This window comes from Anastrepha obliqua, chromosome 4 (assembly GCF_027943255.1).
Source record: "Anastrepha obliqua isolate idAnaObli1 chromosome 4, idAnaObli1_1.0, whole genome shotgun sequence".
Taxonomy (NCBI): domain Eukaryota; kingdom Metazoa; phylum Arthropoda; class Insecta; order Diptera; family Tephritidae; genus Anastrepha; species Anastrepha obliqua.
In genome coordinates, this window is record NC_072895.1 from 38,957,055 (window position 1) to 39,532,677 (window position 575,623).

Sequence of the window (575,623 nt, forward strand, 5' to 3'; positions counted from 1 at the left end):
GAGATTCTCGGTTGGATTGGTGTTAATATTGGTTCCCAACTAAATGAAGTCTCTTACTACTTCAAAATGATAACTGTCAACAGTGAAGTGGGCGTTAATACGCCAGTGCACCGAATGCTTGTTTGATAGCAGGAAATACCTTGTCGTACCCTTGCTCAACGCAGACCCATTCGCTTCACCCTTTATTCAGCTTGGAACAAAGCGATCTAATGGCGCGGGTGTTAAGGCCGATCATATTGCAGCAGAAATATCCTTTGTTCGTTGGAAGGCGATTGTCATAATAGTTAAAACATGTATGTTAATTATAATTCGGCTTCCGCAACCTTGAAAGGTTCATGCCGAGGTTGTCAACTCGTGGTTCATACATGCGTCCTGATATTACTTACACAAATTGAAGGTCCTAACGTACAGCTTTATATTGCGTGCGAATGGCAGATAATTTTAATCAGAAGCTTCTTCATGGCAGAAATATTCTCGGAGGCCTGCTGTTGTCCATCAAAGCGCTATTAAAAAAAATGTTTGATTATTTTTATTGTTTCGAGAATTTGGAACCGAAACAAGAGCCTTCAAAACCACAAGCATATTTAAGCTATGCCTATGACTATCTCTGGTTAAGCCTTAAATCATGGTTTTATAAACATTAAATGAGCCCTAGACGTCCAATCAAGTCATAAAAACTAACCACGTAAAAATGATCAAATAATAATCAAATCTCTATTTTCAATATTTTATTTTGCATAAATGTAATTTTTATATTATATATATACATATACACCCGCACATACATATACGTATAATTGGCACTTACACCCTTTATTGGGTGTTTGGCTGAGCTCCTCCTCCTATTTGTGGTGTGCATCTTGAAGTTTTTCCACAAATGGAAGGACCCATATTTGTATCCCACTTCTGCATGCAGATGATTTTATGAAGATTTTTTTACAGCAGAAATACGCTCGAAGATTTTCCATTGCTTGCTGAGAAGTGACCGCTATTAGAAAATAACTTTTTCTATCATTTGATATTTCGCGCACCAACCCATTCGGCTACACGGCATCTTCTACATACATTTTTTAAGGCATACTAATAAGTTGGTTCGGGAGGACCCGAAATAACGTAAATTGCATTGCCAGGGTAAAATAGTTGTTATTTTAAAATGTTTTCTTTAAAATTTCCTACAAGTAAAAACATTTGCATATTTAGCAATTGAAGTTATGGCTTTCTTGCAGCAAATAATCGCATAACCGCAGGCAGTGTTTACTTTTATAATGTACGTGAACGTGTTGGAATTTTTATATACACCTTAGCCGCTAAATCCGCGGCAGCCACATCTGACACACATTCATGCGCACAAGTGTGTTAGCAATGGAGGCAATCGATAAAGAGAAATTGACGCAAACAACTTACCATCAAACTGTATTTGAATTATGGAAAGTGGGAGCATGTGCCAAAAAGGAAACATAAGCTTTGTGAAATTTATGACATTACGCGCCAAAGAAACCCACACTTTTCGCCATTTAGCAGAAACCAAAAGTTGATGAAGTGCACATAGACAAGAAAATGGAGAATTCAAACCTTCAGTCTCCGATCTAACCAACAGAACAGGAACATCTTGATTTGCTATAATATATCGCTCCAAGTTTCGCCTCATCAACTAAGGTCGACATCTCACATACTCCTGGCGGGATATTTCTATGAGGGGAGAGGACTTTACTACATAACTTTCTACTCGACTCCAATATTCATATTCACTAGTACCGAACCAGTACGAATCGATTGAATTTAGAACCACGAAAAGTCCAGTTTTTTTCATATAATCTAGGTTAAGCAGAGCAGATTTAGTACGTTTTGCATACCCTTTTCAAGAGTGTTAAATTCGTCAAGCTATATCTGTCGCCATCGAATTAATCGATGCACCATTCAGAAGGTTCTGATTAAATTTTTAGGGTTCTACGATGTACAGAATGCAAAAGTGCCGTTAACGGGTCCACATCAGGAATCAGCTGATTTGTTGACGTCTTCTGAGTTATGACAGCGGTTTGGGTATGTCAAAACTAAAACAGAGAATTCAATATTGCCGTCTGAACAACAACTGATTGTACGCACGTGTGAATACGTGGGAAATGAGCTGACAGAATTCTGTTGCCGAATCCCCGATGAGGTCACAGCCTAATTTGGTAATTTATTATCCTTGTTCGGGTTCATCTTCAAATCAAACCATTTGACTTATTGCAGGGGAAATAGGCTGTGGGAGTTTGACAGTGGAACGGGCCGAGACTGAAAGTAGATGACGCTCCTCGCAACACGCAATTGACAAAATTGCACTAGTTCTGAACCAGGTATTTGTTTTACTAGTCTCTGAATGAATACAAACGCTCCGGTAGCAGCGGAAGAAGAAGCCCTTCTTTGCGTTGGAAAGATCAGGTGGAGGAGGGCTTGGCTTCACTTGGTATGTCCAATTGGCGGCTATTAGTAAGGGGGCGTCCATAAATTACGTGAGATGTTTAAGGGGGGAGGGGGTCGAGTCAAATCTCATCTAATCTTACGTTGGAGAGAGGGGGGCTCTCGGCAAATATCACGCAATTTTTTTTCTGATTGAAACAAACAAAAATTATACTATTTTGGTCCATTATCCAGATTGTACATGCTTAAGATTTAATCTTAAGCGTAATCGTAGTATGATTAAGATCATTCACTAATTCGTTCGAAAGAAAATAATTTCAATCATACTTCGACGTTATACATTACTGGTTTGACCACCATATTTATTTTATACCAAATAGCTCAATTTAATCTGAATTTACGGTACAGTGTAGCCCATGACACTTCCAGCGTTCCAGACCTGCCAACCGAAGAATGGTACACTGAGCACGTTAGAGAGAGCCAATATTTACTCCAGGTACATTGCAGTTGATTCATAATAAATTTTTATGCGTGCCTATTTTATTTTTTGTTTTAGTTTTTAGCGAGCGGGAATGTCAACAAATTTTTATTAAGAGCTACAAAGGGAAATTGTTTTTAATTTTTTTTAGGTTGTGAAATGCGATGACCAGAAGTGCTGCAGCCCACGCCGGAGTGATCTGCTTATGATTCTTCACGACCGTTTTCTGCCACCTCCACACCCTATCACTCAGGTTGATGGACGTTTGATAATTCCGGACTTTAAAGAACATGACGGAAAGTCATTTGCTCCATTTCTAATACGCGTACCGATTCAACCGCTGAATGCCTTCATCAGCACGCCTTATGATCTCTATTGCCCAAGTATACGTGGCGGCTTAGAGTGGCTAGATCAGAACGAAGTTGAAGGAGCAGATGATTTTACTGAAAATCATATGGACATGTTGGTCCCAATAGTCTCACTTGAAACCGCGCATGATTCTCCATGGACTGAATTAAATTTTTATTACGCTTATAACTCTCAGCAATATTGATTACTAGTCTTAACTAGTCGTAAATAAAAGCACGAAGCAAAATTTTTTTTCTTTTTACAATAACAATCCAACGCGTTTACATAAGAAACCCACATTTTGAAAAATCTCACGTGAGATTGGGGGATGGGGGAGGGGGTTGAATAAAATCTCACGACATCTCACCAGGGGGGAGGCGGGTTCATAAAATTAAAAAAAATACCTCACGTAATTTATGGACGCCCCCTAAGAGAAAGAAACGATTGGCGCGCTTTGTTATACTCGGCCAAAATCGCGTAATTGGTTAACGCGCCAATCCAGAAGGAGCATGATCATATTTCAGAGCTATGGTGTTATGAGCGCACATAATTCAGGGGCTGAGTACCGCCCTATCATTTCGTTAAAAAATTTAAGAGCTGAGTTCTTTCGCAAGTACTTTCCATAGTTTGGTATTTGTTAAATATCAAATAAATGGCAGAACTCAAGTTTTATCTTTTAATGTGCTCCCATGTACGGTCTATCAAAATTCAATTGAATAGGCGTCTATAACGTAGCTTGCAAGCAATTTTTCGTTACGTTGCCCAAGCTGTCAGCTGTCAGCGAAAAATTGTCTATGGTCTTGAAAAACATATTGTATACATTCTGATGGTCAATTTGAAAAAATGTGAGCGAAATGAGTTAGAAATTAGAAAACAAATTATTAATCAGCATAAGTAAATATGTACTTAAAAAATAAAAACAAATTATTTGAAAACACATCCGCTTTTGCTTAATTATTTTGGTTCACAGCTTCTTCACCTATATTATTCTGTTTTATTACAATTAATTATTACAACTTGTATATATTGACACTTTCAATATTTTTTCTAACCATTCGTTCATTACTTTTATTGTCTTTACCATTATTTATTAAATATGCAATCTTCTGTACCATCTTTTTTGTGCACCACGGTCCTCAGTGAATTTGACAGAGATTTTTATTTACAAACAACTTTTTTCTATTTTATTTCCTATTAATTATCCTTCTTATTTCCATTAACCTAACCTATTTAAAATATTTGTTTGTGCCATAGCGAAGTAACGCTCTTTCTTTTGATTAAAATAAAAAAATCACTTTTCAATGAATGGAATTCTAAACTACTAAACTCACTTTGCAGGGAATATGTTTGCTTAAAATCATAACTTTTTCCTTGTTATTTAGTTTGATACACCTTTAACCTTGTACTGAATATTTACACGCCTTTTCTCACTCTCACGGGTAAAATAAATTTTGTTACTCATTTATAACACCCGATATTGATTTTGATAATCTAGGATAATGAATTTGACAATTGATTAACATTTTAAAAAGCAAAATAAAAGAAAACGCAATGGCTGAAGCAGCCGAAATACGAAATGCTGCGAATGGAGCCTATTTTGAAGGCGGCAAAATAAATTTTGATGATTAAACAATTATTTTGAGTTTTATTGAACAATTCCCGGTACATTTTTCACATGATGTATATACGTTTTTTTTTTATTTTTTATTTTTATTTTACCGTGCCACTTACATATACAGCGATTCAATTGCTTGATGCCATTTGGAAAATTAAATTCGAAGAAAATGAACGGTACTGTATGAAAATGGAGGTGAATAAAGGGTTTTCCAATAAGAGGTGTTATTTTGATCAAAGATCAATGGTTTCGTTGCTTGTGTGGCACGTAGCCCCGTCTTGTTGAAAATAAACGTTATCTAGATCAATACCATCCAATTCCGGCCATAAAAAATCGTGAATCATCTCTCGATAGCGCAATCCATTCACCGTAACTGTTACTCCAGCTTCATTTTCGAAAAAGTAAGGTCCATTGACTCCGCCCGACCATAAACCGCACCAAACACGTTGAGGACAGAGGAGCTTTTCAACAATAACTCTTGGATTTTCTGAGCCCCAGATCCGACAATTTTACTTGTTGTCGAAGCCAGCGAGGTGGAAATGGGTCTTATCACTCAAGATGATTTTTCGATCAAATTCCGGATAATCTTCATGCATTTCAACGATCCAATCAGCAAAGACACGACGTTGTTGATGATCGACCGGCTTGAGTTCTTATGTTAACTAGACTTTATAAAAGCCTTAAGACCCAAATCTGTATGCAAAATACGGTGTAATGACGTTTGTGGAATGCCTAATTCCAAAGAACGACGAGGAATGGACAAATCTGGGTTTTCTTCAACACTTTCGGCACAACGGCATTATTTTCGGCTGTTCTTGAGTGACGTGCACGGGTTTTATTCTTCACATCACTAAATTTTCCCAACACCCCGACTTTTTCCACCAATTTCTGTATTGCGGTCCAACAAGATGCTTCATGATGACCCAAAAATTGTTCGAGTTTTACGAACCGTCTCTGCCAAATTTTCACCATGTTTATAGTGAATTTAATAATTTCAATGCGTTGTTTAAGAGTGTATCGTTCAATTTTTATTGATGGCGTAGTTTCTACTTGTCAAATATCAAAAAATTACAGCTTCAAAAGCGACATCTACCGAAATAGCGGGCTATTCAAAATAGCACCTGTTATTGGAAAACCCTTTATTATATTTTAAAAATAATCTTTCTTTTTAATTATAATTTTAGTTACTGGTTAACTAGAAAAGGCAGCTGCGAGCACGTGCGCGGAAAATAAGGGCGGATCGTAGGAGGGCTGCCATCTACATAGGAAGGCTTGTGATATGGTTCATTGATTCTTGTCGTTTCTGCACCAGTCCCCCGAAAAACTACAACACACCTTCTTCTCGAATGTAATGGTATAGTGAGAAAAAGAAAGAAATCTCAGCTGAATGCGGCAGGAAAAAGGCACATACGCTAAGACCAAACCAAATCTATAGGGAACTTAGTTTGAATGAGGTACAGTGATGAGTAGAGAGCACAAAAGACCGTGGCGTCGAAGTGCATGGCTCAATTTCATTCACCATTCAATAGACTAAGAGAGGTAAATTTTGATACCAGGTCAAATTTTGCTACCACTCTAAGCCTGTTAGTCTCATAAGTTCATCTCATACCACTTGAATTAAAAAAAGAGGTTGTCTGTAAAGTCGGTTTACTGACGATAGTTTAACGTGATAACGTCATAAGAAAATACTGATTGAATGGTTGCATTTTTCAAAAGAAAATTTTAATTTTATTTGTTTGATAGATATTTTGTATGGATATAGAGAATGAGTTAACATTAACATAACATAATATAACATAACATAACACAACACAACACAACACAACACAACACAACACAACACAACACAACACAACACAACACAACACAACACAACACAACACAACACAACACAACACAACACAACACAACACAACACAACACAACACAACACAACACAACACAACACAACACAACACAACACAACACAACACAACACAACACAACACAACACAACACAACACAACACAACACAACACAACACAACACAACACAACACAACACAACACAACACAACACAACACAACACAACACAACACAACACAACACAACACAACACAACACAACACAACACAACACAACACAACACAACACAACATAACATAACATAACATAACATAACATAACATAACATATCATAAAGCATTCACCAACAGCTTTCATTTGATACCCATATTGTACATACACAACCAAAGGTTACCCGGGTCCACGTTTTGACCTATATCTCGAGACCCCAGTCACGGAGCGGCATAAAAAATACTCTGTACTAAAGCATTCACCAACAGCTTTCATTTGATACCCATATTGTACTTACACGTCCGAAGGTTACCCGGGTCCACGTTTTGACCTATATCTCGAGACCCTATCTACCAATAGGTATTCAAACTATACGGAAATCATCTTCCATACCTACTTAACAATGTGTGTAAGTTTGGTTTAATTCGGTTCAAAGACACGGCGGGTCCACGTTTTGGCATATATTTCGAGACCCTAGTCATCAATAGGTATGAAAATTACCCCGTATTAAAGCACTTATCAACAGCTTCCATTTGATACCCATATTGTACATACACATCCGAAGGTTACCCGGGTCCACGTTTTGACCTATATCTCGAGCCCTATTTCCAAAATAAAATATAATCCATGTTACTCGTGGATGATGTAGCTTTCGAATGGTGAAAGAATTTTTAAAATCGGTCCAGTAGTTTTGAGCCTATTCATTACAAACACACAAAGTTTTCCTCTTTATAATATTAGTATAGACAACATATCTTATAAGGTATATGGTAAATATTAAAATACATTTTTTCCTTCATATATAATAAAAAAATTAATAATACAATAATAACATTAAAACAACAGGTATTATTAACAAACTTGGTTTTATTTTAAATTCTTCAAGTGAATCAAATTAATAATAATCAATAAGAAGGCATATGCAAATACAAATACGTGAATTTATATATGTACATATGCGCATATACATACACATATACGCTCACTTAAGTAGGAGAGAGCAACATGTCGAACGTTGGCGTTCGTTTGCTTTGTTTGCTTTGTCGTTCGTTCCGCGCTTTCGCTTGCAGTTCATTCAAGGTAACGGCAATGAGCAAGGTAACGACATATGAGCAAGGTAACGGCAATGAGCAAGGTAACACTAATGAGCAAGGTAACACTAAAGAGCAAGGTAACACTAAAGAGCAAGGTAACACTAATGAGCAAGGTAACGACACATTTTTTCGTGCGTGCAGCCTGTTAAATCGAATTATAAGACGTTATCACGTCAAAAAATATTGAAATACAAACAAACAAACTTAAAACTTGAATATGTAAAGTATTCAGTGCTAATCCAATATTTTATTAAAATTACCTGGACAATGGCATTGAAAATAAGAGAATGCGTTTTTCGTGAGGAAATCTTTAAGAAGTATTTCATTTTTTAATTTACATATATTGCAGTGTCCACACTTATTCCACGGATATTAGCTGTAATAACCAAAAAGCCTCTGACTAACAGCAGCTCATCTAATGATAAACTTTATCAGAAGTTAATTAACAGAAGTTCGCCAACCAGACATTGAGAAACTAACTTCTTAGCTATCTACCGATTATGTTCTGATTAAGGCATTAAGAAAATAGACCCAAGAGTCGAGATCCATAGTAGTGATGATTACCATTAATTCAATATAATTGGTAAGAAATCGAAATCCCAGAAAAGAATTTCAGCTGGTTCTAAGCCAGTTTTCCCTCAAATGTCTCTTGTACTTATTCTAACTCTTTCAACCAACATATCCCATCAAAATATTGAATAAACCCAAAACTTTTTAAGAATATAAATGAGCTTATTAAGTTATTGTAACAAATCACGAAAGTTCGCGAACAGGCTGGCAACAAGAGCCGAGCGAATGCAGGGCGAATTGAATACTGAAACAAATGAACAAAACAAACAAAACGAAGAGAACCTGCATGTTTGTGAAGATTCAGTGAATGGCTTGATAGTATTGCGATTTGTGACATTCAAACTTAACAAACTAACGAAAACAAAGGGCGCATGTTAAATTGTGAAAGCACAAATGAATAGAAAACCTCCAAATGCAGTTTTTACGCGCGTGTCTGTAGCGCGTTGGTCACTTGTGTTTAGTAGTTTTTATTGCTTTCGCCTAGTCGTCCTCTTCACAATCAAGTAACTCCCATTTCTTTTGTTTGTTTATTCATGGAGCCTGACGACACAGCGAACTCGAAAGGCGCAATCTTGTATTGTATCATTCTTTGAGCGAATTAAATACAAAAACTCTTGTTGCCAGAAGATACAAGTTGCCACATCTATAAATTAAGAAAGTTATTAAGCACATATACGTATAAAAGTAAAGCTGCATGCGCACAAAGTAATCAGGCTTAAGTTAAGCGTGAGAACTTGTACACGTAAAGTGAAGTGATTCAATAAAGCGAGCAGGTCGTATTTCCATTAGTTTGAGGCTTTTATTAAGCAATTCAGTGATCGAATTCAGAGAAATTATAGAGAGACATTTTATTTGAATAAAAACGTAACAATATATAAATATATATTAGCAATTATGTACCTATTAGCTCATTCCCACAGCACTGTTAGCTGCTCTAAAACTTCTCAAGTATAAATTACTTAATATCTACTTTCAGTCTGGTAGCACATTGTAAACATATAGCAGCTGACAAATGCATTCGTTTTTGGAAGCCAAAGTTTGTTTAACGGCCACAGTCGCTCAATTTATAGCTTGATTTATTCATAAAACGTATTGTAATTATAAGCCTGACGATAAAAGGAAAACACCACTGTATTATGGATGCAGACAGTGATCTCTCCGAGGGTGTTGGCTCATTGCGTATGTCACTGCGGGAACGACCACGCAAACAACAGTCTGATCGCCGATTGCGCGAACGATCCGAAGATCTTAAGTTCCTGGAGGATTTCGATCCTGAAAAATCAAACCGCGAAAAGCGTAAGCTAAAACGAAAGCTGACTAATCCTCGTTCCTCAGTTTACGATGAATATGGCCATTTGCGGCATAATGGTATGGATGTATGCGACTGCTTGGCTGAAAACTGCCCCGGTTGCTGGTATGAGTGTAAAAACTGTGGCTCAACACGATGTGGCGTGCAGTGTCGCGTAAATAGGAAACAATTTGTCGACGAAATAACATTTGATGGTAAAGATGTCGTAATTAAGAATAAATTTATAAACTAAAAAAGAAACAGATTTTTTTTATGTAAATCGCGTTTTGCAGTTGTAAAAGACTTTTTTACTATTTTTCAAGTGTTTCAAGACGTAGTTTTAATTGTAATGTAATATGTAATGTTTGAATTAAATGATTACCCAAATGAACTGTATTTTACATTTTACAACAATAAGCGTTTTGTTGCAGAGCAGTTGTAGCACATAACTCACACCTGACTCAATAATAATACAGTATTCTCTCATCCGCGCACCTGACTAATTGTGAGGAGGGTTCAAGTGAGAATCCCTGAAGGTAATATTATATGTTTAGGTTTTTTAAAAATATACAAAACATCGAAAAAATTAAAAGACTTAAAAAAGGTTTTTTGCAGAAACAGGAAGCCGCCTAGAAGTTCCCATTGCATTTAAATTATTAGGTTTCTTCATTTAGATCTAGCTATTTTAAACTTTCTATTGAGCTCTACTAACTTTATCAAATAATAGATAGCTTATAGACTTATTGTGAGCTAATGCGTGGTTTCCTTAATATAATCTATTATTGGTTTTCCAAATACAGTAATGTTCTTTTCATATTTTAAATTGCTTGATAATTCATTAAATGGTTTCAGACCTTTGTATATTAAACAATTTTGCGCCTTATTTTATTTATATAAATTTGCTCTGAAATCGTTTTTAAATAAGTCTACACATCTACATTTACAATTTGGTTCGTTAACATGATTCAAATTTATAATTGAATCATGGTTCGTTAAGTATAATACTTTGACAGTTGAAGGGAACAGATACCTGTAAACGGCCATATTTTCCCTGATTTTCATTAAAATTATTTAAAATGAAGAAGTCAATATTTTTTTTCAAAATTGGCGTACAAATACATTAAAGTAATATAAAATTTGTTTTTTTTTTATTTTAATAATTTAAAATGGCGGATGTACACTCAATTCTTCCAGGAAGGTCGCAGCGGGGCTTCTCAATCGGCGGGCATTGTAGCATCGGCGTCAGTAACCTGAATACAAAAAACCAAAAATTTTTTTGTTTATTAATGTCATAATTTCTATATGAATTAAACAAAAATGGAAAAAAAAAATCGCTAAATAAAATGCTTAAAAAAAATTAATTTTGCGGCGAATTTTCCTACTATTTTTGCTTCGAAAAAATTATTGTTTCGAAAAATTTTCGAAATTGTAAATTCACATAGAAAGTAATATCATAAAAAAGATGTGTGCAAAATTTCAGGGAGATCGGTCAATAACTTTTCGAGTTATTGTGTACGCTAATTCGAAAAATATAGTTTTGAAAAAAACGCGTCTAAAGTTTGAATACATTATAATAATACCTCTCCCAGCACTCTAACGCAAGAAACAGAGTCGGCACGTTTGACGATCTATAATATAAGAAATACTTAAATTTACGTTCTAAAATTTTTTTTTCACATTCTTAAAGGATTATATTAACATTTTATAAAAAAAAAAAAAAATTCGAAATGTTACAGGTATCTAACCCCTTAATGTGAATTAGAATAAAAAAAAATTTCAAAACTGTTCCTTGCTTATCATTCAGCCATTTTAAAATTTCAAGCATATATCAGATTACATAGTAAAATAAAACACAATTCTTTCTTTTCCAATACGAGTATACCTAATCACATAACAAATTGGGGAATTTAATTTTTGTGTAGTTTGTATTTTATGGGAAAATTGACAAATTAACTTGTTTTCATGGAGTTCACAATGCCAAATGACATTCAAAAGTTAGGCCAGATCTATACTTTCTAAAGATTATTCTAAAAAGCTATTATCGCACAGAAATATTAGCTTGAGAACGGGATTTTCCACAATTTGAACAGATCTGTCGCGCCATCACTGTCTTAACATCAGCTGTCATTTCGTTATTTCATTTTATAGCGCCGTTTGCCTTAGTGAATATAGCGATCTGATTTGTATGATGCCATTTTGAAAGTGAAGTATTAAAACAGCAAAGGAAAATAATTTAATAAGTTGGTAGCACTTCGCCTTTCATTTTTCTGGAATCAGCTGACCAGTGGAATGTTTTTTACGTCTCGTTAATGATTGTGTGTTTTTTTGTAGGTCGTTGATTACGGTTTGAGGGTTTTGTTATTTGTTATTAGTTTCGTCCATACAGTATCGATTTTCGTAGGTGTCTCACAAGCGCAGGTATTGTATACATAAAACAGGCACTGGCCCGCGTGAAATAAACAAAACGGAAAATACGCGTGCGTGAGTAAACAACGAAGTAAAATAGCTGGGCATAGTTGAGAAAAAAAATTATTCGCTGCGACAGTAGGATAAATTATAGCAATTAAGTGTTGTTTATAGAATAAATTGTTATCTAAGAAAGATAAGTGCTCAGAGTAGCCCAGATATGGCTTACAATACTGTATTACTGCAATACGCTCCTCTGCAATCTTTTGTTAATCACACATTTTGGCATAAACTGTCTGAAATCAAATTGAATCACGACCGTCTTTCGGATGCGCCTAAGCCAATTTATGGTTACTACACCAATTTCAACGCGAAGGCATGTCTTTTAGAAACAGATTACTCAGCTTTCAATGGGTGAGTTCATAGAGATGTTTAATACATGTGTATGTATATACAAACCAATTTCGATATTCCAGCGATTTCACGGCGCCACGAAACTACCACCCCGCCGTCGGTACCCTCTACAACAAAAATACAGTTGAAGAATTCAAAGCGTGTGATAAAAACGAATTACTACAATCGGAGGGAAAAAAATTAATAGAAGATTTTCGAACAGACCGTGTTCTAGACGATCCGAAATTGTTTGCACGATTCTTTGTTCTTTCATTTGCGGTAATTTCTATTCCTGGGTGTATGACGTTAATTCTATGACGTCAAATGCTTTACCATTCATCCAAGCAATATGCACATATTTTAATATATTGCTTAAAATGGCATTATGACAAAATAGCAAATGACATCCTTACAGTTCACACCTATTTGATTTTTAAATGTTTTTGTTTTTACAGGATCTTGCCAAGTACAATTACTACTATTGGTTTGCGTTTGCTTGCCCTCTAACCCCCACATTAAAGGTTGAAAATGGTTCGGTAGCACAACCATTGGCAGACATTCCAGAATTGCAGCATTTAGAGAGTTTGCTTAAAAGTAAGGTAAACAAACCCAATTTTTTTGTAGTCAAACGCTATGAAAAGGACACCATTTACGAGTTAAAAGATATAGTCGCAAATAACGTGACATTAGCGGAGCAAAATGAAGATATTTACTTCGCCTTTGCCGATCCTAGTGAATACGAATATCCTTCGTGGCTCATGCGTACATTCGCAGCATATATCTTTTACAAATGGTCAGTTTAATGTGAAATTACGTTATGTACATATATATATTCAAATTAGCACATTGTCATTTAATCAGCCCCTCGTTGGTTGGCAAGCCAGTAAAATTTTTGGGCATACGTTTCGATAGCAAATTTGGCTGCGGAAAAAGCCTCGTGTGGACTGTACAACAATCGGATGCAGTAAACTTTAATGAGGATACACAATTCGTTGGCTGGGAGCCGAATCGCAATAATAAAATGGGTCCACGTATTGTTTCGATGCGAGATAGCATGGACCCTACTATGTAAGTATTATTAGTAGTTGCTAGAGCCTGGACTTTGGGCGCATAGTACCCAATTAATTAGTATTAATTAACATAATTAAAAAAATATATGAAACACAAGCTAATGCTTTGTATTTGTATAAATACTTTTGTTCTCAGCTTAGTTGAAAGTGCCATAAACTTGAATTTAAAATTGATGAAATGGCGATTGGTGCCGGATTTGGATTTAGATGTTATTTCAAAGACGAAATGTTTACTTTTCGGTGCTGGTACGCTCGGATGTAATGTTGCGCGCAATTTACTTGCATGGGGCTTTAAGCATATAACATTTCTGGATAATGGTCGCGTCAACTTTTCAAATCCCTTACGGCAAACACTATACACTCATGCAGATGCTATCGCTGGTAATGTAATGAAAGCAGATATTGCTGCCATACGCGTGAAAGAAATCAATCCAACTTCAGTGCGTATGGATATGTAAATATTGTGAACTACATTTTTATATAAACATATTACGCACTTTTTTAGGTTTGCACTGGGCATGTTATGCAAATACCCATGCCTGGCCATACCATAGGCGCATCGATGCAGCAACAAACCGAAGAAGACTTGAACAATATAAAGCGTTTAGTGCAGGAGCATGATGTCATCTTTTTACTCACCGATTCGCGGGAAAGCCGTTGGCTGCCAACACTCCTTGGAACAACTTTTGGAAAGGTACATCGATACTAAGCAGATCTGTTTAAATATCCTTTTAACATTTACATTTATATAGATAGTTATAAATTCTGCATTAGGATTTGATAGCTACTTAGTGATGCGTCATGGGGCAGGTTCGGTATGCAACAAGGCAGCTGGTGATGCCGCGCAAGCTATAGATATTGGCGATCTAAAATGTATTAGCGGAGATAACTTGGGCTGCTACTTTTGTAATGATGTTACGGCACCGGGAAATGTGAGTAAGACTAGTTAGCATTCTTAAATCCCTTAATTTATACACTCGTTAATTAAAAATCCATAACTAAAATAATAGTATAGAATGTATTCTTACTTTCAATGGCTAAGACAAGAACAAACTGTATGAGGCAATTATTATGCTAAGCACATTCGTAATCATGCTTGGAATACTTTTCGAATCCCTTGCAAGAAGGGTCTCCCATTTGCAAATGATCCACGCCGGTCACATGCATATGCAAGCCATTTATGCAGGTCACTTTAAATCCCACCAGATTTGTAAATACATCCGGTGTACGATAGGCATAACTACAGAAGTTGTATCCATCCACAGCGGTAAGAAATTCGAGTTTTGTGAAAGCGATGGCAAGCTTAAATTGCTGATTAAAAACGAACGGAAATCCACCATGACGTTCCTCTTGCCCAAATCTAAAAAAATACGTATGGATATGATTTAAAACTTAATGTTTTCGGGATTCATATGAGCTAAACTTACTCGAATGCCTTATTCATCGAATTACGCACAACTGCTTTCTGATCAAAGCGAACACTGAAATGCAACTCCTCTCTTTTCGTATCACTTTCCAAAAATTTGATTATAAATTGTCCTTTCTTATTGTCAAAACAACGCGCTGTTATTACAATTAGATGTCCCGGACTAAACATTATTGGTGAATCATTGCTAAATGCCTTGCCAAAATCGGATGCCTGTATAGCCGGCCAAGGATATGGAAATACGGCTCGATGATCAATTTGCTTGATCACTTGTATTTGCTCGCATACCTCTATGGTGCGCAATGATTTTACTGGCAAGCGATATCTAAATGTGCAGAATGGGCGATTGTTGATCGATATGTGAAATTTTTCTTCACATGCAAGTATGTAAATGACAAAAAATTCTCCCGACTCGATAGGATTTTGTAGCGAGTGACCTTCAATATCATGTATCTCTTCTTCACCCCACACTCCATTGATTCGAGCATTGCGCACAATTACATCTTTGCGAAAGAAGCAGGAGAAACGTAAACCAATGTCTGCATTTGGATCTATTACTGTTTTGGCAGTAGCCAGGTTGATGTGGAATCTAAGAAAAAACAAATAATAGGAATTTGAATGATACTTGCATTATACTTAAAATTATATTAATTGTAGTAAATAAATTATATTCAGAAACATAATAAGGGTGGTTAACACCACATAGATAGCTCATGTCGACATAATAAAGATCTCAAGCATTGCCGACATAATAAATATCTAAAGCTCCCGCAGACTAAGGCTCAGAAGGTGGCCAACGAAAAACGTACCCACGACAGTTGGTTCTACATAACGGGAACGACCCGTATTAATATCCGGCCAAAGACTGTCACTTCAGTAGCATTCCCCGTATATATATGGGGAATATTTATGCTGCTACGACAACAACAAGCAATAAAAACACATGTTACAGGGACCATGCGGAGAAATGAATCCACAATCCTCTTGCTTGGTGAACAATAAATGCAAAAGTTTTTTCTCATAGCGGTCGATCATCGGCCGATAATGGCAAAGCTCCGAGTGCATTTCAGCCGTAAAAGAGCTCCTCATAAAAGACCATCTGCCGTTTGGAGGCGTAGTTTTGTAGTGTTGATAGATCTGATGCAAATATTGTTCATCTTGAAAACAGAGAGAATATTTCACTGCAGACATTGCAAAAAATGTAGTTATGGCACCAGTATAGTTACAAAATTTTTTCGCTGTCTGTAGAAGATGAATTTACCATGACATTATTGTCCGCAGAAGTTCCAAAGTAGTTAGAGCGACGTAAGCAAGGCATGCATGTTGAAGACTACCGAAGTCCTTTTTATTCGTCCGACTCATTTGGCTGTATTTACTCAGTACATCCAAACAATGCCAATTTGCTGTCGGTTAATATCAAAGGTCCTACTTCATTTGATCACACGTTCGCCAGTCAAATCTGTTTGAAACTTTCAACAAGGATTTGAGCGGCATTGATCGAAATCGCGGACATACGCATACCCATGAACAACAAAGAACTCATTTAACTTGGTCAAAGCGTACTTCATTTGTCATTTATGAACATGATTTGGTACGAGAACAACAGTACAACGATAATAATAGCGACATTTTTTTGCTTCCTGTGTGAATCTCAGAATTGGTTTGTTCCTCCCCGAAGTGCCTAGCGGCAATGGAAAAACATTCCTTACCAATTTGATATTGACCTAGTTACATTTGGAATGTTCACGGCGCCTTCTCTTGAAGTAGGTTTTCAGGGGTTTTTGTTGTAACGCAACTTTCGAGAGTCGTTCATTTCACTATCATTACGAACACGCAAACATGCGTAACAGCCAGAATGAAGTAAAGATATTTAATATAATGATCCGCGACAGTTTTGTGTCTTGTATTACCAACTTTTCCTTTTTCTGGCGTTTTATGGATATAAAATCCCGCAAAACACTTCCTATATTAAAAAAAAAAAAATAATGATCCTAGTCCGTGTCTTACGGTAACCAACGAACGAATAAAAGAATAAACCGCTGTCGCGAGCTTTTTTTTCAACAAAACTCGGATAGGAAATGTCACCGTTCCCACCACAGTCAGTTCTACGTAACCGAAACGACCCGAATTTATTTCCGGCCAAGGACTGTCACTTCAGCAGCACTCCCCGCATATGTATGGAAAATGTTTCTGCTCCTACAACAACAACAGGAAATGTCAACACTCCAAAAATAATTAGATTTAAATTGACTACGATCACAAAATACTTATGCGGTCTTTTATTTAATTTTGAAAACAATTTTAGGTCTGCCAGTATGAAGTTCCTCGTGTTTATCAACATTTTCCTATTTAAGAAACAAACATACCTACAATAAATATGTAGACATGTATGAGTCATGCTCATAAAAACTTTACAACAAAAAGTTTACCATTACCAAATAAAAACATTCACTATCAATAAAAGTCCAAATTATTGGCCATTTATAAAATTAGATTACAATATTTTTCTTTTTTGTTAAGCTTTTCCGAATATTTATGTGTGATACGCCACGCAGTCATTTTCTTTCGATTTAGCTCAGACTGTAAGCAACCCAACACAGCGATATCAATAAAATTAAAACTTTTAATTTGTTTATAAAATTAGTGTGTCTGTGCGTCATCATATTGGTGTACATGTACATATACTCACTTAAGTAGAGCATGTATGCATTATCGCTGCTTACCGTGAAGCGCCGTCTATGGTTTTCGCCACAATTTCCAAGGCATGGCCAAATTCCAGATGGTGTGCCAAGTTGCCGGCGTATTCTGTTAACATTGTTTCGGACAAAAAATAACGCGATTTATACAATTCGTAAATAAAAAGTAGTATTAAATAGTATTGTTATCTTGGTATTTGTGTTCTGTTTTTTATTCAATTATTTACAGTAATACTCCCGCACACGTTTGACAACATTAAAATGTTTCGGCCGCACGTAGCAAATGGCAAAAACCAACTGCAAAAGTTAACAATGAAAACTGTTATCAGCACACAGTTAAATATTTTAAATGTCCATTTTGCGTTAACGATAGTAATGCTTCATGGTATGAGTAGTCTGAGTAGCCACCACTATAGAGGATGTAACTTTTGCTCGCTGTTTTTTTTTTTTTTTGTTGTAGCTATTTTGTGTGCCGTATTTTATCTAATCGTTAAATACACAACTGCTTGTGTTATTATTATTACTAATCGACGATGTTATTTTAAACATATTATTGTTGCTATTATTATTATCATCCTCTCACACAGTTGTTTTTGCGGCTGCTAACGTTATTTCAGCAAGTGTTGTTGGACAACTGTTGATTTAAGTCTCAGCTGTTTCAATTGTTGTATTTACATTGTTTCCTCTTTTTCACATGCAGTACTTTATTACAAAACAGAAGTTTGATCACGAGTGTTTTATGATTTCCCATCCGCTTGCGAAGCTCATTTTCATGTTAGCAAATGTCACAGAGCATTAATAGAAAATGCACCCAACGATACGTGTAGTGCGCAAAACGAAGTGCTCTGAGTGGCTTTGCTGTTCGTATAAACTGGCTGCTACATAAACAAATATGCTTAATGAAATTTTCATATCTCGCCATTCACTGCATTTCACACTCAGAGATTCATATCAAATATAGTATGCCTACTGGGAAAATAGGTATGTGAGGGAATTTCGTGCGCGCCAATAGTTTCATTTTACTATAATTCGTTTTCGTAGATATGTAGTACTTCATGCGTTTGAAACTTGTTTTCCTGCGTCATATTAAACAATTGTCATGTGCTCTTTCACGCCGCTGCTCGGCACTTTGTAAACTTGTAGTTTTCTCACAAATTTAAATGCTAGTTACTGCTCGCCTTCCTCTCTGGGTTTGAAACTCTTACGCATTGTGCACTTGTATTGAAATATATTTGTAAACAAACGTCACTCATACCACCCGTCGATATTGTCAATGTTTCAAACATGTTTACATGCATATGTATATATATTATATACATAAATGTATTTAGCTACCTGTTGACGCTGTCATTATATTTTTTCTACTGCTGCATTACGTTCATGCATGTGAAAGTGAAAAATTGGAAAGCTTTTGAAAGCTTTTTATTATCAATCAAGCAGTAATTAGTTAATACAAAGCTTAAGCAGTTTCGAAACTTTTAATAACTTTACACTCGTAAGATGAGTCGAAGGGGAAAAACTAAAATTAATATTTTTTTTGTTTTGTTCGAAAGTAATCATAACCTCTTTGTCTCAATTTTTTTTTAACTGCTAATACTCCAATCCCACCTACTAAATTCCTACCGCAAATTCCATTAATGTAAAAAAAATTCTTAATTGATCAGCATAATCTAAAGACTTCTTTGGCGCAATAAAAAATAATAATATGATTCAATTAGGCGCTGCCCACACGTCTTTTTACTCTCACCAATTCAATACTATGTAAAACAAACTTATTTTAAGTGGTTGATTTTAAAGAGCGTTTTTAAGAGTTTTTGGTTTGTGAACAGAAATGAGATTATATAATATATTTCTAATCGGTAAATAAACGCATGGCATTAGGGATTCAAAAGGATTTCGAGTATACAGTCATCTCGAAATTTCAAATAATTACGAAAATAATGGTTGATATGAGTAAAATCACAAGCCAATTTGCAGATCTATTTCTGGAGCTAATTTTTACACCGAAAGTTCTCTTGAATAAATTGATGATTCACAGTTATCACAGAAACCATCTGAAATGAAAAATAGTTTGAGCCGTGCTCTAGCCCTTTTGGTAATACAAAATCAATGAATATTTTATTATACCATTTCCAAATGTTGTTTATTCACATATGAATTATGAAACCATCTCCAATAAAAAGGAGGTGAAATTTTGTTTATTGAAAAAATTGCAATATCATGGTAATAACACTTTAATGGTATTTATATTTCAAAATATACTTATGTTTACTTATATGAATTTGCACATTAAAAAATATACGTACTATATACTTATTTTCATTTTCCAGTCCCTGAAGGATCGTACGCTGGATCAGCAATGTACAGTTACACGACCAGGTGTATCCTGTATCGCTGCTAGTTATGCTGTCGAGTTATTAGTGTCTCTGTTGCAGCATCCACTACGGGAACGAGCCCCTGCCTATTATTGTACTACCGGCCAGCCGAATACCAAAGTACCCGAAGGTCTACTAGGTATCATTCCTCACTCGATACGTGGTCAGCTTTGCAATTATGAAAACATTTTGCCGGCGACACAAAAATTTTCACAGTGTATTGCATGTTCGGAGGTGTGTAATGAATATAGACTTACATAAATAATACATTTTCTTATTGCTACTTGCTGTTTTCAGAAAGTGCTTGCGGAGTATCGCACAAATGGTAACGCATTTTTATTTAAAGCGTTTGAAACTGCCAAATATTTGGAAGACTTGACTGGTATATCTGATTTTAAAACACTGGATAGCGCAGTAAGTAATGTTATACTTCACATATATCTACATATAACATGCAAAATAATTTTTATGAGTTTATTTATCTGAGAAATTGCTTGCACTAAGCTTGGTTTATTAGAGTATAAAATTCCCATTGACTCCACTAAATCTAATAAATATTTTGTATATTATGTTATATAAAAATATAACTATTTTTATCGATTCATTTTATAGATTATTGAATTCGATGATTCAGATCTGGAAATGTCCGATTCGGAAGACATGTAATTTTTACCAAAGAATGTGAAGCTGAGTATAAGCTGATATTAGCTTAAGACTATCCTTGTATGCGCCATAAAAGTCAATTGTAAATTCCGGCATAAATTGCATAAATTAGTTTTTCTAATATTTACAATAATTTAAGATAACGATCTTTATATGCAATACATACCTAAATTCATTAACCTAAAAATTATCGTAAACGCAGAAAATATGTATGCCTTTTATTAGCTTATTATAAATGTACGATATGCTTTATATTTAGTTTTATATGCAAAAAATGTATATGTGTTGTGTAAAAGTAAACAAAGTGCAAAATAAATGTTACTATGAAAGAGTTCTTAACTTAGAGATTGGCGCTGGCCGTAACTCCGATTCGAGGCGATTTTAATTGCACACGAGCGATAGCAATCCAGCGAATGAGATACCGCAATATTTCCGGGTCAATGTCACCGGAAAGAGCCGGATTTAAGTATATCTGGCCAAAGAGTGTAGCATCGGCAGCATTCACCAAAAATGTGTGGAGACTGCTTTCAGCTGTCATAATAATAACTTCTGCTCAAATATGAACGAGACGTTATCAATAAAACGGTCCGCGGATGACATATGGCAAAAATAAATTTTTTGTTTTTTGGTAGGACTGTTATAAGCTTACATGGCAAATTTCAGCGTGACTGCAACATTTTTAAGGCGTCTGAAGCCGAAATTTTGTTGGAATAACAAAATTTCAAACAAATTCTTTGTTCAACTTGAATTTCCATCGTTAAATTCGAAGAACACACTCGAGCTTGACTTGTTTAGAGTAGCACAGAAAACAAACTATGTGACATATCACGCTGAAATTTGCCATGTAAACTTATAACAGTCCTACCAAAAAACAAAAAAATTATTTTTGCCATATGTCATCCGCGGACCGTTTTATTGATAACGTCTCGTTCATATTTGAGTAGAAGCTATATACCTACATACACAAACATAATACCTATAGACTTTTCACTTTGTAGAACGGCACCTGTATAGACGATTGTAGTAAAAGGGGGAGTAAAACGTGTATATGAAACTTCTATTTTACAGTTCCATTCATATTATGAATACACCTGACCTTTAATATTATAAGATATGCGTATACCTGCAGTTGAAGGAAATAGGAGAGTGGATTCTGTATTTTAAATAATATTATCGAAAGCCACTTCTATACAAGGTTTTCTCAGGAGATTTATGTTTTACTCGTTTTATTCTATTATTTGTTTATTAAAAGATGAATGGAGGGGATCTTTACAGCATTCATTTTGACTGCTGCGTCGATTTAACACGTGGGAATATTAGCTTTTTTTTTTAAATTACACCAAATTTGTTGAACAATGCAGAATATTAGCTATTACGTGAGAATATTAAGTATTTTTAAAAAATTACACCAAATTTGTTGAATAGTGCAGAGCAATCTACCAGATAGAAATCTTTAATTACTGTTGCTGTAGCAGCTTATCAAACTACGGTCTAGGTCGATTAGCCTATCAGTTGGTATCGTGGGTATGATCTAATGGTAGGTCCAGGAAACGAGCTATTTCGACGAAGTTACATAAAAGGGAAAGGTGTGTTTGATGAAGATGGTTCCCATCATGTAGGGTTCCATGTCGAGGTCGAAGGTAGGAGCTCATCCTGCTCCAGCGTAATTGTGTGGGTATTACACGCATCAGCTGAAGTACCTATCCGTGGGTTTTGGTGTTTGTACGAGCTTATATCAAAGGAACTTTTTAATTTTAAATAACTTTTATTGGGATAATGCTAAAATTCGTCAACTTTGTACGTACACGCGTATGTAACGCTTTATAACACAAAAACTTATATTAAAAAATAATAAAAGTAAAAAAAAAAAATTGGATCTAAAGATGCGCTCTTACATCTCTCCCCGACGGGGAATTGAACCCCGGTCTCCCGCGTGACAGGCGGGGATACTAACCACTATACTATCGAGGAAGTTAATATATTCCTGCCAATGCTCTTACTTATATTACAGCACTGAAACAAAGTACACGTATTGGTAAAACAATGCAAAGCTTTTGTATAAAAGCTCTTTGTTTATCTGCGCAAAAGCAACAAAAAGCTTCATTATTGGTAAAGACAATTCGTTATATTAAATGTAAACGAGGAAATAATGTTGGCCGTATAAAATATTTGAGCAGATATCCTATGTAAGATATCCTATGTTACATTTGCATTAAACTATTTTATGTATTGATGTATCCTTATTTCAATTTTTTTAATTAATAATAATCTAGAAATGAAGTTTTTTTTACAGAAAAACTGATTAAGGCTTGAAAATTATGTTTTATTTTAACAATTGAATTGAAAATAATTTAAACTTATACTTTACTTATTTCGTTTTAATATAGAAAATGTAACATTCTTACAGATTACAAAGAAAGAATATTGGAGAATAGTTAAAAACTAATTAAACAATCCATTTCGTAACATTTTAAAATAGTATTTGTAATCAACAATGTAGATGTACTATATAGCGAAATGCAAATAAATAAATAGTAGAGTCGCTAGAAACTCACTAAAAGAAGCTTGTTGAACTTACAAATCTGATCCAATTGCGAATATTTATGTCGCAAGAAACATAGACGGAAAATAATATTTTATTTAACGAAATCAGCAGTTTCATGTGTTCCAATACATTTTTGAATATAAATATGTATACACCTAGTTCTCTTTTTAAATGATAGATACGTTCCTAAAAATTCGTGTAAAAAGAGAATTAGCCGAAAACAATATTAAAAAATTATTTTTAGAGTTCACTTAAGAATTCAATTCGTGCTTACACATTTTAATTCATTAAATATGTTATAAGAAATAAATTATGCTGTGAAAAACCTCTCACTCTATTTGTTCTATGAGATTCACGAAAAATTCATAAAATATTGTAATAAAATTATAATTTTGCTGAAAAATATTATAATATAATAAATTATAAATAGAAGCTGTATGATGTTTCAAGTTTTATGTTATAAAAAATAAGATAAAATTTATAATAGAAATTTTTCATTATTATTATTTAAAAAATAGAAAAAGCAATTATTCTCAAGCGAATAATAAAATTTACTACTAATTACTAATAAAAAAATAAAAATAATAAATGTCAAAGTTTTGACCTACAAGTATGTTAATTCATCACCAGAGAACGGCTGGTTTAATTGTTTAGGTTGTGTTTTTTGGTATCAGGCCTAGGTTTGTATGAAAAATATGTCATCGCCAGGTTGCGCTGGAGTCGAGTTTTTACTAAAAATTGTATACATCGAGCGATTTGTCTCATACCCAAGGTATATATTGGTACCCTTAATCGAAATATACTCTTATGCAAAAAGTTTACCGGAAGGTGGTGCATATTTGAATTAGGGACAGATAAATTCTTTTGCAAAAAATGTACCCTGTAGGAGACGTTCGAGTTTACACTAAAAGAATTGGACAAAACCGAAGTTCGGCCTATTTAATACATGATCAACCGAAACAGAACCATTTTTAGGATGCAAAAAAGACAACAGTTCTTAAAAAGATCGTCTTTTTATTAAAACTATCACATTAATTTCAGCTCATATTTACCAAAAACCAAGAGATGGTGCAAAATTAATTATCCAATTTTGTTTTCGAAACGCTTTTTTACCAAATAAAAACAAAATGGTTTTGAGTGATGGAAATTTTTATTACTGCAGCTGTCCAGTTCACAGTGTGAAATATGATTGGCGTACGACGTTGTTTGCAAGAATTATAAGTCTTTCGATAGGGTGATTAATTTTGTGCCACCTTGTGCATACACCATGCATCAAAATTTAATCTTTTGGACATCACTGGCAAGTCATTTGGCACGTTTGGTAGCTTGTGAAACGCTGAGTCGGAATTCAACTTCAAACTTTTTCTATCAATTCAAAGCTTTTAAAAGATTTGAATCGAAAGGAACGAAAGTATATCTTTTAAGCCAAATGAAGGATCTATGTATGTGCATTTACACTTTTATGAACATTATTTAAAGTTTGAGCCACTAATACACGTAATTTTGCCGTGATGTTGGTGCTTACTGGTAAATTAAGCATTTAAGCGTATATGAATATGGTGGTGGCCAGCTCTAGATAAATTGTACATTAAAAGAACCATGGCACACGTACAAAGAATGGCCAGTCTCTGCATCTGCGGGGCCCTCAGAACCACACCCACAGATGCACTAAATACTATGCTTAACATTTTACCAATAGAGCAATATGGTAAGCAAACAGCTGCCAAAGCAACTCTCAGACTAAGAGAAATCGGCCTACTCAGAACGAACCAAAGAGGACACTCCTCAATTTTAGAACAATTCCACTGTATTCCCAGCACAACGGATTTCTGTAGGGCCAAGGACATCAATTTTGATAAATCCTTCCAAAAAGGAATGGGATAACGGGCTCATTATTAAGATATATGACTTAAACATCTACGCAGATGGCTCAAAACTGGACAACAAAGTAGATGGAGTGGTCTACTCCGACAAACTCGGAGTATGCCAATCATTTCGCTTACCTGATCATTGCAGTGTATTTCAGGCGGAAGTCACTGCCATAAAAGAGGGACTTAAAGAAATAAAAACGAGAGTATTATCCACAAATGAAGTCTTCATTTACTCGGACAGTCAAGCAGCAATAAAAGCGCTTGAATCAAAAACGCACTCGTCAAAAACAGTTCTGGAATGTTCTAAACTACTAGTTGACGTATCTAAGTGCTACAAGGTTCACCTTATCTGGGTACCAGGCAACAGGAACATTGCAGGAAACTGTAAGGCGGATGAACTTGCAAGAACCGGTACAACGCTCGATCTCGAACCGGATAAGGCGCTGATACCCATGCCCATAGCCACTTGTAAATTACTTATAGACAGGGAAATCATCAAAAAGGTAAATACAAGGTGGCAAAACCTCACAACATGCGAACTAAGCAGACAGACATGGCCGAACTGGAACAGCGGTCGATCGAAGATCTTGCTAAGATTCAACCGAGAATCTATAAGAAAAATTATAGGTGTATTAACTGGTCATTGTTTAATAGGCAGCCACGCTAGAAGGTTAGGACTCCCGTACTTCGATTTCTGTAGAAGCTGTCTTAATACAGAAGAAGAGGAAACAGTCAGACACCTTTTATGTGAGTGTGAAAGCCTAGCTATGAGAAGGCTGCGCACTCTTGATACAGCATTTCTAACCGATGTAGCGGACATAGCCCATCTAAAACTAACGAAGCTCTGCTCGTTTATTAAAGCAACCGGATGGTTTGAAAAGGAACACGTAGAGTAAGGATGAGCTCCAGTGGTATCACAATGGACCTGCGGAAGGTCTAAGTGTGTCTTATGACAACCACCCTACCTACCTACCTACCTACCTGCCTACCTAAGCGTATATGAAATTATAACAACTCCCAATTTTAAGCGACATTTCGTTTATCTACTACCAACTGTAAGAACGATAAATTAATTTTTTTACGAAAATATTCTCTAAATTATAATATGGTATACAGGGTTTGATCGAAAAGTAATGAGCCTTCCCGCGCGGAGCGTCTGCCAAGCGATCAACCGAACCGGCTGGTGGGGGAAAATGATCGTTGGACCTTCCGCTTCCAATAGAAACCGGTCCCAGTTCGCTGGCAACAGCGGTGCAGTCAACATCGCTCCGCGCGTGAAAGCTGTTTTAAAAGTGTGTTAGGATTTTGCAGTGGCGAAAATGCAGCGATCGTTGGAGCAATAATACTCGATCAAATTTTGCGTAAAGCTAAACAAAACGAGTACCGAAACCATTGGGCTACTCAAGGAGGCTTACGGGGACCAATCTCTGTCCAGTGCCCAGGTAAAACGGTGGCACAAGTCGTTCAAGGAAGGCCGGGAGACGCATGTCGAAATCCAAGGTCAAAACCATGGTGATCATCTTTTTCGACTCTCGAGGCATCGTCTACAAGGAGTTTGTACTTCCAGGAAGCACTGTAAGCGCGGCATTTTACAAAGAAGTGCTCCTTCGGCTGAAAAACCGCGTCGCCCGGGTTTGGCCCGACCTCGTCAACAATTGGACCCTTCATCACGACAATGCGCCGGCGCACACCGCCTTCCTCTACACCTCTGCATTGGCCATGATGGGGGCTCCGGTGCTTCCCCCCCCTCCCTACAGCCCAGACGTGTCCCCTCCGGACTTCTTGTTGTTCCCGCGCCTGAAAATAAAGCTGAAGGGGAGGCGTTTCGACTCCACCGAGGCGATCCAAAAAACTGTGACAGCCGAATTGAACGCGATTGCGGCGGATGAGTTTAAAAAATGTTTCCTGCAGTGAAAGGACCGCTAACAGCGGTGTATTGACGCTCAAGGGTCCTATTTTGAAGAATATTAGTTGTATAAGCCAAAAGGTTTAATAAAACTGCTTAAAAAAAATAAGGCTCATTACTTTTCAATCAAACCCTGTATATAAGCGGCTGTCGTAGTCGACTACGATGCGCGACTACCATTCGGGAGTGCGTAATATGTAATCTCCGTGCTTGAAACAGCAAAATGATAAAAAGACTTTTTTCTTATAGCGATCATCTCTCGGCAGGCAATGGCGAGCCTCCGAGTGTATTTCTGTCATGAAAAATCTCATAAAAAACTAAGACGCACACCACAAATAAGAGGAGGCCCTCAGCCAAATCTCCAATAAAGGGCTGATGCTAAAAATTGACCTGTAATATAATCTATTTAGGGGCATTTACGGTAAGTAAACAGCAGCACAGTCTTATCTATTGTTGAACTGATCTACGCCACTTAATAAATGCTCACTAGCCAACCTGATGGCGTAACAGATAGGAGCTTCAATTGAAAGTATTGAATTTGATTTAAACATTCAAAACTGTTAAAAAAAACTAAAAACAGAAAAAACGACAAAAATCAACTTTTATTGGGTTTTTTTTTCTTTTTTTTTTGTGTTAAACAAAACTATTTACTGGATATATTCTCTTTAAAGTCCTTTAAAAAATTAAATTGATAAGAAAATGAAAAACTGGGTATGCAGCATTACTATATTAAATCTATATGTAGTTTCACGTGCATATGAAATTTTGCCTGCACAACTTTTACTGTCACACGTTGTACTTTTGGAACAAAAAAGTAAGAAATGTTCACGACTAAAAGACGTGATAATCATGTTATGCAAACGGAACTAGTCGAGGCTAATGCAATGGGGCGCGGCTCCCTGCTTAAAAGCTAATGATAATCAAAGCTAGTTCAAAGGCGAAGATGAGCAGATTTCAAATATTGAAACTGATCCTAACCGGCTTGTACCCATTTTCCCTTTCACCTGATGAATAAATCGGAAGGCCAATCGTTGCAAGTGTAGAGGGAAACCGCGAATTGCTGTGTTTGAGTTAAAATATTCCCTCAACAGTCGATTCTAATATCCGATTTATATCCGATTAAGTATTGCCACTCCAGCAGCATTTCCCATACGGGAAATGTTTATAGCTACAAAAACAACTACACAACACACTAACAAATAGTTTTCAAAATGAGAAATTACAAATTGTTTTATTTAGATAAATACAACATCGTGTTGAAATTTATTTATTAATTTATATAAATTCTTTTTTTCAATTTGAAAAAATCAGGCTAAGATTCGTTTCGATTAACACAACTCCACGAAGTGGCGACTGGCTGATAGACAACGCACAGAAACCAAACCACTGGATATTTCCTTTAGGGCTGGGCAATGTCAACGGAATGTTGAATAATACAACAGCTTTTTGAACTGCTGCCCGTAGTTGAGTACAGCACAAACAAACATACACTCAACCTCTTTTTACACGACAGATAAGTTCCTTAAAAACGTGCAAAAAAAATTAAAAATTGCGTAAAAAAATACATCCGAAATATGGTAAATTTGGGGATATGTTCCACAACTTTAAAAAATCGTGCAAAATGAAAAGCTCGAAGTATTTTCCCAAAAAACCGTGCAAAATAAGTAAAACTTAAATCCACATTACATAAGTATTTATAAAACGAAGAATTTATTGGTATTACCAAAACAAAATTAAATTAGGCTACAGTGAAAATTCGATCCATAATTACAAAACTCATACAAGAATTCAAATTGGAATTAGAAATTAGAGATTTGCAACTATTCATCGCTACTTGATAACAAGCGTGCACGTTTATTAAGGACTGGGCCAAAAATACTATAATCAGTATACCTGCATACCATAAGTCAGATACTATGTCAGATATGTCCAGCCTATTTTTTATGTTTTATTCAAATTATTAACGGCTTCTGTTGGTTTTTTTTGTTGCAACAAAGTCTGTTATTAGCGACTGCTTTTTATTTTTTCGAGTTTTTTTATACAAGGTGGTGCAAAATTAATCACCCTATCGGAAAATTTATAATTTTTGGAAATAAAGTTTTCTTTCATTTTAAATTATTATTTTTTACTCAGTATAAAGATGAAAGTTAAAGTTTTTTCTAATAGTGGTCGCCCCTCGGTAGGCAGTGGCAAAGCTCGGAGTGTATTTCTGCCATAAAAAAGCTCCTCATAAAAGCCGTTTGCCATTCGGTGTCGGCTTAAAACTGAAGGTCACCCCATTTGTGGAACAACAACAAAAAGCACACCACAAATAGGAGGAGGAGCTTGGCCAAACACCTAACCACCTAACAAAACAAAATTGGGTCAGTAATTTTGTGTCACCTTGTCAAAAAACTTGTTATCCAGTTACACGCGACCTAAATGGTACTCTTATCTCATTGTGTTATGTACATACGTCATTTCAAAATCGTGTAAAAAGAGGGTTGGGTGTATAGGGCAAAAGAATATTCTTTTCAGTTAAGGTAAACCATAATTATCTAAATGTAATCAAAAGTAATTGCATTAATAAAAAAATATTTTATTAAATCAATATTAACAAAAATAATTAAAACAAAATTAACAAATAATCAAAATTATTTTTAATTATTAAACAATAATATATGGCTTTGGTTTTTTCGATAATGGCAAAAAGGTTCATTGCTTCCAATTATAATCGATTACTCATCCCTGGGTGATAACAAAATAATTATTCAGTATGATTAAGGGGTTACATGGGTTTCGTCGGGTAAAAAAAGGCCTATTTTCAATATTTTTTGTTCTATGTAAAAAATTATTTATTTAATTCAAACTTTTTTCTGTCTAAAGGATACATATTTAAAGAATAATTTCTGAAATTTTCAAAAAAAAAAATTAAAACTCCTCCATTTGACGTCAATTCCGGTGACCCCTCGAAAAAAAGGTGCGTCGGCGTTGTCAGCATACCTCCTGACAGGATCATCAAAAATGAAAAAACAAAAATAAGTGTTTTAGTTAAGACCCTAAACTCGTGCTTGAATGAAGGAAAGAAAAAAATGTAAAAACTGGAATTTTGGCAGAAATTTTTCTACAATAAAAAAATTAAAATTTCGGTCAAATTTGCTTGACGTTTTGCTTTTATTTTAAATAGTTCTAATTGAAAAAAAATAAAATCCTTCGTCCAAGCACGAGTAAATTATATCTCGATCACCTGTGTAAAATTTGATCAAGATCGGCTAAGTAGTTTTCGAGAACATTTGACAACCGACTTTGAAAACACGGTTCCGATAAAAACGCGTTTAAAGTTTTGAGTAAAAATAGGCTGTATCTCCGAGACTATTATTCGGATCGACTTGAAAATTTACGATAATATTCTTAAAATGCTGTAGAAATTAATTAGCCAAAAAAAAATCGATTTTTTGAACCCACCAAACCCATGTAACCCCTTAAAGCATCTTAATATAAATTTAACAAATCGGGCATAGGTGTAGAAGTGCAGAAACGACGGATTTTTCAAAAAGAGATTTTAAAGTTTGCAAAAATGTTCGTCCTTTTTGAAGTGAGAGTGAGAATTTTAATGGTATGCAATTTTGTATCAAAGCTTCCTTCTATGGAATCAATGTCAATTGTATCAGCATTTCCGGGAATTCATCGCTACATGCAATATCGAAATTCACCCGTGCAACACCAGACACCGACAAGTAGTGAAGTGTAATAAATATTTACTTTATAAATCGATTCACAAAAATTAAATTCAAATCAGTACAAGCCCGTTTTTACAAAAAAAACTTTAGATTAATAATAATATTATATTTAAATAGATAAAGTGTTATCATTACGCTAAGAAAAGTGTCCATATGCGTACTAAATATGTACTATATGTATGTATGTGTATGTTTATTGTTATTGTTTTTATTTGTGTATTATTATTGTTATTGTTTTTATTTAATCTTTTGATTAATGGCATCTGTACATTTAAGCAACAAATACACAACAAAATATGAGTAAACAAATTGATTAAAAAAACCACTGCGAAATAAATTTTTTCCATGAGCCCTAGAAAATACTAATTTTTTATGGCAGTGGCATCACAACAAATGTTATTTTAATAGTAGTGTACAACAGAATTTACTTAATTTTCGAATTGTGCTTTTTTTTTAAATTATTTTCTTGTAGATAAGAGCAGTCTTTCTTTGCTTTTTTTCTTTTTTTTAATTTAGTGTGATATTTTTGTTAATGACACAAATAAAGGTTAGTTTTTCAAAGGTAGTTTAGCAGCGTTTAAACTTAGTTGAGCGGTAAGGCGGACTTAAGCTTGCACTGTAAAACTGGGGCTTAATTTAGAACGCAGAAAATTTTTAACTTTAATTTATTGCGTTTTTATTGCAGTCTATTCCTAGTAATTTTTATGGTTTATTCAAAATATTATATGTATAAAAATCCCAGATTTTCACGTTTCATCTTATTAGAATCAGTGAAGACCACGTCAGTGCAACTTTAATATTTGTCAACAAAAGCCACGTAATGTCATTGATCTACATTTATCCTATAATTAATTTCTCTCAATTCACTAACACAGCATAGCACCAAACAACGCACAAATCGTCATATTGCTGACGAAATTGTAGAGAATAAACTTATCAGATCAGCGACTACAACCGCGACTTTTTAACTACTAATTGCCAAAGACTCCTCTCCGTCTAAGCCGTGCTAGTAATAAAAAGTCACGTAACTTTTCTCTTCCCTTAATAGTTATTATTGTATTTAGTGAAATATCCACAACAAAACAATAATAAAATTAGTGGAGGTGAAAGATATGTAAGAGAGAAAGAAAGAGCTGTCGCATTGTGGGAACACATCATAGCCACTTAATTATGTATGTTTAAATTAATATTTATATATTTACATATATACATATGTAAGAATCTAAGTAGCCGACTACCTAACGTACCGTTGTTTATGCTAATGACTTGAAAACTGCCTCTGAAGTGCTACTGTTGAATTGCGTGAAGTTAAAATCGAAGACATTCAAAATGCTCACATGTTAACATATGTATGTGTGTACATAAATGAATGTGCCCCAAAAACGCTGTTGGATGCTGACAACAAACCACCTCGGCCAGACTTAAAGAGAAAAAAACCTAAACGATAGAACATACCTCAAGAAACAGAGAATCTTAAGATTGTAATAAAAAACAAGAGAAACAGAAAGAAAGCAAGAATTGAGAACTGGAGTTAGGGCCACTTCGAATTGAGTTAATTGTATTGTAGTCTATAGCCGTTTTGTGGTAATGGCCGAGTTGTAAATAAAAGCCACAAATTTATGCAGCTGCACTACACAAATGTTTCAGCGCTATTCGAAGTTACACCTCACATTGCCGATCAACAAATGCCACTAATTCATTCAAACAATTCATGTGAACAGCATCGCAAGCATTCAGTAATTAGTGAAAATCAAAATGTTACAAGCGCATTAAGAAAACATTACCACCAAGTGAATAATCATGCAACACGCAAGCGCCACTGCAACCACAAATTATTAACACAAATTTTACATATCAACTGAAGATCAATAGTACAAATCGCTATTAAATTATTGTGCAGCAAACTTTCTTCGTAAAAGTTGTTAACAAGTTGAGATAGACATTAAAAGACGCTATAAACAATTGCGTAGCATTTAAAAAGTGTGTGCGGTCAGTACCAGTTTTCACTAATGTGTCGTAGTAATCTAGTACTGAAGTCAACAAATACTGCAGACTCAACAGCGACGAGCAGCGGTGAAGATAGTGATAGTCAAAGGATTGCTGCTACAACTCACGGACGCAATATGGTGAGTGCTTCAACATTAATTTATATGAGAAATATCTGTTTTATGTTGATGACTTTTAAGTTATTGAATTCAATTTTTTTTTTTACAAATCTCATGCACAAGTTAATTCGGCGAAGAAATACATCTCTTTAAGAATTTTTTATGCGAAACAGATAGTGATGGTTTGTTCCATCAATTAAATTAAGTATAAATTTTCATTGCAAAAGTTACACTATTGAAAGTTGCACTAGTGAGAATGAATCTCCGAAGGCCTCACGAAAAAAGTGAAGTATTTTCAATTTTAGCTCTTGGAAGCCAAAAAAATGATTTTCAGTAAAACAGAAAATCAACTAATTTGTTATTGTAAGATTAATAATTATGAAAAAACAAAAACAGAGGAGCTCCCTAGTGAATTACGTGAAAAAGGTCTAGTGGATTTTGAGTTATGGCAAAACTAACATAAGAAAACCCTACATACTTGTATATGTTTCAAAAGCGTTTGACTTCCTTCTTGTGAAATCGTCTGAAATCTGAAATCGATCAAAAATTAGCGAAGTTGTAAAATTTTTAATGTAACAAGTATAGAAAGCACTGGCTTCCAAATAAAGATTTTTGGGATATATGGAAATTTTTAAACACAAATTTATGTTGTACACGATTTGATCTACAATGTCAATGTCATCTTAAAAGTACAAAATGTTATTAGCAGGGTGTAATTATTTAAAAAACATCTCCCAAAATGAATTTCTGAATTATGTAAAAAAGTTCTGTGCTCCAAACGACTTGAAATTTTGACGCAATATTCATCAGGTATAATTCATTCATTTAAAAATTCAAAGAATGAAAGAAGAAGAAGATATTAAATGAATAAAAATAAGAAAAGCAAATAACAGTACAAATGAATTAAGCAGAACGATACGATCACGCAAATTATAGTTGAGAACGTTTAAATACATTAAATAAAAATATATAAATATACATTAAATAAAAGTATGTTTGGATGGCGCTGCCACTAATTTTTTTTTTATTTATGTGCTATTAAGTATGATCATCTACTTTTTTTGAAGTAGCATTAGTCGAAAACCACTATCGATTTTAGAAATTTATTTATAAGTCTTAAATACATTAGGCTTTTCATTTTATAAACTAGAGGAGCCGCGGGTTTAGCTAATAAAATTGTTAACGTATTTCATTCAAAAGAATGACTTCACTTTCAATGTAATTAAAGGAACCATTCATTGATTGTCCAGTGTTATTCGCGCGTATAAGCTGTAATGTTCCGCAGAGGAGCTTTCGCAAGAGGAACACTTTAAGATTATAATTGCAAGTAATGCATCTATTGCTAGTGCACTTCGGAAATTTAACGAGTTATTTCATTAAAAATTCTTAATTTAATTGTTTAAGGTGGTATTTATATTAGGTGTTAACAATTTAACTGCCCAAGGAGGTCTGTTTTTTATATATTTCTATCTAGGCTGTCTGTAAGGCCATTTGTACTGTAGATTAAAATTAAAAAATTAAAAATAAAACACATATTAAAAATTTGCTGGAAGCATTATTACCCTTGATGTTTTTCATAAAAGCGTGGGGCCACAAAAAATATTAAAAAAAAAATGGTAAAATCAGCATTACCTTTCATGTGTCTGTGCGTTATTCCATAAGTGCTAAAGAAAAATGCGTCTGAGCCACATCTACGTGCATGTATTAATACTGCTAGTTGGTATAAATGTACATATGTATGCTGGTGTTGACAGGTTCTTATTATAAATTTTTTAAGTAAATCCAAAGAAAGTTTTCATAAAATTGTAGATAAAAAATTCCAAAAATATTTTTTAAATTCCCTTGATGTTCACCATTTAATGAATACCCATTTGTTCATATTATAAATGCAAACATACTTTTAGCCTCTATAGCTTTTTGAATCCCATCTCCTAAGTGAAACAATCCTGACGTGCTAGTAAAAAAAATCTAAAAATGCGTGATACGTTTGCAACTGACCTCTAGCAGCTCACACATACAGGGTGGGCCATATAGCGTTTGCTTTTTGAACCACCTATTTTTTTGAGAATGGTAACACAAATGACATGTCAAATGTGTTCATAATTTACTTAAAGGTTTGACATTTACGAAATGGGACGCTATACGCTTGAACAAGATTTGAAAATATTGAAAACCTATTTCCAAAGTGGTGAGTCTTCTTCTTCTTTCGCGGTTACAGTAAATGGCGAGCGTTACCGTGACATGCTCAACGAGTTGTTTCCAAAAATTGAAGAGGACGACATGGACGACATTTGGTTTCAACAGGACGGTGCAACTTGTCACACTGCCAAAGTTACACTCGAATTTTTGGCTACCGTTTTTGAAAACCGAATAATCAGCCGAAATTCCGATATCAATTGGCCGCCTCGGAGCTGTGATTTAAGCCCGTTGGACTATTTTTTGTGCGGAGCCGTTAAGGACAAATGCTATGCGAACCATCCAGAGACGATTGATGCTTTAAAACACGAAATCGAAGTTGCCATTCATGAAATTGGAGCCCAAACAATCGAAAATGTGCTTAAAAATTGGGTTGATCGAATGGCCTACTGTAAAGCCAGTCGTGGCAGTCATTTGAACGATATTATTTTTCATTCATAAATGACAATGTTCAATCCTCAAAATAAAAAAAAGGTTTCAAAAAATAATGATTCGTTTTTTTTTATCCGATTTAAAAAGCAAATTTTACATGGCCCACCCTATATCTCATGTATGAGTTCTAGTAAAAGTAGTAGTAATCGCAAAGAAAGCATAAGACCTTACCAGATTTTTCCACCAATTTGTCCATGAAATTGGGGTGTACGATAGCGAGTACATACAATACGTATGTAAGGATATTCCATTAACAACTGTCTCAGCTTTCCCCAAAATTTGATCGGACATGTTTTATGTTACTAAAATAGCAACCAATTTGCTACGAGCGTAATGCATTATATTGAATTGCTGAGTTTTAATGCAAAATTTAAAATTAAATTATTTTATTTAATCAGAGATGTGGGCTTAGATCACATCTGAACAAATGTTGATTTAAAATACAAAAAGGTGCTAAAAGGAGATAAAGATTGGGACTCATTAATTTAAAACCAAAACCTAAAAAGTCAAATAAACAGATACGCATACATGTATGTGTGTATGTAGGTGCATAGTGTATATACATATGTATGTATGTTCATAAAAATAGAACAATCTAATCTGCCTACATACACAACTAAGTAAACAGATGAAAAACCCCATCTCAGAATAATTTACGCTGGTACATCAAATCGTCAATATGTGTATATGTATACGCACATATACATATAGATTATGCACCTAATATAATATATGTATTAAATATGTACATATATAGGTATGTAAAAATCTAAAGGAAGCTATCACGAGCTACAATCTCAGCTCAACGAACGTCGCTTCTCGAATCATTCCTATTTTCTTATTCGGATTGTGCGCGTCGAGATTCAAACACCGGAAAAATTAAAGCAATTAAAAAAAAAAAAGAAAACGAGTTTCTAATTCACACAAATATTTTAACTAGCACGTGTTATTTAAAAAACGGATACCTATAGGGGTCACAATTAAACTAAACGTGAGTTTTGGAACTGGGAAAGGAAGTTATTGAATTATAATTTCGAAAATTTGTCTAGCTCAGCGCTTTTTTTTTTAATTGGAAAATAAACTTCAAAACAATTGCATATTTTTGTAATCACTTAGAAGTAGTTTCCCAGGGATTTTCTTACCTACCTACAAAAGTATGTGTGTTTAATGCCATAATCAACTGATAAAATACTGAACATTGACCTTAACACATCGTTACATCTTACATACATTCAATCACGATGAATATGGCGGAGCATTTAAATTACGTTTTTAAAAAAATATTAATTTAGCATCGAGTTGAGAGTGAGGAGTGTTCGTATGAAAAAATCACTTATAAAATCACATAATATTAAATTGTCAAATTAATTATATACATATATTTAATAATATATGTATGTACACCTTTTAATTTTTGTGAGGAAATGCACTAAGAATTTCACAAAGGATTCACAAGATTAAATGTAATCATCTCTTTCAGAAAGTTCACCAGTCTTTCAATAATTTTCATATGAAAGTGTCGTTAAAAAATGCACAGAATTCGTAAATGAGCATACCTCAGAGCATATTTTACCAGAGGGGGAAATAAAACTCAATAAAACAGAGCTAATGCCAAAATTTATTGAGGAATTTGGTTGTTTATAGGAGGTCCTAAATTCCTTCATAAAAATGATAATAATAACAAGTTGAACTCTTTCCAACATAACGGGTCATAACTAACTGAAGTTGCAATACATATTACATTTATTGCTAACATTTTCTTAAGCATACTTTTTGATTAAATTACATTTATAAAACTGATTTTAAATAAATCATTTTCAAAAATTGCCCTTTGTCAGCATCTCGTCGTAATTTTTTGCTAATTTGGGAACAAGCATGTTGTACGTCATTTATATTAATTTCCTTAAAGCATTTTCGGATATGGCCCTGCCAGCCATTCTTGTAAGCATGACTTTAGAGTTCATCGAAAAATCTTCAATTTGGCGTTCTGGTAAGTTAGTGGGACTGCTATGTTTAGGCTTAAAATAGATGTTTTTGAGGACAAAGGAATTCAAAGTAGTTATTGCGTAATGCGAGGAGTCTTTTTCCAGCCAAGTACATACCTGTATGTTTGTACATAGCAAACAATAAAGGAGAAATTTTGATAGGTAAATTGGCTTAACATAGCATTAGTGCGTAACTGCCATTGAGACTCCGGGCATGAAACCTCAAATGATGGAAAATGCGGTTGCCTCTCGGCAGTCAATGGCAAATCTCCGAGTGTATTTCCATCAAGAAAAAGCCTGTCATAAAGAGCCATCTGTCGTCCGGAGTCGGCTCAAAACTGTAGATCATTCCATTTGTGGAACAACATCAGGACGCACACTACAAATAGGAGGAGAGGCTGGGTCAAACCCCAAGTAAAGAGTGTAAGCGTCAACTTCGATTATTTCTGTAATTTTATCGACATTTTTGACATTTTCTTTGACATCAAAAATCCCTGAACGGAATCGACGAAACCAAAATTTCGCATAATTAGCTGTTACAGTATCAGCACATCAGAGGCAATTCAATTCACAATCCAATTTCAGCGGTCTGACATGCATTTTCGCCTTTTTCAAAGTTTTTCAAAGGAAAACTGTAAAATGTGGCGAATTTTCTCTTTGTTTGCTTCAATTGTTAACATCCTGTAACTCACAACTAAACAAAAAACGATTTTTTAGTGTGAAATATCAACTTGACAACGAGAATAAGGTTTTAGTTGTTTGATAGATACTTTACGAGATATTGATCACTACAGCCGTCTACCCCCCTTAAACTAATATATTGAAATATATAAATTACCTCACCGGTTCCAGCAATGATGAGAGTCTGCGATTAATTGCAATTAAGTGTGAAACTTAAAACACTGTAACATGGCATGAAGTAAAATAAAAGTTGTATCGATTCAATTAGGACAATGCGTTGTGTTATAAACGCAATATTATTATTTGTAATACGTCGTGATCAAGTAATATGACGTCGGCCGTAACTAGAGATTAGAGATTTGCAGTATTTTATTATATTCGCTCTTTCTTTCTCTCTCTCTCTTTCTAATTAAAGTTTGCTCTATTTGCCAGATCACCATTCATTTTCGTACAGGATTTTCACACACATATATATGCGATATTATTTATCAACAACACTGCTAACACTTTTAGCCACTTGCTTTGCTTACCACTGCATATCAAAGTTTTTGTGTAATAACGTCGTTAAGAAAAAGTTTAACTTTCTGTTGAATTTAAGATTAATAATTTTTTAATAGCCCTGGCAGCTAGTGCTCCTTTTTTTTTTTTTTTTTTTTTTTATTGTAAAATAATAATTCATTGTTATTTTCCATTTATTAAATAAATAATTTTTTAATAATCTTGAACCTTCCCTTCCTTATTCATAGGAAAAATAAATGTATACCTGCGTACATATTTCAGCGGCAGTTTGTAGGCGTTAGCAAATCCGATATTGTTACAAAATAGACTCCTTGTCTATATAATAATGTATATGAACACGTGAACATTCCTATATACATATATGTATATGCTTATATATTAGAGCGGTTCAATTTATAATGAACGATTTCTTCGTTCATTGTTCGTGGCATATTTGGATGCTACATAAATTCTAGGAAAAAAATCCATTAGAACAAATTTCGAGTCTCCCAAATTTTAAAAGAAGCTAATGGTAATGCTGGTAATGAAGATAGAGAGCAGTAAAGTAGAAATTAAAGAGAATCTAAAGCCAAAATGAGTGTAAATACGTCGTTAATTGTAAAAATCATCAGTGTTTACAAACAAAAGTTTAAATATAAATTTTAAAATGCTTTTTTTTTTGATAGTTTTAATTTGATATATAAGTACATATAAAAAAATACATATTCACTTTTCCGATCACAATATTAATTAATAATTACATTTAATTTTTTGCAGCGCCCTGTAGCGGTTATTTCAGAGAACAGTTATTTAAGTGAAAAAAAGATATCAGAAATAAATTTTTCCCGCCAAAAAATGTATAAGCCTGTAAGCTTGTTGTATAAGTTTGTATATAAAAATTATAATTCATAATGCTTTAGTAAATATTAATCTTCATATTAACGTTAAATTAATTAAATATAGCTTCAAATTGACTTAAGAGCTAAGCTATAATGGAGTTTTTTCTTAGAATATTAAATAGAATCAAAATATCCTACGAACAAAGTCGATAAAAATTAACCCTCCCTAATATATTATATATGCATGCATACATGTATAATATAATCATATGTATGTGTATACATCCATATCCGTGGTTAAATATCAATATGTTGCCCCTTTGCTCCTTATTGGAGCAATTTCAAACTCTACTCTCATTATCTCGCTTTCTAAGCACAAGCAGATTTATTATAAAGATAAATTGCCCAAATACATGCATAAACTTACTTTTTACAAAAAGTTCAAATGCAATAACAACCAAAAAGCAACAAAAACTCATCGATGAGTTCAATGCCCAGCAGTCCAAATGAGAGATCGAAAACCTATGAATAATGTTTTTCAAGTCGAACTACATACATACACATACATACATATAACTATAATAAATAATAAATAAGTACATACACATTTACTACAATATATGTATGTGCTTAAACATAATGTAAAGTAAGTGGCGTATAGCCTGACATTTCTCACAATTTCGAGTTGGCTTATGTATGTATATTAGATCCTCTTTGACACCTTGGAAGTAATACACGAGTACACAAACATTAGGAGTAATGTCTGAATTTTGAAAATTTGTAAAAAGTTTATATAATACATATATAGCGAAAATACGTTGATAATAAAATACAATTTATTGATCCCAAAGCAAGCAAGTTTATTTTATTTATTTATTTATTTATTAAAAGAGTAACAATTATAAATAACTATTCCACTTAAAGAGCTAAAGCACTGGCTACTATGGCCTTCGGCTATCAAGCATGTTTAATATATATTAAGCAAAATCATGAATTTTGAGAAAAACTTTAGAATAAAATTAAAAAATAATAAACCTCCTTTCGACTTTCTAAAATAATGGCCTTATATATAATACGTTTCCACCAAAGCCAAACGCTGGGTTTGTTAATTCTTGTATTGTGTTATGTATATCCAAATTTTAAACGCTGGCAGCCAATCAAATTGTTGCCATGTTTCGAATAGAATGCAATTACAAATAGGAAAATGGACACTATAGCCATTGTACAAAAATACAAGTAAGAACACTCTTCTTCTATATACATACATATATTTTGGCAAACACCCTTGGTGTGAGTTTAACAGGCAGTCAAGTGTGCGATGGTGTGAGTGTTTGGTCTTTTTGCTTGAGCGTATTGGCGGGGTTGCTATTGCCAAATTCGAACTTTTATGATAACATTAAAAATAATAGAATGTCAACAAAAAATATAGAAAATACTGTCTTTGAATTTACAGTAACAAAATATTTTTAATATATTTCTTAGCTTTAATAATGCTTCTTATTGAGAAATATCTGAATTTTTACGTAATTTTTTAGACTTTTTGATATGATTTTTTATGAGACTTAATCATTTTTTAGGCAAGCATAATACATAAAAGAGTGTTTTGATATTAGCTGATCTCAGCTGCGGGGATTTTTTGACAACCAACTGAGGGCGTGTTCAATTATGAATCTGTGCAATAACTACAGCCACACATTTAATATTAAAATTCATAGAAACCCAACAAAAGCACGCTGTGAAAGATGGGTTTGAAATTAGTTTGAGTTATGATATTTGTATGGGATTTAACAAATGTTCGGCTGGTGTTGGCGCTTAAACATGCTAGCGACAGCAAACCCAAAAGTGAACTGCGATAGAAATATTATATTAGACAAAATATTTTAATTGGAAGAAGTCACAATGAGTCTCTAGACCGCAGCGCTAACTTCAATTTCCTACAATTATCACTTTATTACAGTATTTAAGCGGGGAAACCAGTTTAGACTTATCAAAAAATCGACTTTTTTTATTGCATAAATTGTTAGTATAACTACTCAAGAATATGTGGTAAAAATTTTAAAGCGAAATTCGCATTATTCCCGATTCTATGAGCACCCGTAGCGCGCGTTAGCTAGAACGACGTTTTTCTAGCTCAAAAAGTTATCGACCAATCGTTATAAATTTTTTTCGGAGTATTCTTTATTCAATCCTAATTCATAAAAACCTAATTCTGGGATTATATCATTAAAAATATTTTTTAAGCAAAATAATGAGGTTCATATTCTTAGGAAACATGTTGTTAACGAAAAAACAAATTGTTGTTGAATACGGAGAAAAATTGCAACTTCAGGAATGCCCACCAGCCAGATACTCGGATGGCGATCGTCCATGGATAACACGCTCTAACGCCACTATTTCCGGCGGAAATGGCTTGAAAGAATTTTAAAGTGTACTTAAAAATATGAGTAAAATACCCTCCAAGTTTAAACAATTTCTGATTATTCCTTCCTTATTCAAAAAATTCACAAAGAACACCAAAGTTTCGCCCTTCTAAACCGGTTTCCCCTTAACGTTTCGTAGAATGTTTTTCGTTTTCGATAATAACGAAATGTCCTGATCAAAAAACGCCAATTTAGAATGAAATCAATACTTTAAAAGCAGTAATCATTAAAAAAACTAATAAATGAGGATTAATGCTAATTTCAGATATTAAAATTTTCAAACTAACTTCCATTTTCACAGGTCAATAAAGCTGGTTCCGAAATGGCCCTTTCCAAAGTCAACTCCGATAAAACTGAAATGGACCAGGAGAGTTATTTACGCGATGCTACACATAATTTTCGGGGGATAGAAAAACCTCTCAAATATGGGCCCGCCATTGATACGTTAAAAGATCTGATCGCCGCACTTCATAAGGAATTCGAGACGAACTATGTGAATATTGAGATGGTTAATCACATAATGTTGACATATAAATCGAATGCAAGCGAATGGAAACGTTTCGCCAAGTTCGATCGTTTCAAGTATACACGTAATCTGGTTGACGCCGGTAATGGCAAATTCAATTTGATGATATTATGTTGGGGTGAAGGACAAGGCTCAGCCATTCATGATCATGCTGATTCACATTGTTTCATGAAAATGCTTAAAGGTGATCTACAAGAAACAAGATATGAAATGCCATGCACGAAGATTGTAGAAATGCCAAACGTGGATATTGGTCTAATTGATGATGATGCTGGTCAAGAAATTAATAGCGAAGAACTGAAAGCAGTAGGCTCCTCTACTATAACTGTGAATGATGTAGCCTATATAAATGGTAAGCGTGTAACAAATAGGAGAATCTTCGAAACATAAAACTTTTTATTGAAATTTTTCTTTGATTGTAGATAATATTGGTCTGCATCGTGTGGAAAATCCAAGCCACATCGACACCTCAGTGTCGCTCCACTTATATTGCCCACCCTTCAATGAGTGTACCGTGTTTCATAAGAACTCTGGTAAACGTATAAAATGCCCTGTGACATTTTCGAGTAAATATGGCGTGCGTCAAACCCAGTCCAAAGAATAAAGACTGCTTCGCTTGTGACTACCTTGCACACTGTAACGAAAAAACTTTATTTACCACTTCATAAAAAACTGTGGTTGATTGAAAACTTTGAAGGACTACCTAAGAAATCCTTTAAATCCTTTTTTATTACACATCTTTTTAAAGCTTATGTATGTTTATAGTAGAGTCCGTTGTAAAATTTGTATATAACGAATTTGTTTAAATGCAAAAGAAATGATCCAAACGGACAGCCACTGGTTTTTCTGCTTTTTAAATGTCTAAGGTTACTAAACTGCAAAATGTATAACACATGTATAATTTATTTTTATTGAAGGAATGAGTTTAGAGAAATATATTTTGTTCAATAAATAATTTGACCTATAAGTCTTGTCCTATATTATTGAAATTTTTGTTATTTTCATAAGTTATTTATAAGACTTCAAAAATATATAAATGGAAAAATAGATATAATAAAATATATGTATATATACTGGTGTTCTAAGATTAGTTTTCATTCGTTTCCTCTTCGTTGAAATTATTTATATATAAATAAGCGAAATTATTCGATTACTCTCTGAAATACCAGTTTTCTATAGAAATGGTTACATTTTGATCTAACAACTTGTTAGTAAATAACTCCAACACTATCAAATGACAGCGACTATCAAGCAGAGTTGCCATTTCCAAACGGATTTTTATTTAACATATTCTATTCGGAAATTTGCCGCATATAAATTAACTAGTAAGGAAAATTATTTATAGTGCAAATTTAATCCCATAAAATCAATCGAAAACAGATATATATCAGTAATAAAACCTTTAAACCCTTCCGTAACCGGCATTCCTATTCGATTTGTTGGCTGCGCTGACGTCTTGTTATGTGACGCCTGTCAATTTGACATATTTTTTGCATAGCTTGTTTGTGGTTGTGAGAGTACGCTTTTGTCGCAAATTTGTGTATTTTCAATAGTTCCTAATTTTGATTGTATTTTTGTGGGCATTTTGTACTTTGTGAAGATTTTTAAATAAATGTGCTGCCTATAAGTTTTTGTACTATTAAAAGAACCAGCATTTGTAAATTGTGCAATGGCCTGTTTGTTATGCCTTGAAGATGGCACAATGCCGGCACAGCGTTTCATTGATATTTTCTCTGATGAAGGTTGCAAATTAAATGTCTGCAGCATAATTGCTAAGCATCTCTGGTTAAAAGTAAGTAATATAAAATAATATTTTAGTCAATAACAACAGTGCATATTTAAGCCGGAGAGAGATATATTTTCGGGTCAACGCATGTGTTGGACCTGCTGGGAAGCTTTGCGTGATTTCCATATATTCTATCAACGTGTGGCCGAGGTGCACAATCGTGCAGATTGGAAGACTCCCTTTGGCCATATTGAGCAAGAGCAAGAGAACGATCCATTGCCTCAAGAAATCCAGCTTAAATCGGAAGATGGTACCGTTTCCGAAGAAAAGTTGCAAAATTCTGTTGAAGAGGGAGGAAATTTATTCGACTCAGGTACGTGTAAATAAATTACATCTATATCGAGTATATAATATGTAATTATATTTTTTAGAAGTAAAATTAGAGGTTTATGATTTAGATTTATTACCACAAATCGAAATCATTGAAGAAAACACTACAATAAGTGAAAGAGCTCAACGAGCAAAACGTCGTGGGCGTCCACCCAAAGATACCAGTGCAAAACCATCAACAACTAAACGTATCAAACGAGAATCGTCACCGCTGCCACTTGCCAATGATGATGACTCTGAAACCGAATTGCCTTTATCTGTCTTATTTAATGCAGGTATCAAGACAGATAACAGTGAGGATATCAAACGCACGACTGAAGTTACACCCGAAAAAGAGGAGACAAAAACCGATAAGGAAGTTACATCTACCCCCAACCCTGAAACACAGAAAAGACGACGTGGTAGGCCGAGAAAAGTACGAAGTGAAGAAGAGACACCTTTAAAGATCATGAAGCTCAAGGATAAGGAAAAAATTGACAACAAAGATAACACCCAATCAGAAATAAAAACTGAACAGCCTATATTGAATAGTGACGAAGATGATGACGGCAATGACCATGACTTCAGCGCTGGCGTCGGTGGTTGCTCTGGAACAGAAGACAGCATGGACTCCAGTAGCGAAAATACAGACTCTGGTGAAAGTCTGCCTGACTTCGAACCAAAGCCACAGTATGCGGTTATTCCGAAAAAAAAAGTTGTTAAGCCGAAAAAGTATCGTAAGCGTCCGAAACCGCTTGTGCCCCCTAAACGCATGTCGCGAGAAGAGATTGAAGCTAAGCGAGCACAACAAGATGAGTACGATAGAGTAATTAGGCAATTTTTTGGACGATTTGCTTGCCCGAAGTGCGAGCTGTTGGTACAAAATTTTGCTGAAATACGTGGCCATTTTCGAGCTTCGCATAACGAGGATCCGGGATATATGATGTGTTGTGGACGTAAATTTCCCCAAAGAAAAGCATTAGCCGAGCACATATATTTACATTGGAATCCAGAACATTTCAAATGCACAACATGCGGTAGGCTTTTCACTGACAGTCGTAACCTGGAGCAACATGAAGAGGCGCATGTTAATCCGCCAGAACCAAAAGAGCGGAAAATGTTCCAGTGTGACAAGTGTCCGAAAGTATTTACAACAAAGGCTGCATTTGAGCACCATTCCTTTTCAAAGCATGTCCCCAAGTCCGAGTTTAAATTTTCATGTACGCAATGCAATAAAAAGTAAGTTGAAATAATTTTCCTAAAATTAGATTTGTATTATATTGTACGCCAAATAACTCAAAATTATATTTAAATTAGACTTCCGACACAGCGAAAACTTAAAGACCACATGAAATACAATCATGATCCGGAAAGCACAATCATATGCGACAAATGCGGTAAACAGGTGCGCACTCAGTACTTGAAGAAACACCATCAGCTGGAGCACTCGGAGCAACCACGTCCAGTTCCACAGCCAATGCAGTGTCAAATATGTGGCACTTGGTTGCGACATATGTCTGGCCTTAAACAACATATGAAATCAATTCATGAGGATCCCGGCGGTGAACATCGTTGTCAGATTTGTAATAAAGTTTCGACAACGGCACGCGCGCTCAGGCGTCATGTTTACCTCAACCATGAATGTGAACGAAAGTTCAAATGTACCATGTGTGAAAAGGCCTTCAAACGGCCGCAAGACCTTAGAGTAAGATTATTAGATATGACTCAACTTAGTTCCTTTCTACTTAGGCACGCAATTTATGATTACAGGAACATACCTCGACACATACCGGTGAAGTGTTATACACCTGCCCCAATTGCCCAATGACTTTCTTCTCCAATGCTAATATGTATAAGCATCGACAGAGATTGCATCGTGCTGAATGGGAAGCAGACAGAAAAAAACCTAGACATATAGCAAATATTATGGCTCAGGCTATGGGTGCAACAGCCGCTTTAAAAGCAAAGCAGGCAGTAGGTGCTACATCGGCTTTCTTCGCACAAAAAATTAACACTAGTGGCAGCACGGTTAGCGCAGAAAGAATTATCCCCAATCCGGAACCCATGCAACATAATCTACAAATGACTATACAGTAGGATAAAGCAATGAGATTTAAAAAATGTATTACTATCACCAGAAATATTTAGATCTAGTAAAGTAAATTTAAGTCAATCCCAAGGTTTTGAACTTGGCTAGTTATTAATAAACTGTATGAGTATGTGTACATATAAATAAATACATGCTTCAAAAGAGTATATACATATATTTAATTTGATTGATATTTCCGTTTTTGAAGGAAATAATAAAAAAGATTTTTAGTTTTTAATATCAACAGTTTGTGAAATTTAGGTTTACAAATTTTATTAAGCTTTGTATAATTTATGTACTGTATAAACAAAATTTCGAAAATAAAATAGTGTGTACGCTAGTACATTTATTTTATATCATCTTGTGGTATATTTATTGTCGTTGTCATATAATCCTCCCGATGCAGATCGGCCCATATACGAGCCACTGCAGGATTAAGTGTTTTTCGAAACACCATACAAGTGATATGTGGCAATTTCTCAAAACAAATTCGGTAGAAACCCAAAGTGCCCAATGCATATCGCCAGTTTTTCATTAATTTTGCGTTTTTACCTACATGTTGGGAGTCGGGAGTTATAATTATAAGAATGCCTTCCGATCGCAATAGCTCGTGAGCTTTGCGACAGCAATGTAGACGTTCTTCCGGTGAAGGTATGTACTCTAAAAGAAGACTAAATATGACACAATCGAAATGTTCACAAGGTAAACGTTGTACTGTTCCAAATTCTGTGACAACTTGCTCGCTTTTATCTATGACTATTTGTAAGAAATCACCTTTTAAGACATCGCTTGTGGCTGGGCATAAATCAATTGCTGTAACATTAAAATTTTGCTCTTTGGAGAATGGGTTAAAACAGCTGCCTACATCCAGTACATTTATACAATCTGGAATAGTTAGTTTTGGGTAATTGATGTCTATGGTTTGAATGTCAGTGTAGGACATCGCCAATCGTGTTTCACGGTTGCGTTTCTCGAGAAATGTTTCTTTAGTAAAAAAATATGATTTGCAATAATCAGTTATCCATTTCACTCGACTACGTGCAAATAAGTTCGGATTTGTGGTATTTGATTCCCATATAGATGATAAACGGTGCATAGCTGTCGAGTATTGTTGCAATAGAGTAGTGTTCTGCAAATGTTCATTCCACGCTTCGTTCATCCCCTTCACTTTGGATTGAGATCTCAAATTTTCGTGGCATTCCTTTATTATCGTTGCGAGTCGCATGTGCTCCTTTTTTATATCATCGCCACTATGGTCAACCATCCTTTCAACTTATGCTGTAAATAATTACTTCGCCTAAATCTCACCACTAATATTACAAATTAATTTAATAGAATCAGCTGTTGTCAAGCTAAGTCTTCGTTTAGTGCTCTCAATCGATCAAAAGTATTTTCAAAAGTTTAAGGTGTATTCATTTACATTTCCGGCAATAATTCTCCAATAGTGAAATTCTCTCCAAAGAGAAAAATATTCGAAATAGTAAAAGTATAGGAAACCAGTAAATACTTGAAAGTTTCACGGTAAAACAGTAAATTCTAAAAATCTTGACACCGTGTTTTACACATTCCGTAGAATACACGGTATATATACTTCGTCCATATCTAAATTCTTTATAATAACTTTTTCCATCGCTGTCTAAATTTTCTCATTGCATGAACTGGCCTTGGCATCAACTGTAACCAGCTGTGCTCGATCAGCTTTTTTCCTGCCACTCAACATTTTCCTAGTAAAAACAACCAGATCCCCCTCAAAATGAAATGTTAGTTTGCCCTCTTAATTTCCCCTAATTTCCAAAGTTATAGGCCGTTGCGTCCGTTGCAGCATTGTACTTGACTGACGTGACCTGTAAAAATTACCGTGGTACCACAATGAAAGTATTGCCGCATATAAACAAAAGAATAGATGATCTTCTCATGAAAACAAATCACTTGAGCAGCAGCAGTTCTTAAGCTGTCACTTGAGCAACCCGTCTCCTTTGATATGGTCCCCCTATGTTTATCATCAATCTACTAAGTAGGGATGCTATCTTAGCGGCTTTCTTTGCTGCGTGTTTTACTTGATTCCAGTCTTATGTCTAGGTACTTTAAAACCTTTTTTGTGGTCAACGTATTGGAGCAAGCTTGCATGCTACTTCTAGTAGAATGTGCTTCTTGGTTAGCAGACGCAAAGCCGCATCTCCCGAATTTGGTGGGTGTCCTTACCGGGCATTGTCCGTTACATATCCATGCTTAATCAGGATTACCGGCGCAGCTTATTCTGATTAAAATTGTAGTGTGACAGACAGTTGTTAGGCGGATTACTGAACAACTGATTTGTTTATGGGATGGTTGTGTCATGAAAAGTTGGACTTCAGACAACAAAGACGGGTATTAGCTACTAAGAAATAATTATTGCTATTTCTCAAACTGCTCCGAAATATAAAAACAATTAATGCAGTTTTGAACGTGTTAGTGCAAACTAGTATTGCATCCAATCTTTTTTATTCTTCTCTTTAAATGTTTCGTTATTTTTTGTTCGCATTATATATTAACTGCAATGTTTCCATCGAAAATTCCCCTAAATTATGAGAGTTAAGTCTTGTTGTCAATTCACATAAGTTGCATTTAATTCCTGAGACAATTCAGAATTGATTCCACCGCCTGTCTAAGCTATGATCTACAAATCACTTAAAATATTGGACGAATTAAAAAAGTTTTCGAAGATTACAGATAGAAGATATATTCTTAATGCAAAATTTTTTAGTACTTATTTTCATTTGGGTAGAGAATATTAATGCAAAAAATATTTAGCTTTTAGTTGTATTTAGGAAGAGAATTTTGTATGAATAAATGCTAGTTTAGCGTGCAGCAGTATAACTGATCTCTTAACGAGGACTTAAAAAGCAGAAAGCCACCATTTGGTATTTATAAAGAAACAAAAAACACTATAGCCAATATTCTAGCTGGCAACTTTCTTCATAATATAAACAATGGATTCACCTTGGATTCGGTTGTAAAATAAATAAAGAGTTGCACTTTATTACCTACAATTTGATTATAAATTCGAAAGATGTTTGATAAATTGTCCTGTATATTATGCTTGGAGAAAGGTAGTCCTTTCAGTGGCCAAATAAATATAGATTCTGAAGAGCTGCAGTCTGTGAATGTCCGTGAAATTATCGAAAAGCATTTCAAGGAAGAGGTGAGGCTTCCGGTAGAGATGTGATTTTAATTTAAAGGTAATTCTTCTTTATAGCTGAGCATGTTGGCATACTTTTCAACGAAAGTTGTATGCAATCAATGCTGGGAATTGGTCCAATCTTTTCATGAATTCTATGTGCGTGTGCAGAACGCACACTTGGCAGCAAGTAACACTCTAAAATCATTACAAGAGCTAGAGATAGCCATTACAGAAATAAAAACGGAGACTGGTGCAATAGACCAGCTAGCATCACCTCCAACCCGTAAGCGTGGCCGCCTTCGTCGTCAAAAGACGACTGAGGATTCTTATGATCGTCAACCAATTGCCTTAAAAGAATGCAGTGTCAGAGTTGAACAACTGACATTTCCATATTGCCATAGTAGTAAAGACAGCCAGCAAGACAAAAATATAAAAAATGGATATATTAAGATAGAAACAATCCTAGAGGAGAAGACAGACTTAAATTACCTACACAAATCATCTTATGTCGACAGTGGTTTAAAGAACCCAATACCCCCGCAATATGAAAATGTTTTGGAGCAATCTCTACCGCTAAAAAAGGTGTGTACTAAGAAAAAGGTAAAAAGAAAACTAACCAACCAAAAGATAGAGCCAAAACAAACAAAAAACGCACCGCATAGAACATCTGATGACCAGGATGAATTCATTGCTCAACATTTTAAATTAGTCTGCTTTCTTTGTCAAAAATCTCTAATAGATTTTAGAGAACTAAAAATTCATTATCGCAAGCAACACCAAACCAAAGGGTATGTAAAGTGTTGTGGAAAGAAATTACTCTACCGAGGTGTACTCGTTGATCATATTCATGTTCATAACAACCCAGAGTACTTCAAGTGCGAACATTGTGGCAAACTGATGTCCGACCGTAGAGGTCTCGAAACGCATATTCAATTTTTCCATGGGTCGAGAGAACGTATTTATCATTGTGATATTTGTTCTAAAAGATTTTTTCGTCGTGAAGTTCTTGCTCGACATTATCTTATACATGCTCCTGATGAAGAAAAGATCGTTAAGTGTACGCAATGTGAGAAAACGTAAGTTCAAAATTCATGTTTGTTTTTCTTTTTCTTTTATTATATATTATTAATGTTATTATACTAATTTAAGGTTCTGTAATGAATACAATATGAAACAGCATTTAAAGCTGGTCCATCTACATTCCTATGCAAAAATATGTGACATTTGTGGAAAATCCTTTCATAGTGGTGGAGCATTTCGCCGACACCAAGAAGAACATTCCGGTTTACCAAAGTCACTGATTAAGTGCGAATTGTGTGACTCGGAACTTACGACAAAGTACGTCTTGGCTCGTCATATGAAAGTAATGCACACCGAGAAGTATCACAAACCCCAGGTTTGCCCCATTTGCTCAAAAGTGTCACCAACTCTTCGGTCGCATCAAACACATTTTAAATACATGCACGCCACAGAAAAAAAACATATCTGCAAACTTTGTGACAAAGCCTTCAAAAGGCCCAGCCACTTGCGAGTGAATATTTTTACATCCAAAAGTTTTTATAATATATCATATTTAAAATGTATATTTAAATTTTTAGGAGCACATGACGACACATACTGGTGAAGTTTTGTATACATGTACATTTTGTCCCCAAACGTTTAATTCCAACGCAAATATGTACGCTCATCGTAAGCGGAAACACCCCACGGAATGGGCAGAAAAATGTACAAAAAAAAGAGGTTCTACTGGAACTGGACAACTAATCCAAAAAGATTTGGTATCTGTAATAGAATCGGCAGATGCAGAAGAATCAAAATAAACAGAAGTTAGATAATTCAATATCCACCTTCGTAAATACAGAAAGCTCTTAAATTTATCTCTAACTAAAAAGGGGTCCATATAGTGGTTTCTTCTCGAAAAATTTCGTATTTGTTTATTTAAAACAGCAATCATTCCCATTATTTTTGGAGCACGATTTCATTCATGTAGAGGCCTCGGCTGGCTTCGAAGTAGCGCATTCGCTTTACCCGATTATCCAAAGTCTTGGTGACCGTTTCCGGTTCTATTATTCAGTTTAAGGACCTAAATCACTAATAGATTGTTGGCACAACATTGGTCTTTCCCGGCACCTCATAAAAAAGTCTAACGGCGCTAAATAGCAGCACGACTACCAATGTTGAGATGCATGAACCAAACTTCAAGTCAAAATTTTCAATTTTCGGCCACAAAAAATAGTTTATCAAGCCTCTGCAGCACTTATCTACTGTTGATCGAAATGGAATTTTTTTTTAAGAAAAATGGGCCAATGATGCCACTCGTGCAAAATCCGCATCACAGTTTGACTCTGAGAACGCATTGGTTTCTTGACGATCGCATATGGATTTTCCGATCCCGAGTTGCGGCAGTCTTCTTTGTTAATATAGCCGCCAGATGAAAATGCGCTTCTTTATAAAAGATGATTTTCCGAATAAATCGTTGTGTATTTCGATCTGCTCTAATACCCCAAATGAGAAGCGTTAACACAACGTGCGAATATTAGCGAGAAGTCTTTGTGCAGAATTCGCTTCAGGCTGGTGCTAAAACGTTGAGTTATTGAGATTGATGTTCCTAGACTGCATCACACACTCGGCTACGGCAGCCACACTGTCGTCAGTACGCACCATACAACGGTGAAGACTGTGATTATCCCAGTCTTACGAACTTGCATACAGTCACATGGGTGGGTAATTTCTCATTTCGACCAAAACTTCTTTTTAATAAAAGCACTGTTTGGGCTACACACAACATTGAATATGCATAAGTTTGTATAATTTCCCAACGTTGTTCAAGCATAAAGCCACTCATAAAGGATTGCTCATTTCTGGAGGCCAGTTATCTAAACACTGCTCGGTGTTCACAGCGGAAGCAATGGCCATATACAAAGCAGCAGATTTCGCGCAGAGTAATAAAGGAAAATTCCTCATTTGTACGGATAGCATGTCGTCTATTAAAGCCATACAAAACATTTATAGTAATAGCAAATTGATTGACAAAATAAGAGACCTTTGTATTCGGAACTTAAAAAAGATCAACATTATGTGGGTACCAGGCCATAAAGGCATCCGAGGCAACGAGTGAGCCGACGAAACAGTTCGACTTATGCCAGCAACAAGCTCATTGTTTCCAGTATATTCAAAGAATGATTTACATAGGCATATAAAAAAACATATTGACTCGATTAAGCTGGCAGAATGGTATACGTTTAGGCATCGGTATACTGAATTCAACGACAAGCGCAAACCATCTCTGTACCCAAGCAATACACCTCGATATTTATCAAGCCAGTTCGCCAGACTCAGAATCGGCCATACTAAACTCACACACCAACACCTCCTCACAGGAGGTACCCAACAACAATGTCCATTTTGTGATAATAACGCATCAGCTGACCATCTTTTAAACGGTTGTCGTACCTTAGAAAGTTTCAGGAAAAAACACTTCGGATCTACCAGATCTTCTGCTCTGCTGGCTACGGTTTCTACCACCAATATAACTGCTTTAAATAATTTTTTGAAAGATTGTAACTTAACTACTATGATTTAATATGATTTGGTAATAATAACACAGACTGTTCTATCTATCTATCGAGTTGTAGGCCCTGGCAGCTAGTACTCGTCCTTGTATTAGTTTAGTATTATATATTAATTCTAATAAATAAATAAAATAAAGCCACTCCTTTCAACCAACAATGAAAGCACAAAATTGCTCTTCCCAATTGCGGTGTTAGTATTCAACAGGTGTCAGTACGAACCAAGGTGGATTTATTATAGGTGACAGCATTCACCCAGCTGAATTTTTCGCCTTAGGTATGGCTTACGTCAAAATGATATGCTTTGTTTGTATGTATTGGTATTCGGGGAACACAGCTGAGAGTGTCGTTCGGGAACACACCTATACCTATCCTTTTGGCCACACTGAACTCATTATTCATTTTTATTCATTATTCAATTTAATTTTAACGTCGTTATTCGTTCTAAGAAAGAGATCATTCGAGAAGCGTTCTTGCAAAGTCATCTATGCTTGCAAACGACAAGACATATAAATTTAGAGTTCCTTTATAAGTTATAAGTTTTATTTTAACAGTCTTGAATTAAACATCACAAATAAAGAGTGTTAATATAAAATAAAAAGCATATGTGGGGGTTTTAGTCCCCCACAGTATGTTTACATTCGTATGTTTACATTTGCGATTGTACGTTGACGTGACGCTTGGACCAAACGCAAAAACAAATACATGTAGGGTTTTACTTACATCAAGGCGAATTTATTACCACCTTGACTTATATGTGGTTGCTGTCACCTATAATAAATTCGCCTTGGTACGAACAATAAATAACAGGAAGAAGAGCGAAACAAGGCGAATTGAATAATAGAGGTGGTGACTTGCGAGGACAGTGTGAAATTTAAGCAGAACACCCAAAGAACATAAAGCTTCTATATGCAATTTGCCCTCCGTTTTTATACGGATGACGCGTTTGTGTAATTTCTTGTGATTGGTAGTTTCTATTGGTTTCGCAGACTCTTCCTCTGCATAAACAACTAATTTCTCTCCTTCTGTTAAATTTCACAAATCACAATACTACGAAGCCATTCACTGCAATTTCACACACATGTAATTTTCTTTTTTTTTTTTTGTCTTGTATTGCGAAGGAAACAGATGTCAGACTTGTAAAACTCGCGAAAAATTAAGTACCTGTTTTTTAATGGCACCACCTTATATACTCAATTTGCCTTGGTTGTTCCTGTAAAACTGCATAACAAACAATCTTACTATAAACATATGTAATTTTAGGTAGCTCGATTCCTGCGCTGCCAATATATGTTTATATATACCAACTGCTTCATATATCCGCCAGTTGCTAACTCTTGGAGAAACAAACAGGCCACGGCGAATCTATTCAAGATAGTCGTAATCGAGCAACAACAACATTTTTTAAATAAGAATTGTTACGGCAAAGATACGAGAACAATGGAATGGCTGACAAATAGATAATAATAATAATAAGAGACTTAATACGCTATTATCTCGTTATTCCCTGTGGTTTCACGAACTGTCATGATGTGTTACAATATGCATATATGTTATGTGCAACAACATCAAGTCGCTTACTACAAACAGGAGCCCAAACACGCAAAATGGGTGCAACCGACAATTATATATACACATAAATGTTTAATCTTGCCTTATTTATAATTAAACGCAATTTTTGTAACATCCATAAATAATACTCAGCAGTATTTTATAATTATAATTGGCCACATTTCAGTCAGATTTTTGGCTACGAAGTCAATTTTTTGAGTGGCAGCCCCGATCTAAATTATTCCAGGTGGCAACTTTTTTCATCATATAAACAATGGGATTCATCTTGGATTCAGCTGTAAAATAAATTTATCTGCGTAAAGAATTGCACTTTATTAGCTACAAGTTGGCTACAAATTCGAAAGATGTTTGATAAATTGTCCTGTATACTTTGCTTGGAAAAACGTAGTCCTTTCAGTGGCCAAATAAATATAGATTCTGAAGAGTTGCAATCTGTGAAAGTCCGTGAAATTATCGAAAAGCATTTTAAGGAAGAGGTGAGGCTTCCTTGTAGAGATGTGAATTTAATTTAACGGTACTAATTCTTTATAGCTAAGCATGTTGGCATATTTTTCTACGAAAATTGTATGCAATCCATGTTGGGAATTGGTCCAATCTTTTCATGAATTCTATGTGCGTGTGCAGAACGCACACTTGGCAGCAAGTAACACTCTGAAATCATTACAAGAGCTAGAGATAACCGATACAGAAATAAAAGTAGAGTCTGATGCAATAGACGAGTTAGCATCACCTCCAAAACGTCGTCGTGGCCGTCCTCGTCGACAAACGACGACAGAGGATTCTTTACATACATTCCCATATAACAACAATAGCAAAGATAACCAGCAAGATAAAAATATAGAAAAAATAGATATTAAAAGTGAAATATTGCCAGAGGAAACGGCAGACGGAAATTATTCTTCGAAATTATCTGATGACGGAAATGAATTAATAAGTCCAACACTTCCACGTCCTAAAGACCCTCAAGATGTAGTGCACTCTTTAACACCGAAAAAGAAGGTTCGTACTAAAAAACGGTTAAAAAGAAAACGAAGTGAGCAAAAGCGAGAGCCAAAACAAAAAAACAAACCACGGCATAAAACATCGGACTATGATGAATACATTGCTCAACATTTTAAGTTAGAATGCTTTCTTTGTCAAGAATCTCTAACAGATTTTAGAGAAGTAAAAATTCATTATCGGGAACAGCATCAAACAGATGGATATGTAAAATGTTGTGGAAAGAAGTTTCTTAAACGAGGTCTACTCGTTGACCATATCCACTTTCATAACAACCCCGAATATTTCAAGTGTCAGCATTGCGACAAATTGATGTCCGACTATCGAGGGCTCGAAACGCATATTAAAATTTTCCATAGTTCAAGAGAACATATTTATCATTGTGACATTTGTTCTAAACGATTTTTTCGTCGTGAAGTCCTTGCTCGACATTCTTTAATACATGCTTCAGATGAACAAAAGATTGTTAAATGTACGCAATGTGAGAAAACGTAGGTTCAAAATTCATGTTAGTTTTGCTTCTGTTTTTATTTGTTACAATAATGTAATTATATTAACGATAGATTCCGTAATGAACACAATATGAGACAGCATTTAAAGATGATCCATCTACATTTGGATGTCAAAATATGTGATATTTGTGGAAAATCCTTTCACAGTGGCCAAGCATTTCGCCGACACCAGGAAGAACATTCTGATTTACCGAGGTCGCTGATTAAATGCGAATTATGTGATGCTGAACTTACCACAAAGTATGGTTTGGCCCGTCACATGAAAGTAATGCACACGGAGGAGTATCAAACACCTCAGGTCTGTCCCATTTGCTCAAAAGTGTCACCAACCCTTCCAGCGCATCAAACACATTTTAAATATATGCACGCCACAGAAAAAAAACATGTCTGCAAACTTTGTGACAAAGCCTTTAAAAGATCGAAGGACTTACGAGTGAATATTTTTACATACGAAAGTTTTTATATCCTATTTAAAATGCATATTTAAATTTTTAGGAGCACATGACGACACATACTGGTGAAGTTTTGTATACATGTGCATTTTGTCCACAAACGTTTAACTCTAACGCAAATATGTACGCTCATCGTAAGCGGAAACACCCAACGGAATGGGCAGAAAAATGTGCGAAGAAAAGAAGTTCCACTGGAAATGGACAACTAATCCAAAAAGATTTGGAATCTCTAATAGAATCGGTGGATGCAGAAGAACCAAAATAAATGTAAAATCTTGAATTTTATGATAATTCATTAGGTCTGTTCATGTAAAAATTATCAAGTATGTTGCCAGTAACTTATTTAAAAAAGTATATGAACGCAAAACTAGTTGTTGTTGTTGTACCAGTATCTTCGCCCTGTCAGTGTAGTGTAATTACCGGTCGTCTTCGTTTAGCTCATTTAACGGTAGGCCCAGGAAATTGGCTGTTTCGACGGGTTGGGTTAAGAGGGAGAGGGGTGTTAGATGAGTGGGTTTGATGGGGCATGTGAAAAGGTGGTTAGTGTCGTGCGGAGTGCTTTCACATGCTGGTCATATGTTTAGTATGTCGGGGTCGATTCTGGATAGGTAGGAGTTTAACCTGCTACAGTATCTAGAACGTAATTGTGCCAAAGTTACGCGGGACTCTCGGGGAAGCTGGAGCTCTTCGTCTGCGATAGGTGCTGGTTGGACTCCGATAACGGCATTCGGGGGTCGGGAGCTTAAGAAGGTGGTAAGGGTCTTCCGATGAATGTCGTTTATGGCCTGTCTGTACACTGTCTGATCCTGGAGTGGTCTGTCAGTTCTGTCCTGGATCTCGTCCACGTAGTTGAGGAAGTGTCTCCGGATGTGCCTGGGAGGTAGCTCAGGCTCGAGCAGGTGTCTGCATTGGTGAGGACTACGGTGACACCCTAGCAGAAACTGCTTGCCGAGCATTTTGTTGTGCTCCTTAACAGGGAGCATGTGAGCCTCGTCGTGCAGGTGTTGAATTGGGGACATCAGGAGATATCCTGTCGCGGTCCTAATGGCAGTATTTTGGCAGGTCTGGAGCTTCGTCCACTGCGTATCACTGGTTCCAGGCGACCAGACAGGCGCAGCATAGTTTAGAACCGGTCGGCCTATTGCTTTGAAAGTCGACAGCAACATTTCTTTATCTTTGCCCCAAGTGCTGCCGGCGAGCGACTTGACCTTGTTGCGATTTTGTACTCTCGTTGCAATAGCGGTTGTGTGCGCTGAGAAAGAGAGCAAGCTTTCAAAGGTGACTCCCAAAATTCTGGGGTTATTAACCGTCGGTATTGGGGTATCATCGACGTGCACCTGAAGTTGCAGCTTGACGTCCTTTGTCCAGGTGGTAAAAAGGGTCGCCGTGGATTTAGTGGGAGAAAGCAGTGAAGAAGCGAGAAAGGCGGGCGAGGTAGTCGTTTACTTTAGAGCATAGGCCATCAATGTCATTGCCCGACGCCATTATCGTGCAGTCGTCGGCGTATGAGACCAGTGAGACTCCCTCTGGTGGCTGGGGGAGTTCCGAAATATAGAAATTAAAAAGCAAGGGGGAAAGGACACCACCCTGCGGTACTCCTTGCTTTATTTTTCTCTGTTTTGCCTGGCGGGAGTGTCGACTGTAAAATGTCATCTAGTAACGTGGCGTGGCTGACTGTATCGAAAGCCTTTTGTAGGTCCAACGCTACTAGGACAGTCCTCTCGCAGGGGCGGTTTTGGTTTAGTCCACGGTTTACCTGGGTGTTTATGACGGTGAGTGCCGTGGTGGTGCTGTGCACTCTTCGGAAACCATGCTGGTGTGAGGCTGGAGTCAGGTGTTCTGTGAGGAGTGGGAGTAGAAGGGCTTCCAGCGTCTTCACTACTGGGGAAAGGAGAGTTATCGGACGATAAGACTCCCTTTGGTTGGCGGGTTTCCCAGGCTTCAGTAGTGGGACCACTCTCCCTAATTTCCACTTATCAGGAATGATGAGAGTGGCCATGGACAGGTTGAAGACCTTGGTGAGGAATTCTACTCCCAATGGACATCAGCATGTTTAGTCCGTCGGGGCCAATGGTTTTAGATAGTTTCATATGCTTGATGGCCCCCTGAACCTCGTCGCTGGTGAAAGTAAGCGGTGCACTGTTGTATGGCAGTTTGTGCAACCGTCTGGTGGCACAACGTTTTGATCTGTCGACCGGAGGATGCAGTATAAATTGCCGGCTAAAATAGCTCGCGCATCTCTTCAGATCCGACGAAGTACGACCGTTGAAGGTGATATCCATCTTGTCGTTGTGCTTCGTCGGGTTCGACAGGGACCTTACGGTGGACCAGAGCTTGCTCACACCAGAGGTGAAGTTACAGGACTTCAAATGCTCTATCCATTTGGGGTAACAATTGCAAGTTTTACGAACAGCTGATTCAATTGTTGGGTTGAATTTTTTAAGTTGAGCTACCTCTTATTAAATCAAAAAGAAAAAAATAATGTAAATGAAACAAAATAATTGGTTGGTTGGTTGGTTGGTTGGTTAAAGTGGTGATTCTTCCAGAATCCAACTAGCGCTTCCGCGCCATTTTGTTGCCACATCTTCGTTACCAACTTGTTTAACGGTTATTTACAGCATAACTATATCCAGTCTGTGCGGTTAAGGAACCTTATTAGGTTGTTAACGTCTAAGCCAGATAGTTGTTCGAGATTCTCGAACAGCAGTTGGCCCAGGGTTGACATTCTGTCCTTCCATAGGGCAGGGCATTCACAGAGGAAATGGAAGATTGTCTCCTTTTTCTCCGGTTGCGTTTAGTCATGGCAGATCCCCTTCTTGCCAGTTCATCTGCTCAACCGTTATTGCACATGCTGATCTTTGTATTCTGCCGAGTAGTTTGGTATTGTACTCTCTCCCTAGAGCCTCCCACCAAACTACCGAACCATACGATAGAATAGGTCGTATAACCGTCTTATACAGCCATAATGTATGCTTAGGTTGAAGACCCCATCTTCTTCCAAGCATACGCTTACAGGCATATAAAGCAATTTCTGCCTTCCTTACCCGTTCTTCAACATTTAATTTCCAGCTTAGTTTGGAGTCCAGAATTACCCCTAAGTACTTTGCGCTGGGTGATGGTGAGAGAGTTTGTCCGTTAATATTTGGTAGGGTAAAGGTTGGTACCTTATATCTGGTGGTGAAAAGCATAAGCTCTGTTTTACGTGGGTTTAAACCTAGGCCACAGCCTGTGGCCCAAGAGTTAAGCTCGCCTAATGCCCTTAGGATGATCCCACTGATCGTATTAGGACACAGTCCTGACGCCATTAACACCACATCATCAGCGTACGCCACCGCTTTTACCCCACCTCTATTAAGTTTTGTTAAGACTTTGCTAATAACGCATAACCAGAGAAGTGGAGACAATACTCACCCCTGTGGGGTGCTTCTATGGACCCTCTTGGTTATACTGATATTACCCATATTAGCTTTGATGATCCTGGTTTCTAGCATAGAGATGACCCAATTACTGATGCAATTGTCCACCTCTAAGTCTATCAACGCCCGTTGGATCGCATCTGTACTAACATTGTTAAAGGCGCCTTCTATATCCAAGAATGCCGCCATGGTATAATGTTTGTTCTCTAGAGAGCCCTCTATTGTTTGGATTACCTCGTGAAGCGCTGTCTCCGTAGATTTGCCTTTAAGGTACGCATGTTGTGCGGTAGATATACCAGAGCTCTCCAAAGAGCTTCTAAGATATATATCCAAAAGTCTTTCAAAGGTTTTTAACAGGAAAGACGAAAAACTGATTGGCCTATAGTCCTTCGCTGATTCATGTCCCCTCCTGCCTATTTTTGGAATGAAGACGACCTTGACTAGTTTCCAACTATCTGGAATATGACCTAGGTTTAAACACGCTTTAAAAATTTCCTCTTGCCATGGTAGGATACAGTCCAAGGTTTCCTGTAACATCTTTGGGATGATCCCATCTGGCCCCGGAGATTTAAAAGGTGAAAAAGATTTAATTGCCCATGCAACTTTGTCCTTTGTAATTATTTTTTTTTGCAAGGTGCTGTGGATTATATTGGCTCCGCCTGATACTTCCCCTCCCCCTTTCGTGGACGCTGCACCCCGGGAAATGCGTGTTTAGCAGAAGTTCTAGCGATTCTTCTGTCGTAGCTGTCCAAGTACCATCAGGCCATTGACCCAAGAAGCCATTGAATGATCTTTGGACAGAACACGGCTAAGCCTAGCAGAATCCCTGGTGGATTCGATTGACGAACAAAATTCGCTCCAGCTCTCTTTCTTGGCGGTCCTAATTGCCTTCTTGTACTGTCTCCGACTCTCTTTGTACAATTGCCAATTTCCTGTCGAGTAGCTGAGGTCAAACGTTGATCTAGATTTTTCCCTTAGTTTTGAGAGCTCACTGCTCCACCAAGGGGGATGGGATTTTTTGCTAAACTTTATGGAGCAGGACACAAAATAATAGCATCACATGATTTTATTTTGTCCACAAGAATTATATTGCTGTTATAATCACAGCTTCCTTCATATTTTCCTTGCTTCCGTCTATAAATGTATGTATATATGTATATTGCCAAATTAGTTAATAACCAAGAAGTGCAAGCTTAAAACACAAAAGTACATTCAATGTTTTCAATTTGTATTTTGGAAACTGCAGCAACAGTGAGTGGAGGCAGAAGTACATACCTTTATATCATAGACAGGTTCTTATTAAATATATGACTTCAAACAAACTGTATAAATTTAGTGTTTATTTTTACTTTGCGATCAGCTGCTTTTCTCACTTGCAAATTCTTTCAAGTAAGAACTTGCAACTTCCCCTCAAAGTGAAATGTCATTTTGCTCTCTCACTTTCCACTACTTTGCAAGTTTTTCGGATACATTAACATGTTACAAATTATTTGCTTCATGAACAGACCTAATTCTACATTAGAAAACGCAGAACGCTCTTCAATTTAGTTAAGAACAAACGAGCTATATGTAAGTACCTATATCTCCAATGATATGAGTAAAAAATTAATGAATATCAGTTGCGTCATTTGGCAAAACAAATAAACTATCTCAATACTAACATAAGGGCATTTAAATACACAATGTGGAGTCCCAACTTGTATAATTTGGTACATTAGAAACTATATGCAATCGTTTCTGGAACATGAAGTGAAGCACTCTAAGTAGTGAACAATCGAAAACCTCTAAATAATGAAACGTAACAAAAAAGAAGAAACCCGTAAATAATCAGGTACTCGTTTCTTCGTGTTTTTGAAGTTTCTGAGTGCTAATAAATTGATAGTACCATTATGCCCTAGTAGAAATCCACTTCATTTAAGAAAAAATATGAAGTTATAGAAAAAATAGCAAAAGACATTAGTGTTTAATATTAGCAGAAAATTGGAAACGTATGCGTGAAAATACAAAAAATTTAGAATTTTTACACGACAGTCGATTTCACGTTACCGGGCCGACACTGATTCTGGCCTATGAGCACCACCGCGTTAATATTTACTCATTCAAATCAGGCATTTGAAAATTAACAAAGTTTTGTAGAATTCGCTTTGCAAACTATGACTCATTTAAATACATCGTGAAACAAAGCATGAAATACTTGAATATAATTTATTAAAGTATACGAAAGCGATTCAATGAAGATCGCGGAATACTAACATATGAAATATGTATGAAATATTTTGAATCGAATTTGAAGGTCGGTCCATTTCGATTATTCAAGTGATTTTAGCTACATTTTCTTTAACATGAAAAATGCCTGAACGTAATTAGCCGTTAAAATATCGGCACCATAAACATCATTCACAATTTCCGCGGCCTGACTTTTATTTTCGCCTTTAATAGAGCAAAACTTTTTTTTTTGTTGAATTATTATTTGATTGAATATTCGCAAACTGATATAAGAACGTGTTTTCATCAGCAATTGTGTATAGTTGACTCGAAAATATGTTGAAGAGCAACGGGGTCTGGCACACCCATCGTCTCTTTCCCCTCTCTTCAAGAGGAAATTCCCAATTCACTCCACATAACTGCTATCAATCCTAATTGACGCCAGAGATTTAAGATTTTATTATTGCTATTTTTATAGAAAACGATTTCATGTAGCATTTGCTAAGCAAAAGTGAAAGGCTGCCAGCTCGTCCAACAGCCCAGTAATCTTTTCTTTATCACCAAATTGACTATTTTTAGAAAAACAGTTTTTGAAACTGTAAATGTCTCTAACATTGTTTGACAGATAGGAATCATTCATGGTCGTAAGTAAAACACATCGACATTTATCTGTAAGTAACTTAACCATTTCATACATAGGTGACCGATCTTGTCCTTTTCCTCTTCCCGCCGAGAGCGGCCACCATTTTATCATACGAAAAAGTCAAAGATGGAGACACGGGTTCCGCCCCTCGTTTTGTCAGGTCGATCCCCCATCCCGAACTCGGCCTTTAAGGTGTTTAAGTATCTTAAGTTGTTTCTGTTATTTTATCTGTTCAAACTTTTAAGCTACGTAAACTTTTAACAAATATCCAAGCTTCATTAGTATTGGATTTACGATTCATATAATTTATTTTACATTTTCAATTTCAACTATGATTGGGAGATGATGACTCTTCCCTGAGGAAAAAGGTCGAACCTTCCATGAGCATTTGTTTTCGACACAGGTCAGAGTCAAGAACTGAACCCTCTATGTCCTTCAAATTTTTTTTGAAGGTTAATTCACTATTATTTCGACTCCTAAGTTTGGAATCATGTAGCAACTTGATCATTATTAGAGCCAATGGAGTCCTCCCACAATCCCCAGCAATAAAAACATTATCAAACTTTTCTAAAAGCTCTAGAAAAAGAGGTTTAAAAAAATAAATTAAACCTAATCACATATGTATTATAAACAAGAGTTTTTATGTCTCTTATTCTGAATCTTGTTATCCTACCACATCGGTGGTTCTAGTTTATCCAATCGAAGTGAAATTATTGATCTTGGTGTGGTATTTGACATTAGATTCTCTTATCAAAGACATTTAAGTTACACCATTGCAAAGTCATATTCTGAACCTGCTTTCATTTGATGTTTTAGTTCGGACATTATTGATCCATGCACCCTAAAGAAGTTATATACCTTTCGCATTTGGAATACGTGGTCTATATTTGGATACCATATTATGCTTGTAATATTTGTAGGCTTGAACGTGTCCAGAAATCCTTTGCGCGTTATGCTTTGCATACGAATTGAATTTACCTGATCCAACCTGATCCTATAAAAGTCGGTTCTCATTAATCTAAAAATACTTGATATTAGAAGGCCTATTCTCTCCCTCACTTTTGTTGTCGATTTGATCGATGTGGATCACTTCTCGAGAAATTTAATTTATAGGTATATTTCTCAGCGAAACTTGTGAAATCATGATATTTTCTGGTTAGCGATGGTTAAAACCAATTATGTTTCCAATGATCTCATTTCTAGAACTGTGAAAGAATATAATTCGCTTTCAAATCATATTAGTCTAGATATTTCTTCCATAAAGTACCACTTCAACATGTTAGTATTCTCTAATATTCTTTTTCGGTAAAGCCTAAGAGACGTTACATTTTCGTTCATTCATTAAAATGAAACACGTAAATTATAAGTTTAAGAGTTTTGTGAATAAATTATTTATCATTAATCTGTTTTTATAGAAGGTAAGAAATAGGTACTGCATTTTTAGATTATTAAATGAATAAATAAATATCATGTAATATAATATGATAATAGGTGGCAACTTTCTTCATCATATAAACAATGAGATTCATCTTGGATTCAGTTATAAAATAAATTTATCTACGTAAAGAATTGCACTTTTTCACAAGTTGGCTATAAATTCGGAAGATGTTTGATAAATTGTCCTGTATACTGTGCTTGGAAAAATGTAGTCCTTTCAGTGGCCAAATAAATATAGATTCTGAAGAGCTGCAATCTGTGAAAGTCAGTGAAATTATCGAAAAGCATTTCAAGGAAGAGGTGAGGCTTCCGGTAGAGATGTGATTTTAATTTAAAGGTAATTCTTCTTTATAGCTGAGCATGTTGGCATACTTTTCAACGAAAGTTGTATGCAATCAATGTTGGGAATTGGTCCAATCTTTTCATGAATTCTATGTGCGTGTGCAGAACGCACACTTGGCAGCAAGTAACACTCTGAAATCATTACAAGAGCTAGAGATAACCGATACAGAAATAAAAGTAAAGCCTGATGCAATAGACGAGTTAGCATCACCTCCAAAACGTCGTCGTGGCCGTCCTCGTCGTCAAAAGGTGACTGAGAATTCTTTAGATTTTCTGCCGATTGCCTTAAAAGAATGTAGTGTTAGAATTGAGCAACTGATATTTCCAAATAGCAATAATATTCAAGATAACCAGCAAGATAAAAATATAGAAAAAGTAGATATTAAAAGTGAAATATTGCCAGAGGAAACGGCAGACGGAAATTATTCTTCGAAATTATCTGATGACGGAAATGAATTAGGAAGTCCAATACGTCCAAGTCCTAACGACATCTTCATGGTGCGTTCTTTACAGTTGAAAAAGAAGGTGCGTACTAAAAAAAGGTTAAAAAGAAAGCAAAGTGAACAAAAGCGAGAGCCAAAACAAAAAAACAAACCACGGCATAAAACATCGGACTATGATGACTTCATTGCCCAACATTTTAAATTAGTCTGCTTTCTTTGCCAAAAATCTCTAACAGATTTTAGAGAAGTAAAAATTCATTATCGGGAACAGCATCAAATAGATGGATATGTAAAATGTTGTGGAAAGAAGTTTCTTAAACGAGGTATACTCGTTGACCATATCTACTTTCATAACGACCCCGAATACTTCAAATGTCAGCATTGCGACAAATTATTGGTCGACCGTCGTGGGCTTGAAACGCATATTCAATTTTTTCATGGCTCTAGAGAACGTATTTATCATTGTGATATTTGTTCTAAACGATTCTTTCGTCGTGAAGTTCTTGCTCGACATTCTTTAATACATGCTTCAGATGAACAAAAGATTGTTAAGTGTACGCAATGTGAGAAAACGTAGGTTCAAAATTCATGTTCGTTTTGCTTCTCTTTTTATTCGTTACAATAATGTAACTATACTAATTATAGGTTCTGTAATGAATACAAAATGACACAGCATTTAAAGCTGGTACATCTACATTTATATGCCAAAATATGTGACATCTGTGGAAAATCCTTTCACGGAAGCGAAGCATTTCGCCGACACCAGGAAGAACATTCTGATTTACCGAGATCACTGATTAAATGCGAATGTGACGCTGAACTTACGACAAAGTACGGTTTGGTGGTAAGGGTCTTCCGATGAATGTCGTTTATGGCCTGTCTGTACACTGTCTGATCCTGGAGTGGTCTGTCAGTTCTGTCCTGGATCTCGTCCACGTAGTTGAGGAAGTGTCTCCGGATGTGCCTGGGAGGTAGCTCAGGCTCGAGCAGGTGTCTGCATTGGTGAGGACTACGGTGACACCCTAGCAGAAACTGCTTGCCGAGCATTTTGTTGTGCTCCTTAACAGGGAGCATGTGAGCCTCGTCGTGCAGGTGTTGAATTGGGGACATCAGGAGATATCCTGTCGCGGTCCTAATGGCAGTATTTTGGCAGGTCTGGAGCTTCGTCCACTGCGTATCACTGGTTCCAGGCGACCAGACAGGCGCAGCATAGTTTAGAACCGGTCGGCCTATTGCTTTGAAAGTCGACAGCAAAATTTCTTTATCTTTGCCCCAAGTGCTGCCGGCGAGCGACTTGACCTTGTTGCGATTTTGTACTCTCGTTGCAATAGCGGTTGTGTGCGCTGAGAAGGAGAGCAAGCTTTCAAAGGTGACTCCCAAAATTCTGGGGTTATTAACCGTCGGTATTGGGGTATCATCGACGTGCACCTGAAGTTGCAGCTTGACGTCCTTTGTCCAGGTGGTAAAAAGGGTCGCCGTGGATTTAGTGGGAGAAAGCAGTGAAGAAGCGAGAAAGGCGGGCGAGGTAGTCGTTTACTTTAGAGCATAGGCCATCAATGTCATTGCCCGACGCCATTATCGTGTAGTCGTCGGCGTATGAGACCAGTGAGACTCCCTCTGGTGGCTGGGGGAGTTCCGAAATATAGAAATTAAAAAGCAAGGGGGAAAGGACACCACCCTGCGGTACTCCTTGCTTTATTTTTCTCTGTTTTGCCTGGCGGGAGTGTCGACTGTAAAATGTCATCTAGTAACGTGGCGTGGCTGACTGTATCGAAAGCCTTTTGTAGGTCCAACGCTACTAGGACAGTCCTCTCGCAGGGGCGGTTTTGGTTTAGTCCACGGTTTACCTGGGTGTTTATGACGGTGAGTGCCGTGGTGGTGCTGTGCACTCTTCGGAAACCATGCTGGTGTGAGGCTGGAGTCAGGTGTTCTGTGAGGAGTGGGAGTAGAAGGGCTTCCAGCGTCTTCACTACTGGGGAAAGGAGAGTTATCGGACGATAAGACTCCCTTTGGTTGGCGGGTTTCCCAGGCTTCAGTAGTGGGACCACTCTCCCTAATTTCCACTTATCAGGAATGATGAGAGTGGCCATGGACAGGTTGAAGACCTTGGTGAGGAATTCTACTCCCAATGGACATCAGCATGTTTAGTCCGTCGGGGCCAATGGTTTTAGATAGTTTCATATGCTTGATGGCCCCCTGAACCTCGTCGCTGGTGAAAGTAAGCGGTGCACTGTTGTATGGCAGTTTGTGCAACCGTCTGGTGGCACAACGTTTTGATCTGTCGACCGGAGGATGCAGTATAAATTGCCGGCTAAAATAGCTCGCGCATCTCTTCAGATCCGACGAAGTACGACCGTTGAAGGTGATATCCATCTTGTCGTTGTGCTTCGTCGGGTTCGACAGGGACCTTACGGTGGACCAGAGCTTGCTCACACCAGAGGTGAAGTTACAGGACTTCAAATGCTCTATCCATTTGGGGTAACAATTGCAAGTTTTACGAACAGCTGATTCAATTGTTGGGTTGAATTTTTTAAGTTGAGCTACCTCTTATTAAATCAAAAAGAAAAAAATAATGTAAATGAAACAAAATAATTGGTTGGTTGGTTGGTTGGTTGGTTAAAGTGGTGATTCTTCCAGAATCCAACTAGCGCTTCCGCGCCATTTTGTTGCCACATCTTCGTTACCAACTTGTTTAACGGTTATTTACAGCATAACTATATCCAGTCTGTGCGGTTAAGGAACCTTATTAGGTTGTTAACGTCTAAGCCAGATAGTTGTTCGAGATTCTCGAACAGCAGTTGGCCCAGGGTTGACATTCTGTCCTTCCATAGGGCAGGGCATTCACAGAGGAAATGGAAGATTGTCTCCTTTTTCTCCGGTTGCGTTTAGTCATGGCAGATCCCCTTCTTGCCAGTTCATCTGCTCAACCGTTATTGCACATGCTGATCTTTGTATTCTGCCGAGTAGTTTGGTATTGTACTCTCTCCCTAGAGCCTCCCACCAAACTACCGAACCATACGATAGAATAGGTCGTATAACCGTCTTATACAGCCATAATGTATGCTTAGGTTGAAGACCCCATCTTCTTCCAAGCATACGCTTACAGGCATATAAAGCAATTTCTGCCTTCCTTACCCGTTCTTCAACATTTAATTTCCAGCTTAGTTTGGAGTCCAGAATTACCCCTAAGTACTTTGCGCTGGGTGATGGTGAGAGAGTTTGTCCGTTAATATTTGGTAGGGTAAAGGTTGGTACCTTATATCTGGTGGTGAAAAGCATAAGCTCTGTTTTACGTGGGTTTAAACCTAGGCCACAGCCTGTGGCCCAAGAGTTAAGCTCGCCTAATGCCCTTAGGATGATCCCACTGATCGTATTAGGACACAGTCCTGACGCCATTAACACCACATCATCAGCGTACGCCACCGCTTTTACCCCACCTCTATTAAGTTTTGTTAAGACTTTGCTAATAACGCATAACCAGAGAAGTGGAGACAATACTCACCCCTGTGGGGTGCTTCTATGGACCCTCTTGGTTATACTGATATTACCCATATTAGCTTTGATGATCCTGGTTTCTAGCATAGAGATGACCCAATTACTGATGCAATTGTCCACCTCTAAGTCTATCAACGCCCGTTGGATCGCATCTGTACTAACATTGTTAAAGGCGCCTTCTATATCCAAGAATGCCGCCATGGTATAATGTTTGTTCTCTAGAGAGCCCTCTATTGTTTGGATTACCTCGTGAAGCGCTGTCTCCGTAGATTTGCCTTTAAGGTACGCATGTTGTGCGGTAGATATACCAGAGCTCTCCAAAGAGCTTCTAAGATATATATCCAAAAGTCTTTCAAAGGTTTTTAACAGGAAAGACGAAAAACTGATTGGCCTATAGTCCTTCGCTGATTCATGTCCCCTCCTGCCTATTTTTGGAATGAAGACGACCTTGACTAGTTTCCAACTATCTGGAATATGACCTAGGTTTAAACACGCTTTAAAAATTTCCTCTTGCCATGGTAGGATACAGTCCAAGGTTTCCTGTAACATCTTTGGGATGATCCCATCTGGCCCCGGAGATTTAAAAGGTGAAAAAGATTTAATTGCCCATGCAACTTTGTCCTTTGTAATTATTTTTTTTTGCAAGGTGCTGTGGATTATATTGGCTCCGCCTGATACTTCCCCTCCCCCTTTCGTGGACGCTGCACCCCGGGAAATGCGTGTTTAGCAGAAGTTCTAGCGATTCTTCTGTCGTAACTGTCCAAGTACCATCAGGCCATTGACCCAAGAAGCCATTGAATGATCTTTGGACAGAACACGGCTAAGCCTAGCAGAATCCCTGGTGGATTCGATTGACGAACAAAATTCGCTCCAGCTCTCTTTCTTGGCGGTCCTAATTGCCTTCTTGTACTGTCTCCGACTCTCTTTGTACAATTGCCAATTTCCTGTCGAGTAGCTGAGGTCAAACGTTGATCTAGATTTTTCCCTTAGTTTTGAGAGCTCACTGCTCCACCAAGGGGGATGGGATTTTTTGCTAAACTTTATGGAGCAGGACACAAAATAATAGCATCACATGATTTTATTTTGTCCACAAGAATTATATTGCTGTTATAATCACAGCTTCCTTCATATTTTCCTTGCTTCCGTCTATAAATGTATGTATATATGTATATTGCCAAATTAGTTAATAACCAAGAAGTGCAAGCTTAAAACACAAAAGTACATTCAATGTTTTCAATTTGTATTTTGGAAACTGCAGCAACAGTGAGTGGAGGCAGAAGTACATACCTTTATATCATAGACAGGTTCTTATTAAATATATGACTTCAAACAAACTGTATAAATTTAGTGTTTATTTTTACTTTGCGATCAGCTGCTTTTCTCACTTGCAAATTCTTTCAAGTAAGAACTTGCAACTTCCCCTCAAAGTGAAATGTCATTTTGCTCTCTCACTTTCCACTACTTTGCAAGTTTTTCGGATACATTAACATGTTACAAATTATTTGCTTCATGAACAGACCTAATTCTACATTAGAAAACGCAGAACGCTCTTCAATTTAGTTAAGAACAAACGAGCTATATGTAAGTACCTATATCTCCAATGATATGAGTAAAAAATTAATGAATATCAGTTGCGTCATTTGGCAAAACAAATAAACTATCTCAATACTAACATAAGGGCATTTAAATACACAATGTGGAGTCCCAACTTGTATAATTTGGTACATTAGAAACTATATGCAATCGTTTCTGGAACATGAAGTGAAGCACTCTAAGTAGTGAACAATCGAAAACCTCTAAATAATGAAACGTAACAAAAAAGAAGAAACCCGTAAATAATCAGGTACTCGTTTCTTCGTGTTTTTGAAGTTTCTGAGTGCTAATAAATTGATAGTACCATTATGCCCTAGTAGAAATCCACTTCATTTAAGAAAAAATATGAAGTTATAGAAAAAATAGCAAAAGACATTAGTGTTTAATATTAGCAGAAAATTGGAAACGTATGCGTGAAAATACAAAAAATTTAGAATTTTTACACGACAGTCGATTTCACGTTACCGGGCCGACACTGATTCTGGCCTATGAGCACCACCGCGTTAATATTTACTCATTCAAATCAGGCATTTGAAAATTAACAAAGTTTTGTAGAATTCGCTTTGCAAACTATGACTCATTTAAATACATCGTGAAACAAAGCATGAAATACTTGAATATAATTTATTAAAGTATACGAAAGCGATTCAATGAAGATCGCGGAATACTAACATATGAAATATGTATGAAATATTTTGAATCGAATTTGAAGGTCGGTCCATTTCGATTATTCAAGTGATTTTAGCTACATTTTCTTTAACATGAAAAATGCCTGAACGTAATTAGCCGTTAAAATATCGGCACCATAAACATCATTCACAATTTCCGCGGCCTGACTTTTATTTTCGCCTTTAATAGAGCAAAACTTTTTTTTTTGTTGAATTATTATTTGATTGAATATCCGCAAACTGATATAAGAACGTGTTTTCATCAGCAATTGTGTATAGTTGACTCGAAAATATGTTGAAGAGCAACGGGGTCTGGCACACCCATCGTCTCTTTCCCCTCTCTTCAAGAGGAAATTCCCAATTCACTCCACATAACTGCTATCAATCCTAATTGACGCCAGAGATTTAAGATTTTATTATTGCTATTTTTATAGAAAACGATTTCATGTAGCATTTGCTAAGCAAAAGTGAAAGGCTGCCAGCTCGTCCAACAGCCCAGTAATCTTTTCTTTATCACCAAATTGACTATTTTTAGAAAAACAGTTTTTGAAACTGTAAATGTCTCTAACATTGTTTGACAGATAGGAATCATTCATGGTCGTAAGTAAAACACATCGACATTTATCTGTAAGTAACTTAACCATTTCATACATAGGTGACCGATCTTGTCCTTTTCCTCTTCCCGCCGAGAGCGGCCACCATTTTATCATACGAAAAAGTCAAAGATGGAGACACGGGTTCCGCCCCTCGTTTTGTCAGGTCGATCCCCCATCCCGAACTCGGCCTTTAAGGTGTTTAAGTATCTTAAGTTGTTTCTGTTATTTTATCTGTTCAAACTTTTAAGCTACGTAAACTTTTAACAAATATCCAAGCTTCATTAGTATTGGATTTACGATTCATATAATTTATTTTACATTTTCAATTTCAACTATGATTGGGAGATGATGACTCTTCCCTGAGGAAAAAGGTCGAACCTTCCATGAGCATTTGTTTTCGACACAGGTCAGAGTCAAGAACTGAACCCTCTATGTCCTTCAAATTTTTTTTGAAGGTTAATTCACTATTATTTCGACTCCTAAGTTTGGAATCATGTAGCAACTTGATCATTATTAGAGCCAATGGAGTCCTCCCACAATCCCCAGCAATAAAAACATTATCAAACTTTTCTAAAAGCTCTAGAAAAAGAGGTTTAAAAAAATAAATTAAACCTAATCACATATGTATTATAAACAAGAGTTTTTATGTCTCTTATTCTGAATCTTGTTATCCTACCACATCGGTGGTTCTAGTTTATCCAATCGAAGTGAAATTATTGATCTTGGTGTGGTATTTGACATTAGATTCTCTTATCAAAGACATTTAAGTTACACCATTGCAAAGTCATATTCTGAACCTGCTTTCATTTGATGTTTTAGTTCGGACATTATTGATCCATGCACCCTAAAGAAGTTATATACCTTTCGCATTTGGAATACGTGGTCTATATTTGGATACCATATTATGCTTGTAATATTTGTAGGCTTGAACGTGTCCAGAAATCCTTTGCGCGTTATGCTTTGCATACGAATTGAATTTACCTGATCCAACCTGATCCTATAAAAGTCGGTTCTCATTAATCTAAAAATACTTGATATTAGAAGGCCTATTCTCTCCCTCACTTTTGTTGTCGATTTGATCGATGTGGATCACTTCTCGAGAAATTTAATTTATAGGTATATTTCTCAGCGAAACTTGTGAAATCATGATATTTTCTGGTTAGCGATGGTTAAAACCAATTATGTTTCCAATGATCTCATTTCTAGAACTGTGAAAGAATATAATTCGCTTTCAAATCATATTAGTCTAGATATTTCTTCCATAAAGTACCACTTCAACATGTTAGTATTCTCTAATATTCTTTTTCGGTAAAGCCTAAGAGACGTTACATTTTCGTTCATTCATTAAAATGAAACACGTAAATTATAAGTTTAAGAGTTTTGTGAATAAATTATTTATCATTAATCTGTTTTTATAGAAGGTAAGAAATAGGTACTGCATTTTTAGATTATTAAATGAATAAATAAATATCATGTAATATAATATGATAATAGGTGGCAACTTTCTTCATCATATAAACAATGAGATTCATCTTGGATTCAGTTATAAAATAAATTTATCTACGTAAAGAATTGCACTTTTTCACAAGTTGGCTATAAATTCGGAAGATGTTTGATAAATTGTCCTGTATACTGTGCTTGGAAAAATGTAGTCCTTTCAGTGGCCAAATAAATATAGATTCTGAAGAGCTGCAATCTGTGAAAGTCAGTGAAATTATCGAAAAGCATTTCAAGGAAGAGGTGAGGCTTCCGGTAGAGATGTGATTTTAATTTAAAGGTAATTCTTCTTTATAGCTGAGCATGTTGGCATACTTTTCAACGAAAGTTGTATGCAATCAATGTTGGGAATTGGTCCAATCTTTTCATGAATTCTATGTGCGTGTGCAGAACGCACACTTGGCAGCAAGTAACACTCTGAAATCATTACAAGAGCTAGAGATAACCGATACAGAAATAAAAGTAAAGCCTGATGCAATAGACGAGTTAGCATCACCTCCAAAACGTCGTCGTGGCCGTCCTCGTCGTCAAAAGGTGACTGAGAATTCTTTAGATTTTCTGCCGATTGCCTTAAAAGAATGTAGTGTTAGAATTGAGCAACTGATATTTCCAAATAGCAATAATATTCAAGATAACCAGCAAGATAAAAATATAGAAAAAGTAGATATTAAAAGTGAAATATTGCCAGAGGAAACGGCAGACGGAAATTATTCTTCGAAATTATCTGATGACGGAAATGAATTAGGAAGTCCAATACGTCCAAGTCCTAACGACATCTTCATGGTGCGTTCTTTACAGTTGAAAAAGAAGGTGCGTACTAAAAAAAGGTTAAAAAGAAAGCAAAGTGAACAAAAGCGAGAGCCAAAACAAAAAAACAAACCACGGCATAAAACATCGGACTATGATGACTTCATTGCCCAACATTTTAAATTAGTCTGCTTTCTTTGCCAAAAATCTCTAACAGATTTTAGAGAAGTAAAAATTCATTATCGGGAACAGCATCAAATAGATGGATATGTAAAATGTTGTGGAAAGAAGTTTCTTAAACGAGGTATACTCGTTGACCATATCTACTTTCATAACGACCCCGAATACTTCAAATGTCAGCATTGCGACAAATTATTGGTCGACCGTCGTGGGCTTGAAACGCATATTCAATTTTTTCATGGCTCTAGAGAACGTATTTATCATTGTGATATTTGTTCTAAACGATTCTTTCGTCGTGAAGTTCTTGCTCGACATTCTTTAATACATGCTTCAGATGAACAAAAGATTGTTAAGTGTACGCAATGTGAGAAAACGTAGGTTCAAAATTCATGTTCGTTTTGCTTCTCTTTTTATTCGTTACAATAATGTAACTATACTAATTATAGGTTCTGTAATGAATACAAAATGACACAGCATTTAAAGCTGGTACATCTACATTTATATGCCAAAATATGTGACATCTGTGGAAAATCCTTTCACGGAAGCGAAGCATTTCGCCGACACCAGGAAGAACATTCTGATTTACCGAGATCACTGATTAAATGCGAATTATGTGACGCTGAACTTACGACAAAGTACGGTTTGGCCCGTCACATGAAAGTAATGCACACGGAGGAGTATCAAACACCTCAGGTCTGTCCCATTTGCTCAAAAGTGTCACCAACCCTTCCAGCGCATCAAACACATTTTAAATATATGCACGCCACAGAAAAAAAACATGTCTGCAAACTTTGTGACAAAGCCTTTAAAAGTCCCAAGGACTTACGAGTGAATATTTTTACATACGAAAGTTTGTGTATCGTATTTAATATGTGTATTTAAATTTTTAGGAGCACATGACGACACATACTGGTGAAGTTTTGTATACATGTACATTTTGTCCCCAAACGTTTAACTCTAACGCAAATATGTACGCTCATCGTAAGCGAAAACACCCAAAGGAATGGGCAGAAAAATGTCCGAAGAAAAGAAGTTCAACCGGAATTGCACAACTAATCCAAAAAGATTTGGAATCTATAATAGAATCGGTGGATGCAGAAGAATCAAAATAAATGTAAAATCTTATTTATGTATATCAATTGCAAAAATTGGGAAAACAAATAAATATCTGAATACTAACATATAAGGGCATTTTGAATACACAGAGTGGAGTCCCGAATTGTATAATTTTGATATATTAGAAACTATATGCAAGTTTTTAAAAGCAACAAAAAAAGAAGCCCAGAAATAATCAGAAAGAAAAACATGTACATACTCGATTCTCCACAAATTGTACATTGGTTCTTAATGATTGATTTGATTTTTTTTTTTTTTCCGAGTGCAAACCGTTTGATGAGTGTGCTTTTTATAAATATTTTTAAAGTTTCTGAACGCTAATAAATTAATAGTACCATCATGCCTTAGTAGAAATCTAGGCCATTAAAGAAAAAATGTGAAATTATTGAAAAAATAGGAAAAGGAGTTAATGTCTTATCTTTGGCAAGAATATTGGAGTAGCTAAATCGCCGTAGCCGAATGAGTTGGTGTGTGACTACCATTCGGGAGTATAGGCTTGAATCTCTGTGTATCAAACCTCCTAGTGTATTTCTGTCTTTTTCATGTCAAAAAATTATTTGCCGTTCGGTGTCGACTTAAAACCGTAAGTCAACATCAAGACACACCCCACATATATGAGAAGTTCAGCCAAACACGTAACAAAAGCATACGCGCCAATTATTTATTTGATTTAAATTAATAATTTCGGAAATAAACAATAAGTGGGTATTATTATCTCTCACTAAACAATTTTCTCATCTAAGAAGATTTTTAGAGAAGGTGAATATTTATTCTAATTATCTCTTGCATTTACTACATAATGGGTATTTTTGCCAAATAAACCGAAATGCACAAAAAATGTTAACCTTGACGTAGGGGATAGTGAGCCTGCCTTGCAATAATACTCATTCGCCTTGACCGTAATATATATAAGTCATCTGAATAAAAATATTTTTTGTCTCCTTATCCGGCCTATGTGCGCCACTCCATCAGCATTCTATCTGACCGTCATTTAAACAATCATCTCATCCTCAGTGCTAAAATAAATTTTCGTTAGTACAGGGTGGGCCAAATAAGACCTACTAATGTTAAGCACAAATAACTTTTATTTTTTGACATATTTATTTTTCTCTTTTTGTAGGTTATAATTGAATTGTTGGAAATTTATTATGGAACCTTACAGTACAACACAACGCGTTAAAATTTTCGAGTTTTGCGGATGAAGCGCATTTCCATTTAAATGGTTATGCCAACAAACAAAACTGTAGATTGTGGGGCTCTGAAAATCCAAGGGCAACACACCAACATCAGTTGCACCCATCTAAATGTAATGCTTGGTGCGGTGTTATGGCCACTAGAGTTATCGGTCCATATTTCTTCGAAAATGAGGATTAAACGCCGGAATCGATTTCAGGAGCTTCTTACAGAACATTGAAAACTTTTTGCGGCCAATGGCGGAGCAGTATCCTAATTGGCTAGAATTTAGTATAATGCCGATCGCTTTGGAAAAAACGGTAAAAAGGGGGTGATAGAGGGGTGTATCCCCATCTTAAAACTGAAAACAGAACCTGCGGAGGCTTATAGTTTTTAAGTAATTTAATATTAAAGTTCTATAATTTAGCGAAAAGTTGGTGTTGCCATACACCTGAAATGAAAACGAAGTTCGCACGCAGGGATGTTCAGTGGAAGGTTCATTGTAAAACTGCAGTATTTTTTGCTGTAATTTAAAGTTGAGAAATGAATTTGAAAATAAAAACATACAACTCATTTAAACTTAAAAACAATGATATTAAGCGTATCACAAAAAATAATAAAGTAATTAAAATTAAATTAAATTAATTAACACAGTATTTTTGCGTGGAACTCTTTATCGCGTAGGCGGCCTTCGGCCGCGCTTCATAAAAATAACCCTCATCAGTCCAACTCCGGCTACGCAATCCACAGTATTTTTGCATAGAACTCCTTTTCGCGTGGGCGGCCTTCGGCCGCACTTCAAAAAAATAACCCTCATCAGTCCAACTCCGGCTACGCAATCCACAGTATTTTTGCGTAGAACTCCTTTTCGCGTGGGCGGCCTTCGGCCGCACTTCAAAAAAATAACCCTCATCAGTCCAACTCCGGCTACGCAATCCACAGTATTTTTGCGTAGAACTCCTTTTCGCGTGGGCGGCCTTCGCCCGCGCTTCAAAAAAATAACCCTCATCAGTCCAACTCCGGCTACGCAATCCACAGTATTTTTGCGTAGAACTTCTTTTCGCGTGGGCGGCCTTCGGCCGCGCTTCAAAAAAATAACCCTCATCAGTCCAACTCCGGCTACGCAATCCACAGTATTTTTGCGTAGAACTCCTTTTCGCGTGGGCGGCCTTCGGCCGCACTTCAAAAAAATAACCCTCATCAGTCCAACTCCGGCTACGCAATCCACAGTATTTTTGCGTAAAACTCCTTTCCGTGTTAAAACCATTGAACCCAAAATTAAAACGTCATATGCGTGTATGTAGTAAGCAGGCACAATAACCCCCATTCCCATCATTAACACTAAACTCAAGTACTTAATTTTTGTTTTCATTTGCAGGCATCCGGCAACACCATACTCTTGTAATTCCAATCTTCTTCTTGTTCGCGCTTAAAATTGGAATGTGATTGCATAGGCAAATGAATTTGCATTTAATTTTAATAGATATAATTGGAATATTAGCATAAAAATCGGTACAAACACGCGTGTGAGTGTATATTTGGTGATTTATAGTGAAATGTTAAAAAATATAGAGTGTAATGTGGCAAATTATACTGATGTTCCCAAGGGCATTTTGAATGTAAATAATTAAAAAATTATTATTTCCCGATTAATTTAAAGTTATAAAGAGTGTTCCTTAACACCTCACTAACATCTCCACCAAGTTTCATTAAAAAAAACATTATAGTTTGCCAGAAATTCCAAGATCGGCATTGTTCTAAATTCCAGCCGCATTTTGAATGTAAATAATTAAAAAATTATTATTTCCCGATTAATTTAAAGTTATAAAGAGTGTTCCTTAACACCTCACTAACATCTCCACCAAGTTTCATTAAAAAAAACATTATAGTTTGCCAGAAATTCCAAGATCGGCATTGTTCTAAATTCCAGCCTCCTAATTTGTGATTTCAACAAGATGGAGCAACGCGCTTACTCCTAGGCAGTAGTCTTTAGTCATTAGTAGGTCTTATTTGGCCCACCTTGTATTTACTCTTTCAAATTTGGCATTTGAAAATTAACAAAGTTTTGTAACTAGAATTCACTTTGCAAACTATCACTTATTTAAATATGCAATGACACAAAATCTGACAAACTTTAATATATATCATTAAAGTGTAAGAAAGCGATTCCATGTCAATCGCCGGATACTTAGGGTATTTTCACTATTTTGAATCGAATTACATAAAATAACAACATGTAAGTTTAAACAAATAAAAAATCGATAGCGCCAAATAAATCGATATAATGAAATACTCTTACAACCGATACTGTTAAAAAAGCCATTGATAGTTTGCCGATTTAACTTGTGTATTATTCGTGTCTTGTTGGAAAAATCAAAACAATTTATAAATTGGTTTTTATTCACTGTACGGAATGTTTTACGAGCAATCGTGTTTACTGTGCTTGGAAAAAACCAGCGCAACTGATGGTCGAATAAATATTGATTCTGAAGATCCGCAATCAGTAAAGATTCATGAGGCAATTAAACAACATTTTAGAGAAGAGGTAAAATTTCTTGCAGCAGAAGTTGTACTTTTTCAAAAATATTTTATCTTATAGCTTAGTATGATACCTTTTTTAACAACCAAAGTCGTGTGTAACCAATGCTGGGAATTGGTACAATCTTTTGATGAGTTTTATGTTCGTGTACAGAAGGCGCACTTAGCAGCGAGCGACAAACTTAAATCTTTGCAAGAGTTGGAGATAGAAGTAAAAGAAATTAAAGTGGAAACGAACACGTTAGAGGAGTTTATTTCTCTTCCAAATCGTCGAAGTAAGCACTCACGCGGTCTCGAAACTGTTGAGAAAAATGTGGAGTACAAGTCAATTGCTCCACAAGGAAACGGATATAACACTGAACAGGATCAGGATGTAAATGAAGAAAATCTTGTTATTAAGTGTGAAGCTATACAAGATGATACATTAGATGCAAAAAATTCACCGCAGATTTTAGAAGATGAGAGTGAATCACGGAGCTCAGTATCAGAAGACGTTAAAAAGCATGAAGAAGAGAAGGCATTGCAACGTGCCCCACATAAAATATTGCGGGCTAAAGGAAGGCCAAGAAAAAAACGGACAAAAGAAAAGAGAGAAACGAAGCAACAAAATAAAAAGCGACATAAAACTACGGGCTATGATGAATTTATTGCACAAAATTTTACATTAATCTGCTTTCTTTGTCAAAAGTCTCTAACAGACTTTAAGGAATTAAAAAGTCATTTTCGCAAGCACCACAAAACAATTGGATATGTAATGTGTTGTGGCAAGAAATTACTTAACCGAGGTGTGCTTGTTGATCATATTAATGTTCACAACAACCCAGAATATTTCAAATGTCAACACTGCGCGAAGGTATTATGTGATCGAAATGGTCTCGAAAAGCATTTGCAGTATTTTCATGGTTCCAGAGAACGTACTTATCATTGCACTATTTGTTCCAAAAGCTTTTTCAGCAGTAAAGTTCTAGCTCGACATTGTCTAATACATGCACCAGACGAACAGAAAAATATTAAGTGCACACAATGCGATAAAGCGTAAGTGAAATAATTATAAAAAACCCTACAGTTAACATTGCGTAATTTTACAATTTTACGTATAGATTCAGTAATAAGTACAGCATGAAGCAACACTTAGCGCTTGTTCATCTAAATTTATATGCGAAGATATGTGATATTTGTGGCAAGGCTTTAAACGGAAATGAAGCATTTCGACGGCATCAGGAGGAACATGCTGGTATACCCGCGTCCTCTGTGAAGTGTAATTTATGTAATGCAGAGCTTAAGACAAAATACGGATTGGCGCGGCACATGAAAACTATGCATACCGAGAAGTATCAAACTCCCCAAGTCTGTCCATTTTGCTCTAAATTATCTCCAACTCTAATGGCACATAGAAGCCATATTGAGTATATGCACCTCAATAAAAAAAAGCATGCCTGCAAGCTTTGTGACAAAGCATTCAAATCGCCAAAAAGCCTACAAGTAAATACTGCTGACCCATTTTGTTAATGCATTTAACTTAAGTATGTATTTTAATTCTATAGGAACATATGACAACACATACAGGAGAAGTTTTCTGTACTTGCACATTTTGTCCCCAAACGTTCAATTCTAAATCGAACATGTACACTCATCGTAAACGAAAGCATCCAAAAGAATGGGCAGAAAAATGTGCAAAAAAAAGAATTTCCATTGGAATGGGGCAAAATATTCAAAAAGATGTGGCACCCATGATAGAGCTGTCTGATGCAAGCAAAGCAAATGTTTAATGATATAAATTAGGAAATAGTAATTACTGAAGAAATAGTAATTACTGAAGTTGGCAAAATAAATAAACTATTTGAATCCGTTTCCATACATACAATGTGATCGCGAAATATCTTAAACCATTGGAAATTATAGCACTTTAGAAACTATTCGGTGCACGAAATAGTATAAAGTTTAAAATTTGTAATAGGGTTAAACCATTTAGTAAACCCAAAGACTCAAATTTGGGAATGGAAAGAAGAAAGAAGTGGTATCATCTCAGTAAGTGGTCGAGGTGAGAATGATGTCTTTTTGTGGTCTTTTCTCGAATACACAAAAAGGAAAAGACACGAAGTGCAAGTGCACGGAAACTATGGTACAAATGCCAGGCGAAGTGAATACTGGATAATGATGCTGGAAAAAAAAAATAAGCTTAATGAGATGAAAATTTCTCTTTCGACGTGTTTGATTTATATTTGAAAATTCATGGCAATTCTTTTTTATACCATAATACTATCTTCTTAATTCTCGAGACTATTTGTCTAGCAACAACGATAGGTCTTAGTTTATTATTGAAAGGAAGCCGCAAATGAAAAGCTTCGATACTGAAAGTACTTCATTTCGAGTAAGCAAACCACATTTAACGATCCAGTTCGTGATACTGCTACAACAACAACAACTACATGCACTTCGTGATAGAATTTCAGCCAAGGCGAATCTATTCATGGTGATTGCTAATACCATGGTTTAGTCGTACAAAAACAAAATTTGAAAGTATTTTGTTTTTCTTTTTAACTTACAGATTCTCAAAGCAAGGTGCTTATTTCTAAGGAGGGTAAATTTGACAGAAAACATTTTTTAGCTTCAGAGCTTGGATTAAAAAATAAAAACAAAATCGTGATTAAATTAAATTGCCCTAATACATTATTTTGACGCATTCAAAAATGTAAAAACGCTAGCTGCATGCCCAACTGCAAGGATTGCCACACTCGAGAGGCCCTTACATACATATGTAGATATCCATTTGCTTGAAAATAGATGGAGCGTTCTATTTACTTGCTTAACGTTCCTGCATCATGGCGATACGAAATTGTATAGCACAACACGGTTATTCCAAGGAGATATATCGACTTGAATGGTATCGATTCATCATGCCATGATGTTGTTTGGGAGTAGAATTCCTCACCAAGGTCTTCAACCTGTCCATGGCCACTCTCATCATTCCTGATAAGTGGAAATTAGGGAGAGTGGTCCCACTACTGAAGCCTGGGAAACCCGCCAACCAAGGGGAGTCTTATCGTCCGATAACTCTCCTTTCCCCAGTAGTGAAGACGCTTGAAGCCCTTCTACTCCCACTCCTCACAGAACACCTGACTCCAGCCTCACACCAGAGTGCACAGCACCACCACGGCACTCACCGTCATAAACACCCAGGTAAACCGTGGACTAAACCAAAACCGCCCCTGCGAGAGGACTGTCCTAGTAGCGTTGGACCTACAAAAGGCTTTCGATACAGTCAGCCACGCCACGCTACTAGATGACATTTTACAGTCGACACTCCCGCCAGGGCTGAAGAGGTGGACCGCGAACTACCTGAGTGGTCGTCACTCGTCGGTGTTATTTCGAGACCAAACTTCAAAACAGAGTAAAATAAAGCAAGGACTACCGCAGGGTGGTGTCCTTTCACCCTTGCTTTTTAATTTCTATATTTCGAAACTCCCCCTGCCACCAGAGGGAGTCTCACTGGTTTCATACGCCGACGACTGCACAATAATGGTGTCGGGCAATGACATTGATGGCCTATGCACCAAAGTAAACGTCTACCTCGCCCGCCTTTCTCACTTCTTCACTGCGAGAAACCTAAAACTTTCTCCCACTAAATCTACGCTGACCCTTTTTACCACCTGGACAAAGGAGGTCAAGCTGCAACTTCAGGTGCACGTCGATGATACCCCAATACCGACCGTTAATAACCCAAGAATATTGGGAGTCACCTTTGACAGCTTGCTCTCCTTCTCAGCGCACACAACCGCTATTGCAACGAGAGTACAGAATCGCAACAAGGTCCTCAAGTCGCTTGCCGGCAGCACTTGGGGCAAAGATAAAGAAATGTTGCGGTCGACTTTCAAAGCAATAGGCCGACCGGTTCTAAACTATGCTGCGCCTGTCTGGTCGCCTGGAACCAGTGATACGCATTGGACGAAGCTCCAGACCTGTCAAAATACTGCTATTATGACCGCGACAGGATGTCTCCTGATGTCCCCAATCCAACACCTGCACGACGAGGCTCACATGCTCCCTGTAAAGGAGCACAACAAAATGCTCGGCAAGCAGTTTCTGCTAGGGCGTTACCGTAGGCCTCACCCATGCAGACACCTGCTTGAGCCTGAGCCACATCCCAGGCACATCAGGAGACATCTCCTTAATTACGTGGACGAGATCCAGGAAAAAACTGACAGACCACTCCAGGATCTGACAGTGTACAGACAGGCCATAAACGACATTCATCGGGAGACCCTTACCACCTTCTTAAGCTCCCGACCCCCGAATGCCGTTATCGGAGTTCAACCACCACCTATCGCAGACGAAGAGCTCCAGCTTCCCCGAGAGTCCCGCGTAACTTTGGCACAATTACGTTCTAGATACTGTAGCAGGTTAAAGTCCTACCTATCCAGAATCGACCCCGACATACTAAACATATGTCCGGCATGTGAAGGCACCCCGCACGACACTAACCACCTTTTCACATGCCCTATAAAACCCACTCATCTAACACCTCTCGCCCTCTCGACCCAACCCGTCGAAACAGCTTGTTTCCTGGGCCTACAGTTAGATGAGCTAGACGAAGACGACCGGTAACTAGACTACACTGACAGGGCGAAGATACTGCTACAACAACAACAACTTAAATTACTTATTTGTGAAGAATAAGAGTGGGCGAAAGCAATGGAAACAACCAAACAAACGAGTGGACCTACACTTGTTCGTTTGTTTTGTATTTGTAAGGGACATGGCGTCAGACTTGTCAAATACGCGAAAAATAAAGTAACTGTTTTGGGAAGACGCCACCTACAGTCATCTTGGTTTGTAGCAATACTAAAAAATTTCGCGAGCTGAATGGCAATTGCGTAAATGAAAAGTAAATCAATAAAGTGATTAATTAAAGCAAGCAGGTTGTTCGCGAACACGAACATGTTCGTTGTCTGTAGCCTACTTTAGAGAATCTTACGCATATTTACTGCCAATTTAATAATAACTTTTGTATGCTAAATTGGTTTACAGTAAAGGCTTTAATTGCTGAAATGTTCTTAATTGAATGTTTAATGCCTCTTTGAGTCTACGAGTTCCCCTCGCTATTTTAAAACGGCAATAATTCTATTTGAGTTTCGTCTGAAACAATCCTGTGTTTTCTGTGTAATAGATCATTATTTTTACGCGTGTAAATAAAAACTAAATAAAATGGATGACGGGAAAGAAAACAGGTTTGTAGGCACAATTCTTATAAAATTTTTGTTAGGTATTATTAACTATGCATTCATATAACAGAAACAAAGCGTGTGTCCTCTTATAATCTAATATCGAATTTCGAATGCGTATTACTGCCATAATTTTTTGAAATCTCACTAAACGTTGCTTACAGATTTCCTCCAACTGTTTATTATTAACAGCCAATTGCGCAATTAAATTAGCTATTCCTTCTCATTGTCTTTTCTTCATATCGTTAATAGCAACTAAACAAACCAAAAACACCGAAATATTCCCTCAAAATAATTTCTATGAAGAAAAACCTTTCTCAACAGTATTGACAGCTGATTGTCAAGTTTGCAGGTAATCTGCCATATATGACCGGTACATTGATTTTTTGGATTTATTGGTAATTAATGCATATGTGAACGTACCTTAATCATTAATTTGATAGTACAGCCCCTGTTTTGAAAGTTATTGAACAATCAACTATTCAATAAGGTGGCAGTACTGTGCGTTGTAAACAATTTTGTTGGTGCAGGAATTGCTGTTTTCGTGTATTTGGCATATACTATTTGGAGTAGAGCGAAAATAATAAAATGTTTAATGATACATATTCTTTGTTATGCCTAGAAGGTTCAAAGAAGCTAGTAGACTTAGATCCCAAAGAAGACAAAGGTTTAAATAAGCGAGAAGTCATTGAGCTACATTTCAAGGAAGAGGTGTATATTAAGTACAAAAAGCAGGAATTTATTTAACAACCTTATTAATAATTACTATTTATTGGAGCTATATGTGCTAAAAGTTTTTTTCGTGCTTCTTGCTTGAAACAGCACTATAACACTCATGTTACGGAAGATCAAAAAACGGTACCATGCTTGGAGTGCGACAAAACGTAAATAGTACAACCAAACAATAATTAATGTACACTATTTCTATTAAATTATTCTTATTCAGATTTCCAGATGGCGCTGAATTGAGAAAGCACATGAGACTTACACATTTGAATTCATATGCAAAAATATGTGATATTTGTGGTATATCAATAAAAGGTAGGGACGCTCTTGAAAGGCATCAATCAGAGCATGCAGGTATCCCGCGTAAGCTAATAAAATGTGATTTATGCGATGCTGCACTTACTACAAAATACGGTTTAGCACGTCACATGAAGACCATGCATACAGAAGAGTATCAAACGCCGCAAGTTTGTCCTATTTGTTCCAAAGTCTCACCATCTCTACAGGCTCATCGTAACCACATAAAATATATGCATTCCTTACAAAGGAAACATGTGTGCAAGTTATGCGATAAGGCATTCAAAAGACTTACCGATTTCAAAGTAATATGTTATTTGTATTTGTTTTCTAGAAATTATTATATTTTTGACGTGATAACGTCTTATAATTCGATTTAACAGGCTGCCCGCACGAAAAAATGTGTCGTTACCTTGCTCATTACTGTTCATATGTAGTTACCTTGCTCATATTAGTGTTACCTTGCTCATTGCCGTTACCTTGCTCATTGCCGTTACCTTGCTCATATTAGTGTTACCTTGCTCATTAGTGTTACCTTGCTCATATTAGTGTTACCTTGCTCATTGCCGTTACCTTGCTCATTGCATTGAATGAACCGCAAGCGAAAGGGCGGAACGAACGACAAAGCAAACGAACGGCAACGTTCGATATCTTGCTCTCTCCTACTTAAGTGAGCGTACATATGTATGTATGTATATGCGCAAATGTATATTACATATATAAATTCACGTATTTGTATTTGCATGTGCCTTCTTATTGATTATTATTAATTTGATTCACTTGAAGAATTTAAAATAAAACCAAGTTTGTTAATAATACCTGTTGTTTTAATGTTATAATTATTAATTTTTTTATTATATATGAAGGAAAAAATGTATGGTAATATTTACCATATACCTTATAAGATATGTTGTCTATACTAATATTATAAAGAGGAAAACTTTGTTTGTTTGTAATGAATAGGCTCAAAACTACTGGACCGATTTTAAAAATTCTTTCACCATTCGAAAGCTACATCATCCACGAGTAACATGGATTATATTTTATTTTGGAAATAGGGCTCGAGATATAGGTCAAAACGTGGACCCGGGTAACCTTCGGATGTGTATGTACAATATGGGTATCAAATGGAAGCTGTTAGTGAATGCTTTAGTCCAGAGTATGTTTCATGCTGTTCCGTGACTAGGGTCTCGAGATAGAGACCAAAACGTGGACCCTAGAATGTGTTTGTACAATATGGATATCAAATTGAAGCTGTTGGTGAATGCTTTAGTACAGAGTATTTTTCATGCCGCTCCGTGACTGGGGTCTCGAGATATAGGTCAAAACGTGGACCCGGGTAACCTTTGGTTGTGTATGTACAATATGGGTATCAAATGAAAGCTGTTGATAAGTGCTTTAATACGGGGTAATTTGTTATGTTATGTAATGTAATGTAATGTTATGTTATGTTGTGTTGTGTTATGTTATGTTAAAGTATATTATGTTATGTTAATGTTAACTCATTCTCTATATCCATACAAAATATCTATCAAACAAATAAAATTAAAATTTTCTTTTGAAAATGCAACCATTCAATCAGTATTTTCTTATGACGTTATCACGTTAAGCTATCGTCAGTAAACCGACTTTACAGACAACCTCTTTTTTTTATGCTGTAATTTAATCGTAGGAGCACATGGCGACCCATACCGGAGAAGCACTATATACCTGTAGTTTTTGCCCGCAAACATTTAAATCAAATGCCAATATGTATTCGCACCGAAAGAAGAAACACGTGGAGTGGGCTGAGCAATGCGCGTTGAAAAAAAGTTTAGCAGTACCTTTAAAGCAAGCTACTTCAGTTGATCACTGAAGCCATATTTGACGCACTGCATGAGAGAAATTTTTGAATAAAATAAACCAATAAATCAAACAAAAGATATCATAGACCAGACCTCACACTGCTTTATGACTTAATTCATAGCAATAGATTTGAGCAATTAATTTAATAAATAAAACACAAAGCAAATGTATTTGCAGTCATTTAGCTTTATTACAATATCATATATCAGATATTACATATCTTACCTCACATCTACATTTTCTTTACATTATGTTAAAACAAATTGCCAGGTGAAGCCGCGAATTCCACTAGTAAAACATGCACCTTACCGAATTTCTTGTCATCAGTGCCCAATGATGATAGAATAGTACTCTATTCGCTTTGATCACTTACTTAAAACTAATTTTTCATTTCACAGAGAACGCTGATGTATAGAGAAGTATGGTATCAATCCGAAGACCGCATGGAACGTTGAGCGGTACTCGTTTTAGAGACGAATAGACACATTCTTACCATAAATTAACAGCAGGAGGCTGAATTTCTTCAATTTAGCTATTGTAAGCTGTAAGCTACCTACAGGCGCTTTTTAATACGAGCTTTAATTTGGATTGATGGCTAATTTTGTATTCGAACACAACTTTAAATAGTTTTCTTCCTTTTATTTTCTCAATTGTTCTTTTTACATATTTTAGTTCATATCTTTAAAAATGCGCATGGTCTGTATTCAGCGATTATATCGTGGATTCCAAATCTTTTTGAATATTTTGTACTATTCCAGAGTAGATTCTTTTATTTGCACATTTTTCTGCCCATTCTTTTGGATGCTTTCGTTTACGATGAGCGTACATGTTCGATGCAGAATTGAAGGTTTGGGGGCAAAATGTACAAGTACACAAAACTTCTCCTGTATGTGTTGTCATATGTTCCTAAAAAATTGTTAAATGTTATTTGTTAAATAAGTTAAAATTCATAATAAAAATAAAAATAAAAATGTTAAAGTATTTACTCGAAGGCATTTTGGCAATTTGAATGCTTTGTCACAAAGCTTGCAAACATGTTTTTTTTCTGCGACGTGCAAATATTCCATATGACTTCTATGTGCTCGTAGATTTGGAGATACTTTGAAACAAATTGGGCAGACTTGGGGAGTTTGATACTCCTCGGTGTGCATTGTTTTCATATGTTGCGCCAGTCCGTATTTTGTCTTAAGTTCTGTATTACATAAATTACACTTCACAGAGGACGCGGGTATACCAGCATGTTCCTCCTGGTGCCGTCGAAATGCTTCATTTCCGTTTAAAGCTTTGCCGCAAATATCACATATCTTCGCATATAAATTTAGATGAACTACCGCTAAGTGTTGTTTCATGCTATATTGATTACAGAATCTGCAAGTAAAATTTTATAAAATTTCCCAAAAATTGACAAGAAAAATTTTTTACAATTCTTTCACTTACGCTTTATCACATTGTTCGCACTTAACATTTTTTTGTTCGTCGGGAGTATGGATTAGACAATGTCGAGTGAGAGCTTTTAGGCTGAAAAAGCCTTTAGAACAAATGGTGCAATGATAAGTACGTTCTCTGGAACCATGGAAATACTGCAAATGGGTTTCGAGACCACTTCGATCACATAATACCTTCTCGCAGTGTTGACATTTGAAGTATTCTGGGTTGATGTGAACACGAATATGATCAACGAGCACACCTCGCTTAAGTAATTTCTTGCCACAACATTTTACATATCCGTTGGTTTGGTGGTGTTCCCGAAAATGATTTTTTAGTTCCTTGAAATCTGTTAGAGACTTTTGACAAAGACAGCAGTTTAATTTAAAATTTTGTGCAATAAAATCATCATAGTCTTTGGTTTTACGTCGCTTTTCATTCTGCTGCTTTGCTTCCCTCTTGTGCTGGATTCGCTTTTGTTTTGACCTTCCTTTAGTTCGCAATGCCTTCTCTTCTTCATGCTTTATAACATCTTTTGCTATTGAGCTCCGTGATTCACTATCATCTTCTGATATTTGCGGGGAATAATTTGCATCCAGTGTATCATCTTGTATAGCTTCACTCTTAATAGCAAAACTTTCTACATCTACATTATGCAACTGTTTATTCTTATCTCCGTTTCCTTGTAAGGATGTTGATTCGTTTTCCATATTTTCCTCAACATTTTCGAGACCGCGTGAGTGTTTATTTTTACGTTTTGGAAGAGAAATAAACTCCTCTAATGTGTCCGTCTCTACTTTAATTTCTTTTACATCTATCTCCAACTCTTGCAAAGATTTAAGTTTTTCGCTCGCTGCTATGTGCGCCTTTTGTACACGAACATAAAATTCATCAAATGATTGTACCAATTCCCAACATTGGTTGCACACTATTTTGGTTGTTAAAAAGGGTATCATACTGAGCTATAAGATGAAATATTTTTGAAAGAGTATAACTTCTACTCCAGGAAATTTTACCTCTTCTCTAAAATGTTGTTTAATTGCTTCACGAATCTTTACTGATTGCGGATCTTCAGAATCAATATTTATTCGACCATCGGTTGCGCTGGTTTTTTCCAAGCACAGTAAGCACGATTGCTCATAAAACATACCGTACAGTGAATAAAAACCAAATTATAACTTGTTTAAATTTTTCCAACAAGTAGCGAATAATACACAAGTTAAATCTGCAAAATTATCAATGACGTTTTCAATAGTATCGGGTATGAAAGTATTTCAATCTATCGATTAATTTGCATTATCGATTTTTTATTTGTTTAAACTTACATGTTGTTATTTTATGTACAGTACTATCTCGATAATCCGGACACGCGGTAGTCCGGTCACATCTATAATCCGGACAACTGCTAAATTCGGACAGTTTAACATTTTTTACTCTATAATCCGGACATTTTTCAAATTTGCTTCGCAATATGTACATACATATGTATGTATTTTAATTTTTAGTTTGCTTTGTGAGTTTTTCGTAAAATAGCGGTACTTTAACAACAATATGGTATATGTATACGAAATGCAACAGCATAAATCACGCGTTGTGTTTATTCTTTAGTGACAAACTGAATTGAGTGGACATTATTATTAGGAAAATAATAATATAGAAGAAGCTGATTCTGATTGAACCATAGTTGAAGCGGTAAATACTATAAGTAGCGGTGAAGCAAAAAATATTTTTTCCAAGGCTATACAATGGGCAGAACAAATTGACGCTTCGGCTATGGATATTTTAGTTTTAAGACTGCAGATAAAACTGCAGATAAAATGTTGCTGGCGAACTCGCAGCAGACCAATATTAATAATTTTTTTGAAATAGTACATACTAAATAAAAAAAATGTTTGATTATGTACAGATGTACATATTATTATGTAGGTATGATTGTACTGTTTTTGGTAAAACTATTTATGTACGTACATATATCTGAATTGCGTTATGTTCATTTCAAAAAAACAACGTTTAGTTGCAAAAAAAAAATTTAATTGCGTTATGTTCATTTCAAAAAAACAACGTTTAGTTGAAAAAAAAAATCATCTATAATCCGGGCACCCCCATAATCCGGACGACCCCTACCATTAAGGGTGTCCGGATTATCGAGATAGTACTGTAATTGGATTCAAAATACTTTACCCTCAAATACTAAGTATCGGGCGATTATCATGGAATCACTTTCTTATACTTTAATGGCATATATTAAAGTTTGTCAGTTTTGTTTCAAGGCGTATTTAAATAAGTGATAGTTTGTAAAGGCAAAACCGCAAAACTTTGCACATTATCATATGCTTAATTTAAATGAGTAAATGTTAACGAGGATTTACTTTATCAGGCAATACTGCTGTTTCCGTGGCGCCGCAATTTAATGGCGGATTCTTATAGAACTCGACAAAAGAAAATGAAATGAATAAGAAAAATTTTTTGATATCGCGCTTAGATATTAAGTAATTTAATGATAAAGTTCTCTAATTTAGCGAAAAGTTTGTGTTGCCATACACCTGAAATAAAAACGAAATTCGTATGCAGAGATGTTCAGTAGAAGGTTCATTGTAAAACTGCAGTATTTTTTGCTGTAATTTTAAGTTGAGAAATTTTTGAAAATAAAAACATACAACTTATTCAAACTTAAAAACAAAGATATTAAGCGTATCTCAAAAAATAATTAAGTTATAAAAATTAATTAATTAACACAGTATTTTTGCGTAGAACTCCTTTTCGCGTGGGCGGCCTTTGGCCGCGCTTCAAAAAAATAACCCTCATCAGTCCAGCTCCGGCTACGCAATCTACAGTATTTTTGTGTAGAACTTCTTTCCGTGTTAAAACCATTGAACCCAAAATTGAAACATCATATGCGTGTATGTAGTAAGGAATCACAATAACCCCCAACCCCAACATTAACACTAAACTTAAATACTTAATTTTTGTTCATATTTTTGTTTCATTTGCAGGCATCCGGCAACACCATACTGTTGTCATTACAATCTTCTTCTTATTCGCGTTTAAAATTGGAAAGTGACTGTATGGACAAATGCATTTGCATATTATTTTAATAAAAATAATTCGAATGTAAGGATAAAAATAAGTAAAAACACGCGTGTGAGTGTATATTTCGTGAATTTTAGTGAAGTGTTAAAAAATATATAGTGTAATGTGGCAAATTATAGTGAAATTCCAAAGGGCATTTTGAAGGCCTTTTTTATTCAATATCTCGAAAACTAAGCGAGATATCGAAAAATTTTACTCGTTCATTTCGTTTTCTTTTGTCGAGTTCTATAAGAATCCGCCATAAGATGGCGGCGCCACGGAAAAAGCAGAATCCCCACTTTATCATTAAGTGTTAAAAAAATAAATAAATTCTGTAGAAGATTTATCTCAGCGCCAAGGAAGAGATGATTGTTTAAATGAAGGTAAGCACCTTATATCGTTGCCAAAACGTTGAAAAGTTGCCACAAATTTTTGACGTGATAACGTCAAAAACAAAAACAAATTTTTGAACAAATGGGACAGACCTGCTCCACTTGATATTCCTCCGTGTGTATTACTTTCATGTGACGTCTACTTCTTCGTGATTTCAGAGTCATACTCGTATAATTCGATTTTAATTAGTGACTTCAGTGAATCAGAATGTTCCTTTGGCGTCGCCGAAATGCTTTGCCATAGAATGTCACATATTTTGGCATACAAATGTGCATGGGCAAGCTTTGAATGATGTCTCAAACAGTATTCATTAGAGAACCTATAGTTAGTATAACTAATAGTTTTTAACTTGCTGGTTATCTTGAATATTATTGCTATACGGGAATGTCAGTTACTCAATTCCAACACTGCACTTTTTTAAGGCGATTTTCAGAAACTCTAAAGAAACCTCTGTAATCTTTTGTTGATGAGAACATCCATGACGACGTTTTGGAGTTGATGCTAATAATAATACGTTCACATATAAGTAGATGATCTACTTTTTTCGTGCTTAACTCCCAATCCGTAATTAAAAAGGGAGATTTCCCATACAAAATTTCTCTCCCAAAGGTTTGGTTAGGTATTATTAGTATGCATTCATATAACAGAAAGAAAGCGTGTATCCACAAACGTGTATCCTCTTATTACTTATTATAAAATGTAGTATCGAATTTCGAATGTGTATTGCTGCTATAATTGTTTGAATCCTCAGTTAAACGTCGTTTACGGTTTATCCGCAACTGTTTATTATTAGCAGCCAATTGCGCAATTAAATTAGCTATACCTTTCTTGACTTTTCTTCATGTCGTTAGTAATAATTAAATAAACCAAAACCACCGAAATATTCCCACAAAATAATTTGCATGAAGAAAAATCTTTCTCAAAAGTATTGACAGCTGATTGTCAATTTTGCAGGTAATCTGCCATATGTGAACGGGTAGATTAATTTTGTGCATTTATTGGTTATTAATGCATATTTGAAATCTCAGCAAAACAATGCTATTTGCCTCAACATGCATATGTTTTCCAAAACAAAACACAGTCAAAGACGCAGTCGCTGCGGCCATACTTCTTTTAGTCGCGACGGACTTGATTCGCTTGAGCAAACTAAACCTAAGATTAAAAAAATCACTAACGACTAAATGTGTAATTTTTTTTTGAAAATAGACAATATTGGAATATATGCGTCAAGTACACGCAGAAGCATACAGTAAGATACAGAAAATAGCAACCAGTAACTTAGAACAAAGCTCTGTCCTGTACATTTCGATACCAAAGAAAATTTGGAGACAATTATTTTTGTTCACTGATAGTAGGCAGGTATGTGGCTCTAAAATTGATACAATTTTTTTACGCTTCATAATTCATACTTTTCGGCACAATGCTTTGTCTATGAATGTGCGCTGAATTACTAGAGCATTTTCAGCGATTCATAATAAATTTCTATATCAAGTCCACGCAACCGCATATGTACATAGTACATATATAAGTTCGCATATCTGTATGTACGTATGTATGTCATCTTGGTTATAAGATCGTATGCATTTATAAAGATGCATTTATGCATGCACGTTGGCTTTCTGCGTGCTTATACCTATGAAGCATTCCTCTACGAGGATATTAATTTGATTGAAGGAATTTAATAATATTGTAACGAAAGTCTTAACTAATTCCAGGTGGTATATTTTTCGATGATTTGCTCTTTAAAATAACGATACTAATAGCCAGTACTGAATTTAGAAGACGTGGTTTTCCATGATTCTTTTCAATTTTATTGAATAACTAAGGAAATATGAAATAATTTAAAAATAAATTTATAATGGAATGAAAAATAAATTAGAAAAAACAAAATATATTATTAATGGTCATATTAAAAAAGCACCAATAAAAAGCGAGTTGTTATTGTTTTTTTTTTTTGTAGCAGCAAAAACATTTCCCATACACGTACGGGGAGTGCCGCTGGAATGACAGTCCTTGGCCGCATATATGTATAGTAAATCCGGGTTGTTTCGCTAACGTTGAACCGACTGTCGGAGGAACGAGTTCTACTCAATTGCTGCTAAATTTCAGCATTTCAGTCTCTTGCTATTAAATATTTATTTATTTATTTATTTATTTAACAAACGCCAATCGGCAATATACATACAAATAAAAAGAGGATACAGAAACAGAATTTATAGGGGGCTGGTAAGTAATACAATGATAAAGAAAATGGGCCAGACGGTTCTTGAGAAAAATCTATAGGATGATATTTTTGGCATTTCGCAGTAAAGTATCGTAGGTTCCACCATAGAAGTCGAGAACACCATGAAGTGAGTTGACACTGATGGCTATTCTATTGCACGGGCCGTGATAGACGTAGCTTTTGTAAGTAGCGACTGTTTTCAGTAGACGACTATTCCTAAGAGTGAGACCAGCCGGGGCAAGCTCGAAGGAGCTGCGTACTTCCGGGGCATCAATAATACCATTTACCACTTTATAGAAGAACGCCAGATCAGTTATGCGACGGCGAGCCCGCAGACTGTTGATGTTGTACCGAATGTAGATATCTTCTGTAGCTGAAGCGGTTGATGATGAATGTCGGAAGGCTAAGGTCTTGCAGAGCTTACGCTGCACTCTTTCAAGTCTAGTAATGCCTGCTTCAGTGTATGGAGACCAGATTATGGATCCGTACTCCAGTATTGGAAGAACTTGAGTTTTGAAAAGACAAATCAGGGAGTAGGGATTCTTGAAGTCCTTACTATTCCTAGTTATAAAACCGAGTATCTTAAAAGCTCTCTGAGTTATTCCGTCTATATGCTTGTGGAAAGTTAGTTTTGTGTCAATCGTGACACCGAGGTCTTTGATGTCATCCACCTCCCTTATTTTATCACCATTGAGTGTGTACACTGCAGGTAAGGGAGTGCGGGATCTCGAGAAGCACATCACAGCACACTTTTTAAAGTTGAGATCCAGTTTGTTCCTTGCACACCAGCCAGAGAGATTATCGACGTCCTGTTGTAGTAGATGACTATCCAGCACACTAGTGATTGATCGATAAACTTTAAGATCGTCTGCAAAGAGTAGGTATTCCGAGTTGAAGTCGTTACCAATATCATTCACGAATATGCTGAAAAGAATCGGACCGAGGTGAGAACCTTGCGGAACACCCGAGTTAGCCACATATTCATCGGATAGGTGGCCATCCACTTTGACCTGCAGGTGCCTACCAGGTAGATATGACCTAAGCCAGTCTAACGCTTTGCCGCAGACGCCATATTTCCTGAGCTTGTATAGCAAGATGTCATGGTCAACTCGATCGAACGCTTTTCTGAAGTCAGTATAGATGCTATGAACACAGGTGTTGGTATTCAGTGAGTTCAGTAGATAGTTGGTGTAGGCGAAAAGGTTAGTTGACGTTGAACGGCTACTAATAAAACCATGCTGTCTTGTGGTAATGATTGGATCAAAAGCAGCAGAGAGTTTCGGTAGGATCAGCTTTTCAAAAAGTTTAGCCAAGGCCGACTGAATGCAGATTGGCCGATAATTCGTGACTATATTCTTTGGACCTTCTTTATGAATGGGGCTGATGTACGAGAGTTTCCAGTCTGTAGGAAAAACACCACACTGCAGAGACGATTGGAAAATGTGTGTCAGCGGTTCACAGAGGCCATTGGCGCAGTTCTTAAGAAAGGCATTCGGTAGGCCATCAGGTCCCGCACCTTTACTAGGATCTACGGAGTTCAGTTGCTTGAAGACATTGTCAAAGGTAACCTCAAAGTCATTTAGGTTTACCGATTGCGTGTAAGGGTGTGAGTGTGCTAGGGTTACGCTATCGTCAGACACCGGTGCACATATGCTTTTAAAGAACTGTGCAAATAAGTTACTGATCTCTACACCACTTGATGCTGATTGATTATCCCAGACCATGGATGCTGGAATGCCACTGTTTCCTCGCTTCTTATCCTTGATATAATTCCAGAACGCCTTGGTATCACCTTTCAGTGACCCTTCTACCCTATCAACATACGCATTATAACACTTGGTGTAGAGATTTTTGCACTCTTGCCTCAGGTTACTAAAGAGTGTGTAGTTTCGCCTGGTTTTCTGTTTTTTATACTGTGCGTGCGCTGCTTTTTTCAGGATGTTTAAAATGTGTATTACCCTTCATAATTCCATGCATTTTTCCCATTGAAACTTCTCTATGAACGTCGTCTGCAACGAAGATTATATTGTGGACCTTAATTCACTTTGAATTTTTTGTACTATTCAAGTGAAGGTTCTTTTGTTTGCACAATTTTCTGCCCATTCTTTTGGATGCTGTCGTTTGCGATGAGCGTACATGCTCGATTTAGAATTGAACGTTTGAGGGCAAAATGTACAAGTACACAAAACTTCTCCTGTATGTGTTGCCATATGTTCCTATAGAATTGTTAAATGTTAATTATTAAATACATCAACAAAATATGTTAATATTAATTACTCGTAAGCTTTTTGTCGATTTGAGTGCTTTGTCACAAAGTTTGCAAACATGTTTTTTTTCTGCGACGTGCACATATTCTATGTGACTTCTATGTGCTCGTAGATTTGGAGATACTTTGGAACAAATTGGGCAGACTTGGGGAGTTTGATACTCCTCGGTGTGCATTGTTTTCATATGTCGCGCCAGTCCGTATTTTGTCTTAAGTTCTGTGTTACATAAATTACACTTCACAGAGGTGGCGGGTATACCAGCATGTTCCTCCTGGTGCCGTCGAAATGCTTCTTTTCCGTTTAAAGCTTTGCCGCAAATATCACATATCTTCGCATATAAATTTAGATGAACTAGCGCTAAGTGTTGTTTCATGCTATATTGATTACAGAATCTGCAAGCAAAATTTTATAAAATTTCGCAAAAGTTGACAAGAAAATTTTTTTACAATTTTTTCACTTACGCTTTATCACATTGCTCGCACTTAACATTTTTTTGTTCGTCGGGAGCATGGATTAGACAATGTCGAGTGAGAACTTTTCGGCTGAAAAAGCCTTTAGAACAAATGGTGCAATGATAAGTACGTTCTCTGGAACCATGGAAATACTGCAAATGCATTTCCAGACCACTTCGATCACATAATACCTTCTCGCAGTGTTGACATTTGAAGTATTTTGGGTTGATGTGAACATGAATATGATCAACGAGCACACCTCGGTTAAGTAATTTCTTGCCACAACATTTTACATATCCGTTGGTTTGGTGGTTTTCCCGAAAATGACTTTTTAGTTCCTTGAAATCTGTTAGAGACTTTTGACAAAGAAAACAGTTTAATTTAAAATTTTGTGCAATAAAATCGTCATAGTCTTTGGTTTTATGTCGCCTTTCATTCTGTTGCTTTGCTTCTCCCTTTTGCTGGGTTCGCTTTTGTTTTGACGTTCCTTTAGTTCGCAATATTTTATGCGGTGCACGGTCTAATATCTCTTCCTCTTCCAGCTTCACAACACTTTCTGACACTGAGCTACTTGATTCACTCCCATCTTCTGATATTTGCGGGGAATAATTTGCATCCAGTGTATCATCTTGTATAGCTTCACTCTTAATAGCAAAACTTTCTACATTTACATTATGCAACTGTTTATTCTTATCTCCGTTTCCTTGTAAGGAAATTACTTCCTTCTCCATATTTTCCTCATTTTCGGGACCGCGTGAGTGTTTATTTTTATGTTTTGGAAGAGAAGTTAACTCGTCTAATGTGTCCGTCTCTATTTTAATTTCTTTTACATCTATCTCCAACTCTTGCAAAGATTTAAGTTTGTCGCTCGCTGCTAAGTGTGCCTTCTGTACACGAACATAAAATTCATCAAAAGATTGTACCAATTCCCAACATTGGTTGCACACTATTTTGGTTGTTAAAAAGGGTATCATACTGAGCTATAAGATGAAATATTTTTGAAAAAGTATAACTTCTTCTCCAGGAAATGTTACCTCTTCTCTAAAATGTTGTTTAATTGCTTCACGAATCTTTACTGATTGCGGATCTTCAGAATCAATATTTATTCGACCATCGGTGGCGCTGGTTTTTTCCAAGCACAGTAAGCACGATTGCTCATAAAACATACCGTACAGTGAATAAAAACCAAATTATAACTTCTTAAATTTTTCCAACAAGACGCGAATAATACATAAGTTAAATCTGCAAAATTATCAATGACGTTTTCAATAGTATCGGGTATGAAAGTATTTCAATCTATCGATTAATTTGCATTATCGATTTTTTTATTTGTTTAAACTTACATGTTGTTATTTTATGCAATTGGATTCAAAATACTTTACCCTCAAATACTAGGTATACTAAGTATCCGGCGATTATCGTGGAATCACTTTCTTATACTTTAATGGCATACATATATTAAAGTTTGTCGGCAATACTGCTGTTTCCGTGGCGTCGCAATTTAATGACGGATTCTTATAGAACTCGACAAAAGAAAACGAAATGAATGAGTAAAATTTTTTGATATCTCGCTTAGTTTTCGAGATATTAAATTAAAAAAATATTAATAATAATAATAATAATAATAATAATAATTTTTTCTTCAGTTTCGGTAGAATTCGGCGAGATAAGACAAAATATAGGAGTAACATGTTTCGATATCCCGCGCTTCCAAAAAATAACCCTCATCAGTCCGACTCCGGCTACGCAATCCACCATATTTTTGCGTAGAACTTCTTTCGCGTAGGCGGCCTTCGGTCGCGCTTCAAAAGAATAACCCTCATCAGTCCAACTCCGGCTACGCAATCCACACTATTTTTATTCAATATCTCGAAAACTAAGCGAGATATCGAACAATTTTACTCCTCATTTCGTTTTCTTTTGTCGAGTTCTATAAGAATCCGCCATAAGATTGCGGCGCCACGGAAACAGTAGAATTCCCAGTTTGTCAGTTTTGTTTCAAGGCGTATTTAAATAAGTGATAGTTTGTAAAGGCAAAACTGCAAAACTTTGCACATTATCATATGCTTAATTTAAATGAGTAAATGTTAACGAGGATTTACTTTATCATTAAGCGTTTAAAAAATAAATAAATTCTGTAGAAGATTTATCTCAGCGCCAAGGAAGAGATGATTGTTTAAAAGAAGGTAAGCACCCTGTATGATTGCCAAAACGTTGAAAAGTTGCCACAAATTTTTTAACAGGTTCTTTCCCGTATTGCCCGGAATAAAAATGTATTCCTAAGACAAACGTTTGGCAAAATATAAAAAGCTGATGAAGTGGCGTTTCTAGGTTGGATATAAATTCGAGTCGTTCGGTAACGTAAAATCGACTGTGATGTTAAAATTCTCAATTTTTTGTCTTTTGGTTTTGTCACAAAGTTTGCATGTATGTTTGTTTTCTGTGGTGATGTATTTAAAATGTGTTTAATGCGAATGAAGAAATGGTGATACTTTTGAACAAATGGGACAGACCTGCTCCACTTGATATTCCTCCGTGTGTATTACTTTCATGTGACGTCTACTTCTTCGTGATTTCAGAGTCATACTCGTATAATTCGATTTTAATTAGTGACTTCAGTGAATCAGAATGTTCCTCTGGCGTCGCCGAAATGCTTTGCCATAGAATGTCACATATTTTGGCATACAAATGTGCATGGGCAAGCTTTGAATGATGTCTCAAACAGTATTCATTAGAGAACCTATAGTTAGTATAACTAATAGTTTTTAACTTGCTGGTTATCTTGAATATTATTGCTATATGGGAATGTCAGTTACTCAATTCCAACACTGCACTTTTTTAAGGCGATTTTCAGAAACTCTAAAGAAACCTCTGTAATCTTTTGTTGATGAGAACATCCATGACGACGTTTTGGAGTTGATGCTAATAATAATACGTTCACATATAAGTAGATGATCTACTTTTTTCGTGCTTAACTCCCAATCCGTAATTAAAAAGGGAGATTTCCCATACAAAATTTTTCTCCCAAAGGTTTGGTTAGGTATTATTAGTATGCATTCATATAACAGAAAGAAAGCGTGTATCCACAAACGTGTATCCTCTTATTACTTATTATAAAATGTAGTATCGAATTTCGAATGTGTATTGCTGCTATAATTGTTTGAATCCTCAGTTAAACGTCGTTTACGGTTTATCCCCAACTGTTTATTATTAGCAGCCAATTACGCAATTAAATTAGCTATACCTTTCTTGACTTTTCTTCATGTCGTTAGTAATAACTAAATAAACCAAAACCACCGAAATATTCCACCAAAATAGTTTGGATGAAGAAAAATCCTTCTCAACAGTATTGACAGCTGATTGTCAATTTTGCAGGTAATCTGCCATATATGACCGGTACATTGATTTTGTGCATTTATTGGTAATTAATGAATATGTGAACGTACCTTAATCATGAATTTGATAGTACAGCCCCTGTTTTGAAAGTTATTGAACAATCAACTATTCAATAAGGTGGCAGTACTGTGCGTTGTAAACAATTTTGTTGGTGCAGGAATTGCTGTTTTCGTGTATTTGGCATATACTATTTAGAGTAGAGCGAAAATAATAAAATGTTTAATGATACATATTGTTTGTTATGCCTAGAAGGTTCAAAGAAGCTAGTAGACTTAGATCCCAAAGAAGACAAAGGTTTAAATAAGCGAGAAGTCATTGAGCTACATTTCAAGGAAGAGGTGTATATTAAGTACAAAAAGCAGGAATTTATTTAACAACCTTATTAATAATTACTATTTATTAACGCAGCTGGAGATAATGTCTCAGATTGAGGCGCGAGTGGTTTGTCGCGAATGTTGGGAATTAGTTCAATCATTTCATGAATTTTATGTGCGCGTGCAGCAAGTCTATAGAGAAGCTGCCAACACCTTGAAAAGGATAGTCAATGTGGAGAATGAAGAAATAGAAATAAAAGAAGAGTTTGTGAGTATCGATAAAGAACAATCACCACCTCGGCGTCGAAGGGGTAGACCTCGGAGACAGAAAAAACTCGAAGCCGTCGAAGTTGTCTGTGAACCCACTTTATCCCTTACAGAATATCAAGTTAAAATTGAAGAATTAATACTAACCGCTCCGACTAATTCTAAAAATGCCTGTCCACCAAATGATATTGCTTCAGATTCGCTAGAAATTAAAGACGAGGCTTTATTAGAAGAATTTATGGATAATACTATGTTTGCAGGCGCTTCAGACTCTGATGATATAGAAAGTGAGAATGAAGACCAGCCAGGAAAGCGGAGATCTGAAAAGGTTAACAAACGGAAAGGAGTAAATAAAAAAACGACAGAATCAGATGAATATATTGCGAAGAAAAATTTTAAATTTACCTGTTGTATTTGTAAAATTCTACTTTCAAACTTCAAAGAACTAAAGCGTCATTTCCGCATCGAACATCAAACCAGAGGTTATGTACTTTGTTGTGGAAAAAAATTACCCGAACGGAGTTTATTAATCGATCACATTCATTTTCATGAAGATCCGGATTATTTTAAGTGCAAACACTGCGGAAAAAGAATGTCGGAACGTCGTAGTCTTGATTTGCATCTTCAATATGCACATGGTAATCGGGACCGAGTTCATCGATGTTCAATATGTGCTAAAAGTTTTTTTCGTGCTTCTTGCTTGAAACAGCACTATAACACTCATGTTACGGAAGAACAAAAAACGGTACCATGCTTGGAGTGCGACAAAACGTAAATAGTACAACCAAACAATAATTAATGTACACTATTTTTATTAAATTATTCTTATTCAGATTTCCAGATGGCGCTGAATTGAGAAAGCACATGAGACTTACACATTTGAATTCATATGCAAAAATATGTGATATTTGTGGTATATCAATAAAAGGTAGGGACGCTCTTGAAAGGCATCAATCAGAGCATGCAGGTATCCCGCGTAAGCTAATAAAATGTGATTTATGCGATGCTGCACTTACTACAAAATACGGTTTAGCACGTCACATGAAGACCATGCATACAGAAGAGTATCAAACGCCGCAAGTTTGCCCTATTTGTTCCAAAGTCTCACCATCTCTACAGGCTCATCGTAACCACATAAAATATATGCATTCCTTACAAAGGAAACATGTGTGCAAGTTATGCGATAAGGCATTCAAAAGACTTACCGATTTCAAAGTAATATGTTATTTGTATTTGTTTTCTAGAAATTATTATATTTTTATGCTGTAATTTAATCGTAGGAGCACATGGCGACCCATACCGGAGAAGCACTATATACCTGTAGTTTTTGCCCGCAAACATTTAAATCAAATGCCAATATGTATTCGCACCGAAAGAAGAAACACGTGAAGGAGTGGGCTGAGCAATGCGCGTTGAAAAAAAGTTTAGCAGTACCTTTAAAGCAAGCTACTTCAGTTGATCACTGAAGCCATATTTGACGCACTGCATGAGAGAAATTTTTGAATAAAATAAAACAATGAATCAAACAAAAGATATCATAGATCAGACCTCACACTGCTTTATGACTTAATTCATAGCAATAGATTTGAGCAATTAATTTAATAAATAAAACACAAAGCAAATGTATTTGCAGTCATTTAGCTTTATTACAATATCATATATCAGATATTACATATCTTACCTCACATCTACATTTTCTTTACATTATGTTAAAACAAATTGCCAGGTGAAGCCGCGAATTCCACTAGTAAAACATGCACCTTACCGAATTTCTTGTCATCAGTGCCCAATGATGATAGAATAGTACTCTATTCGCTTTGAACACTTACTGAAAACTCATTTTTCATTTCACAGAGAACGCTGATGTATAGAGAAGTATGGTATCAATCCGAAGACCGCATGGAACGTTGAGCGGTACTCGTTTTAGAGACGAATAGACACATTCTTACCATAAATTAACAACAGGAGGCTGAATTTCTTCAATTTAGCAACTGTAAGCTACCTACAGGCGCTTTTTAATACGAGCTTTAATTTGGATTGATGGCTAATTTTGTATTCGAACACAACTTTAAATAGTTTTCTTCCTTTTATTTTCTCAATTGTTCTTTTTACATATTTTAGTTCATATCTTTAAAAATGCGCGTGGTCTGCATTCAGTGATTATATCGTGGATTCCAAATCTTTTTGAATCTTTTGTACTATTCCAGAGTAGATTCTTTTATTTGCACATTTTTCTGCCCATTCTTTTGGATGCTTTCGTTTACGATGAGTGTACATGTTCGATGCAGAATTGAAGGTTTGGGGGCAAAATGTACAAGTACACAAAACTTCTCCTGTATGTGTTGTCATATGTTCCTAAAAAATTGTTAAATGTTATTTGTTAAATAAGTTAAATTCATAATAAAAATATGTTAAAGTATTTACTCGAAGGCTTTTTGGCAATTTGAATGCTTTGTCACAAAGTTTGCAAACATGTTTTTTTTCTGCGACGTGCAAATATTCCATATGACTTCTATGTGCTCGTAGATTTGGAGATACTTTGAAACAAATTGGGCAGACTTGGGGAGTTTGGTACTCCTCGGTGTGCATTGTTTTCATATGTCGCGCCAATCCGTATTTTGTCTTAAGTTCTGTATTACATAAATTACACTTCACAGAGGTGGCAGGTATACCAGCATGTTCCTCCTGGTGCCGTCGAAATGCTTCATTTCCGTTTAAAGCTTTGCCGCAAATATCACATATCTTCGCATATAAATTTAGATGAACTAGCGCTAAGTGTTGTTTCATGCTATATTGATTACAGAATCTGCAAGTAACATTTTATAAAATTTCGCAAAAGTTGACAAGAAAAATTTTTTACAATTCTTTCACTTACGCTTTATCACATTGTTCGCACTTAACATTTTTTTGTTCGTCGGGAGCATGGATTAGACAATGTCGAGTGAGAACTTTTCGGCTGAAAAAGCCTTTAGAACAAATGGTGCAATGATAAGTACGTTCTCTGGAACCATGGAAATACTGCAAATGCATTTCCAGACCACTTCGATCACATAATACCTTCTCGCAGTGTTGACATTTGAAATATTTTGGGTTGATGTGAACATGAATATGATCAACGAGCACACCTCGGTTAAGTAATTTCTTGCCACAACATTTTACATATCCGTTGGTTTGGTGGTGTTCCCGAAAATGACTTTTTAGTTCCTTGAAATCTGTTAGAGACTTTTGACAGAGAAAACAGTTTAATTTAAAATTTTGTGCAATAAAATCATCATAGTCTTTGGTTTTATGTCGCCTTTCATTCTGCTGCTTTGCTTCTCTCTTTTGCTGGGTTCGCTTTTGTTTTGGCCTTCCTTTAGTTCGCAATATTTTATGTGGTGCACCGTGCAATGCCTTCTCTTCTTCATGCTTTATAACGTCTTCTGCTATTGAGCTCCGTGATTCACTATCATCTTCTGATATTTGCGGGGAATAATTTGCATCCAGTGTATCATCTTGTATAGCTTCACTCTTAATAGCAAAACTTTCTACATCTACATTATGCAACTGTTCATTCTTATCTCCGTTTCCCTGTAAGGATGTTGATTCGTTTTCCATATTTTCCTCAACATTTTCGAGACCGCGTGAGTGTTTATTTTTACGTTTTGGAAGAGAAATAAACTCCTCTAATGTGTTCGTTTCAACTTTAATTTCTTTTACATCTATCTCCAACTCTTGCAAAGATTTAAGTTTTTCGCTCGCTGCTAAGTGTGCCTTTTGTACACGAACATAAAATTCATCAAATGATTGTACCAATTCCCAACATTGGTTGCACACTATTTTGGTTGTTAAAAAGGGTATCATACTGAGCTATAAGATGAAATATTTTTGAAAAAGTATAACTTCTACTCCAGGAAATTTTACCTCTTCTCTAAAATGTTGTTTAATTGCTTCACGAATCTTTACTGATTGCGGATCTTCAGAATCAATATTTATTCGACCATCGGTTGCGCTGGTTTTTTCCAAGCACAGTAAGCACGATTGCTCATAAAACATACCGTACAGTGAATAAAAACCAATTTATAACTTGTTTAAATTTTTCCAACAAGACACGAATAATGCACAAGTTAAATCTGCAAAATTATCTATGACGTTTTCAATAGTATCTGGTATAAAAGTATTTCAATCTATCGATTAATTTGCGTTATCGATTTTTTTAGTTGTTTAAACTTACATGTTGTTATTTTATGTAATTGGATTCAAAATACTTTACCCTCAAATACTAAGTATCCGGCGATTATCATGGAATCACTTTCTTATACTTTAATGGCCAGGCCGATAGTCCTAGCTACTAGTGCCTTTCGTAATGTAATATAGTTATTTATAATTATATTTCTAATAAATAAATAAATAAAATAAAATACTGTAATGGCATATATTAAAGTTTGTCAGTTTTGTTTCAAGGCGTATTTAAATGAGTGATAGTTTGTAAACCAAATTCTTCAAAACTTTGCACATTTTCAAATGCTTAATTTAAATGAGTAAATGTTAACGAGGATTTACTTTATCATTAAGCGTTTAAAAAATAAATAAATTCTGTAGAAGATTTATCTCAGCGCCAACGAAGAGATGATTGTTTAAAAGAAGGTAAGCACCCTGTATGGTTGCCAAAACGTTGAAAAGTTGCCACAAATTTTTTAACAGGTCCTTTCCCGTATTGCCCGGAATAAAAATGTATTCCTAAGACAAACGTTTAGCAAAATATAGAAAGCTGATGAAGTGGCATTTCTAGGTCGGATATAAATTCGAGTCGTTCGGTAACGTAAAATCGACTGTGATGTTAAAATTCTCAATTTTTTGTCTTTTGGTTTTGTCACAAAGTTTGCATGTACGTTTGTTTTCTGTGGTGATGTATTTAAAATGTGTTTAAGGGGTTATGCGCAGTTATGACTTTCAAAAAAATCGATTTTTTTATTGCATTTTTGTAATGTACATATATTCGAAAGTATACTCACGAAATTTGAAGTAGATCTGAGTGCCCATTTACACGAGGAGACAACTGGAAGGGAAACATTTTGTTCGGTTGGTGATGGACGGCGCGGAAGAGAGAAGAGAATTTGTCTCCTGTACTGGCGACACGCTTTGCTCTTCTTATTCGTATTTCCAATCTTAAAGCAATTTTTGACAGTTGCTTCATTTGTTTTCTTCTTTTGTGGGAGAAGGTTCTGAGTTATGTGTTGGTTTTCAAGCAAACGGAAGATAACAAAGATGATAAACATCCAAACTGCTTGGGAAATGCACGATTATTTTTTCTAGTAAAGTAGGTATAATTTAAAATTTATTATGGGGCATGTTTATGTTGAATTCTAATTTTCCCCGCATTTCTAGATAATTCTAAGTTAATTATTTATGTATGAAGTATTTTTAAATTAAGTTTTTTTTTTCAAGTACAACAATTTATAAATATATTTAAATCAAAAAACAACAAATTATTTATTATTTAACCAGTTTGCATTTTTCATTCATATATTTAAGAAATTGTTGACGAACGTTTTCCGCTTTACATGTAAGCGTGTGCTAGAATACATCCGAAACAGACGATACTAAAGCATTAAATGTCAAAATGTTGCCGAAAACAATTTTTCCCGTGTGGCCGCGAATGAGACATGAAAAGAGAATTTCCAGTGTCTCCCTTCCAGATGTCTTCTCGTGTAAATCGGGAATCGCAATACTTTCGGAGTTATACCTAAATATGTAGAAATGCCTCGGAACGTTTTAAGGTAGGTATTGAAACTTTAACGTGTTTTTTTCAAAACGGCATTTTTCAAGTCGGTGTACACGATATCTCGAAAACGGCTTGTTTGATCGGTCAACCGTTTTAACTCAATCTTTAAAGATACATTTTCTAGTAATTAATCGTTCCTTTTGTAAATCTGATACTTATTTTTCATTTTATAATCAATTTACGGCCAAATTTTAACGTAAAAATCGAAATCATTTCTTTTAAAAGCTGCCATTTTGTGAAAATTCACTATTTTGATTAGCTGAACGATTAATTACTAGATAATCTAATATATTAACAAAATTTGTTCGGTTTTTTGATTTCAGATAATCCAATCCTGAGTTACGATGTACACCGTAAATCGTCTTTTTTTAAAGGAGGTTCCAGAAATCGCCTGCAGCGCGCTCTATAATCAACATTTTCATAAATAAAAAAATTTGTTACGTTCTTGAAGGATGCTTTTATAACCGCCAAAAATTTTCAAATTTAAATGTTCTGAAGTTTCTTCAGGATAAATCCTTGACAACCCGTCTTTTATTTGCTTCATAACTGCGTATAACACCTTAATGCGAATGAAGAATTGGTGATACTTTTGAGCAAATGGGACAGACCTGCTGCACTTGATATTCCTCCGTGTGTATTACTTTCATGTGACGTCTACTTCTTCGTGATCTCAGAGTCATACTCGTATAATTCGATTTTAATTAGTGACTTCAGTGAATCAGAATGTTCCTCTGGCGTCGCCGAAATGCTTTGTCATAGAATGTCACATATTTTGGCATACAAATGTGCATGGGCAAGCTTTGAATGATGTCTCAAACAGTATTCATTAGAGAACCTATAGTTAGTATAACTAATAGTTTTTAACTTGCTGGTTATCTTGAATATTATTGCTATATGGAAATGTCAGTTACTCAATTCCAACACTGCACTTTTTAAGGCGATTTTCAGAAACTCTAAAGAAACCTCTGTAATCTTTTGATGATGAGAACATCCATGACGACGTTTTGGAGTTGATGCTAATAATAATACGTTCATATATAAGTAGATGATCTACTTTTTTCGTGCTTAAGTCCCAATCCGTAATTAAAAAGGGAGATTTCTCATACAAAATTTCTCTCCCAAAATCTGCGATTATAAAATAATCTTAGATAATAACCATACTTTTTGACTTACAACTCTGTGTTTTCTGTGTAATAGATCATTATTTTACGAGTGTAAAGAAAAACGTAAGAGTAAAAACTAAATAAAATGGATGAGGGCAAAGAAAACAGGGTTTGGTTAGGTATTATTAGTATGCATTCATATAAAGAAAGAAATCGTGTATCCACAAACGTGTATCCTCTTATTACTTATTATAAAATGTAATATCGAATTTCGAATGCGTATTCCTGCTATAATTGTTTGAATCCTCAGTTAAACGTCGTTTACGGTTTATCCCCAACTGTTTATTATTAGCAGCCAATTGCGAAATTAAATTAGCTATACCTTTCTTGACTTTTCTTCATGTCGTTAGTAATAATTAAATAAACCAAAACCACCGAAATATTCCCACAAAATAATTTGCATGAAGAAAAATCTTTCTCAACAGTATTGACAGCTGATTGTCAATTTTGCAGGTAATCTGCCATATGTGAACGGGTAGATTAATTTTGTGCATTTATTGGTTATTAATGCATATTTGAAATCTCAGCAAAATAATGCTATTTGCCTCAACACGTATATGTTTTCCAAAACAAAACACAGTCAAAGACGCAGTCGCTGCGGCCATACTTCTTTTAGTCGCGACGGACTTGATTCGCTTGAGCAAACTAAACCTAAGATTAAAAAAATCACTAACGACTAATTTTGTAATTTTTTTTTTTTGAAAATAGACAATATTGGAATATATGCGTCGAGTACACGCAGAAGCATACAGTAAGATACAGAAAATAGCAACCAGTAACTTAGAACAAAGCTCTGTCCTGTACATTTCGATACCAAAGAAAATTTGGAGACAATTATTTTTGTTCACTGATAGTAGGCAGGTATGTGGCTCTAAAATTGATACAATTTTTTTACGCTTCATAATTCATACTTTTCGGCACAATGCTTTGTCTATGAATGTGCGCTGAATTACTAGAGCATTTTCAGCGATTCATAATAAATTTCTATATCAAGTCCACGCAACCGCATATGTACATAGTACATATATAAGTTCGCATATCTGTATGTACGTATGTATGTCATCTTGGTTATAAGATCGTATGCATTTATAAAGATGCATTTATGCATGAAGCATTCCTCTACGAGGATATTAATTTGATTGAAGGAGTTTAATAATATTGTAACGAAAGTCTTAACTAATTCCAGGTGGTATATTTTTCGATGATTTGCTCTTTAAAATAACGATACTAATAGCCAGTACTGAATTTAGAAGACGTGGTTTTCCATGATACTTTTCAATTTTATTGAATAAGTAAGGAAATATGAAATAATTTAAAAATAAATTTATAATGGAATGAAAAATAAATTAGAAAAAACAAAATATATTATTAATGGTCATATTAAAAAAGCACCAATAAAAAGCGAGTTGTTATTGTTTTCTTTGTAGCAGCAAAAACATTTCCCATACACGAACGGGGAGTGCCGCTGGAATGACAGTCCTTGGCCGCATATATGTATAGTAAATCCGGGTTGTTTCGCTAACGTTGAACCGACTGTCGGAGGAACGAGTTCTACTCAACTGCTGCTGAATTTCAGCAATTCAGTCTCTTGCTATTAAATATTGTTTAAAATGTGTGTGAGTGCATCAGTGTGCAAAACAGGTACCCCTCATAATTCCATGCATTTTTCCCATTGAAACTTCTCTATGAACGTCGTCTGCAACGAAGATTATATTGTGGACCTTAAATCACTTTGAATTTTTTGTACTATTCCAGGGAACATTCTTTTGTTTGCACAATTTTCTGCCCATTCTTTTGGATGCTGTCGTTTGCGATGAGTGTACATGCTCGATTTAGAATTGAACGTTTGAGGGCAAAATGTACAAGTACACAAAACTTCTCCTGTATGTGTTGCCATATGTTCCTATAGAATTGTTAAATGTTAATTATTAAATACATCAACAAAATATGTTAATATTAATTACTCGTAAGCTTTTTGTCGATTTGAGTGCTTTGCCGCAAATATCACATATCTTCGCATATAAATTTAGATGAACTAGCGCTAAGTGTTGTTTCATGCTATATTGATTACAGAATCTGCAAGTAACATTTTATAAAATTTCGCAAAAGTTGGCAAGAAAAATTTTTTACAATTCTTTCACTTACGCTTTATCACATTGTTCGCACTTAACATTTTTTTGTTCGTCGGGAGCATGGATTAGACAATGTCGAGTGAGAACTTTTCGGCTCAAAAAGCCTTTAGAACAAATAATGCAATGATAAGTACGTTCTCTGGAACCATGGAAATACTGCAAATGCATTTTCAGACCACTTCGATCACATAATACCTTGTCGCAGTGTTGACATTTGAAGTATTCTGGGTTGATGTGAACACGAATATGATCAACGAGCACACCTCGGTCAAATAATTTCTTGCCACAACATTTTACATATCCGTTGGTTTGGTGGTTTTCCCGAAAATGACTTTTTAGTTCCTTGAAATCTGTTAGAGACTTTTGACAAAGAAAACAGTTTAATTTAAAATTTTGTGCAATAAATTCATCATAGTCTTTGGCTTTATGTCGCCTTTCATTCTGTTGCTTTGCTTCTCCCTTTTGCTGGGTTCGCTTTTGTTTTGACCTTCCTTTAGTTCGCAATATTTTATGCGGTGCACGGTCTAATATCTCTTCCTCTTCCAGCTTCACAACACTTTCTGACACTGAGCTACTTGATTCACTCTCATCTTCTGATATTTGCGGGGAATAATTTGCATCCAGTGTATCATCTTGTATAGCTTCACTCTTAATAGCAAAACTTTCTACATTTACATTATGCAACTGTTCATTCTTATCTCCGTTTCCTTGTAAGGAAATTATATTTTCCTCAACATTTTCGAGACCGCGTGAGTGTTTATTTTTATGTTTTGGAGAAGAATTTAACTCGTCTAATGTGTCTGTCTCTACTTTAATTTCTTTTACTTCTATCTCCAACTCTTGCAAAGATTTAAGTTTGTCGCTCGCTGCTAAGTGCGCCTTCTGTACACGAACATAAAACTCATCAAAAGATTGTACCAATTCCCAGCATTGGTTACACACGACTTTGGTTGTTAAAAAGGGTATCATACTGAGCTATAAGATGAAATATTTTTGAAATAGTATAACTTCTACTCTAGGAAATGTTACCTCTTCTCTAAAATGTTGTTTAATTGCCTCACGAATCTTTACTGATTGCGGATCTTTAGAATCAATATTTATTCGACCATCGGTTGCGCTGGTTTTTTCCAAGCACAGTAAGCACGATTGCTCATAAAACATACCGTACAGTAAATAAAAACCAATTTATAACTTGTTTTGATTTTTCCAACAAGGCACGAATAATGCACAAGTTAGTGCTGTAGAACTATCGATCACTTTTCAATAGTATCGGTTGTAAAATAAAATATTTTAATATATCGATTTATTTGTCGTTATCGATGTTTTATTTATTAAAATTCGAACGATAACAAAAATTTTCATCTAAGATAGAAGAAATCTCTGAGGACCATTCGAAAATATGTAGTCATATTGGAATAGTTCTTATAGAAATATATACCAATATTTATTGAAATTTTTGTCACGGTGAGTTCCTACGGCTCCGGGCATATGTATGCATCAGTATATGTATGTATGTATGTAAATACAGCATGTCATTAATGAGTTTTGACATTGAAAATAAATTAAATTTTTCCACCGCAATAGCAAAAAGTATCACTCTTTATTTAACTTTGACTTCTTTTTTGTACGGATTCATATTTATTCACAGCATTTAGGGAATTAATAAAAAACTTCAAATTCTTTGGAAAAACAACAAAAACAAATATCAGATTAATTCGACTCTTATTGGCAGAGTCATAATGAGAATACATAATTTGTTGATTAATTTAATATTTGGTATGATAACCGTTAGCTTCAGTAACATTTCGCAGGCACTTTTTCATATAATGTACCGATTTTTTATGTCGTGTACGTTCGGTATAGTCTGCCATTCCTCCATTATTGCAGTTCTTAATGTTGCTGCATTCTTTGGATCTTTTATGGACTCTTTTCTTCAAAAAGACCGACAAATTTCCAATCATGTTTCTTATGCTTTGGATCGTTATCTTGGTAAAATTTAAAATTTGGTTTATTCTCAGTGATAAACCCAAAGTTTTAAGCACTGCCGGCTTAGTTTTTTTTTCAATATATTTATATGGCGTCCTTTGTGCCGCCAATAAACGCAAGGTCCCTACTCCTTTATTTGAAATGCATGCCCAAACTATAACGGAAACTTTTCCAAAATTAACCGTGTGAGTTTTATTTCGATTTTGTAAAGCTATCAAGGGCTTGCGCTATACTCTTAGTCGGCCCATCGTTGTCATACAGCAGTATCTTTGTCTCGCCGCAAAATATAACGTCGTCCCAATAATCTTCTGCTTCAAAGCAAAAGGCAGCCGTTTTTCTACATTTTATATAGACAGCAATGGTTTCTTGCGTGGCTTGACGAACGGCTTCATGAGAGACAACAATACCTCACTCCTCGTTAAGCTCCTTTGCAAGTTTTCTCAAGAAAATTCTCGGGTTTTGATCCAATTTTCGGATCATCAAGCGTTCTGCCTGCCCAGTAATTTTAGTTTTAGACCCACCTGCACGCCTCTTTTTCCGCCAAATAATACTAAAGGCCTAAAAAGGTATCTAAGAGAATTATCGGAAATTCACGCCTAATGATTCATAATTTTCGGCGCTGGATTACTTGAGTATTTTCAGCGAATCGTAATGTATGTAAGTATAAATTTAAATATTTGCAGGTGCGTATATCATCGTGCTGCGTGCCCGTGCGATAGTTTGTATGCATATATAAATATGTATTTATTAGGCACTGGTTTTTTGCGTGTATGAAGCACTTGTATGATGGAATTCTCTATGAAGGAATTAATTTTTTGCACTTGTATGAAGCAATTCTCTGTGAAGGAATTAATTTTATTTGGTTGAAGGAATTTAATAACATTGGAATGAAAGTCTTAACTAATTACACCGATGGTATATTTTCCGATGATTTGCTCTTTGTAATAGCGATACTAATAGCCACTATTGAATTTAGAAGACGTGGTTTTCAATGATACTTTTCAATTTTATTGAATAAGTAAGGAAATATGAAATAATTCAAAAAGTGATTTATAATGGAATGAAAAATAAATAGGAAAAAAACAAAAAATATTATTATTGGCCATATTAAAAACGAACCTGTAATTAGCTTACAGCGTTAAATTTCGTTGTTCCTACTTAAATACCGAGTTCTACCAAACTGCTGCAATTCAGTTGTTGTTGTTGTATCATCATAAACATTCCCCATATTTACATACCGGGAATGCTGCTGGAGTGACACTCTTTGGCCGGATATAAATCCGGTAACGTAGAACCGACTGTCGTGGAAACGACAACTCAGTCTCTTGCTGTTGTTGTATCAGCATAAACATTCCCCATACATATGTAGTGCATCGGTATGCAAAAAAAGTACCCCTCAAAATTCCATGCATTTTACCCATTGAGACTTCTCTATGAACGTCGTCTGCAACGAAGATTATATTGTGGAGCTCAAATCACTTTGAATCTTTTGTACTATTCCAGTGGAGATTTTTTTCTTTGTACATTTTTCTGCCCATTCTTTTGGATGCTGTCGTTTGCGATGAGTGTACATGTTCGATTTAGAATTGAACGTTTGAGGGCAAAATGTACAAGTACATAAAACTTCTCCTGTATGTGTTGCCACATGTTCCTATAGAATTGTTAAATGTTAATTATTAAATACATCAACCAAATATGTTAATATTAATTACTCGTAAGCTTTTCGTCGATTTAAATGCTTTGTCACAAAGTTTGCAAACATGTTTTTTTTCTGCGACGTGCACATATTCTATGTGCCTTCTATGTGCTCGAAGATTTGGAGATACTTTGGAACAAATTGGACAGACTTGGGGAGTTTGATACTCCTCGGTGTGCATTGTTTTCATATGTCGCGCCAGTCCGTATTTTGTCTTAAGTTCTGTATTACATAAATTACACTTCACAGAGGTGGCGGGTATACCAGCATGTTTCTCCTGGTGCCGTCGAAATGCTTCCTTTCCGTTTAAAGCTTTGCCGCAAATATCACATATCTTCGCATATAAATTTAGATGAACTAGCGCTAAGTGTTGTTTCATGCTATATTGATTACAGAATCTGCAAGTAACATTTTATAAAATTTCGCAAAAGTTGACAGGAAAAATTATTTACAATTCTTTCACTTACGCTTTATCACATTGCTCGCACTTAACATTTTTCTGTTCGTCTGGAGCATGGATTAGACAATGTCGAGTTAGAACTTTGCGGCTGAAAAAGCCTTTGGAACAAATATTGCAATGATAAGTACGTTCTCTGGAACCATGGAAATACTGCAAATGGGTTTCGAGACCACTTCGATCACATAATACCTTGTCGCAGTGTTGACATTTGAAGTATTCTGGGTTGTTGTGGACATGAATATGATCAACGAGCACACCTCGCTTAAGTAATTTCTTGCCACAACATTTTACATATCCGTTGGTTTGGTGGTGTTCGCGAAAATGATTTTTTAGTTCCTTGAAATCTGTTAGAGAGCTTTGACAAAGAAAACAGTTTAATTTAAAATTTTGTGCAATAAAATCGTCATAGTCTTTGGTTTTATGTCGCCTTTCATTCTGTTGCTTTGCTTCTCTCTTTTGCTGGGTTCGCTTTTGTTTTGACCTTCCTTTAGTTCGCAATATTTTATGCGGTGCACGGTCCAATATCTCTTTCTCTTCCAGCTTCACAACACTTTCTGACACTGAGCTACTTGATTCACTCTCATCTTCTGATATTTGCGGGGAATAATTTGCATCCAGTGTATCATCTTGTATAGCTTCACTCTTAATAGCAAAACTTTCTACATTTAGATTATGCAACTGTTCATTCTTATCTCCGTTTCCTTGTAAGGAAATTAGTTCATTCTCCATATTTTCCTCAACATTTTTGAGATCGCGTGAGGGAAGAGAAGTTAACTCGTCTAAATTGTCCGGCTCTACTTTAATTTCTTTTACATCTATCTCCAACTCTTGCAAAGATTTAAGTTTGTCGCTCGCTGCTAAGTGCGCCTTCTGTACACGAGCATAAAATTCATCAAAAGATTGTACCAATTCCCAACATTGGTTGCACACTATTTTGGTTGTTAAAAAGGGTATCATACTGAGCTATAAGATGAAATATTTTTGAAAGAGTATAACTTCTTCTCTAGGAAATGTTACCTCTTCTCTAAAATGTTGTTTAATTGCTTCATGGATCTTTACTGATTGCGGATCCTCATAATCAATATTTATTCGACCATCGGTTGCGCTGGTTTTTTCCAAGCACAGTAAGCACGATTGCTCATAAAACATACCGTACAGTGAATAAAAACCAATTTATAACTTGTTTTGATTTTTCCAACAAGGCACGAATAATGCTCAAGTTAGAGCTGCAAACCAATCGATAACTTTTCAATAGTATCGGTCATAAAAAAGGTATTTCAATATATCGATTTATTTGACGCTATCGATTTTTTTATTTGTTTAAACTCCCATGCTGTATTTTATGTAATTCGATTTAAAATTTTTACCCTCAAGTACTAAGTATCTGGCGACCGACATGTAATCGCTTTCTTATACTTCAATGAATTATATTAAAGTCTGCAATGTTTAGTTTCAAGGTGTATTTAAATGAGTGGGTGCGGCCACTGTAGCCGAATTTTGCGTGACTATCATTTGGACATGCGTTGGTACGAATCTCAGTACATGAAACACCAAATTGATAGAAATTGGTATTAATATCTTTAATTTTCCCTATTAGCGGTCTCCCCTCTGCAGATAATGGTAAACCTCCGAATGTATTTCTTCCATGAAAAAGCCCCCCATAAAAATATCTGCCTTTCGGAGTCGGCGTAAGAGTGGAGGTCTATCCATTTGTGGAACAACGCCAAGACGCACACCACAAATAGGAGGAATTTAGAAAAAGCTCCTCTTTACACAACGTCTACTGAGGTTGCAAAAGTTATGGCTGCAATACGCATGCGAAATTCGATATTATACTTTATAATAAATAATAACAGGCCAATGTGTCCATTCACACACGCATTTTTCTGTTCTATGGATGAATAATACCTAACAACATTTTTATTAGAATTACGTCTACAAACTACTTTTCTTTGACGGCGTGTATTTTATTTAGTTTTTACTTTGGCGTTTCTCTTACATTCGTAAAAATAATTATCGATAACACAGGGTTGTATGTAAAGAAGTATGGCCATAGATGACGCTTATATACATGTGTTTAATAACTAAGTTAATTTCTAGATCTGGAAGCTCGTATTTTCTGGCGAGTTCTGTTGTAGCAGCAGCTTACTTATCTCCGTCTGTGCGATGTAGTCACATGCCGTTTTCGTCTAGACCGTTTTCGGTAGACCCAAAAAACGTATTTTGCCTCGCTATCTGCTGTTGTCATCAAGGCTAATTCATGTTTTTGTTTTGGTATCTCTCAGGAACACTGACTGGGATAAGTTTAGAAATTTGCTAAGTATAAATTTACCAAGCTGAGTAACTGGATAGGTACTACGAACTATATGACGCTAGAAGGAAAGGTAAACAGTCTCAACGACTCAATTACTGCCGCCTTTGAATGTAGATGTCCTGATACCAAATCAAAAGACAAAACCAGCATGTCATGGTGGTCGAAGAAAGTCTCAGCGCTTCGGAAGGCGATGCGAGGGCAATTTAATAAAGCCAAACGCACTGGATACTGGGATGAATACGCTACCATTCGCATATACATAGTAATGAAACTAAAAAACAAAGAGGGGTAGCTTTAAAAAGTTCTGTGAGGAAATCGCCTCAACCACCGTTGCGGCTAGGCTCCACAAGGCTATAGCTAAGAAGAGAGTGGATATTAGGATACTAGGTATCAAAAAGACAGACGGCACATATACAAGCAATGAGGTGGAAAGAGCAAGCTTCTTGCTGACTACACATTATCTGGGACATAATTGGACCCGAAACTGGTTAAACAATCGTTTACCCAGCAATCCATGAGCCGTTAGCTCCTTTACCCAACGCTACTCACTGGCTAAGTCCTTCAGACCAATTAGTCTCACCTCCTTTGTATTGAAAGCAATGGAGTAGATTATTGATAATGAAATCAGATCAAACACTTTGCGTATAACACCTCTCCATCAAAATCAGCATGCCTAAAGGGCAGTAAGGCCTTCGAACACTGCGCTGTATCAGTTATGTACGGAGATCCAGAGTGCGTTTGACTATGAGTGACAGTTCTTTGTGCCTTCCTCGATATCGAGGGAGCTTTCTACAATACCTCTCACTACGGGGTATGCCACGCACTAGAGATCCATCTGCAGATGGATAGAGTGCCTGCTACAGACAAGGATAGCTGAAACCGCATCAGCGGACAGTACTATCTAGCTACAGGGCGGGCCATATAGCGTTTGCTTTTTGAACCACCTTTTTTTTTGAGAATGGTAACACAAATGACATGTCAAATGTGTTCATAATTTACTTAAAGGTTTGACATTTACGAAATGGGACGCTATACGCTTGAACAAAATTGGGAAATATTGAAAGCCTGTTTCCAAAGTGGTTAGTCTTCTTCTTCTTTTCTGATTTTCACATCGGTGGCTACGTCAATAAGCAAAATTGTCGGATTTGGGGCTCAGAAAATCTATACGTTACTGTAGAGATGCAAATGCATCTACAACGAGTCATTGTTTGGTGCGGTTTTTGGTCTGGCGGCATCATCGGGCCATGTTTTTTCGAAAATGAGGGAGGAGCCGCGGTTACAGTAAATGGCGAGCGTTACCATGACATGTTCAACGAGTTGTTTCCAAAAATTGAAGAGGATGACATGGACGACATTTGGTTTCAACAGGACGGTGCAACTTGTCACACTGTCAAAGTTACACTCGAACTTTTGGCTACCGTTTTTGAAAACCGAATAATCAGCCGAAATTCCGATATCAATTGGCCGTCTCGGAGCTGTGATTTAAGCCCGTTGGACTATTTTTTGTGGGGAGCCGTTAAGGACAAATGCTATGCGAACCATCCAGAGACGATTGATGCTTTGAAACACGAAATCGAAGTTGCTTTTCATGAAATTGGAGCCCAAACAATCGAAAATGTGCTTAAAAAGTGGGTTGATCGAATTTCCTACTGTAAAGCCAGTCGTGGCAGTCATTTGAACGATATTATTTTTCATTCATAAATGACAATGTTCAATCTTCAAAATAAAAAAAAAGTTTGAAAAAATATTAATTAGTTTTTTTTTATAGCCGATTCAAAACGCAAATTTTACATGGCCAACCCTATACAAACAAATAAGGCGTGTTCGCAGGAGGGGGTCTTATTACCTCCACTGGGGACCCTAGTAGTTAACGACTTGCTTCACTTGCTGACAAACAACGGAATCCGCTATTAGGGATACGCAGATGACGTTGTAATTATAGCGAGAGGCCAGTTCGAGAACACTCTTTGCGACATACCGCAAAGAGGCTTAAACTTGACTTGTATGCTAGGGTGGGTCTGGATATAAATCCGTCCATAACATGATGGCTGTTCGTTTTCCTTTCCTGTTTTTGTTTCTTTCACCAGTAATGAGAGAGATCAGCATGGACGAGGTTTCTATTTGGTTGGTCAGTGAAGTTAGGTATCTTTGTCTTCTCCTGGATCACAAGCTTAGCTGGAAGTAGCATGCTGACGCAACATTGTCCAAATTAACAAAGACTTTCATGATCTGCAAATGTCTAGCAAGAAAATCCTGGAGATGTAGCCCAAGAAGCCTGAGATGGATGTTCATCATGATAATAAGACTAATGATAACATATGGAGCGGTCGCGTATGCATCACAGGGGCGAAGCGGACGTACCCTACAGCTGCGATGGAGATGATGTTTGAGCTGACAATCCTTCATATACCAGGGAAGGCTTCTGGAGAGAAAAAGTGATGGCATCTAAAAACAAGGAATTGCTGAGGCTGCAGCTTCCTCTTACCCAGCTGCCCAGAGATGATATCACTAGTTCTCAAATTCAAAAAGATCTGCCTTTGAAAACAAGCTTCAGGAAACCAAAGTGTTCTGTGCCGATGGGTAGTTTTCCTATCATCTTCCAAGCAGGAATGTATGCTTATCTATCTATGTGCAAAGATAAACTTAGATAGAATGGGAATGAGTAAATTGCCTCACTTGTCCTTGAGTGTATCGAGAAACTGAATCTACTAGGAACGCACAATCGCATCCGGTTAGTTTGGGTCCCAGGTCAGGGGTATAGAGCTTTAAAATACTCATAACTCTCCTTAAGAATAAACTGAGAATGCTCACGGGCCTGGATATAGTGAACTAATTATTGCAAGGCATGTTCACAGTATCCAGGGTGTCTACTATTTCAAGGTTAACATTTTTTGTTCATTTCGGTTTATTTGCCAAAAATACCCATATATGTAGGTAAATACAAGAGATAATTAGAATAAATATTCACCTTTTCCAAAAGTCTTCCTCTTAGATGATATAATTTTTTACGGAGAGATAATAATATCCACTTTTTGTTTTTTTTCCGAAATTGTTGATTTATATATACATTTACATATTTTTTTTTTGTAAAGGGTGGTTAAATTTCAAGGGCCGATGTTGAATGTGAACCACACCTAAACGTCAACGACACCGTTGGACTTCTTTCTTTGGGGTTATTTGAAAGTAAAGGTGTACGTCGATAAGCCAGCAACAATTCAAGAGCTAAAGGATGAGATAATTCGGCACATTAACGGCATAGAACCTCAATTATGCCTCAGCGTCATCGAAGATTTGGACCATCGGATGGAGGTGTGCCGCCGAGGCGGCGGCGGCCATTTGACCGATATTTTGTTCCATACGTAATTGAGCCATACCAATATTATCATAATAAAGAGAAATGACAAACGAAGTTTCCACGACAGTCGGTTCTACGTTACCGAAACGACCCGGATTTATATCCGGCCAAGGACTGTCACTCCAGCAGCATTCACCGTATGTATGGGGAATGTTTATGCTGCTACAACAACAACAACAATAATTTCCTAAGAAAAAAATTGTATTTTATTCAAATCAACACCGGTCCTTGAAACTTAACCACCCTTTATATTATTGATTGAGCTACTCCATTATTCTTGCCAAAGATGAAACACTAACCCGTTTTTCTATTTTTTCAATAACTTCACATTTTCTCTTTACTGACCTGGATTTCTACTAAGACATGATGGTACTATCAATTTATTAGCATTCAGAAACTTTAAAAATACTCGTAAGACAGTACATTTTCATCAAACGGTTTGGACCAGACAAAAAAAAAATCAAATGCTAACGTAAAATGACAGCAATTTGTTTAGAGGCAAGAAACAAGGTATAATTTAGGGGGAAACGAATACCTTCTTTAGCTTCAGATTATTATTATTATTATTTTTTTTGTTGCTTTTAAAGTTGTGTCCATTATTTCGAGGTTTTCGATGGTTCAACACTTAGAATACTCCCTTTTCAGTGCTCCAGATACGATTACGTATAGCTTCTAAGGTACCAAAATTATGCAACAACTCGGGACTCCACTTTGTGTATACAAAATGCCTTTATATGTTAGTATTCATCATGATATTTCCTCGAGCTCCGTTGCGAATCATAGGGCCAAAGCAAAATTTTTCCACTTCCTTCTGTTCCCTGCTTTTGCTTACTGCTACTTCATGATGTTGTCCACAGCTTTTATTTCACTTTCGTGCCTCCCTTGCGTAGTGCATCGCCGAGCCACCTCCACTTGTGCTGTCCGATTTCTGGCGCGAGTGGTTTTTGTTGGCATCGTCGGTGTAAGTCAGCGTTCGATATCCAATTGTCTGGCAATCACATGAGCAGGATGTACCTCAGATTGCGGTTTACAAACACTTACGGCTTCTAAACGGTTTCTGCTGATGGACACCATGTTTCACAATCATAGAGAAGGACAAACTTAACATTTGAATTAAAGATTCGAAGTTTGGTATGCACGCTGATTTGTTGGACAGCCACACTGGTCAGAGACTAGCAAATACGTTTATTGCTTTCTGCAGCCTTGTGAAAACATCACTTGCCAAGATATTGAGATGGTTTATTTGTTTTGCCAATTTTTCAATTGATATTTCTTAATTTTTTACTCATATCATTAAACATATACTTAAAGATAGCTCGCTTGTTCTTAACTAAATTTAAGAGCTTTCTGCATTTTCTATTGAAGAAGATATTGAATTTTCATAATTTTATTGAATTATCATAAAATTAAAGATTTTCCTACTATTTTGATTCTTCTGCATCCGCCGATTCCATTATAGATACCAAATCTTTTTGGACTAGTTGTCCAATTCCAATGGAAGTTCTCTTCTTCGCACATTTTTCTGCCCATTCCTTTGGGTGTTTTCGCTTACGATGAGCGTACATATTTGCGTTAGAGTTAAACGTTTGGGGACAAAATGTACATGTATACAAAACTTCACCAGTATGTGTCGTCATGTGCTCCTAAAAATTTAAATATACATTTTAAATACGATATACAAACTTTTGTATGCAAAAATATTCACTCGCAAGTCGTTGGGCCTCTTGAAGGCTTTGTCACAAAGTTTGCAGACATGTTTTTTTTCTGTGGCGTGCATGTATTTAAAATGTGTTTGTTGCGACCGAAGACTTGGTGACACTTTTGAGCAAATGGGACAGACCTGGGGCGTTTGATACTCCTCCGTGTGCATTACTTTCATATGACGCGCCAAACCGTACTTCGTCGTAAGTTCAGCGTCACATAATTCGCATTTAATCAGTGACCTTGGTAAATCAGAATGTTCCTCCTGGTGTCGGCGAAATGCTTCGCCACCGTGAAAGGATTTTCCACAAATGTCACATATTTTGTTATACAAATGTAGATGGACCAGCTTCAAATGCTGTCTCATATTGTATTCATTGCAGAACCTATAGTTAGTGTAATTACATTATTGTAACAAATAGAAACAGAAGCAAATCAAAATTTGAGCTTACGTTTTCTCACATTGCGTGCACTTAACAACTTTTTGTTCATCGGGAGCATGTATTACATAATGTCGAGCAAGAACTTCACGACGAAAGAATCTTTTAGAACAAATGTCACAACGATAAATGCGTTCTCTAGAGCCATGGAAAAATTGAGTATGCGTTTCAAGCCCTCGACGGTCGGACATCAATTTGTCACAACGCGGACATTTAAAATATTCGGGATCGTTATGAAAGTTGATATGATCAACGAGTACACCTCGTTTATATAACTTCTTTCCACAACATTTTACATATCCATCTATTTGATGCTGTTCACGACAATGAATTTTAAGTTCTCTAAAATCTGTTAGAGATGTTTGACAAAGAAAGCAGACTAATTTAAAATGTTGGGCAATGAAGTCATCATAGTCCGATGTTTTATGCCGTGTTCTTTTTATTTGTTTTGGCTCTCTTTTTTGTTCACTTTGTTTTCTTTTTAACCTTCTTTTAGTACGAACCTTCTTTTTCGGTGATAAAGAATGCACTACATCTTCATGGTCGTTTGGACTTGAAGGTATTGGACTTCTTAATTCATTTCCGTCATCAGATAATTTCGATGAATAATTTGCGTCTGCCGTTTCCTCTGGCAATATTTCACTTTTAATATCTACTTTTTCTATATTTTTATCTTGCTGGTTATCTTGAATATTATTGTTATTTGGAAATGTCAGTTGCTCAATTCTAACACTGCATTCTTTTAAGGCGATTGGCAGAAACTCTAAAGAATCTTCGGCCATCTTTTGACGACGAGGACGGCCACGACGACGTTTTGGAGGTGATGCTAACTCGTCTATTGCGTCAGGCTCCGTTTTTATTTCTGTAACAGCTATCTCTAGCTCTTGCAATGATTTTAGAGTGTTACTTGCTGCCAAGTGTGCGTTCTGCACACGCACATAGAATTCATGAAAAGATTGGACCAATTCCCAACATTGATTGCATACAACTTTCGTTGAAAAGTATGCCATCATGCTCAGCTATAAAGAAGAATTACATTTAAATTAAAATCACATCTCTACCGGAAGACTCACCTCTTCCTTGAAATGCTTTTCGATAATTTCACGGACTTTCACAGACTCCAGCTCTTCTGAATCTATATTTATTTGTCCACTGAAAGGACTAACTTTTTCCAAGCATAATATACAGGACAATTTATCAAACATCTTTCAAATTTATAGTCTACTAATAGCTAATAAAGTGGAATTATTTATGTAGATAAATTTATTTTACAGCTGAATCCAAGGTGAATTTCATTGTTTATATGAGGAAAAAAGTTGCCACCTCGAATATTTGGATCCAGTGTTGCCGCTCAATAAATTTCCTTCGCCGCTAAAAATACAGCAAAGAGTGTAGGCGATGACATGGTCATAGTGCAACGTATAAAGATCTAACGGTTACGTTGTTTGGGTCGTGTCATTCCAGTTGTAGTTGCATCAGTGGAAGGGGAAGACCTCCTTTACGTTGAAAAGATCAGGAGTAGAAAGGCCTGGCTTCACTTGGTGTTTCCAACTGACGCCGGTTAGCATAAGAAATGATTGGTGCGCTTTGTTAAGCTCGGCCAAAATCGCGCAAGCGGTTATTTCGGCAATCAAGACGAAGAAGAAAAAATTTACGATTTAAGACCGTTAAACCGAGGGTTATCGTGTTTTTATTTACCTCTCAGTATTTCGACAGAAGACAAATACGGAATTTATTGTAACGAATTTTTTTACGTTAAAATTTAAATAAATCTCTTACAATAACTCCTCTGAGTTCGATCACTAGATTATGGAATGAAAGCCACAAATTAATGGCAACACATTTGCCTTACTTTATTTTCAACATTTAACTATACATGTACACGTTCTCCTTAAGACTGAAACACTCTATTACTTTTCGTTTATTTTCTTAAAGTACGTTCACATGTCCAATAAATCCACAAAATTAATCTACCCGTTCACATGTGGTAGATTACCTGCAAAATTGACAATCAGCTGCCAATACTGTTGTGAAAGGTTTAATTTGAAATGAAAATGAATAATGAAATAGTATTGATGGAGTATTTCGGTGTTTTTGGTTTGTTTAATTATTATTAACGATATAAAGAAAATACAAGGAGAAGGAATAGCTAATTTAAGTGCGTAATTGGCTGTTAATAATACACAATTGGAGGAAATCCGTAAACGACGTTTACTGAGGTTTTAAAAAATTATGGCAGCAATACGCATTCGAAATTTGATATTACATTTTATAACAAGTAATAAGAGGACAAAGCGTTTATGGCCACACGCTTTTTTCTGTTATATGAATACATGAATAGTTTATAATACCTAACAAAAATTGTATTGAAATTATGTCTACAAACCTGTTTTCTTTGCCGGCATCCATTTTATTTAGTTTTTACTCTTACGTTTTTCTTTACACTCGTAAAAATAATGATCTATTACACAGAAAACACAGAGTTGTATGTCAAAAAGTGTGGTTATTATCTAGCATTATTTTATAATCTCAGATTTTGGGAGAGAAATTTTGTATGGGAAATCTCGCTTTTTAATTACGGATTTGGAGTTAAGCACGAAAAAGTAGATCATCTACTTATATGTGATCTTACAATATTATTACACGTTTAACTTACTACTGAATACCCTATGCGCACGCACCACTGCTTATATACATATGCTTAATAATTATCATAATTTTTCGATCTGGCAGCTTGTTGTTGCAGTAACTTTGCCTTCTCAGTGTAGTGTAATCACCAGTCGTCTTTGTCTAGATCATCTAATGATAGGCCCAGGAAACTTACTTCATTCCCATGGCAGCCGGTTCTACGTTACCGGAATAGCTCGGGCTGTTACCGACCAAGGGTTGCCGCCTCAGTAAGCTAGCCTTGTCTAGTGTACCGTACCCCTTCCCAATCTATCGCTCTGGCAGCTCGTATCTTCTGGTGAGTTCTGTTGTAGCAGCAGGTTACTAGTCACCTGTTGTCTTCGTCTAATGGGGCTCATGGTGCTCACACACACCAACGTAAACGTACGCCCATATCAGCTGACTCGATGACACTAATGAGAGCCCCATGTAAATGAATTCTCACCACCATTCCGTTCCGTAGTATCGTAGATCGTTGACGTGGGATTTTGGATTGTTTCCGTAGAAACGTGTTAGCTGATTGCTCTCTCACCACACAGTGTTGGCAAACAATACATTTTCAAAATAAACTTAAAAAAATTTGATTTTTATTAAAATACAGTAGGTTCTGTTTTTATGCGGCTTTTTTTTATGCGGTTTTGAAATAGTGCGGTTTTTTTTTAAATTACAAAATGCATGTCGACCTATCGGGAATTGTACATATAAACAAGATTCTAAACCAGCTAAGCAAAAACTCATCACAGATTACATCAGAAATGCTAACCCTAGGACCTGCATAACTATCTAAATTTATTTTTCGATTCTGACGTTTCTTAAATAAAGATATAATTTAAAAAAATACAATATTTTGTTTATGCGATTTTATTTAATTATTTCAGTTTCATGCGGTCTATGGAACGTATCTATAGTTATAATATGGGACTAGTGCCCTTTTTTTATGCGATTTTATTACATTATTTCAAATTTATGCGGTTCTTAGCACTTTTGAAACGTATCTATAGTTTTACTATAGAACTAGTAGCTTTTTTTATGCTGTTTTTTTTTATGCTGTTTCTTGCGGAACGTATCTACCGCATAAAAACAGAATCTACTGTAACTTAAAACGAATGTTGAATAAATGAACTATTTGCACTTGGTGGTTTTTGACTTATTATACAATGAAACATTTTAAATGATAACGCGGGGGTGTGTAAACGTTTGTATGCAAAAATATCAATGGTAACATTGTGTCGATACCACGAAATACAAATACACACAAATCGATGCATTGTGTAAATATGTAGCCAAATGAAATCAGTTGTTTTGTACGGACTAAAGTTTTGCTCAATTTTGTGAATTAAGATAACATCGGTGAGTGCTGGCACCATAACTCATCTAACAGTAGACTCAGAAAGCGTGCACTGTCTCGGTATCTGCTGTAGCCATTAAGACTAATTCTTGTTTTTGTTTTGGCATCTAGTTCACTACTGTCCCTGTCCAGTTTTGCATTGCTGTATACGATACACCACGTCAATCAATCTTTTAATCACCTTGTATGGACCTTTCCATGACGCTTGCATTTTTAGAGAGATCCTTTTTTTCGGACTACCTCCGCTGAATTCTTCGGAGTTCACAGTACGGTCAAATCTGTCCTTAATCTTGTTACTCACTAGCTGGGTACGTGGCCTCACATGATGGTGTAATTTGTCCATGTTATTCTGCAATGTTTCCCAATTTTCGTCCATTACATGAGCGTCACCTCTTCCAAATGTTAAATCACTCGGAAGCCTTAAATTGCATCCAAAGGTGAGTGCTGGCACCATAGCCCAAGTAGGTCAACTCACGTTGTATTGTTGCAATTTTCCACGACTTCTATCCTTTGGACTTCTCGCTGCCATACACCGCGCAATTTCCAACCCATTCTGCAGATGATTTTCTATTATTTACCCAGTAAAACCGCTGCTTAATCTTCTCCAGCGTCTTAGTGATGCCCAGATGTTCCGCACTTGGCCGATTGTAAAATTCCTCTAACACGGATGTAATTCTGGACTTAGAAGTTATAATCAGATTACGAGAATGATTTCCGCCTTTGCTTCACCATACACGGTGCAGAACTCCATCAGTGACTTTAAGACTATTCCATTGTACTGAATATGCTTTAGCCACAGGACTTTCTTTCGCCTTTTTAGTTTTGGATGGTCTCTTTTCAGCGACTTTCGCTTTCATGATCTTTTTCAAGTCAGCATTATTCAATGAATTTTTCCTTGTCGTTTTTCCCAGTCATCATCGGGTTCCAAGTGCATTGATCTGATGTAAACTATCCGCTCCGATCTCTCGACCTCAAGACTTGATATAACCAGGTCGCCGAGGTAGTGAATCAGCCTTACCCTGTGGGTTTTTCCATCTTCGTCTTCGGTTGGTTACGTGATATCCTACAACTGCGTGCAATATGTCCAGCCTTACCGCAGTTGTAACACTTTATTTCCGAGCTTCTGGATTGTGTAAAGTGAGGGAAGTACTCTCTTGTGACACTTCTTATTGCTTCTCCCAGCAAAGTAGGCTCTTCAACAACAGCCCGATGGACTGTGTGCACTGGTTTGCTCAAGATAGCTGCTGTTTCCTGAGTCAATGCAGAAGACAATGTTCAGCAAACGTCTCCTTCGGTGTATGCTGTCCGTTTCGAGTCCGGATATAGTATCTCTTATGAATACCTTAAGCTGCGTTTAATTTTGCTATAAAGTATTGGTATAACCAAGGATGATAGAATACAAGATTGCGCCTTCCGAATTCGCTGTGTCGGCAGGCTCCATGAATAAACAAACAAAAGGAAGGGGAATTACTTATTTGTGAAGAGGAAGAGTGGTGAAAGCAATAGAAACTACCAAGCACACAAAAAAAAAAAACGACAGTCGGTTCTACGTAACCGGAGTGACCCGGATTTATATGCTGCTACAACAACAACAACCAAACACAAAAAATTATATACACGTACATACACTTTCTTACCACTCCTTCTTTCACTTCTAAAGATATAGTAAAGAACGAGAGTTTTTGGAAAACTAAATAGCAGAACCAATAACACCGGACAATGTTGTTCCACACATGCTGCAATCTAAAGAAGTATGGGATTGTATCAAAAAATTGTCAGCGTTCGTACTCAACGATTTGAGACAAATGGAGAGAGGGCGATATGTTTAGTTATACCAGTTGCTTCATCTATTCGCCACATGCTAACGCTTGGCTTGTTGCTTTCACATGAAAATGTTTCGTTAAGTGAGCCGAGCAGAGGAGTGGCGAATAGAAAAGGCCTTATAGTTTTCATCTTTAAAAATTAAGTCGGAAGAGCGCCACACACTGAAAATAATAGCCTACATATAGTATGTTGAGAAATTTCAAAACTTTTGCAGCCAATAAAACAAGGAGATTTTAACCAATTTGTGGAAAAGCTCTTTGAAAAGGCAAATAGCTGACACCCAAGTATACTTGTATCTATTATATATTTAATTAATATGTAAACATTTGTGTTTTAAAGTTAGCTACAATCTGTATGATTTTTAACTTTGTGTGATAAAAAATAAGTGAGCCCAGCAAGAGCACCCGCAAATTAACTGTATTACTTCTTTGGCAGTGGCATTTTTTGTTAAAGTAATAAATTATAATATGTCTAGTAGAAACATCTGTTTGGAAGCCAAACTGCATATGTAACGGTGCAACCAAACCTTTGCCTGCATATGCACATACATACATGCATGCAGTACATAACTTCACAATAGCACACCGTTCAAATACTTCAGGGTTTTCTCCACTCAGAGAAGTGTTTCGTTACTTTCTTTGAAGTGGCGTAATTTGTTATGAGCACATAGAATGTATGTATGATACTTATGTTTACATGCATACATATTTATTGTATCGGACCCACAGCGTTCGTAGTTTTGACACTTTTGCGGTCTCCAAAAATTATAACTCAATTAAAATTGATGCGCGGTTATGATGGTTTGAGTGTTTTTCTAAGAAGGCTTCTTAGCTACTTATGTATGTAGGTATGTATGAGTCGGTCAAATCCTTAGCAGACTTTGTGTCGCCAAAAATGTGGACAATTTACTTCATACTGGTATGCATGCTTACAAGTATGCTACTTATACATAATTATTGCTATATTCTTAAGGGGGGGGTAGGGTCACAAAATCGAAATTTTTTTCTTCACTCATCTTATAGTAAATCATTTCAAGAATGTTGTGTCAAAATTTTAAGTGGATCGGAGCAGAACTCTCAAAGTTATAGCCTTTGTAGGCACTCTACCTCGAATGCGGAGCATCGATAATTTTTCAGAGTCATTTTTTCAAACGCGTTTTTCCCGAAACGACTTCTTAAAAGTCGGTGCCAATCACAACTCCGAAACTATTCAACCGATTCTTTTCAAATTTAGCACACGTTTTCTAAATCAAAAATACCTCCCCCCCCACTGTTTTTTTTTATTTTTTTTTTAAGGTTGTTTTTCACTTACAAATATGGCGAAATTTTTCGCCAAAAATGCTCGTTTTACGTTTTTTTGCCACCAAAACTACAAAAATGAAAAAAAGGGGGGGGGGGGCTCCCCGTCATACGTCATACTTTAACTGAGAAATTCGACTTTTTTAGTTTCAGACGATTCTACGACGAATGCCGATTGGCACCGCAGAGCACCTCTCGAAAAACATATCTCCAAAAAAACTCTGTCATGGGCTTATTGTCAATATTTTATTATTAATATTTTTTAAAAACTTGTTGTAAAGATGTACAATAACATGCAACTGATTTTATTAAAGTATCTTAAGAAATATTTCTGTAAAAAATTAAAAAAAAAAATGTTTTTTTTTTACGCTAAACCCTACCACCCCCTTAAATCTCCGTGCAGAATAGTAAAAAATCAGCTCTATAAATTATTTCTTTAAACCTGAAATGGGCGATTTTTTCTCAAAAACAAAATGTGATCAATTTAGAGGTCTCGAATTTTATATTGAAATGAAACAACGGAAATTCAAATTGGTTTATCAATCCTTACTACTTTTATGTAAAACCATTCATGATATTTATTTTTTAAAGATAATCCCTTTCAAATATTGGCCCTAACTGCGCCGTAATTGGCCATCTGTAAACACCAATTTTGAATGACTCACTGGAGGACTTCGGTCGGTATCTCGTGAATAACTTTATTAACGTTGGCTTCCTATGCTTCAATTGAAGCTGGTTTATCCACAAAGCATTTAGACTTTACATTAAATACAAATAAATGCTAACGAGATCCCACGATCTTGGTGGCCAATCCACTGGTCCGAGACGAGAGATAAATTGCTCATCGAAACGACGACGCAATAAACCCATTGTTTCACGGGCTGCATCAAGTCATAGGCTATCGGGATTTTCACATTTTCTGTGGCATGCGCTATTTAGCAAGTTCGAGAATTGTTCTCTCCAAAATTTAAGTGTGCTCTGGATGTCAGTCACCAGATCGTCGTCTTTGTTTTTACACGGAAACGTCAAGGTCTTGAAACCTTTTGCAAGCCGCCGAACAAAGTTTGCACAAAACAGTAGTGGTTCGTGGATGTGGATTGCGGAGTGTCGTCTTTGAAGGATTTTTCAGCATTTCGAAAAAGGATATTTTCAATTTTTATACGATGTGCGTCCGTGTAATTTTTCAATGCAAAGTATGCAAATTCTACAATTCTACACATCACAGCTGGCAACCAATAACGCTGTACGACAGGCAAAAAAAGTGCCACTTTTAAATTTAAAATAAGTGGCCTGAGCGCTGCTCCGCACTATAGTACCGATCACGGCTTCTTCTCGGTCAGTCTGGTGAAATGTTATCATGTTCACGATTCAGTCTTATAATAGTGTAAAAGCATCAACACTAGGAACCATGATGATCTAAGTTTCATCTAGATCAAATAAAATTTTCTTTGTTACTGATCGTGACTGGAAAGGGATCTGCTCGAACGTTGGCAATCAGGGATAGGATGAATGAATGAGTACATTGTTCCTTCCTTGATTATATTTTACTTGACCAAGAACGTACGAGCAAATCGTAATCGATACTATGGTGAGAATCGGCCGTCGATGGGACGATTATTATATGAAAATTCCTAATATTACTTCTACCATACCTGACAAACTCCGTAAATTAATTTTTAGCCATTTACCTGCAACTATATGACACCCTTATGAATATAGAATAAAATATCTCTGCTTGTTTTTGACAGATGCAAGAATTAGTGAATTAGCAGTTTTCTTAATTCTGGACACAAAATATGCCTTTTGCGTCCCCATACTTCTGGGTATTTTATTGTTTTATAAGAAAAAGTGTTTTGCATACTCACTAAATACAAAACCTGACAAATTATTAAATTAACGACAAAACTATTATCACAATATGATCTGCCTTAACATAGTAGATAATTATGATAAAAAATAAGTAGTATATTATTTACCAATTACTTAAACGATTTTGTCTAATTATAAACACCCAATATTCTCTTGCCTTCGGGATCGAATGGACTTCTTAAATGACAATCGGCCTTATAGCGTTTGCCTAAAATTTCAATGTCATACGTTCCATTCCTTATGTATTCATCATTTATTAATTCGCCATCTGTCCGACTAATATACGCCTGACCAATTGATTTTCCCAACGCATAACCATATTCAGCACGCCGCAGGAAACCAGCCGCCTCACCATTGCGATACACCCCCTCTAGTCCCCAAATGGGCACCTGTTCCTTCAACGTCAAATAGACCAAACGTTTCTTAATACCTTCTTTGCGTTGTCGCTCTATTGCCGATTTTCCTTTGTAGTCGCCTTTTTTGCGACACGTGAACGATAGACCAGCTTCTAAGGGTGTATCATCGGGTCTTAAATCGAAACTCCAAAGATGATACCCTTTTTCACTGCTCAGCGAGTATAATGCACGAAAGCCAGCATTTCGTAAACCATGCTGTTTACCCACTTCTAATAGTGATTGATAGACAGTGGAACAATCTTCCTTGGGTATATGAAGTTCATAACCCAGTTCGCCAACAAAACTGACTCTTAATACGCGCAAACCCACTTGTTTGCCATTAGCTGACAAACATTTAACACTTGCCAACTGCGTGCCGTTAGGAGGAATACTCTCATTCGATAGATCACAGTCAACAATGCGCTGAAGGATGTCTCGACTGTGTGGACCTTGAATGGATAAAACACCCAAATCGGGGGTTATGTCGCGTAAGGATACATTAAAGCCCTTATCTCTTATCTCAGACTGTAGGATGGAATAAGTATAAAAGGCAGAGGCACCACCAGCCACAATGTAATAACCCTGCCCTGTAAATTTCGGGTCGTATACTGCGCCAGTACCAGAATTCAAACGAGATACGGTGACATCGGCTTCCACACCGCCACTTTTGTTGAGAACACAGGTATAAACGGTTCTACAAAAAAAAAAAAAAAAATAGTTGATTAATTTCTGACGTAACGTTTAAGCACCAAACGTCGAACTTCAACTTAGTCTTCCATTGAAACTCACTTGTTAGCGTCGCGATTGGTGCTAGCGCTAAAGATCCAGTCAGCTGCTTTCTGTGCATCTGGACCTTCCATAATTAGTTTACAAAAATAGCTCATGTTAAAGACAACTGCGGCATTTCGACAAGCCAGTGCTTCTTCACCAATCTGAAATATTGGCACGTGTACATACATATGTACTAAAATGCTAAAGGAACAATATTTGTTTTTAAATAATGCGGTTTACCAAATTATGATGTTGCGAAAACTTAGCATACTTCAAGTCGCCCTCGAGCACTTTTTCATAAACGCTATGGGTGTGTCTTGTGTGGCCATAACTGCCATACCAATCGTAAGGTAGTACGTCTACTTTCTGCTTCATAAAAAATCCCGGTCTTTCCCAACCCTGTTTCTCTTCCATAAAAGCATTTTGCTCCAACATATCGCCGTGTAACGGATCCCTCTGGAAATTACGTCCGGCAAGCGGCTGATCGTGCTTAAAAACCATACTGTAATTCTTGGCATAACTCTCATGAGATTTTTCGCGTATCCATTGTGTGTCCCGATTTTGCGCGACCGTGAAACGATGTAAATCGAAGCTAAACATTGCCAAATCGGGTTTTCCATTAATCACCCAAAGTGCAGTTTGTTCACCGCATCCACCACCAAACATCATTCCAGCCGAGTTGAAACCACAATTATGATACAAACCATTTATGTGTGTATCTGGACCCATTAGGGGCTTGTGATCGGGCGTAAAAGATTCAGGACCACATATTGTGCTCTTGACACCATAATTACCATACGAAGGACACAATTTAACCGCACCGTTAAGATGTACTTCAAATACAGACCAATCCAAATCGTATAAGCCAAAATGAAAATCTTTCGGTACAGGTTCCAATATAATGGGATTCGGTTCATAACCACCCATACATATTGCATCACCTTGAATACGAAAGTATGTTGAATAATCGTGATCGCGAATATTTGGTATGCCACGTACACCAGGAATCGATTCGGATACAATGTAGGAATGCTTCATTGGAATAAGTGGCAAATGCGAACCATGCTTTTGTACTAAATCGCGTCCCCATATGCCTGTGGCGTTCACCACCGCTTTTGTTTTTATATTTCCATATGGGGTGGCGACACCGATAAGTTGCTTGCCTCTCGATGTATCCTCGACTAAAAGATCTGTGACACTACAATTTTCAATAACTCTGGCACCATTTTTAACAGCTCCACGTGTTAAAGCTGTGCACAGCATGGCCGGGTCAATTACACCATCACCTGGTGAATAGAGTGCTCCAATAAAAGCTTTCGGATCTAGAAGTGGAAATAATTTCTGTGTCTCTTCGGGCCCAAGTATATAATTTTCAATATCTAAAGAGTTTCCTATAGATGCCAAGCGCTTGTATTCATTCAAACGTTTCTATGAAAAAAAGAGGATAAAATTTGGTTAACCTTAAAAGAAGCTAAATGTGATTTAAATATGTTTTGAAGGTAAGTGTTTGAAAAAATACTTAATTGCTACCTAGCTATTAAGCGTGTTATTGGTGTAAAGTGGCGCAAATCTAAACCACCAATTGTGTTTTTCAATAATTATTTAAAAGAGGCCTTTACGCTTTTCATTGCTTATCTGCTTTTACCTTTATATTGCAGTTGTCTAGTTTACAAGTGTCAAATATTATTGATATACGACGGCATTTGCAAAAATTATATTATATATCTTCCGATAGAGTGATTAATTTTGTGCCACCTTCAACATAAGAGTTTATTCAAAGGAAAGGTGACTTACAATTTCGTGGGCTACGTACAATCGATTTCTGTTGTTATGTTAGGACACATCGCTCATTTACTGCAAGAGTGTTATAATCCACAACACCAAGTTGAGTTATTATTTCTCTGCAAGTAAAAGCAAAGACATACTTTTATCTAATTTAATTTGATCTAATCATTTTTTACGCAGTATAAAAGAAGAGGTTGTGGTCATGTCTTGATACTTATCTAATTTTTTTCTTTCGGATTATAACACTACGCTATGGAAGTAATTGAGCGGCGAACGGCTAGTGTACTATGCACAAATTTGAAAAGGGATATTAATGATTGTTTTGCAAAAATTGTGTTCAACTTCCAAGATAGGTAGTATCCAAGTTGATAATAGAAAATATTAAAATTTTGTACTAATTTTTTTAGTGAATACCATTTTGTAGAATTTGTGCGAATGTTCTAATATCATGGGCATTAAGCTTTGCAGCTTTTACCCTATTTCTTTCTACTGCTTATTGTAAAAGTCTTACGCCAGAACTGCTAATTGCTTGCTGAACAAGGAATATATAAGGATATTTATAAACACGCCTTATACTTTACGTTCACTTTTCCACGGAAGTCTGTACAACCCAACTTTTTTTTAAATTTTAGTTTCCCAGCATTAATTTGTTTATGAATACCTACTAGGAAAACATTTTACAGATGAGTAATCTATATATCTATATATATAAAAATGAAATGATGTTCGTTCGTCCGCATTTTTTTGGGCCGATACGAGGCCAATTTTATTCGTTCTTTTTTCATATTATAGGGATCCACTAGGGGAAGGTTTTTAGCAAAAAAAATTTCTTTTAAATATTTTCTTCATATAAAAAAAAGAAAAAATCAAAATATTGTCCAAAACAAAACTTGCTCGATTGTTAGATTAAAGTAAGTTTCGAATCGACATTCATTTTATGTGTAATTTTATGTGTACACCTTTTTTTGAATTTTTTGTACAATATTTGTATTGTGATACAGAAATGTATTGTATACAGAAATTTCAAATGATTCGAATGAAAATTTTTTTTTTTTTTTTATTTCTTCCATAAAATATTACACCTGTCGTTAGACAATAAGTAATTTGATTTACAAAAAGATGGAATGAGAGTGATATTGAAGGGCCAATGCCCCCAAGCTCATTTAGAAGAAATATATACATATTATTTAAAAACAAGTGGTTAACAAACAATGACATATACGATTAGTTGACAATTGATTACAAGGATTTTGCAAGATCTGTTGGTGTTTGACGGTTAAGCCGACTTTGGGTAGATTTTTCTTTATTTGGTAGTCTTCTCATCATAGGATTTGTATGCGTTAATAGTCTATTTATGTGTCTTCTGCTAGCGCTTTGTATTGTTTCATCAATAGTATCGATGTCAAGGTCGCGATGAATATCTGCGTTGGGTATGTACCAAGGTGCATTAGTTAAGGTCCTAAGTATTTATGAAAATAGTGTTTCAATTCAATTGAGCAATGCTTTCTTTGACCAATTCTATATGGAAATGAATGCGTTTGCAAACGATGTTTTCGGCTATGAACAAATATTGGAATCGAATGAAAAAGGAAAGAAACGCGAAATGATAAAAAAAATTCTTGGAAAATTTAAAATGAATGGTGCTTCATTGGAAAAATTCAAAGGTAACAAGAACATACACAAGATAAAGTTAGAATTCGAATTTTTAGATTTATTTTGTTTATTTCTCATTTTTTCAGAAGTACACCACACAACAACTCATTCCAACTCTGATTTTGAAATCCTGTTGGAATTGGTGATCGATAATTTTGTCACTATAATGGTCAATGAAAATTTGCGTGTATCAGGCCCTGCATATTATTTACCATATCAACTTTTTATGGAACATATGGAAAAAATGAACACAAAAAAATAATTTAGTTTTGTTTTGATTTTTTGCAACATTTTGGTTTTCAGTTAATACAATAAAAACAATACTGTTTTTTCGTGAACACAAAATTCTAAATTTATTACGTTGTTTGTTTAGAATTTTTTTAGAAAAAAAGTATATTAAATTTTTTGGTTTTGAGGAAATTTGTTTATTGTTGCTATTTGTGAAAGCGTAGATATTTGTAAGTATTTGACTATAACCCTAAAAGTTAATGGAATACCACTATGACACATAGAAAACATTTTTTCAAAGGGGTATTTTTCGAAAATTATAAAAAAAATTGTTTTCAAAAATTTTGAAGAAATAAAGTAAAATAAAAAAATTTCGAAAGCATGAAATTTTTTCAAAACCAAATTTTCCTCAAAAAGATAAAAGAAATTTCTTCGTAGAGGTGTTTTTCTAAAATTACAAAAAAAAATTTCAAAAATTTTAAACAAATAAAATAAAATAAAACTTTTTCAAGGGTATGAAATTTTTTCAAAACAAAATTTTCTGAAAACCAAACAAAATTAAAAAAAAAAAAAATGGTGTTTTCAAAGCATTTCATATTCCACTATTAATAGAGAATACATTTTTTCGAGGGGGTGTTTTTCAAAGCGGAAAAAAAATCTTTTTTAACAAATCAATTTAAACTTTTACAAAAGTATGAAATTTTTTCAAGAACAAAATTTTCTCAAAAACGTTAAATTAAAAAAAAATAGTTTTTTCAAAATATTTAATTTTCAGCAATTAACTGAGAAGAAATTTGTTAGAGCGAAGTGTTTTTCAAAATTTCAAAAAACACTTTTTAACCAAAAAAAATAAACCTTTTTTCAAAAACAACAGGAATGATAACATTGCCTAACAATTTCTGCACTTTTGCACAGTCTAAAGAGGCATTGATACAGAGTGTATTTCCAAACATAGTTCAACATTACAAAAGCCATGATTGACTCAGCGAAAGAGCAATTTTAGCTGGGAAAAATAAGGACGTCAATGATATAAATTCAGCTATTTTAGATCAAATACCTGGTGACATAGTTGCGTATAAGTCAATGGACACTATTACTGATCAAGATGAGGTCGTAAATTATCCAACTGAATTCTTAAACTCACTCGATTTGCCAGGCTTACCACCAATTACGATTAAAAATTGGAGCACCGGTTATTATGCTGCGCAATAGTAATGTGCCCCGACTTTGCAACGGTACCAGACTCGCTGTGAAGAAGCTAATGGGTAACGTTATCGAAGCAACAATTTTGAAAGGGAAGTACAAAGGAGAAGACATTTTGATACCCTGAATTCCACTGATTCCGGCGGATTTACCATTCGATTTCAAACGTTTGCAGTTCCCTATTCGCCTTGCCTTCGCTATGAGAATTAATAAGGCGCAAGGACAGTCTCTACAAATGTGCGGTATTAATTTAGAATACCCAATTTTTTCTCATGGATAATTGTATGTAGCTTGCTCACGAGTTGGCAAACCATCGTCATTATTCACGCGAAAGATGAAAAAACCAAAAACGTTGTCTACCAAAAAGTGTTACAATAAAGTTCGAATGAAATTGTATCAAAGAATTTGCTTTGTTTCGTATTATTTTTATTCTCTCTCAGTAAATCATTGAATTTATCGTCTAGCGAAGCGGGCGAGGGTACGCTAGTTTAATATAAAAAAATATTGGACACAAAGTAGATGAACACTTTTTCATCGACAAAATATAAATTATGCAGCTTTCTAGTTAGTAAGCTTTCCACGCATAAATTAAGGAACCCATACATACTGCTTCCAACGGTAGTTGTACTCAGTGGAGATAATGGCTGAGGATTGACCTCTGTTACAAAAACTATTTTTAAAAATAAAAAAACTAATTTTTAAACTACATTTCCGAAGAAGTGAGGACGTAAAAAACTTGGACGACTGGTAAAACTGAACATATGACTTTTTACGAAACCAATCAAAATAGCACTTGATAAAAACTTTTATAAAAATTCCACTTTCGTGGTCTTGTATTGTATAGAAATAGAAATAGAAAATTAACAACCTTGCTTTTTCTAGTGGAGGAATAAATCTGAAGTCTGGGAAGATGATCTTATTTAATCATTATTTTAAAATGAACGAAATATGGTAGAACCACGGATCAAAAATTCTAAAAGAAGTATGGTAAATGTTATTTTTAGCTAACAAATCAATAGTGGATCAATTTTAAATATGAATATGGTAATTCTCCACTTATTTCACGTATAAATTTCGGTTTGGATTAACTTAATTTTAGACAAAAACCATTACACGTTTTCATCAATGTTGTGAGCGACTAATGACTTAAGAAATATAATATTTATATGTACGGAATAAAATTGTGCATAAACAATTGATTGATAAGACTTATCAGGCAATAAGCTGGGCGTGGTATTTTATAACCTTTTTTTAAACAAGTACTATTTTTATAGATAGTCGCAGATTTAAATGCAACCGATGTTGGTGGATTTCAAAGCACCCATTTGTGTGTGCGCGTATGCATGTACATATATACGCTTTGATACATTTGAGTTTGTACTGCACTGCACTTTTAAAATGAACAAATATTATGCTTACTTCCGTGTGAGCTATGAATATACCGCCATTCTGAATCCAGCCCGGATCATATCCAGTATCCTGTTCCAATTGCGTCAACATATTTCGTGAATTGTTCAGCAATTGTATATCTACATCGTTTGGTCGTAAACGCCAAATTAAACCCGCCGTATGCCAGGTGGTACCGGCTGTTAGCTTGGCACGTTCCAATAGCACTGCCTTCACCCCTCGCTTTGCCAAGTGATACAATGTGTGACATCCTGCCGAACCGCCACCGATGATAACCACATCTGCCGTTGAGGGTAATTGTGGCACAGAATCCTCAGCTTTGATGCAATGCAGGCGAATTGGTGTTGTAGAGCTCGACGGAACTTTCGTCTTTCCTTGCAATAATGTTTTTCTGCCAATCTTCCACATTGATGTGTGTACTGTTTACGCTTTAAATCTCAACTGATCTCAATTAAATTACAAAGTGTATACTTAAGCTCGGTTTAAATAATTTATTTATAAAAATATCGGTTTTACTATTTCGAATAATTTAGAATATCAATTGTTATGATGTATGACAACGGTAAAGGTTATCGGAAGCTGATAAAGAAAATTTATAGATAATATTTAATGCACACATCCCAGTGCTAATTATGAGATAATCTCAAATAAGAAGTAGTTCTGTGCTTCAGATTTGGTTGGGTACTTCCTTCTAATGGGTGCAGGATAGCAGAGAGAGATGTTAATTAACATGTGCTATGAGGAGAATGTTATTTATATGAAATGTAAGTTGTTGCGCCGCTTTTATATGTATATGTACACTATGCAGCTATTGAAGGTGGTCAATGGCAGTACTGTACTGTAGAGGTCTAAAGTTTTCTTGAACTATTTAATATCAGTAAAGTATTGTGACATAAGGTTTTTTTAGTTTTTTTCCAATAGCGGTCGCTCCTTGTATTTCTGACCATAAAAAAACTCCTCATAAAAAAAACCATCTGCTCAAAACTCTTAGTCCCTCGATTTGTGGAAAATATCAAGACGCACACAAATAGGAGGAGGAGATCCGCCAAACCACCGAACAAAGGGGGTTAGCGCCAAGTAAGACATCTGTCCAAATTTATACCCAGGTACGTAACTTTATTATTTACTACGTGATATAAGAGTATTATTTAGTTCGATTGCCGCGCAAGTTTGTAGTCTTAACGAAAAGGTAACATGTTTAAACTTTTGCTCATTTTCTTTTACACGCTAATTTGCCCGCCATTCTTCAACAAGGTGGACGTGTTGCTTTAACATTCTTGAAGTTTTTGTAGGGAACTTATCACATCTTATTATGGTAGTAGTCTGGTCAAATACTCATTTTTTATAGATATTGTTTAGGATTTTTTTTTTGACATATTTCTTAAAAAAGATAGGTGGCTTGTCAACAGGATTTTGGCTCTTCAAGTCATCTGAAATGAAGAAGTTAAACTGATTATTATTCTGTAGGCTTGTCATTGCTCTTAGTTGATATGTCTGATGTAGCTAACCAGGCTACCTCGAGCAACTCCAGCCATTACTAGAAACTCTTTAGAAATAAATTCAGATATTTTTATGGTAAATCGTCTTTTAGATATATTTATTTGACTGCAATATTGCATACAATTTTAGAGGCGTTAGTTTTTCTAATGGTATGTGAAAGGCCCACACTTTGCCAAATTCTTGAGCAGCATCAAGATAGATTGCAAAGCAGTACTCCCTTTTCTTTCTTGATTTCATTGAAAAAGAAAAAGTAATATTAGGTGGCTTCCGTTCGCCGCTCTATGCTTTGTTAATGTCGACTTTGCCTCTCACAGTGTAACCGGAAACATGTTGCCTAGTAAGTAAAAGTACGTTTGGATGTCAAAGGGTTAGTAAGGTATTTTGATAAGGTAATTTTTGATAAGCCGTAATTTTTGACGGCCGCCGTAGCCGAATGGTAAGAAAAACATTTTTCTAATAGCGGTCGCCCCTCGGCAGGCAATGGCAAACCTCGGGGTGTATTTCTGCCAGGAAAAAGCTCCTCATAAAAAAAATGTGCCGTTCGGAATCGGCTTGAAACTGTAGGTCCCTCCATTTGTGCAACAACATCAAGACGCACAACACAAATAGGAGGAGGAGCTCGGTCAAACACCCAAAAAGGGTATACGCGCCAATGATATATATATATATATATATAATTTTTGATAAGAGAAATTGCTTCATACAATACTTAGAACAGAACAAGCGGCGTTAAATCGAGAGATAATAGAACACTTTTTTTGATGACATTAAAATATAATTTGTAGTTTCAATTATTGCATTTACTTATTAAACTAAAGTATTCATTGTATAACCAAACTATCTAAGTACAAAAACATTCATAATAGAAAGTATAAAATGAGCTCTTGAAGTGGAAATAATTAATTTGAATAATATTTAAGTTTATACGAACTGGTGCACGCTAGTCCAAGTAATTGCAAAAATATCTTAAAAAAAGTCAAATAAAATGAACACGACTCAATTCCTTTAGTTACACATACTTATACAAACTCGTATATGCATATTGTGGGTTTATTAGAATGAAAAAATATTCCATTATTTATGGAAGACAGGTTCATTCTTACGGGCTCCTTCTGGCTTGCCAGCGCGCATTTTGTCAAACCATTTTTCCAATCCCCGATGCGACTTGAGAATAAAACAACAAGTCGTTTGGCAACACTGAACTTTTATGTTGGGAGTTATAAAGAAATTTTCCTTAAGAAAGTTGCGCAAGAAAAAAATAACAACGCAAAATGTATGCAGAAAATATAAAAAATTGGTTCGTATTTACGTTTTTATTTGCTGTTGTGCGAAATTCGTGTAATATTTCTATATACAGTCACTCACACCTTGTTTGATATAGATACGATTTTTTTTGTAAAGTGTTCTATACTCATTGTCTAACAAAAAACATATAAATCCAAATTACAGGGTGGGCCATATAGCGTTTGCTTTTTGAACCACCTATTTTTATGAGAATGGTAACGCAAATGACGTGTCAAATGTGTTCATAATTTACTTAAAGGTTTGACATTTACGAAATGGGACGCTATACGCTTGAATAAAATTGGGAAACATTGAAAACCTATTTCCAAAGTGGTGAGTCTTCTTCTTCTTTTCTGATGAAGCTCATTTTCACATCGGTGGCTACGTCAATAAGCAAAATTGTCGGATTTAGGGCTCAGAAAATCCACACGTTACTGTAAAGAAGCAAATTCATCCACAACGAGTCACTGTTTGGTGCGGTTTTTGGTCTGGCGGCATTATCGGGTCATTTTTTTTTCGAAAATGAGCGAGGAGCCGTGGTTACAGTAAATGGCGAGCGTTACCGTGACATGCTCAACGAGTTGTTTCCAAAAATTGAAGAGGATGACATTTGGTTTCAACAGGACGGTGCAACTTGTCACACTGCCAAAGTTACACTCGAACTTTTGGCTACCGTTTTTGAAAACCGAATAATCAGCCGAAACTCCGATATCAATTGGCCGTCTCGGAGCTGTGATTTAAGCCCGTTGGACTATTTTTTGTGGGGAGCCGTTAAGGATAAATGCTATGCGAACCATCCAGAGACGATTGATGCTTTAAAACACGAAATCGAAGTTGCTTTTCATGAAATTGGAGCCCAAACAATCGAAAATTAAAAATTGGGTTGATCGAATGGCCTACTGTAAAGCCAGTCGTGGCAGTCATTTGAACGATATTATTTTTCATTCATAAATGACAATGTTCAATCTTCAAAATAAAAAAAAAAGTTTGAAAAAATATTGATTAGTTTTTTTTTATATCCGATTCAAAAAGCAAATTTGACATGGCCCACCCTATACAAATTAAAAAATACCTCAAACTTTAAATCCAAATTAAACGGTTTTTAATTAGAATTTCTAGAAAAATTTTTGGTATGTAGTTTTATAGCTAAGTTCATTTTAGTATAACAGTTGAAACTGCCTAAAAATCCCGTTGATAAGTATAAAAGAAATGCAAAGAAAAATCTCCTCGGTAATGTTTATTAGGGACATGGTAATGGTTGTACGGGTTAGGATAAGGCCTTTCGAACCAGCTCCTTAGAAGGGAGCAATTGTAGGTCTTTCCCCTCTAGTAGGTACGAGCCCAGGATTCTGTGTCTCATGTGGCCTAATGCCTCACAGTTGGTGATTAAGTGTTCCATAGACTCCTCTTCATCACAACAGAACCTGCATGATCTTGTACCAGATAACCCTATTGTGTTAAAGTGTTTATTACAGGCAATTTATTAGGGACATAGCCACTTATCAATTGTCCTACTCGTAACTTTAGACTCAGCAATATATTCCATTTATCTCATCACAACACCGATTTTAGTCGGAATGGACCACTTACATTTTGTATAGGGTGTTTTTTAAGAGCCTGAGAACTTCAAATGATAAAATAAAACAGAAATAATGTTAGAATGAATAGTCTGGGATAATAATTTAATGGAATTTATTTTTGTGAAAAAGAATATCCGACGTATGCCCGCCGCGGCTACGAGTTACATGGTCCATTCGATCAGTTCAATAACTTGATTGTTAACGATGTCTACCTAATTCTGATTATTTTTTGGCAACAAAACCTCAATTAGCATGGACCCCTAGCGCTCGACATTCACCGTAACGGCAGCTCTTTCCTCATTTCGAAAGAAATAAGGGCCGATGATGCCAGCAGCGTGTAAACCGTATGTAAAATGGACGAAGTGTTCTATGAACTTCGCGAACAGATTTGTTTCTTTTTAAACAAATTTCCACAATTTTGAAGCGTTGTTCTGACGTTAAATGATTCATGATGACTTGCCAAAACTTCCTGAGCAAAAATTTCAGCACAGTTTGTCATTCTCAGCTGTCAAATTACAGTTATCAATACTGGTAGAGCTAATGAAGATAAAAAAAAACATAAGGCAGTCTAACCAATTTTGTAAAAATTTAGACACATTTTTAAACTCACGAGAGACTTTTAACTCAAAACTCAATCTGGAGATACACTTTTTGAATTATGGCCAATGTAACTCACCGTGTTGTTTATCATATATTTTATTTAATCCTTAGTATTAGTAATCTATTTGAGTTGTACTTTAATTAATGAATAAATCAATAAATTTTCAACATTCTCTAGTTACACTTCGTCACACTCGTCCAAAAAAATTAAGATATTTATTGCTCTTTAACAGTAGAAAACTCTCTCTTGAAATGTCAAATGTTTATGACGAGTACAATTCTGAAAGATCATTCTGCGTATTCTTCCAAAGAACCAATTTAAAAAGTCTAGTAAATTTTAAAGAGTAGATTTTGACGAGAAGTTGGTAACAGAGGCACAAAAAAAAATATTATTGACATAAAAATTCGTATGAATGGTGGTTCGTAGGTTTCATATAAATTATTATGATCTGAATTATTTTTCCAATAACACTCGTTCTATCCAACAAACATGTGCATGTATTAGTGGAGTGTCTGGAGCGTTAAAAACGTTAAAACCTAGGATGTCTCAGGGACTAGATGAAATTAAATTATCTTTGGGAAAATGTGTTGTGAATAACATAAATAATAATCTCTACCTATTTAAAAGTTGTGCATTTGATTTTTAAATAGCAAAAATTTATGATTGCAATAACTTATGTGCTATAATGCAAATAACGTTGTAGAATTTATTGTTTTTGTAACAGAAGTGGAAGCAAATGAAAAAATAAATATATTATGGATAATTAAATGTTAAAAAAAAATATTATGTAAACTATTCGTTTATTTAATATAAATAATTAGCATACAAAAAAAATAAAAAATAAAAAATTGTTTTCTGTTATTATAGCATAAAAGTAAAATCGAATTAATTATTAAAAACAAAAAAATTATGACTATTTAAAAGAAAAAAATGAATTAACAAAAAAAATTTTCTATCTTCAATTTCACTGATGTTAATCATAAGCGCTACATTTAGTCAGCTGTCGTCGTTGCACTGTAGGCATGCTACACTGCAGTATAATACACTTTTTCGGCATCCGCATGCAGCTCCACATCCTTTTTTGCAATTGCAAAATAACATTTTTAATACATTTTCCGGAGCAGGTAATTGATTCGTAAATATTGGATGATAGGTATTATTGGAATAGTTCCATCCCCAATTTTCGATGATCAAATCATTCCCTAACCACATCTGGATTTGTAGGTAAACCCGTTTTAAGTGTTCAAATGCTGCATCAGATGTGGGAGGTGACGAAGATAAAAGAACACTTGTGTCTTTGCCAGTTGCTTTGATGAAGGAATTGAACCTGAATGTATTCAAATCTGTCATTTTTGCCGAAGCACCATACAGTCCCAAAATACATGTAATATCAGCTTGAAATATATTATTTGCATCTTCATGTACATTTTTAAATACTGCTGTTGAGTCATGTAGATCATTCCGCTTCTCAAAATTTTTGATAAACTTCATTTTTCCTTTGTTGTAAAACGCAGAAGTAGTATCACAGCCCGTGAAAGCATGTAAAAATAGAACATGTTCTTTACATGAAGGTAGAGATTTTTCTAAAATTTTCGATGAAAATATTTGTTGGTTAACTTTGCCTCGGGATGGTTTTAAAAAATATATTTCACGATCAGTAGGCGCCAATGCCGTTAACACAACCAAGACGTCAATGTCTTCAGAAATTACAACAATATTTTGAGATTCCAAACTAATTGCTGTATCAACAATTAATTTATCTGCATCGCTTTCCGCTTGGCATGTAAAAATATTGTTATCAGCTAATTTTATTCTCAATATTTCGATTAGGCGAGATTTATTTTTTTTATTCGTTAGAAATTTATCTTGAGCGATTTTTAACGGCATATTTTCATCAAATTCAATATCTGTACTTATATTTTTTAGTGCGCGACGATTCCTTTCAGCAGATTTAATACCGTCCTTCTTAAATCCATCAAATACCACGTATGCGTTATTATAATTATTCCTCAAATATCTTACGTAATGTTCGCATATCATTTTGAATGTTTCATTTAATTGCCATTTGCAACGATATAACAACATGCCTCCATCAATAACATAATGAACATTTTCTAAGCTTTTCAAATTAATCTGAATTTCTGGGAATAATTTCGCATTTGGCCATCTTCAAACAGAGCAAGTGGATATGGTGGCAGTTCATAATTCATATAAGTTTTTAGTTCATCATCTGTTTTTTTCAACACACAAATACGTTGAAACAGCAACAATGGATCAACGGGAATAACATTGTTATGCTATTGTTATGCAGTAGTCTTTTCCTTTTTATAGGCATCAATATATTTTTGGTGAATATATTTTCCACGACAACCTGAATGAGCGTATACAAATTCAGCTTGTAAGTGAGGTAACAAGCCATCCTGTCGCTTACTTGAAGCAGCTCTCAAAGTTGTTATCCCTCTACTGATTTTCACTATTTCTCCAAGATTTATTACATTTGTACCAAAAGATGGACCCAATTTTTCGCATATTATACAGCTACGTTCATCAGTAAGGCTGCTAGTCGATGGTTGATCCATTATCGGAAAGCTGAAATAGAAAACAATTTAATACTCCGAAATATGCGAGGTTTTCAAGTTGCTCCGATAACTAAACACTTTTGCAAAATTTTGGAAGTTTTAAATAAAATCCCAAAATGTTCACTATTACGTATTCACAACATTCGCTCAACACGTGTCACTTATAACTGATTTCGCCAGAACAAATTCATAGTACGCCGCAGCTGCCGTTCCCCTCTTCAAGTTTGACTACCTGCTCAAGGTCTCTTCGACCCGTCAAATAAAATGGAACGTTGGGAAGATGTTTGTCTTTATCTATTTAAGTAAAATTTAACGTAGAACTAAAAAAAAACTTTTCCAACTCAATATTATGCTCCAATATATTATTTTTTCATATTTTTTTGTTTAAACAATAAAAAAATTAATTGCACAATATAATATTGGTAGAAGTTACAATTTAGAGCATACAAAAGAAAATCCTGTTGGTTACATGTCAATTCAATAAGTCCCTACGAGATCCGAGGTCAAAACCCCTGGGCACTCCACTATATAGTATGTAAGCATTTCGTGCATCTAAACAAATCTTCGACTCAAAACACGGCTGGGCAACATCATTAGCAATTCGTTCAGCTCTTTTCCAAATGGTCGCACTTCGATACGTTTATTTATTTACATATGTTCGTACTTATATACTTACAAACATGTGTCTGTTTTTTCTTCGACGATGGCTGCCTCTTATTTGTCTATTTTTCAGCTAGATCCCTACCAATGAGATCTACGAGGCAAAGAACTGCTACTATTTATGCTCCACCCACAACGCTCTAAAAATAGTCCTTTGGTTGTTTTATTGGCACTGCAGCGCATAGATGAACGTAAATATTAAGATACTCTTAAGATCTTATGCCAGAAACGCATAGTATATGGTTCGTTACGGTCGGTTGCCACATACACGGATTATTTACTTACTTGTTTCTTTTCTTCTTGTGGTTTATAACGGTTGTGATTAGTGAAAAACTGTGATAAAATTGATTTAAAAAACACATATACATATTTATATTATACATTTTGTGCCTGAATAAATTTATTGGATTGTAATTTATTACAAAAAATAATCAAAATATTCATAGTGAAAGGTGTGCATACGTAAACAATTTACAATATTATAATGCCAAGAAGAAAGAGAGCTTCGAGTCCATTTGATCCGTTCGACGATGACTTCGACGAGGATGCCAGCTCCCAAAGTATGATATATGAAATTTACTTCAAGCGTGTAAAATTATGAAAATTAGAGGTGCAAACCACTTCTCAGTGCAAGACTAATTCTTAGTTGTTCAATTATTTAATTATTTTCGTACCACTCGTATGTGAGGCATGTTCCCACTAACACTAAAACAATTCTCCTTTTGATTGTTGTCGGATGCAGAGACCTATACCACATCCGATGTCTTTGAAGATCTTCACTAGGGCCTTAAAATCAATGCCTGTCGCCGGATTTAGAGTATCTGAAAATGATTTTTTACAGTGTATTAGAAGTGCAGAAGATATAAGACATTATTGGGCTTATTCGTAACCGGAGCATTTAAGTTGCCCTTCATGATTGACATTTACATTTTGGCTTCGGTTTCTCGCAACAGCAACAAATCTGCACATTTCTACTACCGTCATAGTACTACTCTACTGCTTGTACTAAAATTCTTTGATTCAAAACGTCAAATGTCATTTTTGCTATCGCCAATCGTGCAGTGCAACTATAATACGGCGTTTACAAACAAACTCATTGTTTCTTTCTCTTCTTAATTTTTACAACGCACATAGCACCGTCAGACGTGCGTGACTAACATTCGGTAGCGCCCAGATCCGAAACCTGCTTTAAGCATTAAACACCAAAATTACATACATGTTTTTTCTAGTAGTGGTCGGTAGTGTAAGGTCTAATTATGTATTTATACATATGTACATACATACTTACAGCACCTTCAAAAGTTGCATCTTACAGCATGCTTTGTTATTAAGCAATGCCTTTTAAGAACTCCGATGGCAATAGCATTTTTTTAGCGATACAGATGGTGTGAGTTCATTCAGTAACTTTCGAAATAATAGTGCAACATTTAGACAATATTCTTCTGAATAATTAGTGAAAAGGTATAACTGGTAAAGTATTGGTCTAGCGAACACTGCCTTGAAAAACAAGAGGTTTAAAAAAAAAACGCTTTAAGTCGAGCAAATATAGAAACCCGGCCTGGAGCAACGGGAGTTAAAATTTTCATAACTTCGTCAATTTTGCTCTTATGGGCTTGAAATTTGTATAAAATATTCTTAAATCATTTAAACAATTAAATAAAATTCAAACAATTATTTAAAGGTTGTACAGTTTGATAAGACGCAATTGTTGCGACCAATATTCGGTTTTAAATCACTTTGTTTTATTTTTTGTAACCTCTATTCAGGGCCGAATTCACTATAAATCAGTGCAGGCACCGAGGGTAAAACAATTTTAAAATGTTTCCTCGATTGAAAAATTAATTTGAAGATTTGTATCCTTCTTTCAATTACAATGCCATATTTCAAATTACTGCAGAATGATATTCAATTTTTTCGCAAGGATTTTAACGCCAACTAATCAGACGGCGGCACCTTAAACAAAAACAACAGTTTTTGTAACGCAAAGTAGTGGTATTAAGTACTAACACATTACCTACTGCTAATGTTTGCATAGAAAAAGTTTCTCTGGTGCCGCTTTTCGTGGGGACGTATACATAGGAAGATAGGGGATGACGGTACGAACAAAAAATCATATGGCACCGTAAGGAAATACTTGGTTTCAAAGGTAGGGGGGCTTTGTAGTTTTAGGTAATTTTTTCCTAACACTCTATATATTTCTTGTTGTAGATTCTACGAAGGTTATATTTATCTCTAATGATAGCTAACAGTCTAGGATTTCCAACAAATGCTTCACCAACTCCCGACTTCCGAAAAACTTAACAAAACTAAATTTATTTATTTATGACGTAATATACTCAAAGCGAAAACAAATATTGAAATATGTGATAACACTCGAGCTATGCCGTAAGAGACTCTAGACAAAGAATGTGTAGACGTGACAAAAGAAGAACTGAAAAATGCAATCCTGTAAAATTTTAGCTGAAACAAAGGAATCTAATTTTATTTGATTCGAAACAGTTATTGGCACTTTAAATGCATGCACGTGAAGTTCAACAAAAATCACAAATTTGAGCACACAGTAGGTAATGTGTTAATATACCTTACGATCACGTCACGTGGCCAGTAAGGTGGCCAGTACTGTCAGTACTGGTTCGCATGACAAAGAGCACAGGGGGAAAACGTTACGTAGCGTAGTTGTATTGTAAACTAGCAAACCCGGCCCCCTTCGCTGGGCACACTAAAATAGAATAGATATGGTTTAGAACAGAAAAGATATGGTTTTCGTATTATTTATTTCTTTATTCAAGCGCTTTGGCATAAACAATATTTTTTGTTTTTCTATTTGTTTTTGAGTAAATATAAAATATAAATTGAAAATCAGGAAAAAAGAAGAATGTTTTTAAATTTCAAATCAACGCATATGAATAACTAAGAAACAATCGTCTTTTTCCTGATCATCCATGAATTTTTCGTTTCAATTTATATGTTTTATTGAGCATTGGAGCACGAACACATAATTTCATTCGGATTTCACATTAAATTCTCAAGTTTCGTAAGAAATTATTCACTGTTCCAAAATCCACTCCAAAAAAATGCACAAACCATTTTTACATGTTGCACTTACGTTTTTTCCTTATGGCATCCAAATCAGAAAGAAATATTGACACATTGTAACTCACACTGTCAATTTAACAGTTCAGTTCCGCCCCAAGCGTTAAAAAAGTAAGCGACATTATGGCTGGTTCAAAAGAACGCTGTACCCGTTGCCAGTGCTCCGAATTACAACCAAACTTTACGAAACCCATTTTCAATACTTACTTAACAATGTGCATAAGTTTGGTTTAATTCGGTGCAAAGACACGGCGGGTCCACGTTTTGGCATATATTTCAAGACCCAGTCATCAAGAGGTATGAAAATTAACCCGTATTAAAGCACTTATCCACAGCTTTCATTTGATACCCATATTGTACATACACAACCAAAGGTTACCCGGGTCCACGTTTTGGCCTATATCTCGAGACCCCAGTCACGGAGAGGCATGAAAAATACTCTGTACTAAAGCATTCACCAACAGCTTCAATTTGATATCCATATTGTACAAACACATTCTAGGCTCCACGTTTTGGTCTCTATCTCGAGACCCTAGTCACGGAGTGGCATGAAAAATACTCTGAACTAAAGCATTCACCAACAGCTTCCATTTGATATCCATATTGTACAAACACATTCTAGGGTCCACGTTTTGGTCTCTATCTCGAGACCCTAGTCACAGAGCGGTATGAAAAATACTCTGAACTAAAGCATTCACCAACAGCTTCCATTTGATACCTATATTGTACATACACATCCGAAGGTTACCCGGGTCCACGTTTTAACCTATATCTCGAGCCCTATACACCAATAGGTATCCAAACTATACGGAAACCATCTTCAATACCTTCTTAACAATGTGTGTAAGTTTGGTTTAATTCGGTGCAAAGACACGGCCGGTTAGCGAACACACACAAAAAGTTGACTTTATTTTATATTACAATATAAGATTTTTTTCAGTTTGTGTCCGAAAAATCCAAATATCTTACGGAACCCTATTTTTTTCCAAAATAAAATATAATCCATGTTACTCGTGGATAATATAGCTTTCGAATGGTGAAAGAATTTTTAAAATCGGTCCAGTAGTTTTTGAGCCTATTCATTCCAAACAAAGTTTTCCTCTTTATAATATTAGTATAGAAGTATAGATAAAAGTTTCGAAATACCCGTTAAAAAAAGCGTACTTATGAATATAATTGCACTGTGGTAGAGAAAATGTATTTTAGCAAGTTAGTAAATGCTCCGAGAACTCCACAGGCATGCCGATACAGTTATTTCTATCCTGCCTCCATTGGAAGGCCTTTAATTATACCGGCACACGCTCTCCTTCTTTTGCATTACATACAAAGTGCCTCCACTTACATGAGGACTTGGTGTATTACTAAATATGAAACAGATGTCCTTTGTCCATACTTTCAAAGCTATTCGAAAAGTTGCTCTTGCAGAAAATAATGCCCTTTATTCAAGATAACAATATTATTCCTCAACACCAATTTGGATTTAGAGCAAAACATAGTACAACTGAGCAAGTTCATCGCATTGTGTCATTTATACGAAAGTCCTTTGAGAAAAAACAGTACTGCACTGCACTGTTCTTAGACGTAGCACAAGCATTCGATAAGGTATGACACCGCGGCCTAATTCACAAAATTACTAGTTTACTGCCTACGAATGTACACCTCTTGCTGCAAAACTATATCACTAATAGAGAATTTGTTGTAAAGCAAAACGATTTTTTCTCTCGGCATTGTAGAATAGACGCTGGAGTTCCACAAGGCAGCGTTCTAGGCCCTATTTTATATGTATTATACACATCTGATATGCCAACGACGAGCCAAACAATGACATCAACATTTGCCGATGATACTGCAATACTTTGCACTCACACAGACCCAAAAGTAGCAACGTCTATATTACAAAGGCATATACTTGAAACAGAAGTATGGCTTAAAAACTGGAGAATAAAGGTTAATGAAACCAAATGCGTGCATATTACTTTTACTCTAAGAAAAGAAACTTGCCCTGCAGTTACAATAAATGGTCAGAATATACCACAGCAAAACGAAATAAAATATCTTGGAATTCACTTAGATAGAAGACTCACATGGCGGAATCATATTGAAAAGAAAGTGTCGAATGTCAAGCTTAAAATGAAAAGCCTATATTGGATGCTTAATTCGAAATCAGCATTACCTCTAGAGTACAAAGTGCTACTATATAAGCCATGCTAAAACCAATATGGACATATGGTATAGAAATGTGGGGAACGGCTACGCCCTCAAATATCGAAAAACTTCAGAGAGTGCAATCTAAAGCCTTGCGGATAATCACAGGAGCTCCATGGTGTATAAAGAACGCTAACATTCACAGAGATATTTGCATACCTCGTGTACCCGATGAAATAGTACGGTTGAGCAAAAAATACCTACAAAAGCTAGAAGACCATCTCCATAAACTAGCGCGAAATCTACTTTTAGATGAAGGTCACACACGATTGAAAAAAAGAGACATCTTCAAGTCTGCATTATCTTAATTATCTCATCTCACATGAGAGTCCGTCCACAACTTCCTCCAACCACATCTATCACATTCGAAAAAAAAAACAAAAAACAACAACATTTTCACATTTTCACAATCGACATAAGGGACAACGGAAGATCTAAGGGAGACTGGAAACTAGGCCTTTCCGGCTCCCAGCTACGAAGAATCGGAGACTGGAAACCCGTCCTTTCCTGCTCCCAACTATGAAGAATTGGAGATTCACAACCGATTTAATCATATATGTAAATATATATTCATTTGAGCAAATAATTCGTTTCTTAGCACTGGCAAGGAAACATATTACTCTAGTATATAAGATTTGTAAACTTATTGTTAGTTTCTTATACAAGAAAGATTCAATAAATAAAGAAAAATGGAAAACAAAAAAAAAAAATGTCCTTTGCCATAACAACTTCATGGACATTTAAAAATTAATAACTCATGTAAATTACTTCTAACTAGTTAGTTCTGATACTCCAGATATTTAATTTACTGATTGATGACAAATCTAGCTTTCGACCTCTGCATAAATGCTAACAACAAATTCAAACGCAATTACATACGAGTTACTATTCCTTGCTTTAAATAAATATTATTTTGAAGGCTTCTTGAGGCAAATATTCGCCTCCAAAATATTATATGAGTATATATATACTTGGCGCGTACAACCTTTTTGGGTGTTGGTATATATATAAAGGGTGATAAATTTAGAGGTATCGGATTTTAAATTGAAATAAAACAACGGAAATTCAAATTGATTGGCCAATCCTTACTATTTTTGTGTAAAACCATTCATGACATTTATTTTTTAAAGGTAATCCTTTTCAAATTTTGGCCCTAACTGCGCCGTAATTTGGCCATCCATAAACACTAATTTTGAATGACTCACTGGAGGAATTCGGTCGGTATCTCGTGGGCTTCCCATGCCTCAATTGAAGCTGGTTTATCCACAAAGCATTTAGACTTTACTTAAATACAAATAAATGCTAACGAGATCCCACGATCTTGGTGGCCAATCCACTGGTACGAGACGAGAGATAAATTGCTCATCGAAACGACGACGCCATAAACCCATTGTTTCACGGGCAGTATGACAAGAAGCGTCATTTTGTTGGAACCAAATGTTGCGGAGGCCACGGGCTCCAATTTCCGGCATCAAAAAGTCGTTTATCATGGAGCGTTAGCGTTAGCCATTCACTGTTACATTGGTGCTAGTTTCGTCGGTCGTTTTCAATGGATGTAATGGCTATTCTTGAATGGCTTCGGGTTGCTTTTCAGCCCAAATATGTCAACTTTACTTATTGACGTAGCCATTATGTTAAAAACGAGTCTCATCGTTGAACACCATAAGTTGGCCTGAGGGAGCGATGAACACTTTTCACAGAGCGTCGATTTTTGTAATACATCTGTACGATTTGTAAATGTTGTTGAAGCGTAAGCCTTTCCATGATGAAATGGCGATGAATACTGAAAAAAATTATGTATTTAGTTTGGGAGTATGTATTTGTCGCGCGTGATCTGTCAAAAATAACCTATTGGAAAAAGTACCTCTAATCTGATCACCCTTTATATGCCACGGACGACTTGAGTGTATTTATTTTATAATAAATGAAATTCATGATGAATTAGTATGCAAAATGTGGTATGCAACAATTAAAATAAAAGAACTCTACCCGGCAATCTGTTCACTCGCTAATAGGTCTACACTCGTTGGCAGGTAATTTATGAGTCACCGAGTCACCTGTACATTAGTGTCCTTCTAAATGCAAGAATTTTGTTTATCTAAAAAGTGGTCCTTGTCACTAAAAAGAAATTAATAATGGAGTTTGTGCACTTTTTGAATATGTGTACACTAACAACACTGATGAATGCTGATCCTAATTTCTAAAGGCTATATGAGCTGGCCAGCAAATTCGGGCACTGCTGTAACATTACCTTCATCTATCCTTCACATATGCAAATAAGCACGTTTAATAGAAAATAACATCATAATAAAATACTCATTTCTAATAATAGGTTCCAAAAACGGAAATCCACCAGTGCAACGAAACGCTGCCAATGCTCGAGAGAGAGCACGAATGCGAGTATTGTCTAGCGCTTTTGGACGACTCAAAACAAAACTACCGAACATTCCACCGGACACAAAACTATCCAAATTGGATACACTACGCCTAGCCACGATGTATATCAAACAGTTAAAGGTGCTAGTTGAGGGTGGCACAACAAGTTCAGATAATATGGAAGCAATGCAAGAGTCATCGGGGATTTTCAATATGCAGGGTGTTCCACAAAGCATGGTAAATATTCATATTTAAAATTAATCAAATACAATTTTCTATTTTCTCTTGTTTTAATACGTCACTCTCCTTAATCGTTGCTAGTATTTGATAAACAGAAATATACTTACACATACATATGTGCATATATACGTCCATATGTATATTAAAAGTTACTTAATATAATTTAATCTCACTTTATATGTGTATGTATTTGTGCTAAAGTGGCTGACACCAGGCTGGTTAATCTTCTCTAAAACAAAAAAATAAAAATAAATCATTTATAAACACAATTAAAACTCAACGCTTCATTCATTCATGGCCAATTTAAAACAGTTGAGTTATCTCTCCTTAATTTGCCACACAATAGCCAGCAGAGACAATATATAATTACACACATCATTTAACATACAAAAAATAAGCGAATGTTATTTTACATACCATATGTGTAAGTACGTATGCATGGATTTAAGTGATGTCAACACCGCTTTAGCTCCAGAAGCATTTTTGGTTCTGCTCCTTATGAAAGCAGGTGCATTTTGTCAATTGATGGCGCGAGCGTTTATGTCAAATTTGGCTGTCACATTAACAGCAGAAGAGGCGTCCTTATTACACATTAAGGCAAATATAATATAAATACATACATACATGCACATTAGGTTGGCTCTCATTTTTTTAGAAATTTAAACCCATCCGTGTTGTCAATCAATAATTCATATTCTTACAAGGTTAAATGCAAAATTTCGCGCACAAGTTATAACTTTTAGAAATTCATTTCGTTGCCCTATTCATTTATTTACATATTTATTTACAAATCCTTAATCGTTGCTAGTATTTGATAAACAGAAATATACTTACACATACATATGTGCATATATACGTCCATATGTATATTAAAAGTTACTTAATATAATTTAATCTCACTTTATATGTGTATGTATTTGTGCTAAAGTGGCTGACACCAGGCTGGTTAATCTTCTCTAAAACAAAAAAATAAAAATAAATCATTTATAAACACAATTAAAACTCAACGCTTCATTCATTCATGGCCAATTTAAAACAGTTGAGTTATCTCTCCTTAATTTGCCACACAATAGCCAGCAGAGACAATATATAATTACACACATCATTTAACATACAAAAAATAAGCGAATGTTATTTTACATACCATATGTGTAAGTACGTATGCATGGATTTAAGTGATGTCAACACCGCTTTAGCTCCAGAAGCATTTTTGGTTCTGCTCCTTATGAAAGCAGGTGCATTTTGTCAATTGATGGCGCGAGCGTTTATGTCAAATTTGGCTGTCACATTAACAGCAGAAGAGGCGTCCTTATTACACATTAAGGCAAATATAATATAAATACATACATACATGCACATTAGGTTGGCTCTCATTTTTTTAGAAATTTAAACCCATCCGTGTTGTCAATCAATAATTCATATTCTTACAAGGTTAAATGCAAAATTTCGCGCACAAGTTATAACTTTTAGAAATTCATTTCGTTGCCCTATTCATTTATTTACATATTTATTTACAAATTAAATATAATTATTGTAATATATATTGCCTGTTTTTTAAGAGGTTGAGAACTTAAAATGATACTCCGAAAGAGAAATACAATATTATTGTAATGTATTTTTTAATTATAAATATTTTATTGGAAATTTTTTTATTATAATCTGGTATATAATTTCATGGCATTTATTTTTGGAATATGATATCCGGTATGGTCCATTTGATAAGTCCAATTTTTGACTACCTCTTCCAGTAAATCTAAATGAGCAAAAATGCGACGCAAATGATGGTTAATTGGCTTCAATTCTTGTATGAGCTGTATTTTATAAGCACGTAGGTCAAGATCCTTACGTAAAGTTCCCCACGTAGTCGAAGAACAAATGCGAACAAGTTGGGAACAACGACGAATCGACATTTCGGCGTCTTCTTCAACACTTCGCTCTATGAACTTTGCGAACAGGTTAATTTTTTTCAAAGTAAATTTCCACAATTTGGATTATTTGTTCTGGCGTTAAATGATTCATGACGATTTGCCAAACCCTACTGAATAAAAATGTCAACACAGTTTGTCATTCTCAGCTGTCAAACCATATTTATCGATATCGATAGTTGCAGCTAAAAAAATACCCAATACAATTATAATATTAATAATTAATTATAATGGGAACTTAGGTCATCGATATTCAAAGCTCTCAATCAGAAGTCGTTTTAATGGAAATACTGAGATTTAGTGTCGAAGATTGGCATGCCTTGCCTGACTTTGATTCTAATAGGTCTATGAATAAGTTCGTGCGGTTTTTTTTCGAAATTTGAATTTCGGATCATTCCCATGGCTTTTAAACGTTTGGAAATGGTTGATTGATCAACTCCCAAAGTTTTTGCAACCTCTTCTTGCGTTTGAGCCGGATCTTGATCGAGCAATTCCTCCAATTCGGTATCCATGAACTTTGGCGGCGCGGCCAAAATCACCACTTTTAAAGCGTGCAAACCACTTCTGGCACGTTCGCTCAGCTAGAGCATGCTCACCATAAACTTCCACCAAGATACGATGACTTTCGGCTGCTTTTTTCTTCATATTAAAGAATTCCCCGCAAAAACACATTATTTGGCACGAAATTCGACATTTTCAAGTGTGGTAAAAATATTGTTGTTTACGCTTCAAATAAAAAACTTATACTGACGTTTGTGCCTTACGACAGTAGCTCTCCAATGAATGTTTGGAAATGTGGATCGATGGAATAATAATCAAGTTACGCCATCTGTTGTAAAACCGCACGAACTTATCCATAGATTAGTATGAATTAAATCATTGGTCCACAAACAGATAATTAAGTGTTTGTTACGAGGTCTTCCAGGTCATCCCGAACTTCAAAAAAAGTGAAAATATCGTGTTTACAATAAAAGGTTATACATGGCACAACTTAGAAGTCAAAATGTAATTTTTTTTGCACCGCTCTGCCTGAAAATAAGGTCGTTTTGATTTTTTGCTCGAACGAAGGATATTCAATTAACAATACAGGAGATTAAAAAACAACCAAAATTTGTTGCTTCCCATGTTGAGTCTACCCTAATAAAACTACAATTGGTCATACGTACAATACACCGCTGTGTTGAGCTAGAAAAGAGTATGTATGTATGTATGTATGTATGTATATATGTGTAGTCTGGCATTACTATTAAAAACTTAATATTAAAATAGTTTGTAATGTATAAAAGAAAATTAGGTATATAGATTAACATAGTAATTTACAATAATTTCCCTATGGAATTTTATGGCACAGTTCTACATTTTTACCAAATTCATATTCAAGTATCAACTGCAGGTAAAATGTATTCATACATATTCATAAAAAAAAACGAACATTAAGAAGATATATTGACTTAAGATGGCAGCTAGGTAGGGAGGAATACCTGCCGCTGGTAACAACGGCACCATGTGAAACCGCTTGTGAAAAAAAGTTGAACTTTCTTCCTATGGAATTAAGTATACGCAATGGGTATAAAAAAAAATGTTATTTGTCCAAGTGAAAATTGAATAACAATTTTTTTAATAGCTGAGTAGACCATTTTTCGTTTGATATCCATATTAATATAATATCATCAGTGATCATAAATATATAAAACCATTTTTGAAAATTTCACGTCCCTTAAAAAATTAAATTGATCAGGAAAAGAAAAACTGTATATACAGCATTACTTTGTAGAATCTATAGTTTCATGTGCATTTGAAATCTATCCTATACAACTTTTACTGTCACACGGCCGGGCCAGTGTATCAGGCAAAATCTTATTGTTGTTCGCCACTAAATACTTAAGATGCCTAATTCACGGTGTGTGACATGACGATGTTGCAATAACATTTTTCATACAGCATCGATATTTTCTGGCATAACAACTGATTCTGAACGACCGCGAACAACGATCACGAGAAAATTCGTTATATCAATTTACATGGTGATAAAAATTCAGAAGTTGTGGCCAATATCAGACCGTTGACCGGTTCTCAGCGAATATCAAGGAATCAGCTGATTGGCTTACGTAACCGGGATCATGGCAGCAATTTGCTTTTGAAAAAAACTGAGATTGTGTTGGTATACGAGTCAACGAGTGTGTGAATACGAGTCAAAGGAGCGGGCAGAATTCTAATTTCGATTTTCATTATAGTTGTAGATCAAACTTGGTAATTTTTCATACTTGGGTTTTTATGGTGCTAAAAAATGGCGCTTGCTTTAATTCATCGACGCATTTTTGTCTCATTAATCCACGTCGACAGTTGTGAAAAATAGTCGCAGGAAAATGTTTATGATTAAATTCCATTATTTTTCTCTGGAGAGTTGTAAATCCACTATAAACAGCATTCATATGGTCACGTATGAAAACGTTCTGAGTGCGTGTATGGTAAATATTCCAAACTTTCCAATGGAAGCGTCAGATGGTGGCTGACGATACTAAAAGTGCCCAAGGCCGGAAATATAAATAGCAACCCTGATATACAGATATACATACTTTGAGTGGCAATTTACCAGCAAGGCTATCCAGGGTTACATTTCAAGAAGAACTGTTTGGCTGTATTTTGCATGCGCTTTTTTTTATGTTCCTATAACCTAAGAGTTATGTGTAACCGTCTTCTGCAGATATCGACGACGGTCCAGCGCATGTCTATTACTAAAGATGAATACATCTCTTCCTAGAGGTTTAATTCCTCTACAGCTTTCGTGATCGTTGTGACCTCAGTATTGAATATGCATCTGGGTATCTTGCAAACAGAAAAAGAGAAAAGGGACTTCGCAACTGTATGGCAGCACTTACTTTGACATCTTTGGACGATTTGCATTGAGCGTTGGAGCGTTGTGATTTTCACTCAATAGTTCTTTTGCTAAATATGCTTTCGGAGAACGATATGAGAATACCACAATCTATGCTGGCGTTCTGATTTAAAATGTGGGTATCTGCTTTCGTAGTCAAGCCGAGAAATGATTGTGTGTATGCGAAATAGTGGATACATTTGACTTTCTCTCGAATGTAAAATTTGCGGGAATAAAAATACGTTTTTCTAAAAAACGATCGCAGACCTCAAATGATCAAGAATACTTTGCCGTATCCGCATACGGCAGTGCACCATATACACATACATATATTATGTACGCGGTTTTTGATCAGTATGCAAGCTGCAAATCCGGATGAAAAGAATTTAGATACTCAATTATATTGCAGATATCCAATTCTTATTAGGAATTATCGAAAATTTCCGCAAATACTGCAACCGGGAATTCGTATTTTCAAGTCGAATTCAAAGTTGTAAAGAATTGAATTTTGAAGATAAAGCCAGATACCCACTTTTCAAATCAGGACGGCAGGGCTTCATATTCCCACTGTTAAGTCTCTCTAGAGTTGTAATCCGTTGTTCTTTAAGGCATGAGAACTAAAATTGTGTTGAAAGCAACAATTGACTCCACTCCGTTTATACAAATCAGATTAAATCCTTGTTTTACTTAATTCAGGCCACAATAAATTTACTGCTTTTTTAATCCCGATTTTATGTCTATTGAGCGCCATAGAACTTTCTCTCAACACTGAACTTCATATTCCTTCCTGAATAAAGCCCAGAAGTTCAGTTTTGTTTTGTACAACGTTTAGTTGTGGTGGAAATAAATATGATCCTAGTTCTCTTAAGGGGTCCCGGTGGTCCAGAGCTTGATAATTTAGGGTATTTTCAGGATTTTTTTTGCAATGAAAAAGTTACAGAGAAAAATGAAAATTTTTTTTAAATTCGACCTGGACGGTGTTGCCCATTTTGGCTCTTCTATTTATCTGAAACACAAAAACCAAAAAAAATTATTAATCAGTATAACTGTCGATATGTCTGTCCCATACTATATATATGTATAAATAAATAATATATATATACTATATATCTATATAATTGGCGCGTAGACCCTCTTTGGGTGTTTGGCCGAGCTCATCCTCCTATTTGTGTTGTGCGTCTTGATGTTGTTGCACAAATGGAGGGACCTACAGTTTCAAGCCGACTCCGAACGGCAGATATTTTTATGAGGAGCTTTTTCATGGCAGAAATACACTCGGAGGTTTGCCATTGCCTGCCGAGGGGCGACCGCCATTAGAAAAAAACTTTTTCTTAATTTTAATATTTCATCAAGATTCGAAACGACGTTCTCTCTCTGAATTCCGAATGGTAGTCACGCACCAACTCATTGGGCCACAGCGGCCGCGGATGTTACCACCATTAAAACTAAGGCTAGGCTTGGTTTCGGTGGTTGCCATTATCCATAAGGGTGGAGAGGAGGCCCACTTATGCCAAGAGGATCATTATGGCACAATTCAAGTTAAAAATATTATTATTACGATAATAATATAATACATATTTTATTTTCTTCAGAATATTTTCAGAATTTTTACTTCTTTAAATATACATATGTATGTACATACATATTGCCTACACATACATAGATAGGTGCGCATACAAAATTAAATTAAATTGTGAATTTTGACGACTTTGGCGACATACATACATATACCTAAGTACATACATACATATGACAAATGCAATATAAAATAAATAAAAAGAAAAACTTTTCTAAGCATTGCAAACAATTTTCAAAATAAGCACGCAGTAGGTACTACTACAATCAAATTTCCTGTAATCTGATATTTTTCACTTTCAACTACATATGAATTTGACAGATATCTAAGATCTGTGTATACGCCTATGCAACTCCTGTGTGAGTGTATATTCAAATTCATATTCCAAAGGAAAAAGTATCTAAGCACTTCGGAAAAGTCGGTGCCGTGATATTTTTAAAGACGTCTCTTCAATATGAGTGACAGATCAGTGCAAACTGTCACCATTTCAAGCACGGGAAATTATGTGACGATATTTATTTACAGTTATGGTAGAAATAAACGCACAAAGGTATTATGAAGTAATGTTCATGAAGTAATGGGAATGAGGAGGACTGGAAAAAAAAGAACTAAACATATTTGTCGGTATTTTTTGTCATTTGAAAAATAATAGAGTGCATTTGAATTACAATTTTCAAGTAATTTTTTTAGATATATTACGTTCAGATTACAGGATATTAAAATGATACAGTGTAGTTGACATTTGTGTAATTTATACAAGTAGTTATGTATTCTTGTAAGTTAAATAAATTAACTTTTGTTTTGTCAGATCAAAGAGAATTCTACCATTTTCCTTTAAGCAAACTCACGTATTTTTATGAAAATTGTAATATTTGCTCCGTGTTTATTTTGTTTAACTTTGACACTTTTCTTGAGCTTCGAGCTTTAATACCTTCTTAAGTGAGTGCATCCATAAGCGTAGAAAGTATACTAGAGCCAGAAGATTGGGCCCGGCGATAACAGAATCCGAAGAATATAAAAAGAGCAGAAAATAATTGAGGAAAGCTATAAACCAAAGCAAAAAAGACAAATGGGAAGAGCTACGAAACGATCTTAACAATAACCCATGGGGGTTGGGCTACAAAGTCGTTATGAAAAAGCTAGGGGCCAAATCCCCTGCTGCTGATATGGAAACCGAAACGGTAAGCAAAATAGTCGACACACTCTTCCCAACACACTGTGCCGAGAGGGAGGAACTCGAGTACGAAACAACGGAACCTGTCCCATTCACAGAAGAAGAACTTATGGATGCTGCAAAAGCAATGAAATGCAATAAAGCGCCAGGACCTGATGGCATAGTTGCAGAAATATTGAAACTATTGGCAATCGAACAACCTTTTTTGCTGCTAAACATGTACAACGCATGCCTAAAAGAAGGAATTTTTCCAGAAATATGGAAAAAACAAAAACTAGTACTAATCAGTAAGGGAAAGGGAGACCCAACATTAGCGTCTGCTTATAGACCGTTATGTATGCTGGATAGCGTAGGAAAACTCTTTGAGAAATTGATAAAGCATAGGCTTAGCGAAGCCGTAGAGAACAGCGGCGGCCTCTCCGACAGGCAGCGTGGTTTCAGAAGTGGCAGATCTACCTTAGGAGCCATCCAAGATGTAATAACTAGCGTAGAACATGCCCAGGCAGGTAATCGATACTCCAAACGTTTAGTATTACTAGCCACACTGGATATCAGAAATGCTTTCAACAGTTTAAGTTGGGACGACGTAATTAAAGCCTTAAAGGTAAAATTCAAGACCCCGAGTAATCTATTGAAGATTATTCGCAGCTATCTAAGCAATCGCGTGCTCTTATACGAAACGCGAGAAGGGTGTAAGACCAAACAAATAACAGCAGGTGCGGCCCAAGGATCAATACTCGGACCTGAACTTTGGAATATAAGCTACGATGAAATCCTTCGAATAGAGATGCCCGAGGATGTGCATTTGGTGGGATACGCAGATGACATTGCGGCTGTATATTAATAATCGCCCGGAACACCGACGAAGCCAAAAGAAAGTTAAATCAGGTGATGATCCGAGTTCAGACATGGCTAGAAGATCATGAATTAAAGCTGGCCACAGAGAAAACAGAGCTAATCCTTCTAACGAACAGACGTATCCCATTAGAAGTAGACATACAGGTACTGGATGCCACTTTATCGACAAAAAGAGTGGTCAAGTACTTAGGAGTGCAATTAGACACAAGGCTAACCTATTGGGCGCATATAAACCATGCTGCCACAAGAGCTGCCAAAGTAAGTGGCATGTTAAGTAAGCTCATGGCAAACCTTGGAGGTCCAACGCAGAACAAGCGAAAACTTTTAATGGACACGACGAACTCGATTCTCTTATACGGATGCGAAATATGGGCAGATTCGCTAAGGGTGCAATGCCGGCGGAAAACTCTGCAATCTGTGCAACGCACCTGCGCTCTCAGAGTGGCTTCGTCATATAGAACAGTATCTGAAGCAGCGGTGTTAGTTATCAGCGGAACCATCCCTATAGATATTCTAGCACAAGAGCGCAAACGGAGATGGGAGGCAAAAAACACAGGAACCCCAGTACTACGCCTCTCCGATATTAGAGTCCAAACACTTACACTTTGGCAAGCAAGATGGAACTCTGAACGGTATGGTAGATGGACAGCGAGACTAATACCCGATCTAAAAAAGTGGGTAGAAAGAAAGCACGGTGAGGTTAACTATTACCTCACACAGTTTTTGTCCGGACATGGGTCCTTTCGCAAGTATTTGTGGCGAATGGGTAAAGTGAGCCAACCAAACTGCATATATGGAGATACTGAGTATGATGATGCGGAGCACACCTTCTTTGAATGCGAGAGGTGGAACGTAGAGAGAACAGGTCTACAACGAGCTATTGGTGTATTTACACCTGAAGAAATTATCGACAAAATGATGATAGACGAAGAAAAATGGAATGCCGTCACAAATTTTGTAGAGGATATTATCCGAAAAAAGAAGCGAGAAATGGAAAGTCATGCTGAAGAGCATTGAGCATAGGTTTCTCAAAACAGGCGACCCTGGACGCAGGGTGAGTAAGTAAGTGTCCTTCTTAGGACGCCGTCTTGGCCCTCTACCTCGAAGCAATGCGGAAGCAGTCCCGGGGTGGAGGGAAAACTCCAAGAGAAGAGGGGGGATATTTTTAGTGGATTCACCACACACGTAGTAGCGACGGTTACTATATGGTGCGAAGGCATTTTTAACCCAACCTAACCGCCAACGAAAAAAAAAAAAAAAAAAAAAAATGGGATTTATTCGAAAAAGGTGAAAAAATCCACATATTTATTCTTTACTTAAAACCAACATAAACTTAACAAAACCTTACTCCACGAATAAAAGATTTACTAAAATCACAGGATTCTTTTTTTTAAGGGACAAAATTATTCACACATTTCAAATTCACAAATAAAATGTAATATTATATAAGGTTTGATCAAATTTTAATATGTAGTAGGCATTCCTTGTTATTTGATGACTTCATAAAGTCTATTTAGCATAAAGCTAACTAATTTTTAATCCAATTTGGATCCAAATTTCGCCATTCTTGTTGGAGTACTTCCTTTAGTTGGTTTTGCCTGTTATTTTAATTTTACCGACACGCCTACCGAGTTTGTTGATGTACTATATGACCAACATGCGCACATCTTGTTGAAAATAAAAGTTATTTTGGTACTGGTTTGCTTTTAAAGAATTAAGGTAAACTGATTTCTCCATAACACCATCAATAAATTCAAGATTACCCAAGCCTGCCCCTCACCATTACACTCCTACCGTCATGTGTCCCTGTCACTGAGAAGATTTCAGTGCTAATGAAAATTTGTTGATTCTTATAGGATTTGATGTTTTGAAAGTGCAAATCTAATTTTGTACTCTTTTTGAGGTTACGCAAAAATATTAGATCTTTTTCTCTCAACTCTTCTTAACATTGAAAACCTTTTCACACATTTTAAAAAGCGTACCTTATCTTGTTACGTAACCTCAAATAAAGCAAAAAACTCGTTATCTTAACAAAAAACTCGTAAATTAAATTATACATAACCATAACACATTTATTTAAAAAAAAAACGCATATTTAAAGACAATTTGTCACGCATACAAAGTTCTTTAAGTAATTCAATAAATATTTGGTATTTTATTTTCTTTAAATGCGCATTTTAGTGCGTTTTTATATCCAAAGCTAGGCAACACTTCAGCTCGCTACTGCTGAAAGGAAAGCTAAATAAAACTGAGTGAATTATTGAACTAATTAAAAAAATGTATATTTTACAAAATTATAAACATTACATTTTAATTAGAACAGGCTAGAAAAATGTCATGAAGAAAGAACTAAAACTCCGAGACTAAATAACAAAAAAATGCTAAATCAAGTTACGAAAATGGTAATCTGACCATACTGGTGCTCATTATTCTTTCCATCATGGGTTTTCTGCAGACTCCATGCGATGGGAGAATATTGAATTTACTGTATTCGATAAAAATAACGTTACTCCACAAATCAAGTGGCTTATTTTTACATTCCTTTGCGACTTCCAGCCTATTTTTTATGGACTGTGCTGATGATTGGTTCCCTTCGCGCTATTCGCGAAGTACCAAGCACATAACAAGGCCCTTCGAATTGTGTACGAATTAACTTCTCTTAAATATATGAGGAAACGTGTGATGTTTGTTAATATTTTATTCATGGAGTAAACTTTTGGTAAGTTATAAATATAATGGATTAGTCCAAAATCCACAAACATATTTGATTTTTCTTAGAATAACATTTTGAATTATTTTACACATATGTATAATACAAAATCGGATGATAAGAGGAATAACAAATCGAATGTCACATAAATTAAATCTGATTTTTTTTCAGCGGACAAAATGTAAAAATATCGAAATCGAAATGTAATCTAGCAGCTTCTTTTGGTAAAAATAAATTGCAGGTTTATATTCCTCGTACCCGAAAACTCCCTTTTGAGGTAAAAATATTTGTCTTTAAATACATTTTAGTTATTTTAATACTCCTTTACGATCAGTAACCTCAAATTGAAAAACAAAAAAAAACAAAACGCTTAAAATCGCCAGCTTGAGAAAACTGAAGATTTATTTTCTATATACAACCCAGACTTCCAGAAAAACTTGATTTTATCAATTTCCAGTCGACTACCATACAATGTAATCAGTTCATTTTACACAACTTCATTTCTAGTGCGATGAAATTATGATTCTTTAAATTGCTGTCCTTTTCCTTTTTCACGTACTATACGTATGTAACTGTATGCCCGTATGTATTTTTGATAATTTCTAAAGTCGTCACTTCCATGCGATTACTTTCGTAGTTTTAACTACAAATACCCTGCCCTATGCAAGCGTGCATTTACATTAGAGCGGGCCAATTTTTTTCTCGATTTTGTTCCTTAAATTCGAAGAACAAAAGTCTACTTGAATATAGCTCGAAAGTCACTCGAGCCACCCAAATTAAAAAAAAAAAAACTATCTTTAACTAAAATTAAGTTTAAAATTGACCAAAGTGTTAATGTTATTTATTTTTTATACAAACTTGTGCTTGGGAATTTTCGACTTTTTTCTACTTTCTATCTCTATTGCCCTAGCTCGGTCGCAATTTGAGTGGCTCGAAATTGATTTTAGAGCTATACTCATGTGGACTATTTTTTATAAAATTCCTTTTACTTATAGTATCGGATCTGGAGTAATATAGAGAAAAATTTGTCTATACAAATTGGCCACCCTAATATACATTCATGTAATCCAGTGCATATTGTGCATACACACATATGTACATACAAATATATTTAGGTGCTAAGCAGTATTCCGCAAATGCAGATGTAGCTATGTACATACATACATACATACATATATGTACACAACATAAGCATGAGAACCATCAAACTCTATTGTTTATATTTGAAAAAATCAACATTCACCGTTTGGTCCGGACGATCATGGCACACACCAAGCAGCCAAATTCCGCGACCTCACTTCGTTTCATTCAAGTTGTTGACTTCGAAAATAGCTCGCAATGATTGGTTGTTAGTAGCTGATTGTTTAGCTTTCTTTTGCCTTTTTCGTTTTAATTTTAATTTAACCATTTGGTTGCACATTTGTATATGTAATAATATATGTATATGTGTATGTATGCATAAGTTCATGTACACCATATAACGTATAGCAACAAGGCGGCTTGTTGTTGTTAATTCAATATGCAATGTAATATGCGCCTTTTTGTGCCCAAGTTTTTGTTTTTATAGGCCTGTTAATTGTGTTATTATTGTTATGTTTAAGTGATTGTTAACGCAATCACATTTGTGTAAATAAACATTACCGAACCATCCCTCGAACAGCTGTTTACGATTCACACATTTAGCATTTTGCGGTGATCCACACTCCCTCATAAATCAGACCAATTCAACATACGCACACATGCACACATTTGTATGTATGTAAATATAATATTTATTTGATGTTTTGTTTCGGGCTTACTTAAGCTCATTTGCTATAATTTAGAAAAAGAGAAGAATTGTATTTGAGAATTTCGGACTATTCGCTGATACTAATCGAAACTTGTCAGAAAATGAATGGAAATGACTATGCGTTCCGTTTACGTTTCTCTGTATGGACTATAGAACAGTTGAAAATTGAGAGCAATTCTGCTTAGAATATGATGTTTTATAATGAGGGTCATTTCAGTTCGGCGATTCCGTTGACCGGCAAATTTGCTCTTTTTTATGATAAGATTGCATAGAGAACTATGCAGCCCTTACAGTTTAGATACATATATGTATGTATGTATGTATGTACAAGCAGCTCTATGTAAAAAACAATGCGTAAAATTTTTGTGGACCATTTTGAGCCTCTAACTACTTAACAAATAAAGGGTTTTTCAATAAGGGCGGGTAGATGTTGAAATGGAATAAAATGGCGTTTGCTGTGTGGCACGTAGCGCCGTCCTGCTGGAACAACATGTCGTCTAGGTCTATATGGTTCAATATGGGTCATAAGAAATTGGAAGGGCCACCACGTCTACCGAAAAATGGGCGCAATGCGCACAACGTTTGTGTTAATGAACACTCATTTTGATTATAAAGTTTTATCATTTGAACGTGCTGTTCAATCGTGTAACTTGCCATGATGATTTGGCATAAACAACTGAATAATAAACAAAAGATTTGACAGATGTCACCAAAACAAAATGGCTGCCACAGGGCGCCAAAATCGACCCGCGTCAATTGAAAAACCCTTTACTTATTTTTTGTCTCTTTTGTGGGGAGGGGCAAAAAATACTCGTAAGCAATAGTTGGCCATGAAATACGACTGTATGTAAGTCTCAAAATTCAACTTGAATGCCAGAAATATGTAAGTAAAAACGGAACATTTTTAATGAAACTTACATACATACATACATACATACTATGTACATACATATATTGAAATTTTACAAATATCAAAGTGTATTAATGAAGTGTGCCACACCTGTAATACACCCTTCTGTGCTTCTGGTAAAAAAGAAAAAAATATAAATTTTGTTTGTTAACATTCTCTGAAAATTTAAACAAAAATTAAAATAAAATAACTAAAAGAAATCAAAATATTTATTCACAAATTTATAGCAAAATATCCATTGGTTATTTCAACACTGAAATGTCTTTTATTTTTTAATATAAAAAACGAAAAAGTTAATTTTGAAGAGAATAATTTTTTTTTCTATTTGTCAAAATAATATTATTTTTTCAATACACACTAACCAAGGCGCATTCATTAAAAGTGATGGCACTAGACCAACAAGAACGTTTTGTACGTTTGATTGTCAAAGCAAAGTATTTTGAAAGTAGAAAACAAAGAACAAATTCGCTTTGTTTCATTCTGGGCTGACAGCCACATGAACACGGCGACAGAAAAAAAAACAAATCAGCTGCTTTACCGATACCAGATAATAGATTCGCCTTGACACTAACGAAATAAAAAATAAAAATAAAAAAAGATTGTGTTGCCGTTACACTTTATATTGTTAGTGTAGCTATTTATCAATGTGAAAAGGGATTTTTTTGTCGCGATTTCTTACGAAGTTAGAAAATTAAAGTTTCAATTTACACTTCCGAGGGCATTTCTGCCATGAGAAAATTTCTCTTAAAAATCGACCTGCTGTTCGGAGACGACATGAAAATATTAGTATGTAATTTTCAGTGAGAAAGGCGAGGCGAGATAAGAATTTAAACAAAATTTGTAATTCTAAAAAAGGTGTAAAAATGTACAAATTGAAGTTCGTATAATTTCGCAAGAATTACCTGTAATACCAGCAATAATTTGGTAAAATTAGAACGCATTCAGTAACTTTAAGTTATGTTATGAATATTTATATTGCTTCGAAATAATTGATTTTGGCAAACTATGCAGATTTTAAAACAATTCTTTCTCTATCCTTCTTACAGACTTGGCCCTTTGGCTTCCATCATATGCAAAGTAACAGTAATAATAGTAGTAGTCGACTACAAACACTGCAATACCCCCCCTCCGAATGGAATCACACGCGTAACACTTATTCCAAATATGGACGTATGAGTAACAGTAATGCCGGCAGCCACAATAGCAATTATCAACAAGATTCAAATATTTTGCATTCGCACCATTGGTATACGACAGAAGAGCCAATGACAGAGGACATCAGCATAAATAACAACAATTGTGCCTTTTTCGAATCACAATCGGAACATCATTTCAAACAAAATCATGATATTCCACAGGCTCATCACCAACTATTTCACACAAATCATTCAAATATGCAAAGTTCGATACGATAAATAAGTACAGTGCCTGCCCTGCATATATAATTATTATACGCATTCAATTTCCTCGTATTTGTAGTAAAACTTATGAGTAGAACTTCATAGATATTTAAGAGTATGATATTGGATAGTCTAAGAAGTTCGGTAACAAATTGGAGTAAAGTTAAAATAATTTTTTTTCTGAGTTCTGATTTTCAGAGCTCGTGACACATAGTCATTTTGAGCTATGATGTTTACCAAGCCAATATTCCATTAGTTTAGGGTTTCTGTATTTTCTGAGTGAAAAATTTATTCAAACCTTTTGAAGGTAGGTACATGCTTTTTGTAGACACGGCATTATTTTCGTAAACATCACAAACGACCAGAATGTTCAACATTTCCAATAATTTTCCTGCATAACATAAGTTTTCCTCCAATAAAATGATTATACGAGTATAACGGGTTACAACTACAAATTTGCATCAATTTAAAATTTCAATACTTATTACATTTATTGTTAGCCATTATTAATTGTATGTATACTTTTTAAATAGTTAGATTACACTTATAAAAATGATTTTAAATCAATGAATTTTAAGCATCCTCTTTTATCAGCATGTCATCGTAGTTGGGTGCGAAGATAGGAGCAAACACGTTGTATACCGTTTGTATCAAATTTTGATTCTACTAGCATTCTGGGAAACAGGTCATTAGAATTCACCAAACAAATCTTAAATTGGTGGGCATTTTGATAAATTAGTGAGGTTTCTGCGTTTAGACACAAAATATATATTTTTGGGTGCAAAGTAATTCAAAGAAGTTTTTGCATAATGCGTGGAGTCTTTGTCCGGCCAAAGTAGGTTGGGATGACGAGCCCTCTCAAAATTTTGTCCAAAAGAATCATTTTGGTAGACGGTCTGAATGATTTATTGTCAGTCCACTCATTAATATTTCTTAATCAAGTAATGCAATATGAAGTCTAACCTTTCGCTCAAACTTTTCCTCGTATGTTAACAAGCCTCCAGAATTTTAGGAACGTGCTCTATTTTCGGATGAAAGCAAATATTGCATATTTGGCATTAAGGGGTAACACCACTGTAGAAATTTCAAAAAATTGATTTTTTTTTTTGTAAGCTTAAAAAATTCCTTGAACCTTTTAAAATACAGAACAAAAAGTTTTATACGTTACCGAAGTCTATTTCATAAATATTTTAAGCTTTTAACCAAGGCGAATTTATTACAGGTGACAGCAAACACATATAAGTAAAACCCTACATGTATTTGTTGTTGCGTTTGGTGCAAGCATCATGTCAAAATCAGCAAGCAAATGTAAACATACGAATGTAAACATACCAATACATACAAACAAAGCATATCATTTTGACGTAAGCCATCCCTACGGCGAAAAATTCAGCTGGGTGAATGCTGTCACCTTATTAAATCCACCTTGCTTTTAACCAAGCGTTAGTGACTGCTACCTAACGACTTCTCCAAATTTCCAAACTTTAAACGCGTTTTTCTCAAAACACGTTTCTGAAATTGGCACGCAGCATAACTCAAACAATTTTAAATATTTTTAATCAGGTTTTTCACTACGTCTGTATAATAACCTTCTTAAGAGAAGAGCGTAGGGGATTTTCGATAGATTAATTTAAACGATTGTTATAATTATTTAAGTGCCGTTTTTTTAGTCCAAAATAGAGTTTTTTCCTTCAAATGCTTGCTAATTCCACAAAAATAAATATTTTTTAAATCCCCTACGTGTTTCTCTAGCTATTCTTATCTAGATTAAGAAAAAAAATGTTTCTTTGTTCCAGATTAAAATTTGCACCCTCTGTGCTGCGTGCCGCGGAGCTCCTTCAAGAGAAACCACATTACAAAAATGTCTCCAATGCCGCCATTTTGTAAAATTTTTCGATCAAACTTTGTAGTTTTGTATTTTAGTATATAAGTAATAACTTCCCAAATCAGAGTGATTGTTTCCCCTTTCCTTCTATACAAAAAAATTCTTTAAAAATCGTGTTTATTTTACGCGTGTACAGTGGTGTTACCCCTTAAAGGAAGAAAACTATTGTGGCGTAAGTGCGGTACTGCACTCGAAAAAGAAAATCTTGTACTAACTGTGAAGCGTGGTGGGAGAGGTGATGGTCTAAGGGTGGTTTCAGCATGATAATGATCCCTAGCATTCGGCATATAATGCTAAGCTCTGGTTGCCAAAGAACACAATTCACCAATTACGCACCCTGCCCCAATCCCGAGGCCTTAATCCAATTGAGCATTTGTGGGATTTACTGGAGCGCAGGATCCGTCAGCACAGCATAACGTCCAAGGAAATGCTTAAAAACGTAATAATTAATGAATGGAGAAAAATTACCAAAGAGGATACCTCTAAATTGGTCAATTCCATGCCACATCGACTTGTAGAAATCCTCAAGTCGAAAAATTACTGACTAAATTACTGTAATTTGTGCATATATACTCACACTGAGATTTAACCGCTCAAATCTGCTTCTCTATGTGTATTGGAGACCGCTGCTTGTGGGTGGTGCCTGTCTTCAAATTTTTCACAAATGGAAAAATGTACAGATGTATGCCGCCTCCGAGCGGCAGATGCTTTTTTTATTATCGTCAATAATAATACGATTGCCCAATATTAAGTTGAGTCTACAAAATGTAATTTTTCGAAAACAAAATAGTGTTACCAGCTGCGCTGTTTATTATAAGTAAAAGAGATATTCGGGTTTGTTACCCACAGTTTTACACTATCCAATATTCATATATGTAGTATATACATATGTATGTATTACCTACATTTGTATACTTAGCAAATAACTTTTATAATTATTACTTAATATGTATGTAAATATATTTAAAGAAATAAGTATTAACACAATTGTGTACGTAAAGCTAACTATACTCATATAAAATAATAAATGTTAATTGTAAATTACAAATTACAAATAACTACATATAATACTTTCGATACTACAAGTGGAATAATGTTTCGATAAACATTCCCAGACATTTTCTGATATCAGACAAGTCGGACAATATTTGATTAATAGTTGCCTAATCAGCAAATTTCTGGCCGATGTGTCTGGGTAATTTTATTTATTATACTATATGTATTTCCTCATCCGACAAGCCAAATCGAATTCTGGCTGTTTTCGGACAGACTTGTCTGATTATGTTATTTTTCTTTTATTCAAGAGACCGATTGGAGAAATGTTTTTGGGCAATTATTTAACTCGAAGTGTAACCAATTAAAAATGCCATAAATTTGGTTTTTTAAAATTACTTTTATTAAATTCAAAGTAAAAAATATGTGAAAATAATACAAAACTAAGAATAAATTTACTTTTGCCTTGGTACGGTTCAGAAACGAATCGCAAGCTGCCCGAATGTGACTTTTTCAGCGTCTCGAGACTAGTGGATCTTTTAGTTCGGCCCTTGCTCTCCAAAATGGCCCAAAGAGAATAATACATCGGATTCGCGTCTGGTGCATTTGAGAGTCATTGTATGGACGTTATGAAGTTCGGAACGTTGTTTTTTAGCCATTTTTGGTTCACTCGAGCTTTGAGAGAGGGTGCCGAGTCCTGTTGAAAGGTCCATGGTCGGCCACCAAAATGTTTGTCTGCCCACCGCTTCAAACCAATCTTCAGAATACTTTCCTGATAATATTTTGCATTTACCTTGACGCTAGGTTAGATGAAAACGATTGGAGGGCGCTCATCTGCGGTTACAGCGGCCCAAACCATTACGTGTGGCGGGTGCTGCCTCCTGGTGGCCAATCGATGACTCAAATTCTCATATAAACAGTCAGTCAAATAAACCCTAACGTTTTGGGTGTTAACAAATTGCTCAATTTGAAACATTTTCTCGTCAGAAAACACAATGTTCGGAAATTGACCGCTTTCGGTCAAGCGAAGCAACTCCTTCGCTCTCTCAAGCCTGGCTTGTTGCTGCTATTTCTATGTCTTAATACGAGTAAAAGTTATAAAAAAGATTGCGTTAAGAGTCAGGGACTTGTTCCCTGCAGCACAACTGATCACTATCTACTCTGACAGTCAAGCTGGTATAAATTCAGTACAATGTAATAATAGGTATTTACTTTTTTCAAAGTAACAATTGCATTTAGAGCTATTCTAAACAAGTTAGCTAAGCGGTGCATCACGAATGTTGTCTGGGTCCCTGGACACAGAGGCGAGGGGAATTGAATCGCGGATGAGCTTGCAAAGAGCGGAACTGATCTTGAATTAGTCAACTCTGTGCATGTATATGAGCATTCCTTTTTCCACGAGCAAGCTCTGGATCAGTTTGGTCTATATCGTGCAAGCCAACAGTAAATAGGTCCATTTGTGAGATAATTAAACAGGTATGGCCTAAATGAAATGAACATAAAAACAGATCTCTTATCAATAGAAGCCGGATTTAGAATACGATCACCGGACGAGCATATGGAAAGCGTAAGGGGCTTACTTCTAATCACTCCTTTCGCAGTTGCGAGAAGTAAGTGGAGAGTGTTGAATACCACATTGGGAATAAGAGGGGGAAGCTTGAGCCGAAATAAGTGGTATCGCAAGGGATTTCTAGGCCTAAGTGGGCTCCTCTACGTGCTCGCAGGGAGTGGCAACCACCAGAACCGTTCCGGCCAAGGACTGTAATATTACGTTTCCACCGCAGCCGCAGTTTGGGTTCTCTGTCGCTATCGTGTTCTTAGCGCAAACACCAAACAAAACACCTGTCAAATCCCATACAAAATTAAAACACAACTCCATACCTAAACCCATTTTTCAAAGCGTGTTTTGTTGGGTTTGCATCTAATTTAATTATTAAGTGGTGGCAATGTTGCTCATTTTCCTCATTTATTATTGCATTCTTATCGAAACATGGCAACAATGATTGCAATTTGTCAATATGACATTTGATTGACGTTTAATATTTTTCTTGTGATAATCGTTAAGTGGTGCGCGCAAAATATAAAATAAGTCAAATAAGCCAAATAAGTCTACAATCTTTCCTCAGGAATACTGAATCAACTCGTTGCGGATAGTATAACAGGTATTTCTTTTATTTATATATGTAATTTTATTTGTATTTACATCTAATTTTATAATGTTAATTTCTATTTATATATGTAGACATGCCTGATTCGGTTGCTTCGCCAGCTCCATCACTTTCGCCAATATCGTCGCCACTTTCAGCTGCTCCGTCTGCTACATTTTCATTTTCGCCACCATCGTCTCCAGCACTGAACGAAGCTGCTGAATTAAACGAAACTATTAAATCTGCTATGACGGAAAACAATAAATTAATTGCTGAGTTAATTGATATCGAGAAAAAAAAGGTTGCTGCTATTGAGTTATTGACAAAAAGTGTGGTTAGTTTCTTGGAGAGAAATTAATTAACTAAAACTTATAATTATAAATCCTTTGAAATATTGTTTGTGAAAGTGCTTAAAAATTAATATGTGAAATGATATTTATGTTTTAATGAATTGTGCCTTTTAAAGTTGCACTATGTGCCTACTACTATATTATCTTTTTTCAAAAATGAATAAAATGTTATTTTATAAAATTATGTATTAGAAATTTTATTGTTCTGGTGAAAAGTTGTTTTTCAAATTCAATCAATTGGACTCTTTGTGGCTTTTGTAGGTCGAAATATTTAAATAAATATTTGGTTTGAAGATAAAATTGTTTAAACCAAATAACCTTTTTAACCAATAAATTATGGTTAATTTAATAAAACATACGGGAGAATCTAGATGAAAAAAGTTATATTACTCACTGAAATATTCCTTTAACGCATTTCTTATCGATTCTCCTTCAGATCGGTCAACTGCATTGGTGCCGTATTGAATATTGCGCCTGGAATCGCGATGCATTTCCACTAGCCAATTTTCCAAAATTAAATCCTTCTCAGCAATCAAAAAATTATGTAAAACACATGCACATGAAATAACTGTGTTTACATTTTTGATGTGGTTATCCACGCCTTTTCCAATTCTCCTAAATCTAAAATAGAACCTGTATTACCAATTTTTAAAAATATTAGAATCTCTAAGTTGTATTTACCGGGCTTTTAAATGGCCAAAAGCATTTTCCACAACACGCCGGCACTTAGACAATCTATAGTTGAATTTTTTTTGTTCGGGTGTATTGGTCACACTATGCGGATATGGCTTCATTAAATGGTGAGAGAGACGAAAAGCAGAGTCCCCTATAATATGGACTGGTATTTTTGTGGATCCATACTGCAAGCTCAATTCATCAAGAAGTGCACAACTTTGCAACTCGCGCTTTAGCGATGATTTTTCAAAAATTGAGGAGTCGTTGCATCTTCCAGGACTGCCGCAATGTATATAAACAAATCTATATTTTGCGTCTACCAAAGCCAATAGTATTACGGAATACCACCCTCTGTAGTTGTAGTAATCAATGGCTTCTTCCTTTCTTGGATGAATTTCAATATGACATCCATCTGTATAATAAAGATGCTTTTGATTAAACGTTATTTTTATCGCATTACTTATAAACCTACCTATTGCTCCAATAGATTGTGGATAGCCCATTGCATTAAAATCTGCGACTCCATTCTCAATTTGCGCCCTTGTCAGTGGAAAATTTTTCAAATATATTGGAGCCAAAGATGTCCCAACTTCATTGCAAAACTCGATGAGTATTTTGCAAACAGTTGCTTTGCCTACTCCAAACAAATGTCCAATTGATCTGTATTCACTAGAAGATCCTAGTGCATACAGAGCAATTGCCACGCGCTTTTTTAGTGAAATCGGGTTTCGATAGTTCGTTTTTCTTTTGGCTATTTTTTCAAGTTTGCTGCACAATTTTTCAAAGCAGGATCTTTCCATTCGGAAATTATCTTTGAAAAACTTGTCCCCATTACTCTGGCAGTCTACTTCCCAAAAGGTACTGGAATGTTCCTAAAATATACATGTACATTATACACAAATAATGTATCATAAATCTGTTTACCATACCAAAGACCATACACTTTGCGAACGCATTAAATTGGCAGCAACGCTTAAAATTATTGTATTTTCCCTTAACCTTTTTTTTAAATAATATGTGACCAACTCACTATCAATTATATAAAATAAATAAAATGATAAAATCAACATAACAAATTGAATTTTATGCACCATTTTATAATTTTATCAATTTTTATAATTTTTATTTCACAATGTCAACAAAAGACAGTTCAAACACAATTTCTCCCAAACTTTCGGTGGAAACAGTTGACAGTTCTCCCAAACACAACTCCTGCAAACACAGTGTTTGCTTTTGGTGGAGACGTAATATAACTTCAACAGCATTCCCAGTATATGTATGGGGATTGTTTTTGCTGCTACAACAACAACAACAACTAGAAACTAATATAATATGCGCCAGAATTCTTAAAGATTTCGAACTTTTTTGCCGATGAGTCTAACGGATATTTCACAGATATCTGCCAATTTTGCTAGCTGGGTTGTAGCTTACATGTGTATGTATGTATATACAGTGGTGGCCAAATCGTATGTAACTATTGCAATGCTATAGAATATATATGTATGTACATGCATACATACTTATATAGTTTGGGGGGGGGGGGGGGGGGGGGGGGAAAGAGATCCATTATTTTTTTCACAAATAGTTTAAAACTGTTTTATGGTCGATGTTTAGCTCCTGGGCTATGCTACGACTACTAACATGCCGGTGGCCTTTAAGAAAATTGTAAAATCTACCGGATTTTCTCTTTTAGATTCCATGGTTAACACCGTGTAATTCATAACTGAATGGTCCAAACAAAAAACAGCAAAGAAATTATTTTAGTGTGAAATGTCACCTTGACAACGAGTATAAACTTTAAATTGTTTGATCGATACTTTACGAGATATCGATCACTACAGCCATCCACCGAGAAAATAATGGATCTCTTTTTCTTCAATTCAATTTTTTATATCAATTGCACAATGCAAGGTTTTCAAAAAAAAAGTATGTTAAACTATTACTCTAGTAAACTAATTGTTTTTTATCACTGCTGCACATCATCTTGGCATTGGGGCAATTAAATTATCCATGATTTTCGTCGGAATTTATTACCAGGCATCTTGAAGAGATAATCGCCATTTCTTGCGCTAATCTTATCTATCCACCTATTAACGCTCCGAAAAGCACTCAACGGGGTTGAGGTCCGAATACTGCTGTGGCCATTCCACTTCATTGACATTTTTGCCGCTAAAGCATGACTTAACAAATTTATTCGTGTGCTTTGGGTTTTTATTCTCCTGGTAGACTCAGTAAAAAGGCATTTCCCACTCCTCATATGGTAACATGACAGTCTCTTAAAAAAGTCTGCACTGCTCTTGGTCCATAATTCCATTCATTTTATGTCATGGCCCAACTCCGCTTCCTGAAAAGCAGTCCCAGGCCACATCTATTACTTCCAACGATTCTTACAGTTTTCTTACAATAACGAGAATCATATCATTTTCCATTTGCTAACTGACTAGTCCAGATGCAATTGATCCTATTTTATACTCTGTAATTTGTTTTTCACAGATATCATAGGTTTTTGTTCTGGATGGTAACCTCATAATGAAGCTTTTAGCACGCGTTTACGGGCAATTCTCGTTGATGTTTGCAAATTTAAATCTTTAATGATTTGGGACGAAGCAATTTTAGAATTTTCTTTTTTCCTGTCTCGCTATCAAAGCGCCAGTCCTTTGAATTCTTTTGCGTGGGGAAAAATTTGAAAATCAGAAATGATATTTTTCTAGAGCCCTACTCAAACATGTCTCTTGCCACTACATATTTAATAAACCGCGGTGTTGTGCTTAAATAAACGCCACAAAAAATTACGATATTGCTACAGTAACGCGGACCTGACTGTCATAACAAAACAAGTTTTAGTGATAACACAATATGATCATACACTTTAAAAAAAAATTAAGCCAAAATGAGCGCAAATTCCTCAAGTACTTATACATATTTATTTGTATAATTTCCTCATAAAAACACTGTAAACATACATATGTATTAGCTTTTTACTTTACAAAATTACATTTAGTAAAATTTATCTATAAGCAAGCAGCAACCATTTTTAACTTTATGCTTTTGTATGCAAAATATTAGACATTTGTTCTGTGCACGTGTAAATGCAGAGATTTCCATTAACTAATTATGGGGAATGGTTTCTTAAATAAACTTTACAACTCAAAACGAACGAAATCGAACGTAAAAAATCTTTCTTTTTACAGTTTACTGCTTAAAGAAGTATCTGTATAAAACTGTAGCCACTAATCCAAGTACCAATGGTAGCAACCATGATCGCATAGACGAATCCTCTGTTTTTTGTTCAGAATTCCATGCAGGTTCGGATTTTTTAGGCACATTCGTACGTTCGGCTTCAACGAGTTCACCAATTTTGTATTTCTTCATCATTTCCCGCGCATCAGAGCTATGACCGACATCTTCGAAATTCTCTGTAGCTTCCTTGCCGCCTTGATCGATTAAAACTTCTTCGCCACCGGGATGCTGAAATTTAAATATAAAAACAATGATATTAGCAAGCGTCCAACTGAGTATGGTGTAGTTTAGATTTTCAAGATTAAACGTGTTTTGCATTCTAAAAAATAATGTTTTATTCAGCAAAACGCACAAATCCCGGAGCGAAAACGCAGGAATATTGTAACGAAGCCTTATGCTGAATATTTTAAATATTTGAATTTTAACAAGCCCATATGTATATTGTATATGTATCCACATATTTTTTATAATGTGTGTATGCGGATTATGGAGCTTAGTAGCGGCGTGAAGTTATGAGCTGGATTTTTGAGATTTGTATGTAATGTGCTATTGTTGCCGATTCTTACTTTTCATCGTTTACTTGAACTTTGTCAAATAATTTACATTGTTACAATACCTAATCACCACTTGTACCATTGAATGCTCTCTATAAATACATAAATATGTGCATATGTATGAACAGAGTGCTTGCGTATTTGCATTTCAAGTGGATGTGCGAAATAAAAAACATGTTTGCTTATACACACATCTATACTAAAATTGTCGTCGATTAAAATCAAATTTGATCATAAAACAATCGGTTTTCTTACTTCGCCCTACAAAGTACTGAGCTCAAAAAAAAAATTTTTTAATATTCTCGTTTGATGAAGAAAATAAATATAATATAATTAATTGATTTGGCGTACTTGGAATACAATTAAGTTAACAATGAAACGTCGTTTCTCTTTAATTGTATAATAACACATAATAACGCTAAAAAATTAAAAAATTGTTATCAATAATCAGACTTCAATGATTTCATTCAAGTAGTATGTTTTTTCTTTAAATATCAATTAATATAAAAACGTAAAAGTTATTTTAAGAGTTGTTGTCCTTCTAAATATTTTATTTTTTTAAGTTTTTTAAGCTAAATGGACCTAATTTCATATTAACATTTCAGCATTTTGTTTACAGTCTATAGAGTAAAAACAATTCTTGATAAAAATCAGCAGCCTTGTTTACTCAACATTATACAACAGGTGATGACACTACGAAAATGTGGCGCAAAGTTTGATAAGCTTTTATTTATATAACTCTTATATTTTGCATTGATATGAACCTTAAGATGAATAGATTGCTTGATATATTTATATACTTAAGTTTATCGAGTTAGTTGTAGTTATTGTGGTAGCGAATTGCTCAGTCGTGCAAAAAGCTTGGCAAAATTATGAAATTGGGAAAAAGAAGAAAGTGGATAGAGACAAAGTATTGCGTTTGACATATTGACCCAGTAAACTACAGTCAGTCAACAATGTTGCACAAAATGTAGTTGTTTCATAAACTAAACGCATATGCATAATTCGAAATGTAAATGTAGATTTGATTAACTTCAACCTATAGGTTTATATTCGAATTTGCAAATCATTGCCTACTGTTCAATACCTACAGCATCTAATAATAAATTAGTAGACTAAAGTTGTATAGAGTGACGTGGAAATTACTTTAATATGAGATAAAAAAAAGTCCAACAAATGGTAAATAATACCGGAACAAATGATTTAATTAGCTGTTTATGCACTGAACGTTAACGTTCTACATCTATATTTATTTAGATGTTTTTCAATATAAAATCATTTATCATTAAAGACCTTGCGCCAGTGAAGGGAGCAAAGTACAACAGTAGTTAATCTAAACCATTTACGCATATTGACAATTCGCCAGGTTGCTTAGGAGTAGGGCAAGCGGTGATAATGATATATTGTATTAACTAGCTAACTTTAGCCCAGTCATGCTTACAATATATATAGATCTTTATCGCGCAGTATGATAACAAACATATAGCAAAGTTATTATTTAAACATATTAAAAATTAAAAACCCTATGTTTAGCAAACAATTTCCAAAGAGGAAATCGACAATTTGGTTTGGCTTTTTTATTGACGCAAATACCTACACAACTTTGTTGAAACTTGTTCACCCGATGACCTAAACTTTTGCCACTTTTTATTTTTTTGTATTCAATTTAATTGTGTGAACCTACCTCATTTAAAAAAGGAGATACATCGTACACGTTATTGTGGATGATTAGCCAGGTGTCTTTGCTAGTGTTGTGTTCTGCGATTTCCTTGCGTGTGTACAACTTAACTTCTCCTTCGGCAGCCATTTTAGTTTGTATATTTAATTATTTAATTTAAGCTTTATAAAATTACACTGGTATGTATGAATTACACTTTCGAACGATTCAACAATTGAAAATGAAATAATAAGAATCACCACACAGCGGTTTGAGGTTGCTTCGAAATCCGAAACTCGAAATGACGTCGCTGAACTTCAATTGTTATCTACGAAATTCGAAGATATATCCGAACACGGTTGCATTCGTCCCACAGGGTGTGCAAATAAATAATTCTTTTAATCAAAGATTTGTGCAATCCCATAAATATGTATAATATGTTTAATAGATGCTGGTATAAGTACGTTCACATATGCAGTAATTAGCAATAAATCCACAATTTTAATCTACCCGTTCACATAAGGCAGATTACCTACAAAATTGGCAATTAGCTGTCATTACTGTTTTGAAACATTTTTCTTCATAGAAATTGATTTGGTGGGATATTTTAAAATGTTTGTTTGAGTTAAGCACGAAAAAGTAGATGATCTACTTATATGTGAACGCATTATTACTAAAGCGGTCACACACGGAAAGTACTCTCTATAAATATGAAAAATTGTCCATTATATTATATTGGCCAAATGGAGAAACCTAAGAGATAACTTCATATACATACGTATGAGCTTTTGTCTCTCTCTATCATATGAGCTTCTAGTATTTATGTATGCTATATCTTAACGTAGGTTCGAATCTCCGTGAAACACCAAAATGAAGAGAAGGTGTTTGCTAATAGCAGTTGCCCCTCGGCAGGCAATGGCAAACCTCTAAGTGTATTTCTGCCATAAAAAATCTTCTCATAAAAAAATATCAGCCGGTCAAAGTCGCCTTGAAACTGTAAATCCCCCAATTTGTGAAACAGCATCAAGACGCACCTCACAAATAGGAGGAGGAACTCGGCCAAACACCCAAAAAGGGGGTGTTCTATCGCAAACACGTTATAGGTAAAGGATAAGCGATTAAATAAAGAATAGTCTAAGGGATGATATAAGCAATTATGTAAGGGATAAATAGTGATTTTTATTTATTTATTATTTATTTTTCACTAAAAACAATACATCAATTTTTTAGATTCATTTTAATTCTAGGCTACTTATAATGAGTAAGTATTTTTCTATGTACAGTGTTGGTCATATGATATTGAACAAAATGTCAATGAAATTTTTGTCCCACTTTCATTTTTACTTATTTCCTGTATTTACTTTTTCACAAAAATATTTCCTTCAGCAACATAAACTATATAAAAGAACGGTTCAAACTTCGTGCAAAATTCTACATTTTTTGTTTTTTTGTGTAACAAGGATTTTTTTAAATTAAGTCTAGGCTACTTATAATATATAAGTATTTTTGCATGCAGAAATTTTATTGTGTTTTAAATGTCAATATCTTAAAACTATTTTTGATATACAGATTTATAATATTTACAATTGAAATTATTTGCATCGTACATTTTTTTTGTTTTAATTTATTTTGGCTGAAACGATTGTGGCAAAGCTGAACACCTTTTCAGCGCCTTTTCAAAATTTAAATTGTGCGACCTTCAGTCGGAAAAGAAAAATACAACAACAATCTTAGCTTTTTCGTAATTCACCTCTAAATTTCACCTTTTGTTATAAATACTATACTTCTGTAATTGGATTTCACTATTATTTCTTTTGCACGGGTGGCTGGGAAAATTTTTAGAGTTTTTGTTTTTGAAATAATTTGTCAGTACTATCTGTCAGCTATACTAGTTTTCTGTTCATATACTTTTGTCCCTACTTCTTTCTCCCACAAAAATTATCCGATTGCCATTATATCGCTGTTGCAAGTTTTTGTTGGGAAATCTAATGAACCTATTGCAAAAATATATAATATATGTATGTATATGCAAAAACTAAAGTAAAAAATCTTTTATTTACTCCACCTCTAAATTTTTATTTAATTATTTGAAATTGATATTTAGATATGAATTATTTTTTATGAAATTTAAATTTAAATGAAGAAAATTAAAACAAAGCGTAATATGTGTATGTATATATCCTTGTATTCAATATCACTTTTCTTGGACTGGCCAGCTAGAGACTGAGAAAAAGTATCTAATAACTTCATATAAACAGTTGATGTACCTAATAGTTTATGGCCTCATGTCCTTTTGTGTTTGTGCATAGCATACAGGCAGTAGGCCTTAGATTCAATCGCCGCTGCGAACATTAAATTAGCCTCTTATTTCGATCAAACAGTTGTATTCCTTAAGCTCTTGAGAAGAAAAGTTTTCTACAAGATTTCGTAGACAATGACAAACGGTCATGGTCAAATAGCGAATAATATGAAAGAATGGAAAAAGCAGGTGACTATAGATCATATTCATATCATATGACCGCCTACATTGTTATATACTTGCATAAACTCTAATTTAGGCACTTGGCGCTTACAAATCCCAGTTAGAGAACAAGAAGAAAATAATCCGTGAAATCCGCAATAAATTGAAATAATGTGAAATCCGCAATAAATTGAAATAAAGTGAACAAAATGGAGATAGAAGGAAGGAAATCCTCATTGAAAGGTACTATTTTGGGCTCTGTGGACAATTGAAAATCAGATCCCTCTCTCGATGAATAAAAAACCTAAAAGCTCTTATTAGACATATTCTTTTATTTATGACAGAAGATTGAATATGCTGAATAAGCATAAAAAGGCATTAAGAACGATCAAAAGAACTTATATAAAACAGATCTATGCCCCTGTCCTTGTGTGTGAGGGGTACTGAAAGGGAGTGAACCAGCGGTTTAATTGCATGGACACTCAAACACGAATAAAAAAAACGACTGCGTTGGTATGCGTATGTCATACATATAGACGACGATGATCTGGTGAAAATATCCTTTGATTCGGCATCTATTCCGCTGGGATGTGAATTTTTATTTTGCAATATATCAGGTCAGTTCATAAGTTCTTGCGTATTTTACCCATAATTTCACTTTTGTACGATGTTTGCATACAAAAAATTATTCGCGGAATATAATAGAACTATTTATTTATATTTTCTTTGATACATTTGTAGTGCATTCAACAAATGATTTTAATCGCGGATAGAAGCACGTATTGTTAAAAAATAAAATGGAATCTTCGAATGTGTATAGGTAAGAGACATATTTTGAATTTTTTTTATAAAAGTGGTAAAACTGAAACAAATTCTGCTGCAGAAATAAACACTGCTCACGATATCCGTAAATGTAAGGACTGCGCAAAAGTGGTTTTCAAAATTCCGAAGTGGTAACTGCGACGTGGAGGATTCCCCACGCGCTGGTCGTCCTGAAGTCTTTAACTCCGACGCCTTGCTCGAAGTCGTGGAAGCTGAGCCAAATTTGACAGTCTATATGATAGCTCTTTTTCGTGGACTTCAATCCCATATGAGTAACAAGAACTACTCCTCAAAAGAAGCTATAGAAAGGGATATCGGAGCGTATTTTGGCTCCAAGGACAAACAATTTTTTGAGCAGGGAATTAAAAACTTGCCTAAAAGTTGGGAAGACATTTTAAATAATGAAGGAAAATATATTATTGATTAATAAATACTTTAAAAATCTTTTTTATTAATTTTAAAAGCACCTTTAAAAAATGCAGGAACTTATGGACTGACCTGATATTTTTGAAAATTAAAATTGTTTGGAAGGTAACATTTTTCTCCTTCGTTTAATTGTAATCACTGTCATTTTAATTGAATAGAATTGCGAACGTTTCAAAATCATTCATACCCTTTTCGGTACTCTCCGTCTCTGTTATTCCATGCAAATGCAATTACTTGCAATTACTTCACTTTAAATCCACTACGAAATTTCCAATTTCAGTAACTGGTTATTTTGAATAAAGTAAAATAGTATAAACTGTGGATTCCAAATGGATTGCATGTGAGAGGATAATGCGCATTAAGCGTATGCGCAATGACCAAAATGAGGGTGGTTGGGTGGTCAGAAGTATTGTAACAATTCACGCGACCAGTAGTCATCGTCCGTAAAGGAGACTTCAATGTCAAATTTTTTGTACGCAATAATAGGAGTTACCGTCAAAAGCCAACATAACAAAAACACAATAATTACTATTGAATTTACTTAAAACAAATTCAACTTGGACTTCCAACCTTTGTAATAAGTAAAATTATTCCTATTAAGCTAAGTGGATGCGAATTATTGTCTAATTATTCGACTTATCAATAAATTACGAATACAGCGAAAATCCAATAGCAGCAGAGGTCGCTAATTGAAGAAAAGAGATAAGAAAAACGGATAGTAACCGTGGTAAGAAGCATTTGGTCCACGAGGAATTGTAAGTGAAAATTTTAACATTACGCAATTTAATTTTTTAGAAACAAAACTGCATATTAGAAAAACTCCTGCAGAGTTACTACTGGATTTATTGAATTTTCACAAACTAAGCGTAAGTAACCAAGAGTAGCGTAGTGTATATGTAAATATTAAGGGCAATAAATTAAAGGATTGGTGAAATTCTTTCAAAATTTATTTTAATATCGGGAAAATAATTTCCTTGGGAATATGCGTATATATATATTTAAAATCAAGTGATTTGAATGAAATATTTGCATTTGAATAATTGATTGCGCACAACACAAAAACGGAATTGGTGCGAGTCATTGCTAACTCCTTTCCCTTAAATTACCCTTTCACAATTAAAGATGTATACTCGGATTTACGCCTAGAAACGAAGCAATTAAATTAAATAATCATTGGTTAAGTAAAATTTTATTTCATTTTATTATTTATATTTATGTTTGTTCCATAATTTATATCGTAATGGAAATTTGTATGTTTTTTTATTAGGGGAACTAATCTTTGCTTGTCTCTTTTAATTTTAATTTTTTTTTATCAACTTATGTGCATAGATATTTTTTCAGCTGAGTGTTTTTTGTGAATTTTTAACTCTGCTAGTGTTCCCAAATTCCTCTTGAAATTATTAGAAAATATAAGGGGTGTCTCAACATTAACACAATTTTAATTCTATTAACAGTGAACCTTATCTTGCCACAGGTCAAATTGATATGCAATTTTCCTCCATATTTAAAAATTTGTCTGTTTATTCGAGACGTCCAATCGAAAGTGGGGCACACCTGAAAAACAGCTTTAAATTATGTCACATATGTGAGATTGTCAGATTGCGATAACTAATCTACCCCTTTACCCAGTCGGAATTATTATTGAATAATTGGCCCTAGTCAATAATATAGGGTGGGCCATGTAAAATGTACTTTTTGAATCGGCTATAGAAAAAAAACTAATCAATATTTTTTCAAACTTTTTTTTTATTTTGAAGATTGAACGTTGTCATTTATGAATGAAGAATAATATCGTTCAAATGACTGCCACGACTGGCTTTACAGTAGGCCATTCGATCAACCCACTATTTAAGCACATTTTCGATTGTTTGGGCTCCAATTTCATGAAAAGCAACTTCGATTTCGTGTTTTAAAGCATCAATCGTCCCTGGATGGTTCGCATAGCATTTGTCCTTAACGGCTCCCTACAAAAAAGAGTCCAACGAGCTTAAATCACAGCGCCGAGGCGGCCAATTGATATTGGAAAGTTCGAGTGTAACTTTGACAGTGTGACAAGTTGCACCGTCCTGTTGAAACCATCCTCTTCAATTTTCGGAAAAAAAATCTCGTTGAGCATGTCACGGTAACGCTCGCAATTTACTGTAACCGCGAAAGAAGAAGAAGACTCACCACTTTGGAAATAGGTTTTCAATATTTCCCAATTTTGTTCAAGCGTATAGCGTCCCATTTCGTAAATGTCAAACCTTTAAGTAAATTATGAACGCATTTTACATGTCATTTGTGTTACTATTATCAAAAAAATAGGTGGTTCAAAAAGCAAACGCTATATGGCCCACCATGTAGTAGCCACTAATCACTAATCTGATTGCCAACTGCTGCTTGAAATTCTTAAAATTATCAATATTTGCACCAAAGAGGGTGCAACAATAAAAAATATTATTCTTTAGTTCAGAGATATATCAGATATACCTATTACCTTTTACATCTTCCATCTGTACCATTTTTTTACTTAACATTTTCTAGCAGTTCTTTTCACAAATATTTCTGTTAAAAAATTATGTACATCGGCTTTCTATAGTGCAATTTCTTTAATTTGGTCTCGAAAAAGATAGAAAAAGATTTAACCTGCAGAATTAAAAAGATCATGAAAAATATTTGTTTCATTAAGTATCGCAACGGTATAGAAAATTTTCGTCGCGAAACAATTGGGTCTGGCGAGGAACAAGGAAGGGAGAAAGTATTATTACTAAATAAATAGTAAACGCACTGGCGTTTTGGTGCATGTGGCTTTGTTGACAGTTACACATTCATGAACTTCTTCTATTTATCTGGAAACCAGCAGGGCTGGCCACCACTAAATTGCACTACCAGTAATTTTTCGGCATTTTAAGTATCCGCTTATTCCACTTATTATTTAGCGCAGTATGCCAAACTCTAGAAACCAGCATTAACTATGTAAAACTCAAAGGTTAATGTAGAGAAAAAATGCATTTTTTTAAGATCTGGCGTCCGTTTTTTCAACCTATTTTCATATAACAATGCAAAATGTTTTCCTAATTTTCCATTACAACGTATTGAAAATTTAGTGATTAACAGAGGAGCCTCGGCAAAAATTGATTTGCAGTGTAAAGCACAGCTCGCGTCAGAATTTCTGAAAAAAAAAATAAAAATGTGTTTAAGGGGATTTTTTTCGATTTTTAAATTTTTCGTAGCACTTGGTACAAACCAAAAAAAAAAATCGGAAAAATAGGCTAATTTGTTAATGCAAGATTAATAACTTAAAAAACTAAAAATCTTCCAGAGATATCTGATGAATTATGTGAAGAAGTACTGTGGAAAGTTTCAATGTTATTGTTCCAGTAGAGTTAATAGTTATGTATGACATGTAATTAGTAGTTATATCGTACACGGGCGCCGTTTTTTTTTTTTTGGTGTCTGAGGCAGGGTTCAAAATGCCTTTGTGCTTACTGCGATTATCGTTGTTGTAGCAGCATAAACATTCCCAATACTTACATACGGGGAATGCTGCTGGAGTGACAGTCCTTGGCCGGATATAAATCCGAGTCGTTTCGGTAACGTAGAACCGACTGTCATGGAAACGACTGCGATTGTCGTCTACTGCGTCGGATGGTTTGGCCACTAAAATTATCCCTCCTCTTCTTCTGGAGAAAAATAACAATTTCAGAAAAACGCTTTAAAGTCGCGCATAGGTATAGAAACCCGGCCTGGTACAACGGACGGTCAAAACTCATTTCAAAAATTTCAATTTTACTCTGATCGACATGATATGAATCAAAATTAAATGCGCGAAACCCAGTCAGTATTGGTGCGAATAATTACTGGCCATCAAAACTCGGACACATACGACAATAGTGTGTGGAAGAAAGGTAACGCTGTGTTTTATGTGGGATTGGAAGAGAATAATAGTAGTGCATTTATTGCGCTGTTATCGTACTAGAACTTTTAACGGTGAATGATATTGAAGCAAGCCATACAATTGAAGCGGTCGGCCATACAAATTGATGGTTTTATTCAATCAGGGCAACACATCAATTACCCGACATGCACCGACATTGCTTGGTTGAAAACTTTGGTTGGTCTATGCAGAACTCTCTTAATGGAGTGATGTGGATTTTCATATTTTCGGCCGAAAAACTCAAAAGTTCCACACACTCTCATTAGGCACATAGCTCAAAATGCAAAAAATTACAAATATTTAATCTTCTAAGAATTCTTTAAACACCTAGTATATTATTCTGCACCATACCTTAATCTCACAAGATGATCACTGATCACATTGAATAGCTTTTCGTTTTGAGTGTAAACGCCATAAATAAAATATGTCCAATTGTACAGATGTATGTACACATGTAAACATTAAATGTACATACATATGTATGTAAAAAACAAAGCCATTTGCAAGAAAGTATGTAAAACACTTATATCTCCTTGTATATGCATATACCTACAAATATACATACATACATACACATATGAACAAATTATATTGGTTGCTCTTTTACTGATCAGCAAGCAACAAAATTCAAATCATACGGTTGCAAATTATTCGCCGCTATAGTCGCTTTTTACCAAACAAATAAGCTGAAAATACAGAACAAATTTGAAACAGCTTTCAGCGCGAAAAACTGCTCGTAATCGTTGTCGTGCCCGTAAGCAATATTTTTGGTTAGGTACATTATTACCTAAAACTGTTTTGACCAGTACACACAAAACTCCAATATGGCTGAAAAAGTGTAAGTGGCATTGAAAAATAATTAAGGAAGTTAAATGTATTAATAATAAAATGGTGATAAAAATAATAATAAGGTGCTAATGGCGGCGCGCAATGGAGTGTAAAAACAATTGGAAAACCAACAAAGGAAACACTTTTGATACAATATTCTTGGTAGAATGATATAGTGAAGTGGTTTGTTGGTTGTTGACTGCAGGTGGTAATACATGTACATAAATCAGATCTTTATCAAAACTTAAAAGTGGCAAAACAAAGTGTACTGATTAAAGGCAACTAATTAAAGCTTGAAGTCAAATGTACTTACCCCTGTACATATTTACATTCATACAGAGTGTTGCAAAAAAATGTATACACACTTTATTTGATGGATTATATTTAGAAGGATTATAGATTAAACAGAAAAATTACCGAATACATCTGTTTTCTTTAGCGTAAATGTGTATGTAAATGTTTAAATTGATGCCCATTTTAATCCAAATATTGCTGATAATGCGAAGCAATCGAATCGCAAGTTGGCGAATTATTTCATTAGAAATTTCGTTGCTTTCTTTATCAATTTTAGCCTATAATTGCTTTATTATTGCCGGTTTTGACAGATAAACCCCATCCTTGATGAGGATTCCCCCACAAATAAAAAAAAAACCAGTACTGTGAAATCTGAAGAGTGCGGTGGTCAGTCGACTAACCGATTTGTTCGACAGATTTTCATTGAGATAAGTTCTCGCATCACTATGATAGCGATTGCTGAAAATGATAGCCCTCTTCATTCTTAATAAACAGGCTGTACCTGAAAAAGGAAAAAATTAATTACAAGCTGACGAAAAATGAATCACCCTATCGGAAGATATATAATTTTTGCAAATGACGTTGTACGTCAATCATATTTGACATTCGTTGTTGTTGTAGCAGCATAAACATTCCCCATACTTACATACGGTGAATGCTGCTGGAGTGACAGTCATTGGCCGGATATAAATCTGGGTCGTTTCGGTAACATAGAACCGACTGTCGTGGAAACGATTTGACATTCGTTTTCTAGACAGCTGCCGTATACACACAGACAAGCAATGGAGCATAAAAGTTAAAATAAAGATTTCTCTCAAAATTTCACTTAAAATAATTTTTTTTTTTGTTTAATAAAAAAGTTATTTATAAACAAAATTGAATGATTGATTTTGCGCCACCTATAAAGCTCAATCTTTGGTAAGATAAACTAGCGCATACTATTGATAGGGTTTCTGACTGTATTTTGAGTTACATTTTGTGGTCGATAGTCTCCAATACGTAAGCAGTAGATTCATTCGCACTACTCGCTTTAGACGACTATTGCAGGAGTGCCATCAATAATCTCTTAAGGCTAAAAGTAAAAATTATTTTGGATTGATTCATATAAGGATATATTTAATTGAAAATATATTCATATTAGTACGTATGAGTTCTTCGCTGCGTTACACAATCTAAGAGAAATGTGCATTTATTACATTAATAAGCATTATTTGATATTTTGCATAGAAGCGTGAAAGGATCGTGCGCTTAACTCAACTGCATACGTCAACAGCTGATGAATGTATTTTTAGAATAAGAAATGTGTATTTGCTATGTAATTCGAAATGCCTTTTAACGAACAATGAAGAATGCAACGAACTCTTCAAGGAAATTTGAACTCAAATAATAAAAACATAAAAACAAAAACCTTCAAAAATTGCGTCGTTGCACTGCTCATGGAAAATAATTCGTCGACTGCAGATGCAATAAATAAAAATAAAAAACAACATATATTTGAAACAAATTTCCCATGCTTTGTCAGAATAAAAAACGAAATTCACAATTGAGCATTTTTAACAGTGCCAATGATGCATGTAACAATTAATAGAATTGTTTGTGGTGTGAAATATTTGGCAATGAACCCAATTAACTTGGCGTGCAACGAAATTCACCTATTGAGAAATTTCCGCTATTAATTTAACTATTTATTCAAGATACATCTTAATATGTACACATATGTATTAACATAAGAACAACTGTCGGTTAGGTTGTACAAGTAAATACATATGCACACATACATACGTACTGGAAAGAAGTATTCCTGTCAAAAACCAAACAAATATTAAACTGAGGATAATTGGTGAACGTAATTGAATATAAATTTGGTCGGTTGTTGAGGGCATTAGAATAAGACATTAGCATCGCATCACCAAACAATGACGAAGCAAGAATAGCATTAAGACGGTTCGAAAAAAAACAACAACGAATACAAATGCAAATATTCGTACAATAGCAAGGAGCGCTTAATAAATGATTAAATGTGTAAAAACAACTCTTTGACGGAATATGTTTAGAACTCCTCTCTCTGCTCTCTTCAAACTGTAAAAAGAACGAGCATGAAAGCTTCGCCAACTAAAGGTGAGTTTATGTTGGAACTGCGATAATAAATATGCGATAATAAAATTGTTAATGAGTAACCCGTTCACCATATGCATATGATTATGCTGGAGCAGAACTGAGAACAAAGACTAGCGATAAGAGCGAAGAAAACTCGTTGTGGTCAACATGAAATTTTATTAAAATCTTTAAACTTTGTGCAGAATTGATTAATTGAAAAAATTTTAATCAGAATTTTCAGGAAATTCTAAGGTATGCTTAGGTACTGCCGTTTCCTAGAAGCGTGACCACCATAGCTTGACCCATTGGATTCTAACAAACTGCATTTTATGTTTTATAATTTATAATACTCAATATATTGCATAAAATAATGATGACACCACCATTAGCTTTAATGCCTGCACATCTTTGAGTCATACATTACCTATGTTAATTTCTGCGACGTTGTGCGCATCCGCATTTGTCTTGATAACTATTTGAGAGTCCATATTTGTTTTTCTTTGAGTTTTGGCTTAATTCTTGCCCGAACATTTTCAAGGCTACATTTTCACATCAGGTGACTCCAGTTTTTGGTCTGCCAGTTCTTTTTTTATCCTCGACACAAGGAGAGTTTTTTGAAAATTTCCCACCAACCTTTGAATTGTCGACGCGTTAGGATGGTTATTTCGACACAAAAAATCAGGAATTTTGCAAAATGTTGTTCTTCTCAAAGATAGGTTATTATCATAATAAGTTTCAATAATTCTAACGCGTTGTTCTATATTGGAAAAATGCGCATCTATCTGTTTGGAATTATTCACTACTGACATCTAGGCGTCACTTTTGAAAGACCCATTCTTATATTAATTATTTCCACAAAAATTACTTACGACTTACCTTTTCGTTATTCGTTTTTTTTTATATGAAATGGATCTACTGTAACAATTGTTCAATCTTTTTAGAAGTTTTTCTACAATTTTTAATAAAGTGTTATCAAACGTGTCGATATTCACTCGCATATACTCTGAAAATTTCACTGAATGCAGTCTTAAAATATCGTAGTTTATGAATCTTACCAAATTTCTGCCTTTCTTAAAATTTAAATAGTACTGAGATCCATGCTCCAATATAAACGACTCCTTAGTTGAGTCTTTGTTGATATTTAAAACGCCTCCTTTTAGAAAGGTCCTACCAATAAGTTGTTATGCTTGAATTCCATCAAAAAAATCAATTCATATTCGACAGATTTAGTGTTTGTAGGTATGTTAATTAGATCGCTTGAAACACTGTAGTGCTCCAGTGCGTCAAATCAGTGATTGGCAATCAATATAAAGTAAAATAAGACTGTTGGTAAAGAAGAACAATATGGAGTATCTCATCTTCCACAAACCATTTTTGCTCATATGCGATTTGTTAGTTTCAAGTTAAAGGCTATAATTTGAAATCAGTTAGACTTCATTTAGTTAGGAACCAACTTAAAAACCAATTCATAGATTGATCTAGGTTATGATCTTCGGGTCTACACCTTCCTTAAACGATACAACTACCAGATTATTGCAGCTTCTTCCAATGTAAACACCAAAAGCGGTGCAAACCTAACATCGGTAAATATGTCACAAATTCCCCACTATCTGAACTGCTCTCCTTTACTTAACATGGGATAAATGTAATTCAAGAGTATCCTAGAGCGTCATCTGTGTCATGGTTCAATATTCTGCAGATCGCATCGTAGCCGTTTGGTGATGCGTTTCTCCCTTCATTGAGGTTTTTAACGAACCAACGATCTGAAGCTTTCATACAATCTCTCGGGAATTCTAGAGCTCAATCCTGCATTTAATCACCCTAACCTGAATACCTCTTGTTCATTTTAGCACTGAATTAGGGTGAAACCTACATATTTAAGCCACCTCCGAAAGTCAAATAAAAGTAATCAAAGCTCCAACAAGCACACGGCACCCGAAATGCATACATATGTTACTATGTACGTATTTATTAGGATCACCCAAAACAAATGTTTTCTACATAAAAATAATTAAATAATTAGCGCGTACACTTCTGCTAGGGGTTTGGCTGAGCTCCTTCTCCTATTTGTGGTGTACGTTTTGATGTTGCTGCACAAACGGAAGGACCTATCGCTTTAACACGTTGACTGCCGCGCCGGCACCCATTGCCCGGCGCATGGCTTTTCAATGGCGCCGCGCCGGGCAATGGGAGCCGGCGCATTGTTTTTGGTGTAATATTGCGTCTATTATATTTTCTGTCGTTTGATTTTAAAATTGAAAACATATAACAGGATATATATACATATATAATGTATGACAATTCAAATATAAATATGATGAAATGATTTCAAGATTTCATATAGTATTAAGAATGAAGTATTTCAATAATATACATCAAATACGTGTATGGTTCTGCGTTGTCCCAGTGGTAATTTTCTGTTGCGTTATCCCAGTAGGGATTTCTGTGTTTCAACAAATATATTATATCAACAGCCCCTACAGTATTGCAACTAAAATGAGAACGTGCGATGTTTCAATTTATACTTGCACGATTATGTGATGCACACTTGCGGCGCTGTGTGATAACCAGCAAATTTCGCTCGGCAGTCAACGTGTTAAACCGTCTCCGAACGGCAAATAATATTTATGAAGAGCTTTTTCTTGGCAGAAATATCTTCGGAGGTTTACCATTGCCTGCCGGGGGCGACTGCTATTAGAAAAAACGTTTTCTATTGCACGGAAATTCGAACCTACCAACCCATTCGGCTACGGTGGCCGACAATTATGTCAGGCCCTAAGTTTTGTTCTAAGCCCATACAAATGAGACCCCACTTTTTTTATTTAATATTTACCCATATCACCAACGCTTTGAAAATTATAATTGATTAACTCAATTTGTCTGTATGTATTTGGCTTTATTAACGCACTTGCAGCTGGCTTGTCTACTGCATACGAAATTAAATAAATTATATCGAGCCTACAGATCGCGAAAAACTTTTGAAGTTACATTTACGGAAATTAAAGTTAATTCATTACTGTTAAATTGTAACATTATGGAATTGATATCCACACAGATTTGCACAATTATCAAGGCCACCTGTAGGATGAACGGTAAAATCTATAAATTTGAGAACGTTACGATGCGTTAATGAAAATTATAGCCGAAATGGAGCTCTTTAGGCAGCTAATCTCTGTTGGGTATATATACTTAAATGCTTATGTATTTCATGTAACCATACATAAATACATAGAAATTTAATTGCATACATATAAACATAACTTTGAATTCAACTTATCATTGAGGTCAAATTTCAAGGTTGTCCCCATGTGCATAACTCTTTATCTGAATGGTTTGCTCACAAAGTTTTTCTACACAATTTTTCTAAATACATACATACTCGTAATTTATCCAATAATAAATGAATTGAGCTTTTGTGAAGCTTTATTATTACATACCGCAGCATATAGTACAATAAGTATTTATCGAAGCAGAAGCAAATATGCATACTCATACATACGTGGATATGTATGTATTGACATGCATATTAGTAAGAAAATATTAAGAAGTGCGTGCAATCAATTATCACTGACACGAAATCAAGCTCTAATAAATTTCAATTGATATCTTTATTAAAAATGCCATATAAATGTACAGCAACTGCAACAGCAATGACCGAGTATCTTCGAAGGGGCATACTGACAAACAAGTCCTGGGTTCAATCCGAATTAAGAATACAGATTTTTTCTAACAATGATTGCCCGTATCAGGCGATGAAAAACTTTCGAAGGTATTTTGGAGATAAAAAGGTCTCTCATATAAAAATATCCACCGGACTCGGCATAAAACTGCAATTGTGAGACAAAATAAAGGCGAACACAACAAATTGGAGGAAACATTTGGCCTAAATATCTCTGAAAAATGAATTTGTAAAAATTATCCAGTAACTTGCCAGTAACTTAATTTCCAAGAATTCTCACTCAAAGAGAAAAATATCAAAAAAAGTACATGAACGCAAAACCAGTAACAATTTGAAAGTTTTACGAACAGCTGCGTAAATTTTTGGCAGTAAAAATCACAAAAATGTAAATTCTATTCACTTGAGCTACCTCGTATTAAATTTAAAAAAATCAAATAAAATGTAAAATAACTATAATTTGTCCCGTTTCATCATCGCTGTCAGATGAAAAACATTCCATTAGCAATTACAATTCCCAAATTGTAATTAGTGTTTATTTTTACTTTGCGACCAACTGTTTTTCGCACTTGCAAATTCTAACGAGTAAAAATTTATCCAGTAAAAACTTGCAACTTCCCCTCAAAATGAAATTGCATTTTGTTCTCTCACTTTCCCCTACTTTGCAAGTTTTTTGGGTAAATTTATCTCATGAGAAGTAAATGATAATTTTGAAAGCGTGGGTGGAACGGGTAAATATTAAATTGAAAAACGAAAATATAGGTGTTCTATGTAAGATAGATTTATGGAGTAGCATCAAGAAAAACAGTTTTTATTTGATCCATCCTAATGTACATACATACATATGTCAATGTACGTGTCAATTCAATTTTGATCGTCATATTCGAAAATATTTTTTTGATTATGTCGTGTGAAGAGATGTACATATATGAAAATTGGACTCTTAATTAAAATCAATTAAGTGGGAAGTAAAGTAAAGTAAAAATTCCAATAATTGAAATAAAACAAAAATTGCTTTAATGCATTGTGCATACATACATATGTATGGACAGTATGGCGCGCATCAAATATATGGGATGAGCAAAATTTTTGATGTGTGAGGATGTGCAAGTATTGTTTTGTTTTTCGATACCTGTTAATTTTCGGAATCAACCAAACTCATAGAGAACGAGAGTTATAGCTGGTACATTAGAGGTATGGATAGAAAATTTATCCAAATATATAAAGGATGAGAGTGATTTTTGTCCGATCTCATAACATTTATGTAAGTCCGAATTTAATATGTTTACCATTTTTAGGTGACTTTTATTAAGTCGTTATCGAGATACGCCTAATCGCCCTAGCTTCGATACAGAGTGATTTGTGTACTAAGTTCCATTGAAATACATAAATTAATTTTTGCTCGAGTTATCGTGTGCACAGGCGGGCAGACGGACGGAGACATGGCTAAATCGCCTCTTCTAAGCATTTTGCGTATTTTGGTATGTACATATACATACATATGTATGTACATATGTACATCCCATTCCTTTGGGCTGTAACATACAATAAAGTGAAAAAATTATAATATTTGTGCAAGTGCGCGGGTATAAAAAGTTAAAAAACATGGCGACAACTTAAATAAAACGTCTCTGTCTATTGATGGTAGTGCTTCAAATTCTAAAATAATTACAATAAGTAATAGTAAATATTTTTAAAAACAATAATTGTTCTGCAATTCATGTTGTTTAATTCTTTTTCACTTGTTAAATATTTTATTGCACACAGTAAACAGGTCTCACCTCACGAAAACTATTATTCACCATATTTCCACCCCTCCAAACCATTTTGTTACCAAATGAATCAAGACGAATAGAAATGCAGGCCTCTTTTAAACGGTCTTGATTACTTTTGAATGCACCTTGCACCGATTAACTGCAGTTTTTGCAATACATACATACATTTCTTAAACTCAAATGCCAAAGTACTTCATTCGGTCATAACTTTTCATATTTATAACAAATTTCCCAAATAATAAAACGTAATACCATTCTGCGACAAAATTGTTGTACTCATTGAATCATAAAGAATTTTTTTACGACCCATAAATAAATTTTTACGTATAGTAAACGAGTATAAAATCTTTGAAGTAAATTAAGGATTTAGCAGATATAAATGATTTTAGTATAATGGGCATCAAGGTAATCAAGACCGAAGTCAAGTATTTTGAGTAAAGAAATATGTATACTCTATATATATGCCATGTATACTCGTACATCGCACATTTACTGAAAGAACGTTATATTTCACACAAAAAACAAAACATTGAAAAAACCGACCTACAAGTTTTTAATACCTAAGTAAAAATAAAGTTACATTTTCTTTTAATGAAATACTGTTAATTGATACCATAGTATGAATTTTTACACATCGTCATGTAGGAGCTGCCGATTGTTTCTGCATACTTATCTTAAAAAAAAATTAGTGTACTCTTCCAGCAGACGAATCGTATGTATGAATGAATGTTTAACTGCCACTTAGCATAACGGCGAATTTCATATAGGAAACGTTGCATTTTTGCAATGACTATTAATTTGTGATAAAACGATCTTCAAAAGCAAGAGAAAATTCGCTTCCATTGCTGCCGAACTGCATAAATACTTATAATTGGAGATATGTTATTGTTTCACTAGGTGATGTTTTTTGTGATGCGATGTGTTGTGTCGTGCAATGTTATCACATAATTTAATGTAACTATAAATATTAAATAAGATTTATATCAATTTTTACCTCTTTAGACATGTTTTCAAGCCGAATTTCTAAATCTTGAAAAATTCCACTTTCTTTATTTTTAATTTCTCAAAGGTTCTTTTGATAACAAATCATATTAAGAAAGCCTTTTGTAAAATCTTTTGGACGAGCCTAACAAAATTTTTCTAGATATATGTACATATGTATGTAAGACTATGTAATAGTGAATAATATTTCCCAAGATTCATGATGAAAACTCGTAAAAATATACCTTTCCATAAGAGTATAAGAAAAGTATTTGCACACTGTTATGCTTGGAGAGATGAGCCTTTGAGAACATTTCGCTGTCGCAAGAGGAGTTGAAAGTCTCCCAGACGGTGAAATGGAATACCTTGCTTTTGGTTAGTTTAAAGTTACTGTTGTTGTAGTAGCAGCATAAACAATCCCCATACATATACGGGGAATGCTGCTGAAGTGATAGTCCTTAGCCGGATATATGGTAAATCCGGGTCGTTCCGGTTACGTAGAACCGACTGTCATGGGAACGAGTTTAAAGTTACTCTTCCTATTTACCTACTTATTAGTGTCTAATAAAATGCATGAAGACCTTCTTGTGTTTAATTTCGTGGTTTTTTTTTATTACGATCTTTACTTTATTATTTAATGTTGACTTCTTATTGAAACCAACTACTGGTAAGTAAGTATATTATCTAGAAAGATATTAACTTTAGGTATTAAAGGCATATACATATATACATACATATATATGGTGAGCACATCCTTTGTTCATTCGGCTTTTCATACTATATCTCGAATGGATAAAGTGTAAAATCATTAACATAATTGAATGTCTGAAAGTAATTTCCTAACGAGAAATCAAATTCACAGAAATATGTTCTAGAATTTTGTCATTAACTTAGCTTAGCTGAAAGATACAGTTTAGTGAGATAGTTTCCATGTGGTACATAGTGAGACTATATTTCTGATATGAAAAAATTCTCATAAAACCATCTTCAGTTCGCAGCGATTGCATGTCAGTGTAAAGCTTCGATGAATATTGAAAAATCAGCTGACTTAAAGAATGGAAAATGTTATGGGATAGTTAACTTAAATTGCAATAACTGTTACAAACTATCGTCGTTTTTTATTCTTATACTCAAACAACCTGCAATGAAGGGGAAGCTGAGAGCAAAGTCAAATTCCATTCTGAGGGGAAGTTGTGAACTCGTCCGAGATAATTTTTAGTTGTGAGAATTTATAGCTATCAAAACACAGTGGATCCATTTAAGAAAAATAAGAAAATTGAATTAAAAAAATTAGTTGCTATAAATTTGTAAGTTAATGATACATGATTCCAGCAAGCATTATTTTTATCAAATTTTTCCAATAAATTGAACTAAGAAAACTCTTAACGGTTAACATTCAACATCAGTAATAAAATAAACTGTTTTTCGTCATTTCATATTGAAAAAAAAAACCAAATCAGCCGCTCTACTGTTATCACCTTGTTTATTTTCGCTTCGATTCAAATGTTTTCTATTCCAAACTATTTAAACAACAAGACAATCAATCAATTTGCAAGTATTTTCGAAATTCTTGCATATTCTTCCTTTATTTGTTTTTTTTTTCTCTTTAAAAACGTTTATTGCTCGATTCTCAAAAATTTCCCTGATGAATAATTGTTGCTGTAAAAGTATAAGCAGGCATTCCATATCGCAACCTACTCCACCCCACTGCACCTTCCATGGGAATGTAAATAAATACAACATATCGGCAATCATATATATACACACATACTTATACAGCACAATTAGAGTCAATAGCATAAAAATTCAAATTTGCAGTTGTAGGCTTCAACCAAAGAAAAATCGCGATTATTTATGTTTGAATACATGTACATACATACATAGACATACTAAAAAAATTAATGAAATAGGAGAATCGCGCAGGCGCAGCTAAGTGGAACCAACAGTCGATGACTGGTTCTCTTACCGTTCATTGGTACAATTGGGTTTACTTTTCGACTGATTAAAGTTGCAGCAAAACAAACCAAATCAAAAATCGAAATACATATTGTAGAAAAATCCAAACACAAAAAAAGGAAATGCAAAAAGCCAAAATGCTGCTGTGGTGATCACGTTGCAATGCGTGACGATCACGCTGCCATCGCCTGACTGAGGCGCAAGCAACTCACACGTTTTTCCCTTTTCTTTTGTTTATATCTGTCTGTGCTTTGTTCCACGTAGCGCACCGTTGTTACTCATCTGCGTCACTCTGCTGTTTACCATTATTGTTCTCTCAACTTCCACACATTTTACAATTTTTTATTTAGTTCCATAGCATATATAAGTAGATATGTATTCATGTGTAAATAAATATATGCACATAAATGCATATTTATATATAATCCATATATATATAGCATATACACATTTGTAATTGCTTATTACGATCGGTTTTTTTTTTATTTTGTTTTTGTATAATTTTCTCGATTTGCCTTTGGGTGCTAAATTCTATTTTGTTTATGTTTTGCCGCCACCGTTGCCATTCCGGCTGCCATTCTAATATTTGTGCTATTGCCGAACAATGTGACTCACTGTACTAATTAGTAAACATGCACCTATACAAAAAGGTACTCTAGATGACAATCACAGTCTGTGTGCTGCTCTTTAACCCTGACGAGTAGCATCACCCACAAGTCGCAACAGAAAAGCTGGCAAATCATTCTTGCAAAAAAGTGCACAGACTTCCAAAAGTCCAAACATTTAGAGAAATTTGTATAGGAGTGTGTATGTACATCCGTATATATGTACATACATACATATGTACTAGGTGCATGCGTACATTGCATGAATATTTTTGTGAGCATGGGCTAGCATGCTCTCACTTGATACTCGTATACGCTGAGTGTGCTAGAATAAAAAATTACTGCTCACGCGATCAACGTCATCGCATACAAAACCATCACCACCACCACTACCATCCCTACAATCAGAATAGAAAACTTTGAACCAAAATTTTTGCAAATGCTCTTGAATTTTCGATGACGCTTCGTGCGTGGTCTGTTTGCCAATAAATTTGCTTTTAGTTTCTATCGATTCGATGGCAATTCTTAAATATACATATGTACGTATATATTTAAAAACAATTAGGTAGGCTTCAAGCAATCTCCTACGCCATTTGACTGGCGTTTTGGTATGGACTACCATCTGCTTGTGAGTAGATGTTAGACTGTTTGTCCAAAGACTGTGAGTGTGAAAAATCGGGAGAAGAAACTCGGTATAAAGGTTGTGTATGCTGCTCTATTACTGCAGAGTGTTTGAGGTGCGTGATATACCAGTATAAGGTTATTGGTTTGATCTCCACAGCTTCCGAATACATTTTCGCATGAAACATCTTCTCATACACATTTATGGCCTTCCATTTATGTGTCAATATAAAAACTTAATTCACAAAATGGGAGAAAAAGCTTGACCTATGGACCTTTCAAGGACAGTTGCACCTGTCTATCATTATTACAAAAATGAATGCTTTAAGAAATAAATACTCGTATGTATGTATGTACATAAATTCCCTAACACAATATCCGCAACAATTTATATCGAATGCTGGTAGTTAAAAATTTATGACAGTATATAATTGATTTTAATGTATGGTTATTCCCGCATTTACACTATATTATGTGCATTTGTACTTTAAAGTGTATAAATTACAATATTTGAGAAACAAAATGACTTTCTAAAATTTAATTGTTCTGTGGTATGTTTTCCTTACTAAATATTACAACACATACTGCATACATACATATGTATGTGTTATAGTATGCACATCCAATTATAAAACTCATCATTTTTTCTTGAGACGAATCCAACCGGTTTTATATTGCAGATATCTTATTTAATAGCTGTTTGTTTTATCGATGCATTATAAATAAATTATTCAACCTTTCACTAAGTGTTACTTTTAGATTAGAAGTCCAGCTGTTAAATGTAATTTCAAATAAATTCAAATGTACACAGTATGTTACATTACAAAGTGGTTAATATTAACAAGAGTGCATTCATCGTTGCATCAATTTTCAGCAATGATCACACATTTAGATGTCGAATGTTAGTTTAGGATATGACTAGGGAACGACCGAACTTCGGCTCTGGATTCTTGGCGACAAAATTTCAGTTCGGTTTCTGTTCGGCTCGGCCAAAACAGAGCCGAACTTTGGCCCTATATATCTTTACATATGTTTCAACTCTTAATTTTTGTAAAATTTGTTAATACTGGTATCCAAGCCCACATTTTGTTTTGAAATGCTTTGAAGTATCTACATATCTGCTTCTCCATTGAGAGTGGCTCTAAAATCCAACAAGTCTGTCATACATATATGATCGACGGACACAATATTTCTGCAAAAGGGCATGTTGGTTTTGGACTTCCGGTGAGAAGATGTTCGTGAGTTATTTGCGTATGCCCGATCCTCAAGCGTGTGAAAATGGTTGCTTGTAGACGAATGATATTGCTGAGATAGAGAAATTTATCGCGAGTCGGGTTAAGGTTGGAGTATCGATGCTGGTAATTTTTCCATTCTGTGGCAGTGTTGTTCTTCAGGTCGTTATAATCGTGTGTCTCATATTGAAAAGTAGGTGCTAATCCAAAATATTTTGCTGCATTATCTGCTTGTTCATTATCAGGAATGCCGACACGGCAATAAAACCAATACAAATTTATTTATCACTAAAAAAGTTCGGTTTAACATGAAGCAACGAAATGGTGAAACTCCGAAAGTGGGATTCGAAACCACTCTTTCAAAACGACATTGTCTTGCCCTTCTAAGATCTAAAACTTACGTCTTTCAGTATGTCCTCGACGAGAAAGGATGTCCTATATGTTCGCGATCGTATTTAAGTGATGCGTTTACTCGACCGAGGAGTTCAGTTAAGCCCGATTGCACTGTACTTGGTTGAGTACGCATGTAGTTGGTTTTGCAATAAATTAAAGAATATGCCCATATCTGTTTATACCCTAAATGTTTTGTTCTTAACAAACATAATTATGTACAGATATTACATATTTTATTTGAATAAATGTTTGAGCAATCTTTGGGCAACATAAATGCAACGGAAAATGTGAAGATATTTTGTAGGAGAAGCAGTTTTACAGTTTCTCGAAGAGCCAACTAAAGATACATACATACATACGTATGCAGGGAAGACCTACAAGCGAAGATGAGTTGGCTCAAGATCATAAACCTCTACTCGTATACATACATACGTACAATTGCAAAGAAAAATAAGTATTTATAAAAGCGTGCATAATATTGTATAAGTTATACATGTGCACATACATATATACGTACTTCTGCAGCACAAATACCTACACATTCGTACGCAATTACACATATAATTAAACTTTTATTTAAGAAAGTACGTCTAAAGTATATAAATACATACTACGTACATGTGTATGTACGTTATATACTCCATGGACAAGTTCATTCATACATACATACTACTACTACTCTTATATACATATGTGTGTAGGTATAAATAAGAACAAAAAAACGCCAATAGATAAATAAATAAACAAGTACAAGTTCTCGTCAAACCAAGGAAAAAATAAAAAAAAGCAAAAAGGCAAACAAATGCGCTGTGGAAGGTATATGTACATACATATGTACAGTATATGCACATATAGCCAGTGTGTGATGGTGTGACCAGCCCGGCAATATTATACTGCCACACTCCACATTTGTGTCTCTCATAAGCGTAAGCAAGTTTCAGTTGAATGGTATTACTACGCCTGAAAACATCAGCCAAAATTGGCTCTCTTACGTTGTTGTTTCAGAAAGAATTATTCTGAGTTGAACCCTTTTTTTGCGTGAAAAGCAATCCTGAAAGGATAATACACAAACATTTACAGTGAAGTGAAAAGCTTATCTAATGAACAGAATTAAAAGCGCACCCAAAGTGTTTATCCGAAAATTAAAAATTCGTTTGTCAATTAAAACAAAAAGACATTGTAACTGTATTAAGTGTTTCTGAAGTGATTGATTTTTTTCTTATTAACACGAAACTCTTTATCTAAAATGCCGGTTGATATATGCAGTTGCCCCCAATTTTCATTGGACCCGTACGTATTATTTACCGTAATTAAATTTTTTTATTATAAATGCACATAATAAAGGATTTTAAAATTATTAGATATTATTATTATTTATTAAACATGTTTTTTCTCAATAGATTTTAAATAATCTTGTAAAAAAACTAAATAACTATAAAAGTTAAGTTAGTTATAAATAAAAATGTTTCGAAAATTTAATGTTATTTGTTTTTGAAAAAGCACGAAAAAGAAGTACAAATACATAAGCCTATTTAAGTCATTAAACTTCTTTTATTGTGCCTCAATAAATATATGACCCTTCTAAATGATATTTTTTTTTCAAATCTATATCTAACGGTACGAGTGGGTTTAAAAGAGTTGCGAAAGCACTTGAACTAAGTTCACAAACTCGAAAAAATTTTCCAGATACATCTCTCAAAACTGAAACCGCAGTAATGTTAGACAGCTGCAGGTTTCTGATAATAAAAGTTTTAAAAATAGTACCAACAACAACTTACAGCTATGAAAGAAAGTTTTTCTAATAGCGGTCACCTCTCGGCAAGCCTCCGAGTATATTTCTGCCATGAAAAAATATCTTACAGCTATAGGTAAAAAATACCTCTTGTGCCTACATCAAGTTTATAAATAAATAAAGTTGAATAGAAGAAAAATCAACTTTTTAAAAAATCGAAATTAATTTAAAAGTAAGCCGTTTTTATTGGTTTTCCGTTTGCTTCCTTTTTCAGATATTTTTGTATGAAGCCGACTATCGTGAGAATGTAGTGATAATAGTCGTTTGCATAGTTAAATAAAAAAAAAAGTCAATTAAATGCGCGGGTGACCTACTCACCTATTGAAAATGCAGTTTCTCTCATGGAACTCTAAACATTGGTTTTCGGTTAAAACTTTTTTAAAATTTTGGCCATGTTTACTTTGTATCGAATACTTCTCATAACTAAAAGGTTACAAAATCAGTTTTCCCTTTCGAATCTTCTATACACTCACACTTTTTCACTAACACACTCTTATTTTGTAACTGGTTTAGACAACGGACTTTCAATATTTCCTTTCAAGTGAATTTCAATTTTGCTTTCAATTTGCTGTTGTGCCGTCCTTAAGAAAGACATTTTGATAATGAAATTGCTTTTCAAACTGAATGCAGCCTACCTAATGGATTACAATTTTGATGCCTTTTGTCAATTATTAGGTGTGAGAAAATTAAAAGGTAAAATTGAGTGCGCGGCATCAGCGTAATGTAATGATAAAAATCGAGTTTCTAATGTGAAAAGCAGTATATTCGATATGCCAAGATATATTAAAAAGTTCATAAAAGGCGTACGGTTTCGAAAATCGAGGCCATCACCCCAGTATACATAAATATGTACATACATACATATATACATGTCAATGCAGAGTTTTTTTATTACCTATGCTATATATACATAAGTACATATAATTACAATTATGCCTGTCACGAGTCAACCTTAATTTATTTAAAATTTAAAATGTTACGACTAACAAATGTAATGAAAAACATTTATGAACAACAAATATGTTTTCTGTGATCAGTGATCACCTTGGACTGGACGAAGACCGCGCTACATACATATACATAAATATACATATATTATATAGATATATATGTATATACAAACTTATAGGATGTGTGCGCATGAGCATACAAGTGTGTACAAACATATATTAGTAAGCAATTACATAAATGTTCTCAAGAAAAATTGAAAAATATAGTGTTTGTGCGAACAGCAAAAATAGAAAATTGCAAATAGGTTATACTAAGCACATATCGTTTGTTTGCTGAAAGAATGTCATAACACAAAAAATTACAAATTCGAGAGAAAAGTTCAATTTCAAAGTTTTAAATTTTACTAAGTAAAACATATTCTCATCTAATAAGTTAATAGATATCGGCATGCATTTTTTGCACAGCATAAAAGAAAAGCTGCGGATTATTTAGGTTTTTTTTTTTATTTTTTAATTATGAAACGGTGTGATATGTCTCTTTTTGTGTATTTTTAAGTAGATCAAAAAACTCATTAAATTTAATAACCCCAAAATAGAACCACACCATACATACATATCTACATGCAGTTTCCTTTCCCATCAAATATGCATACACGCACTCCTACATCTACATAAATACATATGTGTATATGTATCATGTATGCATGCCGATAAAAACCCTATAAGCTTTGGTTAATTGCATTTGCTTAATGCAAGTTTCTATCAATTTTTTATCTAACCAATATGATTAATGTAAATATGCATTGCATCAGTAATGTGGCCAATAAACTTGAGAATGAATAATTTCAATCACCCGTTTAACGAGTGCATGCCTAGTGCACATGTACATATGTATGTATCATTAAAATGTATATATGTATGTATGTATGCACGTATGTGCATATATAAGCCATAGGCTAGACGCGTAAGTATTTACGACCAAAGTGTTATTAGCCACCGATAAAAGACTCGTACTTGTGTCTAAGAATAGTCACTTTCTTTGTTAAGACACATACTTATGGAACTTAATTATGACCACTTAGAACAAAATTCCATTTTACTTCAATATGAAATTGGCAAAAAAATCAAGTGCAGTCTTAATTTATGACAAATTGAATTGTTTTAAAATAAATTAACTTACACAGTTTGAAACATCAATTCAGCTAGCATATGTATTTATAAATTCAATAGATAAAAATATATGTATGTACGTACATATGTATGTGCATACACCAAACAATAAAACTGAATAAACTTTCACTTCACCCAAATTTTTATAAAAGCACATTTTTTACAAATACGAGTAAACTTCTCCGATTACGGTTGAGTGTTTTTGTGATTTTGTCAAATTCCATTCGATTTAAGAAAAAATATCAGAACGTTTTGACAGCTTATTCTCAAAATCTGTTTTTCATTGCATGGTAAAAGTTTTCAAGTATGGCGCTCATGTTTTTAAAATTGTTTTACGACCTACATACATAAGTATATAAAAAACTATTTAAGAAATTTCATGTGATTTTTATTAAAAATTGCAACATCCACAAGCCTTCAGTCCTAGCTACGGTCGTACACACTCTAATTCAAATCAAAGTTTTAATATCTTAACAAAACTTAAAGGAAATGTCTTAAGACTTGCAAATAAATATTCTTTAAGGAAAGAAAAACGAATACTTACAATATTTTAAAACTGCCTCGAATACAGTACATACATACATACATACATACATACATATGTATACATTTGGCCGAGCACCTTTTCCAATTTGTGGTTCAGGTCTTGTTGTTGTTTCATTTTTTTATTTTTATTACAAGCATAGATAGAATATAAAATACATAACAATGTTTGTTGGCACTGCAACTACTTACACATAAACTAACGAGCAATACAATTTTGATAACATAAAGAGAATTTTGGGAGGAGATTTTCATAGTCCCTTCCTTAAGTTAACAGCCATCATGCCAGATCATGTGGTTTGATTCGTTGGAATCGTCGGGTTAGGCCTGAGGCGTTGAAGAGTTTTCTAGCTTACTCATTTACGTGCCTTGAAGCCGAAGGGAGTGGGCTTGAGGTCACGATTAATATCCTTATAGCGAACGAACCAAGGTGAGTTGAGAATATCTCGAAGGATTTTATTCTGGAGTCATTGAGGTATATTTATATTACTTTGACTGGCGATACGCGAATGCTACGCGTTTCTAAAAAATAGAAATTTCGAAAAAAGGAATTATGCATTTGGAAGTCACTGGGTGTATAAAGTTATGTAGGTGCGTAATGCACCTATTTAAATAAATTCTTAATCAATCTACTTAAGATTGAGATACATGTACATATGTATGTACAAAATATATACATACATAATACAAACAAAAGAGATTAAATTACTTATATTTTCATGAAAATTTCATAAGCTCCGCTAATTACTTACATACATACATATGTATGTATAAGTACATATGTATATATTTATACATACATACATATATATTTACATATGCATGCACATACATATGTATGTAAATGAGCAGCGCAGAATGCAAAACAGGCTCATAAAAAGCCAAGTTGGTAGCAAATGGCAATTTTCAGATTTTAAACTTTCTCATATGTAATATATGTACATATGTACATAGATATTATTAATTAATTTACATCTACATATATGTAAAATTATTCTCTAAACGTTTCATTTATTTTTATTTGTAATCTTGTTATTTTGAAGTTGAATTGGATTTTTGTTTACTGCACAAAAAATGGGTAAACAACGTGAGTTGAGCAGCTGCCGGCCACATGAACGAGTACTTGTACAGATATACGCTCTTGGTAATTTTCAAACACTGATGCGTGATATCATAGCACTCAAAAATGCGCCACATCTTACCATAAGTACAAGTATATGCATACAGCCATAAATATCGCACTTGTTACGTTAAAGCGTAACAACTCAAAATCTGAACATTTTCAGTAGAGACGAAAAACTGTTTCCGTAAATATTAAAAATATAGGTATTACAAGGGAAAAAATATGTAATTGCACGAAAATATCATTAAAAACAATATAACGGTTGTTTCATTCTTATTTGTTTAGTAGTTGCGCTAAAATAACAAATTTTTGAGTGGTTACTCTTTTCCTTTTCTTTTTGAGTTGTTACGCTTTAACGTAACAAGTGCGATATGTATGTTTTATAGCCACTCAACACAAGAAATTAACTTGTATATAAATACATATGTATGTTGAAATAATAATTCAAAGGCAAGCATGTGCCACAATTTTATGTTTTGACTACTTTAATATTATTTAATAAATTTTCATTAACTTCAGCCGATAGCCTTTGTAGCTAGCACTGCCTTAGCTTATATAATAATAAATTTTTTTTGTTGACAATGGTATTTATAGTTAACTAATACTAAACTACTTATGTATATCATAGTTAACTAATAGATAAATACAATAGCTTAAAGCTTTGGCTGCACTGGCCTTCAACTAGAATAAAAGCATTGTTGTGTAAGATTTTACATAATAAAATTAAATTTTGTAATACAAATTTTAAATAGGTAAAAAAATTAGCAAGACAAACGTTATTTTGAATTGATATATATTTTTATTTGTCATTGCATTTTCGAAGTCACCACCTAATTTACTACCAACTTGCGTGCCTTAAAAAAACTCCTTATACCGGAAAATGTGCTCTTTCACTGCTATGTTCGTGATCAAAACAAGTCACACCTTTAACAGAACACAACACAAAATAAATCAAATGTACGCTTGTGTAAAAAATCGTATATCCTTATAACTTTAATAAAATTAAAAGATGACTTAAGAAAAAAATTGTAAATGAGATTTATTGCACATTATAATAAAAAGTAAGATATATTAATATCATACAGGGTATTAAAAATAATGTAAAATATTAGCTTGGGAAAAAAGAATGCTGTAGTGATCGGTATCTCGTAAAGTATTGATGAAACAATTTCAATATCACACTTTCTTTTGTTGTTTTTTCTTTGTTCCATTCAGCTGTGAGTTACAGGGTGTTAACAATAGAAGTTAACAAAGAGAAAATGTACCGAATTTTAAAGTTTCTCTTTGATAAAGGCGAACATGCAAGTCAGGCCGCTGAAATTGTGAATGGTGCCGATACTGTAACAGCTAATTACGTGCAAATTTGGTTTCGTCGATTCCGTTCAGGCATTTTTGATGGTAAAGCACAGAAATAATCGATGTTAACCGGCATGTTAGTTGCCGAGCGACCATAAAACAGTTTGAAACCCTTTGTGCAAAAATTGTACGCAAAAATAATGGATTTCTTTTGCATTCTTTTTGTTAACCCCGTTGCACTCAAGATTCGTATGATTATCGGTCCCTTAATTGGAATTATTATTTTCTTTGTGGCATGCCAGAAACGTAAAAGTGGCAGGCAATTGAATAATGCAGTATGATTTTAAAACAATTCGAATGTATATATGTATGAATTGTATGAAATCTGGAGATGCATTGAATTTTCTTACTACCGCTCGCGTAGGAGTAGTTTTGTGGAATTTAGGATATGTATATTTATAAAAGAATTACAAACAATAATTTCATAGAAACTATTTTCTTATTAATTACCATAATATTACAATACCCGGCATACGTTGCTATGCCTCGTTGAATAAAATCAAAACAACCAATCAGAAAAATATCAAGCAAAATTATTTTTATTAATTTTCTATCTCAAACCGTTTTTGAACTTTGCATTTGGGTTATAGTTGAACAGCTTATGCGGATTATGAAGTCTGGAGTGTGCTATAAATAGTGGGAAATAGAAAAAATTAAGATTTTTTAGATTAAATTTAAGCAAATATTCGATTTTTAGTGACGAATGAGAGTGGTGACGCGGCCTAGGGGCTGTGGGAAGGGAGTTCCATCATAAAAACCTGCCTGTAACCTTCATTGGGTGAAAATATGAATATATAAAAATGTTTACGTCATTTGATGTTGTCGTTTCGCAGTGATGCGCGGACGACGTACAGACATTCACCTTTATGGTATATATATAATATATAGGTATATGTATATATATATATAATTGGCGTGTACACCCTTTTGGCCAAGCTCCTCCTCCTATTTGTGGAGTGCGTCTTGATGTTGTTCCACAAATGGTCCTGCAGTTTCAAGCCGACTTCGAACGGCAGATGTCTTTTTATGAGGGATTTGTTCATGGAGGTTTGCCATAGCCTTCCGAGGAGCGACCGCTACTGATGCTTTCCATTTCAATTCAAACGGGCTATTCGGGTCACGTTCTTCGATTTCGATGTAACTGAAATATGTTGCTCTCTGGTCAAAATAATGAGACACGTATTTTTTTGTTCGCGCGAAAAAAATTTTTTTCAAGAGTTATCGGCAAATTTGTTTTTCGGCTCAAATTCGTTTTTTTTTAATTATTTAAGAAACATTTTTTTTTAAATGCCCATAACTTTGTCAAAAATGAACCGATTTTAATAATTCTGGGTTCAAAATGATCGTAATTACTTACACGAGCGACTTCATGTAGAAACAATTGCAAAAAAGTAGTTGAAAATTTTTTATTTAGCAAAAAAGAAAAAAAAATGAAATTTTTTCGAAGTTCAATATTTCAAAAAGTGTATTTTTTTTTTATAACTTTTTCCTAATCAGGAGGGTACCTCAAACTTCAATTAAGTGGAATGGCCAGTAGCTAAAATGAGTTGTTTTTGAGTAATGAATTTTTGAGTAAAAAACCTGTTTCGCACTTTTTGTTTTTTGCAAAATAAAACATTTTCAACTACTGTTTTGCAATTGTTTCTGCATGAAGTCGCTTGTGTAAGTAATTTCAATTATTTTGAACCCAGAATCATTCAAATCGGCTTATTTTTGATTAAGTTATGAGTAATTAAAAAAAATTTTCTTATATAGATTCTTTCCATTTCAATTCAAAAGGACTATTCGGGACATGTTCTTCGATTTCGACGTAACTCAAATATGTTGCTCTCTGGTCAAAATAATGAGACACGTATTTTTTTGTTCGCCCGAAAAAAAATTTTTTCAAGCTTAATCGGCAATTTTGTTTTTCGGCTCAAAATCGATTTTTTTTTAATTATACAAGAAAATTTTTTTTTTAAATGCCCATAACTTAGTTAAAAATGAACCGATTTTAATAAATTTGGGTTCAAAATGATCGTCATTACTTACACGAGCGATTTCATGTAGAAACAGTTGCAAAAAAGTAATTTTTTTATTTTGCAAAAAACAAAAAGTGCGAAACCGGTTTTTTACTCAAAAACAACTCATTTTAGCTACTGGGCATTCAGCTTACTTGAAGTTTGAGGTGTCCTCTTGATTTGGAAACAGTTATAAAAAAAAAATACACTTTTTGAAATATTGAATTTCGAAAAAATTTCAATTTTTTTTCTTTTTTGGTAAATAAAAAATTGTCAACTACTTTTTTGCAATTGTTTCCACATGAAGTCGCTCGTGTAAGTGATTGGGATCATTTTGAGCCCAGAATTATTAAAATCGGTTCATTTTTGACAAAGTTATGGGCATTTAAAAAAAAATGTTTCTTATATAATTAAAAAAAAAACGAATTTGAGCCGAAAAACAAATTTGCCGATAACTCTTGAAAATATTTTTTTTCGGGCGAACAAAAAAATACGTGTCTCATTATTTTGACCAGAGAGCAACATATTTGAGTTACATCGAAATCGAAGAACATGTCCCGAATAGTCCTTTTGAATTGAAATGGAAAGAATCTACTACAAAATACTTAATAAAATATTATAATTAATTTTTCTAATTTATGTGTGTGTGTACAAATGTAGCCTCTATTAATGTAAAAGTATGCAGACTAATTGAACTGTATTAAATAAATAAATAAAAATATAAAAAATAATTTGGTAATATAAATCTGTAAGCAGTAGTTTTTGTATGAATACATAAAGTTAAGAAAAATATTACATTCTCTAAAAAATCTAAAAAAGGCGTTTATTTTAAGTTACTTTATTTTTTGTTTATTAAAAGTGAATAATATATTTTTAACTATTTCTTACACAAATATTTTCGAAATAATTTAGTTTTTACGCATGTGATAAAAATACCTCTGCGATAACATGAAAACCCTAAGAGTTAGAGTATCATTTTCATGAAGTCACCCGCGGTTAATTGATAACTAAGCACTTGAAATTCGCTTAGGCTAATCTTTCTATAATTTCAAATTGAATTAACAGTTTCATTTTTAATTTCTTTCTTTGCAGTGAGTCCAGCTCTGTAGCCGCATCGACCACAGATACCTCGTCACTACCACCCAGAGAGAAACCACACAGCATGAACAAACTCTGTCGTCAAGTGTCAATTGAATCACCCGGTCCAGTGGTGAAGAATTGTGTCTTCAATTTTTTCGTACCTATTGAGGATACACCACCACAAGGTGCCCGCATAAAGATAGTATACGCTGGTGCCTGTTATCGTCGTCGTGATCGTTCAGCCTCAATCACCAGCATATCGTCTGTGTCGTCAGATCTTAGCGACTATTGTCCGAATTTGCCCACTCAGTCGTCACCTGCACATCCAATGCGCGAAAATCCCACGCATCAAGGCATACGTGAGGGTTCCATTTATGCTGGCTACGAAGTGGCCGGTGTTATCGAGTCTCTTGGCTCTGAAATCACAAATAACTATGGCCTACGTATTGGTCAACGTGTAGTGGTCTATCCATTCGATGAGGCACCAGCTGGTTATGCTGAATTAATGGTGGTACCCGATCTCAAGTATGTAGTGCCGATTCCTGATAATTTGCCATTGAGCGTTGCCGCCCTATTGCCAACTGGTGCTTTGCTGGCGATGAATGCCGTTTTCAAGGCTTACGAAGTGGTAACCGAATTGTCAAAGAAGCGCCCGGCTGAAGAGGCGGATAAGAAGTTCAAAGTGCTGATTGTAGGTACCGGCGGGTTGGCGTTGTGGGCTGTGCGTATCGCTACACATCACTTCGAATCGACTGGCGCCAATAACTACGTCGACATTACTGTAGCCAGTCTGCGGGACGAGGGTTTCCGTTTGGCCACCGAAATCGAAAAGTAAGTTAAATCAAAAATCTTCCATTATATATGTATATCAAGCATTAACAAATTATGCTTTCAACGAATTTATAGTGTCAGTGTAGTTCAGTGGAATGAGTGTCTCTATGAACCACAGCTCATCGAGCGTACCAAAGATGTGTGCGGTGGGCCCGTGGATGTCGTTATTGATTTCGGCACAACCTCACGCAGTTTGCATCGCTCTATGCATTGCCTGACTAAGGTAACTAATTAAACTCTATTAGTTTGCATTATGTACGATTTTGCATTATTATGTATTTGCATTTTCTACTTTCTAGGGTGGTGTTGTGCTTATAAGTGAAGATGTTGCTGAGAAATTGTTGCCTAAATTTTCGCGCTTGGCTATGGAATGTCAGCAGGAGATTATACCCATATCAAACGGCACAGTGGAGCAGCTGCACGGGCTTGTGCAATTAGTTGCGAACAAAACGGTATGCACAATTTTTTCTTAGCTTGTTGTTGTTAGGTTAGTTAAGACCAGTTAATTGTAGCCGTCTACCTACTTATACAGCATGGAGGCACAATCGATTCGTAGCAAACGACCTACATAAGTTAATCTCTCTTTTTGTTGAGATGGCATAAAATTACGATTGACTAATTGTGCATTGGGAATATTAACATTGTTTTGTAAATCCCAATCTATTTCAAGTTTAATTTTTTTTTATTTAAAAGAACTTACTATAAGTAATAGAAAAAACTTGGCACATAAAAAATAAAAAAAGACATTAAATCGTTAAATATTACGAATTATCGGGACTCCACTGTACCCCTAGCCTATTTAAGCATTTAACTTGTTTTTAAGTGCGTTGCTTTTAGCCGGAATAAATTATCCTCCTTGCATATTTTTATATTTACTATATTTAGCACTCAATATCTTATATTCTTCTTTCAGATCGAACCGATACCTCATTCAGTGTTCCCCTGCGAACAAGCAGCAGAAGTCGTACAGAAATTATGCAACTCGGAAATACCCGGTCGCGCATTACTAAAGTTTCATGATATCGAATAAATCATCACCAATCATGACGTATCGGCTGTAGCGGTGATAGCATCTTTTCCCATCACTCTGGCTGCAAGGAAAAATGCATAAGCGGAACTCGATGGCGGCAAAGAGAATTTGTTTACCACTAAACCAACATAAATTATTTGTATGTTTATTCCAGCAAGGATGAAATTTTAGATATAAAAAAGGTTTATATCCCATAAAAGTGCAGGAAGCAATTGGTTTGTTCGTCTGCGCAATTGCTAATTTGTAATTTGTGTATTAGGAAGAAAAAAAGCAAATCTTTAAATGTACGAATTTTTTTAGTAGTTTTTGTTAGAACTAAAAATTATTTCATGCATATATTGTATTCAAATATTGAGCTAACGCTTTGGACGACCGTTGCAATATAAAACAGAAACAATTACTTATTCATCAACATCGCATATGCACATGATACATAGAGAATTATATGTATGTATGTACGTATACTCATTATAAGCTAGTTTACATTCATGCCAATAGTGCACAAAATAAACTTCAAACTACTAATTACTGTTCGTTTGAGGATGCGAATAATTAAAAAATGAACCACCCATCATAATACCATTGTAATACGTGCTTGGAAATATGTATGTTTGTAGAAGTCGTAAAAAATATTGATCATAGATAAGTGATAGAGTTGGCAGAACCCGCTCAAGAGCCATTGGCACATATTATGTATGCAAATTATAAGAAGGCAAAATATTTTCAGACGCACTTACACACACACAGTAAGAAATATTGTTTACTTGTTCGTGCGTTTGCAAAATATGTATTTGCATTGAAATTTGTTCAAATTTTTTTTTAGTCTACCAACTTCGACTAGTTCCATTTGCATACACTTTCATCATACATACGTACATAAACGCACAGTGTAAGAGCTTTAAGATTGTAAGTTAGTTGCAATAATTTGCTTTCATTAGTGATGTTTTTGTTATTGCTTTAAGGGCAACAAGAAACTGTAGAGTAGTTTTTTAACCCATCGCTACACAATTGTAATTATACATTTTTTATGATTTTATTATTCATTTTTCCTTTATTTATTACATAAATGTACAATTTTCTTGTAAATTTGTTCGACAAAGTCTCTTCACCGTAATGTATTAGTAAAAATTTGAATTTGGAAATTATTTTTAGTTAGACTTTTAATCTTAATTCATACATACTTTTGTGTAATGATTTTCATAATCATTCTATTTTTGTAAATATCTACATATGTATGCATACATAATTATTTTAACGGATTTATACATACTTTTAGGTTTTAAAATTAAAAATTTTATTCTCAGTGGATCACACACAATGAACAAATATTAAAGTAAATAAAATTTGATTAAGAACAAACCCTTGTAGATGTTCAATATTAATTTATTATTGATTGTTAATTATATTATTGTATGGCAATGTATTCGTACAAAATTACTATTTGTACTATTGCAACCTAAGCATTATTCAAAGTTATCGATTAGCTCGCAAAATTTATTGTCATAAAGGGCGAAAATTTGTGCAGTGTTGTGCAAGAAAGTAAGGTAAATTTATTAAATAAAATACAAACAAAAATATGTTTCTTTGTTTCCGTATTATATGAAATATTTAGGGAAATGCAGCATAAAAAATATCCATATTTTTTTTTAGGAACGCTACTGGAGTAAGTCATTGTCCCGATATAAATCCGTGTGGTTTCGGTAAAGGGAGCGTTTGTTGGTTTAAACTGAGATGAGTTGTAAGAAAATCTCCAAAACCTTAGGTGTCACACAAAGTCCACACTGTTGATGTATTAAAATCTTTGTATTTTTGTCGTAAGAACCTATTTCAAGCTGGTGTCATGATATAAAAGAAGATCGTTCCATTGTCACTTTTCTGGCGCCATATTAACTACCTAACAATTAAACAGATTGTGGCATTTCATGCTACCATACAGAATCCTTAAAAATATTTTTTTATTCGTTATGAGCAGCAAAAAATGTAAATAGGTACATATGCACACATTTCTCCCATGTGCAGGCGAGATAAATTAGAAGTACACATTCTTTGTTTTCTGGCTTACAGAACAGCAAGAAGATGATGCACGGCAATCGGTTCTACGTTGCCGGAACGACATGAATTTATATCCGGCCAAGAACTGTCACTACAGCAGCATTCCCCGTTCATGTATGGGGAAAGTTTATGCTGCTTCAACAACAACAGCATCAATGCATTTTTAAATCAAACTAATTCAATAACAGATAACTCATTTTATGAAATGACGTAGAAGTAAAAATGTGTCAAGTTTATTTAAGGAAATATTAAAAATTCGAAGGCGTTTTTCTTTGGGAGCAACATTTTTTAGAATAAGGTGAAGTACCTACATAAAAATTGAAAAATAAAGGCATCCGAAAATTTAAATGTCGGCATTATTCTTGTATAAAGTTCTAAAAATCTATTTCATAAAAAATCTATCTTCGTGAAAATTCCAATGTGACAAAGATGTGCTTAATGTTTCCATATGATTAATGAAAAGATGAAACTACTTTTTTTTCTGTTTCATGATTGGTGTTGGGTGCTTACTAACATGTGTCGAGCATTCGCTATATCAAGAAAATGCACAAACCGCCAGCAAATTAAATTGTCAACACTCAACGCGATCTCACGCTCTTTCAAACTTGGACTTGCAAACAATAGGATATAAAACTTCATCGCGAAACTTTTATAAAACTTCTAATGAAAAAAATTAAAATGTTAATGTTTTGATCAATTTTTTTTTTCGATGAGTTAAATACGAACTTTTTTATTGGCATGGAGCAGTTATATGTCTTGGGCACACCACAACCAGTGATGATCCATGCCGGTGATTGTTGGTATCGGGCCTGCTATAGACAAGTATATTGGGAGTAGTTAAATAAATAAATAAATAATTGGCGCGTACACTTCTGTTAGGTGTTTGGCCGAGCTCCTCCTCCTATTTGTGGTGTGCGTCTTGATGTTGTTCCACAAATGGAGGGACCTACAGTTTCAAGCCTACTCCGAACGGCAGATATTTTTATGAGGAGCTTTTTCATGGCAGAAATACACTCGGAGGTTTGCCGTTGCCTGCCGAGGGGCGACCGCTATTAGAAAAATGTTTTTATTAATTTTGCTTTCACCGAGATTCGAACCAACGACCTCTCTGTGAATTCCGAATGGTAATCACGCACCAACCCATTCGGCTACGGCGGCGTTGGGAGTAGTTATTTCTTACATTTACATATATATTTTTTATTCTACAATTTTACCTATGTATGTGGAATATACGGCAGCACTTTTTATTACTATAGTGGGTTGAGATATGTTGGCAGGGCAATTAGCCTTTGTAGTTAGTATACGGAAGTTTATATTTATATTTCATTTTTTGCGTTTTTTGTGAAAACACAGAAAACTGATCTTCAATTTTTTTCAAAATATTCTCCTTGGAAGTCAATATACTTCTGCATTCGCTTGAACTAATTTTCAAAGCAGTTTTGCCACTCAGAAGTGGATACCTCCAAAACGAGCTGTTTAAAGGTCTTAACAGCTTCTTTAAGCGTTGAAAAACATAGACTTCGCATTTTATTTTTGATGTTCGGAAACAAAAGAAATCATTAGGTTCCAAATCAGGGCTACAATACGGATGATCTTTTGAGTGCTCAAAAACTCTTGTGAGCTGATACGTGAGAATTCGCATTGTCTTTTTGATAGACTCAGGCTTGACTTTTTTAAGTTTTTTAGTGATACAGGCGCGATATGCGAGATTTTCCGAAGGGAGAAAGGGAAAGAGTTCGTTTTGAAACACCCATACTGTCGATTGCTGTTTTGTTTTCGGCTCATATGCATAGATCCAAGATGCGTCAGCTGTTACGATGTCATGTACGTGCTTTGAGTCCTTTTTTGGGCAATTGTCAACTTATGCGGTATCCAACGAGATCAAAATTTTATATTTGACAGTTTGACTTGTAATATGGTTCGCTCACCGCAACACCCAAACTATTTATACATGCTTTATTATGCTTTACATTTATATACACATTTGAATAAAAGTTACTCCAAAAATATCGAGTGTAAGTAGAATACTTTCATGTAATTCATAGTGCAATGATAGTACAAAGTGTGCCATGCAGCAACGACATTTGTTTTCAGTAAGCAGTTAAAGGTTATTTATTTATCTTTTGTTATCCTTCCTCATTTTCCATAAAATGTTTTCAAAAATTACAATAAATAAACTTCAAATATGCGTAAATCCAGTGTACAACAAAAAAAGTTTCTTCTTCCTATTTTTTACAGGCGGCTTTGGTGTGAGTTTGACAGGCAGTCAAGTGTATAATGGTGTGAGTGCTTGGTCTTTTTGTTTGAGCATATTGGCGGGGTTGCTATACCTAATTAGAATTTTTATGGTAACATTAATAACAATAGAATATCGACCAGAAAAAAATGCGAAATAATATCTTTGACTTGGAAAATGTATGATACAATAACAAATATTTTTAATATATTTCTTAGCTATAATAATGCTTTTGATTGAGAAATATCTTAATTTTTAAGTAATTTTTTACACTTTTTGATACGATTTTCTATGAAATATAATCACTTTTTATACAACCAGGTCAAATATCAGATGAACTCAGCTGCGGGTATTTTTTTCACAACCAGCTGAGAATGTTTTTACTTATGAATCTATACAATGCGTACATCAGACTGCCTGACATCATCATTTTGATGTTTCGCCGAGATTCGAACCTAGGTTCTCTCTGAATTCCGAATGGTAGTAACGCACCAACCCATTCGGCTACAGCGGCCGCAAATTTGCATATTTAAAAATAAATGTTCACTATTTAATAAATTTCCATTACATACTAATCCTTCGTTTTATATTTATAATTGCACGCTTTTCATAACTTTGCCGAGATTTACTGTACAAAAAATACTCCAACATTAGTATTATCGTTTTATACATTCGAGTAGAAGGATGAATTATGCCGAAGTTATTACTAAATACTGTTTGTGTGCCAAACTCATATTTCTAAAATTGGATAGTTAAATCATATTAATTGTGGTATCACGAATAAAAAATCATAGCATTAACTTACAATTCGTTACATCTTCTTCCCCCTCCATAAACATATTTACAGAATTTTCTCGTTGCTTAACTGTTTGATGCTTCCGCTTTTTATGCGCGCATAATCCGGAAAGTCGACGAAAACGTTCACCACAATCTTTACACTCATAACGTTTAACATCTGAATGTAGTTGCTTATGTCGAAAAAGTCCGTGTATATTCGTAAAGCCTTTGCCGCAAATGTTACAAATTTTATCCCGTATATTTAAATGTGCACGCATATGATCGTCTAGTACACGCTTTCGCAAAAAATCCTTAGGGCACATGGTACACTTGAATCGTCGTAAACGCTCATGCATAATCTTCACATGCTCTGTCATTTGGTGTTTGAGTCGGAAACCCTTGCCACAATGTTCGCAAATGTTTTTTCGTTCACCAGTATGTACCATCTGGTGTATTTCCATGTCACGACGATTGGCAAATCCTTTCGCACAAAAGGGACAAAACCACTCGAACTCTTTTGTATGAGCGCGTACTTCGTGCTCTCTTTTTAAATTCCGCTGTGCAAAACGTTGTTCACAATAAGAGCACTTGTGTGGTAGTTCACCAATATTATGCACTTTTAGCAGATGTGTTTTTAAGGTAGAATGGCTACGTAATATTCGGTCGCAAATTTGGCATTTTAAATTGTTATTGGGCGTTGGCAGAAAACTACAACGTTCTAAGAAGTCCTGCTCCTCTTTTTTAAGTGGTTCATTTAAGAAACTCTTGCGTTGCAAATTATAAAAATGATGCTTCAGTCGAGATATGGCATAGTAAAGCTCTTCATTGCTGAATTCAACATTGTATATTTGGCGTAAATTCGTTGCGATTTCTTCATAAGCTTCTCTCCGTGTACTTAACACTGAATAATTGGAATGACTTTTATCCCACAATACAGGATGCATGGCGTAGAAGTCAATGAAGCCAAGTGTAAACTCATCAATTACTGAAAACGATATTTTCTGCAAATCAAGCAAGAAAATTTAAGTTATGAACATCACGCAAATACTTTCTTAGCCTGAATAACTCACCCGATGAGAGTTACTATGTATTGAGTTCATAGTATCTAATTCTGCATTCGCCAAAAATTCGCAAAGTTCATAATAATATTTTCGAGTGGCATTTAAAGTGCGACGCGTATAAAGGCATCTTTTATAAAATATGTATAAACGTTTTATTTCACTGTTAATTTTTCCTTCCGTAAGATATAGATCATAGTTTTCCGAAAAGAATTCCTTTATTTTATTGATTGCTAGAGCACGCTCTTTTACGTCATTATAAGCGGGGTATTGTGGATTCCATAAACAAGGTTGATCTCGAAAGCATTTTATAAAATCACAAGTAACTTTATTTTGCGCCGAAAATTTTAAAAGTGATTGCTATAAAATTCAAATAATATATAAGTACAAATAATAAAACTAGATATTGTAATTCAAAACTTACAAGCGAACCGGTGAAATTATATGTATTACTTACTTTGTGATTCTCTTGCGGCGCATTTGTTTCCCCATCCGATAAGTCAAATCCACTTTGTGAGCTATCGACGTTGAAAATTTCACTTAAAGACTTGGAATTTAAAATTTAATTCAGATGAGTAGATGTGGCTATCGTAAGAACTGTACCTTATCATTTTCACTCTGGTCACTGAAATAATCTTCGTTCTCGGTCTCACGCGTTAGGCAACTTTGTTCAAGTTGAGGTGTATTGCATGGCTTCATAAATGAACATTCTAAAAAATATTTTTCTTCAACATCTGAAATTTCTATCCCTTCTTCTAACCTTCTGTCTATGTCGCAATATTGATGGTGTAGTTGCGATAGTGATTCTTCTAAAGTACGCATACAAATAAGTATATTATGCTCAGCTAACGATCTTAGCATTTCTACTTTTACAGAACATTGCATACTTTTTGCATTAGAAGTAATATGTTGAATGGGCCATAATGATGGGAAGTTTTTGTATATTTTAATAAATTGTAGTGTGACAACGTCTTCAATTTTTAAATCAATATCAAGCTGAAAAATATATAATAAAATAAAGTATTTATTTCATAAACTATTTGAAACAATTTTACCTCAAGTATTTCAGATTCTGGGCATAAATCATATTCATTTTCGTTCCTACTATTTAAATCCTTCAGCGGATAATCTACCACTTCCGGTTCTGCCAGCTTCATGTTAATTATATTCACTAGTTGGGGGGTGTCTGCTTCAATATTATTTTCATTGAACATGTTTTCATTTTGATCTTCCGTTTCATGAACACTCTCATACAATTCACATACATTTGAAGAATCGCAATGAGCGTTGGTTACTGCACCTGCGTTTACACATCTTGTAGTACATTCCTCACTTCCCATCGCGTTATTTTCCATCTCCGATTCCAATACTTCCTCAGTGGATTCAAAAAGCCACTGTGTTTCATCCGCAATTTCCATATGAAGCTCCTTCAAATGTTGTAGAAATGTTGCCCAATATCCATACTTTTTATCACAATAAAGGCATTTTAATGCAAAATATTTGTATTGACTTGTGGCCAAAATATAGCCACATGGTTTAAGCTCAGCCAAGATAGAAGCATTGCTCATTGTTTATGTTGATTCATATAACGTAACTCCACTTTATATACAAAGGGTTGTTTTGTTTTTTCTTATATAAAAGCGATAAATAGTTTACGAAATTTTATCCGGCCTGAGGAAACAACTTTTTGGTGTCTTCTTCTTCTTCTATAGAAATTCTCAATTTTAAGTGTGTTTATATAAAAATTTATTAAATGTATAAAAATGTATTAAATAAATGTAAAGACGAATGTAATGAGGGGTAAAGAATTGTATCACCAACTTAAAAAGGAAAACTGTACCCACCGGAGTCTTATGCATATATGCACACAATTGTAAAAGCACACTTTAATTTAAATTATAACGTTTCAATTGAATTTATTTTAGAAAAAATAATTGTATATGTTTTAAGTGCGACATTTTTCCATTAACGTAAAACCGAACTGTTTTCGTTAGTTATTTTTGGCGCCATATTTCTGGCAGTTCACAATTTCTTTTATCAGCTAATAATTTGAATAACTTTAACCCGTTCCCACGACAGTCGGTTCTACGTTGCCGGAACGACCCGAATTTATATCCGGCCAAGGACTGTCACTTCATAAGCATAAGCATGCTGCTACAATAACAACAAATAATTTTGACCAATTGCAATCTAGATTGTAGATCTTTTTGCTTATTTTTGTATTTTATACTGATTGTGCTTATTTTTATTATACGTGCATACATCTGACATAAACCTACTAGGCAACCACGTACTAAATACTAACTTCAATATGGGTGTGGAAACTAAAAAAATCAACACAATGACACTTAGTTGCCGTTTAAACAACGACTGATTGAAGGAGTGTGTGAATAGTTGTGAAATTATTGCGTTAGTATAATAATATACAAAAAACAAAATAAACATAATCTACACTAATATTGCTTCGTGCTATCTGAACAACGACTGATTGGACGAGTATATGAATAAATGTGAAATGTTTGTCAAAATTCGGCTGGAGAACCCCCCGTGACGTGTCAGCCGAAGTTCTCCTCACAATTCCGTTTTTCACCATAGTTATTTGCCAAACATTGTCAATCTATCATCCTTGATACTCTAGTGTATACATCAAACAGTTTTTAATCTTTTGACTTGACCGTACATTCGAAAATGGGAACCATTGCAACCCTGATAGCATATGTATTGGCGCCAAAAAAAAGAAAACTGCGTAAAGAATTGCATAGAGATTGATGAGCGAGTTGTTCCAATTATTCATTTATTTGCTGAGCTTGCGTTTACCGAAATTTAAATTATGGTACTCAAAGAAAATATACCAAATTTGCCACCTGTTGTGAAGTGGATTGGAAGTACCAAACAGACGGAAGTTTACGTGCCTAGATTGGCTCACAAAGAAGTAAAATTTTATGATAAGTGTATTTATGGAGATTTAACACTTAGTTTGGGTGACTGTATTCTTGTGTCCAATGCTGATGCTGCTGAACCGGATACTGTAGATGGCTGCGATATAGGCAAAATATTGCATCTGTACGAACTACGTGAAGATACCAATCGTGATCCCTACCGGGCCATTGTCCAGTGGTACTCCCGTCCAGAATGCGTGCCTCACAAAGAGTTTGATCGAGACGATATTTGCCTTAATTTCGATACGGAATTGATAGAAGAGCACCGGCCATACGATCCAGATATCTCGCTTGAGACCGTATTTCGAAAATGTGTCGTACTAATTGGCGGAATTGAGGAATCTGCCAGGGCAATTTTACACAAATACAAGGCGAAAAGTAACAACTGTCCAATGTTTGTCTGTCGGTATAAATTTATTAAAGATAAAAAGAGCTACAAAATTGTACCTCTAGAATGGAATACCGATGAATTTGCCGCCAAGGCAGATTCTACAGTAAAAAGTCGTGGTAGAAAAAAAAATTGCTCAGGCGACTCGCCAAGTGATATTGCGAAGGAAAAGAAATTGACACGAGTTGCTAGAAGTGCTTCAGCCCGTAAACAAAAAGTTCATATCGACACAGTGGTAAAAAAACGAAGAGCTTCCGTCGCTGCTGCAACGGCATTGGAGTTCATTGACTGCAATGTTTTCGAAAGTGAAGGAAAAGTATCGCCTATTAAAATAGTAGGTGGAAGAAATGTTGTGCGTTTATCAGCGAAAAAAAAAATTGGGACGCCAAGTGAAACAAATACGTGTTTCACACTCACCTCACCACTCGCCGAAAGGAATAGAAAAGTGACAACGCCAACCACTCGTGTTGCAAACGCACGTCGCAATCTGAATTTAAGTTTGGATAATGGTGCTGATGCCAGTGTAGAATCTGACTGTCTAAATTATTCTATAGTCAGAACACCGACAACATCAGAAGAACCAACCAGCGATATGAAAATAAAACTTAGATTATCTGCAATGTTAGTATTAACAAATTTTATCAATAAAATATAAAGCTTTAGTAATAAAAATTAAATTTTTTAGACAACACACAAGTAAACTTGCAGAAATGGATGAAAAGTTCTCCGATCCCCTCTCTATGAGTCATGCAGCTGAGCGTACAGTCAAACATACGCCAGGGGAGATTTATTCTACACCTACAAAGAAATCGAAGATAACTAACGATGATGCCGAAATAACGCCATCTATTCGACGCAAGAGTATTCTTAAATCTGCCACAAGGCGGCAAGGTATTTGCCTTCAATTATAACGTTATAGTCAATAAATGATTTATTTTCAGTCGATAGCACCCCAAAACGCAGTATTCAACTGTCGGACATTGTTGAAAAGCGAGTTTTCAACGATGAAGATTATATTTCCACACCAAAACGTAAACCGAAAGGAGATGATAATACCATGAAACGATCGGCACTCAAAAATGCTGCAATAATCCGCAGACGTAATTCCACTACAGCTGTAGCAGGAGCGATTACTCCATCGCAGAAACTGAAGATGATGCGTCGTGGTGAGTTATCACCAGCAATGGAAAATAGGCGCCTTACAGTTTTAGCTGAAGCGCAACAAAAATCTGATCTGCAAATAGCACGTGAACGTTTGCATGTTTCGGTGGTTCCAAAGAGTCTTCCATGCAGGGAAAAAGAATTTGACAATGTGTATGCATTTTTAGAAGGAAAAATACAAGATCAATGTGGAGGATGTATGTACGTGTCTGGGGTACCTGGAACTGGCAAAACAGCAACGGTTACCGGAGTCATAAATATGTTACAGCACAAACAACAGGAAGATGAATTACCGAGCTTTGAATATGTCGAAATCAATGGCATGCGTTTAACCGAACCACGTCAGGCATATGTGCAAATCTACAAACAATTAACGGGGAAAACTGTTTCCTGGGAACATGCGCATTCATTACTGGAGAAACGTTTCACGACGCCAGCACCACGCCGTGTTACAACAGTGCTTTTAGTCGACGAGTTAGATATTCTTTGCAACCGGCGACAGGATGTTGTTTACAATATACTCGATTGGCCAACAAAAACTGCTGCTCGGTTGGTGGTGGTGACTATAGCTAATACAATGGATTTGCCTGAGCGGCTACTAATGGGTAAGATGTAATTTTTTGTGTTGAAATTAAATCATTTAATTTATTTATTAACGTGTATTATTATTTTTCTAGGCAAAGTGACTTCTCGTCTTGGTTTAACGCGTCTCACCTTCCAACCCTACACACATAAACAATTGCAGGAAATCGTTACAATGCGTTTGAGCGGTTCAGATACCTTTAAAAGTGATGCTGTACAACTTGTGGCACGGTTAGTGTGCATAATTCGTTCAATATAACAAATTTTTTCATTTATTCATTTCATTACAGCAAAGTAGCCGCAGTTTCAGGTGATGCACGTCGTGCCTTAGACATATGTCGACGAGCTACAGAAATCGCTGAAGCAGCCATTCTTCCTACGGACAGCGACAACATTAGGCCAGTCCAAAAGTATGTTAGCATTGCACATGTACAGCAGGCACTGTCTGAAATGATTGCAAGTGCTAAAGTACAAGCCATAAAGAACTGCTCTCGCATGGGCAAAATTTTTCTACAGGCTGTACTTGCCGAAGCGACTCGTACTGGCGTCGAAGAAACATCCTTCTTGGGTGTTTATTCGCAAGTCGAGAATTTGGCAGCGTTTGAAGGCATTACTGTGCCAACTCCGGGAAATTGTTTGCGTATTTGTTCAAAGTTGTGCGCCGAGCGTTTACTTATCGCCGAAAGTGGACGAAATGATATTTTCCAAAAGATTCTCCTCAACGTAAGCGTCGATGATATTCATTATGCGTTACGTGTAAATGGAATTTAAGCAGTCAAATAATATATAATTCAATTTTCTATTTTAATTTAAAACTAACCAGATATTAATAGTCGTAATATATAAAGCACTTATGTTACAAATTGAATATGTACAAGTTAATTGTTGTCATAAAAACCGTTAGAAAAAGTACGATCACTCTGTAATATTCGTAAAACGCTTTAGGCGCGAATACTGAGTAGATAAAAAGATGATAGCGAAAGAATAACAGTAACCAAAAATAAATTAGCACAGGTAAAAATATACTTAATGTGTAAAAATAAAGAATAAAATTTATATGCTCAGTCGTACACAATTTGTTTGTTTTGATGATATCGTTTTCTTGCAAAATATGTGTAATTAAATACACAATTGCAGTTAGCGGTGCAGAGTACATGTTTAGTGTTACAAGGATTCCCACAATTATTGGATTATATGTGGTTTGACCGATGTAACCAGGATTGAGATCGATTGTAGCAAAACTATTTGAATTACCCTAAAAAAACAAAGTCTTTTAAATTAAGCATGACATGTTCATTCCAAAATATTTACCTGATAAAAGTAAAACATATTTGACACTAGTATAGTGCATAAAACCTTCGATAAGTACTTGTAATTATGAAGTGTCTTCTTTTCTAATTTGCTGCACATATCATAAGACAAGGAGAGAGTGTAGATCAAAGAGGCTACTAGAACAACGTTATGGGGCTTATGCAGCAACATCGAAATTAGAAGTAAAAAAGTTACTACAACTTTGAAACAACCTGCTGGGGAAGTGTGCAATTGGTGGCCATTTAGTCGTTTTGAATTTAATACAACAGATGATAAACTAGTGCAGGTGGCTATACCGACAACAATCCAGAAATAATTCAGAATAAAGTTGTCACTGAAAGAGAAAATAGTTTGATAATGTTAATTTAAACTGTTATATATCACATTGCAGAAAAATGTTGACGAAGAAAGTATTTTATTTAAATATATATTATAATAAGAAGCATTTAATGGGCGAAAAAATACAGTTTATTTGTGGTGCTACTTACCAAGAACTTGTATCGAATATAGAAAAAACAGTTCCCTTAGAAGCACGATAGCAATAGATTAGCATTGCAGCCAAGGAGTAAATGGCAAACTCTTTGTGCGTTTGTACGAATATACGTTGATGTAAACATAATGAAAACAGGACCAGACCTGAGAGGAAAAAATTGTAAATCAATGAAAATAATTATATTTAAAAATACCTTTTGAACATACCAGCTGCTAACACACAACTCAACCATGGCTTTGCTTTTTCGTGATTAATATAAGATCCAACTACGTTCCAACGTGCCAAAATAGCCAAACCGCTACACACCAGCAACGATGAATGTGATTTGAAAATCCTTTTCAAAAAAACGCTATACAATGCTAAACTGTTTTCGCACAATTCTAGTTTACTGGCCCACAGCTCTTTACAGAAGCTTTGAAAGTAGAGCAAAATCAATGCACTTGTACCTAGATAATGCCACATTTTATCTTCGTTTTCGATAAATGATGAAGAAGACAGCGATATGGAATGAAATACTAAGCAACCCAAAAGTACCCAGATTTGGGTAGGAAGTGAGATTTGCAGGTCAGTGCAATCATGAAAACTCCGCGAAATTTGTTTTGTCATATTCAATAGTAAGTGAACATTCGCCATTATTGCCAACAAAAGCGCGAAGGTACTTATGGTTCCGGTGGTAGTGATGTATCGTTGGTAGTGACACAATTTATTTATGCATACTGCAATTACAATTGTGCATAAGAACTCGCCTTTTCCCGTGAGCAAATCGTTCACGTTTCCCTTGTTAAATACCAACAGGGTTTGTGATACTACCTAAAAACGATTGATAAAGTATGTTATTGTTAATTATTTTGTAATTTGATTACCAGTGTCATTAGCGATAATCCAATAGCAATAAGCCCATAATCGAATTGCACCAATGAGTCAGACAGTTGTTCTGAAATGTCACGTGATAATCGTAAATAGTGTACTTTAGCGTCTTCGAAAGTAAAAGCATTCTCAAAATTTTCATTTCGCTTTGTTAAAAGGAATTGTTTGTGCGCTGACTTGGCAGTTGTAAACCATTTGGATGTAGCTAGAATAATTGAAAATCGTGCAACTATGTACAAATATAAAGATAATTGCAGTAACTCACAACTGGAATCGATATATTCCTTTCCGAATTTTATGTTAGCTTTTCGCATTAAATGTAAAGCATTGTAATAATATGCATAAAGTTGATCTTCAAAAGAGAATTCGTGCAATAGCTCGGGAATCAAACACCCAACAGACATTGGTGGTATTTCCATGGACCATAATATCGCCAATGTGGGAGCAATATCTATTTGATTATACTCATTAGATCTGGAACTTTTGTCAAATATATTTCAGGCTGTTTTTAATCGTTGTTTCATATCATAGATAGAAATACCTCTTTGTGTTACAATTTTCCTTGAAAATAAGAAACGGTACATACATTTCACCGTAAGTGCTCCCTCCATGTCCACCGCCGTCCCTCATGCCATGGTCACCAGTCAGCAGAAGTAATTGTTTGTGAAAATGCTTTTTTCATTTGGTAATTAAAATTTATAGGGAAAATATCTCGCTCAAGCATACATACCCTAGATTTGTATACCTTTTCCACAACTTTATCCATTTCAATCAGTTTTAATGGAATTTTTGAACTTTCGCTACCTTCTACGTGACCAATGTGATCTAGTCCTAGATAATGCAGCACCAACAACATCCAGTCGGTTTCCTGTAGTTCTTTAGAAAGAACTTTTGTTACGTTCTTGTCCCCCTATTTACAAGATAATCAGCGTTTTAAACTAGGAATTCACTCTTTAAACTGCTATCCACCTCATAAAAGTCGTTCACAAAAAAGGAATCAGCGTTAGCGGTAAAGCGTTTAAACTGTTTAGGGAAGAGACTTATCCATGTCCGATCACCGGCGAAAACAGCAGTCTCATTACGTTGCTGTAAACGATGTAATAAAGAGTCCGACAGCTGCTCAACGTGACCAATGTTTAAGATAATATCAATAAAATTGGAGACAGTACCAGTCATTAAGCTTTTAAGGCGAGGCATAGTCACTGTGGGTATATTAACTCGTACTTTCAGCCGACTACACGAGTTTTTATATGAAAAGGGCATATCCCTTGATGTGGGAAAATCAGAACGCATTGCATCCACCAGCATAAGTATTGTCTGAGTGTAAAGCTGTGCCGGCGGAGTCAATCTGTGTACGAATTAACATATGTATGTAATTTAATTACTATATAAATTACGTTTTAAAAAAAAGAGGCTTACCTCAACTCGTCCAAATTTTGTGGTCGACCCTCCCTTGTGGCATGTTCTAATGTATAGTTGTTTATTGGAAAGAACCCAAATAAAAAAATTCCAGCACCATAGATAAACGTTATTATCATCCATAACAAAAACAATTTGCTGTATTTTGTTTGCTCCATTTATAATGATATCCCAATGAAATAAATCTTATTTGCCGTAAAATTTCACATCCATGTTATAAATAAATTATATTTGTCAACTTGAAATCTTTACTATACGTAGCACAAACATGGGTCTCAAAATGTAATTTGTTTCCAATATCTATGGCATGAATGAGGCCTTTGCGGCAACCAGTGATGTGCTACTTCTTCGGTACTATATACTTAAAAAAAATTTGGTACTCAATAATTTTCAAGGTATCGAAAGTTTCGGATCCATATCAAATCAGTACCGTATGACGATAAATACTTAAGCGCATCGAGTCAGCACATCTCTACCATCAATGCATTAAACCAGCGATGCCAAAACGAGAAAATTTTTCATTTTGTGGTAATTTCTGATAAGTTAGTTAAATGGAAAAATAATATTTGTACACATATATGATCATTTGTGGAACAACATTAAGATGCAGACCACAAGTAGGAGGAGGAGCTCGGTCAAACACCCAGAAAAGCGTAAACGTCAAATATATATATAATATATATATATTTATATACATATGTACAGTTGAACCTCTATCGGCGGAATGCTGAATGATTTATTTTTTATCTCTATTAACCGTGATTTACCGTTTGTTTATTTTTCAACTATATCGCATACAAAGTCGTTTATTGCAGGAAAAATTAAAATCTAAAGAAAAAAGACTATCCTAAAAGACTTTACGTCATGAAATCAAATAAGTTATGTATAATATTGCAGCTCTCGATTTTATTCGTATATATCCAAACAGCCCAGGCGAATGAGCAACGAGTACTCGCAATTACTCAATTAGAATTATTATTTTGGTAATAATCTTGCTTTTAAATTATCTTTTTCTAATTTTACTTAAATGCAATTATAGTTTTGCTTTTTTTACCTGTAACTAGTCTGTAAGAACTATAACTGTAATTGAAAAAAAAAGTTCTAGGTTATAAATAACTATGAATGTGCATAAATTGAATGTAAATAAATTGTATAGATTTGCTTTGTTTTTGTTTTATGTTGTGTTAAATTGTGGTAAGAAATGAGGGGGTCTCTTCTCTGAAAAATGCTCCCCATTTCACTGTTTCACTGCATTCAACGCAGACGAATTCTTAAAAAGCAAGTTACTACAGCAGCTGATATTTTTCTTGATCTTTTTTAAAATCTAAGTTTGAAGTCACTTTTTTTTCTTTTAAAAGTCAGAGAAAAAGATCAATATGGAGAGCTGCTAAAGTGAATTACGAATGGACCGTTCGCATAGGGTAATTTATGAACTATCAAGCAAATTACGAGGCGTAGGAACATAGCAGATATTTCTGGCTGACTATTTAGTCGGTCTCTCTTGAGTCACATGAATAAACATAAAGGTGCACAGACTACACCAACTTTATTACCGGCGACTAAATAGTTGGATGTGCAGCCCAATTGCGATCAAACATAAAGGTCTGCCGACTGATTGAGAAGCAAGGCACCCGTGAAACGCGTGAAATTTTCCCGCTACCAATCGATTATTGAAGACCGGCTGGCCCAATGATTTTTCCGTTCCTTTTTATTTGTCTTTTTTCTTGGACCTGTAATAAAAACCTTTAGGAAAGAAGACTCGAAAATTTCTTAATTATTGAACCACACCTAGGGATGTAATATATGAATAAAAATATTAATTTATTAATTGACACAATCGCTGTAGTGTGACGTCACACGTGTGCAATTTATTCTTCAATTGTATGTGTGATTTCTTCTTTTTCTTGCATTCTTGTTTCATTTACATTTTCGAATTTCGTTCACACAACTGTACTAGTGTGATTTCATACCTCTCTCTTGAACATAATCTTGTATCATTTATGCAAGCAACCAATTTTTGCCGATCAGCTAAGATTTTGCTTCACATATATGAGGAAATTTAAAATAAATAGAAAAACAGAAATTTTGCATTCATTTTACTGATACTCGTATTGGTACGATGAACATTGCATTCAAATTAAAAATTGGAAAAATCAAACTCCCAAACTGAGTAATATTTATTGCTGTTTTAGTATCAAGTTATAAGTTTTTGCCTGTGAAGATATTGGATAAGAATTCGATAACTAAATTCTGAATGGTTTACCCATCACTAAAATACACATTTGTCGAACTTTTACGATTAATAATAATATTTTCGGGAAATGGATATTTGTGGTAATGTTTTGGTCTCAAAAGATGTCCTTAAATTTGCATTAAAATGTTTATACTGTGAAAAAGATATACAAGAATGGGAAGCCTTTGTTAGTCATATTCAAAGCTTACATTATACAGGCTATGAAGAACCTCTTATTGATCCAATCGCGCAACTAGATTTCAAAGAGAACATCGCTTTCGAATGGGTAAAGGAAGAAGAAGCAAATCCCACTACAAGCGGACAATGGGAAGAAAATGTAAATGGCTTAAAAATGGAAATACCATCCGACGAAGAATGTTTGAAGGAGGAGGTAGATTTTTATTTACAAAAATTCGACTCAAAATATCACGTACTTTTATTTTCTTTCATACAGCCAACAGAAGACCCGGTTTCGGATAATGGCAAAGTATCAGAATACGACGATAAAGAGGACAGCTCCGACTCAAATTCTTCAAATGAACATACTATAAGAAATAAAAAGCCTCCCAAAAAGGTCTGTTTTCGTACATGTACATTTCTTAAAAACTGAACACATTGTCATTGCAGTTTAAGCCATCTTTTTATAGAAGCAACAAGAATACCTCGGTGTTTATTGAAATATTTGAAAAGGCTCCATGTTTATGGGATCCTAATGATGATGACTATAATAATAGCACAGTGCGTTCTAATAGTAAAAATGAAATAATAAAGCAGATGAGAAAAAGATGCCAAGTTACATTAACCAATAAAAAACTGTGGGAAAGCCTTCGTGAATTATATTCTCTTTATAAGACAACGGCGTTAGCTGTAGAGAAAAAGTCAGATTCAAAATCGAAAAAACTTTCCGCAGTAGTTTTGGGTTATTTTGAAAAGTGTTCTTTTCTTTCTGCTGCAAAGGACGACTTCTTGGACATTCTTGAAGATACGCCAAATACAACTACGGTAACTTCATACCTTTTTGTATTTTAAAGTCATTTTACTTGGAACAATACATATATATTTCCAGAATTTAAGTTTTGCATCACTGAATACTACAACGATAGCATTTATCGACACATATGCACGCTTTCCAGGGCTTTATGATACTAAACATGCGGACTTCACGTATGTGGTTTTACGTAAACAAAGGTATAAAGAAATGGCAGACATTCTAAAACTCGAACACAAGGTAGAATTTACCGATGAAGAGATTTACAAGGGTATAGATTACCTGCGCCATTGGTATTTTAAGCTGAAAAGCCGTTTAGCAAAGAATTTGAAGTTGAAAGATTTATCGAGCGCAGCGCAATTTTATGTGGAAAAATGTAGTTTTCTTCCAGATAGATCTCGCAGAGAAAAAATTAGATGTACAGAGTGCGATAAATGCTTCCAAACTAACGCTATGAAACAGGTTCACCTTTTCAAGGAACACAATATTGGTGATTTGCCCTACAAGTGTACGGACTGTAACAAATCATTTAGCTCAAATGCAGCATTAACAGGTCATCAGCGACGTAATCATATGGAGAAAGTGCATAAATGTGAATTCTGTGAAAGGAAATTTGCAGTAATACCAGATTTGAAACATCACATGGAGATACATACTGGCCACAAGCCCTTCGTATGTGAATTATGTGGGAAAGCGTTTCGCACTCGAACAAAGTTGGGCTTCCATTCGAATGCAATACATTTAAAGCTACGAGCATTCAAGTGTTCCATGTGTCCTAAAGATTTCCTGAAAAGTCGCGATCTAAAGGATCACATTAAGTCTCATCTTAATATTCGGGATAAGATATGTGAAACCTGTGGTAAGGGATTTACAAACTCCCACGCACTACTGCGACACAGGCAATTACATGCAGAAGTTAAAAAGTATGCCTGCAAATTTTGTGAAAAAAGATTTTATCAATTTGTAGGTATGAATTCGCATATGAAGCACAGGCACGGTTACTACCCTCAAAAGAAATTTGAAAAGAAAACTGAAAGTACGAAGTTGGCTACAAATATTGAAAAGGACGCGGATTGCACAGAATTATCTAAACCTGTTGAACAGAAAACAGAAAACACGTCGTCTACTTCAAATAATGACTAAGGTTTGCCTGCATATTTATAATTAAAATCCTTATTTAAATCATGAGCCTAGTTATAATTGTTTCAACATAATGAATTTCATATACTACATACCCAGTAATTTGATTCCATTTTAATAAAGAAATATACTTAGCACTACTTGACGTAATTTTGAATCTGATTTATTTAGTATTTTTTTTTTTTAACAATTTACATTGGACACAAATCCATAGAGTTAATGGAGCAGATAAGTCAACTAGGCAACCTTTTTACCGAACTAGATTTAGATAGAAAATGAATGGTTCTATAAAATACATTGTATTAACAAAGTTTGGAAAAGTCTACACTGATTTCAATATTTTTACCTCGTCCTCTAAAGTTTAGTTCATGGATCTACCTAATTACCTAAGCTTCTCATTTTCTTCAGTAGTATTGTATGTAATGCCCTCCTATATCTAATCTTAAATATATAGTTCATATATTTGTTTCTAGAATGACTGTATTAGTTTACTTTCATACAAAAACAATATGCTTTGATTAAAATTTTGTTTACACTCTTCTTCTTTTTAAAAAGCATCTATTCACGTTCGCCTTACTTAGAAGTTATTGTGAATGGTACCCAATAAAGTGAAATAAAATACACAATCGCCGATATTGTCAATTGTTTCCCACTTCAGATTTTTGGAATAAAAATGGACATTTGCGGAAATGTTTTGGTTTCAAAGGATGTGCTTAACTTTGCATTGAAATGTTTATATTGTGAAACGGATATAGAAGAATGGGCAGCATTTGTTAGTCATATACAGAGTATACACAACACCAACTACGAAGAACCTTGCATTGATCCGCTTGTGGAATTAGATTACAAAGAGGATATTGTTGTCGGATTGATAAAAGATGAACCTATGGTACCAATTCCATCAGCAGAGTTAGCTAAAAACGATGATACCATGAAAATGGAAGCAGAATCTGATGGAGAATTGTTTAAAGCTGAGGTAAAATGGAGTGTCATATAAATACATATACGTATGTATACATATATAGTGTGTCCCTTTAATGTTTGCAGCCTGGGGATGATACAGCGTCCGATGTTGACCAAAGTCAGAACAATGACGCAGCTGATTTTAGCTCTGAGGCGGATTCCTCTGATGATGATGAGAATGATAAGAAAGATATGATCCGTAACAAAAAAGTAATACATTTACAAAAAATCCAATTTTTCCATATACACTTCTACTTTGTTTTATTTTCCAGTTTAATCCAACATTTTATAGACGTAACGTCAGTACGTCGGTGTTCATTGAACTTTACAAAAATGCTCAATGCTTATGGGATCCTAATGATGAGCATTATAATAATAGTGCAGCTCGAGAAAATTGTCAAAAAGAAATAATTGAGGAAATGAAAAAACGCTTCCAGATTACGTTAACTAATCAAACATTGCGAAGTTGCTTGCGCAAATTGTACATACAATACCAAGCTACCTTTCATGCGAAACAGAAAAAATCAAAATCAAAGTCGAAAAAATTACCAAGTGTTGTGTTGGATTATTTTGATAAATGTTCATTTTTGTCTGTTGCGAAAGATGACTTTGCTACTATCATAGAAGAGGCGCCCAATACGAACACTGTAAATACAATTTAATAACTTTAATTATTGCACCACAATTAATTAATTTATGTTTTTAGAATCTAAGTTTCGCCAAACTTAATCCAACCACAGAGGCTTTTATTGAAACATATGCTCATTTTCCAGTGCTTTATGATCCCAAACATGAAGATTACAATAACTCTGCGGTCCGTAAGCAAACCTACAAAGAAATGTCAAATATAATCAAATCTAAGCAAAACGTGGAATTTACTGATGATGAAATTTACAAAGGTATATATTACTTACGCCATTGGTATTTCAAACTAAAAAATCGACTTGAAAAAGATTTAGAAGAAAAAGATTTATCAAATGCAGCACAAGTTTATATGAAAAAATGTAGCTTTCTCCCAACTAGACCGCCCAATTTAAAATTAAAATGTTCAGAGTGTGATAAAGTTTTCCAAAATGAGACGACAAGGCAGAGTCACCTCTTCAAGGAGCACAATATCGGCGATTGGCCACATAAATGCACAGAATGTGGACGAACATTTGAGTTCAAAGCTACTCTAATAATGCACGAACAGCGAAGTCATGTAGGAAAAGTACATAAATGCGACTTTTGTGAAAGACGGTTCGCTGTGCAAGTGGATTTGCAGCGACACATCGGTACACACACTGGTCAAAAACCATTTGTATGTGAATTATGTGGTAAGGCTTTTCGCAGTAAAACACAATTGGGTTATCACTCTGATGCAATACATACGAAAACACGCGCTTACAAGTGTACAATGTGTCCAAAGGATTTTTTAAAAGCGCGCGATTTGAAAGATCACATAAAGGCTCACCTTAATATACGAGATAAGATATGTGAAACCTGTGGAAAAGGATTTACAAATTGCCATTCCCTAATACGGCACAGACAAATACATTCCGAAGTTAAAAAATTTGCTTGCAAATTGTGTGAAGCGAAATTTCATCAATTTGTTGGTTTAAACTCACATATGAAGAGAACGCATGGCATAGTTAAAAGCCAACAGAAATCTTAAATTAGAAGTCGCATAATATACGTAGGCCGATCTCTTTTTTTATCATAAAGTGGCTCATAATTCTTTCACATATTATTGTATGGGCCTTCCTCAATTTCCGTGCGTATGTTAATATTCGAACATTTCGCTTTTAACGTAAAGAAGTGCCGATAGTTTTTAATATTACAACCGACGCTTGTTAGTATGTATAACATTTTGTCTGATACTAATGTTTAAAAAACGCCAATTTAAGTTAAATAAATAATAATCGAACTCAATAATTATCTATAGTATATTTTATTATTTGATCACACATATGCAAATGCATGCTTTTAATTAAAATTGTGGATAATTTAAGCATTTACAAAACATTTTATTGTCTACTGATGTATATAATTATATAATAATAAGCTCTTTCCCACTCGTATGAATATTAGAGTTTATATTTATGTGTAGTTGTATAAAAACCAATTAACAAAAAATATATGTAAGTTTTTCATTTAAGTTCTAAATTTTAAATTCGGTTAAGTGTCTTTTTAATAAATAAAATAAAGTATAACTTGAAGCGATTTAAATATCTTATTCTATTTATTTTGAAAAAAAGTTTGGGAGCCACTACAATCAGCTGATTGTGAGCTGCTTCAAATACAGAAAACAGCTGGGCTTATCAAACCAGTCAAGTCTGCATAGTGGAATTCTTCTACTGCTACGGTGGAGCAGTAAATTTTCTACATTGTTATTAAATAATTACCTAAAATATAGCACCAGTGTATTTCTATTTTAAAACAAATGTTTTTTTTGTACCATCTATAGACATATTTAGGATGTTCAAATTATTTTCCAAAATAGTTGGCAGAAGTTTGCAGCGTCAAGATGCCTTTCACAGAGAATGCCAGCAAAATATCCAAACTGTCGTGAGTCTATTTTACACAAAGAAGATATGGTTTAGTGATGGGCCTGTAGCCAAATCTGACGGAGATAATTTTCGCCATTGCAACGTGGGTACGATTGGGCACGTGGACCATGGCAAGACCACATTAACCTCGGCTATAACAAAAATACTCGCTGAGAAGGGCTTGGCACAGTATCAATCATATGACCAGATCGACCGGGCGCCCGAGGAAAAAGCTCGTGGTATAACAATTAATGCTTGTCACATAGGATACGCAACTACAGAACGAACTTATGCACATACCGATTGTCCAGGCCATGCCGATTACATAAAGGTTTAGTAGTTTAACAAGCGTAATATAACCAAGGTACAATTATATATGGATCTTTTGTTTTTCTTAGAATATGATATCTGGCGCGTCACAAATGGACGGCGCAATTTTAGTAGTAGCCGCCACCGATGGCCAAATGCCTCAGACGCGTGAACATCTTCTACTTGCTAAACAGGTTGGCATCGAAAGGATTATTGTATTCATAAACAAAGCTGATTTAGTTGATCAGGAAGTATTAGAACTGGTTGAAATAGAAATGCGTGAAATGCTAACCGATTTTGGATTTGACGGAATTGAAAGTCCGGTAATCTGCGGTTCAGCATTGCTTGCATTAAATGGCGACACATCCCCATTCGGAGTACCGGCTATTGAAAGTTTGCTCCGACATTTGGACGCGTACGTGCCGACGCCAAAGCGTGACTATACATCTCCATTTATATTGCCCATTGACAATGCGTTTACGGTATCGGGTCGTGGTACGGTGGTCGTTGGCACTCTTAAACGTGGAACTATGCTTAAAAACGATTTAGCCGATTTGCTGGGTTTTAATCAGAATATCAGAACTAGTATCGGAGATGTACAAATTTTCAAGCAAAGTGTGTCGAAGGTAAGAATGAGCCATGAAATTATTTATCAATATCAGTAGAATAGCAAACTTTGAGAAAAGACTCTCTATTGAATTGCCACGCACTAATAGGCGACATGCAGAGCCTCAAAATCTAAAGAGATGTCTCTTGTAAACATCCTAATTACGTACATAATTGCAATTTTTCAGACGAAATCGTACACCGTAATGGAAGAAGATGAACAAATTGAAATACTTGTATTTTATTTTTTTAAGCACCTCAATGTATAAATGAGAATTATTATAGGCAGTCTAACAGGGCTTAGCCCACTGAGAAGTCGTCTGCATAAATTCGGAATGTGGCCGAACGAATTACGTTGCTTCTGCAATTCAGTCGCAGAAGCCTCATTGCTGCCTTGGTGCACATATATTCGTTACCACCGAGGCCCTTCAGATCTTCGATCACACGAAGATTGTGAATAGAAGAAGACGCAGTATATCTCGTAAGTTTTTTTATTGTAACAGCAAAAACATTTCCCATAAATGTTTAGGGAACGCAGTGAATGCGCGGTCCTGGACCGTTCCGTTAGCTTAAACTATTCCGTTTATGTAAATACCTAGATCGCAGTATACACCTCAACTCATTTTTATAAACATATATACATGTACCAAAGAACTAGACTTTGGTAAATATTTGCTGCCGATTTTCTGACCTCAATTAGAAGTCATCCTCCGGAGCTCTTGGCTGTGCCTATCTATATATTCTACCAATTTCATTTCTATTCTATTGATAAATATGTATTACATTGTTGTACAACATCCCTAGGCGGTGGCAGGTGAAAATATTGGTGCATTATTGCGTGGTGTTAAAATCTCAAATGTGGAGCGAGGCATGCTATTGTGCGCAGCTGACACCGAGAATATTTCGAATCACTTCGAAGCATCCATCTACCTCTTATCGCGTGCAGAAGGTGGCCGAACTAAACCTATGCTATCTAAATACATACAACAATTATTTAGTGCAACTTGGAATGTGCCGGCTCGGATTGACTTCGGTAAGCATTGTTCAATAACTAAATATTCTATTGCATATTTGGCACTAATTAAGATTTGCATGTGTGTATATGCAGTACCATCCGATGGTATGTTAATGCCGGGCGAGCATGGAAAGGTGCGAATTACGTTGCTGCGTAAAATGGTTCTGATACCAGGTCAAGCTTTTACAATAAGAGAAAATGGCGCGACAGTTGCAACGGGCATGATTACAGAACGAAAGCCTTCGCTAGATATACCTAAGAATAAATTATCAAAAATTGTGGTAACTTGTTGAGTTCATTACAAAAACAGAAAAAATTTAAATAAAGTGCGAGTTATTAAAGTACTTTTTTATATATTTTATTTAATTGGAATAAGTACATAGTTTCATAAGTGCATGATTACAAATGTAACATTGTAAATCGTTGTAGCTGCATGGCAATGCCGGAATGTTTTAACTTAATGTAAATATGTAAGTACTCATGTATTGTATACATATGCATATTTAATTAATTTTTATGCATCTTTCTGCTTTATATAAGTAAATGTTTTTAAGATTTCCCATGAAAGCCTAATTATGTTGGCAAGAGCGGGTTTGTTTTTTGTAAATGGCAAAAAAAATACATCAATAAATTTTAAAATTATTAAATGTTTTTGTTTCATTTGTGTTCAAAAACAAAATATTGTCTATTTTCCAAGCAGGGAATTTAAATACTACGTAAGCAAATTACTTTAGGAAAACCAAAACTTCAGATGAAATAGTTCTTCTCGACTTGCTTTTGGCACGCTCGCGTGCAAGTGTAACCAAATCGGTTTTTTGTCCGAGCATTTTTTTATTTTAATGAAGGTTTAATGTTTACTTTATCAACAAACGATGACTACGAGGAAGAATGGTAAAAGACCATTTGAAATAATTTTAAGAAAACTCAATTAAAAGTTTTACAAATTTCTCCAACATCATCTATATTTTCTATTGAAGGGTAACAATAAAGTGATATTTCCCATAACCTAATCCAAAAAAAACTTTATTCTTCTACCGACTAACGTTAACAGGTTTGTTTCTACCCTCGAAGTCTTCAAATATTTTTACTTGGAAGTGGTTTTATCTTTTTGTCAAATATTTTTATCTGTTGGTTGAAAAAAAAAACTAATGAACAGTTCTAAATTATTTAAAATTAAATCAAAGGTTTAATCAAAACAATAAAAAAAACTTTTTGACTGTGTTACATTATGTATGATTTTGAAGTGCATAATGTCACTTGTTTACTTCAATTGTGTCACAATAAAAAAAAATGTTGAAAAACGGCTTCAAAGTTTTCATAGTAAATGCCTGTCTAAATAAAAGTAAACACATATTTTCTTTCTTCTTCTTCTTCCGTTTCCACGACAGTCGGTTCTACGTTGCCGAAACGACCCGGATTTATATCTGGCCAAGGACTGTCACTCCAGTAGCAATCCCCGTATGTAAATATGGGGAATGTTTATGCTGCTACAACAACAACAACAACAACATAATTTCTTATAATGAGATACTGTTAATAGATAATGACATTATTTTTTTACACAGCATAAAAGGGAGTTTGTGGGAATTTCTGCTTACTTATCTAAACCAATTTTTTGGGTTGTGACACTATTGAAGTAAATGAGCGATATGAATTTATGTATGAAATGAACTAAATAATCATATCATTCTAATTTAATGGAATAATTTTTTTTATTCTACTTATTGGCTAGTGAAAATAGTTTTCCAAATTTTTCTAATGGAAGTGGTTCGAGTTTTAATTTATATTAACAGTAATAACGAAAAAGTCAGTTTCGCTCAAAATATGCTTCCGACGGTCGAGTCTATGCTATTAGAATGATAGCAGATGCAGTGTTTTGTGTTTCTACAATAATAACAACTTTTCTCTCAAAGCAATTAAGTAGCATCCGCAAACTTTGTGGAATATTTGCAATAGTAAAAGGTCGTCTAGGTCGTTCCCACACTTCAACCCACGGAAGTTATGTTAATGCGATAGAGTTTACGAAAGCATTTTTAACGTTTTTCGCTGTGCTGCTTAAAATGTTTTCTTTTCCTTGAACTTCTTTCTGTCTATGTATATTAATTATAAATTACATATTTTCAAGGTGTTCAAATGCCTTTGTTTTGCTTAACATTTCAAGGAATGGTGCACTAACACATATGGAGTATAATACGCAAATGGCTTTCAAGTAAAAACAAAAGGGTGTAAACAAAAAACAATATTTTGCTAAACTTTTTAGTGCGGGCAGTTGAATTTTATATCAGTATATATAATAAATGTATATGTGTATAATAAATATGTCTAAAGATGTAATGTCTTTTTTAAATACACATATGTAAGTATGCATGTATGTATGTGTATAAATAATCCATTCTCTTTTTAGTTATCACATGTACGATTTCTCACTAACACATACTCAGTTATTGCTGTTGCTGCTAACCAACAATAAGGCAACTACGTTGCTGTGGTTTTACCATCATTATCGTTATTAATATATTCAAAACGTTTCCTCCTCATTAACTACAGACCCAAAAAAATTCAAAATATCTTCAATTTCTAAATTAAATTGCATAGTATATAAATTCAAACATAATTCATTCCAATAATACTATCGAGTACCAGGAGGGGTTACCTATAGTACTACACATCTAAATATGCATATATTGCTTCGGCGAAGACTAAATTAACTAATAGGGATAAATACATTTATAAATAGGTTCTACATTCATTGTTGATAACCTCTATCGCTTGGCAATGGAAGTTCATTTTTTCTAATTTTGCATTTTTTCAAGACAAGTCTTCATAAATATACGTATAGTTTTTTTTTTAAATATAATAGATTAATTTATGATAACACAAATAATTTAAATAAATTAAAATGTAAATATTTAGTAATTTAAGAATATGCTATGCATTTTCTTTGTATATATATATATATATTAGCACTACTTTTTAGGTATTTTAAATTTACAATACTCTGTTGTATAAGAGAATATTCATAAGTTCTCATTATCATTACTTGAATATGTGTTTTTCAATGGCAACAAGCTGCGCAAGGTACACTTTTTTCTATAACAACAATAACATTTAAGATTACCATGGTTTTCCTGAAATTCTTATTGATTTTACTAATTCTAGGCGAATTTGTCTGCATAAATGTAGTATTTGTGTATGATTTTGTTGTTTTTCGTTGGAGGGTGGATCAATTAGGCTGTTAATATTCAGTATTACCACACATTTGTGTGGTAGCGCATCCGTTTACGGTTCAATTAGATTTTTGTCAGTAAATCTTCAAGACCTAGATGTTTCGGCAATTCAATATCTTCCAATTTCACATCACTGTACTTGAAAACCACTTTGAAAGGATGTATGAATTTCTGATCCATAGTAAATTCGTCGTTTTTAATCTGCGAACACGAAATCGAAAAATTTCAATTAGCATTCTGATTACGGCAAGAAAAGTAAAGAGGTAAGAACTTACCATTGGACGCTCATTTAGCTTTTTGGTGAGTTTCTCCAAAAATGTGTTCGTTATTTGACTCTCATAATCATCCAATTTGTATGATTTCATCACCTTGAAATAATTAATACAAATATAGTTTTATATACATATTTGGTTCTACATTCTCTTTAAACATAAATATATATAAACTTTAAATACTTCTACGCATTTTGCAATCTGTTTTACCTTCAACACTTGTGCTGTATTCAATGATGTGCATAAATCACAAATACTCTGCACGTCTTGTTCGCTCTTGCGGGATTGCAGCAGTTGTGAGACTTGATTGAGCGGAGCCAATGGTGTCAACACATCAGTCGACTATAATCAAATATTTTTTTTTAAAGAAAAGCAAGTAAAAAATACATATATCACTTTTTTAATCATCATTTCATCAACACAACTACTCTAAGCCACGTACCATTTTTTTGCTTCGCACCCAATCCTCAATGTATCCTAAATTATAACGTATTATCATACCGGTCTCCCACATGCAAATATCACCGCGCAACATCAGACAATTCAGCGCTACAGCGCAAATGAAGAACAGTAATTGATGGAAAATCTGCTCCGAGTAACAGCGATCTAAGCCAAAGTGTTGGAATTGCTTGTAAAATTGTTCCAGGTGATTGATGAGCAGCTTCCAAGCAGCTACTTTGCCATGCTCGGGTGATGACGTCGAATCCATTGAGGCAGTACGGCCACGCACACCTTGCACCTGCCTGCTACGCTGGATTTCGTCATTATCGAGTATGGCAGGTACTATATATTGCTCAAGCAAGGTCTGTATCTGCTTCACCAACACCTGGTATAGGCTGATAATTATGTCTAATATAACGCGGCGATACTCATACAGATTAAAGTTCTTTAGTTGTTGTTGATTTTGTTTTTCTGTATTGAATTTGACATATTCTTCAACATCACCATACTGTTTCAATAAATTTAGCAGCCTATAGATTGAACAAGTTTAAAGACATTAAATTACCCGATATTATTCTGTGGTAATCATATTTATTTTTATAAATTGGTTTCACTTACGTGATGGAATTAACCAACCAGAGCGATCGCATTTCGATGACATTGGGATTACGATGAATTTTTTTGATTTGCATCACAAATTTACTTAGCAGCTCACGTACGTCATCATCAGCATTTATCAGATCGGTATAACTGCCACAAAAATTAAATTATAAATATTATGAAAGGAAAGTAATAATCTTTATTTAAATATTTCGTTCTTACCGAATGCACATAAATATTACGTAAGCGGGAAAGCCTGGCAACAGTCCAATAGCCAGTCGCGGTGTCATACCACCTACCAGACGTTGAAGTATCTTATCCACGTCTTCAATGCGGAACTTCATGACACCTTTAAATATAAATTCACAAAGAATAATGGAGTTGAAATATTCAATTTTTCTTTCTAAAACAAGTACTTATTGTTAATGCCTATGCACTTATAGATATATAGATGTATATACATACTATATATAAATAAGTGTTAGCTGCACTTATGCTTACCTTGATAATTTTGGATCCTCTGTTTACTCACACTCGCCACAGCTTTTTTATCGCTTTCTTTATTATTGCCATCTTGAGAAATTCCATGTTCTTGAAGCTTGAACATTAACTTATCGTTACCCTGCTTCAGCGCATCAAATTTGCGAGTTACAGCATTCATTTCCTCCTAATTAATGAAAATAATTGCATGGTAATTACACCCGTATTAGACTAAAGACATTTATTTGCTCACCTGTAACTGTGAGTATTGGACAAATGAACGCTGCAGTTCATAGCGTAGATAGCGTTCATTCTGGCGCAATAACTCAATGTTACTGTCGTCAACTTCCAGCCCATTGTGCAGTAGTTCCTGTAGTTGTGCCTTTTCGTGGCGCAATTCATCAATTTGCCGTGTTAGATCAGCAAGATGTGCGTTATTCTCTTCGGTTAAGGCACTCAATTCAGATTCCAATTGGCTGTGGCAAAGGTTATATAGTTAAAATATAGTCAAAAAATAAAATAAAAAATACAAACACTCGCTTGTGAAACTAAATTAAAAACAATAGCAATTTTTTTGATTTTGGGATTTGGCGCAAATTGAAAAAATCCTGCAATACTTTCAGCTAGCTCACAGCCGATTTGAAGCTAGAAGCTCTTAGTAATTTAATATTCTACTTGGTATGTTTATTGTTCCTTACCGATTAACCAGCTTTTGTGCTTGGAAAGCCTCGATCAATTCATTGTCATTCAAGTTCTTTAGATCTACACCACGCAGGGAAACGCCAGTGGTGCCCAAGGACTTAAGCGATTGGCTTTGCTGTTGCAATACTGCCTTGAGTTGAATGCACTCATCACGACGGCGCCGTAATTCCTCTTGCAATGCTTGATATTGAGCTATAAAATGGTAATTTGTTAAAGTGGTTTGCCTAAGGTGCTTGTCAATACGTTTTTTGAAAAACATGCCCGTAGGTACTAACATCAGAATTAGATTTCTAACTTACCTTCTAATTCGTGCATCTCGGATCCATGATGGATGCTGCTGCGCAACAGATCATAGTCACTGCGTAATTTTTCATTCTCCACCTCCAGTTCCGAAACCCTGTGCATTAAAAAAATAATAAATATGTATAAAATCCAATTAAATAGTACTCGTATATTATTCTTTTTATACCGAATAGAATCTTCAGTTTGTCTGTTTCGTTTCATTAGGCGTTCCAATTGTTCATTTAACAATTTATTTTTCTTTTTCTCCTCTTCGAGTATGCTGCGTAATTTTAAAATTAAACTTGTCTGACCCGATTTCGGTGTTGATGTAGTTTCTGCAAGTATTTATATGTGTGAAATGTGTCATTTATTTAACTCAACTAATTTACCGATTGTAGTAAATGTTTCTGGTGATATTTGATTTGCGTTCTCTCCACCTTGATTACGTTTCAACTCGAGCGTATTCTTTGCGGAAACATAGCCGACGTCGTCTTCATTTTGGCTCGATGCGTTACTTACGGAACGTGAATGCTGATTATTTTCACGTGTGCCATTGGGTTTCAAATGTCGGCTCAACTCTTCCTTAAGCATATAGTTCTCATTTTCTATGATTTCTTTCTCCTTAATTGCACGCTGATAAGCCTCATTTATTTCGTTGGTTTCAACTTCAGAGAACGATCGTTCGCTGCGCAAATTGACTTTTGTTTCGACATTCTTGGCCATTTCGATCATGTCATCGATCTGTTTACGCAATTCGATATTTTCCATGCGCCAAGCCTGCTTTTGTCGCACCCAATCTTCCTCGGAGTGGTCTTTCTCCTCTAGCAATTGCATTTTTTCATCGCGCTCAAGCTCCAATTGCTTGTTTAGTGCAGTCAAATTCTGATCCTTTTCAGCTACGATTGATTTGAGGTTACGCACCTCGAGCTCTAACGTTTTTTTCACTTCAAGCTTCATTCTGTTAATAAATTGAAATTATTTATTTATTTATGCAAAATGTGGATATCTTAAATACACTTACTTGAGCACAGAAATTTCACTCGACTTTGATTTTAGACTACCGTTTTCGCGATTCAGCTCATCAATTTTCTGTTGCATAGATATGATTTTGTTTTCGAGTCCCTTATACCTTTTTTGAATATGCGAAATAGTTTTCGCTTCAGCCTTTAGACTCCTAAATTGTCGACGCGCCAAAAATCGCCGCACTGCTGATTGGCAGACAATGATAGCATGGCGCCTCTTCAGATAAGCACGTCTCGCCAAATAGCCACGCACGAATCGTTGAATTTGCACAGCGCGATAATGATCCATAGCCTCCTGAAAGCGTCGGCGTGCCAACATGCCACGTGCATACTGTTGTATGCCACAAATAGTATGGCGTAATCGCAAATAGCGCCGACGACACAGCCAACCGCGAGCATACTTCGATATAACGACAGCTGCGTGTTCCTCGCGCATATGTTGCGCTTTCTGGCGCGCCAAGTAACCGCGCGCATAACGTTGTATACCGAGCGCTGTGCGCTGCAATCGCTGAAAGCGACGGCGATGGATGAACCGACGCACCACCGACTGAATAGTCGTTATGTACTTTTTACGCAAGTTCGCGCGCACCTGCTCCAAGAAGGCAACTTGACCAGCACGGAAAAATATTTGAGTATTGCCGAAACGATATTTGTCTGGGTCTATAATCCATTTGGTGATAATGTTGTGGCACGATTGTTTGAACTCATTTTTGTTGACCAAAGAACGGTGGCATAGCAACTGGTAGCGCATATAAAAATCATGGTAGGACCAGCGAGATGGGAAACCAGCAGCAGAGATACGCACTGTTTCAAGTACACCACAAGCACGCAATTGTTGCACAATTTTTGCGGCCTCCCACTTGAAGGCCACTTTGTCTTCGTTGGGCTAGGGGTTGAGAAGAAGGAATAAGAGCGTAAATATTCAACAATAAGATGAAAATTAATCACTTTTACAAAAGCGTTTCCTATATTAAATTTTATCACTGAATTTGGAAATCAGGCTAATAATTATATATTTTTTCTGTATTTTGAGAGCTCAAAATCAGTTCAACAATAAATCAACCAAATTTATTATTGCTCTTATTTACTTGTCTATGGATATTTCGAGCTTAATTAGAAGTCATCTTCAAAGTAATAATAAATTTGCTGTTTTATTGTTAAACCGGCCACAAGCTCACAAAATAAAAATACGTAAACTAAATATTTGGAAGCCATCAAAATAGTTTATTACATTATATATTATCGTTTTTATTTATTAACATTTTTTTGTTCAAATAAGTACATGCAAAAAAAATGTATGTAATTTAATAAATAAATAAAAAATAAATTTATAGAAATTCCAGAATATTTTTTTAAGGAAATTTTTTAATAGCAAAAAAATGAAATTGGTAAAATATATGTAATTTTCAAAGAGTGGCAAGACATTGTGATGAATTAACATATATATTTCTGCCAGTTTTCGTAATACGTAGGTATGTACGCTTCAAGTTAAAAATACATAAAACAGAAAATATCTGAAAACACTCACCTTTATGCAACGCACGTAATGTGGTGTAGTGGCATGCAATGTAGATATTAACGACGACAGGCTTTCTCTAAACTGTGAGCCAACTGAACGACGATGTTGTTTTGACGGAGCGATCTAGAATGTAGCGATAAAACGTGAGTGAAGAAACTTAAATATGCATGTATGTTTGTATATAAAAGCGGAAGCTAGTTAAGATTGACTGAATGTTAAAATCTTGTACGCAACGAGCCCTTTTTTGCTTTAAAGAAATGTGTTAGGATAAAGATACAAATCATGAAAACACACGCATGCGCATACCAATGGATGATTAACCCAATTAGTTATATTAATTTCACCATAGAATACAAATCTATGTTAGTTTTAGAATAAATTAAAATTAGTTTTAAAGTAATATTTTGTTAGAAAACAACATTTAAATGCTATTAAGCGCACTAACTCGTTTGCGGTTGTCGGCGGTTAACTGTATCCACGTAAATTACGACATCATTTTGTCATCGATCAATCAAACCAACCGTTGACGAAAAAGAGGAAAAGAATAATACGAATACATGTATACATATTAAAATGTTTACAAATTAGAGCACCATTTTATTAATAATTAATGTTGAGTACTTGAAGTAAACCTAAAAAAATACTTCATATGCACTTTAGAATATTTCAATCTATATATTTTTCCACAACCAATTAACTGACCTGTTGCCTAGCCGCGCTGATTACCACTCGTCCACCAAGTGTGGTTACCTTCGCTGCATCTGCGCACAGCGTATCGACTTCTTCCATCTCCATCAATTGTTTGCATAAGGACATCTCCGATTGGCGTATAACATTGACAAGTTCTTTCGACACAGTGTCCCGATTCTTTTCAAGAAATCCATATACATCATATTCAACGGTGTCGGAAAAATGTTTGATGTAAAAGCCTGAAAAAACATGTGTACATACAGTTTAGTTGAATATTTTTTATGTGCATGCCAGCATTGTAGTTAATGCGTACTTGTAGTGCCAAAACGTGGCTTTTCAAAGTGTGGATATTTATTGCATTTTTCAATCAGTTTCCCAGCCCAACTTTCGTCACTTCCTTTTGGCATCTGTTAACAGAATAAAAAAATATCGACATACAAATAATACTAATCCACGATTCTTTGTTCTTCAAAATAAACTTACTCGACATTCCTCGTCCAAAAGATCTAAAACTCCCAACTTAGATTCAATTAAGTCTATACATGGCTGATTATCGTAAAAGTCAATCATTGTCCATGTTATGCCTTCTTTCAAATACTCCTCCTGTTCCAATTTGAAAACATGTTGATTGAATTGTTGCTGCAGCTTTTCATTTGCATAATTAATGCAAAACTGTTCAAAGGAATTCACTTCGAAAGTCTCAAACCCGTAAATATCCAACACGCCAATAAAACTGTTTTGCTTTCGACTAGCAGTGTTTAGGCTTTTATTAATTACTAGCACAATGTACTGAAAGAGTTTAGCATATATGTGTTTTGCGAGTGCATCTTTGGCCGCTTGTGCAGTGGCAACACTATTCGGTATAAGTACGTTCTCATTAACTGATTCAATTTGACGTGTCTTCAACCATTTCCGTAAATCATCCGAGTTAATCTTTAACATCTCGCCAGCCACATGGAGGTGCAGATCATTATGCTTATTGAAATAAACAAATTGGTTTTGATACATTTTTTTTAATAATTAACTTTACTACGTACAAAAATTTCACAACCATCAGGATCTATGTCATCGGTCCCTTTTTTGTACTGCGGAATAAATTTTATATTGCCTAGATGCAATATGCCGGCAAGAATATTTAAGATATCTGTTATCTGGAATATAAAAATAAGTGTCGATTTCAAGATTAACAAATATTTGCCTTGCCTGCAAATTGCTGAAACCCAGCACAGTCATAGCTTGGATGGTATCCCTGAATTGTTCTTTGTCTGAAACTCTATCAATATCGGGCGATTGTCCCATTTTTAGGTATTCAAACTTGTCTTGATGATCTAAATTCGAAGTAAATAAGATTAGTTAAGTTGTGATAAAAGTAAAAACAAAATTAAAAATTTAATCTAAATTTAAATTTACCTAGTATTAGCTCAGGATGTATATCTCGCGCATCACAGAGTTGATAGAAAATGTGATAGTTTCGCTCACCAGGTGCTTGAAATACGACACGTGATTTTTCCAGCAAATAAGTGTGCATTGTTGCTCCCGTAAGATTCATTACACTCATATTATTTTTAAAAAGTAGTTTCGTAAATTTACCAAAACGCGAACTGTTATCATTGCGCGTAGTTTTAGCGTTTCCGAAAGCTTCCATTATTGGAGATGAAGCAAGTACTTTGCGCTCAACTTGCGTTTCAGATTCAGACCCTCCAACTGCTGCAAAGTAACGCATCGCATACTTTGCAGATACTGTTTTACCAGCACCCGATTCTCCACTCACAATTATGCTAAGATCGCATTTTTCTCGCTCAAGTTTTGTATATGCTTCCTCAGCTAAGGCAAATATATGTGGCTCTAACTCACCCATCGATCGACCGCGATAAGCACGTATTATACTTGGACCATAAAGTGGAAGTTCGGCATACGGATTTATGGCCACTAGTATGATGCCACAGTATGTGTAAATAATTTGTCGTTCACAGAAACGTACTTTCAAATTGTGTAACACGCCGGGTTCATGAAGATAGGACATAGCCGTCAGATCATTTTGTCCGATTAGTATGGCGGGATTTCTTAATGGTGGCAAATTACTTCCGTCGGGTTTTATGGAGAGTTCGACTGAACTGCCAGAATCTTTGATAATTTGTATAGTAATGTCGCCTTTGTGATAATCCCGTTGAACTGTAGCACTTTCCCATACCTGCTCTGGGTGCGGTACCCAAATTTTGGAACCCTAAAATTACAAAAATTATTTATTTCACTTTATTTATTATTTATAGCATTTTCACAAAAAAAAAAAAACTATCTTCTACATGCGGGAACTTGTGTGTATATATTTGGGGACTTCAACAATATTCGTATTATTTTTATTGCAATTGCTTTATATTTCAAGATACTAGGAGTACTACAATCAAGCGCTAAACGCATAGACTATATATTGTGGTTGTTATTGTTAAAGTTATCAATGAAAATAGACTCTTTGCATTTTTAGCTCACTGATTCATCACCTCGCCTTTATCTAAAGTTGTACTATATAAATTATTTTTACCATTAGCATCATAAGGTGTTTTTATATTTACGTCTGCTATAACTAAACAATTTCAATCCTATTAGAAAATCGTCAAATTGGAATTCTATCTTAGTATGCACTTCACTTAAAGAATCGATTGCAAATAAGAATGCTTCTGGTTAAGCAAGATTTGAAAGGAATAGAGTTTCACCAAGATAATTTAAGTGCACCAATACTTAGTTTACATATGTATATACATGCAACCACTCGCGGCCATCCAACTTGTCAACAAATTGTACTTGCACTTGTAGGGCTGCAGCCGCCAACAAGCTAATCACTCAAGCAGACAGCCGAAAAGTGGCGAATAATAAATACCTTTGCATATAGCATATCTTCGTTCGACATGTTTTTGTAGTAATCTCACTGCAACTTCACTTCAGCCACTCCACGGTTTACGGTTATATGACTCTTGATCCACTTCTAATAGCAAACAGAAGTGTTTACTATGAAGGTAAAAACCGATTATCAATCAAATTATTGGTATCGTTTTCTTTTCCTTTATACCAGTGGCTCAATTCAGTGTTTATTTTGTTAGTTATGACCTTATTTAAAACCTTTACTAATTTTGTTACATGCAATCCCAATTCAGCGTATGCTATTTACTTTTCTCAAATGCATGCTTTTACGTTTTTCTAATTTTTATTATTATTTTTTTAAATTTATTATAGTAATACAGATAATTTTGCTCCCATAAACTAAGAAAATCAAAATTAATTGTAAAACAAACTCGACTTTATCACTTTGACGTCCAGTCAACTCAACGTTGACGTTGACAACGAAAAGCAATGCGAAACACAAACCACACGTACACAAACACCAGCAAACACCTGCCTGGTCCAGTGATGCCAGAAATTATAAAGACGGTAATAATAAAAATAATTTTTGATAGACAAAAAACAATTTTATTTTATTATTATAATGATTTTTGTTTTTTGCTTTGTCTACGTATATACATGTTTGCCTTGTTTGCGAACATTTTCCGAAACTTAAAATACATAAATTCTTTTTTCGTTTTTAAGTGACGCAGTCGAATATTTGGAATAAAAAATCCATTGGATGTTGTACCGCCAGATATCCTAACACAACAGAAAAAAAGGAAAAATTGTGTATTATATGAAAATACCATATATTGTTTTATAAAAATAATAATTTAATAAAGTTGGTTAAATAGAAGGTGATATTCCCATTCAATTTCTGTGTAATAAACGTAAACAAATAATAGTTTTAATTTTTCATCACTATCGTTGGTTTTAAAAACCCGTGGAGCAAAGATTTTAAAGATGAGATTGTTATTCGGTTCTGAACGAAACTGACAGAATCAACTGCCAAGCTGACGTCACTAGGGGCGTGTTTACAAAAAAACAGATTCTGTTGGTGATATACAAAAAAAATGAATGTCACTTCGTTGCCGTCTGAACAACGACCCATGAAAATTGTATACTGAAGATGACGTCTTCCCAAAACAGTTACTTTTTTTCGCGATTGTGACAAGTCTAACGTCGAGTCCCCTGCATATACGAAACAAACAAAAGGACGAGATATTACATCTTTATGAAAATTCAGTAAATGGCTTGTTAACACTGTGATTTGTGAGATTTAAACTAAACAAACTAATGAAAACGATGTGCTGCGAGTTAAATTGCGAAGCACAAATTAATGGAATGCCTTCAAATGCAGTTTTTTTGCGGAAGGCGCCGTGGCCAGAAAGTGTTCTGTTCTATCATCCTTGGTGTCAATAGATGTGAAATGATTGTGCAGAACTCGGCTGTCGAATCCCCAAGTGATGTGGCAGCCAAAGTTCCCCGCACACTTTTCTTTTTTACCATAGTTAAAGATCAAACCTAGAAATCTATCACCTTTTCACCAAGGCGAATTGAGTACAGGTATTCTATAATCCTTGGTTAAAAATCATCATTCGAAGAAGTAGGTTGGAATGATTTTTTTTATGATATTATATAATAGTAGAAATTTTCATGGCATTTATTTTGTGAAACATGTTACCCGAATATGTCCGTCGCTGCTACAAGGCGTTCAATCACTTCAATTTTTGACTGATTTTCCAATAAATCTGATGAACCCACTAAGCAAAAATACGATGCAAACGATGGTTGTTTGGCTTGAAAGGCCAATATATTGAGAATGACAACGAATCGACGTTTCGGCGTCTTCTTCAACACTTTGCTCTATCAACTTAGCGAACCGATTTTTTTTTTGAAAGTTTTACAACTTGGAGCATTGTTCATAATGACTTGCTTAACAGAAATGTGAACACATTTGCCATTTTCAGCTATCGAACCATAGTTATTGATATCGATAGTTCTCTTGCCTGATAGTTGGAATAAAAACCCTATAACAATTACAATGAAAAGTATCGAATGCAGCCCTGCTTTTGGAATATGAAACCGAATTTTGGCGCGATTGTATTTGTCAAATGCGCTTACATTCGCATTTACAGCGTGAGTTTAATAGTGAAGCGCAAATAAAAATTTAATTTTACATTAGTTTCGAATATATAGTACCTTTGGAAGAACAAATCAGATTGAAATGTCAAGTCCAGCTCCAACTACCCCAAGAGGTCAGGGTGACCGAACTCCGACGCGAAGTAAGTTTACATGATATGATGTGGTTCTTATACTAAAAGTTTGTCATACATTTCATAAGACCCGATAGTAGAGCAGGATGCATCAGATACACCAATGCGCATGGGACCTACCACTCAGCGACAAAGTCAGCAGCCATCGGAAATCAGTTTGCCTCCAACATCTCCGGGTGGTTTGAGTTTACCTGCTACTAGTCCTGCACGGGTGCTGGGAATGAGTGAAATAGATCTAAGCTCTCCTTTGAACTATGGGACACCTAGTTCCATTGGTTCAATCCGAACTCCACGATCGGGAATACGTGGAACGCCTTTGCGTGCACGCCCCGATATACGAACCGATAAGCGAATGCGTCAAGTAGCTATTGGAGGCACCAATGTAAATATCTACCGAGTTTAGAAAGTGTAACATAAATGCAAATTTCTTTCAATCTTCTTCATAGCTGGATCCTATAGCTGAAAAGCCATCTGAAGGCACTGACACTGTCTCAGAATCATCTGCAACCCCGCAGATGGTTGTTTGGGGGACCAATGTTGTAGTTCATCAGTGCAAAACAAAGTTTAAGGTTTTTCTCATGCGTTATATTGATCCTGATGTAGAACGTGATGAGATATCCGAGAACATAGATATAAACCAGCCAATATATATGCAAAAGCTAGAAGAGATTCATACTCTAGAAGAACCCTATCTTAATGTAAATTGCTCGCACATAAAAACATTCGACGAAGCATTGTATCGCCAACTAATTTGCTATCCGCAAGAAGTAATACCGGCTTTTGATATGGCTGTGAATGAGATGTTTTTTGAACGTTACCCAGCGGCTGTATTGGAACACCAGATTCAAGTACGTCCTTTTAATGCCGATAAAACTCGCAATATGCGTTCTCTCAATCCAGAAGACATGGACCAATTGTTAAGTATTAGCGGTATGGTAATACGTACATCCGGAGTTATACCAGAAATGCGTGAAGCTTTTTTCAAATGTATAATTTGTGCATTCTGCGCAACGGTCGAAGTTGATAGGGGGCGTATCGCACAGCCAACCCTTTGCACGAATTGTAACACAAATCACTGTTTTCGATTGGTCCACAATAGGTCAGAGTTCACAGATAAGCAGTTAATAAAACTACAAGAATCGCCGGACGATATGGCTGCTGGACAAACGCCGCACAATGTGCTGCTTTATGCTCACAATGATTTGGTCGACAAAGTGCAGCCTGGTGATCGAGTCACTGTGACGGGTATATACCGCGCCGTTCCCATGAAGGACAGAGGTCGTACTATCAAGAGTGTTTATAAAACACACATCGACGTGGTACATTATCGCAAAGCTGATAGCAATCGGTTATATGAAGATGAAGAGGGGTATGCATAATAAATGACTGTTATATATATGTACTATTTAATAATTTCCGAAAATATTTAGAAAAATGCATATATTCACACCTGAGCGCGTAGAATTGCTGCATTTGCTTTCCCAAAAGCCGGATATTTACGACCGTTTGTCAAGAGCAATAGCTCCATCTATTTATGAAAATGATGACATCAAGAAAGGTATTTTATTGCAATTATTTGGTGGCACAAAAAAGAAACATTCAACTTTGGGCAGACAGAACTTCAGGTAAAGTTTTTGTGTCATGTTTTAATTAAATTGATTTAAATTTTACTTAATTTATAGAGCGGAAATTCACTTGCTTTTGTGTGGTGATCCAGGTACATCGAAGTCTCAATTATTACAATATGTTTACAATTTGGTTCCGCGGTCACAGTACACTTCCGGTAGAGGTTCTTCCGCGGTTGGTCTTACCGCTTATATTACAAAAGATCCAGAAACACGACAGCTAGTGCTACAAACGTAAGTATTTTAATGTACTTCAAATATTTCGTGACTAGATTTTGTGCTTCATTTTAGAGGAGCTTTGGTGCTGGCTGATAATGGTGTTTGTTGTATCGATGAGTTTGATAAAATGAACGATTCTACGCGCAGTGTGTTACATGAAGTTATGGAACAGCAAACATTAAGCATTGCAAAAGCTGGTATTATTTGTCAGCTAAATGCGCGTACATCGATTTTGGCAGCTGCCAATCCAGCAGAATCACAGTGGAATAAAAAAAAGAATATAATAGACAATGTCCAGTTGCCACACACGTTGTTATCGAGATTTGATTTGATTTTCCTTGTACTAGACCCACAGGATGAACAGTTTGATCGCCGTTTGGCTAACCATCTTGTATCGCTCTATTATGTAACGCGTCACGAAGAAGAAGATACAATGTTTGTAAGTTATTTATCGTATTTTGTTACAAAAACCATATTAAGAAGCTATTGTACAGGATGTAAGTGTATTACGAGACTATATTGCTTACGCTCGTGAACATTGCTCGCCTACATTATCGGACGAAGCTCAACAACGCCTCATTCAAGCATATGTTGATATGCGCAAAGTTGGTGCACGCCGTGGTCAAATATCGGCGTATCCTAGACAACTGGAAAGTTTAATACGTCTTTCTGAAGCGCATGCCAAAGTGCGTCTAAGTAGTGTTGTAGGCGTGCAAGATGTGGAGGAGGCTTGGAGGTAATTTTTGGTGAAAACTTGTGTTATAAAAGTATATAATTTGATAATATTATATTTATGGCACAGATTGCATCGGGAAGCTTTAAAACAATCTGCAACAGATCCACTTTCGGGCAAGATTGACGTTGGCATTCTGACAACTGGCTTATCCACTGCTGCACGCAAAAAAAGAGCAGATCTTGTCTTGGCAATCAAGGAAAATTTGAAGAAAAAAGGCAAAGTACCAACTGTGCCGTATCAGAAACTTTTCAAAGAAGTGAAAGATGCTTCGCAAATTGTAAGGATCTTTATTTTAAGTTATTTCATACTCTTATTATATCTAACGTTTCTTATTAGCTAATCACTCGCGAGCAATTCGAAGATGCCCTCAAAGAAATACAAGATGAAGGCGCCATTGTCGTGATGGGCAAAAATACTATAAGAATCTGTTAAGTACAAACGCATACACATGGTTTTATAATATTGTTTTTATGTTTTCATTCTATAAAGTTATTTGAAATAAAAGGCGTTAATTTTCGTAATAGTAAGTAGTTTTTTATTGGACGCTGTTTTCTATTAATGCTAACTCATTTAAGGCAGGTGACAAAAAATTTGATTTGTTTTACGGTTCGCCGATCATTAATAAAAGGTTTAAATAACTTAGAAATCTTTCAAAGAACAAAGGAAGAATGCTCTTAAACATCCTCACGGATCACTGCAAACTGTGATTTCAACTGCATAAGTCAAGTATGCATAATCACTCCCAAATGCGTCTATACGGAAAATAAACAAAAATAATTACCGAAGGGGGGTGGAAAACCACTTGCATATATTGGCACAAGGCTTTGCTTACTTTCTGACTGACGTCACTGATTATCAAGTTTACCAATAATAATGTGGGTTTTTTCAGGATACTTTTACCTGTAATTTTGTATTAATTGTACCGTTTTAAAACTATAACATCCCTTTAACTAATTAGTTGCATCTCTGTGCCTCTGAAATTTTTTAACGGCGTGGTTATTTTTGTGCAGCGATAAATTATATTTGACGCCGCTGAATTAAAATGAAATTATACTGAGGATTGGTAAAAGTTAAATGAGCTGTAGATTCTAGTTTTCATATTTTTGTATTAATTGCAAAATTTTTTGCAAAGCGCAATGTCTCCAGAGCCAGATAGTGATCAATTAAGCTGCAATAAATTTGAAGAAGTGAAAGAAGGAATCACAACAACAGCAGTGGATATAGCACGAAATGTAAATTTGTCTTTGGTTGCAGGGGAAACTTATCACCAAACAGACTATTCGGTCCCGCGCAAACAACGCGAACGCCGAAATAAATCGCCCATTGCGATATCAACACTTTTAGAAACCTTTGCAGCTCCACTATCACCAGCTTCGTCTTCATGTACCTCGCAAGGTAACAGCAGTGGTGATGCCACATTTGAACCATCCATTGATATGATGGTGAACGACTTTGACGACGAACAAACTTTGAACGAGGAAGAAGCATTGGCTGCCATGGAGCATCAGGACCCACATGATGAAATTGCTACTTTGAAAGAGGAGAGTGAAATGCCTTTAGAAGAGTTGTTGGCTAAATACCAGGTAGCGCCCCCTGTGTCTGCACACATCGGACCATCGAGAAAGAAGAATAAGAAGAGCTCCGGAGTGGGTAAGCATTTAAAGCACAAAAAGGTTGATAGTGAGTCTACGGCAAACATAAGTTCTACGGAGGGCCTTACAAATGCCACATTGGAAGCAGTTGATGGCACTGAGCCGAATGCTATTGAAAGATCGTCAAATGATGTTATATTGATTGACGAAAGTGGTGACGAAGACCTCACTGACAACAAATTAATGACGAAATCGGGCACTGAAGAATCGTTAGCGGAGCAGGATGCTTGTACGCTTGAACGATTTGTGGAGAACAATGATTTGCCGATTGGGCATGTTGAGAAAATTAAAAGTCGTCGCACACATCTAATGGACCTTTATCCAGAAGAATCCTTTACGGAAGTACTGAATTCAGGAGATGGAACTGGAATAGGTATATATGGTTTATGAATATTTGATGTAATAACTTGCTAATTGTTTGAGCTGAAGTTATCTAAAACAGCTACGGCTAAATTTAGTCTAAGACCATTTTAATTATACATTGAATACACATTAATATATTGATTTTAATTCTTTAGAAGTACCGCTTGACCTTCTTTATAATGAAGATGACGAGGGGGAAGAAGTAAATGAGGCAGAAGAGGAGGAAGAAGAGGAATTTGACATTGACTATGTGAAGAAAACCATAATGGTAGGTCCATCATATCAAGCAAATATACCAGATGGATTATCGCAGTATGGTGATGTGTTACCTTATGAGAATGAAGATAAATTGATTTGGGAACCCAGTCAAGTTAGCGAGCGTCAAGTTGAAGAATACTTGTTGAAAGCACGGGATATTAAGCCAAGTTTACTAGACAACGAGGAAGAAGGCGAAGAATCTAACCAGACTAACATTGCAGCAGACATCGCGATAGATCCTATAATATCAACACCAAATGGCATTGATGCAGAAAATAAAGAATCTTCCACATACCACAAAGCGGACAATGTTCAAAGCACAGTTCAATCGCATAGTGGTGAAAGCAGTGATGTAACTGCTGTAATTAAAGATAACGAGCAGGTGCGTTTGTTTGTTTGTAAAAAATTATAATATCACTAGTACTAATTTCTATTCCATAATGAATTACCTATATGCAGGCTCTTCACTTGCTCGTTCAATGCGGGTATGATTTTAAAGAAGCCTTACGTCGCAAACGCCTAAATGCGCTCCCACTAACTGGTTCGATGAGCCTTTGGTCGGAAGAAGAGTGCCATAAATTCGAGGAGGGTATACAAAAGTTTGGCAAAGATTTTCTTAAAATACGCCAAAATCAGGCAAGTATCAAACCCAAAAAGATTTCTGGATTGGATCATTAATATGCAACTGTTGTGGCTTATTAAAGGTGCGTACACGTACAATGCGAGAGTTGGTGCAGTTTTATTATCTCTGGAAGAAAAGTGATCGACGTGATCATAATTTCGCTAACTCGGACACAGTAGATCACATGGATATTTACCTTAACGAAGGTGGAGATTATAGTCCAACAACTACGATCAATGGCACCGCAGCAACTGGCCACTCAACTAACACAAACGGTGCTCAAACCCTGAGTTCGCGAAAAAACAATGGCTGCGTTCAAAAGAATCCAATATCCATTATGATGACTGGAAATACTAGTACTAATACCAGTTCGACTACATCAGCGGTAACACAATTAAGTGTCAGTAGTAGTAAAGTGGCTAATAATCGAAAACGTAATGTACTAGGTACTCCCAGCAATAACTATGAAAGTGCATTAACTCAAAGTATACCACTATCAGCCGCGCAAACAAAATGATGACGAATTGTTTCGTAATCCAGTAGTCAAAGTTAAGTGTCGTACAAGTGCTGGCGACTTATACGCAATGTTGCACATGCAACTAAAAAGTTAAGGAAATAAATAGTATTAAATAAAAAATTTCAATATTTCTTATATATTCCAATTGAACATTTATACATATATTAAATACGTTAAACAATTGTTTTCATCCTCTATTACAATTAACTAGAAGATTTTTCAACCGCTCGGCGCAAAAAGAAATTCCTTTATATGTTTTTAGTATTTTAAGATACATACATAAGTGTTCAAGGAGTAACATTAAATGAAAGTACATTTAGCTCCTGAATTAACTGTAATTAGTTACTCAATAATGTTATTAATTCAGTACAAGTTTTATACCTTACTCTCATGCATGCAATAAAGCGATTGAGATTTGCTTACATTCAACATGCCTAAAAGCTTTGAAATAAACAAAAATTTACCGTCTATGTAGTTTGAACAAATGAAATTTCTACGAAAGTCGGGTCTACGTTACCGGAATGCCCCGGATTTATTTCAACCAAGGACTGTTACTTCCACCGCAATGTGTTTTTTTTGTAATTCAGGCATCTTAAAATGTTCCTCGTTGACGAAAAATATATTTATTACTTGTTTAGAATGAATGAAAAAATAATATTGCACGGGACATTTTTATATATACTTTTATTTTATTTCAGTAAGGATAATCCCGGCTTAAATATAGCCAAGGCGAATGTAAGCAAATGAATAACATGAATTCGTCTTGAATATAACTGTGTGTTGGTTGAATGCAAGGGTACATTTTATTAATATATATACGTACACGTGCATACATACATTGGTGTTCGGTATCCATGCAAGTTTTTCTATAATATTTATGGATGCAAGATGCAAACGCGAACATATTCCCGAATCGTATGCGATTACACATATTCATTTATTCAACCATCAGGCCAGGATTTTCGACTTACGAACCTAAAGAAAATCTTGTTGTCGCCAAATGAATGATAAGGGTTGGTCCGTTTTCTCTCATTTTACGCATTGCATAAAGGGGAGTTTTTAGTAGTATTCGCCATGTGCACGCATCTAGAAACATATGCATGCACATATCTTTCTTGCGTGGTTTTTTGTAATAAACAATATACGTATGCATCAGTAGCGGATGTGTGAAGGTGATTTCAGGTCTAGACCCCCTTCGTTGTTAGAAAAACAAAAAGTCGGCATTTATTTATATTCAATATTTGATATGCGTACATCATTGGAATTGCACACGCGTATGTATCCAGGCGCAGATGCTTTTCAAGGCGTCTGGCCGAATATTTCCAATTTGAGGTGAATCTGTTTTTGACAGAAATTTATTCAAAATTTATTTATTTCTTGACGAGAGCGACCGCTATTAGAAACCAATCTTTCTGTTATTTGAAGTTTAATGCTCGTAGAAGGTTTCGGACGCATTACTAACCGAAACGTGTTCACTTTTATTGATTAATAATAATAAAAATTGAAAGGTATTGAAATTCTAGCTTCGCATTCGACTGCATTTTAATTTTCGAATAACTCTTGAAGGGTTTCATCTTTAGTCAAATCAATTCGATTATACATAGATATATGTATATTCAAGAAGTGAATATCATCGAAGCATTAAAGTTTCATTATGTTTTCAGATCATTTTGCGTCCTTCAGAAAATTTATATGTATGTACAGGGTTGGCCATATTAAACTGACCCATTGAGTAACCCTATAACTTTTTACTGTAATTTGAAATCTAAGGTTTACGTCAACAAGCCAAAGACACTAGGCGCACTTAAGGCCAATATCCGACGGGAAATAGCCGCCATATCGGCCGAGACGCTGGCCAAAACTATGGAAAACGCCGAAAAACGGGCACATTACGCTATACGAGCTAAGGGCGACCACTTGCGCGATATCATATTCAAAAAGTGATGTAAACGAATCTCCTTGAACTAAATTAAATGTTTTTCACAATGAAACACAAAAAAATGTTTCTTTTTCCATATTTTTTTAATAATCACATGGGTCAGTTTAATATGGCCAACCCTGTATATATTGCGTTACGGCTTTGTAGAACCGGAAATGGTTAATATTTCATTGAATTCAAAAAGAATATTTAAACTTACAAATATTCAGCTCCAACTTCGCACCGATATTTTTGACGGCAACACCCAATTAAAGAAGTGTTCCAGATCAGGTGAAGCTGAAGTTTTTGCATCAGTTTTTCAATTAAATGGATATACTTACTTTAAAGTGAATGTGTCCGTCTTGTGAGATTTCTATAATTTTCAAAGTCATGCCTTAATAGGGCAAATGCAAGGTTAGTGAGTTTGATGATGAAGCTACACAGATATACTGTTTCCATTTTTAATACCAACCTACCCTTAGTCAAAGGGTGTCACATTTCAATTTTCTAGTTGTCGTTTGTTTTTACGACTGAGAAACTCAAAATGTATACGACTTTGGATGGAAAGTCCGCGACAAAAGCAGACAAAACAATTTATCCTTCATTCCCGCAGAGTGTTATATAAGCTCCTAAACCTGGAACTCTCACTGGATACTGTATGGGACATTGTAGTTGTCGTTATCATTTCAGAAAATAGGATGGGTAGAAACAAGCATCTGTTGTTTTTGTGTGTTGGGAAATGAAGTACCAGAGTACATTCTCTGCGAAAGTGCAGCTCTCCAAGAGGTAGACTCACTCTTTGTGATATACAAAGCGCGAGGAAGTACTTAAATTAATCAGAAGAAAAGCTAATTACTAAACTATCTTGTCCTTCAATTCATTAGTCTGGTAAAACAATGACTATTGTTACTTCGTTATATATAAATATGAGTTATGTGAACAAACTCACAAATAGATTTAGAGCTTTGTATCCAACTTATTCAAAGCTTCGATATTATGTACATTTTTCTCATTAAATATATTAGAAATAAATAAATTATTTTCATGGACAGGAAAAAATGATACCATGCACTATTGTACAAATACCAGCTTTTTGGACAGACCCCCTCAAATCTTTGGATCCAGTCCTCATATGTACATATGTATGTATGTATATATTTATGCAGAATGCTTTCGATAAAAAGGAATTATCAAAAGTCCCTAATGCATTAGGAAGCGATAAAATTGTTTTCCAATGTAAATATTATTATGTATATTAGAATTGTATTATATTTTTTATAATTTGAATTGTTTTGGAATACATACATACATACATAAATAGATTTTTGTATTATTGTATTATTTGTATATGCATCTACACATATATTCTCATAAATACAAACAACCGTAAGGCATTCAATTATCACTGTTTATTAGGCTTTGAATTCCTTTTGCTACCACGATCTATTCCACCGTTCCACCACCTTAACGATTGAAACCCCAATACAGTTATTCATAACCGAAAGAACAAACAATGTTGAGCACAAAACTTTTGGGTACTGGATATTGGATGTGCTCATATAAATATATTGTATGCTTTCATTATATACATGCGCATTTACAAATACGAGTATTCACACATACATACATATGTGATATGCCCTTCTGATTGTTGGCTCTCTCTGGGTGACTTGCTGATAGGAAACGGGGCTTCATGACATAAGGGCGCAATTTATGGACGGTGCGTTAGTGTCTTGTCAGAGCTGTTATGTGAAAGGTGTAGTCTTCGTCATTTTGTCCTTAAACCGTGCAACTGAGCGATTCCATTGGATTTGATATCAAAATAGTTAAAGTGTACATACGAGTATATGCTTAGCAAAATTGTACAAAGTTTGTGCAATGGATTTAAAGTTATTATAAGAAATATTTGTCTGTATAATGAGAAAAAACTTTGCAATAATATAAACGAGTATTTTAATTGTGCTTTAAAAGCCGCCCTATACATATATTATATAGTATAAAGGAAGGATATACATACATATGTACAGGAGTTTTGATTTTATACCGTTGCATTTATTATACCTACATAAATTAAAACAAAAAAGAACAAAAGGGAAACGCTTCAAAAGCTGTACATTTTCGAAATATATGCATTAAAAAACAACTTAATTAAAACTGCACAATACGGGGAAAGTGCAACAACAAATAAAAAGGAAAAAACACCAAAGAAATAAAACAACAACAACAATATAAAAACTTTCGGTTTCTGTTACATTTTCACTGCTGTGGTGCACCCAAAATTAAAAAAAGGAATTAAGAACTAGCACCAGGAGCTCGAGAGACGCCGAGGAGAACCAAATATTAAACGGCATTAGATTAAAGCATATCTATGTGCATATAGAGGTGCATACATACAATTATATACAGACATACATGCATATGTACATGTGCATTTATGACTACATAGTAAGATAAAACAAACTTTTTTGGCATCGCAGAGGAGACTTAAAAAATAACGTAAAAGAGAAGAACAAATCGACTGAAATCTTTCAAAGAAATAATAGAATATATTAAAAACTCGTCGAAATTAACAAATAACAGTATCTCACTAGAAAAAGCTATCGAATATTCGTTTTCCTTGCAACCAAACAAAAGACTTATATTGAAAAAATAATAAGTTAAGTATCGTGTTAGTAAAATTTCAATAAAAAAATTCGTAAGCAGTTGCAGGAAAACAAGAGAAAAACATCACCGAGAGAGAGAGAGAGAGAGAGAGTAAAAAAGAGTGCTACAAAAATTCATAAAACTAAACTAAAAGATTGGGGAGCAAAGACAAAATAAAAATCCCAGTTCGTATTTTATACAATTAGAAAGGAGGAAGCTGAAGCTGAAGCAGCGTAATAAAACAAAAGTCAAATTGTTTCAAAAGGGAAACGGAAAATACCCTATACACTCGTCAATCTTTTCTTCATTTACTTAAACAGTAACAGTGACAGCAACAGCAACAGCGACGACGACAACACATAAACTACAAACGTGTACAAATATATACGCAAATTTGTATGCCTGTGCCAAGAAACGTAAGTATAAGTATACTTTTCTTACTAAATGCTTACATATATTGGTACATAACATGGAAAAGAGGATATTCAGGGCTGCATTTCTATAACGCGATTTAAACGCGACAGGAATGAAAGAGCAAAAAAAAAAACCGCTCATGCAAGAGGTAACATCCCTGCAGGAAATAAACTAATGTTTTATTAGTGGGGATTCTGTTGAAAGGGGCAAAAATGGGATTTACTCAAAAATATAAGAATTCGTAAGCAGAAAACAAACAAATTTATATATTTTATGCTACTCCTAACAACGACGTATTAGAGTATTCATACCGAACTACTTGCTTTGTTAGTCTTTTTTTTTGACTTCATAACCATTATGTTTAGATGAAAAATAGGTGGTAGTAAGTTATTGCGTGGCATCATTTGACAGACTAACCAAAAACAAGCAAAAAGGGTGCTCAAAGCTATGGACAACGAGTAAGGAAGAAGGCTAAATTCGGTCTGGACCGAATTTTATACATTGGAAACAAATGGTTTTTAGATGTTTGCCCGAGCTTCTCCTCCAATTTGCGGCGCGCGTCTTAAGGGGGCCCTAAAAATGGAGGAACGACAAGATTTTTTTATTGTGGATTTTTATTTATTTTATTTTATTTTTCTGTGGATTTTTCATATCCGCAGTGGGCTTCGAGTATTAACTAATATGCAAACATATATGTACATATACATATGTATAGACACATATATTTTTATAAGCATTTACAAAAATGTTTTATAGCAGTGATTCAAATGCTATTACTTTATTATAATTATTAATACAACTTCATGTGCAGTGCTTATTAAAGAACGTGTTGTTAACTTAACAACGAAAATTACGAATCAAAAACTAATTTTTCATTTAGGTTAGATCGCGTCGGCGCAAAATTTCTACCCGTTTCGAAATAATGTAGTTGGCAATTTTGTTGTGGACTGTTGATGCATAGAACATGGAGAGAGAGAGTTTGCAGACTCCCGCAGCGAACAAAATTTGTCGGCTCGAACAGTCGTAAAATGTGGTGTTTCCATATACAAAAATGATTAAAGATCGCATCATAAGCCAAAAGGCAGCAAAGTAAACATCCTGATCTAGCGTGTTACCAAACGAAACTAACTAGCGTGTTACCAAACATCCGCTGATTCGGTCAAATTCGCTGAGAGCCAGTTAATGGCCTGATATTGGCCACACCTTCTAATTTTTTTCCACCATGCCGAGGGCCAAGCGTGGTAATATATCGTCCTTGCATATTACTTACATGCGATTTCAGTGTAATAATATCCTGTTCGAGCTGAATTGTAAATGTGCCTTTAGCTCATTTAGTTCTGAATGCAATTCTGAATGTACGTTTATCCATACGAAATTCCCGCCTAACTTAACTAGATGCTACTTAACTAGATGCTACATATAAGGATCATATAACTTTACCATAAGCAATACTCACTATTCTGATTTGAAAATAAAGTCACATATTATAAAGGGGAATTGAGTACCATAAGTGACAATTTCCTAAAAAAAGTTGGTTTACTTTTCGCGATTTTTACAAGTCTGATGTCAGCTCAGTTTGCAATACAAAGCAAACGAACAAAACAAACAAAAGAAGGAGAAATTACATATTTGTGAAAATTCAGTGAATGGCTGAGTAATATTGAGATTTGTCAGATTTAAACTAAATAAACTAATGAAAACGAAGTGCCGCGCGTTAAATCGTGAAAACACAAATTAATATAAAGCCTCCAAATGCAGTTTGTTTGCATTTGAATGGGGAAGACGTCTTGGTAAGAAAGTGTGTGTGTGTGTGCATATAATTTCTTGTGTTTGGCTGTGTTTGGCATTGCTTTCGCATACTCTTCCTCTTTACAAACAAGTAATTCCCCTCCCTTTTGTTTGTTTATATTCACGGGCTTTTACGACGCAGCGAAATCGGAAGGCATAACCATCTTCTTTATCATCCTAGACATCTTATTATATTATACATAAAAGACAAGCGTTCTGCTCCTCACCATATATCGTTCAAAATGTTGTGTGATTCAATTGCATTTCAAAACCTGCCGCCTGAAAGTATGCACTGGAAACGTTCCAAATACCTATTAGTACACCTACAGTGTGTTCCAACAATTGTTTTCATTCGTTAGAAGTTGTTCTTGTGTTGTAGCAGCATAAACATTCTCCATACATATAAGGGAATGCTGATGAAGTGGCAGTCCTTGGCCGGATATAAGTCCGGGGTCGTTCCGGTTACGTAGAACCGACTGTTGTGGAAGCGATTCGTTACTGGTATATTGCACTGCCTTACCCTCTTTGCCCAGAATTGGACAAACACGTTGCATACAATTAGGCGCCAAATTAATAATATCTTTGGTGAAAAGGATGAGCTTCAGTTTAATGTACATAGATTCCGTGCATATATACCGAGTCAATATGCATTAGTATGGGGGATAATTCATGAGTTAATGCGCATTGAGGATATTAATTAGGGGTGGGATTATTTTCGAATAATATTCGAATAAACATTATTCGAATAAAACGAATAATACTATTCGTTTCAAATAATTCGAATAGTTCATTATTCGAATACCTTACTATTCGAATACCTCACTATTCGAATAGTTTACTATTTACTATTACTATAGTTTACTATTCGAATACCTTACTATTCGAATACCTCACTATATATTCATTTACATCAGGGAGAAAATGCTTTTAAAAATATAAAAATTACATTGGCCCTTCTCATGGTGCATGCACTTGTATATACATAAACCGATTAGTAGTCCGCTAATCTAAATAAATATTTACCAAAACTATTCGAATAGTGAAGTATTCGAATAGTGATGTATTCGAATAGTAAGGTATTCGAATAGTAAGGTATTCGAATAGTAAGGTATTCGAATAGTGAGGTATTCGAATAGTGAGGTATTCGAATAGCATTATTCGAATAAACGAATAAAAAATTCGAATAAATATTATTCGAATTACGAATACCTCTCGAATAAAAGATTTTATTATTCGAATAATTTTTATTCGAATAGTCCCACCCCTAATATTAATACAAAATAGCGCTGTATTGCATTACAGTTACAATGCAGATTCTATTTAACTTCTTCACATAAAACAAGAATATGCATTTTTTGGATGTTCGCGTTTACATACTGTATGTTTCTACATATGTAAATATATGTATATGTACATATAGCCCATAAAGTCTGCATTCACCTTGGAAATTATTTTTTGGTTGAATAAAAACGCAATAAATATTTATAGTGGAAAAAATATGTACATACATATGTATGAATGTATTTTATTTTTAATTTTATTTTTATTTATTTCTTCATTATATTTTCAAATTACAAAAAAATAAAGATATTCTTCACCGCATTTTTTACCTAACGAACGGCAAGTACTTGCAGTAGCATGAAAATACAATAACCAAAAAGGCTGCGATTACTCTTTTAACCCTCCTTTGGACACCTTTTTTAAAACTTTCGGTTGGGCACCGGGGTCTTTTTTCGTCCTGTTCAAGGATCCCTTTTAAAAGGTTATATCCATAAATCGATAGAAAATTTAATTTCAGTTCTGGACGTCCAAGAACCAATCAACATGGCAAAATTTAACCCTCGAATTAAATCACCAAAAATTGTTGAAAGCCTAAGCCAAACATTTAAAAAAAGTATTTGTTCGAAAACTGCTAGAAAAGTTTTTGAAGTGAAACTTCTTAGGCGTCGATGGACGAGCGAGATGGAGAGTAAAATTTCAAGGCCATGCTACATTTTGGGCATTTTCGTTCCGCGAGAGAGAAACAAGATATAACGTAGAGGAAAAAGAAAGAGAGAGCTATACCTTATATATATTTTTTTATGAGTTTTTATTGTACAGTATCTACAATAGTTGAAACTGTTCAGCGCCGCGACTATTTCAGACTGTTCAGCACTTTGGCAACTAGTTTGTTTTGTTTTTGTTTTGTTTTGCGCAAATCAGCCACTGCTCTTGGGAAACAAAATCTTGTTGGTATAGCCAAACTTGGCGGTGAGTGGTGGTGGATCAATTGGAATTTTTTGATTCAACAATGGATAAGTGGGGGTATTTGAATATTTTAAAAAGGATTTTGACACAGAGCGTCGAAAATCTTGGCTTATCAAGAACGCTTTGGTTCTAACAAGGTAATCACACAAAACACCCAGCGGAGATCGTAAAGCTTTGGCTCTTGTAAAACGCTCCAAAAGAGCTCCAAAACAGCTCCAAACACCTCATCAGTGGCTCGATCTGAATCCTATCGAGCATCTGGAGGATCTATTAGAAAAAAGAGTTTGACAGCATGTAAGAATAAGTAAGATGGCTTTGCGAAGTTTTATGCGGGTAGAATGGGCGAAGATTACAACTGAGGAAACAGAGAGGTTAGTAACTAACGTCAATGCCAAGTAGACTGAGCGAAGTACTAAAACATCGCGGCATATAAATTCTCGTTTTTGTATGTATATTATTCATAAAAAGCCTTTTCCATATTCTTTAACATTGAACGTACTTATATGTACTTTTTAACACACTTTTATTATCTCGGGTTGTATGTATGTATGTAACGGAATCTTTGAGCTTAATTTTCACTGGCTTCTAAAAATCTGATCGACTTGGAATTTTGCACACCTATCAAGGACCGATGACAATGCAATAATTTGATAAAAGTTTTCCATTATCCTTATTAGGATAGCCAGGATTAATATTTTCTTTTTTTAGATCTTCTGTAGAAGAGTAAGAAAGGCAGAGCTAACGCGCGGCTTGCGCATGCCTGCACTCTCCGAGTTACTCTTACTGATTTCGGGAGTCTACGACTTACTCTTTCGAATTCGAACTTGCTCGGGCACGCGGCACTGCAGTACGAATAGAAGGCTAAAACGTTTTCAGGTAGTTGCATTCTCACTTTGTATAGTCTTTACACATGCGTAGATACTACAAGTCTCATACACGCAAATTTACTCTATTCAATGTTCATATAAGATGAAATAATTTTCATATAAGATGTAATTTTGTTAATTACAATAAAATAATCAAAACATAAATTTTGAAATTATTTTACGGAACAAAATTTTGGCAAATAAAGAAGGAATTTATCATTACCATAATTTCATTTATAAAATTTTATCGATTAAAGTACAATTCACAACAAAAATGAACTAAAAAAAACCAAACTGGAACCTTACATCCCGTTTTGATTGTGTCAATATAATCCACGGTTTCCTTTTTCTGTGCTGAAAGTATCTATTCTGTGTCAAGGCCAATTCTGGCCTTTCTTTGGACATATAGTCGGCAAAGAAGAAATTAAATATAACACAATTAAATCGGACTATAAATCACTGGCTAAAGGAAAACAATAATTTCATTCAGAAAAACAAGGCTCGACCTTCAATCAATGATCTATATGAGAAAAAGTATGTAACATATTGATTATGTCAGTATATTTTGTTGTTACCTCTCCGTTTCAGGAGTGGGGTTGCCGTTTCTCAGGCTCCCTCCACGAAATAAGTTCTTCATCCCGATTACTTCTTTATCACGGCCGATAACTGCATAGCTTTAGACTCACAGTCGATAAGAAAGGAATTAAATATAACACGAATATATCGAATCATTAATTCACTGACTGCAATGATAACAATAATTTTCATCCATAATAAAAAATAGTTAAAAAAAAACCAAAAAACACGCTTTTTGCTAATCGAACTGAAAAGTAGAAAATAAATTTTAATGACAAAGAGACCTATAATGAAGTAATAGCAAATCGAACGATCAGTCATAGTCAACTACCTCACAACAGAATTACAACAAAAATTAAAGTACAAATATATAGAATAATTCAAATTAGAGTTAAAAGCGTGGGATGAATTTTGCTTCACTTTCATAACTTTCTGTACATATGTAGTTGCCAATAGAATGATTGTAATATTTACTATATCAAGCATCCCACGCTTTTAACTCTAATTTGAATTATTCTATATATTTGTACTTTAATTTTTGTTGTAATTCTGTTTTGATTTGCTATTACTTCATTATAGGTCTCTTTGTCATTAAAATTTATTTTCTACTTTTCAGTTCGATTAGGAATAAAAGCGTGTTTTTTAGTTTTTTTAAACTATTTTTTATTGGTTGCTATATTTTCATCTGGCTGCAATTAATTACTATTGATGCTTTCCATTTCAATTCAACCGGGCTATTCGGGTCATGTTCTTCGATTTCGATGTAACTGAAATATGTTGCTCTCTGGTCAAAATAATGAGACACGTATTTTTTTGTTCGCCCGAAAAAATTTTTTTTCAAGAGTTATCGGCAATTTTGTTTTTCGGCTCAAACTCGATTTTTTTTAATTATATAAGAAAAAATTTTTTTTAAATGCCCATAACTTAGTCAAAAATGAACCGATTTTAATAATTCTGGGTTCAAAATGATCGTAATTACTTACACGAGCGACTTCATGTAGAAACAGTTGCAAAAAAGTAGTTGAAAATTTTTTATTTAGCAAAAAAGAAAAAAAATTGAAATTCAATATTTCAAAAAGTGTATTTTTGTGTTTTTTATAACTTTTTCCAAATCAAGAGGACACCTCAAACTTCAATTAAGCTGAATGCCCAGTAGCTAAAATGAGTTGTTTTTGAGTAATGAATTTTTGAGTAAAAAACCTGTTTCGCACTTTTTGTTTTTTGCAAAATAAAAAATTTGCAACTACTTTTTTTCAACTGTTTCTACATGAAATCGCTCGTGTAAGTAATGACGATCATTTTGAACCCAGAATTATTAAAATCGGTTCATTTTTGACTAAGTTATGGGCATTTAAAAACAAAATTTTTTTTATATAATTAAAAAAAATCGAGTTTGAGCCGAAAAACAAAATTGCCGATAAATCTTGAAAAAAATTTTTTTCGGGCGAACAAAAAAATATGTGTCTCATTATTTTGACCAGAGAGCAACATATTTTAGTTACATCGAAATCGAAGAACATGACCCGAATAGCCCGGTTGAATTGAAATGGAAAGCATCTATTGTGAAAAAAATGAAGTGAAGAGCCTCGATATTTTCTTTCGCTTCGTAATGAATAAATAATGAATAAAATATGTTTTGAGCTACATATATGTAAGTGCATGTATGCATATATGTATGTATGGATGTACATACATACGAGTATATAGGTTTTTAATCAACTTAAAAATATTTGCAAGTTGATCGCAGACTTTATGGGCTATGTGTATGTTTGTGCGTACTTCATACTATATAGGTATGTGTGTATGCGCCTACTATATTTGTACATACTTTTACAAGTACGTACAGTGAGTCAAAAAAGTATTGGCACACTCGAAAAATCAAAGTTTTCAGTGCTATAATTTTTCTTCTAATGAAAGTATTTTCTAAATATATTTATTTATTACGTATGTAAACAAAAAACAAATTAATTTCGACTTAGGTTTACTAGCTCAATTTTGAAAGGTAAAATAAGGCACAAACTCACATCAAAAAAGTATTGGCACAGGTAGTGTAATCAGCTTGCTCCATTGCAGCTGTAACGCGCTAATACTTTTATGGGTCGTCCTTTAGACTGAATAACGGCCTGCAAACGTCTCTTCATACTATTTACCAGATTTGAAGTTTCAGAAGGTGTTATTTTACTCCATTCAGCAATTATTGCCTTATTTAGAGAATCCTTTAACGTTATGTGGTGAGATCGTATCTCCCGTTCCAGAATATGCCACACATGCTCAATAGGATTTAAATCCGATGATTGGGGAGGTGTTTTAAGCTGTTTGCAGTGGTATATCAACCACTCCTGCAAAGATAAGACAAATGTTTTGGGTGATTATCTTGTTGAAATTGTCAAGTTGTCCCATTAAAGCCCAGTTTTTCGACATTTGGACTTAAATTTTTTTTAAGAATTGCCTCATCTATGAACACGAGCTTTCCGACACCCGATGCTGCGAAACACCCCCAAACCATCACATTTCCTCCACCGTGTTTAACTGTTTTGACCAGGTTGTTCTCTTGAAGCTCTTTATTTGGCGTTCGCCAAATCTTTTATGCTCCATCTGACTCAAATAAATTGAATTTTGATTCATCACTAAATATGGTGGTGTTCCAAAAAGTTTCGGGCTTATTTAAATGCTGTTAAGCAAACCCTAGCCTCTTTTTCTTATTTATCTTCGAAATGAAGGGTTTGCATCGAGGAACCCTGCCGTGATATCCAACCTTAATAAAATTGATTTCAAATGAATTTTGCAGGGTCTCGCACAATTTGACAGCCGAAGTTTTTTGGATTTTGTGCCACTGTGGACACCACAATTCGCTCCGGTCGTTCGGTTAATTTTTTTGGGCGGCCAGATCTGCTCTCTGGAGCTATTGTGCCAGTATCGCAATAATGCATAACGATGCTTCGAACGCTGGACCATGATTTATCGACAAGTTTGCTAATTTCACGATAGGATCTTTTTTACTAAATACAGTTTTATCATTAATTGACGTAGTTCTCGGGAAATTTCAGCACCACGGCCCATTTTGGTCCATGTCCGTTGAAATTGCGATCAAAAGTGACTGCGACCGTATGTAATTCCTAAAACGTACGAATAAGTAAAAAGCAAGAGTAAAAATAAGGGGAGTTTACCGTTACGACTCCAAAAGCATAAGCTAACTTAAAGAATGTGCCAATAATTTTTTGATGTGAATTTGTGCCTTATTTTACCTTTCAAGGTTGAGCTTGTAAACCTATGTCGATATTAATTTTTTTTTGTTCAGATACGTAATAAATAAATACATGTAGAAAATGCAGTTTTCTATTTTTTTATACTTTCATTAGAAGAAAAGTTGTAGCACTGAGAACTTTGATTTTTCGAGTGTGCCAACACTTTTTTGACTCACTGTATGTGCATTAACGTGATTTTTTAAATTCAAATTTTGTATCACTCTCGTATTCGCCCTTATTTCTCACTTTTTCGATCAATTCTTTTATGGTTTTTAGGCCTATTCATTCTTTTATGTTGTCCAACCATGTATGCAGTTTTTCTTCTTCCTTCATATATGGTCTTATGTATGTGTGTATTTGTCCTCTTATATTATGTTCCAGAGTCAGAGGTCGTCTTTCTGTTGCTGTTGTAGCAGCATAAATATTCCCCATATTTACATACGGGGAATGCTGTTGGAGTGACAGTCCTTGGCCGGATATAAATCCGGGTCGTTTCGGTAACGTAGAACCGATTGTCGTGGAAACGGGGCCGTCTTTCTTTTCTTCATCTCTTTGAGGAGTTATCTCGTGGTCTGCGCTTTCAATTCGATATTTTAATTTTGTAGCACTACATTTCGAAAGCTACCAGCCGATTTGTACTTGCATTTTTTAGAGGCTACGTTTCACATCCATGTAAGAGAGCCGACCAAAATTGCCACGTTCCCACGACAGTCGCTTCTGCGTAACCGGAACGACCCAGATTTATATCTGGCCAAGGACTGTCACTTCAGCAGCATTCGCCGTACATATGTATGTATGTATGCACATATGGGGAATGTTTATGCTGCTACAACAACAACAATAAGGAAAACTGGCAAAATCATGCTAAGGACTTGGAATACCAAAACTGCAAACTTTATTTTATCACTGTCTAGGGAAGACTGCAAAATATTTGTTGGAGTACTGACGGGATACTGTCTCACCCCACATCACGCGGCCAAAATAGAATTAGTCCAGAGCGAAGGGTGTACCACAGCAACGAAACGAATTATAGGGGTGCTTTGGAACACCTATTTTGCCACTGCTCTGCTCTTTGTAGAACTCGACAAATGTGCCTAGGATCGATATATTTGTCATCCTTGAAAAAGTATACAGATACATAGCATTGTCAACACAATGTTCCCTAGGGGTCTAAGTGAGATCTCTTTACAGATCAGCCAGCGCTACCTAACCTAACCAAAGAGAGTCGGCTACACATAACATTTCTTCATCAGTGTATGAAAAATCGTACATTTTCAAAGTAACAAGGCTTAGCCAACCGAAAATTGTAAAGCGGACCAATGTCCAAGGAGCTCTCATGCATTTTTTTAGCGTTTATTGGATAGCGTTATAGATAACTTATGAAAAACTTTTTTTTTAGAATTGTTAAAACGGTAGGATTTATTCAAGTTTAAACCCATATATAGGGGTATTTGTACTAAACTTTTTAGTCCACCCAAACAAATGTTTGTTTTTCATAAAACCTCACTTCTAAATACTTCACACAGTTTGCGTATACGTACATACTTACATACATACGCATGTATGCATGCATAATACTTACTTTTGCATCCTATGTGCCTACGTGCATTTACGCATACACACATACATATGTATGTACATACAATTTCATAAGCCGAATACGCACTTTTGTTTGCAGATATACATATGTACACTTGCATACACATATCCGCGCATACTCAAAAAACACATACATACATATGTATGTAGATATGCAATGCCAAGCCAAAAACCACTCTTAATACTTCGCATTTTCCTTTACATAGTCCTTAAACCATTATTATTGTATGTGGTGTATTGTGCCCTTCTGAACTTATCTTCATTCACATACATATGCATGTACATGTGTTTGGATGTATTGATATGTATGTATTATATGTATATACCTTTAAGAAGGACACACAAATCGCAATAGTATTATTTTTCGGAGGGTGAGTTTTCTGAGTTAAAATTTCTGGTTATAACAACAAGGGTTGTTTTCGCTTCCTTTACGGCCAGTAGTGTCTTTATCCTTTTTGTTTTTGTTGATTTACTGTCTGCGGCACTTCTCTCAAGAAGAAAGATTTCAGGCAGCCAAATACAAGCATACATACATATGATTTTTACGCATTCAAAGCATTGATTGAAGAAACTAAAAGACATAAAGACGAAAAACTCGGGGAGGAATTCTATTATAATAATATGCGTACATGTGTATTTAGGTATCTACATGTGTATGCATACTACAATATTTAAGAAGATGCGTGCGTAAAGCGGGCCACACATACATTTAAAATCATAACAATCGGTTGAAATTCGTTTCGCAACCGACTTCACATGAAACGCGCCAACAGACACAGGCAACCAATTGCAAGGAAAACTAGAAGTTTTGTCTACTTTTAATCCATTACAAACCCACATACACGTAGAACTATTGAAGTTTCAGCCGATTCTTTGATTTGTTGCGTGTTTGTGGGCCGCTTAAGGAACTTACACTTATAGAATATGCAAGAAATTTCGTACATCTGCAATCGTTTTAAAATCGCAATATTTACGTGTGCATTGGACTCGTACCCTAACGGAGATACATAAATACTATATACATATGTACATAGTACATATACATCAGTCCGTAAAAGTTAAAGTAACCCGCATTTCTTTTTGGAGAAATGAAAACAATGTACATATATAAACTTAATATAATGTATATAAAATTAAAAAATATATATATGCCCACTAGGGCGGGTCGATTTAAAAATCGCTCATTGCTCTGTGAAAATCGTATTCTAGGGATTAAAATAAGAAACTTTTCCGAAGGAACCATACCTCTAAAACGAATTCTGATGTCCCCCAATTTAAAAATATCACCATTTTTGGGCTTTACATGAAAAAATCAGCTAAATGGCTATGTTTTTTCTTTATTTTTATTTATTTATAATAATATTTATTATTTATTTATAATAATATCTATTTTTTCTCTTAAGAAATTTATTTGGTCAGAACATATGTAAATGAAAAAATTAATTTAAGTGAGTTATAGAAAAGAAACTAAAAAGTTCGACCCAAATTGGGGGACATCAGAATTCGTTTTAGAGGTATGGTTTCTTCGACAAAGTTTCTTATTTTGATCCCTAGAATATGATTTTCACAGAGCAATGGGCAATTTTGTTGCCTCCCCACAAATCGACCCGGCCTAATGTACACTTGACTATATATATATGTACATACATACACTTGCGGGTAAGATATGTGTAATTCAGTGCAAAAAGATTTAAAAACTATAAACCTAAAATCAATGATACAACAATAATGAAAATCAAATACTTATAAAAAATAATTCAGAAAAAGTTAATGCACACTCTATATGAAAATTCACGCAACGGGAATTCCTTGATAATAAATCTTATTTAATAGCTTAAAGGGTATTCCTCAGGATTGGTAACTTCTACTAGACACTTTGACAATGATTTTAATAGCAAGAGGTTGTTGTTGTCGTTGTAGCAATTCATTGAGCCCTGCCAGTGCGGTGTAGTCATCGTCTAGCTCATCTAATTTAGTTGCGCAAGTGGCTGCTAGTAATAAACTGTAGGAGGAAATCCGTAAACGACGTTAACTGTGGTTTCAAAAAATTATAGCGGAAATACGCATGCGAAATTCGATATTACATTTTATAATAAGTAATAAGAGGACAAAATGTTTATGAACACACGTTTTTTCTGTAATATGAATGCATAATTAATAATATTTTACAAAATTTCTATTAGAATTATGTTTACAAACCAGTTTCCTTTGCCGGCGTCTATTTTATTTAGTTTAAACTTTAAAGTTTCTCTTTACATTCTTAAAAATAATAATCGATTGTATTTAAAAAAGTATGGTAATAATCTAGGATTATTTTATAATCTCAGATTTTGGGAGAGAAATTTTGTATGGGTTATTTCGCTTTTTAATTACGGATTGGAAGTTAAGCACGAAAAAGTAGATATCTACTTATATGTGAACGCGTATTATAAGAGACTCCCGATTAATGTCTGTCTCTGTACACTGTCCGATCCAGTAGTTGCAGTCGTGTTTGGTCCTGGATCTCGTCCATGTATTCGAAGAGGTGGCTCCTGACTCGCCTGATGAGAGGTGGCTTAGGGTCTAGCAAGTACCTACAGGGGTGATTCCTACGATAATACATCAGCAGGAATTACTTGCTGAGTATCTTACTGCGCTCTTTAACCCGGAGCTTGAAAGCCCTCCTTATTAAGGTGTTAGAGGGGAGACATCAGCAGGCATCCCGTGGCTGCCTTGATGGCAACATTCTAATAGGTCTGTAGCTTTGTCCACTGCTAATCACTATTGACAGGCCACCAGACGGGCGCAAAGTATTTTAGAACCGTCGCTAGCAACTTTTCTTTGCCTTTGCCCCAAGTGCACCGAAGAATTCTTCAGTGAAAAAGTCACGTTTACGAAACTGCTAATCCCAAAAATGTTAAACAACTGCCGAAAATGCCTTAAAGAAATTGGTACAAGTGGCATACCATGTGTTTGCTCCCATCTCCGATTTTCGATTAGATTTTGACAAAGGATAATTTTTTAAAATCATTGATGTGAAAATATTGCTATACAAGTAATTTAACTAAAAATATACATATAAAAAATCTTAACAATAATTGTAATAAGTATTGGAGTTTTTGACTGAATTACTGACACATGAAGCAATGCGGTCTCAAAAAACTCTTGTACGACAAAAAACGTAATTCGAAGGGTAATTGGGAAGTAAACTACAGATTCAAGAGCGTAACTTCGGCTGTCACGTCACCGGGTACTCAGGAACAGCTCATTTCACTCGTATTCACGCACTCGACCAATCAGCAATAATAATGGAAGTATATGAGCAAAATCTGTGCTGAGTATTTTCGTATAACAGTGTTTTCATAAACAAGCCCCTGTCATGGCTCGGGTTACGCCAGCTAATCAATTGTTTTTTTCAAATTCGCTGAGAGCCGGTTATCGGTCTAATGCCATACTTCTGCATTCTGAACAATTCATTCATTAAGAGATATTAAAAAGCCGCGACTAGCCCTGTACGTGAACTTTTTATGATTAGTGTACATGTGCGGAAATGCCTACACCACTTCGCAGCTATAAAATACCCGAAACTTAGTTACACATACTATACATCCATATGTAAATAATAAGTAGGTATGCAGATGGTTAAGAACTGCTACAATTATAGGGTTTTTCAATTGGCGCGGGTCGATTTTGGCGCCCCGTGGCAGCCATTTTGTTTTGGTGACATCTGTCAAATCTTTTGTTTATTATTCAGTTGTTTATGCCAAATCATCATGGCAAGTTACACGATTGAACAGCACGTTCAAATGATAAAACTTTATTATCAAAATGAGTGTTCATTAACGCAAACGTTGCGCGCATTGCGCCCATTTTTCGGTAGACGTGGTGGCCTTCCAATTTCTTATGGCCAATATTGAACCATATGGACCTAGACGACATGTGGTTCCAGCAGGACGGCGCTACGTGCCACACAGCAAACGCCGTTTTATTCCATTTCAGCATCTACCCGCCCTTATTGAAAAACCCTTTACAAAAAAAAACTACAACAAACGTTAAGACAAGGATTAGAACCCTGCCGCGAAATCGATTGGCTCCAACTAATGCATTTTCTTGAATTTGGAAGCATCTCCTGTTCAAGGCGGACACAAGCTTCTTATAGATTATATTCGGGGGTTTGCCATTTCGTGACTTCTTTTCAGTTCAAGATTTTACATTCTCGAAGTGATTTACCATAGTTTTGAAAATATGTTGAGAACAGTATGCATTACATGGATTGGTATTAGTAAGTCTATTTAACTAACTGCTAACTACATACATACTTATTGTATATATGTGAGAAATTTAAGTAATTGCTGATACGTTTCTCACGAAACTCACTTTTATTGCCTTTGTTCCCGATTATTTTACGCACATTTTTCAACCCAATGGCATTTTTTTTACAACAGTTGTTGTTGTTTTAACAGTAATAGAAGCTCCGTTAGTGTAGCGGTGTATTACCGGTCGTCTTCGTCTGGCTCATCTAAAGGTAGGCCCAGGAAACATGCTGTTTCGACAGGTTGGGTCCAGAGGGAGCGGGGTGTTAGATGATTAGGTTTTAAAGGGCATGTGAAAAGAGGGTTAGTGTCGTGCGGGGTGCCTTCACATGCCGCACATATGTTTGGTATGTCGGGGTGAAACCTGCGGTAACACCCTAACAGGAACTGCTTGCAGAGCAGTTTGGTGTGCTCCATTACAGGGAGCATCTGTGCCTCATTGTGGAGGTGTTGAATGGGGGACAACAGGAGGCAACCGGTCGCTGTCCGAATGGCAGTATTTTGTCATGTCTGTAGCTTTATCCACTGCGTGTCACTGGTTGCAGGCGACCAGACAGGCGCAGCATAGTTTAGAACCGGCCGGCCTATTGCCTTAAATGTCGATAGCAACAATTCTTTGTCTTTGCCCCAAGTGCTGCCGGCAAGCGATTTGAGGTTGTTGCGATTTTGGACTTTAGTGGCAATAACGGTAGTGTGCGCAGAGAAGGAGAATAAACTGTCAAAGGTCACACCCAAAATTTTGGGATTGTTTATTGTCGGGATTGGTGTGTCATCGACTTTTACCTTGAGAGGCAGTTTGACCTCCTTTGTCCTGGTGGTAAAGAGGGTCGCCGTGGACTTGTGGGGGAAAGTTCTAGATTCCTCGCAGAGAAAAAGCGAGATAGTTGTTCACTTTGGAGCACAGGCCATCGATGTCAACCGTCGTGTGTACGAGTGATTCTTCTACTTGAATGGAATTTTTTGATTTTAAAAATGAGAAATTGATGCGGTGTAAAATTGTAGCAAAGAATAAAAGTTGGGTAACACTCAGTTGTTGTTGGTGTAAAAGCATACACATTTTTGGCCCTAATTCGATCATACGAGCTGAGCTTGTTCGAATGGCTTCTCAGTCCGTAGTGGGCCTTGTGAGTATGCCCATGAACTTTATATAACTGTTTGAATCTTCTCAGAAAATACAAGTAACCTCCTAACAACAGCTTTTCCTTTATTTTCTAATATTCTTCTTTGATGGGGTATGGACTAGATTGGAGACCTGGAACTTGGGGGAAGCCGAAACGACTAACAGTGGTCAGGCCGGGTGAAGTTCAATAAATTTTGGCCAATCATAGAACGACTTTGTATTTTATTAAACTTTTATTTATTTAAATTGCAATAGGAGCATTGCAGGCATAATTTGTTCCGCACCTTTTCAAATCGAACGGATATTTAATTTGTAACGACCGAGTAGGGATCAAAATGTTAACAATTTCTAGAATAGAGGAATATCCAATCTCCCCCTGATAATATTAAACAGAAAAGACAGCGGCAAAATCGATCTTCTACTTTCTAGCTGTTTGAGATTAATTAGAAGTAGGCAAGATTTATACGACGGGACAGGATCAGAGAAATTTAGAGAAGAAAGAGCCTGCTTAAGAAAAACTTTTTGAACTCGTCCAATTCCGTCGATAGAGAATTGGTGGTAAGACCTCCAAATGAACACGGCATATTCTTTTTGTTGTTGTTGTAGCAGCATAAACATTCCCCGTACTTACATACGGGGAATGCTGCTGGAGTGACAGTCCTTGGCCGTATATAAATCCGGGTCGTTTCGGTAACGTAGAACCGACTGTCGTGGAAACGAACACGGCATATTCTAATGTAGGACGATCAAATGCTGTAAATATGATAGTAACTTAAGAGTATAAGGGTATGCAAAGATGGTTATTCAAACAAGGGTGTGACAAAAGCATAAAATTTAGTGCAGTCGTGTTTTATCATAAATGCACAGATATATACTAACCGAGCCAAATCAAATATTAACTCCCATCGTCCAGAAATACCTCATCTGCCAAGATACTGCATCATATGTATGCACATATCAGGCCCGTGCGCACGGGGGGTTTGCAGGGTTCACCTTATCACCAATCAATGATTCATCATATCCAAAACTGTGACTCAAGCGTGTACTGTGTCATAAATTTATAAATACAAGCAAAGTTATATCAGACTGCAACAAAAGTTGGAACCCCCCTTAAGTCTGAGGGTCTGCGCACGGACCTGGCACATATGTATAAGTATATACATATATCGAGCTCGTCGACCGTCATGAACTAACAAGCAGACTTTCAATGGCTGTTTTTCAATGTATTTAGATATGTAAGGAGCGGAACCAATCTGTGTGCAAATCAAAAATCACATCTAGGTTTTTTTGCACCTCTATGCTACCGTTTTTCTATCAATACGTACACATGTACATATACAAATGCTATAACAGAAAGACTGTGTGACTTGCTTCTTTATTCCCTTACCTGGATATGAAACAATAAAGCCTTCCTAACGCATCGTAGCCATTACAGTATAGAATAATTTCATTTGAGCAAGTCTGAATCGCATCCAACTTTTATTATACTCGTACAAATACTTCTGGTTAACTACAGAATTAAAACAAATTTATTGTTTATTTAAATATAAAACTTAAAAAAATTAAAAAGAAAATGCATATTGACAAAATCATTTATTTACTTATTCAGTGCACGAAGATAATTTTTGGAGTGGCGAACTTGTATTTAATTGCACGAAAAAGATAATGGCATCTACTAATAGTGGCCCAAAAGCAAACAACAACGGCGTTGAAGAGGCCTCCAATCATTTGCTAGCTGGAATTTTGGGTTCGCTTCCGTCGTGGGATATGAGTGGCGCACAAGGTGGCAATCCCTCATGGGAATCGATTAATAAGTAAGTATATACTTAGGCACACATATGTACTTAGTATAAGATAATGAACCAATCCATATCAATAGCTTCCTAAATAACATATTGAGCAATTAATTAGGCAACAGAAGGATTTTTCGACTATTGTCCAAAAATTAATAATAAAAAATTGGATCAAAAATACCAAATTATCGAAAAGTCAGGCTCTATAGTCCTCATTTTACTATTTATACCTAATTAGTTAGTACTTACTGCTAATAGATAACAGTACGAAATTTTTATACGACATAAAATAGTTAATTTTGGCACAATTATCCCAACAAAAGAAAAGAAAAAGAGAGCTGAACGCATATTCTCTCCCAAAGAGAAAAAAGCAAACACCGGCAGAAGAGAGGAATACATATCAGTTGTGTTGGCTTACAAATTTTTCTGTTGTACAAAAAATTTAAAAACGCAAAAAAAGACTGCAATCCTACCATTGGACATTGTACCTAAAATATTCACCTGAAACCTTGCACTGAATTACGATATGTATGCTTTATACACTTACGTTGTTTTGTTAAATTTTCAATTTTACCGTTTTTAACTGTAAGCTGCAAACTACCATCCGGCGCAAGTCAGACAGTAGACAAAAGCGCAAAAAAGACCAGATTCTACATAAAATTAATTTGTTTGTTCAATCACGTCTCTAGATGCGTTTGCCAAGCTGATAATTTTCGATATGAAATTATCAAAAAACAACGCGAATTTTTACTTAACATAATATTATATCAAAAGTGAATGGACCATAAAACTGCATACCCAGAATTTTTCTAAGAACTCTGACTAAAAACTTTGAAATTTTGAGGAAAATTTGTTGGAATTTTTTAATTTTGCCGCTATAATTGTGGATAATGGTGGAATTATCAGGAGAACTAAACCGACGGACATTATTCACCATAGGTACCTTTTTCACCATCAATTAACAGCAGCACACTCAGCCACTCAAAGCTGAACTGCTAGCAGTTGAGTATTATGAGGCTTTACACGTTCTTTGCTAGACAATGTTTACGTTGTAGGTGCTTTCTTAATATGCCCTATGTTCATTAATATTATAATATATTTAATATAATATTATTCTTTTTTTTCATTTTATTTCACTTCTTTCATAAATCATTCTTCTTGAACTATTTATATTGCGTTACTTTTAAATTAAATTAAATAGTGGCCATTAGCATGAATTTTGAAAGAGCAACTACTGCCAAAATATGCCAACTCTTATACCAATTAGTTAAGACTTTAGTTGCAATATTGATAATTCCATCAGTCAAACATTAGGAAGAGTAGGCAACGTTTTATGCCAAGACATGCGTAGAATCCCAAACCTTTATGAAAATATAAACGATGGTACTTGAATATGTATACTTAAATTAATAAATCTTTCTCTCTATTGTAGTTCACCACCTTGCAACGATTTCTACAATAACTTTTTCAGTACTTTGGATGGCACAGCAAGTGATTTAGGTGGTATTGTAATGGCTAGAGCGCAATTAAATCATGGTACTACAACGCCAACGTCCAGCAACTCGAGCATCAGCTGCAGTATGTGTGAAGTAAATGCGACCAATCGTTGTATTCAGTGTAATGAGTTCATGTGCAATGACTGCTCGCGTGACCATCACAATAGTCTCCAATTCGCAAATCACTCGATTTTTCTTTTGCCCTCACCAATTGGTACATCACCTACCGGTGGCTTCTCTGCTGGTACAATGAGCAATCCAAAACCTAATCAATTTTGCGATTTACATAATGAAATATTGCAATATGTTTGCCAACCTTGCAAGATGTTAGTATGCCAATGTTGCACCCTTTATGAGCACAAAGGACATAAGTACTCTTCGGTACAAAATTTCTACGACGAATCGAACGATATAATTAATCATGCTCTTGAGAGTAGTAATACAGGCAAAACATGTATTAAAGGTAGCATTGACAGATCATTGGCATTTATACGACTCGTTGAGCGCAATTGTGCTGAACTGAGCGAAAATATACGTAAAGTCTCCAGACAATTTATAATGGCTATAGAGGATGTCGAACGTTATTTATTGGAATCCGTTGAGAAATTGCGCCAACGCCGTTTGGCTATCTTAAATGATCAAATGGCCGGATTGAAATCCGCTCTCGCTGGACTCTCTGAAACCATGGACATGTTGCAAAAGATATCAGAGAATTGGTCAGGTATGGATAACATTGATATAGCAAAGAAGATTTTGAATGGACAACGTCAACTTGAGCAATTTGCTGCCATATACAAAGATTTACATCCAAAATATGAGGAATTCGTATTCGTTCCTCCAGACGATAAAATGTTGCAGGATATACTCAAGAAAGGCGTAATTGTACGTGTGAATGATAATAAGTCGAATGTGGTAAACGGTACTGCTGGTATCGGTGGACCAGTCAGCGAGCCCGGGGCAGTTGGTCCCACGCCTAGCGCTAGTGTGCCAGTTGCCGGTTTATCAATACCAATTAACACAAACGGTCCATTCAATTGTGAGAATAGTTTCAACAACATTCCTTCATCAATGTTGCCGTTACGTAGTTGTAACGCTAGTGCCATTGAAAGGGAGCTGGGCGTATTGTGCAAATCATCAAATTTACGTTTTAGTGCACCGCGTAGCACACCGGCTATAGGAAGTTTTACTGGACCTGTGAAGGCCCGCATTTCTAATACACTTTCGCTATCATTTGCTACAGAGGGTCACGATGATGGGCAAGTTAGCCGTCCATGGGGCTTATGCGTTGATAAGCTGGGTCACATATTGATCTCCGACAGACGTAATAATCGTGTGCAAGTTTTTAATCCGGATGGTACACTGAAGTTTAAATTCGGCCGTAAAGGTTCTGGAAATGGAGAGTTTGATTTACCAGCAGGCATTTGTGTCGACATAGATAATCGCATAATTGTTGTTGATAAGGATAATCATCGCGTACAAATTTTCACTTCCACTGGTATATATTTATCGAAGTTCGGTAGCTTTGGCAAAGAGTATGGACAGTTCCAATATCCATGGGATGTGGCTGTAAATTCGCGACGTCAAATTGTTGTAACCGATTCACGTAATCATCGCATACAGCAGTTCGATTCTGAGGGTCGTTTCATACGTCAAATCGTCTTCGACAGTAATTATCAAACGAAGGGTCCTGCTTCACCGCGCGGAGTTTGTTATACACCAACTGGTAACATTATAGTATCGGATTTCGATAATCATTGTCTCTATCTAATAAATCCAGATACCCATGAGGTATGTTTAATATCTCGTATATTTGTGTATTCAATTCGCCTTGTATGTGTGAATATGTATTTGTAATTTTAGAACAAACTAATTTAGAAAAGTTAGAATTTAAGACTTAACTACTTTATGCAAATGGAATTACAGATCTTGTCGTCTAAAGGACATGAAGGTGATGGAATCCAAGAATTTAATCGTCCTTCCGGAATTTGCTGCGACGACGATGGACGCATTATTATTGCAGATTCTAAAAATCAACGTATCGTTGTTTACAATTCCAGCTTAAAATATCTATGGAACGTAAGTAGAAGAGATCAATTTTACAAATTTTATTAGAAAATAAGAACTTTGTGTATTACTTGTTACACTTCCGTCTTCTTGCAAACAAGAAATATTGGTATTGTGAATGAAAGCAGTCCAGAAATACACTCAGTTTCAATATAACCAAACCTTTAAAGGTCCAAACACAACACAAAAATTGAACATAAACAAAAAAATATGAATAGTTGTACCGCAATCTGTGTATTAGATACTGAGTGGAACTGTTTACGCCCAAACGCCCGAAAACACCCGCCCGAATCCACACGCCCGAATGTATATTTCCCCGAATTGACAGTTTCCCGAATTTTTTTGCCCGAACGTCTTCGCCCGAACCCATTTGCCCGAATCCTTTTACCCGAAAAGAAAAAAAAATTTAAAATAATTAAGAATTAGTATACACTTGAAGTACATGCAAGAAAAGAACAAAAGAGTGCTATTCCTTTATTTATTCATAACAAATGTTGTCAAAATTCTTGTGTCAAATTCATCAGTCAGTCATTCGTTCTTAATTATTCATAAAAATGGAAGAAATTGAGGAAGTGGGACAACTTGTCGGAAAAAAATTAATAATCGGAGGATACATTTATGTCAGATCCAAACCGTCGAAAAATAATCAATTCTATTGGGACTGTCAATTGGTTCGAAGAAAAGAATGCAAAGCGCGGGCAATTACATTGCAGACAGTTTCTGAGTTAATAGTTTTAAAAGGCCCTAAAAATCTCCTCATGAACATCCGCCCAAGTTAGAGCGACACCACGTCAAACCTGGATATCACTCCAAAAACGATTACGCACAATAACGGAAGAATACCAAAGATATAAAGAAGAAAACAAAATTTTGGAATACTTAACTAATTTAGCATACAACATTCAAATATCCTAAATTCACACAATTCAATTTCTTTCACACCATGCCATATAATTAAAACTTGTTTACAAAATTTTGAATTTTAATTATTTATTAACATTTTTATATAAAATTTATTTTTATTTTTTCGGGCATTTTTCGGGAAAATTAATAAGATTCGGGTATTCGTATTCGGGCAAATTTATTCGGGTAAATTATTTTCGGGTGATTGGGTTTCGGGTGAATGTCCATTCGGGCATGTGTTTTCGGGATTTTGACCTGGAATCAGTGGAACAGCCTTTAAATGACATTATATTATTTTTCACATTTATCCTGTTCGCTATGCTTTAAGATGAACCATATTTTCTCTTTCAGATTGAAATACGTCCGTCGAGAAATCCCTCGATGCCGCATAATCTCGACGAAAAAGATCGAACTTGCGACGTTTCTCTTATGCCTGATGGTCGAATTGTTTTCCTAATCGAATTATCACCTGATACGAAAGAAGGCTCCAATCCTTATAAAAGATTTGTGCACGTTTTTTAATTATAGTTAATAATATCGCGTACCACATCAAACGGAATCATTGAGTAACAAGCCAAAACATATTGTTCCTCTATCAATTTAAAAACTTTATTAAAAAAATTTGATGTGAAGAAATTAACAACTACTTCTATAGTATTAAAAGTGTAGGCTATAATCATTATAATGGCATGCATACATACATACATGCAAATAATATAGCTTAAGTTAGTGGAATTCATTTATTAAATTAAAGGGTATTTCTGCAATGAAAAAGCTCTCATAAACACCATTGTTGTTCGGGCAGCACAAAACTGTATTGTCCTCCATTTGTGGGACAACACCAAACCGCACCCCACAAATTTGAGGAGCTCGCCCAAACACCCAAAAAAGGGTGTAAGTCCCAATTATATATATATATACATATATATATATCGCTCATTTCCTTTAATAAGGTCATAATAAAAATATTTTTTTGATAAGTATGCAGAACTTGTGGTCATTTATGTCTTGAGTATTTCTTAGGGAGACATAGTAAATTGAAAATTTTGAAGACATTTTTCAGAACATTGCGCTATCGAAGTAAATGAGCGATATATAATTAAAGATAAATAGTAATTCAATAGTAAACCATTATATTAAGCAAAAAACAAAGAAAAATGTATTCGACGCAGGAGTCACACCACTAAATGTCCTTCCAAGAAAGAAGTAAGCTGTAAAAGAGGGCATTAAATGCAATAGTAACTCCATTTACTCTTCGAGTACGAATTATTTTGTAAAGAGAGTTCCGTTTAAGAATTGTTTTACAATTACATTAACACTCTAAAAAATTATTTTATATGTTTACTAATATATGTACCTAAATGGAAATTTTATTATTTATTGTTCAAAAGTTTTCTCGTCATTTGTGAAACAGTTTCATATACATATACACTTTTGCTGCAAACAAAATATACTGATAATTTGAAAAAAGTTAAAAAATTGTGGCATACACTTATAACGTTACCAAAAGGTCGTGCTCCTAAAAAGACTTTAAATAATAATGTAAATAAACAATAAGAAAGTTATGTGGCAAAAGATTATTTTTTTGTTTGTGATTTTTGGTAATATACCAGATAGATAGCCACATTTTGTAAAACACAAATGAAAAATACCAATATATTACATAAATTACAATAAAAGTATATAATATATATACTAAAAAAATATATCTACACTTAAAAAGAAGAGTTGCATACAAAATACTTGAGACAGCAAGAGTACACAGTACACATTTTGAATGAAATATGATTAAATTATTTTCGAAACAACAATTCAAACGAAAATATTAGGACTTTAGAGTCAACTGAAATTTGAAGCCGTTAATTTTGTAATTTTGATTAAAAGAATGAAATAAGAAACTTCCTTTTTTATTTGAATGAGTTTTGTTGAGCTCAAGAAAACGCAAACTCGCTAGAACTTTCCACTGAAGTACATAGTTCTTCAATTTTATACTCTCATGTGTTCAACGTAAGAAAATACATAAAGAAATTAAAATAAGTGATCTCAAATTTTAAATTTATACTAAATCAAAAGGGCCAAATTTGGCACTATTGTTTATTTACTAATTTTTTGTTGCAACTGTATTGAGCTTAGCTGCGTACGCATACACACACCTTGTAAGTACAAATCACAAGAGTATGTGTATACATAAGTACACATTTTTTTGTTATTTACATACATACACATATACGTAATTGAATACTTGTATGTGCATGTTGCCATATTTGAAACGGAATTAAATATATTTGAATATACAAGCGACTTTCCGTACTATGTTTGTATGTGTGCACTAAATGCATGCTTTGTGTTTAAAAATAAATTTTTACTTTTAGTTATATGTAATACACAAATTTTTAGCCAAATTCTTCTAAACAAATTTTTAAAAGAATGACAGGAGAAAAAATTAACCAATTGCAGTTTTTTATTCTCTTTTATTTAGTATGTAATTGTGTATGTTTTTTTATACTAATTATTAAATACATTTAATTTAAAGGCATACATACTGCTTGCATACTTACTCAAATATACAACTAATGCAATTATACATACATATATATAAAACTTGTAGTATTCGACTGTACTTTTTATTATTAAAAATGTATGTAAATGCCGTTTACAAACGAACTAGATTAAAACATCTAGTTAAGCATTTCATTAGGTACATGCATATATACATATGTATATGCATATATTATTTTGACTATTGTCATATTATGCAAACTCGAATCGATTGTTTTAATACAAATAGCAATTTTCAATAATAAATTTCGTTATAGTGAATTTTACTTTGTCGATTATCCATTGCGAAAAAATCAACGCGAACTTGCCATGTACTCGTAAACATTTTGAATGGCCCTCCACGCACTTATTTTAGCAAATGGGCCGACATGCCACTTTTCAAATGCTCTGCAATATGTTGGAATACGACTGAGAAAATACGGAAGGTTTTGCTTATCGTGGTACCGCTTCTCAATTCATAGTGAATTTGATAGAATCAGTTCTTCAGCTGACTTCGTTTATTTGTTAACATTTTTTGTTCACAAACAGCATTTTTAACTATTTTTAATTATCTTCGATGTTAGCATTAATCTAACCTACAACTTGACAATTCATCCACTTCCATCCCACACCCTGTCTAAAATTGAGCCAAGGCAAAATTCTTCTGAATCTATTAAATTTGTATTCAATTCTTCTAAAAACGAAGTAAACTCGAAATCTCTTCCTGCATCCTCTCAAAAAGAACCTGATTCAGACTGTTTGAGAAAATTAAAAAAATATAATTACATATGTAATACTAAATCAAAATCAGTTGCTCTAAAAAATTGATGAGACTTGGTTATTTAATCAGCAAGAATGTCAAATTGACTCTTTTTCGCCCGAACTGTTTCACATTTAATTTCGCGACAGAATTTTTCTACATACCTACACATACTATTTGTATTCTTTTGACAAATAACTTATTTAACTTAAGAAGGTTTTGCTTTTAAATACTTTAAATAGTATGAAAATTCTAATATTCCACATCAAATTCAAAATCAACTACCAAATATTTCTAATTTTGATATTTTATCAATTCACAACATTTTAATGCTTTATAGGTAATTTATTTGATGAAAGTTTGCTTATACATCCATATATTTTATCTCATTTAAAGGAAAAATAAATCTGTGCATACTTTTCTGGGCGAAATTAAGAACAGTGTTAAAAATAGAAAGTTTTACCAACTAAGTCACATATTTTATAAAATATTTTAGCTTTTCGTATGCATTTAAATTTAGAAAAGTAAATATTTCGGTCCTATTTTGCTAACTGAAGGCTAAAATATCTACTGCTGTTTTGTATTAAAAACTAAAAACAACGTATAACTCAATTTATACCTACCTACATAAGACTGAATATGTATATTAACGAATACATACATACGACATACTTAAATACGAGCAAAACATTAAAAACCAAAAAAAAGTTCAAAAACTATTAAGTAAGTTTTGAATATTTTATTTGAAAGCTCATTGCCATTATAAGCTAATTGAGAGTCCAAATAAGAATTCGAAAACTTAAGATGCCGATGATCATGATGTTGATGATGACGACGATGATAATGACGATGATGAACAAGAGAAAAGATGAGATAAGTATGCGTAAATATTTATTGAAAAGCAATTTGAGTACAAATTTGAAGTACAAATTAGCACTAAATGTATGAAAAGGTGGCATTTGTGCATTTACTTAGAAAATAAAAATAAAAATTTATACACAAAAGCAACTTAATAAGTAAAACTTAGCCTAATAAAGTTATTTACTTAAAAACGTATATACTGCAATTTAAAAATAATAAAAAAACATTATTAAAATAAAATTCACATAGCTAAGAAAATACAACAAAATATAAAAATTCACAACATGTGGTTAACATACAATTTAATTCAAAACTGACACTGAAAACGTGAAAAATCAGTTCACATTTATGAAATAATTTCGTATGCATTCATATATATACATACATACATACATTGATATAAAATAATCAGAGAAATGCAAAATATTGCAAAAGTAATACTAAAGTAAGGATTTGAAAAACTCCAATAAAAGTATTATATGCTGATATCATAAATAAAAAGCAGATACATACATACCTACATATACTTAATTAATGCCATTATTTGCTTTCATGCGTATGTGTATGTAAAAAAGGAACATAAAAATAAAGATTGTCTGGCAACATTAATAATTCCGGGCTCTATGTAACATCTTTCTATATACGAAAAATATTAAAAACGATATTTGTAGTTCTATGTACTCGAATCGAAACCCGAAAACTTAACATCTACATATACATACACATAATAACCGTCAAGCAGATAATAAAATATTTTATTGTACGTAACAAAATCATACATACATATATTTTGTACGAGAAAATAATTTTACGAACAATTTTACAAAATCAATAAAAATTTGCTATCGTCGCACAAAAAAAACCGCTGTTTCAATTAATACGGTTTTCTCTTACGAAACTATCTGGTGTTGGGATAAAATCTATCCCACGCTTCGTAAGAGAGTCTAAATGGTTCCATGTTAAATAAACAGTAAGGTTCCCGTGGGACACAGTGGTACCACAACGGACCTAGATGGTCTAAGGGAGTAGGCTACTCTAAACTGACTGCCGTAAAAACCTAACCCAACCCAACCTTAAGTGTTTGGTGTTATATCTAACAGAAAAATTCTGCTTCGGCCGTATTTTCAGCGCGAGATTGCGGCAAGGTTAAAATAACTAATTATTAATTAATATTACCATTAGTTGTTATTACTATTGTTGGAAGAGCTCGGGCAAAAACTCAAAAAGGATGTAAGAGCAACGAGTGAAAATGAGTGAAACAAGAACAACATATTGCAAACTTCGTGATTTTTTTTAATGGAACTAATTATACGAATTTTGCTGAACATCCTTGAACATCGATATCTCGACGTTCTCAACAATTAGGCATACATTAATTGACTGTTTGGCAGATTTTACATGTAGACGTGCTCATGGTGGATATTAGAGTGATGCCATTTTTCGCACATAATGTTTAAAACAACATCTAGGCGCGTCTTTGAAAGACCCTTTATATAAGGGTTACATATTAGGTCTAGATTAATGCCCAAATAAATGACTAGGATATACTTTTAAATACAAATTCGTATTGCAGCAAAGTTGGGTAATGCTCACTTCTTGTTGTCGTAACAGCATAAATATTTCCTATAAATGTTTCGAAAATGCTGCTGGAGAAAAATTGTCGTAACATTTTTCGGCCTAACTCGACCATACGTGCTGAGCTTGAGCAAATACCTTCTCAAGCTGTAGTGGGTCTGTGAGTACGCTTCAATTAACTGTTTAAATCTATCAGGTTATAAGAGCAATCTCCTAACAACAGATTTTCCTTTGTTTTTTAATATTCTTCTTTGATGAGGTGTGGACTCAATATAAAGAAGAGTTCCTCTCTCAGTGCTTTTTTTGTTGGTGTGTCCTCTTTGGCTATCCTATTCGCTTTTTAATTTTCCATTAAAAATTTGCAGACCTGGAAGTTGGGGGAAGCTGGATAGAGCAAATCTTTCCACGTATTGTAGGACAAAATGAAAGTGGCAGTCCTTTAGAAACAACTTTGCTATACAAAGGATTTTTCAAAGCCATATTCAAATTAGTGCGTTGTCTTTTCAAAACTGATATTGTCTGACGAATTTAATAGGAATTATAGACAATATAGTTTAATATACACATTTTAATTTAATATTGAATATTTCGGGTCTTTTAAATTCAAAAATAAATAAAGATAAGAATAATTTTTTTGAAATATATTAAGAATGATTTGGTCAGCCTTTTAATTTTTCTATATATGAACATATAAAAAATTTTACACTTTTGTGTGAAATATTTTTTGAGATATGGCTATTTTAGTGGTGGCGCGCACAATCACTGATTTTAATAAAATCTTCAATGAGATTAATAAAATAAATATAATTACCAAAAACCCTTTGCGGATTTAGTGCATCCGAGTATATACTATATTACATATCGCACATACGAGTATCTGTGGACTTTTAGCAAAACAACTTTTGTGATCCTAAGAGGTTCTGTTGTAACCCAATGATATTTTTATGTATTCGTTGTACTCAATGGTAGTCGAAACGACTAATAGTGGTCAGGCAGGGCCAAGGTCAATAAAATATAATCAATCAAAGAAGAATTTTGTATTTATTCAACTTTTATTATCAAGCAAGTCTGTGATTAAAATACTTCGAGCAAACAAGTTAGTGCCTTACAGAAAGAAGTTCGTCCAGAAAGACCTCATCTGCCAAGATAATGCATATGTATTAGTAAAATATACAAGTAAATGACGGCGAGCTCGACGAGGGCTAAACAGCTGATTTTCGATGGTTGTTTTTCAATGTATTTACATACGTATGTAAAGAGCGGAACTAATCTGTTTGCATTTAATGGCATCGCAAAATGGTCAAAACAAAAACAACAAACACATGTTGTAGGTCTTGTTGCACCTTTATGCAACCTATGTTCTATGCATACATAGGCAAATGCTAGAACAGAAAGTCTTTGTGCCCCGCTTCTTCATTTCCTTACCTGGATATGAAATGAAAAAGTCGTTCTAACGCATCCGTAGCGATTGCAGGATAGAATAGTTTCACTCGAGCGAGCGTCTGCATCGCATCTAATTTGTATTATAAAAATATTTCTGCCAACTCAAGCAAATTTAAGGTTTATATTAAATGTAAGACTTGAAAAGAATATGTGTAATATCGTGTTAGTGTAAAAAAAAAACATTTATTTACTTTTTCAGTGTACGAATATAATTTTTGGAGTGGCGAACTTGTATTCAATTGTATGAAAAAGATAATGGCATCTACTAATAATGTACGAAAAGCGAACGGCAATGGCGTTGAAGAGGCCGCCAGCTTTCTAGTTGCTGGCATTTTAGGTTCGCTTCCCGCGGCGGATATTACGTGAGTATATACATACATACAGATGTACTTAGTATAAGATATCAATAGTTTCCTAAATAACATATTGAGCAAATAATTAGGAGACCGAAATTCTTCTCCTTCTTCGACTATTGACCAAAAACTAATAATAACAAATTTGATAAAAAAAGCCCTATGTACATATTTAGGTATAGAAAACGCTCACAAACCAAGAAAAATGGCCGAATAAACATTTTCAGCACTAAACATTTTCTGAAAGTTTGAAAATAACGCCATATTCAAAAATACCAAATTATCGGGAGGTCAGGTTTCAAGGTCCTCATTTTACTATTTATACCTAATTAGTTAGTAGTTACTGTAATTTTGGCACAATTATCTCAATAAAAGAAAAGAAAAAGAGTGCTAAACGCAAATCTCTCCAGAAGAGAAAAAAGCAAACAAGTTAAGGAACGGAAAACCTACCATCATTTGCAAAAACTGGTAGAAGAGAAGAAAGCATATCAGCTGGGTTGGTTTACAAATTTTTGTGTTGTATAAAAATTTTAAAATGCGAAAAAAGACTGCAAAGGAAGGATAAAGGAAACTGGACCTAAAATATTCACCTGAAACCTTGTACAGAATTACGATATGTATGCTTTATACACTTACGTTGTTTTGTTAAATTTTCAATTTTACCGTCTCTAACAGTAAACTGCAAACTACAAACCGGCGCAAGTCAGGCAGTAGACAAAAGCGCAAAAAAGACCAGATTCTACAAAAAATTAATTTGGTTGTTCAATCAATTGTTTGCCAAGTTGATAATTTTCGACATGAAATTATCAAAAATCAACGCGAATTTTGACTTAACATACTTGAAACTCGTACAATATTATACCAAAAGTGAATGGACCAAAAAACTGCATAACCAGAATTTTTCTAAGAACTCTTACTAAAATTGATATATGAAATTTTGATAAAAATTTTTTGAATTTTTCCTTAAATTTTAAGGAAGGTTGAAACTTTGAGTTAAGTGGGTTTGTTTTGTAGTAAAAACTATATTTTTGAAAAAAAAAAAGATAAATAAATGGCCCAAACAGCTATTGCATAATTGTGAATAATGGTGGAATTTTAAGAAGAATTGAAACACGTCGGATTTTAAGGAGAACTAAACCGGCAGACGTTACTCACCAAAGCCATCTTTTTCACCATCAATTAACAGCAGCTCACTCAGCCACTCAAAGTTGAGCCGCTAGCAGTTGGGCATTATGAGTATGGAATTAGAAGCAAAGAGCATACATATTTGTACTATATAACGATTTTATTATATACATTATTTGCTACAAAATGATTACGTTGCAGGTGCTATTTTAACATGCCCTGTGCTCATTAATAATATATTTAATATATTATTTTTCTGTTTTTTCCATTTCATTTCACTTACAAATCATTCTTTTTGAACTAAAGTATTTCATATTTTGTTACTTTTAAATTCGCTCTATTACAGTTCATCACTTAGCAGCGATTTCAGCTGTCATACTTTGAATGGCATTGTAAGTGATTTAGGGGGTACATCGTCCACGGATAGCTTCTCTGCTGGTGCAATGAACAATTCAAAACCCCATCACTTTTGCGATTTACACAATGAGATATTGCAGTATGTTTGCCAAACTTGCAAGATTCTGGTATGCCAAAGTTGCACTCTTTATGAGCACAAGGAGCATAATTACTATTCCGTACAAAGTTTCTGCGACGAATTGAAGGATGTAATTAAGAATGATCTTGAAAGTAGTAACACGGACAAGACATCTATTACGAGTAGTATTGACAGTACATTGAAATATCAACGGCTCGCCGAGCGTAACTGTGCTGAGCTGAGCGAAAATATACGCAAAGTCTCCAGACAATTTATAAGGGCTATAGAGGATGTCGAATTTACTTTATTGGAATTCGTTGAGAAATTGCGCCAACGCCGTTTGGCTATCTTAAATGATCAAATGGCCGGCTTAAAATCGGCTCTCGCTGGACTCTCTGAAACCATTGAAATGTTGCAAAAGATATCAGAGAATTGGTCTGGTATGGATCACATTGATATTTCGAAGAAGGTTTTGAATGCACAACGTCAACTTGAACAATTTTCTGCTATATCCAAAGATTTACATCCAAAATATGAGGAATTCGTATTCATTCCACCAGACCGTAAACTTTTGCAAGATATCCTCAAGAAAGGCGTAATTGTACGAGTAAATGATAATAATACGAATCCGGTAAATGGTGCTGATGTTATCGGTGGACCAGTCAGCGATTCCGGGGCAGTTGGTCCTCTGCCTAACGCTAATGTGCCAGTTGCCGGTGTATCAATACCAATTAACACAAACCGTCGTTTCAGTTGTGAGAATAGTTTCAACAGCATTCCTTCACCAATGTTGCCATTGCGTAGTTGTACCGCTGGTGCCGTTGAAAGGGAGCTGGGCGTATTGTGTAAAAATTTACGTTTAAGTGCACCGCGCCACGCACCGGCTATAGCAACATTCACTGGACCTTTAAGATCTCGCTTTTCCAATACACCCTCACTATCATTTGCCACAGAGGGTCACGGTGATGGGCAAGTTAGCCGCCCTTGGGGCTTGTGTGTTGATAAGCTGGGTCACATATTGATCTCCGACAGACGTAATAATCGTGTGCAAGTTTTTAATCCGGATGGTACACTGAAGTTTAAATTCGGCCGTAAAGGTTCTGGAAATGGAGAGTTTGATTTACCAGCAGGCATTTGTGTCGACATAGATAATCGCATAATTGTTGTTGATAAGGATAATCATCGCGTACAAATTTTCACTTCCACTGGTATCTATATATCGAAGTTCGGTAGCTTTGGCAAAGAGTGTGGACAGTTCCAATATCCATGGGATGTGGCTGTAAATTCGCGACGTCAAATTGTTGTAACCGATTCACGTAATCATCGCATACAACAGTTCAATTCTGAGGGTCGTTTTATACGTCAAGTCGTTTTCGAAATTAATTTTCAAACAAAGGATCCTGCTTCACCGCGCGGAGTTTGTTATACACCAACTGGTAACATTATAGTATCGGACTTCGATAATCATTGTCTATATCTAATAAATCCAGAAAGCAGTACGGTGAGTAGTATATCTCGTATATTTATGTATGTGTGGATATGTATTTATAGTTATTTACTATTGTTTTTATGTACATACATTTTTTAGCAAAAACAAATTTAGAAAAGTTAGAATTTAAGACTTAACTACTTTATGCAAATGGATTTTCAGATTTTGTCATCTAAAGGACAAGAAGGTGATGGAGTCCAAGAGTTTAATCGTCCTTCTGGAATTTGCTGCGACGACGATGGACGCATTATTATTGCAGATTCTAAAAATCAACGTATCGTTGTTTACAATTCAATCTTAGAACATCTATGGAACGTAAGTAGAAGAGATCAATTTTACAAATTTTATTAGAAAATAAGAACGTTGTGTATTACTTGTTAGACAAGAAATACTGGTATTGTGAATGAAACCAGTCAAGAAATACACTCAGTTTCAATATAACCACGTACTTTTAATTATTCAAACAGAACACAAAAGTTACCGATAAATAGACTCACATAATTTTATAAAAAAATGCACAGAAATACGAAAACCGTTGGAGAAAGTATGTCAGTGATGTGCTACATAAGTATAGCAACAGCTAAATATAACCAAAGCAATGACATTTATTTCGAAATTCAAAGTAAATATCGCTCAAGACCACCACTTCAGTCCTTTTAATGACAACTGAAAAGCATTTTCCGAAAGAGACACAGGAATGCTACAAAGTCGTCTACTATTTCAGAAAGCAAAGAGAAATCCGCACAACAGCGTTCTCAAGTTATGGGAACCACCCGGATATATATCCGGCCAAGGACTGTCACCCGGCGGCCGCCGTAGCCGAATGGATTGGTGCTTGACTATCATTCGGAATTCAGAGAGAACGTAGGTTCGCATCTCGGTGAAAGATCAAAATGATGAAAACGTTTTTTTCTAATAGCGGTCGCCCCTCGGCAGGCAATAGCAAACCTCCGACTGTATTTCTGCCATGAAAAAGCTCCTCATAAAAATATCTGCCGTTCGGAGTCGGCTTGAAATAGTAGGTCCCTCCATTTGTGGAACAAATCAAGATGCACACCACAAACAGGAGGAGGAGCTCTGTCAAATACCCAAAAAAAGGGTGTACGCGCCAATTATATATATGTATATATATATATGTATTATATATAAGGACTGTCACTCCTCCAGCGTTTCCAATACAGCTACGGTGAATATTTATGCTGAACCAACAGAATAGATCCTACATACAAATCTACTTATATTCTGCATGTGAAGAAGCCCTGCACGACTTTTCATACCGTTTCGCATGATCTCTCATGTTATACATACGTCGTTTGCAGTATCTCTCCTCGGCCATCACTTAACTGTACATATCGATAATGCACTTCACCGTCTCACACCGCAAGTACATACCCTTTGATCAGAAAGTACCGGGAATGTTTAATTTAAACGAACCGCGCACGTGGGAACCGGTCCATATTTTTTTCTTATGCTCGTAGGACTGTTACATTACACATTTGTGAGTTTTTAGCGCCTTCAGATCATTAGTGTCTGCCTGGCCGGCCGGTAATATGGGCAACAATTCTTGGATATTGCATTATGAAAACGCGCCATCGCACCGAGCCCAAATTGTGCTGGATTATTTGACCAAACACCAAGCAAATACCATTGCGCAAGCACCGTATTCACCTGGTATGATCCCGTGCGAAGTTAGAGAGACTTCAGTGGAAGGAGATTTCAGTCGATAGAGGAAATCAAACAGAATGCGACGAAGAAGCTGAAGGCCATCCCTTCGGCGGCCTACCAGGGGTGCATGGAGGACTGGGTTAAACGTTGGCACATGTGTGTTACTTCAGACGGGTCATATTTTGAAGGAAATAAAATAAATTTGCCTGAAATTTAACTCTGTTTTGTTTTATTTAAACATTCTCGGTACTTTCAGAATATAGGATAGGTCATACCCATTACAATTGAAGTCATGTACACCATAACCATTACAAATAAGTATTTTCAATAAAGGTTTTACTTATAGTACATGCTTACATGGGTGCGTTATAAGTGAAAATACAGAAATTTAAAGATACTTCTGATACAATCTAGGGGAGATGTTCTCACTATATTTTTGTGTTTGTTTGGAAAGATGTTTATTCTGTTCGCTATGCTTTAAGATTAACAATATTTTCTCTTTCAGATTGAAATACGTCCATCGAGAAATCCTTCAATGCCACGTAATCTCGACGAAAAAGATCGAGCTTGCGACGTTTCTCTTATGCCTGATGGTCGAATTGTTTTCCTGATCGAATTGTCACCTGATACCAAAGAAGGCTCCAATCCTTCTAAAAGATTTGTATACGTGTTTTAATTATAGTTTCTAATATCACATACCGCATTAAACAAAACCATTGAGTAACAAGCCAAAACATATTGTTCCTCTATTAATTAAAAAGCTTTATTAAAAAAATTTGATGTGAAAAAATTAACAACTACCACTGGAGGAGTTCGCCCAGGAAAGGGTGTACGTCCCAATTTTATATATATATATCGTTCATTTCCTTAAATAGGGTCACAATAAAAAAACAACGGGAGTCAACACTGGAATCTCGCTATTAAATGCCCTAGCATGAAAGAAGAAAGGTATAAAAGAGGGCATTAAATGCAATAGTGACTTCGAGTACGAACTCTTTTGCAAGTAGAGTTCCAATTACATTAACACTCTAAAAAAACAATATTTTATATGTTCTCTATTATATAGTATGTACCTAGATGCAAATTTTTTTATATGTTATTCAAAATTTTTCGTCATTTGTCAAACAATTTCATATACATACACACTTTTGCCGCAAACAAAATGTTAAGATAATTTCAAAGAAAGTTAAAAAATTGTGGTATACTTTTGTAATGTTCCTATAACGGTTGTGCTCTTCAAAAGACTTTAAATGATAAATAAGAAAGTTATGTGGCAAAAGATTATTTTTTTTTTTTGTAAAACACAATTGAAACAAAATAGTAATATATTACATAAATTACAATAAAAGTCTATAAGAAACATACTACAAAATGTACCTAAACTTAAAAAGAAGAGTTGCATACAAAATACTTGAAAAAGCAAGATTAAAACCTGAGTACACAGTTTGCATGAAATATGATTAAAGTACTTTCAAAACAACAATTCAAACGAAAATACTATGACTTTATGTCAACTGAAACTTGAGACCGCCGATTTTGATTAAAAGAATGATTAATAAATAAATGAGTTTTGTTCAGCTCAAGAAAATGCACACTCGGTAGAACTATTCAAGAGAACTTCAATTTTATAGTCGATGTGTTCAACATAAGAAAATACTTAAAGAAATAAAAAGAAGTGATCTCAAACTTTCATATTTAAAATTTATAATAATAGTTATACTCTAATTTACTAACTTAGCTGCTTAGCTTAATTTCGATTTATCGTGCTTTGTTTGTATGTGTGTACTAATTACTCAATTTATACCTACCTACAAAAGACTGAATATAAATTAACGAATGCATACATACATACCTACATATATTTGTACTAGAAAATAGTTTTTACTAACAATTTTATAAAATCAATAAAAATGCTATCGTCACACAAAAAAAGCGTTGTTTCAATGAATATTGTTTTCTTAAAGTATTTGGTATAAACATTCACTAAAAAATGAGCGATGGAAATAATGAGAGAACGAGCCACGCCAGATTTCGTCGAGAAAAGATTTGGAGATGATGAGGTGTAAGCGCCAATTATAAAGGCTATTTTAAAAGTGATGCCTAAAAATCAGTAGAAAATAAATGAGGTACGGTACCTTTTTATGTAATCTTTTACAGTGGTCAACGCGTTATTATAAAAATGGTCTACATATTGCAAACTTCGTAATTTTTTTTTATGGAAATAATGGCTTCAGCGGTGAATATATGTAGATGCGGGATAGTGTACTCCACTTTTGAGGAGTCTGTGTAGAGTATTTCGTAATTTTGTGTTCGAGATTAGGGGAGTTGTTGAGCTTTGATGTCGTGACTTTGGGTCAAAAAGAGTGACGTTAATGTGACTTTTGCGAATATAGTGTGTTTCACTGTGGGTTTCGTTAAGAATGTTTCGTTGATGAATGAATATTTAACAGAGGACACTTTTGCCATATTTCTACAGAGGGAAGCTCTTTCTGAGGTCGTTGTGGGCTATCGAGTTTCCGTGGAACAGAATTTTAGTGGTTAGTAGCAGTCTATTTTCGTCGACACTGCTTTCCAGTTCTGGAAGGCCTGATTAAGACAAAATGTTGTTTATCCGATTGGTGATGAACGCATACTCCGTGTAATGCACTTTACGGTTCGGTGGTAGGAAGGCTTGATGATGTTTAAAGCAGTCTTTGGACTATTTCCGTTAGACCATAGTGATAAGATAAGATCGGATTAAGTTGATTCTATTGTAGGTATAAGGTATTTTTTAGATGTAGTTGGTTGGTTGGTTGATTAGAGTGGTGATTCATCCAGAATCCAACTAGCGCTTCCGCACCATTTTGCTGACACATGCTGGCTACCAAATTGTTTAACAGTTATTTACACCAGGACTATATCCAGTCTGTGCGGTTTAGGAACTTTATTAGGTTGTTGACTTCTAAGCCAGACAGTTGCTCGAGACTCTCGAACAGCGGTTTGCCCAGGGTTAACATTCTGTCCTTCCATAGGGCAGGGCATTCACAGAGGAAATGGAAGATTGTTTCTTTTTTCTCCGGTTGTTTACAACTATGACAGTATGTGCTATGAGGGATACCCATTTTGGCGGCTTGTTCTCCGATAGACCAAAAGCCAGTTATGACTGCCGTGAGTTTACAGGTGTCCCGTCGTTTCATGTTTATCAATGTCGACGATTGCTTAAGGTTGTAGGTGGGCCATAACGTTCTGCTGATTTTGCATTTCGTCTGGTCTCTCCATCTACAATCTGCAATTCGAAGGTATTTTATGGAAATTGCATTCTTGACCGCACCTAATGGAGTGAATACTGGTACTGCAAGAACGGTATTCATGGCAGATCCCCCTCTTGCCAGTTCATCTGCTTTTTCGTTACCTTCTATGTTCCGGTGCCCCGGGACTTAAATTAAGGTTGTTAATGGTTAATGGTTGTAAAGGGTTAAGGTATGGCCCTTTAGCACTGCGACCATATTGATCTATTGTGCACCCTATGCTGTCTATTGACTGTTAAGTATGCTTATGAATTGTACCAGCTCCTTCTGAGGGAGTGATTGAAGGTCTTCATCTGTAAGCATGAACTTGTTTAAAAACCTTTTCCTTCTATGCGTCAACCCCGGACATTCGATAATGAGATGTTCTATAGACTCCTCATCTTCGCAGCAAAATCTGCAGGTACTGGTGTTAGTTATGCCTAATTTATGTAAGTGTTTGTTGCAGGTGAAGTGACCCGTGAGGGCGCTTGTGAGAGTGCGAATGCTCTTTTTGTTTAAAGTGAGGGCCATGTTAGCTCTTTTAGCGTTGAAACTTAGGAACTTTTTGGAGTGTCTAAGACCCTCTACGTTGTTCCAATGCTGATTTAATAGAGGTTTGGCCCAGTATTTTACTTTTTGTTTCAGGCTATTTTGTTGAATCCGATCATGGGACTAGGTCCGATGAAGTATTCATCTGCCCCTTTTTTGGCTTGAAAGTCTGCCTTTTCGTTGCCGGTATATCCCTCATGTCCCGGGACCACCCAAATTAATGAAACATTGTTTTTTTTATTTATTTATTTTTGTTTTTTTTTGTTTTTAAGGTTACTTTATAGTTTTCACTCAAGTTGGTGAGGCTATTCCTACTTTGCTCCACCACTTTAGAGGTTGTTATAGTCGCGCACAGCGCCTGGATTGCAGCTTGGCTATCCGAAAGAATAGCGATATTGCCCTTAAAAGAGAAATCTGCGATTAGTAACCTACAGGCTTCCCCAATTGCTAGTACTTCCGCTTGGAAGACGCTGCTGGTATTAGGGAGACGCATAGATTTTTCAATTCCAAGTCTTTGAGAATATATACCAGTTCCAACACCACAATCCATTTTACTGACATCTGTATAGACTGTGGTATCGAAGTTGTTTAGAGAGAATCCCTTATTCCATTCTTTCTTAGATGGAAAGAGTGTGGCAAAATTCCTATTGAACGTTACCATCGGGACGATGTAGTCAGTCCTCACCGAGGTTAACTGAGTTTGTCGCAATAATAGACTAGCGTGACCATACGTTTTTTCTTTCCAGCGACCCGCTTCATTTAACCTAAATGCACTCATGGTTGCCGTTTTCTTTATATGTAGGTCTATTGGAATAACGTGTGTCAGGGCATTCGACCGTTATTGCACAGGCTGATCTTTGTATTGTGCCGAGTAATTTGGTATTGTACTCACTCCCTAGAGCTGTCCACCAAACTACCGAACCATACGATAAAATAGGTCGTATAACCGCCTTATACAGCCATAATGTATGCTTAGGTTGAAGACCCCATCTTCTTCCAAGCATACGTTTGCAGGCATATAAAGCAATTTCTGCTTTCCTTACCCGTTCTTCGACGTTTAGGTGTAAGACTTGGTTGTTCCATTTGAAACTTTTACTGAAAACTATGCCGAGGATTTTTATTTTGCCTACGTGTGTGATTCGACTGGAGTTTATTGCAAGATAAAATGGAATGAAGTTGTGTTTCCGGCAGATATACAGAATCGGTGATTAAGGTTATTAATATTTTCTACTGAAAAGTTGTTAATATTAATTGAGATGGCGTCACAAAGATATTTCCGACACACGTGTAGATGCTTGTATAAATGTATCTTTTGAGTTCCTGCCGTTGCATGTAAAGCATAGAAGAAGTGGCTGATATCCTTTTGAGTGCGGAGTATTCTGGTCTGAGGTCGTCTAATGTGATCAAGAAAAATGTCGTTGAGGAGAAATTGAAATGTTTTGAAATTAAATGATCAATGTAATATTGTGGTCCCATGCTGCTTGACCCTGGGCGGAAGCCGAATTGATTAGGTGAAAGTGACTTTGTAGAAGTTAAAAACCACATGAGCCTTTTGGAAACCAGATTGGATTTGTGATTAGAAATAAAATTTGGAGACTAACTAAAGTTGCGTTCTAAGCTGAAGGGAAAGCTGAAGAAAAATTTAAATCTTTAGATAGAAGACCAGTGCTTAGTAAAGGTTTCTGACATGTCTTTTGAGTCAGTGACTATAGGGAAGGGAACAAATTGAGCCCAGCTACTACCGAAATCTAATTGAAAGTATGCGACGGCGCTTACTGGACGTAATAAAATACGAAAGGAAATCGACAAAATATTAATGTTTACGCATTTTTTAGTTTTGCGAGTTATTAGCGGGGTGCCCGAGTTTGAGTATGAGCAGCATATACCTACATTATGTCAAAGAAGTACCGGGAATTGTTCAATAAACCCCAAAATAACTGTTTAATCATCAAAATTTAATTAAAATTTAATACCAACATTCCAGCAAACAAAAATTTAGACATATGTATGTGTAACGTGCGCTTTTTAAATAAACAATTCCCGATATTATTTTGACAATGTATGACAATAATTTCATACAAAATTCAATTCTTCTCCCTGCTTTTGTTTTAAGTGCAGTTAATTCTTATAATTGTACTTCCTACTTGCGAGTATACATAAATAAATAAAAACAAATTAAAATCAAAAAATATTTATATTCTTATTTAAGTTAAAAGATCTTATATAAGAAGTGTCCCATTTTGAATGTGGCTCACTGTATGTACGTATATATGAAAAGAGCGGAACTAATCTGTTTGCATTTAATGCCTTCTCAGAATGGTCAAGACAAAAATAAAAAAACACATGTTGCACCTCTATGCTACCCATTTTCTATGCATACATACATATACAACAACTTTGTGACCTGCTTCTTCTTTCCTTACCTGGATGTAAAACGAAAAAAGATTCCTAGAACAGTTTTACTCAAGCGAGTCTCAGCATCGCATCTAATTTTATTATAAAAATATTTCCATCAACTCAAAGCACATTTAAGGTTTACATTAAATATAAGACTTGAAAAGGATATATATTATCATGTTAGTGAAAAAACAAAATCAGTTATTTACTTATTCAGTGTACGAATATAATTTTCGGAGTGTTGAACGTGTATTCGAATGTACGAAGAATTTTACTAGCGCCTTTAAGTGCGAGTTTATGATTAATTTAATTAGCAAATAACACCGAGATCCTTAAAGAAGATATGGCATCTGGTAATCAAGTACCAAAAACGAACACCAACGGCGTTGATGAGGCCGCAAACTTTTTAGTAGCTGCCATTTTGCGTTCGCTTTCTTCGGGGGATGTGAGAGGCACTGAAGGCGGCAATCCGCCATTGGAAACGACTAATAAGTGCCACTGGAATCGTCTAATCCATATCAATAGTTTCCTTAATTTGGAGACAAAAGGCTGTTTAGGCTATTAACAAAAAATAATAATGAAAAGTTTGATAAAATACATATTTAGGTGTAGAAAATGCTCTCAAACTACTTACTTGTGCAGGTAAGAAAAATGGCCGAATAAACATTTTCAGTACTAATCATATTCTTGGAAATTACCGAATTATCGAGAAGTCAGGCTCTAAAGTCCTCATTTTACTATTTATACCTAATTAGTTAGCAGTTACTTTTAATAGTTAACGGTATGAAGTTTTTATACGGTATAAAAGAGATAAGCACAATTTTGACACAATTATCTCAACAAAAGATAAGAAAAAGAGAGCTAAACGCAATTTCCCAAAGAGAAGAAAGGAAACGTTAACGAACGGGAATTCTACCATCACTTGCAATAACCGATAGAAGAGAGGAGAGCATATCAGCTGAGTTGGTTTACAAATTTTTCTGTTGCAGAAAAATTTAAAGTCGCAAAACAAAAGACTGAAAAGAAAGGATAAAGGAAGTTTGACCTAAAATGTAAGGAGAACTAAACCGACAGACGTTACTCATCATAGCTATCTTTTCCACCATCAAGTAACAGCAAAACACTCAGCCGCTAACAGTTGCGTATTATGAGTATGTAAATAGAAGCAAAGAGAATTAAAGGCGTTACACGTTATTTGCTACAAAATGACGCTGTAGGCAAGCTGCAGGTGCTATTTTAATATGCCCTGTGCTCATTAATAATATAATTAATATTTCTCTGTTTTTTTTCACTTTATTTCACTTACGAATCATTCTTTTTGAAGTACAGCATTCATTTTTCGTTACTTTTTAATTCAATAGTGGATATTGGTATCATATGAAGAAGAGTAACTCATCAAAAATATGCCATTTGTGTAATTAGTTAAGACTTTAGTTGTAACGTTAAAATATTGTTAAATTTCATCAGTCAACATTAGGAAGAAGTAGGTAACGTTTTAAGACAAAACATGTAATCCTAAAACTTTATAAAAATATAAACGATGGTACTTGAATATCTATATTTAAATTAATAAACCTTTCTCTCTATTGTAGTTCACCAGCTCGCAACGATTTCTACAATAACTTCTTCAGTATTTAAGTCATGGTACTACAGCGCCAATGAGTAGCAACTGGAGTCGTTGTGTTCAGTGTAATAAATTCATGTGCACTGATTGCCCGCGTAGCTTTCTTAATAGTACCCTATTTTCAACAGGTTTCACTAGACGTGCAAGGACTCGCACTTCCGATACACCCTCACTATCATTTGCCATAGAGGGTCACGCTAATGGGCAAGTTAGCCGTCCTTGGGGCTTATGCGTTAATAAAATGGGTCCCATATTCACCTCCGATAGACGTAACAATCGTGTGCAAGTTTTTAATTCGGATGGTACCCTGAAGTTTAAATTCGGCCGTAAAGGCTCTGGACGCATTATTATTACAGATTCTAAAAACCAACGAGTGGCTATCTACAATTCCAACTTTAAATAGATTTGGAAAGTAAGTAGAAGAGATAAACGTTATAACCTTCTTGCAAACAAAAAACACTGCAATGGAGCTTTGCATTTTCTATTAAATGCAATTTTTATTTTCAAACAAAATTTTAGTGTGAAGGGTTCTATACTGCAGCCTTGAAAGTACAGTGTGTGCTTATTTTGTTTAACTATAAGGGCCATGAATTTTTTGTAACAGATATTTCTATTTACATATTAAGTTAAAAACTTTATAAAAAATTATGAAAGTTTAAATTTATTTCTGATTTTATGCTTTTATTTATAACTTTTACAGCTATTTTGGTAAAAGTTGTAGATCAAATAATTAACTAAAGATATATATTTGCAAAGTTTTTGTAGCTGTTACAGTTCCTGTTACACGCTCAAGTAAAGGTGGGTTTACTTAAAAGAAAGCACTTATGACCCAAACTCATTATAACTATCTCATACTAAACAGAACAAATAGTGATCGTATTCGTCAAACAATGTTAAATAGCATAACTTCGGCTATAGCTCTTGTATTAACTCACTTTTCTACATTGCGGATATATTATATAAATACGTAATAAGCGCTACGGGAATCAACTGGGCTTGGCAAATATATGCGGCACAAGCGCTTAAGAGGTTAAGCACACGCACTTACTTGCAATAATAATAATGGAGAATACTAACTATACGGAGGCGATAAATAAAGTTGTGCAAGCACTGACATTTTAAGTCAATGCATTGTCGCACTCAAACACACTTAAATATAGAAATAGCAGTAGTTGCACACCAGTCTGTGTATTAGGAACTGAGTGGAACAGCCTTTAAATGACATATTATTATTTTTTCATAATTATCCTGTTCGCTATGCTTTAATATTAACCATACCTATTTTCTTTTTCAGATTGAAATGCGTTCATCGAGAAATCCCTCTCGACGAAAAAGATCGAACTTGTGACGTTTCTCTTATGCCTGATGGTCGAATTGTTTTCCTACTCGAATTATCACCTGATACGAAAGAGGGCTCCAATGCTTAAAAAGGATTTGTGCACGTTTTTTAATTTTTTTAATTATAGTTAATAAAATCGCGTACCACATCAAACGAAATCATTGAGTAACAAGCCAAAACATATTGTTCCTCTATCAATTTAAAAACTTTATTAAAAAAATTTGATGTGAAGAAATTAACAACTACTTCTATAGTATTAAAAGTGTAGGCTATAATCATTATAATGGCATGCATACATACATATATGCAAATAATATAGCTTAAGTTAGTGAAATTCATTTATTTATTTAAAGGCGGCTGCATTTATGGCAAACCTCCGAGGGTATTTCTGCAATGAAAAAGCTCTCATAAACACCATTGTTGTTTGGGGCAGCACGAAACTGTAGGAGAAGCTCGCCCAAACACCCGAAAAAGGGTGTAAGTCCCAATATACATATGTACATATATATATATATATATATATATATAAGGTCATAATAAAAAAAATATTTTTTAGATAAATATGCAGAACTTGTGATCATTTATGTCTTGAGTATTCCTTAGGGAGATATACCTAGTATCGAAGTAAATGAGCGATATGTAATTAAAGATAAATATATTAGTAATTCAATAGTAAACCATTATATTAAGCGAAAAACAAAGAAAAATGTATTCGACACAGGAATCACACCAAGAAAGAAGTAAGCTGTAAAAGAGGGCATTAAATGCAATAGTAACTCCATTTACTCTTCGAGTACGAATTATTATGTAAAGAGAGTTCCGTGCAAATAACTTCTCAGGCTGTAGTGGATCTGTGGGTAAGCCCATGAACTTTAATTAAGTGTTTAAATCTATCAGGTTATACGAGTAACCTCCTAACAACAGCTTTTCCTTTGTTTTTTAATATTCTTCTTTGATGAGGTGTGGACTCCATATAAAGAAGAGTTCCTCTCTCAGTGCTTTTTTTGTTGGTGTGTCCTCTTTGGCTATCCTATTCTCTTCTTCATTTTACATAACAAATTGGAGACCTGGAACTTGGGGGAAGCTGGATAGAGCAAATCTTTCGACGTATTCTAGGACAAAATGCAAGTGGCAGTTCTTTAGAAACAAGTTTGCTATACAAAGGATTTTTCAAAGCCATATTCAAAATCAGTGCGTTCTTTTTTCAATACATATGTATATTGTCTGACGGATTTAATAGGAATTATAGACAATATAGTTTAATATACACATTTTAATTTAATATTGAATATTACGAGTTTTTTAAATTTTGTCTGGATAAACATAAGCATTTTTTTTGAAATATATTAAGAATGATTTGGTCAGCCTTTTAATTTTTCAATATATAAACATATCAAAAATTTCACACTATTTTAGTGGTGGCGCGCACAGTCACTGATTTTAATAAAATCTTCAATGAGATTAATAAAATAAATATAATTACCAAAAACCCTTTGCGGATTTAGTGCATCCGAGTATATACTACATAAGAGGTTCTGTTGTAACCCAACGATATTTTTATGTATTCGTTGTACTCAATGGTAGTCGAAACGACTAATAGTGGTCAGGCAGGGCCAAGGTCAATAAATTCTAATCAATCAAAGAAGAATTTTGTATTTATTCAACGTTTATTATCAAGCAAGTCTGTGATTAAAATACTTCGAGAAAAGCAAAGAAGTTAGTGCCTTACAGAAAGAAGTTCGTCCAGAAATACCTCATCTGCCAAGATAATGCATATGTATTAGTAAAATATACAAGTAAATGATGGTTGACGTGCTCGACGAGGGCCAAACAGCTGATTTTCGATGGTTATTTTTCGAAGTATGTGCATATGCGAAAAGCGGAACTAATCTGTTTCCATTTAATGGCATCGCAAAATGGTCAAAACAAAAACAAAAAACACATGTTGTAGGTCCTGTTGCATCTCTATGCAACCTATGTTCTATGCATACATAGGCAAATGCTAGAACAGAAAGTCTTTGTGACCTGCTTCTTCATTTCCTTACCTGGATATGAAACGAAAAAGCCTTCCTAACACATCGTAGCGATTGCAGGATCGAACAGTTTCATTCGAGCGAGCGTCTGCATCGCATCAAATGTCATTCCGTCAACTGAAGAATTAAAACAAATCTAAGGACTATATTAAATATTAAACTTTGAAAAGTGAAAAAGAAAATGTGTATTAACGTGTTTGTGTAAAACCGAAATCATTTATTTACTCGATTCAAGGAGTAATTTTACTTGCACCTTTAAGTGCCAGTTTATCAGTTTATGATTAATTTAGCAATAACTCGGTGATCCTTTAAGAAGCTATGTCATATTTTATTAATATACCGAAAACAAACACCAACGGTGTAGATGAGGTCCCAAACCTTCTAGTATCCGGCATTTTGGGTTCCCTTCCTCTGTGTCAGTCATTGGAAACAACTAATACGTGAGTATATACATATAATACATACATATGTAGTTAGTATAAGATAATGAACCAATTCATATCAATAGTTTCCTTAGGCTGTTTAGGCTATTGAACAAAAGAAAAAATAATAATAAATTGGATAAAAATCGCATGTACATATAAACATATTTAGGTATAGAAAACGCTTACAAACCAAGAAAAATGGTCGAATAAACATTTTCAGCACTAAACATTTTCTGAAAGTTTGAAAATAACGCCATATTCAAAAATACCAAATTATCGGGAGGTCAGGTTTCAAGGTCCTCATATTACTATTTATACGTAATTAGTTAGTAGTTACTGTTGGTGGTAATTTTGGCACAATTATCTCAATAAAAGAAAAGATAAAGAGAGCTAAACACAAATTCTCTCCCAAAGAGAAAAAAGCAAACAAGTTAAGGAACGGAAAACCTAGCATAACTTGCAAAAACTGGTAGAAGAGAGGAAAGCATATCAGCTGAGTCGGTTTACAAATTTTTGTGAACTTTTGAATTTTAAAAACTCGAACAATATTAGACCAAAAGTGAATGGACCAAAAAACTGCATAACCAGAATTTTTCTAAGAACTCTTATTAAAATAGAAATATGAAATTTTGATAAAAATTTGTTGATTTTTCTTAAATTTTGTAGAAAGGTTGATACTTTGAGTTAAATGGTTTTTTTTTGGAGTAAGAACTATATATTTGAAAAAAAAGATAAATAAGTGGCCCAAACAGCTATTGGATAATTGTGAATAATGGTGGAATTTTAAGAAGAATTGAAACACGTGCGATTTTAAGGAGAACTAAACCGACAGACGTTACTCACCATAGCCATCTTTTTCACTATCAATTAACAGCTGAGTGTGTTAGCCACTCAAAGTTGGGCCGCTAACAGTTGAGTATTATGAGTATGCAATCAGAAGCAAAGAGCATACATATTTACTTGTACTATATAACGATTTTATTATATACAATATTTGCTACAAAATGATTACGTTGCAGGTGCTATTTTAATATGTCCTGTGCTCATTAATAATATATTTAATATTTTTCTGTTTTTTTCCATTTCATTTCACATCTTTCACAAATCATTCATTTTTGAACTATTTCATATTCCGTTAATTTTAAATTAAATAGTGGCTATTAGTATCGCTTGAAGAAGAGCAACTCATGCAAAAATATGCCAACTGTGTAATTAGTTGAGACTTTCGTTGCAATATTGTTAATATCTTCAGCCAAATAAAAATAAAAATTTGCATGAAAAATCATTCATACAAGCGCGCAAAGCTTTCTCTTTATAAGGTCTTAATTATTGAAAAGCTTAGGGCAATTTGAGGTTTCGAATGCGGAGGATATGGACAGGGCCTGAGGATTTGAAAGGTGAAAATAATTTATTTGCATATGCAACCTTCTCTTTTGTGACTATTACATCAGCTAGATGCTGTGGTTCATAGCGGCTCCGCCGAATTCTCGCAACATCGCTATCGTGAGCGATGCTCAATGTTTTCTGTGAGAAATCAGCCTCAAAATTGGAGTCCTTCCTATCCGTTTGCATACTACATTTTTAACAACAACGGTTGGAGCGTGTATACTTTGCACTGGAATTAGGGTGGTAATTTTCCTGTAGATAATTTTTCAGAAAACGAGTTGAGCGAGATATGATACTTGCTAAAATATTTATAAACTGAATTTATTTCACCATGTAAAGACGCATGACTCCAATTGTAGCATTAAGGGAAGTAGGCAACTGTTTTCAGACAAGAAAATGTATGTACATATAATACAAAACGCTTTTGGAAATATAAACGATGGTACTTAAATATCTAGATTTAATTTAATAAACTTTCCTCTCTATTGCAGTTCATCACTTTGCACCGATTTCTCCAATAACTTCTGGCATCCTTTGAATGGCAGTTCAAATGACTTAGGTGGTGATGGTATTGGAATGGCCAGACGGAATTTTATGCCTGGTACTGCAACATCATCGTCTAGCAGCTCGAGCATCAGTTGCAGTATATGTGAAGTAAATGCGACCAATCGTTGTATTGAGTGTAATGAGTTCATGTGCAGTAATTGCTGGCGTAACCATCTCAATGATCCCCAATTCGCAAATCACTCGACTTTTCATTTGCCCTCACCAATTGGTACAATGCCCACCGGTGGTTTTTCTGCTGGTGCAATGAACAATTCAAAACCCCATCACTTTTGCGATATACACAATGAGATATTGCAGTACGTTTGCCAACCTTGCAAGGTGTTGGTATGCCAATGTTGCACTCTTTATGAGCACAACGGACATACGTACTCTTCGGTACAAAGTTTCTACGACGAATTGAAGGATGTAATTAAGAATGATCTTGAAAGTAGTAATACGGGCAAGATATCTATTAAGAGTAGTATTGACAGATCATTGACATTTATACGGCTCGTCGAGCGTAATTGTGCTGAACTGAGCGAAGATATACGCAAAACCTGCAGACAATTTATAAGGGCTATAGAGGATATCGAACGTTATTTATTGGAATCCGTTGAGCAATTGCGACAACGACGTTTGGCTAACTTAAATGATCAAATGGCCGGATTGAAATCGGCTCTCGCTGGACTCTCTGAAACCATGGAAATGTTGAAAAAGACATTAGTGAATATGTCATGTATGAATAACTTTGATATAGCAAAGAAGATTTTGAATGCACAACGACAACTTCAGCAATTCGCTGCCATATACAAAGATTTATATCCAAAATATGAGGAATTCGTATTCGTTCCACCAAACGATAAAATATTGCAGGATGTACTCAAACAAGGCGCAATTGTAGGAGTAAATGATAATGATACGAATGTGGTAAATGATGCAGCGGTTAACGGTGGATCAGTCAGCGATTGTGGTGGATCAGTCTGCGATTGCGGTGCATCAATCAGTGATTGCGGTGGATCAGTCAGCGAATGCGGTGTCCCAGTTGCCGGTGTATTTGGTCGATTCAATTATGAGAATAGTTTCCACGGTATCCCTTCTCTAATGTTACCGTTACATGGTTACAGCGCTAGTGCCATTGAGAGGGAGTTTGGCGTATTGTGTAACTGTGCATCGGGCAGCACACATTCTATGACAAATTTCAGTGGACCTGTAAGGGCTCTCTGTTCCAATACACTCTCACTATCTTTTGCCACAGAGGGTCACGGTGATGGGCAAGTTAGCCGCCCTTGGGGGTTGTGTGTTGATAAGCTGGGTCACATATTGATCTCCGACAGACGTAATAATCGTGTGCAAGTTTTTAATCCGGATGGTACACTGAAGTTTAAATTCGGCCGTAAAGGTTCTGGAAATGGAGAGTTTGATTTACCAGCAGGCATTTGTGTCGACATAGATAATCGCATAATTGTTGTTGATAAGGATAATCATCGCGTACAAATTTTCACTTCCACTGGTATATATTTATCGAAGTTCGGTAGCTTTGGCAAAGAGTGTGGACAGTTCCAATATCCATGGGATGTGGCTGTAAATTCGCGACGTCAAATTGTTGTAACCGATTCACGCAATCATCGCATACAACAGTTCGATTCTGAGGGTCGTTTCATACGTCAAGTCGTCTTCGAAAGTAATTTTCAAACTAAGAATCCTGCTTCACCACGCGGAGTTTGTTACACACCAACTGGTAACATTATAGTATCAGACTTCGATAATCATTGTCTATATCTAATAAATCCAGAAAGCAGTACGGTGAGTAGTATATCTCGTATATTTATGTATGTGTGGATATGTATTTATTGTTATTTACTATTGTTTTTATGTACATACATACATTTTTTAGAATAAACAAATTTAGAAAAGTTAGAATTTAAGACTTATTTTATGCATATGGATTTTCAGATCGTATCATCTGAAGGACAAGAAAGTGATGGAGTCCAAGAATTGAACGGTCCTTCCGGAATTTGTTGCGACGCCGATGGACGCATTATTATTGCAGATTCTAAACATCAACGTATCGTTGTTTACAATTCCATCTTAGAACATCTATGGAACGTAAGTAGAAGAGATCAATTTTACAAATTTTATTAGAAAATAAGAACGTTGTGTATTACCTGTTAGACTCCCGTCTTCTTACAAACAAAAAAATACTGATATTGTGAATGAAACCAATCACTCAGTTTCAATATAACCACGAACTTTTAATTATTCAAACACAACACAAAACTTATACATAAACAAAAAAATATGAATAGTTGTACACCAGTCTAGGTATTAGGAGTGGGCGGAACAGCTTTTAAATGACATATTATTATTTTTTTTTCACATTTATCCTGTTCGCTATGCTTTAAGATTAACCATATTTGCTCTTTCAGATTGAAATACGTCCATCGAGAAATCCCTCAATGCCGCATAATCTCGACGAAAAAGATCGAACTTGTGACGTTTCTCTTATGCCTGATGGTCGAATTGTTTTCCTGATCGAATTATCACCTGATACCAAAGAGGGATCCAATCCTTCTAAAAGATTTGTACACGTTTTTTAATTATAGTTAATAATATCGAGTACCACATCAAACGAAACACTGAGGAACAAGCCAAAACATAGAGGAACAATAAACTATTTAAAAAAATTGATATGAAAAAATTCACACAATCCCAGTAGTGATAACATCACCCGCTCCCCAGAAATTTGAGGAGGATATATAGATATATATGTATATCGCTCATTTCCTTTAATAGGGTCATAATAAAAAAGAAACTTCAGATAAGTATGCAGAACCTGTAGTCATTCATGGGTTCATTATATGAAAATATGTCTTGAATACTTCTTAGAAAGACATAGTAAATCGAAAATTTTTAAATTAAGCGATATATAATTATAGATAAATAGTAATTGAATAATACGAAAGTAGTAGAACAAAGAAAAATGTATTTGACACAGGAGTCACACCACTAAATGTCCTTGCAATGTTAAATGCAACAGTGGCTTAATTTTCGAGTATAATTTTTTTTTGTTTGAGAGAGGACCGTGTAAGAATTGTGTTACAATTAACTTTACACTCTATTTATTTCATTTACACCCCATTTTTTTATTGCTAATATATAAACACATGTACCTCAATTCAAATTTTGTTATTTGTTATTCAAAATTGTTCTTATCATTTTCCAATGTCATAATGTTAATAATCAAATAATCAATAAGAAAGTTATGTGGCAAAAGATTTTTGTTTTGTGATTCTTGGTAATATACCAGATAGCCACATTTTGTGAAACACAATTGAAATAAAATAGTAATATATTACATAAATTACAATAAAATCTATAAGAAACATACTACAAAATGTACCTAAACTTAAAAAGAAGAGTTGCATACAAAATACTTGAAAAAGCAAGATTCAAACCTGAGTACACAGTTTGCATGAAATATGATTAAAGTACTTTCAAAACAACAATTCAAACGAAAATACTATGACTTTATGTCAACTGAAACTTGAGACCGCCGATTTTGATTAAAAGAATGATTAATAAATAAATGGGTTTGTTCAGCTCAAGAAAATGCAGACTCGCTAGAACTATTCAAGAGAACTTCAATTTTATAGTCGATGTGTTCAACATAAGAAAATACTTAAAGAAATAAAAAGAAGTGATCTCAAACTTTCATATTTAAAATTTATAATAATATTTATCCTCTAATTTACTAACTTAGCTGCTAAGTTTAATTTCGATTTCTCGTGCTCTGTTTGTATGTGTGCTATATATGTACGATTTCTGTTTTAAAAAAATTTAATTTTTCATTTTATGTCAAATTATTTACTTAAAATTGAAAGTTGAGAACGTAGAGTATGTGCGAGAACTATGAGGACTATTTTTCGCATTTATTTTCGCTTAATATTTTACTACATACCAACACAAACTATTTGTATTGTTTTGACAAATAGTTTATTTAACTTTAGAAGTTTTTCTTTTAAATAATTTAAATAGTATGAAAATTCTAATACTCCACATCAAATTCTGAAAGTTCTAAAAATTCTAATACTTTAATTCAACTTCGAAAAATTTATAATTTTAATATTTTATCGAGCCCCAACATTTTAATGCTTGATAGATAGATTAAGTTGAATTAAACCTTTATGTCAAAAGTTTACCTACTTACATATATATTATATGTGTATATATTATTTCATTTGAGGAAAAAATAAATCTGTACGCACTTTAAATACTCAAAGTTTTATAAAGAATTTTAGCTTTAGTATTCATTTAAATTAAGAAAAGTTAATATAATATTTCGGTCCTATTTTGCTAACTATTTTTACTATTTTGTATTAAAAACTAAATACAACGTATAACTCGATTTATACCTACCTACGTCAGACTGAATAGAAATTAACGAATACGGAGATACGACATACTTAAATACGAGCAAGACATTAAAAACCAAAAAAAAAGTTCAAAAACTATCAACTAAGCTTTGAATATTTTATTTGAAAGCTCATTGCCATTATAAGCTAATTGTGAGTCCAAATAATAATTCGAAAACTTAAGATGCCGATGATCATGATGATGATGATAATGACGATGATGAACAAGAGAAAAGATGAGATAAGTATGCGTAAATATTTATTGAAAAGCAATCTGAGTACAAATTTGAAGTACAAATTAGCACTAAATGTATGAAAAGGTGGCATTTGTGCATTTACTTAGAAAATAAAAATAAAAATTTATAGACAAAAGCAACTTAATAAGTAAAACTTAGCCTAATAAAGATTTTTACTTAAAAACGTATATACTGCAATTTATATATAATAAAAAACATTATAAAAATAAAACGCATGTAGCTAAGAATATATAACAAAATATCATATAAAAATACATCATATGTGGTTAACAGATACATATACATACTTAATTAATGCATGTATAAAAGGAACATAAAAATAAAAGTTGTCTGGCAACATCAAAAATTCCGGGCACTATGTAACATCTTTCTATCTACGAAAAATTTATTAAAAACGATATTTGTTGTTCTATGTACGCCTATCGAAAACCGAAAACTTAACATCTACATACACATAAAATATTTTATTGTACGTAACAAAATCATACATACATGCATATACCTATTAAGTACGAGAAAATAATTTTACCAACAATTTTACAAAATCAATAAAAGTGCTCTCAACGCACAAAAAAAAATCCGTTGTTTCAATTAATACTGTTTTCTTATAGTATTTGGTATCCGCTAAAAAATGAGCGTTGGGAAATAATGAGAGCACTGAAGCATCAGCCGTGCAAACACCTGGGTAAACATACATATACATATATGGATATTTTGCCAGTCGAGGAAATAAATCTCAGTGAAATAGTGCAAATACTAGGATTTATTGAGCGAACACGGGACCACAAAAAATACAGTGCTGAAGTTATTTGGTATTGTTTAGTATTGACACACTATTCCAATCGGTCCACTCGACCAATCAGTCGTTGTTCAGACGGCAACAAAGTAACATGAGTGAAGGTTATTTTTTTCATATACCACCAACACAATCTCAGTTCTTTCGTAACCAATCCGCTGTAGAGGCCCCGGATACGTCAGCGAATCGACTGATTTCTTCAAAATCGCTGAGAGCCGGTTAACGGTCTGATGAGAATCGACAATATAAACACAAATTGGACGGTTTCGGCCACCACTGATAGCATCGGGCGAGCAAAAACAGAAACAGATTAACAACCCGTCTATGCAACCAACAGCTGCGAATATTCTTAAGTTTTCAAGAGATACTGTTTGGATTTCGTTATCTTGTACTCTATGTTTAGCTTGAGCCATCGTTAGCAAATATATTTTTCTGAAATAACTAGCATGCTTATAATAAATAAACTTTTCAACCGTACTACGACTCATTGCCATATAGTCTTTTCCCAGAGCTTTTTGTGTGGCCCCCAATGACTTTTAATTATTCGGTAGTTTGATACGATCCTGTGGGTATGGGTCTGTGGGTATGCCCATGAGATTCAATTAACTGTTTAAATCTATCGCGTATAACCTGGAGTAACCTTCTAACAACAGCTTTTCCTTTGTTTTCTAATATTCTTCTTTTATGAGGCGTGGACTCAATATAAAGAAGAGTTCCTCTCTCAGGTAATTAGCCTGCCGCTACCAGTCAGTCTTAAGTAGTGGGAATGCCCACTTGTCGTTGCTTAGGAACAACGCCTTACTGCTTGGAGCGTCATCTGTGTTTCAAATTTTTCTGGCAGAAGGATCGCACAGATGGTTGAGGACTTCGCTAAATTTCATGTGTCTGTGCTATTACCGCGGCCGCCCGTTTCCTCTTGCTGGCGCCACTGATGCAATGTGTAACTGTGTGTTTTTCTTCGTTTTTTGTTTGGTTTAGCAGCCACAATGCAAATAATGCACATACTTATCGTGCTAGAGAAATAATACGTTCACATACAAGTAGATGATCTACTTTTTCGTGCTTAGCTCCCAATCCGTAATTAAAAAGCGAGATATCCCTTACAAAATTTCTCTCCCAAAATCTGAGATTATAAAATAATCCTACGCGCCAATTATATACATATATATATGTAATAACCATACTTTCTGACATACAACCCCGTGTTTTCTGTGTAATAGGTAGATCATTACTTTTACGCGTTTAAAGAAAATGGATGCCGGCAAAGAAAACAGGTTTGTAGACATAATTATAATAAAATGTTTGTCAGGTCTTATTAACTATGTATTCATATAACAGAAAAAAAGCGTGTGTCCTCTTATTACTTATTATAATATGTAATATCGAATTTCGAATGCGTATGCTACCATAATTTTTGAAACCTCAGTGAACGTCCTCCAACTGTTTATTATTAGCAGCCATAATTAGATATCCTTCTCCTTGTCTTTTCTTCATACCGTTAATAATAATTAAATAAACCAAAAACACCGAAATATTCCACCAAAATAATTTTTATGAAGAAAAACTTTCACAACAGTATTGACAGCTGATTGTCAATTTTGCAGTTAATCTGCCATATGTGAACGGGTAGATTCATTTTGTACTTTTATTGGTAATTAATGCATATGTGAACATACTTTAAGGATGGAAACGATAAATTTTTGGGGTTAAGAAATGATATAGGAGAAATGTTTTTTTTTGCTTTTAGAAACAGGAAAGTAGGTAATTTTGGAAAAGAGCGAGGCTTTACGTGCTTTACGTGGGATTCGAACCCACAACCTCTGGGAAGGCTGGGATGGCAGGCTAGTGCACTTACGCTAGACTACCGAGGCCTAAATGCTTTGCTTTAACCCAGTGAAATGTTTATGTATACGTTATAGTCAATGGTAATGAAACGTCTAATAGTGGTCAGGCAGAGCCAAGGTCAATAAGTTCTAATCAATCATAGAAGAATTTTGTATTTATTCAACTTTTATTATCAAGCAAGTCTGTGATTAAAATACTTCGAGAAAAGCAAACAAGTTAGTGCCTTACAGAATGAAAGCTCGTCCAGAAATACCTCATCTGCCAAGATAATGCATATGTATTAGTAAAACATACAAGTAAATGATGGTTGACGAGCTCAACGAGGGCCAAACAGCTGATTTTCGATGGTTGTTTTTCGAAGTATGTGCATATGCAAGGAGCGGAACTAATCTGTTTGCATTTAATGGCATCGCAAAATGGTCAAAACAAAAACAACAAACACATGTTGTAGGTCTTGTTGCACCTTTATCCAACCTATGTTCTATGCATACATAGGCAAATGCTAGAACAGAAAGTCTTTGTGCCCCGCTTCTTCATTTCCTTACCTGGATATGAAATGAAAAAGTCGTTCTAACGCATCCGTAGCGATTGCAGGATAGAACAGTTTCACTCGAGCGAGCGTCTGCATCGCATCTAATTTGTATTATAAAAATATTTCCGCCAACTCAAAGCAAATTTAAGGTTTATATTAAATGTAAGACTTGAAAAGAATATGTGTAATATCGTGTTAGTGTAAAAAAAAAACATTTATTTACTTTTTCAGTGTACGAATATAATTTTTGGAGTGGCGAACTTGTATTCAATTGTATGAAAAAGATAATGGCATCTACTAATAATGTACGAAAAGCGAACGGCAATGGCGTTGATGAGGCCTCCAAACATTTTCTAACTGGTATTTTGGGTTCCCTTCCTTCGTGGGAAATAAGTGGCGCGCAAGATGGCAAACCCTCATGGGAATCGACTAATACGTGAGTATATACATATAATACATACATATGTACATATGTACATACTTAGCATAAGATAATGAACCAATCCATATCAATAGTACCCTTAATCTGTTTAGGCTATTGAACAAAAATAATAATAAAAAATTGAATAAAAATAGTATGTACATATAAACATATGTACTTAGGTATAGAAAATGCTCACAAATAAACATTTTCAGTACCAAACAATTTCTGAAAATTTGAAAATAATGCCATATTCAAAAGTACCAAATCGTCTTTTGACGAACAAAACTAACACTCTACAAGGCTACCATATGGCGCAAAAGCTTGGACGATGACAACATCCGATGAAGCGACGCTTGGAGTGTTTTTTGCACGTTGGCAACGGCGAAAATCGCAGGCGATGGAACGATGAGCTGTATGAGCTTTACGACGACATAGACATAGCCCATCGAATAAAGATCCAGCGACTACGTTGGCTGGGTCATGTCGTCCGAATGGATACAAACGCTCCGGTTTTAAAAGTATTCGATGCGGTACCAGCTAGTGGTAGCAGAGGAAGAGGAAGGCCTCCTCTGCTCTGGAAAGATCAGGAGGAGAAGGACTTGGCTTCACTTGGTGCGTCCAAGTGGCGTCGGTTAGCACGAGAAAGAAACGATTGTCGCGTTTTGTTAAAGTCGGCCAAAATCGCGTAAGCGGTTTCGCGCCAATTAAGTAGAAGAAGAAAGTTGTGTTTGCCAAGTTGATAATTTTCGACATGAAATTATCAAAAATCAACGCGAATTTTTACTTAACATACTTGAAACTCGAAAAATATTATACCAAAAATGAATGGACGGCAAAATTGCATAACCAGAATTTTTCTAAGAATTCTGACTAAAAACTATAAAATTTTGATGAAAATTTGTTGAACTTTTCAAATTTTGTACCGCTATTATTGTGGGTAATGGTGGAATTTTAAAGAGAACTAAACCGACAAACATTACTCACCACAGCCATCTTTTTTACCATCAATTAACAGCAGCTCACTCAGCCACTCAAAGTTGAGCCGCTAGCAGTTGGGCATTATAAGTATGCAATTAGAAGCAAAGAGCATACATATTTATTTGTACTATATAACGATTTTATACATTACTAGCAAACCCGGCCACACTAAAATAGAATAGATATGGCTTAGAACAGAAAATATATGGTTTTCATATTATTTATTTCTTTATTCTTTATTCAAGCGCTTTGGCATAAACAATATTTTTTGTTTTTCTATTTGTTTTTGAGTAAATATAATATATAAATTGATAATCAGGAAAAAAGAAGATTGTTTTTAAATTTCAAATCAACGCATATGAATAAACAATCGTCTTTTTTCCTGATCATCCATGAATTTTTCGTTTCAATTTATATGTTTTATTAAGCATTGGAGCTTTTTTAACCATTATCCATTTATATTTTTCAAAAACAAAAAAAAAACGAAAAAAATTGTTTTTTCCACGAACACATAATTTCATTCGGATTTCACATTAAATTCTCAAAATTTCGTAAGAAATTATTCACTGTTCCAAAATCCACTCCAAAAAAATTCACAAACAATTTTTACATGTTGCACTTACGTTTTTTCCTTATGGCATCCAAATCAGAAAGAAATATTGACACATTGCAACTCACATTGACAGTTCAGTTCCGCCCCAAGCGTTAAAAAAGTAAGCGACATTATGGCTGGTTCAAAAGAACGCTGTACCCGTTGCCAGTGCTCCGAATTGCAACCAAACTTTACGAAACCCATTTTCAATACTTACTTAACAATGTGCGTAAGTTTGGTTTAATTCGGTGCAAAGACACGGCGGGGCCACGTTTTGGCATATATTTCGAGACCCTAGTCATCAATAGGTATGAAAATTACCACGTATTAAAGCACTTATCAACAGCTTTCATTTGATACCCATATTGTACATACACAACCAAAGGTTACCCGGGTCCACGTTTTGACCTATATCTCGAGACCCCAGTCATGGAGCGGCATGAAATACTCTGGACTAAAGCATTCACCAACAGCTTCCATTTGATACCCATATTGTACATACACATCCGAAGGTTACCCGGGTCCACGTTTTGACCTATATCTCGAGCCCTATTTCCAAAATAAAATATAATCCATGTTACTCGTGGATGATGTAGCTTTCGAATGGTGAAAGAATTTTTAAAATCGGTCCAGTAGTTTTTGAGCCTATTCATTACAAACAAACAAAGTTTTCCTCTTTATAATATTAGTATAGATTTGCTACAAAATGTTTACGTTGCAGGTGCTATTTTAACATGTCCTGTGCTCATTAATAATGTATTTAATATTTTTCTGTTTTTTCCATTTCATTTCACTTACAAATCATTCTATTATTATTTCATATTTCGTTACTTTTAATTTCGCTCTATTACAGTTCATCACTCAGCAGCGATTTCTCCTGTCATACTTCGAATGGCATTGTAAGTGATTTAGGTGGTACATCGTCCACGGATAGCTTCTCTGCTGGTGCAATGAACAATTCAAAACCCCATCACTTTTGCGATTTACACAATGAGATATTGCAGTATGTTTGCCAAACTTGCAAGATTCTGGTATGCCAAAGTTGCACTCTTTATGAGCACAAGGAGCATAATTACTATTCCGTACAAAGTTTCTGCGACGAATTGAAGGATGTAATTAAGAATGATCTTGAAAGTAGTAACACGGACAAGACATCTATTACGAGTAGTATTGACAGTACATCGAAATATCAACGGCTCGTCGAGCGTAACTGTGCTGAGCTGAGCGAAAATATACGCAAAGTCTCCAGACAATTTATAAAGACTATAGAGGATGTCGAAAGTTACTTATTGGAATCCGTTGAGAAATTGCGCCAACGCCGTTTGGCTATCTTAAATGATCAAATGGCCGGCTTAAAATCGGCTCCCGCTGGACTCTCTGAAACCATTGAAATGTTGCTAAAGATACCAGAGAATCGGTTAGGTATGGATCACATTGATATTTCGAAGAAGGTTTTGAATGCACAACGTCAACTTGAACAATTTTCTGCTATATCCAAAGATTTACATCCAAAATATGAGGAATATGTATTCATTCCACCAGACCGTAAACTTTTGCAAGATATCCTCAAGAAAGGCGTAATTGTACGAGTAAATGATAATAATACGAATGCGGTAAATGGTGCTGCTGTTATCGGTGGATCAGTCAGCGATTCCGGGGCAGTTGGTCCTCTGCCTAGCGCTAATGTGCCAGTTGCCGGTGTATCAATACCAATTAACACAAACCGTCGTTTCAATTGTGAGAATAGTTTCAACAGCATTCCTTCACCAATGTTGCCATTACGTAGTTGTAACGCTGGTGCCGTTGAAAGGGAGCTGGGCGTATTGTGTAAAAATTTACGTTTAAGTGCACCGCGCCACGCACCGGCTATAGCAACATTCACTGGACCTTTAAGATCTCGCTTTTCCAATACACCATCGCTATCATTTGCCACAGAGGGTCACGCTAATGGGCAAATTAGCCGCCCTTGGGGCTTGTGTGTTGATAAGCTGGGTCACATATTGATCTCCGACAGACGTAATAATCGTGTGCAAGTTTTTAATCCGGACGGTACACTGAAGTTTAAATTCGGCCGTAAAGGTTCTGGAAATGGAGAGTTTGATTTACCAGCAGGCATTTGTGTCGACATAGATAATCGCATAATTGTTGTTGATAAGGATAATCATCGCGTACAAATTTTCACTTCCACTGGTATCTATATATCGAAGTTCGGTAGCTTTGGCAAAGAGCGTGGGCAGTTCCAATATCCATGGGATGTGGCTGTAAATTCGCGACGTCAAATTGTTGTAACCGATTCACGTAATCATCGCATACAGCAGTTCAATTCTGAGGGTCGTTTCATACGTCAAGTCGTTTTCGAAATTAATTTTCAAACAAAGGATCCTGCTTCACCGCGCGGAGTTTGTTATACACCAACTGGTAACATTATAGTATCGGACTTCGATAATCATTGTCTATTTCTAATAAATCCAGAAAGCAGTACGGTGAGTAGTATATTTTGTATATTTATGTATGTGTGGATATGTATTTGTAGTTATTTACTATTGTTTTTATGTACATACATTTTTTAGCAAAAACAAATTTAGAAAAGTTAGAATTTAAGACTTAACTACTTTATGCAAATGGATTTTCAGATTTTGTCATCTAAAGGACAAGAAGGTGATGGAGTCCAAGAGTTTAATGGTCCTTCCGGAATTTGCTGCGACGACGATGGACGCATTATTATTGCAGATTCTAAAAATCAACGTATCGTTGTTTACAATTCAATCTTAGAACATCTATGGAACGTAAGTAGAAGAGATCAATTTTACAAATTTTATTAGAAAATAAGAACGTTGTGTATTACTTGTTAGACAAGAAATACTGGTATTGTGAATGAAACCAGTCAAGAAATACACTCAGTTTCACGAACTTTGAATTATTCATTCAATTAACACAGCACAAAAATTACCGATGAATATGCTGAAATTTTATAAAAAAATGCACAGAAATACAAAGACTGTTAGTGAAAGTATGTCAGTGATGTACTACATAAGTATAGCAACAGCTAAATATAACCAAAGCAATGACATTTATTTCGAAATTCAAAACCAAATACCGCTTAAGACCATCGCTCGAGACCTTCTAATGACATCTGAAAAGCATTTTGCGAGTTAGGCACAGGAAGTCGTCTACTAGACATGTTGGATGATATATATTTCAGAAAACAAAGAGAAATCCGCACAGCAGCCATTTGAACAAACAGGCATTAACCACCAGAGTCCGAGCGTTCCCACACGGATTTATATCCGGCCAAGGACTCTCACTCCAGCAGCGTTCTCAATACAAGTACGGGGAATGTTTATGCTGCTCCAACAACAACAACCAGATTCGGAGAAGCCCCTCACATAAGAACCTCGTTATGCTAGTTACTCTATTATCCAGAATAGATCCCTATATACAAATCTACTTATATTCTGTATGTGAAGAAGGCCCTCACGACTTTTAATACCGTTTCATATGATCTCTCATGCCCTCTTATACGTCGTTTGCAGTATCTCTCCTCGCCTATCATCTAACTGTAGAATCCCTTGCTTTATTTTCAATAAAGTTTTTAAAGGGTGTTTTTTTTAGAGGTTAGGTTTTCAAGTTGGCACTACTTTTTTCGTAGATGGTCTTTTTGACAGCTGTCACTTGATTTATGCTCAGTTTGGTTTTCCATTTCATAATGAATAGACTTACACCTGAACAACGTTTGCAAATCGTGCAAATTTATTACGAAAATAATGGTTCGGTTCGCGCGACGCATCACAAGAAAATTTTGTTCAGCGATGAAGCTCACTTTTGGTTGAATGGGTATGTCAATAAGCAAAACTGTCGCATTTGGAGTGAATATAATCCACAAGCCATTGCTGAGACGCCGTTACATCCTCAAAAAGTCACTGTTTGGTGTGCTCTATGGGCAGAAGGAATCATTGGTCCATATTTCTTTAAAAATGAAGCCGGCCATAATGTTACAGTCAATGGAGAGCGCTATAGAGCCATGATTAATGACTTTTTCGTGCCTGAATTGGACGATGTTGATGTGGACGACCTTTGGTTCCAACAAGACGGCGCTACATGCCATACAGCCAACGCAACGAATGATTTATTGAAGGAAACTTTTGGTGAGCGCATTATCTCGCGCCGTGGGCCTGGGGCGTGGCCTCCAAAATCGTGCGATATAACACCGCTGGACTATTTCTTGTGGGGCTATGTGAAGTCGCTTGTCTACGCAGATAAGCCCGAGACGATTGACGTCTTGGAAGAGAATATTCGGCGCGTTATTGCTGACATACGGCCTCAATTGCTGCAAAAAGTGGTCGAAAATTGGGCCTCTCGGCTGGAATTTATTCGAGCCAGCCGCGGCGGCCACTTGCCCGAAATCATTTTTAAAACATAATGGCAAACCCTTATCTTTATAATAAAGCTAAATTCTTGGCCAAAACATTAAATTATATACGTTTTATTTCATCTTGAAAACCTAACCTCTAAAAAAAACACCCTTTACTATAAATTCTTACATAGGTATATTATAACTGAAAACACAGATATGTAATGATACTTCTGATACAATCTAGTGGTCATATTCTCCCTATATGTTTTTTCTGTTCGCTATGCTTTACGATTAACAATATTTTCTCTTTCAGATTGAAATACGTCCATCGAGAAATCCTTCGATGCCGCGAAATATCGGCGAAAAAGATCGAGCTTGCGACGTTTCTCTTATGCCTGATGGTCGAATTGTTTTTCTGATCGAGTTGTCACCTGATACCAAAGAGGACTCCAATCCTTCTAAAAGATTTGTATACGTTTTTTAATTATAGTTTCTAATATCACATACCGCATCAAACGACACCATTGAGTAACAAGCCAAAACATATTGTTCTTCTACTAATTAAAAAAAACTTAATTAAAAAAAATTGATGTGAAAAATTAACAACTACTATTGGGACAACATCGAACCGCACCCCATAAATTCCAAGAGGAGTTCGGCCAGGAAAGGGTGTAGGTCCCAATTAGGGTCATAATAAAAAAAAAACAGGAGTCAACACTGGAGTTGCGCCATTAAATGTCCTTCCAGGGAAGAAGTAAGCTATAAAAGATAGTGACCTCGAGTACGAACTGTTTTGCAAGTAGAGTTCCAATTACATTAACACTCTAAAAAAACAATATTTTATATGTTCTCTATTATATGGTATGTCCCTAGATGCAAATTTTGTGATTTGGTATTCAAAATTTGTCTTATCATTTTCCAATGTCATAATGTTAATAATCAATAAGAAAGTTATGTGGCAAAAGATTTTTGTTTTGTGATTCTTGGTAATATACCAGATAGCCACATTTTGTGAAACACAATTGAAATAAAATAGTAATATATTACATAAATTACAGTAAAAGTCTATAAGAAACATACTACAAAATGTACCTAAACTTAAAAAGAAGAGTTGCATACAAAATACTTGAAAAAGCAAGATTAAAACCTGAGTACACAGTTTGCATGAAATATGATTAAAGTACTTTCAAAACAACAATTCAAACGAAAATACTATGACTTTATGTCAACTGAAACTTGAGACCGCCGATTTTGATTAAAAGAATGATTAATAAATAAATGGGTTTGTTCAGCTCAAGAAAATGCAGACTCGCTAGAACTATTCAAGAGAACTTCAATTTTATAGTCAATGTGTTAAACATAAGAAAATACATAAAGAAATAGAAAGAAGTGGTCTCAAATTTTCATATTTAAAATTTACAATAATAGTTATCCTCTAATTTATTATACTAACTTAGCTGCTTAGCTTAATTTCGATTTATCGTGCTATGTTTGTATGTGTGCACTTATTACTCAATTTATACCTACCTACAAAAGACTGAATATAAATTAACGAATATATACATACAATTTTACAAAATCAATAAAAATGTTATCGTCACACAAAAAAAGCGTTGTTTCAATGAATATTGTTTTCTTAAAGTATTTGGTATAAAGACATTCACTAAAAAATGAGCGATGGAAATAATGAAAGAACGAGCCACGCCAGATTTCGTCGTGAAAAGATTTGAAGATGATGAGGTGTAAGCGCCAATTATAAAGGGTCTTTTAAAAGTGATGCCTAAAAATCAGTAGTAAATAAATAAGATACGGTACCTTTTTATGTAACTTTTACAGTTGTCAACGCGTTATTATAAAAATGGTCTGCATATTGCAAACTTCGTAATTTTTTTTTATGGTGTAATGTAGTTTGATATCGTCTGACCTTTTGAGTCTACTATTGCGTATGCGGTGTCGTATTCCACTTTTGAGGAATCTGTGTAGAGTATTTCGTAATTTTGTGTTCGAGATTAGGGGAGTTGTTGAGCTTTGATGTCATGACTTTGGGTCAAAAAGAGTGACGTTAATGTGACTTTTGCGAATATAGCGTGTTTCACTGTGGGTTTCGTTAAGAATGTTTCGTTGATGAATGAATATTTAACAGAGGACACTTTTGCCATATTTCTACAGAGGGAAGCTTTTTCTGAGGTCGTTGTCGGCTATCGAGTTTCCGTGGAACAGAATTTTAGTGGTTAGTAGCAGTCTATTTTCGTCGACACTGCTTTCCAGTTCTGGAAGGCCTGATTCAGACAAAATGTTGTTTATCGGATTGGTGATGAACGCATACTCCGTGTAATGCACTTTACGGTTCGGTGGTAGGAAGGCTTGATGATGTTTAAAGCAGTCTTTGGACTATTTCCGTTTAGAAATAGACCATAAGATCGGATTAAGTTGATTCTAGGTATAAGGTATATTATTTTTTAGGTATAAGACTTGGTTGTTCCATTTGAAACTTTTACTGAAAACTATGCCGAGGATTTTTATTTTGTTTATTTTGTTTATTGTAAGATGAAATGGAATGAAGTTGTGTTTCCGGCAGATTTACAGAATCGGTGATTAAGGTTATTAATATTTTCTACTGAAAATTTGTTAATATGTGACAGTTTTGCGTCAGAGTGATCCGACTAATTGTATAAATGTATCTTTTGAGTTCCTGCTGTTGCATGTAAGGCTGAGGTCTGAGGTCGTCGAATGTGATCAAGAAAAATGTCATTGGGGAGAAATTAAAATGTTTTGAAATTAAATGATCAGTGTAATATTGTGGTCCCATGCTGCTTTACCCTGTGAAAGTGACTTTGTAGAAGTTAAAAACCACATGAGCCTTTTGGAAACCATTTTTTCTTGTAATTTGCTTATGCAAGCGAGCTGAGATATGAGGCGATAGGAATATAAACATCTTTATTTGAATTTTTCACTGGTAGCGGCTTTAAAGAAGTGTGGAATTACACCTTATCAAAAAAAAATATTTTTGTAAAGTTTAAGAAAACTTTTTAAGGACAGTTGGCATGTTAACTAATATTGGATTAGATATTTTATCGAAGCCTGGGGTAGTTCAGTAAATAACTTTAGGCAGGTAATTCCGTAAATAGGAAAGGAGAGTCGATCACATTGGATTTGTGATTAGAAATAAAATTTGGAGACCGACTGGAGTTAAGCTGAAGGGAAAGCTGAAGAAAAATTTAAATCTTTAGATAGAAGACCAGTGCTTAGTAAAGATTTCTGACATGTCTTTTGAGTCAGTGACTATAGTAGGATCCACTAAATGGATACTATTTGGGTCTATCTGCGATAGTGGAAGGTCTGTACGTACCAACTAATTTACGAATGCTTTGCCAAATCATATGGAAGTATTAAGCTTTAGTTTTTCGGGGAAATCTGTAAAACTCTGTAGTGAAGCAGCCCTCATGGCTTTAGTTAATAAGGGCCTTGCTTTTTTTATATGCTATTAAATCATCATAAGAGAAGGATTTTTTGTAAGGCCCCAAGCACTTTGTTCAGCGGTTCTTAAATATTTGAACTCTGGTGTCCACCATGGAACACTTCTGTTAAGGTTTTTGCGAGTGGGTCGCGGAATTGATTCGTTGGCTGCTGTGCTTATTATCTTTTCAATGAAAGCAGCTTTGCAGTTAATATTAAATTAAGGGCCGAATAAAATTGATAACTCGAGAATTTTATTCTGAAATAGTGGCCAGTCAGACTGTTTGAGTTGTATAGTGGAATAGAACGATCTACTGGACAGAAGTGATGGCAGGGAAGTCGTCTATGTTGCATACGTCGTTAATGGTGTACCAATTGCACATTGGAACAATTTGGGAAGAACTTAGCGATATATCAATGGCCACAACCTATTTTGTTCTCAGTCAAATTCGTTGCCGCAACGGACACATTGTCTGACGTACGTTCAAAATCAGTAGTTGGAATATGATTAAGGGATAATAAGGGATAGGGATAATAATAATAATTAGTTGCTATAGCGCCGCCTGGTGGGCGCATTTTGCCTTCACAAAAGTTTTAAAATCGCCTCGGCTTTCAGCCTTAGCCTTGACTTGGGGCCATGTCGCATTAAGTCCGGTGGGGCTGATTTCGTCATTAAGACTGCGTCTCCATGTGTCAACTTCTGCGCGATCCGCATGGATTCCAATCGAACGCCATTATACTGCGTCTGTTTGGCACTCAAGTATCTGACCACCCCATACGAAGAATGAATCTAAGACATCGATTGATGAATGTTTGAAATTTTTGGAGCTCTCCTAGCTTTGCTCACATAAAGCAAAAGCGAACGAAAAAATTTAGAAGTTTGTGCGGGAACGATTCGACGACTACTTAAAAAACAAATTTTATGCTAGGTTGGAATTTGCGAAGAAATTCCGATATGAGAAAGCGAACTTTTGGTCTCAGATATTCATTGAAAAATAATAATACGGCATTCACCACCAGAATTTGTCTGCATTTGCGGATGAAACCAAAATGAATATTTTTGGATCAGACGGTAAGCGTTTTGTGTGGCAATGCCTGGAAAAGAATTAGAGGACAAAAATATTAAAAAGACGGTGAAGTATGGTGGCAGCTCAATAATGATATGACGTAACATATAAGGGGCTGGCGTCGGAAACATATACGTTATTGATGGTGGAACTTTGGGAGGCAAAGGGTACAATTGACATTTTAAACAAAACAAAATGTTCTCAGCCGTGCAGAAAAACTTGGTATTCGTGAAAACTTTGTATTTTATCAAAATAACGATCTAAGGCACACGTCGTGGAATGCTCGGAATTGGTACTGTACAACCGTTTAAAGGTTCTGGATAAGCCTGCTCAATCTCGCGACATGAACTCCATTGAACATTTGTGGGGAGCAGTAGGTCAGATTTAAAACAAGCAGTATTCGAGGAAAGGGAATAAATTGAGCCCAGCGACTACCGAAATCTAATTGAAAGTATGCGACGGCGCTTACTGGAGGTAATAAAATACAAAAGGAAATCGACAAAATATTAATGTTTAGGCATTTGTTAGTTTTGCGAGTTATAAGCGGGGTGCCCGAGTTTGAGTGTGAGCAGCATATACATTATGTCAAAGAAGTACCGGGAGTTGTTCAATAACCCCCAAAATAACTGTTTAATCATCAAAATTTAATTAATATTAAATACCAACATTCCAGCAAACAAAAATTTAGACATATGTATGTGTAACGTGCGCTTTTTAAATAAACAATACCCGATATTATTTTGACAGAATGTATGACAATAATTTCATACAAAATTCAATTCTTCTCCCTGCTTTTGTTTTAAGTGCAGTTAATTCTTATAATTGTACTTCCTACATGCGAGTATACATAAATAAATAAAAACAAATTAAAATCAAAAAATATTTATATTCTTATTTAAGTTAAAAGATCTTATATAAGAAGTGTCCCATTTAAATGTGGCTCACTGTATGTACGTATATATGAAAGGAGCGGAACTAATCTGTTTGCATTTAATGCCTTCTCAGAATGGTCAAGACAAAAATAAAAAAAACACATGTTGCACCTCTATGCTACCCATTTTCTATGCATACATACATATACAACAACTTTGTGACCTGCTTCTTCTTTCCTTACCTGGATGTAAAACGAAAAAAGATTCCTAGAACAGTTTTACTCAAGCGAGTCTCAGCATCGCATCTAATTTTATTATAAAAATATTTCCATCAACTCAAAGCACATTTAAAGTTTACATTAAATACAAGACTTGAAAAGGATATATATTATCATGTTAGTGAAAAAACAAAATCATTTATTTACTTATTCAGTGTACGAATATAATTTTCGGAGTGTTGAACGTGTATTCGAATGTACGAAGAATTTTACTAGCGCCTGTAAGTGCGAGTTTATGATTAATTTAATTAGCAAATAACACCGAGATCCTTAAAGAAGATATGGCATCTGGTAATCAAGTACCAAAAACGAACACCAACGGCGTTGATGAGGCCGCAAACTTTTTAGTAGCTGGTATTTTGCGTTCGCTTTCTTCGGGGGATGTGAGAGGCGCTGAAGGCGGCAATCCGCCATTGGAAACGACTAATAAGTGCCACTGGAATCGTCTAATCCATATCAATAGTTTCCTTAATTTGGAGACAAAAGGCTGTTTAGGCTATTAACAAAAAATAATAATGAAAAGTTTGATAAAATACATATTTAGGTGTAGAAAATGCTCTCAAACTACTTACTTGTGCAGGTAAGAAAAATGGCCGAATAAACATTTTCAGTACTAATCATATTCTTGGAAATTACCGAATTATCGAGAAGTCAGGCTCTAAAGTCCTCATTTTACTATTTATACCTAATTAGTTAGCAGTTACTTTTAATAGTTAACGGTATGAAGTTTTTATACGGTATAAAAGAGATAAGCACAATTTTGACACAATTATCTCAACAAAAGATAAGAAAAAGAGAGCTAAACGCAATTTCCCAAAGAGAAGAAAGGAAACGTTAACGAACGGGAATTCTACCATCACTTGCAATAACCGATAGAAGAGAGGAGAGCATATCAGCTGAGTTGGTTTACAAATTTTTCTGTTGCAGAAAAATTTAAAGTCGCAAAACAAAAGACTGAAAAGAAAGGATAAAGGAAGTTTGACCTAAAATGTAAGGAGAACTAAACCGACAGACGTTACTCATCATAGCTATCTTTTCCACCATCAAGTAACAGCAAAACACTCAGCCGCTAACAGTTGCGTATTATGAGTATGTAAATAGAAGCAAAGAGAATTAAAGGCGTTACACGTTATTTGCTACAAAATGACGCTGTAGGCAAGCTGCAGGTGCTATTTTAATATGCCCTGTGCTCATTAATAATATAATTAATATTTCTCTGTTTTTTTTCACTTTATTTCACTTACGAATCATTCTTTTTGAAGTACAGCATTCATTTTTCGTTACTTTTTAATTCAATAGTGGATATTGGTATCATATGAAGAAGAGTAACTCATCAAAAATATGCCATTTGTGTAATTAGTTAAGACTTTAGTTGTAACGTTAAAATATTGTTAAATTTCATCAGTCAACATTAGGAAGAAGTAGGTAACGTTTTAAGACAAAACATGTAATCCTAAAACTTTATAAAAATATAAACGATGGTACTTGAATATCTATATTTAAATTAATAAACCTTTCTCTCTATTGTAGTTCACCAGCTCGCAACGATTTCTACAATAACTTCTTCAGTATTTAAGTCATGGTACTACAGCGCCAATGAGTAGCAACTGGAGTCGTTGTGTTCAGTGTAATAAATTCATGTGCACTGATTGCCCGCGTAGCTTTCTTAATAGTACCCTATTTTCAACAGGTTTCACTAGACGTGTAAGGACTCGCACTTCCGATACACCCTCACTATCATTTGCCATAGAGGGTCACGCTAATGGGCAAGTTAACCGTCCTTGGGGCTTATGCGTTAATAAAATGGGTCCCATATTCACCTCCGATAGACGTAACAATCGTGTGCAAGTTTTTAATTCGGATGGTACCCTGAAGTTTAAATTCGGCCGTAAAGGCTCTGGACGCATTATTATTACAGATTCTAAAAACCAACGAGTGGCTATCTACAATTCCAACTTTAAATAGATTTGGAAAGTAAGTAGAAGAGATAAACGTTATAACCTTCTTGCAAACAAAAAACACTGCAATGGAGCTTTGCATTTTCTATTAAATGCAATTTTTATTTTCAAACAAAATTTTAGTGTGAAGGGTTCTATACTGCAGCCTTGAAAGTACAGTGTGTGCTTATTTTGTTTAACTATAAGGGCCATGAATTTTTTGTAACAGATATTTCTATTTACATATTAAGTTAAAAACTTTATAAAAAATTATGAAAGTTTAAATTTATTTCTGATTTTATGCTTTTATTTATAACTTTTACAGCTATTTTGGTAAAAGTTGTAGATCAAATAATTAACTAAAGATATATATTTGCAAAGTTTTTGTAGCTGTTACAGTTCCTGTTACACGCTCAAGTAAAGGTGGGTTTACTTAAAAGAAAGCACTTATGACCCAAACTCATTATAACTATCTCATACTAAACAGAACAAATAGTGATCGTATTCGTCAAACAATGTTAAATAGCATAACTTCGGCTATAGCTCTTGTATTAACTCACTTTTCTACATTGCGGATATATTATATAAATACGTAATAAGCGCTACGGGAATCAACTGGGCTTGGCAAATATATGCGGCACAAGCGCTTAAGAGGTTAAGCACACGCACTTACTTGCAATAATAATAATGGAGAATACTAACTATACGGAGGCGATAAATAAAGTTGTGCAAGCACTGACATTTTAAGTCAATGCATTGTCGCACTCAAACACACTTAAACATAGAAATAGCAGTAGTTGCACACCAGTCTGTGTATTAGGCACTGAGTGGAACAGCCTTTAAATGACATATTATTATTTTTTCATAATTATCCTGTTCGCTATGCTTTAATATTAACCATACCTATTTTCTTTTTCAGATTGAAATGCGTTCATCGAGAAATCCCTCTCGACGAAAAAGATCGAACTTGTGACGTTTCTCTTATGCCCGATGGTCGAATTGTTTTCCTACTCGAATTATCACCTGATACGAAAGAGGGCTCCAATGCTTAAAAAGGATTTGTGCACGTTTTTTAATTTTTTTATTTATAGTTAATAAAATCGCGTACCACATCAAACGAAATCATTGAGTAACAAGCCAAAACATATTGTTCCTCTATCAATTTAAAAACTTTATTAAAAAAATTTGATGTGAAGAAATTAACAACTACTTCTATAGTATTAAAAGTGTAGGCTATAATCATTATAATGGCATGCATACATACATATATGCAAATAATATAGCTTAAGTTAGTGAAATTCATTTATTTATTTAAAGGCGGCTGCATTTATGGCAACCTCCGAGGGTATTTATGCAATGAAAAAGCTCTCATAAACACCATTGTTATTTGGGGCAGCACGAAACTGTAGGAGAAGCTCGCCCAAACACCCGAAAAAGGGTGTAAGTCCCAATATACATATGTACATATATATATATATATATATATAAGGTCATAATAAAAAAAATATTTTTTAGATAAATATGCAGAACTTGTGATCATTTATGTCTTGAGTATTCATTAGGGAGATATACCTAGTATCAAAGTAAATGAGCGATATATAATTAAAGATAAATAGTAATTCAATAGTAAACCATTATATTAAGGGCCAAAAGGGCACTATTGTTTATTTACTAATTTTTTGTTGCAACTGTATTGAGCTTAGCTGCGTACGCATACACACACCTTGTAAGTACAAATCACAAGAGTATGTGTATACATATGTAAGTACACATTTTTTTGTTATTTACATACATACACATATACGTAATTGCATACTTGTGTGTGCATGCTGCCATATTTGAAACGGAATTAAATATATTTGAATATACAAGCGACTTTCCGTACTATGTTTGCATGTGTGCACTATATGCATGCTTTGTGTTTAAAAATAATTTTTTACTTTTAGTTATAATACACAAATTTTTAGCCAAATTCTTCTGAACAAATTTTTAAAAGAATGACAGGAGAAAAAATTAACCAATTGCAGTTTTTTATTCTCTTTTATTTAGTATGTAATTGTGTATGTTTTTTTATACTAATTATTAAATACATTTAATTTAAAGGCATACATACTGCTTGCATACTTACTCAAATATACAACTAATGCAATTATACATACATATATATAAAACTTGTAGTATTCGACTGTACTTTTTATTATTAAAAATGTATGTAAATGCCGTTTACAAACGAACTAGATTAAAACATCTAGTTAAGCATTTCATTAGGTACATGCATATATACATATGTATATGCATATATTATTTTGACTATTGTCATATTATGCAAACTCGAATCGATTGTTTTAATACAAATAGCAATTTTCAATAATAAATTTCGTTATAGTGAATTTTACTTTGTCGATTATCCATTGCGAAAAAATCAACGCGAACTTGCCATGTACTCGTAAACATTTTGAATGGCCCTCCACGCACTTATTTTAGCAAATGGGCCGAAAAGGTTTAACACATGAAATTACATGACACTCTTCAAATGCTCTGCAATATGTTGGAATACGACTGAGAAAATACGGAAGGTTTTGCTTATCGTGGTACCGCTTCTCAATTCATAGTGAATTTGATAGAATCAGTTCTTCAGCTGACTTCGTTTATTTGTTAACATTTTTTGTTCACAAACAACATTTTTAACTATTTTTAATTATCTTCGATGTTAGCATTAATCTAACCTACAACTTGACAATTCATCCACTTCCATCCCACACCCTGTCTAAAATTGAGCCAAGGCAAAATTCTTCTGAATCTATTAAATTTGTATTCAATTCTTCTAAAAACGAAGTAAACTCGAAATCTCTTCCTGCATCCTCTCAAAAACAACCTGATTCAGACTGTTTGAGAAAATTAAAAAAATATAATTACATATGTAATACTAAATCAAAATCAGTTGCTCTAAAAAAGAGGTTGTCTGTAAAGTCGGTTTACTGACGATAGTTTAACGTGATAACGTCGTAAGAAAATACTGATTGAATGGTTGCATTTTTCAAAAGAAAATTTTAATTTTATTTGTTTGATAGATATTTTGTATGGATATAGAGAATGAGTTAACATTAACATAACATAATATACTTTAACATAACATAATATACTTTAACATAACATAACATAACATAACATAACACAACATAACATAACATAACATAACATAACATAACATAACATAACATAACATAACATAACATAACATAACATAACATAACATAACATAACATAACATAACATAACATAACATAACATAACATAACATAACATAACATAACATAACATAACATAACATAACATAACATAACATAACATAACATAACATAACATAACATAACATAACATAACATAACATAACATAACATAACATAACATAACATAACATAACATAACATAACATAACATAACATAACATAACATAACATAACATAACATAACATAACATAACATAACATAACATAACAAATTACCCCGTATTAAAGCACTTATCAATAGCTTTCATTTGATACCCATATTGTACATACACAACCAAAGGTTACCCGGGTCCACGTTTTGACCTATATCTCGAGACCCCAGTCACGGAGCGGCATGAAAAATACTCTGTACTAAAGCATTCACCAACAGCTTCCATTTGATACCCATATTGTACATACACATCCGAAGGTTACCCGGGTCAACGTTTTGACCTATATCTCGAGACCCTATCTACCAATAGGTATTCAAACTATACGGAAATCATCTTCAATACCTACTTAACAATGTGCGTAAGTTTGGTTTAATTCGGTTCAAAGACACGGCGAGTCCACGTTTTGGCATATATTTCGAGACCCTAGTCATCAATAGGTATGAAAATTACCCCGTATTAAAGCACTTATCAACAGCTTTCATTTGATATCCATATTGTATAAACACATTCTAGGGTCCACGTTTTGGTCTCTATTTCGAGACCCTAGTCACGGAACGGATGGAAATACTCTGAACTAAAGCATTCACCAACAGCTTCCATTTGATACCTATATTGTACATACACATCCGAAGGTTACCCGGGTCCACGTTTTGACCTATATCTCGAGACCATATCTACCAATATGTACCCAAACAATACGGAAACCATCTTCAATACCTCCTTAACAATGTGTGTAAGTTTGGTTTAATTCGGTGCAAAGACACGGCGGGTCCACGTTTTGGCATATATTTCCAGACCCTAGTCATCAATAGGTATGAAAATTACCCCCTATTAAAGCACTTATCAACAGCTTTCATTTGATATCCATATTGTACAAACACATTCTAGGGTCCACGTTTTGGTCTCTATCTCGAGACCCTAGTCACGGAACGGATGGAAATACTCTGAACTAAAGCATTCACCAACAGCTTCCATTTGATACCCATATCGTACATACACATCCGAAGGTTACCCGGGTCCACGTTTTCACCTATATCTCGAGACCCTATCTACCAATAGGTATTCAAACTATACGGAAATCATCTTCAATACCTACTTAACAATGTGTGTAAGTTTGGTTTAATTCGGTGCAAAGACACGGCGGGTCCACGTTTTGGCATATATTTCCAGACCCTAGTCATCAATAGGTATGAAAATTACCCCCTATTAAAGCACTTATCAACAGCTTTCATTTGATATCCATATTGTACAAACACATTCTAGGGTCCACGTTTTGGTCTCTATCTCGAGACCCTAGTCACGGAGCGGATGGAAATACTCTGAACTAAAGCATTCACCAACAGCTTCCATTTGATACCCATATTGTACATACACATCCGAAGGTTACCCGGGTCCACGTTTTGACCTATATCTCGAGCCCTATTTCCAAAATAAAATATAATCCTTGTTACTCGTGATGTAGCTTTCGAATGGTGAAAGAATTTTTAAAATCGGTCCAGTAGTTTTTGAGCCTATTCATTACAACCAAACAAACAAAGTTTTCCTCTTTATACATAATATTAGTATAGATATGGTAAATATTACCATACATTTTTTCCTTCAGATATAATAAAAAAATAATAATAATAACATTAAAACAACAGGTATTATTAACAAACTTGGTTTTATTTGAAATTCTTCAAGTAAATCAAAATAATAATAATCAATAAGAAGGCATATGCCAATACAAATACGTGAATTTATATATGTACATATGCGCATATACATACATACATATATACGCTCACTTAAGTAGGGGAGAGCAAGATGTCGAACGTTGCCGTTCGTTTGCTTTGTTTGCTTTGTCGTTCCTTCCGCTCTTTCGCTTGCAGTTCATTCAATGCAATGAGCAAGGTAACTACATATGAGCAAGGTAACACTAATATGAGCAAGGTAACACTAATATGAGCAAGGTAACTACATATGAACAGTAATGAGCAAGGTAACTACATATGAACAGTAATGAGCAAGGTAACGACACATTTTTTCGTGCGTGCAGCCTGTTAAATCGAATTATAAGACGTTATCACGTCAAAATTGATGAGACTTGGTTATTTAATAAGCAAGAATGTCAAATTGACTCTTTTTTGCCCGAACTGTTTCACATTTAATTTCGCGACAGTATTTTTCTACATACCTACACATACTATTTGTATTCTTTTGACAAATAACTTATTTAACTTAAGAAGGTTTTGCTTTTAAATACTTTAAATAGTATGAAAATTCTAATATTCCACATCAAATTCAAAATCATCTTCCAAATATTTATAATTTTGATACTCTATCAATTCCCAACATTTTAATGCTTTATAGATAATTTATTTGATGAAAGTTTGCTTATACATCCATATACATATTTTATCTCATGTAAAGGAAAAATAAATCTGTCCACACTTTTCTGGGCGAAATTAAGAACAGTGTTAAAAATAGAAAGTTTTACCAACTAAGTCACATATTTTATAAAATATTTTAGCTTTTCGTATGCATTTAAACTTAGAAAAGTAAATATATTGGTGCTATTTTCCTAACTAAGAGCTAAAATATCTGCTGCTGTTTTGTATTAAAACCTAAAAACGTTTCTAAACCATTTTATTATTCAACTTGTACCTACCTAAAAAAGACTGAATATAAATTAATGAAGACACACATACCTACATATATTTGTACGAGAATGTAGTTTTTACTAACAATTTCACAAAATCAATAAAAATGCTATCGTCGCACATAAAAAACCTTGTTTCAATTAATATTTGCTATAAAGACATCCACTAAAAAGTGAGCGATGGAAATAATGAGAGAACGTGCCACGACAGATTTTGTCAGGAAAAGATTTGAAGAAGACCTGGTGCTAGCTCTAATAGAAATATTCTGCTTCGGCCGTATTTTCAGCGCAAGATTGTGGCAAGGTTAAAATAATTAATTATTGGTTATTGTTGCCATTAGTTGTTATTACTACTTGTGGAACAATATTAATATGCACATCATAGATAGCAGCAAGAGCTCGGGCAAACACTCAAAGAAGGTGTAAGCGCCAATTTTAAAGGTCCTTTCAAAAATGATGCCTAGATGTCAGTAACGAATAATTCCTAGACGGTACCTTTTTATGTAATCTTTGACATTTGTCAATGCGTTAAAATTATTGCCACTTAGAGATGTTTGTGAAATAATGGTGAATAAATTTCACGAAACTGGCTTTGTAGAGGATAGAGAAATGACTGGCAGATCAAAAACTGGAGGTTCTGTTGAGAATATTGCTGCTGTTATGCAAAGTGTTGCTGAACATCCTTCAGCAAGGATATCTCGACGTTCTCAACAATTAGGCATTCATTAATTGACTGTTTGGCGGACTTTTCTTGTAGTCGTGCTCACGGTGGCCATTTAAATTATGTAATTTTTTACATATAATTGTTAAGAGACATATTTTGAATATGTGTGAACTAGTGAAACCTGAAAGAATCTAAATTTTCACATGTTTTCTAGGCGCGTCGTTTGGAAGAGCCTTTATATAAGTAATATGTAGGTCTAGATTAAGGCCAAAACAAATGAATAGGATATACTTTTAAGTACATATTACAAATTGCAGCAAAGTTGGGTAACGCTCACTTGTTGTTGTAACAGCATAAATATTTCCTATAATTGTTTCGAAAATACTGCTGGAGAAAAATTCTCGTAATACTTTTCGACATTATTCGATCATACGTGCTGAGCAAATACCTTCTCAAGCTGTAGTGGGTCTGTGAGTACGCTTCAATTAACTGTTTAAATCTATCAGGTTATACTAGTAACCTTCTAACAACAGCTTTTCCTTTGTTTTCCAATATTCTTCTTTGATGAGGTGTGGACTCAATATAAAGAAGAGTTCCTCTCTCAGTGCTGTTTTTGTTGGTGTGTCCTCTTTGGCTATCCTATTCGCTTCTTCATTTTACGTAACAAATTGGAGACCTGAAACTTGGGGGAAGCTGGATAGAGCAAATCTTTCCACGTATTGTAGGACAAAATGAAAGTGGCAGTTTTTTAGAAACAAATTTGCTATACAAAGGATTTTTCAAAGCCATATTCAAATTAGTGCGTTGTTTTTTTTTAATTTATATTGTCTGACGAATTTAATAGGAATTATAGACAATATACCTATGTAGTTTAATGTATACATTTTAATTTAATATTGAATATTTCGAGTTTTTTAAATTCAAAAATAAATAAAGATAAGAATAATTTTTTTGAAATATACAATATTAAAATGATTTGGTCAGCCTTTTAATTTTTCTATATATGAATATATCAAAAATTTCACACTTTTGTGTGAAATATTTTTTGAGATATGGCTATTTTAGTGGTGGCGCGCACAATCACTGATTTTAATAAAATCTTCAATGAGATTAATAAAATAAATATAATTACCAAAAACCCTTTGTGGATTTAGTGCATCCGAGTATATACTACATATCGCACATATCTGTGGAGTTTTAGCAAAACAACTTTGGTGATCCTAAGAGGTTCTGTTGTAACCCAATGATATTTTTATGTATTCGTTGTACTCAATGGTAGTCGAAACGACTAATAGTGGTCAGGCAGGGCCAAGGTCAATAAATTCTAATCAATCAAAGAAGGATTTTGTATTTATTCAACTTTTATTAAAATGGTTATTCAAGCAAGTCTGTTATTAAAATACTTCGAGAAAAGCAAACAAGTTAGTGTCTTACAGAAAAAAGTTCGTCCAGAAAGACCTCATCTGCCAAGATAATGCATATGTATTAGTAAAATATACAAGTAAATGATGGTTGACGTGCTCGACGAGGGCCAAACAGCTGATTTTCAATGCTTGTTTTTCAAAGTATGTGTATATGCAAGGAGCGGAACTAATCTGTTTGCATTTAATGGCATCGCAAAATGGTCAAAACAAAAACAAAAAACACATGTTGTAGGTCTTGTTGCATCTCTATGCAACCTATGTTCTATGCATACATAGGCAAATGCTAGAACAGAAAGTCTTTGTGACCTGCTTCTTCATTTCCTTACCTGGATATGAATCGAAAAAGCCTTCCTAACGCATCGTAGCGATTGCAGGATAGAACAGTTTCATTCGAGCGAGCGTCTGCATCGCATCAAATGTCATTCCGTCAACTGAAGAATTAAAACAAATCTAAGGACTATATTAAATATTAAACTTTGAAAAGTGAAAAAGAAAATGTGTATTAACGTGTTTGTGTAAAACCGAAATCATTTATTTACTCGATTCAAGGAATAATTTTACTTGCACCTTTAAGTGCCAGTTTATCAGTTTATGATTAATTTCATTAGCAATAACTCGGTGATCCTCTAAGAAGCTATGTCATATTTTAATAATATACCGAAAACAAACACCAACGGTGTAGATGAGGTCCCAAACCTTCTAGTATCCGGCATTTTGGGTTCCCTTCCTCTGTGTCAGTCATTGGAAACAACTAATACGTAAGTATATACATATAATACATACATATGTAGTTAGTATAAGATAATGAACCAATTCATATCAATAGTTTACTTAGGCTGTTTAGGCTATTGAACGAAAGAAAAAATAATAAAAAATTGGATAAAAATCGCATGTACATATAAACATATTTAGGTACAACGCTTACAAACCAACTACTTGTGTTGGTAAAATAAATTGCCGAATAAACATTTTCAGCACTAAACATTTTCTGAAAGTTTGAAAATAACGCCATATTCAAAAATACCAAATTATCGAGAAGTCAGGCTCTAAAGTGCTCATTTTACTATTTATACCTAATTAGTTAGTAGTTACTGTTGGTGGTAATTTTGGCACAATTATCTCAATAAAAGAAAGGAAAAAGAGAGCTAAATTCTCTCCCAAAGAGAAAAACGCAAACAGTTAACGAACGGAAAACCTATCATAACTTGCAAAAACCGGTAGAAGAGAGTAAAGCATATCAGCTGATATGGCTTAGAAATTTTTCTGTTGTACAAAAAATTTAAAATCGCAAAAAAAGACTGCAAAGGAAGGATAAAGGAAGCTGGACCTAAAATATTCACCTGAAACTTTGCACTGAATTACGATATGTATGCTTTATATGTACACTCAGGTTATTTTGTTAAATTTTCAATTTTACCGTTTCTAACTGTAAACCGGCGCAAGTCAGACAGTACACAAAAGCGCAAAAAAGACTAAGCTACAAAAAGCTGCAAAAAATTAATTTGTTTGTTCAATCACGTCTCTAGTTGTGTTTGCCAAGTTGACACTTTTCGATATGAAATGAGCAAAAATCAACGCGAATTTTTACTTAACATACTTCAAACTCGAGCAATATTAGACCAAAAGTGAATGGATTACGAAACTGCAAAATCAGAATTTTTCTAAGAACTCTTACTAAAATGGATATATGAAATTTTGATAAAAATTTGTTGAATTTTCTTAAATTTTGTAGAATGGTTGAAACTTTGAGTTAAATGGGTTTTTTTGAAGTAAGAACTATATTTAAAATAAAAATAAATAAATAAATGGCCCAAACAGCTATTGGATAATTGTGAATAATGGTGGAATTTTAAGAAGAATTGAAACACGTGCGATTTTAAGGAGAACTAAACCGACAGACGTTACTCACCATAGCCATCTTTTTCACTATCAATTAACAGCAGCTCACTCAGCCACTCAAAGTTGAGCCGCCAGCAGTTGAGCATTATGAGTATGCAATTAGAAGCAAAGAGCATACATACTTGTATATAGAGATTTTTTACATTATTTGCTACAAAATGTTTACGTTGCAGGTGCTATTTTAATATGTCCTGTGTCCATTAATAATATATTTAATATTTTCGTGTTTTTTTTTTATTTCATTTCACATCTTTCACAAATCATTCATTTTTGAACTATTTCATATTCCGTTAATTTTAAATTAAATAGTGGCTATTAGTATCGCTTGAAGAAGAGCAACTCATGCAAAAATATGCCAACTGTGTAATTATTTGAGACTTTCGTTGCAATATTGTTAAGATCTTCAGCCAAATAAAAATAAAAATTTGCATGAAAAATCATTCATACAAGCGCGCAAAACTTTCTCTTTATAAGGTCTTAATTATTGAAAAGCTTAGGGCAATTTGAGGTTTCGATAGCGGAGGATATGGACAGGGCCTGAGGATTTGAAAGGTGAAAATAATTTATTTGCATATGCAACCTTCTCTTTTGTGACTATTACATCAGCTAGATGCTGTGGTTCATAGCGGCTCCGCCGAATTCTCCCAACATCGCTATCGTGAGCGATGCTCAATGTTTTCTGTGAGAAATCACTCTCAGGATTGGAGTCCTTCCTATCCGTTTGCATACTACATTTTTTAACAACAACGGTTGGAGCGTGTATGCTTTGCACTGGAATTAGGGAGGTAATTTTCCTGTAGATAATTTTTCAGAAAACGAGTTGAGCGAGATATGATACTTGTTAAAATATTTATAAACTGAATTTATTTCACCATGTAAAGACGCATGACTCCAATTGTAGCATTAAGGGAAGTAGGCAACTGTTTTCAGACAAGAAAATGTATGTACATATAATACAAAACGCTTTTGGAAATATAAACGATGGTACTTAAATATCTAGATTTAATTTAATAAACTTTCCTCTCTATTGCAGTTCATCACTTTGCACCGATTTCTCCAATAACTTCTGGCATCCTTTGAATGGCAGTTCAAATGACTTAGGTGGTGATGGTATTGGAATGGCCAGACGGAATTTTATGCCTGGTACTGCAACATCATCGTCTAGCAGCTCGAGCATCAGTTGCAGTATATGTGAAGTAAATGCGACCAATCGTTGTATTGAGTGTAATGAGTTCATGTGCAGTAATTGCTGGCGTAACCATCTCAATGATCCCCAATTCGCAAATCACTCGACTTTTCATTTGCCCTCACCAATTGGTACAATGCCCACCGGTGGTTTTTCTGCTGGTGCAATGAACAATTCAAAACCCCATCACTTTTGCGATATACACAATGAGATATTGCAGTACGTTTGCCAACCTTGCAAGGTGTTGGTATGCCAATGTTGCACTCTTTATGAGCACAACGGACATACGTACTCTTCGGTACAAAGTTTCTACGACGAATTGAAGGATGTAATTAAGAATGATCTTGAAAGTAGTAATACGGGCAAGATATCTATTAAGAGTAGTATTGACAGATCATTGACATTTATACGGCTCGTTGAGCGTAATTGTGCTGAACTGAGCGAAGATATACGCAAAACCTGCAGACAATTTATAAGGGCTATAGAGGATATTGAACGTTATTTATTGGAATCCGTTGAGCAACTGCGCCAACGCCGTTTGGCTATCTTAAATGATCAAATGGCCGGATTGAAATCGGCTCTCGCTGGACTCTCTGAAACCATGGAAATGTTGAGAAAGACCTCAGTGAATATGTCATGTATGAATAACTTTGATATAGCAAAGAAGGTTTTGAATGCACAACGACAACTTCAGCAATTCGCTGCCATATACAAAGATTTATATCCAAAATATGAGGAATTCGTATTCGTTCCACCAAACGATAAAATATTGCAGGATGTACTCAAACAAGGTGTAATTGTACGAGCAAATGATAATAACACGAATGTGGTAAATGGTGCTGCGGTTAACCGTGGATCAGTCAGCGATTGTGGTGGATCAGTCAGCGATTGCTGTGTCCCAGTTAGCGGTGGAATTTGTCGATTCAATTATGAGAATAGTTTCCGCGGTATCCCTTCTCTAATGTTGCCGTTACATGGTTACAGCGCTAGTGCCAATGAAAGGGATTTTGGCGTGTTGTGTAAACCGTCAAATTTACGTTTAAGTGCACCACGTAGCACACATTCTATAACAAATTTCATTGGTCCTGTAAGGGCTCTCTGTTCCAATACACCCTCACTATCATTTGCCACAGAGGGTCACGCTAATGGGCAAGTTAGCCGTCCTTGGGGCTTGTGTGTTGATAAGCTGGGTCACATATTGATCTCCGACAGACGTAATAATCGTGTGCAAGTTTTTAATCCGGATGGTACACTGAAATTTATATTCGGCTCCAAAGGTTCTGGAAATGGAGAGTTTGATTTACCAGCCGGCATTTGTGTCGACATAGATAATCGCATAATTGTTGTTGATAAGGATAATCATCGCGTACAAATTTTCACTTGCACTGGTATATATTTATCGAAGTTCGGTAGCTTTGGCAAAGAGCGTGGACAGTTCCAATATCCATGGGATGTGGCTGTAAATTCGCGACGCCAAATTGTTGTAACCGATTCACGTAATCATCGCATACAGCAGTTCGATTCTGAAGGTCGTTTTATACGTCAAATCGTCTTCGAAAGTAATGCTAAAACTAAGAATCCAGCTTCACCGCGCGGAGTTTGTTATACACCAACTGGTAAAATAATAGTATCGGACTTCGATAATCATTGTCTATATCTAATTAATCCAGATTTGACTGAGGTATGTACTCTCGCATAGTTTTGAATGTGTGTACATATGTATATGTATTTACTATTTCATTAAAAGCAAATTAAAAAAAAAAAAAATAGAATTTAAGACTTACTTTACGCAAATGGATTTTCAGATCGTGTCAATTAAAGGAGAAGAAGGTAATGGAATCCAAGAATTTAATCGTCCTTCCGGAATTTGCTGCGACGACGATGGACGCATTATTATTGCAGATTCTAAAAATCAACGCGTCATTGTTTACAATCCCAGTTTAAAATTTCTTTGGAACGTAAGTAGAAGAGATCAATTTTACAAATTGTATTAGAAAATAAGAACGTTGTGTATTACCTGTTAGACTCCCGTCTTCTTACAAACAAGAAATATTGGTACTGTGAATGAAACCAATTACTCAGTGTCAATATAACCACGAACTTTTAATTATTCAAACACAACACAAAAATTATGCATTGACAAAAAACTAGGAATAGTTGTACACCAGTCTGGGTATTAGGAGTGGGCGGAACAGCTTTTAAATGATATTATTATTATTTTTTCATATTTATCCTATTCGCTATGCTTTAAGATTAACCATATTTTCTCTTTCAGATTGAAATACGTCCATCGAGAAATCCCTCAATGCCGCATAATCTCGACGAAAAAGATCGAGCTTGCGACGTTTCTCTTATGCCCGATGGTCGAATTGTTTTCCTACTCGAATTATCACCTGACACGAAAGAAGGATCCAATCCTTATAAAAGATTTGTACACGTTTTTTAATAGTTATTAATATCGCGTACCACATCAAACGAAACATTGAGGAACAATAAACTTTTTAAAAAAATTGATATGAAAAAATTCACACAATCCCAGTAGTGATAATATCACCCGCTCCCCACAAATTTGAGGAGGATATATAGATATACATATATATCGTTCATTTCCTTTAATAGGGTCATAATAAAAAAGAAATTTCAGATAAGTATGCAGAGCCTGTGGTCATTCATGGGTTTATTAGTTGAAAATATGTCTTAAGTACTTCTTAGAAAGACATAGTAAATTGAAAATTTTTAAATTAAGCGATATATAATTACAGATAAATAGTAATTGAATAGTACGAAAGTAGTAGAACAAAGAAAAATGTGTTCGACACAGGAGTCACACCACTAATGTCCTTGCAATGTTAAATGCAGTATGCGAGTATGATTTTTTTTTTTTAGAGAGGACCGTGTAAGAATTGTTTTACAATTAACTTTACACTCCATTTACTCCATTTATACTCCATTTGTTTTGTTTGTTTGCTAATATACAACCACATGTACCTCAATTAAAATTTTTTTATTTGTTATTCAAAATTTTTCTTATCATTTGTCAAACAGTTTCATATACATACATTCACACTTCTGCTGCAAACAAAATCTAAATATAATTTCAAAGAAAGCTAAAAAATTGTGGCATACTTGTGTAATGTTATCGGCTCTTAGAAAGACTTTAAATGATAATGTTAATAAGCAATAAGAAAGTTATGTGGCAAAAGATTCTTTTCTTTTTTTTGTGATTCTTGGTAATATACCAGATAGCCACATTTTGTAAAACACAATTGAAACAAAATAGTAATATATTACATAAATTACAATAAAATCTATAAGAAACATACTACAAAATGTACCTAAACTTAAAAAGAAGAGTTGCATACAAAATACTTGAAAAAGCAAGATTAAAACCTGAGTACACAGTTTGCATGAAATATGATTAAAGTACTTTCAAAACCACAATTCAAACGAAAATACTATGACTTTATGTCAACTGAACCTTGAGACCGCCGATTTTGATTAAAAGAATGATTAATAAATAAATGAGTTTTGTTCAGCTCAAGAAAATGCAGACTCAGTAGAACTATTCAAGAGAACTTCAATTTTATAGTCGATGTGTTCAACATAAGAAAATACTTAAAGAAATAAAAAGAAGTGATCTCAAACTTTCATATTTAAAATTTATAATAATATTTATCCTCTAATTTACTAACTTAACTGCTAAGTTTAATTTCGATTTCTCGTGCTATGTTTGTATGTGTGCACTATATGTATGCTTTATGTTTTAAAAAAATTTAATTTTTCATTTTATGTCAAAATGTTTACTTAAAATTGAAAGTTGAGAACATAGAGTGTGTGCGAGAACTATGAGGACTCTTTTTCGCCCGAACTTTTACGCATTTATTTTCGCTTAATATTTTTCTACATACCAACACAAATTATTTGTATTCTTTTGACAAATAGTTTATTTAACTTTAGAAGTTTTTCTTTTAAATACTTTAAATAGTATGAAAATTCTAATATTCCACATCAAATTCTGAAAGTTCTAAAAATTCTAATACTTTAATTCAACTTCGAAAAATTTATAATTTTAATATTTTATCGAGCCCCAACATTTTAATGCTTAATAGATAGATTAAGTTGAATTAAACTTTTATGACAAAAGTTTACCTACTTGACGGAAAAATTAATCTGTACGCACTTTAAATACTCAAAGTTTTACCAACTGAGCCACATATTTTATAAAGAATTTTAGCTTTAGTATTCATTTAAATTAAGAAAAGTTACAATAATATAATATTTCGGTCCTATTTTGCTAACTATTTTTACTATTTTGTATTAAAAACTAAATACAACGTATAACTCGATTTATACCTACCTACGTCAGACTGAATAGAAATTAACGAATACGGAGATACGACATACTTAAATACGAGCAAGACATTAAAAACCAAAAAAAAGTTCAAAAACTATCAACTAAGCTTTGAATATTTTATTTGAAAGCTCATTGCCATTATAAGCCAAATAAGAATTCGAAAACTTAAGATGCCGATGATCATGATGATGATGATGATGACGATGATGAACAAGAGAAAAGATGATTTGAAGTACAAATTAGCACTAAATGTATGTAAAGGTGGCATTTGTGCATTTACTTAGAAAATAAAAATAAAAATTTATACACAAAAGCAACTTAATAAGTGAAACTTAGCCTAATAAAGATTTTTACTTAAAAACGTATATACTGCAATTTATATATTATATAATGTAATAAAAAACATTATTAAAATAAAACGCATGTAGCTAAGAATATATAACAAAATATCATATAAAAATACACCATATGTGGTTAACAGATACATACATACCTACATATACTTAATTAGTGCCATTATTTGCTTTCATGCGTATGTGTATGTAAAAAGGAACATAAAAATAAAAATTGTCTGGCAACATCAAAAATTCCGGGCTCTATGTAACATCTTTCTATATACGAAAAATATTAAAAACGATATTTATTGTTCTATGTACGCTTATCGAAAACCGAAAACTTAACATCTACATACACATAAAATATTTTATTGTACGTAACAAAATCATACATACATGCATATACCTATTAAGTACGAGAAAATAATTTTACCAACAATTTTACAAAATCAATAAAAGTGCTCTCAACGCACAAAAAAAAAATCCGTTGTTTCAATTAATACTGTTTTCTTATAGTATTTGGTATCCGCTAAAAAATGAGCGTTGGGAAATAATGAGAGCACTGAAGCATCAGCCGTGCAAACACCTGGGTAAACATATATGGATATTTTGCCAGTCGAGGAAATAAATCTCAGTGAAATAGGGCAAATACTAGGATTTATTGAGCGAACACGGGACCACAAAAAATACAGTGCTGAAGTTATTTGGTATTGTTTAGTATTGACACACTATTCCAATCGGTCCACTCGACCAATCAGTCGTTGTTCAGACGGCAACAAAGTAACATGAGTGAAGGTTATGTTGATTTTTTTCATATATCACCAACACAATCTCAGTTCTTTCGTAACCAATCCGCTGTAGAGGCCCCGGATACGTCAGCGAATCGACTGATTTCTTCAAAATCGCTGAGAGCCGGTTAACGGTCCGATGAGAATCGACAATATAAACACAAATTGGACGGTTTCGGCCACCACTGATAGCATCGGGCGAGCAAAAACAGAAACAGATTAACAACCCGTCTATGCAACCAACAGCTGCGAATATTCTTAAGTTTTCAAGAGATACTGTTTGGATTTCGTTATCTCGTACTCTATGTTTAGCTTGAGCCATCGTTAGCAAATATATTTTTCTGAAATAACTAGCATGCTTATAATAAATAAACTTTTCAACCGTACTACGACTCATTGCCATATAGTCTTTTCCCAGAGCTTTTTGTGTGGCCCCCAGTAGTAGTACGAGCCTATTCAATTGTTTTTTTAAAATAATGACTCTAATTGCGAACACCAACATCATCACTTACACCTTTTGTTTTCTTCTTCATGTCTCAAATTTTCTATGAAAACAACCGCAAATGTAGGTAAGGCACTCATATTTTCTTATTAACTAAAATATGCATTTTATGCAATTTAATAAAACAAATTAACAGCAGCTGCCTGCCGCAATGTGCCCTGTTAGGGTGAATAAAAAACAAGTTTAAAATATGAAAAAATAATTCGATTTTTTTTTTAATTTTTGAACATTCATTTTAATTTCACTCGTATTTAGGATAATTATCATATTTGCGTTCATTCGGATTCCAGAATCGACCTGAATAAGTACGTACTGTATGTATGCATGCATGAACTTTATTGACCAGATCTGGATACATTTCACACAGAGTGTACATACATATGCATTGTACACATAAACATACACCAGCAAATTCAAAATTCTTCTTTAAAAGTTTAGTTTTAGGCTAAATGAATGAAAAAACATTTGCTAAATTAAACGGGAAGTGATTAACCCTTTAACTGTTTATGTCGAGTATACTCGTCAGAGCGAAACGAAAATTTCTCGTATAATGTCGAGTATACTCGTCGTGAAGATAAAAAATAGCATTCCTATTATTATTAAACCAATCAACTGTAATTTTTTCCCCCCTGAAAAAGAGCAAATAAAGATATTTTAAAAAATTAACATTTTAGAATATTCATTAGTCTGGCAACCTTATATATTTTAACAGCGTGTATTAAGCTGAAATAACAAATTATGGTGAAGTACCGTTAAAACATGATTTTTTTCAAATAAAAAACATTTCGTATGTATTTCTCAGTAAATTATGCGATGAATAAAAATATATATTTTCCAAAAAATCAACAAACAACGTTTGATTTTCAACATTTATAATTGCCTACTTCTACAGGCAGAAACATTTCACTCTGTTTATGTCGGAAAAAGGTTTTCGAATATTTCATAATATTGTTTGTATTTTTTTAAACATAAACATGTGAATGTATGTAATCCTTAAGGGGGGGGTAGGGTCACAAAATCGAAATTTTTTTTCTTCACTCATCTTATAGTAAATCATTTCAAGAATGTTGTGTCAAAATTTTAAGTGGATCGGAGCAGAACTCTCAAAGTTATAGCCTTTGTAGGCACTCTACCTCGAATGCGGAGCATCGATAATTTCTCAGAGTCATTTTTTCAAACGCGTTTTTCCCGAAACGACTTCTTAAAAGTCGGTGCCAATCACAACTCCGAAACTATTCAACCGATTCTTTTCAAATTTGGTACACGTTTTCTAAATCAAAAATACCTCCCCCCTACACTGTTTTTTTTTTATTTTTTGTTTTTTAAGGTTGTTTTTCACTTACAAATATGGCGAAATTTTTCGCCAAAAATGCTCGTTTTACGTTTTTTTGCCACCAAAACTACAAAAATGAAAAAAAAAAAATTTTATTAATGTAGGGGGGAGCATTACGTCATACTTTAACTGAAGAATTCGACTTTTTTAGTTTCAGATGATTCTACGACGAATGCCGATTGGCACCGCAGAGCACCTCTCGAAAAACATATCTCCAAAAAAACTCTGTCATGGGCTTATTTGTCAATATTTTATTATTAATATTTTTTAAAAGCTTATTGAAAAGATGTACAATAACATGTAACTGATTTTATTAAAGTATCTTAAGCCACATTTCTGTAAAAAATTCACAAAAAAAGTGTTTTTTTTTTAGCGCTAAACCCTACCTCCCCCTTAAAAAAATGCGCGAAAAAATGTTTGCCTTCATAAATTTTTTGGAAAAAAATAGAAGGACTGGTCTTAGGTTAATGACATTTTGTATACAGTTCAGTTGTAACATAGTTGAGGAAATTTCTAACAACTGTTTGAAATCGGTCACGCCCTAGGGCGGTCATCTCCTTTAGACCTATAGCAAAAATTTGTAAATAAAAAAGAAGATATTTTAACGAAATTCGGTACAGAGTAGCTCTTATGAAGGTATTGACGTAGTCAAAAATGGGCGAAATCAGACGACAGCCACGACAACTTCTCATATACCCCTTTTTCTGTGATTGCTTTTTTGTTATCAAAGCAGCTAACACAGAGACGTTTTGACGTTGCATTTTGGACAAATTCTTTTTGTAGCATTACATGTCAAACTATCAACCCATGTCATGTTGGCTGAAAAGACAATGCGTGGTAACGGGTTCTAATACCAATGCAGTTTTACAGGATTGACGCCTTATTATTCTCTATGAATCGGAGCAGCGCTTTGAAAATGATCTAAAAATCGTTGCGAAATATTTTGTTTCACTACAGTTATATCTTCGTCTGTTAGTGCAATGATTTTCTGATAAGAAAATGAAGATTCACTAATTTTGAACACCTTCATATTTTATTATATACTAGCAAACCCGGCCCCCTTCGCTGGGCACACTAAAAAAGAATAGATATGGTTTAGAACAGAAAATATATGGTTTTCATATTATTTATTTCTTTATTCTTTATTCAAGCGCTTTGGTATAAACAATATTTTTTGTTTTTCTATTTGTTTTTGAGTAAATATAAAATATAAATTGAAAATCAGGAAAAAAGAAGATTGTTTTTAAATTTCAAATCAACGCATATGAATAAACAATCGTCTTTTTTCCTGATCATCCATGAATTTTTCGTTTCAATTTATATGTTTTATTAAGCATTGGAGCTTTTTTAACCATTATCCATTTATATTTTTCAAAAAAAAAAAACGAAAAAAATTGTTTTTTCCACGAACACATAATTTTATTCGGATTTCACATTAAATTCTCAAATTTCGTAAGAAATTATTCACTGTTCCAAAATCCACTCCAAAAAAATTCACAAACAATTTTTACATGTTGCACTTACGTTTTTTCCTTATGGCATCCAAATCAGAAAGAAATATTGACACATTGTAACTCACACTGTCAATTTGACAGTTCAGTTCCGCCCCAAGCGTTAAAAAAGTAAGCGACATTATGGCTGGCTCAAAAGAACGCTGTACCCGTTGCCACTGCTCCGAATTACAACCAAACTTTACGAAACCCATTTTCAATACTTACTTAACAATGTGCATAAGTTTGGTTTAATTCGGTGCAAAGACACGGCGGCTCCACGTTTTGGCATATATTTCGAGACCCTAGTCATCAATAGGTATGAAAATTACTCCGTATTAAAGCACTTATCAACAGCTTTCATTTGATATCCATATTGTACAAACACATTCTAGGGTCCACGTTTTGGTCTCTATCTCAAGACCCTAGTCACGGAGCGGATGGAAATACTCTGAACTAAAGCATTCACCACCAGCTTCCATTTAATACCCATATTGTACATACACATCCGAAGGTTACCCGAGTCCACGTTTCGGCCTATATCTCGAGACCATATCTACCAATAGGTATCCAAACTATACGGAAACCATCTTCAATACCTCCTTAACAATGTATGTAAGTTTGGTTTAATTCGGTGCAAAGACACGGCGGGTCCACGTTTTGGCATATATTTCCAGACCCTAGTTATCAATAGGTATGAAAATTACCCCGTATTAAAGCACTTTCATTTGATACCCATATTGTACATACACAACCAAAGGTTACCCGGGTCCACGTTTTGACCTATATCTCGAGACCCCAGTCATGGAGCGGCATGAAAAATACTCTGTAATAAAGCATTCACCAACGGCTTCAATTTGATATCCATATTGTACAAACACATTCTAGGGTCCACGTTTTGGTCTCTATCTCGAGACCCTAGTCACGGAGCGGCATGAAAAATACTCTGAACTAAAGCATTCACCAACAGCTTCCATTTGATACCCATATTGTACATACACATCCGAAGGTTACCCGGGTCCACGTTTTGACCTATATCTCGAGCCCTATCCACCAATAGGTATCCAAACTATACGGAAACCATCTTCAATACCTTCTTAACAATGTGTGTAAGTTTGGTTTAATTCGGTGCAGACACGGCCGGTTAGCGAACACACACAAAAAGTGGACTTTATTTTATAAGGTTTTTTTCAGTTTGTGTCCGAAAAATCCAAATATCTTACGGAACCCTATTTTTTTCCAAAATAAAATGTAATCCATGTTACTCTTGGATAATGTAGTTTTCGAATGGTGAATTTGGAGAATTTTTAAAATCGGTCCAGTAGTTTTTGAGCCTATTCGTTACAAACAAACAAACAAACAAAGTTTTCCTCTTTATAATATTAGTATAGATAAACATATTATATTATATATATATTTATAGATATATGTTTTATACAATACATAAACATATATACATATAATAAATTAAGACTTGGATATAAACGTCAATGCATTTGCACAACCTTGAAAGTGTACAATTTTTTTGTATCTTCAACAAACTTTCAAGCGACTTTTCCTCATTTCAATCAAGCTGAGGTTAGGTTACGTTATGGCGGTAGCCGGTCTGTATGACCTTTGAGTTACCACTGTGAGACACGGGAACTTCATGTAATTTTCGCCGTGGAACCATTTTGTGGCTCTTATGAAGTGCAGGATTGGTCCCATCCCAACGCGAGACAGTTCTGACCTAGACAATCTGCTCTGATTTGAGTTAAAGTTGGACAATTACAAAGGAAGTGCAAATGTTTTTTCCTCTTCCTCATCTCTACAACTCCTACAATATTCATAGAAGAAAACTCCTAGTCTCAAGGAATGCTTGCCAAATAGCTAATGGCCTTTTATACAAGCCACGACCTTCGCGATATCTTCTTTGAAAGGCTAGCAGTTCCTTTGTTTTTTTTTTTCTTATTTATTTGCGGCCATAGTAGTCTAGCTGTTACGTATGTGTCTTCATCTCTCCACGTCCTATTGGCCTCTTGGATAGTGTTATTCTTAATTATTAATTTGCACGAGGCTATAGGTATCCCAATGGTACTTCTATCAGTAATCAGTTGAAGAGTACCTTTCCTGGCTAGCTCAAGGGCTTTACAATTTCCCTGAATATCTCTGTGCCCTGGAACACAAGTAAGGCTGACCTTGAATACGGCACTAATATCATTTAGCGCTTCCCGCTATTTCTGTGCAACCTTTGATCTAAGTATAACCCCATTCATTGATTTATTGGCCGGTTGGCTGTCCGAAAATATATTTATTCTAGTTTATGTTACGACGTATTTAAACATAGGGTTATTTTTTAAGAGGTGTAATTTTGATATTCAAAGAAAAATGCTATTTTTGAATATAAATGATCGGATGTTTATTTCATAATAAAAAGGGCATACCTTCCTTAATAGTGGAAAATAACATCAGGCAAATGACCACCACGACCACGCTTACAGGACAATATCCTTTTCGTATTCCATAGCCGAATTGCAAAGTGGCTGCCCTATGTCCTCGATAGCCTCACGAATTCAATCTTTGAGGTCTTGAATCGACCCTGGGATGTTGGCGTAGACCTTCCCAAAGAAAAAAGTCACAAGGTGTTAAATCACAAGATCTCGCTGGCCAACTGTGATCACCTCTTCGAGAGGTAATACTGTCCGGAAAGTTTTCTCGTAAAAGATCAATGGTTTCGTTGCCTGTGTGGCACGTTGTGCCGTCTTGTTGAAAATAAACGTTGTCCAGATTAATACCATCCAATTCCGGACATAAAAATCGTTAATCATCTCTCTATAGCTCAAACCATTCACCTGTAACACCTGTTATTGGAAAACCCTATACCTAATCACTTCTTATATAACTAGAGATTCTGACTGATAGACCCCGGAGTAGTCTGGTAGTCGAACGGATAGTTAAAGTCTTAAGTCCTTCAAAAATGCTCCATAGCCAACCTTACCGTCTATCGTCCACCATCTGTATAGAATTTTAATTCCGCCTTCTCCATGGCCTTGGTGTCTGAAACGCTCTTCTTGACGGTAGGCATGTCTTGAAGAGTCTATTGAATAGTTTATTTCTTGTTTGTGACTATTCAAAGTGTGCATAATATATGCGTAGCCAATCCACCAGTCTTTCCATAGCGCCATACTTTTAAGTCTGGGCGCCGATGTGGCGCCCACGAGTTTCCATACAAGGTTTAGTGCAGTATATCAAATTTATTGCTTATATTATTTTTATTAATATAATTATTAGGTTGATTGTACTGATTTTTACTCTACTTTGTTTAGTAAGTGCTATATTTTTATATCAACTTACAACAAAAAAAGAATAAACACATAAGGTATAAAGAAGCACATTGCGCAGAACGACAAAAATCTCAATCAGTTTTGGTTGAGTAAAATTCTTCAGACCTCTGTTGCTTTTATTTTGAAGTTGTCAAATAAAAAAAAAGTCCCACTGTGCGCCACTGAACTTAGAAGATGCAATATGTACTGCAATATACGAGTATACTATGCGTATATATGTACATATTACATACATATACATATTTGTACATGCATATATGCACACATGTACAGTTCGGAGATTTAACTAAGGCAACAGAATAGCTGCTATGGTTGTTAGAAACATTGACGTCTTTAGATCATTGTCATGGTTCTGATAGAGAGCTGCCAGCCGGTTAATCGGCCAACCAGTTCACATTGAGGCGATTCCAAAGCCGAAGCCGATTTTAGAACCAGTTTTACATTGAACATCTACGCATATTTTTCGTTGTTACACATGTAAGTACAGAAAAGTTTGCCGATATATAGAAATACGTATTTAGCTATATAGGGTTTCGCATTAAGAGCGATCGCGCTTTTACATCCAGTAAAATCAATAGATGGGTGGCCGTATAACGATAGATGTAAAGCTGCAATCAAGAGGATTCTAGGAAGATAGTCTTCCAATATCTGTGTGAGTGCCCAAGTCTGGGTGTTCTACGACATATGTAGATTGCTGGGGAAATTCTCAATGAACAACTTGGTAGAAATTACAGGAAAGCAAATAGGTGACATAGGCAGATTTATAGTCAAATCACGATGGTTGGACTAAATAACGACAGTGGTTCTGCTAGTGATGTACCAAAATGGCACCGTTTGTGCTAATTAAGTCTGGGGCATGTCACCCAGACAGCACCTCATTCATAATATAAGCGAGGATTGTCTTTTACTTTTTACCCCCAATACTGAAAACAAAGTAAAATAATAATGCAAATGGCTTTATTGGTTTTCAACATAATCTTCTTGAACCAATTTTCAAAACATTTTGCCACTCAGGGGTAGATACCTGCAACACGAGCTATTTAAAAACTACAACTGGTTCTTCAGGTGTTGAAAATCGTTGGCTCCGCATTTTTTTTGTTCAGGAAGGCATGTGACATATGTAACTATATTTCCGAATTTGCTGTGAGGGGCTTCTTCTGCGTACAACAGTTGCTGGATTAAGCTCATCTTGAAACACACGTACTGTTGATTGCTGTTTTATTTCCGGCTCATATGTATAGATCCAAGATTGGTTATCTGTTGCTATCACAGACATATACATAAGTTAACAGCCAAATCATCGAACGTCCCTCGCAATAAATTCACCGAGCAACCCGCGCGCAAACAATGTCGCTGAACCCGACCACATATGCAACATAAACAAAATAATGTGAGTCGGAGCAACGGCCAGCCGTTTCTGTTGTGTCGCAAGCGTTGGAATTCTGATCGGAAATATGCTGAGTCGGTTTTACAGACCACAAACCTATGGCATGATCTTTATGTACTTATTATGTATTTAGGTTTAGATTCATATTTCCATTTATATACTTAGCTTTAGTCTTTTATTCATTCCATTCTTATAATCAGTTTTGTCCAGACAATTGTTTAATAAAGAACGATTGACTTTACTCCGGCACGCCACCGTTAATATTTGATGTATTGATTTACACTGTTGAGCCACAAGGCCAATAGTCCAACAAAGGGGACGAAGTCAAGTCTCCCAACCTAAACATCCTAAAGCTATTTAGAATCAAGAAGTAGCTGAGACGTGTCAGCAACACCCGCCGCTGGACCAAGGCATCATCACTGCTCCAGAGGGAAAGTGTACCACATATAATTTATACATATATATTTTTGTATAAAATTAGTTTTAATTAAAAAATAAATATATAAATGGTCAAAACTTACCAATATGTGATGTACACTTTCCTTTGACGCTGACGTTTTTATATTTAGTTTGACGTATTTATATTTAGCTTAAGTTTGTGAAAGGTGAATTTTTCTTTTTTTAATTCCATTTCTAATAGGACTATGAATAAGTTCCTTGCGGTTTTACAACAGATGGCGTAACTTGATTATTATTCCATCGATCCACATTTCCAAACATTCATTGGAGAGCTACTGTCGTAAGGCACAAACGTCAGTATAAGTTTTTTATTTGAAGCGTAAACAACAATATTTTTACCACACTTGAAAATGTCGAATTTCGTGCCAAATAATGTGTTTTTGCGGGGAATTCTTTAATATGAAGAAAAAAGCAGCCGAAAGTCATCGTATCTTGGTGGAAGTTTATGGTGAGCATGCTCTAGCTGAGCGAACGTGCCAGAAGTGGTTTGCACGCTTTAAAAGTGGTGATTTTGGCTTGGAAGACGAAGAACGCGAGGGTGCGCCGCCAAAGTTCATGGATACCGAATTGGAGGAATTGCTCGATCAAGATCCGGCTCAAACGCAAGAAGAGGTTGCAAAAACTTTGGGAGTTGATCAATCAACCATTTCCAAACGTTTAAAAGCCATGGGAATGATCCGAAAGGTAGGCCATTGGGTGCCGTATGAATTGAAGCCAAGAGACGTTGAACGCCGTTTTATGGCATGCGAACAACTGCTTCAACGGCACAAAAGAAAGGGTTTTTTGCATCGAATTGTGACTGGCGATGAAAAGTGGGTCCATTACGACAATCCAAAACGTCGGGCAACGTATGGATACCCTGGCCATGCTTCAACATCGACGTCGGCGCAGAATATTCATGGCCTGAAGGTTATGCTGTGTATCTGGTGGGACCAGCTGGGTGTTGTGTATTATGAGCTACTGAAACCGAATGAAACGATTACGGGGGATGTCTACCGACGACAATTGATGCGTTTGAGCCGAGCACAGCGAGAAAAACGGCCGCAATACGCCGATAGACACGACAAAGTTATTTTGCAACATGACAATGCTCGGCCACATGTTGCACAAGTGGTCAAAACATACTTAGAAACGCTCAAATGGGATGTCCTACCCCACCCGCCGTATAGTCCAGACCTTGCGCCATCCGATTACTATCTCTTCCGATCGATGCAACATGGCCTGGCTGACCAGCACTTCCGTAATTACGATGAAGTCAAAAAATGGATCGATTCGTGGATTGCGGCAAAACCGACCGAATTTTTCACAAAGGGAATCCGTGAATTGCCAGAAAGATGGGAAAAAGTAGTAGTAAGCGATGGACAATACTTTGAATATTAAATTTGTAACCATTTTACGTCAATAAAGTTTCAAATTTCGAAAAAAAACCGCACGAACTTATTCATAGTCCAGGAGCAATTTTCTTTTAGAACAATATGAAAGTGAGTTGGACATTTTTTTATCTGATTTGGATGTTGAAATAATTGATTTTGATGACGATGATAGTGTCCTAGACTTGTCAATATGTATGTATATGGTGTACACTTTATTTTCACGTTGACTGTATATGCGAAAGAGTACGCGAACTACACACTGCGGCAAATTTCACCCAATCACTTTTTTAGATCTGCATACATAAATTCGGTGCGCACCAACTACTGTGTACTTACTGCATGAATTTGAAGAGTAAAATTGGCGTTGCTGAAATACAGCTAACCGAATATTTCCAGATGTTAGAAATAAATAAAAAAAAACACTACAACTTATCAAATATTTTGTGGGGTAACTCACACCCCAGTATGTCTTCGGAAGGTTACCGTCGTGTTTGATAAAAAATGTTTGTGACGAACATGTTGAAATATGTTTCTCCACAATTCCGTCCTCTTGCGACAAAAGTTCTAACACGTTGGCGTAATACTTCTTATTTTACCTTTAGTCCGGCAGAAGAAATTCGGAGTGAGCCACACTATTCGAGACTTTAAAGCGCATCAAATGCGTGAAGCAGAGCTCCTATTTGAAGAATATCCCTGCAATTCTATTCGTTTTTTACATTTTTCTAATATCGGTCGACCCTTCGTAGCCAATAGCAACCCTACAATACATTAAAAAGCTTCTCATAAAAACTCCGCCAAACGCTTAACGAGGGGCATATACTCTTATAATGTGTACTTACATAATAATTAAGTCGCAATCAGTCCTAAGACTCGGTCATGTGAGGGTCAAACTTAGTTGGCAAATACCTGACATCATTTTTGTCTACTTCTCAATACTTCGTAATCAAACTATACCAGGGCATAGCTATACTTCAGATATATAATTTCAGTACCCATGAATTTGCAAGCCTAAACAGCCTCTAAACATGTGTTTTGAGATTGTTTCTGTAATCACATGCCTCTGCTGTTAACATATGGGCTTTATGTTAATTCTAAAAAAGTAGGTCCTTCTGGAGAAGAGTTTAACGGAGATGACCAGGAAGCCTACAAAACTATCAAGCAACTCTTAAAAATGGTAGGTGGATGACGAAACTTGCGAAGCTTTTTCGGTAGCTAAAATTAGATATCCACCCGGGTAAACATCTTGCTATTTTGGTATAATAATCATTAAATTACGCGTTTCTAAATTTTTCTCAACAAATATATGTACATTCATATCTGTGGCAATTAAATAAAAAATTCGATATCTTTGAATATATTCAGAACGCTATCACCTAAGCGATAACGACCGAGTTCAAGAGCGCAAGTCAGCCGGTTTTATTTAAAAAAAAAAAAAAGTTTAAAGCAAAATTACAGTTTTAATAAAATCTAAACTCGATTTTAAAAAATCGTCTTTCTAAATAGAAGATCGGTTAGTTTTTTTTTTTGTTTCAAACCAGTTGAATGCTAATTACTTTCTTCACCAAAAGTATACACGTATAAACTTAAAAAAAAAAAACAAATGCAAACAATAGTGGGTTAATATAATAAGTGCGATGAACCATGGATAAACAGCAGATTGAAATCGAATGGATTCGACGAAAGACCTTGCAGAATACAAAGTAATAAATGAAGTGGTAAATATGTACATCAGCTTGTGTAAATATATATGTATGTTGTATTTAATTTTGCTTTACAAACATACTCGTAAACGGGCAAGAAATATTCAAAATACATACATACATATATACATATACATATACATACATAGTATAAGGAGAGGCTTTCGATCGTATCTATTTATTCCGTCAACCATTTAGAGCCAGTTTTGTCATGCGAGTTGAACTCAGTTGGTTTTGTAAACTAAATTTTAGAATGAATTATTAGATATTTAAGCATAGTTTAATTGATTTATCGATTCTCAGCATTAATTATTTTTTGTACTCTGAACACACCAGTTTTTATGCTTTAGAGCATTAAAATATTATATGAAGAAACTGTTAATCGATGACAACACCTATGTACATATACAGGCCCCTGTATAGGAAAGTAGCAAAAGAAGTCTGCACGAGACGGCAAAAGAAAGTTCATGGAAAACTTTGTCAGCGATGCCGAAGCAGAAGCTGGAACAAATAACTTGCGAATACTACACCAAATTGTTGGTCAGTTGACGAACCAAGAAAGTTGTAGAAGGAGCAAACGAGTCAAAGACAAGCGGGCAATTTACTAGCCAGCACTGCTGAAGAAATCCATCGATGGAAGGAACATTTGGAAGAAACTAGTAACGTCACCAACGTCGATGAACTGGTCGCAGCTGAAGCTTGTAACGCTAAGCCCGAATAGATTCCAATAAACTTTCCCAGTGTGAAGGAAAATTAAGATGCAATATTAAAAATGAAGCGAAATAAGACAACAGGTGCAGCTGTATTCAAGCCGAATCAATAATGACTTATCCGCTAGCTGCGAGGACAAAACGAAGTGTGCTATCATCAAACAAACAGTCAGCACACTCGCGTATCAGCACCCACGTCACTGTTAACATCACCAACATTAACACCGCTAACAATAAAAATCAGCCTTAAAATCCAACGGAGAATGATTCCTGCCAACAAGTGCTACTTTGGACTAAGTAGGCAATTGAGTAATAATAGGCGAGTCCTTTCTCGACGAACAAAACTAACAACCTATAAAGCTCTCCTCATGCCCGTCCTTACGTATGGCGCAGAAGCTTAGACGATGACAATATGCGATGAGGCGTCATTTGGAGTGTTTGAGAGAGAGTTTCTGCACAAAGTTTTTGGACCTTTGCACGTTGGAGACGGCGAGTATCGTAGGCGATGGAACGATGAGTTGTTGAGTTGAGCTTTACGACGGCATAGAGATAGTGCAGCGAATAAAGAACTAGGCTTCGTTGGCTGGGTCATCCGAATGGATACAAACGCTCCGGCTCTGAAAGTATTCGATGCGGTACCAGCTGGAGGTAGCAGAGAAAGAGGATGGACTCCTCTGCGTTGGGAAGATCAGGTGGAGAAGCACTTTGATTCACTTGGTGTGTCCAAATGGCGCCGGTTAGCACGAGAAAGAAATGACTCGCGCGCTTTGTTAAAATGGGCCAAAATCGCGTAAGCGGTTATCGCGCCAATCAAGAAGAAGAAGAAGACAGGTTCTCGAAAACCTGGTGCCCAGAAAGTGGTTCCTCTGTTGGGGTATTGTTGTACTATCCCCTGAGAACAACCGTTCACTTGGTACTGAGGTTGCTAGAATAGGCACGGATAAATATTTCAATGGGATCTCCTTTGAAAGATGAAACCGGTGACTACAAAAATATATGCAATTATGAGTCTATTTTGATTTTATCATTTTTGCTTGTCCTAATTTTTAAATTTGTATGTGTTAATTGTTATGATAACTCCATATGTCATGTTCCAAGCTATCGGCTTTCTCAGATTCCTGCACGCTCATCACGTAATTGCTTATATGTATAAATGAATACTTCGGCTTGAGCAGTCGGATCTCTCCAATAAATCACTTTAAGGGGATCCGGTGGTTCAGAAATTTCAAAAAATCGATTTTTTTTGTTTTTTCGATATCGAAAGTGTAGTATCTTAAGAATATACTGTCAAATTTTCATGCGGAAATTCCCAATATTATAGCTTCTACAGGCCGTTAACTACGTAGAGAGTGGTTCGTACGCTTTTTTACTTCAAACAGTTTAAAGTTTTTATCTCGAAACGACTTTTTTCTGCCTGGTGTTGTCAGAAAAAAAACTATTCAACCAAATCGTCTGAAATTTTAAATGTTGCTCAAAACATCAATGGCTATCGCCAATACTAGAATCATATTACTATTTCAATTATTTAGTTTTTTTTATTAAAATACCTGAAAAAATCGATTTTTAGAGTGTCAAATTCAAAACCGCGCCAACTTTTAAAATTATTAAAATAAAAAAAAATTTGATTTTTTATGTAAAATAAGTTAAATAAAAAGAGGTCGTCTGTAAAGTCTGTTTACTGACGATAGTTTAACGTGATAACGTCATAAGAAAATACTGATTGAATGGTTGCATTTTTCAAAAGAAAATTTTAATTTTATTTGTTTGATAGATATTTTTTATGGATATAGAGAATGAGTTAACATTAACATAACATAATATACTTTAACATAACATAACATAACATAACATAACATAACATAACATAACATATCATAACATAACATTATATATCATAACATAACATAACATGCTGTTCAAGCAAGGTAACACTAATGAGCAAGGTAACGACACATTTTTTCGTGCGTGCAGCCTGTTAAATCGAATTATAAGACGTTATCACGTCAAAAACCTAAAAAAATTAAATATCGGTTTTCATTTTTTTTATTGTAAGAAAAATCCTGAAAATACCCTAAATTTTCGAACTCTCGACCACCGGAACCCTTTAATTCGCCAAGGACGAGTATTACTTAAGTTTACTCGTAAAAAACATTGTAAGTTGCAACTTTAAATCGATAGATTCTCGTATTCTGGTGGCTGTTTGGTGCTACCATAGACCTAAGGCATTCGTATTTTTTGTATTGAAGACGCAAATGGCATGCAGGTGGCGCTATCATAATCGGACTACGGCCACCAATCTCCCAATTGGTGAAATGTAAGGCTGATGCAACTCTCCAAGCTAGATTGATAAATTTTTCATTTTAATAAAAGCATCGTTCATTATTCTGCGGATTTCATCATCGATACCATACCACCAATGTTTATGAACGATACATCGATGTTTAAAAAAATACCCAGTCACTTATCTTGAATTTGTATCCCAAGCCACGTTACATCAGAGTCTCATTGTAGAGATAAGTTTTAGTGATCTAAAAACCAAATGCGGAAACTTTTTCTAATTTGGAGGTCATAGAGAACGATATTAAATTGTGGTACAAAGGTTGTCAAAAACAAGGAAATATAATATAATAATTTATATAATAAATAATAAATTAATTAAAAAGAGGTTTGTTGACATAATTCCAATAAAATGTTTGCTAGATATTATTAATTACGCAGTCATATTACAGAAAAAAGCCTGTTTCCATAGACGCTTTGACCTGTTATTGCTTATTATAAAATGTAGTATCGAATTTCGCATGAGTTTGCTTCTATTTGCCTTTTATTTATCGTTATTATTCGTTATTTATAATTAATCAAACCAAAAACAATAAAATATTCCAGCTAACCAATTTCTATTAAGAAAAGCCTTTCGAAACAGTATTGACAGTGGATTGTCAATCTTGCAGCTAATCTGACATATTGGAACGGGTAGATTAATTTTTCTGGATTTATTTTGCTAATCACTGCATATGTGAACATACTTTGACAGCCATTTTGCATTACATATTTTAGTGGCATCACTAAAACTGCCCGTGCAAGTTAGAATTAAATTTAATCCCTGCAGTCGAAATGTCGTGCTGTCGTCTAAATAACTAAGTTCTTAAGAACGCATGTATTTATCTTAATATTTGACAAATGTTACCTGCCATCTGCCTTTGTCAATAATGTTTGTACTATCCTAGTATACTCCTAGTGTTCTTTTACAAGCCGGATTTTAAAAGGATATGCGCTTTCAAGTCAAACCGGTTAGTCACTCAAGGAGGGTGTTTTTTGCTGTTGCTTTCCACGTACATATTTCGCTAAACTTCCTAGTGCAAAAGAAAATACATATGTACATATTAGCTACACTTAATATTTTTCCGGCGAAATAAAACAAATGCGAACAAAGGTTATAGCAATTCTGATCTGTTTGCAAAAACAGAGTTTACAAAGGTACTGCATTGGAAAAAGGAGAATTCATGCTACACAGCGGGAGATCTGGCTGAATCCATCTTCATTGAGGTGTGTTGAATGGCTTACCCCAAGAAGACTCACTTTAATTTCTTTCCCATTTTACATACTTGCAACTGATTTGGCGGTCGTATGTATTTAGGAGCCACTGGTGCAGATGAAGGTAAACATTTGCATAGAATTCTTGTTTTGTTTAATGATAATATGTTTAGTACAGGCACCTAGTATACCTATGTGTGTATTGTTATTGTTGTGTACGTGCTTGCAAAGATTCCAAATTTTTTTTTTTAATACTTACATACACATATTCATTTTGAATTTTAATGCCTTAGCTTATAATAATAACCAATTGCGAATTTCTTAGTAAATACGTACGTTTGTATGTATGTATGTATGTAGTTATATCAGATTACCTTTTTATTTTTGTTTAATTTATATTTCTAGAGAGATTATCTAAATCACTGGTTAGTCCAATATTTTAAAACAAGCTAAACTCGTTTATTTACAAGATCAATTTATATACACTTATGTATGTGCATACGTACACTATGCATATATCATTTTTATACATACAAGTACAGTCACTCACAGCTTATTTAATACAGATAAGAGTTTTTTGTAAAGTGTTCTTTATTTCATAACATTTTGCGAAAATGGAAAAATCAGAGTATGCAGATATCTTATTTATTTTGTTTTATTTTATTTTTCAATATATGTAAAATACAAACACGTGGCCACTAATGGAGTCAAAAAAAAAAAATAAATAAATAATTGGCGCGTACACTTCTGTTAGGTGTTTGGCCGAGCTCCTCCTCCTATTTGTGGTGTGCGTCTTGATGTTGTTCCACAAATGGAGGGACCTACAGTTTCAAGCCGACTCCGAACGGCAGATATTTTTATGAGGAGCTTTTTCATGGCAGAAATACACTCGGAGGTTTGCCATTGCCTGCCGAGGGGCGACCGCTATTAGAAAAATGTTTTTTATTAATTTTGCCTTCACCGAGATTCGAACCAACGATCTCTCTGTGAATTCCGAATGGTAATCACGCACCAAACCATTCGACTACGGCGGCCGCGGCATGGAGTCAACTAACCAATTTTTTGTTTATTCTGGACCTATTTTATGTCACTCTTCAAGCATCGCCCTTTTAAGATCAGATTTGTTATGGATGTCATATTTTCTTACATTTGTCTCCAAAACCGACCACAACAATGTGGTGACATTTAAATATTATATTAACCATATTTGTATTATTTGCGACTTATGATTAGGTCATTAGCGAGAGTCATCTTCAATTTTTATTTTTCTATCGCTTTGAACCAAATTGTCTTGCAGATATTTTACATAAACCTATTTGTTCATTGTTTCTTCGATAAAGATCAAACTTCCAATTCCATTTGTGCCATGCATGCCCAAACCATAACGTTGTCACCGCCGAGTTTTTAGTAGATCACAAATTTTGGAGCTTGAGCTTCGTATTGGCCCCGCGCCATATAAAAGGTATGCCATGATCCCAATAAGTTTATTTTTACCTCGTCTGCAGAAAGTATGGTCCTTCAAAAATCTGGGTTTTATTTAGATGGTCACGCGCAAACTGCAATCTCTTACTTCTATTCTTTGCACTTACGAAAGGTTTATTATGGGCTATTCTGACATTCAAATTTGCTTCGCTCAGTATTTTTCAAACAGTTTCTGAATAGCTAATCTTACCTAAATCCTTTTTAGTCCTTTCAGTGAACTTTGTTCCTTGGCGCACAAACCACTGACACTCTTTCTTTGTGAAAGTTTTATTTGGAGGTCGTCGTCCCTCATTTACCACACGATTTTCATGCATAAAACGTTCAGTAATCTGGTGAGCTTTTGACGAACTTACAATTCGAGCTATTTTTCGATGCAACATTCCTTTTATGAAATGCTCCAAAACTTACACACACTTTTTGATCGAAGTACGCAGTAGCATGGTGAAAAAAACAAGTGTGCATAAAATTTAATATTCCTTTATGGGGTTATATACAAAGAATTTTATAGAATTTTCAAAAAATCGATTAATGTACACATATTTAAGAATACACACAACAAATTTAATATCGTTCCGGTGAATATTTTCGAAGTTACACGCAAACGGCTAAACCGATTAGTCTCAAATTTTAACACGAGCTTCTTAAATATATTTTTTATAAATAATTTAAGGCTGACATTTTGATCCAAAATCGCCATTTTGTCAAACAAATTCACTTTGCATATTTCTTTCTATTAATTATGATACTAGATTTAACATTACTTTAACGAAATCTGTTTGGCTTTTTAATTTCAGAGGATCGAGTTCAGAGATATAGTGGTCACGGCAAAATGTCTTTTTTGAGAGGAGCTCCCGAGGTTCAGCTGTAGCTCCTTTCCAAACAAATATTTTTACTAATACTAAGTCTCAAATAAAATACAGTTAAAAGATAACATAATATGTGTACAAATTTCTCGATCAATAAATTTAAAAGTTTTCTCTTACTAATACTAAGTCTTAAATAAAATACAGTTAAAAGATAACATAATATGTGTACAAATTTCTCGATCAATAAATTTAAAAGTTTTCTCAGAAAAAATTCTGGAAAATTCGCTTTTTTCGGCCTTCTAACTGTATATAACCCCTTATGTCAAATTCACTCTATAAACTCTCGTATACTTAAAATACAATTTCGCTTGCTGAAACTTGCGTATCTGTATCAAATAAGGTGTGAGTGCCTGTGTGTATGTACATACATATTTAATATTTATTAGGTTGAAAGTCTAACATATAATTATCCATAAATGCGGTTCATTTGATAGACCTCTAGTGCTTACTATACAAGTATGTGTTTATGTAAGTATTCAGGCATACATATAGATATTACATACGCAACCATATGTACATAAAAACGATTGCAAAAAAATTTACTGGTGGAAACATACATACATAGATATGAACATACTCTGTATGCCAGCACCAAGTTAATAGCGCCTAATTCAAACTGTCATGTCATGTAACATTTCTGCATCACTTAAATGTAAATAACCAGTCAATTAAATTAAAACAACTAACAAGTTATGGCTACTTTTTTACACACGCACTCATACTTATGCAATTATTATGATAAACACTTGCAGTGAACGTGAAAGAGCGGTTTGCTAAAAATATTTATATACCACCTTGAGCAACTGAATAAATCTAAAGAAGTTTAAGCGGTAATATACGTACTTATACACGTACATACATACATACATACATTCATATGTATTTAATGATATTGTTGGGAAATAATATGAATATCACTAAAATTTAAGCTTAAAAAGTGATATGAACTCCTTTGCCTACTGTGGGCGTGAGTAAATTTGTTATGGCTTTACAGTAAAGTTCCTGCACCTCACTATACAGAACTCCACAGTGTGATTACACAAAATACTATTCTAATAGTCACTTCTATGAAATATCCAAAGTTCACACAATAGATAATACATGAACTGTATTCGAAATACATATAAAAAAAAAAAAATAAAATGTTTGTTCATAAGAATGTGAACAAACATACAAACATAAGTATTTTTCACACTTCCTTTATTTAAACTATACTGCTTTATGATTTCTAAGAATTTCGAACCAAAAGTAGTCATTAATAAAAAGACCAACGAACTATTTTTACTTTCAAAGAAGTAAGTTATTGCAATTAAATTATTAAAAAGGCCAATGAACCATTTTTCCAAAGAATGGGTAACTAAATTTCCAAAGAACCAATATATTGTAAAGTAATCAAATATTTATTGTAAACAAAATAAATTAAGTACAAATAAGAAAGTTTAAAGAAATAAAGTTTAGTTATCAGTTATGAACTTAACCAAATAAAAACCCAAGTGTTTTTTTACAAACAATCAGGTAAAAACCTGTTTTTATTAATCTCATAAGGAAGCGCATACAAAGATGTCTGAACTACAATATGAACAATCTTATAAATGGGCCATTCTACACTAACGATGACTACATAAAAAACTCTCTGGAACTAGGATTTATCCCCCTGAGGCCTTTATCTATCTTTACAAAAACAAATTTGTGCAAAATGATTAGGCTCTATCGATATTATACCACAGACCCCGCAGAGCTACAGATAAATCTATAAAATCCTCTAAACCTGACAGAAATGAACTTAGATTCAATATGAGTATCCCTTTCAAAGAACGTAAAGCTTTAGAAGGCATTAAATGCCAAAAATGTTGGTGGCAAATGGAATAATATATGTATTAATATTAGGTTTTTTTAATTTGTATCGTGGGTTTTTATCTTATACCCCATAAATTTGTTATTTGTACAATGGTGTTTTCAATTTTTTCATTATACTCCTAAAATAATCTACGTTCGTGTTTATTAATGATTAATGTGCAAACCTTTTTAGTACATGCTTTCCATTTCAATTCAACCGGACTATTCGGGTCATGTTCCTCGATTTCGATGTAACTGAAAAATGTTGCTCTCTGGTCAAAATAATGAGACACGTATTTTTTTATTTGCCCGAAAACAATTTTTTTTCAAGAGTTATCGGCAATTTTGTTTTTCGGCTCAAACTCGATTTTTTTTAATTATATAAGAAAAATTTTTTTTTAAATGCCCATAACTTAGTCAAATATGAACCGATTTTAATAATTCTGGGTTCAAAATGATCGTAATTACTTACACGAGCGACTTCATGTAGAAACAATTGCAAAAAAGTAGTTGAAAATTTTTTATTTAGCAAAAAAGAAAAAAAATTGAAATTTTTTCGAAATTCAATATTTCAAAAAGTGTATTTTTGTTTTTTTTATAACTTTTTCCAAATCAAGAGGACACCTCAAACTTTAATTAAGCTGAATGCCCAGTAGCTAAAATGAGTTGTTATTGAGTAATGAATTTTTGAGTAAAAAACCTGTTTCGCACTTTTTGTTTTTTGCAAAATAAAAAATTTTCAACTACTTTTTTACAACTTTTTCTACATGAAATCGCTTGTGTAAGTAATGACGATCATTTTGAACCCAAAATTATTAAAATCGGTTCATTTTTGACTAAGTTATGAGCATTTAAAAAAAATTTTTTCTTACATTATTAAAAAAAAAATCGATTTTTAGCCGAAAAACAAAATTGCCGATAAAGCTTGAAAAAAAATTTTTTCGGGCGAACAAAAAAATACGTGTCTCATTATTTTAACCAGAGAGCAACATATTTGAGTTACATTGAAATCGAAGAACATGTCCCGAATAGCCCTTTTGAATTGAAATGGAAAGAATCTATATAAGAAAATTTTTTTTAATTACTCATAACTTAGTCAAAAATAAGCCGATTTGAATGATTCTGGGTTCAAAATAATCGTAATTACTTACACGAGCGACTTCATGCAGAAACAATTGCAAAAAAGAAGTTGAAAATGTTTTATTTTGCAAGAAACAAAAAGTGCGAAACAGGTTTTTTACTCAAAAATTCATTACTCAATAACAACTCATTTTAGCTACTGGGCATTCAGCTTAATTGAGGTTTGAGGTGTCCTCTTGATTTGGAAAAAGTTATAAAAAAAAAATACACTTTTTGAAATATTGAATTTCGAAAAAGTTTCAATTTTTTTTCTTGTTTGCTAAATAAAAAATTTTCAGCTACTTTTTGCAATTATTTCTGCATGAAGTCGCTCGTGTAAGTAATTACGATCATTTTGAACCCAGAATTATTAAAATCGGTTCATATTTGATTAAGTTATGGGCATTTAAAAAAAAAATCGAGTTTGAGCCTAAAAACAAAATTGCCGATAACTCTTGAAAAAAAATTTTTTCGGGCAAATAAAAAAATACGTGTCTCATTATTTTGACCAGAGAGCAACATATTTCAGTTACATCGAAATCGAGGAACATGACCCGAATAGCCCGGTTGAATTGAAATGGAAAGCATCAGTAATAATTATTATCACAAAAATGTATATTATAACACACATTAGATACAGATGCTGAGAGTTCAACTTGGGACAATGTATCTCATATTTTTGTTTAAATTTATTAATCTTGTTTATTTATGTACGAAATCTTTACAAATAAACATAATTAAAAAATAAATAAATAAATAAAAAACAAACGGAATTGACCGACTTCGCTCTTTTCAAATGAGTACTATAATTCGTTATAGAGCCAGGTGGACTTCAATTAATATTTTAATTGTACGGCAGGTATTCATGGGTTTTATCAGATTTCAATAATTTTCAAAATGAGGTCAAATGTGACGTGTACCATGTATACATACACACTATATATACTTATAATTGGCGCGTACATTCTTTGCTGGTGTTTGGACGCCTCAGCAATTAGAGGTGTGCGTTTTGTTGTTGTTCCACAAATTGACACTTCCGAATGCCAGATGTGTTTTTTTTTATTGTATGAGAAGTTTTTCAAGGTCAAAATGCACTCAGAGGTTACCATTACCTCTGCCGAGAATGCAGCCACTGTACATTTTATGTTAATATATTATAAAAACAGTATATACATACATACATACATATACATGTACAGTCTGCCTACTCCAAGCGTGACCGCCAGAACTTAGAATTTATTTAACCAATTCGAGGCGAACCAATCGCATTATATGGGCTTAAAATATTTACCATATGCAATATATTCAATAAAATGTACAGTCACCACCATTAGCTATATTTCCTTCACGTGCTTGCCATATTTTGGAGGTAACTTTGACCGTCCATATTTGCTTTCCTTCAAGTTTCTGCTTAACTACCTAACATTTTCAAGGGCATGTTTTCACATCAGTTGACTGTCAAGGTAAATCCAACATTTTAATCCCATTTTGCTGTTTCCACGATCGGCTTCCATGCTAGCCATGCTAAAAATACAAACAATGTGATGTGGGGCCTATATTTGAGGTTATATTGCTTTGCTATTTCTTTTACTTTTTTCAAAAAACGGCAAAACAACATGCAGCATCGTAAATTTAAAGTCTTCTGCATGAATTTTAAAAATCTTTCTTCTTTACTTCGCGACCATACAATTTAAAACAACATATTTTAGAAACTGTTCAAGTTCAGAGGCATTTGACAGAATCAGCTCATGGCTGACGAAACAGGGGATGTGTTTACAAAAAAACTGTAACTATATCGTATAACTGTGTTGGTCATATACGAGTAAAATCAACACATCTATCTCTCAAATTGCTTCGTTGCCGTCTGAACAACAACTGGATCGGCTGCCGAGGGCTAGTTAATGACCAAACCTAGTAAATCTATCATCCTTGTCTAAATCCTTATTACCACTCTCAACCGTATCCCGAATCACAAAACAAAATGTTTAAATGCGCTAAGTTAAAATATCCCGAAAACCTGAGCCATCAGAGCAAATGTGATCCCGGATTTCAATTCAGCTCATCGACAATTTTTTGCAGAGTATACTTTAGTTTCTAGTAAAATATTTTCGTCTCGTTTAACCCTTTCGGTACGGAAAGCCGCTAACGGAAATACAAATTATTTTATATGTTTAATAGTTGCAATGGGTGAAATAAAAGTCTTTTGTCCCATCAAAATTGTAGGTATCTTCAAACATTGCCGGGACATATAAGTCCCGTTCGGACCGAAAGGGTTAATACAGTAAATTGTAGTGTCTGAACCGCGACTCTAATCGGATGGGTTTACAGTTTCATTCTGTGCTCAAATAATTGTAGTGTAATTGTTATTGTTATTGTTATTGTTATTGTTATTGTAATGTGTTGTTCAATGCCAGTATTGAGGATCGAAGCGACGACTCTGCGATTATCAGCCAATGTACCATTTACAAACATTCTGGTATACAAATAGCTCCCATAGGTATCGACAATTAAGTTGCTCGCTCTCTCTCAAACACTACTGCAACACAATTTTTTGCAACACAGATAATAATTAGTACAATTTATAAAATGTTTTAGTCTCATCCGCAAATAACTTTCTGATAAGTATTCAACAGCCTGCTTAGAATTTGCTCCTAGTATAATTGGGTCCGAACCTAAAAAATAGAAAATGTCGCTTAGAAAATATCTACGAGTAAATGTAATTTTCGAGAATTGTTTCCAACTCTATCTTCCCGCAGTTAGTGTTACTTACACTCTGTATTGTATTGTTGCTTCGAGAGCTACAATTGCTTCTTCTGCAAGCAACAGTTTCTCTGAATACATTTTGGGCTCTTACAACACTTTTGAAGTGCTCTTTGCAATCAGATTTGTTCGTAGTTTATTCCTTTTTTTTTTGGTTTGAAGGCCCATAACGAGCACTCTAATGAGCACCGAATTTTTCCGGGTGCAGAAGGGACCCTAGTACAAACCCTTTTAGCATGAGGAATGGAGTATTTAGGAATGAGTAATTAGGTATTTCCAGCCGTCTTAATCTCTAGGACCAGATGCCATCCTTCATGCTGAACTACAAAGTGAAGCGAAATTAACCATCCCATTTTATTTGTGAATAACTTTTTTGCTAAATAAAAAAATGATTTTGAGTGATGGAAATCTTTATTTTGATCTTTCTTGCTTGTATGTTTGTATACTGCAGCTCTCTAGTCCACAAGTGTATAATCGTTCCCACGACGGTTGGTTCTACGTTACCAGAACGACCCGAATCTATATCCGGTCAAGAACTGCTACAACAATAAGAACAACGTGCGACGACAATTATTAATCTTCTGATAGGGTAATTAATTTTGCGCCACCTCCTACAACCGACCTGCGGCTTTCTAAGTCCTCTTCTCAAAAATATTTATAAAGATTCCCACAAGCTTTGCTACTTGCCGAGAGGGTAGAAATGGCAAGAATGGTCATGTGAAACCAATGGAATTTAGACCTGTATGACTCACCTTCCTTCATCTAAAAACTTTGGACAGATTGCTAGATGCCCACAAAAAATCCACCAGAATATGTCAGAATGTATATTCTAATGGTAAGTTCAAGGACACAGCTCCACAGGAAATTGTAAACAAAATAGAAAGCGGTTCACCTTCAAAAAATTTACACAAAGTATATTTCTCGATATAGAAGCAACTTTCACCAACCTCTACCCAGATGCCGTTATCAAAAGAGCGCTGCGCTCTACGCCAACCAAGGCTCTTCAGACTCTTTTGTACCTTTTACGCATTGATATGTCTGGCAAATCCTGTGCTAATTGCAATGCAATCCGATGAAATGCATGTTAACTATGGCGAGATTTCCGATTTGGGCATTCAAAAACCGTTTTTTTTTTGTCGGGACAACTAGCAAGTGGAGCTCTCAGACATTAATTAAGTTCATTGTACTACACTTGGATGCCTTTTTAATTTTCTTGAAGATCTCCCGATCTCCGAAGAAATCTGAGTAGATCTTGTGGTACCAAGGAGCCAAGGTGGTCGCTTCTTAACACTTCAGTGCTTGCAGACGAAATCATTATTTGATCAATCTTCCTCTCAGCAAGAAAGTTGCTCATGTCTTTAGAGCGGTGAGTACTGGCCGAACTAGTAAATCTCTATTCTGACCCCTGACTTTCTTATAACTGCTTGGGTGCACCAGGCTTTTTCACTTTCAATGACATAAATTCTGAAACACATTGAATCTGGTCTTTTTTACCTTTAGTGATTAAAAATGGCGATACTTCCTTGCCATCTAGACGAATCGCCAAAATACAGGTAACACGTGTATTATCGTAACCGGTAGAAGGAACGTAAATTGACGAAGAAGCCTTGTGAACTGTCGTTTGAGCTCCTTGGCCTAGGAATACCGCGGTCTCATCCATAGCAATCATGTTGGAGGGCTGGTATTTCGAAAGATCGATGTCATCAACAAAAAGCTTAAACGCAAGTGCACGCTTAACAACTTCATTGTCTTCCGGCTTAAACAATGTTGTTGATCTCCTTAGGGACAGTTCATATCGATTAAGGAAGTTGTCCAACCAGTTCAAAAGCTGTTTCAAGAGCAAATTTTTGAATATGAGCCCTGCGCACAACCAAAGCCATTGCTCTCCTGCCTGCAATTCAACCCCAGATGCAATCTTTCAACTCAGAAAATAATGGTTGCCGACCTGATCCAACGCTGCGTTTTTTCTCGTTTCCTTGGTCCACCAGTTGGCACAGGTAATCGTAGTCTGCACGCCATTTACGAACCATATGGAGATCCAGCATCTTCTCTTTAGAGAATGCTACAAGATTTCCAGGATTCCCTTTTTGTACTCGACGGAATAACTCTTTCGTGTTGTACTAATTTTAACTGGGGTTAAAAATTATTAACTTTTTTTAATAAAATTACGTATAAGGAAATATTCAGACTTACAAGACTGAAATGAAGGAACGTTGTATACCTGCACTGTCGTTCAATGTAGACTGCTGTCTTATGTTGTTTTTTTAATATAAATTCCAAGCATTCATTTGAAACAAACTGTAGAGGTAAATAATTAATTTATCGGAAATTTTTTTTTTCAAACATTTCTCTGACACATATTATTACCCATACATCCACAGCATTTTTTAACGAATTCTTTTTGTCTCATTATTTTAACTAGGTATTATTTTCGGGGAACGTCTTATTTTACAAAAAGTTCCGAAAATAACGATAGGGCTTATTTTCAGGGGATGCCTTATTTTCGGAAAAATACGGTACATCTCAATTAGAAATAAAAATACTTTCTTACCAAATTTGGGTGCTAGTTGCCCATGTTTGCGTTTGTAATGTGAATTGTATGTAAATTGTTAAAGTTTTATGTATTTTTTTCGATCAAATAAATGTTTAATTTGTCAGTGCTTCCAAACAACTCATTAAGTGCACTACCAATTTATGTTTATTTATACCAGTTGCTTCATCTATTCGCCACTTGCTAACGCTTGGTGAAAAGAAGAGGCCTAAAATAAAACTGCATGAAAACCCAATAAAAAAACCCCTGTGAAGGATGGGTTTGGGTTATGATATCTATATGGCATTTGGCAAATGTTTTGGTTGGCCTTTACAATTAAATACACTAACAAGAAGGGTTTACCGAGTTACACAATAACGAATTCAGTATGAAGCGATAAAAAAATTAAGGAAATTTTAAAAAGTGAGGCTCGCTGTACTATACTCGTACACCTTTTATACGATTAATTTTAATTCATAGGTACAGTTCTTATGCACACAAGCTATTTATGTAAGTATATAAGTTCGCCTTCGCCGCACCAATCGCAAATAACGTAGAGAAGGTGTGTGTGCAAGGGTTTGAGTACGTTAACGCTGGTAAACAAATTGGCGCTGCACACAAGTACAATGCATAAACATACATTAATTATAAAAAAACAATCAATACAGAAACAACCAATACAAAGTATTAATACAAATCAACATTGGAGTGGAGGTCAGCAACTGCGACAACAAAACTCATCGACGCTTTTGCAGTTCAATACAATAGACAGCGCATTTTAGATTGAAGAATAAAAGGATAAATGGATGGATTGATGTATTGATGTACTGATTGAAGTCTGGATGACTTATGGTAATTAATTGAATTGCTTGTTTATGCACGCACCTGCCGAAGCGTCGAACGTGTTGCTGCAGTTTTCGAAATGTATGTACACAAACATGTCCCTACTAATCAAGAGGGCCACGAAGTAGTGGAAGCGGTCAGCGACGGCGTCGATGTCGTCGTTCCACAATGAGCATTTTCTCATACATATGTACATACATATTTATATCGCAAGTAATGCGGTAATACAGTACAAGCAAAAACGGTGGACGAGAAGGTGTAATTTGCCCAATGCCGCACGCATTCTGCATCTGATATTAGCGCTTTGCTACTGCTAATACGAGCAATCGCGACGACGCCAATAAAGCCTAGCTTCATATACATACGTATGTAAATACATAAGTAATACTTGAATTTCATTGTGCGCACATGCATATGTACATATGTATTAACATATGCCAATTTGTTTATATTTTTTTCTGTAACCATTGGTGGAGTCAACGGTGTCGTCGTCGTTGCGGTCGCCGGCGTTTGAGCTTTAGCTGTTTTGTTTTTGGATCGACTAAAGTGGCGCTGCTGCCCGCTGTGGCGCTTTAATGCTCGTTACTCACCATACATTCAATCTAGCCATTTAGCTACTCTACCCTATCACCTGGTCATGAAACAATAAGCTGTCAGTTAGGTTTTGATTTCAGATATCGGTGCACATGAGCTGTTTGCTTATTACCGCAGACTCGAAGCAAAGCTCGTCTCCCCAGTATTTGGCAATTCGCTATCACTTGTTTACGCTTATGGCGCTACTGAATTAATAAAGTTGTAATAATGTTTAGTTATAAAAGAGTTGCAAATGAATTGATTATAGGCCTATGTAATAAAAAAATATAAAAACAAAAACAAAAAGCAAAAACTAGAGCAGCCGGTCAACTGCAAAACGTGCGTGTTAATTCAAAATAAAATCTTTACAAAATAGATTGCACTATTAAAACGACGGTAGTGAGAAATACAATACGTTATAAAAAGCTAATACGTATGTATGTGTGTGTATGTATGTATGACGTATGTGCATAGAAAAATATGTGTAATAAAAATAATAATGGCTAATATGAATACATATTATATTTATATATTTCCATAAAATATTATTATATATTATTGAAAAACAAAAATTTAAATATTTTAATAACGATTAAATCAAACCAGAATTAAATTTGAACTATCTGTGTGCAATTTAATTAACAAATCACAAAGTTTAAATGAGTATGTGCCCTTTATATTAGTTTGGGGAAAAAGAAATCCACTATTTCTGTGTGTAGAATTTTCGCGCAAATGGTTTAAAACTGTTTTGTGGCCGATCTTTAGCTACTAGGCGATGCTATGACTACTAACATACCGGTCAACTTCGATTATTTCTGCGGTTTTATTGACATTATCGGAGTTTCCTTTAACATCAAAAATGCAGAATAGAATGGACGAAACCAAAAATTGCACTTAATTAGCTGTTACAGTATCGACACCGTAAACACCATTCACAATTTCAGCAGCCGGGCTTGCATTTTCGCCTTCATCAAAGAAAAACTATAAACTGTTAACACCCTGTAACTCATAACTGAATAAAACAAACAAAAAAGAGGACGAACATAAACTTGACAACGAACATAAACTTTAAATTGTTTGTATCGATAGCTATAGCCATCTACCGAAAAAATAATGATTTTCTTTTCCCCCGAACTAATATGTGGGCATAGGCACACACAAAATAAAACAGCGGTAGAACGATATATACTGTAATCAGTTCAGGACTTAGGCTACCTAGGGCCCCGACTTCGGCGAAAAAAGTCACTTGTCAGTCAAAGGAGTCCTTCTGTAAATTTCATTATTGCTTTTATAGCAATATTTAACACATTGAGGCCGCAAAATTTCAAATTTTAGAAAAGCGTATTGCTTATTTGGTGTTTTTCGTCTATTGTTTATATTATAAAAGGTCGCTCAAAATTAGTCACCCTATTGGAAAATTTCCAATTTTTGCATATGTGATACAAAATGATCACAAATTTGATATGTGATTATTCAGTAAAAAAGTTGCTCAAATATAAAATTGGATGAATAATTTTATGTAGTAAAAACCCTTGATGGCGGCCGCCATAGTCGAATGGGTGGAATTCGGAGAGAACGTTGGTTCAAATCTATGTGAAACACCAAAACAAGAAAAAGTTTTTTCTAATAGCGGTCGCCTCTCCAGCCATGAAAAAGGTCCTAAAAAAATATCTGCCATTCGGAGCCGGCTTGAAACTGTAGGTCCCTCCATTTGTGGAACAACATCAAAACGCACACCACAAATAGGAGGAAGAGCTTGGACAAATACCCAAAAAGGGTAAACACGCCAATTATATAGGGTTATTCAATAGGTGCGCTTCACCCTTTTTCCGATAGGGAGGGCGAACGACGTAATATTTTTTATTTTTCGCTTGTCATTTGTAAACTTCATTAGTATACATTTCATCATGGAACGCTACACACTTGAGCAACGATTGCAAATCGTGCAAATTTTTTATGAAAATAATCGTTCTGTTGCTGCTACTTTAAGAGCATTACGGCCATTTTACGGTCCATTTAACAAGCCGTCCCGTTTTGGGGTTATGTGAAGTCATTGGTCTACAGTAACAAGCCGGCGACGATTTGTGAGCTCAGAGCCAATATTGAACGCGAAATTGCTGGAATTTCGGCCGATTTATGCAAAAGAGTGGTCGAAAATTGGGTTCAACGATTGGACTTCGTAAAACGTGCACGCGGCGGTCATGCAAAAGAAATCGAATTTCATACTTAAATGTATATGTTCAAACTCGATAATAAAAAAAAAATTAGTTAAAAAAGTCAAACCGTTTGTGTTTTATTCAAAAAAGTTCAAAAGTTGAAGCGCTCTTACTGAAAAACCCTATATATAAAGACTCTTGACATGGGACTACGCATAGAACACAATATCAAATAATTGAGCGCCTCGTGACGTTGGTCCTTTCGGCGGAATTTTCAATGACATTTTACAATGTTAAGGCAAGAAATGCAACGGCGCAAAATAGCATTATGAATCGAAAGTGCAGAGCAATTTTTGAATGATGTATATATTTTTACGTAATATACAACAATAAAAAACATAAAAAATATTTCTTTTTAATTATATTATCATATGATAATTACTTAAATATAAAGTATAAGTCACATTTTCTTCGTTGGTGCTAATCTTTGTTTTAGTTTTTGTATCTGTAGTGTGCCGAATGCCGACACTTCGACCTAAAAAAGTTTAAAGGGATATACATATGTATGTATAATATGAAATAAAGTACTTGTCAAACTAAGAGCACTTCAATATTTTGAGCAGTTTTGACTATCTTTCTTTTGCTTGTTTAATACCCATTAGTTGTTTTTATAAAAATATATTTCGTTATAAAACAGAAACCATATAAATCCAAATTTAAAACTTTGTAGAAAAACTAAATTTCAACTAATTCACCAATTTACTTTATACAAACATTTTTTCGATATATTATTTAAGGAATAAGATGAAAGTTCCTTGCGGTGGTCAAATTAATTAATTAATTAATTTTCTTTTTTTGGTTACTTTTAGAGAGGCATTTTTAGAGTTATTTTCCCTAATTCAACATACATATAAAACTGAGCAGTAACTTAAAAAGTTATGTCTTTGAGTATCAGTAGCGCTCCTCTCTTTACAATCATATTTGAAAAGATATTTGTCATCACGAGGTCTTAGTAAAAATAATAATAATTTGAAAGCGAAATTATAAGCAAAATTAGAAGCTCAACTCGTATCTAATTTTAGCCTCCACTACAAGTTTTTCACATCAGAAACATCTTCACTTCAGAAACAATTTTGCCCTTTATATATATTTTTTTATTTATTTTTTGCTTTATGGCATCCACAAACTAATACTTTTTGGAAGTTTACTTTTACGTATTTAAAATTAATCAACAAACAACACTTCGTCCGCAATTTGAATATCTATTTAGAATCATCACAGGAATTCTAACAGGCTATTGTAGATTGAATCATCTTACTAACCTGGGAATATATTCTCCAGCTTTGCAGGTTCTGTAGTGAGGAACATGAAACCGTCAAATATGTGCTGGCATCGTGTCCAGCACTGAAGCATAAGTGGGACAAATACCTGGGAAAACGAATGTAGGAGCAAATTAAATTTAAAAAAAATAGGACAAATACTAGAGTTTATTGAGGAAGTTGTGCTCAGAGAAATACTTTGAATCCATGAAGGGGGCACAATAGAGCTTTCAGGTCGCAGAGGTAAATGCCCTCATAATAATAACAATAAAAATGTATTTTACATAATATTAGTTTGGGGAAAGAGAAATCTATTATTTTCTCGGTAGATGGCTGTCGTGATCGCTGTTTATCTCGCTGTCAAGGTGAAATTTCACAGTAAAAATTATTTTCCTGTTTTTTGTATGTTCCATTCAGTTCTTAACAATTGAAATCAACAAAGAGAAAATTCGGTGCATTTTACAGTTTTTCTTTGATAAAGGCGAAAACGCAAGCCGCAAAACGTTGAAATTGTAAATGGTGTTTATGGTGCCGATCCTATTTCAGTTAAACTAATGTGCAATTTTGGTTTCGTCTATTCCGTTCGAGCATTTTTGATGTTAAAGAAAATTTTGATATCGTCGTAAATGTCGATAAAATCACAGAAATAATCGAAGTTAATCGATATGTTAGTAATCACACTGTAGCTAAAGAACGACCACAAAACACTTTAACACCATTTGAGCAAAACTTTCATGCAAAAATAATGGATTTCTTTTTCGCAATCTAATTTCGCTATCGCCCTTTATTGTGGTGTGCGCCTTGATGTTGTTCCACAAATGAGGAGTCTACAGTTTAACGCCGACTCCGAACGGCAAATAGTTTTTTATGAGAAGCTTTTTCATGCAGAAATACACTCGGAGGTTTCCCATTGCCAGCCGAGGGGCGACCGCTATTATCAGAAACAACTTTTTTCTATAATTTGTTTCCTGATCGGAGATTCGAACCTGGACATCTACGAATGGTAGTTAGCAGCGGCAGCTACATATCTGCCGGAAAACTTCGCCAAGTATGTCATTTCGGCATCCAAAGCGAACAACAAGTATCTAAGGAAGAGTTAAAAGGTCATCCTTAGCAAAAAAAATGGTCACAAAACGTGATTTGGCTTCGGCAGAAAACTATATATGCCTGATATGTAGATGTTTAGGCCAAGCATTATGGTGGTGCCCGTCTTGGTATGGTAGGCGTAGGCCTACAAAAAATGTAAATGTAAATGATGTAAATTATACTCATGTAACGCCCCCGTACGTCAGATGCTTTATTTTGGAGAAATTTTTTGTGAATACACGCGGATGTTTGCTGTTATGGACCAAGAAGTGGCGGCCGGCACGGAAAAAAATGATATTTCTACCAGTGCGCTAGGACCTTCTGAGTGACTGGAAGAAACCATGTATTTCTAGATTTACTAAATGAATAAAGATTAATATGAATATACGAGCATAGTAGTTAGGCTTGAGTTTACATAACGAAGATCAGTCGATGTTTATAAAAAACAAAAACGAAAAAAAAATATTTCGAACAAATTTGTGGTATAGGGAATAATGAAAATCAAATGCACTTTGACGTGCATAAATAGTGAAGTAATAAATTAAATTTTCGTTATGTACCAAAGTTTAGTATAGATGAACCATGCAATAGTCAAGAAAAAGTGCATATACATGTGGTATACATATGTATGTATGTATGCACCTGTATGTATGTATGCATATGTATGTATGTATACACATGTATGCTTGTATACATATGTATGTATGTATGTATGAGCTTGCACATGCGAGCAAAACAACAAACATTTGAACAATGTGCATATAGGGGCGGAGGAGGGCGGGAGGTGAAGGGCCCACAATATTAATATGAATACACCGACCACCGTTGGCTGCTTACCGGCCCTTAATTCATATGTACATATTTGCATACATTAGCTGTTAGCAAGTATTTTAGTAGTTTTTTAGCGCACTTAAAATTCCTAATATGAAAACTTATACGGAATAGCGGGTGACCTTTGTGCACGTGTATTTACCGTTTCTAAATTATTAATAGACATTGAATGCCCGACAAGTGTACTCGTATAATGAAACGACCCGCAATGAAACGTATTTGCTTGGGCTTTTCTGCATTGGATAATTGATCCTTTATTATTGTGCTAATTGTGGGACTTTCGGAGTGTTTTTCAATGCTTTTATTTCGAGGTGTTCTACCTTGTTAGTGGTTATATTTAAAAATATAGAAAATATTCATGTCAATTTAGTTGTAATTTTGACTTTGTCATAGCTGGTGTCGTAAATTCATAAGTAGATCGCAAAAGGAAAATATATTTTCTTTTATATGCAAATACAATATACTCATATGCATATTGTATGAGCGTATCTGTAAGTGTTGTACTAATTTTAAAAACATATATGTATACGTACAAACATACATATATATCCTTATGTTTACTCTGACACCATCAAGGCCGAAAAAATCCTGATAATAATTTACTAGTGTAAAATTTGAAAATAATATTTTGGTAGTAAACTGCGTGTAAGGAGATACAAAAAATATTTTGAAACTATTTAAAATTAAATTCAAAATTTAAAATTTTACTCCTGTTGAATAACAATATGTATGTGTAAATCTAGGCAGGCTAATCACCGACCCTGTCAGAAATGCTTCCGAGAGGAGTGAACAAGAAAAAAATAAAAAAAAAATAAATAAAAAAAAAATAAATCTAGCTATAAATTAGCACATTTTTTCATATATTTTATATTGTTGGGGAAAATCCATTATTTTTGCGTAAAATGTTTGCGCTGTTTTGTGGTCGATTTTTAGATACTGAGCAATACTACGATTACTAACATGTCGGTAAACTTCGATTATTTCTGTGTTTTTATCGACGTTATTGGAGTTTTCTTTAACATCAAAAATACCGGAATGGAATGGAATTGCGCGTAATCAGCTGTTACAGTATCGGCGCCATAAACACCATTCAAAATTTCAGCAGCCGGGCTTGCATTTTCGTCTTTATCATAGAAAAACTGTAAAATGTACCGAATTTTCTCTTTGCTGATTTCTATTGTTAACACCCTGTAACTGCATAGAATAAACCAAAGTCAGCAAACGAATTTTTTTAGTGTGAAATGCACTTTGATCACGAGCATACATATTTTACGAGATATCGATCACTACACCCATCAATCGAGAAAATAATGGATTTCTTTTCCCAAAACTATTGTGTTACATGTATTTTTTCGTACATTTGGTAGTTTACATACATATTAATATTTGTAAATAAATTTATGTGGATATAGACATGCGTTTGTGTTGAAACTAAACACTTAGCGATATCGGCAAAATCTCGAGAGCTATATGCGTGTATGCATGCACATGTACTTCCATGTGCATAAGCATCACACTGAGATTTACGATTTATTGCATACTTATAGGCGCTTGCTAAAAAGCATTTATTAATTCTATGATCGTTATTTCGGATGAAGGCGCTAATTTTTAGCAGGTGATTTTATGAAGTTAATACATATATATATATATGACTGGCGCTTACACCCGTTTTTGGTGTTTGGACGAGCTCCTTCTGCTATTTGTGGTGTGCGTTTTGTTGATGTCGATGTTGGTCCACAAATGGATTTTTTTAATAGAACTTTTTTTTAATGCGCATCGTCGAAATTAGCGCTTTCATTCGCATGCCTAAGTATTTTGCTCCAAAAAGTTGTTGCCTCTAATTCTGAACACTGTTATTCTTTTTTGTAAGCTATCCTTCCCGAAAAATAATTTGAATTTTTCTGAAGGATTGAAATTTTCTACAATTTTTTTCGTATTGAAATTGCTAATTTACAAAAAAGCGTTTTAAAGAAATTTGTAACATTTATATTTATTTAAATTTATTTATTTGTTATTTTTTTCTCTCAAATTTAAAACAATACATCTACATACATATATACATAGTATTGTTATTAATATTTTTTCTAGAGTCCAAAGTTTATCTCTCTCTCTACTGCAAACGAAAGTTGGCCGCGTTTCAAATCATTTGTTAGTATTGCTTCTGAAAAACAGCAGATTTCGAAAAACTGCCAGTATCACTGTGTTGTTGTGTTTTGAACTTTATGTCCAGACATTACTTACCAACTACCGATACACACCGAAAAATGCACTGTTTGGTGAGATTTGCTTGCGAAGACATCATTTGCCCTCACTTTTCCAAAAGCTGAATGCAACTTATTACTTTTGGTTTTTTCGTCACTAAATAGTCCCAGCAAAATGCTTTTCACTGGGAGAAAAATTTTCATAAAATTTTGAAGAAATGTGATTGACTTTTTTGGAATATTTTTTATATTTTTTGTTTTTTTTTTTTAAATTTATTACATAATTTTTATAATAATTATGAAAATATAAGCGTAACATTAAATCATTATTTAAAGTACACTTCTTTTTACTGCATATGAGGGATAATGCATATAAGAATTATATGATATAAAACAGAGAATAGGTTCACATAAGTTCACATAAGCTGATATCTATTTTAATGATGTAGTATCTGCTAGGGCTGCCGGAGTTATTCGTTTTAGTCTTCATTTTTTCAGTTCTGAATGTGGAATTTTCAGCATTTCTTCGTTTGTGTCTGTTAGTCCTCTATGAATATGACTTGTGCTGCAATCTCGAATAACGTCTTCAATAAATTTAATTTTAAGGTCCCTGTGTCTATCGTCATTGGTTATGTATCAGCCTGCGTTTGTGATAGTTCTAAAGATTTTTTATTGTAGTCGTTGCATTATTTTAAGGTTTGAGTTGTTTGCTGTTCCCCATAGTTCGAGGCCATATTTCCAGATTGAGAACTTGAAAGCGTGATAGGCTGATTATTATTTATAAACAGCAAATACCATAAAATTGCAAAGCAGCTTGTTGTTGTAATTAACCTAATCACTTTCTTTATCAAACATAAGCATATAAGTGCACATACTCAAACATACATATTTCATTGAATATTATTACATTTCATTATGTTAAATACTTTTTTACAGCATGATAAACTTTAATATATTTTTTTTCAGAATCCACTAACGCAGCTGTTTATTTTGCAATAATTAAAAATGAGCACTATCGTAAATTTAGACAACGCCAAGTTGTTTGTGTCGTCCACCACCATTGCGATACCCAATAGCAATAATAACGGTAAGTTCTGTAAGGATGTAATTTATTCTTTCTTATTAAATTAAAAAAAAAACAAAAACAAATTAAACTATTTTATAGATTCCAAGGATGATCGCTTTAATGTCAACAGCGAAAGCACCGCAATTATCGAAATTGGTGAGTTTTACAAATATTTAGAAACAAGTTTTGCTTTTAAAAGTAGTTCATCTATACCACCAACCGACTAATGCCGCATTCGAATAACTCGATTAATCGATTCACCAAATATTACGAGCCCTGCGACGAGTACCCGAAATAAAACGAAAATCATAAAATTTAAACGCCTCGTATAATAGGCGTGGCAATTATGTTCCAGAAATTTAGTTATAACTCAAGAAGTGGAAAAATACGTTAAAGAAGGCGAATTCAAGTAAGATACCGATATCGCCACTGCAACATTTTTTATAAATATAGGAGTATATCGATTTTTCCATTCCGGTTTCACATTAATAGGCCATTTAAACATTTGAATTAAACGTTTAAACATTAATTAAATCTTATTCACTTCTAGCCTTTATTAAAAGTAATAGCAAGGAATTTACTGACCCTATACTCGGAAACTTCTTTTATTACGTTAGTTGGCTCAAAACTTAAATGCGCTACTTTGATTTGGAGTCCTTTTTGTACTTCTCACGTTGCGCGTCTAGAAAAGGAAATTTGTACACTTCGGTTTACATCATTTACACTTTGCTCTCCCCATATGCCTTTTTACTATATAGTGCCATATAGTTCGTTAAGTGACTTGCATTACCTTAAATGTAGACGAATGGGGAATTCTTTAATTTTTATCGCGGATATTATTAGGGGCAGAAATGATTACTCTCGGTTAATAGAGCATAAGAAATCTATTATTTTCACGGTAGATGGCTGTAGTGATCGATATCTCATAAATTTTCGATCAAACAATTTAAAGTTTATGTTCGTTTTGAAAGTGACATTCCAAACTAAAAAAAATCGTTTGCTGCTTTTTGTTTGTTCCATTCATTTGAGAGTTACTGGGTGTTAACAATGTAAGTCGACAAAGAGAAAATTCCGTACATTTTAAAGTTTTTCAATGATAAAGACGAAGATGCAAGTCAGGCTGCTGAAATTGTGAATAAGTGCAATTTTGGTTTCGTCAATTCCGTTAGGCACCTTGATGCTAAAGAAAATGTCGATAAAATCACAGAAATAATGGAAGTTGATCGGTATGTTTTTTTTTTTGTCGGGACAATTAAGCCCATTGTACTGCACTCGGATTCCCTTTTAATTTTCTTTAAATCTAGCCGACCTCCGAAGAAATCTGAGTAGATCTTGTGGTGCCAAGGAGTCACGGAGGTCGCTTCTTAACACATCAGTGCCAAAGACCTCAAGCCTGATTCGAGCGATGGCGGGACAGACGCACAGGAAGTGGTCCGCCGTCTCATCCGCCTCTTCACAAGCTGGGCAGAGTACACTGCCTTTTCCATGTGCTTCACCCACAGAAAGTAACCCGTCATCAGTCCAACCAGCTGTTTGCAGTCCCTTCTGCTTAATATCAGAAGGATTTGTGACAGTCGGTCGGGCATGACTGGTAACATCAGTTTAGTCCGTCTGCAGCCTCTCTTAGCCTGCCAAGCTCACTAGTAGTAACCCAGTGAGCAGTGTGAATTGAAATAACGGGAGTTTTGTTTGCTGCAATTCATCAGGAATGTAACATTCTTACATTTACCCCAAAAAAAATATATTGTCACAGCAAATATTTTGCGCAAAGCTAAAGTTTTTTACGCACCACGCAGGATGTACGAATAAATTGTGTGACCACTGTATATTATTGTATATGTATATGCAAAAACCCGCTAAAAAAGTTCTTCTTCTTCATTGATGCAGTAACCGCTTAAGCGATTATGACCGAGTTCAACAAAACACTCGTTTCTTTCACGTGCTAACCGACGCCGATTGATGCCAAGTCCTTCTCCACTTGAGCTGTAATAGGTCATTCCCTTCATCTGCTACCACCCTCGGGCATCGTATCGAATACTTTCAAAGCCGGAGGGTTTTGTCCATTCGTACGACGAAGCCGCTGAATTTTAATGCGTTGAATTAAGTCCGTGTCTGCGTATAACTCATACAGCTCATCGTTCTCTCGCCTTCCATATGCGTTCGGCGAGGGAGGACTTCACTACTCAGTTGCCAACTTCGTCCAAGAGATAATTCTCCGTTGGTGTCCAGGCCTGACGCTGTTATCATTGTTGATGCTGCCTCCCAAGTAGTTGAGACCCTTTACAATTCAAAATTTTTAACTGCCAACAGTGACAGGGTTGCTTAGGAGCGATGGGTTGCTTGTATGTTGAATGGAAATACTTCGTTTTGCCATCGTTCACCAAATTTCAATCAGGTTAATTATCAGTTGTATGATTTATGACTTAGCACCTTGGTAGATATTCTGAATAACCTTAGAATAGGTTCGAGTCTTATCAAAAACTCTTACGCTATACATATACAGAAATTTAATCAACATTTTTCGGATGTAATAAAGTACAAATGTTAAAAGCATTATTTCAAACTCAATAAAAACTCTCGTATACAAATGCACATTTCGATTAGACTCTATTTTAATGCATATTTTTTTAATTTGCGAAAACAAAATACATTTTTATGTATGTACACATATTCGCAAAAAAAGTCTCACTTCTTTGCACTAACGAAGAAGCAGGGCGCATTTTTTGTCGAGTAATTGAAATATATGTATGTATGTAGCCCATACATATCGCTCATTTGCTGCAAGAGTGTCATAGTCCAGAAACAATTTTTGTAGATGACTATACAGAAATTACCACAAACTGTTCTTTTATGATGTATAAAATTGCGATTGTGCTATCAATTTACAATATCTGACTAGTCGAAAATATAAAATTGCAAAATTTTGATATTTCTGTATTTTATAGATTTTTTGAATTATATCGGTCCTGCAAGGAATGAGCGCCTCAAAAGTTATCCTGCAATGTGAGCTGAGGTTAATATAAACTGGCCTACAGGTCTCCGTGGTGTTACTTCATTCATTCATGTCCACTCCAACCGCTCTTCTTTTTTCTTTCCGACCCAAAAGTGGAATTCGATCCACAGAGGGCACTATGGATAGGCGCGGAATATATATATATATATTTTTTTTTTTGTGGAATATTTATTTTATTGTATGCAGCTTAATAGGTTGTTCAATAAGTTTTGCGGTTCGTTAAGAAAAACACAAATTTATGGTTCAAAATACCATACACTTTATTATTCAGTATAGTCTCCCTGAACATAAATACACTTACTTGTTCCAACGAGATTCCAATATAAGAATTCCGTCCCTGAAATGAGCGTCTAGAAGGGCTGTAAATTATCCTTCCACAGCTGTTATCACCTCATCATTTGATGGAAAACGCTTTCCATGCATGAATTTTTTCAGGTCTGAAAACAGATGGAAGTCGCTAGGGGCCAAATCTGGTAAATACTCCAACAATTTGAACTTTAATTCAAGAACTTTAGCCATTGTCAAAATGCTCTGTGTGTCAATGCACCGTGCGCTGATCAAAAATATTTTTTTTTCTTTTGCAAACTGGGTATTTTTTCACGATTTTTTTCTTTCAATTGGTCTAAAAGTTTACAATAATATTCAAAATGTATTGTTTTACCATTTTTTTGTTTACCAAAAACAAAATTTCTTGCGCACCCAAAAAACCTGATGCTAACACTTTCTTGGCCGGTTTACTTGTTTAACCTGATCTTATATTTTTAATATTTCTTATATCAAAGACGTTGCGGTAAAATATCCGGAAAGAAAAATAAGTAATTTTTTTGTGCTTAATTTTACAAATTAAAAAAAAAAAGATAAAATTTAATAAAATCGTCATAAAATTTGCCAACTTTTTCTTGACTTTTTAAATAAATAAAATAAAAATATCAAAAACTTCTGAGTACATAGTCATAGTCCATTCAATTTTAGTATAAAAAAGTACATATAAGTTTAAAGTCGCTAAAAAATCGCGTTGGTTTTTGACCATTTTATTTTTGCATACGCTGTTGAGAATTTTCATCCATATGAAGCACATATTGGAAGTCTTTTATTCAATTTGCTCTATAACAAAGTTCCATCTATCGATTTTTCTCTTCGTGAATAAATATATACAAATGCACTTATACCCCATTTACACACGGAGACATCTGGAAGGGAGACACTGGAAATTCTCTTTTCATGTCTCATTCGCGGCCACACGGGCAAAAATGTTTCCGCGACATTTTGACATTTAATACTTTAACATCGTCTGGTGCGGATGTATTCTAGCATGCGCTTACATGTGAAGCAGAGACCGTTCGACAACAGTTTCTTAAATATATGAATGAAAAATGCAAACTGGTTAAATAATAAATAATTTGTTTTTCTTTTATTTAAATATATTTATAAATTATTGTACTTGAATAAAAAAAATTAAATTAAAAATACTTCATACATAAATAATTAACTTAAAATTAACTTGAGTATCTAGAAATGCGGGGAAAATTAGAATTCAACATAAACATGCCTCATAATATATTTTAAATTATACCTATCTTTACTAGCAAAAATAATCGTGCATTTCCCAAGCAGTGTTCGGATGTTTGTCATCTTTGTTATCTTCCGTTTGCTTGATAACCAACACATAACTCAGAACCTTCTCCCACAAAAGAAGAAAACAAATGAAGCAACTGTCAAAAATTGCTTTAAGATTGGAAATACGAATAAGAAGAGCAAAGCGTGTCGCCAGTACAGGAGACAAATTCCCTTCTCTCTTCCGCGGCCGTCCTTCACCCCCGAACAAAATGTTTCCCTTCCAGTTGTCTCCTCGTGTGGATTGTGGAAATTTACTTTGAAATAAATTAATCTGTTCGTGAAGTTCTTAGAACACCATCGGCCCTTATTTCTTTTCTTTGAGGAAGGAGCTGCCGTTACGGTGATTGACGAACACTATCGGGCCATGCTGACTGAATTTTTGCATACATTATTGCAATTGATTTTAAAGAGATATCGTGTCAGTAACGGTGAAATTTTTAATGGTTTTTTAGTTTTTATTATTATTATTTTTTTAATAATTAAAATTATTAAACATATAGATAAACATAAATAGTTTTAACCGAACACCTTTAAAATTACTTGGATTTCATTTTCATACACCTTTCGATTTTACGAAGCAGACCGTTAGCCTAAATATCTCCTTTTTAGCATTTTGCCTGCTATAGTGTTAAATCACTTACCATTCTCTTTGAATCTGAATATTCTCATATTAACCTTCACTGTGTTCTGGCCAGAAAAGTTGTTCGGAAAGGTTCAAACCCCAAGATGCGGAAGCTTTGCAACAACATGAGTATAAATAATTGTATATTTCAGCTTTCTTTTTATATTCTTTGGTTGTTACTCTATTTCATACTGATTTGTCGTTTATATCCGACAAAAATATTTGCCGCTTTCGATTCACCACTTCTCTGCTCACCAGAGAATTCAGCTGCTCACCAAGCCAGAAATTTGTGTGGGAAAAATGATCAAGCGAATTTGTTTATAGCCACTAACCTCACAAACGATATATTTATAGCGATTTATTATATTTTTCAAACATTGTGGGATGATTTGAAAAGCAATGGAATTACATATGAGTTTTAGTGGCATGTGATGAGGATCACAACACTTGTATCTTGCATACTTTCAAGCGCAACGCTTTGGAAAACAATACTGCACCTCTTCTTTTCGCCAAGACTTAGCAAGTGGCGAATAGATGAAGCAACTGCTACAAATGAACATACATATGTCGGCAATGCGGGAAGAGAGCTGCCTTAAATTACATGAGTTGGTAAAGCAGTGCATTTAATGAGCTATAGCTCGCCAGCGGTGAATCTTACTCGATAACTTTGGTGTTGCTTTCGCATGCAAATTTTTCGTCAAGTTAATCGTGCACAGTGATAGCGAGCGGGGAAATGGCTATAGCTATAACATAGCAGCTTGTCAAACCCAAAGTAATGCAGTGCTGCCAAATCGTATTCAACGTTAGAATTTGGAAGGGGAATTTTTTGTTTTATTCACTACTGGCTAGGCAGTTAGTGAATCGAAAGTGGCTGTTATTGAAATTGAACAAAAATTACGTCATACATATGTATACAGAAACTAAATTTCCGCGCGCCTGTTGGTATCATTAGCTATACCTTCCAATAGGTATGAGTTTGACTAAAGTCAGCCCAAATTAAATTTTACTAAACTGTGCATGAGTATATAAACTCCGATCCCGCTGAATTCAGTCCTTCTTTACTTATATTTAATTATCATGATATTAAATAAATGAATATTGCGTTCTAATAGTAAAAAGGTGATATCTGAATATTTTCCAAATAGTGGCCCAAGTCACTACGTGCAACTACAAGTTATAAAACTACGTGAGACGCTTAGGATTAATATCGTTTGGGCGGTTAAAGAACCAAATGAGCATTTAAGCAAGTATAAGCTATTGGCTTTGAATTATAAATATTAAAAAATTAAAGTATTTTGAGAATTTGGAAATATCCAAACGGAAATCAGATAACATTTTTGTTTATAATGCAGGACTAGCAATGATAAGAGAAATATTGTATAAGTATAATCTATAAACCAACGGTACGTCAACTAAAAACTCTCCAAATTGAAATATGTTATACGCATTGCTTGTGCACTGCAAGCGACACCTGGCGACACTGCAGTATTTCAAATGTTAATTCATACAGACTTTAGTTGGCAGCACCATAAGAGCTCAGCTGTTTAGCTATAGCAGTGTCAGAGCTGTATTTCCAATTGGACCAGTTAGCATTTGTTTTTTTCTACTTCTCGTGTGCGGTGGTAGAATTCGTGCGGATGATAATTTGCTCCTATAAAAACATTCCAACATCGTGTTTGTATATACATTGTTAGTGTTCCGTCGGTTCCTTTCAATTTTGTTATTTGAGTAGTAATTTTGTTTAATAGAGAGCAACTGAGGTTTCTTATAACTAAACAAAGGTGGATTTTTTTGTGTTCAGAATATCAAATTTATAGTGGAAACACCTGCATTGTATGAAAATATATACATATATAAGCATACATGCATATATATGCAATGAAATAGTAATTTGTGGTCTTAAAAGATGTAGTGTTGATAAATGTCAAAGAAAGTTTCTTTGTTCCTGCAGAAGATTAAACCAAAACTGCAAATTTGTTTTTATTTTTCCAGATAACGCAATCAGTACCGATAACGAGCGGCTCAACAAAATGGCAAATTTCGAAGATGTGAGTGTTTTATTAAATTTCTATATTCTTTTGTGGTTTTATATGTATACGTACATACAAGTATATGCATTTACGACTTTGTATTTCATTTACATCTTTTTATGAAAATGAAAAAATTCACACATTGGGTGAACAAAAACCAAAAACGGGAAATAAATGTATACAACACAGATTGTACAGAGATGCCGCACCGCATTCGCCAGTGGAAAAACAAAAGACGTTAATTTCAGGTGAGCTCCACATAATATGTATATTCACATTGTATGAAACTCTGCCTTCATTGTATTCGGCATAGTGGTGTGCCCGGTGACTGTGGCGGATGCAAAGCTAAAGTGCACACAGCTTCACAAAAGTCAAATAGATTAGTTACAAATTTTACTTATATTTTCTGGTGCAGTATCGGATCGGATGTAACGTATAATATGTTATAAATCAATATTAGAATTGATACGACAAAACAACGTGAACTTTGAACTCCGATAATGCTCTTAGCCAAGAACAGTCGAGATTTTCTTATCAATGCGCTTATATTGTAAAGTGATATACTATTCAGTTGAAAAATTAGCTTATACATATGTATACAAATATATTTACAAATTCCATAAAAACACTCTATAATTAAAATAAGTACTTCTTTATTAAAAAAATATCCTGAGGTTAGTTTAGTTTCATTTTACTATTCCATGTCATGTTTTTTACTACTATACTTATCAAGTGGGACTAGTATAACTGGTATCTACTGGTTTAATTACATATAAATACATACATGATATGTATGTATGTAATATGTACTATCTGCCTTCATTGCAAAATTACTTGGTCTACACGCAATTATTCCGTTTATTTTATATAAAGACTTGTATCACAAAGTATACGGCTACACAAAGTATACAGGCTAACAATTGTACATACATATATTAGACATATATGTACATATGTACATACATGCATCCATATGATGTGCATAATGCATGAACATCTTGGACTCTTGCGTGATATGAAGTTTTGTTTTTGTTATCATTTTCTTTACAGCTGATGCATAGCTACTACATATACACAGACATATCGATTTCGTAATCTGCTGTTGCAGACTTTCTTACTACTCCTCGGTCTTCACAACAGGGCATAGTTAGTTATTTTTCCTATTTAAAGATTTGGTTTTCAGGTTATTTGGTTGTTCATTTTTAGTACGATTAAAGTATTTTTAAATTATTTTTCAAACTATGATTTAAAGTATTAGGTATAGGGTCTTTGGTCTTGTATTCTAGGGTATTCACTGAAAGAAGGCACTATTTTATGTGCGGGTCAAAGTACTAGTAGCACATTAAAAAAAAATTGATTATTGACATTGGAATTAAAAACAGTTTTAGTAGCAGTTTCAAACAAATTGTCAGCGCGTATATATGATAAAATTGTTAATCTAATTTTTAGTTAAATAACATCTGAATATGCAAATAGATAGGGTACACTAGACAGGGCTAGTATACTGGGGCGGCAGCCCTTGGTCGGGAAAGAAAACCCGAGTCATTCCGGTAACGTAGAACCGGCTGCCATGGGAATGTATGCAAATAGATAATCTGTGATTGTGTCGCACTCGTTGGAGGAAGTCCATCTAAGTGTTTTGAATCTACACTAGTCCGGAAAGTGAAATTATTTTTATTTAAAATTTATTAAAATTTAAAATTTATTTGAAATTATTTTTAATTTAGTACAATTTTTTGTGTCGCTCTTACACAATAAGTACTGTATGTCTACTTGTAACGAAAATTTATTTATTTAGTCGTTGTAAAAGTGTATGCATTATAAAGAAAGTTAATTGTTAAAGTTAATAAATTGACACAGAATTGATGGACTTAATGGAAAATTATTCGTATTATATGACATATTGCATACACCTACTTCAATAACAGTTGTTTATGATTATGCCACGATTAGTCGACATCAGTTTTAAAGTTAGATGTTTAAGGAGGTCCTGGGGCTGGCCAACCATTTGCGCGAAACCAATCCTTGACCTTCCGACTCCTATGTTTAGGATCATTATCCTGCTGGTACACCCATTTCATTGACATTTCCTCTCTGCAATACGGGAACATAACGTTCTGCATTATTTCCACGTGATTCATGGTGCCCATTATGCCATCAATTTTGTGTATGGCGCCTGTGCCATAATATGACAAGCATCTCCATACCATTACTTGTAAACCCCTTAGTTTTTATAGTGCATTGTGGCTGATTTTTGGTGCCAGGTAAACGTGTAACATATTGTTGTAAACTCGTGCCGCCACACAAAATTGTTTTAGACTTGTCAGTCCATAAAATAGATCTGGTCATGTAAAAATTATCCAGTAACTTAACTTCCGAGAATTCGCTCTCAAAGAGAAAAATCTCAAAAAAAGTACATGAACGCAAAACCAGTAACAATTTGCAAGTTTTACGAACAGCTGATTAAATTGTTGGCAAGGAAAAATCACAAAAGTTAAAATGTTTTCACTTGAGCTACTTCGTATTAAATAAAAAAAAAAATGCAAAATAACGACCTTAACATGACATGTTTTATTTCATCCATAATAATTTGTTCCATCCCAGCATTGCTGTCAACTGAAGAACATTCCTTCAGCAATTGTACTGTTGAGGCAATCACAGTTTTCTTCATATTTTCCTTGCTTCCGTCTATGCGTGTATGTATGTATTATATACTTATATCGCTTCGCCAAATTTAGTTAGAAGCACAAGCATAAAACACAAAAGATACCTTCGATACTTTCGATTTGTGTTTTGGAAACTGCCGCAATGGTGACTGGAGACAGGTTCAGAAGTACAGATGTAGTTCTATGTATATCACTGGCCGATTCCTATTTAATATAAGACTTCAAATAAACTTTATAAATTGTATCTAAAATATATTTACTTATATTTTCCATTTTAATCACCATTTTTATTTAAATTTAGAATTTTGACTCAATTCGCAAATTTTAATTCTTGTTTATTTTTACTTTGCGATCAGCTGTTTTTTCACTTGCAAATTCTTACAAATAAAAATGTATCCAGTAGAAACTTGCAGCTTCCCCTCAAAATGAAATGTCATTTTGTTTTCTGACTTTCCCCATACTTTGCAAGTTTTTTGAATACATGAACACCAAAACGTGATAATTTGCAACAATTGGTACAATCTATTTGCTATTTGCTTCATGAACAGACCTAATATCACGCCACATGTCAGCTGTCCAGCTAGCATATTTTCTCACAATTTCAAACGTTTTGCCTTATGTTTTGGTGTCAGGAGTGGCTTTTTTCGTGGGTTACGAGCTGATAATCCAGCTCCCTGTAGTCTTCTACGCACAGTCATGTCGGAAACATTTAAGTCCATCTTTCTTTGAATTTATGTGGCTTACACTTGTGATTCTCTTTGTAGTAATTTGGATAATTCCGCGATTGTTTTGCAGGGAAGTTTTTCGTTTTCCTCCTCTTCTACGGCTTTTCCGCAAATTTGATTCCATCTGCTCTCAATTTCGGAATCTAATTTTTGTGGTGCAGCGTTTCGCTCAACCCACTATAATCAAAACATAAGAAATGTATGCATTACACTCGCCAAAACTTAAAATTTATATATAAAATTTATATTAATTAATATTCCTTGTGTAAACTATTTCAATATTGTATTGAAAAGCATAACGACGCCAATAAAAAATCGTTATTTACGTAGTTGCGAGATTTATTCAGAACTCTACACATCTGAAATCTCTTTACCCTTCGTAGATATTTGATATTCAAATTTTCTTTTGTATGATTTAAAAAATGTTTGGAAAAAATTGCCTTAAAATATTTTTTAAGGGTACTGCTATTTTCATGTTCTCAGCTGTACATATCTCGTCGTTGTGACAGCAAATAATAAAATAAGGAGACACAAATTTGCATACAGACAAAAAGCTTTTGCGTACTACATTTAGTACGTATGAAAATTATCTCTGTAAAAGTCAAGGCTAAAGTTGAAATGTCATTACCAACATTCATTTCTCACCTTTATTATTATCTATGTATGTATGTATCCGAATGTTTCATTGTACCAGAACCAGTATATAATATAATTTTTATACACATATGTATGTATGTTAAGACTGTGTTTATTAACTGTCATATTACAGTTTTAATTGACATGATATGTATGCTTGTATGATTTTTTTAATTACAAACTTATGAATGGATTTCATCATATAGGTTTTTAGTCTACTAAAAGTATTTTAAATAAAAACACTGCAATTATTAGCTAAACGCGGTTAAAGTCTGGTTTCATGAATATGAGTTACAGAATTTGCTATAATATGTATGTACGCAAGTATTTAATTGCTGTCAAGTCATTGCAAAACTGGTATTGCAATATTTTTAATTGTCTCAATATGCTTTATAATAATGCTAATTTATATGCAAGTTGTGCATAGAGTATTTATTTACATGGACATTAACTATCATTTTTTACGTTGCAATCATAGATACGTTCATATATGCATACATACATATGTACATATAATCGAAACCTTCCGCAATACCCCGGCCCACCCGCTTTCAAAATGCTAGTCAGCAAAGCACTGATGATCTTTATCGATAACCCATTGCTAATAATGTTATGCGCATAGATTTAAAAGCCGTGAAGTTTATAGTATTTATCATTATTAGAGTTTAAGCCATATTTATTCTCTATATTTAGCTCTAAATGTTGCTTATTTATATATTTAATCTTATTCTAAAATAACAATTAATGAATTTGTTTCTAAAATATTTCTAAATACATATAAAGTTTTTATAACGCCGTTAATTACCTTCCATTAAATATAGCTTTATGTTTCTCATTGGCCTGTTGAAAGGTTTTTACTTTTTTCACGCTACACACACATACAATGTTTCTGAATAGAATATCCGATATAACCGAACGAACTCAGCATGATTTTTGACTTCGGCGCTTACTTAGACTTAGATTAGATTAACGACAATATATGTATAATATATATGCTATATAGAGATAATTGGGCGTACATCCTTTATTGGGTGTTTGCCCGAGCACCACTTCCAATTTGTTTTGTGTGTCTTCATGTTTTCCCTCAAATGGAGAAACCTACAGTTTAATTCCCCCTCCGGATGGCAATGATTTTTATGAGGAGCGTTTTCATAAAAAAATACACTCGGAGACTGGCCATTAGAAACACCTTTTCTCCTGTTTAATTTTCATGCCCACTGTAGGTTTCGACCCCACGACGAATAGTAGTCATACTCAAACAATTCGGCGGCTACAGAGGCACCAAAGACAATCATAAGTACAAAATTAAATAACTTTGTTTTTGTCTATGCAGCAGCAGGCAAAGCCGTTGTCTACGTCGTATAACAGTACTGCCTCGATCTGTTCTGTACAAAAAGGATATACATACATACTTGTACATACATATATGTGGGCTTTTGGGGATATACCTATTTAGCTTTATCAGTTTTTGCTTTAGACCAATTATTTCCGATCGTTCATTGAACAACTTTATATCAAATTTTAATTAGATAACTTGTATTATTTATGGAAAAAGAAATCCATTATTTTCTCGATAGATGGCTGTGGTGATCAATATCTCGTAAAGAATCGTTCAAAGAATTTAAAGTTTATGCTTGTCGTCAAGTGACATTTCACACTAAAAAAATAATTTTGCTTGTGTTTTTTTGTGTGCTTCATTCAGTTGTGTACATTTTACAGTTTTTCTTTGATAAAGGCGAAAATGCAAGTCAGGTCGCTGAAATTATGATACGGCTTTTTTGATGTTAATCAAAATGTCGAAAATGTCAACAATCGAAGTTGACCGACATTTTAATAGTCATAGCATCGCCCAGAAGCTAAAGATCCACCATAAAACAGTTTTAAACCATTCACATTTTACATAAAAATATGGGCTATCCCACTTGGCAACAGAGGAGGAAATATACTCTTCGTTGGAGAATGATATGGCCTCTCGCATTTTTTTAATTCACAAAACTCAGTAAAGCGGCTTTGGCACTATTTAAGAAAAATAAGTATTTTAAACAGCTAGTGAGGATGTCTCATTTATAACTTCTTGAATTGCTAAATGTACTTCCATTTTATTGGGTAAAAATTGTCTCAGCTTCATGTTCATTGCTTTAACATTCTTCCACTTAAACTTTGCACAAGACTGCAACACCTCGTGTAAGCTTAAGGGGGGGTAGGGTCACAAAATCGAAATTTTTTTTCTTCACTCATCTTATAGTAAATCATTTCAAGAATGTTGTGTCAAAATTTTAAGTGGATCGGAGCAGAACTCTCAAAGTTATAGCCTTTGTAGGCACTCTACCTCGAATGCGGAGCATAGATAATTTTTCAGAGTCATTTTTTCAAACGCGTTTTTCCCGAAACGACTTCTTAAAAGTCGGTGCCAATCACAACTCCGAAACTATTCAACCGATTCTTTTCAAATTTGGCACACGTTTTCTAAATCAAAAATACCTCCCCCCACACTGTTTTTTTTTATTTATTTTTTTTTAAGGTTGTTTTTCACTTACAAATATGGCGAAATTTTTCGCCAAAAATGCTCGTTTTACGTTTTTTGCCACCAAAACTACAAAAATGAAAAAAAAAATTTTATTCATGTGGGGGGGAGCATTACATCATGCTTTAACTGAAAAATTCGACTTTTTTGGTTTCAGATGATTCTACGACGAATGCCGATTGGCACCGCAGAGCACCTCTCGAAAAACATATCTCCAAAAAAACTCTGTCATGGGCTTATTTGTCAATATTTTATTATTAATATTTTTTAAAAACTTATTGAAAAGATGTACAATAACATGCAACTGATTTTATTAAAGTATCTTAAGCCATATTTCTGTAAAAAATTCAAAAAAAAAGCGCTAAACCCTACCACCCCCTTAAACGGCATTTGTTTCAGCACCTGTTTATGTATTTAAATGAATAAAGTGTCCTGTGCTCTATCCAGACTAGTATATTTTTTGGTATATCAGTTTTGAAGCTTACTTTCATTTACATATACATTCATAATTGCTTACGTACACATGTGTGTGGATAGTAGCTATTTATTATTTATATTATACTTTAGTACTCGTATGGAAATCATCAAATTTTTGGCCAAAATTAATTTTAAGATTTCCAATTATTAAGTCAGCCAACGATAAGCCGTACAGAATTCGAATTTCAAATCTAACTAACGGAAGTATTATAAACTACGGAATGCTGCTTTTTGTTCTTGTTGTCGTTGTTATTCTCTACTGTCGCTTCGTGATTCTCAAGGTTTGCAATTAAAGTTTTCGATTGATGCAAGAACATACATACAAACATATGCACACGTCTATAATTGTATGTATGTATCTCTGTATGTTTTGCATATATGTATCTGTGTGCTTATGAACATACCATTCAAATGTTAGCACAAGAGTTTATATCAAACAAGCACCTCTGCGCTGGCGTTTGTATTGATGTTTTTATTGTGCTATTTTATAAACATTATAACGATGGCATTGTTTATGGTAATAATTATTTTAATTAAAAACAAAAAGCCTTATGTATATGCATATGTACGTACGCAAATATAACTCCATATCTGATATATAACCATGAACTAATCAATAGGACGATAAGTTCGAACTTTCTTTATACATATATCATACTAGTATTACCCAGTGGGCTTCGCACCACCATACATAAATGTTGTTTTTATATCGCAAGAAATTTTTCATATTAAGTTTTCTTTATAGAACTCGTAAAATGTTTAAACAGTTTAATTAGTTGATTTTTTTCATTCAACATACTTTATAAAGATGTCACAATAGCCTTTTCTGTACTTTTTAAAATTTGATTGTGGTGGTCACCTATATACAGGTGGTCACCGATAAAAACTTGTAATGAACCTTTGATTCTTTAATTTCCATTTCAATTTTTTACGCTAAATAAATTATGCTAAAATAAATAAAGTTAAAAATGTTTTTCCAGGTGCTCCTGGAGCATTCAATTTTTTATTATATTTTCGTCTAAAATGACTTGCAATTCGATAAATGCATCATTGATTATTGCGTCACGCAAATGTATGTATTCCTCTGATCTCAATCGGGCTTGACTGTGACGGATGAAATTGAATCGCTCACTTTCAATTTTGGCGTACATATCGACGATATATTGATGCGAAAGTGGATTGCATCGCAAAATAAAATTGTTTTCTTGAGGGCGAATCATCAATCGATACGAATAAAAATTCATCGCGTTGATTTTTGACCTGCAATGCAAAAATTAAATAGCGTATGAAAATTATTTAAAAATCATATTTAAACAAAAATAAAATGTATATGTACCAGTTGTTGGATTTATCATTGGTATGTTGATATGATAGCCATCGTCCCCTCTCCAAAACAAAATGGGGTATTGCAATGCATCATAACAGCGATGGAGTTCTGAAATACGTTGTAATTGCTCATTTCTACGATACAAAACAATATCTCGTGGCCGAAACTGTTCACCAACCACAACAATGGCTACTTCATCAATCGTTGGTACATTGAATCGTTGGTGTTTTATCGGCTTTTATTATGATATTGTGGCCATCGGTGGGCATCGGTGGGCATCAGATCGAGTGCCACTTTGAACAATTTCACCAATTCATTGTGTTGATGGAACATTGTTTGCAATTCATTCACGATTGATCTTCTCGTATTCGTCGAAATTGCACAGCGCTGATCTAATTCACGATTCTCATCACCAATAAAACATATTTGCAAAAACTGAATTCCAACGACAGCAAATTAATATTAACATTATACACTTACAACCACAACAGTATAACAAAAACGCTCATAAGCATAAAATGTCATAACTCAGGAACGGCTGCACCGATTTCAATCAAACTTCACACAAACCACCTCCTCAAAGATAAGAACTCTAAAATTTTGGTGTCAATCGGTTCAGCGGCTCTTGAGTTATAAGATTACCAAGGAAATGTAACTTCTTTTTATATATATAGATATCACAGACCAACCGCAGATCGAAAGATTACTGCGATTAACCCTATTTGTGAAGCTTGCATTGCACGAAAAACAAAATGTCGAGCTCAGACTTCAGACACTGATACACACTGATAAGAATGTAATTCGTTAACAAGAACGTATTAGGCGTTGCTGTTGTAGCAGAGGTATTCAGATTTAGCTCGGTAAAGAAATACATATATATATTTTTTTAATAGTTCGATTATTCTTGATTGTATAAATCATATATAAGTATGTTAGTATTTCGCTCAGTATTGACCGTGAAGAAATTGATGAAATAAGCTCAATACGATCGTTAAGTTCGTAGAAAGTCTAGCTAGGTATCTTTTATGCCTGAACTTTTCTCTTTCTCTCGGAAATACGGACAATTCGTGGGCATGTTAGTTAACCATTTTTTATAGTTCGTATGTTAGCTAGTTGCGAACAAAATAATTTAATTAACACAATGCCATTGCAGTTTTCAGTACTTCGATTTTAGAAGTTAAACATTTACTGTACAAAATCAAAATTGTCATTATGTATCTTAATATTACTTTTACTATTTTTATTCGTCATCAGCAGGCATCCTGCTTCAATTACTAAAGGTTTGCTCACTTGTGGCATTAGAATTTTAGAATTTTGACACTCCATCATAGCCTAAACAGGCAGCTTGATTCCGAGTTAATTCGGATTAACTAATAGACTGAATTCTCATAATTTAAGCGGATTAGGGAATTTTCAATGACAAAATTGCCGAAAAACTATACTTAATATCTATTGTGAATGAAAAAGTATCAAAATTTCAAAGAGACGAGAACAAGAAAGTCTGAATTCAGTGCTAGTTTGCACTAACAGGTTCGAAATTACATTAATTTTGTTGATATTCCGGAGCATTTTGAGAAATTGCAACTTAAGTTGTTTTTTTTAATAAATAATTATTTTTTAGTATTTGTTGCCTGCGATCAATCTGTTGGTGACAAAACTATCCAATAAACGAATCAGCTCTTCACTAATCCGCATAACAACCGTCTGTCACACTAGGCTATTACAAAATATTGCATTTAAAAACGGAATAAAATTAAATCCCTTTTGGTGATAATAGTACGAAAAAAGTACCTTTTTACCTTAATGCAAAGAAACTGCACACGGTTTAAAACATAATTTGAAATTAAGATTTACATGTAAATAAATTATTAGGCATCTTTCTGGTCTAGAAAGACGTGAAAATTGAAATCGGTATCAATTGAAAATCGTTTTTATTCATTAGATCAATTATTTATTTACAAAAACAATAATAAAAAAATTGCTTCCACAGACGTAACACATGCCACTGGCGTAACTAATTGGGCTGCTCAGGTACGTCTGAAAAAAAAAGTTCGGTCGATTATTCATCAGGAGATATGTCGCTACGTTGGGTAGCAGATTTACAAACAAAAAGAATTCTAGATATTTTATCTGTTTACTAGCTTTAACCCGCGGCCCCGCTCGCGTAGGAGTAGGTTTGAGGGATTTAGGATATGCATATAAAAGAATTACAAACAATAATTTCATAGAAAATATTTTTTTATTAACAACCATAATATTAAAATCCCTGGCATCCGTTGCTATGCCTCGTTGAATAAAATCAAAACAACCAATCAGAAAAATATCAAGCAAAATTATTTTTATTAATCTTCTATCTCAAACCGTTTTTGAACTTTGCATTTGGGTTATAGTTGAACAGCTTATGCGGATTATGAAGTCTAGAGTGTGCTATAAATAGTGGGAAATAGGAAAAACTAAGATTTTTTAGATTAAATTTTAGCAAATATTCGATTATTAGTGACGAATGAGAGTGGTGGCGCGGCCTGGGGGCTGTGGGAAGGGAGTTCCATCATAAAAACATGCCTGTTGTCGTTTCGTAGTGATGCGCGGACAACGTACAAACATTCGCCTTTATAGTATAGATTGGAAAAACAAAACAAAAAGATTTTTTTTCACGTTCTCGCTCTTAAAAAAAATAGAAAAATGTATTATAAAATTATAATTCTGCTACCCGCGAACTAGAAATTGCTCAACCAAATCCAATAAGTATATTTTGTGAAGTAATTTTTCCATTGAAAACGGATTCGTAATTATTTGTATTAACTTATTTACTAAAGCTAATTTGTCATTATATAAAGAAAAGAAACATCATACTATAATATATCCCCAACAAAAACAAATAACGCAGAATTTACGAGTATATATATACATACCAATTAGGATATGGGCTATAAAACACGAGTGTCGCTGTTGCGCGGTTAAAAACCTGTAAGCAAAAAGTTTCCCTTTTTAAATAGTAATAGAGTCTATTGGCCACTGGTTTGAACTTATGTCTATATGACGTACTTGAGAAAGAAGTGTCGCTGCACTGGACAGCAAAAGGCTCAAATCAGCACTCAAATAGCCTAATCAATATAAATTTATAATTTATTTAAGTAATAATTCGAATTTTCTAAAATACTTACTCAAATTCACGCAGTCAGAAAATGGAATGTTAGCGAATATGTAAAAATCAGATAGCAATGATGCAAATGGATATGTTTGTTCCACAAATCTTACTTTTCTTCCACTTTTACTCAAAATTTCTAGAGTTAGCAATACAGTTTCTTGCTATCTCTTAGCCGATTTGTCAAGAGGGAACAAGAAAGCTGCTTTCTGAGCAAACCTTTTATTATTGAATCATGGGTACGCATACTCGTATTAGCTGCCATGTAAACCCAAATATAATATTTGAATACTTATAAATAAATACTTTAAATAGATATGTATGTAAACTTCCTGTCAGTTGTTGTAATGCATATTTTTAAGTGCGATTGCTCCCAAAGTACATTCACAAAGGTTGAGTGCAAAGTAGCCCCAACTTCTGAATAAAATAAATTTAATAAGTTTCCTGCCAAGCTTATACACATTCGTCACATTAAGAAACTCTTGCATATGTTAATTGATTTTGCTTTTATTTGTCTATTATTATAAACATAACATTGACCTTGCCTTTTGCTGCTTAACATTGCTGTTTCTGCTGCTGTCAGATACCGTTTCTCAACAAAGTAAATTTTTTTTTTGTTTTTTGGTTTAATATGTATTTAGTGTATCTACATATGTGTGTATGTATTTTTCTCCGCAAATTTAAATTTTAAGTAGCGTCATTCAAAGCCGTTGCCCTTGCCTCATGCGTTTCACAGTCATCGCTGTGTTAGCCATATGCGCGCTGAGAGTTGTATTGTTTAATTGTAATAAATTTGTTCGTTTGGCATTTCGGGAGTACATAAATGGGTATTTTCAACTTTTTCTGAAGTGAAAAACGCATTAAGAACAAACTTGTTTGCGTAGAACAAAATATATTTAAATTAAACAGCTCCCAGATTGCTTGATTTCAAATTTAATATAGGAAATTATCCTTAATTTCTTTGCTGCAATATGTAACAGCATAAAACATTCCCGATAATTTTGGCAGGTATCTACTGCGGAAGCGACAGTCCACGGCTGGATTTAAGTTCTGGTCTTTCCGGTAACGCAGAACTCCGATCCGATTAATTCTATTAAAAAAAAATTGTGTTTGTTTTTAATGTTATTCCATATACATACTTACATACATAAACATCGGTACCTTAATATAGAAAAACCCCTCCTCATCGAGTTTTTAACGATTTTGATATATAACCTCTAAATGCACCTTCTTTAAAAAAAGGAAGGAAAATAACAGTAATAAAAGCATGAAAAAAGCCTTAATTAAATAAACCCCCGTTCTATGTAAATATGCCTTCAGTTTTTTTTTTTTTTTTTTTTTTTTTTTTTTTTTTTTTTTTTTTTTTTTTTAAATAACAAAAATATGAGGTACAGGGCTCGGCACTCGAAGTGTAACCAATTAAAAAGGCCATACATTTAGTTTGGAAAATTACTTTTATTCTATTCAAAGTAAAAAGTGTGTGAAAATAATACAAAATTCAGATTCAATTTATTTTTGCTCGATATGGCCTTGAGACAGTCCAGAAACGAATCGTAAGCTGCTCGAGACTGCGCAGTGCCTCGATACTGGTGAATCTTTTAGTTCGGACCTTGCTCTCCAAAATGGCCCAAAAGGAATAATCCATCGGATTCGCGTGTGGTGAATTTGAAAGCAATTGTGTGGGTGTTATAAGGTTCGGAACGTTGTTTGTTAGCCATTCTTGGTTCACTTGAGCTTTGTGAGACGGTGCCGAGTCCTGTTGAAACGTCCATGGTCTGCCACCGAAATGTTTGTCTGCTTATGGCTTCAAAGCAACCGACTTTCCCAATAATATTTCGCATTTACCTTGACTCCAGGCTCGATGAAAACGATTGAAGTTTACGAATTGCTGAATTTGAAAGATTGTCTCATCAGAAAACACAATGTTCACCGCTTTCGGCCAAGCGAAGCAACTCTTTCGCTCTCTCAAGTCTGACTTTTTGCTGCTTTGGTGTGAGATCATGCACCTTTTGGATCTTGTAAGGCTGACTTTGAGATCATTTTTCAGTATGTGGCGGATGCTACGCTCAAATATTTTCAGTTCTTTCGCCATTTGATTGGCACTTCGTCGAGAATTTCGCTCAAGTCGCTTCTTCACTTTTTGAACCATTTTACGTGACGTTGCAATCTTTTGATGACCACCTCCATAACGTTTCGCGGTACTACCAGTATCATTGTAACTATCGGCAAAATGCTTGCGCGAGCTTGTAAACAATACTCTGGACTGTCATTTAACCAACTAAAAGAAAGCTGATGCCCGTACATCGCTGCGCGAGCGGTTTGAAGTTGGTTACACTTCGAGTGCCGGACCCTGTAGAGCCTTTCTATTTTATATGGTATAGCTTGTGATTTGCAAAAACACAATAAAAACAATTCAGTTAACTTTTTGCCGGAAAAATCTAAGGTGGTATTCAGCCTTGAGTACATATGTATGTATGTACACATATAAATGCACCTTTCATTTTAATATTTTCAACGGTAAATTAGCCTCTATAAATTCTAAGTTTAATCGCTTATTTTATTTAAGCTCATTTTGTACTATTTTATTTTATTTGTAGACGAAAACAATTGGAGAATCTTTTAAAAATGTATGAGAATCATGAAAATGAAATGATCAACGCGCTCGATGCGGATTTGCGTCGCCCCAAGCAAGAAAGTTTAATTGTTGAAACAGAATTTCTCAAGAACGATATCAAACACATTCTATATAATTTAAATGATTGGGTAAAACCCGAAACGGTGAGTACACGAAGAAACACGACGTTTTTTTGTTTTTGCTTTATTTTTAAACTGAGTAGTATTTTTTAAAGTGATAAACAAAATTATGAATATATTTATGGAAAAATAATATTTGTATTTTCTTCATTTCTATGCTAGCCTGAAAGGTCGCTGGTGAATTTAATGGACGATGTACAAATCTTTAATGATCCCTACGGCGTGGTTTTGGTGATAGGGGCATGGAATTATCCCTTACAATTGCTGCTTGTGCCTGTTGCAGCTGCTATAGCCGCGGGCAACTGTGTCGTAATTAAGCCTAGTGAAATTGCAACCAACTGTGCTAAATTTGTAACAGATATGATACCTAAATATTTGGATAATGTATGTCAATTGTAGAATAATTTCAATCAGCAAAATAATATTTTAAACTTTATTGTCCTAAACTAAATAGGATTGCTATCCAGTCATTTGTGGTGGGCCTACCGAAACTGCCGAATTGCTCAAACAACGTTTCGACTACATTTTCTACACTGGCTCCACAAGAGTAGGTAAAATCATACACGCTGCTGCCAACAAGTATTTAACGCCAGTGACTTTAGAATTGGGTGGTAAAAGGTGTTTTATTCACACGTTTCGCACTTATTGCCTTGCCTAACAGACATTCAATTCTAGCCCCTGTTATATTGACAAATCTGTTGAATTGCGCACAGCTGTAAAACGCATCCTATGGGGCAAACTGATCAATTGCGGCCAAACGTGTATAGCGCCCGATTATGTGTTGTGCTCAAAAGAAATACAAGACAAGTTCATTGTCGAAGCCAAAGAAGTCCTCAAAGAGTGGTATGGCGAAGACATTAAAAGCAGTCCAGATCTCAGTCGTATTATCAATCATAATAATTTCCAGTAAATACTATATTAATAATCAGATTTAGCATATAAGTAGGATGCTACTACAGTGCTTTATTTTTAACTTTTTAGACGCCTACTTGGACTGATGAAGAGTGGCAAAGTTGCTGTCGGCGGGAATTATGATGCTTCTGAACGATTCATTGAGCCAACAATTCTAATTGATGTCAAGGCTGAAGATCCTATTATGCAAGAGGAAATCTTCGGACCAATTTTGCCAATTTTCTCAGTGGAAAATGCCTTCGATGCAATCAAATTCATAAACTCCAGGTAAAGTAATCTTGAAAGATAGAAACAAGATTTAGAAAATGTGAAGTGTTGTGTATGGAATTGTATTTACCTAAACTTTGACTTCTCTTGGTTATCGTACACCCAACAGAGCGTAAACAAGATAAATTAATTGTCTTGATTTTTAAAATAGACTGTGACTTCATTCTTATAGATTATTCAACATCATAAAAAACTTGCTTCGCCTAACACAAATCCGTCAAATAATTTTTTTGAAGCATTTTGAGCCATCATATATAGTATGACCCGGTCGGCGACCGCCGTACCCAAATGGATTGGTGCGTAATTACCATTCGGAAGCGCGGAATTTCGAAACCCCGGGCACGAAACACCAAATGATAGAAACAGTTTTTACTAACAGCGGTCGCTCCTCGGGAGAAATGGCAAACCTACGCGTGCATTTCTGCCATGAAAACGCTCCTCATAAAAATATCTGCCTTTCGGAGTCGGCTTGAAACTGTAGGTCCCTCCATTTGTGAAACTACATCAACACGCACGCCACAAATAGGAGGAGGGCTCGCACGAATTCCTAGTATATAGTATGACCCGATGCTATGTATATAAATATCATGAGATATGGCTCAGTAAAGACATCTAGGAAAAAATAAAGAATTTTTTACTTCAACTATTACACTAAACAGCATTGTCCATTTGCAAGTCCGATAACCTATTAGCATCTTGATGAAATCTTCATCGATCGTAGTTGTTGTTGCTATTTTTGCATATATTTTTACGTATGTACATATGCGGGGAATGCTGCTGAAGTGACAGTCCTTGGCCAGATATAACCCGGGTCATTCCGGTTACGTAGAACCGACTGTCACGGGAACAATCCATCGAAGAATTTTATCTTAGGTGAAAATAATGTTCAATTCCTCATGCTATGTCACTATTAGTGACTGTTAGTGTTCTGCCAACACTACTAATATATGCTGCATATTTATAATATAAACTTGAGGCAGCCAAAAAATTGGATAACCGACAGTGAGCCAACTATTGAGAACGTGCTTATTTGACAATTTGTGTCTGAAGTGATTTATATGTATGTGTTAGTAGTTTGCTTCTATTAACCCATAGGAAGCAAATGAGGTAAAAGTACCAAAGAATTTCATATGATATTTCAAACAAAATTTTCGAAAATAAGATAAAAAAATATGTTTGAAATAAAACTCAATAGTTCTATAAAGTTTTTTTATTTATAGCAACCTTGTTTTTGTATTGCTTTAAAACTTTGCTTTTGCTTTTGAAAAACAACCTGTTGACATAGTTGTAGCCAATTGTGACATTGCGGCACATAAATATTTAAATATTTTTTTACTGCTAATAGTTTTTCCGTTCATTTCTAAAAATATATTTTCCAAAAGTATTAGATCACTCAAAAATTGTGCTTTTGCTTTGATCAAATTTCCCCCTTTTTGTTCACTCCATGACCATCCAATCTCGTCCGAAAATTGAGATTGACCAATACTAAGGTTTCAACACTAAGCATAAAAACTCTAAAAAAATATCGAGTCGCTTACTTAATGTTTTTGCACGAATTTCGCAATATTGGTTTTTTAATTTCATTGTTTTATATTGCACAAAATATTTATTATCCAATTTTATAAGGTAATTTCATTCGGGTTAAAACTAATAACACCTAATGGAAATTTTCAACCATTCAAACGAATAGTCAAATAAGCATAATAATGACTTGACTACTTGGTAAAACAAAAAACAAATAAGGGAGTAGAAATAGTTTAATTAACCCGGCGTTCGAAGCTACTGGGTAAAAAATACCCAAAAAACAAATAAGGGAGTACAAATAGTTTAATTAACCCGGCGTTCGAAGCTACAGGGTAAAAAATACCACAGAGGTAATAAAACCACTTCTAACTTTTTTTCTACAAAATATCGTGACCAGCCGCTTCAAGTACCTTTCTGCATAGAAACAAAGACGCGCTCCCTAAGTAAATTTAATATTTAATTAATTATACAGCTATATATTATGTGATAATTTTTACCCGGTTGCGACCGTTTGTGCTTGTAATTGCCTAGCGACAAACCCCGGGTTAAATAAACTGCGACTTCATCCTGCATAGATTTTTATAGTTTTGCAAATATTTTTCAATACGATCTTCTCTCACTACGTGTACGATAACCAAAGCACTTGGTTAATACCAAGGTTTTTCTTAATTCTTGCCTATGACGTATGTATTTCATTTTTTCTCATTTATTAATTTTATTTATTGTATACATGTCTCCACATTTGTGTGCGTCCAAAAAACAAAAAATCATTGCATTACAAACAAAATTATAACACCAAAAATTATACACCATTCAACACACAAATAAACATGCAAACGTACACAGAGAAGCACCACTTTGCGCGTATATATTCACAGCGGACGCTGCGGTACAAAATTTATTTACACGTGACATCCAATCGGGCGGAATGTGTTTGAACGATACTATAATGCATTATGCCGGTAAGCGAAGACTGTATTGAAGCAAGCAAAAATACAAAAGCAAAGATACACCGATTCCTTTAATTGTGTCTACTTGCACAGGTGCAATGGCTCCTGTTTAATTGCCCGTTTATGCTCCTCTATTAATTTGTACAGCTATAAAATTCCCAAAAACAAAGTGGTGTTGGCGCGTAAAACTCCCATCTGCTAAGGCCTAGAATATGCAAATATTTTGTAAATATATTTTATTTGTTTTCTTTTTAGAGACGATTTAAATCCTGTATATATGTATTTGGTTATGGGTTAGTTAATGAGTGAATGCCGGTATTTATGTGAAAAAATTGAAATTGAAAAATAACACAAAATCGGAGTTGGTGCTACTAAATTAGTGTGAACTTTGAATCTGACGATAAGTAATGGTTGCGTATACTTAAATTCATATCAATATTTGAAAGAGCTAAATTCAAATGTAGTTCATTTGCAAGCCCCACGAATTTAAAAAACAAATGGACACAAATCTAGTTGTTGACGTTAGAAAATTCTTCAATTTGAAAAAAAAGGAAATATATAAAGCAATGGAGAGCCACCTCTCGCGTTCATATCAACATAAACAAACTGTTGATTCAATAACTCTTAGGTTATAATTTTGTTTAGCTAAGTTTTATGATTTGTTAACTATAACAAAAAAGTTATGCTCGTAAATCGTATACAAATTGTTTACTCATATGGTTAAATACATGTGTATGTATGTGTCGTATTCACAGCTTTTGGTCGAAATCTTGAAATTTTTCATCAATATCATCACCTACATGCATATAAATATATGTACATACATACATATAACATACATTGCTGTATGTACCCGTGTATGTGGTCATTCACTTTTATATATTTGATGTTGATGTAATATTGAACAGTAAAATATGAATCTTTGTAAATTAGGGAGAAGCCTTTAGTGGTCTACGTTTTCTCCAAAAATTCAAAAGTAGTTAAAGAATTAAGACAAAACACTACCAGCGGCGGATTTTCCAGCAATGAGACATTAATGCATTGTGGAGGTATTTAAGCATACAATTTTACATTTTTTTTATTATTCACATAAAATAATAAATATGCACTTTGTCACCATGAGAATTTGTCATGAAAATTCAAAATTGATGCACTAGTAGTTTTTTTATTTACTTATTATTATTATCATCCTTTTTTTATTTTGCACACAACTTTCAAGATTAGCAATATTTGGCATATCTGAAATAATATTTTTTATAGCACATTTGTTTTATTTTTTGGGCTTTTTGTTGTGAACGAGTGATTTTGTTTCAAAATTAGCCAAAGCTCTACTCAAATCATCGGTAAATCTAAATTTTGCATTGCAAAATAAAACATATTTAATAAAGATTTAATTATTTCTAAATTAACTAATATTTATACTTATTGCAATTATTTTTGAAAAATCATATAATATATGTATATAAACATATAAATATGGCTGGAAAAATGTCTGTGCTTGAATATATCGTGCCTAAATATATCGCTTAATACATAAATAATTATAACATATAACTAGAAAATACTAAAAAGTAAATAAGTTCGTGCACTATTTTCTCTTAATTAGTTAACTCAACTCAACTTTTATATGTGCTTATTAACATTTTGCTGTTGCGCTACTTGTTGGCTAATTTTTTTCGGTCCATTATAAACAAAAGCTTCAGTTTCTGCTTCTAACTTTTAAAAAGTGTAATCGCATGATAAATATTAACATTATTTATTTATTAATTGAACTCTTCCTTTTACTGCTAACCATATTAAATAAAACTTTTGTGAAACCGATACGAGCGTTGCAAAATTCAATGGGGAGGTCTGAATTATCAAATACACAGAGAAAAATGTGCCACCAAATGATAATTTTTAATGAAATATCGGTTTACTTTGAACTTTTTTGCTAATAAATTATGTTCTTAAAAAATTCTTACTTCGTCATGAAACAAATTGGGGGAAATTCTATAAAATAACAGATTTTGTAAATAAACGATAAACGAATCGAGAGACGGTAGGTATGTAAACACCCAATAATAGTATTTAGCTAAAGGCAAATCTATTCAAGGTGGTAGCATTCGAGCAACAACAACATTTTTTTAATTCGAACTGTGAAGAAAAAGAGAATAGCAGAATGGAATGAATGACAAGTAGATAAAATTTGTTTGTCGCGCATTCACAACCATTGCATAGAAAAACAAATGAAAACACACTTCTTCTTCCTACCTAAAGCTACGGCGACACGCTCATGCATTTGCTGTCCAGCAGCTTATATGTGTGCGTGTCGGGTGACACACGTACTTGTTTCGTGTCACACATACTTGTTGTCGGCTTTTGCATGATGAAAATCAAAAATTTTAGATTTTTTCGCAGGCAAGCGTCATGCACACATAAGCTGCTGTACAGTAAATGCAAGAGCGTGTCGCCGTAGCTTAAGTGTGTAATAATAAAGGGGTTTTCAATTGGCGCGGGTCGATTTTGGCGCCCTGTGTCAGCCATTTTATTTTGTTGACATCTGTCAAATCTTTTGTTTGTTATTCAGTTGATTATGCCAAATCATCATGGTAAGTTACATGATTGAACAGCACGTTCAAATGATAAAACTTTATTATCAAAATGAGTGCTCATTAACGCAAACGTTGCGCGCATTGCGCCCAATTTTCGGTAGACGTGGTGGCCATTGCAATTTCTTATTGAACCATATGGACCTAGACGACATGTGGTTCCAGCAGGACGACGCTACGTGCCATACAGCAAACGCCATTTTATTCCATTTCAACATCTACCCGCCCTTATTGAAAACCCCTTTATGAGTGCTTGAGCATTTTAGCGGGGTTGCTATACGAAAATATAATTTTTACGGTAACATTAGAAACAATAGAATATCAACATAAAAAATACAAAATAAAATATTTGACTTGGAAAAGTTACAATAAAAAATATTTTTAATATAATTCTTAATTACAATAAAGCTTTTTTATTGAGAAATATCTAAATCTTCACGACAATTTTTAGTCTTTTTGAAACGATTTTCTATGAAATTTAATAATTTTTTATGCAACCATGTTACATAAAAGCGTTTTGAAATCAGTTGATCTCAGCATTTTTTACAACCAGCTAAGAATGTTTTTACTTATAGAGCTGTACAATGTTCACAACACAACAACAATTTTCCGTCATTCAATGCAAACAATCAACTACTCTAATCACACCACCTTTTATAGCTTGTATTTAGCTGAATGAGTTTATAAGTTTAAGCGTTGATTTTGTCGCAAAGAAAATGTTCCCTAATTTCCCCGTGCCATTTTCTCTTCTTTCCATCCATTCGTTTTTTCAACATGAGGCAATTCAAACACTTTGCTTAGATACTAATTTTTCGCTTCAATTACTAGACTCGGCGACAATGCCAACTGATCCCAATACACTTTAGCTCCCTCATGTCCCTGCTTTAATTGTAATTTTTTCTTAATGCCATTGCCGATTGTAATTTTTTCTTAATGCCATAGATTTTTTTTTTTGCTCAAATACATGCGGAACATTTTTTTTTCTACTTGGCACAAACGTTTTACTACCTCGGCTGTGTGCTTAGACCAGGAGTACTAAAGTACTCCCCAAAACCCTGTTATTTTTAACAGAGACTGGCTAACTGAGTACTGAAACATACCAGATTCTACTCAAAATTTCAGCACAGTCAATAGCACCTGTTAAGTATTCACAAAAAACAAAAGTGACAAAGATTTCTTTCTTCTATGGCGTAAATCTAACACCTAATAAAGGATATTTACAGCCCCTTAAGTGTATGGGGATGAGAGAGTAGGTACTATTGCGCCGTATGAAAGCAAACATAGCGTACCTGTTAGCATTTACATAATTTATAATATTATATGTCATCTACAAATATGAACTTATTACAACAAAAAAACTCCTAGATCCTTAACTTGAAAACATCGATCTTTACTTTAAAACCAGAACTGTAATAGGATGAATTTATAATGTTTCTCCTTTTTTAAAAAAAAAGAACTATTTGGTAAAATTTTTCAACTTTCAAATATAGCTGGTTGTTCAAACACTAAGAGAGCACCCCAATCAACAGCAGATTTTAGTAAAACTGAGTCCTCAACTTTAGAAATAGTAGGGCAGATTTCGAGATCATCTGCATCGAGCAGAATTTAAAGTGTCATTAATAAAGATAGTGAACAGAAGCTGTCCTAAAACACTCCTGATGGCTGGGATGTAATGTTATTAAGAACAACTGTACAAATCCAACCAGATAGATGCAATTCAATTTATTTCAAGCTCCGTATTTGTTAAATAAATTTTAATGATAAATCTTGTCGAATCTGTATTAGTAGTATCCAGTTGGAATCTGGCCTCAAAATTTGCAAGGTAATCCTCAGTAAAGATGGTTCGAAAGGGTACATCTTTCTTTCACAAAACTTAACTTAGTAACTTAATTTTAACAACATACTCAAATTACTTAGCAATAGGTGTCAGCTTCGTTATTGGTCTATAATTTGAAACGTTGTTCTTATTTCCCCCTTTGAGGATTAGTGCAATATGTGTATTTTTCCCATTTTGAAGAAATACCCCGGTTGAAAATGATTATTCTCAATAGTAGTTGGTTCTTATTGACGCGTCTGTATAACTTGCTTTTACGTTTTCGATCTAGCAGCAGTCTAAGTAAACGAAATAGTTAAGAACAATATCCCAATTAGGTTTAAAAAAGTCATAAAAATTTTTAATTCCTTAACGGCACATTACTCGGCCAATACCTGTAGAGCAGTAAAAGGAACTTATCCTTAACACTTTGATTTCTTTCATTAAAGGGACAGATACCTGTAAACGGTCATATTTTCCCTGATTTTCATTAAAATTATTTAAAATGAAGAAGTCAATATATTTTTTTCAAAATTGGCATACAGTTTATTTATACATTAAAAAAATATAATTTTTTTTATTTTAATCATTTAAAATGGCGGATGTACACTAAATTCTTCCAGGAAGGTCACGGCGGGGCTTATCAATCGGCGAGCATTGTAGCATCGGCGTCAGTGACCTGAATACAAAAACAAACCAAAAATTTTTTTGTTCATTAATGTCATAATTTCTATATGAATTAAAAAAAAATGGAAAAAAAAATTCGAGGAATAAAATTCTTAAAAAACATGAATTTTGGGGCGAATTTTCCTACTATTTTTGCTTCGAAAACTTATATTCGCATAGAAAGTAATATCATAAAAAAGATGTATGCAAAATTTCATAGAGATCGGTCTATAACTTTTCGAGTTATCGTGTACGCCATTTCTAAAAATATATAGTTTAAAAAAAACGCGTCTAAAGTTTGAATAGAAGCGCTCGAACGCAAATATAGACGTCACGGTTGACGATCTATAACATAAGAAATACTTAAATTTACGTTCTAAAATTTTTTTGACATATTCTTAAAGGATTGCATTAACATTTCATGAAAAATTTTTTTTTTTTTTCGATATTTTACAGGTATCTGTCCCCTTAATCAATAGATCTGTATTGAATATATGCTTTTTAACAAAATATTTCTCTAAAATTGTTACGCAATCCGATTTTAAAACTATGCATGCAATTTTTTACTTTCAATTTACAACCAATTCAATCCATTATATTTTCCAATACTCAATAACTGCTTAGTAGCTTTATTAGTTTTATTATACAATAATTTCTATATCAATAAAAGCCTAATACAAAATTTATTAAACACTAATTGTAAGACACTTTTTGAAAACCATCCTTAATAAAATAAATCATATTATTCACGTTTATATATTTTTACTGTTACAAAATCTAATATACATTTTCTACTATATAAGTGGACACTTTGCCTTTTGGTGGCGTTGGCTCCAGCGGCATGGGGCGCTATCATGGCAGATATGGATTTGAAACATTCACTCACAAGAAATCTTGCCTTGGAAAGGATTTGAATCCCCTGGGTGAAATGTTGGCGTCGTAAGTAATGTTACATAGCAAGGAATGATATTGTTTTTGACGTAAAATGTTTTGTTTATTTTTCAATTTTAGTGGTCGTTATCCACCTTATTCAGATCGTAAATCATCGTTACTGGGATTTCTGTTGCGCAAACGTCGGCCCTTCCCCAAACTATATCTGTCACATTTATTGGCTGTTGGTCTGGGCGTTGGCCTCACAATACTCTTTACTCACTATATGCAGGTAATTATTGATTAATAACCTATTAACTTAGTTTATTAAGTTTTTCGTAAAACTAAAATACAACGCACATAAAAATGCTTATTTGAATAAAATTATTGGTTAACATATTATTTCACATACGCAACGCACACCCTCATATATGATATATAAATTTTGAAAATATCGACACATTAAAGGGCAAATTGTTTTCACGCTAAAATCGCTCGTTCGGCGTTCGTTCGATGTGCATCAAAGTGATCACCATTTCCATCATGCAAGCGTTAACGGATTACTTATATACATAGATACGAGTATGGATATGTGTTTTAGCAGCCCGCATCGCTTAGTGGTAGTATCCAAATTGTATTTGTAATATACATCTGTGCTTTTGTATATCTTTGGGAAGGCAACTCAGCGCAATAATCGATATTTGGACCATTTAATTTGTTGTATACTTTGTTAAATGAAAAATTATTTTATTATACATCTTACACATTTACATACCATGTACACCCTGTTATAAAAATCAGTCCAAATTAATAACGATTCAATCATAAAAACTAACCCCACTCGCACATAAGGCATTCGCATATATAAAATTTAGAAATAAAGGTATAACTAATTATAGATTGAAATTAAATTTACTTTCATTCTTATCACTTATCCTTTGCAGAGTGGTTACGATAAGAAATGATTGTTCACTAAGAAAACAAAAACACAAAATTAGTTATACTGTCTATTGCTGAATATGAAATACAGGCCGATGACTTTAAATCCATGTATTTCTAAAAAATGTTATTTAATATGTATTGTAAAGTTATTTTATATATAATAAAAAGGAATATAATTTGAACACACATTGTATACTTTTATTTGCAACATAAGGAACAGTTGTTTACCTCGTTACGAATAAGTTATGTCGAGGTCTGGTATTGTATAATACATTTATTTATTTTTAAATGTATGTGCTAATGGACCCGCCGATGTTTTAGACTTCTTATGCAACCTTACAGTAATTTAAAAAATTTCGTTCACTTTTTTAGTAATTTTTTCTTCGCTACAGTCATGTTAGTACAACAATCTAGTCTTCCGGAGTCATGCATTATCAATATATTTATATGTGACAAATATCTACGGGAATGGTTGAATTAAAAATAAAAATAATTAACTCGTGGGAGGAGAAACTACCGTAACTTCGAAATGCAAACAAAACTAATTTGATGGCTGATTAATAGGTTTCGCGTTGGCTTGAATATGTAAACGGTAAAACGATCTTCAAAAGTGAGGGTGATCCCGCTTCAGCTGATTTTAGTATGTTTGCGTAAAAAAAGTGCATGTAGCGTAATAACATAACAGAAGTGAAACTTTCAAGGCAGACAAAGAAAGAGTGAGAGACCCGAGAGAGATTGAGAGAGAGAGAGAAAGAATATATATCTAAATAAATTCACAATATTTGCGGAGAATACAAATAGACAAAATTTACAAAAAAAAGGAGAAGATTCGGCCGGTGTAGGTAAACGCCGGACACAACCGTGGCAACTACGCGCACTACTCCGAGCGTTTATCACCCGCACAAACGTAGGAATTCCAGGACCGCAGCAACGGCACAAATTACCGGAAAGCAATATCAATAAATCCGACGCACAAGCACTAGCCAGGAAACGGAAATATGTGCCAAAAAGTAGGCACCAAAAAACGCCAAATAAATGGGACCAAAAAACGCCCCAAACAGTAGGCACCAAGGAAATATAACGCCAAAAAGTAGGCACCAAAAATATATTTCCTACAAGTTTGCACCAACAAACAAGCGCCAAAAAGTAGGCAGTGTTATTTCGCACTATAAATTAGCAACCACAAGGAAACACTCAGGAAAAATAGCCTAAAGTGTATCTAAGATATATATAAGGTATAGCTCCCTCTCCTCTTCCTCTACGTCAAATCTTTTTTTCTCTCTCGCGGAACGAAAATGCGAAAAACGTTGCATGGTCTTGAAATTTTACGCTCCATTCTCGCTCGTCCATCGAAGCCTAAGAAGTTTTACTTCAAAAATGTTTAAAATGACCGTTTGACAACTTTACAACAACTTGGTACATAAAAATTGAAGTAAATCGTTTTATTTTATTATATTCAGTACATACATATATATTTTATTATATTAAATATATAATTTTATTTTATTTTCTTAAGGGACCCCTTAAGGTCTAGAATTTTCACAAAATCGATTTTTTTTATATTTCGAACGTATAGACTTTTAAGAATACAAGTATACTGTCAAATTTTTGGAAGGATATTCCCAGTATTTTCGATTCTACAGCCGTTTTAGCATCTAGAATCAGATTCGTCACGCGGCCACTCGCAAAACTTTAAATTCAATTATCTCAAAACTACTTTTTTCGGCCTGGTGTTATCAAAAAAAAACACTATTCAACCGAATCGTCTGAAATTTTAATATGTTGTTCACAACATCAATGGCTATCGCCCGTACTAGAATCATTATTATTATTTCAATTATTTCGTACTTTTTTATTAAAAACTGAAAAAACCCCAATTTTAGTGTCAAATTCAAACCGCAAAATTTGGTCAATTTTTTTTATTTTTATTCTAGTACGGGACACATCCTGATTAATAATTTTTTTCGATTTTTGTGTTTCCCCAATTTTTCAGGAGGGTCAACTTCAGCGTCATTTTTAAAGTTATTAAAATTAAAAAAAAATTGTTTTTCATTTTTGTATGTAAAAGAAGTTAAATAAAAAACCCAAAAAAATGTATATATCATTTTCATTTTTTTTATTGTAAAATAAAATCCTGAAAATACCCTACCACCGGAGCCCCATAACTACTATAACAATAACTGGGAGCAATTTGCCTTGAAAATTAAGAACGGCAAGGTGCACAAGCTTTTTGGCTGTGCAAGGGTGTCTTTGGAAAACATGGGGTCTTTCTCCTAGCAAGGTCCTATGGATCTACACCGCTATGATAAGACCTATTATCACCTATGCATCAGTGGTCTGGATGAGTAAACTCTCTCTCGTGGGAGTCAGGAGGACCTTATCGAAACTACAACGCACTGCGGCCATCTTTTGCACCGGAGCTTTTCCGACTCCGACTACTTCAGGCCGGCATTAAATGCTCTGATTGGTCTACCACAACTTGATGCTTTCATCCAAAGAGAGGCATTGAAGGCCATCTGCAGGCTTAAACACAATGGGAACTGATACGGCCCCTGTCCGGCATTGGAAAACAGAGAAGGCATGGACTTCGATCCAACGATTCTCTCAATGCCCCTTGACTCCATGCCATCAAGAGTCGTACTTGAAAAGAGATACAGTGTAGTGCTGCCAGAGGCTCAGTTGTGGTCAAACTCCGACAAACACTGTTTTCGCATTTTCACCCTCCTGTCATTAAGCAGAAGAGAGTGCAGACAGATACACACCCGTGTTTACAGTAATTGCAGCGCAAGGTATTTATTTAATTTTTTTTATAAAAATATAGTTCATATCACAGCAAAAATCGTATAACTTAAAGTTTCCCTTTTCTGTATAAAATTTTACGAAATTAAAAACAAAATCATAAAAAGGAGCTTTCAGCAAAATATCAAGTACACAGTTATAGCGTTAACGTTAGAATACAACTACTTTAGTAGTAATAGTAGTAATACATACATATATATTTATTTTTCAGAAATTCAAAAATAAAAAATGTTTACAATTCATTTTGCTTATAATATAAATATATATATATATACATATGTTCATAAGACATGACAATTTGAAGTCAGCCGTTTTCCTTATATTATATATTGTAAATATAAATAAAATAACCAATTAGTTAAACTCCGCTATCAAATAATTTCTATATTGTAAAGCTGAATACAAAAAACTAAAATTGTTCTGAAATTTTCATCGATAGCCTACTGGATTTTGATGTATGTATGTAATAAAACCAGTTTAATATGGCTCGAAATTCGCGTTGATTTTTGATAATTTTTTGTTTATAATAGAATGCCTTTTCATATAACTCAAAGGAATTGTCATAAGAATCTTTTATAGTTTATTATATCAAAATCTCTTTCAATATCTTGAAAATGAGACATTTATTAAGTGCACAAAACCAACTTTAGTATCAGCTTGTGGTGGGTTCAAATTTAAATCCGGTTCTAGGCTAAAAACCAGATACTAATCCGACAAAGATTATAGAATAATCTCTGATTATAAATATACTTTTTGCTGTACAACCCTGTGTTTTCTGTGTTATCGATAATTTTACTACAAATGTGAAGAAGAAACGTAGTAAAAACGAAATCAAATGGACGCCGGCAAAGAAAAGACGTTTGTAGACATAATTCTAATAAAATTGTTGTGAGATATTATTATTTATGGATTCATATTATAGAAAAAGCGTGGGTCCATAGACCCTTTAGCATGGCTCTATTACTAGCAGCAAATTGTGCAATTTGATTAACTACCACTTCTCTTTGCGGTTTCTTCACATCGTTGATAATAATTAAACAAACCAAAAACAATAAAATATTCCACCACACCAATTTTTTTTATTTTTTAATTTTTTATTATTGAAATAAAAGCTTTTCAAATTGTGTGTACCGATTGCAAAAGGATGTGCTATCAAACTAATGACGAACGGAATGGATCATAAATCTCTATCAGGATCACATCGTTGCTATTTTAATTGCGTTCAAAATTTGTATTCGAATCCCCATCATTGACCACTGGAACGCAACTAATATCTAACCAAAAAGACTCAATCCTCAAAATATCCATACCCGGTTATGAATCATAGTATACCACATCAATCGTTCGTTTTTCCCCTCGTTGACTCGTTGAGCAAGGTTTGTTTTCCTTCTTTTTTTTTTTTTTGAGTGAAAGTTAAGAAAAAATAAGTTTTAAATATTACGAAAATAAATACAATGTACAGATTGACGTAACCCCGACTACGTTAGCTGATGCCTTCAAAATCGCTGAGACCCGTTTACCGGTGTGATGTTGGTCACACTCTGCACTCTGTATATCGTGAACGCCGACAACGTTGCATTTCGTCGCAAAGTATGCCTGAAGGAAGACAATTCGAGCAAAACTATTAAACTTGATCGATAATAGTTGTGATGGATAAAAAAATGAATGTTCAATGCAAATCAAGAAGGTAAGCGAAAATTGTCCCTCACAAACGCAAAATATACCATCACTTCCAAAAAGCGCGTTTTCATTGTTAAATTTATTGTATTTAACTATAAACTTCCAATTTCAAACCAGTGGAAAAGGCAGAAGTGCACAAAAGACCAGATTCACAAAAAATGTATTTGCTTGTTTACGAAAAATTCTGTCTACATATGATTTTCGTGATAGATCATTTTGGCCGCCGCCTAAAACTTCTCTAAAAAAAAAATTTACGTCTTTGGCACCGAACTGTCACTTTGCTCACTCAATTTTTTAGTGATGAATAATTTTTTGGTGCAACGAACCCCCACTTATAAAAATTAGAAAGAACTATTTCAAACTTTTGTGTTATCGAACACGACTAATATGTGCCGCTCAATAGTTTCGGCTTAAAATGTGGACTATTGCGAAATTCAGGGTTGAATTCAGAGATTTCTCTTTAAACTCTCTTCGTATCCAAATAATATTGAGGATTTTCGAAAGTAAATGTGAACCCATCAAATTTAATTTGCAAGACATTTCTTTATAAAAAACTGTCGATCTCTTTCATATAAAAAAAGTGGCAGCCTGTTGGCTTGTCATTCAACAAAAAGTCTGGCAACTTTCAATTGATTTTGAGTTAATTTGTGAAATCATTGCTTTAATTTTTATAATCTGCACTTCGGAATATAAAGTCTTGTATGCTGAAAATATGTCGAATAACGACGAACTTATTGCACAATTTATTGAGATAAGCGGTGGAGATGAAAACGTCGCCAGATTTTATTTAGCAAGTTCCAATTGGTCGTTAGAGGTACCCAAAAATCACAGATATTAACCCCTTCCGATCGGTCTTAAATGATTGTTTTTAATTAATCATAGGATGCGCTTTCCCATTTCCTTGGCAATCAAGTTGAAGGAGAAGGAGGAAGTGGAAGTGTGGACCAACCCATAGATAGAAATTCAGGCGGTGCAACAGTTGACCCGCCTCCGACCAATTCGACTAATCGGAACCGATCGGAAACTGGCGGTGAAGGTTTCCTCAAAAAAAGCTCGGACAGACCAAAGTAAGTCCTTTTTCGTACCGGTATTCAAATATAAATAATATATATATAATTTCGATCAGAGTTGCAACACTGAATGATATGACCAAACGCTCGTCGAACGAGGAAGAGGGTCAAGCCTTTTATGCTGGCGGCTCTGAACGTTCAGGACAGCAAGTTTTAGGGCCCCCAAAACGGAAAAATTTCCGTGAACAGTTAACAGATATGTTTCGCATGGCACAAGAGCACAGTACTGGGGATGCAGCGGGACCGTCGACATCCGGTGCTGTGCATTGGGGTCAGGGCGTGCGATTGGGAATGACAGACACGGATCATTCTGTCGTAGCGTCGCAGCAGGGTGAAGGCACCGCAGTAGAGGAGAAGAGGCCTATTGTAGTGCTAAAATTGTGGAGTCAAGGTTTTTCTATCGACGATGGAGAACTGCGGCTATATGATGATCCCGAAAACAAAGAATTTTTAGAGACTGTAATGCGCGGGTAATAATCTATTTTGAATTCGAAATTTATTTATATGTTATGCTACAATATTATGCAGCGAAATACCACATGAGTTATTGGAAATGGGGTGGTTGGTTAACGTAGATGTGGAAGACCATCGTCACGAGGAATATAAGAGAAAAGCGGTGCCGCCTAAATTCAAAGGCTCTGGCCACACATTGGGAAGGTAATACATTTGTTTAAATTTCTGTTCGGGGTTTTAACTGGTCCGTTGTTAGTCCTACACCTAATGTGGAAGGAGCACCAGCTCCAAGTACAGTCAATAAAACGCCAGTTGTTCAGGGCAAAGAGGACGATAACTCTGCTAAGGAAAAACTTAAAGTTGATGCTTCACAACCAACAACAACGTTGCAAATACGGTTAGCTGATGGTTCTCGTTTAATGGCTCAGTTCAATCTGAATCATACTGTTGGTGATATACATCGCTACATAATGAAGTAACCAAATACTATTTAAAAATATATATGAATTAACAGTATTAATCATTTTTGTTTTTTAGTGCAAGGCCACAATATATGAACGGAAATTTTCGATTGGTCTCGTCCTTTCCAACCCGCGAACTGACAGATGAAACTGCAACTATTGAGCTAGCTGGGCTAAAAAATGCATCTATATTGCAACGAATGACCTAAAATTGTATAAACTTTTTTTTTGGTACATAAAATCTGCAGATATATTCATAAAATAATTTAAAATACCATTTTGCAGCTTGTTTAATAAAAAGATAAATAAAGCAAGATGCAAGTATTGCTTTTAAAAACCATCGTCACGAGTCTATATAAAAAACTTGGTCTTGGCTTATTTGAGTATTTATTTCATTCTTAAATAATAAACAAAATTATTGCATACATTTGCTTTAAAATAAGGTATATAGTAACATTGCTCTAATATATGACCTGACGTCCTACAATTCCAAAAGTCCAGTACTGTTTGCGTTCACACACTTACTGAAGTCGCAACTTTATAAAAAAAACTACATTTATGAATTTCTAGTGTTATCTTATTTATGCATTAATTCTTTTACTTCTAACCTATTACTAATTATGGTGTTCATGAAATTCTGACGCAAAGTGTTATGCCATGTGTGTAAACCATCCTTTCCGACATGGGTGCAATCAATGTACCTATGAGCAAAAGCTAAGGATTGTGCAATGGCAGTACTACTTGTAGATCCTGCCGGCGAATTTGTGGCTGACGTAGGCACCAGAGGTCTATAAATATAAATTTGGTGTGGTTTCACTACTTCTGGGTCGTAAAAGCTATTATTTGTTAATAATTTATTTTTTTTGTCAATGCAAACCGAATAAGTCTGTAATTCAAATGCGGTATTGTCGGTGCTATGTGAATGTAATGAATACATCACAGAATGATAATCACTCAATTTAGCATTAGGGAAGAAAAATTCGTTCGGTTGTAGCAATATAGAGAATTTCGCCTTGTGCATACAACGCAGTAGGCAATCTGTTCTAATCATATCTCGCAAATTGGATGTATGATTTTTGTCCGTAAAAGGGAAATTAAAAGGTAGCGAATGTATTTGTAATTTCTTATGTTTCCTTAGTTGTTGCAGGAGCATTTCTGAGAGTTCATCGCCGTTGTAAACTATGAACTGGTTGATGCCTAGAACATAATGATGCAAAAAGAACTCCAACCAATTCGCATCATTTCTACCAAAGCTGTTGCTAATATTAAGTGTGACTAAATCTAGACAAATAGCTAATTGGGTTTGTGGCACGTTGCTCCGATTTTCATTTTTAATAGCACGTAAACGTAATTTGTGATCCGCATTACTACCGCCACCTACGTCGGTATAGACAATGCTTGTAGGCTCACCTAAATCACTTTTAAGGCGACAATAAAATATATAATTTGAAAATATAGTATCATTATTATTTGTGCCTTGGTTGATGTGTTGAAAACGGAATCTGCCTTGCACAATCCGTTCGTTGTCGTAATATGCACTACAACGAAAGTTTACTACAGCTCCAATCTTTCCGGTTACAAGTGTCAAAACTTCCCCTCCCGAAGAAACCAGCTCGTTGCGATACCAGTACGAAGCGTAGGCATGAAACGAACTTCCAATCAGCTGCCAAACTGGCATCGGGCGATTAAAGTCAATGATGTCTTCATCCGTTGCGGTAAAGTTATTTACCAACCGCAATTCTTCGGCATCCTTTCGGCCAAAGAAATTTACTGCACTTAGAACATCTTTCAAGCGTGTGTTTTCGCTTTTGTAAGTAAGCAAGACAATTATACTAATACAAGATATTACGACCAATAATAACTGATGATATTTACGCATTGTTGTTTTGCAAAATAATCATTCTTTAAAGATATCAAGGTAAGCAAATAAACTATATTTAAAGTATACACAGTTAAAAAAATAGAAATGTCAAAAATATAGGCAATTGACCGATGGAAAAGAGTTGCCGTAGCTATGGAGGAAAATCACATCTAGTGGCAAGGTTATTCCACACAAGGTGACTTCACTAAAACTTAAGTAACATCAGATGAACGCAACTTAACAGTATGTTTTATTTTCAAGAATCTTTCATAACATAGAAATTTTTTATTATACCCGCATACAGGTGCGTATTGTATGCAATAGCAGAAATGAGCCGAGATATATAAATATATAACAAATATGCGACATCCTCGCCATTCCCAGTCACTCAAGCATCAAAAAAATAAGTAAATTCATTAAAACTATCGAAATGACTATATAACAAATAATCCAGACAGCCTCAGACGACACAGAGCTGATGGCCTCTGCAGCCAATGCTCAAACATAATTTTAGTACTGGTATTCATACCAGTCACTAAATAATAATAATAATAATAAAATAAATATATATACATGGGCATATACATACCAGTACTCAAATCGATGAGAGGAGCCAATTTAGTTATGCTTGTCTGTCAGTGTGCACGATAACTCGAGCAAAAGTTAAGATATTTCAATGGTACTTGGAATTCATAATAGTACCTTTGTTCAAAGTATTTTGGTATTGAAAATATGTAAAATTAGGAAATCATCACATGCACCTGCTATACAACGATAATTTTCAAAAAAAAAAAAAAAAAACTTGGTATGTTTATTATAAGCTAAGCAAAATTACTCCAATTTGATTCAAATGATGAACACAAGAAAAGAAATATAACGCAAAAAAATTAAATGAAAAATGCCACGCCCACTTCTAAATGAATGCGTTTCTTCAATTAAAGCTTGATAAAACTCGTCTAAACTTTTTACATGTATTGCTCGCCACTAGAAATCGGATAAATCAATGTTCACTTCTTAAATGTTAATACTACATCCGTCAGACGTCACAAATTATATATATATATAATTGCCGCGTCCACCCTTTCTGGGTGTTTGGTCGAGCTGTGTGTGTGCTGGCGTTGTCTTGATATTGTCCCACAAATGGAGGGACCTTCAGTTTCAAGCCGACTCCGAATGGCAGATATTTTTTATGAGGAGCTTTTTCATGGCAGAAATACACTCGGAGGCTTGCCATTGCCTGCCGACGTCGCAAATTACAACTTACATTAATATTGCTATGTATTTCCCCAAATAAAACGTCTCTTTATAATTCCTCTGAGTTCGATCACTGGATTGCTCAATATAACTCTAAACTAATGGTAACACGACTTGGTTGCTTTACTCGTATTTAATTTCAATGTTTAATTACTTTGTACGTTTACACGTTCAACTTAATTACCAAGCGCGCATGCACCTCTGCTTTTATATACATACCTGCAATTTCTAAATGTGGCAACTTGTATTTTCAGGCAACATCTTTCTTGTCGTCTGACATTCGTTTTTTTTTAGTTCCTCATTCGTTCGGAATTGTTGCCAGAGGCTTTGCAAATATTTTTGTTTCGTCACATACAATGCCATGTTCCCACGGCACATAATTTACTCTCCCATTCGTAATTCACTTCGCAATTACCCTTCGAGTTACGTAATTCGCCATAAAAAATTTTTAAAATGAACTACCCCATTAGTTCGCAATTCAGTCACAATTGCCTACGAATTATGTACAAATCGTAGTCTTCCCTTGATTTGCGTTATAGTTAAATGATGGTAGAAATAGAAATTGTGCTGTCAAACTGCGAAATGTCAGCTGGTATAAGCACACATGTTCTAACAGTGAAACTCGCGATCTTCACCAGGCATCTCTGTGTTAACAAATCCTTTTTTCATAATCAATAAGGTATTTCACAATTTAACACGTAACACTTAAGTTTTATTGGTTCGTTTTATTTATAATCTTCAAATCTTAAAATCACACAATTACCATGGTATTCATTAAAAATATACATTACCACTATTCAGTACCAAGCTGTACAAACAAGTAATTTCTCTCATTTATTTGCTTATCTGCAGAGATGATGTCATCGTTTGTCAACATCGCGAGAAATGAAGTAGCGGTTTTCAGAAGGCATCACCCTATATATTCGAAAAACGTTTGGGGAAAACTTTGCGAAAGGTTGGTAACACTACATTATAATGCACTGAATCAAATGTGACAGCTCTGTAGGTGCGTACAGTCGTTGAACAATTTGCTGCGTGATTTCTTTGTAAAATAATTGTATTATCTTATTAAATTTGGTTAATAAAATATATAAGTGTGAGTTTTTTCAAAGGTGAGTGGCTATTGCGTAGTTTTATAAAGATAAATTTGAATATAAACTAAAAATTTGATGGAATAAAATTCGGAGCTCCGTTCGCAGCCGACGCCATTTTGGGAAAAAAATTTCTCCACAAACGCGTATACAGAAAATTTTCCCACAAGTTTTTTTTTCATATATATATAAGTGAATCGGGATAGTTTTAAACCAAATAAAGAAATTTTGTAGCATTTTTATACTCGCGTCCCATTGTGAAAATATCCAGCAATTCGGTTAATAGTTCAGGATTTCACGGTAGACCAAAATAGGTGAAGTATGGGGCCGAATTATTGCCAACGGCCAATTTGCCGTACCATATTATATATAAAAAATGTGTTGCAGGACTTATGTGATAGAGTAGTATTAAGTAAATTACTATTCTTCTCAACTTCCATGAAGCAGTTTAACAATTTAAGTATGAGGGCTTGATCGTAAACGCAGTATTAGAATTTTAATGCATGATTTATTCTTAGATTTTGGCATTGGCTTCATACAATAGTAACAATTTCTGCACAGGCTGCAGAAAGTATGGCTACCGGTTTACTTTACTTTTACCATATTAAAAGGATTTTGATTTATACACAGAAATACTTCCGCACAATTTTTTTGTTATCGTCATTCGTGCAGTGCTTTTACGAACAAACCCTATATGTGTACACGTGTATGTGTGATTGAATAGGTACATATTTTTTGGTTATCTTTGCATATTCTTTTAACCCTTAACGACAATTCATGTTAAAAAAGATATGTTATGTAAAATTGTCCGCTCAAGAAGGTTTCCTTTTTGAATTAAAAAATAATATATTAATAATTTTGATGGCAAGCGTTTTGAAAAAAAAAAAAGATATAAGTGGGGGGTCGATACTAAAAGTGCAAATCTCGCCCTGAGAAAAGTTGTAGTTTTAAAGTTGGGATCCCTACAAAATATCAAAATTTTTTTCTTACGAAATACTGTAAATTAACTAACAAAATTCTGCAGTGACAAAATTCTGTAAAAACAAAATTCTGTACTGTCTTAAAAAAATTCGGTATTGACAAAAGTCAACGAAAAAAGGAGTTCTACGCAAAAATACGGTGGATTGCTTAGCCGGAGTTGGACGCCCTTTTCGCGTGGGCGGCCTTCGGCCGCGCTTCAAAAAAATAACCCTCATCAGTCCAACTCCGGCTACGCAATCCACAGTATTTTTGCGTAGAACTCCTTTCCGTGTTAAAACCATTGAGGCCTTCCAGCCTTTTTTTTATTCAATATCTCGAAAACTAAGCGAGATATCAAAAAATTTTACTCCTTCATTTCGTTTTCTTTTGTCGAGTTCTATAAGAATCCGCCATAAGATTGCGGCGCCACGGAAACAGCAGAATCCCCTCGTACATATGTACATACCTACATTCATTTTAATTATAGTTGATAACAGTTATACATTGGTAAGTACATATGTTTGCAATCAAATATTACCTGGAGATGAGAACTTTGACTCTCTTCTTGTATGACGAAAATCACAAAACTTGAATAAAGCAGAATTTTTCGCATTAAACATGCAGAATTTTGAAAAAGCAGAATTTTAAAAAACAGAATTTTAAAAAAGCAGAATTTTAAAAAGCAGAATTTTTTTTGCAATTTACAGAATTTTGTAATACAGAATAATGACACGCTCCCCAAAATTTGCAATATATGTACATGTGTACCTACATCAATACCTTACTTCGCGTCGTGGTTACGTCACAAAAAAAAAAAAAACACGACGCAAATTGAAACGACGAAAAGTGAATTAAGATTTTCTATAGCAAATTAATTAATTTATGAAAAATAAAATTAAAATTAATCACTGTCTGATGAGTCCATAGTGGCTGTTGTCGTAAGTCGACCTTCTCTCACAAAAAATTGGTCCAATGTTTATTGAACAGCTTTTTTTTCTCGACGTAAAATAAATTTCCTTGTCACTGTCATCTTCTTCATTAGCAAATTGCAATTCCAGTTCTTGCAATAGTTCTTCATTAGAGATTTCTTGGTTGTGCGAGGTTAGCAATTCATTTATGTCAGTCTCCTTCATGCCTTCAAAATTAGACTCTAGCTAAATTAGAAATTTCATGACGAACAGCTGGTATACCATAAACTTCTGCAGCGCGTATTCGGTGAACACATTCAGGCCATATTTTTCGCCAAACACCATTAATGCAAGATGGTTTAATCCCCTCCCACGAATCGGAAATATTTATGGCTTTCATAATGTTGAACTACTTCTGAAACAAAAAGTGTAAATGTTCGTCGAAGGTAATAACTTTTAGTATAGACTTACTCCTGCCTGTACATTTATTTTGCGCTGTATTACAAACGTTTAGAAGAACAATTTGTAATAATAGAATTTTAATAAATTTCGAAGTATTATTTAGTAAAACTAGCCTTAAATCAAATCTTCAATTAATAAAGAATGTTTATAAGTGAATATTGTTACTTTTCGGCGTTTGTGTTTATGTAAAATAAGCGTCTGTAATAGGTAATTTTTCAAGCTTATGCAAAAAAGAAGCATTTTTAACGTTAAATATTGCGATTAATTTTTAATGTAATTTATAAAAAGTACTATAAGTCAAAAGGTTGGTGAAGTGACTACATTTGTGTGTTTAATTTGGTTCACGCATTCAGACATTTTAAGCAAACTTTTCGTGGTAGTAATGCAAACCCGCGTAAAGTCTTAAAGGTTGCATTTTTGAAAGTATTCTTAAAAGATTTTGTCATTCTAAAACATGGTAGTCAAAGTGTGAATAATCTTCACTGCAAAACTACCAAAGGGATATAAATAATTTATTTTGATGGAAATGTCTAAAAAAAAGTGAACTTGGTTACGACAAAAGAGTGGGAATCCGAGATTTAAGTGAGAAATTGAAGTCTCAGGTTAAGAAAACCAATTTGGTGGCATGTTTGCAGTGCGCAGTCGAATATGCTATTAAGTGATTTGAGGAGTTAAAACCGCATCATAATGAACCAACAAGATCAAGACGCACGCCACAAATAGGAGGAGGAACTTGGGCAACACACAAAAGCTAAGCTCCAATTATATATTACATCAACAAATAAAACGAGTTAGAAATCATAGATGAAACTCATTTGAGACATTTGTTCTTGGGTAGAAATTTCGATTATATGCCAATGCTATTATTTCGAATATTGTTGTATATGTATGTAAGTGTACATTTGTAAACAACTGCATGAATGAAATCACAAATAATATCATGATAATAAAAAATTAAATTATTGTATCATAAATCATTTTTATCACTTTTATTACGTTTGGTAAAATAAAGCTTTGATAAGAAGCAATGACCTGAAAATGGTGTCTAATAAATACATTTCGTTGACAGTTTTCGAATGGGAAAGCTTGTTATACGTATATATATATATATAATTTGTGCGTACACCCTTTTTGGGTGTTTGGCCGAGCTCCTCCTCCTATTTGTGGTGTGCGTCTTGATGTTGTTCCTCAGTTTCAAGCCGACTCCGACCGGCAGACATTTTTATGGGGAGCTTTTTCATGGCAGAAATACACTCGGAGGTTTGCCATTGCCTGCCGAGGTGCGACCGCTATTAGAAAAATGTTTTTCTTAATTTTGGTGTTTCACCGAGATTCGAGCCAACGTTCTCTCTGTGAATTCTGAATGGTAATGACGCACCAACCCATTCGGCTACGGCGGTCGCTTGTTATACGTAGAGTATTCTAAAATTAACGCTTTTTTGCTTTAACTTATTTTATGTGTTTATGTATGCATATCTAATATATATTTTTTATTTCTTGCAGACTAGAAGCATAAAGACTTTGTGAGGGTGGTGAAAGATTTTCAACAGTAGTGTAAGCCAGCCGCTCATTCCAGACGCAGCTGGAAATATAATTTTTAGAGTTGAAATTCATAATATGAAGCGTAGTGCTTCAGGAGACTCCCCAACCAGAGGAAATCATTTAGGAATATCTTCACACAGTAGAACAATTATGGGTCGTGGTTATGACAATGGTAGTGGAGTGCCGGGAGATTCGCCTGAGCGCATGTCTCCCGATCGTTTGCGACGTCGTATAGGTAGGTCACCAAGTCCACGCGCACGTTATGGTGTTTCTCCCCATCGGGAGGAGTATTTACGGGGACCTCCTCCAGTTGCGGATAGGCCAACGTACAAAGTGCTATGCGTTAGCGCTTTGCATCCCAAAGCTTCTGACGATTTCATTAAGGAGACTTTGTATCGTGAATATAAGAAATTTGGTGATTTCAGCATCCGTATATCGCACGATTTGGACGAACGTGTTGCCTACGTTTGTTTTCGAACTTCGGAAGATGCTCGTGAAGCAAAACATCATAAGCCGCGTATTGTATTATACGATAAAATGGCCCTAGTCGAGCCAGTTTACGAGTCATCATCACATAATGAATATAGGTTTGTTTTAAATTTGAAAACAGTATTTTTTAAATACTTCCTAATATAACCTTTTTTCATGTATTTTATTTGCTTCTTTGTTTTTTTTTTTTGTAATATTAGACCTCGGGGTCGTTCGATTACTCCGCCAGAGTATGATCGCTATCATTATCCACGTTCTCCGATGGGTCCAGCAGGTCCAATAGAACATCGTCGGCCTCCAATCGACCCGTATGATCGTTATGGACCGCCTATGCATCCGCACGGGCGATCGCGTGAATATCGTGGTCCAATACATCATGATTATCCACTTCCTCCACGTGGACCGCCGATGCATCGGGTGCCGCCTCATATGCATGGCCCACCGCCGCCGCATCAATATGCACCCATGCGCCACATGGGACCGCGGCCCCATGTTCCATATGAGAAACCAGAAAGTAAGAAGGATAAATTCCCGAACTATTTGCACCATGTTCAACCAGAGGACGACCCACTTGCGACTCGTACTTTATTTGCCGGTAACTTAGAAGTGAACATTTCGGACGAAGAATTGCGACGCATTTTCGGCAAATATGGAATTGTGGATGATATTGATATAAAACGGCCGCCTCCAGGAACTGGCAATGCATTTGCTTTCGTGCGCTATCAGAATTTAGACATGGCCCATCGTGCAAAAATAGAGCTGTCCGGTCAATACATTGGAAAGTTTCAGTGTAAAATTGGTTACGGTAAAGTGACGCCTGCTACGCGTATATGGATAGGCGGTCTAGGAGCTTGGACCTCTGTTACACAATTGGAACGGGAATTCGACCGTTTCGGTGCCATAAAGAAAATAGAATATCAAAAAGGAGATACATGCGCATATATTCAATATGAGACTATTGAAGCAGCCTCTGCTGCAGTGAAGGAAATGCGTGGCTTTCCTTTGGGTGGCCCGGAACGTCGCTTGCGTACAGATTTTGCTGAGTTGCCGGGAACTACCCCAGCTGCACCTTTTAAGTCAAAATCGGGCTATGATGAGGCACCTGAATATAGACGTCCAGAGTATGATTATCACTATGAAGAAACCCCCCATTATGCACCACGCGGTGGTTACGCACCTTATCCGCCACGAGGTGGTTACAGAGGTCGAGGCGGATATCGTGGGCGAGGACGCGGTTCTTACCATGTCTATCACAATGACGTACATCGTCCATCTCATGGCAGTTCAACATCATCTATGCCACCACCTGCTGGAGCCGAAGACGAATGGCGTCGTCCACCAGGCGATTCGTATGAGAGAGCACGTTCTGGTTCCCGTGAGCCAGGTGCAGATCGTTCCCGTTCTCGATCACCGCATAAACGAGCACATTCACCTGAGTCGGACTCAGATTCTTCTTCGCGACGGAACGGTGCACTTAGTACCGCGCGTACTCTACCAGACATTGCTCGTAAATGCACTGTTATTTGGCAAGGTGCACTCATATTGAAAAGTTCGCTCTTTCCGGCTAAGTTCCATTTGACCGACGGTGATGCGGATATTGTCGATTCGCTGATGCGCGACGAAGAAGGAAAACATAATTTACGTATTACACAGCGTTTGCGCCTCGATCCGCCAAAATTGGAAGATGTGCAAAAACGCATTAGCTCTTCATCCTCTCATGCAATCTTTTTAGGATTGGCCTCATCTGCTGCAACCACTTTGGAGGATAGCAGCGTGCAAACGCGTCCTTTGCGAAATTTAGTTTCGTATTTGAAGCAAAAGGAGGCCGCTGGTGTTATTTCGCTTTTGAATAAAGATACTGAAGCCACTGGCGTGTTATATGCTTTTCCACCTTGCGATTTCTCCACGGAGCTACTAAAGCGTACATGCCAAAGTGTAACCGAAGAGGGTCTAAAGGAGGATCATCTTGTGGTAGTGGTTGTTAGGGGTGGAACCGCTTAAATATTAGTAACGGAAAAGCAATTTTTGTTTATTATAAACGGCTTTTAGTGCGCTAAAATAGCAAAACTGATAATCTTTCCGTAGCTTCGGTAGTGAATTTTTTTAATTATACCGATATGCCAGAGTTTATAAATCAATATTACATATTCGTACACCACATGTTTGGATAAACTTAAGTAGATCTAGCGTATATACATCTATAATATAGAAAACGAGTAAAAATTTAAGACATTTATAACTTGACAGTCAGAAACGCTTGAATACAAATCATTTTAAATTTTATTAGAAGGGGAAACTTCTGAGGTTAAAATTACAAAATAATGCATACAGAAACACTACATTTCTGGCTGAAGTAGTTACTTTGTGTCTTAATATTTTACTCGCTAAAATTAGTAAGTAGTTTTTTGACATATTTTGCTGCTCATTATGCTTTCGCTTACAAATTGTTACTGATATTTTGGAAAGCCCTAAATAACTTACTTTTTCGAAACCTTTTTGTAAGTGTTTATTTGCAGAACTTTGTAATTCTGAGAATCATTTGAAACTTCAAAAGGAAGACAAAGTATAAAAAATGGTTAGGAGCACTCTACATTTCAGTATCCACATGTTAAGCAATACTATTCAACTCTGCTGTATTGTAAAGTTCAATAATACATATGCAGACATTCTGCAAATCGTACGATTTGAAATCAGTGCAATTTACAAGACCTATTCCGGAGATTTTCAACAAATGTTTTACTTTCATTACAAGTTTTAAAAAATGTTTTGCAAATCATACGACTTACAGAACATGTCTGATAATTTTGTCACACATTATTTTTCATTAGTCTTTAAATCAATCAACTACATATTTAGTCAAAATCAATTAACATTAGTGTACGCACTTAAACTGAAGTTTTTATATAATATTTAATGTTTATGTTTTCAGTTAAAAAAAGTGAATAAGTTGCTGTGCCAATTTTGTGAAGTTTAATTTAATCGATCCTCTAAATACTTATGTAAATGCAGCATAATGAGAATTAAAATCATAATTTTCTGAGCTCATTTCAAGCTCACTTTGGTGTATATGTACAAAATCCGACCAAAAACAAAATTTTAATATAAAAAAATTACGAAGTTGTAAAAGGAGTTTTGTCCAATTTTGTACGCGTGGTGAACACATTGAGAGCTTGGTTTAACAGTTTGAAGTTGGTGTACAGTGTAGCGTTGTGGCTATTTTCCGGTGGTAAACCTTTATACTTCAAGAAGTGTGCTTTAGCAAAATTGGTGACTGAGCAAATTGTTTGTGTTGAGTTTTTTTTTAAGTTGAGTTTGTGTTTTTACATTTTGAATGTAACAAAAATACCTACAAGATATGGTTAATTGTATAATTTTATTAGAAACTATTATTATTTAATAAGCTCAAAGAAAATAGTTGGAACAAAGTGAAGTTCAATATCATTCTATCTTAAAGAAAATTTCAATTTATCTTGAAACTTGTGCAGTTCGCCTCTTATATTCCCAGTGCCGTTACGATGCAGTTCAAAGGTGGTTAAAAGTGAAGTATTGGATTGAATTGTTAGTGTGGTGTGGTGTGCAGTGGGTGTTTTTGTTTGTGGTAAATTTTCCGATACTACAATTGGTTACTACATATACCAAATAAAGTAGAATTGCCTGAACCTCATAATCCCTGAACATAGCAAACTGTGTCTAGTTACAAATTGACCGTGAATTCTCCTCAAACTTGTGTGGCATAAATTCTATATGTGGCAATTTCAGTTCGATATTAAATTTAATATTGATGAGGGTGCTGTTTAGTGGTACGATCAAAAGTAGATAAAAATAATTCTCTACTCGTTTTGAATCTATTTTATCAGTGATTTTTGATGGCACAATCGATTCCGTACTTCAATGCCTTAAAAAGCTCAATTCATTATGCATTCGTGTAAACATGTTTGCTGCCTACATAACGACGCGAGTGCCAAAGAAATGAAAGTGCGTCTGACTGATCCCTTGATCAGTCAATATCCTCCAAGATCTGTGGGTGTTTATGTTTTTGAAGCCATGCTAAGAGAACCACGTGTAGCATTTGTTTAAAATATATTGCTGCATATAAAGGGTTTTACGAATGCTACATTGTTTTCTTAAATTTGCACACCGACGTCAAATGCTGTCTTGTTTCTAGTGAATTTGCTATCACTGCACACTAATTTTTGAGAAGCCACGTTTACAAGTTAAATTTGACAAAAAAAAATATAACTATTAATTTCTTTTTAATATTAAATTATTGAATTTTATATTCTGTGCTAAATAATTGGTTTTGAAGTTCTGTATCTACATATGCAATTTGATTTAATAGTTTTAAAGGCATGCTTGTAACGTATACCTACACCATCCGTTTATAATTTAAAAAGCAGTTGAAAAGTGTGTTTATTGTAATAATCATCAATGGATTACGTAAATCTTAATAAATAAATGAATAGTTGCTATCAAATATGTGTTATTACTGTGATAGTGTTGTGGAGTGATGTGTCGGCCATTAAAAAAGAAAGCAGATGTTTTATTACCATAAGTCATAATCGAATTTTCTTTAGATGTGCTTACAAAAGCAAACGATGGTAAGTCATGTGTTTAACCCTAACGGATTGATAATAAGTTACATTCAATGAAGTTATTAAATTGGCGCAAAAGTGGTATTTCTATATGCCGGTCATAACCAATGAAGATACCTTAATATAAAAGATTTTCATATCCGCACTATAATTTCTTTAAAAGCAGGTTAGGTTACTGCATTAAGTATAAGCCAATCTTAAAAAAAAATTTTAATTTAGAATTTATTAAAAAACTAACAAAATTTAGAAAAATTTTGCGTACACCTTACAAATATTTTTAAATTGATTATCGGTCCGAGAAGAGCGCAGCATAATCAATATGGCAAAGATTAACCCCCCAATTAAATCACCAAAAATTGTTGAAAGCCTAAACCAAACATCTAAAAAATGAATTTGTGCGAAAACTGCTAGAAAAGTTTTACGGAAAACTGGATATCATGGTAGAATCACTCGAAGAAAGCCATTTATTTCACTTGTGAATAGAAGAAAATCTATAGAGTGTTGGAAACAAGTAAGTTTTGTATTTTTGGGATAAGAGGTCAACAAATTGTTTGGCGCAAATCAGAATTCACTGGACCGGTAATTCATAATTGGGAGTATTTGAACAATTTAAAAAGGAATTTGAACTGAGAGTGTCGAAAATCTTGGCTTGCCAAGAACGTTTTGGTTCCAACGAGAATATCACACAAAACTCCCAGCGGAGAACGTTATGCCTTGGCTGTTAGGAAACAGAAAGGTTAGTAACCTCAATGCCAAATAGACTTAGTAATGTCCTAAAACATCGTGGCTATCCAACAAAGTATTATTTATAAAGTTTTTTTCATATGCTTTAAAACTACGCAAACTTTTGGTTTGCCATATTTATATGTTGCAATTACTTGCCGCCATGTAAACAATGAAGTGAGGAACCTTGTTATTTTCTTTTTGTAACTTAAGAATATAATGAAAGAAAAAATTAATATAATAAAATATTTTTCAAATCTAAATTTATACAATGTTTTTAAGTTTTTGAATATATTGTATACAATATACGTTTTTAATCAATTTGATAATATTAGTAAGGTTTATGTCCTTATGACATTGGTCGTTTGCTGAAAGAACGTCATAACTAGAAAACAGCTGCACATAGATTTTTATGCCGAACCGAATATTTCAAAAGGTCCAAGCAATTAACAAGCAGTGGTTTTTTAAAAATCCAGTATGGAAGGCTGGTCATACCCTGAAATTCTTCAATGTTGTGTAAAAAATTCATAGTGATATCTAATAAGAGAATGTATAGGGAGGTATAGTAAACTGAAATCTCTGAAGCTGTTTTCATTGAACTCTTATATTTATTGGTTTACGACGTTTCTCCAGGAAATGAGCAATATGCTGTAAATCTACACTTATCTCTATGAAATATCAATAAAAAAGAAGACATTTGTTTTATTTTATTGAAAGGATTCATTTAAAAGCCAATTATAATAATTATTTCGTATTTACATATAACTAAATAGCTATTCTGTTACTTTCAGAATGTTTAATGCAAACTGGTTTCTGACAGTTTCAGCAGAAAGTGAGCGAGATGGTAATCGAGGTGCCAGGCTGTTATGGCAACTACTCCAAAATTGTGCATAGTATTCCGAATGTGAGGAAAAGGTACTATGCAAGGGTTTCCGCTTGCTTTATTCCCATGACAGCCTGTTCTACGTACCGGAATTACTCGGATTTTTCCCGACCAAGTGATGCCGCCTCAGTAAACTAACCCTGTGTAGTACCCCGAAGCTCTCACCTTGTCTATCATCACTGGATCAGTTCCGTGCAGCAAGGTTGCTCCCAATATTTCTTAGGACTGGCTGGTGCCGTCTTCGGATATGTACTGGCCTGCAGTCTGCTAGAGATTGGACAAGTGACTACGTTGCCCCTATTGTAAAGCTCTGTCCCCGCAACCATCTCGTTTGGCGCGGCCGCCTTCCACCATCAGTTCACAACAAAAAAGCTGTAGGTACAGCAGGACCGACGCAGACAACCTTGCGTGACCCTCATTCCGAGAAACTGTAAGCCTCTACCATATAATTGCAACGAACTCCCGAGCAAGAACCGGCATGAAATTTTTATAGCTGCGGTCCAAAAGATAAAAGTGCACGGTAATTCTTCTCTGAACGCCAGTGAAAGCTGCAATGTCCACCGGAAGCTTCGCGAGCGAGACAGTGGTGATAGCCTAGCGATTATAGTCCACCTACTGTGCAATATCCTCTTATCGATGTAGACATCGACCGCAGGGAAAGTGCCTTAGAATACAAAGGAATAGATGCCGAAGCTTCAGATTTTATTTGCGCGAACTACCGCTCCCATATTAGCTGATTGGGTTGGCTTCGCGCTGAGTACACCTTCGTTGCTCTTCTCATCTGCACTAATGTGCGCGTAGGCGAACGCGCATTCCACCAGGCGATTGCGGCACTTGCGAAAGTACACACTGATTTCCCAGCGAAAGCAGACGTTCCCGGGGATCCTTGGATAAAGGATCTCAATTTGAAAGTCCGGCAACTGACAATTCCATATAAGCAGACTAAATGGGTAGAGTATCTGAATTCTCTATTTATCTAGTTCACCGTAAGGTTTTTTTCGAACCCGACGAAGCACAATGACAGAATGGCAATCATTTTTGGTGGTTGTGTTTCGTCGAACCCGAACATACTCAACATATCGCACTTGTTACGTTAAAGCGTAACAACTCAAAATCTGAATATTTTCAGTAGAGACGAAAAACTGTTTCCGTAAATATTAATAATATAGGTATTACAAGGGAAAAAATATGTAATTGCACGAAAATATCATTAAAAACAATATAACGGTTGTTTCATTCTTATTTGTTTAGTAGTTGCGCTAAAATAACAAATTTTTGAGTGGTTACTCTTTTCCTTTTCTTTTTGAGTTGTTACGCTTTAACGTAACAAGTGCGATATGTCCGGCATATGAAGATACCCTGCACGATACTAGCCACCCATTCACAAGACTTCTTAAACTCATTCACCTAACGCTCTCCTTTTGAACCCAAACCTCGAAACAGAACGTTTTCTGGGTCTAGCGTCATATGAGATAGACGACGACTGATCGGTGACTACATCGTTCTGGCAGGGCTATGTGATGAACTGCTACAACAACAATGTATCCGCTTGCACACTTTGTTATACGTAAGTAGATGATAGCTGTAGGATAAACCATGTTAACGAACATTACAAGTGGCCAGAGGTTTCATAGCCTTAGATCATGTCGGTTCTGCTGTGATGAAGAGGAGTCTATGGAACACTTAATCACCAACTGTGAGGCATTAGGCCACAGGAGACACAGTATCTTGGACTCGTACCTTCTGGAGGAGGGAGATCTATAATTACTCCCTCTTAAGGAGCTGGTTCGATTCCTTGGGATACTAAATAATTACAATTAAATGACTAGGGGCGTACAATAAATCAAACTGGTCGCAGTGCATAAAGACCTTACCCTAACCCGTACAACCATTACCATTCTTAGCCTTTAGCACGCATATATTCTAATAATCTGGTCCATTATATTTCTCCTGATTTATTGCTGTTGTACTCCCGAATCATTTGTGATTTCAATTTGGACAAGCAACATATGGGGTAAGTGCAATGCATTGCGGACATCAAGATATACTTTTTTTTAAAGAGCACAATGCTACATCGCATTAGTAGAATCTAAAACCAGCGAAGTAAAAACCTTGTCTGCATAAATTGTTCGGTTGTATACAAGTTCTCCGCTAGCTCTTTCATAATTGTTAGAAAAATCATCAAAATAATAATTATTTGATAAATAAATTAACATACACATCACCAAAAATCAGTTCAATTATAGAATGTAAGCGAAAATTTTCTCGCAAAGAGAAGAAAAAGCCAAAAAGTTAACAGCCCGAAATTTATGCATCACTTACAAAAACTTACAAATTTCTTCCACACAGGATGAGCGTCTCTCATGCAAATAATTGTCAATTGAGTTCTCACTCTTTGAGTGGATAATTTTATGGTGTCATCTAACGCCTACTTGAAATAGTTAGGAATAGCTATTACCAATTTTTGTTTTATCGAAACCCGACTGTTGTCTTCATAAAAAAAAAAAACAAAAATTAGAAAGCTCATCAACGGCACCGTTTCCTTCTAGTCATTTCTTGCTAACGAGCTCTTTTATTCAACACCAGATTTGCAACTTCACAATTTTCGCGTTCCATTATATGATGCTCCACAACCAATAAAACAGTAAAAATTCCACCAGAGACGTCCACTAAACATGCAACTCTTGTTTTGTACATCTGCACATTTTTAAATCGAAATCCGTTTATTTTTGTAATTAAATTATAAAATATATTACAAGCATCAATCACCAATATTGGTTAGTTTTCTAAAATAACTGCGTTCAATCATAATACAGATAATAAAGTGTAGCGATACCCCAAAATTTTGGTGTATCATATACGTAAGAAATGTAACCGTCTTTTTCTGCGTCCCAAAGGAAGTTGACCAATGAACAGTAGCCCTGCATTATTTTCTCTCCAATGCTTACAATGCAAACATAACGATATCTGAAATATTAAATGCAAAACTTTAAATAGTTAAATTGTGTATTCGAAAAGAAATAAATCACTTTCACCAAAGTTCTATGTTTTTATAAACTAAATAAAACTTGTTCAAATTCGCCAATTTATCTAGGATAAATCCGGTCAAAATAAACGTGCGATCAATATGTGAAGCGCCTCTACGTACTAACCACTATTCACATGACTTGGTGGACTACATTTTATTCATAAATATGCTATAGTTAAATATAAATTCTAAGTTTGTTGGATTGTTTTTTTCTTCACTTTACTTAACTGCAGCTATTTATAGGCCTTCACTTCTACAGTATTTTTTTTCTGTTCACTATTTTGTGGTTGGTTTTTGTTCTTGTTTTTTCTTTTGAACTGCTCCCACATTTCAAAAAATTAAAATAAAATTTTTACAAAGTGTGCAGAAATTACAATATCTTTAACAGTAGAGAAAAAGTGGTTTACTTTTACTTACAGAGGTATAGTCAATTTAAAATTTTGAATCTGTTTTATTCGAGTTTTGGCGTTTTTTCAGCAAATGTGCGTTATGCACATAATACTCACCGATCATAGTGTTGCGATTTAACACGATTCTTGATCTCTTCGCTAATTTGTGCGCATAGTGTCAGCGATTGTTTTGGCGAATATATAAAGTTTTCAAATGCATCGTCCATCACCGTTTGAATGATTTTCTCGCATACCTCCTTATTTAGCGGGAGTTTCGGATCTAGACGATATGTGGGTAAGTATTTTAAAACTGGCTGCAAACATACAGATATTGGGGAACTTATACTGCTGTTGTGTCGTGAAAAAGGCATCTTACCCGCGCTTGGGGAACTGTGAATGCACCACTTGTTCTACGTCCGGATGATAATTTGAGTGAACCACGTTTCTGCAAATTAAACACACAATGTACAATAAAATCAATTGCATTCGTACCTGCAAGTGAATTTGCAAAAGGTTGTCTATCGCTGCTTAGTTATGGATTTCTATATACACATACATGTGTACTGTACGATAATATGCATGTATTTATATACCTATATGTACATACAAACGTAAATGGAAGAGTGGCGTTGAAGGGCTGCGTGTTTGGTGAGCATTGCTCTTCAGTTACGTATGTGTTGATTATTTGATTAATGATAATTACATTTAATGTCATCGATTACGCCCGCTATAAATCAGAATGCCGTCCGTCCGCAAATGCATTGCAAATGTGCAAAATACAAATTCAACTACATACGTATTTTATTGATACTAACTGGTTTATTAATCCAAATATAAGTTGACAAATATATTGAGTAATTTATTACCTCCTCCTGTGCCTGACTTAGACACAAGTCAACGAGGTTAGACCAATTATCTGCCATTGAGAACTAATCGACAGCAAACATATTTGGCCTCGTTAGCGAAATCGGCTAAATGTTAAATCGATATGACGTAAATAAAAAGTGTATATTATACCTATGCATGTGTGTTTGTATGGATATAATAATCTTCATATCTTAGTACAAATCGCTTTCTTTCCATAATTAACTAATTTGAATTTCAAAATAAACATGCATGTACATATGTATGCACGTACATAAGCATGTAAGTTTGCAGCGAATAAACGATGTCACGCATCCCTTTTACAAAACTTATACCGTTACTAGTTGCGATGTGCGCACGTACTTCGGATGTTGTTTCCATGATGTTTTTAAATGGTAGAGTTAGTTGAAATACTTCAAAATAAGCCCAGAAAATATAAAAATGAAGCTTGTTCAAAACGAGTCACAGTAAATATTTTTTTGCTTCGTAATCAAAAATATTATAAGATTGCGTGGGATGTCATAAATCGAAAAGAAATATTTGTGAGTGTTGGAAAATGCATACTATACATACAATATAAAGATTGGGGTATCAGCTAAAATCTACAATCAGCTAGAATCTACAAATTTTGAATTCAATTTCAAAATCTCAAACTTCTTAAACTGAATTTTCAAACAAAATTTAGGTAAGCAGTTTTGTAGCCCATTCAATTTTATTTTATCATAATAAAATGAAATTTTGAAGTAGCTCAAAACTGTCGTCGTTTTTTTTTTGATAAGTTTTTCCTCTGAAGGTGTTGGTCATTTTCTCCATGTAACATTTTTTTCTTCAGAAAAAAATTTCAGTATCGTATGCAAAAAAAAAATCTAAAAAATGAATGCCATTTACGCGTTCTTCATTATACGAAAAATTAAATAGACTAAAAAACAGCATAGCCAGAAGTTTTGTAATTCTTCATATTAAAATATTGAAAGTTTTGATCACAATTTTTGAAATTTGTTGAATTTTTATGAAACTCGTACAAAGATTCATAAGTTTTTATACAAATATTACGAAAAAATTTTGTTTGAAAAATATTATGAATGTTGTAAAAAGATAAAGTGACTCAATTATGTGGGCCCAAGTGTTTTTCAATTTTATAAAAAAACTTTTCGTTCAATCGAACCGAATACATATCGCTGTTTTTGTTTTTAAGCAACTTAATATTTCGATAGTCTTTGTCTGCTTTGTAGTCATAGAGAGAGAGAAATGAATTAATCTAATCCTAAAAGAAAGGCGTCTTCTTGAAAATGTGTACTTAGCTCATGTGCGTGATTAATGTAGTTGCATACATGAACAAAAGCCAAAAGAGGGTTAACGTAAAGAAATACATTACAGTTTACGTGTTAATTGTCAAATAAACTTAAGTCACTTTGTTGAATACACTTTGGCAATAGTTGTATTTTTATGCGCGCATGTGTCCGAGCATAAAAATTGTACGAAGCAATAAGCGCATATTATGTGCAGATTGCGGATAAAGCCAACTTTTTCATCGGTTAACGGCAATCGCTAATGAGCATTTTTTTTCTTTTTTTTCAATAAAATAACAAATTAGCAGATATTAAAAAAAAGGACTGTCGCGCTAGCAGCAATATCCCAAACATTTATGGGGAATGTTTTTGTTGTTACAACAACATCATGCAGTGACACTTGCTCAATTTTCAAATTTTGCAATTAAAATTTAGGAAAACATTGTTCAAAAGTTGCATTATTATATGTAAATTGACTTAATAAAGTAAGGCTATATCTATATAAAACGTCCATTTTTTCAGCGTTGTGGAATGTAACTGTGAAAAGTCAATGACTAATGGAGATTTAATTCAGTAAAAAATGTGAATATAATAACATCATTCCCAATCATACATATGTGCAATTGTATTAATTCAAATAGTAACGGAATGGTTTATGCACTTGCAACAACACAATGCCAACGCTTCAGCCATGATTGGAATATTCTACAGATGATGCAGAGGCATTTGTTGACGAAAGTTAATAATAGCCTCTGTGTGATGGTGTTGGAGACGAGCCATGTTTCACTTCCGTAGAACAATACAGACTTTACGTATGAGCTGAATATTCGCAGTTTAGTGCGCCTGGAGATTTGCAAACTCGCTCATATTGTATGTATTCGCCCGAACACCGCTCTTGGCTTGTTTAGCCTGCAATTGACATCTTCATCTGCTCCGCCGTCTAAAGCAGAAGCTTTCGACAAATTCCAACGTACACCCGTCAACTATTATAGGCCTTGATACATAGATTCACTCTAATATTAAATATCTATGATTGTTTTAATATTAATTGTTGGTGTTGCCTTTTTGTAAACAAAGTCCATAATCTTTGGGTTGATGTGACTTAATTAGATATTTAAATCTGTCTGCAGTCTATAGGTTTCTCCATGTAAAATTTATCCAGCAACTTAATTTCCGAGAATTCGTTCTCAAAGAGAAAAATATCAAAAAAAAAGTACATGAACGCAAAACCAGTAACAGTTTGAAAGTTTTATGGACAGCTCATTAAATTGTTGGCGGGAAAAATTACAAAAATTAAAAATGTTTTCGTTGAGCTACCTCGTATTAAAAAAAAAAAAAAATAAACCAAATAAAATGCAAAATAACGAGCTTAACATCACATGTTTTATTTCGTCCATAATAATTTGATCCATCCCATCATTGCTGTAATGAAGAACATTCCTTCAGCAATTGTATTGTTGAGACAATCACAATTTTTTTCATATTTTCCTTGCCTCCGTGTATACATGCACATATGTATTATTATATACTTATATCGCCAAATTAGTTAAGGGGTTGGGGGTAGTCAGAGGCCCGAAAATATGATTATTTTCAATATTTCTTTTTTGCTGATCAATTGCTTTATTTTACAAAATTAAAAACAAAGCATGTTTCGACTTGATTTTAGCCAAATTAAAAAAAAATAATAACTGTAAATGTTATCGCTGTTTGTGTAGAGCCCGTTTCTCCAGAAGTCCATTGCGGTCACAAGTCCCAAGTCCTTGGAGATTCATCTAAAATTAATCGGACAAGAGAAATTAGTTTTATTAATAGATAATCTTGTGCCTGATTCAAGATTTTATTTTTTTGTTTTCAAAATAAACAATATGGCGGCTTCAGGAAATATTTTTCAGATTTTCGAGAAAGAACCGACAATTGTTAAAAAAAAATCGAAATTTTTCAATCAGGCAGGAGTTTTTTATGATTTTCAAAAGCAGTTAAATCTTATTGAAATCTACCAAGCGGTTTTTAAGTTACAGTGATCACGAGTTCAAAAAACATAGTTTTGAGAAAAACGCATTTAAAGTTTTGCTGCTGCTAGCTACTTACTCTCGAACGCTCCGGAGCGCTCGAGCGCCCTTTGTTAATTGTTGAATAAATCGAAAAGTATTTGTCGGATTCACTTCAAATTTTCTCACAATATTTTTATGATAATATACTTTAAGAACATCCAATTTTTTGAAAATTCTGACTACCCCTAACCCCTTAATAACCAAGAAGACCAAGCATGAAACACGAAAGATACCTTCAATACTTTTGATTTGTGCTTCGGAAACTGCCGCAACGGTGACTGGAGACTGGTCCAAAAGTACAGATGTCGCTCTATATCATTGGCCGAATCCTATTTAATACATACATATATGACTTCAAATGAACTTTATAAATCTTATTTTTTAAATGTTCCATTTTTATTTAAATTTAGAATTTTGACTCAATTCGCAAATTTTAATTCTTGTTTATTTTTACTTTGCGATCAGCTGTTTTTCTCACTTGTAAATTCTTACAAGTAAAAATTTATCGAGTCAATATTTGCAACTTTCCCTTAAAACGATTGTGCTCTCTCACTTTCCCGTACTTTGCAAGTTTTTTGGATAACAGGGTTGGGCATTTTGCCCAATCACTAATTTTTTAATGGTAATTAAAATAAGGGTTTCATTATCACTAAGTCTTCAGTTTTTCAGTGTTTTAACTATCCGCTTATTACCTTAATTATTTAGGGAACTATGGCCAACCCTCCTTGATAATTTGTAACAATTGTTACAAATCATTTGCTTCATGAGCAGACCTTATTTGTGCTTATTTTTTAGGTTCACAAATATGGAAAAGCCCATTTCAACGCCAATTACCATCTTGTTTTTTAATTTAGCCAACATTTTGTTAAAGCAAATTCTTTGAATGAGTTGACTTTTTCAGGCAGATGTCAGGCCTATGATGTTTATATGAAATAAGTACATATTCGAATGAAAAAGAGTGTTGGGTTACTAGTATTTTAGAATTTTATTTTATTTTTGCCTGCGGACTCCAGGCTTGGGCTGTTAAAATGCCTTCGAAATTGGAAAATAACATACTCCATCACATCACATGTGCGTGTTGCAATATTTTTTATTTCTATTTGGTTTTCATAGATATATTTAGTATACATATATGTTACACAGTCAAAAATCCATTTACGATACTTTTGTATAGAAATATTATATATGTAGGTATATGTTAAATATACAACATTTTATATATGTATTTATGCATGTATATACATATATTTATGTACGTTTGCATAGATATATGTATGTACAGTTAATTATAAATATAAGTAGACATAAGACTACGCAAATTTACGTGTTCATGTGTAAATTCCATATAAACATAGAGGTGGTGTACACAGTTACATACATTATTCATATTTCATTAGAACATCCAAAGTAACAACATTACGCTAATACAACAATACAACAATTATGAAAATATGTGCATTAAGTAAAAAATAAGAATAACCATTTCTTTTTGAATTAAATCACTCTTGGCATCACTATCTCAATTTGTACATACACACATATAAGTACATAAAATTCGTTTTGGTCAATGCAAACGTAGTACATAGTTATAACTTTTTGTGTAAGTATGAAAAATAAATACTATTGCTACGTACATACATTGATTGAGATTTACTTAATTTTGGCATACATATGTACGTCTATGCATTATGCATGCTAATATCTATATTTGTATTTAATGCATTAGTTTTTTAATACTAGTTAATTTGTGTATAAGATCTATATTTAAGGACAAATTCGCTAGTAACCACATACATACATATTATTGAATAAATTCATAAGTGCATACCGAATTGTAGAGAAAGTGGCTTGATTGTGGACGACATTCGAAAAATACATATACATGTATATATATTTTCGCAGTGTTGGCACATTGGTGAACTAAAATGAGTTGATTGAACGACTGCAATCGTGATTTCATTTTCTTAAACTAGAAACTTGTCAAGCTTAAACAGTTTTAATTTTTTTTTTTTTTTTTGTTTGAGTTAAGTAGGGAATTTTTATTTCTGCACAAAACATTAGAACTTGTTAGTTAAAATATAAAATATATGGGTACTCAAGTTCATCGATTCGACCACTCAGTAAATTTTCTCTTTGCTGCATGGTTTGATCGCGGTCAAATTTAATGTACGGTGTGTCCTGTGTGTGTGATCCTCGATGTCGAATAAAAGGACATTAGTTGAATTTTCCATTTGTAAAAACACATAATTTTGAGAACACTTTATCGAATCGACGGTCATTAGGAATAACGTACGTAAAATATGGTTAGTATCATAGAGTTAAAAAATGTTAATTGTTAACGAGCCAAATTCAGAGTATTTAAAGTAATATATATATATCCAAAAATAAAAGGATGCAAGACTAAGTCTAAGTAGATAGAAATGAAATAAAAAAAAAAAATATCACCAAATTTCTACGCCCTTAGCGAATTCACTCTCTGTCTGCAGTGGCGGGCTATTTGGCTTATGCCACCCGATAGTAAAGCAAAGTGAAAAAAAGTTTATGTGCGCCGAGAAATTATTTTAATCCTCATATCTTTAATTTTGCAGGTACTATTTTAATTGCAGTCAATTTGAGAGTTTACAAATAATTACTACTTGGGGAATGCAAATTTCATGCCGGCACTCAACGTGTTAAATGTTTGTTAATTATACTAAGGAATTATGACGTCTTCATGCACGAAACTAGAATTCTGATAAAAATATTTATAATCGACTTTCCAAAACGCCTGTTTATGGTTTGCGAATTCTGTTGAAATAAGTAAAGAGTTTTTATTTCCAAGGTATATGAGATGATGGTGATGCCTCCGAGAAACGTTTACCTGACCCTAACTCGAGTTTTTAAAGCTGTAATAGGGATTGTTCGACTTTTAGCTCTATGAGTTTTTTAAGTATTGAACATAATCGTGATCTTTAAAATAAAATAAAAATGAAAAACGAAAAAAATTACACATAAAAAACTTAAAAATATTTTGGAGAATACTAATTATCCAGAGGACTTTGCCCAGTTTTATCTTCGGCGGCTCTGGTAGTGGCACGCAGGCAGGATTTTTTCGGTGAGAGGTTTTATTCTCACAATGTTCTAAAAAAGCATTTAATAGTAAGAAAATAAAACAAAATTTTTTAATGAAAACAAATTAAATCCAAATCACAATGTAGCAGCAAATGTTAATGTTTTCCGAAAATTTCATTAGAAAATTTTCAGCTGTTAGAAATTAGATTTTTTCCAAAAAACTTTAATCTATAATATATGTGTATATGAAGATGTGCTGCTCCACTCAACCGCTCTTGCAACATCGTACTTCTTAAATACGTACGTCACTTGATTAAATTTATTTTCAGAGTCGTCAAAAAAGGTTTTTGCCAATAAATTAATCATGTTGTCAGAGAAATTGTCACTAAAAATTTTTTTTTGGCATTAGTAGTTGTTAAGACAAAAGACGTTATTTAATCGTCTTCCGCTTAAATTCATTTCCGCTTGTAAGTATGCAGCAAGTTGCGTTTATTATCGTCAAGGCTCGAGGTATTATCGGAGGAAAATGTGTTAGAAAGCCAAGGCGACTAAAAGAGTCTAAAGATGGTGTATGCAGTGATATACGATAACAAGCTTCAGCGCTTAGGTTACAGAAATCGTAACTTTTAAATCAACTAAATATTTGCCCTTCTCTTTCGTCAGTTTATGTTAGTTTCCAAATGGTCGTGGATGAATTCTGATTATTTATTTAATAATGAAAAGAAGTTTTTATGTTTTGCATTTGGAATTAGCAATAGTTGTAGTAAGCATTCAAGAATAAAAGTGACAAAAGTATATAATATAGGCGCAATCACGAATCAAAATCTATAAGTACGTATGTACATACACTTGCGAACACGAAAATAGTAGTACCAAAAAACTATCAGATTTTTTCCAAAAAAACAAAACTTTTTATAACAAAAGATAGAAATTAAGGGTTAACATTACAATAGTAGTTGCCATATAAGTAACGCATTCTGACCAAGTTTATAAAAGAAATTAAAGAAAAACTACATTGACAAAGTTTGCAGATACATAGTTGTAATTAATATTCAGTTGAATTTGCCAAATTTTATATTACGGGAACACAACGACGGGGTATTGAGTATACCAATTACTCACATCGCTGCTTCGGAATCTTCAGCCACGCATCTTTATGAATTTTCGAAAGTTGTTGAGTGTTACTCGGTTTGCATTGTGTGCAGCTCTTAAGTTCCGTCCAAAGATTTTTCTAGGATAGAGGTTGGGGCACTGAGGTGGCCATTCCATCACCTCAATTTTATTTACACGAAACCATTCCTTGGCCTTCCGGCCAAGGCATTTCTATCTTGGCATTTTCTATCTAGAATACGACAACATAACATTCTACATTATTTCCACATCAATACTGGTGTCCGTTATGCCATCAATTTTGTGACTGGGGTCTGCGATATAATATGAAAAACATACGCAAACCATTATCTTTGAGCGTCCATGTTTAATGATTTTTAGGGGGTATTGTGGTTGATTTTCGGTGCCAGGTGGACGTCTAATATACTGTCGTTAATCCGCCCCACCATGCTCTACTATTTTAGATTCATCAGTCCATAAAATATTACACCACATGTCAGCTGTCCAGCTAGCATGTTTTCTTGCAAATTCCAAGCGTTTTGCCTTAAGTCTTGGTGTCAGTATTAACTTTTTCCGTAGACTGCTAATCCAGCTTCCAGTAGTCTTCTACTTGCAGTAATGTCAGAAACATTTAAGTTCACCTCTCTTTCAAGTCTTTAATTTGTAAATGATTAGTGACAGAGTAACACTGATTTAAGTAACAGAGTAACATTTAAGTTAACCTCTCTTTCAACTTGCGTGGCTGATTTCTTGTGATTTTCTTTGGAGCAAGTTAGACAATTCTACGGTCGTCTTGCAGAGAAGTTTTTCGCTTTTCGACAGATTTGATTGCATTTGAAATCATTTTTCGTTGTTCTGTGATGCAGTGTTTCGCTTGACCTACTAGTCAAAACATAAGTCATATATGGAATACAACTCACCAAAATTAAAAAAAAAAAACGTATATATCAATAACTAATAAAAAACGCACTTTCATCTAAATCTGATTATTAATACTCCTTGCATAACCTTAACAACGGTTGTTGTTGTAGTCACTGCTAGTTTGATGTTGCCCTTAAAAGTGTAATGACACCAATACAGAACCGTTATTTACGCAGTTGCCAAATTTATTCAGATAAACTAAACATCTTAAATCTCTTAACCCTTCATAGATAATTGATATTGAAATTTTCTATTATATGATTTATAAGAAAAAAATAAATGGCTTAAAAAATGGCTTTGTTAAGGGTACTGCTATTTTCATGTTCACAGCTGTATCATTAATGCACAATCTGCGCCAACACTGAATTGGACGTTTGGTTTCTAATAAATTAATTCTATAGTAATATTTAAAATTATTTTAGAAATTTATGAAAGCATTTGTTACATTTAAATATATTATATTATATACATATGATAAAAAATCAGTTCTGTTGATAAGTAATTCGAATTGAACATGACAGCCTTAACTCCAAGGTATTTGTATTTCCACTTTCCATAAAAATATTATTCAATTAATAATCCTGAGTAAAATCATTGAAAATAAGTTAGTTTTTTCATATATAATAAACTGAGTAAGAATTTTATTAGTACACATACATACTTATTTCATATCACGATGGTAGTTTTTGTAAGATATTGACACAATATTTTGTATAGTTATTTTATAACTTTTGACTTTGAAAAACAATTCCAAACCGTTGCATAGATAAAAGATCTCTTTTGAAATATATATGTGCATATGTATGTAGATATATATACTGTATATATATGTATATGTATACTTACATTGTTGCTTTTTGAGTGCTTTTCTCTCAGAGTTTTTATGATTAGAGATATTGAAAGTGTATATATAATATAATATACAGTTATGGACATAGAAATACGGATACGCAATAAGCTTGAATTACAGTAGACTACTGGGATACAGTAGACTACTTTTCAGTTACAATATTCGCAATAAATTGATTGTACTTTGTGAGAGCCGACTTGAGGGAAAAGGGGCACAATCTGCAATGAACAATTTGGTAAAGTAGATTCAAAACTGTAGTATTAGAAGTAGGTTAATAGAAGACGGTGGCAAAGAAGCTGGTTTAACACAAATGTAACTTTTTTTAGTTCCGACGTTATGCCACACGTAAAAAGAGCCGATGAACATTATAGAGACGAGTGTATACGGCGTACCGTTAGACAAAGTGGTAACTCACAGACAAATGATATGACGACTGTCGGTTCAACGATACCGAAACGATCCGGATTCATAACCGGTTAAGGAATGCCACTCCAGCTGCATTGGTCGACCATAAATTGAGAATATTTATGCTGCAACAACAATTGATATTACCTTCAAATACAATTCTAACAAAATATTTATCTTCGTGTATATAACATACGTTTTGAACTCAAGCCAATTCAGACCATAAATATGATTTTTTAAGCAGTCTAAAACAAAGCGCAAACCTATTGGAAAATCCTTCGGGTCTCTTGTATTTGGCTTGAAGACAAAATTATCCTAAGAGTTTGAACTCAGACTCACAAAAATAGTTGGAAAAAATGGCAACATTTTTTTTATATAAGACTAGAAAAAGTAAATTTATGTACATAACTGTGCAATCCAAAAATTGGCAATATTTTTGGTGGCCGGATTTATATGTTCGCAACTGTATACATGTATGCTTATGTACCTTACGAATAGGTGTTCTGGTGAGTTGTAAAATATTTTTCTTATTAAGCGACAATCATGATTTATATCAGGTAGAGTCATATTTGATCTTCAAAAGATGTGCTATTCTAATATTTTACTATATTTTTAAATATTTAGTGTGATGGATTATTTAATATATATATTGTGAGTAAAAATTCGTATGAAAAATTAAAGCCATAGGATCCATAACATTTACATAAATATTTTTTAATGTAGAAGTTCATTTTTGTGAATCTATTCTTAAAATATGGAAGCGTGTAAAACTAATATTGATTTTCACTTATTTTTTTGTAATACTGGAAAAAGAAACCAATGCCTGACAAAATTGAAATTTGAAACAAAATTTGTTTTATGGTTTCCATCCGAAAAGTAAGGGTGTGAGCACAGTTATCTAAAAACAAAAAAAAAAGAATAGGTCTAAAATCAAAAAAAAATTGTCTTCAAAAATTGTTCGCTTTTATGAAAACTGTTTTTTATTCAATTAGGAAATAAACGTGAAATTAACAAAAACATCGTAAAATAAAATTGTAGCAAATTGCTGGGTTGGTCCTAGTTCGAGTTTATTTAGAAAAATAACTTGCATTATCGAATTTGAAGATTTTCAAAATTCACATTGAACAAAAATAAACTAAACAAATTATAACTAGTAAAGCTCCATTCCTTTCATATTAGTTAGCAAGGTAACATTTTTCTATATTAAACATTTTTATATATACAGCATGAGATGGAATATCTGACTTTTAAGCTTGATTCTATATACATACATAGATATTATGCAATTCCATAAATTAAAATACCATTTCGAGGAACATACACGTATGTACTGGAAAAAAGTATGATATTATAATTTTACTTGAAGACGTAGCTTTCGGCTGTTTTAGAATTCTATTAACCCTGGGTCACTAAACATTCGTCTAATAGACTACGCACGCCTGCGGGTTGCCAATTTGACATATTCCCGTCGCACCACCTCACTAACAGAACTTTCATAAATTGTTAAATAGAAATAAAATTTTACTCCTTTTAATTTACACTCATTTGTTTGAAATATAAAAATATACTTGTTTTTAATTTGTGAATGATTAGAGACAGAGTAACGCTGATTTAAGTTTAGTGATCTAGGGTTGAAAAAATACATTATGTATTTTCGAGATTCAACACGTCAACTTTGTGCAAAGCTATACAATGGTAAAAGATTCCTTTTATATCACGATAATTAAAAAAATATATATTAAAAAAAAAAAACTGTGTTTTCATTTACTTTACGCTGTGTGTGACAGTATAAAATATGTATATGGGCATGTTTATTCCATTAAAAGAAATCACTAGACATGTTTTTATGGCTCTTCCTTATTTGAGACAAATATGTATGTAGTCAGGGTAGACAGGTGCTTTACGACACAACACATTTGTGCTTTTTCTCTATTACATATTAAATGAACAGTTATGAAATTACGCACGTGATTAACGTTAAATATCATTTCTCTTATTTAGTGTATGTACGTTGATATCAATACTTGCAAGTGTAAAATTTATATTATCAGATTATCTTTTTTAATTTTCATAATTATTTTTTAAAATTTAGATGCTGCATTTTAGAAAGTATGTTTTTTTATTATAAAAGCTTTTTCTGGAGGTGGTGATTAAACTTGGCTGGATGTATTGTGCATTAAATAATATAAAAAGGATCAGTGCACTCCCTTTCAGCACTCTTACGAATGGTTTTAGTTTTTAGTTTGTAGTTATATTAGCTAGTTATTATTTACTAATCATTAGAGCGCACTTTACGTAATGAGCCGCGGTTAAATTTACATATCGACTCTAAGAGCGCCGAGCGGGTGGGCTCACCGCCTTGTTCGGTGTCTGTTGAAATATTTGGTGATGATGCCTGCCGTTCTACATTCGCCAAAGATATTATTTGCTTTGACGCAGAATGTTTTTGTAGTTCCTGTGCATGTTGTCGCTCAAAGGGTGTAGGTGGTGGCGCTAAAGTAAACATGAAGAGTTCGTATTTTAGTAAAAGTAATTGTGAGTTAAAGCTCTAGTCGACATACATTTTACATCAGTACTCGGCAAGGAAGGTGCTGTACTTAAATCTCTTGGAATATGCATACTTAACACGCTATCAGTACGCTCGAAGGGTGCGGTGTCGCCGCCTGTGCTACTAGACGGGGCGAGCGCAACAGAACCGCTGGCCGCAGAAAGGGATAGTCGTCCATTTCCCGCTTGCAGTGACCCCTGTTGCTTCAGTTTTGACTGCTTATGCTCGAGTTTCTATGAAAAATTTGAAAAAATTACACTTTGCTTTCTTTATTTTGTTATTTTTTTTTTTAACATACCGCTTTTTGTTTTGATTTTCGTTTCTCTTCCTCTGAACTCATCATTTCTTGAACTCGTACAATACGCTTTTGATTTTTAACAGATTTTTGTTCGTCCCGTAACCTTAACTCGGTTTTTTGTGCAGCTTGTTTTAAAAACTCCTTGGCATTTAGTGACAATTTAAAATGTGTTCTTCTTGAATCTTCATTACAACAGCTAAATCCACCAGCAGCACTACTGGCATGCTGTGCAAAGAACAGATGGCTGATGAGTGCCTGGAGCGTGGGTAAACCAGCCCTAACCGCCTCTTTTGATAAAATGCTCTCCAATAAGTTCTCTGCATATGTTAAAAGCGAATAATTGCCTCAATAAATACAAAGTATAGTTATTCATTACTCACTTAACGTTTCAGGACATTCAGTAATCTGGCGTGCTACAGATTCTTGCAATGGATAGCCCATCGCCATTTCGAAAAGAACATGACCAAAACTGTACACATCTATGGCTTCCACTGAATGAATTTTACTATGCTGCACAAAAAATGGGCGATAAAAAGCGGGTACACCTAAAATGTTGTTCTCGATATCCAATAATTTAACACAATCATCAACAATCACAATGTTGCCAGCGTGTAAGTGACCTATGAAAAAAAGAAACAACAAAACATATGTAAATAGTCCTTATAAGCATTTACAGAGGTCTTAAATTGCATACCGTATGAATATCCTTTAGAATGAATAAATATTAAAGCCTCCAGTATTTGACGCCCATAGATCGCAACTTGCCTCATTGTGAGAGCTGTTCTGCCCTTTGGATTGCCGTATTTGCTAAGAAATGGATTTTTTGGTGTGGCCATACAAAGTTTGTCCTTCAAAGTGCCTTGCTTGTAAAATCTTTTAGAATTCAATTCAAAAGCAAAATGATTCATATGCGTATTGTATTCATACATTGGAATTTATTTGTATTTTTACCTCCGCACAACTATGCAGCCGTTCTCATTGTGTGCCGCATACACAACAGTCTCGATATGTGGATGCTGTAAGCCCATTAGGCTCTTTAAAATTCCACCCATTTCCTTATCGTCTATATATTTATCCGGCCCATATTCGATCCATTCCAAAACTAGCTCAGATGGATCCAAACAGCCTCCATCTATAGAGCCGCTACTACTACCACCACCACCATTACTGCTCGACGACGCAAAGTGTTTACCTTGATGTGATTGGGAGCCACTTTTCACAAGTAATTTATTTCCAGTCTTTTCTGGTGGTTTCGGTGATACTTTGAAGTAGTGTTTCCGTAAGCGCCAACCTATTGGACCAAGTGTGCTACCCAATGTCCAAATTCCTTCGCTACGTAAGCACAGCATAGCATTTTGAACAGCTTGGTCTAAATAAGAATTGGTAAAAAAGATTTGAATGTGTTAAATTAAAATTCTCTCTAATAAAGCAGATGGGAAATATAATTTTTTTGCCATATTGGAGTTTTTGTTCTCAGAAGATTTCTATACGTAAATCTCAATTTCTGTTATTATAAAACAAAATCTGTAGGGAAAAGAAAACCTAACTAACTCACGCAGATCAGATCCTGAACACATGTGTATGTTGTACATTACAAACACATCTTCGTGTTGTCATTAAAACCCCAAAAAAAAAAGAATATACCCGAACTTCATAGGACATACATATCTACATATGCGTCATAAGAGCATCCCAATTGAACTCGAAACGATGAATAACAGAGTACTCCTTTTGAAATTATTTTTGAGCAATGGAAGAGATTTCTCTGTTATTTTTTCGTTTTAATTCAACAATGCAAAAAAAATTTCGTACATTATAAAAAAGATTATCAAATTGTGTCTGAATTAAATTAATGTATGATAGTAAGCCGAAAGTGTTCTAGTTTTATCTTTTTCAAATTTTCTAATCTTATCTCATACTGCCATCCCTTAAAAAGTGGCATTTTTGGTCGCAAACGATTTATTCACTTAGTTGAATTGGTCTTGAAAATACGAATTTATTCATGCAAAAAGAGTTTTTAAATTATGAATAAAAATAAAGTTTTAAATTTTAGCAGATGAACTATCTATCTACAGAAATTTTTGAGAAATCCTTATGAAAAAATGGGTTCTGCAGAAATATTGCAGGACCTAATTTTTTTTAGTAACTCAGCCAAATACAGATATATTGTTTTTAAAAACTATTCTTGATCGTCCGACAATTGTCAGGATTGGAGTAAATTTTGATATTAATAACTGAGCGAACGTGATAACACTCTAGTTCCCTGCATTTATTACACACACATAGGGTATATTGACAAGCTTTACACGACATTCATCAAGATACCAATACAACGTTCACTATCTCTCTAACACCTACCAGCTGCATCGTGCTACGCTGACACAATCACGTTTGGATATTGGAGTAACTTTATTGTATCTATCCAGATTCGATCCCGACATACGCAACATATGCATGTATGTCCCCACCATCACTTCACTTGCCTCTTAAACTAAATGATGTAAGCACATCTTCCGTTTGGCACGACCGCATAGAAACAGCTGGGCCTAGATGATACCGATTTCGACATTACATGGGCTAACCGAACTACCCCGGTTAGTTATGATAAGCTAATATATATACATATATTTTTGTAATATAATATAAACTTTGAGAACATCATGCATTAAAAACGTACCGTGAAAGGATTGCGAGTAACTGTCCGGATCGACGAATCGTTTGGCCGGCAATGACGATGCCAAAATGGGATTCATTAGGACTGCGTTTATATAAACCTGTAGTGCTTGTCGTCTTTCAGCTATGAAGCCTGGTCGCATATTACCGAAAAGCCTTTTGCCTGGCATGGGCAGATCAATACCTGAAATGCAGAGGCATTTGTGCAACTCAGCGAAGTCATTGTAGCGACGCAAAATTTTCCAACAATTTTCTTTACTAGCGCCACGTTGTAACCGTAGTAAATACTCCTAAAATGTAAAAACAATTTTTATAAGTACTTTACTCAAGTTTTTTATATCTATAAACCGAAAATTTCGTTTTATCAATCACGTATTTTCAAGTGCTGACTACAACCCCCACCCACCTCTCGTCGTACGGCGTCATATATTATTGATTTTTCTATAGCCTGTGCACTTGTATATTTGTACAAGAATATACAAATTTAATGCTTATGCTACTGTAATGTGATATTCCTAATTACCGTGTGTCCGTTTATTTCCTGCGCTGTTTCAATTACGCAAATTATCGTCTGTGTGTCATCAAGTTTGTGTCTATAACCGAAAGGTCTCTCAAATATTGCCATTGGTCATCCAAATAATGTACTTCGAATGTGGACCCATTTTCAATGCAAACCACCCATTCCAGATGCAGACCAGCAACCAAATCTCCCTAAACTTTATTTTCACAGTATCTTTTTTCAGGTTTGTACAGACACTTTTAAGAAAAACTAATCAACTTGGTATGGGAAATCTCACTGAAACACCTGCTAACTAAAATCTATAATAACTTTTGCGAGCAATTGCTAATAAACGTTGTGAACGGTTTTAGGTTTTGTGAAAAAACAACAAGAAGTTTTACATGATTTCTCCTTTTTAATTCACAATAACTCTCTTCTAACAAGTGCTCTCATTGGGAACAGTTTTTATTCATACAGGAAGCATGATAGCCATTGTTATTTATGAGGACTGAAATTAATTAAGGTACCCGAAGTTTCCTTCTAGATATGTAACGTTGAAATTCTTTTAAATACCAAAATCAATCTTTAGGTAAATCATGCCAATGTGAAAGTCTGCCCCTTTTCGCCTTTTTAATATTTTTCTGTATTGGTTTTATATAGATTTAGGTTACAAATTTTCATTTGCTTATGACTAGATTAGATATGCCGATGGGCATACAAATAAAAGATTAGTTGAAGTATGTCAATTTAGGGATCCTGTGCTAATTTACAAATTATGAGAATTACACGTCTGACGTCAGCTCCCTTCGCAATATAAAACAAATGATTGTTGGAAAAATTGCATGTTTGTGAAAATTCAGTGAATGGCTTTGTACTACTGTGATTTGAGAAATTTAAAATAAACAAACTAATGAAAACAAAGTGCCGTATATTAAATTGTGAAAGCACAAATTAATATAAAGCCTCCAAATGCAGTTTGTTTGCGTTTTTATGCGAAAGACACCGTGGCAATGGAGTAAGTGTGTGTGCGTATAATTTCTTGTGCTTGGTAGTTTCCATTGCTTTCGGGTACTCTTCTTCACAAACAAGTAATTCCCCTTTCTTTAGCTTGTATTTTATTTTGCAATTATTATTGTATTGTTTGTTTGTTTACATTCTCATAGAAATTTCTACACTGAAACAAACAATTTGCAAACACGAAGTAGACGTAAATGGCGTTGTTGCTCTACCGAAGTCACCTTCTATGAATTCGCCATGCGCTGAGTTTTTAGTACTTTTTCCATGGGTAACTTTTTTCTTAAGTGGCAATATTGTTATTTCTCGATCAGGAAAGAATTCGCTTAATAACACAAGATTGCAGAAAGAGTATAACTGGAGTCAAGTACACATTTTGTTTGGAAATTTTTATCTGAGCGCTATTTATACAAGTAATAAGAACTCCACTGCATGAAAATGACTATCGGAACAAGTGCTTTGCGTACGCAGCTAATGGCGCTTGCAAACTTCTCTGGGACGCACAAAGAGCAGGCAGACAAATACCGGCAATTGTTAGTGATGGTGCTCAATAACATCGGTAGTGAGCTGGTGGACACTCTAAAGCTCTTCGTGGAAGCTATAGTCAACGAGCATGTCAGCTTGGTAATTTCGAGACAAATTCTAAATGACGTTAGCAACTCTTTGTGTAAATTGTCCGATGATATTTCGCGACAAGTTTCTCACTTTACGTTGGAGAAAGTGCAACCGCGTGTGATATCCTTTGAAGAGCAAGTGGCCGGTATACGGCAGCATTTAGCTGATATATATGAGCGTAATCAGCAATGGCGTGATGCAGCGAATGTACTAGTCGGCATACCACTGGAGACGGGCCAAAAGCAATACCCGGTGGGTTACAAGCTCAAGACATACTTAAAAATAGCCAGCCTGTTTTTGAAGGATGATGATTCTGCGCAAGCTGAGTTTTACATAAATCGCGCCTCCTTGTTACAAACAGAGACGACTGATGAAGAGTTGCAGGTAAAAAATTGTTTAAGTTTTGTCCAGAATTTTGATAATGCATTTAAATATACTTCTCTGTAGGTGCTTTATAAAAAGTGCTACGCCCATGTGCTCGATTATCGTCGTAAATTTATTGAGGCAGCACAACGTTATAATGAATTATCCTATCGCAAGACCATGAGTGAGAGCGATCGCATGGACGCGTTAAGGAGTGCTCTTATCTGCACTGTACTAGCCTCCGCTGGTCAACAACGTTCTCGGATGCTGGCAACACTTTTCAAAGACGAACGTTGCCAACAATTGCCAGCGTATGCTATACTTGAAAAAATGTATTTAGATCGAATTATAAGACGCTCGGAGCTTAAGGAATTTGAAGCGCTTCTGCAACCGCATCAAAAAGCAATTACAGTTGATGGGTCATCCATACTAGATCGCGCTGTATTTGAACATAACTTGCTTTCCGCTAGTAAATTATATAATAATATAACATTCGAGGAATTGGGCGCATTACTTGATATACCGGCTGCGAAAGCTGAAAATATTGCCTCCCAAATGATTACCGAGGAGCGAATGAATGGACACATAGATCAAATTTCGGGGCTTGTACATTTTGAAAGCCGAGAGGTGCTACCACAATGGGATCGTCAAATACAATCATTGTGCTATCAAGTAAATTCTATTATTGAGAAGATCGCAGCGGCCGAGCCGAACTGGATGACCAATACATTGGATACCTTGAACTGATTCGATTAGCTTGCTAAAATTTGTTGGTTTTTGAATTTAAACAGCTTACATAAGCTTGCAGCGTTTGTGACATTAAATTTAATAAACATTACAAACCTTTTCTAAAAATCACAAGTTTGTTTACATTTTTCCACAGGATTTAAGTATGTATATTGATAATTATAGTACGTGAGATGTAACTAATTGACTTGTACTTACATTCCACACCCGGTTATGCAGTTGTCAGTTGTAAGAACTCTCTACACCTTTTAAACCGTTAGCACAGTTTCCTCTTATTTTGGTTTGAAGCCTTCAAAATTTCACTTATAAGTTAATTTTTGTGCATAACTCACTAGTTGAATTATCTACTCCTGCTATTTGCGCCCTATTAACATTCTAACTTCTCTTGATTTTTTTAATGGTATCCATCTACAGTTTATATATACTAAGGTTGTAAAAATGTAACAAATTATAAAATATGTACGATAATTTTAATTCCCTGAATGTATTATAGGTCTGGTAAGACTGTGAATAAATAAATAAAAAATAGCTTAAAATATTCCCCATAATTGTTTGGGGCATGCTGCTGAAGTGATAGCCCTTGATCGAATATAAATGCGGGTTGTTCGAGAACTGACTGTGGTGGAAACCTTGAGAATTTGTGCCGCAAAGAAATTACGAAAACACATTTTAATAGAGAGAATGTTTGTGTTACGAAGTCCTTTTTATAACGAATATTTTTTTCAATCTGTGTGAGGGGGATATTGAAATCTTTTCCGATAGTCAAGCCGCAAACTAGTCAATTCCTGTAAGGAGGAGATGAAATCTCTTGGGTGTGCAAGTAACATTTCTCTGATTTGGGTTCCAGGACATAAAGGAAAATGAAATTGGTGATGAGCTTGCCAGGAAGGGGACTGAATTGGTGTCAGAGACCTTCTACCTGTTCATCGGCATCCCCCTGACAGTTGTTAAAGGGGAATCGCACAACTTATTTCTCAGAAAAGCGTAGAAAAGCTGGAGCTTCATTTCTTTAAGTGTTATTTCGCAGACCCTGTGGCCCCAGTTCAATAGACGGAGAACTCACAAAGTCCTAGCGACTCCACGCGACTCAATTTCCAAACTCATAGCTGTGTTTACTGGTCATAGGAGATCGGCACACACGCGGAAAAACTAGGTTTATCATTTAGCACCCATTGCAGAAGCTGTAGGGCCTTTCAAAGAAGGAGACTTTCTATGCAAATATCCGGGCTTGGCACCAATCTTCTCGTTCACACGATTGTCGGTTATACGTAACCGGAACGACCCGGATTTATATCCGGCCAAGGACTGTCATTTCAGCATCATTCTTCGTGTATGGGGAATGTTTATGCTGCTACAGCAACAACAACACTAATCTGCTTCCTTACATCAACAGCTCCGGGTGGCTGTAGATATCTACCTGTTGGAGGTCTCATACTGGTTTCAAAACGGCGCTTTAGTGCTCCTTGGGGCGTGCCAGAATGGTATTTCAACCATTTCACCAACCTACCTACCTACCTTTCATTATAAAAAGGAGCGCCATCTGATATCACGAATTTACAAATAAATTTTGCAGCTGCCTTTACTCTATTTCACTTGGCTTTCTTGCTTGGTGTGTGGCGTGTGTTTTTTTGTATATACGTGCACTGATTTATTCAGAACAAACAACAAAAAATTCTTTTAATATTTTATATTTTCATTTATTTAATATTGACCAGCCGGTGGCTGGATATATTTTTGATGTTCTTGTGGATACTTAAAAGGTTTCCAATTTGCAATATGTACATCCACTTTTTGTTCGATAATTCACACTTATTACACGGCTAAATATTGTGTTTGGATACATTTCAAAATTTCTATTACTAAGAGTTTTAATAATTTTTATAAATTTCTGTACATTTTAACAATTCAAAAATATGCTATTAAATTAAATATACAAAACATAGTTTGAAAACCGACGTGCTGTTTTATATTATTAAAAAAAAAAGCCTAAAGAAAGTATATATTGTGCTGCCGCTTTCTTTTTTTCTTATATTTATGAATTGTGAACGGACACACAAACAATCCCTCGAAATATAAATTTAGCTTCTCATTAAATATTTCATCTTTAATAAAGCAAATGTACATAATATACTAAATTAAAACAACTTGCGTAAATATATGAAGTATTGATGACAAAGCAATAAAGAAGAAGTATCCGCTCATTCTGTGTTTGCTTAAATATTTACAGTTTTACTAAGGGCTTAAGCTTCGTTGCGTATTGTAGATGGGGATGTATGATAATTTATCATATATGTACATGAGCTGCAAGAAAACTCTTGAACAGTTTCTTTTGTGGCTTAAGAAGTGCGGTATCATCCCTGCGTATTCGATGCTGTCGTCTCCTCATTCAGTTCTAATTGTGCCAAAGTACGTACCACAGTACCGCGATTCATTGGTGTCAGACCTTGGCATATGCTCACCACAGCATCTAAAGCAACATGCGGGCAATCCTGTAATAATCAGAAAATTAAATTGAATAAAACTACAGAATGGCGGAAATATGAATTAATACATACCTCCAGCATTTCTGTAATTCTCGAGATAATCGCATCTTGCTTTACGGCGTTTATGTTCTTTGTAACAACGGAGTCAGGTCCTTTCTGCTCTTCATACCAATGCACCATATCTTCGTTTTTATCCCAGATATACGACTATAAAATAAAAAGCAAATTAATGCAAAAGTCAGGTTGTTTCAATAAATACACTTACATCTGTGGCACCTCGATCTTCTACCAACCAGCGACGCAACATTTGTTTGGCTTGCCCCACCGAAAGACTTTCTTGTGCCTTTATCAATTTTTTAATAAGAGCATCTTCCAGAAGCAGACGACGCAGACGCCAGTAGAGTAAGCGTCGAGAATCTCGCCATGGTATAATCTCGCTAATACATTCCTTCTCCAACATACGCTCTGGCGTGTCGTGAAGATCTGCAAAGTGTACTGCTACCGTATGGTACACGTGCATCAGTTGAGAGATGCGTGTCTTCAACTTTTCCTCAACCAGTGCGGCATTGATCTTATCCCCAGCAGCGTTCAGTTGTTCCAACTCTTGTTTGAGCTACAAATTATTCAAATGAATGCGTTAGTACACACATACATACATAACTGCAGATTTAAACTTACCGCTATAGTCGTCGTATCCAGACGATGTATTGTCTTCAACAGATCCTTCTCTTTGTACTTGATTTCAACAATACCCTCTGGCTCCAATACGCCACCGCGTGCCTCTGGGTCTGCATACGTTTCCATATAGCGTGGATTAATTAGCGAATCCAAGACGGCCCAAGCGCCTCCACGCAGTTCAGCATTTGGCGGCAGGTAGATAATTATTGGCTTTTTGTATTCGCGCAAGCCGTCCACAATATAAGCGCCAAATTTAATTATCTGTTCGTACATGTCCTTCATGCCGCCAGAGAACCCACGCCAATTCGCAAATATTATCAGCGGTAACTCCTCACGTCCAAAATCTTTGATGGCTTGAGCTGTTTTATAAGAAGAATCTGGATACCAGACCTGCCCAGCTTGTTGAAGTGTCTAAAATAAACGAGTTCTATAACGTATTGAATTGATTTAAAGGTCTTAAAACCTACTTTGGCTTCAGAGTCTAAATTAGCAGGATCAGCGGGTAATTCGACTTCAACAGTGCGAGTTTCAACAGCAATAACACCTACTGGTACGCCACCTAGGCGAGCACGTCCTGTCACAACGGTTTTCGCCCAAGAATTCATGATTTCTGCCCAGCTATCACGATCGAAGAAACCATTTTCCCATTCATTTGAATTGGCTGTGAATATGAGAAGAGAATTATTAGGTTCGAGGTGATAAAAAAAAGCTTAAAAATATTCTTTCATAAAATTTCAAGCACTCAATTTATTTAAATATTCATAAAATATAGAAAAATATGACATCTAATTACCAGGATTTACTCGCCCAGCTAGCATCCATCTAGGATCATATGGGGATTTCGTTGGCATAAAATCTACTGAGCGATCGATGCGATCATTCGGCAGCACAATCGGTACATCACAACCGATGTACGCTGGAATGTATGAAAGCCATTGAAGAAGAGTATACACACCGTCGAGATCCAAAGCTGTTGGGTTAAAGAAAAAGAATTGTACAATTGTTATTCACATGCATAACTAAGTATTAACAAACCTTCAGTCTTATGTGTGACACCATTGTTGTACATAATTTGTACACCACCCAATTGGTTATTAGAGGCATAAACCTTGCGTCCAAGTAGCTGTAGTGCAACAAATGGCGTTGATTAGCACTTTTTTGCCAACACAAATGAATCAATTTTCTGCTCACCTTGTTCAGTGCTGCGTAACCCGTTAGAATGATGTGCGAATTGTCGATCTGTATGACACGTTGGCCCAGACGCACCACATACGAACCTATACCAATGGTACGGCAAGTTACCATAGACATGGTGACAATTTCGTTATACGCCTGCGACGTTTCACCGGCAATTAAACCGGCATAGCGCAAGTTCTCCACACCCAAACCATCTTCCTTGCCAATGATGTCGGTAATCTTATAGCGTGGCTCACCCTCATCTTCGATAAGTATAGCACGCACTGAATTCAAACTTGCCACTTTGCTGTAGTCTTCCGTGGTCAAATAGAGATATTTGAAACCCTTGTCTGGCTCTTCAGGATCTTCCCATGCTACCTTAAACATTGATTTCACCTCTTCGGCAAGACCGATACGCGCTCCACTATTCACCGAAATATATATCTTTATTTTAAGGAAAATATAAGAAGTGATTAAAATATTTTCATAAATAAATCAATATATTTGAAATACTACTAACCCTAGGCACTTTTCTGCTGCGTGCCAACTGCGAGGCTTTATTGAAGAGAACGTCTTCTTTGATGCCGAAAGAGCCAATCAAAAATGTCAGGTCATTGGCAATTACAATCATTTCGCGCCCTTCGGGGTACTCTGGAGTGGCTAGCACAATGCGCCATGCAACCATACCACACTGTGTTTAGAAATAAAGCAGTATGGAAAAATATTATATAAGAAAAAATCTAGAGATAAGCAATGCCTACATTATTCTCGCCAGGCAAGCGCTGCATCTCAATGAGATTATCATCATCTAATACCAGTTCTACACATTCGATCAAAATTTTTTCGGGTATTCTTATGTCTACGGTGGGACGTGCTTTCGAGAACTCCTTCCAGTGGCGCTCTGTCATTTGACGGAACATATCCGGTATGTCGTAGACATAAGTTGTGCCATTTTGTTGGGCCTGGAACCGTTTCTGTTGCAGAAAATCTTTTGTCATGTAAGGCGTTGATATTGGATGGCCATGCAGTGAGCCTAGTTTCTCTCCATATGCCTTGAATTTGATCTAAAAAAACATATTACGTTTATTGAGGGTTTCAGCAATACGCGTTTGTGTTTGTTACTTACGATTCCCGTCTCTGGGTCTGTGACTTCCGTGTACATAGCTATATCTAAGAAGTAACCCGAATCATTGGCAATACACAACCGTATGGCTTGCGTCGGCGCTTGCGGGGATTGACGAATGAGCATTTTCAGCTCCGCTTGTAGCACGCGCAACTTCCATAGGCGCGGGCCGTAGCGCATTATCATTTTCGTAACGGATTCTTCAATCTTCGCTGGATCCATTATTACTGTTGGCACGAAGTTTAGGAAAATATGATTACAATCAGTGCGCTTGGCATGCGGATGTGAGAAGGCCACTTCCAATTCGTCCATTGACTCTAGCAATACCCGCTCGCCTTCGTTTTGTAAATATTCGAAAGAAGCTTCCTTAGTGATAAGATCCGAATGCCGGATAATGGACCGTATGAAGAAACGATAGTCGGTGACCTCCGGACTCTTCGAACCCTTAGCCTTACCCAGATAGAGATGCATTTTTTGATTTGCTGTTGGTAAGGCCTCCAATTCATATGATTTCATACGATTCAATTCGAGTTGGAAAGCACAAGCTGGCTCCAGGTGTCGGTATATTCTATCCTCTTCGAAGTTATCGCGCGCACGGTATGTGAAGAATTTCGGGAATTGGCGTCTAGAATAATTATGGATTGGTCAGTCAATTTGTGAAATATTTAGATTATCTAATGAAAATATTTGGCTTACTTTTTCAGCGCTGCAAAGGTAATGCGGCGTATGCGGCGTTGAAACAGTTCATCGCGATGCAGTTTACAGAAATTGCCAAAAATGTGCGCCATTTGTATATCATCCATATCACCGTTGTCGCGTACTGCAACGCTCACTATGTGAATGGGTTCGGTAGATTTGGCCTCTTCCACAGCGTTTGCGCGGGTAATGGGATCGGAGAGTGAGACATTGATTGAGGTGCTAAGGCGTCCATCGGAAATGGAATCGACGGCCTCGACGGCTTCTAAGATCTAGACAGAGTAAATATGTTCAGAATAGTTCATAAATTTCATAGTAAAGTACTATTATTTAGTTACCTTCGCGCTTACAAAGGCGGGCGATGCGTAGTCCTCCAATAAATCCAAGATTTCATCCGAATACATCTCGAAATGTTCGAATGAGTCGAACGCAGACATGCAGCCGGTACGCATGAAGGACGAACCGAGCACTTTCGTAGCAGGCTCACCGCCGTCTTGCACCATGCGTGGGAATAGTCTGTATGAGAAATATAAAAATATTACAATTTCGAAGACAGAACTTTGGAATTTTATGAATGTAACCAAGTGCGATTTTAATTACCTGTTGGGGTGAGCGGTGGGAAGTAAAAATTGGAAGTGCACAATTGGCAGGCCACCAGACAATTCCAAATGCTGCAAGCAAGTAAGCTCGTAGGATGTATAGGCGCGTCTTACGTAAACTTCCAGCGCAGCATTGCAAACTTGACGATTTGTGTGATAGAAGAAATCGTGTAAAATATCAAATATCGACGTCTCAGACAATATGAGACGTTGCAGGTTCTCCGGATGGAAGTCATGGCCATACATATCAACCGCAGATAAAAAGATGGATTCCATTTGGTTGTGACGCAGTTCATATGCTGGTTGATGGGCGGCAATCAGCACTTGGCGACAACGCAATGCGACGCGTGAATGTTCAGCACGATTTAGCGATGTTAGTTCGCTCAGGGTATTTGCGAGCTCATCAGTGAGACCGGGCTCAAACGACCACAAATGATCAATAAGCAATGTCACCAGTAAATTCTTCTTCGAAACTTGGGCATGGGAAAAGATGGTATTGACTACCTTTTGCATATCGTCCTTGCTGTTTTCGCGCACCAAAGCCACGCACTTGTCATAGCTGCCATGTTGGAACTGAGACTCGACTTCATAATATTGGCGCAATAGCTCGTGCACGACGGCCTTCATGCGTCCCCGAATGCCATTGCGATAGCGTTGCACCAGCTGTACAATACTCTGCGTGGTTAGGAAGAACACGTCACGGTCGGTGCGTTTCTGTAGCGTAGCAGCATGGCTGTCTATGACCGCGGCTATTTGTTGCGATGGGAATTGTGCTAAAACACTTGTTATGTTGCGCTCATACAACGTCATCAATTTGCGTATCTTTTTCTCTACAGACACGGGTATACGACCTGATATAGAGGCGATCACCTCTTGTAATTCGAGCAGCGGTAATGAAGCATCGCGCAAGCTTGTCATGAATTTTTCGATGACGTCGCGTAAACGTTGTGCGTTATACGGCTCGGGTAGGCAGTAACCGGCCAATGTATTCTCCAAAATTGCTTTGAACATATTGTGCGTACGATTGAGTTTCTCAGGCACTTGTAGATTGTCGGATTGCGGGAAGGGGTTTTTATAAGGCTGTGCTTTTGTTACCAATGATGGGTCATCTAATTCCAAGTGCCCCAGAAGTGAACCAGCTTCCAGTACTGCACCAGGACGACGTAAGAATGACACAGTGCCTGCTTCTTGAGAAGTGAGTGTCATTACCATTTTCATTACCTCTATCTCAGCATAGGCTTGTCCCTTGGAAACATGCGCCCCATCTTCTATCAATAAATTAATTAATTTACCGGTGGATGGACTGCGCAAAAGAGAGGGATCGTTTTCCTTTTCGAAGACACATGTTTGATTACCAATTATTAGACGATATCGATCTACTTCTTCTTTCATGTAAGTCGTATACGAGGCGCCTTCGAGTGAAATCAAGAGACCACCGTCAGACAGACGATGGATATCAACTTCTTTGTACGAATTATTCATGAGTAGGAAGTAAGAGTTTGAGCCGCTTTTTGCGGTCTGCACCTTGTAACGCAGCCCGCCGTTGATTAGCTCTACGTCGACTACATTTGTTAGCGTGTTGGCTGCTTGAATCTGGCCTTTTTCAAGTGAAGTTTGGAAGCTTGAGAAGGCCTCATTGATTTGGCGATCAGCGATGTGCAAAGCACCACAAACAACACCCAAAAGTATATCGGGTTTATCAGATTGTACACGTTCTGCAATCAATGCATCCAACCAAGCAGTATCAATGCTGTTGTCTAGAAAACTGTTGGTTTCCAGCAGTGTTATTAGATATTCAACGGTGGTGCGGAAATCACCACGAATGGAAAGCTCCTTCAGGGCAATAACAAGATTTTCTCTAGCCTGTGTTCGGTTTTCTCCCCAAGAGAAACAGTGACCAAACTGTGAATCGGCATATTCGTGCAAACCACCCGAGGCGGCGACACTAAAGTAGCCCCACACATTCTTACTGGAACGGAAATTCAACTCCTGCACCGTACCTGAACTCGGCTTAAAACCTTCATCTGGATTTTCCGATGTAATACGTGCAGCAATTACATGTCCTGATGGTTGTGGCTTATTCACAGGCGTTTCAAAATCTATCACCGACGAGCCCCATGGTGACTCACCATATAAAAGACGAATATCTTTCAAACGATAAAGGGGTACACCCATACCGATTTGCAATTGCGCAGCAGGCAAATTTACATCTGATACCATTTCTGTACAAGGATGCTCCACTTGCAAACGCGGATTCAATTCTAGGAAATAGTATTGCCCGTCTGGTTCGTATAAATATTCCACAGTACCAGCACTTACGTAGCCCACCATTTTCGCTAGACGAACAGCGGATTTCTCCATATCCTCAAATACTTCGGGCTGTGCAATAATCGCTGGTGCCTCCTCGATAATCTTTTGATGGCGACGTTGTATGGAGCAATCACGTCCAAACAAACTTATCGCATTGCCATACTGATCGGCAAGCAATTGCACCTCAAGATGGCGGGCGCCGCGCGCAAGTTTCATCACAAATATGGGTGAGCCGGGTACCTCAGATTGCACTTGACGGAAAAGGGCGGGGAATTCCTCGGCAATATCTACACGACGTATACCTTTACCACCACCACCTTCGGAGGCTTTAATCATGACTGGGAAGCCTGAGAGGGTAAAATTAGAAAAATAAAATTAGTTTATAGTAAAGAAAAATATAAAGACATACATATACATACATACATACTTATATAATATCATAGACTGAATAAATTGAATATATGTATATATGTAAATAAATATATGAACTCGGACGGATTCTATAATTTACTTTTGAGTGAATATCAATGCAATCGCTAGAAAATTTCAATGAAATTCACTCGGACGTGAATTAAACTGCCCGAATAATCAGGTCTGTTCTGCATTTTGATTGTAAAAAACAGTTGTTCTTCCGATTTCGATAAATTATTTTCGTCCCTAAAGTGCTGCCCCCGCATCGTCGATCTCACTCGAAATTGAAAAACCTTTCATAAAGGAAGGGCAACTGCTTTGCTTTTCACACTGAATCACAATGCATAACAACTCGGTGATGATAGTAACAATAAGTGGTTCCATTAGTTTAATTCTTACATAAAAATTCAACTTACCAATTTTCTTGGCTGCTGCCAGGCCCTCCTCGGCGTTACTAACGCAACCGCGTTGAAACAATTCACTCGAAATCTTAATTTTCTTGCCAGTGTACTGGGCCTTCAGCTCGGAGCCAGACCAGGGCAGAGTTGGTATTTCGGCGGTCTGGGCAACAATTGATGAAGCAACTTTATCACCAAGCGCCCACATAGCACGATCGGGTGGGCCCAGAAAGACAAGACCCTCCTTATTTAACAATTCCGGCAATTTCGGATTCTCGGAAGCATGTCCCCAACCAGCCCAGACAGCCTGAAAAAGTTGCGGAAAAAGTGGTAAATTATTATTAAATTAAATACTTGCAATTACATTAATGGCGCAGTTGATTGATAAATTTACTCTGCTGGCGTTGACCGTGAAGGTCTTATATCATAGTAAGAAAGGCGTGTCAAATAAAGCAAACAAAGCCCCGCTTGGATTACAACAGTGAAATCCGGTTAATTATGTATACTTATATATGTGCGAGTATATTAATTAGCAGCTAACTCACAGACTAAGTATTCTCAGCTTTTAGTATCATATCTTGTTTTTGTTATTTGTGTTTATTTCATTGCTTATAACCGTGAAATGTCCGACGTGCTTTCGTATGACTTAAACAAATGTAATAAATGATCATTTTTAAGTGCATTCACTCACCTGAACCTGAGTCCGTAGTGCAATGTCCACGATCAACTCAACGTTGGCGTAGTTATTGTTATTTGCACCACCAGGCACTGGGACATAGTGATCTGCCATCTTGATGTATTCCGCATTGGCTTTCAGATCCTCAGGTGTGACCATCACAACGAAGCGAACAGCACGTTCATTCTTGAACATCTCATAGGACCAACGACGAATCGAGCGCATACATTTTACGGCGGCAATACCGTTATTGGCAATCAGTACACGATTAATGACGCGCGTACCACCAAACTTTTTGACAAACTCTTCCGGTGTGGCAATATGAAAATCTCGGTCCTGATATCGATCCTGGCCAAGACCAGTGCCACGCGACATGCTGGGCCTAAAACCGAAAGACAGACGATTACGCATTATTGACCGAATGTGTCTAGTCTAAATCAGCTATGTAACTAAATGGCTGACAGTCAAAAGGAAACTGAAAATGCAAGTGTAAACAACGAAATGTCTCGCCCAGCAAGGTATACTTAAAATTTTGGATGCGTTCACATACATACGCATGTGTGTAGCCGAAGAAGAGTGTAAATGGGTTATTACCGAATTGCTAAACATCATCTGTGGCCAGATGGTCTCATCGCTCGCTAAGACGCGACAGTGAGGATCGTAAACAAACGGAATACAATAAGAGCAAATAAAATAAAAAATATAGTATAATACATATTTTTGTTGGTACGTGTATACCTAACCAGTTTGTTCATACCTTTTTTGTTAAAAAAGAGAGAGAAAATAGCAACACACTCATAAATTCGGCAACTCTGTTATTATAAATTTTGTTGACTTTGGCCTACTACTTATACTAAAACAAATAAGGCATTGTGGTTGCGTCGCAATCAGTTGACCATCAATGGCTTGCTATGTATATGGAAAGCGCCGGAGGCAGTCTGAGGATGGTAACCAAAAAATGATGGGAATTAAAAATAAAAATACATAGCTGCATTTACATGGTAGGCATTATTAATTGTTGAAACACTAAAATAAAATAAAATAGTAGGGAGACAGCTGATGAACGCTTCTGACCAATCTGGGCAATGGATCAAGTACAGCCGGTCTGACTCCACCATTTCTAGAATTTTATCGACATTTTCGAGGATGGGCCTACCGGAGCGTACATCATCTTTGGCACCCATTTTATCAAAACAAAATAAGAATCTTTGGAAACACTGCTTTGCTGATGTATTCAATGAATTATTGAGCTCATGAAAAGCACCCTTTTTTTGCTTTGGTCGTAGTAGTACGGAATGTATCGGATGAATATATAATATTAATAAAAATCTACAAATTTTAGTTAGAAACAACTTTTATTGTCTACTGGTGCCAAAGTGAGCTTTCGTCGTTCTAGGAAGGTACTGAGACGCATGTATTTGCATCTCTTTCGCGCAAGCGCTGCAAGAGTTCTTTTAGTTGAGGATGTATGAGAGTCGTGTGCTTATGAATCTAGAGTTAAAACGGAATTTCGAAACTGTAAATTAGTTCATATTCAAAAAAAGCACATTTGTCATTTATTTAGAGCCTACTCCATTTAGTCACACAAATAAATTATATTTAACATTTATATACAAGGAATTAAAAATAAAGAAAACCATAGAATTCATGTCCAAACAAATAATCGTACAAAATTATACGTCCTTGAAATATTATAAAAAACCATGATTCAATGATAAAAGGTTTGCTCAGTAAGCAGCTTTCTCTTTCTCTCTTAACAAATCGGCTCCCTTAGCAAGACACTGGGTTGCTAGCTCTAGAAATTTTTAGTAAAAGCGAAGGAAAAGTAAAATTTGTAGAAAAAATATTTAATTTTCAAAATGGTCTGCTTACGAGCAACAACTCGCTCGAGAGTATTCATCGGTATGTTCAGGACTATGGTAGTATGACATGGAATACATACCGCTTAAGTCAGGACATGATTTAGTATTTGACGTAATCGATGAGTGGAGAATTTACAAAGCTTTATTTCTTGAGATGCGTTGATTTAGAAGTAATTCATGTTTTGCAAAGAGCTAGCATTTCCCCAAGAGTTACGACAGGGAGAATAATTGGTTAGTCCCGACGCGACCGATAACATTGCATACCTCATTATAAAAAAGTTGGGATTGACGGAACTTGTTCCCAATGAGTCCACCTTACCATGGATGGATGAAGTGTCCAGAGGAGGCTTGGCCAAGTACAGTACCAGCATGAAAAAGCTCCTCATAAAAAACCATCTGCCAGAATCGGCTTAAAACTGCAGGTCCTTCCATTTGTGGAACAATATCAAGACACGCGCTACAAATAGGAGGAGGATCTCGGCCAAACAACTAACAGAATTGTACGTGCCAATTATTTATTTATTTTTAACAAAATAGTTTCATATTGGCGAAGCTTCGCAACTTCGCGATCGGTTTTAAATTTAATAATTAATTCACAAAATAAAATCTTGGGTTAGGTGAAATAATTTCTTGTTTTAATATTAGACTTGGCAATTTCCGCTAATAACTTCTATTTGTACCATTATTTACATTCAAATATTAATTAAAATTAATTTTTTAAATCGTTCGCAATTTGTTTCCATTTACTAAGTAAGAAAATACTTTTATGTTACCATTTTTACCAAGAGGGATTAATTTGTTCCACTTTATTCACCTTCTTAAATACAACCTTTTGTAAAAGAGTGTCAAAAATCGAATGTCGCTAGTGAGCAAACCTTTAATAATTGAATCATGATAAAAAACTATCTGATCAGTATTTATTGGCATTTAGTACTGCATTTAAATGTATTGACGTAGATTCTATTCAGTTTTTTACAAATGTCTGGTGAAATTTCTACCATTCGGTTTTCAGAGATTCCCTTACGTTCGTTTGTGTGCCGAAAAATTATTATTTTTATTTTTTTTTATATTTCTGGGCAATTGTTTCCAAATATTCTCGATTATATTGATATTAGGCAATTGAGTGGGTGTTTAGAGTAGTTCAAAGTATTTGTAGATGCCAAATCTTGGCAACCATGGAGGTGTGCTTCGGGTTGTTGTTCTGTTAGAATGCAAAATTGTGCAATATAACTAACCGTTCGCCACCTTATGTAAAATGGACTAAAAAGTTTAAATTCCTTTCTACAAATCGTATATTTCCGACCCGTGCGCTTGAAACACAGCCCCACACCATCACAGAACCACCTCCATTTTTCTCAAACGAATGAGTCCACTGCATTAAATTGCCGATTACTCCCCGTTTTTTTGTCTGCTCCTGACGGAGTCATTGTGCGAGAACTATGTGATAAGCATAATTTTCAAAATTTTTTTTATGAAATCTAATTCGTATACTCGTATTGACCGCGCGTTTGAAAAATAACGGGATTCCGTTGCATCCTTTTTATGTACCAACTTATGACCGATTGTTCGTTTTAACATGGATTCTCCGAATTTGCTTATTTTTATTTCTCTGTATACAAATGTTGAATGTAAACATAATTTTTTAAATTTGAATTTGAGTACACTAAAAATGAATTACAAATATGTTTCTTTCCAAAATAAAATTAATTTTTCGTTATAGAAAATCTCTTTTAAAGTTGAACGCCAAGCTACTTTCTATACCAAAATGCACAGAATGATGAGAAGAGTATATGTAAGTAACCACGTCTGTCCGTCAGTCCGTGCGCACGATAGCTCGAACAAAAATTAGTATATGTCAATAAAACCGGGGCATTTTTACTCTTTCTCCTAGGTAGGTTGGTATTGAGTGAAAATCGATCAATAATCCTGCCCGCCTTCCAAATAACGGTAAGTTTCAAAACAATATAAACAAAAGAAAAAAAAAAAAAAACGTTATAGCTCTGTTATAAATTATTCCATTTATTTTTTATGACTATTTGGCAAAAGTGATAAATCCAAAAAAAGAAATACAATGAAAGAAAGATTTTGGGAAATAGGTGGTTTTATATTCATTTATAAGTAAATGCGTTTAGGTTTTTTGTCTGATACAAGACACTCGAAAGCCCTAACCCCATTGTGATACCTGTAATCGATTCCCATCCCATAACTAAGTTGCTTAAACCACTTGGATCTTTGTAAGAAGGTAACTAGTCCCTCTAGTGAGACATTTTGCAAATTTCCCCATGTTTTCAAAGAGAAATTGCCAAAAATGCGTGTATCTCGATAACGATTTTTTACATTTTGCTAAAATGTGCGCTTGTATATGAAGTTCGGTCCGAACCGAATTTAACACTTCCCTACATGTGTAATACAAATGTAATACTTATATACTAAAGCACTTTTTCTGAAGAAAATGTCACATTTAAACCTTTGAATTGGAAATACCCAAAGTGAATTAAACAAAATGAAATCAATATTTGGTTTACGCCTATTCGACAAATAAAACGTAAATAATTCATATATTTGTTTATATTAACCCTCTTTTGGTTTTTGCGCCTGTGTGGTACAATGAACCACAGTGGAGAAAATACAGAAGGTGTTACAATCTTGTTCACTAAGAACTTCTGCCTGTAAACGCTAGCGTCCACAATGCGGAATTAGCAGCAGTGAAGTTGCAGTGTCCCACACACGCCAGTCACATGACTGTGGTAGATTTTCCTGCATGAGGGTAGGAGGAACAAAATTTTCTTCTAATTATGCCCCACGACGCTTTGAATTGAATATATAAAATTTTCAGGAACTGTACAGAACAGGAACTGGAAGAAATCCTCGATGGCAGCACAGAAAATTATATCAAAATATTATCGGATGCGTTAAAGAAACATCAATTTATTCATGAAGTATACATTTTTCGATCCCCTTTGGGGCTATATGGCCTATTGCTCAGCCAAAAGTATATTTTATAAAGATTTAGTAAGTTAATAAAAATTTTATGTTACACTTTTAGTTTTATAGCATTGCCGAACCGAAATCCACACAGTCCCTTCACAGTGTAGGACCTTCGGAAGCAACAATCACAGGATTAGTTGACATCGGAACACTTACGCGTAATTCAGGTGTCATTTCCACAGAATTTTCGCCAATAACAATATTTTCACTGCTTAACGGTTTAAATGCTCAATTATAATTAATTTTTCGTGCAAACTTGTTTCGTTTTCAATCTTTTGCAATTGTGAATTCTTACGTATTATAAAATTCAAACCAAAATTTGGTCGTCACTCGCGCCAAACCAAAAATTCTATATTATTTACATATATTCTTCGTTCCCAAGAAAATGTAAATAAAAAATGCGGCACGACGATTAGCGGCTAACAATGTTGTACTTTAACGTTTGTGAATATTCTATGAATAGCCGATAACGAACCCACAACGCATAGTGGGCAGACGTCAATTGAAATACCGTTAAATGTATTATATATGTGTTCATGAGTGTATTCGTGTGTAATAAATTGTATCTTCATATGTGTGTACGAGTATATGTATGTGTGTATGCATCAATGTAGCTCATAAAATCACCACGCAAGCAATTGATGAGTAACTAATTTTATGTGTTGATTACTTTAAAGTCCTCTGTGTTTGTGACGGTGATAGCAATGCCAGCTCTGGCCTGTCCGCCAAGGATAAATTCGTCTGAGCTAATTTGCAGCACAGCTTAATATCATTATTATTATTGTTGACGACGTCATTGGCCGAATCGCATCCAATTTCGGTGTCAGGAAGTTTTTGCTCCACTTCATTGTGTTCATCATTTACAATTACAACGGGAACTAGCTCAGATATCTCTGAGTTGGTCTCCTCCTCGGCGGGCTCGCCGATGGTAAATCGTCGTGTTGGTTTAAGCATTTCGAATAGCCACTTTAAGAATGCATATAACATTCAAGTTAAAAGTAAGATCATACGAACTTATTCAATACACCGCAACAATTACAATTCACACAGAAAAAAATTATTTATTATAATTTTCACTTTGAAACTTTTTCCAGTTATGTCGCAATATATGTATGTATGTATACGCGTATATACATATGCACATATGCTTGTAGTATGTACACCTAACGTCCTGTTTTGTCAATGAACAACACACACTATACACAATTATACTGTTCCGGTATTCTATAGGAGGAGAAGACTTGGAAATAAAACACCAAACTACACTTCACGAAGTGCCAAGAGTAACTGCCATCATCTACGACGTTGTTACTGGTGTATAATTTCGTTAAATCCACGATTGTATGCACATACATATATATATACACCATTAAAGCACGTTTCAGCAAAAATTCTCATTGTAAATATTTGAGTTTTACACAGTGCTTTTGCTGCGCAAGGTGACAATTATTATTGTGAGCCTCAATCAGCTGTAGTATTCACACTAATTTCATATGTATATGCATATATGTACGTACATACATGAACACATACATATGTACGTAATGCTCAAATACAAGTTTAAAGAATTTGTCGCAGTCACCTGTGGCGATACGTCAGCATTGGAATTGACCGAGTGAAACCGTTTGTTAAGCGTATCCATCGCATGTTTACGTTTCGACCGTTCGTTCATTTACATTATCAGTACTAAGATTTTGCGATTTTATGAGCGGCAGTAAACTCGTAATACAACAAATAAAATCACTGAAAAAATTTATTGACAGCAGAAACAGGTGACAGCAGGCAGGGGGACACAGCGTACATACGTAAAATGTGTACACATTTTATTCATTTTTGTTAGCTAACAATTCTTGCACATATTTCCTCTATACCCCACTGCTTGTGCCCACATTAGGTGTCTGTTGCTCTGCTGTTAGCCTCTTACTGATTGCTGTTTTGCCGGCTCAATTTTATGTTTTTATTGAATTCTCTTTCTTTCTGAATGTTCTTTCATATTTTTCTATGTGCTCTCACGGAGATTCGTCAGTGCTCTCTTGACAGAATTAAAATGTGTTTATTTTTCACATGTGTATGTGCTTTTATCAATTTTCAACAATGAGATATGTAGGTACATATGTTACGTGTGCCTCAGTCGCACGCCAAATTGATTTAATACTTGCGGTCAAAAAGGGCAGAAAGCGTGGAAGTACAAGAGGAAGTCTTGGAATGTTTAATTAAAAATAGAAACAGCGTCGTAAAAAAATCTGTGCTTTGCATTAAACACTAATTTATGAGGAAATTTGGGATTAGTAGGGGTAAGTGTTGTGGAACAAAACAAGATTAGATTTCCAGTTTGGCTAAAAAACAAAATTTTTTTTAAATATCATATCTCAATTGTTAGAAGGTCTTAAGAAACAAGCATTTGCTTCGAATTTTCAAATTGATTAAAATCTCGTAAGCGACAGAACGGCTACAGCCCGTTGCATATCTATAATGGCACAAAATTTTACTTGCATTTTTAATTATGTTTTAGAGAAAATATTTTTACATGCATTGTTTGGACAAGTGTGTTAAGAGAAATAAGTTCACTTAACAATTAACACAAACACCATCATTTGTATTAGGCAAGAAGAGAGGAGATAATAAGATAAATTCATTTCATCCCTTGCAGACCCTCCAATTCGACATCCGCCATTTGATTTAGGCCGATCAGAAAAAAGGAACATTTTACACGGCGCAGGAAAATTGCATAATGGTGTTGAATAACCGTTTCTTCCTTTTTGTAATTCGTACAACTCCTCCATGTCTTCCTATTGGGCAATAAGCTCACTTCTCAGAGAGTATAAGTCCATACGTGATCGTTTTCGATCTTTTTTCGGAAATCCTGCAAATCACGCAGGTCGTGCTTTGATTACATCTTTAATACATCAGTTACAGTTTTATGTAAGTACTCAATGGCAGAACCCATTTTTATCCCATATACATATGTATTCATGACTCAGAATTTTACGAAAGTTTGTCATTCAAACAGAAATAAAAATTGCGGAATCCTCCGTAAATCGTACCACCCGTTCCTCATTACTATTTCAATTGCTTTAACTTGTACTAAAAAAAATTGTACATACCTCAAACGTTTACGACGTTCCATTAAGTCGATCTGTGGGCGATTTTCATGTTGCATCTTCTGTGGGAATTCATCGCCAGCTTCACTGACCTCATCCTGTCCATTGGCATCGATTTCATCTCCAACCTAGAATGAATTATAAAAGTTAATGAAATTGTAATAAACAACTTATATTAAATGTATATAAGACGTGCGTGAATAAGTACACAAACATATTCGTCGGCCGATCTAGCCGAATGGGTTTAGGCGTAACTTGCATTCGGTGGCACCCAGGTTCGAAACCCATAGTGGGCGTGAAATATCATATGAGAGAAAAGGTTAATTCTAATAGCAGTCAACCCTCGAAAGGCCACCACAAACCTCCGAATGTACTTCTGTCGTGAAGAAGCATCTCATTTGCTTTCAGAGGCGGCGTAAAACTGTGGAACAGCAAGAATATATCGTCTCCTTAGTATTAAAATAGCCTATACATTTTTTGATGTTTTGAGAAAATAAATTTCAAACTTTTTGTCGAAAGTAGCTCTCACTGAAATCTCGTTATGTCTGTAAATATTTATTATTTTTTGACTGACGTTTTGACCCACTTTGTGGAACTAGAATTTGACAAAATTTTGACCACATATAAAATCGACGATGTAGAATCCAAAAATTCAATAAAAAAATAATAGCCTATGAGCACATAGGCTATTGTTATACTAAGGGGACGATATATTGTACCAATTTAAAATCGCCCAAAATTCACGCTGAATTATAAAAACTTTTTATTGACAGTATTGTGCATTTTCTTAGATAAGAAAAAAATGTCGTACTTTGAAATAATACCTTATTTATTGGGTAAACAAGTAAACACAAAATATATTTATTAGAGAAATCTATATACATACACATATATATATAATATATAAATTAATTGCTGTTTTTTGTGTAAATGTATCACCCACGAACGGCTCAATAGATTTGCTTAATTCTTTTTTAGTTTGCTTCTTTCTGGCTGTGGACGGTTTGTAAGGAAACAACTTGGGAACATGGTGTTGCCAGATTAAGTTAAAAAAAAAAAAAAATTAGTTAAACGAGCTGTATTAACGGTAATGTATTAAAATATTCAATGTAGAAGATTAAAAAAATTGGTTAGGTTGCCATATAGAGACAAAAAATTGCAAAAAGGGTATTTAAATATATTAACGCATATATCTCTGTCATCAAACGGAACGTGTTTGAGAAAAGTCTATAACACATGGGGTGAAAATTCTCGGGCCTAACACATAGATGACACTAGTTCTATTGCATTCACATCTTTTTTAGTTAGTACTAACCTTAAAAAGACAGCTGTTAAAATTTCATGATATTCTATTCATTAAGCGTGATACACCGACGATGCCCAACAAAGTGGACGTCCAAATGAGGCGATAACACCAGAAATCATCAAAAAAATCCACAAAATCGTTTGGAATGAATGAAAACTGAAGTTGCGTGAGTTAGCTGATATCGTAAAGATATCAAAAGAACGGCTTTATATTGCATGAGCATTTGACCATGAGAAAGCTCTGTTCAAAGTGGGTGCCGCATTTGCTCACAATGGGTACAATACGACTTGCTTATATACCAGTTAAGTATTTAAGCAAAATTATGATCTTATGATAATTATCTTTTTTTAAAGCAATCTTGTATTTAGTTTGTTTTTATTCACAATCTCCTTAACTTTTCAAGTCGAGGCAACAGCGCTGTGAAATAACAAAAACGCCCCTTGATTAAGGGGCAATACTTTTTGTTACTCATACGCCATGCTTCTTCGCCCAAACAACATGGCATAACCAATTTTAATGAAATACATTACTAGGTAAGAATATATATGGAATGATTTACACGGCCTGTTTTGCATACCAATTCAGGTTGAAAAGCAGAGCGATACAGTTCGTCCGTGTTTTTTTTTGATTTTTCCATTTTCAATTAAAATTTAATGAATTCCTTTTATGCGAACAACTTAGGCGCAACACTTTGGAACAAAGTAAAGATATGAATATTCAACTGAATAATCAACATACATACATATGTAAACAGCATATAGAAATTTAGTTAGATTATTTTACAAGCAATATTTATTTTGAAAGCAATGCCGTCTCCATGTCGAGGCTCTGTTAAACAAGAATTTTCCTTTTACTTTTATAGTCTACTTGGGTGAGCAAAAAGTTCTGAATCGGGAAAATGAAACTGGGTTCGTGAAGTAGTTTTGAGTGTAAAATTGAGCACAGTATATCGCGACGTATGATATGGTCTATTGTGATTTAAATACTATTTCCAAATAAAAATCGGTTGATGGCGAAGGAACACCGAATAAGTAAATGGTATTGAATATATGGCTTACTGTGTTGGGAGACAAACTGTTTCAGCTTTATATTGCTAAGGACATTGTTAAAAGCATTAAAAAATATAGAAATTTTCAATACGGATAGAGCATAACTTTTGTAGAGCTCAATCGGGGAAGTCTAAGCAGTTCAAATGATAAATAACCATTACCACAACAGTCGGTTCTACGTTCCTGGAACGATCCCAATTAATATTCGGCCAATTACTGCCACTTCAGCAGCATTCACCAAACAAATATGGGGCACGTTTTCCATGTTAGAAAAGAATAAAATAATTGAAGGTTTGCAGGTCTTTCCTGCTCACAAAACATCATTCAAAACCAGTTCAATAAATAAACATAAAATGGAGCTGGGTTGGATTTAGTGTCTGTGCCTTTGCATAAATATCTTTTAATTGTACTCTTACAATAAGGACTTAGCCTGGCGTAGCCCCATAGTTTGGTGTAGGTTTGTATCTCTTAGCCTTAGTTCTTCGCTTTTAAGCTCTTCATTGATGGTATATTTATTGTCTCTCTAGCAAATTTCTGATGTTACAACAACCACCACAAAGAAAAAAACTTTATTTCTTGTATTAGTTTTATTTTTTAAGGCTGCAAGCCTCTTTACACAAAATTTGTTAAAAGTGAACTAAGACTGATTTGGTTTATTTTGAACTGAAGCTGTGGTATTTATATATTTCGATTAGTGCGTTGGCTCACTGTAACAGAAATATTCCATATACTTACTATATATATGACTCGATTTCATACACTATCTATAGGGCGTATAGCCCAGCTGGTGAGGACATCATAATGACCGACTTAAACGACAAGTTGTGTCCACAGATACAGAATTTTGGTAGAATTTTTTAATAATAGCAAAAATTTGCTCGTTTGTGGAATTTCCCATGATATAAATGTAAACCTTTGCGTTTAGGTATTGTCTATTTGAAAAGTTTACCACTTCATAGTTGTATATTGATTACATGGTCACAAAATCACTATACTCTACTCATAACTGCTACACAAAATTATTACATATATACTTCTTTAGTACTTAGTATATATGGATATATGCAATATAATTGACCCCTACAGCTTTTTTGGGCCGAATTCATCTTCTAATTTGTGGTGTGTGTCTTGATGTTTTCCACAAATGGAGGGACCTACAGTTTTACGCTGCAATCAAACGGCAGATCGTTCCACTTCGAGTTGTGCCATTGTCTATCAAGGAGTGAACGATATTAAAAAAAAACTTTTTCTTTATTTGTTGTTTTGTTCCGGGGTTTCGAACTTGTCACACACCAGTCCACACACGCGTAATTCACCACTTACCAGGAAGCTGGGACGTTCAGCAGAAGTATCGTTACTCATGCTGATTTCGTTTTTGCTGATGCTGATGTCACTATGATTACTCTTATTACAATGCGTATTGTGTAGCTGACCACTGCCGTCAACGTTATTGTGATGATTCTCTATTGTGATATTCTCATTCGAAAATTGTACTTTTTTAATACGGCTCCCACAATCCCCACTATTGTTGCTGGCGATCTGTGACGGTTCCTTTAGCGGCTCACCCGATGTTTTGTTATCTGCAAAGCAAGACAAAATATATTCAAATTAAATCAATTGCACTTTCCAGACAAATATGTTATGAAATATAGGTACTTTGTACGTTATGCTGCTCGCAGTCTGTGTTGTGTTCATTCGAACGATTACGATTACCGCTGTCCAAGCGGCCAACCACCGACAAAACGATTATGGTGGCAATAGACAATGTTGCCAGTAATACGATGATGAAGATGAACATCGGTTAAGGTGAATTGTGTTTGTGCGTTTTAATAATTTTGCGTTTTCGTCGATTTACGTTCATACATACATACATACATATGTTTGTATATTGTACTGTACTTGATATAGTTCGTAGATGTTGCTTATTGTTATTATTATTTTACGTCTTAATGAAGTTAGTGATGTGAACGAAGCTGAAGCTGACATTAAGATGCGTGACCGTTTCACACCACATGAAAGTAGTTGCTGACGATGACGGCGACGAGTGCGAGTTAAAATTGAAAATTGTTAGCAGCGTTTGGAGCTTCAAGTGTTTACTACCATAAGGACGTATGAGTGCTTATGCATATTGCATATGTAGATATTTATGCATGTGCATACGTTAGGTGTTTACGCATTTATTCTCTATACGGCTGTTTAATGTGTGCTTATTGAATTACTCAACGCTTGCAGCTAGAATCGAAGGAGTATTGCTGTAGTATCAGCCAATGCGTTTCAGTGAGTGACATTTGTTTGTGTTGCGCTTTTATTTTGTTGTTTGATTTTTGTGTACGTATGAAATGCGTCTTAATGGGTAAATACTAGTAATATGAATGCTACGACGAACAAGTCAAATTACAAAGGCACAAAGAAAAATGCGAACGCTTATAAACATGCAATGCTCGTTTGCGCTAAAAGACGAGCAATTTAAATAATATTTGTAAATGGCAAGACTAACAATTTTAACATTTAATTACTTCTCGTTTTCAGAGGAAGTCATTGAAAGTATCTCGCAAAAAAGCAAAGGTACATATACAGCCATGAACAGATAAATAGCACAAATGTAAACCTTACCAAATATGTTAAGTTAAGTTTTTAGTACGAACTCTGCTTTGATCAAAAAAATTTGTTTGTATACATTTATTACCGTTATTACATTCTCGGTCGCCCCTCGGCAGGCAATGGCAAATCTCCGAGTGCATTTCTGCCATGATAAAGCTCATAAAAATATCTGCCGTTCGGAGTCGGCTTAAAGCTGTAGGTCCCTCCATTTGTGGAACAACATCAAGACGCACACCACAAATAGGAGGAGGAGCTCGGCCAAACACCCAAAAAGGGTGTACGCGCCAATTATATATATATATAAGCTTACATTTATGCGAGGAATTTACCGTTTTTTTTATGGAATTTTTTGCATTCTATTTTATTTACGCTTATTGCTGTTTTGAAGTGGACATAAAAATAGCACATTTTAACTTGTGAAGCGGAAAGTAAAATTTCAATATTGTTTCAGCGATTTTTAGTATAATTTTTTGTTTCTTAAATAAAATTTTAAAATAATTAATAAAAATGGGACGTGGAAAACATTGCACGCGGGGAAAAGAGCTCTTATGTATATACCGTATGAGTCAACACGGAAATAGCTATGCAGAAATAGCTGAAATAATGATGTGCTCTCGGAAAATGGTTTATAATGCTCTAAATTTAGTTAAGAAAGATTCATCCTATATAAGCAAAAAATCGGTAAGAAAACCAAAGCCACGAAAAACTGATGTTAATGTGGATGGAGCTATAATACGTAAGAGCAAAGCAGATCCTTTTAAGTCGGCACGGCAAATAATGCTTGAAATAAACCAAGAATCTGATCTACAGGTGTCCAGAAAGCTTGTAGGAAGGCGACTTAACGAAGCCCAGCTATTTGGCCGTATAAGCAGAAAAAACCCACTCCTCTCAAAAAGACATATCAAACACCGACTTACCTTTGCAAAAGCCCTCAAAGACAAATCTATTCAGTTCTGGAAAAACGTACTTTGGATCGACGAAACAAAAATAAATAGGATGAGACCAGATGGGAAAACTATTGTACGGCGTCCTAAACACCAAGCGCTAAATCCTAGGTTCAGAAAAAAGACGATTAAACACGGCGGTGGAAGGATCATGGTCTTGCTAGCTTTTTCCTGGCATGGTGTTGGTCCGATTGTTCGCGTGGTTGGTAAAATGAATAAATTTCAGTATCTGGATATACTCCAGAATAAAATGGAGCCATTTGTGTTTAATACACTTAAACCACTTATACCACTAAATTGGACATTTATGCAGGACAATGATCCAAAGCTTACTGCAAAGACAGTGAAGCAATGTCTCAGAGGAGAAACAATTAATGTTCTGATTGGACGGGGCAGAGCCCTGATGTCAATCCAGTAGAAAATTTGTAGAATGACGTTAAGGTCAAATTCAGTAACAAAAATTTTAAAAATGTTGATGATTTGTGGGCCGCAGTTGAGGAGGCTTGGTACTCGATTCCAAAGGAAAGATGCCACAAACGGTGGATATAGTACAAAATACTAATCTGGCAAAACAATATTATTACTTAACTATCTGATTTGTTTGCTTTTAATTGGAATTTTTTAGGATGTGCTATTTATGTGTCCGGAAGGTTTCATGAGTTACCAACGTTCTCGTAAATTAAATCAGAACTGAAATTCTTTTTGACCATTTTTTTGTTTTAAAGTGGAATTAAATAAGTTTTTTATTTTTATGTTGCTTTTTTTCCCCTAATAAAAAATAATTATTTAAAAACATATTCAACTCTTTGCTTTCAAAGTCTAAATGTGCTATTTATATGACCATGGCTGTATAATGGGTGAGTAAATGTGCAAGTAAAGTGTCGAATGCAAAAAAAACATACATTTATATGTGCATTTGTATATATGCCTAAATACAGTGTAATCGCGATAAATCGCCAGCTCGATGAGTGGAAAATCGCTATAGTTGGTAGCAAAGTTCGGTCCCTTGGTTAACTCGCACAAACTTTATGTAATTTGGTTAATATTTTTCGTTAATATTTTTCTAGTTGTTCGTGTCTAACAAAAATGCTCTATAACTTCTATTATTTATTCATATTGGTCTATAACACGTAATTGACGAAATAGTAAAAAATTAAAAATCCATTTTACCCGTTACTTTTGCCTTTGGTGGTTTTGTATAAATGCTTCATAATCCGTTATTTCGCTTGCTCGTAAATCGCGATATATTTATATATATGTACATCTATGTACATATATACACATGCATATAATTGGCGCTCTTTTTGGGTGTTTCGCCGAGCTCCTCCTCCTATTTGTGGCGTGCGTCTCGATTCTGTTCCACAAATGAAGGGGCCTACAGTTTCAAGCCGACTCCGAACGACAGATATTTTTTATTAGGAACTTTTTCATGGCAGAAATACACTCGAAGATATGCCATTGCCTGTCGAGGGGCGACCGCTATTAGAAAAAAAACTTTTTCTTCATTTTGGTGTTTCACGGTAATTTGAGCTCCGTTTTCTGAATGGTAGTCGCGCGCCAACCAATTCGGCTACGGCGGCCGCCGTAAATCGCGATAACCCGTAATATTTTTGACATCCCTTGGATTACGAATTAGCGCGATTCCACTTTATGCACGACTGGAATGTAGACATGTAAAAGATATTGATAGCTTTAAAAGGCAAAATGTTAAACACATGTTAATGCATTCAAGCGAATAAGCCGACAAACGGACAGACGAGCAGCAAAAACAAAAAAACCACACACACAAAGTATAGGCTAAGCGATCAACGGTCAAACTGACCGCAAGCTTCCAAGCATACAAAAGTATGTACGAATCTCCATAGGTGTAGTTGTTTTGTATATACAAAAGTTTTTGCCAGCCAGGTCAATGTCTACATCATTAGTATGCATTTTTTCAAATCATTAAAAACACAATGGTGCAGCTGATTTCAGTTAAGTAGTAAATACTTAAAATTAAATGAAAGTAAACTTTGCGCCAATTATTATAAAGACAAAAAATAAGAGAAATAAAAAAAAAACTTGATAAAATGAAATACAAGAAAGAAAACAATTTATATAAGAACTAAAATGCAATAAAAAATTAAATTTACACGTACACAGTACGACCACTATTACATAACATAAATCATCAAGATGCTTCACAAACTAGACAAAAATTACAGCTATGTAGCTGATAAGGAACACAAAAATAAGGAAAACAAAAGTCATGCATCTGGGTCTACATTGTGTTTTTATGTTGTCTCATATCAAGTCGTATGTATGTATGTATAAGTACATACAAATGCATATGTGATCACAAGCAATAAGCGTCTAAATCAATTTAAGAAAGTTTCGTCAAAATAAGAAAGTTTCTACGACGGTCGGTTCTACGTTAAGAGAACGAAGCAGATTTATATCCGAGGACTGTCACTCCAATAGCATTTCCCCATAACTATAATAGGGAATGTTTTGTACTGTTACAACAACAACAAAAGCTTAAGAAAGAATTGGGTTTATTTATCCTACGCTATTTTACTAACAAAACAGCTGGCGTATGTATTTACGAAAATCCCCACCTCCTTGCAAATACCTTTCGTGTAGTGAATAAACATGTATGTATGTAAAGTAAATTTCCTCGAAAAACTATTTTTCGACTTAGGCTTTTATGTTATTATTATTGCTTTTGACTCATGATATTAATCTACAAGCACACAAATCTGACAAACCAACTCACTTTTCTTTAGTGGTTTTTTGGATCAATAAATAATTCCTGATCTTTCATGGAAAACATTTTATTTAATATTTTATTTCAAATTTTATTTAAATGCTTGGAGCATACCATAAATCGCTCAATGCTTTTTTTTTTAAGATCACACTTTAATCATAACTAAAAACAAAGAGTTATTCAATTTCACAAAGTAATTCGCTCATATATTATTAAGAATATATTAATATTTTGAATGCATAAGTCTCTACTTCGTTTAGTCTCGGAACAATATCGGGAACCCGGGAAATCAAAATTAGATTCCTAATATCCCAGGACCAGTGAAATCCCGAAAATTCACATCCTTAGTGCTTATACATCGAAAGTGCATAAGTATGTATATATGTACATACGTACACATTTCTCTCACACTTGCTTGGAAATTTTCATTTGGTTATCGCAAAACATTTTTTTTCTTCAATTTAATCTAACATTGGTATACCCTTCAAAATGTTATTGATAATGAATTGGCGTTCGCGTTAAGTTCATTACATGCTTGGCTTAGCAAAATAATTAATCTCGAAAACACGGTTCACCTTTAATGGGTTTATAAGCGTTACGTTTATAAATCAGCAAATATTTTTTAAGAGTTTTATTTTAATAATTTATGAGTTTTACTAATAAGTTGCGTTTTGAGATTAAATACGTGTGTATGGATGAATGTATATGTATTTGAAGTGACTTTGCTGAGTCCTATTTTTCTGAAGTCAATGTGGGTTCAAGCTTACAAATGTTTTAAAATAAATAATTTTAGAATACAATGCTCAAATTCACTTTATTTTGTAGAAAATATGCCCGGCAAAAAATTTTTTTGGAATGAATTGTAAGCCAATGGTTCAATATTTTTGGTTCATTAAATTTATTATTTATTTATAACACTCAATTTTTTATTATATTGTTTTCTTTATGAAGAAATAAATAAAGGTGATCAATTAAAATTCTTTTGAATTGGCGAAATAAAGGTAACGGCAGCTGATCACAATTAAAGTCTGACCGGTCGTATGAGTAATTTTTGGAAATCTGTCGACCTACATAATACATGAATGTGTATGCATGAATTGATTTGCAAAAAAACGTGCATGTTAAAGTTTTGTATTGGTTTTACTATTCTTAATCGTTTCTTCTGCGATAACACACATACATATGTATGATTTTTGCTATTTGAATCGAATATAACTAAAATTTAAGGTATGGACATGTCAAGAAATATTGTTATACACATACATATTTACATAGGCATGAAACTATGTAGTAAAGCATATACACATATGTGTTCATAAAAGTTGCAGTGTAAATAGAAAGGATTAATAAAAGTAAAAGCAATAACAATAATAATAGCAATAATAATAAACATCTAACGTTCACCTAGCACACATCCTTCATTAGGTGTTTGGCCGAGTTTCTCCTACTATACCCTATCCTATATCCTATTTTATAGGCAGCAAATAGCAAATCTCCGAGTGTATTTCTGCCAAGAAAAAGCACCTCATAAAAACCATTTGCCATTCGGAGTCGGCTTAAAACTGTAGACACCTAACAGAAATGTACGCCCCAATTATTTATTTTATTTTTTAATCTCCAAACTTGTATATGGGATTACTTTTATTACGTTTAAAGCAAAACCAAAAATTAATTGATTGCGCAATTCACAAGGTGTTGTGAAGTTATAATTTTTTAACAATGAAAAAATCAGGCATGTTGAAGAATTGTATCGGTATGTTTGATTTTTCTTTATCTTTATACGAATTGCCATTTTTGAAGTACTATTATTAATAGTTTTCAGATCACTTTCCAGGCATTCAAACATTCTTGTTTTATATGAAAACTGACCCATAGTTTAAGTTTTCCAGAAGGCCAATATACGTAACTATGCATGCACATATGTCCATACACACACACACATACCTATGTATACAACAAATAACAGTTTTGTACGTCAATAGTTGTGGAGATACCATTTTTTAACCGTTATCAATTTTAGAATAAGCGAAAAAAAATGTTTTTGTTTTATTATTACGTTCTCATTTAAATATTAATAAGAATTTACGAACTCATGGCCAAAGGTATAGCAGTCATAGCTGCTATTTCGGGGATCACGACATTTGCTCGTCTGACTTCTTTCTTAGACTTTATTTGTCGAAATAAATAAGTATATCGAATTAAAATAAAAAATTAGAACATACGTCGGACCTGGGTCTGCCTTGGAACCTCGATACAAACCAGCTGCCAGGTTTGTTTGCGCAACTATATTATGATTTGAACGTTAAACATTTTCCTTGTAGAATACTTGCTAGTCCTTTGCAACTTTAAGAAGATAATACCGTTACCACAATCAAATCATTTGCATTTAATTTTTAGGCGACGATGCACTTTAGTGAATACACAACTGTATATTTACTACAGTCTTTACAACCTATTTTGCCACTGGCCTCGTCGCAAATATTTCACAAAATAATTCAATAAATTATATTTATATATGAATTTCATGTATTTTGCTTTCCAAATATCACTTAAACTCAATTTTAATACGCACATTTCCAATTAAGCAAAACTCGCAGCGTTTTTAGAAGCCGACTATTCCTGAGTGAAAGCACATTTCCCATACACGATCGCTTGTATGAATAGCTGTGTGCGTGCGAGTGTGTGTGGTTAACGAAATTTTTGTGAACTTCTTGAGTGGTTGGCGGTCGAGCGGTGACTGAAACTTGAAATTCGCCATTCAACAACGTTATCACATATGCTTGACCTACTGCTTGGAAATGGAAATTGATTGGATTTGATTGCCGTGAGGTGCTTAGCTACGCGGCGCTGTGCCAAACGCTCGACTAAGCCACCGTTTCGTTACCGTTCATATACAAACCGACGCACTTATGTACTTATGTATTTATATAAATATGTATACATACATAAATATGTATATTTTTGCATAAACGCTAAGATTATATTTTTATAAAATTATATTGTATATGTAGGTACTTACATACATGCACAAATGTATGTGCATAAATATGTAAACATACGATTGCATCCGCTTATTCATGGGGAGACAGACGAAAAGCGTGCGAAATGTTGCTTATCGTGTGGAAATTTAGGAATCTTTGACATTTGTTCAAATACCTAAATGTTCTCTTCTTTCATATTCTAAGATTATGTATTATGCATACATACATATGTATGTACGCCTGCTTTACATTACACAAATCAAAATTAAAAAATACATACAAACTTCTATGTACATACATACCTACATTAGACCGTATTTTTGAAAGACAATTTTCACGACAATGTCGACAATTTGTGTTTTTTGCCGAACGTTGCCGAGTTGCCTTTTTACATTTTTCATTACATCTTCATCATTTTTTCGTTGCAAAGGTCAGTAGACTCAAGTACCCCGTTTTGGCGCCTACCCGTACAACCACCCAAATGCCAGTAAATTAAAGCTCGCCAAAAATCATTAAACTTTTCCTGTGGAAGCATTTCGAATACAGGGATCGGCTTTTTACATTTTTCGCCATATCTTCGGTTCTTGATGTAATAGCATAAACATTCCTCATACATGGTCGAGCAATACTGCTGGAGTGACAGTCCTTTTTATTCTTCTTGATTGGCGCGATAACCACTTACGCGATTTTGGTCGAGTTTGACAAAGCACGCCAGTCATTTCTTTCTTGCTTTAACTGGCGCCAGTTGGGCACACCAAGTGAAGCAAAGTCCTTCACCGCGTGATCTTTCCAACGCAGAGGAGATCTTCCTCTTCCTCTGCTACCCCCAGCTGGTACAGCATCGAATACTTTCATTCAAACGACATGACCCAGCCAACGGAGCCGCTAGATCTTTATTCGCTGCGCCATGTCCATTTCATCGTAAAGGTCTTTCTTTCAAACACTCCAAGGAGCGCCTCATCGGATATTGTCATCGTCCAAGCTTCTGTGCCATACGTTAGGACGGACATGATGAGAGCCTTCTAGAGTGTTACTTTCTAGAGTGCCTATTGTCCGACTATAAATCCAGGTCGTTCTGGTTACGTAAAACCGACTGTCGTGAGAACGCTATATCTACGCTATTTACAGTCGTACCATAAAGTGAGATATATCGATGTTTTTGTCTTAAGGAAACAATATGTTTTGTTTCAAAGTTCATTGAACTCAAGCACCCCGTTCTAACTCATATTAGAGTTCTTATCATCCTAATTTCGGTAGGTTTTAGATTTCATCACGTCAAACTAAATTTCAAACGCATTCCAGTGGTAGACATAGAAGTCTGGAATATTCGACTAGTTATTTAATTGTATAACAGTGCCGAACTGTTCATTCAGGAGAATGCTATGCGAGAATCCTCCGCTATTATGTAACGTGGGCGCAATCCTTGATGACATTGAAGAAACTTTCTCACTTTGTTGTAAAACTTTATGCGCCAATCTGGTTTCTTGTGAAAATCCAACCACTAGCAATTCACGGAAGTCGGGACATCTTCAAAAATTTATCATAGATTCTTCAGTTGGCGGAAGACGTCCAACACACCGTCCGTTACCGATTACAACGGCCCCAGATTCCATAGTACGGTCAAATGGGTTTACGAAGATCGCAACATCTCGCAGAAAAACAACGGGAAATATTCTTCACATGTTAGGTCTACAAGTAAATTATTTCATAAACTCCGAGTCTGATTCATACTTCAATATGATTGATTGGACCAAATTTAAATTGATTGAGTCGCCATGTTTACAGTTCTTCACGCAAGACCAGCTGGAAGCCTTACAATATTCAAAACAAATAATCGCATCACCAGGCTAGAATAGGGGAGAAACCTTGCTAAAGCTTGCACTTTGCTAAATTTAATTATTTTCACAGCTCCTTTATGCCATTGTCAAAACACCGACCGTTCTGTTTATGTAATTCACATTGTCTGTGATATCATTGATTGTCCAGATCTACTTGAATATATAATTTCAATATTAACTAAAGGGCTTTGCGTTTTGAGTTACATTTGCATGTTAAAGTTTTTAAATCAAATTATTTAAATTATGCAGTTATTACTAGGGCTCTTAAGGGGTAACACCACTGTACACGCGTAAAATAAACACGATTTTTAAAGAATTTTTTTGTATAGAAGGAAAGGGGAAACAATCACTCTGATTTGGGAAGTTATTACTTATATACTAAAATACAAAACTACAAAGTTTGATCGAAAAATTTTACAAAATGGCGGCATTGGAGACATTTTTGTAATGTGGTTTCTCTTGAAGGAGCTCCGCGGCACGCAGCACAGAGGGTGCAAATTTTAATTTGGAAGAAAGAAACATTTTTTTTCTTAATCTAGATAAGAATAGCTAGAGAAACACGTAGGGGATTTAAAAAATATTTATTTTTGTGGAATTAGCAAACATTTGAAGGAAAAAACTCTATTTTGGACTAAAAAAACGGCACTTAAATAATTATAACAATCGTTTAAATTAATCTATCGAAAATCCCCTACGCTCTTCTCTTAAGAAGGTTATTTTACAGACGTAGTGAAAAACCTGATTAAAAATATTTAAAATTGTTTGAGTTATGCTGCATGCCAATTTCAGAAAACGTGTTTTGAGAAAAACGCGTTTAAAGTTTGGAAATTTGGAGAAGTCGTTAGGTAGCAGTCACTAGCGCTTGGTTAAAAGCTTAAAATATTTATGAAATAGACTTCGGTAACGTATAAAACTTTTTGTTCTGTATTTTAAAAGGTTCAAAGAATTTTTTAAGCTTATAAAAAAAAATCAATTTTTTGAAATTTCTACAGTGGTGTTAACCCTTAATGAAATTAAGAGATTTTTTAATAGTCGCAATCTTGATTTCGCCCTCACTAGATCTCTATCTTTATCTAGCAGGAATCAAATTACTTTTATTACTTTGAAATCATTTTGTACCTCTAGTCTGTAAGTTTTGTAATCATAGACGTAATAAATGAAACTAATATGTCATGGCGGTCACTGATAAACTACGCATAGACCAAATTTTATTTCAACGTGGCATCCACCAGATATAAAGCCAACTCAAATCGAACTGAAATTTAATCACTTAATATTTCTATTAAAAAGTAATCTTTATTTGATTTTACTTTTACTTTTTATTTCATATAGTCAAGAACGAGCTACGTGAGGTCACCTTGTACCTTGAAAAAATAGTCTCTCCGAGAAAAGATCTGACTGAAAATGCCTAAGACATGACGAAAAATGTAAACATGCAACCGCTTGTTCATTCCAAAGAACATAAAAAAAAACAATTTTCGAATTGCCTTGCACAAATACTGTAGACTCGGAGGTCTATGGCGAAATTTTTTTCTTGAAATGTAAGACGGTCTAATGTACATACATATGTACATGTGAAAAGCATAACGAAGTTTTCACATACATATACAAAATATTATGGATTAGGTACGGTAGAATATTCTGTTTTAAAAATCCAGGCTGTTAAAATTCTGTATTGTAAAATTCTACTTGATAAAATTCTTTAGCGCGAAATGATGCATTTGAAAATATTGTACTGTAAAAATCTGTAAAATCGCTCAAAATTTAATTGTATATTATTTTCCTTCATATCTTACATCATATTTCTTTATTGTAAGAGATATGTACACACATATCGATATTCAAATATTAACACCTCATATCAACCTCGATTGTCGTACGTTAGCACCGCGTAATTGCAACGTAAAAAAAGTGTGACAATGTTTTGACTTATATCAATGAAGGTTACAGGAGTATATATTAATGTGTTTTAACATCGTTGAATTGCCAATTGTTTTCACTTCCATTTGAGTTTTATATAAAACTTTCATCTTTTTTCATTCTCAACGCAAAATTGCCTAAAGAACAAAACGGATTGAGATCTAGTCGACTTTGCATAGATTAGATGAATACCTTACGCATAATAATAGAACCATCAAATGAATGGAGATCGGCAAGTGCCTTAGTTGACTTCGAGCTTACAAGTGCTAAGAAAAACTGAAAAATGGAAAAAAATTCATCCAGGGATAACTCGAGGAATATCTCCTTTTAACAAATGCATTTAGATTTTTGTTTCAGATTACAATGCCAACAAGCTATGAAGTACGAGCGTTGCCATTTTTATTTCTAGCCTAACAATGGAAAAACAACATTGGTGGTAGAAAACGATTTAAGTGTTTTTCAAAGTATTCTCTACAATGATTAATACTTTTTTGCATTTGTTTGAACCAATTTTCGAAGTCACGTTGGCAGAACGTTTTTTGAATTGTGTGGAATCCAACGCGAACACACCTTTTTACCACAAAGTGGTCTTGCAAAATCTTATTGATGATCCTCCTCCTAATGCCTAACGATGCCTCAATCTTACGGCATGCGACAGGACCATCTTGCTCAACCATCTCACGCACAACATTGATATTTCCTTGCGCAACAACTGATTTTGGAATTCACCGGGTTTCGTGCAAGCAGCAACTACGAAAAAATTTATCCTACCAATTTTTTACGCTACAGGGTTGAGCTTGCTCAGTCCATCGATGTAATCCTGTTTTGTTATCTACGTGGAAAATTGTGAAAAATAATCGCACGAAAATATTCAAGGTTTCATTCCATTTTTTTGCCGAAATGAATTTATAAAGCTACTGTAAACAATTCCAAAAAGGTCCACACATCAAAACGTGCAGAGAAATGTACGTCAGATGGCTCCTGATAACAGTAGTAGTGACCAAGGTGAGAAATAAAAAAGGCAACCCTAGTACATACGCCGCAAAACAGCTTTTTTTTTAGAAGCCTCCGGAGATTCACTGTCACTTGTTAATTTTTCTATATTTTCCAATGAAAATTTAAGAAAGTAATATAATATATTATCCAAACATTGCATTAGTATACTGAACAAACTAGTCCCATCTGTAACGCCAAAAAAAATTCTTAAGGGGGTCTTCTGGTCTGCAGCGAAAAAAAAATCGATATTTTTGTTTTTTGCATAATTTTGTTGTATGTGTATGCGAGAATACGCCACAGAAAGGATTTTTTGAAAATCGCATTTTTTCACATTTTTCTGGGCACCGAAGTGTACCCTCCTCCGGCCGTTTTATCATAAACTTTATCTTTAAACGCGTTTCCCCGAAAATCGTGTTTTTTAAGCATTTTGGTCACACTTTTCATAGTAGTTATACTCCGATTTCAATGGTTTTGGTCTTAAAAGGTTCGGAAAACTTACCGCTAAGTTTCCCCGTGTACGATTTTTGAAATTTTTTTTCATTCCATTTTTATAACCTTTTAAAGTTCAAAAAATGAGCAAAAAAAAATTTTTTTTGCAAATTGTTGCATAACTTTTGAAAAAAATTTAAAAAAAAAAATCTGTCACGGGAAAACTTAACCAGGGCAACTCTGAAGACAACGCATATCTAATTTTTGCTTTCTGATTACCCAGGTGGAAAAACCGTGACCAAAATGGAGACCTGTTTCGTTTGGAGGTGGACGTCTTCAGCGCCATTTCAAGGTCGCGGGTGTTAATTTTTTTCAAAGTCAAAACCATTTTTTAAAAGTCAAGACATGTACCTTTAAAATAAAAAAAAAAAATTTTTTTAAATATTCACAGGATTTGTCACAATCAATCCCCAAAAAAACCCTTCATTTCAGGGCCTCGAGACCAGAAGACCCCCTTAAAAACATGCCCTTTTTTCACCGAATTAATATATAAAAATATGTACATATATCGATCACCAAATGGGCGATTGCGTTTTATTTTTACGTAACATTACGCTTTAAATCCCACTTTACGTCACCATTACATTAAAAATTAAAAAATATGTACATTATTTCAAATTTAAAGAAATACACAACACAAATAATAAGTCTCCCATTCCAGCAGCATTCTCCAAACATTCATATACGGTATTTTAAACTAATCCACTAAGCTAAATTACATGTATGTACATATGTATGTATAAGTTTAATTGAAAGTAAATAATTACTTAAGAAAAAACGCAGCACTGGCAAATTATAAATCATATGCACATGCATTTTAAGAATTATAAATCATATACACACGACTAAATTTTAATTTCCAGCCACCTTCAAAGAATATCAAAGCAAACAAATAAGCGTGGCAGGTTCAAGTGGCAATATAAGAATTATCTCTTACGAAGTGTACATACACATACACACATTATATAATATTTTGCCGGTAGCAACAAATAATACATTAACACAGACTTAGAAACGCTTGGTCGTATTTACATATGTGCATGTGTATGTCCATTCATTGGTGCACGTCTTTGAAGAAACCGTAAAATATTGATATTGTTATGTACTCAAGTACTCGTATTAAACACAAGCTTGTGAAAGATGCAAAAATAAGAGAATTACAAAGGCATAAAACATTAACAATGCCTTATCGGACGCTGAAGAGGGTCCAAGCAGTCGTAGACAAAAAAATGATGAGGCCATTCTTATTAAAATTTTTGATCACTACTCTCAGGCATGAGCTTATTTACTGATTACATTCATCTATGTATATAAACTAAAACATGAACATAAACAGCTTTCAATCATGCGATCAATAGGAATATGGGAATGTCCTACAAATGTACAAATTTCAGCTGTGTTTTTATAATTTTGAAAAAGCAAACAAAATTCTGAATTCAAGACGACATATAGTATGTATATATACATACATATACTACATATAATATATAATAAGATTAAAAAAGGTCACAAAAGCTTTAAGCAAGTATAAAAAGTGGCAATTTCTGTAAAGGTTTACGAATTCCTTTAGAGCCATTGAATTTTGCTGGTCTAGAGATTCTTATAGAAATCGTAGATATTCACAGTTCGATTAAGTTCATACTCAGAACATATGTACAAAAAGGAATTTTTTAATAAAAATATTTCAGACCCACTAAATGGCGCTGTGGTCGATATATTCCGAAAAATCGTATTTATAGTTCAATTCGGTTCATACTGGAAATATATATTTAATGTCTAATGTCTAATATATTTAATGTCTATTTATAGTTCAATTCGGTTCATACTGGAAATATATATTTAATGTCTAAAAATAAATGTTTTAGGGAAAAATAGGAATAGAAGTTGGGGTTTATAGTAAGATTTATTTCAAACATGCAGTATGTCGCATTTACCTAATAGGAAATGTTTTGGGGAAAAATATACAATTCAATTGTTGCATATCGCTCGGTTGCTGCAAGAGTGTCAACATTATAAAAACCAAAATAACGAGAAAAACGACCTCAAAGTTTACAATCCACAATGCCAAGCAAAGACATATTTTTATATAATGAAGAAATTGATACCGTCTTAAATTTTTTTATATAGCACAAAGGAGCTGTGTAAGTATGAAAACGTAAAATTATAAAACGTCTAAATTGATTTTCAAAATTTAAAATTCAGTAACTAATTGGCCAGGCAGGAATCTATTTGAATCTAATTGGGTTTTAGGATGGTTTCGCATCTTATAGACTACAAGATGTTGTTTTTCATGCGATTTGGTGGTTTGGATGTCAAAATGATGTTTTTTGTTTTTGCTGCTACAGTCTGACTGGAATTGAAAAATACACGTAAATTTTGTTGTTGCCTAGAGACTCCATCGTGGTATTAAAGGGTGGCGCAAAATTAATCGGGTGGCGCAAAATTAACCATTCAACTTTTTACTAAAAAAAAAAATTATTTTGAATGACGGAAATCTTTATTTTGCAGCTGTCTAGCTCACAAGTGTCAAATATGATTACCGTAAGACGATATTTGCAAATATTATAAATCTTTCCATAATTGATTAATTTTGCGGCACCTGTTAAAATTCGTTACTGCCGTATTTCTCTAAGCTCTTGGCCAAAATTGGGCAAACATGTTGCATACAATAAGGCGAAACATAAAAAATTCTTCAGGTATCGAATCATTACCAACGTAAAGAGGCAACAAAAATATTGTAGACAGATGTAAATTATGGACGGTATTGCCAAAATGGAATTGGTACATTCAGTTTAAATGCAATAAAATTTCGTCCATTTACATTAGTTCTAATGCTGAATAATTGCTACTGCTCTAATGCTAATTAACAATTTGGGCTTAATGCCCAATGCGTTAAGGCCATTAATGCGAATTGATACTGCCTTCTATCTAACTTAGTGGTAAATATGTTGCACTTTCAAAGTTAATAATCGTTAAATTCTTATTCCGCCAATAAGAAATTAAAAACAAACATATTATACAATAACTTTTTTATAAAATTTGGTTTCTCCCATTACAATTCACTTTTTGATCGCAAATATTCTTTTAACATGAAATTAAGACATTTCTAGGACAATATATAGACAATAGATCTGGCAGCACTAACTATCTTACGTAGAAATGGCGCGAGTCTCAACATCCAATAAGAATCCAAGGTCAATAAGAGCTCCCGGCGTAGATGGTGGCGCGACTTTTGAGAGCGAATGAGCAGCGAGCGCGTTTTTATGGATATAGCCGGCGAGTACTGACAATACGAACAATACTAACAGAAGAAATACACACACGTTGTAAACATTGGGAAAGCGCAATACACAATTAGATATTTAGGCGCAGGGGTGTTGCGGCGGGGCGGTGGTCACGGTTGGCACATTATTGCAATTAGGAAACATATTGTTTTTCGGTTGCTTTAAATGGAATTTCCAGCGAAGCGCGATGCAAATAAATGTCAGCTCTCCTATGCAGTGCCGGTTAAAAGTTAAGAAAGTATGAGAAAGAAATTAAACGAATCTCTAATCAAGAAGTACGATGTTGTTTGTCTCTGGTGTTGAACTCGGAAGGAAGGCGGATGCACCGTAATTGTTTATCGATTATATGATGAATTGGTGAAGAATGCGTTTCTACTCACCGATTTCCATTTCGCCTTTGTCTACGTCACCGTTATGTCAAGCTTTGCTGTTCACGTTCCCCAAGTTATTGAATATATATGTAGGTAGATAATTAACTGTTATCCAGTGCACCAGGCCCACTTATTAAGAGTTCAGGTGTACTGAAATTACTGCTGACTACAAAGGGGGTCAGGGCAGATGTCGTTGCCGAGAAAGTTTGTTGTAGCTTTAAACACCTGTGTTCGATTTTGCTAGCACTGTTTTAATGTTATTATTATTGATTAAAATTAAAACTGCTGCGTTGTTTGCTTTCTTTGCACTCAATCTGTCAATATCACCGAATGAACCACTTCAACAACTTTCTTACTGCCAAACTTTGTTGCGAGATTGCCGGTGATGCCACTGTACAAAATGTCGCGATTGGTAAGCATTTGTAAATGTATCATACCACGCAATTACAAACTCAACAGGCCAGTTTACTTTGTAAATAATTGCTTTTAAATAAATATGTATGGAGGTATGGTCGTTTCGCATACTTTTGATCAGATTCTTATAGAAAATTAAATAATAAGAAATTAGGCAGTTTTGTAAAGGCAGGTGGCAGTATTTGAACCTTCTACTTCTTCTTTTCCTCATCGGCTGATTTTTGACTTGTTTGTTTTGTTTGATCGCAATTGCCAGTGTTATTAATGCCCTTGATGATGTAAGTTTTAAAAGAGATGATTGCGATATTAATTTAAAAAAATTGAAAAAGATATGAAAACGGAAAATTGTAATAAAACCCATTATGTACGTCTTTTAATTACAACTAGTACTTATAAGTAAATAATTTATTTTTTTTCAAGAAGAAATAGTAATAACAAATACTCTTGCAATCTAAAGAAAGCAATTGCTGTGTGTCGACATCCCTACAGATGGGACAAAAGTTCGTAATTTCAATAAACTAATATAACCAGGGCGGCCGCCGTAGCGGAATGGTTGGTGCGTGACTACATTCGGAATTCACAGTGAGAACGTATGTAGGTTCGAATCTCGGCGAAACACCAAAACTAAGAAAAACATTTTTGTAATAGTGGTCGCCCCTCGGTAGGCAATGGCAAAACCTTCGAGTGTATTTCTGCCATGAAAAAGCTCCTCATAAAAATATCTGCCGTTCGGAGTCGGCTTGAAACTGTAGGTCCCTCCATTTGTGGAACAACATCAAAATGCACGCCACAAATAGGACGAGGAGCTCGGTCAAATACCCAAAATGGTATGCGCGCCAATTATATATATATAATATAACCAGTATCTAACAGCTATTCGGAGAGTAAGTAATGAAATGTTTATATAGATGTAAATTGATTTTTGTATTTTATAAGCGCCCCCTATCGGTATTTTTTTATTGGGTATTATAGTTTTTGTTTCTTTTACAACTGACTGCTAACAAGTGATCAGCTGTTTCCTTTGTTTAGAAAGTGAGACGAAGAAGAAAAATCACGTGTATATATTGTATTTTGCTCGCGAATGAATATTACTTTATTTTTGCAAAGCCGTATTTATTTATCATGACGGAGTATATTTGCCGACCAACGAAACGTATCAAGCTAAATGAAAGCCCCAAGTGGTATGCTTACGCTATACTGACCGATGAATATGCAAAAGAGCCTCCCCTTGTGAAGGTTTATTTAAGTAAATTGGAAAATAAGCGCCAGATATCGAGAGTAATGCAAGAGCTAAGCAAACTTCTACCCGTGGAACAAATGAAACTCCAACATTTGAAACGTGTACGCCAACAGGATATTCTCTTGTTTAAAATGAATGATTTAAACGGTCAAACCGTCGCTGAATATTTAGTATCTGTAGGATTAAGTGCCGAAATTGTTGAACTTTTGTGCAAAAATATACACGAAACTGATGTTTTTGCTTCCGCGCCTATGTTACGTTGGCAATATGAGTTGGCACAACTGCGTTGGCCGTGTAAATTTCATCCAGACAAGTATATGGAGTCATTGAACGAGGGGAGTATATTTAGTGAAAAACAGCGAAATTTTCACACGAAAATACTGTATTTATTAAATGAGATTTCAAGTGAGTTGGAGAACAACAAACCCTGTGGCATTTGCATAGATCCACGCTCGAATGCAGTTGTTGCTTTGGCAACCAGCAGAACCAATATCAGTCCGTTAATGCATTGTCCAACGGTTTTGATAGACTTCGTAGCACGGTCGCAAGGCGGCGGCGCCTGGCAAAAGGAATTTTTACACGAGTTTCAAAATGATGATGAAAATTTATTTAACAGAAACAAAATAAATCCCATTATCAGTGGAATTCCTAGCCATTATTTACATTTTATAAGGGCAGATAAACGATTCGAAGACATAAAAATTGGTGCAGAACCACCTAGATCAAAAACAATGATTGAATCGGCAGATCAAACTGCACTAAGTAATGTAGGTAACTTGGAAAAATATGGTCCATATTTATGCACTGGGTATGAGATGTTTTTAAGTCAGGAGCCATGCCTGATGTGTGCAATGGCGCTCGTACACAGTCGAGTCCGAAGGGTGTACTTCCAAAAACGTTCTACAAATGGTGCACTGGTAAGTCGACTGAAGTTGCACTCCGTCAAGGAATTAAATCATCACTACGAAGTATTTGAATGTAAAGAAATATGTAGTTGATAGTTTATAGCATATTTAGGTATATTAACGTGCTGTTTTAATGTTTTTGTATTTTAGCTGAAAAACTATGTAAGAATAACGTAAGGTCTATGTAAATAAATGCTACTTAATTTGTATTCAATATTTTTGTACTCTGTCTGGCAGGCGATGATATCAAACCAAGTAAGTGACAATCAGCTTCTAAAATAGTCAAATCCTTTTCCGAACCCAAAAATTTCGTTGACAACTCTAAATCTTTGATGCGTAGTCTTACACGCGCACCACGTACGTAGTCTCTGTAATAACCAAGAGTTAGAAGTTCCTAGACCAATTAGTATATTCCTATACTTACTCTCCACCGCGCACTGGTCTCGTGCATACACAATGAAATTTCCAACCAAAATCAATATATAAATCATCACCAACTACGTGAAAAATTTTGCCACTCACAACCTTGCCTTCAGGATCGCCTAGCTATAATATATAGAAAAATTCAAGCTTGAGAAGAGAGACTACGGTTGTGTAGTTATTGCTCACATCAATGAATTTTGATTTTCGCAGCAATGACGCGAATGTTTCTGTATCAGGAACTTCTTCTGGCTTATTGGTAGTCGCTTCTGTGTGTTTGTCAAACGCCAGGGCGAAGCCACTTTTAACAATTGTATTGGTTGCAGCTGCTTCTGCATTTGCACTTGGTTCGTCGCTCGACGTCTTATTTGTACATAACTCGCGCACTGCATGTGTTTTGTGTATGCTGCTTGTTAACCGGGCCAAAAAATGTGGCTTTGGCGAGCATGTAAGCGTCACTGAACTTATTTTATACAAGAGCGACATTAAGGAAAATTATAAGATTAAAAACTTGATCAGAATGTATTTTAGGTTATAGGATGTTATGTCAAACGACAATATTCAATATTTGTATATCAGCTGTTTGGGTTGCAAAAGAGTGAACTGTGTTTAGTACCTTTTCGACAACAAAAAATTATTAAAAGTATTTAATTCACATTCGAGCAGAAATATCGATATCGATGACTGTGGTGTGACTGCTGATAATGGCAAACTGTGTTGATATTTCTGTCCAGTAAAGTTCCAGTCCAAATTGTTGGAATTTACTTTGAAAAAAAAAAAAAAAAAATTCGCGAAGTTCATAGAGCACTGATGGCATCATCGGCCCTAATTTCTTTTTAAACGAGGAAGGAGCTGCCCTCACGATGAATGGCTAGCGCTATCCAGCTATACTTTTGTTTCCAATAATTTATCGGCTTAACATCGACGGAATTTGGTTCCAAAAAGATGGCGCAACTTGCCATACGCGCGCTGAACGCTTGATTTGTTCCAATATTCAAGCCACCATTGATGCCATACGGCTAAAGTTGTTGGAAAAGGTCGTCGAAAATTGGACTGGTCGAATGGACTCGTAGTCCCAAAGGGCATATGTCGGATAACATAATCAAAAAATAAATACCATGAAATTATCTACCAGATTATAATAAACAAAATTAATTCCAACAATATTTCTGTTTTGTATTATCATTTTAAGTTCTCGACCTCTTGAAAGACGCCCGATATTTGTGAGACTCCGTTTCGTAAACCGTGTTTTTTGTTTAACATCCACTCTGATGTTTCACTACACTGGTTGCTTCCCATCAGCTGACTATCTATGGTTTGTCATTTATTTAGTTTCTCTTCCTTATCAAGCATTGCAATCGGTGCACGTTTTCTTGCTGGTATCCTTTGAACCACTTTGAACTATAGTTTTTCGCGGCCATTGTGTAATTTTTTTACGTTCTCATTAATTAAGTTCAAATATGATCGAACAACAGAGACAGCGCATTGAACGTGCGGTTACAGAGATGGTGGATGATATGGATAAAACTCATTTACGTAAAATGCAGGTAAGCGGCAGAATTAACGTTTGGGGGCACAAATAATGTTTGTTATTTTTATACCCGTAACATTTGTAGACAGACATGCATTTATGTGCTGCTAAATGCTGCCAGGATATGAATGCTAGCATTGACAGTGTTCAGAGATGTGTGGACAGATGCTCGGCACCGCTGACACGGGCACAAAATTATGTTCAGCATGAGTTGGGTGAATTTCAGGGGCGCCTCCAACGCTGTGTTATGGTGAGGAAATCACTTCGATGCTTTTTTAAATGTTATTTCGTTTTTAAACGTTTCTTTTTTTTCTAAGCAATGTAATGATGATGTCAAGGTAAAAATGCCGGCTAATCCCTCGGAAGCGGAAATTGCCAAATATACTGACCAATTTGAACGATGCGCTATTCAGTGTGTGGACAAGCATGTTGGTCTTATTCCTACCATGATGAAAACAATAAAATCCGTTTTGGCGAAAGGTCCAGAAACCATTCCTCAAGTTTAAAAGCCAACAAATATAAGCACATCTCTTAGTGGAAAGATAGATTCATCATACAGATAAATGCTCTAGCCAGAAAAAAAAGAGTATGAGCACTCATTTTGTATCTAAGTTATTTAAAACTTTTAAACGTTTTTGCATAAATCAGATCGCACATCAGCAACAACTGTTTTGTTTGTTAGAAAGAATTGGGAGGAGTAATAAAAAAAGCATTTAAAATTTTATATAGATTTATATTTTGGGGAAATTTTTTTGGGAAGCTAAACTTTACAATTTAAATGTAGCTTTTCGTCTGCCAATGTCAGACAAAGAAGTGTTTAGGAATTCCAATCAACCTGAAGTCCAGCACTTACTCGTAAATGATAGAGCAACAACGTCAACGCGTAGAACGCGCTATTTCCAACATGATAAATGAAATGTATTCAAGTCATTTACGTAAAATGCAGGTTAGTAGCCAAGCACAGCTTTTCGTAATTTTTATTCATCAAGTAAATTGATTATCCTAGTCCGAAATGCATATGTGTGCATCTAAATGTTGTGATGATCAACGTGGTACTTTGGACTCCGTGCAGTCTTGCATTGAGGGGTGTGCAGTTCCGCTTACTAAAGCCCAAGATTACTTGCAGCATGAGTTGGGCCAATTTCAAGGGCGCTTGCAGAATTGTGTGATGGTATGCCTTAAATTATATAATTTTTATTTTTCAAACGGTAAATTTTCATACTTAGAAATGCAGCGAAGATGCTCGACAGAGGATGTCACCGAGTCCCGGGACTGTAGAGCTATCAAAATATCAGTATCAGTTTGAAAATTGCACTGTGTCCTGCGTTGACAGACACATTGGACTCATACCAACTATGATGAAGACCATTAAGGCTGTATTGGAGAAAGGTCCTACCGCTATACCTCAGGTGTAGAATATCGCAATACTTTGGAGTGATGTGTTTAAATTGCGCGAAGAATAAAAATATAAATATTTCGCAACCGTTTTTGTTTAAACTATTAAATGAGAATTGGGAAAGATGGAAATTATAACTGCACGTGTTGTTGTATTAAATGGGCATTGACTCAAGCACTGTTGTTGTTGTTGTTGTAGCAGCATAAACATTCCCCATATTTATACATACGGGGAATGCTGCTGGAGTGACAGTCCTTGGCCGGATATAAATCCGGGTCGTTTCGGTAACGTAGAACCGACTGTCGTAGAAACGACTCAAGTACTGTTTACAATGTCGCTTTGGAGTCTAAACACGATTCTACAAACTTTGTTGTTAAGGAAGGATTCGCCGAGCCACCGCGGAAAGATTATACTGGTATATTGACTGGTTTCTTTTACATTCATCTATGCTATTAATCCGTAATATATTAAACTCGTAATCGTTACAACCATTGCACTGAAATATTATAAAATTAAGAAATGGTTTATTTTTAAAAAAGCAATAAGGAAATTATACGAGAATGATATTAGCGACAATGAAAAATGTATTAAATTTTAACTAAGACAAAAGCCGAAAAAACGTTAACATACATTCATAAAGAGCTAATATTATTCCAAAGTACGACGTTTCTTTTCCGTTTCCTCTTCTTCATATTGTTCACGCAGGTCTTCAAGTTGATTTTCATATTGCCGTTTCAGCGAAGCAATCTGAAAAGATAATGAAATATTTTTAAAATATTTATTTCGTATTGGCTATTTTGTATACCTTTAGGTCGTGCAAACGCTGCTGCAATTCCCGCTCTTGCTTCAAGCTTTGTTCATGGTCTCTTTCTTTCTCAGCCAGTTTCTTTTGAAATGATTCAACCAATTCTTTGCGTAAATTTCTTTCTTGTTCGATTAACCGATAATGGAGTTCTGAATTTAAACGCTCCACTTCGCTGCGTAGACTGAAAACAAGTGCCTTAGTTAAGTAAAGTTAAAATTAAGTGAGCTTGAATCACTTACAATATCACTTCTTCTGCATAAGACTTAGCTTTTTCAACCACAAACGAGTAGCGTGATTTGTTCACAGCTTTCGCAGGCTGTTTGAAAGTAATGTTCTTGGCTATTGCGGAAAAGCGGAGTACATTCATGTTTTCCTCATAAAAGGTATCAGTTGGCGTAACATTTACGATCATTGTGAGCTTTTCTTTGCCTAGTAAGGCCGCTTGCAATAACATTGTCAGCTTGGATTCACGTACCGGGATTACTTGACCTTTCGTCTTCAGCTTTTTATTATTATTCGCTGCATCCAGGCACCGACCAAGTGTCATAAGTGAAGTATTGATACCTTTGGCCTCTGTAAGGCGGGATCCAATGTTCCGCGTTTTATTCAAACGTTCAGAGCCCGCTAGGTCGCAGAATTTACAAGAGGTCTGTAAATGGAAAATTTTTATAAAGCGTAATTTGAGACGGGCCTACATCTTTTACGTAAATTACTTACATCAACGACTACGCCAGAGCTGTAGTATTTAATTACGTCTATAAAAAATATACAATGCGAACGACTAGAGTTGGCGTTAATACTAGTAGATGCGTATGAAACGCGTTGTAAACCCCATTGAAGTAATTTCAAGGTTTCTGCTGATGACTTTACATAGACTGTGGTCAGACCTGGTATGAAAACCTTGCCGTCATTTATAACAATTTTAAGGCCTTTGCGTTGCTGTGCCGTCATTTGCTGACTTGTTTTTGTCTGTGTTGGCGGTGGTGCCAGCAGATCAAACACCAATTCGTTGTATATCTCCACGAATGATATCCAAATAAATACAGACACTTCTTCTTGCACCATAGTTTTAAAATCATGTTCTGTTTCTATGGTTTTTTCGAGCAGTTCGTAGTCTGCATTCAGTCCTGCACAACAATCCAGCAATGTCTGCCGTATGCTTTCTTCGCGAGCTAGAGCGTCATCGGCTAATATGCAGGGATTTGCTTTTTCTAACTTCATTGCAGGTTGCGGATATATATTGGATGCGTTCATTCGAAACACATTTTCTACTGCACGCGGTACTATTCCTGGATTACTTGGAGTACCTATTCAAAATAAGTCTTCAAAAGTTTTTTTGTAAAATATAACAAATCCTTACTTACCTAACAATGTAAACGTTTTACCCGATCCTGACGTGCCATATGTAAGCACTGTAAAGTTATCTGTGCTTTCAATGCGAGGAGCAATACATATCCTATATATTTCATCTTGTTTCACGGTGCTGTCAAATACCGATGAAAAGCTGTAATGCTGTTCCATTTTATTCTTATTGTTGCTTGTAGATGTAGTATCATTAGAAGGCCCGGCAATAAGAACATTACCCGCTTCAGAAATTGTATATGATGAAGAAATATGTGGTACGGGTCTTAAACGTAAATAAACTAACGCGGCATTCGAATCTGTGCAAAGTTCACTGCTCGCCTCACATAGCGGTGTGGATAGGTCTTCGTAAGATGATGAAATGTCGGCGTCGCTATTCAATTCTGCCTGACCTTCCTCCGTTATTTCATGAAAGAGTCGCACTTGCCGTTCGGGTCGTGGTCGAGAACATCGATCAACAGACGGGTCGCGTGCTCGCAAAAACGATGGACGTACCTCTTCAACAAGCGTGCTATAATCCGATGATGAGCTGGACATTATATTTGCTAAGTATACAAATCACCTCCAGTAGATCGCGCATATAACTGTATTCCAAAGGAAAATTGTAAAAATATTTCCAACTCAATTTGGCGCGGATTGAAAATACAAAATTAATATCAGGCAGCTAGTAAAATTCAAAATTGAAGGATTCAACAGAGTGACCCATATTCAGAATAAAAATATAAAACAACCAAAAACGTCTTACTCTTCTTTGATAGCTATTCACAATAGCGGAATGAATCGAGTGAAATTTTAGAAAAATAGGTCTTGATGGTTTGGTTTGTAATTGTTCAAATATATACAATATAATACTTCTAAAATATATAAAAAAATTCATGGATTGTAGTACGGAAAGAATTGAAGTCAGTAACAGCAAATATTTTCTCCATAATTGATGAATTTTTTAATTGCTCTTATTATGCATCGAAGCAACCGTTTCGCAACATTTCCAGCACTAAAAAATAATAAATTGGTATTGTAGATGTGTAAAATTTTCTTATCATAGTAAACAAGTTTTACAACATACAACTTTTCTAGTTATTGGCACAGGCACCTTAAAAGCTGTCTACATGGGGCGGCTTTTCATTAAATTTATGTATGTATAGATGGTAACGCAAAATTAATCACGGAAGATATTATATGTTTTGCAAATGGCTTTGTACATGTTCCCGTACAAAATGTAAACAGTGCATCAGTTTATGTTGATCTTCAGTCGCGTGTGAATTACTATCAAGCTTTCCTCAACCCCCCAACAATGAAGTTGATGATTTGTGTCGAAAAAAAACTTTGAGCTATTCAAAATTTTTATTACAAACGTCGCTTTGTTTACATTCTGGACTATTGTTGAAAGTGAAATCGTAGTAAGTGGCTTTGTTTACGATTTCATTAATATAATGATACGTCTTTCTCAAATAAAACGTCTCTCTATAATTCCTCTGAGTTCGATCACTTTGCCGACTTTTATTGAACTGTACTGTGTTAAGTAATTTTCAACAAAAAATAAAATTCAGTAACATTTTTGCAAATTCCAATTTTTTTTTATATTCTGCACAATTCTTAAAACGTAATTTAAATCAGCAACTATTTTACCGCGAAGATCAAAGAGTACAATTGACGGCTATTGAATTTCGATTGCGATTATTGGCAAGAATGATCTCTTCTTCTTTGTTGGTGCAATAAATGTCTGAGCTATTTTTGCCGAGCTCCTTTCTTTCATGTGCTAAGCGACACTAATTAGAAATCTCAAGTCCTTTTCCATTTGGTCCATCCAAAACCCTTTCAGACCCGGTGCGGTTGTGGCCATTCATACGATATGACCCAGTCAGCGGAACCACTGAATCTTAATTCGCTCGATTAAGTCTATGCTTGCGTACCGCTCATCGCCTTGGATAGACTTATAAAGTGCGATTTTCGTTCGGCTGGTTTTCAAGGCGAACCCATCTTGGTAAAGCGCAAATTAGCTGTATTTTTGTGTGATGACATTGAATATCTTGTTTTGACCTAGTCCACCTCCAGACCCACTCGCCTCGCTTCTCCATCCATATAGGAAAAAGTAGAACTAATAACGTCGTTGTTAAGGTGGATGATGTCGATAACATCGCCTGTAATTGCACGCACTTGTAGAATATTTTTCCAGTTTGATTAAGTTATGCAGCTCTTGCTATCTTCTTCAGCATAGGGTTAAAGTCGCCTTTGGTATCAAACGGATCGGAGAAGTGCATCTCAATTCTAATGGAGGTGGTAATACTGCACAGCACAATTTTGGAGAGGTTTTGATATCGACAAAGATGTGGTGCGTGTCAAGTCTCTTCTCGACTGATTATCTTCCTTTTTTATATAGAGAAGAACCTCGAGCTATCGCTATCGTAGCTCAAGGGATCAATAACATATGGTACTACGTAAAAAATAGAAATTTTCATTACCTTTAATTTGATTTGATTAACGGATTCCCAGATTTTAGAAATTTTTATGATCTACCCTGTTTTCTTTAATCCAAAACAGTTATTTGGCTATATCTCGTGAACTACACCACAGAAAAAATATTATGTGGGTTTTCAGACCGATTTTGTACATACCTTTTTGCGGTTTTTTATACTTTATACTACGTTTTGTAAAAGTTAGTTTTAGTACGGCGGCCGCCGTAGCCAAATGGATTGGTGCGTGACTACCATTCGGAATTCACAGAGAGAACGTAGGTTCGAATCTCGGTGAAACACAAAATTAAGAAAAAAAAACAATTTTCTAAAAGCGGTCGCTCCTCGGCAGGCAATGGCAAACCTCCGAGTGTATTTCTGCCATGCAAAAGCTTCTCATAAAAATATCTGCCGTTCGGAGTTGGCTTGAAACTGTAGGTCCCTCCAGTTGTGGAACAACGTCAAGACGCACACCACAAATAGGAGGAGGAGCTCCGCCAAACACCCAAAAAGGGTGTACGCGCCAATTATATATATGTATATATAGTTGTTGAGTTAATTCCTTTTAATTTTTTTACAATCGGTCTTGTTCAATATCTTACACAAGAAGTTAATTTTTATGTAGAATAAAGTGTAAAAAGCCGCTAGCAAAATAAAGAAAAAATTGTTTTTAAATCAATTCGATTTTTAAGTCGCTTAAAACCTACACTTGTTTTTCTAATACATCCAAATATCTTCTAAAAATTCAGGTTAAAAATAAATAAATAATTGGCGTGTACACTTTTGTTAGCTGTTTGGCCGATCTCCTCATATTTGTGGAGTGTGTCTTGATGTTGTCCCACAAAAATTCAAATTAAACAGTTCAAAATTTAGATGCACAGTTTTTTGCAAAGTTCGAAAGTCTCATTTATATGGTTTTCGTTACAGAATGAACAATGTTAACAAAAAAAAAAAAAAAACAATTCTCATCAGAAAAATAATTAGCTTATCATGCACTCAATTATGATCGCCACTGTATGTAATTGACGCTTATACCTTTCAAGATCCTCCTCCAATTCGTTGTCTTGCCAGATTTTTCATGTTAGAAATACACTCGGAGGTTTGCCATTGCCTACCGAGGTGCGGTCGCTATTAGAAAATATTTTTTCTATCATTTTGGTGTTTCATGCTCACAGCGAGATTCGAGCCTGGACATTGCCGAACGATAGTCATACACAAATCCATTCGGTTTCGGGGGCCACAGATGTTACCTGTTTCCAAGTAAATGATTTATTTGTAATTGTGATTTATTCATAAAAACCGACACCGAGTTATGTCAGCGAGAGCAATTAAGCTAAATTTTAATTGTGCCAAAGATTAAAAATATATCTAATATTTTATTTCAATTACTTACGAGTAATTACTCGCTGAAAAGTTCAGTTTTTATCCATTATTATTATTGCTTTTACTTGCATTGAGGTAGGAATGTGTGCGAATTAAAAAGCGACACTATTATTTCGGTCGTAAGAGAAGATTGTGCGTTTTGCGGATCAGGCAACAGTAAAATTGTTCAAACTACTTGCTTCTTTTATTAAAGAATTTACAAAGATTGCAGAATATTAAAAAATTAAAAATAAAAATGAAACAAGCGTACAGTGTTCCACAATTTATAGGGGATCTTGCAGCCATGGTGTATTTCTCGATAATCACAGTAGTATACATGATCTGTTGGATCGTAACTATTTCTGTGATCGTAAGTTTATTAGGCTAAATAGAAAGTAACAATACTTCTGTTTGTTTGTTCAAACACTTATTTTCAGTTTTACGGCAGCTTCTTTTGGAAGTCATTGATCATATTTTACATTTTGTATATTTATATATCAAGTTCCAAATTCTTTTTTACCATTCAAGGAAATGGGTAAGTGAGAATAAGAATTAGTTGTTTACTTTTTTGTAAATACTAAGTCAATATTATATTATGTGTACCTATGTGTATATATTCAACTAAACGCTTGCCACACAGCCTTAGATTTGCGCGCAGCAATTGGTTTTGGAAACATCTTCGCCACTACTTTCCTGTTGAGTTGGTGAAAACAACAAATCTACCTTCAAATAAACACTATATATTCGCAAACTTTCCACATGGAGTTCTCACGTTAGTATCAGCGCACAGGGTTATACAGGATCCCGCACTCGAAGTGTAACCAATAAAAAGGCCACAAATTTTGTTTGGAAAATTTCTTTTGTTAAAAATGTGTAAAAATAATACAAAATTAAGAATCAATTTACTTTTGATCGATATGACCACCTTTTGCCTTGACTATGGCCTTCAGACCGTCCAGAAACGAATCGCCAGCTGCCCGAATGTGACTTGCAGGCATTTTGGCCCACTAGCTTTTTTCAGCGTCTCGCGATTGGTGAATCTTTTAGTTTGGACCTTTGTCCACGAGCTTTGTGAGACGGTGCCGAGTCCTGTTGAAATGTCCATGGTCTGCCACAGAAATATATGTGTGCCTACGGCTTCAAAGCAACCTCCAGAATACTTTCCCGATAATATTTCGCATTAACCTTTACGCCAGGCTCGATGAAAACGATTGGAGAGTGCCCATCTGCGGTTACAGCGGCCCAAACCATTACATGTGGCCTGTGCTGCCTCCCGGTGGCCAATCGATGACTCAAATTCTCGTATGAACGGTCGGTCTAATAAACCCTATCGTTTTGGGAGTTTACGAATTGCTTAATTCGAAAAATTTTCTCGTCAGAAAACACAATGTTCGGAAATTGACCGCCTTCGGCCAAGCGAAGCAACTCCTTCGCTCTCTCAAGTCTGACTTGTTGCTGCTTTGGTGTGAGATCATACGCCTTTTGAATCTTGTAAGGCTTGACTTTGAGATAATTTTTCATTTTTTGATTGGCACTTCGTCGGGGACTTCGCTCAAGTCACTTCTTCACTTTTCGAACCATTTCACGCTGCGTTGCAGTCTTTTGATGACCACCTCCATGACGTTTCGCGATGCTACCAGTATCATTGTAACGAGCCAGATATAATTCAATCTCACTATTACGCTTGAAATCCATTACTGATTTTGTCTTTTCGCGTTTACTCTCGGCAAAATGCTTCCGCGTGCTTGTAAACAGTACTCTGGACTGTCATTTAGCCAATTAATAGACAGCTGATGGCCGTCCATCAGCTGCGCGAGCGGTGTAAAGTTGGTTACACTTCGAGTGCCGGACCCTGTAGTATTGCTTTTACAACAATTTTTGTATATTCTACATGCCCACATACGTATGTATGTATATATACGTATTTTAATTTTATAGCTATGGCTGCTCTGTTAACGTAACATTTGATATTGATAATTGGCTCACGCTTTTCCCCGGTATTCGACCCAAACAAACTATTTTGAATTCGACATATGTAACACCATTCCTTCACGAGTATTTGCGGCTTTGCGGTTTCGTTTCCGTGTCTGAAAAATCATTAATGTATCATTTAACCAGCCGCTGGCAGGGCGATGGTTTCATGTCCAATGGTATTTTCATTACGGTTGGAGGTGCACAAGAGGCTTTGGATTCGCGTCCAGGCAAATATAAACTGACATTTTTGAAACGTAAAGGATTTGTTCGTGTGGCGATTAAAAGTGGGTACGTAAATAATAATTGCAAGCAAATCTATCTATTTTTTTTACAAATAGATTATTTTTCAAATTCTACAAAAGGGTGATAGTGCATTAGGTAGCATCAATTGCTTCTCTCGGTTTCCTCTATTTGAAAGTACGAAACTTACATGAAATAAGCACGATGAGTTTTAGTACTCTTCACTTCTCGATTTCTAGAGTTCTGAACTGCCGTTACGTAGGATAGGTGTGGTTATAGTGCCAGCCGCCGAAAGGACTGATGTACTCAGGCCAAGAGTAGAGGCCTATTATAGTGAAATAGGGTTGAGTTGGAAAGATGTTGTATGACAGATCCATCTAAAGATAAATTTCTTACTTAGTCAAAACTGTGGCATCGTATATATAGGTATATATATATTTATAACTGGCGCGTACACCCTTTCTGAGTGTTTGACCGAGCTCCTCCTCCCATTTGTGGTGTGCGTCTTGATGTTGGAGGGACCTACAGTTTCAAGTCGAATCCGAACGCCATTTATATACTCATAGATATTATATAAGGCCGCCGTAGCCGAATGGGTTGGTGCGCGTCTACCATTCGGAATTCACAGAGAGAACGTAGGATCGAATTTCGGTGAAACACCAAAATTAAGAAAAACATTTTTCTAATAGCGGCCCCCGGGAGGCAATGGCAAACCTCCGAGTGTATTTCTGCCATGAAAAAGCTCCTCATAAAAATATCTGCCGTTCGGAGTCGACTTAAAACTGTAGGTCCCTCCATTTGTGGAACAACATCAAGACGCACACCCCAAATAGGAGGAGGAGCTCGGCCAAACACCCAAAAGGGTGTACGCGCCAATTATACATACATATACATGTACTTGTTTTCCATGTACAATTTAATAACAATTTTATGCATTTCTAATGGTAAATCCGCACTTCGTCCCATTTGGCCACTTCCAATCGAGATATTACGCGCAACTGAAATTGAATCAGCGAGAAAAACTAAAAAAAACTTATATTATTTCGTTTTCAGCAATATTAGTAAAAACGCAAACGAACGTGAGGTTTGTTTGCGGCAATTCATCGGGAATGTAACATTCTTACACTGACCCAAAAAAATATATTCTCACAGCAAATATTTTGCGCAAAGCTAAAGTTCTTGACGTACTACGCAGGGTGTACGAATAAATTGTGTGACCACTGTATATATTTTTATTTACATATTTCTTACACATAATTATTAAGAGTCTCCAAATATCTTCAGCGCTTCCATCGTTCCGTGCTTCACTTTTGGTGAGGTGGACAGTTTTGATCGGTGGGATGGTCAATGGGCTTTGCGTTGGCAGTTGCTGGTTAAACGTTTGTCTGGTATATCGATAACGTTAATCAAAGGACGTGGTGGCTTTCCAATACCTTTTAAGCGGCGAATTGTTCAAGTGGGTAAGTATGAAAATTGTTCTGCAACACTTCTAAATGAGTATAGGTAGGCAGAGAATTAAATTCTGCTCAAAAGTTATAAGATAATTTAAACAAACCGAGATATTCAGGCCTCTGATTAATTCGGTCGGAGATTTGCTATTATCAATTCCGAATTGACCACGAAATTCCATTCCAATTTCGAAATTCGTGAAATCGGTGTTAATAATTTCGAATGAAATACAGCTTTGTCAGTTTTTCTTGACAAATTTGTACGAATGATTTACTCTGTCGGGTAAAATAAATAAAAATAATTAAGAAGTGTTATTAAGTTGTGTAAAAAGGAACAAATTTTAGGAAAATGATTTATTGCAGAATAGTGCATAATCAAGATATTTTTGACGTGATAACGTCTTATAATTCGATTTAACAGGCTGCACGCACGAAAAAATGTGTCGTTACCTTGCTCATTAGTGTTACCTTGCTCATTGCCGTTACCTTGAATGAACTGCAAGCGAAAGCGCGGAACGAACGACAAAGCAAATAAAGCAAACGAACGGCAACGTTCGACATCTTGCTCTCTCCTACTTAAGTGAGCGTATATGTGTATGTATATGCGCATATGTACATATATAAATTCACGTATTTGTATTTGCATATGCCTTCTTATTGATTTTTATGAATTTGATTTACTTGAAGAATTTAAAATAAAACCAAGTTTGTTAATAATACCTGTTGTTTTAATGTTATTGTTATTTTTTGACGTGATAACGTCTTATAATTCTATGTAGCCAGCTGCACGCACCAAAAAATGCGTCGTTATCTTGCTCATGCGTCGTTACCTTGCTTGAACAGCATGTTATGTTATGTTATGTTATGTTATGTTATGATATGTTATGTTATGTTATGTTATGTTATGTTATGTTATGTTATGTTATGTTATGTTATGTTATGTTATGTTATGTTATGTTATGTTATGTTATGTTATGTTATGTTATGTTATGTTATGTTGTGCTATGTTATGTTATGTTATGTTATGTTATGTTATGTGATGTTATGTTATGTTATGTTATGTTATGTTATGTTATGTGATGTTATGTTATGTTATGTTATGTTATGTTATGTTATGTTATGTTATGTTATGTTATGTTATGTTATGTTATGTTATGTTATATTATGTTATGTTATGTTATGTTATGTTATGTTATGTTATGTTATGTTATGTTATGTTATGTTATGTTATGTTATGTTATGTTATGTTATGTTATGTTAGGTTATGTTATGTTATGTTATGTTATGTTATGTTATGTTATGTTCTGTTATGTTATGTTATGTTATGTTATGTTATGTTATGTTATGTTATGTTATGTTATGTTATGTTATGTTATGTTATGTTATGTTATGTTATGTTATGTTATGTTATGTTATGTTATGTTATGTTATGTTATGTTATGTTATGTTATGTTATGTTATGTTATGTTATGTTATGTTATGTTATGTTATGTTATGTTATGTTATGTTACGTTATGTTATGTTAAAGTATATTATGTTATGTTAATGTTAACTCATTCTCTATATCCATACAAAATATCTATCAAACAAATAAAATTAAAATTTTCTTTTGAAAAATGCAACCATTCAATTAGTATTTTCTTATGACGTTATCACGTTAAACTATCGTCAGTAAACCGAATTTACAGACAACCTCTTTTTAAATACGTCTCGACCATCCACACTCCCGCGGTCAATACGAGAAGTTGAGTAATTTGCTGGCAGAAGTGCCAGAATGAGTTAAAAGAAATTTATAAATTACAATGAAGTATAATAAAATTGTGATATGCATTTATTAAAATTAAATGTGAGTACTAACTACAAGGTCTAAAAAAAAATAATTAACATCTTTTTAAAATGCTATAAAATATGTCAACAATTATCAACGATGTGAACAAAAATCATCTGAATTTCATTGAAAAAGTCGGTAGACTAATCAGAACTTAGTTTAGGTGGTTGGCAACACTAACTTCGATAAAGTTGGAATTACTAATGGCATTTTTCCCGAATTCGTGACGAGAGTTCCACTCACGGCGGAGGTTCGTTCGAAATACATGGAAGGGCTTTATCAAAGTAATTTTTTCTGGTTTCGTGTATCTGTTAGTTGTTAGTTATACTTAATATAACGCCTGATCTAAAGAAAGTTGACTTTTTGAACGCCATATTAACTACTTGAAATCTAGGCAGATTATGATGTTCTGTACAACACGTTCTTTATGATATTCTGTACTTAACCCTTTCAGATCCATGGTTAAAGCAGTTGAAACAATTTTAAAATTTTCGGTGCATTACTTTTTTTATAGGCCTAAAATATAATTATACTCTAAATTTGGTCTTTCATAATTTTCGGGTAAAAAGTAATTTTAAATCTAATGTTTTTTTTCAATTCCATAATAAGCAATTTTTTTTGAATTCTTCAAAGAAATTGTAAATTTAATTGCAAGGCTGGAAGTCCATTCACGAATATGAAATGTGGAATTTTCGGCGTTCTCAAAGATTAATATCGAAACCTCAAATTTGACCTGATTTCCTAGCAAAGTAAATTAAAGACAAATAGTTGGGAGGAATCAGCTGATCAGACCTTGAGGAAAACAAAATTGTCATCTAAATCTATCAGACGGTTAACCAACCTCCTCTAAATTCAAGAATTGACCAAACATTGAGATTTTGATTTGATCGTTAACTGCATGAATTAATACAGCGTTGAAAAAAAATTGTTTAACGGTGGAAATAGTTATTTAATTATAATTATCAATAAGACATGTTAGATGAAAAATATTGAAACAGTTTTCCATTTAGGTTTTCTTTACCGAATCATTTATAAAAACTAAGTGTAAAGTATAGAAAAGCGTTGAAAAGTGAAAAAATTATTTTCCGCCGAGAAAGATAGTATGTCGACTCCATGCAAATATCTGTTTTTTGTCAAAAAGTATTTACGTTTTACTCTGCTTTTTCACAAACTTGCACAAAAGCAAGCTTATTTCGAAATGTCATAAAATCATAGGCAATTTTTTTTGCGTTTAATTTTTGTTAAATATATATTTAATGGATTAATACAGTTTAAATTATTTTTTAATATTTAAAAATAAAATTAAATAAAGGGTTAGGACACTTCTTTACTTCTTTACCAGTTTTTTTATTCTCATTTTTAAACATATTTTTGCAGTTGGCGCACCGATCGAAGTGCAGCAAGATGACAGCCCACGACCCGAATATGTGGACGAAATCCATCAAAAAGTCGTTGAAGGTGTGAGGAATTTATTTGAATCTCACAAAATGCGGTACATAGATGATTATGAAAATACAAAACTTATAATTAAATAAACGAATACTACTAATAATGAAGTGATAATTTACTAAACGATGAGCTTCTTTACTGAATTGTAATATTTAATTGATTAATATTTAATTAACATACATAGATATATTGTATAATATGTATGTATGTATATATATATACATATGTAAATGATTTAATGATATTTATCCTTCAAGACCCTGTCTTGCAATAACTTCGGTTTTTATGTGCATTTCATCACGCATACGAGTAAAATCGCAATGTAGAAAAGCTTCTAGCCTCAAATGAATGCCAGCTGTTCAACGCAGTTCGTCCTTTTATTTGTCTTTTCTATTTTCTTTAACCTCAAAGCAGAGGTGTCAGAACCATAACGCCATAAATTTGCTGATCGAACCAACAAATGGGCTACGCTGTAATCGATTAGAGGTAACATGCCATAATTCAGTAGTCATAACCATAACCGCAGAGACTAATTGAATTTTGGTTTTTGGCCGTAACCATAACCAGTTGCATTTTAGATAATTCGCTGCATTCTACACTTCGAAATGCACAAACATGTGATAGCTGTGATGTGATACCAGCTACTTATGGCTATGATACCAATAATTAGCTACCAGCTGCTTATGGCACGAATCTATAGTATTTAGAGCGAGGTGGTTATAATGAGTTTGAATCAGTGTTGCATTTTTTGGAAGTAAAGAAGGGTTTAAGGCCTCATCTCTTTGATCTGGTGATCGTGATTACTCGTGTTTGCTGACGATATAGCTCTTCTCGCACGCGGCAAAGTCATCCTCCAAGAAAATCTGAACCGGTGGGCTACCGTTCTTGAATCGAATGGGCTGCGAGTAAGCCACACAAAGGCCGAAGCAATCAAGTTTCATTTTGTCAAAGGAGTCCACCTCATACTCTACCATAAATAACGCCCGCTCAGCTTTAAATATTTGGGCTCGCATGTTAGCGAAGATGGCACCTTCGAACGAGAAATTGCTCACCGAATTCAATGTGGATGGCAAAGCTGTAGAGCAGTGTCCGGTGTCATGTGCGACAAGAAAATGCCATATAAATTAGAAGGTAAAATCTATCATGATCAGGCCGGTAATGACATATGGTTTTTTAAATTTTTTTAATTTCTGTGCGAAAAAAAACAAGAACATTACTCACAAATTGTATTAAAAGTATACAATTTTTGTATTTTAATCTAATGATTATGACCTACAGGGTTGCCAATATTCGACGGACCCATCGGGCAACCCTGTATCTTTTGACAGAGACGTCAGATCGCTTAATAACATACCGCGTTGGAAGCCTCAGTCCAAGCAGATTTTTACCATGGAACAGTACACGCCACGCGAGCGCTCCCAAATTGTTGAAATTTGCATTCAACAAAAGAAGTCAATTGTGAAAACTCAACGTGCGTATAAAAATTTAAATAATGTGAAAAATGCGCCTTCTAAGAACACCATTAAACGTTTGTACGAAAGGTTTTCGACTGGTGATGCTCTCTCTAATCCAAAGAGGCCAAATCAAAACCGTTCTCAGCGGTTGGGCATTGCTCGGACCACTTTACAACGAATTATCCGCATTGATTTGCATTTATTCCCGTATAAGATTCAATTGACGCAAAGATTGTTGCCTGCGGACAAGCCTCGTCGATTGGAATGGGCCCAAAGAGTCATTGAAATCCGTCGGGTCCGTCGAATATGGGCAACCTTGTACATTGGTTTTAGCGCAACAGCTATGACTTAGAAGTTTTCAATTACATTGGGCATACCCTCGCATGCTGTTGCAACCTTTCGCCACTAGGGAGTGTACTTTGTTTTGAAGCACGCCCACTTAAGAGGTTTAACAGCGAAGCCGTATCACTTCTAAACATGCAAACTAAAACTGATTTTCAGAAAATGACATGATCCGGAAATCAGAACACGGGTCCGTAATGTACGGCAAAAGATTTATTGTACATATTTCGGCGTTTTCTTTTTTATATTATTTCAGAACCTTATATTTTACGTACAGTGTAATAAATTTCCGTATTTAGTCGACGGAATGTGAAATCGAAGCCTTATCTATGGGCATTAGTAGCAGAAAGAATTGCCGGAAATGATAGCTAATCATTGCGACGCATGCATTTTCCATGAATGCATTAGGTCGCATGTACAAAGTCTATCCATGCAATGACGATTGGATTGTTGACTTGAACATTGATCTTACAGTGTAAATAAATCATTTAGTTAATATGAAATTCTGATATACCTATGCATTTAAATAGTGACTTAAATATAATATTCACTCCAGACTTATCACTAGACATCGGATTCTTATGCAAGTGCATATTTTTGTTTAACATCTCATGAAGTTCGCACCTAGGTAGAAACCCATCATAATAAAATATTCAATTTGCATAAAAATCCGATCTCTACTTATCACACATTTGCAGCATTTTAGCAGTGTATTGTCGATGGATTTTATTTGCCAAGCAAAATGTTTCATACTTCTGAGTGTAATTGAATATTCTTAGCTGCATCGTTACTAGATAAATATTGCACATTTTATTCTAATTTTTACTTTGTTGCCACATTTCTAATAGCTTTGCACAAAACGAAAACAAAAAAACTCGTTGAAATTAGTGTAGGCTAATTTAATAATAGTAATAAAGGGTGAACAATTTAGAGGTATCGGATTTTAAATTGAAATAAAACAAGGAAAATTCAAATTGATTGGTCAACATTTTTTTTATTTTTGTATAGAACCATTCATAACATTTATTAAATACAGTAGGTTCTGTTTTTATGCGGTTTTGAAATAGTGCGGTTTTTTTTTAATTACAAAATGCATGTCGACCTATCGGGAATTGTACATATAAACAAGATTCTAAGCCAGCTAAGCAAAAACTCATCACAGATTACATCAGAAATGCTAACCCTACAAGTATGGAACCGCCTGCATCACCATCCAGATCAGACGTGTACATTTCCTCAAGTGACGAAAGTGATTTTACGCCAAATCCTAAACGAACGCGCAACATGTGGGTATTGTCTGATTTTATTTCTGACTTAAATTTATTTTTCGATTCTGACGTTTCTTAAATAAAGATATAATTTTCAAAAATACAATATTTTGTTTATGCGATTTTATTTAATTATTTCAGATTCATGCGGTCTATGGAACGTATCTATAGTTATAATATGGGACTAGTGCCCTTTTTTATGCGATTTTATTAGATTATTTCAGATTTATGCGGTTTTAGCACTTTTGAAACGTATCTATAGTTTTACTATAGAACTAGTAGCTTTTTTTATGCTGTTTCTTGCGGAACGTATCTACCGCATAAAAACAGAACCTACTGTAATACTTTTCAAATGCTGGTCGCAACTGTGCCGTAACTCTGTCATCCGTAAACACCGATTTCGAATGACTCGCTGGAGGACTTCGATCGGTATCTCGTGAATAAATTCAGTAATGTTGGCTTTCAATGCCTCAATCGAAGCTGGCTTATCTACAAAGCATTTAGACTTTACATACCCCCACAAACAAAAGTCCAAAGGTGTGATATCAAACGATCTTGGTGGCCAATCCACTGGTCCTGGCAAGTAGCACCGTCTTTATGGAACCAATTTCCGGCATCCGGGGTCAAAAAGGCGTTTATCATGGCGCGATAGCGTTCGCCATTCACTGTTACATTGCGCCAGCCTCGTCTTTGAAGAAATATATGCCGATGACTTCTCCAGCCCATAGGCCGCACCAAACGGTTGTTTTCAATGGATGTATTGGCTGTTCTTGGCTTCGGGTTGTTCTTCAGCCCAAATACGGCAATATTGCTTATTGACGTAGCCATTACGGGGACCAGGTCTTAGAAAGTTCAAAAAATAAAGTATCTTAAAAATATACCGTGAAATTTCCATGCGGAAATTCCCAATATTATAGCTTCTACAGCCCATTAACTAGGTAGAGAATGGTCCGCGCGCTACTGTACCTCAAGCTTTAAACTCATTTATCTCGAAACGACTTTTCTCGGCCTGGTGTTGTGAAAAAAAAACTATTCAACCGAATCGTCTGAAATTTTAATATGTTGTTCACATCAATGGCTATCGCCCGTACTAGAATCATATTATTATTTCAACTTCAGCGCCATTTTTAAAATTATAAAAATTAAGAAACAATTTTTTCTTCATTTTTGTATGCAAAAGAAGTTAAATAAAAAGCCTAAAAAATTTAAATATCGTTTTTCATTTTTTTATTGTAAAAAAAAATCCAGAAAATACCCTAAATTTTCCTGCTCTAGACCACCTTAAGACAAAAATGAACCTTTTCGCTGTACACCATAAGTTGGCCTGAGCACGCGATGAACACTTTTCACAGAGCGTCAATTTTCGTAATATAATTTTAGGACGTTTACGTTGTTGGCGTAAGTCTTTCCATGATCAAATGTTAACGAATACTGAAAAAAATTATGTATTTAGTTTGCCAGCAGTTACGCGTGATCTGTAAAAAAAAACCTATTCGAGAAAGTACCTCCTATCTGATCACCCTTTACAAACCTAGAGTCAATAGCGAATATTACCTTGCATAATTTTTAAAACTTTAAGCTTCTAGTTTTCAGTTTTTTAAACTTCTCTTTCAATTTGCGGTGTACGTCTGGACCTAAATGGGGCCTAATTATATGCTGTCTTCGAACCCCAAACGCTTTTTTATAAGAAGGCTTTTCATGGCAGAAATGCCCTCGGTTGTTCGCCATTGCCTGCCCAGGCAAAGCGATATCTGTTAGAAAAAAACATTTAATGCCCGCATTACGGAGTTGCTGCCAGTATGCAATATGCTCAATCGATTGCTGATTGACAACAAAAAGAACATAAAATCCTAAGAGGAATTGTTTTAAATGAAAACTACTTGTTTTCGTATGTTTGCAAGTAATTAAAATAAAATGCTCTTAAATCTTGTTAATGTTGAAGTCAACGAACTAGCTTTAGATTTTAAATTGTTAAGGTATGTCTCAAGGCTTTTTTATATATGTACATATAATATTTTTTAACGCCATTTAGTTATTAAATTTAAATCTACATATATCCAGCATGCACGTCAGTTACTCGCATTTTGCTCAGCGACAGTAAAAATGATCCCATAAATACGAGCATAGTCGTACATATATTTAAGTTTATATATCATGATGCAATATTCTTAGTGAAAACTTGAAAAACGCGTTTCAAAAACGCAATGCAGTTGCTAATTTTGATGTAGAACGCATGTTATTAATATCGTTTGAACTGAGTAATGAAAAGGTCATTACAAAATTGCTAGCCAGAAAAGTGTTCGCTTGTACGGCGCTTCAAAATGCATAGCAGAGCTCTTGCTTGCATTATACCTACATACTCGAATGTACATATGTATGTATGTATATGTGATGCTCTGGCTATATATGTACGATATTGTTGAAATTTAAAAATTAATAGACATATATTATTAAAATATTTATTTTAATACGTAAACAGTCAAATAAATTTACAGCGAAAAAATTTGAAAATATATTCTCTGAAAAGCGTGGATAGAAACACCTTCTTATGTTAGTTTGGGGGGAAAATAAATTTATTATTTTCTCGGTAGATGGCGGTAGGTTAGGTTAGGTTAAATGGCTGCCCTAGCTAAAGGGCTCACTTGGACAAATGTTAAGAAATTCGTCCGTTGTGGGGCCATACATGGGAGAGGAGAGAGGAGATGGGAAGGAAGAAGGAGCCTTGGGATTAGATACGATGATGACCATACATTTTACGACGGCGCCGACGGGGGCTGATTTACGTTCGTAGTTAGCCGTATCAAGCTACTAATGAACTTCACCAAATTTATGATACTTACGCCGGCTATATCCGCAGGCGTAGCGAAAAAGTGGGAGCCCAGATTTCTAAGTCTTTGCCAGACGAGAGCAGGGCAGCTGAGAAGAAGGTGCTGAGATGATTCCACCTCGTCCTCCAGACAGTTTCTGCAGAACGGACTTGAGGTAATCCCAAGTCTTACAGCGTGAACACCTAACGGACAATGTCCGGTAAGGATGCCCACCAAATTTGAGAGCTGGGGCTTTGTTAGCCTTAGGAGTTCCCTTGAGCGTCCCCGATCTACCCGTGGCCAGAAGGATCTCGCGACCTTGCACGTTTGCGCACTAGCCCAGCGCTCGCTGAGTTGTCTCGAGGCCCATCTTTCCAGGAGCAGACCACAGGTTCTCAGGGGAACCCCAATTCTCTCATTACGCGACGAAACCGTCTCCAAAGTTCCCTGTCTAGCCAGCTCATCAGCCCAGCAGTAGATGGCGGTAAGGTATCGATCAAATAATTTAAAGTTTATGCTCGTTGTCAAGGTGATATTTCACACTAAAAAATTCTAATGCTGGCTTTTGTTTTTTCCATTCAGTTGTGAGTTACAGGGTGTTAACAATGGAAGTCAAGAAATATAAAATTCGATACATCTTACCGTTTTTCTTTAGTAAAGGCGAAAAAGCAAGCCAGGCCGCTAAAATTGTGAATGGTGTTTATGGTGCCGATACTGTAACAGCTAATTATGTGCAATTTTGGTTTCGTAGATTCTGTTTAGGCATTTTTGGTGTTGAAAGTGCATCTCGCATAGGCAGTCCTGTTGTCGAAAAAGTCGATAAAATCACAGAAATAAATCACGATCGTAGTGAAAGCGTGATGAAGCAGCTCAAACGGTGATTAAACCAGCACTAATGACCAGAAAGGTTCTACTTTGTATTTGGTGAGATTTGATATGAATAATTTATTATGAGTAGCTTCCGTATCTCTACTGTCGACAACGATCAGAATTGGCCAAGAGAAGAGGTTTTGTGTTCCATCAGGACAACGTTCGGCCACACACGTCTGTAGTGACTCGCCAAAAACTCCGGGTGCTTGTTTGGGAAGTTTTAATGCATTCATTGCATTCATTACATAGTACGACCCTGGCACCAAGCGATTCCCACCTTTTTCTTCCATTGCAAAACTTCCTGAGTGATAAGATTTTGGTATCAAGAAAAAGATTGTGAAAATCGGTTACAAGAGTTTTCACCAATACGGACCAAGATTTCTGTGAGAGAGATATTATGAAGTTACCTTTAAAATGGTAACAAATTTTATAATAAAGCGGTGCATAATTTACCCAAATCGGACAATCCAAAACATCTTAAATAATCGATTTCTTTTTCCCCCAAACTAGTACCTATATTATGAGTAAAAATTACCGGGCGTTCGGAAGCGCCTTTACTTTGATAGTTGCATAGAATAGGTCCCTCTCTTATTGTGATAACATACTCGTATATTGACGACACAGTTGGGAGAAGAATTTCGACCAACACCGAATTAGCGAAGGACATGTGCACTAAATACGGGTATATGCACGCATAAAAGTTTTAAGTTTAACAGTCCTATTGTTAATTCCGCCGGAAAATTACTATTATCAAGTCCGACTTGGTAACGAAATTCTCCCATAATTTCGAAATTTGTGAAATTGGTATTATTAATTCCGAATGAAACACAGCTTTGACAGTTTTCTCGTAACAAATTTATACGAATGCTTTACTTTGTCGGGTGAAAACATAAACTATATACATAAAAATAATTTAAAAGTGTTATTAAATTGTTTAAAAAGAACAAAAATGTTTATTTGAAAATAATGCACAATTTTGAAGCTATGGTTTTTAGTAAGTCTCTACCATCCACACACCGCATCAATACAAAAGGCTGATTAATATTCTGACGAAAGGGCTAGAATGCATTAAAATTAATTTATTAACATAAACTTATAAACTTGAAATGAATTAAATTAGATTGTGTATACGTATGTATTTACGGCTTGGACCACGTGCATACCCCTCCACATAAAGTATGTGGTTCAACGCTCATTTGTTGAATCGTAAGTTATTAATGACATTTAAAAACAGATTTGAATTCCATATTGTTATTTTTTTCTAACGACTTACCCTTGATCGCCCAAATTAAAGAGATTACAAGCACCACTTATCATTTTACGCTTTACTCGTAAACATCTGTTTTGTCTAGCTTCCTCTTCTACAATAAAACTGCTGTATCATGAAATCCATAAATATCCTTGCTTTCCTTAAATATTTTTTATTACTTAGCTCAAGTGGTTGTCAACACTAACTACAAAAATATTGGAATTATTAATCCTGAAGTCGCGACGGAAGTTCCTTCATAATATAGGGGTTTCCAATAACAGGTGTTATGAATGAATGGATTGCGCTATCGAGAGATGATTAACAATTTTTTATGGCCGGAATTGGATGGTATTGATCTGGACAACGTTTCTATTCAACAAGACGACGCTACGTGCCACACAAGCAACGAAACCATTGATCGTTTACGGGAAAAGTTTTCGGACCGTGTTATCTCTCGAAGAGGTGATCACAATTGGTCACCGAGATCTTGTGATTGAACACCTTGTGACTTTTTTCTTTTGGGCCACGTGAAGGAGAAGGTCTACGCCAACAGACAACAGCCCAGGGTAGATTCAAGACCTCAAAGATGGAATTCGTGAGGCTATCGAGGACATAGGGCAGCCATTTTGCAATTCGGTTGTGGAAAATTTTATAGAAAAGATATTGTAAAGCGTGGTCGTGGTGGTCATTTGCCTGATGTTATTTTCCACTATTAATGGCATACCATCCTCTTTATAATGAAATAAACATACGATCATTTATATTAAAAAATACCATTTTTCTTTGAATATCAAAATGAACACCTCTTATTCGAAAACCCTTACCTAATAGAGCTGTAAGTATTTCGCAATAGCTTGAGTTAAAAAGTAGATTCAATGACGTTCCAAATGCTCAAGCAATGACTACTAGCATATGATTCATTAATTTAAACGAAGGAAGATAAGAAATTTCAAAGTCCATGTAGTGTACTTAAATACGTACATGCATTCATATGTTATACAATTCATATGTAATACAGTAAGAAACATGTCAACACATATCTATCGATTGAAGTGGCAACGCTTGATAAAGAGAGCAAAAGTAGAAATCGCTCATTTACTTCAGTGGTGTCATAAGCCAAAAAAAACAAAAAAAAAAATGTTTAGAAAAGTATGCAGAAATTATTACCTGTGTAAAAAATTCATGGCGATATCTATTAGCAGTACCTCATTATATGAAAATAAGTATAGACTTTTACACAGAGTCATAATAACTTAAAAACTTTGCAGGCCTTTTTCTCGACATTTTGTTTTTTTGAGTTATGCCACTATTGAAGTAAATGAGCGACTTGCATATACCTATAGTATGTTGCTTCGAAAAGTATTAAGCTATGGTACACAATTCGTCACATCAACTAAATATGGACCTTGGCTCCTTGAAAAGCGTCATATCTGATAGCAGAGTGATCGTGTTCTTCTGTTCCATAGTGATTTGTTTTGTTTTAGTAGTAGATATTTAAAACAAATGAACATAGTAAAAAAATTGCAATTTCTTTTACGCTGCTTATTGAAAAACTAAAGTATTAGGCTAGAATTATTTTGACATTTAATTATTACAGTTATATTATATAATCTAAAGAAGAACTTTAAATTTGAAACTTCATATTTACTTTTTTAGCAGTTATTGTTGTTTGACCTGACCACAGAATATGTAAAAATTATTTTATGGACAGATATACAGCTCGCGATAAAAATATAGCACCTCAACATTTTGACAAGTTCTGACTATTTATTTATTATTTATTTTTGAATTGAAATAATTTTGTTTATTCTATAGTTCATTCTAAAAAATGACTGTAGTACCGTGATTAAAAAGTTCCTGGAATATATACATATATTCAGAAAATTCAAAATACGAATTTATTTTTCAAAAATGATATTATCGCATTCAAAGTACTCGCCATCAACTGCATTGCACTTATGCTAGCCCTTGATCCATTTCTGGAGCTCTATTTTCGGTATAGCCATCAGAGCCGTATTCGATTTTTCTATAACTTTTTTTCGGTTGATAAAACGTGTTCTCCGTAGTGGTGTTCTGACTCGATCAAACAGAAAAAAATCACAGAGAGCTATATCAGGTAATTTCGATGGCTGTTGGATGGTATTCGTTTCGTTCTTGCTGAAAAATTTACGGATAAAGATGACACTGTGTGACGATGCGTTATCATGGTTCAAAATCCACAAATCCTTTCTTTTTTGGCGAATTGCTTCATGGAAACGTAGTAATCCATAAAAACCATGAGCAATGTTTTCTTTTTTGACTGAAGGCGACGTGTTTTTTTTTGGGCTTACTTCATTCGGAGATCTCCACTCACTTGGCTGATGTTTGGATTCTCTGTCGTACTCATAAGCCCTCGTCTCGTCTACAGTCCACTTTGGATGAAATTCATGTCCTTTGAGACAAACTTTGAATCAACAATCCACAAAACCAAATCATTAACTACAATGTCCTGAACGGATCCATCAGCAATGTTCAAGTCCTCTGCCAGCTCCCTAATGGTTAATTTGCGGTTATCGTTCAATATTTCTTTCACTTTATTGATACCAGTTTTCGATGTCAATGGCCTTTATTTTCCTCGATGGATTCACGATGTCTACTGAAGTGTTCATGGCACTTTTAAATGGCTGTTTTCTTTAGAGTATTTTTACCGAAACAGTTTTCCAGAATTTCTTAGGTTTTTGCTCCATTGAAGCCATTTTTAACGCGAAATGTTAGACAACCTCGTTGTTGCAAATTCAAACCCATTTTTGAAACTGTAAAAAATGGAAAACACGTGCAGCTGTAGATTTATTCAAGATGGCGTAATTTTTACAAATGTTTAGCAATGGCGATAAAATGTTGGTGGCAGGTTGCCACAGAACTCAAATTAATTGACATAGAGCGTCGCCTGATGGTCGTTCCGGGAACTTTTTGATCAAGGTGGCATTAATCAAAGTTTAAAACTTTGTACAATATTTATAAAAATTCGATAAATTTTCATCACAATTTTCAATTAATGTTTACAAAAAAATTTTGGTACGCAGTTTTAGAGCCCATTGAATTTTAGTTTAATAAAAAGCAAGTTTGAGGTGGTTTAAAATTATCTTTAATGAACTTTGCAATGCAAGTTCAAATTCAAACAACAGTGACTCCTAAAATAGTAAACATAAACTTTAAAATTTGAAGTTGTTCTTTAGATTAGCTAATCTACTTTTAATAAATGTCAAAAAATTTGCAGATACAGACTTTTGTTTTTCCAAAAAATAGCGTAATAGAAAAATAAGTTTTTTGCAATTTTTTGTACTTTTCTCTCTCTTTTTAAGGGTCTGATATAAACACAAACATAATTTGGAACTTTGTCTACTATATAATTTTATTGGCTCTCGAAGAATCTATTTTTCAAAACAAAAAACTTCTACATAAAAAAATATAATCTTTTTAAGACATATCTTCGTAGTGAGGCAAGATAACAAAAAAAAAAAGAAAAAAATGATGAAGAATGTAACTTTAAAATCTTTGCAGACGGTAAATAAACAGCCTGTATTATTATTATACTATTTGTAGGAGATATATACTATATAACCCTAATTGAGTTTATTTAACACCATACCATATATATATATATATATATATATATATATATATATGTAAGTACTCGTATATGTAAGTGCAATACTGTGAATGCCCAATGTAGTGAGCTACTTGGTAAGTGGCAGTGAGCAAGTTGTCAAACGGTGACGCGATATATGTACAAACACGTCACTCTCGGTCAAGAACGATCAGTTATCGCATGTGCTCACATATTCACATACACGTACGAGCACCGGGTAATCCAAAAACTTAGTAAAATACAATAAAAATAAGTAAATCACAACGGCGCGACATTAATATTTTATCTAAGCCATCTGTTGTTGTGTTGAGGGATACTTGATTTTTTTTTCGAGCCTGACAGCGGCATCAACTGTTATTTGGTATTTGTATTTAAAAAAAATTAATAGACATTAGTTAGCGGTAAAAAAAAATCAAGGCATCATCGGAAGTATTCCCTTATGATTTTTATATCAAACGAAGCTGTTATTTATACGGGAGTTTATTTTAGAAATAGTTTTATAGTTACTAATAAAGATAAGTAAGTGTATCATATATTAAGACGATACTTTGCTTTACCTAGATTGCTTTAATATAAGTACATCACAATCCAGAATCATTGATTGGTCACCGATCTCGACAATGAAATATTTTACGCACCAACAGATACGATTTTGTACAAGCATCTAGGATTATTCGCTCTTACGATCCAATTGATTCACCTATACAGGAAATGACTACCCATTTTCTTATTGCTTCTCAGTTTGAGCCTTACAACAGCTCCTATTGGACATTCAATTTACCCGAAAAATAATGTTTTCTGACTCTAGCTTTCATCTTGGCTGCTATATTAAAAATAAAAAATTTGGTTTTGGGAACCGGTTAGGGATATTATCGAATGCTCCGTGAAACGCTATTTCTGAATTTCGAATTGTACTCCGTTACATAAATCATCAAATAATTTATCCTTCGCACACCAACTGCGTTAATAGTGTGATGGATGCTAATGGCTTCCACGGAGCTGGGATCTGATTGCGTTAGATTTGTTTGTGGATTGCTGTAAATGATCGTTATTACGGGGATAATCGGTGAATGACCCAGACTCTTAAGTTGAATACTGGAAAATTAATAATGGTATGGAGCTACAAACTATCAATAAAGACCTGGAATATTGGGTTGACACGATGCTCTACTAAGCAGTCGTTCGAGATAGGCAAATAAAATGTAATATTTTTCCATAAATAATGGACATTTTTAGTCTTTCTAATAGTAAATTATAATATTTTAACAATCATTGAATTTTGGTTCATTTCATTTAATTTGTAATAATATACTCGTATATGGACCACCCGGTATATTTGTATGAGAATGTATTTTCGTAAAATAAGTTTGATAAAGTAAAACAAATTGGAATTGTGTAAAATAAAACAAAGTCAACAAAAGCGACAGAGTGTATTAAAATCAGAAAAACAAAAATAAATAAAAAAATTTCAGTGTGTATGTGAATATGTATGCAGGTTCATGCACCGATATACTCGTGTGTTATGTGAGTTTACATAGAATTAATATGCATTTTAAATGCATTCGTATCCGTGGGTTGTGTATATCGAAGTAAAGACGGTATTACTTTTTATGGATCAGAGAAGAGCACTGGGCTTCGGGATCTGATAGATCGGTGGAGGTATGAAGATTAAAAAAATCATAAAAAAAGTTAAAAATGTTTGAATTTTAGAGGTCTTATCTGAAATCGGGGTAGTTGCCTCCATTTAAAGATCCCAAAAAATCCTAATGGCCACTGTTTCTTAGATATTGTGGCATTGTGATGCCCTTTGTTATGGCCTTTCGTTGCCTGCTCCATAAGCATACGTGTACAAGTTGCGAAATCTTACCCTGTCCACGAATTTGAGACATAACATACATACATATATCTGGCTCAGAAAGGAACATTTTTCCGCTAGATCTTCCGAAAGTGAAGATAAAGTGCCATATCTAAATGCTGCCCTAATTAAAAACGTTGCTTTAACTTTCCTTTCCAAAAATTGTATCTCGGCAAGTAATTTTTCTTTCGACATTCAATACCCTTCAACAGTAACTTCAGCAACTCGAAAAGCAGAAGGTTTTTTTAAATGGAAAGGACTTGAAAAATTATATCTCAAAAATTTTGTTCGACTAAATTGCCAAGTACTCGATTTTTAAATCGCATAAAAACGGCTTCAAAAATGGTTCAACACCTTAAGGATTTGTTGGGTGAATAAAATGTACATTTAGCACAAATTTCTATTAGCAGAAATTGTTATGTAATTTCTTATATTCAGCAGAGCAATAGAGTGTGAAATCCTTCTCGAATTCGGGAATGCGGCTAATAATTATTATAATTATTTTACCAAACACCAAGTAAATACCATTGCGCAAGACCGTATGCACCTGATATGGCCCCGTACGACTTCTTTTTGTTTCCCAAGTTGAAGTTTCCACTTCGAGGAGATCAAAGAGAATGCGACGAAGGAGTTGAAGGCCATCTCTTCGTCGGCCTACCAGGGGTGCATGGAGGACTGGGTTAAACGTTGGCACATGTATGTTGCTTCATATTCATATTTTGAAGGAGATAAAATAAATTTCCTGAAATTTAACTCTGTTTTGTTTTATTTAAACATTCCTGGTACTTTCTGATCATAGGGTACACCACACGAAAAAATTATAAGACCAACTAAATTTCTTATATTTTTTATTATCAATTCAGGCCTAACAATTTATGTGTAGAATCCTCCTTTGTTTATAACTTTTTGAAGTCGTCGAGGCATCCATTTGATTCACTTTTTTTAAATATTTCCATCAATTTTAGACCATTCAAAATTAATGGCACTTCAAAGCCTTTTAGCGCTATCAAACTGTGTGCCATTTTTGAAAACGAATTGAAAAATAATTGCCCATACATTTTCGATTGGGTTAAGGTAAATTCTAAAATTAATTAGTATTTTTTTTTCAGTACCTAAAACACTTTTGTTGCTTTGGAAGCATGAACAGCTGCGTTCTCATGCTGGAAAATCCACTCCTCATCGAAATAATCACCGAAAAACGTAATAAGTGCTTCGTCTAGGAGTTCTATAGACTTGACACTATTCATTTTTGTGGATGGCTGTCCAAACCATGACAGAAACCTTTCCGAAATTACGAGCCATTCTCTGCTCCCTCTTCTTCCGTTTATCATGCCAATATATATATTTAGGAATAATGTGAACCATCCAGATTAAATTTTTTTCATCGGGAAAAATTACTCTTTTACACTAATCTTCCCAAAATTGGGCATTTTCTGCAAATTTCAATCTGGTCTGTTTATGTTGTGTTATTAACTTAAGTTTAGGTACTCGTTTTACATATTTTAGACTAGAATCCGCTTGCAAAATTTGTTGCACACGCGGAAGGGACTTTCAAATTAAAAGCGTGTTTAATTTCAGCAGGGCTATTTGATTTATTTATAGCTATACGTTTGAATCCCGAACATCTCTATTGTTAAGTTTTGGTTTTCTGTCACTTCTCTTGGTACATCCGTACTTTTCTTTCACATGGAAGTAATGTAAAAAACCCCAATTGTGCTTCTTTTTTATTTCGCAATGTAAGTCCTCTCTTCATGGTAAAATTAGTCCCTGCTCAAATTCAAACAAAGCTTTTCCAAATCTCGTGCCCTGTCGCGATGTCACAGACATGCTTTGAACCATCGTGACTGAATTTCTTCAAAATTTTTTTACACCAATCGACACGAGTTCTTTTTTGAGCAATTGTTAAATTATGCGGTATCCTACGAGAACAAATCTTCCTGACGACCAAATAATCGAATGCCAAAGGATGCCTCTATCTCGCGACATGTCTCATGAGGATCGTGCGTTATCAATTCATCCTGCAAGAATCAACAGCCCCATTGGTACTCGTTGTACCAGTGTTTCACAGTGGCTAAGTGTGGTACTTCAAAGCCAAATGTCGAAGTAAGTTTATCAATGCACTCCTGTCTCTAAAATCCACGTTGAAAATCGTAATAAACCATGGGACGAATACTTTCACGGGTTATTCCCATCTTTTTAAATTTCAAAAAATAACAAATAAATCTCGTAAGTGAAATCGTTATATTTAAGCTTATGCTAAAAAATACCAAACTTTTCGACAAAGATATCGAATTACAGCTCATTACAAGAAGTGTTGTAAAGGCGCAAAATATAAAAGGCAACCCTCGTATTACATTTTCTATGAAACGTTATAATTTATTGAACTATTTTGACAAAAGTCTACAAATATATATTTACATATGTACACACGTATATACTATTCAAAAAGCATGTCTTACGATGGGATGAAACATTTTTGAGTAAAACAATTTACCAAAAATTGTTGTTATTAAAATTCCATATGAAACTCCTAATTAGAAGTATCGGATTTCAAGTTGAAATAAAACAACGAAAATTCAAATTGAATAGGCAATCTTTATTATTTTTTGTAGAACCATTCATGACATTTATTTTTTAACCCTCCGATGTTCATATGGGTTTGGCCAGACCCATTCGATCTTTAAATGTATGTAGATCTTTTATTTTTAATATCTGAGGCTTCTTAGTCCATGACTTCCTAAATTGTAGTGTGCTAAACACAATGAAGTAGCAAAATTAAGATTTTTGCTATATTTGCTGTAAAAATAATAATTTTAAACTAATTTCGTTAATTAAGCTCACATGGGTCTGTGCAGACCCATATAAGCTTCTCATGTAAATTGGTTAACCGTTAGGTGTAAACAACTAAACTGTTAGCGGAGGCAGCGGCAGAGATACTTTTTTAGTTGACATTTGAAAATTAAAGTGAACATGTGTTTTTTAATTAGTGGGAAGTGTTTTTTTAAATAAAATGGAACAAGTAAATATGGATGAAATTGATGTGATGACGCGTTTGCTTCGTAAGCTAAGTGCAGCAAATGTGAGTCCGGAAGAACGTCAGCGACTTGAGGCACAAATTGAAGAAATTATGGGACAGGAGTCCGATCCATTTGAAACAAGTGGCGACGTAGAAGATGATGAATATTTTCCAGATAAAGATGACTTCGGTGAAGTATCAGATATAGAATAGGAAATCGAGTTAGAGGCTGTTCTGGATGAAAACCATGATGATACCGAGGATTAGTATAGAGAAGCTATCGGCCTTCAGGCTTCAACCTCAATGGAATCATGCAGCACATCTATTACCCAGGGGCTTATATATAGGTCGAAAGATGGTAAGATGTGGAATTCAAATCCTCCACCACCTGGAAGGCCTCGTTGTCACAATGTTACAACTTTTACTTGTAAAGGGCCACTACGAGGAGCGTCACTGAGTCATAAAGCTCTTTTCAAGCTATTGCTGTCTCCTGAAATCGTAAGTCTCATTGTGTGGGAAACCAACAGAAAAGCCGTTGAAGAGTTTCGTCTATGGAATGAAAAGCATCCCAGTAATAAACAGCGTTCTTGGGTAATGACTAACGAAGACGAAATGTATGCTTTTTTTGGGATGCTACTTGTTGCTGGTGTATTTCATTCGAATTCTCAGCCAGCGAAAGAATTGTGGGCCAGTTACAATATGCCAATTTATAAGGCCACTATGTCATTGAATCGGTTCAAGAGCTTAACTACTTTCATCCGTTTCGATAACAGTGGTACTCGTGCTGAGAGGTTAAAGCAAAGCAAATCTGCTGCCCTGGACGATGTATGGCTCATGCTGATGGCCAATTTAGAGAAAGCATACACCCCCGATTGTCATGTAACCGTCGATGAACAGTTATTTCCATATCGTGGGCGCACTCGATTCACCCAATATATTCCGAGTAAGCCGGCAAAATGTGGCAAGAAAGTGTGGTGGATTTGTGTCTTTGTTTCAAACTATCCTTTGAAAGGTATAATTTATACCGGAAAACCACCAGGTGGCCAGCGAGAAACGAATCAAGGTGAACGGGTCGTCATGAAATTGATGGAAAATTATATGGAAAGCGGTAGGACTGTTTATGCTGACAATTTTTTTTTCAACATACAACTTGGCAGAAATGTTGATGGATCGTAGAGTGGCTTTCGTCGGTACCGTAAGAAAAAATAAGACCTTCATTCCGCATGAATTGCTTAACCCGAAGCGCGATGTTAAAAGCACTTAATTTTGTTATCACAATAATAATATCGCTCTGTGCTCGTATATGGCAAAACCGAAAAAGCCAGTAATTATGTTATCCACTGCCCATTACAGTCAAAGCACCGATCCATTGAAAGGATTCAAGCCAGATCAAATTTTGGACTACAATAAATTTAAAGCGGGGGTAGATACAATGGATCAAATGTTGACTGGCTATTCGGGCAAACGCTCGACAAACCGTTGGCCACTGGCAATGTTTTATAATATGCTTGATATTGCCGGTTTGGCCTCATTCATCATCTATGACGAGCTGAATCCGGCAAAGCAGAGTGATAAGAGGCGCTCATTTATCATTGAATTGGCACGGCAGCTAGTTATCCCACATATGACGAAACGGGCGACTAACCCATTAGTATGGAGGTTTGCTCATATAAGGCAAGCAATGAATCTTGTCAATATCAAGGTGAGTATGAATTATATACACACCTACATATATCTCCGCGTATAAAGATATGTGTATGCATGTATTCATATTTACTAATTTAAAATAAATTATTTCGCTACTTTTAGGTACCGGAATCTTGTCCATCGGCATCAGATGCAGCACAGCAACAATCATATGCTCAAGTTGCTTCAACACGGTCATCGTGCTACCATTGTGCTGCTTCTTCTTCGAAAAAGCGACGTAAAACTCGTTATAACTGCAGCAAATGTAATCGTCCCATATGTCTTAATGAACATTCCATGCAACTATATAGTTGTAAACCCAATTGCTCTTCGTAATTAATACTAATCCGTTCAAATAAATAAATAAAATCATTTTTAAAACCGTATTTCTTACAATATTTGTATGGGTCTGGGCAGACCCTTATGATGCACTTACCGCATCATAAGGCACCGAACATCGGAGGGTTAAAGATAGTCCTTTTCAAATGTTGGCCGCACCTGCGCCGTAATTCGCCCATCCGTAAACAACAATTTGGAATGACTCGCTGGAGGACTTCGGTCAGTATCTCGTGATTAAATTCAGTAATGTTGGCTTCCAATGCCTCAATCGAAGCGGGCTTATCAACAAAGCATTAGATTCCTTCAAACACACCAAACGGTTGTTTTCAACGGATGTAATGGTTGTTCTTGAATGGCTTCGGGTTACTCTTCAGTCCAAATACGGCAATTTTGCTTATTGACGTAGCCATTAAGCCAAAAGTGGGTCTCATCGCTGAACACCATAAATTGGGCTGAGCACACGATGAACTCTTTTGTAAACGTTGTTGATTCGTAAGTCTTTCTATTATGAAATTTTAATGAATACTGAAAAAAATTATGCATTTAATTTGACAGTCATCACGCGTGATCTGCCAAAAAACTCCTATTGGAAAAAGTACCTCCAATCTGATCACCCTTTATTATATATATAATTTTATTAAATAGATCAATAAAATATAATTTTTGTGTTGTATATATCTTTTGATACACCATGAACCCAATATTCACCTTTGCCTATCACTCTACAATTCTAGAGTGGTTTTTAAATTTTTTGTATTTATATGTTTGAATGATTGGGACTGAATAAATAAATGCCTATACAGCAAAAATCGCGCTCATCTAAATGCTAATTCAGTGTTTAAAAATTTTATTTCAGCATTCCGATTTTCATTCATTGAATACGTTTATGTGTGGATTCGTATTTTCTTTGAGTGCAGAATTTATAAATTACACAGTCCTGCGAGGGTGAGTTTCTAGAATGGCTGTACTTGTTTCTTGTAGTTTTTTATGCGCTGAAAACGAATCTGATCTTCAAAATGCTCCATCACGTCAGGATTTTTGGTAAATGAAGCCTAAAAGGTAAAAAAATGGCCATTTTAGCCATTTTTGATCATTTTTTGGGATAGAAAATTTTTTTTTTCAATTTTCGACGAAAAGGTTGTTTACCTTGGGTATAACGTCTATTGGCGTAACTGAAACTGTTAATTTCAAAATGTCATAACTTTTTTTTAAAAAATCATACAATAATTTAAAAAAATGGGTTTTAAAGCTAAAGAGTTGTACTCATGGTGCACTACGCCGTGGCAATCGAAGAAAATAGTCAACATCACCTTCCGGGTACTTTTTGATCATAGGGTATATACATATATAAATGTATATATAAAATAAAGTACTATATGCAGTATATGTATACATATATCGTATCGTTGATCCCGCGAACACCATAGTGCTACATAAAATACTTTATCAACTGCTAATACGACTATTCGGCACATCTCTAACAGCGACTCGTTATTTGCAGCTTTGAATCAAGCATTTATTCGAAAGCATTACAAGTTGTTAGTCGTTGCAAATCGCCAGTGCCAACGAGTGTTGGTGGAGAACGCCAAGTATATTTAAAATATATTCTTAGTAATTTATTTAAATGGAATACAAAACATACTTGCAAATTGTATGAAACAGTGATACTTACAATATAAACAAATCGGTGACATAATATGAATCGAAGTAAAATGTAAAAAGTGAAAAGATATTAAATAAAAAATATTTTACAGAATATTTACTTAATTTTACATTTGCATGTTAAAACTATTTAGAATTTCGCTAAATGCGAAACATAAACAAATTTAAGTTTCAATACAAAATATGGCAAGAGTAAATGAAAATAAAAGTCAACTAAATTTAAATGTACGCATTAAAACTAATTTCTAAAAGTGTTCGTGCAATATAGTGTGAAAAAAGTATACAGCTCAGAATATTTAAGTGACAAAAAAGTCAAATAATAATGCATGTCTTTTAATTGAAAATAAAGCAATAACAATTGGCTGAGTATACAAAGTGTAAACAAGTAACGCCGAATATACATACATATGTATGTATGCATTCCATGAATTTAGAGAGCGCTAGTCCAAGTCCTTAATTAACATGTACATATTTATTTGAAAATGCCAACCTTCACATTTGCTGCCCAAAATCGCTTTTAATATTCTACGTTTTTAAAATAAGCGCAAAACAGCCACAAACAATTCTTAATGCAAACGGTTTCATAAAATCACTTTAGACAATCGAAATATGTGCGAGTTAAACTGTCTCAGTGCGGCTTTCAATTAAAAAGTAAATCTCAAGGTGCGTCGATGTGTCATGACAGACGAGAAAAGTTACATACAGAAAGAAAACAAATTTAAAAAGACGAATACTTATATGTAGTTATTAATAAGTTGATAAACGTAGAAACAGTTACAAACAAATGACTTCATAAGGTTTCAAAAGTATTCAAGTTAAGTGAATTCACACGGCTGACTGCGCAAGTGAACGATATTTAATTGCATTGCTTTGCAATATTTACAAAATACTTTCAATCTTTAAAAATGTGGTATTAATTAATATCACGCCAACTATCTGTTACTATAACTCATTAAATTGTAAATATTTAATAATGCTTGCATGTGACAATTGGTGAATAATAACTATGCAAAATTCTTAATCAGCTGCTCTTCGTTTTGCGTTTACATGCACGCATTTGCGATTTTTGGTTTTCTCTAATGAATAGCTGCACTAAGTTTTTTATTTATGGCTTTTTGACTATGAGTTGATGTATGATTGCGCTATCGCTGAAAATATTTTTAGTGTAATTATATAGTTTGCTAGATAGGAAATCAAGCGACTGCGTTTGATAAAGCTTTTGTTCATAGGGCATGTACGGGTCAAAGTTCAAAATATGTATTCCAATTATAGGAACTTAGGTGTAGTAAATACTGCTGTGGTCAAGAAGGAAGCGTTGTTAGTTGGTAGTTAGGTGAAATGGTTGAAGTGCCAGTCTGGCACTCCTCAAGTAGCAGTAAAGCGCCGTTTTGATACCATTATGAGACCTTCAACAGGCAGATATCTACAGTCAGCCAGATCTGTTGATATAATAGAGAATATTGCTGGGATTTAGGTTGGTGCACTGCCCAAGGCTATCGAAGAAAGGAGCACCCAGTGATCTTAATCGTCTAGCTGTCAAAACCGGACATTTACATAGGAAGTGCTCCTTCCCTGAAAGGTCCCCACAGCTTCTGCAATGGGGGTTAAGTGGTAAAAAGGGCTTTCGAAATAGCACATGAAGAAATGGAGCTCCATCTTTTCTGCGCTTTCCTGAGAAATAATTTGTGCAGTTCCCCTTTAACAACTTTCAGGGGGATGCCGATGCCCGGGTAGGAGGTCTCTGAGGCCAATTCAGTCCCCTCCCTGGCAAGTTCATCATCAATTTCCGATTCTATCTTGGAACCGTCAGTGAAGATAGAGGTACAAGCCTCGGTGCTTCTGCTCGATCCAATCCTGCCTATTTGGAAAGATTGCCCTATGTTGTTAGTACAGTGGCTCGAATTGCACGGCGCAACGGACAAACCGGATTGTAGTTAATTATCGATAGTTTAAGAAAAAAATTGACAAACGAAAAAGGATTATAATATTATATATGGGTGATTTCTATAGAAAAATTTAATTTTGAAACGCGCTCAGAAATCTTGAGAGTTGGAGAATCTTAATGAGCTCTACAACAAACTAAATCTGATTAAATCTGAGCATCCACTGCATGGTCATTAAAGTTGTATTACATTTTATTTAGTGAGTGAAATTTTTACAGTAGATACATACAGTGAACCAAAAAGAAACCGGCTAATATTCAAAAAATTCAAATTAATATTAATAAAGAAATTGTTCACAGATATTTAAAAAATCAAAAAAAAAAAAAAAAACTCAAAGGCAAACATTAATTGAAAAAATCAAAGCGATGCTAACAGTTTTCTCCGATTATGATGAGGTGGTGCACTATAAATTCTTTCCACCCTGCCAAACGTTGTTGTTTGTGTGAAACTATTCACAAAAAAATACCAATTTGTAGCGACACAAGCTTTGAATTTGCATTCAGTGCACATTACATTCATTGCTCATGATTATTTGGCCAAAAGTTTTATTCATATAGTTCCGCGACCGCCTGATTTCAAAGCCTGGGTCTGCTGGCATTGTTTCGGCGACAATGCTTCAAGTCCGTAGGAAATATACAAAATGAATTAAAACTATTTAAGAAATTAAGTTTAACAATCACTTTATTGAAATCATTTTATCGCAAATATACTTGCTATATAAATTGCTTGACTTTAATTGAAGAAAGAGCGGCCACCTTTGGCCTTTGGCAAGCCGCTGTGTGTATTAAGTGCATGGAAAATCATATAATCAAAAGCAAAGGGCATAAAAATGGATGATGTTTCATTTGTACTAAAAGATTATGGTAGAGTAAAGCAGGACCTATTGACGAAAATTCCTATGAAGAACACAAAGCAACGGAAGTTTGCTTTGAAAGTAGCTCTAAGGCGCAAAAGCAATTGGAGATCTAAATCAAATGAGTATTATTAAAAAAAATTTGTCATTCAAAATATTTCACTGATTTATTATCCGAAATGAAAGAGTTTTTGATTAAATATTAGTTTTGATAAAAAGAAATACATTATTTTTGCCTAAAATTTTTGCGCAATTGGCTTAAAACTGTTTTATGGTCGATTTTTAGCTCAATGTTGATGCTACGACTACTAATATTCCGGTCAACTTTGATTATTTATGTGATTTTATCGACATTTTCGACGACGGGCCTGCCTGTGAAAGGTGCATCTTTAACCCAAAAAATGTCTGAACGGTATGAAAGAAACCAAAATTTCGCGTAATTTGCTGTTACAGTAACGGCACCATAAACACCATTCACAATTTCAGCGGCCTGACCTGGCTTGCATTTTCGCCTTTATCAAAGAAAACTAGAAAAATGTACCGAATTTTCTCTTTCTTGACTTCCATTGTTAAAACACTGTAACTCACTACTGAATGGAACAAACAAAAGACGGCGATCGAATTTTTTTAGTGTGAAATGTCACCTTGACAACGAGCATAAACTTTGAATTGTTTGATCGATACTTTACGAGATATCGATCACTACAGCCATCTACCGAGAAAATAATGGATTTCTTTTTCCCCAAACTAATATACAATTTGACATATACAGATCAGCTTTAAATGTATATTCCATCAGCACATGAACATTGAAAGCACTCCCTAAACTGCTGCTTGCCATAACTATTATTTTTGGGCATGGCAGCAAGCATTTATAATAAATATAATATTTGTGCTTGTAAGACTATGTTCTTGTTTCATATATTGGCCCGAGCCAAGTATGTATGTATAGGTATGTGCGTGCGCCTAAGCAGTGTCATGAAATCAAATATTTGATAAGTTTTGTTCTACACCGCTTATCAGTACCGCTTCAATATCGAACAAAATGTATGTATGTGAGTGCGTACGTACAATTAACTATAAACGACGCGCCGTTTTATTATTTTGATAATTGTATTAACCGAAAAAATGTTTGATAAGGTTCTTTTATTTCTAATCATTTCTCTCTCTGCGTTATAGAAGTAAGCAGTGCTAAGAAAGTGGAGATTTAAATTATTCATTTCAGTAGCGAGTGAATCGTTTGGGGAGTGTGATCGATTGTATAGTGATATTCCGAAATAAGTTGAGGAAGCCCGGGAAATTTATTAATACGCCAATATATTTCAAAAACACCGATGAAGATTGAGTGGGCACCGGTGCATGTGCCGCCAAGGCGTCGGCTACAAACCCTTGCTGCTGGTCTATATGTCGTAATATTTATGGCCTTACCATTTTTATCACTTACGATTACTTCGTTATTGCTGGTGAGTTCTGATAGAAGAATACAAGTGTTTATAGTTAATTATATATTAATGTGATTTGTTGAAAGGTTAGAGAAATACGAGCATCGAGCATATGATATCATTTGTTTATTGCTTAATATTTTATTATTGTTATATTAGTTTTTTTCTCTTTTTTCTTTTTTCTTATTTTAGTTTTAATTTTAATTTTAAATGACTTATTAACTCCTAGTATCGCCCGGTGATCGAGATTGGCGAAATAATCAAAATGATACATATTATAAAATGCTCTCGTTGAACTCGGCCAAAATCGCTTGGGCGGTTAAGGTGCCAATAATGTAGAAGAAGAACTTGTAAATTACCATGAATTACTAAATATTAGTTTGGAAAAAAATAAATCCATTATTTTTATTTTTTATTTCGCGCAAATGTTTTAAAACTGTTGGAAAGATGGACCATAACTTAGGGCCTGGGCGATGCTACGACTACTAACATGTCGGTCAACTTCGATTATTTCTGTGATTTTATCGACATTATCGACTTGCATTTTCGACTTTATCAAAGAAAAAATTTCTCTTTGCTGACTTCCATGGTTAACACACTGGAACTCGCAACTCAATGGAACAAACAGAACGCAGCAAACTCATTTTTTTAGTGTGAAATATACCCTTGACAACGAGCATAAACTTTAAATTGTTTGATCGATTCTTTGTGAGATATCGATCACTACAGTCATCTACCGAAAGAATGAAAGCTGTAGGAGCTTTCAATAGCGATATAACATAACATTTGCGGAGTTGAAAAAATACCCGACTTCCATTGGAGTTAATTTGATCTTCTAGGCAAAGATATTTATATCGGGTGTTTTTTTTTGGCTGCACGAGAACTGCCAATATCGATGACTATGGTTTAACACCTGAATATGCCTCACTGTGTTGACTTTTCTGTTCTCTAAGGTTTTATGCTAAGAAAAAGCTCCTCATAAAAAGCCATTTGGAGCGGACCTCGGTCAAACACCTAACAGAAGTGTACGCGCCAATTATTTATGTATTTATTTTAAGGTTTTGGCCAGCCATCATAATCGTTTAACGCCAGAACAACGTTTCCAAATTGTAGAAATTTACTTTGAAAAAAATAAAATTTTTTCGTGAAGTTCATAGAGCACTCGCGGCATCATTGGCACTTATACTACATCTTTCGAAATGAGGAGGAGCTGCCGTTACGGTGAATGGCTAGTTGAATGAATTTTTGTTTCCAAAACTTAATCAGCTAAACGTTTGGTTCCTTCAAGATGGCGCAACTTGTCATACAGCGCGCTTAAAAATCGATTCATTGCAATATTCAAGCCACCATTAACGCCAAACGGCCAGTTTTATTGAAAAACACTAGTGAAAAATTGGATTGATCGAATGGACTAAGTAACTCGTAGTCGCGGTGGACATATGTCGGATAAAATAATCAAAAAATAAAAGCCATGAAATTATCTACTACATTATAGTAAAAAAAATTCATTCCAACAATATTTCGGTTTTGGATTTTCGTTTTAAGTTGCCAAGCTCTTAAAAACCACCAAATGCAGAGAAGAATTCGATGAAAACAAAACTTCTTATTTCAAACAATTTTAATTTATTTATTAAGTTGTAGACCTTCTTCAAGTTCATATTAGCTTAATAATAAATGTTTCGATTCATTTGATTTTGATTTTGCAAAACTTTGTATAAAATGTAGGAAGAGCAATTGACTACGTCGTTGCGATATTCATTCGCACCAAAAATAATGTTCGAAACAGTTTTTTGTTGCCAACGCCTGAAACATAGTTAAAAAGTGAAATATTCTACTTTCACTTTGCTTTCATATAAAGGGTTTTTCAATCAGAGTTGTTATTTTAATATTCAAAGGAAAATGCTATTTTTTAATATAAATGATGGGATGTTTATTTCATTATAATAGTGGAAAATAACATCAGGCATATGACCACCACGACCACGCTTACAGGACAATGTCGTTTTCATGAAATTTCCATAACCGAATTGCAAAGTGGCTGCCCTATGTCCTCGATAGCCTCACGAATTCCATCTTTGAGGTCTTGAATCGACCCTGGGCTGTTGGCGTAGACCTTCTCTTTCAAGTGGCCACAAAGAAAAAAGTCGCAAGGTGTTAAATCGCAAGATTTCGGTGGCCAATTGTGATCACCTCTTCGAGAGATAACACGGTCCGGAAACTTTTCCGTAAAAGATTAATGGTTTCGTTGCTTGTGTGGCACGTAGCACCGTCTTGTTGAAAATAAACGTTGTCCAGATCAATACCATCCAATTCCGGCCATAAAAAATCGTTAATCATCTCTCGATAGCTATAGATAACACCTGTTATTGGAAAACATATTACATAATTACACTGACTTATCGTTTGAGGCATAAGCGGCGTATGCGGCAACGCCTGAAAGGACTGGTATGGAGTTCAAAATCTAACAAAGAAAAATTCATTTATTGGGAAGTATGCCAACATATAAGTATGATACATAAAAAAGTACATAAGAAATATATTGTAGCTAACGGGTTTTATGTTGTCAGCTTAAAATTGGATGAAGAAATATATATATATATTTATTTTACATAAATAAATGTATATTACGATGGTTGGCCCTATAATTTTGGCGGACAATAATGGAAACACAGTAAAATAATTAAGAAAATGGTTTTATTGTTTTAAAAAATATTCTCCTTGGAAGTCAATATACTTCTGCATTCGCTTGGATCAATTTCCAAGGGACTTTTGCCACTCAGAAGTGGATACCTCCAAAATGAGCAGCTCAACAGCTTCTGAAGGCATTGAAAAATGTTCACCTCGTATTTTGTTTTTGATGTCTGGGAACAAAATAAAATCATTATGAGGGCTGTAAGGCGGATTAACCATTGATTCGATATTTTGAGTGCTCAAAAACACTCTTGGGTGACTCGATATGAGACAGCTTTAATTTCATTAAAAGCGTGGTAGAACTGTTAATAAAAAGGGGCTTACCACCAATACTATTTTTTAATTGCTCCTCTCTGGTAAGCAATTGGATTGCTCTTGCTTTAGAAAACCTTATTTTTGTCACACTCACGTAAAAAATGTTCCTTTTATTATAAAACACCCTTTTTTTGCTACCACCTCGTAAATCAGTTACACTTTTTCTTGAGTTCAACTGGACCCTTTCATTAAGATCATCGCGAGCGCTACTAAAAGTATGAAATAGTCGGCATTCCCCCTTGTATTAACCAAATAATACCAGATGCCAGGGCCCTGTATTACTAACCTTATTTGCTAAGCAACGAAAATCACGTTCATATTTGATTCATTTTTAGTAAAGTTCACTTAAAATATATCTATACTTGCTGTTACTGCATTTCTATTTTAAGATTTAGCCAATTTTATTTTTTCATTATATAAATTTTCTTTTTCATTTTTCTTTGTATTTGTATCCCATCCAGTATTATGGTAATATTCTCTGGAGGCTTTTGATTCTTGCATATCTGACTTTCATTTATTTTGATCACACGAGAAATTTCAGCGACATTCATGGCAATGGGTAGGTTGTTATTATTTTATATAAATTCATGAACACTTTTATTATAATATTACAAGTATCTATTAATTTTTGTGAATATATTCCTCTTACAGCTTTAAAATTTTCCGGAATAATTGCATATGGCGCCACTTTCGAGATTACTTTCCCATTGAGCTGATAAAAACCGTTGATTTGAGTCCCGACCGTAATTACATTTTGGCTAGTTTTCCACACGGAATTATCGGGTGAGTAGGCAAATATTTAAATTTAAATATAAGTATAAAAATAATATATTATTTTATTTCTCTTCTTTTCACAATTTCGGCAGTACGGGCATTTCATGCAATATGAGCAGTGATATTCGAAAATGGCTAGAGCTGTTTCCTGGTATACGGCCCAAGATTGGCACTCTGGATATGCATTTCTATACGCCCATTTTGCGTGAATTGCTTCGTTATTGGGGTCTGGTATCAGTGTCCAAGGATTCTTTAATGTATTATCTAACAAAATCAAATCATCCGAAACATGTTGATAATCTTGATGGTTTCACGTCGAATGCTGTAGCCATTTTGATTGGTGGTGCTCAAGAGGCGTTGGATTCGCATCCGGGCCGTTATATCATTACATTGAAAAGGCGCAAAGGTTTCGTTAAATTGGCTATACGCACTGGGTAAGTTAGAGTGGTTTTGAGTTAAAAATTTAATGATTGATTGATTGTGAAAAACATGAAAAACCTAAGGCATCTGTCGATAATCTGAAAAAGACCAAGAAATATTCCCCTTGAATCACGAGTGCTAATTTTGTTCGAAGGTTTGAATATATATCGTAAGTTCGACATTCTTATGTTAGAATAGGGTATGTGGGCTTCTTTTAAAAAAGAAATAGTTCACTTGACTTCCACCGACCCCCACTGTTCTTAAAGCATCCCGAACTTTAGGCGAATTCAGATAATCCTTCCGCTGTAGCAGAAGGGGTTTGTGTGTCACTACTATTCGGTAGAGCCCAAGTCCGAAACCCACTGGGGTATGAAACACTAAATGATAAAATGTTTTTTCTAATAGCGGTCGCCCCTTGAAAGGCAATGGCAAATATTTGAATTTATTCTCTCTAACATCAAGACGCACGACACAAATTGAAGGTGGTCCCTCCAGTGAAATTTTCTCTAAATAGTTCCGATTTTCTCCAGAAATTCGAAGCACTTTCTTCACAGTTTGGTCCATTTGTTCAAGTACTCTACTTCTTCCTTATCTCTAAATCTGTTATAGAAATCGGGCTTCGGACCACTACGATTATTAATTTTGAGACCCTTGTAACTTCCCTGTTCCACGTTTATCCAGTGTCACTCAATGAGAAAGCAGTTCTATGTAGTTGTCCTCAATTTGTGAAAATAGGATATTCAGTGGCTGATATGCTTGGACTCGGTTCCTCCAGCTTCGCCTCACACATTTTCTTTACGCACTCACCTACTTTTCCATTTTACGAAATACCACTACGCCCTGAGATTCAGTACAGATAGTCGAAGAGATTGTAGAGATGTTCGAAAATATTTTCAGTTGGCCGGTGCCGATCCAAGCGACATGATTGCAGTTTGACTTTCAGCAAAGAAGACAAGTATTGAAGTAGCGAGATTTATCATACTTCGATATTTAATTCTTGGAACCAATTGCTCAGTAGATTTATTCCTAGGATTTCTTCTTCTGCCAATACGCTATTCCACATTTGTTGAATGTGAAAAAAATGAAAGACTCTTACACATAGCAAGTTGTTTTTGCTCCAAGTTGGATTCCCATTTGCAGCCGAAGAGACGCCGTATACTCAATTGCGCTTTTCAGCTGGAACTCTATTTCCTCGGGTTCGTCTTCTCACTTCAGCTGTGTGGTTGCAACCCAGGGAATACGTGACCGAAGTATCATAGACAGTTTTAAGCTACTCGAATCGCATACGAAAGAACTGATTATGTAAAAACAGTCACTTATGTACATGGAGTTTTGCAAACGGCTCCTTTCTCCGAGAGGTGCTTCAACCGCAAGCAAAATAATCATATTTTCAAAGCGCGCTAATGACTAATATATATTTACTTGTACAAACGCCCCAACTTTGAAATGTCAATGTTTTACGTGCTGGTGGTGTCAGAGAAAGAGGAGAGGGGGTGCCCCTGTGTTGGAATGGCCAAATGGGGAAGAACGGGACCAAGCGTAGCGGTCCTTTGTTGAGCTCAAAATAATTTAGGTGGTTACAATTAAAAAGAAGTGGAAATTGTTAAGATTTCGATGGGATTGATATAAATTATGTGTATGCACAAGGTGGGGCAAAATTAATCATCCAATTTTGTTTTCGAATAACTTTTTGCTAAATAGAAGAAATAATTTGAGTGGTGGAAATCTTTATTTTGACTTTTACGTGCTGCATTGCTAGTCTGTTTGAATACTGCAGCTGTGTATTTCAGAAGTGTCAAATATGATTGCCATACGACGAAAAACTATAAATCTTCCAATAGAGTAATTAATTTTGCGCCACCTTGTATGTATGCACAACAGAATACAATATTCTTATTCTTCCTCCATATCATTAAGTGTTTTTTTTTCATGGTATATTTAGTCTGATGTTATATAGTAATAGCCCAGACAAGTCGGTGGCTTTAATCGGGATTAACAACTTAATTCGGAATTATCTCAGGAATTAAATGCAACTATGCGGATCGCCAACTAGACTTAATTGTCATAAATTGAGCGGATTAGGGGAATTTTCGATGGCAACATTGCCGAAAAATGACAGTTCATATGCATTGTGAATGAAAAATAATGAAACCTTTAAAGAGAAGAGTAGAAAGACTTTCGGAGCAGTTTAAGAAATTGCAATTAAAGTTTTTTTAATAAATAATTATTTCTTAGTATCAGGGCGGCTAATACCCGTATTTGTTGCCTGCGGTCCACCTTGTACTGACAAAACTATTTAATAAGCAAATCAGCTGTTCAGTAACCCGCGTAGCAACCGTCCGTCACACTAAAATTTTAATCTGAGTTAACTGCGCTGGTAATTCCGATTAACGCCGCCGTCTAGGCTATAGGAATCTTATTAGCTATATATGTATATATATACAGGGTGATCGATATGAAGTGTTACCTATTTATAACAGCATAACTTTTTTGTGTGGAATTAGTTTTTAATTGATTTCAAAGACAAAATTGTTCAAAAATGATTACAATTTTAACATATATTCACGTTAGCTCGATATGACCACCTTTTGCCTTGACTATAGCCTTCAAACGGTCAAAAAACCGAATGTGATCTTGAGGTTTTTTGGCCCATTGTCGTATAATCGCATTTTTCAGCGCATCCATACTGGCATATTTTTTAATCCTCACCTTGCTCCCCAAAATGGACCAGATGGAATAGTCCATCAGACTTGCGTCTGGCGAATTCGAAAGCCATTGTGTGGACGAAATAAAGTGTGGAACATTATTTTTTAACCATTCTTGGTTCACACGAGCTTTATGAGACGGTGCCGAGTCCTGTTGGAACGTCCATGGTCAACGACCGAAATGTTTGCGTGTCCACGGCTCTAAAGCAGCTTCTAAAACATTTTCCCGATAATAAGTCACATTCACTTTGACACCAGGCTCGATAAAAACGATTGGAGAGCGTCCATCAGCGGTCACTGCGGCACAAACCATTACTTGCGATGGGAAATTGCTTCGAGTGGCCATACGCAGCCTCAAATTCTCGTATGAGCGTTCGGTCAAGTAAACACGATCGTTTTGAATGTTTATGAACTGCCCAATTGGGAAATTTTTTTTATCAGAAAACACAATGTTAGGAAATTCGCCACGCTCGTGCAAGCGCAACAACTCCTTTGCTCTTTCGCACCGAACTTTTTTTGCTGAAGTGAAAGATCGTGTGCTTTTTGGAACTTGTAAGCCTTGACCTTGAGCTCATTTTTCAATATGCCTCGAATGCTGTCTTGCGATATTTTCAGTTCTTTAGCCATTTTTCTTCCACTTCGACGTGGATTTCATTCAAGTCGAGCCTTCACTTTCCGAACCATTTCTGGCGTTGTTGCGGTTTTTTTTGGTCCACCTCTATAGCGTTTTGCAATGCTACCAGTATCATTGCAACGTTTTATAGTGCGATACACAAACATTTTATTCACTTTGAGGTGACTGAGCTCACAAACAATGGCTGGTTGTAATTTTCTAGCCAAATATTATATAACGAAATCACATTATTACGTTTGAATTCCATCACAGAAAAAAAAAATCAACAAAACTGAGTCGCAAATGCTTTTGATGGCTTATAAACAATATATTAAACTGTGATTAGAACAATTTTGACGTTGATGTCATGAGCTGTTTTACAGAAGCACTTCATATCGTTTACGTTCATATACGGGATATATAATTGGCGCGTACAACCTTTTTGGGTGTTTGGCCGAGCTCCTCCTCCTATTTGTGGTGTGCGTCTTGACGTTGTTCCACAAATGGAGGGACTTACAGTCTGAAGCCGACTCCGAAAGGCAGATATTTTTTATGAGGAACTTTTTCATGACAGAAATACACTCAGAGGTTTGCCATTCCCTGCCAAGGGGCGACCGGTATTAGAAAAAACTTTTTCTTCATTTTGGTGTTTCACCAAGATTCGAACCTTATTAGCTAGCCACGGTTTATTTTAAGCAACTTACGCTTTGTATGCACTTATATATTATATAAATTGTCAGCTACTCCGCATAAGAACGGATCTTATCATACCAAATATTCCGTATCTTCGAACCCTATATGATTTTTTTGTTTTGAACACAGAAAATTATTAAGGATTCAAAAATTGAAAATTCGTAGGTCAGACAGGTAAAGAAATGAAAGGAAAATTAATTTAAATATTTTTTTTGTTTTTTTTTTTGGGTAAAATTAAAAAAAAAATTAAATATTTTTTTATTCCTCCGAAATTCTCTGGCATTCTGAAGTGAATCCATTCAAATGTCACAGAAATATTGTATTTAAAAAAATTCCATACCTAAAATTTAAAGATCTGTATTTTGAAAATTTGGGAAAACCTTCCGGCCCACAATAACATTTGTAAAACCAATTACATTAGCTAATTCTCAAAACATTGGAATACCTCACACCAACTTTGATATTTCCGAGCCCTAATCTTAGCCCTTTAATCAGTTGAAATAGAAATTTTTGTGGGCGGGTGCGGTGTTTTCGGGGTAAGCCCCTGGTATTTAAAAGCAATTAATTCCTTAATTCACATAGAATCGCTTAGTAAATTTCCATTTTTCCCTTTCACAGTTCTCCCATTGTACCGACATTTTCGTTTGGCGAAGTGGAAATTTTCGATCAAGTCAATAATCCGCCCAATTCATGGCTGCGACGCTTCCAAACATTAACAAAAAGATTAACAGGCATATCGCCTTTGATTGTATTGGGACGTGGCTTCTTTCAATATACATTTGGATTTCTGCCCCGACGCAAGCATATCGTGCAAGTTGGTGAGTGAAATCGAAAAAAAGAGAAATTATGATTACGTGTGTTTTATTTAAATCTAAATTTTCAAACATTTTTAGTTGGCACACCAATTGAGGTGGAGAAGAACGATTTGCCTGATCCTGAATATGTAGATAAAATTCACCAGCAAGTTATTGAGCAGCTGACAGAAATGTTTGATAAATACAAGGTGAAATATATAGAAAATGGCAAGAAAGTTAATTTAGTTATAACTTAAGTGAATAGTTCATATTTGTTACTTAGATTTTTAATTAAGTATGCTATCTATTTATGTATTGTGTTGTATGTGGAAAAAGTTATTGTGAATATAAAAGTATGAGTATGTATATAAATACTATGTATATATGTACATAGGTTAACCATTTTTACATCAAATCAGTTATTTATTTTTGATATTGGTCAAGTGGTGAGTTTATTTGCTGGTGAAACTATATTACTGGGTGATACTATATTACTTTTACTCCGTGTTGGTTAAGGGGTTATTTTTTTTTTTGTTAGTCAATTGCTTTATTTTACAAAAATTAAAACATATAATTAATACATCAAGTCGAAAATTTGACTTTAGGACAACAAAAAAAAAAAAAAAAAATTAATAATTGCAAAAGTTATCAAGCTTGTGTGGGGCCCGTTTCTCCAGAAGTCTCTTGCGGTAATCATCACATGTCCTTGGAGATTCATCTAAAATCAATCGGACAAGAGAAAATAGTTTTACCAATAGAAAATCGAAGCTTTTTTTTCAAAATTAACAATATGGCGGCCTCAGGAAATATTTTTCAGATTTTCGAGAAAAAAACCGACAATTAATTGTTTAAAAAAATCGAAATTAAAAAAAAAAATCCTTCGATCAGGCTCGAGTTTTTTATGTTTTTCAAAGAATTTAATTGAAATCTACCAAACGGTTTTTATGTTACAGTGATCACCATTTCAAAAAACATAGTTTTGAGAAAAACGCATTTAAAGTTTTGCTATTGATTTATGTTGAGTTATACGAATTATTTAATTACTTACACTGTGTTATCTATTCCTGGGCCATATAATAGTTCTTCAGCCGTCATAGCAACTTCCAAAATATCGATTTGCTATATGTATATACATCAAAATTGACATTCATAACAACAAAACACCCGAGAAGTCGGTTGCTTGCAGCTGCTGCTAGCTACTTGCTCTCGAACGCTCCGGAGTGCCCGAGCGCCCTTTGTTAATTGTTAAATAACTCGAAAACTATTTGTCGGATTCACTTCCAATTTTCACACAATATTTTTAAGATATTATACTTTAAGAAAATGCAACAAGAATCAAGTTGTTTGAAAATTCTGACTACCCCTAACCCCTTAAAGAGTAATGACAAACTTACTAATTCTTGAGTTGCTTTAGTTACAAATTGCCAAGCGAATTTGTATTGCCACCTACATTTTCTGTTCGGCAATCTATTACCGCCGTAGCCGAATGGAATCGTGAGTGATTACAATTAGGTCGAATCTGTGTGCATGAATCATCAAATGATAGAACAAGTTTTTTCTAATATCGGTCGCCCGACAAGCACCATCAAAAGAAATACAGTCTGTCTCAGAAGAAAATAACTGGTTTTTTCTTGTAACTTCAAGATATATTTCGTTCTGCTTTTTGCTGCATAATAGTCCCACTCCAGGGCTACGACGCTAGTGCTAACTCAGGTTAGTATCGTTCGAAACTTTCCCGTAAACGCAACCAAACAAAAATGAGTGAGAAGTACGCGAAGCGTTTTGCGGCGGTATTTTTATGCACGCATTCGAAAGAGCCGAAATTATCTTACGCCGTGGCTGCAAAAGTGATTAAAAAATAAAAAAAGTTTGTTGTGATGTGGAATCAGCGGTGTAAGGTGTACAAAAATGTTGATGACTTTTCCGAGCACGGCTTGAAGCGAGTGACGACAAAACAGCAGGATAAAGTGATCGTCCAACTTTTTAAGCGGGGCCCTTCTTTGTGACTAGGCCAAACACACACAATTCTTGCTAAAAAGGGAATGGATGTGAGTAGCAACACCATCGAACGTCGACTGAAGGAGGCGAACATATCCTACTGTCCCACATCATTAAAACCACTGCTCTCAGAAAAAAACATTGAGAGACCACAAAACAAGAAAATGGCGCCACAGTATTGGACTGGTCTTTCCAGTCCCCAGACGCCAACCCCATTGAAAATGCGTAGGGAGCTATGAAAACGCATCTTGCCGGAAGGCCAGTCCACGATTTAAAGCAACTCGTGCGTGAAGTTCGCAAAATCTAGTCCTGTTTGTCGACGAGCTACGCAGAAAAGCTGGTTCAAAGCATGAAAAAGATGCCAGGCTATACTCGAAAACGATGAAGTCTACACGGTTTATTGAGTAATTGCGACTCGTAGTTTTGTACATAGTTACTTTCGTGTAAAAAATTTAAATATATATCTTTTATACTTCATGAATAATCGCTTTTCCCTTTTTCTGCAACAGACTGTTCATATTGACCATAACGGTATTAATTGTAGCCTTCCGAGATAAAATGGTGTTATGAAAATGCTTATTGGTTTCACGCTCAACTGCGCCCCATACGTAGTTATCTAGTAGATTAAGGGCGTTGAGCGGCCATAAGTTCACTGATATGTGGTAATGGAAATTTTCAGCCATCTAATCTTTTGCCGCCATCGCTCTGTGTGAAGGAGCAAAGTCTTGCTAAAAGATCTATGGGCTGTCACAGTGTACACTATCAATCCTGGGTTTCACTTCTGTCTTTTGAACCTCGATATATACAGCAGAATTCATTCGAAATCCTTGAATAAGTAATTGTGGTGGCATTACATATTTTTTGTTGCTCACCAAATCTAAACCCATAACAGAGGCTGGAAATGTCGAACAGGAACCTCCACGTAAACAAGACCCTTTTTAGGATTGGAACAGAGCCATATGTCATTTCTTCGTGGTTTTTTGGACCTCAATGATCGCTTTCATTTGTTGAATGAATTCTGCAGATCGGACAATGTCAGAACGCTCCTCGTGTTTTTTGAGTTTTGCAGTTCCAGTTCATGGCGAACCTTATGAACGAATGAACGGACACACTTATGATAATTAGAGATTTTGCCATCGGTGTGATTTGCACATAAAACGACGATAACTGTATGTCTCTTCATTTCTTGAGTTATGTTGTAGTCCTTCATGTCTTATCAGAAAAAGAGCAAAAAGTTTCCAAAAATAAATAAAATTTTTCTGAAACTTATTGTTATTATGCGAAAACAAAAGATTGAATACCTCTGTTGATGAAAAAGAGCACAGAAACAATAAAAAATCATGTTGGAAAAAGTGTCCCGTGCGAGAGTGATCAAAATTTTATTTAAAAAAATAGTACAAATACATATATTAAAAATAAAAGCAAGCCATTTATAAGATACGTCGATGCTCAACATTTTCCAAATAAGTCGCATTTAATTATTGCCTCAGGTTCGCTGATATCGGCGTTTGAATTGTTGGCCGCGAGAACCACTTCTGTTTTGTCTCGTGCGAATGAGTTGGTTTGAAGTTATCTGGAAGACTAAAAATTATCACCAATTACAAATAAAAATAAATTAATAATAAATTAATAAAAATAAAAAAATTTCAGAATACAGTTTTTTTCAGTTTGGAAGTGTGCGTAGGTCTCGTTCGACGTGATGGAGATGCCCATGTACTTGCGCATTATTTTAAAGAAACATAATAAATCTGATTTGTTTTTACCATTTTTAATTTTATTTTATTTTTTTGATTTTATTTTTTATTTATTTTTCAACATTTTCGGTTCTTAGAATTAATTCATATTTATAATTTTAAACATCTACATTTCTTTAACTAAATTTTTGTTTTGTAAGGTATAAAAGGAACAATGACATTTCTTTTATTGAATGTACGCTAATAAATATTTAGGTTGGACACATAAATTAATGCGTGATTGAAAAAAATATTTTTAAATAGTAGTACATTTTTTAATTATGCCTTTAATTGGTATTTTCGAGTTGTCAAAATTTTATAGCAGTAGATTTTATTTACTGAAATGCATTCTGTGCAGTTGAAGGTTTCCTTTGTATAGATACATATGTATATATGTATTGTGATAAGTATTTCATAATCGTATGCATAATATTCGAAATACATTTCCATATCCTTTTTTATATATATGTACGTATATATGCTCATAAGGGTATAGTTTTAGAGTCTTTAAAAAACCAGTTGCGAAACTATGAAAAAGAAATGAAAATTATATTGGACGCAGGCCTACTTTAAATTTCAAAAATGCATTATGTTAATCCTTCAAGGCCTAATCATGTTTTTTCAGAATCAGTCGCAGGGTATGGGTGCTGAGATTACTTAAGCTTTTATCTACCGTGAGTCAAACTTGGTAATAAATAGAAAATAATCGTATAAAAAAATCATTGACTTCTTTTCGCCTAAGAAAAAAATCAAAAGAACTTAGGAAGAGTTCAATTGTGGACTTCTTGAATAAAAAACAACGTATTCCGGTAATGAGTGGACTGATGATATTAAAGTGGCATATCTTAGAACGCTTAGATCATTGATTGGCAAGATGCAAGGCAATCAAATTAGTTGTTTTTGCTATTAGGTGACTTTAGAAAAGTCATTGGAACCGTAATTTCTACTACAGCTTTTCTTTGAACAAGTCACATTACACCAACAATCACGAACGTAATAACTCGAACGTTAACACCAAAGCTGTATTACTTTTGATTTAAATAATGCCCTTGATGGAATTGAAATTTACCTTCTCTGATTCTGGTTGAATGCTTTAAAAAAGGAATATTTCATTAGCGATGAGTGTAGCGTGACCTTGGCACACACATGAAGGAAAACACTCAAATCGATTTCAGAGACATCTTAAATGACACCCAGAGCACGAGTTGGCCGAAAGCTACTTATCCGAAATCAAAAATTCAGCCAGTGTTTTAAACTATTGACTTGAGCTAAATCTGGATTACTACGTACTACCATTCGGAAGTGCACAGGTCCAAAGCCCCGGGCACGAAACACCAATTGATAGAAAAAGATTTTTCAAACAGCAGTCGCTGCTCAGCAAACAATGGCAAACCGGCCAATTGTATTTCCGTCATGAAAAAAACTCCTCATAAAAAACCAACCACCATTTGGGACGGCGTAAAACCGCAGGTCCCTCCGTGTAGAAATACTTCAAGATGCACATCGGAAATAGGAGGAGGAGTTCGGATCACCACAAAAAGGGTGGAAGAGACAATTACATATATATAGGCACTCAGCCTTGAAATCCAACAAAGAATCTCTCTTGCCAACAAGTGCTACTTTGGACTAAGTAGGGAATTGAGTAGTAATGGGCAAGACTGCGGAAGATTTCTGGACCTTTGCACGTTGGCGATGGAACGATGAGCTGTATGAGCTCTACGACGACATAGACATAGCGCAGCGAATAAAGATCCAGCGGCTACGTTGGCTGGGTCATGTCGTCCGAATGGATACAAGCGCTCCGGCTCTGAAAGTATGCGGTACCAGCTGGTGGTAGCAGAGGAAGAGGAAGGCCTCATTTGCATTGGAAAGATCAGGTGGAGAAGGACTTGGATTCATATGGTGTATCCAAATGGCGCCGGTTAGCTGGCGCGCTTTGTTAAACTCGGCCAAAATCGCGTAAACGGTTATCGCGCCAATCAAGAAGAAGAAGAAAAGACACACTTTTCAATTTCATCTTCAATGGTCTTAGTCATCAGTCTTGTGTCTTCAGTCATCTTTACCTGTTATTTACTTCTGTAAAGTGTGAGTTCATCAGAGTTCGTGACCTTAGCGTAGACTTACATTAAATTTATATTTTTCCACAAAACCTTGGAGATAACGATAAAATGAAATTTAATTTCAAGAAATGCCCTTTTTTGTCTGACGTGGGCTTGTTGTTATTTCATTTCTGTTTTTTTATTTATGTTTTATTTTTATTATTTTTTTTATTTGATTATTATTTTTTAATTATTAAACAAATTTTTATATTAATTTCAACGATCATCAATGCGATTTCTGATATTGATAAATATTTTTCAAGAAAAGTCCGTTTACTTTATGAACACACCTCGTAAATGCTTGTGTGTTATAGATGAACAGTTCACAAAAAAAACCAGTTAAGCAAAAAACAATGGCAGCGTCATAATGTGGGGATTTGATATGAAGTAGGACCTATTAATCTCATGATCAATGAAATGGACAAATTATTTACAAGGATTTGCTTCATGAAGGGATGCTACCATTTGCTGAGGATAATATGCCACTTCAATAAAACAACATTTTTACAAAATAAATACTGTTATGTTTAATGTTATGGGTTGGCCAGGTCACCCAACCATACCCCACTGAAAACCTTTGGGGAAGTTTAAGGAAGCGAATCGGGTAGGAAATATTCAAAAATAAGAACGATTTATGGGGAAAAACCAAAGAATTCCAGGAATCTGCTGCACTATTATTAATTCTATGCCAAAACGAAAAGCCGATAATTTAAATTTAATTTAATTTTAATTTTTAATAAAATCACTAAGTTTCGATCGTTAACTATTAAAGGGATATTATTATTAAAATAAATCGTAAAAAATATTATTAAAATAAAAAAAACTATTAGACAAAAAAAAAAAAAATAAAATAAACAATAGATTTGACTTGTTAAGTTTGAAATTCCTGCATTTTAATGTAATATTTGAAGTGATACTCACTCATATTTGTAGCTTCTTAATGCTCGCTAGTAGAAGTGTAGTAAAAGACTGAATTTTTCAACGAAAGATCAGCACTTTTTGATCTAAACTTAAAGCTTACTAAGGTCGTAGTAGTTTTCTCAAAAGTCCGCAAATATGTATGTAATTATGTATGTAAATATATGTGTGTGTATGCATGTATGGAAATACCAAACAACTGCGTGATTAAGGGGTATAAAATTTCATAATATTAAGCGTACCTAAGGGCGATATTCTTCAATATTTATAGATATTTGTATTTAGTCGAGAACAAGAATTTAGAAAAATGCGTTGTCTATTATCTAAATCGGATTTTTTTACTGTTTTACGTTTACATTCAAAAATTTAGTAGGCTTGCAGGTAACCAGATTGAGGCTTAAAAGCACTTTATTGCACTAATGCAAAGTTCATATACTCTAAAATTACATTTCTTTTTGTTCATCTTCTCTTTCATACTATTTTTTTGTATTTTTATTTTTTGCATTTTGCATTTTGTGTTTTTGCTTTTTTAATTTCAATTGTTATTACTTTCAGTAATTGTGGCCTTGGATTTTTATTTAAATTACTTGTGGTACAATTATCTAAATTAATACTTCAAATTTCAACAAATTCGTTATTACTTAGTATGCGCATATCCACTCTATCAAATTTACATAATATTTTTTTATTATTTGTTTATTTTTTCTTACTTAATTAGTTTTTTTTGTATCTTGGACTATCATAAACGCTTGCATTCATTAATTAACTTCTCTAAGCTCAATTTACCGTTAACTTACATATTCGAAAACTAAACTTCAACAATTCTTATTTATGTATATCTATTCCAGATTAAATAAATATTAAATACCAATAAAATAATAAATATATAAAGAAATGCGGCGATCTTCTCTACAGTTAATCTGAATATTTGCTATGTCTTTGAAAATGGTAAGGTTTTTTGTTTTTAACAATTACTAGCATAGACAGAGTAAATTTCATATACTTATGCTATCATTATAAAGGGTTTTCCAATCACAGGTGTTATTTAAATATATAAAAGTCTATCGAGAGATGATTAACGATTTTTTATGGGCGGAATTGGATGGTATTGATCTGGACAACGTTTATTTTCAACAAGACGACGCGACATGCCACACAAACAACGAAACCATTGATATTTTACGGGGAAAGTTTCCGGACCGTGTTATCTCTCGAAGAGGTGATCACAATTGGTAACCGAGATCTTGTGATTAAACAACATGTGACTTTTTTCTTTGGGGCCACATGGCGTAGACCCAAGAGCCAACAGCCCAGGGTCGATTCAAGACCTCAAAGATGAAATTCGTGAGGCTATCGAGGACATAGGGCAGCCATTTTACAATTCGGTTATGGAAATTTCATGAAAACGACATTGTCCTGTAAGCGTGGTCGTGGTGGTCATTTGCCTGATGTTATTTTCCACTATTAACGGCATACCTTCCTCTTTATAATGAAATAAAGATCCGATCATTTATATAAAAAATAGCATTTTTCTTTGAATATCAAAATAACACCTCTTATTGGAAAACCCTTTACTATATGCATAAAGGCCCAGAGCTAATGCGTGCTCTTTTAATTTAACGCTCGCTAAGCGAATCGTACGCGTGGCAATAGAGTAAATGCGAGTCATTACGTGAGATGAACGCGTATGAAATCAACGCTGATGTCAATCACGAATAAAATTTTATATACAATATTAGTCATAAAAACAATTTTTTGTTTGCTATTTAGAAGTGTTTGTCGCAGCTTGAAGTATCATTCAGTATAAAATTTTAAACGATTTTGCTTGATAAATAAGTTTCTTGATTCATGCGCTTTGAGCGCTGCTGTTTGCTGCATTTGCGCTTCGTCGTATAATTCATAGTTTTTGACCACAACAAAACCATGACATTACTGCCAGAAAATACCAATTTTCATTATTTCCGCTCTGCGTGACCTTGCGTTGTTGATTCATGGATATATAGTTAGCTATATCCATCTACCTGTAGTCCGGAAGTAATAATTTAGGGTTGATAGAAAGTTCACGAGAGAATAAAGCTCTCCCAAGCCTTCCACCTAAATTGGATCTATCTGCGAACGAATTCACGGTAATCGGTACTCAATTTTACAACTTGTTTGAAGGAAGGAGGATGATGGAATACGGAGGATCCCAAAGGATCTTTGAATACGTCACAGCTGACACATTGGGTGCATAGAGTTGCCATGACAGCCATTATCAAAGGGCCCTCACACGACAAATAGGTATGCATTTTTACCCACTGTATACAGGTAGGTAGGTAGGTGCAATAGTTAAAGTACCAGTCTGGCACTCCTCAAGTAGCACTAAAATTCTATAGCAAGCTAGAGCTTTGGATGTAATGGAGCATATTGATGGGATGTAGGTTGACGCACTGCCCAAGGCTGTCGAAGTGGGAAGCAACCACTAACCTTAGTCGTCTAGCTGTCAAACAGAGAAAATGCTCAACAGTCTCCTTCTCTGAAAGGTCCCCACCGCTTCTGCAATGAGGGTTAAATGGTAAAACTGGTTTTACCGCGTGTGTGCCGATCGTCCAATGACCGGTAAACACAGCTACTAGTTTGGAAATTGAATGGCGTGGAGTCCGCAGGACTTTCAGAGTCCTCCGTCTTTGAACTGGGGCCACAGGGTCTGCGAAATAACAAATGAAGAAATGGAGCTCCACCTTTTCTACGCTTTCCTGAGAAATAAGTTGTGCAATTCCCCTTTAACAACAGTCAGGGGGATGCCGATGACCGGGTAGGAGGTCTCTGACACCAACTCAGTACGCTTCCTGGCAAGCTCATCATCAATTTCATTTCACTCTATGTTCCTATATCCTGGAACCCAGATCAGAGAAATGTTACCTCCACACCCACCTGGATCTGCACCATTCTTAAAAATATGCTTTTTTTATGAATTCCCATTCATAAAATGTGTTTAATTTAAAAATTAAGCCGAACTTGAAGCACCCTGCACTCTCCACGTCCAACGCAGAACGCTATAGCATTGGTCATATGGCCGCCAAATGGAGAGCTTCCTCAAATAATAGTTTTTGCGAATGCTCCAGAGTTGAAGATAGACAAATTCTATAAACATTTTTTGGAATGAGGCCAACACTGGTACACATATCGGATATAAAGTAACCTTAGGGAGCGCCGTGGTTAGATAGCTGTTAGTTTCTTGCCATTTGCATTCAAGGCTACATTTCATTGTTAAATATTTTAGTTATATATGCGTGTACATATGTATGTATGTATGTAGGTAGGTATGGTACATATATTTACGACTAGTAAGGAACAAGAGTTTTTTTGCCTCATAAGTACACTCTATGATGCTTAGTTTTTGTTTTTGTAGTAGAAAGTTGAAAAGTTTACAAGTAAAATGGAAAATTTTTATTTGATGTACGAGTATTTATTAAAATTCTTTTTTAATGTAATACATTTTTTTGCTACAATGCATTGGTGTTTGCAGGTACTTTCGGAGATTTGTAATTCGATATAATAATTTTTTCTTTTCAATTTTTCGGTTTGATTTCTACAAATGTGCATATTTTTTAGCAAAGTGGCAAAAACATACTTACTTTTTAATGGCAAAGAAGTACAAGTATACGAATGTAGATGCACAAAAGTATCTGATTTCTTACAATACGCTTGAATTTTTTGTTTTTAATTGCTTTTTTTGGTTTTGTTTTTCGCATAATTGAAATTTTCAGCAGCATATATTGATGTAGTACACATCTAAGGGTATATATGTATGTATGTGTGTATTCATTTCAGGGATGATTGTGTGTATGTATTACATTACTGATATATCGCTTAAATATTAGGAAAAGTTAATGCTTAAGGAATTGGGGAAAAGTGAAAAATCGCATGCAATGAACATAAAGTTTTCGTCAGCGTTCAATTTGATTATGTTTTTAGAAGGTCTGCATTAACAAGAATGTGTGGTTTCAAAAACTCTATTGTTCAACTTTTTACTTCGCTAAATCCTATTTCGTCAATGCTTAAAATTTCCCAAAACAAAAAGAAAAGAAAGAACTTCGCAACCGCTTTTGTGCGATATTAATTTTCAGCTCGAGCTTGGTTAGGCTTCCTTTACCGGTTGGCACTGACGAATAAATCTGGTGGTTTTATTGCATCTCACAAAAGTTGTAGATCTATATACAGTCACTCACACCTTATTTGATACAGATACGGTTTTTTGGTAAAGTGTTCTATATTTCACAATATTTTGCGAACATGGAAAAACTGAGTATTGCATTTCTCAGCATAAAATACAAAACAAGTTACAGTGTAAAGTACCGTTATTACCGGCGCAAGTTTCAAAAAACAAAATTGTATTTGTAGTAAGCGTGAGTTTGTAGAGGAGCTTGACATAAGGTCTCGTCAAATACTCATTTTTATAGATATTTTTTAGAAATTTTCTTTTTAAGAAAATACGAGTAATATGCAATCGTTTTGATTTTATCGTATGTTTTTTATAGATATTTTTAGTAATTTTTTTTTTAAGAAAATAATATGTGATCGTTTTGATTTTATAGTACGTGAGCGTCAATACATCGCTGGTAGCGGTCCTTCCACTGCAGGAAACATTTTTTAAACTCATGCGCCGGAATCGCGTTCAATTCGGCTGTCACAGTCGAAACGCCTCCCTTTCAGCTTTCACGACTCCCGCACATTGTAATACGTTAAATTTAACTCTTCACTGATCTCACGTAGACTAGCACGACGGTCAATGTTCAAAAATTTACGAACCCGGTACACATCTTCGTCTGTTTGCGTCGTCGAAGGCCTTCCTGATCGCTGTTCGTCTTCGACGTCCGCCAGGCCTTCTTTGAACGGCTTGTGCCACCGTTTTACCTGGGCACTGGACAGAGATTGGTCTCCGTAAGCCTCCTTGAGTAGCCCAATGGTTTCGGTACTCGTTTTGTTTAGCTTTACGCAAAATTTGATCGAGTAACGTTGCTCAAACGATCGCTGCATTTTCGCCACTGCAAAATCCTAACACACTTTTAAAACAGCTTTCACGCGCGGAGCAATGTTGACTGCACCGCTGTTGCCAGTGAACTGGGACCGGTTTCTAGTGGAAGGGGAAGGTCCAACGATCATTTTCTTCCACCAGCCGATTCGGTTGATCGCTTGACAGTCGCTCCGCGCGGGAAGGCTCATTACTTTTCAATCAAACCCTGTATAACAGTCCCCACATTGTTGAAACTCGTGCACAATCACCGGATTTGAACATCATCGAAAATTTATGGTCGGTTTTGAAGACAAATACAAGAAAATATGACATCCACAACAGATCTGATCTTAAAAAGGCGGTACTTGAAGAGTGGAACCAAATTAGTCCAGAATACACAAACAAAAACAAAAAAAAAAATGGTTGACTCCATGCCACGTAGACTTCAAGCTGTAATTAATAATAAAGGATACCAAACAATTACCTTACAAAAGTGCCTTAAAATTTAAAAAAATACATAGAAATATTGGATTGGAGAATAAGTCCATAGCGTTTTTATTTTTTCTTTTATTTTGCAACGATTTGTTTGCTGTTTGGCAAAGGCTAAGTATTCATTCGATAGAACTCCTTCTGCTCTACAAACCTATGTATGTTAATTGTATTTTTGAGCTACTTAATTTTTTTTTAGTTTTGAGGCTTAATGGTGGAATACCCAGGAGGCAAAAATCAACATTTTCTATACCTACTCTTCATGGCTTTTCATCGAGGTTAAAAAGTTGCCCATGCAGCACGGCACATTTGCAACGTGTATGGAGAAGGCGTCATAGGCGAGTCTACAGCACGGAAATGGTTTGCAAAGTTCAAAAAAGGCGATTTTGACGTCGATGACACGTCCCGCAGCGGAACGCCTTATGGATTTGATGAAGAACGTATCAAATCACTTTTGAAGGAAAATGGGTGCCAAGCCAGTGCCAATTGTTGGAAAAAATGAACTGCGATCACAAAACAATTCTCAATCACCTTCATTCAATGGGAGTTACCGAAAAATTGGGAGCCTGGGTGCCTCACGAGGTCAACGAAAAAAACAAAGAAAGTTGCCTTCAAATTGCTTCTCAGCATCTCGCGTCATTAACAGCGATTTTTGAACCTAATCGTCACGGGAGATGAGAAATGGTGCCTATATTCGTACATCAATATGAAGCAAAGAAAGGAGTGGGTGGCTCTAGGAGATACACTAAAGCCGAGAGTCAAGTGTTGTGTTTGGTGGTACTGGGAGGGCATGGTGCACTGGGAAATGCTCAAAAAAATGTCACGCTCAACCAAGAGCTCTACATTGCCCAGATACACCACGCGAATGAGGATATTTGACTAAAAAGACCTGATCGACACGGTCGAACCCTACTCCTTCACGACAACACCAGGCCCCATGTTGCAAAAGTTGTCGAAGCCGCACTCCAAAAGCTCGAATGGGAGGTTCTTCAGCATCCGCCGTATTCTCCGGACCTTTTACCGACCGATTACCATCTTTTACGCTCCCTGTCAAACCATATGAAGGGCGTTACCTTCGATAACAAAGAAGTCCTTGAAAACTGGTTCAACAACTTCTTTGACACCAGACCAGGTGATTTTTGATGGAACTGCATCAACAAATTGGTCGAGAGGTGGGAAGAGGTTGTAAACAGCAACGGTGAATTATAATTATTGTTTTTTGTAAATGCGCTACGAACTCATTCCCCAACCTAATAATTTCAAGACCCACTCGATATACAATACAGTTTTATGCGATGTAGAGATTCCAATATTTACGAATTCTTTGAAATAAAGGGATGCCTGCTTCCAGCTGAGTATTTGTTTGAAGTTTATACTGAAAGTTCGGCGACTATTTGCTAACCTGCCCATGTGATTATGAAGAATTCGTCTTGAACTTGACAAAAAATGTTTAGGTCGATTTAGAGTAAATTACGAAGTTCTCTACTAGATAGTTCATATAAACCCAGATTTATTAGATATTTTTTCTATGCCCAAGAGAGAGTAAAATATCTTGGCGATAAAAAAATATGTCTTTTCTCACCACGCTATAAAAATTTAGAGTATTTTTACCGATTTCTACAAGGCGTATAATACTTGTTAGAGGGTTGGAGTATTTTGAAACGTATTTCAACGCTAAGTTATATAAAGTTTTATTAACAATATTTTTGTTTCACGATTTATTTGACGAGTAGGTAAATGCATTTGAGAATTGCGCTTGGGTAGAATGCACATTAGGGTGGTAATTATCTCGGGACATCGTAAAGCTATCAAAAAAACAAAAAAAAATACTAATGTAGGAGTTCTGACTAGAGCCTCAAGTTTCAAAACTAAATTTTGGGGAAATTTTTTTTGTAATTTTTTAATCGTATTAAACATTTTTTTGTCTAGTTATATCTTGATTTGTAAGTTTGGAATTTCCATAACTTTTGGTAGATGGCTGTATTGCTTGATATCTCCTTAAGTTTCGATCAAACCATTTAAAGTTTATACTCGTTGACGTTGTGACGCTTCACACTAAAAAAAATTCGGTTGCTGTTCGTTCTTGGTTCCATTCAATTGTGAGTTACAGGGTGTTAACAAAGGAAGTCAACAAAGAGAAAATTCGGTACATTTTTCAGGTTTTCTTTGATAAAGGCGAAAGTTCAAGCCAGACCGCTGAGATTGTGAATGGTATTTATGGTGCCGATACTGAAAGAACTAATTACGTGCAATTTTGGTTTCGTCGATTCCGTTCAGGTACTTCTGATGGTAAAGAAAATGTCGACAATGTCGATAAATTGACAGAAATAATCGAAGTTGATCGGAATGTTAGTAATCGTAGCATCGGCCAGAAGCTAAAGTTTTAAACTGTGTTCCCAAAAATTTAAATTTTTAAATAATGGATTTATTTTTCCCCAACCTAATATTTAAATACTCACGATGTACAGAATGCTGAGATGTGGCCAAAATCAGACCCTTAACAGACCTCCGACCTCCGTGTCTTTGAAAGAATCAGCTGATTGCTGATGTAAGCGGGGTTATGAAGGATTGATATAATTACAAAAAAAAAAATCAACACAGCCATTGCTCGTGCTATTCGTTACGATGAAACGAGTGTGTGAATATGTGTGAAATGAGCGGACAGAATTATGTTGCCGAGTCGCCGGTGATGTGACAGCCGAAGCTATTTTTATAATTTTGCTTCGGATAATCAAATCTGGGAATCTAGCTTTCTTGCAAATACTTACAGTGAATTAGTGAAAAATACCGCTTTGTGTACTCGTGTACAACTTGTACTTTTTGTACTTGTTGGAATGCAAGAGTAGTCCATATGACTAATTCCCTGATTCGCTTTCACTTTTAAATGCCTTAAATCGCTATTCTCTTAATTCTGACCATCAAAATAGTTTTGAAAACGTAAATGCCTAAGGCATTGATTGCAATGTCGTTTTGAAAAAAACAATTGCTTAATTGATAATTTGTTTAACTTGTGCAAAATTTAAAGTTTTCAAACTTTAGACTCAAGTCAGTACCTCCAAATCTCATCCGATTGGCTTGATATTTCTACTTAGTAGTTTCTTGGGTAAACTTACATTTCTAGGGAGTACCCCGAACAATATCAACAATTTCAAAAATGGCGATCACCCTAATGTGCATACATGGTTATTGGTATTTATTTATAAGTATGTACAGGGTTGGCCATATTAAACTGACCCATGTGATTATTAAAAAAATATGGAAAAAGAAACATTTTTTTGTGTTTCATTGTGAAAAACATTTAATTTAGTTCAAGGAGATTCGTTTACATCACTTTTTGAAAATGATATCGCGCAAGTGGTCGCCCTTAGCTCGTATAGCGTTATGTGCCCGTTTTTCGGCGTTTTCCATAGTTTTGGCCAGCGTCTCGGCCGATATGGTGGCTATTTCCCGTCGGATATTGGCCTTAAGTGCGCCTAGTGTCTTTGGCTTGTTGACGTAAACCTTAGATTTCAAATTACAGTAAAAAGTTATAGGGTTACTTAATGGGTCAGTTTAATATGGCCAACCCTGTATATGTATGAGTAAATATCTTTGGAACTAAGCAAACGGGTATTTTTTATTATACTTCTTTATATGAAAAGTCATGAAAAGTTTATTGATTGTAAAGAAACGTTTCTCGCAAATAAAAAGTAACTCTGAGACATAACCTCAAATAAAATTATGTCTTTTCTGGTACTATTTAAAAAAAAAGAAAAATATGTACATATGTATATGTATTTATTGCTTTAAATTAACTTGTTGTTGTAATGGGTGTACCTTATTTTTACTGCTTGTACTCGCGGCTTAAAAAAAGTAATGAATTCATATATGTATGCATATGTGTGCTGATAAATACTTGTATGTATGTATATGTACATATGTATACGTGATGTTTTACAAGCCTTTAAATCAATCCCTGAGCATATTTTGGCAAATTGATTTTTTTTATTATTTTTTTATGCAAATTATATAGGTATGTACAATATTGAATGAGCTGTGGGTAGGTTGATGTAGTGCTATACTTTTTTTCATTGAATTTTTAATAATTATTTAATTAAAAAGTGTGTATGTACCCGCGCGGTCTCGTAAATTTTTGCTTAAATGTGAAATTCAAAATTTTGTAATGTCTTCTTATTTCATGTTTTTTTATAATTTATTTATTTAGTTATTTTTAAATTTTATAGCTGTAATTTTAGAAATGTGATGTGGTTGAAAGCTGTTTGGAAGATAAAAAATGTGCTCATAATACTTAAAATAAATTTTGGGGAAATAAGTAACCATTAACTCAATGCGAAGTTCAAAGTTTTATTTTCATGCTGCCAATTGCCCATTTAAAATATTTGTAAATAAATATTTAAATTTTTTATAAGTAAATTTCACGAAATTCAACTGAACTTAAATCCATAAAATACGACAAATGCCAACTAGGCTTCGAATAACTGTTCATATGGACGCCAGATATGATGGTCTGCACAACGATGTTTCCATAAGTGCTGAGGCAGGAGGTAAAGAAAAGGTTACGACTATTTACAACTTTTGGTGCAAATATTAAGCACTAAGAAAATGAGGTAGATATATCTCTAAAAAATCAATTAAGAAGGCCATTGGAGGGATTAGGTAAGGAGTTTTAGAACAAAATAACTGCATCGATAAAAGATGACCGGGATACCTTTGATGAAATTTTTATTCTTGCATCCAATTATTTCTTTATGCGCCGAATAACATCTTCAAGAGCTATCCGCCAAACTGAACATACTCACAAAATGCTAATCGTCCCTAAGTCTCAATCTCGTTTGCTATCAAATTATAAATACTTAAAACAGAATCAAGGTTTCAGCAAAAGACTAGTTTTAGCAATAACAGAGAAATACTTCAAATGGGGAAAAGCTAGATACTGCAAACAAATCATCAGAAAGCATGAAAAAATTGTGTTTACGCCATTCCACAAGTTGTGTTTGAAGCTTTTCGCTTTCAGTCTTCTCTGAGCAGTGTATACAATGAATGCGAATGCAATGAAAGTCCAATTAAAATATCAGAAATGGCATTGAAACAATACATCTTTAATGACTGCAAACTGCTTTTTAGTGATGCTGCCTTGTAAGCCAATGAAACTCCAACTCTCTCTCTTTCCCTACGTGATTACAGTATGAGTATCATCTTGCAGGGTTCGAGAAACTAAAAATTAAAATACTCTCGGACAGCCAGTCGGTTCTAAAAGCCTTGAATAGCTTCACATTCAAGTCAAAAGTCCTAATAGAGTGTAACAGTGCACTCAACAAACTGGCCACTCATATTCAGGTCTCACTGATTTGGGCACCAGGACATGAGGGACACAAAGGAAACGAGAAGGCAGACTTTTATGCCAAAAAAGGGGCAGAAGGGCTATTTATTAGACCAACCCCATTTTTCGGCTTTAACAAAAATAATATAAAACCGGAAACCAAAAAATGGATTCAAACTGAAATCAGGAACACTGGAACGGCCTTAATCACTCCAAAAAGTTTTTCAACTTCAATGCCAATAGAGCAAAATCTGCTCTAACCCTAGATAAAAAGGGCCTCAGATTACTCTGTGGAGCACTTACAGGTCACTTTGCCTGCAATAAACCCTTAAGCACACTATCTAGTACAAGATCATGCAGGTTCTGCTGTGATGAAGAGGAGTCTATGGAACACTTAATCACCAACTGTGAACCATTAGGCCACAGGGACACAGAATCCAGGGCTGGTACCTACTAGAGGAGGAAGACCTACCTCGGTATACTAAATAGTTATAATTAAGTAATTAGGGGTGCACAAGATATTAATCTCGTCGCAGTGCATAAAGGCCTTAGCCTAACCCGTACAACCATTACTATTACCCTCACCTTGCAGTAGTTTCTAACGGAGGTTTAGTTGCGCGAGAGGGGAAGTGCCATAACTGCTTATGAAAATTTGCATATTTTCCATATTCCGGTTAATTGATAAGGCTCTCTTAAGGTGCTGGCTCAATCCAGACTGGCTTTGTTTGCTGTACGTGTTTTGCTTGACTTTGATAACTTCTTTGGCCCAATGGGCGCTTTACACGCTGTCATAATAATCAGATGATTCTTAATGGAAAAAGGAAACAGAGATGTTAACCATATTTAACAACATATTTTTGAATCATGAGGTTCACTAGAAGCTGAGAAAAATATTGCGAATTTTTCTTTTAATAGCCAAAATGTACAAGATACGAGGGGTGCCTTTTATATTTCGGGACTTGGCAACCCTGGTGTTGCAATCTGGCAACTGACAGCTGTATCGCAAAGTTTGACATTTTTTGGCCTTTACGTACTCAAAACGTTTTGAAATACCAGCGCTATTTGTGTTGTTTACAGTTTACAGTAACTTAAAAGATTCATCTCGGTCCAAAAATGGAATTAAATCGTGAACATTTTCGTGCGATTATTTTTTACAACTTTCGACGTGGATTAACTCAGCAACATGGCATGGATGAACTTAATTCATTTTTTGGCGATGAAGCTCCATCAAGGACCAGTGTTTATCGATGGTATGGTGAATTCAATCGTGGTCGTAGTTCACTCCAAGACGAATTTCGTGAAGGTCGTCCAAAATCAGTTGTTGTTCCGGAAACAATTGATGCTGTGCGCGAACTGATATTGCAAGATCGTCATGTGACCTATCGTGAGATTGAGACAATCTTAGGCATTAGTGGGCCCAGCATACATTCAATATTGCATAAACATTTGACTGTCAAAAAAATTTGTTCGCCTTGGATCCCACACAATTTGTCAATCACTCAAAAAAAGGCTCGTGTCGATTGGTCGAAGGAAATGCTCAAAAAATACGATCGTGGGGCTTCGAAACACGTCTATGACATCGTGACAGGTGATGAATCATGGATTTATGCAGCAGTCGACTGTATGGATGTTTCAAGATGAGCCAAATCAAACAAAAGTTGTTCGCGCACGAAGCACTTCCAAGCAAATGTTTTTTCGGAAAAACTGGACATGTCGCAACCGTACCACTAGAACAACGCAGAACAGTAAATTGGAGTGGTACACAACCATTTATTTGCTAGTTGCCTTCCAAGAAATTAGGAAAACCAATCGCCAAAGACGGATCACTCTTCACCAGGACAATGCGAGCTCTCACACATCGGCTCAAACAACTGCATTTTTGAGCACCCAAAACATCGAATTAATGGGTCATCCGCCGTATAGTCCTGACTTGGCACCGAATGACTTCTTTTTATTCCCGTACGTAAAAAACAAACTGAGAGGTCAACGTTTTTCGACACCTGAAGAAGCGGTTGCGGCATTCAGAATGCATGTTTTGGAGGTACCTCATTCAGAGTGGCAAAAGTGCTTCGACAATTGGTTCAAACGCATGCAAAAGTGTATAGATCTTCATGGAGAATATTTTGGAAAACAATAAAGTGATTTTCGATGATTAAAATTTGTTTTTGTTCTCTAATCCCGACATATAAAAGGCACCCCTCGTAAAACAAAAGGGCACAGACAGACAGCA

General features: G+C 34.9%; 49 protein-coding genes, 3 long non-coding RNA genes, 1 other non-coding gene and 1 pseudogene across 92 annotated transcripts; 33 read left to right on the forward strand and 21 right to left on the reverse strand.

Moving 5' to 3' along the window:
- The first annotated feature begins 9,563 nt into the window (after positions 1-9,563).
- Positions 9,564-10,111, forward strand: LOC129244996 (ARL14 effector protein). Its single transcript, XM_054882936.1, has one exon. It carries the CDS (start codon positions 9,697-9,699, stop codon positions 10,099-10,101), a length of 405 nt encoding a protein of 134 aa, XP_054738911.1. The 5' UTR covers positions 9,564-9,696; the 3' UTR covers positions 10,102-10,111.
- A 1,956-nt stretch (positions 10,112-12,067) lies between these two features.
- On the forward strand, positions 12,068-21,208 carry LOC129244619 (ubiquitin-like modifier-activating enzyme ATG7). Its single transcript, XM_054882344.1, has 10 exons — positions 12,068-12,668; positions 12,731-12,926; positions 13,103-13,440; positions 13,509-13,715; positions 13,854-14,157; positions 14,223-14,411; positions 14,470-14,649; positions 20,170-20,448; positions 20,512-20,628; positions 20,827-21,208. Exons 1-10 carry the CDS (start codon positions 12,475-12,477, stop codon positions 20,878-20,880), a joined length of 2,058 nt encoding a protein of 685 aa, XP_054738319.1. The 5' UTR covers positions 12,068-12,474; the 3' UTR covers positions 20,881-21,208.
- On the reverse strand, positions 14,749-18,271 carry LOC129244620 (32 kDa beta-galactoside-binding lectin). Of its 2 annotated transcripts, none has more exons than XM_054882346.1 (3): positions 17,510-17,562; positions 15,145-15,732; positions 14,749-15,077 (listed from the first exon to the last, which is right to left on the reverse strand). In XM_054882346.1, the coding sequence occupies exons 1-3, from the start codon at positions 17,545-17,547 to the stop codon at positions 14,792-14,794; spliced, it is 912 nt and encodes a 303-aa protein (XP_054738321.1). In that variant the 5' UTR covers positions 17,548-17,562; the 3' UTR covers positions 14,749-14,791. The 2 variants fall into 2 exon arrangements, with proteins under 2 accessions (XP_054738321.1, XP_054738320.1); XM_054882345.1 differs by lacking the exon at positions 17,510-17,562 and adding an exon at positions 17,867-18,271 and having other exon boundaries at positions 14,753-15,077.
- A 1,568-nt stretch (positions 21,209-22,776) lies between the features above and the next one.
- Trnad-guc (transfer RNA aspartic acid (anticodon GUC)) lies at positions 22,777-22,848 on the reverse strand. The gene has a single exon. It is a non-coding gene; the product is annotated as a tRNA-Asp (tRNA).
- A 9,384-nt stretch (positions 22,849-32,232) lies between these two features.
- Positions 32,233-43,433, forward strand: LOC129245056 (cysteine dioxygenase type 1). Of its 3 annotated transcripts, XM_054883021.1 has the most exons (4): positions 36,469-36,642; positions 39,593-39,682; positions 42,376-42,952; positions 43,023-43,433. In XM_054883021.1, exons 2-4 carry the CDS (start codon positions 39,671-39,673, stop codon positions 43,202-43,204), a joined length of 771 nt encoding a protein of 256 aa, XP_054738996.1. In that variant the 5' UTR covers positions 36,469-36,642; positions 39,593-39,670; the 3' UTR covers positions 43,205-43,433. The 3 variants fall into 3 exon arrangements, with proteins under 3 accessions (XP_054738995.1, XP_054738996.1, XP_054738997.1); XM_054883020.1 differs by lacking the exons at positions 36,469-36,642; positions 39,593-39,682 and adding an exon at positions 32,233-33,044; XM_054883022.1 differs by lacking the exon at positions 39,593-39,682 and having other exon boundaries at positions 36,470-36,642.
- Positions 43,434-43,838: 405 nt separating this feature from the next.
- LOC129246177 (zinc finger protein 892) lies at positions 43,839-47,145 on the forward strand. Its single transcript, XM_054884759.1, has 5 exons — positions 43,839-44,392; positions 44,444-44,699; positions 44,758-45,934; positions 46,013-46,400; positions 46,466-47,145. Exons 1-5 carry the CDS (start codon positions 44,270-44,272, stop codon positions 46,790-46,792), a joined length of 2,271 nt encoding a protein of 756 aa, XP_054740734.1. The 5' UTR covers positions 43,839-44,269; the 3' UTR covers positions 46,793-47,145.
- LOC129246178 (S-adenosylmethionine sensor upstream of mTORC1) lies at positions 47,041-48,151 on the reverse strand. Its single transcript, XM_054884760.1, has one exon. The coding sequence runs from the start codon at positions 48,046-48,048 to the stop codon at positions 47,131-47,133; it is 918 nt and encodes a 305-aa protein (XP_054740735.1). The 5' UTR covers positions 48,049-48,151; the 3' UTR covers positions 47,041-47,130.
- Positions 48,152-49,752: 1,601 nt separating this feature from the next.
- On the forward strand, positions 49,753-57,418 carry LOC129244089 (zinc finger protein Xfin-like). Its single transcript, XM_054881706.1, has 8 exons — positions 49,753-49,965; positions 50,020-51,020; positions 51,094-51,475; positions 51,543-51,761; positions 55,370-55,561; positions 55,617-56,575; positions 56,648-57,029; positions 57,092-57,418. The coding sequence occupies exons 1-8, from the start codon at positions 49,834-49,836 to the stop codon at positions 57,311-57,313; spliced, it is 3,489 nt and encodes a 1,162-aa protein (XP_054737681.1). The 5' UTR covers positions 49,753-49,833; the 3' UTR covers positions 57,314-57,418.
- Positions 57,419-64,822: 7,404 nt separating this feature from the next.
- On the forward strand, positions 64,823-66,396 carry LOC129244090 (transcription factor grauzone-like). The gene is made up of 3 exons (XM_054881707.1): positions 64,823-65,049; positions 65,104-66,107; positions 66,180-66,396. The coding sequence occupies exons 1-3, from the start codon at positions 64,918-64,920 to the stop codon at positions 66,394-66,396; spliced, it is 1,353 nt and encodes a 450-aa protein (XP_054737682.1). The 5' UTR covers positions 64,823-64,917.
- Positions 66,397-73,411: 7,015 nt separating this feature from the next.
- On the forward strand, positions 73,412-75,469 carry LOC129246179 (transcription factor grauzone-like). 2 transcript variants are annotated; one of them, XM_054884762.1, is made up of 4 exons: positions 73,412-73,626; positions 73,681-74,684; positions 74,757-75,138; positions 75,201-75,469. In XM_054884762.1, the coding sequence occupies exons 1-4, from the start codon at positions 73,495-73,497 to the stop codon at positions 75,420-75,422; spliced, it is 1,740 nt and encodes a 579-aa protein (XP_054740737.1). In that variant the 5' UTR covers positions 73,412-73,494; the 3' UTR covers positions 75,423-75,469. The 2 variants fall into 2 exon arrangements, with proteins under 2 accessions (XP_054740737.1, XP_054740738.1); XM_054884763.1 differs by having other exon boundaries at positions 74,757-75,003.
- A 3,257-nt stretch (positions 75,470-78,726) lies between these two features.
- On the forward strand, positions 78,727-87,395 carry LOC129244091 (transcription factor grauzone-like). Its single transcript, XM_054881708.1, has 8 exons — positions 78,727-79,144; positions 79,199-80,172; positions 80,238-80,619; positions 80,682-80,900; positions 84,933-85,081; positions 85,182-85,243; positions 85,314-85,687; positions 87,055-87,395. The coding sequence occupies exons 1-8, from the start codon at positions 79,013-79,015 to the stop codon at positions 87,235-87,237; spliced, it is 2,475 nt and encodes an 824-aa protein (XP_054737683.1). The 5' UTR covers positions 78,727-79,012; the 3' UTR covers positions 87,238-87,395.
- A 456-nt stretch (positions 87,396-87,851) lies between these two features.
- LOC129244429 (transcription factor grauzone-like) lies at positions 87,852-89,899 on the reverse strand. The gene is made up of 4 exons (XM_054882051.1): positions 89,669-89,899; positions 88,665-89,614; positions 88,214-88,595; positions 87,852-88,133 (listed from the first exon to the last, which is right to left on the reverse strand). Exons 1-4 carry the CDS (start codon positions 89,798-89,800, stop codon positions 87,939-87,941), a joined length of 1,659 nt encoding a protein of 552 aa, XP_054738026.1. The 5' UTR covers positions 89,801-89,899; the 3' UTR covers positions 87,852-87,938.
- A 5,820-nt stretch (positions 89,900-95,719) lies between these two features.
- LOC129244092 (zinc finger protein 91-like) lies at positions 95,720-115,456 on the reverse strand. The gene is made up of 11 exons (XM_054881710.1): positions 115,253-115,456; positions 114,243-115,198; positions 113,792-114,173; positions 113,539-113,730; positions 110,289-111,068; positions 103,910-104,883; positions 103,683-103,840; positions 98,092-98,237; positions 97,067-98,037; positions 96,616-96,997; positions 95,720-96,554 (listed from the first exon to the last, which is right to left on the reverse strand). Exons 1-11 carry the CDS (start codon positions 115,382-115,384, stop codon positions 96,402-96,404), a joined length of 5,226 nt encoding a protein of 1,741 aa, XP_054737685.1. The 5' UTR covers positions 115,385-115,456; the 3' UTR covers positions 95,720-96,401.
- Positions 100,618-102,660, forward strand: LOC129246281 (transcription factor grauzone-like). Its single transcript, XM_054884977.1, has 4 exons — positions 100,618-100,791; positions 100,862-101,805; positions 101,868-102,249; positions 102,315-102,660. The coding sequence occupies exons 1-4, from the start codon at positions 100,669-100,671 to the stop codon at positions 102,498-102,500; spliced, it is 1,635 nt and encodes a 544-aa protein (XP_054740952.1). The 5' UTR covers positions 100,618-100,668; the 3' UTR covers positions 102,501-102,660.
- LOC129246280 (transcription factor grauzone-like) lies at positions 103,108-105,146 on the reverse strand. The gene is made up of 4 exons (XM_054884976.1): positions 104,938-105,146; positions 103,910-104,883; positions 103,459-103,840; positions 103,108-103,389 (listed from the first exon to the last, which is right to left on the reverse strand). Exons 1-4 carry the CDS (start codon positions 105,067-105,069, stop codon positions 103,195-103,197), a joined length of 1,683 nt encoding a protein of 560 aa, XP_054740951.1. The 5' UTR covers positions 105,070-105,146; the 3' UTR covers positions 103,108-103,194.
- On the reverse strand, positions 109,276-111,344 carry LOC129246283 (transcription factor grauzone-like). The gene is made up of 4 exons (XM_054884978.1): positions 111,123-111,344; positions 110,107-111,068; positions 109,926-110,037; positions 109,276-109,864 (listed from the first exon to the last, which is right to left on the reverse strand). Exons 1-4 carry the CDS (start codon positions 111,252-111,254, stop codon positions 109,670-109,672), a joined length of 1,401 nt encoding a protein of 466 aa, XP_054740953.1. The 5' UTR covers positions 111,255-111,344; the 3' UTR covers positions 109,276-109,669.
- A 5,670-nt stretch (positions 115,457-121,126) lies between the features above and the next one.
- Positions 121,127-123,341, reverse strand: LOC129245848 (transcription factor grauzone-like). 2 transcript variants are annotated; one of them, XM_054884271.1, is made up of 5 exons: positions 123,119-123,341; positions 122,058-123,064; positions 121,610-121,991; positions 121,327-121,547; positions 121,127-121,260 (listed from the first exon to the last, which is right to left on the reverse strand). In XM_054884271.1, coding segments are annotated over exons 1-5 (1,743 nt in total). In that variant the 5' UTR covers positions 123,251-123,341; the 3' UTR covers positions 121,127-121,259. The 2 variants fall into 2 exon arrangements, with proteins under 2 accessions (XP_054740246.1, XP_054740245.1); XM_054884270.1 differs by having other exon boundaries at positions 121,127-121,547.
- A 7,622-nt stretch (positions 123,342-130,963) lies between these two features.
- LOC129245314 (sarcosine dehydrogenase, mitochondrial) lies at positions 130,964-138,919 on the reverse strand. The gene is made up of 4 exons (XM_054883397.1): positions 138,506-138,919; positions 132,458-133,645; positions 132,236-132,378; positions 130,964-132,140 (listed from the first exon to the last, which is right to left on the reverse strand). The coding sequence occupies exons 1-4, from the start codon at positions 138,899-138,901 to the stop codon at positions 131,180-131,182; spliced, it is 2,688 nt and encodes an 895-aa protein (XP_054739372.1). The 5' UTR covers positions 138,902-138,919; the 3' UTR covers positions 130,964-131,179.
- Positions 138,920-147,181: 8,262 nt separating this feature from the next.
- Positions 147,182-170,014, forward strand: LOC129245046 (neurogenic differentiation factor 1). Its single transcript, XM_054883008.1, has 3 exons — positions 147,182-147,257; positions 154,328-154,608; positions 169,475-170,014. The coding sequence occupies exons 1-3, from the start codon at positions 147,182-147,184 to the stop codon at positions 169,841-169,843; spliced, it is 726 nt and encodes a 241-aa protein (XP_054738983.1). The 3' UTR covers positions 169,844-170,014.
- An 8,765-nt stretch (positions 170,015-178,779) lies between these two features.
- Positions 178,780-181,598, reverse strand: LOC129246015 (cytochrome b5). The gene is made up of 2 exons (XM_054884508.1): positions 181,357-181,598; positions 178,780-179,346 (listed from the first exon to the last, which is right to left on the reverse strand). The coding sequence occupies exons 1-2, from the start codon at positions 181,477-181,479 to the stop codon at positions 179,071-179,073; spliced, it is 399 nt and encodes a 132-aa protein (XP_054740483.1). The 5' UTR covers positions 181,480-181,598; the 3' UTR covers positions 178,780-179,070.
- A 3,867-nt stretch (positions 181,599-185,465) lies between these two features.
- Positions 185,466-216,864, forward strand: LOC129243494 (uncharacterized). Of its 4 annotated transcripts, XM_054880548.1 has the most exons (6): positions 185,466-185,765; positions 185,834-185,904; positions 213,439-214,257; positions 214,333-214,480; positions 214,557-214,709; positions 215,171-216,864. In XM_054880548.1, exons 3-6 carry the CDS (start codon positions 213,509-213,511, stop codon positions 215,285-215,287), a joined length of 1,167 nt encoding a protein of 388 aa, XP_054736523.1. In that variant the 5' UTR covers positions 185,466-185,765; positions 185,834-185,904; positions 213,439-213,508; the 3' UTR covers positions 215,288-216,864. The 4 variants fall into 4 exon arrangements, with proteins under 4 accessions (XP_054736523.1, XP_054736522.1, XP_054736525.1 ...); XM_054880547.1 differs by lacking the exons at positions 185,466-185,765; positions 185,834-185,904 and adding an exon at positions 189,637-189,792; XM_054880550.1 differs by lacking the exons at positions 185,466-185,765; positions 185,834-185,904 and adding an exon at positions 196,871-197,043.
- LOC129243492 (uncharacterized) lies at positions 208,195-223,100 on the reverse strand. 3 transcript variants are annotated; one of them, XM_054880545.1, is made up of 7 exons: positions 222,466-223,100; positions 222,298-222,406; positions 222,014-222,219; positions 221,868-221,957; positions 221,423-221,770; positions 220,381-221,353; positions 220,134-220,313 (listed from the first exon to the last, which is right to left on the reverse strand). In XM_054880545.1, coding segments are annotated over exons 1-7 (2,241 nt in total). In that variant the 5' UTR covers positions 222,979-223,100; the 3' UTR covers positions 220,134-220,311. The 3 variants fall into 3 exon arrangements, with proteins under 3 accessions (XP_054736519.1, XP_054736520.1, XP_054736518.1); XM_054880544.1 differs by lacking the exon at positions 220,134-220,313 and adding an exon at positions 208,195-208,389 and having other exon boundaries at positions 222,014-222,406; XM_054880543.1 differs by having other exon boundaries at positions 222,014-222,406.
- LOC129243495 (uncharacterized) lies at positions 217,707-219,282 on the reverse strand. The gene is made up of 3 exons (XR_008582322.1): positions 218,554-219,282; positions 218,066-218,151; positions 217,707-217,999 (listed from the first exon to the last, which is right to left on the reverse strand). It is a non-coding gene; the product is annotated as an uncharacterized LOC129243495 (long non-coding RNA).
- A 1,013-nt stretch (positions 223,101-224,113) lies between the features above and the next one.
- On the forward strand, positions 224,114-227,555 carry LOC129243786 (origin recognition complex subunit 1). The gene is made up of 5 exons (XM_054881088.1): positions 224,114-225,358; positions 225,423-225,628; positions 225,679-226,503; positions 226,576-226,711; positions 226,771-227,555. The coding sequence occupies exons 1-5, from the start codon at positions 224,241-224,243 to the stop codon at positions 227,249-227,251; spliced, it is 2,766 nt and encodes a 921-aa protein (XP_054737063.1). The 5' UTR covers positions 224,114-224,240; the 3' UTR covers positions 227,252-227,555.
- On the reverse strand, positions 227,261-230,924 carry LOC129243787 (GPI ethanolamine phosphate transferase 2). Of its 2 annotated transcripts, none has more exons than XM_054881090.1 (10): positions 230,571-230,924; positions 230,121-230,499; positions 229,882-230,061; positions 229,693-229,823; positions 229,417-229,625; positions 229,148-229,356; positions 228,491-229,094; positions 228,280-228,427; positions 227,792-228,125; positions 227,261-227,735 (listed from the first exon to the last, which is right to left on the reverse strand). In XM_054881090.1, exons 1-10 carry the CDS (start codon positions 230,726-230,728, stop codon positions 227,337-227,339), a joined length of 2,751 nt encoding a protein of 916 aa, XP_054737065.1. In that variant the 5' UTR covers positions 230,729-230,924; the 3' UTR covers positions 227,261-227,336. The 2 variants fall into 2 exon arrangements, with proteins under 2 accessions (XP_054737065.1, XP_054737064.1); XM_054881089.1 differs by having other exon boundaries at positions 229,417-229,631.
- A 1,903-nt stretch (positions 230,925-232,827) lies between these two features.
- Positions 232,828-235,081, forward strand: LOC129244926 (zinc finger protein 560-like). The gene is made up of 4 exons (XM_054882834.1): positions 232,828-233,194; positions 233,258-233,377; positions 233,431-233,805; positions 233,870-235,081. The coding sequence occupies exons 1-4, from the start codon at positions 232,892-232,894 to the stop codon at positions 234,932-234,934; spliced, it is 1,863 nt and encodes a 620-aa protein (XP_054738809.1). The 5' UTR covers positions 232,828-232,891; the 3' UTR covers positions 234,935-235,081.
- A 416-nt stretch (positions 235,082-235,497) lies between these two features.
- Positions 235,498-237,941, forward strand: LOC129244927 (zinc finger protein 195-like). Of its 2 annotated transcripts, XM_054882836.1 has the most exons (5): positions 235,498-235,907; positions 235,979-236,104; positions 236,167-236,541; positions 236,601-236,793; positions 236,918-237,041. In XM_054882836.1, exons 1-5 carry the CDS (start codon positions 235,605-235,607, stop codon positions 236,929-236,931), a joined length of 1,011 nt encoding a protein of 336 aa, XP_054738811.1. In that variant the 5' UTR covers positions 235,498-235,604; the 3' UTR covers positions 236,932-237,041. The 2 variants fall into 2 exon arrangements, with proteins under 2 accessions (XP_054738811.1, XP_054738810.1); XM_054882835.1 differs by having other exon boundaries at positions 235,499-235,907; positions 236,601-237,941.
- Positions 237,942-238,195: 254 nt separating this feature from the next.
- LOC129246237 (elongation factor Tu) lies at positions 238,196-240,696 on the forward strand. The gene is made up of 4 exons (XM_054884886.1): positions 238,196-238,753; positions 238,821-239,357; positions 240,142-240,370; positions 240,446-240,696. The coding sequence occupies exons 1-4, from the start codon at positions 238,352-238,354 to the stop codon at positions 240,643-240,645; spliced, it is 1,368 nt and encodes a 455-aa protein (XP_054740861.1). The 5' UTR covers positions 238,196-238,351; the 3' UTR covers positions 240,646-240,696.
- A 1,749-nt stretch (positions 240,697-242,445) lies between these two features.
- Positions 242,446-252,908, reverse strand: LOC129246236 (unconventional myosin-Va). Of its 2 annotated transcripts, XM_054884884.1 has the most exons (23): positions 252,652-252,908; positions 252,463-252,590; positions 250,998-251,811; positions 250,791-250,915; positions 250,625-250,738; positions 250,071-250,562; positions 249,901-249,994; positions 249,600-249,826; positions 249,343-249,366; positions 248,907-249,020; positions 247,378-248,264; positions 246,746-247,314; positions 246,544-246,691; positions 246,374-246,471; positions 246,071-246,266; positions 245,626-245,848; positions 245,394-245,559; positions 245,115-245,241; positions 244,911-245,042; positions 244,294-244,822; positions 244,062-244,193; positions 243,855-243,947; positions 242,446-243,780 (listed from the first exon to the last, which is right to left on the reverse strand). In XM_054884884.1, exons 2-23 carry the CDS (start codon positions 252,490-252,492, stop codon positions 243,643-243,645), a joined length of 5,472 nt encoding a protein of 1,823 aa, XP_054740859.1. In that variant the 5' UTR covers positions 252,493-252,590; positions 252,652-252,908; the 3' UTR covers positions 242,446-243,642. The 2 variants fall into 2 exon arrangements, with proteins under 2 accessions (XP_054740859.1, XP_054740860.1); XM_054884885.1 differs by lacking the exon at positions 249,343-249,366 and having other exon boundaries at positions 252,463-252,907.
- A 1,655-nt stretch (positions 252,909-254,563) lies between these two features.
- LOC129245526 (DNA replication licensing factor MCM4) lies at positions 254,564-257,843 on the forward strand. Its single transcript, XM_054883730.1, has 9 exons — positions 254,564-254,749; positions 254,809-255,122; positions 255,187-256,109; positions 256,171-256,365; positions 256,423-256,599; positions 256,657-257,023; positions 257,079-257,320; positions 257,387-257,597; positions 257,657-257,843. The coding sequence occupies exons 1-9, from the start codon at positions 254,692-254,694 to the stop codon at positions 257,750-257,752; spliced, it is 2,583 nt and encodes an 860-aa protein (XP_054739705.1). The 5' UTR covers positions 254,564-254,691; the 3' UTR covers positions 257,753-257,843.
- A 527-nt stretch (positions 257,844-258,370) lies between these two features.
- Positions 258,371-261,161, forward strand: LOC129245348 (mesoderm induction early response protein 1). Its single transcript, XM_054883451.1, has 4 exons — positions 258,371-259,345; positions 259,491-259,975; positions 260,053-260,229; positions 260,298-261,161. Exons 1-4 carry the CDS (start codon positions 258,457-258,459, stop codon positions 260,730-260,732), a joined length of 1,986 nt encoding a protein of 661 aa, XP_054739426.1. The 5' UTR covers positions 258,371-258,456; the 3' UTR covers positions 260,733-261,161.
- Positions 261,162-264,386: 3,225 nt separating this feature from the next.
- On the forward strand, positions 264,387-289,276 carry LOC129243580 (protein wech-like). The gene is made up of 6 exons (XM_054880700.1): positions 264,387-264,483; positions 265,354-265,709; positions 283,050-283,254; positions 284,666-286,517; positions 286,653-286,805; positions 288,048-289,276. Exons 3-6 carry the CDS (start codon positions 283,106-283,108, stop codon positions 288,216-288,218), a joined length of 2,325 nt encoding a protein of 774 aa, XP_054736675.1. The 5' UTR covers positions 264,387-264,483; positions 265,354-265,709; positions 283,050-283,105; the 3' UTR covers positions 288,219-289,276.
- Positions 289,277-295,078: 5,802 nt separating this feature from the next.
- Positions 295,079-301,637, forward strand: LOC129243581 (protein wech-like). The gene is made up of 4 exons (XM_054880701.1): positions 295,079-295,235; positions 296,698-298,327; positions 298,478-298,630; positions 300,486-301,637. Exons 1-4 carry the CDS (start codon positions 295,117-295,119, stop codon positions 300,654-300,656), a joined length of 2,073 nt encoding a protein of 690 aa, XP_054736676.1. The 5' UTR covers positions 295,079-295,116; the 3' UTR covers positions 300,657-301,637.
- An 11,431-nt stretch (positions 301,638-313,068) lies between these two features.
- LOC129244093 (protein wech-like) lies at positions 313,069-316,142 on the forward strand. The gene is made up of 4 exons (XM_054881711.1): positions 313,069-313,139; positions 313,491-315,348; positions 315,499-315,651; positions 315,972-316,142. Exons 1-4 carry the CDS (start codon positions 313,069-313,071, stop codon positions 316,140-316,142), a joined length of 2,253 nt encoding a protein of 750 aa, XP_054737686.1.
- Positions 316,143-324,308: 8,166 nt separating this feature from the next.
- Positions 324,309-328,219, forward strand: LOC129245331 (protein wech-like). The gene is made up of 3 exons (XM_054883417.1): positions 324,309-325,864; positions 326,015-326,167; positions 328,049-328,219. Exons 1-3 carry the CDS (start codon positions 324,332-324,334, stop codon positions 328,217-328,219), a joined length of 1,857 nt encoding a protein of 618 aa, XP_054739392.1. The 5' UTR covers positions 324,309-324,331.
- A 5,652-nt stretch (positions 328,220-333,871) lies between these two features.
- LOC129245496 (uncharacterized) lies at positions 333,872-336,788 on the forward strand. Its single transcript, XR_008582411.1, has 4 exons — positions 333,872-333,988; positions 334,939-335,035; positions 335,099-335,382; positions 336,265-336,788. It is a non-coding gene; the product is annotated as an uncharacterized LOC129245496 (long non-coding RNA).
- Positions 336,789-344,152: 7,364 nt separating this feature from the next.
- On the forward strand, positions 344,153-349,047 carry LOC129244094 (protein wech-like). Its single transcript, XM_054881712.1, has 4 exons — positions 344,153-344,274; positions 346,449-348,282; positions 348,407-348,559; positions 348,877-349,047. Exons 1-4 carry the CDS (start codon positions 344,153-344,155, stop codon positions 349,045-349,047), a joined length of 2,280 nt encoding a protein of 759 aa, XP_054737687.1.
- Positions 349,048-379,991: 30,944 nt separating this feature from the next.
- On the forward strand, positions 379,992-420,811 carry LOC129246246 (aldehyde dehydrogenase, dimeric NADP-preferring). 7 transcript variants are annotated; one of them, XR_008582450.1, is made up of 15 exons: positions 379,993-380,328; positions 388,455-388,575; positions 388,654-388,710; positions 395,799-395,854; positions 396,026-396,084; positions 409,934-410,114; positions 410,253-410,474; positions 410,545-410,708; positions 410,766-410,996; positions 411,072-411,269; positions 414,677-414,792; positions 419,617-419,752; positions 419,825-419,975; positions 420,152-420,566; positions 420,628-420,811. XR_008582450.1 is itself a non-coding variant. In XM_054884903.1 (14 exons), the coding sequence occupies exons 2-14, from the start codon at positions 388,494-388,496 to the stop codon at positions 420,170-420,172; spliced, it is 1,674 nt and encodes a 557-aa protein (XP_054740878.1). In that variant the 5' UTR covers positions 379,992-380,328; positions 388,455-388,493; the 3' UTR covers positions 420,173-420,811. The 7 variants fall into 7 exon arrangements, 6 of the variants coding, with proteins under 6 accessions (XP_054740878.1, XP_054740880.1, XP_054740877.1 ...); XM_054884903.1 differs by lacking the exon at positions 414,677-414,792 and adding an exon at positions 413,640-413,755 and having other exon boundaries at positions 379,992-380,328; positions 420,152-420,811; XM_054884905.1 differs by having other exon boundaries at positions 379,993-380,332; positions 420,152-420,811.
- Positions 420,812-425,722: 4,911 nt separating this feature from the next.
- Positions 425,723-427,397, forward strand: LOC129244524 (NSFL1 cofactor p47). The gene is made up of 6 exons (XM_054882197.1): positions 425,723-425,918; positions 425,987-426,171; positions 426,231-426,644; positions 426,703-426,831; positions 426,884-427,102; positions 427,165-427,397. Exons 1-6 carry the CDS (start codon positions 425,817-425,819, stop codon positions 427,295-427,297), a joined length of 1,182 nt encoding a protein of 393 aa, XP_054738172.1. The 5' UTR covers positions 425,723-425,816; the 3' UTR covers positions 427,298-427,397.
- Positions 427,398-427,458: 61 nt separating this feature from the next.
- Positions 427,459-429,049, reverse strand: LOC129244523 (uncharacterized). Its single transcript, XM_054882196.1, has one exon. The coding sequence runs from the start codon at positions 428,965-428,967 to the stop codon at positions 427,666-427,668; it is 1,302 nt and encodes a 433-aa protein (XP_054738171.1). The 5' UTR covers positions 428,968-429,049; the 3' UTR covers positions 427,459-427,665.
- A 2,149-nt stretch (positions 429,050-431,198) lies between these two features.
- Positions 431,199-440,129, forward strand: LOC129244525 (RNA-binding protein spenito). The gene is made up of 3 exons (XM_054882199.1): positions 431,199-431,315; positions 435,128-435,753; positions 435,856-440,129. The coding sequence occupies exons 2-3, from the start codon at positions 435,242-435,244 to the stop codon at positions 437,654-437,656; spliced, it is 2,313 nt and encodes a 770-aa protein (XP_054738174.1). The 5' UTR covers positions 431,199-431,315; positions 435,128-435,241; the 3' UTR covers positions 437,657-440,129.
- Positions 440,130-444,555: 4,426 nt separating this feature from the next.
- On the reverse strand, positions 444,556-446,634 carry LOC129244526 (dynein light chain Tctex-type protein 2B). 3 transcript variants are annotated; one of them, XM_054882201.1, is made up of 4 exons: positions 446,498-446,634; positions 445,647-445,715; positions 445,388-445,584; positions 444,556-444,820 (listed from the first exon to the last, which is right to left on the reverse strand). In XM_054882201.1, exons 1-4 carry the CDS (start codon positions 446,513-446,515, stop codon positions 444,655-444,657), a joined length of 450 nt encoding a protein of 149 aa, XP_054738176.1. In that variant the 5' UTR covers positions 446,516-446,634; the 3' UTR covers positions 444,556-444,654. The 3 variants fall into 3 exon arrangements, with proteins under 3 accessions (XP_054738176.1, XP_054738175.1, XP_054738177.1); XM_054882200.1 differs by lacking the exon at positions 446,498-446,634 and adding an exon at positions 446,137-446,386; XM_054882202.1 differs by lacking the exon at positions 446,498-446,634 and adding an exon at positions 445,974-446,018.
- A 10,219-nt stretch (positions 446,635-456,853) lies between these two features.
- LOC129244527 (PX domain-containing protein kinase-like protein) lies at positions 456,854-462,207 on the reverse strand. 2 transcript variants are annotated; one of them, XM_054882203.1, is made up of 9 exons: positions 461,854-462,207; positions 461,737-461,778; positions 461,335-461,620; positions 459,609-460,026; positions 459,352-459,530; positions 459,038-459,277; positions 458,658-458,974; positions 458,373-458,592; positions 456,854-458,304 (listed from the first exon to the last, which is right to left on the reverse strand). In XM_054882203.1, the coding sequence occupies exons 1-9, from the start codon at positions 461,953-461,955 to the stop codon at positions 458,084-458,086; spliced, it is 2,025 nt and encodes a 674-aa protein (XP_054738178.1). In that variant the 5' UTR covers positions 461,956-462,207; the 3' UTR covers positions 456,854-458,083. The 2 variants fall into 2 exon arrangements, with proteins under 2 accessions (XP_054738178.1, XP_054738179.1); XM_054882204.1 differs by lacking the exon at positions 461,737-461,778 and having other exon boundaries at positions 461,854-462,206.
- A 919-nt stretch (positions 462,208-463,126) lies between these two features.
- On the forward strand, positions 463,127-464,682 carry LOC129245957 (COP9 signalosome complex subunit 4). The gene is made up of 2 exons (XM_054884415.1): positions 463,127-463,842; positions 463,906-464,682. The coding sequence occupies exons 1-2, from the start codon at positions 463,276-463,278 to the stop codon at positions 464,566-464,568; spliced, it is 1,230 nt and encodes a 409-aa protein (XP_054740390.1). The 5' UTR covers positions 463,127-463,275; the 3' UTR covers positions 464,569-464,682.
- Positions 464,683-466,240: 1,558 nt separating this feature from the next.
- LOC129243827 (acetyl-CoA carboxylase) lies at positions 466,241-503,940 on the reverse strand. Of its 5 annotated transcripts, XM_054881159.1 has the most exons (20): positions 503,604-503,940; positions 487,081-487,656; positions 486,748-487,004; positions 483,073-483,197; positions 475,134-475,500; positions 474,461-474,749; positions 471,325-473,980; positions 471,063-471,240; positions 470,725-470,996; positions 470,032-470,653; positions 469,667-469,969; positions 469,426-469,596; positions 468,921-469,349; positions 468,765-468,852; positions 468,523-468,699; positions 468,197-468,390; positions 467,730-468,140; positions 467,317-467,664; positions 467,124-467,258; positions 466,241-467,057 (listed from the first exon to the last, which is right to left on the reverse strand). In XM_054881159.1, the coding sequence occupies exons 2-20, from the start codon at positions 487,220-487,222 to the stop codon at positions 466,920-466,922; spliced, it is 7,302 nt and encodes a 2,433-aa protein (XP_054737134.1). In that variant the 5' UTR covers positions 487,223-487,656; positions 503,604-503,940; the 3' UTR covers positions 466,241-466,919. The 5 variants fall into 5 exon arrangements, with proteins under 5 accessions (XP_054737134.1, XP_054737136.1, XP_054737135.1 ...); XM_054881161.1 differs by lacking the exon at positions 487,081-487,656; XM_054881160.1 differs by lacking the exons at positions 487,081-487,656; positions 503,604-503,940 and adding an exon at positions 494,288-494,463.
- A 932-nt stretch (positions 503,941-504,872) lies between these two features.
- LOC129245931 (probable inactive tRNA-specific adenosine deaminase-like protein 3) lies at positions 504,873-506,362 on the forward strand. The gene is made up of 2 exons (XM_054884378.1): positions 504,873-504,892; positions 505,014-506,362. The coding sequence occupies exon 2, from the start codon at positions 505,131-505,133 to the stop codon at positions 506,244-506,246; it is 1,116 nt and encodes a 371-aa protein (XP_054740353.1). The 5' UTR covers positions 504,873-504,892; positions 505,014-505,130; the 3' UTR covers positions 506,247-506,362.
- Positions 506,240-507,136, reverse strand: LOC129245932 (28S ribosomal protein S28, mitochondrial). Its single transcript, XM_054884379.1, has 3 exons — positions 506,763-507,136; positions 506,578-506,699; positions 506,240-506,521 (listed from the first exon to the last, which is right to left on the reverse strand). The coding sequence occupies exons 1-3, from the start codon at positions 507,057-507,059 to the stop codon at positions 506,353-506,355; spliced, it is 588 nt and encodes a 195-aa protein (XP_054740354.1). The 5' UTR covers positions 507,060-507,136; the 3' UTR covers positions 506,240-506,352.
- A 778-nt stretch (positions 507,137-507,914) lies between these two features.
- LOC129245279 (protein FAM136A-like) lies at positions 507,915-508,828 on the forward strand. Its single transcript, XM_054883358.1, has 3 exons — positions 507,915-508,120; positions 508,190-508,354; positions 508,422-508,828. The coding sequence occupies exons 1-3, from the start codon at positions 508,034-508,036 to the stop codon at positions 508,608-508,610; spliced, it is 441 nt and encodes a 146-aa protein (XP_054739333.1). The 5' UTR covers positions 507,915-508,033; the 3' UTR covers positions 508,611-508,828.
- A 105-nt stretch (positions 508,829-508,933) lies between these two features.
- Positions 508,934-509,586, forward strand: LOC129245280 (protein FAM136A-like). Its single transcript, XM_054883359.1, has 3 exons — positions 508,934-509,050; positions 509,111-509,275; positions 509,331-509,586. Exons 1-3 carry the CDS (start codon positions 508,964-508,966, stop codon positions 509,517-509,519), a joined length of 441 nt encoding a protein of 146 aa, XP_054739334.1. The 5' UTR covers positions 508,934-508,963; the 3' UTR covers positions 509,520-509,586.
- A 15-nt stretch (positions 509,587-509,601) lies between these two features.
- LOC129245278 (kinesin-like protein subito) lies at positions 509,602-512,368 on the reverse strand. Of its 2 annotated transcripts, XM_054883357.1 has the most exons (6): positions 511,670-512,368; positions 511,023-511,612; positions 510,545-510,954; positions 510,306-510,486; positions 510,131-510,247; positions 509,602-509,996 (listed from the first exon to the last, which is right to left on the reverse strand). In XM_054883357.1, the coding sequence occupies exons 1-5, from the start codon at positions 512,202-512,204 to the stop codon at positions 510,149-510,151; spliced, it is 1,815 nt and encodes a 604-aa protein (XP_054739332.1). In that variant the 5' UTR covers positions 512,205-512,368; the 3' UTR covers positions 509,602-509,996; positions 510,131-510,148. The 2 variants fall into 2 exon arrangements, with proteins under 2 accessions (XP_054739332.1, XP_054739331.1); XM_054883356.1 differs by lacking the exon at positions 509,602-509,996 and having other exon boundaries at positions 510,003-510,247.
- Positions 512,369-515,634: 3,266 nt separating this feature from the next.
- On the forward strand, positions 515,635-522,523 carry LOC129245549 (2-acylglycerol O-acyltransferase 2-like). The gene is made up of 6 exons (XM_054883761.1): positions 515,635-515,852; positions 515,920-516,017; positions 516,123-516,254; positions 517,421-517,744; positions 518,981-519,156; positions 522,350-522,523. The coding sequence occupies exons 1-6, from the start codon at positions 515,739-515,741 to the stop codon at positions 522,505-522,507; spliced, it is 1,002 nt and encodes a 333-aa protein (XP_054739736.1). The 5' UTR covers positions 515,635-515,738; the 3' UTR covers positions 522,508-522,523.
- Positions 522,524-535,547: 13,024 nt separating this feature from the next.
- On the forward strand, positions 535,548-556,197 carry LOC129245620 (2-acylglycerol O-acyltransferase 2-A-like). Of its 13 annotated transcripts, none has more exons than XM_054883906.1 (7): positions 535,548-535,563; positions 546,573-546,856; positions 550,303-550,400; positions 550,493-550,624; positions 550,708-551,049; positions 555,665-555,864; positions 555,940-556,197. In XM_054883906.1, the coding sequence occupies exons 2-7, from the start codon at positions 546,728-546,730 to the stop codon at positions 556,095-556,097; spliced, it is 1,059 nt and encodes a 352-aa protein (XP_054739881.1). In that variant the 5' UTR covers positions 535,548-535,563; positions 546,573-546,727; the 3' UTR covers positions 556,098-556,197. The 13 variants fall into 13 exon arrangements, with proteins under 13 accessions (XP_054739881.1, XP_054739869.1, XP_054739870.1 ...); XM_054883894.1 differs by lacking the exon at positions 535,548-535,563 and adding an exon at positions 542,487-542,649; XM_054883895.1 differs by lacking the exon at positions 535,548-535,563 and adding an exon at positions 542,487-542,649 and having other exon boundaries at positions 546,576-546,856.
- LOC129245621 (uncharacterized) lies at positions 539,022-540,944 on the forward strand (annotated as a pseudogene).
- A 2,979-nt stretch (positions 556,198-559,176) lies between the features above and the next one.
- Positions 559,177-559,531, reverse strand: LOC129244919 (uncharacterized). Its single transcript, XR_008582391.1, has 2 exons — positions 559,494-559,531; positions 559,177-559,419 (listed from the first exon to the last, which is right to left on the reverse strand). It is a non-coding gene; the product is annotated as an uncharacterized LOC129244919 (long non-coding RNA).
- Positions 559,532-575,623: the final 16,092 nt, after the last annotated feature.

Coding starts and splice junctions, on each gene's coding strand:
- LOC129244524 (XM_054882197.1), top strand. CDS start 425,817: ATGTCGAATAACGACGAACTTATTGCACAATTTATTGAGATAAGCGGT. Junction 425,919..425,986: donor GTTCCAATTGGTCGTTAGAG/GTACCCAAAAAT, acceptor AATTAATCATAG/GATGCGCTTTCCCATTTCCT. Junction 426,832..426,883: donor TCTGGCCACACATTGGGAAG/GTAATACATTTG, acceptor GTCCGTTGTTAG/TCCTACACCTAATGTGGAAG.
- LOC129245957 (XM_054884415.1), top strand. CDS start 463,276: ATGAAAATGACTATCGGAACAAGTGCTTTGCGTACGCAGCTAATGGCG. Junction 463,843..463,905: donor CGACTGATGAAGAGTTGCAG/GTAAAAAATTGT, acceptor ACTTCTCTGTAG/GTGCTTTATAAAAAGTGCTA.
- LOC129243492 (XM_054880544.1), bottom strand. CDS start 222,978: ATGAGCAATGCTTCTATCTTGGCTGAGCTTAAACCATGTGGCTATATT. Junction 222,407..222,465: donor CAGAATCTGAAATACTTGAG/GTAAAATTGTTT, acceptor TATATTTTTCAG/CTTGATATTGATTTAAAAAT. Junction 221,958..222,013: donor ACCAGAGTGAAAATGATAAG/GTACAGTTCTTA, acceptor TTAAATTCCAAG/TCTTTAAGTGAAATTTTCAA.
- LOC129245620 (XM_054883906.1), top strand. CDS start 546,728: ATGAAGATTGAGTGGGCACCGGTGCATGTGCCGCCAAGGCGTCGGCTA. Junction 546,857..550,302: donor CGATTACTTCGTTATTGCTG/GTGAGTTCTGAT, acceptor TATCCCATCCAG/TATTATGGTAATATTCTCTG. Junction 550,625..550,707: donor TTTCCACACGGAATTATCGG/GTGAGTAGGCAA, acceptor CAATTTCGGCAG/TACGGGCATTTCATGCAATA.
- LOC129245314 (XM_054883397.1), bottom strand. CDS start 138,901: ATGTGGAAGATTGGCAGAAAAACATTATTGCAAGGAAAGACGAAAGTT. Junction 133,646..138,505: donor TATTCATAGCTCACACGGAA/GTAAGCATAATA, acceptor TTTTTTTCATAG/AAACGTTTGAATGAATACAA. Junction 132,379..132,457: donor TTTCGCAACATCATAATTTG/GTAAACCGCATT, acceptor CCAATATTTCAG/ATTGGTGAAGAAGCACTGGC.
- LOC129243580 (XM_054880700.1), top strand. CDS start 283,106: ATGGCATCTACTAATAGTGGCCCAAAAGCAAACAACAACGGCGTTGAA. Junction 283,255..284,665: donor TCATGGGAATCGATTAATAA/GTAAGTATATAC, acceptor TCTCTATTGTAG/TTCACCACCTTGCAACGATT. Junction 286,518..286,652: donor TAAATCCAGATACCCATGAG/GTATGTTTAATA, acceptor ATGGAATTACAG/ATCTTGTCGTCTAAAGGACA.
- LOC129244619 (XM_054882344.1), top strand. CDS start 12,475: ATGGCTTACAATACTGTATTACTGCAATACGCTCCTCTGCAATCTTTT. Junction 14,412..14,469: donor TTGGAACAACTTTTGGAAAG/GTACATCGATAC, acceptor ACATTTATATAG/ATAGTTATAAATTCTGCATT. Junction 14,650..20,169: donor ATGTTACGGCACCGGGAAAT/GTGAGTAAGACT, acceptor TTCATTTTCCAG/TCCCTGAAGGATCGTACGCT.
- LOC129244091 (XM_054881708.1), top strand. CDS start 79,013: ATGTTTTACGAGCAATCGTGTTTACTGTGCTTGGAAAAAACCAGCGCA. Junction 80,620..80,681: donor AATCGCCAAAAAGCCTACAA/GTAAATACTGCT, acceptor TTAATTCTATAG/GAACATATGACAACACATAC. Junction 85,082..85,181: donor AAGGAAGAGGTGTATATTAA/GTACAAAAAGCA, acceptor TGCTTGAAACAG/CACTATAACACTCATGTTAC.
- LOC129244089 (XM_054881706.1), top strand. CDS start 49,834: ATGTTTGATAAATTGTCCTGTATATTATGCTTGGAGAAAGGTAGTCCT. Junction 49,966..50,019: donor AAAAGCATTTCAAGGAAGAG/GTGAGGCTTCCG, acceptor TCTTCTTTATAG/CTGAGCATGTTGGCATACTT. Junction 57,030..57,091: donor AAAGATCGAAGGACTTACGA/GTGAATATTTTT, acceptor TTAAATTTTTAG/GAGCACATGACGACACATAC.
- LOC129246281 (XM_054884977.1), top strand. CDS start 100,669: ATGTTTAATGATACATATTGTTTGTTATGCCTAGAAGGTTCAAAGAAG. Junction 100,792..100,861: donor AGCTACATTTCAAGGAAGAG/GTGTATATTAAG, acceptor TTATTAACGCAG/CTGGAGATAATGTCTCAGAT. Junction 102,250..102,314: donor AAAGACTTACCGATTTCAAA/GTAATATGTTAT, acceptor ATTTAATCGTAG/GAGCACATGGCGACCCATAC.
- LOC129244526 (XM_054882200.1), bottom strand. CDS start 446,193: ATGGCAGATAATTGGTCTAACCTCGTTGACTTGTGTCTAAGTCAGGCA. Junction 445,585..445,646: donor TCACAGTTCCCCAAGCGCGG/GTAAGATGCCTT, acceptor GTATGTTTGCAG/CCAGTTTTAAAATACTTACC. Junction 444,821..445,387: donor AAATCGCAACACTATGATCG/GTGAGTATTATG, acceptor TTAATATTTCAG/ATATCGTTATGTTTGCATTG.
- LOC129246177 (XM_054884759.1), top strand. CDS start 44,270: ATGGCCTGTTTGTTATGCCTTGAAGATGGCACAATGCCGGCACAGCGT. Junction 44,700..44,757: donor AGGAAATTTATTCGACTCAG/GTACGTGTAAAT, acceptor TATATTTTTTAG/AAGTAAAATTAGAGGTTTAT. Junction 45,935..46,012: donor TGTACGCAATGCAATAAAAA/GTAAGTTGAAAT, acceptor TATTTAAATTAG/ACTTCCGACACAGCGAAAAC.
- LOC129245526 (XM_054883730.1), top strand. CDS start 254,692: ATGTCAAGTCCAGCTCCAACTACCCCAAGAGGTCAGGGTGACCGAACT. Junction 254,750..254,808: donor TGACCGAACTCCGACGCGAA/GTAAGTTTACAT, acceptor ACATTTCATAAG/ACCCGATAGTAGAGCAGGAT. Junction 256,600..256,656: donor CGACAGCTAGTGCTACAAAC/GTAAGTATTTTA, acceptor GCTTCATTTTAG/AGGAGCTTTGGTGCTGGCTG.
- LOC129244927 (XM_054882835.1), top strand. CDS start 235,605: ATGGACATTTGCGGAAATGTTTTGGTTTCAAAGGATGTGCTTAACTTT. Junction 235,908..235,978: donor GAGAATTGTTTAAAGCTGAG/GTAAAATGGAGT, acceptor TAATGTTTGCAG/CCTGGGGATGATACAGCGTC. Junction 236,105..236,166: donor ATATGATCCGTAACAAAAAA/GTAATACATTTA, acceptor TTTATTTTCCAG/TTTAATCCAACATTTTATAG.
- LOC129245278 (XM_054883357.1), bottom strand. CDS start 512,204: ATGTCCAGCTCATCATCGGATTATAGCACGCTTGTTGAAGAGGTACGT. Junction 510,955..511,022: donor GCTCTGGCGTAGTCGTTGAT/GTAAGTAATTTA, acceptor TTCCATTTACAG/ACCTCTTGTAAATTCTGCGA. Junction 510,248..510,305: donor AGCGTTTGCACGACCTAAAG/GTATACAAAATA, acceptor TTATCTTTTCAG/ATTGCTTCGCTGAAACGGCA.
- LOC129244094 (XM_054881712.1), top strand. CDS start 344,153: ATGTCATATTTTAATAATATACCGAAAACAAACACCAACGGTGTAGAT. Junction 344,275..346,448: donor TCATTGGAAACAACTAATAC/GTAAGTATATAC, acceptor TCTCTATTGCAG/TTCATCACTTTGCACCGATT. Junction 348,560..348,876: donor GTTTAAAATTTCTTTGGAAC/GTAAGTAGAAGA, acceptor TTTCTCTTTCAG/ATTGAAATACGTCCATCGAG.
- LOC129245348 (XM_054883451.1), top strand. CDS start 258,457: ATGTCTCCAGAGCCAGATAGTGATCAATTAAGCTGCAATAAATTTGAA. Junction 259,976..260,052: donor TAATTAAAGATAACGAGCAG/GTGCGTTTGTTT, acceptor ACCTATATGCAG/GCTCTTCACTTGCTCGTTCA. Junction 260,230..260,297: donor TTAAAATACGCCAAAATCAG/GCAAGTATCAAA, acceptor GGCTTATTAAAG/GTGCGTACACGTACAATGCG.
- LOC129246246 (XM_054884903.1), top strand. CDS start 388,494: ATGAGCACTATCGTAAATTTAGACAACGCCAAGTTGTTTGTGTCGTCC. Junction 395,855..396,025: donor AAATGGCAAATTTCGAAGAT/GTGAGTGTTTTA, acceptor TATACAACACAG/ATTGTACAGAGATGCCGCAC. Junction 410,709..410,765: donor TTAGAATTGGGTGGTAAAAG/GTGTTTTATTCA, acceptor ATTCAATTCTAG/CCCCTGTTATATTGACAAAT.
- LOC129244093 (XM_054881711.1), top strand. CDS start 313,069: ATGCTGTGGTTCATAGCGGCTCCGCCGAATTCTCGCAACATCGCTATC. Junction 313,140..313,490: donor AGCGATGCTCAATGTTTTCT/GTGAGAAATCAG, acceptor TCTCTATTGCAG/TTCATCACTTTGCACCGATT. Junction 315,652..315,971: donor TCTTAGAACATCTATGGAAC/GTAAGTAGAAGA, acceptor TTGCTCTTTCAG/ATTGAAATACGTCCATCGAG.
- LOC129243786 (XM_054881088.1), top strand. CDS start 224,241: ATGGTACTCAAAGAAAATATACCAAATTTGCCACCTGTTGTGAAGTGG. Junction 225,359..225,422: donor AAACTTAGATTATCTGCAAT/GTTAGTATTAAC, acceptor TAAATTTTTTAG/ACAACACACAAGTAAACTTG. Junction 226,712..226,770: donor GCTGTACAACTTGTGGCACG/GTTAGTGTGCAT, acceptor ATTTCATTACAG/CAAAGTAGCCGCAGTTTCAG.
- LOC129246237 (XM_054884886.1), top strand. CDS start 238,352: ATGTTCAAATTATTTTCCAAAATAGTTGGCAGAAGTTTGCAGCGTCAA. Junction 238,754..238,820: donor GCCATGCCGATTACATAAAG/GTTTAGTAGTTT, acceptor TGTTTTTCTTAG/AATATGATATCTGGCGCGTC. Junction 239,358..240,141: donor TCAAGCAAAGTGTGTCGAAG/GTAAGAATGAGC, acceptor CAACATCCCTAG/GCGGTGGCAGGTGAAAATAT.
- LOC129244996 (XM_054882936.1), top strand. CDS start 9,697: ATGGATGCAGACAGTGATCTCTCCGAGGGTGTTGGCTCATTGCGTATG.
- LOC129244527 (XM_054882203.1), bottom strand. CDS start 461,955: ATGGCAATATTTGAGAGACCTTTCGGTTATAGACACAAACTTGATGAC. Junction 461,779..461,853: donor AGGAAATAAACGGACACACG/GTAATTAGGAAT, acceptor ACAAGTGCACAG/GCTATAGAAAAATCAATAAT. Junction 458,975..459,037: donor TGAATGTCCTGAAACGTTAA/GTGAGTAATGAA, acceptor TAACATATGCAG/AGAACTTATTGGAGAGCATT.
- LOC129245280 (XM_054883359.1), top strand. CDS start 508,964: ATGATAGAGCAACAACGTCAACGCGTAGAACGCGCTATTTCCAACATG. Junction 509,051..509,110: donor GTCATTTACGTAAAATGCAG/GTTAGTAGCCAA, acceptor TGATTATCCTAG/TCCGAAATGCATATGTGTGC. Junction 509,276..509,330: donor GCTTGCAGAATTGTGTGATG/GTATGCCTTAAA, acceptor TTTCATACTTAG/AAATGCAGCGAAGATGCTCG.
- LOC129245279 (XM_054883358.1), top strand. CDS start 508,034: ATGATCGAACAACAGAGACAGCGCATTGAACGTGCGGTTACAGAGATG. Junction 508,121..508,189: donor CTCATTTACGTAAAATGCAG/GTAAGCGGCAGA, acceptor TAACATTTGTAG/ACAGACATGCATTTATGTGC. Junction 508,355..508,421: donor GCCTCCAACGCTGTGTTATG/GTGAGGAAATCA, acceptor TTTTTTTCTAAG/CAATGTAATGATGATGTCAA.
- LOC129246178 (XM_054884760.1), bottom strand. CDS start 48,048: ATGGTTGACCATAGTGGCGATGATATAAAAAAGGAGCACATGCGACTC.
- LOC129246283 (XM_054884978.1), bottom strand. CDS start 111,254: ATGTTTTATGAGCAATCGTGCTTACTGTGCTTGGAAAAAACCAGCGCA. Junction 111,069..111,122: donor AACAACATTTTAGAGAAGAG/GTAACATTTCCT, acceptor TTCATCTTATAG/CTCAGTATGATACCCTTTTT. Junction 110,038..110,106: donor TGCGAACAATGTGATAAAGC/GTAAGTGAAAGA, acceptor TGTTACTTGCAG/ATTCTGTAATCAATATAGCA.
- LOC129244090 (XM_054881707.1), top strand. CDS start 64,918: ATGTTTGATAAATTGTCCTGTATACTGTGCTTGGAAAAATGTAGTCCT. Junction 65,050..65,103: donor AAAAGCATTTCAAGGAAGAG/GTGAGGCTTCCG, acceptor TCTTCTTTATAG/CTGAGCATGTTGGCATACTT. Junction 66,108..66,179: donor TGTACGCAATGTGAGAAAAC/GTAGGTTCAAAA, acceptor TACTAATTATAG/GTTCTGTAATGAATACAAAA.
- LOC129244525 (XM_054882199.1), top strand. CDS start 435,242: ATGAAGCGTAGTGCTTCAGGAGACTCCCCAACCAGAGGAAATCATTTA. Junction 435,754..435,855: donor TCATCACATAATGAATATAG/GTTTGTTTTAAA, acceptor TTGTAATATTAG/ACCTCGGGGTCGTTCGATTA.
- LOC129243494 (XM_054880546.1), top strand. CDS start 204,659: ATGCCGGTTGATATATGCAGTTGCCCCCAATTTTCATTGGACCC. Junction 214,481..214,556: donor CTATGCATTGCCTGACTAAG/GTAACTAATTAA, acceptor TCTACTTTCTAG/GGTGGTGTTGTGCTTATAAG. Junction 214,710..215,170: donor AATTAGTTGCGAACAAAACG/GTATGCACAATT, acceptor TTCTTCTTTCAG/ATCGAACCGATACCTCATTC.
- LOC129245848 (XM_054884271.1), bottom strand. CDS start 123,250: ATGTTTGATAAATTGTCCTGTATATTATGCTTGGAAAAAGTTAGTCCT. Junction 121,992..122,057: donor TGCACGCAATGTGAGAAAAC/GTAAGCTCAAAT, acceptor CACTAACTATAG/GTTCTGCAATGAATACAATA. Junction 121,548..121,609: donor AGAGGCCCAACGACTTGCGA/GTGAATATTTTT, acceptor TTAAATTTTTAG/GAGCACATGACGACACATAC.
- LOC129244926 (XM_054882834.1), top strand. CDS start 232,892: ATGGATATTTGTGGTAATGTTTTGGTCTCAAAAGATGTCCTTAAATTT. Junction 233,378..233,430: donor ATAAAAAGCCTCCCAAAAAG/GTCTGTTTTCGT, acceptor TTGTCATTGCAG/TTTAAGCCATCTTTTTATAG. Junction 233,806..233,869: donor ATACGCCAAATACAACTACG/GTAACTTCATAC, acceptor ATATATTTCCAG/AATTTAAGTTTTGCATCACT.
- LOC129244429 (XM_054882051.1), bottom strand. CDS start 89,800: ATGTTTTATGAGCAATCGTGCTTACTGTGCTTGGAAAAAACCAGCGCA. Junction 89,615..89,668: donor AACAACATTTTAGAGAAGAG/GTAAAATTTCCT, acceptor TTCATCTTATAG/CTCAGTATGATACCCTTTTT. Junction 88,596..88,664: donor TGCGAACAATGTGATAAAGC/GTAAGTGAAAGA, acceptor TTTTACTTGCAG/ATTCTGTAATCAATATAGCA.
- LOC129246179 (XM_054884762.1), top strand. CDS start 73,495: ATGTTTGATAAATTGTCCTGTATACTGTGCTTGGAAAAATGTAGTCCT. Junction 73,627..73,680: donor AAAAGCATTTCAAGGAAGAG/GTGAGGCTTCCG, acceptor TCTTCTTTATAG/CTGAGCATGTTGGCATACTT. Junction 74,685..74,756: donor TGTACGCAATGTGAGAAAAC/GTAGGTTCAAAA, acceptor TACTAATTATAG/GTTCTGTAATGAATACAAAA.
- LOC129246236 (XM_054884884.1), bottom strand. CDS start 252,492: ATGTCGAACGAAGATATGCTATATGCAAAG. Junction 249,995..250,070: donor TTTTGGACGAGGAATGTCGA/GTAAGTTTATTT, acceptor TTCTGTTAACAG/ATGCCAAAAGGAAGTGACGA. Junction 246,692..246,745: donor AGAAACATTTACTACAATCG/GTAAATTAGTTG, acceptor AAATACTTGCAG/AAACTACATCAACACCGAAA.
- LOC129246015 (XM_054884508.1), bottom strand. CDS start 181,479: ATGGCTGCCGAAGGAGAAGTTAAGTTGTACACACGCAAGGAAATCGCA. Junction 179,347..181,356: donor TATCTCCTTTTTTAAATGAG/GTAGGTTCACAC, acceptor TTTAAATTTCAG/CATCCCGGTGGCGAAGAAGT.
- LOC129243581 (XM_054880701.1), top strand. CDS start 295,117: ATGAAAAAGATAATGGCATCTACTAATAATGTACGAAAAGCGAACGGC. Junction 295,236..296,697: donor CTTCCCGCGGCGGATATTAC/GTGAGTATATAC, acceptor GCTCTATTACAG/TTCATCACTTAGCAGCGATT. Junction 298,631..300,485: donor TCTTAGAACATCTATGGAAC/GTAAGTAGAAGA, acceptor TTTCTCTTTCAG/ATTGAAATACGTCCATCGAG.
- LOC129246280 (XM_054884976.1), bottom strand. CDS start 105,069: ATGTTTTATGAGCAATCGTGCTTACTGTGCTTGGAAAAAACCAGCGCA. Junction 104,884..104,937: donor AACAACATTTTAGAGAAGAG/GTAAAATTTCCT, acceptor TTCATCTTATAG/CTCAGTATGATACCCTTTTT. Junction 103,390..103,458: donor AATTGCCAAAAAGCCTTCGA/GTAAATACTTTA, acceptor ACAATTTTTTAG/GAACATATGACAACACATAC.
- LOC129244620 (XM_054882345.1), bottom strand. CDS start 17,958: ATGTTAACAGAATACGCCGGCAACTTGGCACACCATCTGGAATTTGGC. Junction 15,733..17,866: donor ACCATAGACGGCGCTTCACG/GTAAGCAGCGAT, acceptor GTTTTTTCTTAG/ATTCCACATCAACCTGGCTA. Junction 15,078..15,144: donor TCGATGAATAAGGCATTCGA/GTAAGTTTAGCT, acceptor GTATTTTTTTAG/ATTTGGGCAAGAGGAACGTC.
- LOC129245046 (XM_054883008.1), top strand. CDS start 147,182: ATGCCAAGAAGAAAGAGAGCTTCGAGTCCATTTGATCCGTTCGACGAT. Junction 147,258..154,327: donor CGAGGATGCCAGCTCCCAAA/GTATGATATATG, acceptor TTCTAATAATAG/GTTCCAAAAACGGAAATCCA. Junction 154,609..169,474: donor AGGGTGTTCCACAAAGCATG/GTAAATATTCAT, acceptor TCCTTCTTACAG/ACTTGGCCCTTTGGCTTCCA.
- LOC129245932 (XM_054884379.1), bottom strand. CDS start 507,059: ATGTCGCTCTTGTATAAAATAAGTTCAGTGACGCTTACATGCTCGCCA. Junction 506,700..506,762: donor GAAAATCAAAATTCATTGAT/GTGAGCAATAAC, acceptor TATATATTATAG/CTAGGCGATCCTGAAGGCAA. Junction 506,522..506,577: donor AGACCAGTGCGCGGTGGAGA/GTAAGTATAGGA, acceptor TGGTTATTACAG/AGACTACGTACGTGGTGCGC.
- LOC129243827 (XM_054881159.1), bottom strand. CDS start 487,222: ATGTTCATCTTCATCATCGTATTACTGGCAACATTGTCTATTGCCACC. Junction 473,981..474,460: donor GGCAGCAGCCAAGAAAATTG/GTAAGTTGAATT, acceptor TTACCCTCTCAG/GCTTCCCAGTCATGATTAAA. Junction 468,391..468,522: donor AGCTGGGCGAGTAAATCCTG/GTAATTAGATGT, acceptor TCATATTCACAG/CCAATTCAAATGAATGGGAA.
- LOC129244092 (XM_054881710.1), bottom strand. CDS start 115,384: ATGTTTTATGAGCAATCGTGCTTACTGTGCTTGGAAAAAACCAGCGCA. Junction 111,069..113,538: donor GTGATTTGAGCTCCACAATA/TAATCTTCGTTG, acceptor TTCATCTTATAG/CTCAGTATGATACCCTTTTT. Junction 103,841..103,909: donor TGCGAACAATGTGATAAAGC/GTAAGTGAAAGA, acceptor TGTTACTTGCAG/ATTCTGTAATCAATATAGCA.
- LOC129245056 (XM_054883020.1), top strand. CDS start 32,928: ATGTGTCGTAGTAATCTAGTACTGAAGTCAACAAATACTGCAGACTCA. Junction 33,045..42,375: donor CAACTCACGGACGCAATATG/GTGAGTGCTTCA, acceptor CCATTTTCACAG/GTCAATAAAGCTGGTTCCGA. Junction 42,953..43,022: donor TGATGTAGCCTATATAAATG/GTAAGCGTGTAA, acceptor CTTTGATTGTAG/ATAATATTGGTCTGCATCGT.
- LOC129245931 (XM_054884378.1), top strand. CDS start 505,131: ATGACGGAGTATATTTGCCGACCAACGAAACGTATCAAGCTAAATGAA.
- LOC129245549 (XM_054883761.1), top strand. CDS start 515,739: ATGAAACAAGCGTACAGTGTTCCACAATTTATAGGGGATCTTGCAGCC. Junction 515,853..515,919: donor TCGTAACTATTTCTGTGATC/GTAAGTTTATTA, acceptor ACTTATTTTCAG/TTTTACGGCAGCTTCTTTTG. Junction 519,157..522,349: donor GCGGCGAATTGTTCAAGTGG/GTAAGTATGAAA, acceptor ATATTTTTGCAG/TTGGCGCACCGATCGAAGTG.
- LOC129245331 (XM_054883417.1), top strand. CDS start 324,332: ATGAACAATTCAAAACCCCATCACTTTTGCGATTTACACAATGAGATA. Junction 325,865..326,014: donor TAAATCCAGAAAGCAGTACG/GTGAGTAGTATA, acceptor ATGGATTTTCAG/ATTTTGTCATCTAAAGGACA. Junction 326,168..328,048: donor TCTTAGAACATCTATGGAAC/GTAAGTAGAAGA, acceptor TTTCTCTTTCAG/ATTGAAATACGTCCATCGAG.
- LOC129244523 (XM_054882196.1), bottom strand. CDS start 428,967: ATGCGTAAATATCATCAGTTATTATTGGTCGTAATATCTTGTATTAGT.
- LOC129243787 (XM_054881089.1), bottom strand. CDS start 230,728: ATGGAGCAAACAAAATACAGCAAATTGTTTTTGTTATGGATGATAATA. Junction 228,428..228,490: donor GAGTTGTGTGTTAGCAGCTG/GTATGTTCAAAA, acceptor TTTTCCTCTCAG/GTCTGGTCCTGTTTTCATTA. Junction 227,736..227,791: donor ATATGTTTTACTTTTATCAG/GTAAATATTTTG, acceptor TTGTTTTTTTAG/GGTAATTCAAATAGTTTTGC.